The 533482-nt window shown below is 47.2% G+C and overlaps 70 protein-coding genes, 10 long non-coding RNA genes and 1 other non-coding gene across 135 annotated transcripts; 44 read left to right on the top strand and 37 right to left on the bottom strand.

Moving 5' to 3' along the window:
- The first annotated feature begins 5650 nt into the window (after window positions 1-5650).
- LOC4803741 (probable 3-hydroxyisobutyrate dehydrogenase, mitochondrial) lies at window positions 5651-7018 on the top strand. Its single transcript, XM_001360370.3, has 2 exons — window positions 5651-5788; window positions 5855-7018. Exon 2 carries the CDS (start codon window positions 5857-5859, stop codon window positions 6832-6834), a length of 978 nt encoding a protein of 325 aa, XP_001360407.1. The 5' UTR covers window positions 5651-5788; window positions 5855-5856; the 3' UTR covers window positions 6835-7018.
- Window positions 7019-8123: 1105 nt separating this feature from the next.
- Window positions 8124-15455, bottom strand: Mctp (multiple C2 domain and transmembrane region protein). Of its 3 annotated transcripts, none has more exons than XM_033378461.1 (12): window positions 15132-15455; window positions 13880-14538; window positions 13539-13647; window positions 13119-13261; window positions 12295-12489; window positions 10925-11076; window positions 10345-10860; window positions 9929-10288; window positions 9750-9869; window positions 9493-9696; window positions 9224-9431; window positions 8124-9167 (listed from the first exon to the last, which is right to left on the bottom strand). In XM_033378461.1, exons 1-12 carry the CDS (start codon window positions 15223-15225, stop codon window positions 9087-9089), a joined length of 2841 nt encoding a protein of 946 aa, XP_033234352.1. In that variant the 5' UTR covers window positions 15226-15455; the 3' UTR covers window positions 8124-9086. The 3 variants fall into 3 exon arrangements, with proteins under 3 accessions (XP_033234352.1, XP_033234353.1, XP_033234354.1); XM_033378462.1 differs by having other exon boundaries at window positions 13539-13590; window positions 15132-15453; XM_033378463.1 differs by lacking the exons at window positions 12295-12489; window positions 13119-13261; window positions 13539-13647; window positions 13880-14538; window positions 15132-15455 and adding an exon at window positions 11159-11410.
- Window positions 12874-12955, bottom strand: TRNAL-AAG (transfer RNA leucine (anticodon AAG)). The gene has a single exon. It is a non-coding gene; the product is annotated as a tRNA-Leu (tRNA).
- A 6028-nt stretch (window positions 15456-21483) lies between the features above and the next one.
- On the top strand, window positions 21484-25702 carry Jabba (jabba). Of its 9 annotated transcripts, none has more exons than XM_015183822.2 (9): window positions 21484-21746; window positions 23024-23259; window positions 23322-23671; window positions 23734-23979; window positions 24050-24215; window positions 24634-24735; window positions 24868-25179; window positions 25281-25355; window positions 25411-25702. In XM_015183822.2, the coding sequence occupies exons 2-9, from the start codon at window positions 23037-23039 to the stop codon at window positions 25590-25592; spliced, it is 1656 nt and encodes a 551-aa protein (XP_015039308.2). In that variant the 5' UTR covers window positions 21484-21746; window positions 23024-23036; the 3' UTR covers window positions 25593-25702. The 9 variants fall into 9 exon arrangements, 8 of the variants coding, with proteins under 8 accessions (XP_015039308.2, XP_015039314.2, XP_015039309.2 ...); XM_015183828.2 differs by having other exon boundaries at window positions 24637-24735; XM_015183823.2 differs by having other exon boundaries at window positions 24868-25077; window positions 25411-25698.
- Window positions 25690-27969, bottom strand: Cyp12b2 (Cytochrome P450 12b2). The gene is made up of 6 exons (XM_001360373.4): window positions 27615-27969; window positions 27373-27496; window positions 27070-27316; window positions 26895-27011; window positions 26412-26838; window positions 25690-26346 (listed from the first exon to the last, which is right to left on the bottom strand). The coding sequence occupies exons 1-6, from the start codon at window positions 27711-27713 to the stop codon at window positions 25735-25737; spliced, it is 1626 nt and encodes a 541-aa protein (XP_001360410.4). The 5' UTR covers window positions 27714-27969; the 3' UTR covers window positions 25690-25734.
- A 509-nt stretch (window positions 27970-28478) lies between these two features.
- On the top strand, window positions 28479-29876 carry LOC6898217 (uncharacterized). Of its 2 annotated transcripts, none has more exons than XM_015183829.2 (3): window positions 28479-28850; window positions 28916-29548; window positions 29610-29876. In XM_015183829.2, exons 1-2 carry the CDS (start codon window positions 28632-28634, stop codon window positions 29189-29191), a joined length of 495 nt encoding a protein of 164 aa, XP_015039315.2. In that variant the 5' UTR covers window positions 28479-28631; the 3' UTR covers window positions 29192-29548; window positions 29610-29876. The 2 variants fall into 2 exon arrangements, with proteins under 2 accessions (XP_015039315.2, XP_002138283.3); XM_002138247.3 differs by having other exon boundaries at window positions 29621-29876.
- A 1485-nt stretch (window positions 29877-31361) lies between these two features.
- On the bottom strand, window positions 31362-83601 carry Hs3st-A (Heparan sulfate 3-O sulfotransferase-A). 2 transcript variants are annotated; one of them, XM_033378464.1, is made up of 8 exons: window positions 82554-83601; window positions 51862-51892; window positions 38440-39451; window positions 36322-36742; window positions 36000-36215; window positions 33934-34331; window positions 33345-33538; window positions 31362-33281 (listed from the first exon to the last, which is right to left on the bottom strand). In XM_033378464.1, the coding sequence occupies exons 3-8, from the start codon at window positions 38781-38783 to the stop codon at window positions 33058-33060; spliced, it is 1797 nt and encodes a 598-aa protein (XP_033234355.1). In that variant the 5' UTR covers window positions 38784-39451; window positions 51862-51892; window positions 82554-83601; the 3' UTR covers window positions 31362-33057. The 2 variants fall into 2 exon arrangements, with proteins under 2 accessions (XP_033234355.1, XP_015039316.2); XM_015183830.2 differs by lacking the exon at window positions 51862-51892.
- On the top strand, window positions 40070-41165 carry LOC4803747 (elongation of very long chain fatty acids protein F). Its single transcript, XM_001360375.3, has 3 exons — window positions 40070-40226; window positions 40303-40487; window positions 40548-41165. Exons 1-3 carry the CDS (start codon window positions 40181-40183, stop codon window positions 41106-41108), a joined length of 792 nt encoding a protein of 263 aa, XP_001360412.1. The 5' UTR covers window positions 40070-40180; the 3' UTR covers window positions 41109-41165.
- On the top strand, window positions 41347-42584 carry LOC4803748 (elongation of very long chain fatty acids protein F). The gene is made up of 3 exons (XM_001360376.4): window positions 41347-41436; window positions 41518-41702; window positions 41765-42584. The coding sequence occupies exons 1-3, from the start codon at window positions 41403-41405 to the stop codon at window positions 42398-42400; spliced, it is 855 nt and encodes a 284-aa protein (XP_001360413.3). The 5' UTR covers window positions 41347-41402; the 3' UTR covers window positions 42401-42584.
- LOC6898218 (probable salivary secreted peptide) lies at window positions 45805-46564 on the bottom strand. The gene is made up of 2 exons (XM_002138248.3): window positions 46349-46564; window positions 45805-46282 (listed from the first exon to the last, which is right to left on the bottom strand). Exons 1-2 carry the CDS (start codon window positions 46535-46537, stop codon window positions 46109-46111), a joined length of 363 nt encoding a protein of 120 aa, XP_002138284.2. The 5' UTR covers window positions 46538-46564; the 3' UTR covers window positions 45805-46108.
- Window positions 53219-57146, top strand: LOC6898220 (histone-like protein 18C). 3 transcript variants are annotated; one of them, XM_015183832.2, is made up of 2 exons: window positions 53219-53644; window positions 56577-57146. In XM_015183832.2, exons 1-2 carry the CDS (start codon window positions 53345-53347, stop codon window positions 56892-56894), a joined length of 618 nt encoding a protein of 205 aa, XP_015039318.2. In that variant the 5' UTR covers window positions 53219-53344; the 3' UTR covers window positions 56895-57146. The 3 variants fall into 3 exon arrangements, with proteins under 3 accessions (XP_015039318.2, XP_015039319.2, XP_002138286.3); XM_015183833.2 differs by lacking the exon at window positions 56577-57146 and adding an exon at window positions 53707-54275 and having other exon boundaries at window positions 53224-53644; XM_002138250.3 differs by lacking the exon at window positions 53219-53644 and adding an exon at window positions 56086-56514.
- List (Lithium-inducible SLC6 transporter) lies at window positions 58653-60982 on the top strand. 2 transcript variants are annotated; one of them, XM_002138251.3, is made up of 7 exons: window positions 58661-59310; window positions 59366-59740; window positions 59807-59996; window positions 60053-60335; window positions 60415-60591; window positions 60664-60764; window positions 60826-60982. In XM_002138251.3, the coding sequence occupies exons 1-7, from the start codon at window positions 58838-58840 to the stop codon at window positions 60895-60897; spliced, it is 1671 nt and encodes a 556-aa protein (XP_002138287.2). In that variant the 5' UTR covers window positions 58661-58837; the 3' UTR covers window positions 60898-60982. The 2 variants fall into 2 exon arrangements, with proteins under 2 accessions (XP_015039320.2, XP_002138287.2); XM_015183834.2 differs by lacking the exons at window positions 60415-60591; window positions 60664-60764; window positions 60826-60982 and having other exon boundaries at window positions 58653-59310; window positions 60093-60323.
- A 6307-nt stretch (window positions 83602-89908) lies between the features above and the next one.
- Window positions 89909-91299, top strand: LOC6898222 (odorant receptor 98a-like). Its single transcript, XM_002138252.3, has 3 exons — window positions 89909-90687; window positions 90749-91106; window positions 91168-91299. Exons 1-3 carry the CDS (start codon window positions 89924-89926, stop codon window positions 91240-91242), a joined length of 1197 nt encoding a protein of 398 aa, XP_002138288.3. The 5' UTR covers window positions 89909-89923; the 3' UTR covers window positions 91243-91299.
- A 751-nt stretch (window positions 91300-92050) lies between these two features.
- LOC117183692 (uncharacterized) lies at window positions 92051-94172 on the top strand. Its single transcript, XR_004468833.1, has 2 exons — window positions 92051-92658; window positions 92735-94172. It is a non-coding gene; the product is annotated as an uncharacterized lncRNA (long non-coding RNA).
- Window positions 94173-95252: 1080 nt separating this feature from the next.
- Window positions 95253-96338, top strand: LOC117183690 (odorant receptor 98a-like). Its single transcript, XM_033378466.1, has 3 exons — window positions 95253-95732; window positions 95794-96151; window positions 96213-96338. Exons 1-3 carry the CDS (start codon window positions 95254-95256, stop codon window positions 96285-96287), a joined length of 912 nt encoding a protein of 303 aa, XP_033234357.1. The 5' UTR covers window position 95253; the 3' UTR covers window positions 96288-96338.
- A 271-nt stretch (window positions 96339-96609) lies between these two features.
- On the bottom strand, window positions 96610-97376 carry LOC117183691 (uncharacterized). Of its 2 annotated transcripts, none has more exons than XR_004468831.1 (3): window positions 97285-97376; window positions 96778-97087; window positions 96610-96724 (listed from the first exon to the last, which is right to left on the bottom strand). It is a non-coding gene; the product is annotated as an uncharacterized lncRNA (long non-coding RNA). The 2 variants fall into 2 exon arrangements; XR_004468832.1 differs by having other exon boundaries at window positions 96778-97066; window positions 97285-97299.
- A 664-nt stretch (window positions 97377-98040) lies between these two features.
- Window positions 98041-99119, top strand: LOC6898223 (odorant receptor 98a-like). The gene is made up of 3 exons (XM_033378465.1): window positions 98041-98513; window positions 98575-98932; window positions 98994-99119. Exons 1-3 carry the CDS (start codon window positions 98044-98046, stop codon window positions 99066-99068), a joined length of 903 nt encoding a protein of 300 aa, XP_033234356.1. The 5' UTR covers window positions 98041-98043; the 3' UTR covers window positions 99069-99119.
- Window positions 99120-100513: 1394 nt separating this feature from the next.
- LOC117183698 (uncharacterized) lies at window positions 100514-101299 on the bottom strand. 2 transcript variants are annotated; one of them, XR_004468835.1, is made up of 3 exons: window positions 101189-101299; window positions 100682-100991; window positions 100514-100628 (listed from the first exon to the last, which is right to left on the bottom strand). It is a non-coding gene; the product is annotated as an uncharacterized lncRNA (long non-coding RNA). The 2 variants fall into 2 exon arrangements; XR_004468836.1 differs by having other exon boundaries at window positions 100682-100970; window positions 101189-101203.
- Window positions 101300-101944: 645 nt separating this feature from the next.
- Window positions 101945-103023, top strand: LOC117183697 (odorant receptor 98a-like). Its single transcript, XM_033378533.1, has 3 exons — window positions 101945-102417; window positions 102479-102836; window positions 102898-103023. The coding sequence occupies exons 1-3, from the start codon at window positions 101948-101950 to the stop codon at window positions 102970-102972; spliced, it is 903 nt and encodes a 300-aa protein (XP_033234424.1). The 5' UTR covers window positions 101945-101947; the 3' UTR covers window positions 102973-103023.
- Window positions 103024-104393: 1370 nt separating this feature from the next.
- LOC26532080 (uncharacterized) lies at window positions 104394-106527 on the bottom strand. 2 transcript variants are annotated; one of them, XR_004468913.1, is made up of 3 exons: window positions 106418-106527; window positions 104562-104871; window positions 104394-104508 (listed from the first exon to the last, which is right to left on the bottom strand). It is a non-coding gene; the product is annotated as an uncharacterized lncRNA (long non-coding RNA). The 2 variants fall into 2 exon arrangements; XR_004468914.1 differs by having other exon boundaries at window positions 104562-104850; window positions 106418-106432.
- Window positions 106528-106677: 150 nt separating this feature from the next.
- Window positions 106678-109412, top strand: Vps51 (vacuolar protein sorting 51). The gene is made up of 6 exons (XM_001360378.3): window positions 106678-106893; window positions 106945-107696; window positions 107756-108392; window positions 108447-108971; window positions 109023-109135; window positions 109189-109412. Exons 1-6 carry the CDS (start codon window positions 106813-106815, stop codon window positions 109295-109297), a joined length of 2217 nt encoding a protein of 738 aa, XP_001360415.2. The 5' UTR covers window positions 106678-106812; the 3' UTR covers window positions 109298-109412.
- On the bottom strand, window positions 109326-111678 carry LOC4803751 (transcription factor grauzone). Its single transcript, XM_001360379.4, has 4 exons — window positions 111451-111678; window positions 110475-111385; window positions 110198-110392; window positions 109326-110135 (listed from the first exon to the last, which is right to left on the bottom strand). The coding sequence occupies exons 1-4, from the start codon at window positions 111565-111567 to the stop codon at window positions 109430-109432; spliced, it is 1929 nt and encodes a 642-aa protein (XP_001360416.2). The 5' UTR covers window positions 111568-111678; the 3' UTR covers window positions 109326-109429.
- Window positions 111679-111794: 116 nt separating this feature from the next.
- LOC6898224 (caspase-1-like) lies at window positions 111795-113138 on the top strand. 2 transcript variants are annotated; one of them, XM_002138254.3, is made up of 3 exons: window positions 111795-112007; window positions 112106-112626; window positions 112690-113138. In XM_002138254.3, the coding sequence occupies exons 1-3, from the start codon at window positions 111928-111930 to the stop codon at window positions 112938-112940; spliced, it is 852 nt and encodes a 283-aa protein (XP_002138290.3). In that variant the 5' UTR covers window positions 111795-111927; the 3' UTR covers window positions 112941-113138. The 2 variants fall into 2 exon arrangements, with proteins under 2 accessions (XP_002138290.3, XP_015039324.2); XM_015183838.2 differs by having other exon boundaries at window positions 112109-112626.
- A 193-nt stretch (window positions 113139-113331) lies between these two features.
- Sik3 (Salt-inducible kinase 3) lies at window positions 113332-130384 on the bottom strand. 3 transcript variants are annotated; one of them, XM_015183840.2, is made up of 12 exons: window positions 130014-130384; window positions 126153-126993; window positions 119579-119914; window positions 119257-119512; window positions 118585-119198; window positions 118241-118517; window positions 117921-118173; window positions 117681-117850; window positions 116899-117153; window positions 116577-116741; window positions 115316-116475; window positions 113332-115245 (listed from the first exon to the last, which is right to left on the bottom strand). In XM_015183840.2, exons 2-12 carry the CDS (start codon window positions 126375-126377, stop codon window positions 114472-114474), a joined length of 4485 nt encoding a protein of 1494 aa, XP_015039326.2. In that variant the 5' UTR covers window positions 126378-126993; window positions 130014-130384; the 3' UTR covers window positions 113332-114471. The 3 variants fall into 3 exon arrangements, with proteins under 3 accessions (XP_015039326.2, XP_015039325.2, XP_015039327.2); XM_015183839.2 differs by lacking the exon at window positions 130014-130384 and having other exon boundaries at window positions 116577-116732; XM_015183841.2 differs by lacking the exons at window positions 116899-117153; window positions 130014-130384 and having other exon boundaries at window positions 116577-116732.
- On the bottom strand, window positions 122060-122956 carry LOC4803754 (ensconsin). Its single transcript, XM_003736906.3, has one exon. The coding sequence runs from the start codon at window positions 122794-122796 to the stop codon at window positions 122152-122154; it is 645 nt and encodes a 214-aa protein (XP_003736954.3). The 5' UTR covers window positions 122797-122956; the 3' UTR covers window positions 122060-122151.
- An 898-nt stretch (window positions 130385-131282) lies between the features above and the next one.
- LOC6898227 (uncharacterized) lies at window positions 131283-133945 on the top strand. Its single transcript, XM_002138257.3, has one exon. The coding sequence runs from the start codon at window positions 131398-131400 to the stop codon at window positions 133660-133662; it is 2265 nt and encodes a 754-aa protein (XP_002138293.2). The 5' UTR covers window positions 131283-131397; the 3' UTR covers window positions 133663-133945.
- A 48-nt stretch (window positions 133946-133993) lies between these two features.
- Window positions 133994-137329, top strand: LOC6898228 (uncharacterized). The gene is made up of 4 exons (XM_015183842.2): window positions 133994-134805; window positions 134873-135864; window positions 135929-136205; window positions 136262-137329. The coding sequence occupies exons 1-4, from the start codon at window positions 134211-134213 to the stop codon at window positions 137293-137295; spliced, it is 2898 nt and encodes a 965-aa protein (XP_015039328.2). The 5' UTR covers window positions 133994-134210; the 3' UTR covers window positions 137296-137329.
- On the top strand, window positions 137295-141232 carry LOC26533166 (uncharacterized). Of its 2 annotated transcripts, XM_033378814.1 has the most exons (3): window positions 137295-138548; window positions 138619-139870; window positions 140989-141232. In XM_033378814.1, the coding sequence occupies exons 1-3, from the start codon at window positions 137339-137341 to the stop codon at window positions 141086-141088; spliced, it is 2562 nt and encodes an 853-aa protein (XP_033234705.1). In that variant the 5' UTR covers window positions 137295-137338; the 3' UTR covers window positions 141089-141232. The 2 variants fall into 2 exon arrangements, with proteins under 2 accessions (XP_033234705.1, XP_015039329.2); XM_015183843.2 differs by lacking the exon at window positions 140989-141232 and having other exon boundaries at window positions 138619-140114.
- A 2458-nt stretch (window positions 141233-143690) lies between these two features.
- On the top strand, window positions 143691-147848 carry LOC6898229 (serine protease grass-like). Of its 3 annotated transcripts, none has more exons than XM_033378105.1 (5): window positions 143691-144207; window positions 144270-144315; window positions 144370-144545; window positions 144608-145044; window positions 147775-147848. In XM_033378105.1, exons 1-4 carry the CDS (start codon window positions 143898-143900, stop codon window positions 145024-145026), a joined length of 951 nt encoding a protein of 316 aa, XP_033233996.1. In that variant the 5' UTR covers window positions 143691-143897; the 3' UTR covers window positions 145027-145044; window positions 147775-147848. The 3 variants fall into 3 exon arrangements, with proteins under 3 accessions (XP_033233996.1, XP_033233997.1, XP_002138295.2); XM_033378106.1 differs by lacking the exon at window positions 147775-147848 and adding an exon at window positions 146261-146335 and having other exon boundaries at window positions 144608-145039; XM_002138259.3 differs by lacking the exon at window positions 147775-147848 and having other exon boundaries at window positions 143697-144207; window positions 144608-145078.
- Window positions 145194-147816, top strand: LOC6898230 (serine protease grass-like). 4 transcript variants are annotated; one of them, XM_033378103.1, is made up of 5 exons: window positions 145195-145350; window positions 146851-146937; window positions 147000-147045; window positions 147100-147275; window positions 147338-147816. In XM_033378103.1, exons 1-5 carry the CDS (start codon window positions 145224-145226, stop codon window positions 147754-147756), a joined length of 855 nt encoding a protein of 284 aa, XP_033233994.1. In that variant the 5' UTR covers window positions 145195-145223; the 3' UTR covers window positions 147757-147816. The 4 variants fall into 4 exon arrangements, with proteins under 4 accessions (XP_033233993.1, XP_033233995.1, XP_033233994.1 ...); XM_033378102.1 differs by lacking the exons at window positions 146851-146937; window positions 147000-147045 and adding an exon at window positions 145500-145545 and having other exon boundaries at window positions 145194-145437; XM_033378104.1 differs by lacking the exon at window positions 146851-146937 and having other exon boundaries at window positions 145194-145437.
- Window positions 147849-149392: 1544 nt separating the features above from the next.
- On the top strand, window positions 149393-155803 carry edl (ETS-domain lacking). Its single transcript, XM_001360383.4, has 2 exons — window positions 149393-149998; window positions 154931-155803. The coding sequence occupies exon 2, from the start codon at window positions 154955-154957 to the stop codon at window positions 155489-155491; it is 537 nt and encodes a 178-aa protein (XP_001360420.2). The 5' UTR covers window positions 149393-149998; window positions 154931-154954; the 3' UTR covers window positions 155492-155803.
- LOC117183609 (uncharacterized) lies at window positions 150488-151350 on the bottom strand. The gene is made up of 2 exons (XR_004468735.1): window positions 151058-151350; window positions 150488-150876 (listed from the first exon to the last, which is right to left on the bottom strand). It is a non-coding gene; the product is annotated as an uncharacterized lncRNA (long non-coding RNA).
- A 7049-nt stretch (window positions 155804-162852) lies between the features above and the next one.
- LOC26531972 (uncharacterized) lies at window positions 162853-163550 on the top strand. The gene is made up of 3 exons (XM_015183844.2): window positions 162853-163245; window positions 163314-163452; window positions 163510-163550. Exons 1-2 carry the CDS (start codon window positions 162960-162962, stop codon window positions 163391-163393), a joined length of 366 nt encoding a protein of 121 aa, XP_015039330.1. The 5' UTR covers window positions 162853-162959; the 3' UTR covers window positions 163394-163452; window positions 163510-163550.
- Window positions 163314-165062, top strand: Gint3 (GDI interacting protein 3). Its single transcript, XM_001360384.4, has 4 exons — window positions 163314-163452; window positions 163510-164532; window positions 164598-164746; window positions 164813-165062. Exons 1-4 carry the CDS (start codon window positions 163396-163398, stop codon window positions 164925-164927), a joined length of 1344 nt encoding a protein of 447 aa, XP_001360421.3. The 5' UTR covers window positions 163314-163395; the 3' UTR covers window positions 164928-165062.
- A 62-nt stretch (window positions 165063-165124) lies between these two features.
- Ntan1 (N-terminal amidohydrolase 1) lies at window positions 165125-182749 on the top strand. 2 transcript variants are annotated; one of them, XM_001360385.4, is made up of 7 exons: window positions 165125-165299; window positions 180715-181094; window positions 181182-181364; window positions 181422-181630; window positions 181717-181878; window positions 181949-182062; window positions 182433-182749. In XM_001360385.4, the coding sequence occupies exons 2-7, from the start codon at window positions 180842-180844 to the stop codon at window positions 182442-182444; spliced, it is 933 nt and encodes a 310-aa protein (XP_001360422.3). In that variant the 5' UTR covers window positions 165125-165299; window positions 180715-180841; the 3' UTR covers window positions 182445-182749. The 2 variants fall into 2 exon arrangements, with proteins under 2 accessions (XP_001360422.3, XP_015039332.1); XM_015183846.2 differs by lacking the exon at window positions 165125-165299 and adding an exon at window positions 170354-170700 and having other exon boundaries at window positions 181949-182744.
- Window positions 182750-183259: 510 nt separating this feature from the next.
- On the top strand, window positions 183260-192939 carry tud (tudor domain containing protein). Of its 2 annotated transcripts, XM_001360386.4 has the most exons (10): window positions 183260-183797; window positions 184053-184454; window positions 184528-185046; window positions 185107-185934; window positions 186005-187044; window positions 187113-187948; window positions 188014-188245; window positions 188306-188505; window positions 188565-192112; window positions 192182-192939. In XM_001360386.4, the coding sequence occupies exons 2-9, from the start codon at window positions 184077-184079 to the stop codon at window positions 192095-192097; spliced, it is 7566 nt and encodes a 2521-aa protein (XP_001360423.3). In that variant the 5' UTR covers window positions 183260-183797; window positions 184053-184076; the 3' UTR covers window positions 192098-192112; window positions 192182-192939. The 2 variants fall into 2 exon arrangements, with proteins under 2 accessions (XP_001360423.3, XP_033233608.1); XM_033377717.1 differs by having other exon boundaries at window positions 188565-192939.
- Window positions 192940-193643: 704 nt separating this feature from the next.
- Window positions 193644-199982, top strand: Lapsyn (Leucine-rich repeat activity-regulated protein at synapses). Of its 2 annotated transcripts, none has more exons than XM_001360387.4 (7): window positions 193644-193944; window positions 198102-198296; window positions 198578-198721; window positions 198786-198990; window positions 199054-199239; window positions 199328-199483; window positions 199552-199982. In XM_001360387.4, the coding sequence occupies exons 2-7, from the start codon at window positions 198105-198107 to the stop codon at window positions 199719-199721; spliced, it is 1053 nt and encodes a 350-aa protein (XP_001360424.3). In that variant the 5' UTR covers window positions 193644-193944; window positions 198102-198104; the 3' UTR covers window positions 199722-199982. The 2 variants fall into 2 exon arrangements, with proteins under 2 accessions (XP_001360424.3, XP_033233613.1); XM_033377722.1 differs by having other exon boundaries at window positions 193644-193935.
- Window positions 199983-200907: 925 nt separating this feature from the next.
- Gyg (glycogenin 1) lies at window positions 200908-211563 on the top strand. The gene is made up of 6 exons (XM_015183850.2): window positions 200908-201046; window positions 205420-205730; window positions 205790-206079; window positions 206147-206327; window positions 209027-209228; window positions 210776-211563. The coding sequence occupies exons 1-6, from the start codon at window positions 201040-201042 to the stop codon at window positions 211258-211260; spliced, it is 1476 nt and encodes a 491-aa protein (XP_015039336.2). The 5' UTR covers window positions 200908-201039; the 3' UTR covers window positions 211261-211563.
- On the top strand, window positions 200909-213155 carry LOC6898231 (FK506-binding protein 5). Its single transcript, XM_033377721.1, has 3 exons — window positions 200909-201046; window positions 211756-213003; window positions 213074-213155. Exons 1-3 carry the CDS (start codon window positions 201040-201042, stop codon window positions 213139-213141), a joined length of 1323 nt encoding a protein of 440 aa, XP_033233612.1. The 5' UTR covers window positions 200909-201039; the 3' UTR covers window positions 213142-213155.
- LOC117183546 (uncharacterized) lies at window positions 201053-204548 on the top strand. Its single transcript, XR_004468651.1, has 2 exons — window positions 201053-204261; window positions 204319-204548. It is a non-coding gene; the product is annotated as an uncharacterized lncRNA (long non-coding RNA).
- Window positions 213156-213391: 236 nt separating the features above from the next.
- On the bottom strand, window positions 213392-215697 carry Ugt49B1 (UDP-glycosyltransferase family 49 member B1). The gene is made up of 4 exons (XM_001360390.4): window positions 215560-215697; window positions 214966-215215; window positions 214240-214905; window positions 213392-214174 (listed from the first exon to the last, which is right to left on the bottom strand). Exons 1-4 carry the CDS (start codon window positions 215560-215562, stop codon window positions 213510-213512), a joined length of 1584 nt encoding a protein of 527 aa, XP_001360427.4. The 5' UTR covers window positions 215563-215697; the 3' UTR covers window positions 213392-213509.
- A 168-nt stretch (window positions 215698-215865) lies between these two features.
- On the bottom strand, window positions 215866-218098 carry Ugt49C1 (UDP-glycosyltransferase family 49 member C1). Its single transcript, XM_001360389.4, has 5 exons — window positions 217631-218098; window positions 217417-217575; window positions 216894-217355; window positions 216359-216837; window positions 215866-216299 (listed from the first exon to the last, which is right to left on the bottom strand). The coding sequence occupies exons 1-5, from the start codon at window positions 217725-217727 to the stop codon at window positions 215910-215912; spliced, it is 1587 nt and encodes a 528-aa protein (XP_001360426.3). The 5' UTR covers window positions 217728-218098; the 3' UTR covers window positions 215866-215909.
- Window positions 218099-218749: 651 nt separating this feature from the next.
- On the bottom strand, window positions 218750-249919 carry ASPP (Ankyrin-repeat, SH3-domain, and Proline-rich-region containing Protein). Of its 2 annotated transcripts, XM_033377718.1 has the most exons (8): window positions 249479-249919; window positions 237763-237823; window positions 223596-223863; window positions 222820-223040; window positions 220574-222759; window positions 220289-220506; window positions 220026-220228; window positions 218750-219961 (listed from the first exon to the last, which is right to left on the bottom strand). In XM_033377718.1, the coding sequence occupies exons 2-8, from the start codon at window positions 237793-237795 to the stop codon at window positions 219917-219919; spliced, it is 3174 nt and encodes a 1057-aa protein (XP_033233609.1). In that variant the 5' UTR covers window positions 237796-237823; window positions 249479-249919; the 3' UTR covers window positions 218750-219916. The 2 variants fall into 2 exon arrangements, with proteins under 2 accessions (XP_033233609.1, XP_033233610.1); XM_033377719.1 differs by lacking the exons at window positions 237763-237823; window positions 249479-249919 and adding an exon at window positions 224138-224416.
- LOC117183547 (uncharacterized) lies at window positions 224403-235324 on the bottom strand. The gene is made up of 2 exons (XR_004468652.1): window positions 234119-235324; window positions 224403-224450 (listed from the first exon to the last, which is right to left on the bottom strand). It is a non-coding gene; the product is annotated as an uncharacterized lncRNA (long non-coding RNA).
- A 5453-nt stretch (window positions 249920-255372) lies between the features above and the next one.
- Rgk3 (Rad, Gem/Kir family member 3) lies at window positions 255373-278419 on the top strand. Of its 3 annotated transcripts, XM_015183853.2 has the most exons (10): window positions 255373-256002; window positions 263387-263913; window positions 268634-268787; window positions 269329-269445; window positions 273187-273507; window positions 273572-273660; window positions 275781-275961; window positions 276140-276273; window positions 276517-276621; window positions 277247-278419. In XM_015183853.2, exons 2-10 carry the CDS (start codon window positions 263701-263703, stop codon window positions 277391-277393), a joined length of 1461 nt encoding a protein of 486 aa, XP_015039339.1. In that variant the 5' UTR covers window positions 255373-256002; window positions 263387-263700; the 3' UTR covers window positions 277394-278419. The 3 variants fall into 3 exon arrangements, with proteins under 3 accessions (XP_015039339.1, XP_015039340.1, XP_002138300.2); XM_015183854.2 differs by lacking the exon at window positions 276517-276621 and having other exon boundaries at window positions 255374-256002; XM_002138264.3 differs by lacking the exon at window positions 263387-263913 and having other exon boundaries at window positions 255374-256002.
- Window positions 264261-265565, bottom strand: LOC4803765 (uncharacterized). Its single transcript, XM_001360391.3, has one exon. It carries the CDS (start codon window positions 265506-265508, stop codon window positions 264483-264485), a length of 1026 nt encoding a protein of 341 aa, XP_001360428.2. The 5' UTR covers window positions 265509-265565; the 3' UTR covers window positions 264261-264482.
- A 20-nt stretch (window positions 278420-278439) lies between the features above and the next one.
- LOC6898235 (uncharacterized) lies at window positions 278440-280496 on the bottom strand. Of its 2 annotated transcripts, XM_002138265.3 has the most exons (3): window positions 280205-280493; window positions 278954-279477; window positions 278440-278890 (listed from the first exon to the last, which is right to left on the bottom strand). In XM_002138265.3, exons 2-3 carry the CDS (start codon window positions 278966-278968, stop codon window positions 278564-278566), a joined length of 342 nt encoding a protein of 113 aa, XP_002138301.1. In that variant the 5' UTR covers window positions 278969-279477; window positions 280205-280493; the 3' UTR covers window positions 278440-278563. The 2 variants fall into 2 exon arrangements, 1 of the variants encoding a protein (XP_002138301.1); XR_004468967.1 differs by lacking the exons at window positions 278440-278890; window positions 278954-279477 and adding an exon at window positions 279687-280135 and having other exon boundaries at window positions 280205-280496.
- A 1117-nt stretch (window positions 280497-281613) lies between these two features.
- Window positions 281614-285180, top strand: MFS16 (major facilitator superfamily transporter 16). The gene is made up of 7 exons (XM_002138266.3): window positions 281614-281749; window positions 281813-282686; window positions 282745-282905; window positions 282959-283527; window positions 283819-284035; window positions 284100-284248; window positions 284313-285180. Exons 2-7 carry the CDS (start codon window positions 282553-282555, stop codon window positions 284682-284684), a joined length of 1602 nt encoding a protein of 533 aa, XP_002138302.3. The 5' UTR covers window positions 281614-281749; window positions 281813-282552; the 3' UTR covers window positions 284685-285180.
- LOC4803770 (probable multidrug resistance-associated protein lethal(2)03659) lies at window positions 284877-290986 on the bottom strand. 2 transcript variants are annotated; one of them, XM_015183855.2, is made up of 5 exons: window positions 290901-290986; window positions 289093-289323; window positions 286646-289035; window positions 285631-286579; window positions 284877-285565 (listed from the first exon to the last, which is right to left on the bottom strand). In XM_015183855.2, exons 2-5 carry the CDS (start codon window positions 289317-289319, stop codon window positions 285262-285264), a joined length of 3870 nt encoding a protein of 1289 aa, XP_015039341.2. In that variant the 5' UTR covers window positions 289320-289323; window positions 290901-290986; the 3' UTR covers window positions 284877-285261. The 2 variants fall into 2 exon arrangements, with proteins under 2 accessions (XP_015039341.2, XP_001360432.3); XM_001360395.4 differs by lacking the exon at window positions 290901-290986 and adding an exon at window positions 289840-290462.
- On the bottom strand, window positions 290641-291589 carry LOC4803771 (ceramide-1-phosphate transfer protein). The gene is made up of 3 exons (XM_001360396.4): window positions 291343-291589; window positions 291065-291282; window positions 290641-290993 (listed from the first exon to the last, which is right to left on the bottom strand). The coding sequence occupies exons 1-3, from the start codon at window positions 291528-291530 to the stop codon at window positions 290698-290700; spliced, it is 702 nt and encodes a 233-aa protein (XP_001360433.3). The 5' UTR covers window positions 291531-291589; the 3' UTR covers window positions 290641-290697.
- A 282-nt stretch (window positions 291590-291871) lies between these two features.
- Sgf29 (SAGA-associated factor 29) lies at window positions 291872-292976 on the bottom strand. Its single transcript, XM_001360397.4, has 4 exons — window positions 292938-292976; window positions 292654-292882; window positions 292439-292596; window positions 291872-292368 (listed from the first exon to the last, which is right to left on the bottom strand). Exons 1-4 carry the CDS (start codon window positions 292974-292976, stop codon window positions 291925-291927), a joined length of 870 nt encoding a protein of 289 aa, XP_001360434.1. The 3' UTR covers window positions 291872-291924.
- A 235-nt stretch (window positions 292977-293211) lies between these two features.
- RpL29 (ribosomal protein L29) lies at window positions 293212-293909 on the top strand. The gene is made up of 3 exons (XM_001360398.4): window positions 293212-293349; window positions 293534-293641; window positions 293711-293909. Exons 2-3 carry the CDS (start codon window positions 293540-293542, stop codon window positions 293837-293839), a joined length of 231 nt encoding a protein of 76 aa, XP_001360435.1. The 5' UTR covers window positions 293212-293349; window positions 293534-293539; the 3' UTR covers window positions 293840-293909.
- Window positions 293908-298016, bottom strand: LOC4803774 (queuosine salvage protein). The gene is made up of 3 exons (XM_015183857.2): window positions 297881-298016; window positions 294782-295073; window positions 293908-294720 (listed from the first exon to the last, which is right to left on the bottom strand). The coding sequence occupies exons 2-3, from the start codon at window positions 295041-295043 to the stop codon at window positions 293945-293947; spliced, it is 1038 nt and encodes a 345-aa protein (XP_015039343.2). The 5' UTR covers window positions 295044-295073; window positions 297881-298016; the 3' UTR covers window positions 293908-293944.
- Arms (Ankyrin repeat-rich membrane spanning) lies at window positions 295448-310540 on the top strand. 11 transcript variants are annotated; one of them, XM_015183862.2, is made up of 13 exons: window positions 298817-298908; window positions 298996-299317; window positions 303701-303835; window positions 303899-304096; window positions 304157-306924; window positions 306982-307160; window positions 307225-307466; window positions 307536-307706; window positions 307766-307990; window positions 308133-308162; window positions 308294-308633; window positions 309654-309941; window positions 310009-310540. In XM_015183862.2, the coding sequence occupies exons 2-13, from the start codon at window positions 299273-299275 to the stop codon at window positions 310194-310196; spliced, it is 4809 nt and encodes a 1602-aa protein (XP_015039348.2). In that variant the 5' UTR covers window positions 298817-298908; window positions 298996-299272; the 3' UTR covers window positions 310197-310540. The 11 variants fall into 11 exon arrangements, with proteins under 11 accessions (XP_015039356.2, XP_033234793.1, XP_015039352.2 ...); XM_015183870.2 differs by lacking the exons at window positions 298817-298908; window positions 298996-299317 and adding an exon at window positions 295448-296084; XM_015183866.2 differs by lacking the exons at window positions 298817-298908; window positions 298996-299317 and adding an exon at window positions 298120-298316.
- On the bottom strand, window positions 310360-312652 carry Panx (Panoramix). The gene has a single exon (XM_001360402.3). The coding sequence runs from the start codon at window positions 312571-312573 to the stop codon at window positions 310561-310563; it is 2013 nt and encodes a 670-aa protein (XP_001360439.2). The 5' UTR covers window positions 312574-312652; the 3' UTR covers window positions 310360-310560.
- Window positions 312653-322967: 10315 nt separating this feature from the next.
- LOC4803778 (glycogen debranching enzyme) lies at window positions 322968-328799 on the top strand. The gene is made up of 8 exons (XM_001360403.4): window positions 322968-323133; window positions 323546-323886; window positions 323966-324323; window positions 324391-325794; window positions 325867-326722; window positions 326790-326967; window positions 327029-327198; window positions 327266-328799. The coding sequence occupies exons 1-8, from the start codon at window positions 323068-323070 to the stop codon at window positions 328585-328587; spliced, it is 4695 nt and encodes a 1564-aa protein (XP_001360440.3). The 5' UTR covers window positions 322968-323067; the 3' UTR covers window positions 328588-328799.
- On the bottom strand, window positions 328649-329468 carry LOC6898237 (uncharacterized). Of its 2 annotated transcripts, none has more exons than XM_002138267.3 (2): window positions 329292-329468; window positions 328649-329225 (listed from the first exon to the last, which is right to left on the bottom strand). In XM_002138267.3, exons 1-2 carry the CDS (start codon window positions 329388-329390, stop codon window positions 328833-328835), a joined length of 492 nt encoding a protein of 163 aa, XP_002138303.2. In that variant the 5' UTR covers window positions 329391-329468; the 3' UTR covers window positions 328649-328832. The 2 variants fall into 2 exon arrangements, with proteins under 2 accessions (XP_002138303.2, XP_033234790.1); XM_033378899.1 differs by having other exon boundaries at window positions 328649-329237; window positions 329292-329440.
- Window positions 329469-329470: 2 nt separating this feature from the next.
- Window positions 329471-332799, bottom strand: LOC4803779 (putative sodium-coupled neutral amino acid transporter 10). 2 transcript variants are annotated; one of them, XM_015183872.2, is made up of 5 exons: window positions 332464-332799; window positions 331622-332369; window positions 331414-331562; window positions 331221-331357; window positions 329471-331166 (listed from the first exon to the last, which is right to left on the bottom strand). In XM_015183872.2, exons 2-5 carry the CDS (start codon window positions 332233-332235, stop codon window positions 329598-329600), a joined length of 2469 nt encoding a protein of 822 aa, XP_015039358.2. In that variant the 5' UTR covers window positions 332236-332369; window positions 332464-332799; the 3' UTR covers window positions 329471-329597. The 2 variants fall into 2 exon arrangements, with proteins under 2 accessions (XP_015039358.2, XP_001360441.3); XM_001360404.4 differs by having other exon boundaries at window positions 332460-332799.
- On the top strand, window positions 330999-331647 carry LOC117183764 (uncharacterized). The gene is made up of 2 exons (XR_004468929.1): window positions 330999-331138; window positions 331206-331647. It is a non-coding gene; the product is annotated as an uncharacterized lncRNA (long non-coding RNA).
- A 383-nt stretch (window positions 332800-333182) lies between the features above and the next one.
- On the top strand, window positions 333183-334159 carry RpS15 (ribosomal protein S15). Its single transcript, XM_001360405.3, has 4 exons — window positions 333183-333323; window positions 333519-333607; window positions 333669-333891; window positions 333960-334159. Exons 1-4 carry the CDS (start codon window positions 333315-333317, stop codon window positions 334083-334085), a joined length of 447 nt encoding a protein of 148 aa, XP_001360442.1. The 5' UTR covers window positions 333183-333314; the 3' UTR covers window positions 334086-334159.
- On the bottom strand, window positions 334122-338383 carry LOC4803782 (serine/threonine-protein kinase SBK1). Of its 3 annotated transcripts, XM_033378897.1 has the most exons (8): window positions 337501-338382; window positions 337235-337416; window positions 336287-336548; window positions 336126-336225; window positions 335883-336065; window positions 335333-335819; window positions 334902-335262; window positions 334122-334483 (listed from the first exon to the last, which is right to left on the bottom strand). In XM_033378897.1, exons 2-8 carry the CDS (start codon window positions 337289-337291, stop codon window positions 334317-334319), a joined length of 1617 nt encoding a protein of 538 aa, XP_033234788.1. In that variant the 5' UTR covers window positions 337292-337416; window positions 337501-338382; the 3' UTR covers window positions 334122-334316. The 3 variants fall into 3 exon arrangements, with proteins under 3 accessions (XP_033234788.1, XP_033234787.1, XP_015039360.2); XM_033378896.1 differs by having other exon boundaries at window positions 334445-335262; window positions 337501-338383; XM_015183874.2 differs by lacking the exon at window positions 337501-338382 and having other exon boundaries at window positions 334445-335262; window positions 337235-337480.
- A 920-nt stretch (window positions 338384-339303) lies between these two features.
- On the top strand, window positions 339304-346134 carry DAT (Sodium-dependent dopamine transporter). The gene is made up of 8 exons (XM_001360407.4): window positions 339304-339635; window positions 340449-340714; window positions 343223-343357; window positions 343416-343570; window positions 343636-343823; window positions 343890-344267; window positions 344335-344572; window positions 344626-346134. The coding sequence occupies exons 2-8, from the start codon at window positions 340534-340536 to the stop codon at window positions 345253-345255; spliced, it is 1905 nt and encodes a 634-aa protein (XP_001360444.3). The 5' UTR covers window positions 339304-339635; window positions 340449-340533; the 3' UTR covers window positions 345256-346134.
- Window positions 346135-346267: 133 nt separating this feature from the next.
- Syn2 (Syntrophin-like 2) lies at window positions 346268-352283 on the bottom strand. The gene is made up of 9 exons (XM_015183875.2): window positions 351842-352283; window positions 350041-350105; window positions 349832-349981; window positions 349485-349770; window positions 349076-349425; window positions 348858-349016; window positions 348577-348801; window positions 348314-348517; window positions 346268-348258 (listed from the first exon to the last, which is right to left on the bottom strand). Exons 2-9 carry the CDS (start codon window positions 350098-350100, stop codon window positions 348148-348150), a joined length of 1545 nt encoding a protein of 514 aa, XP_015039361.1. The 5' UTR covers window positions 350101-350105; window positions 351842-352283; the 3' UTR covers window positions 346268-348147.
- Window positions 352284-362350: 10067 nt separating this feature from the next.
- Window positions 362351-364308, bottom strand: LOC4803784 (cytosol aminopeptidase-like). The gene has a single exon (XM_001360409.4). The coding sequence runs from the start codon at window positions 364090-364092 to the stop codon at window positions 362509-362511; it is 1584 nt and encodes a 527-aa protein (XP_001360446.3). The 5' UTR covers window positions 364093-364308; the 3' UTR covers window positions 362351-362508.
- Window positions 364309-365848: 1540 nt separating this feature from the next.
- Window positions 365849-399037, bottom strand: Sema2a (Semaphorin 2a). 2 transcript variants are annotated; one of them, XM_015183876.2, is made up of 15 exons: window positions 398659-399037; window positions 395452-395604; window positions 375009-375096; window positions 374474-374525; window positions 372797-372865; window positions 371420-371527; window positions 370960-371097; window positions 370768-370900; window positions 369876-370232; window positions 369031-369259; window positions 367774-368110; window positions 367522-367685; window positions 367301-367453; window positions 367097-367205; window positions 365849-366675 (listed from the first exon to the last, which is right to left on the bottom strand). In XM_015183876.2, the coding sequence occupies exons 2-15, from the start codon at window positions 395540-395542 to the stop codon at window positions 366604-366606; spliced, it is 2100 nt and encodes a 699-aa protein (XP_015039362.2). In that variant the 5' UTR covers window positions 395543-395604; window positions 398659-399037; the 3' UTR covers window positions 365849-366603. The 2 variants fall into 2 exon arrangements, with proteins under 2 accessions (XP_015039362.2, XP_002138304.2); XM_002138268.3 differs by lacking the exons at window positions 395452-395604; window positions 398659-399037 and adding exons at window positions 383794-384239; window positions 384926-385051.
- Window positions 399038-399609: 572 nt separating this feature from the next.
- Window positions 399610-401961, top strand: knon (knotted onions). Its single transcript, XM_001360411.4, has 2 exons — window positions 399610-399877; window positions 399936-401961. The coding sequence occupies exons 1-2, from the start codon at window positions 399687-399689 to the stop codon at window positions 401884-401886; spliced, it is 2142 nt and encodes a 713-aa protein (XP_001360448.3). The 5' UTR covers window positions 399610-399686; the 3' UTR covers window positions 401887-401961.
- Window positions 401962-405886: 3925 nt separating this feature from the next.
- Window positions 405887-407707, bottom strand: S-Lap8 (Sperm-Leucylaminopeptidase 8). Its single transcript, XM_001360412.4, has one exon. It carries the CDS (start codon window positions 407571-407573, stop codon window positions 405987-405989), a length of 1587 nt encoding a protein of 528 aa, XP_001360449.3. The 5' UTR covers window positions 407574-407707; the 3' UTR covers window positions 405887-405986.
- A 1921-nt stretch (window positions 407708-409628) lies between these two features.
- On the top strand, window positions 409629-410502 carry LOC117183703 (uncharacterized). The gene is made up of 2 exons (XR_004468842.1): window positions 409629-410020; window positions 410079-410502. It is a non-coding gene; the product is annotated as an uncharacterized lncRNA (long non-coding RNA).
- Window positions 410503-421387: 10885 nt separating this feature from the next.
- On the bottom strand, window positions 421388-422444 carry LOC6898240 (serine protease grass). Its single transcript, XM_002138270.3, has 3 exons — window positions 422149-422444; window positions 421916-422091; window positions 421388-421852 (listed from the first exon to the last, which is right to left on the bottom strand). Exons 1-3 carry the CDS (start codon window positions 422403-422405, stop codon window positions 421449-421451), a joined length of 837 nt encoding a protein of 278 aa, XP_002138306.2. The 5' UTR covers window positions 422406-422444; the 3' UTR covers window positions 421388-421448.
- A 41-nt stretch (window positions 422445-422485) lies between these two features.
- LOC4803788 (protein G12) lies at window positions 422486-423787 on the top strand. Its single transcript, XM_001360413.4, has 2 exons — window positions 422486-423550; window positions 423614-423787. Exons 1-2 carry the CDS (start codon window positions 423017-423019, stop codon window positions 423725-423727), a joined length of 648 nt encoding a protein of 215 aa, XP_001360450.3. The 5' UTR covers window positions 422486-423016; the 3' UTR covers window positions 423728-423787.
- A 26046-nt stretch (window positions 423788-449833) lies between these two features.
- LOC6898242 (C-type lectin 37Db-like) lies at window positions 449834-450972 on the bottom strand. Its single transcript, XM_002138272.3, has 2 exons — window positions 450833-450972; window positions 449834-450773 (listed from the first exon to the last, which is right to left on the bottom strand). Exons 1-2 carry the CDS (start codon window positions 450905-450907, stop codon window positions 450138-450140), a joined length of 711 nt encoding a protein of 236 aa, XP_002138308.2. The 5' UTR covers window positions 450908-450972; the 3' UTR covers window positions 449834-450137.
- Window positions 450973-460562: 9590 nt separating this feature from the next.
- Window positions 460563-462394, top strand: LOC6898243 (glutamate transporter polyphemus-like). Its single transcript, XM_002138273.3, has 6 exons — window positions 460563-460706; window positions 460771-460812; window positions 460884-461034; window positions 461102-461581; window positions 461655-461833; window positions 461898-462394. The coding sequence occupies exons 1-6, from the start codon at window positions 460696-460698 to the stop codon at window positions 462373-462375; spliced, it is 1341 nt and encodes a 446-aa protein (XP_002138309.2). The 5' UTR covers window positions 460563-460695; the 3' UTR covers window positions 462376-462394.
- A 682-nt stretch (window positions 462395-463076) lies between these two features.
- On the bottom strand, window positions 463077-464308 carry Parp16 (Poly(ADP-ribose) polymerase 16). Its single transcript, XM_002138274.3, has one exon. The coding sequence runs from the start codon at window positions 464222-464224 to the stop codon at window positions 463211-463213; it is 1014 nt and encodes a 337-aa protein (XP_002138310.2). The 5' UTR covers window positions 464225-464308; the 3' UTR covers window positions 463077-463210.
- Window positions 464309-465409: 1101 nt separating this feature from the next.
- On the bottom strand, window positions 465410-468097 carry LOC6898245 (uncharacterized). The gene is made up of 3 exons (XM_002138275.3): window positions 466847-468097; window positions 466585-466781; window positions 465410-465572 (listed from the first exon to the last, which is right to left on the bottom strand). Exons 1-3 carry the CDS (start codon window positions 467493-467495, stop codon window positions 465465-465467), a joined length of 954 nt encoding a protein of 317 aa, XP_002138311.1. The 5' UTR covers window positions 467496-468097; the 3' UTR covers window positions 465410-465464.
- A 5903-nt stretch (window positions 468098-474000) lies between these two features.
- LOC4803791 (NADP-dependent malic enzyme) lies at window positions 474001-476297 on the top strand. The gene has a single exon (XM_001360414.4). The coding sequence runs from the start codon at window positions 474330-474332 to the stop codon at window positions 476181-476183; it is 1854 nt and encodes a 617-aa protein (XP_001360451.3). The 5' UTR covers window positions 474001-474329; the 3' UTR covers window positions 476184-476297.
- Window positions 476298-477205: 908 nt separating this feature from the next.
- On the bottom strand, window positions 477206-478500 carry jtb (jetboil). The gene is made up of 2 exons (XM_001360415.4): window positions 477752-478500; window positions 477206-477682 (listed from the first exon to the last, which is right to left on the bottom strand). The coding sequence occupies exons 1-2, from the start codon at window positions 478367-478369 to the stop codon at window positions 477575-477577; spliced, it is 726 nt and encodes a 241-aa protein (XP_001360452.3). The 5' UTR covers window positions 478370-478500; the 3' UTR covers window positions 477206-477574.
- Window positions 478501-479235: 735 nt separating this feature from the next.
- Sema2b (Semaphorin 2b) lies at window positions 479236-523458 on the bottom strand. 5 transcript variants are annotated; one of them, XR_004468583.1, is made up of 16 exons: window positions 523202-523458; window positions 510318-511029; window positions 489138-489225; window positions 487908-487959; window positions 486887-486955; window positions 486536-486646; window positions 486201-486338; window positions 485618-485750; window positions 485190-485546; window positions 483949-484177; window positions 483111-483614; window positions 482485-482637; window positions 482255-482363; window positions 481932-482025; window positions 481375-481512; window positions 479236-481219 (listed from the first exon to the last, which is right to left on the bottom strand). XR_004468583.1 is itself a non-coding variant. In XM_033377324.1 (15 exons), the coding sequence occupies exons 2-14, from the start codon at window positions 510562-510564 to the stop codon at window positions 481939-481941; spliced, it is 2274 nt and encodes a 757-aa protein (XP_033233215.1). In that variant the 5' UTR covers window positions 510565-511029; window positions 523202-523458; the 3' UTR covers window positions 479236-481219; window positions 481932-481938. The 5 variants fall into 5 exon arrangements, 4 of the variants coding, with proteins under 4 accessions (XP_033233215.1, XP_033233214.1, XP_033233217.1 ...); XM_033377324.1 differs by lacking the exon at window positions 481375-481512 and having other exon boundaries at window positions 486536-486643; XM_033377323.1 differs by lacking the exon at window positions 481375-481512.
- Window positions 490117-492247, top strand: Menl-1 (Malic enzyme like-1). The gene is made up of 4 exons (XM_002138276.3): window positions 490117-490303; window positions 490356-491552; window positions 491613-491907; window positions 491964-492247. Exons 1-4 carry the CDS (start codon window positions 490163-490165, stop codon window positions 492137-492139), a joined length of 1809 nt encoding a protein of 602 aa, XP_002138312.2. The 5' UTR covers window positions 490117-490162; the 3' UTR covers window positions 492140-492247.
- LOC4803794 (NADP-dependent malic enzyme-like) lies at window positions 492217-494327 on the top strand. Its single transcript, XM_001360417.4, has 4 exons — window positions 492217-492397; window positions 492474-493670; window positions 493719-494013; window positions 494075-494327. Exons 1-4 carry the CDS (start codon window positions 492254-492256, stop codon window positions 494230-494232), a joined length of 1794 nt encoding a protein of 597 aa, XP_001360454.3. The 5' UTR covers window positions 492217-492253; the 3' UTR covers window positions 494233-494327.
- Window positions 496055-496817, top strand: LOC117183493 (uncharacterized). Its single transcript, XR_004468584.1, has 3 exons — window positions 496055-496136; window positions 496617-496744; window positions 496807-496817. It is a non-coding gene; the product is annotated as an uncharacterized lncRNA (long non-coding RNA).
- A 4541-nt stretch (window positions 523459-527999) lies between the features above and the next one.
- On the bottom strand, window positions 528000-529448 carry LOC6898247 (uncharacterized). The gene is made up of 3 exons (XM_002138277.3): window positions 529217-529448; window positions 529012-529153; window positions 528000-528939 (listed from the first exon to the last, which is right to left on the bottom strand). The coding sequence occupies exons 1-3, from the start codon at window positions 529409-529411 to the stop codon at window positions 528812-528814; spliced, it is 465 nt and encodes a 154-aa protein (XP_002138313.2). The 5' UTR covers window positions 529412-529448; the 3' UTR covers window positions 528000-528811.
- Between the last annotated feature and the right edge of the window lie 4034 nt (window positions 529449-533482).

Consider the following 533482-nt stretch of genomic DNA (forward strand, 5'->3'; position numbering starts at 1 on the left):
CAACATCAAATGTACAGAATCCATGATTTTCATATTGCGGCACATGTCCGGGCGTCCTTCGGCGGAGGCTAATGAAAAGATAACCCCAATGACAAACAGAATCTATTATTTTTCCTATGGGGCCTTTAATTGTTGCCTCTTTAAGTCTGCTATCGATAATCAATAAGGAGCGATATCATTTACCAAACTAAAACATAAATAGCTGACCTGAACAGTATTTAGTGCTCCAACGCTATTTATAGCCTTTGCTTACAACTAATTGAAAGCTATACTTAAACTATTGCCCTGTGGCTTGTGTTGTGTGTTTTCGATTATGGAATGAACACAGTTATGGCCAGGCCAGCATTTCAAAACTAAGAGTATCCACGCGCCGTTGGTAAAGGCTCGCGACTCGCACTGGCCCTCTGACGGTCTGCAAGAATGTGGCCTTAAAAGGGGCCTTTGCTGAAGATATTTCTATCAAGCAATTAAAATATTCTCATTCCCAGCGGCGCATAATTTCCGCTAAGCAAACAATTGTCTAAGTGAGACGTTTATGGATCGTGGAAATTGAGTTAATTAGCATAACAGCTCACAGAGCGAAACATTCATTCATCGGCGGCGGGCCAGTATCCATTAGGTAACCCAAACAAGAGGCGACTTTGTCTTTCTGTCCGTCTGCCTGCTAGTTTATTTGCTTTTTTCAATTTGCAATTTGCAATTGAGAGTGCATTGACAGCCTCGCATGGCAGCGGCATCAGCAGTAGGAGAAGGAGAAGGCGTAGGAGCCACAGCGGCTGTGGCAGTGGCAGTGGCAGTTTGAGCAGCTTCACCACAAATCCAATCAGTCAACTTGTCATAAAGCCTAACCTGCCCCACGGGTAGGCGTGAGTTATGTGCGGGCTGCGATGACGTATGAGGAAGGTTTTCACTTTTCAGCCTGAGTTATGTGATGAAGTCTTTGGCCATCAGACCCCGGCCTGGAGAGCATTCAACCGTGACCAGCCCAGCTCCAACATCCGCTGGCTGACAGCTTCTTTGGCGGGGGAGCGACTAGAACAAAGCACTTTCACTTCTAAAGCCTCACGAGAATCAATCGGAATCAATTGCATCGAATCGGTAAAGAGCAATTAGAGTTAACCTTTTCACAGGTGGTGTGTCTCTCCGCTGCGATCCCACACGCCCAAGGCGATGCCAAATGGCAAATGTAACATTAACAGCAATAATAGCAATAACAGCCACAATGATTCGACCTTCAGCCCCGCTTATGAATGGCTTTTCCCAGGCCCTCTGTTTGTTTTTCCATACGTATGCGGAAAAGAGTAACGAGATTTGCATAAAATTCGAGTCAATCGCTTCAACTGTGGCCAAAGTGTTCCCACAGCGCCAAGTAGATCAACTTAATTGCGTCTGTACGTTTCTCTCTATTTTTTTTCGGCATAATTTAACCTTATTCATGGTAGAATCTTTGTGGAGCAGCAGGAGGACGGGTATTGGTGTGTGTTGGAATGGCAGTTGAGCAGCAGCTGGAGGAGAGCTGGCTGATGCAACATTGACAAGAAGACATAAATATCGAGCATTATGCAATCCAGTGCACTCGCCAGGCGAGATTTGGCCAAAGGCGGGAGGCCAACAGGAGGAACAGAGAAAGAGGCTGATGCCGAGAGACATTTATCGATGCGTCGACGCATCGAGAGTCAAATGCAGTTTAAGCGCACGAAACTAAGACAACTTTTTGTTGCTGCCTCCGGGTGATGCCCAAAATGCCTGCCGCTGCTGCTGCTGCTGCTTGGCCATAAAACGCTTCCTGCTCCCGCTGCATCTCACTGGATCTCAGTGCAGTGCAATGGTCAAAATGTGGTCGAAATCTAAACTGGATTGTCGTCAGTGCAGTCCCCTCCCCCTCCCCTACTCCCTCCAGAGGAGAGCAGCCTCTTGGTGCCTTTGTGCGCCCCAGCAGTTTCCTTCCTTGTGTGTGGATTTGGGTTAGCTAAACATTTATCTGCCGCTCGAGCTGTTGGTTTTTATGCTGATGCTGATGATGGTAACGAGGGCACGGGGAAGAGTCTCGGAGAGTGCAGGGTATATTGACTTTGAGGGGTGGTACGTGGAAAGACCACAAGTGCCTTGTACAGCTGGAACTTTAACGAAGGCTCTGTAGGAGAACAAGGAGATCCTGCTACTTATGCTTGCATTTCTTCATCATTGAAAGAGTATCCAACATTTCATCTGCCTTTCGCTCTTCCACCTTCCATTTCTTCTCTTCACTCTACAATTAATATTTTGTAATAGTGACCAAAAAAAAAAAACAAATCCCCAAGCAGAAACAACAAAAACAAAAACGAGCCGAGTGGGAAAATTACGGCAAAAAAACATTGGCTTTAAACGGTCACATGGAATGTGTGTTTTGTCGGGCAGCGAATAATTTTACCACTTTCAAAAATGATTTTTCAATTTCACTGCAGCGGATCGAAACTATAGGCCACGGTGTCGGCAAATGGGGCCTAAGTGAAGAGATAGCAACGTTTATATGTGCTTATGTATGTATTGATGCATAATAATTATGCATGCGGCGTATTAAAAAGCGCGAACCTTAGAAACGATTCAGAAACCGAACGAAAACAAATTGAATCCCATTGAAACAGACAGCGGGGAGGAGCGGCTATAATTTCACTTTCCTTTCCTTTCGTTTTGTTTCGTTTCGATTCCCAAAATGGGCCTGCAGTGACTCCGACTGCATTTCAATTTTCCATGTGATGTGCGCGGGTCTTTTATTATTTTGGTTAGTTTTTCATTTTCATATGGCTTTGGAGTGGTCTCTTCAGCTGGCATGTTAATGTAGGTCCAAACGAGAGCGGACGGTGGAGAGCGAAAGCCCAGAGTCAGTTACAGCGATAATTCAGGGAAATAATTAAAACTCCATGAAAGCGATTATCGGCCAACAGTTTCACTGCCAAAATTTCTTTGGTTAATGTAATTTCAATTACGTGCTGGCCGGAAATGAAGCGAAAATGAAACGAAATCGAGTGCTCAGCCGAAAATGTCAGTAGTCGATCACGATGACACAATCAATCGCTGGCAAATAATTGTGTTCCGTTCGGTTCCTCCTCGAAGTGTTCACTGAGTCACGGATCTACGTTGTGGCATGCAGATAGCTGCAACTTGACACGGCCGCCGGTGCCGAGCCAATTGCGTGCAGAGAGTTCAGCGGGGTTCAAGAAACCTTCCGTCCGACAAGCCCATATTGTGGCTGGGTACAGTGCGTTTAGGTATTGTAAGTCTATGGAATCTTAACCGAAAGCCGTACGGAAGGTGCAGAGAAAAGTGTTTCTTGTTGAAAGAATATTGGATTTTCAAGCAGAGACTTAGATTATCCACCAGGAAATGATACAAGTTATCGATAAAGCAATAAACGCTTACTTTTCGAGTTAGTTATCGAATCAGTTACCCAACAATTATCGGATCTAATTTTAATTGTTTTGTGGCTTATGTCTGCCATTAAATTGTACCTAGTCATGTGGCATTTCCTTGCAATAGTTTTATAGTTTCGAAGCGCACTGTAAAGTGTGTTAATAATGCAATTTTTGCGAGCAAGTAAAATTCAATTTCAAGTTGAATTATTTCAGCGGCTTCAAGTGCATGCTGTTTTTGTGGGTGCGCTGTTGGCTCTGAGTGAAATCTGTGTGTGTTTTGACATGGAAATTAGTGGCAACAACAACTGCGCGGAGAAATGCTTAATGTCTGCCTAATGAGCTTGGTACACCGCTGCGTATACTTGATGTATACATGTATACATCCCCGAATGCCACAAAACATGAATGGACAGACGGACAGTGCCAAGCCCATCTCTGGGGTCCAAAGACACTCCACTTCATGCTTGTAATTTCTGCGCTTTAATGCTTCACTTACGAGTACTTGTGGCTGGCTGCTTCTTCTGGTGGCTTTGGCTTTTCGAGTTGTGAGCTGTACTCGTGAATTTTTTCACAGAGACTCCCGCTCTCACCGGGTCATTGTTGTTCATATTCGTGTTAATCATACGCTGAATTGCACTTTATGGCGTTAGATAAGGTGTTTGCCATTGCCTTGTGCCGTCACTTTGACAATTGACAAGCCGAACGGTTGATACTCGCTTATGTAAGGGTGCGTTGGCCAGAGATGATGTCCCCTATTTCAATTTGGCGTCATTGTTGCGGTCGGTCCCAATTCGTTCCACTCCCCAAATTGATATTCACTTAACCAGGCCAGCCGGCGGCTCCAGCCCACACGAGCAGACGCGCTGTCCCAGATAAATCACAGAAATCATCTGTGGTGGGAGATCCGATCTACCTCGGCGCTACCTCTCTTGCCATCAGCGGGTTCTCCTCGGGGTGAAATCGAGGCTGGTTTTCGGGCTGTTTTCTTTTGATAAAGCATAACGATGTTGGCTCTGACGCTGACGACGACGCAGGCGCTGACAGCGAAGTCCGGATTGCATAAGATCCAGGCCACGACAGGCGGGCCGCAAATTGGTCGAGATTTTTGCGAAACGCAGCCCGAGCCGAGCAGTTGCAATTTCATGCATGCCGATATTTATGTGAAGAAAAACAACAACAATAAAATCAGCAGAAACAGCAACAACAACCAACCTTATAACCATTGTACAATTTGGGTGAAAAAGATATCTTCGCCAATTGAAGCTCGAGTTGTGATAAAAATAGCCCAAGAAAACAAAATGCAAAACATCAAATTGTTCACTGTGGGATCAAGTACAAGTATTGGCAATGCTCGAAGGCAAAAGAGTAGTGCGAAAAACACCAATTAAAGAAATCGAGTGAATTGTGAAAGACGAATCCAATACACCCTCCCAGCACTGGATCATTTGCTTCCTTTGGGTATAAGGAGGTTTATTTGAGGATAAATTCTTCATTAGCTCTTAATTCATATAATTGACTGTAGAGAATTTCTTGGTTATTAGTGATATAGAAGATCTCTAAAAGGTACCTACTTAAGTGAAACACTATTCCAAACTCGCAGTTTGTAAGTTGTAAAACTCTTTTGGGAGAGGGTAAACTAAAAACAATAGTTTTGAAACTTTGCGTGCGAATTAAGTTATGCACGATATTTCACGCAATTGCAGCGATTCCCGAATTGTCGTTCAATTCAACCAATGCAAAAGGTGGCCGATGACCGGTGACGAAAGGTCGTTTCGGCGAATGCACACAGGCAGAGTAGATGTAAACAAAATTCAAGAACAGCCGAAAAAGCGTTTTGCAATAAATTACAACAGGGAAAAAAGCTTACAGTTTTAGAGGAACTGTGACCAGCTGACACACCCACTCTGTGCGCTGGCCGGACCATCCCCCAGAAACGTTGAAGGTCAACGAAAGTAAGCGAAATGGAAAGTTTTAATAGCCTCTATGCTGATAAACAAAACAGCGGCACGTGTCGCCCCATAAGAACATCTATTATTTCAAAAACGATGGAATGGCATATGACCAGAGTAAACCCGAAGAGCAGAGCTTTTGCCGGCAGCACTGGAATACAAGTGCTTGTCAAACGAGAAATAAGTATTAATAGAGAGAGGGAGAGTCGCCTCAGCTTTGATCTAGCAGAGTTGTCGGGTGGCCAACAGCTCGTGTTTTCCAAGGAATCGCCTGTTCAGATGGAGAACTTTTGAACGATTCGACAACCCATTCGCCGCTGCTGGAACGACGTTGAATTACGTGACTCGATGGCGGCGACGCTGCGGGCGACCAGAACAGTGTGCTTTTGGTGGTCCGATCGTTCGCAGGTTTAGTTTTACCTTATAGACAGATTTTTTGTGCTACAGGTGGGTGAGATTCTGCGGAGAGGAAGCTTCGACCGATTACATAACATTTTCACTCCACTCCTCCAGCCATGTCGCTTCGTGTGGTGTCCTCCCCTTCCCTGCTCAATGCCTGGAGCCAGACTCTGGTGCGTGCCATGTCCACCCAGGGCGGCAGCAAGAACATCGGCTTCGTGGGTCTCGGCAACATGGGTGCCAACATGGCAAGCAACCTGATCAAGGCCGGCCACAAGCTGCATGTGTTCGACATCTCGAAGTCAGCCTGCGATGGACTGGCGGCCAAGGGAGCCACCGTCTACGCCAAGACCTCGGAGCTGGCCCAGAACTCTGACTTTGTCATCACAATGCTGCCAAACAACGCCATTGTGGACAAATCGTACGAGGAGATGACTGCCGATGGCGTCAACAAGGACACCATCTTCATCGACTCCTCCACCATTGCCCCGGAGCTGGTGAAGACTCTGCAGAAGCGCATCAGCGCCAAGGGGGCCCGCTTCATCGATGCCCCCGTCTCGGGAGGAGTTCCCGGCGCCGAACAGGCCACCCTCACCTTCATGGTGGGCGGTACCGATGCCGAGTACAACGCAGTCAAAGCTGTGCTGGAGTGCATGGGCAAGCGCATCACCCACTGCGGCGTCTACGGTATGGGACAGGCCGCCAAGCTGTGCAACAACATGATGCTCGCTATCTCCATGATTGGCGTGTCCGAGGCGATGAATCTGGCCGTGCGCCAGGGCCTCGATGCCAAGGTTTTCGCCGAGATCATCAACTCCTCCACTGGCCGCTGCTGGGCCTCTGAGATCTACAACCCCGTGCCCGGCATTTGCCCCACGGCTCCTGCCAACAAGGACTATGCCGGAGGTTTCTCCTCCGCCCTGATCACCAAGGATCTGGGTCTGGCCTCTGGAGTGGCCAACAGCTCGAACACACCGATTCCACTGGGTTCGCTGGCCCACAAGATCTACACCTCGCTGTGCACCCAGGGTCTGGGAAACAAGGACTTCTCCGTGGTGTACGACCAAATGAAGAAGGAGAAGTTCAGCGTTTAAGATACTTAAGAGACTCTAACTGATAGCGAAGATGAATCCGTATCCAACACAAACCAGTCCTGCATTTATTTAGCACTAAGTTAGTGCGGTCCTAGGGCTTCCCTATTTCCAATTACGACTGTGCAATTACTTTTTATGTGTATCCGCGTACATATGTACATATATTAAAGATGTATTCGTTTATCGTATTGTATGGAAAACTTCTCTTCGATTGCGTAACCGCAGGCCTGGGGGCCGGGGGTTGTGGGCTGGTCTGGCGATCGTCTGTTGAGTGGAATCCCGACTGCTGATAAGACTCGTCAAACAGCTATGGGATTAATATTTATTGCCATATTTCAAGACCCCAGCAAATAAAATTTACGAACGAAACCTTATCATTGCTTCCACATGGTGACTGCTTTTGCATTGATAAAGCTTTTCAGGTAAACAGAGCAAAACAGAACAGTTCGATAGATAACAGTTGAACTACTATAATTAATGCCGAGAAATATAAACTGCGTAGCATAAAAGCTCTTAGTTTTAGAGACATTGGCCTTGGACAAGTTGACACACCCACTCGGGAGGCCCAGCATCCGTCTGAACGCCTCCGCCAACGAAAGTCAATGAAGAGAGCGATATGTTTTCCAATGGGTATATGAGCATCTACATTTCTTTGTTTGTAACGAAGTTCTTGTTCAGAAGAACTTCCAAGATTAAAATTAAAGACTAACTACGCACTCCAAGAAATAAATTATACCAAACATCTGGACGGCGATCAGACCATAAAAGCTTTCGCCGGCAGCTCTGTATTGCCAGCGCGTGTTGAGAGAGTGAGAGAGCTTGATGGGATGAACAGAGTTGTCTATTATTAAAATGCTCTCACAGGTCTTTGCATTTCATTCTTTAATAATACGTCTCTCGAATAATTCGACAGCTCCGTCCACCCCACTGTAATGTTAACGTAAATCTGTAGAACTACAGACTACAGTATGGAGAAATCAACAGAATGGAGAGCAAAGCGAACGAAAGCTTTTTTTGAACAGTTTGAGAAGTATTTGGGTAGCTTCAAACAGCTTTAAAATCTGATAAGAACTTTTTCTATTTTGAGCGAAATCCAAAAATATGTTTTATTATTTTTGCCGTCGAGATGTTGTATACATATATTGAAAAATAACAAACTTAACTTAGGTGCTAATTAATTAATCAATTAATTGAGTTTGGTATGTTGTATGTATATAAAAACGTGTGTTCTTGCTCTTCCTGCGGGGTATAAAATAGTTTGACTATCTAAAATGTATCAAATCGGTCGATCGGAGTGGATTATAATTGCAATTAGTTGTAATTGTTACACAAATATCGTGTTTATGGCTGGGCCGGGGCGGGGCCTTAACGAGCTGATTATCCTAGACATATTATTATTAGGTAGGTATTCATATAAATTTTAAAAAATGTTTTGAACAATTTGCTTTGAGTGAAATAATTACAATAAATATAATAAGGTCTTGTTTAGGTATGCATATAAAAGGTATTTGTAAAGGTATATCAAGAAGAAGCATCCTTAAACGAGTCGAGTGCAATTGATTTCGAAATGGATTCGAGGGAGATTGGAGTGCGGGAAGGATCCTCCTTCCGTCAGGGGTTAAGTCACATAAGTAAGTAAGCCTAAGTTGCAAAATTCTTGGAAAATATCACAAATCGAAATACGAGTACACAATAAATAATTCGGATTCGCGCAAAAGGAATCTGGTTGTTAGCATTCTGAGTTTTTCTTGGTAATTATTCGAATATATATGTATCTTTTAAAGAGAGAGTGAGAGAGTTAGGGGTTACCTTAGGTACTTTGAATATCTTCTATTTGTTTTTGTGTATATACAATATCTTTCTGTGTAAATAGTTTCAGTTTCCTATATATATATTCATATTCATATAATGCTAAGAAAATAAGTGAAGCGAACTTTGTGCTGCTTAATTGAGTCAAGTTTTAGTTGCGTTGAGTGTACTAGTTTAGTGGATGGGATGTCTGTCTCAGTGTGGAACTTTGTGTCTTGGTGCTGCCCTCTCCTTAACTAACTAACGAACTCTACTAACTTTGGTGTCTAATTACTTTCGCCGTGGCTCAGACTGAGGCTCTTGGCCTGGCCAAACTTCTGCTTCAGTTGGCTGGTATTGGCCCGGAAGCGCTGCATCAGCTGCTGCCTGCCGCCTCCTCCAATAATCGCGCTGGATTGCAGCGGCGCCACCATCGCCATTGCCGCATCAGCGCTGGTTATAGACTATGAGCCCTTGAGCTTTTTCTTTGGATTGCTGCGGGTCTGATCGGTGGGCGCCGAGGGTGGTAGCTCTCGATATTGATTCTGTTGTGGATTTGTCATTATGTTATTGGAAATTCAGATAATCTCTAGTTACTCACAATCTCCTCGTTGTCGGGCACGCGGGACAGGAAATCCAGAAGCTCGTTGTTCGGTATAGTGTTGGGCCGCAGCAGGCGACGCGAGAACTTCATTAGGCCCCAGAAGAGCAGGAGCCAGCGCAGCGGCACAAAATGAAGCACCAGAATGGCGCCCAGAAGCAGGACGACGGCCAGCCAGGTCAACTCGGGGACGGAAAAGTTGAATGTGCTTCATATGGAGAAATCAGAGTTAATACCGATTACGTATATAATAGGATGGAAGTACAAACTTGATGGTGCTCTCAGCCAGGGAGGCCAGATAGCCAATGGTGTTCTGTACGGTTTGGGAGACTTCTTGAATAGCCTGGAGTCGCTCCTTGATGGACTTTTTCTCCTCCTTCTCCTTGTCATCTTCGTCGTCCTCATCGTACTCGTAGTCATAGTGCCCCGCAGAGGGGTCTGTCGTGCCCGTGATCATGCGAATCAGCCACTTTCTAAAGGGAAAAACCAATGAATTTGGTATACCCTAGAAGAAACATCCACTCACTTGAGTATAATGAGCAGTAGAACCAAAGGAACTGTCTCCAGATCGCCATAGACACAGCCCACAATCCAAAAGACAAAGGCTATACTGGAACGCACAGGAGATTCCCATTCGAAGCAGCTCCTAGACCAGAAAAAGGGACTAATTAGAAGAGCAGTTTTCTATGGGGAACTTCCACTCACTGCACATAGCGGGCTGCATCCAGGATGTCCATGATGATCTCCTTGAGACGGTTGACGTTGCGCAGGAAGAGCTGCCGCTTAAACTTGGCCTCCTGCTGTATGAGCTTCTCCTCTTTTGGCTGGAGAGCGCGGCAAACAGCTCGGATTTCGCTCCAGACGACAGTCAGCTCCAGCTGGATTTGGGGGGAGTTTCCTTTGGCTCGGACGCAGAGATTCTTGTCCTTCAGAGTGTACCAGCGCTTGACGCCGCTCTTGATGCGCAGCAGTGGAATGACGAGCTTGCCCAGGAACTCGACGCGATGATCGCGATCCTCGTCGAAGACTGTGATCTCTAGAACCTGTGTGATGTCTTTGACATTGCTGGGGAAGAGTATTCAATGAATTGGAGACCAGGATGGAGAAACGATTGCTCTTACAAGGTGAAGATCTTGTTCCAGTTTGGCGTAAGGGTCTTGTACTCCGTCTGAGTCTGTAGTCGGGCATTTCCCAGTTCGAGGACGCAAAAGGGATCCGACTTGCCGCCAATGTCCGCAGCTGCCAGGCCCGTGGCCCCAAAAACCTTCACGGTGAGATGACCCACATCCCTCAGGTTCTGCAGGCAGCGTAGGAAGCGATAACGATCTTTTAGCAGCTGGGACTCGCGCGGATCCTCCTTGAACGCCTTTAGGTCACTGATCGTCTCCAAGGCAGTGGTTCCGCTAATGGTGAGCATCAGGTGCACTTCGCCGGGGCAATCCTCCAGCGGCTTCCATATCCCGTGCGTTGTCTCGCGCTGAAACACACTCAAGTCGATGACGGCCTTGCCGTATAGGGTGTTCCGATTCCAGAGGGCCAGCTCCAGGTTCTGGTCCTCGTCGAACAGGTGCAGATCGAACTGTTCCAGCCAGCGCTCCGTCCAGGAAGACTTGCTCTTGTACTTCTCGTTGCCCAATCTATGTCCGAGGGGAAGATCTCTGTTTAAGGGAGGTGTATTACTTCAAAGTAGATCGCACTCACCTGAACCTGAAGTGCGACTCGATCAGCTTACTGCCGTCTTCGGCCAGCGGCAGATCTTTGGCCTTCACCAGCAGAATGGTGACCACTGAGCTCCATATCTGCGACTTCAGACGCTTCGATGACTCGGCCAGTTTTGAGTTGCGTTGAAAGTGCTGCAACAATCCAACCGATTAGCTTTCAATTGGGACACCGATCCCCACTCCCTTTCCCCTCCTCCCCACTCCAAATAGGCACCTCCATCAGGTCGTCGCAGCCCTGCTCCAGTTGTTCACACAGCTCCTCATGCTGCCGCCTCACATGCTTGAGCAACATGCGCGGTGCCCGCTTGCATCCAGGCCAATTGCTGCCCAGCATTACCCACAAGTCCACACACCAAAATACAGAAAACCGAAAAGGGAAAACACAAAACAGAAGACCGAAAAACAAAAAACAAAACTTAAAGCCCAGCTTTGCTTTCGACGCTCAAGCAGTGACTAAAGGCAGTGGCAAAGGTCTTGGGCTCGAGTCAGAGTGATTGCGAGGCAGATACCCTAATAGCTTAAAGGGTATGCTAGCTAGACGGAGCTTAAGAGCATATCTATAGAAGTCTGAGGATATAGCTCCTTCCAATGTACATCTCAATCTACTCTACCTACAAACTCTATTAACATTATCAAAATATTATCCCCTGATCTGCATAGGGTATAAACGCTTCTATTCCCACTTTGTTTTCGCGTCTGCCATTGTGTTTTCCCACTTTGTCATATGTTTACTTTGAAATCGCCTTCATTACCTCCCAGATAACATGCAATGGCAATTGTCAGCGCTCATGCTGGAGCTTTGTTGAGCCGAAGCCGAAGCAGCGATCGGCGCTTTGTGTGCCGCTCTGCTCTCCCGTACTGCACAAGTCACGACGAGTGTGTCAATGGTGGAGGGGAGAGGGGGGGACAGCCGCTCACGGGGTAGATTCGGGCTAGTCAGTTCGGGTATTTAGTTCCGCTCTCGGCTGTCGAGTAGCAGAGATAAAGCTCCATAAATATTTGCATTAGTTCGGGCCTCTCACCCCGAACCCGGACCTATGTAGGTCTATTAATTTCAGTTTGAGTTGAGTCATAAATAACTTTGTCGGTGGGCGGGGGCTAAGGGGTAACCGAATATGAATACTTATAAATAAACGTCTTCACACACAATCCAGAAGAGAGTCAACGTTGGGCCTGTGGGTGGGTGCCGAGGGGCAATTAAGAGTGCCGCCACACAAAAGGTATCGAGGAAATCGCTTTGTTGAAAGGAAAAGGAAAACCACCGAGAGAACGGCTGATTGATGGCCCAGTCAAACGTTTCCGAACTCTCGACACTGGAATGGAAAAGGGGGATTTATGAGTGCCACTCACCATTTCCTTGTCTTCCTGGCTACGCGGCCAGAGAGTCAAATTGATGAGTATCTCGCCCATGGCCCGCTCCCCGTGGCCGGCCGTGTCGCACAGCTGCAGGTGGATGTCCTCGGCCTTGCCCAGCTCCAGTTGGGTGAGATCCAGCTTGGCCGAGCCCATGAAATCGTCCTGCAAGCCCCAATCGTAGTCAAAGACCTAAACGCCGGACGGAAGGGATACAGGGTCAAGGCGGAAATTGATTTCGATTAGTTCGAAAGAGCTTCAGATTTTTGAGGGTAGTGCCAAATTGATTTGGTGTGCGGACTTCCCCAATGCCAGAAATTCTCTAAGGGACTATAAATTCCCATTATGAACATGAAATTGAATCAAAGAGGAAATTATTAAGAAATAAGAAAGGAAACTTGAGGATGTAATTGGTTTGATTTGCAGCGGCCGCAAGTCAATGGGGAAATTATACATGATATAGGAAAAATAATTTAAAAATAGCTAATTGTAATCTTTTAATTGAGTAAGGGATTCATTTATGGTTTAACGGCTTAATTGGAACAAAAACTTAAACAAAAAGAGACATTGCTGTTCTGGCAGCGGTGGGATTCGAACCCACGCCTCCGAGGAGACTGGTGCCTTAAACCAGCGCCTTAGACCGCTCGGCCACGCTACCCCGATGAAAATCATTTCTTGGCTATAATGGAAGAATTAGGGAACCGCGCCATATCTATTTAAAGAACCAAAAATCAGCTAAGTGATACATATATATATCATGCCTATTTTTCCCGTGTGAAAATTGTTGTGAAACTGTTGGGGCTACGCGTTGGATGTCTCACCTTCACGATAATCGGCTGAAAGGGGTCCTCGACGGGAACAATGAACACCTCGTCCCAAACGGGATTTAGGTCGCGGTGTATGGTGCGCGACTTGTGCAGCAGTCGACCGCCGACCTTGAACTTTACATAAGGATCACTCAGTCCTGTCGCAGGGCGAAAGACAAAGGAAAATTAATGTTGCAGCAGCTGGTGCAGCGTGCCAAGTGCTTGATTAAACATAAAGAGAGGGTGTTACACTCGGAGAAATGATTCTGTATCATGGAAATTTCCCAACAGAGAACTTTCATACCACTTAAACACTAAAAACTCTCTGAAGTGTACAAAAATGATCAGAAATATTTCTTCGAGTGTTGAGCAGTAGGGGAGAGGGTCTTGATGCGGGATGTTGGCTGGAGCGTCACTAGGGTTCTGTCCGCTCACCATTCTTGTCCATGGCCACCAGGTCGCTGCCGGATTTGAGATGGACGCGCAGCTGAAAGAAGACGAATTGACGTAATTGAGCTTCCCGCTTGCGACGCAGCTCTTCGGCCTGCCAATCGACAATCGGTAATCGGTAAGCGATCGACGATCGATGATCGAAGATCGATGACAGTTGCAGAGGTTAGAGATGTGCAGCAGAGCAAGACGTAGAAGAAGCGAAAATGGAAATTGCAGATTTTCCGAGTTAGTGCCAGAGTTTGGACAAAACAAAAACTAAACCAAAGGAAAGCCAATCGAAAGCGAGAGTAAACAAGCCGGAATCAGAAGCCACCATCACTCACCTGCAGGGCCTCCAGCTGCTGCTGCGGAGTCAGCTCCACGGGACTGCAGGCGGCGCCGTTGGCGTTTTCCGGCTGCTCGTCAATGCGGCCCTCCATGGAGCCGCCAAAACGCTGGATGACTTGCGCCATCTTGGCCGTGGCTCGGAACTCGCGGGCCAGCGGCGAACCGCCGATAGTTGTGGCTCGGTGACGGGGACTTTGCGTCACGGAGCTGCTCTCCGAGCTGTAGTCCGCCGCATAGTCCGTGCTCTCCTCGAGGAAGTCGCTCGGCGACTTGCGCCCGAGGCGGTCTTTGCTCTTGGTGCGGCTCCAGCGGTGCCGCAGATTGTTGAAGAATCCGTGCGTCTTCTGCAGCACGCCCACGCCACTGGCCACGCCCCCACCCCCAACCAGCTGCTGGGAAACGGCGCTCTTGGCCCGCTTGGGCGATATGTGCGGCGACTCGTTGCTGTGGCAGTCGTGTCCGTTCAACTCCGAGGCGGACTTGCTCAGATGCTTCCCCAGGCGCTGCTGCAGCTGCGGCGATCCGTGCGGTGAGATGTGACGTGGCGGCGTGGCACTGGCATCGTTACTTGTGGCAGCCGCCAGTGGCTGGAGGTGCTGCTCCAAATCCTGCCCCGCTGGCTGCTCCTCGACACGGTCAACGTAGTGGATGCGTGCTGGGTGGGAGTGAAGGATAAGTGTTATTTTAGCAGGCACGCAACTTTGGCAATCGATTAAACAACAATCGAGCGACCGGTGATAAGCAATCGAACCGAACAGGCCACACATGCCACACCAACTGACTGACTGAGAAGAGGGGCAGAGGTTCTTCCGGTGCCTCCCCTCCGTTTATGTATGTGCCACCCATGACATCATTTTGCTTAGGCGATTGTCTCAATTATAAAATATACTTTCAGCGAAACGATACATTCCATTTGTCGATGCTGTGAGTGGAGCAAGTGAGAGCGAGATGCTGGCCAAGACGTGACACGACTGTAGATTCTGGAATCGAATTCAGATTCAGCGACTCTTCTCTGCATGGAGAGCATTCTCTGAACCAAAAAGTGTTTCCCTTCATTCTTTATGCACCTTTTCTTGGATCGTTCACGCATTCATCTCTAGCCCCCCCACACACTGCCACACACACACACATTTGGACAGGCAGCTGGCACATCTCGGGCACCGAAAATAAATGGAAGACTTCTCTCCGCTCCACGTGCATCCATCTCTCAGTGTATTTCATTATCTCTGTATTCCCTTGCGCTTTTACCTGGTACTGGCACTATTTTATTTATTCTGTGGCACAGCGCGAAGGCTGCTTGCTTCTTGGAGGACTTCTTCAGGCTTAGATGCAGCGGTTGCATGGCATGGACTCGGGGCAACTCAGATGAATAAGTGATTGGTTGCACTTCTGGATTGCCTTTGGCACTGGCTGTTGTCTGATTAAATCCACAGTTAGAGCAGTTAAGATAAGTCAGTGATTAAACCAGTTTTATAACACTCGAAGTTTGAGCACTTTCTCTATAATGGCACCATGATTAAGATGGAAATTTTACTGAATATTTTCTCGACCTCCAGGGCATTGTACGTGCGGCTGGAAGCGGGGCGAGACCGAGCGAACTGCACTGTAGCAGTGCCCCTAGAAGACTGCTTCGGTTTCAGGTTCGGTTGCTGCCTCTGTTTGTGCCACTGTTTTGCGGCGCTTTTCCTCCCACTTTCCCCCTTTTTGCGAACTGAAACTTTTGCTCTCCTTTGGCATTTGTTATTGTTAACGATGGGGCACACGGACATGGTTTTTGCTACATTGCAGATGAGAGTGTGTGTGTATGTGTGTGGCATTGAATGGAGAGGGTGGGGGGTCGTGGGTGGGTCGTTGAGTGGGTGGTTATGCGGGCTGAGGCGGCGGCTTTGCCCTTTTGCATTATTAATGCTCTGCGATGCTGGCGCGTTGATGCTGCATCTTGTTTTATTTCCCTTCAGATCCCGCACAAATTGGAAAAGCATCCCAACGATGGCGTCATAAAATGCAAATGTATATGTAACTATAACCATGTTTAAGTGTTTGCGTGTGTGTCTGTGTGTGTGTGTTTGTAGGTGGGTTAAGCCGCAAAGCTTTACGCGGCCCAAAAAAGAGCTTTGGATTTGGGTTGTATGTTCTCTTATTTTTTGCTGGCACGTTTATGGAAAGCATTTTATGCACTTTTACTTTAATGAATGAAATGGAATGGATTGCATATACTGTGCCAGAGGGAGACGGACATAAAGAGTGGGAGATCTCCCTTGGGCTTAAACAACTGCCAAGGACGCAAGGACCTTTTGCCGCTGGCTCTTGTGCAACCCAACGATCCCCTTGCATATCATTTTAATTAATTTAATGTAAGTCCGAGTCCGGATCTGGAAAGTGCAGATGGTTGGCCAACCACAATCCCCCCTCCCCCTCCCACACTACGTTGTGGCAAGGTGTGGCCAATTACCACACGCAAAGAAGTACAAGTATAGTAATTCTGATTGTTTTGGGGGCGGCTGGCCCCGGGCACGACATGACTGGCACATAATACCCGCAGGAGCACTTAAGTATTGCATATTTGCCAGCCATCAATTTCCCCACACACCTCACATATGTTTCATCAAGTTTTTGTTAGTCCTCCCAGCCCACAATCCTTGAACAAAAGTTGGGCTGTGCCTAATAGTTGGGATGGCAGTGTGGCTGATTGTGTACGAGAAAAGTGTTGCATACTTCTCGGCGGCCGCTACTTCTGCAGCTCTCTCTCTCTCGCGCTCTTCCTTCTGTGTTTCCTCTTACTATCAAATAAATTCACTTCAAGTTTTCCTTTGCCGCTCTTTCTTGGCAATGCAATTAGCCAACTTTCGTCTTTTGTCCTCCAAAACTTTCAGACCATAAACGTGCCAGTGCTCAAAAATTATCACACATACGCCATGTTGCCATTAGCAAGTGCCTAAGAAACGCCTCTTAGTTGTCCTAATGATGCCAGTGACGGGCACGTGCATACGATACGAGTAGAACGCGTTTTAATGGCCAAAGTATTGAAATTGTATGTCCTTAATGGGGGAATTGTGTATGGGGGCTCGCTGTGCAAAGGGCAGCAATGTCTTTAATGCCATATCATGCACGATTCGATAGAGAAAATTGGTCAGGCTAATCGCGTAATACTAAAGGCAACATCGGGCATCAATTATGGAACACACGAGCCGAACTGTGTTTTATACCACAGAACTTTAGTCAATAAATCAAGCTCGAGGCCAATCATCAATTATTTAGACATGGGTCAGCAAGTGTCATATACTGCTGGCACAGTCTTTCTATCTATATGACCTCCTCTCTCTCTCTCTCTCTCTCTCTCTCTGCGCTCACCTGTTGACATTCTTGCTGTTCTATTTCCGTGCGGCAAGCAAAAGTGTGTCTTACCTCTCTTTCTACCGCCACCTGGATCTCTCTTTCACTCACTTTGTAGCCCTTTTGTGTGCCTCAAGTCTGTTGCCTGCTGTTTGCCTTATTGGCCCTTTTGAAATGTGACGACATTGCTGGCGGCTGGCTTTACACTGCCATTTCCCCGTCCAAGCCACTGAAATTGGCGCCATGCTGGTTGTCGTCGTCTGGCCCCCCCGCCAGGCGGAGCCGTGCATCTGTAGCTGCTGGCGTGGCCCGACTGTAGTTTGCTGTGCGTCCGATTATCATGTTTACTCAACACGCAACGAACCGCAACCGAACGCAAGAGTGTCCGACCTTATCACAGCGCCTATGCCTAATCGTTTGTCGTGGTTTCGGCTCTAGCTCCACGAGGACTTCTGCATATGCCGACGAGGTGAGAATAAACAATTTCATTGTATTCCCATGCTTGTGTTTAACCAACAAAGAAACGATTATTCAGCTGCGACCCAGACGGGTACACCATATGGATCAGTCGTTCATAATTAACACATGTCGATGCCTGGGCCATCGCGTCTCGAGATGCTGTCGGATAAACGCCCCACACTAAACATCTAAAGGGAAATTCGAAATTGTTTCCCCCAACAGGTTTCTGGCTAAATGATTTTCTTTCGATATTGCATATTTCATGAAAATACTTTTCCACATACTATAAGCAAGATATATACATATGTACATCTTTGTGTGCGTGTTTCTCCCCAGCTGCCGAGTGTGGATGTTGTTTTCTGTTTACTGGCTTCCTTACTGAATTATGCATGTATTATTCATGCAAATTTTCAGACCATTTTGTGTCCTTCAAGTGCTTGAAAATGCAGGAAAATGGCAGGACTATAGCCTGGAGAGGGGGGTGGATAATATGGCTATCCGCAGTGATGGATATTTCTCATTTTGGCAGCCCATAAATGCTGGCTTCAGACTGCTCTTCCAGTAACTGTCGGACTAACGATGAAATTAAATGGAATTACGCTTACTTGCTGATGGCCAGGCTTACGCTGATGCCTCATAAGAGACTGTAAAGCAGGGATTACTCGCTGTATGTGTGTGTGCTTTGGCGGGAGGTTAACGCGGTGGCCTGTTTGGCTGGGTGGTAATAAGAGGGCTACAATAATGTGCTGCCCCGAAGCTTTCGTTTTAATTAACTGGGTTACCTTACGGCCGGAGCCGCGCTCTTTTTTGGGTCAAGTAATTACAGCATGCTAGCAAACAACAGCAGGGATAGAGGGAGGGGGCTGACACCGAGTGTTGCAGCAAGTGGAAACTGTCACTGCAGTTGGAAATGCGTTCTGCCGTGTCCCTGCCAAAATTCGTACATTCAAAAACTCTGCTCTAACTTCATTCCCAGTTGCTTTGCTTTGGCGCAGTTTTCCCATTCAATTTATTGCAGTTTTGCAGTTCTATATAAATACAAACATTTAATGTTTGGCAACTTGCAGATGGGCGGCTGCCATTTCAATCAAGAAATATAGAAGAACACACATATACAGAAACAGTGGGACACGGACACAGGGCGGTAGACATCTCTTGGCCCCCAATTGTGATAGTGGTCTGCTGTCATAGCCAAGATGTTGATTTGTCAAATGGCCGCACAAATAAGGGTGAAATTAGAATGGGGGGAGGGTGAGGCAGCATTGGAGGAGAGCGTGAAATGAGCGCCAAGCGATAATTAAAAACTATATCAGGCCAAATAGCACGCGACATCTAGACAGAACAGAAGCAGAGCAAGCACTGTGTTGGCCATTCATTTAGCCATGCCAACTGCCATCTAGTGCTCTGCTATGTCTATGTGTGTGTGCGTTTCTATTTATACATACATTTATGCACATGTATGTGTGTTTATATTTGTGAAAACCGGAAGCGCAGCGGCATGCAAAGACGCCATAACCGCCATGACGAACAGCAGCAGTAAGCAAGGCGAATATCCGCGCGGAACCCGTGCGTGTGCGGGGGTCAGAGGCTCTTCGTCCTGGGCCAACCCGTTGGCTGACATGGCGCCAAAATCATTCCGAGGGCTGACAGAAAACTAAAGCAAATGCGTACGCAAAAATATTCCACGTACAGGAAAAATCATAATCAAGGTCAGGTCTTTCGGGGAAGCAATCGCAATCTAAGTATACACCTTAACAGCTCCCTTGGGCGGGCAGTAACAGTGTGCGGGCGGCATATTCTCTGTATTTAAGTATCGATACATGTAACCATGGAGAATGTCTTTGTATCTCAGGGAAACCATTCGTTGCGCTCATCAAAGTCGAATGTTTCAGAGAGCACCTAGATCTTCGCCAGTGGCCAGTTTTTTTAAGTCACAAACTATGGCCCCCACCCTTCTTTAGCTGCCATCTCCCGGCAACAGAGGATGAGCTTTCCCTGTGGTTCGTTTAAGCATTATATAGCTTTATTAACCCTTTTCCTTCCACCGCAGGAACGTCTCAATTCCTCAATCCCCCCTCGGGTGTGGGGCAGAATTTATGCGCAAACTAATTTAGACAAAGCCGCACTCAGGCCGCATAAAAATAGCACGGGCAAATTGGGCCCGTGTTGCCACAAAAACCGCTCCGCTCAGCAGTTGGAGTGGCGCCTCAGCAGCAGCAGCACCACTGGGCCAGCATCAAAGGGAGTCACGTTGGGGGGCCCAAAGGATGAGAAATAACGGATTGTGTACGTGTTTTTGTATGTGTGTGGGGTCTATAAAGTGGAGCTGCTTAAAAATATACACAACCGCAGCTGCCATGGCTGCCAGCAGTCGAAAACCTGGTATTCCCACTTCCTCTAGGGCCAGGTGACAATTCTGCAGCACTGCTTGCCCACTGCCCTCCACCTCTCCACTGTGGCCAAATGATGGCTTATCAATAGATAAAGCAACACTTACACATCCTGTCACATCCGTGCCAGAGCTCTCTGGCTGGGAGAGGGAGTGGAGTGTACCAGTGTCAGTGCGACTGTGCTTGGCGGTGGTGTGTGTGTGTGTGAGGTCACCAAGACGAATGCATTAAAATTTTGGTGCCAGAGACGTCCCGTCCTCCGCTGCTCGCTGGCGCTTTAGGTTTCTCATCGCATTTCGGGCTTTCATTGGTCTGCTCCTGCTCCGCTTTCTCCCTCTCCTCCCTCTCTTGCTTTTCAATTGTACGGCCTGGTTATGCTTTCAGAGCTATTTCCATTTGCGGTTTTGGTCAAATTTGCTTCTAGAACACTGCACTGCACTCGATTAAACCTTTTTGAAAACAAACACGCAACATAAATGGTGCGCGCGGGGGCTGCGAGCTCGTTCCAGGACTCTGCGTACGGAACGGGTAAACGTGTTTGCTTTCATTGAATGGCGCGTCCGCGACGACGTTGCTCCATCCGAACTCGTGGAGAGTTTTTGCGCAAGTGGGGCTTTTGGTCTCTGGCGGCATCAAGAGAAAAAAGAAAAAAAGAGAAAAACTTTTCGAGCTTTTTCAATTTACATTACATTTACATTTTACATGACACATAACACTTGGCATGTGTTCTACATCTGAACTTTTATCTTGTTCGCAGCCGGACAGGCAGGGAAATTCTAGTTTGTGTAAAGAAAGCCCAATGAAAGCGATTTAAGGCGCTGATCTTCCAACAGGGCAATAACATCACCGACCCTTGTGGGAGGCAAGCTAGTGACAAGCTCTCAGCCTCGAACATCTCCATGAACTGCTACAACAGTTACATGCAGCACCCCAGGCCTGAGAAGGAGCGTTACAGGGATCGTTAGCCAAGCGACCCGCTCCAGCAGCAACAGCAGGGCTGTTTGAGCTTTCCGCTGAGCGCCTGTGTGAGTATTTTGTGGGGAGGGACCGAGAGGAACTGAGGTAATTTTCAATAATTCCATAATACAATTTATTAGCTGCATGCATGCTGAAAAGCTATCGCTGGGCCCTCTCAACAACCTTAAACGCATAACTCCCACCAGCAATATGCCAGCGAGATCGTATGGAGAGCGAGATAGAGAGAGCATGGTAGACAGATAACGCGAATCGGCTTGAGCCGAACACGAAGCCGAAGATGGGCTGATCCAAGTCTTTTATATAGGGTGATGGATTGTCGCCGGGAAGTCGCATACATACACTCATACTAATCATATTACAAACCATTAGGAGAGCACTCTCGCACCTTTTATTAACATACCGTCGGCTTACCAGCTTCGGCCGGTGCCAGTGACAGCACACACGATTCCAGCACCGCTGTTCAATCACTCGGTAGTTTCTCAGCCGCATGGATCGTGCGCTCGTTGGCCATCAGATTGAGTGCAGATTTTGAAAGTGTTCTGCAAAGTGCTTATTGTGTTGTAAATCAATTACATCTCTAATTAAAACTCAACCATTTTGTGAATACTGAAGACTTGCGGCTGGCTCGAAAGTCTTTTCCATCTTACAACGAGAAAAAACCTTTCAAAAGGGACATCAAGAGAGGAGGAGGAAGAAAAGACCGGTAAGTAGAGGCATGCTTTAGTCGGCCCCTGCGCTTTGTCTGCTGTTTCTCCGTGCGCCATTGCATGAAAACTACCGTTATCAGTGTGTAGGCGGGGTCAACGTCGCAGTTAGTTTTTGCGCCTTGCACTTTATACTTTTGCTGCAGTTCTTCGCCCTATCTCTTACTTCCTCCTCCTACTTCTCCTGCTTCTCTCTGCTCCTTCTTCTTCGGCACATCTTTCGAAACGTTACACTGTACAGCACAGTTCTGGACCTTATGTAGGTGTGTCTGAGCGTGTGTGCTTTTTGCATTTCGATACACTTTGATCCCACGAAACAAATTTTTGATAATTTTATTATTTTTGCTGTTTGATTGTACTTTCGCGTACTTTCTGGGCGATGCAATAAGCGCTATAAATATAAAATAAAGCAATGTGCTGCTTGTGTAACTGTATTCTATAGACCAGACTTCTTCCATCTGCAAATGAACACGAATACTTACTATAAATGATTGGACACAATGGAAACTACAATCAAAGTAATGCAATTAATATAAGCTGAACTTTAAGATATTGTTTAGCCCATGGGAGTACTGGGAGACTTCCTCTAGAGAATCATACAAACATATGCAATAACTGATAACTTTCCTCCAGCCCATTATCAGAACTACTCATAACCTCCCACACCATGAGTTCGAGACATCTCACTCTCGAAACATGTCTCACGGCCGCAGCCGATGCTACGAACTATTCTTAGCGATTCCGTCTGCTTCCAAGCGGAATCGTACAAAGTTCAGATGTTCTAATTTTATATTACTTAATTTGTTTTGATTTGTATTATTTTTTCTTACCTTTTTGTTGCTTTTGGTAATTTTTTGTCGTTAGTCATTGCGGTGGAAGGCATAAAGTACTCGTAATATACATAGCTCTAATATAAGTTTCGCCAGGCCGCAGCAACAAAAAATACAAAAGCGGGGCTCAAAAGTGGAAAAGTGCGATGTGCCGATCTGGAGCGATAAGCGGATCCACTTTCGAGTCCACCGACAGACGACAGACAGTTCCCGGTTCTGGGCAACTATCCCAAGTCTATGAGAAGTCCGGTATTCGGGTTGCTCGTCTGGTAATCACGCGGAACGATAGCGATCTCAGGACCCGACTTGTACCTTAACGATTCTAAAGTAATTAGCGAAAATCTGTTGCGCAATAAAATGTAATATATGGCAGAATATAATCAGAAACAAAAATTAAAAGTAAAAGTAAAATGAAATGAAATCAAATGTCTATTAATCACACACAGTCGCAGCATCAACATGGCGCAGGAGACAGAGGCAGTAGCGGGAGTCAAGGGTCAGCCCCGAGACCATATCGAGGAGGATGAAGTCAGCGAATTGCACCGGACACGCAGCTTTTACGACGGAGTGCGAGAGCAGGCCGAGCGCTTTGCTAGCACGCGCTTGGGTCAGTTCATAATCGAACGCGGGGATCGTGCGCTTCGGATGATCGAGGACACGGCCAAGTGGAGTCTGCCGCAGGGTAAGAAACAACACCTACTGGTAGACATCCCTAATAGCTTTTCGAAAATTAATAATTCGCAGAAAAATCTGCTGATCCCTTGCAACGGCCTCTGCCCTGGGGTCCGTTCCTGTTTCTGATCATTATGCTGCGCCTCACGCGCATGTGGTTGTCGCTGGGCGCATTGATGATCGGCAACAGCCCCATCTCCCCCTCCGACTTGGTCTACTTCATTCAGACCAGGCGCCGCAAGTTACGAGCCATTCGAGTGCATGGTCTAAAGGTGATGCGGCAGCGCCAGCAGGAAGTATCCTACGGCAGTGGCAAGGGCTTAACCCATAAGCTCACCCAGTGGTTTTCCCGGGCTATGTGCCGCCCTGGCGTACAGAAGGCCAACAGCGGGCGACTCTTCCAGGTGCGCAACATGGAGCAGGTGAGTCCTTGAGTCATTCCCGATTAAGAAGTGGAGGAAGTAAGTGCCATCTCCATCCGCAGACTACACAAACCAGTCCGGCTGTGATGAAGCGTCCGCGTGAGGATGAGACGAACACTGATCCTGATGCCGACCACAATCTTACCATCGACCAAATGCTGGCCAAATACGCCCTGGAGAACTCGGAAGATGACTCTGACTTCGTGCCCAATCCCGATGAGGAGGAGGAAAGCAGCGACGGCACCAGCTCCGAGTCCAACACCAGCGAGGAGATCAGCAGCGATGAGGCAAATGATATTGCCGATCAGGTATGATATCACATTAGCCATAGCCATTAGCCATAGTCGACGTTCCTCCTTCAATTTGGATTCTTCCCAGGCCACACGAAAGCCCCCAGCTTTGGTGGTGGAAAACGGTGTACACAAGGCAGAACCCAACGAGAGAAAAGACAAGGAGATGGAGATGGCAAAGGAAAATGACAAGGGGAAGCTGAGCGCCACGACAACCAGCAATGGCGGCCACGACAAGGAGCAGGCGGAAGTTGGTAATGGACATTAAACTGTTATTAAGACGCTCGTGCGTAGCCCCCTAAGCCTAGGTTAACACCAGTATCGAATATCGATTAAGCGTAGATGAAACTGAACTTGAAACGTTGTCATGAAATACAATACAATAACGATACCAATACACAATATACTCCCGAGATCGATTCAGTCATTGCTAGTGCCAGATCTAAGGGGATCTCCCAGTGGATCTTGGCCATATCCATCGTCCATCAATCCATCCATCCATCCATCCAGCCATCTGTCATTCCGTCCAGTTTTGCAGTATACGAAAATTCCAAATTTGCCTTAAGAGTTTTGTGAGTTTGGCTTTGACCTTCCGTTAGCTTCTTGATTCCCTGACCTTGTATCTCTCTCTCTCTCTCTCTCTTTCTGTTCGTCTATGAATGATTTTTACAGCAGGTGGGGCCAGGCTGGAGGAGGACAAGTGGAAGTCCTCGCCGGGACACATGAGTGCTGCCATGACGAAAATCCAATCCTACAACAGCACGGCAGCTGCAGGTAACTCACGACATATTCGCTCCCACTCGATCGCAGTTGAAACCGAGTTGATCGAGTGCTCCCAATTAACATTTTAACGTTAGTATTCTGTCTCTGCTTCTGTTACTCCGTGCATGTGTTCAAAACCAACAGCCGGCACTGAAGCAGCAGCCCCATGCGAACCCGAACCTGAACCTGAAACCGAGTCCGAATCCGATCCCACACCTGATCCTCAATCCCAATCCCACGATGAGTCAGACGATGACGGCAGCAGCACGAGCAGCAGCAAAACTGGATGCACAGTCTACCGAAGGGAGACCACATTCGAAAAGACCCAGCCAGATACCCAAACCGAACAGACCAGTGAAGTTGCTGCCACACTAACTACCCAAGTATCCAACTATCCCACAATCGACACACTAACACCAGCCACCTCCTCCGAAGATATATTCTATAGTCCAATTGGTTTGTCCCTACAAATGTTCCACCAATCATGCATGATGCTAGTCATTCTCTATATATCTGTGTATAATCATGTTGACTGTAAATATTTTGTCCCATTACAGGATCACCAACCCTATTTAATACCAGTCTGGGGACTCAGGCTCTGCTGAAGAGTGTGAGCATTCAATCTGTCTTGGGTAAGCAGTAAGTTATCTTCTGCGTATCCCCTAACTAACCTGTTTATTTGATCAGCACACTCCACTCCCACCTTGGAACTGGAAGATGTGGCCTCTGAAGCACCCTCCCATCAGCCTGAACCCGAGATAGCCCCATCGCAGCAGAAGCAGCCACATCAGCATCAGCAACAGCAACAGCAGCAGCAGCGACAGAACAACTATTCCCACCAACGCTATCGCGGACGCAACAGACGCTAAGCGATAATGCATTCTATCTATCTATATATCTATATACATTCCTTACTTTTTTACTTTAAATTCCCATATTGTTAGTGAATATCGTACTGCGAGTAAATCTCTGAACTCAATCGACAGTCTGTACTTGAGCGTAAACAAAATATCACAAGGATTCACGAACACCTTCGACGGGCAAGAACTTGAAGCGGATGTCGCCGCAGGGCGACAGGATGATGGTGCTCTCGTACTGGAGGGGAGCGTTGGGCAGCCAGTTGACGTGGTAACGACGCAGAAGACGCACCAGTAGGGTCTCTATCTCCAGCTCCGCGATGCGCTTGCCGATGCAGGTGCGAGGTCCAAACCCGAAGGGCAGGTACACAAACGGATTGCGGGTTCTGGCTTCCGGACAGGCCAGGACATCGCCAGCTATGTCCGCCTTGAGCCAACGCTCGGGTATGAAGTCCGCACTCTGGGCAAAGTACTCATCGCTGTTGGATAGCTCCATGACGCCCATTAGGACGCCAGTGCCTCGGGGCACCTGATAACCGGAGAGCACCAGATCTTTGGTTGTGATGCGGAAGTTTCCAGGTGTGATTGACGTGATGCGTAGTCCCTCCTTGATGCAGGCTCGCAGATAAGGCATGTTCTTGGTGCTCTCATCGGTCAGCGAGGCCTTGGAGTCAGGCAGAATGTGGAGAAGTTCTCGGCGCAGTTGCGATTGTTTTGAGGGATTGCATGCCAAGTGATAGAGAATCGTTACAAAGGCAGAAGAAGTCTGGAATGATTCGAACTTTGTCATTAAGAGATCTTTACAGATCTTTACAGTATCATCCCACAAACCGTATCGATTCCGGCCATCAACATATCCATGGCCATCACTACGGCCACCTGCTTGTTAAGTCCCAACAACTGTTCCAAGACGCATTTGTTCTTGCGGCCGTCATCGATCTCAAAGCGTTGAATGGCCTCTTCGATGTAGTTGGTGGTGATCTCAGTTATGTCGTCGTAGGTCTTAAGAAACCGTTTGAAGCCCCGCGTCTTGTAGTATGGCCAGATCGAGGGTTGCACATCGTACTGGAAGCTGTAGTTGAAGAAGTCGCTCATGTGCTTGGCCAGGCGAGCGGCGTTCGGATCCGGCTGATCGCTGAGCAGACCCATGCGTGTGTTTAAGGCCACAAAGCTGATGGACTCAAAGGCCCAATTCTTCAGCTGATCATGGAAGTCAGTCTGGAGCAAGTGGGTTTCCGGATCCCTCTGACTCTCCAGTCTGGAAAGTGTATAACAACGTCGGATACTTTATCTTTTTTGGGAGACTCGTCGTACTTATCTATGAACTCCTTCGCTATCTGATCAAGCTGCGGCAGATTCTGTCTGACGCTCTGAACCTTCATGAGCACAGGATTCACCTTGTTGCGGATGTCTGCCCAGTCCTTGCCCTGTCTAGAATTGGGTACTGAGGAGGTAATCTTCAGGTCTACTGGACTTCATTCAGACTCACTCTGATACCAGACCACCAATGCCTCCAAACACATCCGGTCGCTTCACCTTGCGGTAGTAGCTGAAGCTTTCCAGGCCGATGCGTATGGGCCAAACGCCTTCGTTGCGGTAGGTCAACTCAAAGTCCTCTGGATTATATGTGAAGACTACATCTGGTTTGCCCATCAAGCCCGGCAAGCGATAGATATCCCCGTACATCTCTCGTAGGCGACGGTTCATTTGAATGAGGTTTGTGTTATGCAGTTTGCCTGGGGGAATAATCGCTCATAGAGTAACGGAATAAATGAAATTTTTTCAGTCTTACCGCCTGGCAAAAAGTAGGATAGCATGCGCCAACCATTGGGTCCGGGCAGTTCCCCATAGGACATCGCCTGCTGCCATCTCTCATCTGTGCGCGGTGGGGACTTATCCAGCAGTTCCAAGTGGGTCTGTTCGTAAGAAAAGTTTCCTTCTGTGTTTGTAAACAATTACCGCTCTCTGAAAGCTCGCCAAACTTTCGCTCTCATTCTGCATCTATCAGCCTATCTCGCTCGCTCACCAACTCACCTGCTGACCAAGCGTCCCACCCAGTGACAGGTCTCTGGCATTAAACAGCTGATGGGCTGCACTTTGGCGCCGCACTGTTTTCATAGTGTTTTTCCACATCACTAGTCAGACACAAGTCAAACTAGTTGTTATTATATATAGTGCAATAATAAAGAGATATGGAAATTGAAATAAAACGAGGAGCCACCGCCGGCCAACAAGCAAAAATTGAAACTGAATCACAGGCCAAACGACGAGCATGATATTAGACTTAGGTTGAGCTTTCTCTCTGTTGATTTGTTTGCACCAGTGAAAGCTTTTCATACCCAATAATCGTAAAAGCATCGGGTATATACGTTTAAGGAATGCCAACCGTTGTGTGAGCTTAAAATTAAAATTCTGCTCGTGCCCCTACTTGAGCGTAAAGCGGTGCATACTTTGGAATCAACTAATGAATCAACTAAACTAATGTATAATAGATGTATGTACATTTATGACATGAGATCTTATACACTGCTTTCCTTGTCAGCTTTGCTGCGAATTAGTGTTCGTAGCCGTCTCTAGACATATCTCCCGGCTACCAGTCGAAGAAGTGAGGCACAAACTAAATTAGATCTGAAAAGTGTTCTTTCAGCATTCTTTTTATATAAGGCTATATCTGTTTCTGCAGTTAGTTGAATGTCATATAAATATTACTGACATAAATCTCATAGTTGACTGAGGTATGAAATTTTATAAAAACTTCCATACAAAATAAAATATTGGGAACACGCAAAAATACCCAATCTAGGGAGGCTCTGAGCCTGAACGTGATGCAAAATTTGTTTAGGTCGTTCGCAAAACCCAGGGCTTAGTTCATTCTAGTATTTCTATCCGTACAATACACACCTATAGCTCAGCAAAATAAAATTGTAAAGTTTTAGTTTTTTTTTTTTAATATTTTTCGAATCAGTACACAGTTTTTTTCATATACAAAATATTTCACAGTCCTCCGTTTTTTGTGTCGGATTTTTGTTTCGTAAACTTTGTTTTGTAATAATGTCTGAAACCGAAAATTCATCGATGTCATCGGAAAGCGAGGCCCGTGACTCGGCTCTCCCAGCTTCGAATGGGATGCGATCGGCTGCCGCTATTCGAAATTACATGGGTGGATGCAAACAGCGGTTTGGGCCCGCACACAAGAGAAAAGCTGTGCTGAATCTGGCAGCGCAGCGGTTGCGCCGGATGTCTCCAGAGCACGTAGCCCGGTCCCGTGAGGTACGTTCTTTGCATCTAAATCTACCCGTCATCTAATGCAACAGCTCGTCTTTTGATCTCTACAGCCAACGTCTATGTTCTTGCCTATAGAAGCGCTTAGTGACTGTGACCTGGAGCCCTCGTATGACGGTGGATGTGGCGTGAAGCCGAAGAGACGTATAAGCTCTAAGCGCAAGCCCAAAGGTTCATGTGGCAATAGCCACAGCAAGCGCCCGAAGTCCTCAAGTGTTAAACGCAGGCGCCGGATGTCTGCGCCTTCTAAGAAGTCCAAGCGCGATGCCAAGCATGGCTGCGGCAAGAAGCCCAAGAAAGCCAGGAAACCCAAGAGGTCCGTTTGCTAGACAAAGACCGCATAAAAAAGAAAATGAACGAAGAATGAAAAAAGAAAATGAAAAAAGAAAAGAATTATAAGAAACGAAACAAAATCATCGCGCGAAAGATAAAACAGAGCTTGGAATGCCCCAACCCCAGCCACCTACGAGCAACCCATCCTCAGCGCCTGCGGGTTATGATTCCAGGTGCCCATATATCCATCGAGGGATAACGAGGAGTCGCTAGAGAGCATCGTGCAGCAGCAGCATGCATTTGACTTCCATTCCGATCCGGAGGCCGCGCATGCCGTGCTGCTCGGAACACACTGTCCGATCACCATTATACCTTCGGAGCCCTGTCTTCAAGAGCGTGTAAACATGCCCATTGTGAGTAGATGAGACGAAGAAGACCCCTCTGGATAGAAGGTGCACCATTAATTTTATTTAGTTTTCCCGTAGCATTGTCGCCTGGAGGCCGTCGTCCAGCATACGGCCATCACTCTGCTCTCTCGATCGAAGAGTATTCCTGCAATGCTATTGTGGTTGCAGCTTGTATCTTCCACATTCGGCTGGTGCTGCTACGTGCACGATCATGTGCGGGAGTGGGAAAAGTATCCGGAAAATGTGCGGATCATCGAGCTGGTAGAGGCCGACTTCCTCAAACGAAATGTCGATTGGGTGGCGGTGTTAGATGGTGGGGACATTTCCGATAAAACAAAATATTACATCAAATAAAACCATAGAAATGCATGAATTTCGTAGTCTATTCTTTGTTAATTAGTGTGCCGAAATCTATCTCCCGCTCGAAACCTTAGCGGTCTAGATCCAAGCGCTCATTATTTATGTTAAGTGAATATATGTAATTCGCGTCGATCGATGTGGAGCGAGGGCCGCGAGTTCTCAGTCACCAGATTAGTCCCCGGCATTTCACTTTCATTCTGGAAGAAATTTTGCAGTCGATAAGGTATCGAACTACTGGTTGATTACATTCATTGCATGAAGTGGATTGGAAATTGACTGTGGTTGTCAAAAAATGGAAATGGAACTCCTTAACTGGATATCGTGTCCGATAAAATATAGATAAAATATTTAAAATATAGAATATCGAGATCTACCTTTGCTGTTGCATCGTCTTACATGTAATGTAATCTGAAAACTTGTCAAATTGGGCGGCTAAAATGTCAACGGAAGCTGTAACTTGTTCTGATCTTACCATAAGATAAGCCAGACAATCTCTTACGAAATCCTTAAAACTCTTCCGTTTTGTTTGAATTACATTTATTTATTGCATGCGGTAAAATGTTCCATAGCTTAAAATGTGGATTTTTTGTTGGTTTTCTTACAGTTGTTTTGTTGAATTTATTTACGATTTGGGTGTTTCTTTTTTTTTTGATTTGTTTTGTTTTGTTAATACTTTTTGTATGTATGTACATTGAAAATTTGAATAAGTTGCAAAGAGTTGAGTTACAGTTAGAGTTAGAGTTAGAGTTAAAGTTAAAGAAATAGAGTTGATTTTTAAGGTACATTATAGTTTTGAGTTTTGCACGTTCAATTTAAGTAGACAATACATCAATAATATCAATATCAATGGAGGATCTAGAGTTGAGTTAAACGTTTGATATGTATTTGGTATTTGCAATTGGCGTAGTTCAAGTTTAAGTTCGAGGACAAAATGCAACTACAAATCGCTCTTAAGTTATACTCGTCTTCACGATATATACTATATATATATATATATTTAATTTTTTTACTATAACTAATATACTTTGAAAATGGAAATGGTTGAGATTCCCATTCAGTTTCTGGTTAATGTTGTCTTCTCTGTATAAAAATATAAACAAATTAGAAATGTTCGTTGTCTTTGCTATAATATTGGGGTTTGCTTGGTTTTTCAGAATCGAGTGTAAATAATTCGTAACAAACAAATGAGAGTAAATCATTCTGCGGAGGACCTTCAGTCTTGCTTTGATTTGATATTGCTTGGTTGGTTTCATTCCTTTCGTGGTTCCTTTGTCATTGAGAGATCAGCATGGGGTACATTTACATGTCGAATATAAGTAAATATCTGTAAAAACAAGGCTTATACATCTCATAGTCTATTTCCTGTTTAGTACTGTTATTAAGCGCTAGTCGAGTTCTGTGCTGAAGATCCCTACAAACCGGTACACGAACCAAAGGGGGAGGTACCTCTATTCATATGTAGTATATGTATGTGTGTATATCTGGGTTATAAAAGGAAAGTGGATCACCATCGAGAGTGTTATCCTAAGTAGTTCACACTGAGTTTGATATGCATTACGAAATTTTTAGACATTAGCTAAACCGCCGATATGTATGTGTATATTATAGGATTATCTATAGGCAGAGTTCGCTCGTTAGGAATACAAAATAATCTGGCTAAAAATGCATTAAAAAACTATCTGTAATAAACTTACGCACTATGTGGGTGCAGTTTACTCATCTGTAAAGATATCTCTATAATTTTTTCCTTTGGTTTTTGGTTTAGGCAGTGCATCATTAATCTAGGATAAGGGCATAGGTATGTATGTATGTATTCTGCTAAAATTTTGTCTAAGACGATTCCAATGACACATCGCACGCTAAGAACTAGGTCAAAATCTAAATCATTTACAATAAAATTGATGCTCAACTTACGGGCTAGGATACAATGTATGTATGTATATAATAATATATCTGTATATATGTATATTTGTTGTCTATATTTGCGCTGACGATTGCAGCTGATATGTTTCGATTTCATGGTTGGTTTAGCTACCGATATGTATCATGACGTTAAAATGGCATTATGTATGTCTACTTGTCGAGAATACTATATGTATATAGTACTGTACTCTATATACATAGATATATAGATGATATGTTTAGGTTTGTGGTTGTTTCCATATGCACACATTTAATTCAGCCGACTGTTAGTCTAAATACATTTTTAATTTCCTCAAAGTGGGGCCTTCCTACCTCCACTGGCTGCTTGTCTCACCTCATCTCTCAAATTGCCTCTACCCTCTCTCTCTCTCTCTCTCCCTCTCTTTCTCGTTCTCTTTCGGTTGCAATCATTTTCAATTTGTCTATGCTTATATGCTATAAAATCACATTTAGTTGCTTAATTAATTTTTATGCTCTCAGACACTCGTACACACACACTCACACTCGCATGTGGCAGAGAGAGAGGTGCTGGCACTCATCCACTCCACACATAAACGGACGTACAAAACGTGTAACCTTCGAACATCATGTATAGTATGTAGATATTGCTTTTATTTCGCTATATAGACGCTGTGTATATGGGCTTCAGATATGTGATTCTGAGGGACTATATACGAGTAGTTGCACCATTCACATTTTCATGGCCTGCTGCACATCGAAATGCGTACAGTACACTATATTTCCAGTGTTTTTTCCCTTCTTGTTCTTTTTCTCATTTCCTTTCTCTAGTGCGAAGGCAAATTTGCATGCGTGGGGCCGATGGGGAGGCAGGGCGGGACGGTAGCTGGTGGGTTACGGGAAATGGGAATGCAATTTTTCAATACGCGCGCATAATTGAACTGTCAGAGCACTTGGATGGGTGTGTGGCTGGGTGGCTGGGTCGCTTGATGGCTGCATGCTAGGCTCCGCAAGTGCGGACCCGGCCAGGCAGAAATGTTTCGCGAAACTCCGCAAAATATACAACGGGTAAACTTTGCCTCCTTTTTTTCCTGATGCCGCTGCCGCTTCTGCTCCCCGGTAATTAAAATTGCTGCACCAGAGGTCCAAAGGATTGACCACTGGCTGGCAGATTTATTTGATGGGATGGGAGGGGATGGTGATGATGCACTTCGCACTGCACTCAAAGGTGGCGCCCCTCAGTCCATGTTTCTCAGTTGGGAGTTCTTCAGCGCCTACTCCTCGGGCCAGCCGAGATCCTCGCCCACCAGCTCGTAGAAGCGTTGGTTGTATTCGGCAAAGAATCTGCGCAGCCTGGAGACCACCACCGGGTCCACATGCGGATGCTTTCGGCCCTTGGTCTCGCGCAGGCAGCGATCTCCATTGTCGTAGCGCAGGCAGTAGAATCCCTTGGTCTCGTTAAAGTAGAAGTGCTCGCTCTTCACACGATGCTCAATACCTGGGAAAGATAAAAGCATTCAAATAGAATGCCAGGGAACATGAATATGTGAGGCCTACTCACCCAAGAACGCCTCGATGCGCCTCAGCTGGGAGACCGGGTCCTCGATGAGGCGATCCCCGTTGACCACCAGCAGCTGTTCGCGCGGAAAGACCTCCAGCCAGCGGTGCAGATGGACATGGTACATGGATATGCTGAGCGGTCGATAAGCCTCGTTAACGGTGCCATTGGGAAATATGGCCAGCTCCTCAAAGGACCTGCAAAGTGGTGGGAAAGGGGGTGTGATTTAAATTTTTCTCTCAGGCAAAGCAAAAGAGAAGAATGGCAAATTGAATCGCCAACAGCTGCAAATGAGCAGTCATGCCTCGGTCTACACTCCATTTTCCCCAGTTAAACAGAGTCCTGCCCCGCCCCAACCCCAGCCCCTGCCCCTGTCTCTTTATCTCCGCCAAAAAGTGAGGCCGCAAGAAGCAACTTTCCACTGCAGAGCGACAGGGATGGAGTGAGCCAAGGACAAGAGTCGTCGCATTTTGGGCAACTTTCATTTGCAGTTTGCATTTCATTTGCATGCCAAGCAGCCCCGAGAATGGTGCGAAGATGGGACTGGGTGAGGGACTGCGTCTGAGCCTGCGACTGGGTTCACTTCACTTACTTGGCTGCCAGTTGGGCGGCACTTGCCATCGGCGATGGTGTTGTCGTGGTTATCGTTCCGCCAGCTCCAACTCCAGCTCCTGCCGGCCGCCTGCCCGCGACGCTTAACTTTGTCTTTGTCTCCTTGGCGCCCGCCCCACTGCCACCGACCAGGGCATTGTCATAGCCATGGGCCGCCTGCAGCTTAGCATACAGCAGCGACTGTGATGGCATCTTGGGAGGCTGGGCGGCTGCCGCGGAGGCGCCACTGCCGGAGCTCTCCCGCTCGGCCAGCGGCAGGATGGCAGTGGCCGCATGGCTGCGCAGCTGGGTGTAGTCCGAGATGGCCCTGGTCACTGGCTCGCGGACAATCAGCAGCAGCTTGATGCTCGCGTTCATGGCCCGCACTCGTTCCGGCACCTGCAATGGAAATTTAACATAATGAATTTAGAGGCAATGCTCAATGGAGGGAACTAATTAAAACAGAGCGGCTTTTTTCCTAAGCAGAGCGGGAGGCTCTGCCTCTGGCCCAATCAGGGCATGCATATACTCTGCCTGTCCCCCGGTCTATCTCTTGGCCAACTATTTTCACAATTTAAAAGTCGCAATCTAAATGAAGCTCTTCTCAGGCTTTTTTCAGCGTTTGCAGAATAGTACGAGTGCTAGGAGGCCTTTAATATGCTGCATAGTGTAGCAGGCTGCCGTCCTGGGCGCCCCCCTGCTGCTGCACTTCCGCAACCAGTGTACTGTGAACAATTTAATTAAGCCGGAAAATATTGCCGTACAATAAAAGGCGGGCAGGCAAGGCGGCATGGCCCAGCCCCAGGAGCAGGCCGTCACCCTCCCTTGAAGTCCTTGAATCTGCCACGATGAACGTTGAGTATAAATAGCCTCCCAAATGGGCGAAACGAGCCGAGTAAATAAACTTAATCAATTTCAATAAAAGCCTCCTGCCCCACTGCCACCAGCACGGGCCGTGCAACAAGTTCCGAACTTGCTGTCGTTCTTTCAGAATAATTCACGCTGATGAACCATTTACAGTCTCCTCTGGTGGGAATTTTGTATTCCCTTTAAACTTTAATGTGGGGAAAATGCATTTGGAGCGACCCACAAACGAAAAGCGCACGGAAAATGTCATATGGCAATGCGTGCCCTGCTGCTCCTGGAGGAGGGAGGAGGTTCTCGCAGGTTCTGGCAGGTTCTGGCTGAGGCCAAAGCACGCCCCGGAGAAATATATTATTTATGGCGTGGGACGGAGGTAAGGAGGCATCTGCCGACGAGAAGCGGAGCATAATTTGATATATTCCGCAGAGTTTTCAAGGGAAAAGAGCATTAGCTGACGGGCCCCAGATGCAGATGCAAATGCATCCGCTCTCAATCAATATTAATAACAGCATTAATGAAGATTTATCCAACGCACAGTACTCTTTGGCACTTGCCACGTGCAACCTGATGCTGCTGCATAACAAATTGAAATGGTGCATCAACCGACGGACGCGCACGGCAGTAAAAAGGAAAATTGAAACGGAACTCTGGATAAAATATTGCCCTGCCCGGGCCCTGTTCCCCCACTTTCCACTACCACCGTTGGAGTGCTCTCTGCAAGTGACACATGCAACTTCCGGCTCGTAGCGAAATTGCATCAGACAAACCCAATTTTGTGACACTCTGCGGGCACAGCAGCAACAGAGGCAGCAGCGGCAGCAGCAGCGGAAGCAGGAACAACAAAAACTATAATAAAAGTTGGCCAAAGAGCGATTCCACTTGGGCGTTAGACGAAGCCGTTTGCCAAATGAATTTCCGCTCTGGGGCCCCGACATGGGCACGGAAATTGGCTGGGACATGGTCGAGCGTTTCATTTTAATTTGATAGATGGATGGACGGACAGACAGACACATCCATCGGGGCGGCGAGGGAGCACCAGGAAAAGGTGAGTGTAAAGGGACAGCGCTGGCAGGCAGTTAATTAATAATTACGGTCGGACGACTGTTAGGCCCGGATCCAATGCAACACACACCTAATTGGCAATTAGAGATCAAAGGGACTCCGCTTCGAAAGGGGAACCCCAGAGAATGGGAGGGCACTCACCTCTGGCGACACAAAGTAACTGGGACTCTTCTCGATGGTTATCTGTCCTCGGAAGGAGTGCGGCATCTTCTTGCGATACCACTCCAGGCCCTTCAGATAGTTCTCGTCCCGATCGAAGAAGTGCACCTCGCCGCCGGCCTTCTGGATGCGCGGATGCAGATACAGCATCTCCAGCAGAGCCCTCGTCCCGCACTTTCGCACGCCAATTATGAGGGCCTGGGTCCATCCGGAAGCGGAAATCGAATGAAATGTACATGAACATACAAATGCCATTGGCAGCAATTAGTACGAGACACACAGAGGCAAGAGATTTGGTACTCACCTGCGGCAGACGCCGACTCGTTTTGGGAAAGTGCACCCGACTGGAGGGAAAGACCATGGGATGGCTAAGCTGATTCGCGTTGGGCACTGGCTTCACAAAAGCAGGCAAATGATTGGATGACGATGAGAAGGAGGAGAAGGAGGAGGAGGAAGAGGAACCACTTGCAGCTGAAGATCCGGACAGGGCTGATGCGGAGGCGGAGGCTGCCAGCGAGAGGCGATGCCTTTCGTGCACTGCCTGAGCGGCTTGGATGTTGTACACGGCACTGTCGTAGAGCACGTGAAATGTTAGGAACAGCGAGATCAGCATGACCGTGAGGAAGACGACGGCCAGCTTTGGACGGGAGACGCCCACCACCAGGATGCAGTCCGTGTGCGAGGCATCAGGTCCCGCCGGTCGCATCGCCGATTTCGGTAGCCATCTGTAAGCGGAACGAAAGTGATTTTTGATTTAGTTTTCCATCAGACCAAGTCCTTCCCATCGCCTACTCTGTGTCGCCCGGTAATTAGATTGCCATTCCATCGCTGCTGAGTAATTAACGTTGGGGCACAGCTAACACGAAACCCATCCTCTCTCTCTACCTGTCCCTTCCCTCTCGGGCGTTGCGAAATTAGCAAGACGACACTTTGCCGTGTTCTGGCACTCGTCCTCAACCCCAGCCCAATTCACGTTCACGTTCTCGTCCTCGTCCACGTCCGGCAGCGCTTAAGCGAATTCCATTATAAACGTTTCCGCTTAGACCGCAACAAACACTGGCAGCATTATTATGAGCAGCATACTGCCGCCACATCAGGCAGCAGGAGCCAACAGAAGGAGTAGGCAAGAGGCCACGCAGCCGGAGCACTAGGCGTATACGTAACGTTGCCTAATGGATGACTTCATTTGCAGCATGCCGCAGCCGGTGCAAGAGAGCCAGAATGCAGGGTGCACGGGCATTAGCAGGTGACAGAAGGAGCTGCTGCTGTTGCTGCTGGGGCTGCTGGTGCCGTCAGTCTGCAGCTAAGTGCATTTTCATAGACAAGAGGTGTGCAGGGCTGGTGGAGGGAAAGGGCATGGAAAGGAAAGGCTAGGCAGTGTATGGCAACAGGCAGGACCCCACCACACGCCCCTCTATCACCACTTGTTCGAGTTTCGCATGCGACACCTCGTTAAAAGTAACGACACACTGTGCCACAGGCCCGCAAGGAGTCGAGTCGAGTCGAGTCACTTCACTCGACGGCACCGTTTGTGGCGCACATTGCAACCTCAGAGCGAGACCAACTGACTTCTTCCACAGCTCTCCTCTCCACACTCTCTGCCAGCAGTTTTTTCCTCCGGGCGTCTTGTCGACATGCTTTAAGTCCGCCATTTCTTCATGCCCTGTTGTTTTTTCCCCAGTAGCAGCAGAAAGGGGGGCGACAGTGGCAGCAGTCGTCGGGACTGCGACTGGCCTCGTTTCACGCCCCATAGGGCTTGGGCCGCCTGCCACTTGACTGCGATCTGCATAAACGCAGCTGCCCCCCTCCCCGCCCCTTTCTGCTGCAGCTGATGCCACTGCTGTCACACGCTTTGTGGGGCTGTGGCAGGCTTTAAGCTTAAGCGTTGAGCTTTAAAGGCAACGCCGGCTCTGTTCCCACTAATCCTGACAAAACTGGCAAAAGTCTGCTTTCTTTTCGCCTTTCTCCTGTGCGTTAAGCGCTCTTCCGGCGCTCCATTTGTCCCTCTTTTGCTGGGCATTTGGCCTTCTTTTCGTCCCTTTCCCTCCCTGTTAAGCTCGTTGGGCAAATATTTATAATATGTATTCTGATTCATTTTTCCTTGGGAAAGCGTCGGAAGCATGAAAATCGAATCGAGCAAATGTTGTCCCGTTAAAGTTAATGCAATTTTCATTTGGCGCTCTTAAAATGTAAATTTTATTAAACCATCCAGACGTGACACGCTGTACACTCTGCCCCCTTTCCACCACAGCGCAATACCCCACGGGAGGGGAACAGTTTGACCTTTTTTTGATGTTCTCTGTGTTTTCCACTCCTTATCGGAAAAATCCGAATCGAACCCCAGCACACGCCTCCGCCACCGCCCTCGCCACCGCCCCCAAAGGGAGACCCTAAATGATTTGTTGGCTCTACTCGTACTCACAGGATGTCCAGCGGCAATTTGACGGAGCAATCGCGCAGTGTCGCCTGGTGAGGATTCGAGTGCTGATGAGGATGCTGATGCTGTGGATGCGAGTTCTGCTGCTGCTGCTGCTGGTGCTGCTGCGGATGCTGTCTCTGGTGGTATTGCTGTAGGTGGTTGCCACCCCCGACGCCGTAGTGCTGATGGTGGTGGGGATGCTGCAGCAACTGCTGGTACTCGTGGTGGCCCTGTCCCTGCTGATGCCCATCCTGCCGTGGCAGATGCTGTGGCTGCTGCTGCTGCTGTTGCTGAAGGGATTGCTGCTCGTTGCTGCTGCTGCCCGCACGTCTTTTGGCCGCAGTCATCAGTGAGGCAGCGGTGTACCGGGAGTACGTTCAATGGAGCCCAAATGATAGCCGCTCTTGGCTGTTACTGCAGCAACTAATTGGCCAGTGCCGGCGCTCCACTCAATTGCAGCGGACAAGCAGCATGCAGCAAGGATGGGGGCATGGATTTATGGCCCACCCGCCGCCACGCCTCTTGGGCTATCGCCCTACTTGGACTCTTCTCCTCTCGGACTCTCTCTCGCTAGCTCGTGTTCTGGCTTGTTTTGCTCTTTAATTAAATTCCAGCAGATTGCCGGAGAATTTGTAATCGGAGTTTCGCCTGTTACTCGCTCACTCGGTCACCGAAGCGGGGCATTGACTGGGCGACACATAGGGCCTCATTTCCGTCAGGACGCACAAAGGGGAGCGGTCCCATCGCCACCATCATCAAATTTAACATCTCTTGGACAACATCCAGGTTTTACCTTATTGTTGTTCCGTAATTAGATTTGTTGTTGTTGCTGTTGTCCTTGGTTCAATCCGGCGTCGGTTCTGGCAACTTCTTCGCCAACTTTTGTGCTTCTGCTGCAAAGGCAGCTGCAGCCAAAGTTACTCCCGGCTGTGCTTTTGTATCTTTTGTTGCTTTTGTTGCTGGACGCCATTGTCTGTTCTCCAAAAAATAGCGTATTCCAGGAGCTTCAAGTCAACTGCAAAGCAAAACAAGAGAGAGATACAGGAGAAATTGATTACAAAAGTCAAGGTAGTACGAGGTAGCGAAATCAATTTGATTTGCATAAAATTCTAATTAGAGCACGATCGATTTGGTTCAACAAATTAGGGGATTTGCAAGCCACAGTCTTTCAAACGCTGCGGATCATGGATCAGGGGCCTTGGAGAAGCGAAAAACAAATCGAATGGAGAGTGAAAGTGAAACTTCCTTTTGGCAAATAAATGGTCTTGTATTTGATCATTGATTTTATAGTTTACACACACTAAAGATATCAAAAGGTAGAGTAAAGGTAGATGACAACAAATGACAATCCTTGAGGTCATAAAATACTTTGATCTTTTTCTGGCAAGAAGCTCCCTCAAAAGTCGAATTATCTCTTCGATAATTTAGTTGAATTCCCAAAATCAATCCGACCTGACCTAAGGATAGACTACGGCTGCTACTCCCTCCTTTCCAATGGGCGATTACCATTCCAAATTAGAAATTCAAATCGAGAGAATGTATGTCTGTTCTGTTCTGTTCTGTGTCTGAGAGTTGGATTCGGTTGAGGCCTAGTTGACAGGCTTGGGGGGAATATTTAATCAGTTCTCTGTAGCTTAGTGTAGCGTTGCCGGCGCCCCATTCCAGTTTCGGACGTATGGGGTATAAAAAGCAGCGTTCGGTGGATAGAGCTGTATAGTGTTTCGATTTGGTTAACGGGTCCACCATGAACTCCAGCACAATTTTGGATATTTTCCGGACATTGCCAGCGGGTAAAGAACCGAGGATTTTGTCGAGTGTGGCAGTGGCAGCAGCCCTTTCATCTCATACGCCCCCCATACTCCGTAGATCCGGTGAAGCTGACACTGTTCAGCAGCCCGCTCCCGGCTCTGCTGATCGTCGTGGGATATCTGATCTTTGTGCTCAAGCTGGGCCGTGACTTCATGGCCCAGCGGAAGCCGTTCAATGTACGGCGAGTGATGCTGGTGTATAACCTCTGCCAGATCCTGATGAACGCCGTGTTGTTCGGCCTTGTAGGTTAGTCCAGGGCCAGTGCTCAGACACATCTAACCCGTCTCCATGCCCTCCCTCAGGGTTTCTACTTCATCCTGGTCCGGCGAGTGTACGATCTACGATGCATGGAAATGCTTCCACTGGACCATCCCGAGAAGCACTTCGAGCGCCTGGTCGTCTACGCGTACTGGCTGAACAAGGTGCTCGACCTGGCGGACACCGTGTTCTTTGTGCTGCGCAAGAGCTACAAGCAGATCACCGTACTGCATGTCTACCACCACGCCCTGATGGTCCTGGGTGGGCCCGTCATCTTCTACCTCTTCGGGGCCGGGGGCCAGCTCTGCATGATGGGCTTCCTCAATACCCTCGTCCATGTGGTGATGTACGCCTACTACTATGTGGCGGCCCAGTACCCGCAGATCAAGGGCAAGCTGTGGTGGAAGCAGTACATCACCAAGCTGCAGATGCTGCAGTTCGCCATTCTGTTCGTGCAGGCCACCCTGGTGCTCTGCCTCAATCCGGGCTGCAACTTCCCCCTCAGCCTGCAGTACCTCCAGTTGGCGGTCTCCACCTCGATGATGATCATGTTCGGGAACTTCTACTATCAGACCTACATCAGGGCAAAGAGCAAACAGCATTAATTACCAATAAAGTACAGCCCGTTCTGTTGGGTTCGCCATTCCTCGTTGAGTCTGAAACTTAAAGTCTTGTTCTAGTTCTAGTTCTAGTTCTAGTCTCTAGTTCTAGCGCTAGTTCTGTTCTAGGTTCTCTCTATGTTTTCTTCTCTCTCCCTGAAATGTGGGACAGAGAGCGCAGTTCAAAGATTTGAATAATACATTATTTGATTCGATTAATTCCACAAATGCAGGTCCGAATACATTTCAGTGTCTTTGAACAGTCAATAGGTGCCGTTCGGCCGACAATCAACGCTAGCGATGACGCTCGGTATTTTCGATATACCTCAAGGAGGTGCGAGACCCTTTATGTGCTAATCCGATAGTGCTTTTGTGGGCCAGATTCTCTAATCTCCGCTTGAAAACCAATCCACAGACCCAAATCCCATCCTCCTGGCCGGTTCGCCATGGCCGATGATCATCATTCTGGCGGCCTATCTGCTCTTTGTCCTCAAGCTGGGAAGGATATACATGAGAAACCGCAAGCCATACGACCTGAGGCGGGTGCTGATGGTCTATAATCTCGGCCAGGTGATCTACAATGGCCTCTACTTCGGAGTTGTGAGTACCGACTGATAGGTGCCGCGGATCAGTGGATTGATTGTACTTTCGTTTCGCCTTAGGTCTTCTACTACCTGTTCATCGAGGGAATCTGCAATCTGCGCTGCATGGAGAGCTTCCCGCCCGGCCATAGGTACCGGCAGCTGGAGCGGGTGGTGCACACCGCATACCTCGTGAACAAGGTGGTGGATCTGATGGACACCGTGTTCTTTGTGCTGCGAAAGAGCTACAAGCAGGTCACCTTCCTGCACATCTACCACCACGTGTTCATGGCCTTCGGGGGCTATGCGGTGACCCGAATCTACGGCACCGGGGGCCACTTCAACTCCGTCGGCCTGCTCAACACGGTCGTGCACACGGTCATGTACTTCTACTACTTCCTGTCCTCGCAGTATCCCGGCGTGAAGGCCAACATCTGGTGGAAGAAGTACATCACGTTGACGCAGCTTGTCCAGTTTGTGCTGCTCTTCAGTTACTCCTTCTACGTGCGATTCCTATCCGCCAACTGCCCCATTCCGCACAGCCTGCTCTACCTGAACATGTTCCAGGGCATCGTCTTCATGTATCTGTTCGGCAAGTTCTACATCCAGGCGTATGTCCGGCCTCCTCCTGTCCAGCCCGAGTCCCAATCCCAGTCCCTGTCTCAGTCCCAGTCCCAGTCCCAGCCCCAGTCCATGCAGAAGCAGAAGCTGTCGTAACCAGCTCAATATGGCCGCGAATATACCCTGTTCATTACAGCAATATATGCGCATATCGATCAGCCAATCCCATGCGCATGCAACTAGCAACGACCCCATATGGATAGATTTCTGGACTTTCGAACATTTTGCGGAATAAATAAAACTATGCTAATGGCAAATGCCATATGCTATTATCCCAACATGTATTCATTATTTTCTGTGAAATAGGCTCACCTACAGGACATCTTATTATCTGATCCAATACGATCGTATTCCTATGCCCGTTAAAGCGATCCAGACACAAGATATTTGTGCTTCACTATTTACCATTTGGAAAGAGAATAAAACGCACGTGTTTCACTCTCTTGCGGTATTCGAATGTCTCGTATTTTCTGGCATATAGTACAATGAAGCGATCCAGTAAATGTATCGATGTAGACGCAGAAACACCATGGGTCTAGACATTCACCGTCCTCATTCTTGGCAAATAATCTAAACTGAATCAGAAAAGGGTTCTACAATTGCATGGAGATGTCCTACACTCATTGAGATCTCCGTATCTACCGGTCTTCCCCAATGGGTTCTTGGTAAGTGAATATTTCTCTATAGAACTTAATATCTTTGCCGAGCTTAAGCCCAAAGTATCTGTAGATATTTGTGCATATACTCGTACTATACACAAAATATCCCCCATTGCTCATCAACTTTGTAAAAGGCAAAGATGCGAACGGTTATCCGGTGAGTGCGCCGTAAAGCAAAGCCGTTTAAGCATCGACAGAGTGGAAAACTGGATGCCGGAAAAACAACTTGGGGCAATCAGCCATACTCCTTGCCTTTGCACGCATCTCCACGGCTCCCTCTCCACCTCCGATGACCCGGTGTATGTGTGTTGTTTTTGCTCGTTTGTTAGCACGTTGAAAAAGCTTCCCTTGATAAGCATAAGAAATGGAGGCAAGGAAAGGAAACTAGCTAGCTGCAACAGTGTGTCTGTGTCTGTATCCGTATCTGTGTGTTTTGTGCAACGAGTGAATGCACATAACAAGCTTCTATCGTATCGTATCCCAAACCATCCTCCTGCCATCCTCCCCCGAAAGATGGCGGCGCCATAACTGTAGCTAAAGTCCGTGCGGCACGAGTCAAACTTAAGCCGAAAATTTGCCGTGCCATACGTACGTACAGATCTGTTGGGGGTGTATCCCCCCACATAAGACCCTTTGTGTGGCAACCAAGATTCACTTGAAGCAACTGCATTTACTGCCTGGGAAAAACGAAAACAATTGCCGCAAATATGGCAAATGGCAATTGAAAAACAAAAGTCTCTCACTGGATCCGTTTGCTGGCTGCTTTCACACTTGCAACGATGCCGCATGCCAGAGACAGCTGAAACAGCAGAGAGACCCTAGCACAAAAGGCCACTAAAGACAAGGACATGACAGGAAAAACACTGTAAAAGAAAGCGCAGAAGGTCGGAGAAAATGCAGCAGCAGTAAAAAGAAAAAATAACGCACAAAATTGGCTGTGAAATGAACGAGACGACGTCTCACTTTTGTGCTTTTGTTGGAAGGGAAAAATGAAGGGGGGTGTCAAGGGAAAATAGAAATAGGGCATGGCCCGGAGAGGTCAGAGGCAAAGGAATCTGATGCCGTCAAAGGCAAATGAAAATCTCGGCTGAGATCATCAAGAAAGAGAAGGAAAAAGCTAGAGAAAGTTCGTAATTCCTTCGGTTAATGCTACGACAGACGCTGAGACACAATTTCCAATCAATTTCACATGCAAATGAGCCATGGAAGCACCTGAGCTGTTTTAAAGCCCGAAACATACATTCTGTCATCTCTAAACATGTAAATAAATTGTGTTTAATTACGAATGGTCTTCGATTCCGACTCACTGAATACAATACAAACAATATGGTATACCCGCATGCAGACAGGCAGACGGACAGCCGGACCGACAGACAGACAGACACTAAAGATATCAGAAATGATGTGGCAAAAGGCCAAGGATTCAAGGAGTAGTGGCATACCCAGAAGGGACACGGGGACTGGCAAGTGCCTGGCAAGTTTCCCATAATTTACACTTTATCGAACAACAACAAGCCACCTGCATAATATATGGCTCCACCCTGCTCCCGAATGGCAGCTTCTCCTGCCTGAAAGGGAGCCGAAGCTCTCCCACTGTCTGGCGTTTGAGGTCACCAGCAGGGGGTAACCGTAACATCCTGTAAGTTCCCTCTTTCTGCCTCTCTCTCTCTTGTATGCAAAGCGGACGTCAATCAGAGCTGCCACAACTGCATTCTACATGATGTTGCACGTCGAAGCCAGAAGGGAATGTCAAATCCTGAGCACCTGTTAACCCACATATTTGTTGTTTGATCCGTGCGAACCCGGTAAGCAATTTACATTTTGGATTCCACCTCAAAAGCCTTACCATCCATAAAAGAATCGGGCAAATGGCGCATCTATGGGATGTGTGGCATCTCCGCTTCGTTTCGGTCGGTCGTTTGGGGAATATGGCACAATAAAATTTTAATTCCTAACGATTGATGGTCGCCCCGGTACATATCCCATACCGACAGGACTCTGTGTATTGCAGCACGCATCAATGGATGCCCAGGGATGCTCCAGGTCCTGCACAGGGATCCATTCAATACATTAAATTTTATAACCCAGCTAATTTGCATATGTAAGAGTGTATACACAGACGGGGATACGATATGTGTGTGTGTTGATTGGATTTATTTGACTTTCATGGAGGAAAGCCATAGAGCACAGGACGGGCGTGTGTGAGGGAGCGAGGCGACTCTAAGTGCCTGACATTTGCTAAATGGCAAAAGCACACCGCCTCCCTGCCACCTGCCACCTGCCGCCTACCACCCCATGGCACTGACTGTTGTTGGGGCTACTCGTAACATTTTCCCCCCATTTAGGGCAAACCGAAAATTGCACTCGCCTCGTTAGTACCTGAATGGGAAGTGTAATTACGAGCAATAACCAGACCCACAGTCCCCACCACACCACACATCAAGCCATAACCTTAGTCTTTCCAATCGAATCGAGCGGCTATAACCTTTAAAGTTCGGCCTATACCGACCGACCTTGGCCGCAAACACACATTTTGATGTGGCCTTTATAATGGCTGTAAGTGCATTAATGATTTACGGCTCAAAGGTTCTGTATTGTTGCTATTTCTGTGCTGAATCAAGTTTCTGTTAAATATTTACAGCAATCAGAATTTCCCCCAACTAGTTTTGTGTGGGGATTTTTTCGGCATTATCCCGGACAGGAGGAACAGTCTATTATCCCATTTTGAGATCCTATTTTCACCTTGTGCCAGTTATTTCTCCTGCTTGCTATTTATATCCCAATTTTAAGTTGTAGTCTCATGTTAAACAGTCATTAAATAACCGAAACTCCCCAAACATATATGTTACTTTAAAATGCTTTACTTTTTGCACAATTTACCAAATTATCTGTATCTGTATCTATATCTATATCGCTCTCCAACTGCAAATTACTGCAGTTCATTTGACTCTGGCAAATTGTATATTCAAATGTTGAGTACACATGGTAAATGTACGATTGCCCGACATGAAATGCAAAAAGAATGTGCATCCACTGACTAAACAAACCCGTTGGATAAATATTCGCAGGCCATAAACAAACAATCAGAGCTGTCAGAAGGGGGCTACACTGCGTGTATAATTAAAAGTATCCGTTGAATGGCGGTTTAAAGTCCGTAGATATCCACGATGAAGCTGAAGCCCTTGTTCCGCTGGCTCTTGAAGTGGATCTTCGCGTAGGTGGTCTGGGGGCCGCCTGCCTGCAGATAAGCATAGCCGCCCTGCCCGTCGCGGACCTGGTCGGTGATCACGATTTGGGTGATGGTTCGGGCCAGTTTGGACTTTTGACAACAAGTTGTAATTAATCTCTGGGCAGATCCCAAGGGGATAGTCGTGGTACAACTCACATTTTGTTTGAAGATTAAATCCCTTGTGACAACTCTCAAAAACGAGGATTTCTCGGTGATGATATCGCGCCGCAGATGCATGTCCCGGAAGGATCGTGATCCCCATGTGACACTATGGCTGGGACCCCGTCCAGCCGCTTGGCAGAGGGCTGTCACGGATATTAGCACCAGAAATATGTAAACCCTCATATCGGAATCTTCCCTAGAGTATGGGGAGCTGATCAGCAGATTCGGGTATTTTATAGGTAGTAACGTAGTTCTAAAAATATCCCACTATTGTCTCCGAGCAGCTGTACAGGCGGTGCAAAGAAAAGACCCCGATTCAACCTTTTTCCCATTGAAAAGAATTGTATGAACCTTTCCCTGCATTCCACCTCGATGACTTTTCTCTCTAGAAATACTTTCTCAAAGACCTCTCCATTCGAGAGAAGGCTTGAGACTTTTGTTTCGCCTCGGGTTTCGGTTTCAGCCGCCATTCCGGCCGGGGTCTCCTCTTGCGGTTGGCTGCTTTAAATACCGCTGGGCGCTGCGCCGTGTGGGTGTCTGGTTACGCTCCTCTCGCAGGCAGCGTAAAGCTTTAAGGCAAATATTTATTTAATTTTAACATCCCACGGCCCTGTTTCGGCCCTGTGCACAGATCCAATTTACTCAAGTACAAAGAGCCGACTCGAGCAGACCCTGTCGCGTATATTGTTGAAAATTTTATTGTGCAAACATGAGTACGACAGTGCGATTGTCTCTCTCTCTCTCTCTCTCTCTCTCTATGTGTGTGTGCGTGTATCTACGATATGTATGTGGGTGTGTGTATGTTTTATGGTTGCCACGTTGGTTTTTCTCATTTGTGTGCACAAACAAACGCACAGAGAAACAGCAACAGCACAAACAAAATGGCCAAGCAACCGTTCCGTTGTTAAGTGCCTCTCTCTCTCCCTTTCTCTCTCTGTCTAGCTAGCTGTGTGTTGGTGTTTACCACAAAAATACAAAAAATACAAATAAAAAGACGATTCATTGGCAAACAAATCAGCAAAAATGTGAATTCGGGCGAACAATAAACTACAGCTGTAGGCGGCAATAAATATTTTCTGCTTTTTTTGGTGGGGTGGGGGTATAGGCTTTTTTAAATAAAACATATCTTTCGCTTTCTCCTACAATTTGTTTCTTAATTATGTAAATATTCATTTTACACAAGGGTTTCCTTAGTTTTCTTTGCTGAAAAGGCCCTGATGGAACCCCCCTGTATGTACTAGTGGATAAGCTCTACGCTCTAGCCATATTTACTATTCATCATCATATATTTGTATTAAGCTTTTATGTTTTTTCAAGCTACTTCACTTTTCATACGAAAATGTCATTAAACTCTTTTGTGTATATTGTTTTTGGTGGAAATTGAATGCCTGGAATGGATGCGCACTAATTTAATTAAAACCGATCCACTACATCATGTAAATGGCGAAAAACATTGTGTTTAATGTCCGTCCCGTCTAACATATTGTTTTTATCATTTTTCATGTACATGAGATCCCTGAAATTTGCTGAATTGTCGCGTTGTGGGGCAGCACTTGAAGCTGAAAGCGCTTTAAATAATTTTAATTAAAACAAATGGCACTCGAAATAAAACACGCACATCAAACAGCCAGAGGGGGCGGTTCATGGGAGGTTCCTGGTGGGTGGATTGGTAGCTGAATGGAACAGACATAGCGTGTAATTACGTCCGACGTATAGCGAAGCGAGGCACAGCGAGGGAGGGAGGGTCCTTGTTTGTGTTGGAATCAAGTGGTGGTGGTGCTGCTGCTGCTGCTGTTGACAGTGCACGGCAGCAACATCAGAGGCCACGGCAGCGACATTCGCACTACGCCACTACGCCACTACGCACAGCCCTCATTGTGGTGGCAGCCAACAGAGCGGGGAAGAGCAGAGCAGAGCAGAGAGACACATAGATCCCTGGCACCGTGCTCTTCATTCGTGACAAGTTGGAGAGAAAGCAAACATGAAGGGCGACGCAAGCAGAAGCAAAAAGCACACAAACTTCCCAACAACTTCATTTTCGGTGTTTTGGAGTGTTCTTACATGCCTTGTTCCTAGAGTTCAAAGGGTATATTGGGCGCAGAAACTATTTGCAACAAGCAGGACGAAGCATTCGCGAGCGTATCTTTGTGTCTGCATAGTCACCGTGATCTAAGAGGCAATGAAAGCTAAAGGATCAACCAATATCCCACGCCATGAAGTCTGAGAATTATAGATAATTTTCAAATTATAGGGTATCCCATAGTCGCACTACGCAGCTTTAGGCTTCTTCCAATGGCTGCTGTTGAAAGTGTTGGAGGTTTCTCGCTGGTGTTGGTGCTGTTGATATTGTCAGAGTGGGTGTCACTGTTCTCTAGGCAAGGTTCATGCTTGAATCATGCCTCCAGCTTACAACACAATCAAAGGACCCAGACCCAGAACCAGACATTAACCATACCGCTTAACCCTTATTCCTTCTGCGGCAGAAAGCAGAAACCCCATTGCAATTAGACTATAGAGCTTTCCAGCGGCCAAAAGGGGGGGATGGAAGGTCCCCAAAATTACATTTAATCATTGTTATTTTAGGCACTCTGACCCCGTCCACTCGGGCTGAGTGTTTCGCTGGCCTTTTCCCCGCCCTGCCTCATCCCCGCCTGACACAAAAGCCAAACAACAAATCCACGTTTATATATACACAATATATCCTGGGTGGCATGCTCGTAAGTACATTTGATAAAAAGCCACTTAGTGTGGCATTCTGGACTTAACCAAAGCCCAACGAAATCTCCACCAAAATATCTTCCACACTCTCATCCATAACCCATTTAGGAGCTGGTTCTGTGGGATGGATTGGTGGTGCTACTGCTGCTGTTGCTGCTGCCAGAGCGCTTACCACTTTGGTCTTGCCACACTTTTTGACAATATCAAACTTGAGTGGCACACAGCTGACAGCAGAAGCGGGGGACAGTGGTGGCAGTGACTCGGGCGGCAAATAAATAACGTTTAAAGCGTAAATATGGTAAACGACGTTAACGGGCGGCGCCCTCAAGTGTCAGCTGGCGGCTGTCAAAGCCACAAGAGGCCATGGACACCCACCCACACACACAAACACACACACACTCTCTTTCACTCTTCGTTCCCACCACAGTTTGCCAAATTTTGAGAACATTTACATTATGATTTTCCTGCATTACAAAATAATTCTGCCAAAATTTTTAAATATATTTCTAGAAGTTTCTAGCTTTTATTTATAATATTAACAGCAGAATGGCATAATAGATATCTCAAAGAATGGCTGGTTTACTCCTATTCAAGTCATAAATTCAGTGGAAAATATTTACTCATTTCCTTTTAAATTTGAGGATCAAAAGTTTCTCTGTCTCGGGACTCGTGCCTCTTCTTGGAACTGAATTGACAATGAAATTCGCTATTTTTTTCCCCAATTTTCCACTCTCGTGCCATTTAGAAAATTCCTTGGAATATGTTTCTCCTTATTTGATTACAGCCAAATAAATTTTAAATTCCTTGTAAAAAAGTGCAACATTTTTCATTCCGCTTCGTCCTTCAATGAGTTATGACCATGGAAAATAATAATCAAATGTTAGAGCAACGACCATTCTCTCAGTGTACGAGTAGTATGCGTGCCTCTTCCTTTTCCCCCTGATCCACAAAGTGACAATGAGATTGCGCATACGTCGCTTGGCCCCAAGATGTTCCACTCGCAATTACGCTGCAAAAATGTCGAGCATTATTAGAACGACACTTGTTGAAGGGCAAGGGGAAGGGGATGGGGATGGGGACGGGAATGGGTGGATGGCGGAAAATCCTCAGCTGTCAGCTTTCATTGAGGTTCGGTTCGCCAAAGCTGCCAAAGACATTTTCAATGAATGCGAAATTCCCTTTCGGGCCGGGAATCACAGAGTTATAAAATTATTTCTTGGCATGCAAATTGCATTTCGACCAGAGCCACCACAGTCAAAGCCACAAGTGGAGTAAAGGGGGGAGTGGGGGAACGTTGCATTTCCTTTTGGGTGCGCTGTCAACAGCGGATTGCAGATAAGCCCCAACCAAATGGATTTTCATGGATTTCCACCAGCCAAGTTTCCTTCCAGTTTGGCGGACAACGAGAAATACTTTTCATATTTAATTGCAACGAGGGGGCACGAGCACCCCTGAAAGAACATGTGGCCAAATGCCGGTGCCAAAGTGCAGGCCAAGTGCCACAGAAAATTACATCAAAGGAATGAAAATTTGCCAACTTGCAATTGAAATTTGTTTGCCAACTCAAACACGAAGACGAACACGGTCTTGGGGGCCATGGGGGCCATGGGGGTCGTGGTTCTTGGGCATGTGGTGGCTTTGGGGCTGTTGCCCTCAAAAGTTAGTCGAAATTAGACGTGGCAGGCAAGTAATGGAGACACCCGAGAGGAAATGCTTATTATTTGCATAAGCTCCACACACACAAAGCCCCCGACAAGTGACAGGACAAACGAAGGGCCGAAAGAAATGCAAATTGTGGCGGAAAATTTAAATGTCAGTCAACAATTCAGTTGTTAAACTCGCATTACAAACAGAGACAGGGACAATCACAGGCACAGGAGGTGGCACATGCTCTGGCTTTGGTTATACTGTTGCCAGGGACTGTGTCGATCTCAGGGCTCTGTTTTAGATGCTGCGCTTAATCGAAAAGCGTGCGTGCCAGACAGAGTGAGTGGGGGGGGGGCCGACTAGCTTATCATCTCTGCAAAGAAAAGAAAAGAAAAGAAAATAAGAGCAGGGAAAACTTTCCTCACACACTGCCAGAACTGCCAAAACTTTTCACTTTTGTTTCGGTTTTCGGGATTTTCTTTGCAGCAGCTTTCGGTTCTGCCATTCGATGTCAATTTAAAGTTTTTGCGTTCTCTCGGTTCGGATCGGATCGGGTGTGCCGAAATAAAAGTTTTTTGTGTGCCACAAGTTTGGGGCAATTGTGCGAATCCTTTCGGCCGCTGTGCCGCTGCAGCATGCAGCATAATCGATTCGCTTTTGCCTTTTTCATTTTAATAACTTTTTCACGACTCCCGACCGGCAGTGCAACAATTACGTGCGGCAAGTGCAATAGCAGCAAACAACTAACAAGCCAACAAACCAACAAACAAGCGCCAGCCATCGACAACAATGGCAACAAAGGATGGCCATAAAACTGCGCCATACAGCGGTAGAGGAAGCTGGGCACAAAACTGCAAACTGGGTTAAACACTTGGCCAGAGTTTCCACCTGAGCTTCTTCCCTTGACATTTCGCCGGAGTGCAACTTTGTTGCTGCTCCGCGATGCATTCAAGTGGCATGTTGCCTTGGCTCGGCCATAATTGAGGCACGCGCTAAGCGCGCCGCAGCGGCGGGGGCAATGCGAAATCATTTCTGGTCGAAACCCCTTTCGGAATGCAGGCTATGGTTGGATCCAATTACTAGGTGCCACGTAGTCGGGCCATAGCACATTCTGTGCAATTATTGCTGCAACTTCCACTCACCCAGAAGTTAATTTCCGCTTGGGCGCCGCAGCTGCAACGAGAGAATGCGAATGGAGAATAGTTTATAATTAATATTAACGCATTTTCGTTTCAATAATGAATGGAGCTAATTTATTTACAACATGCCAACCGCAAGCGCGGGCTGGGAGCCCCCTTCTCCCTGGTGGGCTGGAGGCCGTGTCGGAGCAGCATTTGGGGGCAGCGTAGGGACAAGGTTTTTGTGTGACAGGTGGCAGGGTAAAAGTTTCATTTTGCCAGAGCTGTGGCAGCCAACGCGTTTTAATTCAATTGAAAATGATTAAAAATTAATTCCAAATTAAATGTAAGCTCAATGAAATTGTAGTTAAAAATTGGAAACAGAAAAGGGGCGGAAGAGCGGGGAGGGGAGGCTGAGAGAGAAAGAGAGACATATTATTGACATGACGTGACAAAAGGGAGAAAGAGAGTGCGAAAACGCTGGGTAAAAGTTGATTGGATGGTAAATGTCGAAACTTAAACGAAAGAACACACAATCACGCACACGCACACCACCACATACGCGCGTGTGTGTGTGTGTGTGTGTATGTGTGGAAGCGGAAACGGAAGTTGTTACAAAGTCTGTTGAAATCAATTTAAAAAGTAAACTTGTTACGTAGAAAAACCGAAACAAGAGAAACCGAAACGGAAAAAGCAAAGAGAAGCCAGGAAAAATGGGAAAACTAATTGCACAGGGCACACTTTTTTGCTTGTTAATGGGCCTGCAAACGAGCTTCAAGTTTTCCCTCCTCCTATTGATTCCTACACACACACACACACACACACACACACACACACGGGCGCTCCATTTTGTGGCACCATGAAAGTTTTTGCCTCATTTCGCTGGCCCTCATTGTTTTTGCACTCTCGAAAATCTGCGTGTGGCAGGGGCACGGCACAGCTCGTTTGCAGCTGCAATTAAAGTTAGTTGAGGACCGCTCTGCCCCCTCCCCCTACCACCACCCAACTACCCAACAGTGCTGTACTGCACTTTAATTAACCCAACTCCAGGACTCCATTCTGCAGGACTGCATTCTCCTTTCCCGGCTAATGGCAATTTATGGGCGATAATTTATGGTCTAAATACATAAAAACAAGTGAGAAAAAAGGGGAACAAAGGAGCGAACAAGGGAATGCCAGCACATACTCTTTAATGGTAAAAGCTTCACTTAATGCAGATCGATTTTCTCTACAAAGAGAGGGAACTTTTGTCAACAATACCCTGATCCTGCCTTCCAAACTCAAAACTCAATTTGGAAACACACAAAAATACCCAGTCAATGGAGTCTCTGAGTTTTCACTTGAACAAAATTTGTTTGGTCGAAAGCAAGGCCAGGCCTCAGTTCAGTGTAAGGTTGTTATTCATACGAGAAACATCTAGCTACAAATTCAAATTGTTAAGTTTTTTGTGAGCATCCATTTTGACTTATACTTTTTCCAAAATTGTTGTACCTTTTTTTGAGACAAAATGTCAAACTCTGTTTTAAATTCGAGCGATGAATCCGAGATTAACTATCTTTTATCGTGTAACTCGGAAAACGCAGAAAGCAGCGGCGTGCATCCAATCAAGTCAGCAGATGAAAATCCAAAGTCCTCATCGGAAACCGAATTGGGGAGCTCCAGAAGGAGCTCCGCTGTCGCGTTTTTAAATTACATTCGGGAATGTAAGCGCCGGTTTGGATCCAAGCACCTTGGGCAGGGGTTTGCAAATGCCGCGACGAAACGTTGGAGGGCGATGTCCCCAGAGCACCGAGCCCGGTACCGACGGGTGAGTTCTTTGTGCATCTAAGTCCACCAGTGAGTGCAGCAACTCCTTTGTGGTCCCAACAGTCCGAATATCGATCTGCCAGATCCACAAAGCCAAGCAAGAGCAGCCTGCTTTGCAGTGAAGAGGAGACTTTAGACAGCACGGGAGCTCTTTCAGTGGTTCCTTCGGGTTTCTCCCTGGACAAGGACTGTCACATGAAACGCAAAAGTAAACGCAGCTGCAGCAAGCCTAGGCGAAAGAAGTCGGCTTGTGGCAAGCGCAGACGCAGGAAGTCCGCTTGCAAGAAACGCAAGAGCCGCAAGTCTAAGAAAAGCTGCTCAAAGCCACGCCGCCGCAAGTCCCGCAAGGCGAAGTGCAAGGGTGGGGCTCCCCACTAAGGTGGTATTGGACCAGAGAGAAACTACTGTAAATTCGCACAACGGGCGGGGAAACCTCCAACCTGTCTCGATTTGGACCTGAAGAAGCGACACCTGGGACAAATTCGCGAGCGATGATCCGCGATTCTCAACCCATGTCGCTGCCCAGCCAAGAAAAGGAGCTTAAAAGCTTGGAAGGCCCCCAACCACCTATTCGGGACACATCGACCTCTTACCACCCCTCAATAAATGTGTGCTTTCTTTAAATACTCTAATTTTTGTATCAGTACGTGGAATTGTCCAAGAAGTTACAATCGTATCCAATCATCTCCAGAATGCTAATATAGTGGCATAAAAACTAAGTATTCCAAAAAGTGCCAGAAATAACATATAAACAACCGCTTGCTAAGTTTTCTCCGAAATATTTCGATTGACTTTCCGTTGGACCGATTATTCGGAGGGTAGCCAATATAAGGATGTCTGCACAATAAAGTATACTTTTAATAATTCAGAAAATCAACCTTTTGCTTTCCGTTGTCGCTCTTCCATAAAGCTTACCGCTGCCGTGCGACTAATATTATTTTATTTGGCTTGGATCTAAGCGGTTACTGGTTTTATTCAAGTTTCCCTGGACGTCTGGCAACAAAAAAGGGAAGATATCCAGATCTCCCAATTTGACGACTCCGAACTTCTTTTTGTGGGGTAATTTGAAAAGCAAAGTTAACGCCAGCAAACCATAGAAGAGTTCAAGGATGAACATTGGTGCCATACATGCCGAGGATCTCCAAAAAGTATTTGAAGAATCTGCCAAAAAGGTATGTTTTATTGTGTCCAAGAAAGGTGGCCACTTGATTGATATTGTGTTTAAAAATCATTTTGAATAAATTCGAAATGACCAAATTATATAAAAATACCTCGTAGTTTAAAATCGGTTGTTCGATATTTACACAGCGCACTAAAAGATGGCGCATCCTGCATATATTTATTAGTACAGATATCTTGTGTGTTTATTGCATCTCCACTTTTAAGTAAGGGACTAACCAGAAGGTATCAAATCGTATTCTAATTTATTTCATCTTTTCTCTGCAGTCGGCTGTGTCTGCAAAGTTGGGAGTACCGGTGGGAGGCGAGCTGTGCTTGATTCTTTGGTCATTGTCCTAGTATCTCATCCTTGACGAGTTTGTGGAGAGTCTGTGTGGAGAGACCTTGGTGCCTGGGTGATGGTTCTCAGGATTCTGGACTGTGCTCGCTGGACAGTGTCGAATTTTCTTTATAGGAGGACTTTATAGTCCCAGCTTAGGGGAGAGTGACGGTTGGAAGTGGAGCCAGTGGAAGTCTGGCTGTGAGAAGCGTCTTCTTGGCTTCTTTGGGCTGGCGCCAGGTGAACGTCTGTCCAGATGGACGCCCAGGTATATTTAGTACGACGCGTGCCTTGTTTAGTACCAAATGAGGACAGCTGTGTTTGTTAAGAGTAAAAGCAACATGCTTTAATTTATGTTCGTTGTCGCCATCTCTCAGCAGTTAGTAGATGGAGGACTAGTTGTGCCGGTGCCTTCACTGGGCATCTGGTGTCATCAGCAAACGTTGAGGTTGTTACCTGGTTATGTTTAGGCATATCCGTCATGCACAAGACGTAGAGGATTGGTCCGAGAACACGGCTTTGGGGCACTCCAGCTTCGATTGTTACATCTCACGCCCAAGAATTGACTCGAGCAGCTTATGGGTGTTTTGTGGCAGCAGCTTTGTGATTCCTACGTTTTTGAATAGTGCCGTGCAGTAATCCCGCTGCTCAAATGCAGTACGCACCTCTGACGTGATGCGGTTGACCTGCTCAGTCGTTAAGTGCTTTTCTCGAATGCCGCATTGATGCGATGGTACTAGGTTGGTACAATGCGCTTATGTGCATTTTTCAAATAGCTTTAAAAGACATGTGAGCAGGTTAATTGGACTGTACGACTATGGCTGCCTTTTAGCTTTTACTTCTCCCAGCTAAAATGCATAAATTTTCCACAAAAATACCCAATCAATGGAGTCTCTGAGTTTTCACTTGAACCAAATTTGTTTGGTCGAAAGCAAGGCCAGGCCTCAGTTCAGTGTAAGGTTGTTATTCATACGAGAAACATCTAGCTACAAATCCAAATTGTTAAGTTTTTTGTGAGCTTCCATTTATAACTTCTAGATTTTTCCGAAATTTGTTGTAAATACTTTTGAGATACAATGTCAGTGTCCGGTGTAAATTCGAGCAATGAATCCGTTTTACGCACTCAATTCGCTTCCTCAACCGAACTGGAAGTCGACAATGCAAAGCCCTCATCGGAAACCGAATTGGGGAGCAGCGACGTCGATGTCGCCCTCCCAGATTCGTCCAGAAGGAGCTCCGCTGTCGCGTTTTTAAATTACATGCGGGAATGTAAGCGCCGGTTTGGATCCAAGCACCTTGGGCAGGGGTTTGCAAATGCCGCGACGAAACGTTGGAGGGCGATGTCCCCAGAGCACCGAGCCCGGTACCGACGGGTGAGTTCTTTGTGCATCTAAGTCCACCAGTGAGTGCAGCATCTCCTTTGTGGTCCCAACAGTCCGAATATCGATCTGCCAGCACCATTAAGCCAAGCAAGAGCAGCCTGCTCTGCAGGGAAGATAATGAGTTAGACAGCACGGCAGCTCTCTCAGTGGTTCCTTCGGGTTTCTCCCTGGACGAGGTGGACTGTGACATGAAACGCAAAAGTAAGCGCAGCTGCAGCAAGCCTAAGCGAAAGAAGTCGGCTTGTGGCAAGCGCAGACGCAGGAAGTCCGCTTGCAAGAAACGCAAGAGCCGCAAGTCTAAGAAAAGCTGCTCAAAGCCACGCCGCCGCAAGTCCCGCAAGGCGAAGTGCAAGGGTGGGGCTCCCCACTAAGGTGGTATTAGACCAGAGAGAAACTACTCTAAATTCGCACAACGGGCGGGGAAACCTCCAACCTGTCTCGATTTGGACCTGAAGAAGCGGTACCTTTGACAAATTCGCGAGCGATGATCCGCTATTCTCAACCCATGTCGCTGCCCAGCCAAGAAAAGGAGCTTCAAAGCTTGGAAGGCCCCCAACCACCTATTCGGGACACATCGACCTCTTACCACCCCCCAATAAATGTGTTTTCTTAACCTGCACTAATTTCTGTTTCAATTTAGTCCGTTACGGGAATTTGTCCAAGAATTTACCAACGCATCGGGTGCGATTTTTTCCAGAAGGATCGCGGGGGCCCTAGAGGATGTGTAGTCTCGGAGACCTAGGCTTCAAACAAGAGCCATGAACGGACTGCTGATGCTGATCAATACTAGATATACTTTATGGGGTCGGAAACCCTTCATTCTGGCTGTAACATGCACGTACACAAATCTAATATATCCCTAAGCTCTTCGAGTACCGGCTATGAAAGGAAAACATTGTCCAAACGGATTTTAAATATTAATTTATTAGAGGAACGTTGGAATACGGCCAAATCACTTTTTGAAGCATGCAGAATCTGCAAGCGGAATGGAATGGGAAACGCATGAAATCCGAATGCAGATTGCAATCTGGTAATCAATGGGAATTTAGAGAACTGAAATCGATTTCGCTTGCAGCCGACTAAAGCCCCTCCGTCAAAGCGTATCGGGAATGCAGAAAAAAGAGGAATCCATTTGCATTCGACTTAATTACTAGTGAGTGCTAGTGCCGCATCTAAACCCACGACCAGGCCGCCACAGTGCAGGCAATCAGCACTATCAAAGGCATTTAATTGCCATAAATCTGGAAAAGTTGTTAAAAACCCATTTAAAATTGTCACCAAAATGGAACGCTCAACTGCTGGCTCACTGGCATTTATCCAACTATCTGCCAGCCGCCATCCGCTTCTCTCCACTGCACACCACTCATCCTCTGGCGGATTCCACTCCTCCATCCAATCTACGTCTTGGTTGAGCTAAGGAGCTTGGCCTGTAACTGGCAGCATGTTTCCTGCTTCCTGCTCCTTGCTTCTGTTCTTCCGTTCTCCTGTTGAGCTTCAGTTTCAGGCTGCACTCGCAGTTGCAGTGGCTTTCGTGCTGGGATGTTAATTAGAAAACTCTTGAAAATTATTAAAAACTTTCCGAGCTGTCAGACAGACAGGCACAAAGACAGAGAGGTGGATACAGTGAGAGAGTAATAACCCAAAGAGCTGCCAACTTAGTGGGAAATTTCGTGAGAGAGCTTTGCTAGTAGATGTTTGTTGATGACTTTATGAAATATCTTTTGCTTTGAGAAGAAATTGGTGGAGTGTACGTGGTGGCAGAGAAACTCTATAAGAACTCCGGGGTTAAAATTCATTAATTAACTTTGCTTAAATGCTGAAATTCGAAGAAAATCTAGGGGAAGATAGTCGAACCAGAGGCGACGATTGTGGTGCATTAATTGCGACAACATGTTTATGCATCTGTGGTTTCGTTATACTATCTGTGGCTTATTTTAATCTTAAATCACAACGTAAGAGGCTTCCGCATTTCACAACTCGCTAATCCCTCCACCCCTTGCAATGAGAAATGTCCCATTCAACGCGACCAATGAACATGATATCTCTAATAGATCCCATCTCAAGTGTCTCAGTCTCGGTCTGGCTGGCATCTGTGCATCGCTCACTTAGCGCCTTTTATTAGTGCCAATTAAGAATGATTCCGAGCTGTTTTCGAGATGAGATTACAGCCCCGGTCCGCCACGAACCAGATAAGCGAGTGTGGGTTTGACATTGTCGCACTGCTCTGGAAGTATCCACGTATCCGAGCATCTCGACTGTGATTAGTAAGTCGCGCCACCTCAAGGCGCACAGTTCACGCAAATCGAATCTGAAGATGGAGGTCACGAAGGCTACGAAACCAACGGAGCAGTGGGACAATGGCCTGGAGTTCCTCTTCTCGTGCATCTCCCTGTCCGTGGGCTTGGGCAACATCTGGCGGTTCCCGTACATTGCCTTCCAGAACGGCGGCGGCACCTTCGTCATTCCGTATCTGATTGCCCTGATGGTGATTGGCCGTCCCGTGTATTATCTGGAGATAGCCTTGGGCCAGTTCACTGGCCGCGGAGTGGTCAAGGCCTTCGATATGGCACCCCTGCTCAAGGGCGTGGCAGTGGGACAGGTGCTGGCAACGGGGGCCTCGATTACCTACTACTCGAGCATCATGGCCCTGACCCTGAGGTTTCTGGTGGCCTCCTTGGGCTCGGAGCTGCCCTGGAGTCGGTGCTGGGAGAAGTGGGGCAGTGATTGTCATGATGGAAGCATCGTCAATGCCACGGGAAAGATGTCCCCCGCTCAGCTGTACTTTGAGTGAGTCCTACGAGGATTCTTCTAGTATGGGAGGTAACTCTTTCTTCTTCTTCAGACGTGAGATACTCCACGAAGTCCCTAACATTGACAATGGCCTGGGCATGCCGAACTTGGATCTGATCGGATGTCTGGCCGTGTCCTGGCTCATCATTGAAGCAGTGCTGATACGCGGCATCAAGAGCAGTGGCAAGGCCGCCTACTTCCTGGGCGTCTTTCCATATGTGGTGCTCCTTGTCCTTCTGTTCAGAGCTTTAACCCTCCCCGGGGCCATGGATGGCATCATTTACTTCTTCAAGCCGCAGTGGCGGCAGCTGCTCGATCCACTGGTGTGGTATGCGGCCGTCACACAGGTCTTCTTCTCGCTGGCCATCTGCTTCGGGACCGTGATCACCTATGCCAGCTACAACAACTTTAACAGAAACGTCTACAAGTGAGTTGTCCCCTAGGGGAGTCCCCGATTCATGGCCTAACCCAGGCTCTATCGTCTCTCCCCCAGGGACATCGTGATCATCACCACCATGGACTCTTGCTCCTCGATCATCGCCGGCTGCATTACATTTGGTATTTTGGGGAATCTGGCCAAGGAGACGGGAATCACAGATATTGGCAGCGTTGTGAAGGGCGGGGCCGGTCTGGCCTTCATCTCGTATCCGGAAGCTATTGCCCGGTTCGAGTATGTGCCACAGGTAAGGTATCGCGAGCTCCCTGCCCCTTGGGCGCCCTAAAGCACAACTACCTAAAGATGTTCGCGGTCCTCTTCTTCCTCATGCTCTTTGTCCTAGGCATTGGCAGCACCGTGGGCATGGGCACCTGCATCCTGCGCGTCGTCCGGGATCACTTTGGGCCACGTACGACGCCCACATGGGCTCTGGCCAGCTGTCTGACGGTCGTGGGTTTCGGCGTGAGCATCGTTTACATGACGCCGGGCGGGCAATTCATTCTCAATCTGGTGGACTTCTATGGCGTGTCCTTTACAGCTCTGATCCTGGCCATTGGCGAACTGGTGGCCGTTGCCTGGGTCTATGGTGAGTCCCCTACCGCCTCTCCACTCATGCGAGTCCTTTGAGTGGCTGCTGGTCTCTTTCTAAGCACGTATCCTCTTAGGCGTCCATCGCTTCTGTGCGGACATCAAGTTCATGATGGGTATCGAGACGGGCTGGTACTGGCGCCTCTGCTGGCTGTTCATCACGCCGGGCCTGATGGCCGCTGTCCTCTTCTACATGCTGCTCGACATGTCGCCCCTCACATATAAGGGCGTGGCCTATCCCGCTTTAGCTCATGGTAAGGAAGGAGACCCAGCTCCTTCTCCTTCTCCTCCTCTCTCTCACTCACTGCTCTCCTTTGCCCCCTCAGTTTTCGGCTGGTTCTTGGCCGCATTGGGCCTGGTCCAGTTACCAGGCTGGGCATGCTATGCTCTCTACAAGCAACGCCACCGCCCCGGCAGCTTCTTGCAGGTACGTTGCGGTCTCGTCCGCTCGTGCAGCCCACCTCATAACCCTAATATTTGCTCTGTAGAAGCTACGTGCCGCCTGCCAGCCAACGGACACTTGGGGACCAGCCAATGCACAGATGGATGTCAGCAGCTAGAAAATGAGGTTTCTCCATGGCCTCACGCTGCGTATACGTAATGCCATAAAGTATGGTATAAATAAAAATAGTTTTAAACAAAAAACAATGAGAGCTTAGGAGTTTTAGGAATCCAGGCAGGATGCAGCTGCTAATCCTGCTGCTGGTGCTGCAAGCACTTTTAATTACCTCAGGGCATGGCTCCAGTGGGGCTTCAAATGGGGCGTGGCTGTTGCAATATGTACCACAAATATGTAGTTGTGTGTGTGCTTAATGTTTGTGTTTGACTGTTTTGGAATGCCAGACATGTCAGCAATGCAGAACTGCGCAAATACTAAACGGAAACAACAGAAATAAAGCTGAAAGAAGCGGGTCGAATCTCTCAATACCCTGGTAAATGAAAACATGCAAAAATAGAGATCGTTTTCGGGTGCAATTGTTGCTCAGACAATGAATACGCGCAAACTGGTATAAGGGATTCGTATCTATTGGATCCTCGATACCTCAATAGCCGCCTCGACGGACGGCGGAAAAGATGAAATGGTGATGGAGTAAGCTGAGGAGCGTGCTTAAATAAAACATTCTGTTAACTGTTGTTCCACATTTTCATTTGGCGTGGTCCACACATGAGAGTCGGGAGGTGGGCAGTTGGGGAGTTGGGGAGGTCGGGCTGCATAGAGTGGTAAGGGGAGCAGCTCGGTGGAGTGGCAAAGGGCTCGCAAATCAAAATGGCTGGCATGTGACAAAGTTGAAAAGTAAATATGCAGCGGAATGGAAAAAAACACACAGAGTGCTACACTGTTTCCACTTCTTTCCTGTACTCGTAGTTTCCTCTCTACTCTGCTCCTGCTCCTCTCCTCTCCTCTTTCGTTTTCATTTTATTACTCTATTTTACACTCTCTGCTCCTCGATGGGCAGCCTTCCTCTCGTCTCTTAGGTTGTCTGTTGCACTGCTTTTTTCCCCATCCTATGACAGCGCATTTATTTACATGTACACGAATTTATGTGTGAGTGTGTGACTGTGTGCGTGTGAGTTGTCAAAAAAAAGTGACAGTGTTAAATTTCGGTTCATCCCCTAACCACATAGGCCCTCCCCTGCCCCACCGAACAGAAATTGAAGTGTATGTTGACTTTGACTGACGTGTCGTTAGCGCTGAAGAGCATTTTTTTTTGTATTTAAGGGCGCGGGGCAACACTTTGCGTGTGTGTGGCACACACACATACATACATACAGACATGTCACAGAGACAAACAACTTTCTTTCACGTCCTTTCGTTGTTCGTTCTTTTAACGATGCGCGTAAATCTTGACATACTTTCGCCGCTAGATGAGCAGCAGCTGCGAAGGTGGAAAGGGGGTGGTAGGGGCGTATGGTGAGTGATGGGGCAAGGGCCACTCACACATGCCACGACCATTATTAGGCATGTCCTATCCCACACTGTGGTACCCACGAACAGCCGTCAGTCACGATTGTGAACGCCGCAAAGCAGACTACACTATTGGTGCAGCTGCAACCACACACACACACGGACGCACACACACGGGCACTTAAGTATCTGGCCACACGCTGGCCAAGCGAATGCAAATCTTCCCCTGAAGTGGGATCCAGATAATCCTCATCAGCCGCATCATCATCATGAAATCCCAACTTCAGTTAGACACCAAAGGAGCACTCGGCCACATGGCTGAAAGCTATTTTTCCAACTTTCCTGCAAACACACAGATACCCCCATCCAGCAGATACTTTCACTCACTTACACACACACACACACACACATGTGCACACAACATACATATGACGGAAGCAGCTGCCAGCCAGCCACCCTGCCAGCTCGTAGTTCTGCTGCATGCTCCATGCACACTCTTGACGCAAGGTTCAAGAGCATTTCTCTGGATCTGGCCCTAGAACGCCATCGCTCCATCCCATGTCGGATGCTATGAGCTCTTCCCATAATAAATATGAGCTGTAATAGAGGAACATGCGCTTCCCTCTGGCATGTCGCACCTGTCAGCGGCATGGCATCCCTTGCGGTTCTTATAGTAAAAGTTGTTTCCTCTTTTATCTATTCACTTAACTTCAACCATCGGCCAGAGAAAAGGCAATAACAGCGTGTATATGATCAAATAAAACATCCTAGTCGCAATCGATGACTTAAACTGTTTATCATGGTGCTCCTGCTCCTTTCGATGGCTTGTACGGCCAGCCTGGCGTATACTTAATGCGTCGCAATGCTGCCACAAGTTGTGCACTTTCCCAGGCCCTGGGCCTGCGTTGACACTTGACTGAAACTTAATTGTGTTAAACATGAGGTAAAAAAAATACGGAACCATGTAGAAATTCATGGTTACCCAACATTAGGCCCCAAATTGTGTGCCCCCCGCTATCCCGTCAACAACTAATTGGAGCGAACATAGGGTCGATTATTTTGTGGTTCTCTGAGGCAATTAGGTAAATGAATCGATAGACTACCCTTCTCCGAATACCCCCAGACCCACCCGCCGTCTAGACAGCATAAATTTACTTATTTATATCTGAATATTTCGTGGAATGGTGGGTGTGCCGTGGGTGTATCTGAAATTACTGATTCATCTTGAGCCATTGTCTTGGGTAATTTATGTCATTTACCAGCATTTGCTGCTTATCAAAGTCACAATAAATTAAAAGTGAAATGATCTGCCCCTCTGCCAGATCTCCACTCTGCCTGTGCGCCACTCCACCCACTGCCTCCCGTCTTTCAAAGCCAATTACGCTTATTACATAATTCAGCAGCAGCGGGGCATCCATGGGGCCATCCATGAGGCAAGGCAGTAGCCCACGCATCCAACAGATGGGAAAAATATGCAAGATATAGAGAAGGTGGAAAGAGAGAGACAACCACAAGGAGACAAGGAAAGGTAGTGCGGAGAGAGTGGGTGCTGCTATCATAAAGGAAAGTCAAGTCAAACAATTAAGAAGACCCCGTCGATGGACTAAAAGCCTTAAGAGTCCTGTTACCCCCTCTCCCCCAACCAATCTGGCAGAGTCCTTCCTCTGGCCACTCCCAGACACTCCCAGGTTGGGTCCAGGCCAGTGCCTACAAAAATGTGTCTGTTGGCCCGAATTTCAGGTTTCATTAGCAGAAGGCAATGTGTGGTCCGTACGTGTGTGTGTGTGTGTGTGTGCAAAGGAGTTCGGGCTGCTATCAGAATGTAGGAGAAAGGAGGAAGGAGGCCGGAGAGGAGCCTGCTATCCAGCTGACAACGTAATACGAATGTCGAAACAATATTTTCCATGTCTGCTAATGTGTTGGATCCGGGATACATACACACGTATACATATATGTGCGTGCCACAAAGATAGACAGAGACAGCAACAGCGACAGAGAATGAGCAGAAGGAGAGACTGTGGCGAGACACTGGAATCCTATTAAGAAGTTTTCTATCGCAAATTAAAATCTAAATACGCAAACAAAATGATGGTGACGTCTGCGCCACGGGTTGGCCACGGCGTAGCGGCAGCCACCATTCAACCGAAGAGAAAGCACATCTACACGGCGAGAAAATACAGCGATTCGGGTAAAACCTCACGCAGAGCGCAGACATTCAGAGAATCAGGCATTGAGAGGGTATACATTGAGAGGGTCTTTATAAACATCGAATATGGATATACATATGTGGGAATTGTTTTATATCTGATAAATTTATATACTTATATTAGCCTCTCGGGGTTTTCAACCAATTTCACATGCCAAGCATTTTAGAACTTTTTTCCTCTTGCCTCTAGAAAAAGGCAGAGTTTTTTGTGGAATTTCTCACCGTGTCTCGCCAGCAAAGACATCAAGAAAATAAGTATTAGCCAGCATAAAGGTATTCACAAAACGCCAGACAACATCCCTCTCCCTCTCTCTCTCTCGCTTTTACCCCTCTAATCCAGAGCCACTGTAATATTCGACGCTTGTCGTGCCGTTTATTTGAATTATGAACGGCTAACTCCCAAAATTACAGCCTAAAACTAGGCAGAAGAAAAAAAAAATTCGAGTTGCAGAGCTTGTGAGCTTTAACCATACCACTAACCATACAGTATATAGATGTGCCAGTTCATACAACGAAATTGTCACACACCGACTTGCGCTATCCGTACCCCAGAGTGACGTCATCATGAGAGATAGAGCGCAGAGAGAACATCTTTGCATGTGTTAGTACACACGCAATATGTTTCGACAAAAATATGTGATTGTATGTTTTTTCAGATTTTTTGAACTCTCTCAGGTCTGATCTGTTTTGCCACCAGCATGTTTTAGTGTATGGGTGCACATGCATTCTCACGTACTTTGCGTGTGTGTGTTTAGTATTGCTGGCCGCTAGAACTGAAATTTGAGTTTGGTTCTTGTTTCGGGTCTTTTGATGGACTGACCTACCGCCACAAAATAAATGAAGAATGGGCAGGGGGTGGGGGTATGGTACACTAGGGCGCGGGAAACAAAATAAAAGCTGTTATTTGTTTGATTTATACCACAAAATTTAAAATATTATAATAATATAATTACACATTTATTTCCTTATTTTAAACAGGTTGATTATAAATTATAAAAATTATGCAAACGCCGTCGGTTCTCGACGTTTTGTTTATATCAAAGACTATACAATACCAAAGACTATACAATACCAAGATGTTGCATGAGCGACCAAAAAGCTGTTCTATGGCGGGTCCTAACATTAGAACCCAAAAGGCACGAGGGAGCGCACGGGGTTTCAATTCCCTTTTCGCCTGTACTTCGTCTCTACCGCGACCCCGCTGCCCATCGGTTTCGTCTGTTCGGCAATTCTGGACTCTCGAGCCTCAGCACCGTCGAAGCGGTGGTCGCGGATCGCCGATGTCTTTGGAGCGGCACAGTGGGAAAATTCGATTGGAAAATTCTCTATTAGAATTTATCTAAAGCACTCATACAATTTTTTTACTATTTCGGCTGAGTCCCCACTGTACCGAGCCAAAGACATCAGCGACCACGCTGCCCTACGGTTTCGGCACGCAGACGATTCATATTGTGTTTTTGTATTCTTTCTCTCGAGACAGTAATTTTGCAGTAATTTTGAAAACCCTCATGCAATATACGAATGTTATAAACTTTAATATTTATGTGCATATGTATGTACATAAGATATTTTATAATTGAATTAGAAAATTTATGGGTATTGTCCATGAGAGTATTCAAGGTGCGACCGGCATCTAAATTTGTACTTTGCAGATTCCCGTCGGAAAGCGCGCGATTGAAAATTGATTTGAAATATACATATGTAAAACCAATTCCATTTATATTTATGCATATTTATTTAAGTATATATATATATATTCTTATATTGTATATTTAGATACATCATTGTTTTAGTTATAATAAACAAAAACGTCGAGAACCGACGGCGTTTGCATAATTTGTATAATTTATAATCAACCTGCTTAAGATAAGGAAATAAATGTGCAATTATATTATTATATATAGTCGAGAACCGACGGCGTTTGCATAATTTTTATAATTTATAATCAACCTGTTTAAAATAAGGAAATAAATGTGTAATTATATTATTATAATATTTTAAATTTTGTGGTATAAATCAAACAAATAACAGCTTTTATTTTGTTTCCCGCGCCCTAGTGTACCATACCCCCACCCCCTGCCCATTCTTCATTTATTTTGTGGCGGTAGGTCAGTCCATCAAAAGACCCGAAACAAGAACCAAACTCAAATTTCAGTTCTAGCGGCCAGCAATACTAAACACACACACGCAAAGTACGTGAGAATGCATGTGCACCCATACACTAAAACATGCTGGTGGCAAAACAGATCAGACCTGAGAGAGTTCAAAAAATCTGAAAAAACATACAATCACATATTTTTGTCGAAACATATTGCGTGTGTACTAACACATGCAAAGATGTTCTCTCTGCGCTCTATCTCTCATGATGACGTCACTCTGGGGTACGGATAGCGCAAGTCGGTGTGTGACAATTTCGTTGTATGAACTGGCACATCTATATACTGTATGGTTAGTGACCATACATAGGGTATCAGCTGTTTTGCGACCAAGTGGCAACACTAAGATATGCAATTTTTCTGCTTTGCACTATATTTCATTAAATATTGCTGTGGCTGGATTCTGTATAACAGAAAAAGACCATAGAAGGTGTGGAAAAAACGTGGGTTGCTGTACCTAGTAGTCCCAGCCTCTGTCTTTTTTACCTCGTGGCCGTCAGAGTGACCGGCAGGGAAAAAAGAAGTCTGCTTGAGCGGACCCAGTTCGCTAAACAAGGTCAAGCCCAAAGTCAAAGCCTAGTGCAAGTGCCAAGTGCGGCTCAAAGTGATCATTGAATTTGAGTGGACGCGCCAGTCATATATCGCCAATACTGGGGCAGCCGTTCGACCATTTGGAAACGAGCGCCCCCAGTGTATCAACATTTTTCGAAACAGTGGTGCAATTCTGTTGAGGTAATTATCCACCCAGCTGCAGCGACCCGTTGAAAAATGTTCTGTTCTTTCCGTGTAGGATTAGCACCACTAGTATCTACGTATTGAAACGCTGGTCTAGAAGATACGGATTGGTTATTCCCGGAGACCTCTTGGCCACGTGCCCGTACCACCGTTCGGTAGCCGAGGGCATGGACTTGCTCCTCAAGTAAACCCGATCGGTGTGCTCTGCAATCTTCGCCTGGACACGTTCGACCCATGGGGATGAGCTGAGTGACTCTTCAAATAAACCAGTCACCCCACGAGCAATCCAGTGTGCGAGTGTACCTAACCTCACGCCGCAGATGGACCGCGGTCATTGACCCCTGGCCTCGGAAGCAGCTGATGTTACCTGCGCCCGGTACAATCGTGTGCCACCTTCAGACTTCGAGTAGGAACTCGGTCTCCAGCCGGGAAGCATCGAACCCGCATCGGATTTAGTTATATTCTCTATCTTTCTTTCGAAATTAGACCCGATATGCGAAACCCTGTTTTTTTTTTAGCCGCTTTCTGTTTAACAATGTTCTTTTGATACGGCAAAAATGTGCAAAAGCCAAGTAAATACGGTATAAACAAAAAGGGAATTCCTGTCCATGGGCTAAGTCGAACTTGAACAAATGAGTAGTGTATTAATACCAATTATTTTTACAGTTTTTGATTTTGGTTGCCACGCATTCATCTCATCATCTATGCAGATACTCATCACAATCACACACATCATCATACTCATCCACCCATCAAATCACCTCATCCAACACACAACGAAAGATCTTTCTGCGTGGGAGTCAAAGTTATTAATCGTCTCGTAAGTGATTATAAGAGAAAAAAAAAACAAGTAAGCAATCTGAAAAGAATGAATGTGCGGTAACTATTCGTTGGTCTTCAACCATGATCACGGTTTTACACACGTAGTACTCATGCCTTTAAACGACTTTCCATATACCCGATTTTTGTCTGGTTTTGGCACTGCCCAAGTACCGTAATGACATATGACGTTTCCTTGTTCATATGATGAACACGTACCTATTTCTTGCCTTTATCTATACATACTACTAATCATTTTTATAGATTTAAGAACCTTATACGCTACCTCGCCCCTATGATACTCTTAATACTAGTAATACCCTATAAATGTAAGACGATACCGAATAGCAGGCTTATATTAGGGACTAGATCCTATTAGCGTTAGGTTTGATAGGAATTTAAATGAAGAATTATGGATTGTTTAAATAAAGTAGTTTTGGAAATGAACCGTGGCTAAATAGATTATATCGGAACCATGCAACCTCGAAAAACGGAGATGTGACCCACCGCAGTCTTTGTTGGAGGGATCCTGACGATTAATAGGTGGCCCTGAAGGATCATGGTAGGGTGGGCGTTCTCGCCAATGGGCGATACCGCAGCCGACAAAGATCTGACCGGTGATCTTCTTCGTTCACGTGTACATGCTGATCTGTCCCTTTGACCCCCCTGTATCCCGTTTCCTAGTATCCTTTCCCTACTCGTACGCGATTTTTTTTATAAATTCTTATCTCGACCATTTGCCAGAGCTATAAATGGGTAGTAAAATTTCCTCCATGCCCACACCCCGCCGACCAGAGACAAAAGCCGAAGCCAGCGCGTACTTCCTACTCCCGTTTACTTATCATCAGCTCCTCGACCCTGTACGTTGTATGCTACAGGTAAAGACAAATTTTAAATGGCAATTGGTTCGAAAAGTCTGTCCCGATTTTATGGCAGGGTTTCTTAAAGAATTTGTAAAACTTGGCGCCCAACGTGGGGCCCTTCTTCGGCTTGCCCCGACCAAGAAAGTTTTATAAAGTCATCAACACCAATGCGAGCTGCATCTCAATGCAGTGGCACAAGACTTATTCCTTCATCCATTAATTCCCAACAGATATACATGGTCGTGCATTGTCGGGGTGATTGACTTCGAGTAGCTGGATTGCGTAGCAGTTTCTAAAAGACTTTAAAGCCCCGCGCTCGAGGTTAATCAAATTACTAGGCATAGTAACGAACCTGTAGTATCTGGCCGGATAGGCCACTCCGCTAAATAGCGCGTTCTAATGTTTCGGTCGGATTTAGGTTTCAAAGTGGATTAGCTCTACTGCCTACCCACCAAGATGGGAGCGTGTTGTTTGGGGGATGAACTTGTCCATACCGTTGCTGATCATTGTCTGCCGTTTTGGCCTGGATCAGGTTAGTCAGTGGTTTAGAGCTACGGCCTGCCCGCGAACGAAGGCAATAGAATCGGAGATGGTATATTTCCTGGGTCAGCATAACCTTGTCTACTTCTTCAGTTTTTCTATTGTTGTTCCGTTTTTTTGTTTGACAGACGTAGGTGGAATGGCTCTACTGTATTGTGGTTCTGGACGACCTACAGTTTTTGCGACCTACAGTATAAGTAGAGGGCCATCGGTTTGTCAGGGTTTCGGATTGCTCGGATATCCGTCAGTGGTGTAGAACTACCGAACGGTCCCAGTTCATCCGATGACTCATTGTACTGATTGTTGATTGTTAATAATATCACCAGAGTCAGTGGGGGACACACTCCTATTAGACGAATGTTGCATGGTTTCCGAATTTTGTGGATACAGAGTAGATATATCGATCGTTAAAAGTTAATAATCGAGAGTAGAAAAGAAAATCATATATTAGTAAAATTAGGATAGGATGTCATTGGATTGGAGTTTTGACGAGATTGATCAAAACGACCATTCCGATATTATCTGTTGTATTTGCGTAAGACAGGTAGAATATCGGACACAGCTTCTAAGAACAAGTTGTAACCACGTATTTCATTTAGTGTGTTTTAATACGAGAAGAGGTGAAAAGACCGTGTGCCCGGCGTGCAACAAGCCCCTACAATCATCTGCTCCTAGCTTAGCTGAGGAATTAGCCGTAGCGCAGGCGTCCGCCTCGAACGTAGAGTCTTCTCAGCTTCGAATGAGAACCAGATCACAGCGTGTGACAGCAGGTCCAGCTGCGAATACTGAAAATTTACCTTCCGTTGGTCCAACTGAAGTCGGTGTACCAATCATGCCAGTTCAGAGTAGCGAGCCAGCGAATGAAGCAAGCCCAGGCTTGGCTCAAATGGCACAGGCGTTGACGGACGCTATGGGTCAAATCGGGTTGTTGTCTCAAGCCATGACTCAAATGACTCAGACTATGGAAATAGGATTCCAACGTTTGGCAAGTCCAACGGTACAGCCGCCGAATGACCAAGCTGCTGGATCTTCACAGCCTAGTGGAGAAAATCAAACCTTCGAACAGTTGTTCCAAATACCAACTCGAGAGTCCGTAGGTGCCCCGATAAATCAGGCTAATGAGTCTAATGTCTCGGTAACCCCATGGGGATCCCAACAGATAGCGGGACTACGACCAGATAGGATTGGACAAATAATCGCAGGATGGAAGGTGCGGTTTTCCGGAAATTCGTCCATGTCGGTGGAAGATTTCATATATCGGATAGAAGCGCTAACCAAGCAGACCTTAGAGGGTAATCTCGATCTAGTGGCCAGAAACGCCATTTATTTATTTGAAGCCAGTGCGAGCGAGTGGTTTTGGCGTTACCATAAAAGCGTACCATCCGTGACCTGGCCGCAGCTAAGTACAGCCTTAAAAACTCGATTTAGAGATGGGCGTACCGATCTGGAAATTCGTACGGCAATAGTGCAACGAAAGCAGAAGCCGCACGAACTATTTGATACATTTTACGAAGCCATTGTAACCTTGTCCGACAAACTAGTCAACCCCATGTCCGAAATGTCGCTGTTGGAAGTGCTAAAGTCGAATCTCCTGGCCGATATCCAACATGAAATTTTATACATTCCCATTCTGTCAGTAGCACAATTGCGCAACATAGTGCGTACTCGCGAACGGTTTTTGCAATCAGTGGCTAAGCCTATGGGCAGCGCTGAGCCGAAGCGTAATCCTATACGACGACAGGTGCATGAAATTGTGGTACAGACAGACAAGGAAGGCGATGAGGTCGATGAAACAGAACAGCTAGATATCGCTGCAGTAACCCTTTCCTGTTGGAACTGTGGTTGTCAGGGGCATCGGTATCAAGACTGCGTAGGTGATCGCACCGTCTTTTGTTACGGCTGTGGCAAACGGGATACGTATAAACCGTCGTGCTCTAGGTGCAACGATCCAAAAAACTCGTCAAGCCGTGCACAATCGACAGGTGCACGCAAACCAAACAGCTCGAAAGCAACGAACACCATTTAATGGACGTTTCGACAGTTCCATTACTCCCTGACTTAAAAAAACTCCCAGACATTCCTTCACCCACTTGTAATTTACCCCCAAGTGAGGACCGAATTCCATTACCGACTCGATCTCGAAAGCGATTGCTCCAATATCGGCAAACTGTCAAAACCGAGCGCTCTAACGTATTGGCGTCAGTCGTTAATACGTCTAAGGACTGGCGACCCTATGCGGAAGTCACCGTACTGGGAAGGACGCTCAGTGGACTGATGGACACCGGTGCATCCATAAGTTGCATAGGTGGGAAGTTTGCGGCCGACCTGGTTCAGAATCCGAACCAGATCAAGCCTGTGAGAGCAGCAGTACGTACGGCGGATGGGCAGAGCCAGCCAATAATTGGCCAGGTCACCACCGAAGTGGGTTTTCAAGGCCAGAAGAAAGTCTTGAAATTGTTTGTAGTCCCATCCTTGGCGCAAGACCTATATCTAGGCATAGACTTCTGGTCTCGTTTTAATTTGTTACCTGCTTTTCTAGCCAATAAATCATCCAGTCCAGAGGTGTCAAGCTTAGCATTTGATAGTACGTTACATGTGTGTTTGTCGAAGCATCAGCAAGCTCAGTTAGCAGAGACGGTCAACTTGTTTCCCTCCTTTGCGAAGCAAGGTCTGGGAAAAACCGGCTGGTTGTCGCACGATATTGAAGTGGGCAGCGCAAAGGCAATAAAGCAACGACATTATGCTGTGTCTCCAGCCGTTGAAAAGCTAATGTACGTAGAGGTAGACCGAATGTTAGCTCTTGGAGTAATCGAAGAATCAGATAGCGCATGGTCGTCACCCGTGGTCCTCGTTCGTAAACCGGGAAAGGTGCGATTATGCATCGACAGTCGGAAACTGAACGAAGTCACTGTTAAGAATGCTTATCCCATGCCATTGATCGATGGCATTCTCAGTCGGCTTCCTCGAGCTGAGTTCATTTCAAGCATCGATTTGAAGGATGCCTATTGGCAAATTCCGCTGGAAGTAAGCGCTCGTGAAAAAACGGCGTTTACCATCCCAGGGCGCCCGTTGTATCAGTACACGGTCATGCCCTTTGGGTTGTGTAATGCACCCCAAACGATGTCCAAGTTGATGGATAAAGTGATACCGCCATCTCTACGAAATGAGATATTTATTTATCTAGACGATTTGTTGGTGATCTCTGAATCCTTTGAGCAGCATATTCAAGTCCTCAATGTCCTGTCTGCCCGATTACGCGAAGCTGGTCTGACCATAAACGTGGAGAAGTCCAAATTTTGCCTAAAGGAGATCAAATACCTAGGACATATTATAGGCAACGGAACGATCCAGACAGATGTTGAGAAGGTCCAAGCGATTCAAGAGTTTCCGGTCCCCCGATCCGTGAAACAAGTCCGTAGGTTCTTAGGTCTCACTGGTTGGTACCACAAATTCATAAAAAATTATGCGGGTATCGCAGCGCCAATCTCAGATACACTTAAGAGCAAGCGAAAATTTGAATGGACCGATGAAGCACAGATCGCGTTCGATGCCTTAAAATCACAGATGTGTAACGCTCCTGTGTTGCACAGTCCCGATTTTACCATTCCTTTTTCAATCCATTGTGATGCGAGTCACACAGGAGTGGGTGGTGTCCTGATGCAATCAGATGAAGATGGCAACGAGGTACCCATCGCTTTTATGTCACGCAAATTGAACCAATGTCAACGTAATTATTCCGTAACCGAAAAAGAGTGTTTGGCAGCGGTCATGTGCGTCAAGAAATTTAGAGCGTATGTAGAAGGGCATCAGTTTTCCATTATTACCGATCATGCCTCATTAAAATGGCTGATGTCACAGGCTGACCTAAACTCGAGACTAGCTCGATGGGCCCTGAAACTGCAAGGCTTCACCTTTAAGATTTTTCATAGAAAGGGTAGTCAGAACATCGTTCCGGATGCCTTATCACGAGTGCATACCGAAGACTTATCGTATATTGGCATTGATAGCCTAGTGGACCTTCAATCGGAAGCGTTTAAATCCACTGACTATCAGGAACTCATTGCGAAAATTCAAGATAATCCAGATCGTTTACCTGATGTAAAAGTAATGGATAACCTTCTGTATCGTCGAGCTGAACACGCCACTGGTGAGCAAATTAGTGACGACATGTGCTGGAAACTGTGGGTTCCCAGAGCTCTGGTGACAGAAGTGCTTAAACAAGGCCACGAACATCCCTTAGCTTCTCACAGTGGGATCAATAAGACGCTAGAACGAGTTCGACGCTTCTATTATTGGCCAAATTTAGTGGGCGATGTAAAAGCTTTTATCAACAATTGCGAAGTGTGCAAATGTTGTAAGCACCCCAATCGTCCTCTACGTCCTCCAATGGGCAAAGCAGGAGAGACCTTTCGGCTATTTCAGAAACTTTACGTCGATTTTCTAGGTCCGTACCCCCGAAGTCGATCTGGAAATATAGGCATTTTTGTAGTACTCGATCATTTTTCTAAATTTCCTTTCCTAAAAGTGGTAAAGAAATTTACGGCGGATGCCGTAATTCGGTTCATGGAGGAAGACCTGTTTAATTGCTTTGGAGTCCCGGAAGTGATAGTGTCAGATAACGGTGTTCAATTCAAGTCACACAAGTTTAATGATCTGTTAGCGAAATACCAAATTCGACATTCGTACACCGCCGCCTACGCTCCCCAAACCAATGCCTCAGAGCGGGTAAATCGCTCAGTACTCGCTGCTATCAAAGCGTACATTAAGCCCGATCAATCCAATTGGGATGAGCAGATTAGCTTCATTACTTGTGCGTTACGGTCCAGTGTGCATGCAGCCGTCAAAAGTAGCCCATATCGTGTTGCTTTTGGCCAAAACATGATTACTGGCGGTTCCACTTATCAACTCCTACGAAACCTCAGTATGTTGGAGGACCGAACTGTGGTATTTGATCGCGACGATTCCTTCGAGCTAATTCGCAAGACCGCGGCAGAAGCAATGAAACAGCAGCATGTTCGAAACGAAAATATCTATAATCTTCGAAGCCGAGAAGTAAACTTTCAAGTGGGTCAAGAAGTTTATAGACGAAATTTTGATCAGAGTAGTTTTGTGAAAGGCTTTAATGCGAAACTGGCACCTACGTTTCGGAAAGCCCGCATTAAGAAAAGACTCGGGAACAGCTACTATGAGCTGGAAGACTTCCAGGGTCGCTTTATAGGTAAATATCACGCAAAAGATATTAAACAATAAATCGTATCAAGCACTCCAAGTGTGGATCACGCTTTGGTTAGCAAGACCCCAAAGTGTGATTTCAGCGGGGGGGTGTAATATTCGACGCTTGTCGTGCCGTTTATTTGAATTATGAACGGCTAACTCCCAAAATTACAGCCTAAAACTAGGCAGAAGAAAAAAAAAATTCGAGTTGCAGAGCTTGTGAGCTTTAACCATACATAGGGTATCAGCTGTTTTGCGACCAAGTGGCAACACTAAGATATGCAATTTTTCTGCTTTGCACTATATTTCATTAAATATTGCTGTGGCTGGATTCTGTATAACAGAAAAAGACCATAGAAGGTGTGGAAAAAACGTGGGTTGCTGTACCTAGTAGTCCCAGCCTCTGTCTTTTTTACCTCGTGGCCGTCAGAGTGACCGGCAGGGAAAAAAGAAGTCTGCTTGAGCGGACCCAGTTCGCTAAACAAGGTCAAGCCCAAAGTCAAAGCCTAGTGCAAGTGCCAAGTGCGGCTCAAAGTGATCATTGAATTTGAGTGGACGCGCCAGTCATATATCGCCAATACTGGGGCAGCCGTTCGACCATTTGGAAACGAGCGCCCCCAGTGTATCAACATTTTTCGAAACAGTGGTGCAATTCTGTTGAGGTAATTATCCACCCAGCTGCAGCGACCCGTTGAAAAATGTTCTGTTCTTTCCGTGTAGGATTAGCACCACTAGTATCTACGTATTGAAACGCTGGTCTAGAAGATACGGATTGGTTATTCCCGGAGACCTCTTGGCCACGTGCCCGTACCACCGTTCGGTAGCCGAGGGCATGGACTTGCTCCTCAAGTAAACCCGATCGGTGTGCTCTGCAATCTTCGCCTGGACACGTTCGACCCATGGGGATGAGCTGAGTGACTCTTCAAATAAACCAGTCACCCCACGAGCAATCCAGTGTGCGAGTGTACCTAACCTCACGCCGCAGATGGACCGCGGTCATTGACCCCTGGCCTCGGAAGCAGCTGATGTTACCTGCGCCCGGTACAATCGTGTGCCACCTTCAGACTTCGAGTAGGAACTCGGTCTCCAGCCGGGAAGCATCGAACCCGCATCGGATTTAGTTATATTCTCTATCTTTCTTTCGAAATTAGACCCGATATGCGAAACCCTGTTTTTTTTTTAGCCGCTTTCTGTTTAACAATGTTCTTTTGATACGGCAAAAATGTGCAAAAGCCAAGTAAATACGGTATAAACAAAAAGGGAATTCCTGTCCATGGGCTAAGTCGAACTTGAACAAATGAGTAGTGTATTAATACCAATTATTTTTACAGTTTTTGATTTTGGTTGCCACGCATTCATCTCATCATCTATGCAGATACTCATCACAATCACACACATCATCATACTCATCCACCCATCAAATCACCTCATCCAACACACAACGAAAGATCTTTCTGCGTGGGAGTCAAAGTTATTAATCGTCTCGTAAGTGATTATAAGAGAAAAAAAAAACAAGTAAGCAATCTGAAAAGAATGAATGTGCGGTAACTATTCGTTGGTCTTCAACCATGATCACGGTTTTACACACGTAGTACTCATGCCTTTAAACGACTTTCCATATACCCGATTTTTGTCTGGTTTTGGCACTGCCCAAGTACCGTAATGACATATGACGTTTCCTTGTTCATATGATGAACACGTACCTATTTCTTGCCTTTATCTATACATACTACTAATCATTTTTATAGATTTAAGAACCTTATACGCTACCTCGCCCCTATGATACTCTTAATACTAGTAATACCCTATAAATGTAAGACGATACCGAATAGCAGGCTTATATTAGGGACTAGATCCTATTAGCGTTAGGTTTGATAGGAATTTAAATGAAGAATTATGGATTGTTTAAATAAAGTAGTTTTGGAAATGAACCGTGGCTAAATAGATTATATCGGAACCATGCAACCTCGAAAAACGGAGATGTGACCCACCGCAGTCTTTGTTGGAGGGATCCTGACGATTAATAGGTGGCCCTGAAGGATCATGGTAGGGTGGGCGTTCTCGCCAATGGGCGATACCGCAGCCGACAAAGATCTGACCGGTGATCTTCTTCGTTCACGTGTACATGCTGATCTGTCCCTTTGACCCCCCTGTATCCCGTTTCCTAGTATCCTTTCCCTACTCGTACGCGATTTTTTTTATAAATTCTTATCTCGACCATTTGCCAGAGCTATAAATGGGTAGTAAAATTTCCTCCATGCCCACACCCCGCCGACCAGAGACAAAAGCCGAAGCCAGCGCGTACTTCCTACTCCCGTTTACTTATCATCAGCTCCTCGACCCTGTACGTTGTATGCTACACCACGCCTCGTATTTCTCTTTTATTTGTGCGCTGTCTGCTTACAGTTTGAATTATAAGCTAGCGAAAATTTAATAAAGGCTGCTCCCCCGAGCACCGCCTTAGAGACAGAGACAAAGAGGGAGAGCGCAGCGAATGGGCCAGTGGGCCTGTGGGCTGGGGCAAGGACAACAGCAGAGACGCCGCCCACTGTCTGCCGCACCTCCACGGCAGCACCACCAAAAAAAAAGCAGAAGAAAAAGACTGACTATGACAATGTCAAAGAGTTTGCTGCACGCAACGGAGGCGTGGCAGGTGGCCTGCGACAACAAGAGCAGCAACAACAATTGTTTTGGAAAAGTTCTGGCCTGGCAAATGGCAAAACTTTTCCCAGCGCTGGCCGCCCCCTGGTCTCTGCCTTTCCCTTTTAGTATTTTGTTTTGTCCTTGCAACAACTTTAAGCCTTTATTAAATTGTGTGTCCAAAGTCAACAGCGGCAACAGAGGCAACAACAATGGCGGAAACGGACACAGAAACAGAAACAGAAAGAGGCGGCATAGACAGAGACAGAGACAGAAGCGACAGCAACCAGAATTGACAGCAAAACAAACGATTGTCATTGTCAAGTGTGTGCGTCAACCTTTGAACCCGTCCCATTTCTGTGTCGAAGAAACACCACTTCCTCCTAGGCAGCCACCCGCCCCACGCGCCCCCTGTGGAAAATAGATGTCAAGCAGTTTTCCCTCCTGTCGACCGTCAGCCCTCTCTCGGTCCACACTTTAGTCAGTCGGTTTAAATTGAATTGTTAATTCGGCACAAAAACCTTTTCCCTTTTCGCCTTTGTCTCTCTCTCTCTCTCTGCCTCTGTCTCTGTCCCTTCGATTCTCTGGCCACCTCTTCGATTCTTACTGTGTGCGTCGCTGGCTCGCTTTGTCCCTTCCTTTGATTCCCATCAATGCGATTTGCGTCGGGCCCCGTCGACTTTTCAAGGGGGTAAAAATATATATTTATGTTGAACCCTTTTTTGTGGCAGCCTTTGTTTTTTTTGCTTTTGTTGCGTTATGCAAACATTCGACTGCCTGTGACAACGCCACAGGAAGCATCCACCGTCCCTGCCGCCCTCCCTCCTCCTGTAGACCCCATTGTCAATGGCAGATACACCATACACCTGCACTGGATGGCGGCTAAAGTGCCTGTCCATGGTTGTGGTACTCGATGCCATTATCTTTTTGTTCTTCCGATATTTGCATATTCCGCACTGCCAAAGCCCTTCTCTCGTTCCCGTTCCCGTCCCCATTCCCGTTCTGTAGTCGAATCCTGCAACAGTTTCGCCTCCAACAATCCGCATTGTTTGCCTTCCGCTGCTCGGTTCACAGGACTCTCACCGGCCATACCCTTCTCCACGTACCATTCCACCTTTTATTGTCTCAATTGTTGCCAGAGCATAAATCAAGCGCAAAGCACAAATATTTTTCAAGTGACAACAAATATATAATGACGGAGCACCTGAATGGATGATGGTCGCTGGAACTGTGGCTCTTTGTTGACTCTAGCCACCGCAGTCCTCCCCTTCCTGGTGGCGCTGCCACAACAGCTGCAGTTGGTATACTCTAACTGGTATCGGGGCTATCTATCTAATTAGATCTAATGACTAATTGGAAGTTCGGGAAGGACTTCCTTGTAGAATCATGCCTAATTAACCAATATCAACCACATGATAAGTAGAAAGAGATGCGTTTGCGAACGAACCAGACATTCAGGTTTTATGCTGGTCGAAAGCGAACCACTCCTTCAGGTTTAACGCCATGCACTGCTTTAAGACACCAAATTGAACCAAAGCTTCAGGTTTAGGCAATAAACTGCTTGCAGGTAAAACGAACCAAAGCTTCAGGTTTCATCAGCGCACTGCTTGATCGGTTGCTTTTCAACGGCAAAGAATGGACCAAACGTTCAGGTTTGAGTTTAATGTACTGCTTGACGGATCATTTGCTTCTGCTGCTCGATGCTGGTTTGTTTTTGTCATCTTTGGTGTATTTATCGTATATTTTTGATACTTTTCAGCAGAGCATCTGATCTTCGGTTGGCCCGCTCGATTTCCGGCCAGTGTAGTGCTCCACTTTCCGGCATTGCGACGCTGTGGCTTGCGCTTTGCTGATTTCGTTTTGATTACGGCAAATTGTTTTTAGTTGCCTTTGCCTTGCGGGTCCTTCCATTCTGCTCCTTTCGTTTCCTTTCCGTTTTGTGATTTGTTTTGTGGCCAAGTTTATATTGCGGCATTTGTGCAGTTTCCGCGACTCCGTTGATTTGCATTTATAGCTGCGGTAATCACGGGTCAAGTCCCAAATTAGATTTACCCAAACTCCAACCTCCACTATCCTGCCAGAGGCATGTCCCAAGGCCTGACCTTAGCTCAAAGGTAAGCATTGACAAAAATTCTCGGCAAAATGGGAATTGCGTGCGGACCAGCCCCGGACCGCATTAAATATTGATGGATTCTTCTGTTTGTAGAGTAATTTCAGTAGCTTAATGCAATATGAATGACACCCAAATATCCCCTACAAAAATCCATCAAATCATATGCGAGGGCGGATGATGATTCCTGGGAGGGGCAAGAGGCGGCCTCTAGGATCATTAGCCGGAGCAAACAGGGAAAACTTTGTTTCCAATTTAGTTTCGGTTTCGTTAATGCATTTTTCCGCAACTCTTTCGCTGGTTTTCGGTTCTATTTTTAGTTTGCCCTCTTTCCCAGCCAAAGGCGTTAATTAACAAGTTTTCCGATGCACAACTTTTTAATGAAATTAATGTCCCCGCCGGCCGGGTTAGTACGGTTAGCATCCCTTTGCGCCCGCAAGTGTGCAAGAGTGCAACTTCAAATTCAACTGCAGGCCGCAGACATGCCACTGAGACGCTTCTAATGAGCACTGGAACTGGAACGGGGGAAAGGGAGAGGACTCATTCTAGTTGGAGCCCTGGGACGCAAGGAACCATTAGGTTCTGGGCGTGGCCTTAACAGCGATCGACTCTTGATAACGTTAATAATGCGTAACGGCTCTGCATTTATGTCATGTTATGTTCCAAGGCCAAGCCACCAGCCGCCAGCCACGACCAGGCTAACACGCACACATGCCACGCCACTCCCGAAAGGCGCCACCCTGCCACACACACGGGGCTGGAGTTTGGCCGCGTTTCGATTAAACAAACCTCCTCAAATATGCATTGACATTGAGGCAAAGGCAAGAGAAAGGTTGCTGGTGTTTGTGGTGGGTTCGAGGTGGGGGGTGGCTGATACAATGCAGCCAGCCAGGATATCCGGTGTCGCTTTTGCAGCGCACAAAGCATGTCTCTCTGAAAGGCTATAAAAGAGGATGTATCACTCCCCGGTTGCATTCAGAAGCAAGACGTTTTTCAGCCAATGCCATGTCAGGAGTGGCCAAAAAAGTACAGTCACTATGCAATAAATAATAGATTAGTATCTCCATGCGTTGTAGATGTTTTCACACCCAAACTGCGATATTTTCCAAACAAATCAAAACTTGTTCCATCACTGAATAATTTAAAGCTTTAAAAGTACAGCCACCGATAGAGAATTATCTTAATGAACGGGTTATATAGATGTTTACCCCTCCAATTGGTTGAAGTACAGTCATAAGAAAACATCTTCGAGCTGCTGATGCTTCCAGTTGCACAACCGTACCGCCCGAATGGAGTAGGCGGAAGAGAACGAAGAAAGGAGAGCGAAAGGATTGCATAAGCCGGGCAGCGACATAGGACACCTTTGGCTATATATATATATATAGAATATATTTATATCGAATCACGTAATGAAGAAAGGAAAAGAGTTTCGGCTGACGACAGCTTTCGTCACTGTGGAAAATGTCAACGCCACGCATGCAACATTCCCGACGCTAAACTGACGCTCAAGGATAAGCAATCGCACACCAACACACGCAGACAGTCCTCACAGCCCGCGTGCGTGTGTATCTGTGTTTGCAGTTGCTTGCGTAACGTAAAAATAGCCTTGAACTGCAGCCGTGCGCTTTCAATGGATTTGCATGCCACCCACACCCACACTCACATCCACATCCATTCCATACGCTCGGCTGCTCCCAAACGGCGCTCAAGGTCACGCGATGCCTACAACCACAAATGGGACGACAGCTGCGAGGTTGCCTCTCCCCGCATTGCAATTACATAAAGCTCCCGCCGTGGCAAATGTCATCCCAGATCCTTCTAATTGCCACTTGAGCTGCAGCAACTGTGAGAATGCCACAGCTCCGAAACTATGCACCCCAATTGCATTAGCTGCCAGAAAATCTCCTGGAAAGTTGGGTCCTTTTCATGCAACATGCGAACAATGAAAGAGAGAGAGGCAAAAGAAAAACAAAATGAAACGCGAACAGCGGATTTCGAGTTGAAATCGAGGCGAAAATGGTCAGCGCCAGCTGGCTAGAGGGTCGCTCTGACTGTTGGGGCGGCGGGAGCAGCTATAGGGTCGGTCCACGGGTGCGGGGGAAATCTGGTAATAGCTGTTAATATCATTAATTCCCATTTTCCACGATTTGGAAGTTGGGGAAATCTGAATGAGAGACCCTAATGAATATTTATATTTATTTATTTGCCTTGGCAATGGCTTCGGGCTTCGGCTAGGGCTGTGGCAGCCCTCGCTAGTCGTGAAAACGTGCAACCGGCTCTGGCGCTGGCCATTTAATGTCCCTTCCGCTGACTCCCGCTTTCGTCCCACTCGTTTGGCTAGCTCTCCTTTCTGGCTTATTCCTGGCATATCCTTGCCATTTGGTTATGCTGGCAGCTCTTTCATTTTGCTTTTGGCTCTGCCATCGCCTGCGTCTCCATCTCCGCCTTCTCCGACATCATCATCGTGTGCAAGTTGGCCATAAAAATGGAGTAACATTTATGACCCACATCAGACGGCACACACACACACACACAGAGAGAGAGGCGGTTGAGGGAGAGAGGGGGGACCCTCTGTGTGGATATGGATGAGCATTAGGAAGCCCAGGGGCAGGGCCAAGAGTTGGTGGGGCTTTTGGGGATGGCGCCTGCAAGCGCAACATTCACGGGGATATTTTATTTTACTGCTATTCCATTTGGCATTTCTCGCACTCCCCCTCATCTCTCTGTTCCTCTCTTTCTGCTCTGCTGTCCTTTTGTTATTGCTCCTTTCGGCATTTCGCCATTTCGCCGATTCGACATTTACTTTTCGACTCGCAGCTCGTATCTTTGAGCAGGTTGATTTCACCTACCCATTCCTCATTCCCAGTCCTCTTCCCACGCTATTCGCTGCGCTTTCAACCCTTTCAACCATTCCTCTTCCACTCTGTCCGCCACTAACCCTTCATTTCAACGAAACTGTTTTTCAAGGTTAAGTATGCGTATCAGATTTTTCGCCATTGCCTTTGCAAGGATTTCCGGTACACTTACCCTTTTGAGCTGTCTGCCTTTGAGCCTTCGAGTGTGGTGTGCCGCGTACTGCTGTTTGTCCATCGACACATGTCGATGCCTCCTCAAGATGCTGCTGGTGTTGCAACGCCTCCACCTCCTCCTCCTCCTCGCACACTGACCCACTTTGCTTTGTTTTGCGTGTTTATCTTTGTTCAGGCTGGCACTGCCACTGCTGCTCCTGCTGCTCCTGCTGCTGCTGCTGGAGCTACATCGTCGGCGGCTGCTTTGGCCGCCTGTTTACGTTGCATGCCTTTGCCCTGCTTCCCTTTAGTTCCGCCCCCCTTCACTGTTTGTGTTTTTTTTTAGTATGACCGACTTTTGGAAACAGCCAAAGAAGCACGCACACACAATCTCAGTCACTCACTAGCGCAGAGGACTCGGCCATCAGCAGCAGCAGAGGAATTCAGTCCAAGAATGTGGTTCCCTCAGCTGGAAAGTAGGCAATGCAAAATGTACGCGAATTTATTTCAGCTCCTTTGCCGCGGTCCTACATATGCACTTTGGTTGCGTTCCCTCCCTCGCCTTTTCGGTGGCTAATTCCGTTACTTTCACTTTGTTAGGCTTTCGCCGATTGTCCGTGTGGTTGTGTGTGTCTCGTAGTGTTTGTGCTGGAGACACACGTGTGCGATTCGTGTGCGTGTGTATCTGCGCGTCGTCAGTTTACGTTTAACAGCATTGATTTTTCCTCCAGAAAGAAAGAAAACTCCACTTTAATTTCGCCACAATTTGATTCGATTTTAAATCATTTTTTCGCAATTGCTTTTGCACCGCTTCACGTGGATTTTGAAGCACTTTTCGATTCGTTTTGCTTTAGTTCGAGTTTTGCGCGCGCGTGCTCCAACATTTTGCCCGCTCGATTTGTGTACAGGTGTGTATGTGCGCGTATATGTTTGTGTGCTTAGCAGTGTAATATACTATATAAGAGAACAGCCTGGCAGCAAAGAAAACCCGGCAGACGGAGCGTACGTCCGCTCGCCTCGACACTTCGCACACTTCTGAAGGCAGCAAAGAGCCGCAAACGGTTATTTATGGGAGTAACTCTCGGGCGCCGCTCTCTGTTGCAAGCTCTTTCCCCCACTCTTGGCTCTCTCTCTCTCTTTTCAAACAACAAGCGGCGCCAGAATGTCTACGCATAAATAATACGCACTCCAAAGCTATGCTACGAGGAAGGGGGCAGGCAAGGAAGAGCAAGTAAAACTCTCATCTCCATGCAAAGTAAGCTTCAGCAGGCAGGTGTTGGGAGAAAACGATGGGCCACAACAACCATGGCAAGCACCTTCCAATTCATGAGATCTTGAACCTGTAGTGAAGCCATGCACATGAGTGAAACTCATATAGAAGCGCGTATATAAAAAACTATTGTTCATGTTACACATTCCTCTTGAACAGCATCATGATCTGCCAAATTGCTGATCAAGCATATCCCCAAAACACAGACAGAGCCCAAACACACCCATACTGAGGCTAAGGGTCTCTTCCATAGACCCACTCGCACTAATAAGATGCATGGGGGAACTCTCGGCTAAGCTTCAAAAAGATTCCAATAAACACTCTTGAATGAGAACTCAGATTAAACAGTCCAACTCTCAGCGTTACAAACCATTTGTGGTTTTTAGGGCATCAAGTAGAGCTGGAGCAGAGAAGGAGACTCCAGAGACTTAAATCGAATGTTGAATTTGTCAATTAAAATATTATTTAATCTCGTTTAACTTTTAATCTTTCTCTCATTCTGTTACTTCCAGTCGGATATGCTCGGCATCTCCTCCACATGCATACGTCATCATAACGGTAAACAAAACTCGCATGAAAGATATTCCCATGGAGCCCATGGAGCTTTGGCTCGTTGTTGTTGCTGCTCGAACATGCGCAGTCTCCTACGCTCTCTCTCTCTCTCTTTCTCTCTCTTTGGTCACTGCGCAGCTTCGTTGATTGCTCTTACATCCTTTCCTCTGTTGTGGCCGCTGCTCTTGCATTCGAAGCACGTGAAATTTTGTGTTTACTTTTTAATTTTCTTCTATTTCTCAGCCTTAGCCTCTGCTGTCGTCGCTGTTGCTTTTGCCTCTGCTGCTACTGCTCTGCTCTGCTCTCCCCCGCATGCCCTTTGTTGTTCTTTATCGCATGTGGGCTTTTGTTTTCCTTTTAGGTTTCTTCTTCTGTGTTGTTCTGTTTTATTTCATTCATACCATGCTTTTTGGGGTGGGGTTGGTTGTGGGTCAAACTATGCAAACTACTTCCCTTTTGCGATCGACACTGGGATTGCAGTATGTGTGTGCTTTTGGGCTATCCTCTACCTATGTGTGTGTGTGTGCGTGCCAGAGAGAGATTTGTATGGAAATTGGCGCAAAATATGCCCCAAAACCCAGTTCAAGTCCCCAGTCGGTTATAGTGTGCTGCGGTGCCTTTTATGCTGCATTCAGATTCACAGAGAAGCTGCATGCCCGTACATATGCTACGTACGGAGCAAACGAGGCGTATTCCGGTTTCCCCTTTCGCCAGCATTCCTTACACTGAGAGAATGTCTGGAAGAGTGCTTCCTCAAAGGTAGATTAAACGTTTCGAAAGTACCAAAACTCACTTTACTGTTGGGACTTTGAGGTGCAATAGATCGATTTGTGTACAGCACACTTTCAGGGCGGATCTGGATGAGGGAACATCATTAATTTGTGCCGGTTATGGCATTTTGCATGTTTGTTTGGGCACTGTTAAATAATGCATGCTGATTGTCATGTGGCCTCGAGGATGCCATAAGCATGGCAGCAGCCATCATATTCGATTTTGTGCATATTTGTAGCTTAGTTTCGTATGGCTGGCATGCCCAAAAATGAGGAGAACCGCCAACGGATGGGATGCAAACGATGTCCGAGGGTACGGCCATCGATATTCAGGATTTATCTGTGCTCCGTTCCGTTGCGTTCTCGTCTGATCTCTCCCTTTAATAGTTCCCCCTTGGGCCTGGTCAAAATCAACAACAGGCACAGCAACAACAAGAACAACAATAGGAATTTTGATTTTGCACAAACGAAGGGCAGAATAAATAAGAAGGGGGCACACACAGAGCAACGGTAACACTCAAGGCCCCTCTGTTCCCTCTGCTGCTAGACTGGAACTACGAGTATTTCCATGAGTAATTGCCACCGTGCATGCTCTCCTGTCTGGGATCGGGCCACCCACAAGCACCCTGCACCACTATCACCATCAGCTGTATTTGTTGTCAGTTTCAGAAGGGATTTTCATTTAGCCAGAAAATCCCTAGACCCAACCCCAAGCCCAGGGCCAAGCTGCAGCGCTCAGGTAAACTGCTTTTTTCGTGTGGACTGGCGGTTGCCGTGCATGTGGATGCAACTCCCTGTTGCTGCCCCTCCACAATGTCCCTGCCAGACACATCTGTTAGCTGAGGTATCGCAATGTGTACGAACGCGGCGGACTTTGCTTTCATCAGCATCACAGGACTAATGACACTTGGAAGCTGGTCAGGACACCAAAAAGTCCCAATCCATTTAGAGAGAGAGAGAGAGAGAGTAATTTTTTGAATTGTAAACCAGCTCGAGTCCCTAGATGATCTGGGGAAAAGAGCGCCAAAACACGTCATGAGAGCGAACAAACATGGGCACAGGTAGAGACTATACAACGCACATTAGGCCATCAATTTCAGCTGGCTGTTTAGGTTATTTCTGTCCACAATCAATGACTGGATGCCACGGATTACCGCGCGTGCATCGAACCGGAAAAAGAACTTGTCCCCTGGCCCCTTGGGCGGTTCTAAATTTACCACAAATATGGTGATTATTGGACCATCAAACCTTTCATTCTCCAGCTGGGAATCGAGTTTATCTGTTTATATATGTCTGCGGTTTCCATTGATGTGGGTAAACAGCAAAACCACAGATTGTAATGAACTCATTTCAGTCCATGCTGGGGGGTAACTGTAATTGCTATATGCATGTGCCGAAATTCTCATCTAATTGTTTGCTAATCCGCGCACTTAATCTCGAAATAAGGTGGAAATTATCGGATTTATGGTTAGAAATCCGAAAAAAATGACGCCCAGAGGATGTAATTAAAAAATATAACTTTTGACAAAGCCGTTGGCACATTCCTTCCACCAAAGAATCCACCAGGTCTCTAGCACGTAATTCGGGGACTTTCCGCTCTCCCTCCATCTCCATTTCACTTCGGGCTTTTTCTCTCTCGGGGGCGAAATTAATGTCAATTTTTATGCTTGATTTATGGCATTGCATTTGTTCTTGAGGGAACCGCGCTTGGCCTGGCTTCATTTGAATTCAATTGCTGGCCAAGATGCCAGAGCGCTGATTTTGTCGCAGGAAGTGTCGGTCGGGGCAGGTCGAGAGTGGCACGTGACCCGTTAGCCTCAATGGAGCAGCCTCAGCCGCCCAAAGATACAGCTGCCAAAGGGCAATAAAAAATTTACAACGTCAGCAGAGAGCAAGCAATGGATAGGGGGGATGGCGATGGGGATAGGGATATGGAATGGCAGCCACACTTAACATTTTACAGGCGGGATTCAGGAGGGTGGGCTGTAAAAGCAACTCTGATCTGTAGCTGTCCATCAGTTGACACGGCCAAAGGATGTGGCATCCACCAAGTGTTCTGCCACTGTCTTCTTTGAGCTGCATTTGCATGGTGGCTCGCCTATCCGAGCGCTCTCCTCCGCCCCGCCCAAACACCTGCGGCAGCACTTTGGCGTTATTAAAGCACCCCCTGGCGGCTGGCAGCGAAAGCGGGTGATTGGCAGGGGGAGGGAGGAGGAGGAGCAGCAGGAGGAAAAGCGTCAGGAATTTGGGCTGAAAGGCCGGAAGCTTTTTGCGTGCAGATTTATGGCATGCCCCAAACCAATGTTCAGCGGGGAATACCACTAGTATACACACATACACACACATACATACACATCTATATAGAGCTATGTGCAGACGTACTTATACGAGTGTATGCTTTGCTTTATTTTCCGCTCTTTTTATGTTGCAAGTGCACTTAAATTGCATTTGGCTCTGGCAGCTGATAAAACTGTCGACACTTGACAATATTATCGCCGACTTTAAAGTGCTCCAAGCACTCCAATGGATATCACGAATAAGCTGTCTTGTTTATAAGTCTTGACGGTATAGAACTCAGATCTGGAACAATCAAGTCAAGGTCCAGGAACTAATAAAGCCTTTTGGAAACTATAATAATCCCTTTGACAATTAAGCTCGATAAACAAAACAGAGCTGAATAATCGTGATACGATTTATATCCATAAATGGTTGAAATACTTCCAACGAACATTTTTTCAAGTGGCAGTAAAGCATCGTGTAAAATCGTGTATTTTTTCTTTTCTCCTCATTTTAGATCGCCCCCTCTTTACGCCCTCCCCTTTGACCCAACATGGCTTAAAGTTATGTGTGTTATGGCTCTCCACTTGTTTGCCTTTCATTTGCTGTCCACTCACGCAGCCTCACTTGACGGCCACTTGCCAGTAATCTCTGACAAGCAAAGCAGCTCCATGCTACCATGGTACCATGGTATATGGACCAGCCGGGAGCCCCCATCCACCCAATGCCGTGCACATAATCCGTTTAAAATGAGCGCTGGCTGTGCTCCAATTTACGGTGCTCCTGTCTTCCGAGTGCACTGAAATTAATTTAACGACTTGGCGCACTTCAAAACTACACAAACGGACGGAGTGCAGAGAGTGGACGCGGAGAAGGAGGAGGAGGCGCTGAATGGGGCAAGCTATAAGGGAAAAAGGCAGAAGGACGACGAGGACAATGGTAACTTGACCTTGACACGTTCGACGTTTCACGCCTGTCCGTCCGTCCCTCTGCCACGTGTCTTCCTTTCCATCTACGTCTCCGTCTGCATCGCCGTGTCCCGTGAATTTTATTCTCATTTTTGTGTGACTTTCTCCGGGCTTACGTGAATTCAATTTTCAGTTTGATGAAGCAAAGTTCCCGCTACACGTGTGTTCGGATTACGATATCCTTGGGCCTGCAGGTATGCAGCGGCATGCCCCGAATCGAAAGAACATGATGGAGGCAATCGTGTGATTTGCGCAATCTGCACACAACTTGAAATTAAATTCCAGACGAGATGGGACCGAGCCTGAGCTCCAACTTTTTTCCGAAAGGTCAAAATGTTAATGTATTTGAAATGAGCCAAAAGCAGCCGCAAAAGGTACGTGAGGTGGGAGGGGTTGTGTAGGGTCTGGTCTCCGGGAGAAATGCTCCGAAACTCTGATGCGAGATACAGCACAGAAACTTTCTCCGCACCGCCTGTCTGCCCGCCAGCCAGGAATGGAAGTGGCAAAACTTGTCCATGTTCATTCAACTTGACACGACCGCCAGCGGGTAGACCCTCTTCCCCCCGGCCCACACAAAAAAGAGAAAGTAAATGAAACACGAAAGTAAGGAAAGAAAGTGGAAGCCAAAGCTTGGGATACCCTTGCAGAAGGACTGGTGCTATTGCAAAAAATATGCCAAAAAGTAGTCCAAATCGGAAGCCTACCTATAGCGCCTACCCTATAGCGACTTTTACGTATACTGTTTCCACAGAAAGGACAATAGCAAAAATGGTGGACAAATTAAATAATGTATACCCTAAGATAGGGCAGAAAAATCTGTCTGCAATGGTCTGTGGGACCTCTTACAAGTAGCCGAAGGACGCACATGCCCAACTCCTGGCCAGGGGCATGGAATGTCTAATGTGATTTGCCACACGCATACATACATATGTACATACATACCTACCTATCAGACTAACAGCAGCCGCGGCAGAGTTTTTCTTATGAAGGACAGAACCAGGAGGCTTCAAAAGCTCAAGTAAAAATATAATAGACCCCATGAGGTTCAACGTTTCTACTTTATTCACGAGAGACACAGCTGCACACGATTATTAGTCCTGCTTGGGATCACATCATTACAGAAACTGCAAGTTTGTTCCTTAATTATATAGGCCTATACTCTGCAGTACCGGGTATAAAACAGTCCATCAATATGTTTACCCATGCAGGCTTTCCACGTGCAGAATATTTTCTTATTATCTTCGAATAATGTAGAATATTAGGTCAGGAAAATGGGAATTTCGATTTAGAAAACGCATTGCAAGTATTTATTGAATCAAGAATTCAGTAAGCAAAAGACACAAAGTTGCAAAACCACTGGTCTCCAATTATTATTATGCATGAAATGCGTGGGAAGAGTTACACATTTGTCAGGGAAATGCATTGAGCTTCAAGGGTGGCAGGAAAGGCGATATATGTAGCCCAGTGTTCAAGGAGGTGGTATAAATACAGACATTTTGCCATGTCTACTCCCAGTCAAAGGCTAGACGTATACAATCACCATCGAAACGCAATGCTGATTAACTTGTTGAAAGAGCCACTTCCGTGGAATCTTATGTCCTCGCCAGAGGCGTTCAAGTACCTTGAGTACGCCATGATCTTAATGGGATGGACACCGCCACAAGAAGGATGGAAACCCTTCAGAATAATACTGACGATTGTCATTAGTTTTTGGTGGATTCTCTACGTTCCAATCGGAGTCTTCATCACTTTTTTCGTGGAGTTGAAAACCTTATCTCCAAGTGAAGCGCTGTCAGTGCTGCAGGTCGGAATCAACGCAGGGGGGTTTCCTTTGAAGATGATTATCATGAGACTCAATATGTGGCGCTACCACAAGATCAAGGAGCTCCTTGGCCGCATGGACAAGCGTTGCATCAACATCACGGAGCGCCTGGAGGTGCACCGCTGGGTGGCACGATGCAACATTGTCTATCTCATCTACCAGTTTATGTACACCGCCTATACGCTATCGACTTTTTTCACGGCAATCTTTTCGGGAGTGCTGCCATTTCGCCTCTACAATCCATTCATTGATTGGCGCGAGAGCACAATGAATCTTTGGATAGCTTCAGTGCTGGAATTAATACCCATGAACGGCATAGTTAGTCAAACATATATGATGGATGTGTTTCCCCTTCTGTACGGTCTGATTCTACGGTGCCACGTAAAGCTCCTCAGGCAGAGAATCGAGAACCTTTGCTCGGACCCTCGCAAGAGTGATGATGAAAACAATGAGGATCTTGTGTTTTGTATCAAGGATCACAAACTTATTCTTGAGTATAAATTTATGGTAAATCAATTGAATTCTTAAGTGATTTCCCTCTGAATTCCCCAATAGATACGTCTCTGTGATGCGTCCTGTGATCGAAACTATCATCTTTGTGCAATTCCTGCTTATCGGTCTGCTCCTGGGGATAACCATGCTCAATCTTTTCTTCTTTGCCGACTTCTGGGCAAAGTTGGCTATAGCGGCGTATATAAATGGCCTGATTATTCAGACATTTCCCTTCTGCTTCACATGTGACCTCTTGAAGGATGACTGTGAGTCCTTGGCCTTCGCCATATTTCACTCCCACTGGAAGAGCTCAAGTCGTAGATATAAATCTTCGTTGATTTACTTCCTGCACAATGCCCAGATGCCGATCTCTTTCACCGCCGGATCTATATTCCCCATTGGCTTGAAAACCAACATCACCGTAAGGAAATGAGATACTTAATAATTTTTCGACTCTGATTGACTCAAAATTTCCTTTACAGGTTGCCAAGTTGGCCTTTTCGGTGGTTACATTTGTGCAGCAGTTGAATATAGCTGACAAACTAAGGAAGGAATAGGGTTACAAAAACGAAATACGAATATTTATCAAATATATCAAATATCAATACAATATATCTATCAAATATCTGAAACAATATGTTGTTGGTACCCCAAAAAGGCATAGGGCGCGACTCTCCTCATACCCAATATTCAGTCAGTATATATTGTTATGATTTATTTAACCCTTAAGCAATATGACTGCCGTGGCTATATCGACTCGGAAATTGATGTTAATCAATAATTTGTATACCTTATGGCTTCCATCTGGTTGGTACATCTACACAAACCTAATAAGCCCCTATATTCTGTGAGTACCGGGCATAAAAAAAAAAAAACTTCATAAGTGCCACGTTTCAACTTTATTCAAGACAGACACAGGAGAAGACATAGAGATTGGGCTGTTCACGGTTATTAGCCCTGATTGGGATCCAATATGCACAGCATTGTCACGGGATCTGTTACACAATCTGAAAGTTAGTTCTTTTATTAAAATTATTCTCCGACGTACACTTGGATTACCCACCTCCAGCTACAGCGCCAGTCCACACAGCCAGCATTATTGCCAGAACGGTCAGGAGAGAAATTTTCATGTTGTACATGTTGTCGTCGCCGAGATTCCACAACAAATGATCTGTTCTTATCAGTATAATGAAAACAAAATATTTCCAACGGTGATCGAGGGCAATAATATTTGAATCGAGTGCGCTAGTCCAGATCTCCCCAGTCCCCTTAAATCACTCGCACGCTCTCTTCGTTACAGTTCGTTTTCCAGAAGAAAATTCATTAGCAATTGGGACCTATGTATGTATATTTCAGTGCTGTTGTGTGCGTAGACAGCAAGAAAAATTGTGTAACGGTTGCGGTTGGACAATACCGATTCAAAATAGGTTATCGCTATGGTGCTCGGATATCGCATGCAATAACCTTGGGCCAATTATCGCTGCAGGGCATAGTATAGTTGGGGTGGGTGCAAGCAAGCTCGAGGTAGGGAACAGCTGAGCTGAGCTGCCGTAAGTGCTGTGCAGCGCATCGCAACGGAGCTTTCGAAGCCGAGCTTTAAGATCGGTAAGCTCGTATTTAAGCAGTGCAAAAGCACCAGAACGTTCTCTTTTGAAAATTTGAATCTGTGCAGCCGGTGGCTATCGCCGCTTCGGGGAAAAAAATATATAACTAAATCGACCACGTGTAATCCCAAAAGAAAAGAAAAGTAAGAAAGTACAACCCGAATAAGTGCCACAAAGACAATCCGAAAATAAATAAAACGGAACGGGGAAAGTCCCACCCGGTGGGCGCGCCGCAAAAATCGGGCGACAATTAATAACCGTGCGCCGAGAAAACTGGCAAGTGTTGTTCTTGGTGCAAACCCGTGCGTCCCACAACTCGGCCAGGAGAACCCAACACTCGTGTCTCCGTGGAAAAGCCCGGAAAAACCGGTATGTAAAAGTGCCCTGTAGGGAAAATTTAGATTTTTTTCTGAGCCTCGTGGTTTTGGTTCTGTTTCGCCCATAGGGCCCTGGCCCCGAGCGGTAGCCACCCGGCTCTCCCAAAGTTCTGCCCACACCCACACCAAACTCCCACCCTTGACGGGAGTACTCTTCGGAGTCGACCTTGGTGTGGGGCCGAATTTTTGTTCCCTTTTGGAGTCGTTGAAGCATCCACCTGCCCGGCGACATAACCTCCACCGGCCCTAACCCTTGCGCCATATCTAACGTACGCGCATCGAGGGCATAGAGGGCATAGAGATTACCCCCCCTACCTATGCGCCGCTAACTCGCTGTCTGCGACGGCCTAGAAGACGCCGCCACGGATCCGGACCGAGATTTTGTAGCATAGTGTAGTTTTAATTGTAATTTTTCTTGTTCTTTAAGCACTTATATTCTTTAACTCTGAGGTACAGTCCTACCTCGCTAGGCGTGAATGTGCCAGTTCCCAAAACGGAATTTATTTTTGCGGGTTGGAGACCGAACGATTTAATCATGAAATAACAGACAAAAAAAAACCCCTTTTCATACCCCCCCTATTTCCCAATCCCCCTCCGATTTGGGCACACACTAACAGGGTCTCCACAGCTCCACAACGAAAGGCGCCTTTCAGCGAGGGACCACTGTATGCAAGCCGTAAGTGACCCAATTTTAATTTTCTCCTTTGCGCTTGTATTCGTGCAAATCTCAAACGCATGCGCAGCGGCCAGCCGCTGCTGATAAGAGAGCGCAACGCTTGCGTTTCACACGCTCGAAGCTTTTCGGTCTCTTCGGTGCCAATGCTGCTAAGCTTGCATTGCTCGCATTCCCTGCATTCTTTTAATGCATGGAAACGTAGCCAAGCAATACACTAACCAACATAGAAAAAAAAATCTCCTCAACCCAGAAAAACAAAAATTAAATAAATTTATAATGTTAAATTAAATTTCGTTTTGGCTCGCCATTGCTGATCGCTGGTATGACCCCTGCTGCTATTGAATAATTTTTTTATTTTATTTTTTTTCCTTTATACAAACCTAATTTACTTAATTCTAAAATCTTATATTATATTCATATATTATCTCATTATACTCCCCCATTTATATATACCTATATCTATAAGAATTTTTTTTTGATTAAGCCTCCTCTTATTTTTTTTTCATTCCATTAAAATTTTTTTTGAGTTGCCTGCTGGTTGTAGTGCAAGACTTGTGTTATGTTAAGAAGTGAACCGTGGTTTGTTAGTTTTGATTGAAGCAACATGTCGATGATGAAGTACCACGAAATATAGTGAATTGTATTAGCAATGAACCTGGAGTAGACTTATATTTTCCTAGGGACAGGGTGACCTAATGGGGTAGGGTAAGAATAGTAGGGATTTCCAGAACCTTCGCACCCCTGGAAATCATGGAAGGGTGGGTATAGAATCGTGTGGGTCGACTTCCATCGCAAGACCTCACGCCCGCGAGAGTTTGGAACACGCCGACGAAAGCCCCTGGTACTTTCGGGTACACCCTATGATTGTGCCATGTAATGTCCGTTATGCTCGGAATAGGCATAGTGTTGTTTTCGGAGTTCGCTCCCTGTAGCGTCACGGGATTCTAACATTTTAAAGTTTATGTAGTAGGAGTCGAGACGCGGTCAAACGAACCCCCCCCCCCCCAAGTTACCGAATGAGCACGGAACCAAAGAATCCCCACCGGCCGTGACCTCGACATCCCCTCCAATCCATCCCCTACTCACGTATAGAAATATATCGTGGAAATGTTTACAATTGAAAAGAATGGTTATGGTATTGGTGCCGATCGCTGTTACACGAAGTGTATTTGAGCGGCAGCGCAAAAGCACCGTCTTTTCCTGTGCCCCTTTATCTTTTCCCCTATTTATTGATAGGGCCGTGTCGACCCCCGTTCTAAATAGAATTATGAAATTATTCTACTTACATGCTGATATTTGCCAAAACATCCACGTTTATTCAACGACGAGAAACCACTTAGTTTCGAACCCGTCATCACATGAAAGACTAATTAAACGCAATAACTCCATGGTAGATAGAGCTAAAAACCAGCTCCCAATAATATTATTTTCTTATTATCTTCGAATAATGTAGAATATTAAGTCAGGAAAATGGGAATTTCGATTTAGAAAACGCATTGCAAGTATTTATTGAATCAAGAATTCAGTAAGCAAAAGACACAAAGTTGCAAAACCACTGGTCTCCAATTATTATTATGCGTGAAATGCGTGGGAAGAGTTACACATTTGTCAGGGAAATGCATTGAGCTTCAAGGGTGGCAGGAAAGCCGATATATGTAGCCCAGTGTTCAAGGAGGTGGTATAAATACAGACATTTTGCCATGTCTACTCCCAGTCAAAGGCTAGACGAGCCACTTCCGTGGAATCTTATGTCCTCGCCAGAGGCGTTCAAGTACCTTGAGTACGCCATGATCTTAATGGGATGGACACCGCCACAAGAAGGATGGAAACCCTTCAGAATAATACTGACGATTGTCATTAGTTTTTGGTGGATTCTCTACGTTCCAATCGGAGTCTTCATCACTTTTGAAGATGATTATCATGAGACTCAATATGTGGCGCTACCACAAGATCAAGGAGCTCCTTGGCCGCATGGACAAGCGTTGCATCAACATCACGGAGCGCCTGGAGGTGCACCGCTGGGTGGCACGATGCAACATTGTCTATCCCATCTACCAGTTTATGTACACCGCCTATACGCTATCGACTTTTTTCACGGCAATCTTTTCGGGAGTGCTGCCATTTCACCTCTACAATCCATTCATTGATTGGCGCGAGAGCACAATGAATCTTTGGATAGCTTCAGTGCTGGAATTAATACCCATGAACGGCATAGTTAGTCAAACATATATGATGGATGTGTTTCCCCTTCTGTACGGTCTGATTCTACGGTGCCACGTAAAGCTCCTCAGGCAGAGAATCGAGAACCTTTGCTCGGACCCTCGTAAGAGTGATGATGAAAACAATGAGGATCTTATGTTTTGTATCAAGGATCACAAACTTATTCTTGAGTATAAATTTAAGGTAAATCAATTGAATTCTTAAGTGATTGCCCTCTGAATTCCCCAATAGATACGTCTCTGTAATGCGTCCTGTGATCGAAACTATCATCTTTGTGCAATTCCTGCTTATCGGTCTGCTCCTGGGGATAACCATGCTCAATCTTTTCTTCTTTGCCGACTTCTGGGCAAAGTTGGCTATAGCGGCGTATATAAATGGCCTGATTATTCAGACATTTCCCTTCTGCTTCACATGTGACCTCTTGAAGGATGACTGTGAGTCCTTGGCCTTCGCCATATTTCACTCCCACTGGAAGAGCTCAAGTCGTAGATATAAATCTTCGTTGATTTACTTCCTGCACAATGCCCAGATGCCGATCTCTTTCACCGCCGGATCTATATTCCCCATAGGCTTGAACACCAACATCACCGTAAGGAAATGAGATACTTAACAATTCTTCGACTCTGATTGACTCAAAATTTCCTTTACAGGTTGCCAAGCTGGCCTTTTCGGTGGTTACATTTGTGCAGCAGCTGAATATAGCTGACAAACTAAGGAAGGAATAGGGTTACAAAAACGAAATACGAATATTTATCAAATATATCAAATATCAATACAATATATCAATCAAATATCTGAAACAATATGTTGTTGGTACCCCAAAAAGGCATAGGGCGCGACTCTCCTCATACCCAATATTCAGTCAGTATATATTGTTATGATTTATTTAACCCTTAAGCAATATGACTGCCGTGGCTATATCGACTCGGAAATTGATGTTAATCAATAATTTGTATACCTTATGGCTTCCATCTGGTTGGTGCATCTACACAAACCTAATAAGCCCCTATATTCTGTGAGTACCGGGCATAAAAAAAAAAAACTTCATAAGTGCCACGTTTCAACTTTATTCAAGACAGACACAGGAGAAGACATAGAGATTGGGCTGTTCACGGTTATTAGCCCTGATTGGGATCCAATATGCACAGCATTGTCACGGGATCTGTTACACAATCTGAAAGTTAGTTCTTTTATTAAAATTATTCTCCGACGTACACTTGGATTACCCGCCTCCAGCTACAGCGCCAGTCCAGACAGCCAGCATCAGTGCCAGAACGGTCAGGAGAGAAATTTTCATGTTGTACATGTTGTCGTCGCCGAGATTCCACAACAAATGATCTGTTCTTAGCAGTATAATGAAAACAAAATATTTCCAACGGTGATCGAGGGCAATAATATTTGAATCGAGTGCGCTAGTCCAGATCTCCCCAGTCCCCTTAAATCACTCGCACGCTCTCTTCGTTACAGTTCGTTTTCCAGAAGAAAATTCATTAGCAATTGGGACCTATGTATGTATATTTCAGTGCTGTTGTGTGCGTAGACAGCAAGAAAAATTGAAAAGAATGGTTATGGTATTGGTGCCGATCGCTGTTACACGAAGTGTATTTGAGCGGCAGCGCAAAAGCACCGTCTTTTCCTGTGCCCCTTTATCTTTTCCCCTATTTATTGATAGGGCCGTGTCGACCCCCGTTCTAAATAGAATTATGAAATTATTCTACTTACATGCTGATATTTGCCAAAACATCCACGTTTATTCAACGACGAGAAACCACTTAGTTTCGAACCCGTCATCACATGAAAGACTAATTAAACACAATAACTCCATGGTAGATAGAGCTAACAGCCAGCTCCCAATAATATTATTTTCTTATTATCTTCGAATAATGTAGAATATTAAGTCAGGAAAATGGGAATTTCGATTTAGAAAACGCGTTGCAAGTATTTATTGAATCAAGAATTCAGTAAGCAAAAGACACAAAGTTGCAAAACCACTGGTCTCCAATTATTATTATGCGTGAAATGCGTGGGAAGAGTTACACATTTGTCAGGGAAATGCATTGAGCTTCAAGGGTGGCAGGAAAGGCGATATATGTAGCCCAGTGTTCAAGGAGGTGGTATAAATACAGACATTTTGCCATGTCTACTCCCAGTCAAAGGCTAGACGTATACAATCACCATCGAAACGCAATGCTGATTAACTTGTTGAAAGAGCCACTTCCGTGGAATCTTATGTCCTCGCCAGAGGCGTTCAAGTACCTTGAGTACGCCATGATCTTAATGGGATGGACACCGCCACAAGAAGGATGGAAACCCTTCAGAATAATACTGACGATTGTCATTAGTTTTTGGTGGATTCTCTACGTTCCAATCGGAGTCTTCATCACTTTTTTCGTGGAGTTGAAAACCTTATCTCCAAGTGAAGCGCTGTCAGTGCTGCAGGTCGGAAACAACGCAGGGGGGTTTCCTTTGAAGATGATTATCATGAGACTCAATATGTGGCGCTACCACAAGATCAAGGAGCTCCTTGGCCGCATGGACAAGCGTTGCATCAACATCACGGAGCGCCTGGAGGTGCACCGCTGGGTGGCACGATGCAACATTGTCTATCCCATCTACCAGTTTATGTACACCGCCTATACGCTATCGACTTTTTTCACGGCAATCTTTTCGGGAGTGCTGCCATTTCACCTCTACAATCCATTCATTGATTGGCGCGAGAGCACAATGAATCTTTGGATAGCTTCAGTGCTGGAATTAATACCCATGAACGGCATAGTTAGTCAAACATATATGATGGATGTGTTTCCCCTTCTGTACGGTCTGATTCTACGGTGCCACGTAAAGCTCCTCAGGCAGAGAATCGAGAACCTTTGCTCGGACCCTCGTAAGAGTGATGATGAAAACAATGAGGATCTTATGTTTTGTATCAAGGATCACAAACTTATTCTTGAGTATAAATTTAAGGTAAATCAATTGAATTCTTAAGTGATTGCCCTCTGAATTCCCCAATAGATACGTCTCTGTAATGCGTCCTGTGATCGAAACTATCATCTTTGTGCAATTCCTGCTTATCGGTCTGCTCCTGGGGATAACCATGCTCAATCTTTTCTTCTTTGCCGACTTCTGGGCAAAGTTGGCTATAGCGGCGTATATAAATGGCCTGATTATTCAGACATTTCCCTTCTGCTTCACATGTGACCTCTTGAAGGATGACTGTGAGTCCTTGGCCTTCGCCATATTTCACTCCCACTGGAAGAGCTCAAGTCGTAGATATAAATCTTCGTTGATTTACTTCCTGCACAATGCCCAGATGCCGATCTCTTTCACCGCCGGATCTATATTCCCCATAGGCTTGAACACCAACATCACCGTAAGGAAATGAGATACTTAACAATTCTTCGACTCTGATTGACTCAAAATTTCCTTTACAGGTTGCCAAGCTGGCCTTTTCGGTGGTTACATTTGTGCAGCAGCTGAATATAGCTGACAAACTAAGGAAGGAATAGGGTTACAAAAACGAAATACGAATATTTATCAAATATATCAAATATCAATACAATATATCAATCAAATATCTGAAACAATATGTTGTTGGTACCCCAAAAAGGCATAGGGCGCGACTCTCCTCATACCCAATATTCAGTCAGTATATATTGTTATGATTTATTTAACCCTTAAGCAATATGACTGCCGTGGCTATATCGACTCGGAAATTGATGTTAATCAATAATTTGTATACCTTATGGCTTCCATCTGGTTGGTGCATCTACACAAACCTAATAAGCCCCTATATTCTGTGAGTACCGGGCATAAAAAAAAACGAGGGGGAACGTTGTGAGTTGCTGCGGACACCGCAACTCTACAGTTATACCCGATACTAAGTCAGTATGGCTCTCCTCCGGCAGACGCCGCTAATATTAAACGACACGACAAAGAGTGCGTGCGAGAGAGACAGAAAATCAGTCTGAGCGTGACGTAACGCGCTGCGTAGCCACTGCAAATTGATTTGTTTCCTTTCGCTATAAAAATGATCTGATCTGATCCAGATTCAGCAATCTGATAGATATGGTCGGTATCTATGATTCTGCGTTTTTAGTTTTCTCAAATCTGCAATATTGTGGATGCAACAGATTTTCGTCCTTTGTGGGGGCGGAAGGGGGTGTGGCGAAATTTTGAGATATACGTTTTATAGTGAGATCTAACAGAAGTGCGGATACCAAATTTGGTTACTCTAGCTTTAATAGTCTCTGAGATTTGTGAATATCCCAAGATTTGCATCCTTTGCGGGGGCGGAAGGGGGTGTGGCGAAATTTTGAAACAAACTCGTCTCGGTCCGATATATTAGGAGTGTGGATACCAAATTTGGTTGCTCTAGCTTTTATAGTCTCTGAGATCTAGGCGCTAATGTTTTACTCTAAGCAAAGCTGCCTATGCTACGTGTGTGTTAGAGAGAGACAGGGCGAGAAAAAATGAAATTGTTTTCTTGATGCTGGCTATATTAGTAATACGATCCAATTCAGATTCTGCAGTCTAAAAGATATGGTCATTCTCTACGATTCTGCGTTTTTGGTTTTCTTGTATCTTTAAAATTGTGGATGCCACAGATTTTCGCCCTTTGTGGGGGCGGAGGTGGGCGGGGCAAAGTTTTGAAATATTTTTGTAGCAGTGACATATCACAGAAGTCTGGATCCAAAACATCGTTGCTCTAGCTCTTATAGTCTTTGAGCATTAGGCGCTGAAGGGGACGGACAGACGGACAGACGGACAGACGGACAGACGGACGGACGGACAGACAGACAGGGCTCAATCGACTCGGCTATTGATGCTGATCAAGAATATATATACTTTATAGGGTCGGAAACGATTCCTTCTGGACGTTACACACATCCACTTTTACCACAAATCTAATATACCCCAATACTCATTTTGAGTATCGGGTATAAAAACTTCATAAGTGCCACGTTTCAACTTTATTCAAGACAGACACAGGAGAAGACATAGAGATTGGGCTGTTCACGGTTATTAGCCCTGATTGGGATCCAATATGCACAGCATTGTCACGGGATCTGTTACACAATCTGAAAGTTAGTTCTTTTATTAAAATTATTCTCCGACGTACACTTGGATTACCCGCCTCCAGCTACAGCGCCAGTCCAGACAGCCAGCATCAGTGCCAGAACGGTCAGGAGAGAAATTTTCATGTTGTACATGTTGTCGTCGCCGAGATTCCACAACAAATGATCTGTTCTTATCAGTATAATGAAAACAAAATATTTCCAGCGGTGATCGAGGGCAATAATATTTGAGTCGAGTGCGCTAGTCCAGATCTCCCCAGTCCCCTTAAATCACTCGCACGCTCTCTTAGTTACAGTTCGTTTTCCAGAAGAAAATTCATTAGCAATTGGGACCTATGTATGTATATTTCAGTGCTGTTGTGTGCGTAGACAGCAAGAAAAATTGAAAAGAATGGTTATGGTATTGGTGCCGATCGCTGTTACACGAAGTGTATTTGAGCGGCAGCGCAAAAGCACCGTCTTTTCCTGTGCCCCTTTATCTTTTCCCCTATTTATTGATAGGGCCGTGTCGACCCCCGTTCTAAATAGAATTATGAAATTATTCTACTTACATGCTGATATTTGCCAAAACATCCACGTTTATTCAACGACGAGAAACCACTTAGTTTCGAACCCGTCATCACATGAAAGACTAATTAAACACAATAACTCCATGGTAGATAGAGCTAACAGCCAGCTCCCAATAATATTATTTTCTTATTATCTTCGAATAATGTAGAATATTAAGTCAGGAAAATGGGAATTTCGATTTAGAAAACGCGTTGCAAGTATTTATTGAATCAAGAATTCAGTAAGCAAAAGACACAAAGTTGCAAAACCACTGGTCTCCAATTATTATTATGCGTGAAATGCGTGGGAAGAGTTACACATTTGTCAGGGAAATGCATTGAGCTTCAAGGGTGGCAGGAAAGGCGATATATGTAGCCCAGTGTTCAAGGAGGTGGTATAAATACAGACATTTTGCCATGTCTACTCCCAGTCAAAGGCTAGACGTATACAATCACCATCGAAACGCAATGCTGATTAACTTGTTGAAAGAGCCACTTCCGTGGAATCTTATGTCCTCGCCAGAGGCGTTCAAGTACCTTGAGTACGCCATGATCTTAATGGGATGGACACCGCCACAAGAAGGATGGAAACCCTTCAGAATAATACTGACGATTGTCATTAGTTTTTGGTGGATTCTCTACGTTCCAATCGGAGTCTTCATCACTTTTTTCGTGGAGTTGAAAACCTTATCTCCAAGTGAAGCGCTGTCAGTGCTGCAGGTCGGAAACAACGCAGGGGGGTTTCCTTTGAAGATGATTATCATGAGACTCAATATGTGGCGCTACCACAAGATCAAGGAGCTCCTTGGCCGCATGGACAAGCGTTGCATCAACATCACGGAGCGCCTGGAGGTGCACCGCTGGGTGGCACGATGCAACATTGTCTATCCCATCTACCAGTTTATGTACACCGCCTATACGCTATCGACTTTTTTCACGGCAATCTTTTCGGGAGTGCTGCCATTTCACCTCTACAATCCATTCATTGATTGGCGCGAGAGCACAATGAATCTTTGGATAGCTTCAGTGCTGGAATTAATACCCATGAACGGCATAGTTAGTCAAACATATATGATGGATGTGTTTCCCCTTCTGTACGGTCTGATTCTACGGTGCCACGTAAAGCTCCTCAGGCAGAGAATCGAGAACCTTTGCTCGGACCCTCGTAAGAGTGATGATGAAAACAATGAGGATCTTATGTTTTGTATCAAGGATCACAAACTTATTCTTGAGTATAAATTTAAGGTAAATCAATTGAATTCTTAAGTGATTGCCCTCTGAATTCCCCAATAGATACGTCTCTGTAATGCGTCCTGTGATCGAAACTATCATCTTTGTGCAATTCCTGCTTATCGGTCTGCTCCTGGGGATAACCATGCTCAATCTTTTCTTCTTTGCCGACTTCTGGGCAAAGTTGGCTATAGCGGCGTATATAAATGGCCTGATTATTCAGACATTTCCCTTCTGCTTCACATGTGACCTCTTGAAGGATGACTGTGAGTCCTTGGCCTTCGCCATATTTCACTCCCACTGGAAGAGCTCAAGTCGTAGATATAAATCTTCGTTGATTTACTTCCTGCACAATGCCCAGATGCCGATCTCTTTCACCGCCGGATCTATATTCCCCATAGGCTTGAACACCAACATCACCGTAAGGAAATGAGATACTTAACAATTCTTCGACTCTGATTGACTCAAAATTTCCTTTACAGGTTGCCAAGCTGGCCTTTTCGGTGGTTACATTTGTGCAGCAGCTGAATATAGCTGACAAACTAAGGAAGGAATAGGGTTACAAAAACGAAATACGAATATTTATCAAATATATCAAATATCAATACAATATATCAATCAAATATCTGAAACAATATGTTGTTGGTACCCCAAAAAGGCATAGGGCGCGACTCTCCTCATACCCAATATTCAGTCAGTATATATTGTTATGATTTATTTAACCCTTAAGCAATATGACTGCCGTGGCTCGGAAATTGATGTTAATCAATAATTTGTATACCTTATGGCTTCCATCTGGTTGGTGCATCTACACAAACCTAATAAGCCCCTATATTCTGTGAGTACCGGGCATAAAAAAAAACGAGGGGGAACGTTGTGAGTTGCTGCGGACACCGCAACTCTACAGTTATACCCGATACTAAGTCAGTATGGCTCTCCTCCGGCAGACGCCGCTAATATTAAACGACACGACAAAGAGTGCGTGCGAGAGAGACAGAAAATCAGTCTGAGCGTGACGTAACGCGCTGCGTAGCCACTGCAAATTGATTTGTTTCCTTTCGCTATAAAAATGATCAGATCTGATCAGCAATCTGATAGATATGGTCGGTATCTATGATTCTGCGTTTTTAGTTTTCTCAAATCTGCAATATTGTGGATGCAACAGATTTTCGTCCTTTGTGGGGGCGGAAGGGGGTGTGGCGAAATTTTGAGATATACGTTTTATAGTGAGATCTAACAGAAGTGCGGATACCAAATTTGGTTACTCTAGCTTTAATAGTCTCTGAGATTTGTGAATATCCCAAGATTTGCATCCTTTGCGGGGGCGGAAGGGGGTGTGGCGAAATTTTGAAACAAACTCGTCTCGGTCCGATATATTAGGAGTGTGGATACCAAATTTGGTTGCTCTAGCTTTTATAGTCTCTGAGATCTAGGCGCTAATGTTTTACTCTAAGCAAAGCTGCCTATGCTACGTGTGTGTTAGAGAGAGACAGGGCGAGAAAAAATGAAATTGTTTTCTTGATGCTGGCTATATTAGTAATACGATCCAATTCAGATTCTGCAGTCTAAAAGATATGGTCATTCTCTACGATTCTGCGTTTTTGGTTTTCTTGTATCTTTAAAATTGTGGATGCCACAGATTTTCGCCCTTTGTGGGGGCGGAGGTGGGCGGGGCAAAGTTTTGAAATATTTTTGTAGCAGTGACATATCACAGAAGTCTGGATCCAAAACATCGTTGCTCTAGCTCTTATAGTCTTTGAGCATTAGGCGCTGAAGGGGACGGACAGACGGACAGACGGACAGACGGACGGACGGACAGACAGACAGGGCTCAATCGACTCGGCTATTGATGCTGATCAAGAATATATATACTTTATAGGGTCGGAAACGATTCCTTCTGGACGTTACACACATCCACTTTTACCACAAATCTAATATACCCCAATACTCATTTTGAGTATCGGGTATAAAAACTTCATAAGTGCCACGTTTCAACTTTATTCAAGACAGACACAGGAGAAGACATAGAGATTGGGCTGTTCACGGTTATTAGCCCTGATTGGGATCCAATATGCACAGCATTGTCACGGGATCTGTTACACAATCTGAAAGTTAGTTCTTTTATTAAAATTATTCTCCGACGTACACTTGGATTACCCGCCTCCAGCTACAGCGCCAGTCCAGACAGCCAGCATCAGTGCCAGAACGGTCAGGAGAGAAATTTTCATGTTGTACATGTTGTCGTCGCCGAGATTCCACAACAAATGATCTGTTCTTATCAGTATAATGAAAACAAAATATTTCCAGCGGTGATCGAGGGCAATAATATTTGAGTCGAGTGCGCTAGTCCAGATCTCCCCAGTCCCCTTAAATCACTCGCACGCTCTCTTCGTTACAGTTCGTTTTCCAGAAGAAAATTCATTAGCAATTGGGACCTATGTATGTATATTTCAGTGCTGTTGTGTGCGTAGACAGCAAGAAAAATTGAAAAGAATGGTTATGGTATTGGTGCCGATCGCTGTTACACGAAGTGTATTTGAGCGGCAGCGCAAAAGCACCGTCTTTTCCTGTGCCCCTTTATCTTTTCCCCTATTTGTTGCATGCGAAGATATCGATAGGCGAGACCCTAGAAGCGCTGAGAGGAAGGTATTTTTTTGAACAGAGTGGCAGGGCCAAAATTTAAGGGGAAAGGTTAGCGAAGAGTGGCCACCTGGTCCTGGAGAGTTAGAGTTCCGCGCGCTCTCCGGAGCCGTTGTGAGAGGATTTCCGATCTCAGCCCATAACGGAGTCCCGAAGCCAACTCACCCACACCCAAAAGAAAAGAGAGCCGCCAGCAGCCCGAATCAGGCCATGCCCTTGAACCTAGTTCAAGGGCGATAGAAGAGAGAGCCATGGGGATCGGCAGCCGGGAGCATTAAACAGAACATCCAAGAGGGGGTTCAGAAAGAAAAATTCCCGCAACGGAGGAGCATGCGCGCCGGGCACAGTGACTTAGCGATTTTTTTGTGTTCTGAAAGAAAAAGTGAGTGGGATGAGGATGGAGTAGTGGCCATCACCCTGCAAAAAAATGAATAAAAGATAAATAAATGTGATTCCAGGGGATCCAGATCAGGGAAAGACCAGGAACCAGGACCAGGAAGCATAAGAGTGAGTCCGCTCCAAAGGGGGAGTAAAGAAACCCCTAATTTATTTTTTTTTGTTGGCCGTAGGGAATAGGTCACAGCTCCGCCACCCTGGCTTGTTTTTCCTGCTGGTCTCGAAGGATCAGACCTGGCCACGTAGTGCGGGACCCTCGCCCACTTAGGGAGAAGAAAAAAAGCACATCAACTTATTTACTCCCATTAATTATTTTTGTTAGACGTCTCTAGTTATAAGTATATGTAATTTAAGTCCGTCCATATTTATTATATATATGTAACCTATTTATTTATATTTATTATATTATTTATTCCTATTAATCTAATTATTTATTAACCGCCAGTAGTACTAAGATGAGGGGGGGATGAATAGGCAGGCCTAGTTTAGAAATGATATCGTGTGAAAATAGGAAATGAAGTGAAGATTATAACGAAGAAATGAATTGTTAAGCGTTTCGTATGGGGGGAAGAGGAGCCACAGCAACGAGAGGGTAAGGCTTTTGCCAATGGCAGGGAGATCCGGAACGTGTGATTCAGATCTCAGGTAGGGTGGGTGCGTCGGGGGGGTAAAACATCGACACCTCGTCCTGGTCCAAGTCTGTGTTGAGGGAAGACTGTAATGTTGTTTGTCGAGTAGAGTCCGTTTTTTTCAGTTTTTTTTTGTCGGTTATTTTTGTTGTTTCATTTTGTTCGAGATGTCCAATCAGTTGGTTGTTGTGCGACCTGAGGGCTTGGGAAGTATCCAGCCCTGGGATGACTGGCTAGCCGGCCTTGCCCCAAAGAAAAACAAAGGTTCGTAACATATTTATTGATAGGGCCGTGTCGACCCCCGTTCTAAATAGAATTATGAAATTATTCTACTTACATGCTGATATTTGCCAAAACATCCACGTTTATTCAACGACGAGAAACCACTTAGTTTCGAACCCGTCATCACATGAAAGACTAATTAAACACAATAACTCCATGGTAGATAGAGCTAAGAACCAGCTCCCAATAATATTTATGCAGCGTAAACATATTTACAACCTTTTGTCTTAGTACACAACGCAATTGAAACAAACGGCAGTCACGCGCCGATCGGCCGATAAAACCGATAAAGTCGATTTCGATACGTGCAATCAGCTGATATGAAAAATGAAGCGCTAACCAACACTGGACTTGCGTTATTCCACTTTTCTGCGGACGACAACAAAAAAAACGAACTTTGATAAACAAAATTAGTTTATGAGCAAAGCAAACTAAATTACACTCTACACAATGAGTGAGAGCAACGCCAGTCCATTTGACATGGACAGCTCCAGCTTCGATGCAGAAAAGTATCTGGAGAGGCTTCTGAAGGTGAGCCATCTGGTTAGCGGATTGGGTCAACCCTACATTACTATATTTTAGGACTGTTCCCTGAGACAAATCATGGACACAGAGGCGGCTGTTGTGAAGGACACCCAGACCCTGCACTCGGACATGCAGACGCTGGTGTATGAGAACTACAACAAGTTCATCTCAGCCACTGACACGATACGGAAAATGAAGGATGACTTCAAGCAGATGGAGTCGGACGTGAACCTTCTGATGACAAAGATGCAGTCAATCACCACGTTCAGCGAACAGATCACGGGCACGCTGCAGGGCACACGCTCCCAGCTGTGCCGTCTCTCCGAGAAGCACTCTCTGCTGAAGCGTCTTCAGTTCCTGTCCACACTGCCAGGCAAGCTCAAGGGCCTGATCGAGGAGCAGAACTACGCCCAGGCGGTGCAGGACTACCTCCACGCCCAGAAGGTGTTTGCCCAATACGGCAGACAGCCCTCCTTTGATGGTATTCAAAAGGACTGCGATGCCATCATGGCTGACCTGAAAGAGACGCTGCGCCAGGACTTTCAGCGGGCCGGTAACACGGCCCAGTCGTTGACGGAGATCGGGGAGCTGCTCCTGCAACTGGACGAGAAAACCTCGGACCTGGCCAGCGAGATGCTCACCTGTGCCGGCAAGCGTCTACACGAACTGATAGTTATGCTGCAGGACCAAACGGAGCGGGATATGCTGGAGTTCGTGGACATGGGTATCGACGGCTTCCTTAACGACCTGGCCCTGGTGGTGACGTCCTACTTTGATATGTTTGTGGCTAAGCACTACGAGCAAGAGCGGTAAATCAAGGCCATAAATTCCAACTTCTCCGAACCTAATCATTTGTGATCCCTTGCAGCGACGACTTCCAGGAAAATTCTTTGCTCGAGTTGAATATCTTCCTCAACCAAAACATCGACAAGTATCTGACACTAGTTCAGGATCGCGTCGAGTCGGATATTGGCTATGGCGACACCCAGGTCATGCTTCGGGCCTTGGACCGCCTACATCGACGTCTCCAGGCCATGCGCAACATCTGCAGAGGACTGGAGGTACAGCGCAATACGGTGGACATCATAATTGGTGCCGCCCACCAGCTGTGTGACGCCCACGCCAAGAACCTGAAGGATCACTTCGCGGATAGCCTAAGCGCTGTGCGTCTTTCTCTGGTGTCGGCAAAGAGTGATGCGGCCACTGGCCTGAACCTGTCGGATCTCATCAGCAACCTGTACGTGGCCATGGTGGAGAAGATCAAGGGTGTGCTCCAAGACTTGCTTATCTTTCTGCGCACCGATTGGTCCTTCAACATCAAGGCCGAGCACAAGGGCGCCCTGTGTGTGGAGGGCATTCGAGAAAACCTTCTCATTGGATTCCTGCGCCACATCTCCAAGGTGATGTGCGGCTTCGGTGATGCTTCCAGCTCCAGTCCGCCGAATCTACTCCTAGTACTGTCCAAAACCTGCCTAGAACTGGAGCTGCAAGGCGTCCACATACTGGTAAGCATCCCTCCATCGATGCCCTAGATTTCTAATCGCCTCTCCTCTTTACAGATTGCACTGGTAGATGACCTCTACGAAATCGACTCGGAGAATAGTGCTACGCTCACCCACGAGACTGAAATCTGTGCGGAGATGCGGGAGACGGCCCATGCCCTACTTGACGCGTACGTTCGCCTCCAAGGGGCAAATATCTCCCAGATGCTACGCAAGAGCGTCGAAACCCGTGACTGGCTCAACTGCCTCGAACCGCGTTCCGTGCGGGCGGTTATGAAGCGAGTGGTGGAGGAGCTAGGTAGCATCGAGACGGTGGTGGCCAGTCTGTACGAGGGGACGGGGAACCCAACAGGCTTTCGCACCACGGCCAGCAGCGACTCCAGCCGCAAGACCTACTTCAGCAACTTCACGGCCTCGAAGCCGCAGTATCGCTCTAATTGGTCCAACTACACGCCCTCGCAGCTCGAGTCCAGCTATGTGTCCAACATACACCGCCTGTTCTCGGAGCGAGTAGACATCTTCACATCGGTGGAATTCACCAAGGCTTCCATTGTGATGGGCATCATTAAGATTGGCCTTAAAGTGAGTGCTCCAATCGGGCTTTGCGGCTTTTAATCAATGAATCCCTTGCAGACGCTGCTGGAATGCGTACGACTGAGGACCTTCAGCAAGTATGGACTGCAGCAGATCCAAGTGGATGCCCACTACCTGCAGATGAACCTCTGGCGCTTTGTCAGCGATGAGAAGTAAGTCCGTCCTGACTCACAGATTAGAGCCTTCATATATCTCCTCCCCACAGCCTGGTCAACTTTTTGCTGGACGAACTTCTGGGCTCGGCCGTCCAACGCTGCCTGGAATCGGTGCTGATGGAGCCCAATGCTGTGGAAATCATTTGCGAGCGCGGTTAGTACCAGTATTAGCCAATTATCAAGAACATTCAATTTCAAATCTCCGTCTATTTTGTTACTCGCTGCTAGCTTAAGGATCTTACAAATAAACTTATACAGAATTCCAACAGACAAACAGATCGGATCGATCTTTCACTCTGCCGCTTGCGGACTAAGGCACAGGGTGAACTCAATGCCCTCGGCCTTGAGCTCCTCCTCGGTGGCGGTGAGCAGAATGTTTTGTGTTTCGCTCTCGCCCTCGTCGCCTTCCGTAGAGATTGTGATAATCTGGGTCTCAGGATCAGGCCCAGGCCCATCGACGGCGGTGGCCATTCGGCTCTCGGTGCGGGCCTTGCGCGCCTCCTCGAACTCCTTGGGATGAGCCTTTTTGCGATGGGTGTGCTTGTTGGCATTCGAGTTGAATGTCTTGGGGCAGTGGGGACACTTGTAGAGCACCTCCCCCGTATGCATGGCCATGTGCTCCTTGAGGGTAATCGCTTTCTTGAAGGCCTTGTTGCACACACTGCACTCATGCTTACGATCCGCCAAATGCACATAACGCTGGTGACTCAGCATGGCGCTCCGATTGGGTGACACCTTGCCACACACCTTGCATGTGCGCACTTCTTCCGAGGATCCTTTGTGCCGACGCACATGCTTCTTCAGGCTATGCCTGTTCTTGTGCCACGATCCACAGATGTCACACTGTACCTTCGGCTCTGAGACACCGGAGTGTTCTAGTTGATGGCGCTTAAAGGCCGCTCTTCCGCGTATCACCTGAGCGCAGATGTCGCACATTGTGCCATAGTTACTGTGGACCATTTTCACGTGAGTACTGAGCAGAGAGTTATTGGGAAACCTGTAAACAAGGTAGAAATCCAATTAGATCAGGGATAACCGAGTGCTTGACTAACAACTAACCGTCTGTCGCAGATTCCACACGGTATAGTGCGTTCCTTGTGGATGATTCGATGCTGTTCCAGCAAATACTGCTTTGTGTAGCGCTTGGGACACTGCTCGCACATGAAGACCTTCACATCGTCCGGCTGGTGCTTCAGCAGCTCGTGATTGCGCAGGCACTGCTTGTCCGCAAAAGTCTTGTCGCACTCCGTGCACCTATAATCACATGATTTGTTAATAAGGATCCTCTTTTGGGTGTGAAAAATTTCAAATTGCTGGCCTCCACTTTACCACTCACTTGAACTTCTCGGGATCTGTGTGTCGGTCAATGTGGTCCGTCAGAGCGGAGCGCTTGTAGAACTTCTTGTGGCAGCAGATGGCATACCCCTTGCGGTGGTGCACCTGCAGCATGTGCTTGCAGAGCAACAGGAAGGTCGCGTGGCCCTGGTGGCAGATGTCGCAGGTCAGACGCATGTGGCCAGCGATCTTCTGGTCGATATCCAGCATGGACTTTTTATAGTCCACGTAACGTTTGGCTTTCATTGAATGTTGCTCGGACTTGCGACTTCGCATTCGTCGCTTGGCGACGGTAGCTGAAGTGTTCACCGGTTTGGATTCGCTGTCTGTGACTTCTAGAGATTCCGCATCTGCTGCCAAGGATTCTAGATCTGCTCCTAAGAGCTCCATATTTGCTGCCTGATGCGATTTTATTCTGGCTGTCGAGCGCGTTTCCCGACGTTCTTCTACAGCAATGAGTGGCACATTCTTGAAATCCACTTCCTCTTGCTTCTCCATTGCCTGCTGGTCATCAGTATCCTGCGGACACAGTACCTGGCTAAGGAACTGCTCATTGCTGAAGGAGGCATCGCTATCGCAGTCCTGATGACCCACGTCCAATTCCTGCTGGAAAAGCAGCTCCTCCGCCCCATCAGACAACGGAAGCGGCTTCTCCGGCTCATCAAGTAAATGGCTTAGCTCTTCCTTCCCATCAGGCAACTGGGGCGCCTCCTCTGCCTCATCAGGAAGCTGATTTGGCTCCTCCTCAATCTCTGGCTGTACGCTGTTAGACTTTTCCCCCACATTGAGGGAGAAGCGTTCGGTGAGCAGCCGGTGCGCCTTCTCCACGGCCACAAAGAACTCATGGAATTGGCTCACTTGGTTCCAGCAACCCACGCAAAGCACCGTCGATATGGGATCATCGTTTTTTGGCTGCAAATTTTGACAAATAATGCAATTAAACTTTACACTCGAACTCTGCACAGAATAAAATGCACCTCAAACCAAAAGTATTTGCCCAGCACTGTAGCCACATTCAATGTAACGCCAATGCTCTCGAAGATCTGGATGGTGTCCGTGTCGCTAACGCTGTTTAGGCACAATCGGCAAATCATCCTTTCAGCTTATGCAGCTTAATTAATTCAAAAAAACTCCAATAATTTATTTGTTTGTTGAATTTTTTGTAGAGATGTGAAAAAGGCTGCAAAATCATCGATGACACTATCGAGGCCTTCGATATTTCCATTTTGATTTAACATCGATTACAAAAATCGCCAAAACAATCGACAAAATAGAAAGTCCTCGGTTGATTTTCCATCTCTATGGCTGCACAAAGAGAAGGCGCAAAATGTTAAAGCAAAGGTGCAGCAGGCGACGACGCAGTGAACAGAACGCAAGAAGTGTTGCAGGCAACAAGAAGATCACAAAAACAAGTAACTGCAGTTTCTTCACCTTGAGAAGATATCAGAAGCAAAATGACGAACGAGTTCATAAACAGGAGCTTTATTACTGGTGATTCAACGGACGTAGCTGGTGGTGTAACGGTTGGATCGGGGTAGGGTACATTGTCGCATTAATTTCTTATTCTTCACAATGATTCGATCGAACCTTATCGCTAATATGACAGTCTATTGACACTATGGATTTTTGCAGTAGCTTTGCCAGGGAGTACAATATGAATCATAAGAATCGGGGATTGGCCCTAATATTCAATCATGAGTTTTTCAAGATACCCAGGCTGAAGACTCGCTTGGGCACCAACGTGGACGCGGAGGAGCTAAGCAAGACTTTCAAGAAATTAGGTTTCGATGTCACGGTGCACAAGGACTGCAAGTGGCAGAAGATTCGCGAAAATGTGGAGAAGGCAGCCGCGCTGGACCACACCGACAATGACTGCCTGGCCATTGCCATCTTGTCACACGGCGAGCATGGCTGCATTTATGCCAACGACATTCAGTACAAGCTGGACATAATCCTCCACTATTTCACTGACAAGATGTGCCCCACGCTAGCGGGCAAGCCGAAGCTCTTTTTCATACAAGCCTGCCAAGGTTATCTCGTGGACGGGGGCATGATGTTGAATAAGTGCCGGACTGAAACTGATGGGGACTCGTCTATGAGCTACACAATACCCGTCCATGCAGACTTCCTCATCTCCTACTCGACGATTCCAGGTATGGATGAATATCTAATCGTAACGTTATTACGATATTTACTTACTGAACATGCGATTGCAGGCTACACTTCCTGGCGTAATGTAGGCAAGGGCTCGTGGTACATCCAGTCACTTATCGAAGAGCTGAACAGCAATGGCAAGACGAACGACCTGCTCACAATGCTCACTTTTGTCAGTCAGCGCGTGGCCATCGACTTTGAGTCGAACATGCCGGACAACCCAATAGCGGATCGTCAGAAGCAGATACCGTGCTTCACCTCCATGCTGACGCGAATGCTGCACTTCGGCTACAAACCAAACAGAACGGAATAAGCCCTCGCGCACAACATAGCTGAATGAGAAGTCGATGAAAGCGTTGAAGCATAACTTACAAATTTTTACAAATTGGCATTTATATTTTAATTAAATTTGATCTGAAATGATCTAAAATTATAACCATTTTAAAGAGATATTAATGCACAGAATTTATCAGCAAGTCGCATCAATAAATTGCCTTAACTTTTGCCAAAATCTGAGTTTGAAATCTGATCGCCGTTTCCCATCCCACGCCTTGGCTTTTTGAAAACAATCTCGAAAGCGATTTACGATTGTTTTCCAGCTGGAATTTCTGGAAGCCATCAGAAAAATCATTATTTATATTATCATTTGAATAAAAGAAAATACTAGGAAATGTATGACATTTATGCAAGCCAAGCAAAATGAATTTTGTATGTTTCGAAGAATTGGTAATTTATTTAAGATAAAGTTGAACAATTTATGTAATTTGATAATCGTATATAGCTACATGATTTCGTGTTTATTTTGTATTTTTGTTTCTGTTTTCTTCTACATTCTTCTCCTATCGGTTTAAATTAATTAGTTATATTTAAAATCACAGCAGTCTTTCTTGAAAAAATAGATTTCATTTCTCAATGTTTTGGGGGATGTCTAATAATATATGTTATGACGCTTTTGGGGGCACGACGGCACACTCTCTAATCGTAGGATCGGTTAACAAACGAACAAACTTGAATTCTTTACTACAGAAGTTATAAAAATTGTTTAAATTTTAAACGGAATCGAGAGCTTATCGCATAATGCATAACATTTAGAGGATAGAGAACTAACTATACATTTTGTAAAATATCCATTTATACATACATATATCTTGCATATGGATAAAGATGTACGTATCTTTGTTGAACTAAACGCTTTTTACGCTTACGAATTGCACAAGAATGGAACTTAAAATTAATGGATATACGCATATAGTATCTATATATCGCTAGATCTATGCATCTATATTATATTTATAGCTAGTACGAACATTTGTTGCTTTTGTATGAAAATTTTTGCTACTGGAATGCATTTTACTTGCTCTTGTCGTCGGTTTTTTTTAAGAACTTCTCGCCATTCCTATACTTGAAATACACATATCGTTCTAAAATATGTGCATAAATTCTATAATTTCTATAATGTTGTATGTGTTGAAGGGTGGGGAGGGGATATTCTCGAATATTTCACCAGGTTCTATCTAAGAATCAGGTTAAATAGCAATACAAAAAGTGTCTATTTGATATTCATTGATTTTGATTATGCTACTACATCTAGAAGATCTGAAATGGGATTCAAATTTGAATTTCATAATAAAAATGTAGCTAGAGACGTATGTATTTACATAATAGAATTATACTCGTCTGAATTGCTCAAGTCCTTCACACACATACTAGGATAAACATGCATATAGTTATAGATATATCGTACATATCGGCTTGAATCACAGCTACGCAGAGTTTAGGCAAGGCGAGTAGTCATTTAGTAGGTAGCTAGGGAGGGGAAGAGACAGGGTACACCCATTAAGGGCTCAGCCGGCCACCTGTTGCATGGTGATGGTGCTGATCAGCTGCTGGCAGATCTTGCCGTACTCAAATTGGTCGCCTGAGATGCGACGCAGCTTGATGCCTTTGCCGGCTCCCTGATGGTCCCGGCTGCGTCCCTCGCACACCTGCAGTTCGATCTGCAGGCCGCCGGAGTACTCCAGGCTGAGATTGGTGGTGGGCTCGCTATAGCCGGAGGCGGAGGCCAGGGGTTGTCCTGAAGGCTCGCAGGCCGTATTCGAGCTGGAGGCATTCGAGGCGCTGCTGTAACGCGACTCGGCCCCGCTGTCTTCCGAACTGATACTGCCCTTGTGCAGAACAAATCCCTTGGGCGGCATGGTCGAGTCGATCGTCTGCTTCACCATCTCCAGGATGCGGGTGGAGTCCAGGTTGGAGCACTCGTGCGGCAGCGGCACCTCGTAGCACATCTCATCCGACATCCGTCGCGAGTCGCACATCGAGTCCGGTGTGAGGTGGCCACACTCGGTGTGGTCCCCCATCTCGGAATGTGAGTCTGACTTGAAGCCCGAACTGGCCGACGGCTCCTGGCAGGGCGACAGATTATTCGAGTCATTGCTGAGGGAATCGTCAGAAAACCCCAGCGACTTGTCGCTCCCCCGCCGACACTGAGCCTCGGTCTGGGAGGTGGAACTAGTGGCCGTCACGTGGTTGCTGCTGGGTTCGCAGTCCAAGCTCGCCTTGCGTCCGATTCCACGCGTTATGGAGGGCATATCACTGTGGGGTTCTGCAATGATCAACCCCTGAAAGAAAGGTAAGGAGATTAATGCATTAATTCATCCATGAGACTTATGAAGAGGATCTTCAACGCACCTGCAGTGACATGACGGGCGTGTGTTGTTCCAAAGAGTCCTCGCTATCGCGACTATTATCCGATGAGAGGGCCACCAAGGTGATCTCGCTCCCCTGGACATCGGTTAGGCAGATCTGTGGCGTGATCCCGCCAGTGCAGCCGGCATAGGGCATTCCGGTCGTGATCGTGTGACACATCTGACCGTTGCCGTTCTCCTCCTGGATGATGCACAGATTGGGCGAGGCAGGGGGCGTGGGCACCACACGCACTGGCTGCGCCGGCGACAGATTCAACGGCTTCAGGTCATAGTAAACTGCCGTACTACAGGGTATAAACCAGTTGGGCGTGGCATAGTCCGACGGCTGCTCGCCGTGGACTCCGCCGCAGACATCCATGGACAGATCCAGCGGCTGATTGGCAGCTGCAGCAGCAGCCGCTCCTTCGCTTGCCGCCGATGTGCCGCGTGTAATGGAGCCACCGCCACTGCCGCTGCCTGTGGTCAGAACAGAGATACCCTTGGTGATCTGATGCATCGGCGAAGAGGGTCCCCCAGCACTGCACACAGGCGATAGAACCGCGGGCACACAGGGCAGGTAGGGATTGGGAGAGCAGCTGCCGCTGAAGCTGCTGTTGCTGTACACGGGCGACTGGCAGCCGCTGCTCGAGTTAGAATTGCTGGCCCCCAGGTTGATGCTGCTGAACTGTCCCACCAGTTGGTGCTGGTGCTGCGGCTGCAGAGGCAGTGTCATGGCCGTCGGGTACTGGGGATAGCCGCCCATCGGCTGCCCGAACATCTGTTTGGCGGAGGTTAGCGAGGCATTCACCACTGCGGCGTGGGGAAGGCTAATCGGGGATACGCTGAAGCTGTGCATGGGCTGGAACTGTTGCTGCTGCAGATGCTGGTGGTGCAGGAGGTGGCTCTGGTCCAGATGACCGCCACTGACAGCCGCCCCGCTGGCATGGACATGGGCCGAGAGACCCAGCAGTGGCGCCAGATCGAGAGGCACCACATGCGATGAGATTATCTTGTTGGCGATTTCGTAGCTCACACGCTGCTCCTTGACCAGGCGATCCAGTGCCGGCAGCAGTGCCTTGATCGCATCCGGCGGAATGGCAATGTCATGGCCACGTCGCAGAGCCAGCTGGAGGCCCATTCCTGGCTTCCCATGTATGGGTGAACCTATGGGGAAACGAATTCGTCAGCATCTCAAATCTATGTGCAATCTGGACGGGGGGGAGCTCAAAGCTGGGGGCAAATTTTGTTCTCGTTCTCTTTCTTACCTGGCAGACTGATCGAATTTTCTAAAAGCGGCGGACTGGGTGCAACCAAAAAGTTTCTCTGTGCAATACCTTTTTGCAGGGATTGGCATTCCTGGAGCGGTCCCTGGAACTGGCTCTTCGATCCCTCTGAGGCCCGCCGCACCGGACTGTAGCGTCCTATTGTCGCTAAATGGCAAGCGCAGCAGCAATGGAATGGGATACAAGACAAGAAAAAAGGGAAACAAATCATGAGCCACACGAAATAACATCCATACGTATTTTCACTCTATTCTTGGTTCGGTATCCTGGCCGGCAAAATCGGAAATGAAATCATAAGACTTACCACCCTCCTGCACGGTGGGCAGCTTCGAGTGGACAACGCGATGAATGCGACGATTATTGGCTGCAGCCAAGGGCACAGAACCACCAGCCGATGCCACCAGCGGCAGGGAGTGCGGCGGGGACACGCCCTTGGCCATGGCCAGGCCGACTCCGTAGGTGCCGTTCGGCGGGGACTGACTGAGAGATTTGAGTGTGGGCGGTAGATAGTCGCGATTCATGCGAGACTCGACCTCGCGTATTAGCTCGGGATGAATCACTATCGATTGATCGGCGTGTGGGGTTTTTGTTTTTTTTTTTTGGGTGGTGGGGATCAGTCAAGCAGCGACAGCAGGAGCAGCAGCAGCGAAGGCAGCAGTGTGTTGTTGTGCAGTGCAGTAGCAGGCGACACAAAATTCAAATCAAATGCAACGAAACCAAAAATAGTTCACATAAAACGAAAGGTTGAAAGGAAAAAAAATATTGAACCATAAAATTAATAAATTATAATAATGGCATTAATAAAATATACGAAATAAGATAAAATTAAGCAAATCTTATTGGGCCATGCAGCTACCTCTTTGAAGCTTATTTGTAGTTTTTAATGGAGCTTCTGGTCAGGCTATACATATTAATTGAGTACTTGAAGAAGAATCGCAATGCTTCCACTACAAAAGCTCTTATAATACATTCGTTAGGAAGCCTCTCAGTTAATGATTAAAGTTCCATCGTACGCCTGCATTTAAAGCTTCTCAAACTCTTAGTTTCTATCTGTGCTCCTATGTCTACACAATGCCATTTACGCACCTGGCGGCCGCTCGGTCACCGTAAGCAGACCCGTTCGTCGTTGTCGCATGTTTGAGGCGGATGCTGGGGCCTGGGAGGAACCTGGCCCCGTACCGGGTCCATGCGTCACAGAGAGATCATCAGTGCAGCCCACGGTATGGCGCTTGACACCGCCACGCTTCTGCATATAGCTGTGTGTGGGATAAGAGACAACTCGTAATTAGATATCATAAATCAGGGAAAGAGGTGGCCGCAACGCACCTTTGGAGCTCCTCGTTGCAGTCACCCGTGTTGCCCTCTGGGCAGCAGTGCATCTGAGCCATTTGAGCTGCTGCTTGCTCGTTGAGCGGCGACAGCTCCTGAGGGATACCGGGATCTGGCCCACAGTTGGGATTGATATAGTAGCCGGCCGTGTCCATTTGCTGGCCCTGGGCTGGACCACCAACAGTGCCACTGGCAGGGTAGTAGATGTGCAGATTGGCCCCGCCATCCGAGGCGCGACGTCCAAAGGAACCTACAAAGATGGAGCACGCGGGGTGTCAAGGTGGTGAGGACATTCAAAGCAAAGTGGGAGGACTTACTGGCACCCATTACAACGGGTGGCTTCAAAAGATGCTGATCCTTGATGGTAAGGTTGTGCAGCGGCTGGTTCTGCAGCATGGGCAGATTCATGGGATAATAGGGCACGGCCTGAGCGGGATCATTGCATTGCGGAGGGCACTTAAAGTCGATGGGCGGCACGTGTGGATTGGCCAGGGCCTGCTCGTGGGCCACATCGCCTGGACCCACGGTATGGCGTCGTGTGTTGGCCCCGTTCACGACGGTGTTGGCACACAAATGATGCTGATTTACAGGAGGCTGCAGGATATAGTAAATCGTGAATAAGTGAACCAATAGAACGCCTTTGGGCCATTGATAAACCCACCTCATTGGACCGTGCCAAGCATTCGAGTTCAAAGTCGCCGAACTTCTCCAGATCCACGGCCACATCGGTCCAGCCAAAGCCCAGAGCCGAGCTGGAGGAGGCGTTCGCACTGCTCAGCGGACTGAGGCGCTCGAGGGATTCCTGCTTGATAGGCTCGGCCGACCGGTCCACCACGCCTGTCGTAATGCTCGTCTTGCGGGACCTCGAGTAGGCGAGGCTGGCGTGGTGCTGCAGTCTTTGGTTTTCGCGTCGCTTCTGCTGCAGCCTGTCCTGCAGCAGATTGTATATGGCATAGATGTTGTCGAAGCGCTGCTCGTGCACCGACTGGGCGATCATGTCCGCGGTCAGGCCGGGCAGTTGCAGCATGTGCGTCATAACCACCGAGTCCAGCTGCGGCGGCGAGGAGTCGACCACGCTGCTCAGCGACGAGCTCGATGCGGAGTTGGACATGGAGCCTCCGGCAAAGGGAAGCGCTGTGCCCTCGCAGCCTTCACGTTCCTCCTCATGCAGCTCGGACTGCCACTCGCTGAGCCACCGGTGCTTGATGATCTGCCTGATGGTGTAGCGCCGGTCCGGCTCAACCACCAGCATGTTGCGGATGAGGTGCTCGCATTCTGCAAAGGACAACAGAGGGTCAGCTATGGCCATATGTTTCTGGGTCTGCTATCTCACCCTGGGACATGAAGAAGGGTATGCGGAACTTTCCCAGCACCACCCGACTCTTGAGCTCCAGAATGGTCTTCCCATCGAAGGGCAGGGCCCCGCAGACCAGGGCGTACAGAACAACGCCCAGACTCCAGATGTCCGACTTGGGTCCGTCGTACTCGAGCCCCTGGAACACCTCGGGGGCGGCATAGGGCGGGGATCCGCACCAGGTTCGCAGTGTGGCCCCCTCCTCGTAGTGATTGCTGAAGCCAAAGTCCGCGAGCTGCAACGCCACGGAATGAGTAAACCAATCAAGGGTAGGACAAGAACCTGGGGATTATCTACTCACCTTGATGTTCATGTCCTTGTCGAGCAGCACATTCTCGGCCTTGAGATCGCGATGCACCACCCCGCGGAGATGGCAATAGTGGACCGCCGAGATGAGCTGCGTGAAGACGCGAGCCGCCTCCGGCTCCTTCATCCGTCCATTGGCCACGAGATGGTCAAAGATCTCCCCATTGGGCGCATACTCAGTCACCAGGTAGATCATCGACTGCGACTCCATCACCTCGTAGAGACGCGTGATGTGCGGATGCCGCAGGGACTTCAGTATGGAGATCTCCCGGAACGTCTTGCTCAGATACTCCTCGTTGAGGCATGTCTTGTCAATGATCTTTATGGCCACCTGCAAGGAAACACCAGAGGACAAACATGAGAACAATCCAAAAAGACAATTGTTCCGTTGTGCCTTTATTCCCTCGATCTTTGTTGAATGTTTGCTGTGTTTTGTTTGTGTTTGTTTGTCGTTCGACTCGTGCAAGCGAAGGTGAACGAACGTTGTCGGCGAGCACAGAAGAGAGCCGCAAAGAGCGCGCACGCACTGCAGAGAGCAGCAGCAGCATCGAAATCTAAGTTGTGTGGGTTGCCAGCCGAAAATTACGAAAGGGAGGTGGAACAAAAACGCTGCTCGCTCAAATGATGAACAGTGGGAATGCTGCCATTGTTGGTGGATCAAATCCACAAGGAGATCTAACTTCTAAGCCTCTACAAAATATGTTTGTTGATTGTTGATTAAAAACACATTCAAGGCCTTTAGAAACACCCCCAAAAACAGCTTACATCGTTGGGTTTACCCAATGTTTAATAAAATAAACACCTTAGGGCCCTGGTCTTAGCTCCAATATTCATGAAGAATTATGGCAAAACTGCTTGCCTTTAGTCCCACTGTGCGTCGTCCAGCTGTGGCCAGGGGCTTGGCGGGGGCTGTTCGGGTTCAGGTGGTTAGGCGGCCGCACAGTCTGCGGCATCAGCAGAGCACCCCATACATGGTGCGCGTGTTCGGGGACCGGTACGTCTGTGCGTGTGCGTGTGCGTGTGTGTGTGTGTGTTTTGGTGCTGCCGCAGCAGAGTGGGAGGCAGAGAGGCAGAGCACAGCAACGGCCGACCAGACAAAACATTCTTTGCTCACGACTGACGCCGCCGCCGCCGCTGTTGCTGTTTATTTGCTTTTGTGTATTCGCAAAACATTTCAAAAATTTAACACAATGTTAAATAATTAACAACAAAAGTGAGCGCAGGCTCTCTCAATACTTCCGAGTCTTGTGCTCTTGATCTTCAAGCAAATCCGCCAGAGAGGTCCCTGGCCAAGGCATCACCTCATCTCAATAAACCTTGCTTTGGGTCTCTCTCTCTCTCTCTCTCTCTCTCTCACTCTCTTGTTATCTTCTTCTTTGTCACGCTCTTCGACTCAATGACAATGGCAGAATCGGCAGCGGGCAAGGCAGCAGCATCATCATCATCATGAGGCACCGGTTTTTGTTTCTTCTCAACTTTAAAACAAATTCGTTTTTTTGGATTCCGTTTCCTCTCCGCAGTTTTTATTTTTGTTAATATATTTTCTGCTTCATGCCGAGCCGTTCAATGCCGAGCACTTTCAATCAAATACCAAGCAATACATCAAATTGAATCAAAATTTATAGACAATTTCGCTCGTTCTAAAGTTGTTCGACTTTGAACTTGAGACAAGTGCAGGAAACTGCATTGATAGGTTCGTTGCTCATTTAATAATTGAAAATTCTTTTGTGCAACGCGTCGTATGCGTACTGCAAAGGGCAGCAACAGAGCAGAGCCAGTGGTGGGTAGGGGGCAGAGCGAGATGTGTTTGACACCTTACATAATTGCATGAAAAACAGACAACAACAAAAACAAACTGATACGAAACTGATTTAACGCCCTCCACAAATATTCCAGTGCCACGTGAGCAGCGCCTCAAGTTGAACTTCAGTTCCTAGTGGGGTGGGGTGGGGTGGTGTGGTGGCATGGGCGAAGAGAAATGCCACATTGCCACGTGCCGTTTGACCTTTCGTTTCGTCGCAGGCAAACGCGATGAACCTTAAGCCTTCGCTCGCAAATGAGACATTTCGAAATAATCGCAGCTACAACAACGACAGCGACAACCACACGACAACGACATACCCAATGTCGCCTCCATTTCGGAATCCTTCAGCTGAAGGCAAAATATCGCCTCAAAAGGTTCTTTGGTTCTATTGATTTCAAGGAAAAGCCAATGCAAGCCCAGCCAAGGTCTGAAACGTTGATTACGACCGTCGACGTCGACCGACACTAAAAGGAATAAAGGCCATGAATTGTTCGCCAAATCCTGAGTTCCACAGAATTAGCTTGCTAAATATTTAACTCGAAATCCGAAACAATAACTAAGAAAGCTTACAGTATGCTCCTGCATATTCGATTCCTCACAATGCAAATAAGTAATTTCTCTATAATTGCATTTCCGAATGCAAGTTTATCGAGGTTCACGCATGTGCGTATTCCTTTGAATGCTTTTATCAATCTTGGGCATTTATTAATCATAATTTGTGTAAAACATTCTTTCTCGAGATAAATCGGGAGATCGGGGACTGCCTATAGGCTGCCCCTCCATATGAACTTGTTCTCCCGCTCCAACTGCTGGTACTCCTCTCGCAGAGTCTGCAGTTCCTTCGAGTTCTTCGCACTCAAACGCTCCAGCTGGCCGTTCAGGCCGATGATTCGCTCTCTCAGGGCGTTGACCGTGAACATGCTGAGTCGCTCCGGCCGGAAGACGTCCTCCTTCATGGCGGTCACGAAGTGCCACATGTCCTGCAGCTCGTTGCGCTTGGCGGAGCGGTAGACCTGCATTTTCTCGTCCAGCTCGAACTGCAGGCGCTCAATCTCGTTGATCAGGCTGGCTAGGGCTGTGGTGGAGGAGCTGCCTGGCCTCTGGGCACCATTGCCTTCGGAACTGGGCTCGTCGTCTGGGCTATCCTGGAAATGGCTGGCATTCAGCCTGACTTGATGGCACTCGAGGTACTTTTGCTGCGCCTTGAGGCGCGTCAGTTCACACATAATAGCCGTGGGGGTCGCCTTTGGGGTCCTGGCTGGGGCTGAGGCTGGGGCTGGGGCCGAGGCTATGGCTTTGGGTTGGGTTCTCCTTCGGAGGGGCTTCTCGGGAGGCTTCGCCTTGGGTGTGGGTGGCTTTCCATTGGGCTGCTCGTCCATTGTGAAAAGTGCATTGGCATTGTCCATCATGGGGCTTCGCTGGCATGTGACTGCCACAAAATGTTGCACAACGTTTGGGCGGGTCCTTGCAACTTCTGCAGTGTAGCGCTTATTGTTGCTGTTTACACGCGGTAATCAAACGTGTTGCCAGCGCACCCCCCACGCGCCACACCACACCACACCCCACCCCTTTCCCACAAAGGCTCTGACTCAATCTCCCCTGTTGTACGCTCCTGCCCCCCCACTCCACGTGTTTAATCGATATGCGACCTCCTTTTCGCACTACCTATCTATTCTTCAGGCTGCTGCAATTGTTACTCTCTCACTCGCTCACCGCTCCCGCTCCTCCGCCTCTTCTTTGCTGCTCCCCTGCTCCAGAGGTCAATAGACTTTATGTGGCTTTGGTGTGATTTTAAAATTTTCCAATGGCACAATGGAAATGGAAAAATCGATTATTATATTCACAATTTACCCCCCGCCATGGCCTACTTAATTGCAAATGAAAATGGGTTAAGGGGCGGGGCGTTTGAGCTATCAGAAAACAGTTTTTTGATTGGAATAGGGACCTTACAGATGGTAAAATCCATTAATTGAATGCCATTGGAAGTCAGAAGCTGCGAAGTAATCAGTTGAAATCCAAAAGGAAATGAATCGTTTCTATGGGATATCCCTTTTCTATCCGATATCCGATAAATATGTACATTCTTTGGCAGTTAAACAGAGGAAAAATATAAACAGAAAATAGGATTAATTATGTGCATCATAATGAAATTATTCAAGGTTGTGCGCAATCGCAACGCGCTCTCTTTTCGGGTCTTATTTTTCTCAGAACAACAACAACAAACGTCGCTCTTCTCTCTCACATCAAACATGGCGTCGCAGCGCTCTCAGTTGTGCTGAGCGTAAAATAAGACCCGAAAAGAGAGTTTGTGGACCACCTTGCATAATCTTCTCTGGCAAAGGGTCTCTCAGACGAAAGAACAGGCCTACAGGCTGCTGCAGAGAGGAAGTGAAGGGCAAACAGTCTGATCATCGGAGACAAGCAGCTTAAGAGAGAGTGAGTAAACACACGTGACTGATTCGGCGATTGCTCTTTGGTGGGGGCTTCTTTTATGTTTTTGTTGCTGCTGCCTCTGGCTACTCTTCTGGCGACAAAACAAATGCGAAAAGAAGAAGCAGTTGATAACATTTTCGGCTATCATAATGCCAGTGTGTGTTTTTGAAAACAGCAACAAAACGCAGACATAAATGGGGGCAAGACAGAGTGGGTAAGGGAGAGAGAGACAGAGAGTGAGCGAGCGACATTGGCGGCCTTAGATTTAGTGCGCATGATTTTTGGGTTTTGTAAATACTGAACAACAAAAATCAAGCATAGAAAAACAACCACAGACAGAGACAGACAGGCTGAAAGCGAATAGCAAAAAGCCGCGAAAGAGTTAATGAAAAGGTAAATAAAGATTGTTAAACGATTGCCCTCTCTCTCTCTCTCTCTGTCTCTGTCTGACGCGTGTTAGATGTTCAAACATGTTTTTTCGGTCTGCTGGCCAAAGAGTCAACGCTCAGCGGATCAGACGACGGCAGCAGCTTAAATATTAAATATTTACCCATAGCGAAAGATCAATCAGCAGCCCAAAAAGAGAGGAGGGAGAGCAATTGCAGCAATTGGGGCATTCAAACCGGTGCCAAGGCAGCCGCCGATTCCGACCGATAATTCAATTAAATTAAACTAATGCCCAATTAAATAACAATCAAATTTAATCAGAAACGACACGTGAAAGCGATTAAAGACGAGAGAAAATTCTCCTGGGCTCTCAAAACAAAGGGAAGCTTGTAGATCCCTTCCTGGGCGTATTCAGGATTCCTAATGATGAAATCATTTAAACTAGTTATCGAACGCTTTGTGGTTCTTTCGGATTACTTGAGTGTACATAGTACATACATATGTACATATGTGCATGTCGATGCATGTGCTGGTTAGTAAATTATTGGCAAATACGCTTAAGGCAGATAAGCCATGCATACACATGTATAAATAATACATAACAAGCACTGGCCCACTGATTGGTAATGCAAAAAATAAGATAAGTGAACCGTGGACCGTGGACCTTGAAGCTGTCGAACAGCTGTTTTCGAATCGAAAGAAAGTTCTTCGGAAGTGGTAATTGTTTGGCTGTCGACGACATATCCAGCGATAATTGTTAAGATCGATACGGATAGGCACGTGTTCGGTGCAGACTCCACAACGTTGGCAATTATGCAAAACGAAATCAATTTCGTTTGTTTGTCTTTTAAATTTTCATTCGCACCCCTCGCACCCATCATCTGGTGGTCTTTCTGCCGCCCTCGCTCTGTACAGTGTCGCGTTTATTGATCCAAGAGTTTCGCAGTGTTGATACCCTGTATTGCTGTATGAGAGAGCGAGCAAGATGGATTATTTGCCTGCTTCAGTATTGGAAAAAGGTATCTAAAAGGTGGCATTCCTTTGTGGATTGTGTGTGTGTGTGTGTGTGTGTCTGTTTCGGTTGACAGTCCCAATTATCAGGCGTCACAGCTGTTGCTGTTAGCACCCACCACATGGACAGGTGACTCAACATGCTTAACAAACAGACTGGAAGCGGACTTCTGCTTTAGAACTGAATTTCGGAAGGGATCATTCGGGGGAATCATCAGCTTCGATTAAGTTTATGGCAGGAAATTCTCAAAAAAAAAGAAGATTAATATAAAAGCAGATGACAAATCGCAAAAAGAAAACAAAGGGAACAAACGATGAAATTCAATTACTTCCTGAAGAGACAGAACAGAGTTATTTGAGATGGGGAGCTTGGGGGAGGAGCGTCCCCCAAAATAAAGTTAAAGCAAAGGCAAAGGCAAAAAGCAAAATCGACGGAAGGAGAAAAGCGCCTTACAAATGCGATTCCAATTAGCATCTGTCGATGCTGCTACCTCCACCCATACCCCACACCCCACACTCCACACCAATACCGCCAGCCCAACGCCCCCTGAGCAGAACCCAGCGACATTGTCAATTGAAAGCAAACAACAACCCAAACAATCGAAAAAGCAACCGAAAGCCGAAACGAAACTCCCGATTGTCAATAAGTTGTGTAAATAATTGCTCTACACATATTCACGCGGCAATAAACAATATAATCAAAGAGTAATCACCAAAATCAATTTCATTCAGCAGAATACGCAATCAGAAATCATCCACAGAAGCTCGGAAACTGTGGACTGGGGATGGAATGAAGTGAAAATCATCGATAACTGAAGTTATTCGATAATTAATCAGAGGCAGTGATGATGCTGATCTAGATCGATACCATAATCGACCTATAATCGATGGGAATTAAGGGAAAATCTTAAACGTATTCCAGATTCGCACTCACCTTTGTCTTGGTCACAATGTTTGTGGCCAGCTTCACGACAGCGAAGTTTCCCTTTCCGATGGTCTTCTCCAGCTCATAGTAGCCGACGCGCAGCAGCTTGTCCACGGATATCTTGCTGGTCGATGGCACTTTGTAGTTTTGTGGCGTGGACACTGGTACTGGTACTGGTGCGGCTGCTGCGGCTGCTGCGACTGGTGGGGCTGCTTGTGTCGGTGTGGAGGCCATCGCTAAGACTGGCTGACTTTCTCTCTCTCTGTGTTGTGTTGTGTTGTGGCGCGGTGCTCGGATTTGGTGGGGATCAGCGGATTAGCGGCACTCGATCCCGCTTCCGTAATTGGCTGTCGTGTCGTCCGCGCAGGAAATTCACTTAAACTGCATTTTCTTTTGTAGTCGCTTTGGACATGGAGTCGGTGCTGTCACATTCAATGCCTGCTGGCGGCGCTCTCACACAGATACACATAAGCACACACACACAAAATACGGACGCGGGTCGGGGGAGAGAGCAGCAGCGCCGCCAGCAACAACAAGAACAGAGACACTAAATTCTCTCTTTTCTTTTTGGCTTCCGCACAATCTAATTGCTGCTGCTGCTGCTGCTGCTGCTGCGTCTGCTCCAACGGATGCTCACCAGTGGGCAGTGGGCCATGCCCCTCCAGTGTGGGCGGGGGGGGCACGTGTTGCAGGTACACACTTTTTTCTTATTTGTTGATATTTAATTGAATTTGTTTATCCAATTATTTTTTGTATCCTCTTTGCTTTAATGTTTTTTTTTATAATTGAATTTTATTGCACTTTATTTTTCGCACAAAATTGCTTTTCACATTTCGTTGCACTTTATCGCCTTCGGTCAGGCGAGGGAAAGGGGGGGAAAAGAGAAAACATAATTTCAATTAAGAGGTAATACACATTTCTACGCCTAACCTTGGTATATGTACGTATGTTTTTCTTTTATCAGCTACAAGTGTATGTGTGTGTGTGTGTTTGTGTGCGTGCTTGGAGTAAGGCAAACACCAAAGATAGTAAAATGAAAACAAGTACGATCGCTACAGCTGTGCTATCAGCTATCAGATGCCCTCTCAACAGATTTGGAGAACCAAATGATTAGAAAACGTTCTATTTAGAGTTTACCCTCTCAAAAACATCGGGGGATGATGGCAGCGTTTCTTTATGAACTCTCTTATACGAAATATACCCTCCGCCTCTACGTTTACAGGGTATAAACAGAGCACGAGCGCACCGTTATCTGTCCCTACAGAAATCTCAAAGAAAACAAAAGTCAATCCCATGAAGTTCTCTTCTTCTGCCACTACGCTCCCAGCAGCGATTACTTTTGGCGAGCAGTGTAAAAACCAACTACAGAGGTAGAAGAGGAGGGAAAAGCAGAAACCAGTGTCTATGGCTGGTTTTTCTGTAAGCCGATCGCCAGGCGAAGAAGAGTCTTGGCGAGAGGGAGAGCGAGAGCACGCTTAATGGGTTAATGTACAACATCAAGGTCGTACGGGGACCAGACTCATGCATATACTACATACATACCACATAATCGCAAAGGAGGGAGAGCCGACAGAAGTACTCAAAAATACTTATTAAAATCAATTTAGAGCAAAAAGCCAGTGAGAAAGAGGAAGACAGCCACCGTGATCAAACATTAACCAAACACACAAACGCAAACACACTTACACACGCACGAACGCCAGACACAAGCACTCAAACACTCTTAATAGGCATAAACAAATGCCGTTGCTTCTTCTTATTCTCATATTTTGTGGGTGCGAAAAGAGCAACGGCAGCTGGACAACAATGCATATATCGCATCTCATCATTCATCTCACTCCTGCACAGACACACACCCACAGATCACACCCAATTGGCACTTTTTGTTGGCTTCTTCTAGCAGAAAGTTTTGGGCGCTGCTCTTCTTGTTTATTAGCATAAATCACTCGTTAAAAGATGAAAGGCACTAAACAGTTCTAGCAATGATAAGCTCAAGAGATAGGATTGCAAATTACCGAACGGATGCGGCCACACATTAACCGTAACCCGTAACTGTAGCAGTCAAAAGTCAAAGCTGAATGAACTTCCAAAATGGAAGCGAAACTGGAGCTAAAGCTGGGGCATCCATTCCAGCCATCTCTTCTCTTCCAACGCACACGCGGCACAGAGAGACTTTCTCACCGAAAGCCAGCGAGAGAGAGCGAAAGAAAAAGAGAGCGACGGCACACTTTGAGAGTTGCTTCTGGTGGGCTGGTAAAAGACGTCACCGGGTTAAAGGTGCGAGTGGAAAGAGGCCTCTCAAGTGGGTCGTGGGATAGGACAATGCACTGGAGTTTACCTAATAATCTGTCCCGCATTGTAGTGTATTCTGCGTATCTACAAATTCGTGAGCTGATAACTCGCCGCTCGTGGACGGCCTGCCCTCATCTACCAACAACAAAAAGCGAAAATAATTTTAAAAAGCGACAAGTAAAATACATAAATGAGCCAGCAAGCGGAGAGAGAAGGAAGAACGCACGACAAACAACAACAAATGCTAGAGAACAGAGGCTTGGATCAAGATGTATTGAAATGGGGTGGTGCATTCCCAGAGAGCTCTCGCAAGTTTCCTATTTGTTTTCAGTGTCATTACACAGGAGCGAGAGTGAGAGATCGAAAAGCACCTTATGCAAATACACCTTGGCTTGAACTTACACAGCAGCCCAGCGCCAGACAGACAGCAACGTAAGAGTGGGGGGCGCCAACGACAGAGAAAAGCAAACCAAGCGAGAGGCAGGCAGCCCCATCGATTGCCAAAAGCTAGACAGAGACAGAGGATGAAACTCGGTAGTTTCTTTGTGTGTACGAGTGTTTTAGCGGGGGCGCAGCAACAGTTTTATAGGGCAGGGACGTGACAGGTAGGGTAGCCCTGTGCACGGTGTTGAGTGAGAGGGGGTCAAGAAGTCAAGGAAATATGCCAGAAAACAACAGCAAAAATTAAAATATGAAAAGGAATGATGACAATTACACACCAATACGAGGGCACACACGCGCGCAGTGGATGGGTCGAAAACAAGGCGAAAACTTGTCGAGGTCGAGCATATTCACACACAGACACAGTGAAGCAACCATCACATGAATACATATGTACACGCAAACACACAAGAACTCATGGGGCCAAAAAAAAGCACCTGCAATTGATAATGGGGCGATATGGTAAAAGCCAAGCAACTAAAGCGCAAGGTGTCCAATTAGAGCATTCAACATATCAATTGGCTTGTTTTACATTTCTTCTGGAGGTGGAGTTGCCATGACGTTAACACAACAGAGCGTACACTCCCATACACACACACACATACACACAGAAGTCCCACTGTAGCATCGGAAAACGTCACTACTTCCAAAGTGGAGAAAATCGTACGCGCAGCTTTAGATTTTCATGACGCAGGTAAAACTTGCCGCAATACACATAATTGCCATTCATGAATATGTCTCGGCTTCCGCATCTCGTTTTCTAGAGGTGAGAGCGTGACACACACAGATTAAGTCACATGCGTCAATCCATTGAATTGTGCGTTAAGTTGTAATGTGTAAGTTTTACAGATACTCTTCCGATCGTGTCACGCGTTCATCTCGCAGGGGTAATTGCTACCAACACAAATTCACACACACACGCACAAACACTAGCACAGGGAACATGGAACATGTAAAACTGTGGTTGTTGTTGTTCTGCCTCTTTCTTTCTCTAGCCTCCTCCAACAACAATCACAAAAGCTGCTCAAATACAAAAAGCACACTTATAAATTTATTTAATCTCCGTCAAGCCACTCCGTTTCGTTTCGTTTCATATGCTAGGCTTCCCGCTTACACGATTTCTACATTTTATTTTACTTTATTTTCATTTGTCGCTGCTTCTGCGTCGGCTGCTGCTGCTGCTGGCAAGATTTCTTTTCACGTCGACTTTAATATATTATTTCTCTTATCACTGGTGCTTTTGTCGCTGCCTTTTGGCTCATTTCTTGCTGTAGTTGTCGCCTGCTCTGAACTTGTACGCGTGGGCGTAGTGTGCGCCTCGTATTTTTGCATTAGCACATATATTATATATTATTAAGTGGTGATTGCCTTTCGGCTATTGGAATTTTTTCATGCTGCTTAAAACGATTCTTTCTTCGACTTTGGAGCAACGGCAACGGTGGAGCACACCTGCTCACAACACAACTAGGGATGCTAGATATTGGTGTATCAACTTATCGATATATATTGTCGGCAGATAAAATACCTGGGGCATTCATTGGGACTATCGAAAAGAGTAATATACATATTTTTGAAGGATATATGAACTTGATACATGATATTTGGATTTAGAAGGAAGTCAATATTATTTTTCTATTGGTTTACGTGTTAAAATCAGAAGCCCGCGACATTTGATTCTGCTGATCGATGAACAGAGTAGCTCTAAAAAATATCGGTATTTTTAGGCGATAAGTTTAACTTATCGTCGTTTTATTTTGAAAACAGTAATGGTGTACCCGAGCAACAATCAAACTAGCATTTTTTTTTTTGCAAGAATTAATTATGATGGAGTCTGAAAGTTTGTTCACTGAATTCTTTGAAAACATCGATAACATCTGAGGGGAGTGGGACACTACTTGTTGATACTACAAAAATACCAAAACGCGTTAAACCTATCGTTTTACAGCACTAACATCAACATGGAACTAAGATCGAAATTTTGAATTGGGATGCAAATTATCCACTTAAATGGTTTTAGGCTTAGTTAAAAAAAAACCGATTTTTTGTTTTTCTTTCGAAACATTTGTCGCCGCATTTCTAACGGTCACTGCGTCCCTGCGCAGACTGGAATACGCACAGCGTCCGGAGAGGAGTCAAGAGTTGTGCTGGAATCCTGGAAGTGCGTTAGTAATGAATGAAACTTCCAATTGGCCTACTGACATCCTGAATGAAAAGATGCCGGGAATTCTACTACAGCAGAGCGAGAAAGAGGGGATAGATAGGGATGCAAAAGGAATGGAGAGGGGCCATTCATGTGGAGTCGCGTGACGTCAGTTAAAAGTTTTCCGTGCGTCTTTGGGGAGGCTGCGCGTGTCCGTGCTTAGGTGGGCGTTAGTTATGGGGAGTTTTATTTTATTTCTCTGTCATTCCCATACTAATTATGCTTCAAAATTTGTTCAAGTAGCAACATTTCTTAGCAAAACTACAAAAATTAGCCAACAAAAATATTATCAAAATCCATAGTCAAATTCCAGACTTCAGAATGGTGAGGCGCAAGGCTGTTGGCGTAGGGAGGCAGCTTTCTCTGACCACTTACCAGCACCTGCCGTCACAGGGGGGTTGCTTTCGTGCCCCCTCGCAGCAGTCTCTTCTGGTCCCATCGATGGCAGAGTACTGGCAGAACATGTGCAACAAGCTGTCAGGCTCCCTGCCCCGCATGGCCATGCTGGTGCCACCGGAACCGAGCAGTCGCCGTCTGACCCGGCTGCGTCGCCAAATGATGTGGTCTCCAAGGGAGATTGTGTACGTGCCACACTCCAAAGGCATGGGCATGGTTCAGGACAACTATGTGAGGCAGCAGCAACAGCAAGCACAGATTCAGCAACTGTACTGCCAGCAGCCTTATCCGCCTACGTGGGGCAGATCCCAGTGGCAGGGACCCCCTCCTGCTTGGGGACACTACCACAGCAGTAGAACCATGGCCCAGCAGCGTCAAAAGTCAGTCAACTCTCCGAACTTCAGCGCGTGTCCTGTCAGCCAGGCAGAGGCCCCTGTGTGCGATTTCGAGTCGGAGGCATCTCGTTTCGCAGCGACCGCCTCTCGAATAGAAATGCAGCAAAAGGAGCTGCACGAGAAGCAGTTGCAGCTGCAGAAGCTGCAGGAGAGCCACTTCTCGCCCCAGCCGTCACAGGTGATTGTCCCCGTGGGTATACTAAAAAAGCCGGCGCGTCCGGAAGGGGGCCAGAGTTCAGATACAGAGCTCCATGTCAAGAACGCAAAGCGGGTGAAGGTGGAAGGAATGGATGGCAAGCTTTACGAGAGGGTGATGGCTCCTAGCAATCCCAAACCGTTGGATACGCCGCGTCGGAGGTGGACTAGTAGCCAAGAACCACAGAGGGATCCCCATCAGGAGCATTATTCCAAAGAATATAAGCGGAAGCATCATCTAGAATATCCAGCAAAGACAATGAAGGTGTCACAGCAACAGCAGAGTTCTGGTACCTTTAATTTCGGGAAATTCGTCAGCAATTTTACAGATGGCTATGATCGGAACCCAGTTTCCCAAGTGACGGCACCAATACACAAGTCCAAGAAAAGCTCCAAGATGTGCTCCAATGCAGAATCTGCAAGGCGACGACCCCCAGAGTGGCCCAAGGTGGATAGAATCTTGCGTCGAGCAGAGCCAGAGACGTCCAAGCGGGGGAGAAAGCGGTTGCCCGACCACCAAGTCGACCAGCTGGACTCCGGCAGCAGCACCAGCACCCTCACCGCAGTGATGAGCAGTGAATCGCTCAGGACTCCACATTCCTGCCTTGAGCATGCCAAGCAAAGCAGGGAGCACTCCAAGACCCCATTTCTGGGTGTGGAGAATGACAGGCGAGGCAAAATACTCCCTAAGACTCCACACCAAAGTCAGACCTCCATAAAGACCGAACAGGAGGAAAACTCGGCAAGAGAAAGGCAAGGCGCTAGCCTGGATGTCTATGCAAGAACATTCGAGCAAGCACCACTCGAAGAACAGCCTGATTCGACGAGCAAGAAAGGCCGTATCCGGACGGTGAACATCAACCAACTCCTGCAAAACCAGGAGCACCAGGACGGCAATGCCGTGTGGGAGTCACTTGTGCAGCTGGTGGATCAAATGTGTGATCCCCTGGAGGATGAGGAGGAGCAGCAGGAGAATGAGGCATCCGAGGAGAATCGTCTAAATGCTGGTTTCGGTACCGAGCGCCGTCCGAAAAAGAAAAGGAAGCAGTACTCCGTCTATCTAATGGTCAACTCTGACGTGGACGAAGAAGACGACAGCTTGCCGAAGCAGCAACCGGACTCCCCCGTTATCCTGCCTGAGAGCCACAACCACAACCAGATCTTGTATGAGAACCACAACCACAACCCAATTTTGAATGAGAGGCACATCCTGAACCATCCTGAGATCAGGCAAGATCACTACGCCAATCAATGCTACAGATTCTTTCAGGAGGAGCAACGTAGGCCTAGCCACCGGAAACGGAAGCGGAGATCGAGCAGCCGCATCAAAGAGCTGGCCTACCCATATCCCATACCACCCCCGGGCCAAACAATGCGCCGACCCCTGCACTGGCCCAAGCCGGACATGTCCAGGCCCCAGACGCGACAACAGCGTCCTCGGTCGATATCAAAGCCGCCTTCGAAGAAACGGCTCCATCGATCCATCAGCGCGGTCCATGAGGCACAGCGTCTCCACCGAGTATGGGAAAAGGTGCCGCTGGTCAACCCAAGTTGCATGATGTATCCCATGATGAACCGTACAAGGCGACGCTACTATTGAGATATGCTGCGATCAGGACCAGCAGCTGGGTATCCTTTCTTCATTGTGTATCGTTTTGTATTATAGAAAAAGTATATTTGTCCCTTTGTAATGTCCAAGACAGACCATAGACAAAGTCCAAGTCATAGATTTGTATCTCATCCTTGGGACAAAACTGTGCCTTAGGCTTTTTGTCTATGACCTGATCCTGGAGGTGATTCCAGAAATAGGTAGTGAATGAAGCCATCTTTGACCCAAAGTTTAAAGTGTACTCCATAAATAAATAAACCTAAAGCAACTATTACATGGAGCAGATAAGCTCTCCTTTTCCTGCCAGTTGGGAGAGAATACTCGTTCATTTTCGTTCACTTTACACAATACAGATCTTCTAAATTCACAGTCCCTTAAAATTGGATAATGAGCGGGTTTTTGCAGCAGACAGCAACCGGAAGACGGCAGACGCTGAGGCAATGATAATCTTGGGGCGCCACTCCATCTCCCAATAGCTGCCAGAACGAATCCGGGGATATCTCAGCATTTCGACATCCAGCAGCAGCCAAACGTAAGCAATGGCATCTAAGCACGACCTCGTTGATCACTGCTCCAGCCTGTTGGAACTGTCCTGGAACTTGGGCCATCAGCCCCGCGTTGAAGGCGGAAATAACGAATACTGCCAGGGACACTGCTACCATGGGCCCCCACAATTCCATCCGCATGTGGAGCACAATTACTACAATCCCACGTTTAACGCAAGCAACGATCTGCGACCTTGTAATGGCTGCAAGAACGCCACGGCAAGGAAATCATCTCCACCCAAGGCTAAGGACAAGGTCAGAAGCAGATGCAGACCGCCTAATGATCTGCGACCCAAGTTTCCTGTAAACGTTCACTGTCCTTTCTACGATAATTCGCCGGACGTGAGGCTTGGTCCAACCCATGCGCGAGAATCACCTACAGAGACAGACGACATGGTTTGTGATACGACTCCGACTAGAGACGGAGAGCCGAACGATCTGAGAACTTGCGCTTGCCACAACTATGCCGCGCCAGAGGAGGCAGCTCCTACTTTTAGAGAGGATAAAGACAGGATGGGAAGAAGAGAGCCCTTATGCCCTTCTACGGCAAGAGGCGGCCCAAGCAAATGCCAGGCTTGCAACGTGGAAGGTAAGTCTTCCCATTAGTTGGAGTATCCATCCCCAGATCACAGACACTTCAGAGAATCATCCCACAGAGGTCGACTCGAGTACGGGGATCAGGTGCGGATACAGCCATCGCCATGACCCCCTATACTTTGATCCCCTTAGCTACAAGTCCGGGGGGAACAGGAGAAGTAGTAAAGCTACCAAAACCATCTGTGTCCCTCCCCCGTCATACCCTGAATGCCCGGCCCAGAAGAGGCCCCAGCAGCGTCAATGCCCCGATAAGACAGTCCAATATCGGGATACCCGCAGTGATGGGGCTGCGTGCGTCTCTACCTGCCCCGGCCGTGTGCGATGTTCCAGTCGTGGTAGGGACAACCGTCCTCTGGGACGAATAGCAATACGTGTCAAATGCCCATCCGGCAGCCGCTCACGGCGCCCGTTTGCAGTACGCTCCCGTTGCCCGTTGGAGCCCCAAGTCTGCACTCCAAAGTCCCCAAAGAAATCTTCCGCACGCTGCTCAAAAAAGCGTCAGACGGACTACGTTGCTCAGAGGCCATGTAAGAAGATAATCAAAAGGAATCCCTTTGCCGTATGCCGGGACAGCTCTCAAATAGATGACATTCTGCCCCACGAGGAGTATCTGGATAAATACGAGCGAAACTGGAAACATAGGGGCAATTCATGTGCAGGGAATAGGGGCACACGCGGGAGGAATTCCAGTGCCGGGCAACATCGATACTCTGAAATGCAGGAAAACCGCGATAATCGCGGCTATCCAGGCGGGACTTGTCCAAGGAAATGTCCGAACTACGCCTCTGTCGAGACGATGGGGGAGCAGCAGGAGAAATACCATTGCTATCGCTCTCCAGAGGAAGGGGCATGTTCACGGCGCCACACGTCCAAGAAGAGACCCAAGAAAAGGGCCATTGCGGGTCCCTGCTGCCGAATCTGCGGCCAATGCGGACTAATGCCGACGAATCCGCGAGGGTGCATCGGCCTGATCTGCCGGGTGAAATCCAAGCGATCGACTGCCGGGAGTGGCGCAAAAGGAAAACTAATCATTCTGCCGCATTCCCAAACGGTAAGCGCCAAACACTGTAAGCTTCCTTCGGAACCAGCTATTATCTTCCGCTTTTTGCCACTAGAACAAGTTAACGACCATCTACAGGTCGTTGGGACCGCCACTTCCTAGGCGCCGAGTGTGCCGTTCCCGCACCAAGTCCTGCAAGAGCAGCTATTTTCCGGAAGCTCCAAACATCTGCCGCCTCCGCGTTCGCTATGTTGACCCTGAGCCCGAACGTTGCAAAGGGGGGAGAAATGGATCAGTGGGAGAAATCAGAAATCGCGTCAGACCCCGCGGAGCATCCGTTGCAGAGGCGCCTTCTGTGACGCCTCAAAGGCACGCCTCCATCCCAAGACAAAGTGAGTTCCGTCCAGATCCATAATAGAATTTCTGCCAGCTTCAGTTTTCTCCGCAGCTTCTGCATCGGCCCGACACGCGCCCTCGGTTCACAGACATTCGAATCAGGGACGAAGTGGTGCTGCTAGTCCAAGTCGCTTGCCTCCCACCCAATCGACGACCAGACGCTCCCCTCAACAGCCGCAGGCCCAGGCACACCCCCGACATTCCCAGAAGCCGCAGGCACAGGCACGATACTCACAGCAGCATCGGGAACATCTCAGTCCAAGTCACCTTGAAGGCCGAATGTTTACCGCTTCAGTAAACCAATCACTACCCAGTATCGTACGTCCAATTCCAGTTAATCCCAGATCAGCGCCGTCCCGATCGTTCGCACCGAGAATAACAAGCCCACAGCGACTCCAAGCGCCAGCGAATCAAACAGGAGAAGAGAAGCCACGTCCTAGCAGAGCACAAAATCAAGGGCAAAGCCCCACCAGAACACATTATCAAGAAACAGGTCCCACAAGGCCACCAAATGAGAATCGAGGGGCCACCAGGCCACACCATCAAGAGCCCGGTCCTACGAGGCCACAAAATCAAGGACGAAGCCCCGACAGGTCGCAACGTCCAGAGGCAGGTCCCGCTAAGCCACAAAATGAAAACAGAGGCGCAACCAGACCGCAGCATCAGGAGCCAGGTCCGTCGAAGCCGCCAAATAAGGATCGTCGTGACAGCAAACCCCACCATTCGAGTCCAAGGCAGCCGTCAACACCACCATCAGCCCATGATCTTGGTCGCGAGAGTAGGGGACCAGCTGCCTTCTATCGCGGCAGCTTTCTGAGAGTCCGCGAATCGCAGGAGCACTTGAATGAAAGCAGCCGCGGCCCAGTGTATCGAAGGGAACCGATTAGCCATTCGCGTGGCAGCACCCGACCCGGAGTGCTGTTGAATCCGGACTCCCAGTCGGTGCTGGAAACGAGGACGTGGCCGAGAATGATGCAAGGATACCATGGTTACCTCTTCGGTGGCCCCAACATCAAGAGTCCGGGCGGTTGGAGCTGGCGCAGGATGCTGGGTAGCTATCTGAAGAGGAGAAGTTCCAAAATCTAGGAGTGCCGGGAGCTACACTTCAAACGAGACTGCCGAAAAAAAAATGGAACTTTTTGGAAACGACAAAACTATGGGCCACTCCTGGGACTTTCTGAACCCGCGCAATGAAGAAGTCGACGAAAGCACCCAGACGGACTCCTCCGCGCAGGTCGTCGACAGCTCTTCAGATGATCCACGGTCATCGGCCGGGAACGAAGCCACACCGCTCAGAAAGGGCTGCCTCAAAGGGAGCCCTCCCGAGTCCGGCAACGAGCGCATCTTTGTGCTGCGGAACTGCAATCAGTGCCACGACTACACCGTGGCTCCTTGCGGCAGGTGCAAGTGTCCCCTCAAGAATGCTCCCTGCAAGGGGCATTGCAAAGGCACGGACGAGGCTACCGGAAACTGTCCTCGGCACCAGAGGTCGACGGATGAAGCAGAGCCGCGTCGTAAGGGAGGCACCTGTCCGCTGTGCCAGAATGAGGGCAGTGATGGGATATCTGGCGGATTGTGCAGGGAGTGCAACAACAGGATCCATGACGCCATGGGAAAATACTTTTTACAGCGATCGGAGAGCACACCGTACTATCAGGCACCACCCCCGCAGTCGCAGTATTCAGCCCCGGCATATGGATTTCCCCCGTATCCATATTCAGTTGCCACATTGCCACTGCCTCTTCCTACGGTGCAACAGGCTTGGAACCTTGGCAAGTCTGCTGCGCGAAAGCCATCCAAAGATACCTGTGGCTGTCCGCCTCCTCAGGCTTCACAACAACGTAAACGGCCTTCACTACAGTCTGGACAGCTGGCGTCACAGCAGACTTCACAACAAGGACCACAACAGACTCCACAACAAGGATCACAACAGGTGCCACAACAGGGGACACAACAGGCTGGACAATGGCAACCGATCCCCAACGGCCAGCCATGGTCGCCGCAGCAGCCGCAGCAGCAGCAGCAGCAGCAGCCGATACAGCAACTATTGGGAGACCCCAATGGGGGCCAGCCCCTGAACATCATTGTGCTGCAGGACTGCGACAATAATGCGCTCATCGATCAGCTAACCACGGCCATCAGCCGGAGCGGGGGGCAGGGGCATGCCAATCTTCAGCCACCGCCAAACGAACAGGACGCGGTACAGCCAGGATACAGCAACTACAGCTACAATAATCCGCTCAGCGGCTACATTGACTACGAGGTCGTGGACTTCAATCGAGGCAGCCAGATGCAGTACAGTAGGAATATGGACTACGATGATGGCTATGACAACGATGGTGAGTGACAATGCCAGAAATTTACCAAGGATCCGACCCCTACTCTCTGTCTCTCTCTCTCTGCTTTTAGGGTACATGGATAGGTATCAGCAGAGCCGCAGCTCATGCGACATAACCTCCTGTGTAGCCAAGAACCCACCCACGACCTGTGCTTGTAACTCCGTCTCCTGCACCTGTAAGTCCTGTCCAAAGGAGTGTAAGCCAGACGGCGAGAAAACGGAGAATAAATCCTGCAGCTGCGCCTGCAACTGCACTGCCTGCGAGTGCAAGGTCCAAGAGACAGAGTGTGACCCCACCTGCGGGGGCAAGTGCGCCAGCAAGTGTGAGAAAAAGTGTGATCTGTGCGAGCTCCTTGCCAAGGCCCTGGAGATCTTCATTACCCTCTCCGAACCGAAGAAGAAAAAAAAGCCGCACAGGCCATACTCCAAGAAGAAGGGAGCCTCCAATGCGGACTACATAAAGTTAAGGAAGAACAAAAACCGCAAGAGAGTAGCCTCCGGCTCCAGCACCCAGGTGGTGAATGATCTCCTGAAAGATGACTACGGAATGGGCAACAACAAGACCAGGTCCAGCATGCGCTCTACCTTTCACTCCGTCAGGCCGACCCCCTTGCATAGCGGAATGCCAAGCCCGCTACCATCCCATATTAACACCCCCGTTGAGAGCACCCACGAATTGTTACATCAGAAGTCCCTTTATCGCCATCACCACGAGAAGGACCATGAATACGATACGGACCATTTCTTCCTCCCCAACTGCGAGAAGAATCGCTGCAAGCACGACTGCCTAGGCAAGTGCAGCCAGCCGCCCCACAGCTGTCGCAAGGGCTGCAAGAGCCACTGCAGAGCTCACTGCCATAAGCAGGGCGGCGGGGATGCCGCCCACAAGAAGTCCGATCTCCAGGGCGGCTCCAGGCAATCCCGTTGCTTCCAGTGCAATGAAGGAAAGTCCTTGTACAGCGGACGTGCCTGGCAGGAGGTGGACATGAATGATGCAGACTTTTCAAGACCCAGAAACGGCGAAAACAAACCAAAGAAAAACGGAGCGGGCTGTGGCGGATGTGCTGGCGGCAGCCCGGCGATAGTGCGTCGTAGTAGTGCTGGCGGTGTCCGGTACAAGAACGGACTACTGGGCCTCAGTCCCATCGCCCATTACCGCCCGGGAATGCTCAAGTTCCCTGTCAACTACCTACTCACCGGCTCCGATACCCGACGGAGTCTGGTGCGCACGGCCGCCGGTGTGACGCTCCATCAGACACCCTACGTGGACGTCACCGAGGCGACGAAGAAGCAGCTTCCCAGCAGAAGAAAACACAGAAAGAGATCGAGGAGCAGTCGTCCGGCAGCGAAGAAGTGGCAGACAGTTCCAATGCTCGCTCCGGGAAAATATGCATTATCCGGGATCAAGAACCATGACGGATAACCCCAGCTCGATCCAATAATGCATAATTTCCTTCACACGCGCAGTGGCTTATAGTTTTATCCTCAAAATTTTTGAATATTTTCCATTGACCATTTCCCTTTCGGATCCCTCATATTGGCAATAAACCGGCGAAATTCCAACTAATTCAAGGGGTCTTCCTGCTTCCGGCTTCCGGTGTTCGGCGGCCTGCGTCCGGCTTCCATCGTCCGCCTTTCGCCTCTCGATGTTGTTTCCGCTTCCTGTGGCCCAGATTAGCCTTAACCCGCTTGGAGCGCGGCGCAAATCAAAGGGGCCACACAATTGACGCCGCAGGCGTTTTCTCATCGACTCGCACCAAAAGTCACTAATCACCGAAAATATTTTGGGGAGTTGTACCTGTCCTGCCTGTGCTGCCCGACCCGGGGACGTGAGCGGACAATGAGGGACTGGATCGCTTCCTGCGCTGCTGCTGCATTTCACACTGAATTGAAACGAGACTCTAATTTGGTTTCCCCTCCTGCTGCTGCTGCCACTGGCTCCTGGCCACATGTCCTGCAGAGGGAGAGGGACAGAGGCTGAGGGACAAGCGGAAAATGTTAATTGCTGTGCACGCACTTTTCCTCGCACACAGCAGGACATCCTTTTCCTTGTTTTTGTGTTGTGTTGGTGCCTCTGTTTGTGTACAGAGAACGCGCCTTTCCTTTGCTTCCGCTCATCAGCAGCAGCAGCAGCCGCAGCGGCAACAGATGATTCCCGTCCGGGGTCCTGGCCAGGCTCCTAATCCCATGTGTTGTGTACCAAGGCATGGAAGGTTTCTTTCTTTTGGGCAGGAAATGCAATTGTCTGGCCTCAAATATTTGCCAAAAATGCACCGAGCCATCCAACGGATGCGAGCATTTACGGTACGTCGATTGTATCTACGTATTGTTCTAATTGTGTTTGCCCAAATGTATCTGTCAGTTGTTTAGTTTGCACCCTACGTGGACGTCACCGAGGCGACGAAGAAGCAGCTTCCCAGCAGAAGAAAACACAGAAAGAGATCGAGGAGCAGTCGTCCGGCAGCGAAGAAGTGGCAGACAGTTCCAATGCTCGCTCCGGGAAAATATGCATTATCCGGGATCAAGAACCATGACGGATAACCCCAGCTCGATCCAATAATGCATAATTTCCTTCACACGCGCAGTGGCTTATAGTTTTATCCTCAAAATTTTTGAATATTTTCCATTGACCATTTCCCTTTCGGATCCCTCATATTGGCAATAAACCGGCGAAATTCCAACTAATTCAAGGGGTCTTCCTGCTTCCGGCTTCCGGTGTTCGGCGGCCTGCGTCCGGCTTCCATCGTCCGCCTTTCGCCTCTCGATGTTGTTTCCGCTTCCTGTGGCCCAGATTAGCCTTAACCCGCTTGGAGCGCGGCGCAAATCAAAGGGGCCACACAATTGACGCCGCAGGCGTCAGATGATTCCCGTCCGGGGTCCTGGCCAGGCTCCTAATCCCATGTGTTGTGTACCAAGGCATGGAAGGTTTCTTTCTTTTGGGCAGGAAATGCAATTGTCTGGCCTCAAATATTTGCCAAAAATGCACCGAGCCATCCAACGGATGCGAGCATTTACGGTACGTCGATTGTATCTACGTATTGTTCTAATTGTGTTTGCCCAAATGTATCTGTCAGTTGTTTAGTTTGCATGATAAAGGCATTTGCGGATTTTGTTTGTCGTTTGACCTATCTATTTGTCTGCTTCTAGATTGTGTATGTCAGATGCATCTGTCGGATGCGAGAGTTTATCGCAGGATCTATTGAATATAAATGTTTCAGTCGGATACGATCATCGGCATCATTTATTTCTGTGTTTATAGGGATCTATGTATCTAATGATATCTATAGATATTCCTATATCAATCAGAAATCTTCCTATTCAGATTTCAGCCATCTTTCAGCTTCCGTTTCCGTTGGCATAAGTATATCATTAAGTATATAAATACCCTCAAGTAATCCCTTATTTTCGTAACTCCCTCACTCCAGTCACTTCCGTGCCCACCTACAATCCCACAATCCCGCAATCCCAGAGCAGATCTGTATAAGTAGTTTAACTAACAAAAAGCCGTCGCCTCATTTGAGATTTCCCTTCAGAGACAATTCAGTGAGCTTTACCCCGTACCACGCTCTTGTGGCATGCTGTGGCATGGTGTGGTATTTGTTCTGGGGCATGTTTTGTGGGTTTACTTTACTTTACTTTACTACTGTGCTGCTGCGCCTGAATGCCTGGAATGGATGGTGCACAAACCATTTACGTGACACGTTTTGTAAGTTCTCATTGTTGCCGTTAATCAGATTCACGGAGTATTTCTTCACCGTCGTCGTCGTCGTCGTTCTCTTTATGTACTTTCATTGTTATCACTGGGAAATGCCTTAATCCGAATTTATGAAACGAAAGCGGAAGTCTGCTCTGCGGCTTGTTGTTTCTATTGTCTTCTCCGCTCCGGTGCTCGGCTCTGCCCCCGTCCCTTTGGTATTCCCATCTTCTGCTGTATGCTGTGTGGCATTTCTGATGCGATCTTTACGATCGCCTCTAGTTTTTTCCAGCTTTTTATTTACGGTTACTTCATTTGGGGTTTTATCATTTTTTTCTGATTGATTTGGGCGTTTTGCGGCACAGCGAATGAGACAGAGAGAGAAAGAAAGAATAATACGATTTCAACGGAGAGAAAACTCGGGAAGATCGACAGCTGTTCCGCCTACCGGCAGACAAAATTCTACGAAGAGGGAAAACGCTGAAAACTTTATGACGGAAGATGCCACACAATCTGTTTATTGATTTATAGTCTGGGGAAAGTGCCAATAAAACGCCGGGCACGAACCAGAAGCTGCCTAGGATTATTTGTAGTGCCAGTCCATATGTAGAGAGCGGGGAAATCCCCCTAATGCGATCGTAAAATTTACTTCGCTCTGCACCACCACCACCAGCATCACTCCCTCTGTCTCTTTGGTCCTCCTTTGTATATTTTTGTTGATCTTTAATGACTTTGGGGTATGAAACATGTCCAGAGGAAATTTCGAATATATGTACATATGTACCTCTGGCTCGTAAATCGTTTAGTCTACTTCGAGGGGCTGCTTCGATGCTCTATAAATAGTTGGCGACACCAACCCCCGAAGATGGTGGCATGGTATCCAAAAGTAGACGGATATATTTGGGAATTTGATATATTTCCAAGGCACACGCTGCCTCCGATCCCTAGCCCTTATCCCAAAGAGTTCTCCAGCTGCAATATCTCCGCCATGCCATCCGCCAGATGTAAGTGTAAATTAACCATCGCCTCCGATCGTTTCTCGGGCCGGGGACTACTTCCTTCACTCCGAGACTCTATTTATGCGCAAACACGAACGTAATTGAAAACCAACAAAACTAAGCAAATAGTTTTCCTTTGGGCAATTATCATACGAACGAACACACAGGAATTACCTCACAGAGTCACGTACGAGGTCCGTTCTGGGCCCTAAGTAAACATCCTCTCTCCTCTTTTTGGCAATGCAATGCGCATTGCACATCCTGTCCGAGGCGATTCTTATCGAGATTCCTGGCCAGACAATAGAAATACACTCGTGGAATGCGATTGGATGCGTGGCAGCTGCTAGGCATCGTATGTGGACAGGATGAGCCAGGGATTATGAGTACCTGCATGTGTATCTGGGTTTGTCCTCTGCCTGGAAGCATTCCTAAGCGGATTGGCCGCCATTCCACAGCATAGCCCAGCGATTAGAATTGATTAGAATGACGCCGAAATCAATTAGCTAAAAAAACGAGCACACGCGGGAAAAATTCAATCAATTTTCCCAAAAATCGACAGCTGCTGATAAACAAGAAATTATGTAGATGCGTGTCAGATGGCAATGGGACACCGCCTCAAAGTGAAGGCGAGTCCAGTGGCTTTTGAGGTGCCTAGGTTATGTGGAGCTTCTGCGAAGTCGATTTTATGGGTTCTGAGAAACGAGCCTATGTTTTCGCATCATCCATCAGCTTCCATCAGTATCATTTCGATTCTTCCGCGATGAAGTACGCAGGGACTTTGATTCTGGTCCTAGCGGCATGCCACGTTGTTGGAGCCCTGCGATTTCTCGAACGTCGTTGCACCTCAAAGTCGCGACACCGTCGCCGACTTATAGGAGGAGTTGATGCCAAACTATTTTCGACACCATGGATGGCATATCTGCATCGAAATGGGGATTTTATTTGCGGCGGATCCCTCATCACCTATCGTTTGTATTTCTTTTTGTGTATATTTGATTAAAGCTTAAATTCCTGCATTCATTGATTTCAGGCTTCGTTCTCACTGCTGCGCATTGTAGAAAGTTGGACGAGCAAATGTAAGTAAAACCCTAGATCCATAGATACTTTAAACGCATTTCTTCTTCCTACAGAGTGGTGCGACTGGGCGAATACGATGTCGATACACAGATAGATTGCAGAGATCGAGGATGCGCACTTCCCTTTGAAGACCATGAAGTCGAGTCCTTTTATTCGCATCCCTCCTACACGACGATCAAGCACTTCGATATAGCTCTCGTTAAACTCAAGACGAGGGTGGTAGAGCAAAGTAATACCACCGAAAACATATGTACATCCCATATCATACATTGATAAGCATGTTTCTTCTAGACAACATCACACCGATCTGTCTGCTGTTGGACACCACGGACACATGGCAGCGTTATGTAGATTCCATTCAACAGTTTTCTGTGGCAGGCTGGGGCTGGACCAAAACGGATTCGCTTAGCCACGTTCTCCAGACGGCGAATGTCACGAAGGTTGACGAGTTCACCTGCATTGGTGATTTTGGTTTTGAAGTCGATCAGAGTCACATCTGTGCCGGGGATCCCGCTCGCCATACGTGCAACGGAGACTCTGGCGGCCCATTGTTTGCAACAATAAGCGAAGATTTGGTGGACTACAACGTTCAGTTTGGGATTGTCAGCTACGGAGAGAACCCTTGCAAAGGCGTGGGTGTATTCACGAATGTTAAAAGCTATATTCCATGGATCGAACACACCATAAACAGGGCAAACACTGTAGCATAAGAAATATATTGATGTTACATTTTGGTAGTGAAATATATCAACTAAAGATGCATGCTTGCAGTGGCTTTTGAGGTCGCTAGGTTATGTGGAGCTTCTGCGAAGTCGATTTTATAGGTTCTGAGAATAGATTCGCAAAACGAGTCTATGCTTTCGCATCATCTATCAGCTTCCATCAGTATCATTTCGATTCTTCCGCGATGAAGTACGCAGGGACTTTGATTCTGGTTCTAGCGGCATGCCACGTTGATGGATCCCTGCGATTTCTCGAAGATCATTGCAGTTCAAACTTGCGACTCCACAGCAAACTCCATCTTATCGGAGGAGATGATGCCGAACTATTTTCGACACCATGGATGGCATATCTGCATCGAAATGGGAATTTTATTTGCGGCGGAACCCTCATTACCTATCGTTTGTATTTCCTTTTGTGAATATTTGATTGAAGCTTAAATTCATGCATTCATTGATTTCAGGCTTTGTTCTCACTGCTGCGCATTGTAGAAAGTTGGACGAGCAAATGTAAATACAATCTTTTTAAAGCACACAGATAATAGATACTTTATGCCTACAGAGTGGTGAGACTGGGAGAATACGATGCCAGAACGCAGATAGATTGCAGAGATCGAACATGCGCACTTCCCTTTGAAGACCATGAAGTCGAGTCCTTTCATTCGCATCCCTCCTACACGACGATCAAGCACTTCGATATAGCTCTCGTTAAACTCAAGACAAGGGTGGTAGAGCAAAGTATTACCATTATAGTATATCCAATATCAAAGATTGATAAGCATCTTTGTTCTAGTCAACATCACACCGATCTGTCTGCTGTTGGACACCACGGACACATGGCAGCGTTATGTAGATTCCATTCAACAGTTTTCTGTGGCCGGCTGGGGCATGACCGAAGCGGGGTCGCTTAGCCACGTTCTCAAGACGGCAAAAGTCACGAAGGTTGACGGGTTAACCTGCCTGGCTGACTTTGGTTTTGAAGTCGATCAGAGTCACATCTGTGCCGGGGATCCCGCTCGCCATACGTGCTACGGAGACTCTGGCGGCCCATTATTTGCAACAATAAGCGAAGATTTGGTGGACTACAACGTTCAGTTTGGGATTGTCAGCTACGGAGAGAACCCTTGCCAAGGCGTGGGTGTATTCACGAATGTTAAAAGCTATATTCCATGGATCGAACACACCATAAACAGGACAAACACTGTAGCATAAGAAATATATTGAGGTTACATTTTGGTAGTGAAATATATCAACTACAGATGCATGCTTGTCATCTGCTAGGCATCGTATGTGAACAGGATGAGCCAGGGATCAACAGTATCTGGGGTTTTTCCTCTGCCTGTAGTCAACCCTAAGCGGATTGGACGCCATCGCACAGCATCGCATCGCAATTAGAAATGATTAGAGTGACGCCAAAATCAATTAGGTAAAAAAGGAGCACACGCAGGAAAAACTCAATATATTTTCCCCAAAATCGACAACTGCAGATAGACAGGAAATTATGTAGAAGCATGTCAGATGGCAATGGGACACCGCCTCAAAGTGAAGGCGAGTGCAGTGGCTTTTGAGGTCGCTAGGTTATCTGGAGCTACTGCGAACTCGACTTTATAGGTTCTGAGAATAGATTCGCAAAACGAGTATATGTTTTCGCATCATCCATCAGCTTCCATCAGTATCATTTCGATTCTTCCGCGATGAAGTACGCAGGGACTTTGATTCTGGTTCTAGCGGCATGCCACGTTGTTGGAGCCCTGCGATTTCTCGAACGTCGTTGCACCTCAAAGTCGCGACACCGTCGCCGACTTATAGGAGGAGTTGATGCCAAACTATTTTCGACACCATGGATGGCATATCTGCATCGAAATGGGAATTTTATTTGCGGCGGATCCCTCATCACCTATCGTTTGTATTTCCTTTTGTGTATATTTGATTGAAGCTTAAATTCCTGCATTCATTGATTTCAGGCTTCGTTCTCACTGCTGCGCATTGTAGAAAGTTGGACGAGCAAATGTAAGTAAAACCATAGATCCATAGATACTTTAAACGCATTTCTTCTTCCTACAGAGTGGTGCGACTGGGCGAATACGATGTCGATACACAGATAGATTGCAGAGATCGAGGATGCGCACTTCCCTTTGAAGACCATGAAGTCGAGTCCTTTTATTCCCATCCCTCCTACACGACGATCAAGCACTTCGATATAGCTCTCGTTAAACTCAAGACAAGGGTGGTAGAGCAAAGTAATACCACCGAAAACATATGTACATCCCATATCATACATTGATAAGCATGTTTCTTCTAGACAACATCACACCGATCTGTCTGCTGTTGGACACCACGGACACATGGCAGCGTTATGTAGATTCCATTCAACAGTTTTCTGTGGCAGGCTGGGGCTGGACCGAAGCGGGTTCGTTTAGCCACGTTCTCAAGACGGCGAATGTCACGCAGGTCGACCAGTTCACCTGCCTGGCTGACTTTGGTTTTGAAGTCGATCAGAGTCACATCTGTGCCGGGGATCCCGCTCGCCATACGTGCTACGGAGACTCTGGCGGCCCATTGTTTGCAACAATAAGCCAAGATTTGGTGGACTACAACGTTCAGTTTGGGATTGTCAGCTACGGAGAGAACCCTTGCCAAGGCGTGGGTGTATTCACGAATGTTAAAAGCTATATTCCATGGATCGAACACACCATAAACAGGGCAAACACTGTAGCATAAGAAATATATTGATGTTACATTTTGGCAGTGAAATATATCAACTACAGATGCATGCTTGTCTGCTAGGCATCGTATGTGAACAGGATGAGCCAGGAATCAAGAGTATCTGGGGTTTTTCCTCTGCCTGTAGGTAACCCTAAGCGGATTGGACGCCATCGAACAGCATCGGATCGCAATTAGAAATGATTAGAGCGACGCCGAAATCAATTAGGTAAAAAAGGAGCACACGCAGGAAAAACTCAGTTTATTTGCCGAGAGATCGACAACTGCTGATAAACAAGCCATTAGATGCACTTGAGATCGCAACAGGACACCACTTCAAAGGTGGAACATCTGCGCTGCAATTTGAGTGCAGGACCATCCTGAGGTGCCTTTCCTCACGTACATATACGCGTGCCCGACGTGGGCGTTATCCTGGAACTCGATCGATTGGATGGCATTTCCAAAGAAGTACTGTCGTAACCCGAGTCATCATCTCACTTCACGCTTTGGCCTATGACATGCGAGGAGCCAAAGGATTCAGTATGAAAGAAGGAGGGCATACACGCACTTGACAGCCAGTCACATGTCTGGCCACAGACCATATGCTACGATATGCTACGATCTGCTCCGATCCTCAGAGGACCTCGCCTTGGCATGCGAGTCAGACCGCTTCGATCCTGCGGCTGTCACTCCGAAAACAGAGAGAGGAAGCCCTAAGGTCTGGAATCATTTACATTGAAATGCTTTCAATGCGAGGCAGGAAAAAGGATTTCCTGTAATTACTGAGAGTCCATGGATGCGCTGGATATACTCGTGTGTATGCTCGTTGGCTGCGTAATTAGTCAGCGGGGAAAATTCTCAAAAAATTAATGAATCAGTGAGTGAATGAATGAATGCATTATTAATATGTGGAAGTGCTATGTACACAGTGCACGCTCGAAAGAAGTACTACCCTTGGGTGGAAAGAAGCAACGGAAAGAGGGAAGTGCCTTACTTTAGTTTCCAGTAGTTTTTCCAATCCCTTGTCTACAGAAGTTCGTTTTAGCGAGTGCTCACTTTTCCATACCATGTACACATGTTTCGGTTTTGGTAACGAAGTGTGAAATGATAAATTGATGGAAAATGGTAATGGAAATTTGAATAAATTGGGTGACAAGTCAAAGGTCCACCACGATGAGTTTTCCTCTAATGGGGAAATGGTATTTGAAGTTGAAATCTAATGAACACCCGATGACAGCCGCTCAGGGTTGGAACATGAAAGGGATAAACCATGGGGGTTTCCTGTCACTCTCACGCTGAATTTCCATGTTGAATCGCTCTTCTATAAAGTCGCTTAATCTCTAAACAAAAACCATCGAATCCAGCAGAAGTTAGCCCACATTTCCCATCCTGTTGGCCCTTTTCGATCTCTGAAACCTTTTCATTGACCTCAGAGATGTTGACTCAATCAGCTTAACAGTCGGAGCCGAGCCAGAAATGCGGGTCGGGCATCGTACTGCCAGATACAAACGATCTACAAATATGTCCACAGCTGGCGGGCCAAAACAGCTGAGAGACAAAGAGAGAGAGAGCGAGAGAGAGCAAGCCCACAGTGAGCGCACGAGAGGGAGGTCTATTGTGCGCACAGAGAGAGCGAGAGAGAGAGAGAGAGACGAGCCGAGGCAACAAAACTCGCTGCACAGACACGATCGCTATCAGTCGAAAACGCTGAGTGCGCGCGAACAGACCGCAGATACAGATACACCAAAGCACGAGCGCATTACTCATCCGTCAGATACGAAGATACTCGCAGTCGCACACACAACATTGCAGTTTGCAAACTGGATTTACCACCCAAAAACCAAAAGCCACAAATCGTGTTAAGTGAAAAACGAAGCAAATTGCAGCAGCAGCAGCAAACAACAACAAAAACTTTCAAAACTCGAGCCAAAGCGAAATAGAAAAAGTAGTTCAAAGCGTGAAAAATACGTTACATGCTGCAAAAATTGTGAAACGTATCCGAGAGATACAAAAGAGACAGACAGAGAGAGAGAGAGAGAGAGAGCGCTTGAAGCGAAAGCCAAGACAAGCGACAAAAAGTGCAATTTCTAAAAATATAATATACATATCAAAAAAATATAGTTAATAATTCCAAGCAGGAAGCTTCCATCAACAAAAGAGATAGCTCGTAAAAACGTAAACAAATCGGAAGTTCCACTATCGAAGCGGATTGCCAAAACAAACTATTGTTGGATTAACATTCGTTCATTTTCCGATCAAGGTAAGTTGGTTTACATATTTTCGAGCGAAGTCAGGCTTCGTTTATGGCCCTCGTTACCACTCCAACCAACCAAAAAAATACCCAAAAATCGATTTGAAGGTTCAATCCATTAGCCAGCATTTTGTTGGTGGGTCAGACTGTTTTGTTTTTTGTGGCTTTGGCTAATTGACCTCTAAAGATGTGCTCCAAAGTGTTGCCAGCATTAGGCCTGACAGATATATTTAAGTCTGTAGAGTTATTGGAAAGATTATAGTAGTTCAAAGATTTTAAGGTCAGCACAAAAGTTCGATGAAGTTTTTGAACAAGCTCAAATCTTTTTTAAAGGGATAAACCAATGTTAAATCTTTTTTTTTTAGTAAAACACAGCTAATGAATATTTCAAAGACCTTAAAGTCTATGTGAAAGATTTCTTTGAAGTGCAGCTGCAAACATCTCAAGATAATGAAGATTTAGTACAAGTTAAGAACCATCTTACAGGTTTACTCAAAGTTAAGCGGCTTTAGTCTTTATTTCAAGCCAAAACATTTGTAGTAGGACAGCAGAAATCTCTCTCCTAAGAACGGTATAGAGAAAGAGAATGGAGAGAACCGCAACGTGGAAAACACCACTACCACTGCCCCATACACACGCACACACACGCACACACGCACACAAAGCGACACTTAAAATACCAAGACGGCAGCTGCAAAAAAGAAATTTTTGTGGCCAAGTCGATAAAGATGCATTCAGCTCGATTGTTAGCCTCCCTCCGCTGTGGTCTGGTCTGCTCTGTTCTGTTCTGCGGCTCTCCTTCAGGGCTCCGTTCTGTTCTGCTTCTCCTCCTTATTGAATGCGCGCGCATGCGCAAAGGATATGCGCAGAGGGATGGAGATGGAGACCTACAATGAAAGGGAGGGTGAGCAGCACACACACACGCACACATCTCTGTATTCTCTGTAATCTTTGCAGCTGCAGGACAGACCGAATGTGCACCTGGTCCCGCAGTCCGTAGTCCGCAGTCCGCAGTCCGCAGTCCGCAGTCCGCAAAGCGCCTTAATTAATTTCCCCCAGCTGACTCACCTCCAGCTCCAGTCCCGAAAGGAAATGACAAACCGCTGACCGACTTGAACGCCTTCTACTCTATTGACGTCTTATCAGTCTTCACCTCCGGGGGGCCAACTTCCTGCTGCATGCCTCACTACACCTTGACACGTGCCTCCCTCCCCTTGATTTAGTCGTACTCTCCCACTGAACAACTTAAAAGACTCCGAGAGGCTATTCCGAGATGCATTTGGCGCCATTTGGCCGTACACGCGGCTGTATTTTCCTGAACGCATCAGCGACAACAAGACCGAAAGTCGTCACACATCCGTCCATCACGACAGCGACAGCGCTGTGGGGCTGCAGCACTGATGGGGAAATGATGAATGGGGGACAAGCGACGGCGACTGTCAGTGTGCAGACGTCGGGCAGACGGCGATCCCGATTCCGCCGCCGCCGCCAGACGCAGCCGCCTCGATGGCGTTACATGATTTGTAATATCAGCAAACATACGTCACAACAGCAACAGCAACAGCAACAGCAACAGAAACGGCAAGAAGAACATCAGCAAAAGCCACGACAACAGCAACATGTGCATAAATGGAATCCGGTTCGGCTGCTTGAGTGCGACTGCGGCTGGCAAAAATGTTTATTTTTAAAAAAATATTCAGCAGATTATCATCTGTCGTCTGGTGTTTTTGCATCGCTTGTACTCCGATGAATGGACGAGTTTATTGCCTTGAAATCTAGCCAAGAAAATAGACAAAACCATTTTGCGTTTGCATCATGTTTAATCATGTTTACAGGATTTACACGAATGGTAAACAAAATGATAATTATCTGACAAGAGATGTAAACTTTTCTATTGAAATGCAATTTTATTCGGCAATTAGAGAGCAGCACTGAGGATCCCAAAGACTAGGCAAACTTAAATTTAAATTTAAATTTCTATTTAATTTGAATTTAAATGAAAGAGGAAGGTCTCCCATTTTTGAAGATGATAAACGTGTAAATAATAAGCGAATTATGTCAGCTTCCATGATAAATGTACCAAGAATCTGTATTGAGAAAGCGGAAATGCGAGATGTGGGAGCGGATGAAGGAAAAGGAGATTGCCATGGGATGGGACCCGTCGTAAACACCCGCCGACAGAACAGAACAGAGCAGAGCAGATCAGACAAGACACAAGCCGACACGAAAATACACATACAACACTCGTACATACATATTTGTGGATAGCAAATTACGCACTTAAAGTGCTCGCCAAAATGACAGGAAACGCGTCATTTTTACGAACTTCAAATTACGATTTTTTACGTTTCGTTTGTCTTTTGCACACTCAAAGACGGCATGTCCCCAGGTCCCAATTGTGTGTGTGTGTGTGTGTGTATGTTTGCGTGGTTGTTTGTTTAGTAGCTGCCACTAAGTAGCTACGAAAGACAGGGACAGGCAGAGACAGAGGTAATGGTGCAAAGTGCAAACATACAAAAAGACTGACAGAGCGAGAGCGAGAACGCCCTTTAAGCTATGAGTATATTTCGTGAATGTAATTAAAACTGGCGCAAGTATCGCACATTTCCTCATTTATCTGCACTTGTGTGCGTGTGTGTGTGTGTGTGTCAGTATTTCCTTGGAAAAAACAGACAGAGAGAGAGAGAGACGAACAGGGTGCGAGGGTAAACTGCATCCTGTGTGCGAAGGCGGAGGCGGATATGCGAGCATTGCACAGTCGATTCATTCCACTTCCTGTCATTGACTTTGTCAACGGACAAAGCGAACACCAAATAGTAACAGAAAACCATTTCCCCTGCCCTGCCATCTAACCCCAAGACAAGACAACGACGAAGCGTGAAAATGCGACGCGTGCTCAACACGAGTTCTGTTCTCGATCAGGCGAATGTCATTGCCACGATGCCATGTGCTCCCGCCTCTGCCCCCGCCACTGCTGCTACTGTTCCTGCCACAACGAATCAATCACTCTGTGGGTGAACGACATTCCCGTGTTCGAATCACGAAACGGAAGCCCCGCCGACATTTGGCATTTGATGAGGAATAATCGTAGTCATCGTCGTCTCACCTACAAGCTTTTCACACGCTTTTCCTTTGACTTCTCCGACCCGAATCGTGGCAGTGGCAACCCATCCAGCGCTGTGCCCCACCACTTTTCATCTCTACAATTTGAATTCGAAATCGCCTGAAGTTCGGCAATAGTTGGAATCATTCTCCTGCGGGGGGCTACGATCTCCCACCTCTACCTATCTTCTAATGCTGTCCCTTGGAATAGTTTATGGCATCCGCTTTAGTGAGTCACCATTCGGGTGATAAGCGTGGGCCGTAATGGGGGCTTTTGGTGGAGCATTAGTCCCATCTAAGAATTCGATTGGGAGCTCATTCAACCTGCTCCGGTGCACCAACATGTTTAGCATAAACATATTTTCGGGTCCAGAGCATACGACCCCAACAACAAGTGGCATTCATTGCCCTTCCCAAAGCGATGTGTGTGGTGGTTCCGACAACTCTTTCCATATTCTGTTGATTCAGCAGTTCATTTGTTTGCCGCATAGCCCATGGTATCCAGAATTTCGTGGGAAATGTAGCGCCCTTCCAGTGCCACTGCCGCTGGCAGCGGACTGTGTAATTAAAACTGATTCCCTCTACAGCGAGGCGACTCCTTTACGCACTTCCTTGGACGGAAGCTCGCTTGGGTATTCCGGAAAACTATTAAAAGGTTCGCCCCGGCGCTGGCCCCGCTTCCTCTGTCCTCTGACTGTTCCCCAGTCAGAGGAGCCCTTAAATCTCGGCACTCGGAGCTGGGCCGCCGGCTTCCGCTCTCTTGGCTTCCCTTCCCCTTCTCCTTCTCCATCCCGTTCTCATTCCCATTGCCATTTCCACTTCCATTCGCATTCGCATTCGCATTGACACCTTTTATGCCGTCCGTCGGCGGATGTTCCCTTGCCGATTCAAAATCGGTCTTTGTTTTGCTCGCCTCTTTCGCAGCTGCCAATTGGGAGGGTAATTATTTCCGCTCTTCCGCTCTTCCTCCGTCTCCGCCGCCGTTCCGTTCCGTTCCATTCCGTTCTGTCTACGGTCTGTTGGTAATCGCAATCGCAGTCGTTCTCTGCCTGCGTTTCTATGTCAGATCCGTCCGCCTCTCCCGCCCCCCCCGTCCGCTCTCTGTCAGCAGAATGTGACCGCTGATCGATATGACAGCAGCGCTGGGTAATCATTATTCAGCGCTTCCTTTCGCGTGCGACCCGACGCCTCGATGCGGATGACGCCCATTTCTGCCATCCGCCAACAAGGTCAGATTTAATAACAAAATATCATTTCATACAGAGAGAGAGAGAGACAGCCAGAGAAGAAGAGAAAGAGCGAGAGCGAGAGAGAGGGGGACAGAACCCGCAAAGTTCTTCCATTACGAACTTTGGATACTCTAAGTGGAGTGGCAAATGAGTAAACCCCCATGACTAACTTGCGGATGAGTACTATTCGACTCCCTGTAATCCTGGAGCAAACGGGTATACTGCCTTCGGCTGGGTGTATGTGACAGGCCTATAGAACCCATGGATCTCAGGGATATCAGTTGTAGATACAATTATATTTCTTTCTATGAAAGAGCACACAGATATCAAATCAGCTCAGAGGGTATCTCCTAGTCGTCGCTGCATCTCATCCATTGATTCGTTTTATGCGTGTTAGTATTTGTATTTATATTTTCGCTGCCGTTGCGATTAAAACAATTGCCAGCTCGTGAAAGCATTTCCGTCACCCAGCCCAGCCCCATGTGCATTAACCCCCTTTCCGCTGCCACGCCCCGCCCAACTCCCCTTCCGCCAGGGGCTCCCGCCCCTTGAGCGACAAGTGAGTCACCGCCATTAATCGCAAAAATGCCTCTCTTTCTTTCACTTGCAGACAAGAACGCGACCCACAATCACCATGCAAGTGGAGGCCAGCTATCCAAAGTATGCCGGACGTGTCCCGCCCCTGGATCTGTCCCAGGTGAACGCCGCCCAGGAGCTGTGGGCCGTGGGCAGTGGGACGCCAACAACGCCATCGTCCAAGCGTCACCACCACCACCACCATCCCTACCACCACGTGCTGGACAAGTGTCGCGGCGGCGTGTCGCTGCTGAGCTCCGACGACCACAACAACAACCGATTGAGCATGACGGGATCGGGTGACGACATCATGATGAGCCCCACGACCAGCCTGCCGCATCCCATGGGATCGGATGGCCTGCCGCTGGATCCCCGCGACTGGACGCGGGCCGACGTGTGGAAGTGGCTGATCAACATGGCCGTCTCCGAGGGCCTGGAGGTGACGCCCGAGCTGCCACAGAAGTTCCCCATGAACGGCAAGGCGCTCTGCCTGATGAGCCTCGACATGTACCTGTGCCGGGTGCCCGTCGGCGGCAAGATGCTCTACCGGGACTTCCGCGTGCGCCTGGCCCGCGCCATGGCCGTGCTCTCCTAGGGGACCTCACGGTACCCCACCCGTACCGAGGTCCTTCACCTTCTCACTGGTTGTACATACTCTAGGGTTCGCTTAGGCTAGTTTTAGTTCAGTTAGTTGTAATGACTAGTCGCTAGTGCTCTCGTTGATTAAGTCTTAGCCATTAAATCTGCATTTCGATGTTGTCAAAGAAGCTCTGGCTCTTGCTCTGGCTCTGGTTCTCTTCTTTTATTTGAGTTGAATCTGGAGCGGAAGTGGAGCTCAAATGCTGTCCTATTAGTTGATTAAGTTCGCATCTGATGAAAATATAAAATGAAATTTTATAAATGAAAACGTGGCTTGGCTTTGCATCTGTAATTGGAGATGGAATGGAAATATAAAAGTTTCAAGTATGAGATGAAATCGAAGATATATAAATAAATTTCTGTGTACCCAACTAAGGAAACTAAGGATCGAATTTCCACTCACAAATATAGATATGAAGATCTATACATATAATCCCTACATGTATGACGCTGAAACATGAGAAATCAAGTGGCAGAATGTACTCATATAAATTTGTAGATATGGAAAGAGCATTGATTTACAATCCACAGTTAGAGGGGAATGCTTTGTCGATTCTTTGGCATCTAAATTCTTGGTAGGCATATTAAATATATAGTCGTTATAGTCGAGTATCCACTGCTGCATCCAAGTTCTTTAGTCTTTTAGTCTCTGAGGCCACTCACTAGCTGTGAATTTTAGAATAAATGTGGTTTATTTTGGTCTCTGATCTCTGTCTCCTCTCCTGTCCAACGGAACACTTACCAGGCGATACCAAATTCCTAAAAGAAGAGATCTTCTGTGCTTTATGTTCTGTTTATGTCTTTCCCAATTCCCCCAGCAAACCCGCGCATTGACAAGTGAAATACGTTTGCCCAATTAGCACATCATTAACATAAACTTAGGGACGGGGATCGAAGGGGGGAAAAGTGCCCCCACACACTCACACAGAGGCACAGACACACACAGACAAGTGCAATAAACTCTTTGTTAGTGCTGGCCAGAAGTTAATGCCAACATTTGTTTAGGCCTAGGCCATACATAGATCAGATCACCACGAAAGTGTTTATTTTCTGAAGACCCTGTTTTCCGTGTGTGTGATTAATGGTGGACGGACTGGGCGGGGGGAATGGAGTCACTTCATAGCAAATAGAGGGGGAACGGAAAGGGGTAGCTGAGAGATCTGTCATCTATCTAACCATTCAACCATTCATCTGGTTTTTAGAGCCATGATTCCCATTTTAGCCCCCATTTCAGTAGCAACACAGCATTTGCAAAAAACAGAAACCAAACAGTGGAAAAATTATGACAATAACGGATAACGATAATCAGCATCGGTAGTCAAATAGAACCCGGATGGATAGATAGAAAGATATATACATACATAGCGATAGAGAGGGAATGAGAGAGATAGATAGAGGGAGAGAGAATTCAAAGCGCTCCATCCGCCCGTGCATCCGCTCATTTCATTTGGGTTTTTCTTTCTGTATTGTGTGTCTTCTATGAATGAACAGACACACAGATGCATAGACAGACGCACAGATACATAGATCCATAGATACTCAGATACAGATACGTGGTTCACGTTGCTCTTCCTGCTACTGCTGCTGCTGGTGCTGCTGCTGCTGCCGTTGACGCGCTCCATGTGGCTCATTGTCGCTCGATTTTTTGTAAGTTTGCATTTAGTGCAGTTTGGCTCTGTTTTCGGGAGCATCCGGGATGTAGTTAAAGGCAAAGGAAGTGAGACAAATGAGCCCCGACCTCAGCAGCTCGGGACCCAGACCCAGACACAGAGCCGAGCTGTTCAGCCGCTTACCTTGTAAAACAGATGTCGCAACCTGACACATGCCACAAAAGAAGAGGCACAGGGCAACGGGCATGGGCATGGGCATGGGCATGGGCAACTTCTGGGCATGTCCAGCAGCTGACGCTTCACAGGAATCTGCGGCCAGGAAGGGACACCAACCAGGAATTTCAGCTGAAATTGTAACAGTTGTAACTTCATTTCAGTTGAATCCACAACTGAGGGGTGAACCCTGAGCTGGAGGCTGGAGCAACCGAAGTCGTCCTTCTGCAGGTAAATAGGATGAGGCACATGTGGAGAGGCAGCGACAGAAGGGGATGTGTAGCGGTTCCCGGTGGCTCCTGTCCCAATGCGGCCAGCCACAAACACACCTATCTTCGATGTCAAATTATGATCAATCATTCGCCCCACTCCGCCCCGTAATCAAATATTGATTCATAATCTCTCTATCTTTCTGTGGCCGAGGCCAGGGGCAGGGCAGCGGCGAATAGTCTAAGCAAAACAAACCGGCAAATCAAATAAATCATATAAAGACCGGGAAAATTGAGGAAATGCCGCTTATGTAAAGTAGAATATCCGCTGACAGACGACGACTGGCGATCGGCGATCGGAGAACGGCGACCGGCGACCCGAGCGACCCAAAGCCGACGAACGGAAGACGAGGTGCGAAAACAATAAAACACGGACGGAACGGAAGTGGACGCGGAAGCGGACGGAAGCGAGCGGAGAGCGGAGGTGACGGTTCCGTCGATCGCTCTGCGGCTTTCTCAACCGCACGCTGCACACACAACGGTTCCAGCTACCGGGCTTCAGCTTCTGCTTCTGGCCTGCCCTGCCCTGCCATGCCCTGTGCCCTGCCTTTTGTGCCTTTGCCAATTTGTCGAAATGCTTTTCCGCTTTTCCGGCTTGTTGTCTTGCGGCTTCCCGTAATTGAATTTCGTTTCGAAGGAAATGACTAAACCAAAAATCTTTCACTCTCCTCAAGTGCTATGACTCGCGGGAGGCCCCAACTTATCAAATGGGCTGGGGTTCGATGGTGCAATTGAAACACTCCAGAGCAACGGAAAGAACTTTGGCTTCGTTCTCTTTTTTTTTTGTATTTTTTAATTAGTTCATTGGCTGCAGTGGCAGGGCGCGATATTTCCCACGAAAGTCTGGATACCATGGGCGATGGGGTAAACAAATGAACCACTGAATCAACAAAATATTGAAAGAGTTTCCAGAGCCACACACAATGCCTTGGGTTGGGTATATGTCTGGGGGAACGGGGGGGATGGGGATGGGGGAATGCCACTTGTTGTTGGTTGTCTGGGGAGTTGGATTTCTGGTTTGTTGTTTGTTTGTTTGTTCTGTATCCGAATAGAAATGCTAAACATGTTGGTGGATCAACATTAGAATGGACCATGCACCGGAGCAGGTCGAATTCGAGCTCTAAGATGCGACTAATGCGCCACCAAAAGCCCCCATTACGACCCACGCTTATCACCCGAATAGTGACTCACTAGAGCGGATGCCATAAACTATTCCAGGCGACACCATTAGAAGATACGTAGAGGTAGGAGACCGAAGCGCCCAGCAGGAGAATGACCCATAAGGAATACCTCCAGCTATTGCCGAACTTCAGGCGGTCCACAGCAGGCGAACCATAATTGTGCTTCGTCTACGAAATTCATTATTTCGATTTCAATTTCAATTCCAAGAGGTTTTGGGGATAGGGAGCAATGGGGCTCCATGGCGAGCCCACCCATGAGGCAAACATCTTGGCAACTTCCGCCCAGCGTTAGGAGGCGGTGGAATCTTGGCACTCTGTGATGGCAGCGAATTCAAGAGCACTTGAGGTTCCGCGCATTGGATTTCTGCGTTTGCGTTTTGTTTTTTCGGGGGCCTCCACGACTTGGTTCTCACTCCCACGCTCTGGAAACTCGGCTTTGGCCATGAGAGTAGGAAAAGCTGTGTGAAAAGTGTATTTCTTGTTTTGTTTTTTGAGGGAAATGCCGAGAGGGCAGAGGCGGAGACAAAGACAAAACTGTCATTGCCAGCAGACCAACAGACACACAGATACAGATACATAAAGAGATACGGATACATGGGAGAATGTTGTGCATGGCGAGTGTGGTCTGATTGCCACACACTAGAAGAAGTTCATGGGAACGAACTTTGCGGCCACTCAGCCGTAAGTCAAGTGTGAAGGGAGAGAGGGCACAGAGGCACCTCCTCCATGAGAATGGAATGGAAAGAGCAGGGATGGTATGGGATTACAGCGTGGGCCCCAAACAAGTGCAGCCATCTAATAGAGTTCTGCTTTGTAGAAGATATCGTAGTACCACAAGCCATCCCTCCCATGAATGCGACAATTAAAGAGTTCCTCCATTCATGAAACTGCATTCACACCCGCTCCCCTCCCTCTTCTCCGGCAGCCCATACATTCCTGCTTATTTCCCCCCAATCCCCAATCCCCATCCCAATCTCAACTCCAATTACTTACTTATGCAAGGCAACGCATAGCTGTGTGGGCGTGTCATCACTTTCAATTTTGTGGCCAATTTGAGTGACACTTTCTGCCTGTTTGTCACGCCGCTTGCGTAGCCCCAGGCATGGAGGACAGTGGCGTGGTAGGGGCAGCAGGCTAGCTGCCAAGGAAACCTAGAAGAAGCCACTTTGTGTCTGGTCGTTGTCTGCAACGGCGTCTGCCTCGCTTCCGTTTCCTGCGCATAAATTTTAATGAGAAGAGCAGGTTCTCCCCCCAGTCCATTCGCCTCCCTCTTCCTGCTCCTCCAATCAAAACGCTATCAATTAAAGACACCAGAGGAAAGAAAAAACAGCAAAAAACCCTTTGAGAGTCGATTTCAATGTCTCTTACCTTGACTTTCGAGAGGGGCCTACACATGTACAAAGTCACGGCTATGTTGGCCAACCATTAACCAGTTTGGCCGAAAGGAGAAAACAAAAGAAAAGTCGAGGCAACAGCCAAACGGTTGGATGAGGCTTTTACTGGCTTTCCCAACCATGAAATTCGCGAAAAAAAACACGCGAGGAGGAATGTGGGGTGAAGCGAAATTGCTCGACAGGGGTTTACCCTATGCGGATTAGTAAGTCTGTGTGTGGGATCAAACAGAGCTTTAATACAATTTTCTTAGACTATTTTGTAAAAGCTTAAATACCGTAGGACAGATTTCCAAAAAGATGCACGTAGAGTGCATGCAAGTGCTACTTTCTTGTGGAGAATTAGAAGTAACCAGGTCAAGAAGTAACTTGCAATAATTGCGAATTGACTGACTTGATTTGAGTTCCTTCCTACTCCTGCAACCCAATATACCCGAAGGAAGTCTAGGACTCTCACTAGGGGACTCTCTCTGTGGCGCTGTCTCTCTACGATAATGCTGGCCGGCCAGTGGCCACACACACACACATTGCCTCTTACTGCATTCAGCTGGCAATCGAAACTTGTTTTTCAGGTTCGGCGCACGGCCAGGCCAGCGACCATTCTCGGCTGATAACAACAATTGCATTGCTGTGGCAGCAGCGACGTGGTGGCGCATGCGCACAAGCCTTGCGCATACTTTGGCTTCTTGGGTGCACAGACCTCCTGCTCCGCACCGCCCGTCTTGTGTTCGCTCTTAAGAAACATTTGCGGAATTTTAATTGCGCAAAAAATCGAGAAGCAGACGGCAATTGCAACTGATGCCAGGGAAGGGGGATGGGACATGACGTTGAATGATGGCTTGAAGAGGTTAGGCAGGAGGCGGGAGGCAGGAAGAAGGAGGGGAAGGAGCTGGCCGAGTGAGAAGTGAGAACATATCGCGTGATTGTGATAGATATAATGGCGATGGAGCAGAGCTGGGAGCAGATCATGGGCCCGATAGCATAACCATAACCATAATACGGGGACGTCTGCAATGCCCAACTCTAGCACATTCACCAGCCACGCCTTGGGATCGCTGATTGCGACGAGAACAAGATGATGATGATGATGAGATGATGATGATGATGATAATGATGGGCATGGCAAACAAAAACCAACGGAGCAGAGCAGAACAGCACATTCCAGAGGGATCAGGGGAGAGTATATCTTACACGCTGCTCGAATTATAAGTCGTCGACATTTTGTACTTGCCACAGAGATACGTACATACTCGTACTCCGAGTAGAAGCGCACACAGAAAAATGAGCCAGCATAAATAAACCAAAGCGAAATAGAATAGACATTTGTATCTGTTTTTGTGTCTTCCACTCCCCACGGCCTCCCCCTTTTGGGGTGGTGGTGTAATTGAAGTTGCAGAAAGAAAACCAAAACAGAATAAGAAAAGTATCTTGAGGTCTTCGCGTGGCCAGTGGAGCGCGGGGCATGGCGGCATACGGAAGCCATAAGCTGCAAGAGATTTCTCTTTGGCCCCTGCTCGTGTTTCGGCACTTCTGCTGGCTGTTGAACCCGCCGCACCACTGGAGCGTGATCTGACCTGGCTCTGGATCTGGCTCCCAGGCAGTCATCCAGTCTGCGGACAAATCACTTGCCTTGCCTTGCCCCAAAACGTGCTCAAGGATGCGATCAATAATCAATCGCCATGCGCAAAGAGGAGATGCGAAACGACAACGAAGAGGAAACCGACAAGAAATCGACCAAAATTACAGGAAGCAAAAGCACTTGCCGAAATGACCGAAAATCATTCAATTACGCCCAGAAGCGGACGGGCGACAGCTGGCCCTGCATAAATAATGGGCGGGTCCTTCCCAATAATTACGCAACGAGGCCGGATTAAGCGGAATTCAATAAGGTCAGTCGAAAATGCGGAGATTTATGAGAGGAAGCGAGGGCCCAGCAAGGGCACCGTGAATGACGTCAACCCTGAAGGTGTTTTATTAGACTTACTCCCTCGCCAGCCACATTTAAACTCAACTTTGGCGGCAAGATGTGTGCTTGGTCATTTTTCAACACTAGAACGTGGCCAGTGCTGCCAAGAAATTGTTGTATGGGCCGCACTTATTCAGAGATGGCGCAAAAACAAAGACGGAAAAAGGGGTTTTTCACACTGGCGCTTCCACGGTCAGGTATCGCTTTTGAAATTTACATAAAAATGTAGTTAATATGTAGCACTTGTGTAGTTTTCGTGTATTTGTCATGTACAATAATTAATTATTAAAAATACTTCGGACCTTTTTTGTTTAAACCTTATTTTATAAAAAATCCATTAAAGATAATAACTTAAAATTAGCCAATCTTATAGGAAAGTATTTTATCAATAAGGTAAAATTATATATTTAGGACTGAGGGTCCTATTTGCTCAGTAATATTCAGTCGAATACCAAATTCGGGGAATATGGTTTCCAATCCTCGACGGAGAACAATTAACCCATTGTAAGCCAATGGGGTATTTTAATGATCCAACGAATTAATAAAAAATTAATAATAATTTTAGCGCAGTTCGGGGGAAAGATATCGTGATCTTTTTTTATCCAAAGATGATGGAAAAGAGTAATTATTATTTGTATGATTATTTGCATTATTTTCGGCGGCTTAACTCAAGTGGTTATCCAGTTTAAAGATAGGGGTTTTAATGGGCTTTTCGAATCGTCGATAACTCCAGTATAAACAAAGAAAGAATTTACTTTAATAAAATTGAGATACGTTCAAGGTTCGGCAAGCCAATGAGTATCAACTTATATATACAAACCCTGAACACGACTCTGCAGACCATCGCAACACAAGTGGAGGTATTCGCTGGCGTTGCCCTGAAAGCAGCCGTCAACGTTCGCAGGGAGCTGGAGAGTCTGACCGAGGACTGGCACTGGCAGAACAGCCTAATCGAGTTTACCGACTTGCAGGCCACGTTGCTGAAGGTATTGCTGGTGCTGTTGGCGGGAACGTGTATCCTGAACGCCGGGTCCTGGTCAGTCTACGGCGAAGTCATCACCGAGAAATTTGTCAGGCCAAGTATGAAAAAACCAACTAAATTTTGACACATGCCGCTTTAATAGATAATCTTCTTGGCTACGCTTAAGGTACGCTCAAGGAAATCGAAGAGCTTAAATTGTCTGTCGCCAAATTGAAGTTGCCCAAGGAACACTCTCCCCGAATATAGACATGTCGAAGATCAAGAAGTTCTTTTCGAAGAAGAAGGAGGAGGCGGCGGCGTTTAAAGTATGTTCCATCAAGCCCATTAAGAAACCTCCTAACAGAAAATGATTTACTCTCCAGGTTAAACTAATGGGCAGCTCGATGGGCGAAGGCCACAAATTGAACACCCCCAAGCCGGATGCACCTTCTAGCAGCAACTCTCGGGGTCGTAAGTACGAGGCTTATGTCCCACCCAAGCGCAACGAGCTCAGCAATGAGGCCCGTGCCGCAGCGAATGCCGCACTCTCGCGCATCGACAAGAAGACATCACGGGAGTTCAACACCTCACTGTCGGCAGTCAAGGCTCAGGCCAAGCGAGAACTCGAGGCAGAGCGTCGGCAGAAGGAAGAAGCGTCTGCCAATGTAGAGGTGTCTGCATCCACAGTCAGCACCTTATCCGGCGGGGACAACAGGAACCTGGCGTGTGAAGGTGTCTTCTTCCGCTGCCCGATGGTCAGCGATGAGATTCTACCGAAGAAGGATTGGAAGGTGAAGATCAAGGAGTTCCTATACCAGCAGTTGGAGGAAGGAGATCGCGGTCTAACAGCTTGCCTGATCATCCACAATTGCAATGTGAAAGAGAAGGCTGACGACTGCATAGCAACTCTGGTTCGGTATCTGGAGAACCTCATCACGAACCCGACCGATGAAAAGTTCTTGAAAATACGCATGTCGAACAAGATCTTCAGCGAGAAAGTGCGTTACGTGGAGGGTGCATTGGATGTTTTGCATGCTGCTGGTTTTAGTGAGGTCCAAATCGACGATGAGCCATTCCTCCTCTGGACTAGGGAACAGACTGAACAAGATCTGGACTTGCCCACCCTGGTTGATGGTCTGAAAAACTCAGAGTGCATTCCCCTGGAGCTGGACCGCAACTTGAAAGTGCTGTTGCCATCACAGGCACGACGCGTTGTTCTACCCAATGATTTCTATCGCCTCGCCCCAGAGGAGATCAAGAAGGAGCAGCAACTGCGCTCCGATGCTATCCAACAGGCCCAGATGCTGAGGACGAAGGCCATGCGGGAACGCGAGGAGCAGCGCACTTTGCGCATGTACCGCTACGCACTGGTAAGGGTAAAATTTCCCAATGGCCTCGTCATACAAGTGAGTGATTAAGATGCTGATGAAATCGAGTGAACGGCTAATGCAATCTCATGTATCGTTTCCAGGGCACTTTTAATGTGTACGAGAAAATTTCGGATATTTTTGAATTCGTGCAATCTTGCCTGGCGGATGAGTCACTTGAATTTAATCTGGTGGCCACCAGCGAGGGCAAGTTCGGTGAAGAAGACATGGATAAGACCTTATTCGACTGCAAGTGAGTGCTCTTGTTCCATTTTATCAGTTACATGGTGAAATAAATAAAAATATACTTGTATTTCAGACTCATTCCTAATTCTCTGCTGTTGTTCTGCCCCGAAACGTCCTCATCCGATGGGAATGCCGGGGACGTCAACTACCTGAAGGAGGAGCTCTTCATGCTGGTTCAGTCCATGTAGAAACATCGTCTTCAATTGATCATTAAGCGGCAGCCTTTGAGTTTTACCCTAACTTATATATTTTATCAAGCTCTTGTTATTTATTGCTTTCAAATTTATTATTCAAAGTCAAATATAGGCACACTTTCAAATGAACCGCCCTTGTAAGACTTATTCCAACAGCTGTTTTTGGTATCTTTCGGCTTCCCAGTATTTTTTTGTGGTATTTTCAGCCGAGTTGCTTACAGTCACACTAAGTGCAAAAATAAACAACAAAATTGCAGCTAACAAATAAAAATTAGCCAAAATTATGGTAAAAATGAGCTTTAACAACAAATTGTGAACAAATAGATAGTGTGTACAAATCAGCTTACCCTTTGATGCTATGTAAATGTAAGTATTTCTCTCTTAAAAGTCCAATTATAACGAGCAACAAAAAGAGCGGGCCTGGCCATGCTCTCCAATTGTTTTTTTATTACCCGTTTATGAATCTTTAATGATGGCCTAACGAGACGAATTGTTGGGTGGTAGCTGCTGTCAAGCAATAAATAATCTTTAAACAGCCGCAAAAGAGATATTCCGGCTGGCTGCATAGGAATGAATCCCAATCCCTCTATTCACATGCGGCGGTCTCTGGTGTGGTGGATGTTATGATGTGATGAGTGGCAGCAAATATTGTAATTTACAGCTGTGGACATGCACATTATCGAATTATTGGTCCCACATTCCGTGTGTGTCTGTAATTTGTGCTGGATGAACTACTAATTAGGAACTGCCCATTGCCCCCGTTGATGATGAAGGGCTGTCACAGTCGAGTCGTGCTACTGTTGAGCAAACCAGTTTCCCCTGTACTCGGGATGTGGGTGAGAGTTGCAACTGCAGCGGAAGTTGGGGCAGAGCAGGAGCTGGATCTGCAGTAGTGGCAGCAGGGGCACTGGGCCTCCACAAAACAAACAAACAGTTGAATTTAATGAACCAATTTTGCAGTATCTATCAGAGCGGCATCAGAAACGGTAATCCACAGAGCAGCCAGGAGGAGATGCAGTAAAAGTAGGACTCGGAGGCGGCCGAAGAGTGCACCATTACTAAGCAACCGCCAGAGACTCCAGGCAATTCGGTGTAAATCTCGCTTGATCTTGGGAAAAAGTAAATAGAAAAGCACCAAAATCAAAACTTAATGAATCTTTGCCCGGACCCAGGCCCAGGGCTTAAATTAAGCCCAGCCATCGCGCCAAATCGAAACTTGACTCGACACGCAGGCAGCCAGTCTAGGAGGGGGCTGGCGGAGGCAGGATAGAGGCCCCAATAGTCAAGCAAAGCCATCGCATAAATTGGCCTGCGCCGAGCCAAAAGATTTCATTGTTGCCCATTGCTTATTATGGCCCGGGATCGGATCTAGGCCTTCATTAAACGGCTGGGGCAGCAACTGTAGCTGTAGCTGTGGATGTGGATGTGGTATGGACTGGGCCTGTGTCTGTGCCTGTGTATGGGTCTGGCTCTTGTCCGGGGAGCGAGTGCGTGAGATATGCATTATTTATCTAGCGAAATTTTTCTCATTGCTTGGGCAACTTGTTGCTGGAGGAGCTGGATCCACCGGCCACTTCCTGGTTGCCTGGCCACAGCTGCATCATAGCTACATCCATCCATGATAGCGAAATTCCCAAAATGATACGAATAGTTTGTTTCTGTCGGGCGATAGAGAGAGGGAGAAATATTTGGGACATCTTTAGCCTTACCCGGGGGCTTGGAGGCTGTAACCTGCAACCTGCAACCTGCACGTGCCTGGCTCCGCTCCGCACCACTCCGCTCCGGGCCTGACCTGCTGTGGCCGTGGCCAGGGTCTGCCTGATTGAACGATTGAAAGATCATCACCCGAGAAGCGATCCCGAGAGAGACTGCGAGCAGGATAATGATGATGATGAGGTGCAAATTGCTGCTGCCATGAAATTGCAAATCAACTTTCTGACTCCCGATTGCATTTCATTCTAAATTGTTTACTCAACCCAGCAGCCACATCTCAGGCTCCATCTCCCGGCTTCAGCTCCAGCTTCAGCTTCAGCAGCGTTTGTAAAAATTGCAAATCGAATTTGCCAATTGCTGGGATGCCTCTCTGCTGGCTGATTTGTTTCTGTGGTTGCCACGAACCACAACCACTCACAACAGAAACTCCAACTACAATTTCGAGCACGCCCTTTAACAAGCATTTAGCTTGGGCCGACAAGCTCGTGACCCGCCGCCTCGCTCCCAGCCCCAGTCCCAGTCTCAGTCCCAGCACAAGAGTCAGAGCCAGAGCCACTGCCAGAAAGAACCCTCCCAATCTGCTGGCAAGTTTATGACTGAGCTCGAAATTGAAGTTGAAATCGGTTAGCGGTGGGTTCCCTTTTCCATTTGTTTTTTATCGCTCCACGCAAGCGCCCTGCATTTACATATTTTTGCCTGCATTTGAACTCTGATCTGGTGGCCAGGGGAAGCCGATCCGATCCGATCCAAACCGAACCATACCTGAACGGGATCCGTAACAGCAACAGAAACAGCCCCAGTACTAGCAGTAGTAGTGGCTGTGGAATCACGAGGCAGCTGTGCACCAAACGGAAATACTTCCCCTGTGACGAAGAAAAGCAAACAACAAGCAACTATAATTAAGGCTTTTTGCTTTAATTAACACTTTTGAACTCGAGCAATGGCTGTTTATAGGAACAGAAAAGGGAAATGTCTTCTGAAACTCGAAGATGCGATACACTTTCAACAAATACGATGATCTTTTGGGGAGAACACTTCCTGATCGGTTAGGAATAGTAAAAAGAATCAGTAATGGAATGGAAAGAGTGGGAAAACTATTCCCACCATTAAAAGTTATGGTTTTTAGAATGGATCAATCAATAGGCATCCATCCCCACCGATCTCTTATTCACGTTACCCTTTCCTCAAGTGTATCATAATTTGCAATCCAATAAGAACTTCCGGTCCATTCGGCGAATGTTTTATGAATGAAAATCTTGTCGCATCGAGGACCCGCTCCCGCAACCCGACCTCTGTCCATCGCTGGCGATCGTCACGCTCATGGCCAATTAGTGCAATCAACTGGAAGCAGCGATGGATGGATAGGGTGCCATGGGGTTGGGTTTGCTCAGGCCTCGGCCTAGACAATTGCTATGGAAATCTTACAGAGTTCACAAAACATGATAAGATTAATTGACTGGGTCTCCCTTCGATCAAGGAACTTCCCCTCTTAGATTTGTGAGCTTACAATGGAGGTGGTATATACATACTCGTATATGATATATGTAGAAGAACAGAGACTTAAGCAAGTTCTTTAGAATGGGATTTATCAAAGGAAGTAATTTACGTATTACTTCTATCTAAAATCTAAAACAACCTATTTCAACCACGGGAATATTACGTATTGATTGATGCCCGACTCGAGGTTTCTCTGATATGGGTTTAATGTTGTAGTTATTGTTTTTGAAGTGCTCCCAAATTCCAGAAGCCTGCCCACCGCTCGTTTAAAGTGTTCCAGTGAATGCAGTTCAATTATTTCGAAAGCCAAGTTGGGATTTAATAAACTATCCATCTATCTATCGATTGGCTTACCCAACCCCCTAATCGCAACCCTCCACCCCTGTCAGCCGACTCTCCTAAACTCTCCATTTGATATAACAGCGTGCAGTCAATTTCAAATACATTTGCAATTTGTCAAATTTTGGTAGCCGTTGCCAAGATAAATTAATTTCGGCATCGATTTGATCGCTTGTCTCTGGTCATTTTGCATGGACCATGGACCAGCTGCTGGATGGGGGGATTCTCAGAGGGGGGGAGGTGGAGGAGGAGGAGGAGGAGAGACCATGTTAGCCACAAGCCAACATGGCTTTGCTCATTGTAAATGTGCTTTAATGACCACCGGTCAGCAAATCTCATTTTTTGTCGTCGCTTGGACGCCAAGAGACCGCATGCTGGCTCACACACACACACACTAGCAGTGTGAGAGAGAGAGAGCTATAGCGCGTTCGAAAGAGAGAGAAAGATAGTCGGGTTTGGCAAACATCTCTTGTACCTGCAAACGTTCATCCCCGCCCCCTGTCCACCTCCCTGGCCAAAATAATGACCAGTGTCCACATGGTGCAAAATTAGACATATTTTCTTCTTACTTGGGGGCATCGCAGCATCCCTCAGCTTACCCCACTCCCTCCCCCCACCCCACCATCACTCTCTGTGTGGCTCCTTCGGTTCACCTTTTGCATTTTCAACACCAAAAAGTTTTACATTCGGATTTTCCACAACTGCCAAGAAAAATGGCATTACAAATTGGGGGACATTTGTCTAATTAAATCCCTGCCTGCTCCAATAACGAGAGCTTAGATTACAATCTCACAGCGGTGCGTAATGGCTTTTGTGCTTGCAGGGGGAGGGATGGTGGGGAAACCGGATGGGAGGTTGCAATTTGTGGGAAATTGATAGAACGACAGAGAGAGCCAGATAGAGATTCCGGGTAAAGGATTGCTCCAGTTTGATGCGTACTATTCCGAGATCCTATTAGTGTAATCCAGTTAGGGAAACCAAGGAAACACTTTAAGAAACTTCATGATTTTCATGAATATCTTCCTGAAATGCAGCAAAAGAATAACTAATTGACTACTGAATTGTCATATTTTATTAAAAGTAGTTCCAGAATGATTAACCAAAATGATTTCATCAATAATTCCCACTAATTTGGTCAAATTCAGAGATAGTAACCCTTAAAACTAGCGCCATCTGAACACCCTGTGTCCCTTTTTATCCACTATTTCTATAGAGACCCTCAAGTGGCCAGCATTTGAGTGGCGCTCAAGATAGGGGCAAGCACTAGCTGCATTTGTTGTACATAAAACGCTGGCCACTGACCAATTAGAGGAGCAACCGAGTCCAGCCAACGGAGGCGAGTGACCACCAGCTGCAACAACAAACGGGGACACAAGCAACAGTGGACCTGCATGTAATAGAATTAAACTAAAATCAAATAATCATCAGACGGCTTTCACTCAATCCCCACTCGAGACTCGACTCGGACTGCTTCGCACTTGCACTCCACTCAAGTGCGGTTGACTCGACTCCTCCACTCAACTGATAAGAACACGTGTTGCTTCAGTCGCCATCTCGGTCGCACCGCCTGGTGCTGGGGCCCTGCGGGGCCCCAAGGAGTTGCCAGAGAATGCGGGCCCCAAAACAAACTCAAAAGAGCCGAAGCCGAAGCCAAAGCGAAAAACACGATGTGGCAACCACGACACGAGACCACATCGTCGTCGTCGCATCGCTGCAGCGTCGCAACGGGGTCCAATTAGGTGGCCGGCAGCAAATCATGCGCTCTCTGTCTCGCCTCAACAGGCTGTCCTAAGGCCCTGGCGCTGGCGCTGCTCTCCTCTGTTTCGCCTCTGACGACGCCCGTCCACTCGAGTCTTCGACTTCGACTTGGACTCGGGCTCAGACCCCAACTCAGTCTCAGTCTCATTCTCAAGTCCGGTTTTTCAGGGGAACGACGTACAGCGCGTACCGCTTCGCGCTATTTTCAGTGCAGTTTTTGGTGTGTGTTCCCCTTTAGAAAAATATATCTCGAGAGTGTATTTATGAGAAAACTACAATAAAACACGCACGACAACAAAAAAAGGAGAAATTATATTACACAAAAATAATTCCACTCTAAAAACAAAAGCCAAAAGTAGCCGACGGCCAAGTGAATATTGTGTGGGAATATTAACAATTTGAGAAATAAATATCAACGCAAGATCCGAATTCCAAGTGCAGTGAACGATTACGATTCAGTGTAAGTTCTTTAAAAGATAACACACTCTCCCCATAGAACACCATCCCCCAGATATGGCCACAGACCCCTTCCTCCCAATATAGCAACTAAAACGAAAGTGAGTTGAGAGTCTATTGCCGTCCTTGTTCTTGTCCATTCTATGATCTGATTTCGAAAACACTCTGCTCTGTAGCGCGTCTAAAAAGTCATCCTCCTTATCGCACGGAGGAATGCTCGGAGATCGTTAAAATTTATGTGCTGCTTGAGGAACCGAACAGAACTGATCTGAACAGAACTGAACAGATCCGAGCAGCGCGGCGAACTGATAAGAAAATGATTATTCTTTAGAAATATGTACATATCAGAAATCTATATTCTATATTCTGCTGAATACCCATTCAGCAGGGGAGGCAGCAATCGCTGGCTGCCCCCGGCCGGGGGCTTTCCCATCTTATCTGCGGCGATTTTCTTTCCCGATTTTCTTGCCCAAGTGCCTCGAAATTAATAACTTTAGTCGAAAGAGTTGGCAGAAAGCACAGAGAGCGTTGGCACAGCGAAATCATGTTCGAGTGATTAAATTAATTAATGATATAGACACTGCGCAATAGTGTCCACGCAACCGAAGGCCGCAGAAGGAGGATCCGCCGTCTGCCGCCTGCCGCCTGCCGCCTGCAGTCTGTGGGTCCTGCAGCGAGCAACGCCACATGATGCGGATCGTTGGATCGTTGGATCGTTGGATCGTTGGATCGGTGGATCGGTCGATGGTTCTGCAGAGGCGAGCAGATCGTTGTCTTAACTTGTCGTACACGATGTCTTATACGTGTAGCAACAATTTATTTCTTTGGTCAATGCATCGATCCCAACGAATCGAAGATCATGGCAGCGCTTGGGTCTGTGCTATTCTGGGTCTCGGGCTCTTTTACTATCCTTGGCGATCAATCAAGCCCTGCTGGAAGATGATCAATATTAGCCGGTCTAAAAATAATATGGGCCCTGGACTATCTTTATCGTTGATTGAGAATCGCTGGAAGGAGGGAGGATTCGATTGCTTGTGGCAGATGAAATTTGAAATTTATAAAACTGATAATAGCGAACTTTATTCGCCTTTGTTTTGGTTTTTTCGTACAAATGAAATGTATATAATCATGTATAGTATATCAAAACTGATAATTCCCGTGTGCATATATGTATACAGTCGCAGTATGAGTCAGTTCTGTCAGATCTGTTGGGTTTCTGTAGAGTCCGGGGCTGTCTGAACATCGCATTCGGCTTGGCTTTTTGGTCGGTTAGGATTTTACGACTTGTGTAATTAGTTTTTCTTTCGAAGATCTTTTATGGCGCTTACAGACCAGACGTCTATCTCTTGCCACATCCAACTCTCTCTCTTTGCACCATTTTACATCCCAAAAACAAGAAGATGTCATTAAAAATTAGAGTAACTGTTTTTTCCCCCACTAATATGTGTGTCCAAAGTGCTAATTGAAGGCAACTCCGGCTCTGACTCCGGCTCTCACAGCAGCCAGCCAGAGCGGCGGCTGAGGCTGGGACTCAAGCTGCCTCTTCAGCCAAGTCAAGGGTTAAAGTTCTCTTAGTTTTGTGTGTGATTTTGTTAATAGTCAGGCAAAAGATGGAGATGGAGATACAGATGGATCCACAGTTGGGGCTGTGGCTGTTGCTGTGGCTGGCTCTGACTGACGACAAGTGCCTACACCTCTTTCGAGTAAACTGTCAAAGTGTAGACTCTGTTGCCCAACCATGTTTACAGCCGTCGATGCTGAATTAATTAAACTAACTCTGGGAGGCACTGCACTGGCTCTGTTTTAGAGGGTTATAGGGGGCCCCCCACTGACTGACAGACAGCTGCTGTGGGGAGGGGGAGTGCACCCCAATTTGTACGTGTACTCTTTGAAATTGGTCAGTGTAACCTGAGGACAATGACTTGGACCGACCGGCCAGCACTGGCCCTGTCTTTGGCCCTGGCCTCTCTCGTCAGTTGTCCCTATGCACAAGCACAAGAAAAGGACATAATTGCTGCCATAGATTCTCGGGAGGAGTTGAAAGGTTGCAGCCACAGAAAAGACCTTCGCAGAGGACTTGAGCCACAGGGGAATCCTACGAGGGAGGAGCTACACACGGTGGAGTTGTGTATGCAGTCGCTTGGAAATGCCGTGTTCACTAATCTATTTCAATTTCATAGCCATCTCATTTGCCCAGCATTTTAATTTCCTCCTGCGGCTCCGCTCCTCCGTTGGTTGGGGAGGTCAGAGATGTTCTAAAGCTTCCGAGCGCTCCCCTCCCCATCCCCAACCCCAAGCACATTGTGGGTCTGTCTATTGATTGGAATATTCATTGAATAGTTTTTAAGCTGATTTATATGCTATTGTGGCAGCTTGTGTGTGTGGCTGCTGTCGATTTAATAAATATTTAATTTCAACTCTGCCTGTCTGACTCCTGCTGCTGCTCCTGCTCCTGCCCCCGGTTGGCTCTTAAATCCACACATAAAAGATTCAATCAACGGAAAGGGGACTCTGAGGAGTCCAAGGAGCAGCCGGTGCCAGCTGGATGATGATGTTGCTGGTGGCTTCATTCAGGTATTAATAATAATAACGAACAACGAATGGATTATTCTGAGCTGCTGGGACATCGTAATTTGCAAAATGTGCAATCGCTTCCTATAAATCAAGGCAGAGACACACACACACACACAGAGAGAGAGAGAGAGGGAGAGAGCTCTCTGCGGAAATCTATTCAGATCCCATCAGAGAGAAGGGGGGGAGCGAACCTCCGAGCCCGAGCGATGAATGCCAAACTATATATATATATATATTTCACCTGGCCGAATCATAAAAGTTCTTTTGTCAGACTCCATCGCCTTGTGCACCCAATAGCAAGCCAAAGAGAGCTGCAGCGACGTCAACTGCTATCAATCTCAGGTGAAATGGAGCTGCGTCCGTCCGCCAGCCATTAGATGATCCCAAACCCAGTCACAGCATACCCTGTGCTCCAGCCAAGCCAAGCCAGCCTAGCCAGCCAGCCAGCCAGCCATGCCATGCCATCCAATCCCAGCCAGTTCCAGGCCCGCCGCTCAAAGGAAAGCGCCCGTCGCAATAGATCGCACATTGCAGATAGAGGCGTGCCTGCCACTCCAACTCCACAGCATCGTGGAGGGATTAGTCCATAGCGAAGGATGAATACTCTATGGAAAACTATATGCTGGCTATTCGAAGTAGAGTATTCCATTGCTAAATGGTTCCTAGTACCGAATACTTGATCATACATTAATCTTCAAGATGTGAGAACTTTGATCATAGTAGCTGCTAGCACAGATTGAAGAGGAGACAGTTTCAGGTGCTCGAATCTTCTTGAAAATGGAGACCTCAGGCTCTCCACAACTCCCATTCTACCCCACCCATTGTAGGGTATACAAAAGGCAAAGCCAAACAATGCGCTGCAATTTCTGGCCACAAAGGATGAACGTAGCGCGTATGCGGAGCAGTGTGGAGTCGGATCGGAGCCGGGCTCCGAGCAGAGTCGGGGACAGAGCAGAGGCTGGGCCAGAGACGGAGCTGCGGCTGCGGCTGCGGAGCTGGAGCTGGAGTCGCACATTCGGCGAGCGCCTTCAGCAGTTGTTATAAATTATAGTGCCGCATGCGGAATGAATGCCCAAGATCAAACCGGTGGGCACACACGCGCACGCGGGCGGGTGGAAGGCGGCGGTGGGGGTGGGGAGCAGGGCCGATTGGGCGGCTGGGCGGCTATAAAAACAAACCTCCGCCCCCGCACGTAGCCAGTTCTGGCTGTGGCTCGTTGCCTGTTGCGCGGTGCCAGTGCCAGTGCCAGTGCCACAAAATATTTAACAGTGTACCGCTATAAAATTTGGTATTCCAAGACGGGACCAAGACGAGATGCCGCCACCACCACCAGCACAGCCGCTGCCTTGCTCCGGCGTTGCAGTGGTGCAGCGATGCAGTGGTTATACTGCCATTACCATTACCACGTTGTAGGCATGTTGTAAATGCCAGCCGATTGCTGTGGACTTTTGTCGTTTCAGGCTGTTGTTTGTGGCAGTTGCTCTGTTTGTGTGTGTGTGTGTTTGTGTGTGTCTTTTGGCCATAAAAACAGAAATGAGCCCACAGAAAACATGGCGAATTGCGCTAGCTGAAATTCTCCACTGTCGGCGCATCAGACACCCGACCACAGTGGATAATTTTTCGACTCTAACTCTCAAGAAATTGGGTTTGGGGAATATTTGAATCATACAAAATATTTTAGTAAGATCGCTCGACAGTGAAATGGAAGGTCCTTAAGGTTATGATTTGTTTTGATGGAGAATAATTGAAGAGAAAGAAATTTCAAGCCTCCTTGAAATTTCCACTTAAGCACTTTCATTATGTTACTGATTCAAGAGACTTTTGAGAGTTTTCCTTTCAAAAATTACCTTGAAATCGTTGTACAGCAACTATTTAAATTATTTAATTTAATAAATTTAATATTTAATATTTTTTAATATTTAATAAATAAATTCTTTTATGGCTTGTTCTTGTTACCCACTGTTTCCAATATTCCGATATATTCTTCGACTCAAAAAGATGCAAAAACAAATTACATGTCGCTTGCGTGACTATAGTCTCGCCACTAGGGTGTAGTTGTTTATTGGACTGCTATCAAATTAAAAAAGCGATCCCACCCCTGAATTAGATTGTACCAGTGTCATGCCTCCACCGATGCTGATTCAGCGTAAAAATCTAATTTCGATTCCGATATATTCCGGCTCTATATAATATCGGCTGATTCAGCTCGCATAAGTAAAAAAATGATATATGTATCAAAAGTCTCAGCGCACTTTTCACAGAAATCAACATTGGATTAAGGGTTAATTTCGCAGCTCGACTAGTGGGCTCGTAAAAGTGAAACAAGTTTAACGCAGAGTAGCTCAGACTTTGGCTTTTCGCAAATGCAATGCCCCGCCGACTGCGAGTTTATTTGATGAGCGAGAGGCGCAACTGCGGGCCGACACAGCCCACGCGGTGCCGGAGGAGAGGACAAACAAAGTGCCGCAGTTGTCAAGCTTCAGAGGCGGAGGCAGAGCCAGAGGCAGAGGCAGAGGCACCGTAAACAGAAACAACTACTCGTACTACAGAAAGATACCCGTCTCCGTCTCCGTCTCCGACTCTGACTTTGGCTCTGGCTCTGGCTCTGTGCTATGCTAATTACTGGACATGACGGCAGCGCAACGCTTTTGGAATCCCATCCCATCCATGTGAACAAAAGGCGCAAACGTTTACGCACACTCCGAGTCGCAGTCGAAGTTTCAGTCACAGTCGCAGTCCGGACTCGCATTTGCATTTGCATAAGCAGCCATAAAAACAAAACAAAAATAGGGGAAAACGAACAGTCAGAGGAACAGAGTCGGAGGCAGAGTCGGAGGCAACTTAGCAGATACTACACGACAGCAACAGCCGATCCGGGGACTCTGCTATGGGACCTACGACTCAGTGAGAATTCCCCTTTCTTGGTGTCTGAGCTGTGTCTCTTTGGTGTGAAGAGAAATTTCCTTTTTGGTGGGATCTGTGAATTATTTCAATGTGAAACTCAAGGATCATTAAATGGTTAATATGCATGTCCTGGCTGTTGTAATAGCTAACCCCGTGATATGGGAACTACCCAGATCTTAGATCTTATTCAATATAAGTATGTAGAGATCAAGTCATTGTCAGTGGGGAACGCTTCTTTTAGACTCTCTTGATATATCAAAGGATTGTTTGCTATGTAGTTCTTCCTCTACGATCATTATTCTCCTCAAAGTTCTTTACCGTTTCCACCATCTGACACTCCGTCAAATGATTGACAGCAAAGTAGTTCCAGTTATTTCTCTGGATTTCTAATTGAATGAGGCGATGACAGTACGTGTATAATGAACCCCACTATATGCGGCCGCCAGCATCATTAATCATTAACTGGATGAAATGGAATTATGCGAAGAACAGGAGAGAAGCGGAGAAGTGGAAGCAGAATGGAATTGCTGATTTGAAAACACCGAACCGCAGGGAGCACGACGAGCCGAGCAGCAATTCTAATTAGAGCTATTCAACAGATCTCCAACTTCAGACTCGGTCTTTGGTCATCTGTGGTCTCTGGACCATATACGAGTATGCCATCTACCGCTGGATGGAGACTGGTCTAGACCCAGAAAAAAGTAATACAACACGACAAAACATGGCCGTAAAAATGTCAACTTCCATTCGGTTTGTCTCTTCTGGCTGATTTTGGCATCCCAAAACGTTGTAACCGCCAGAGAGGAACACGAATCCGACTGGGGATCGGGGACAGGGGACAGGGGACCAGGGTCTGGAGATCCCATCCCTCTCTCGCGATGTAAACTTTCGTTTTTTGCTTTTTGTGACCATTTTTGGGGAGGTGAGGCCCGTAAGAGGGGTGATGTGATGGAGCGCTGAAGGTAGCCCACAGACTCACGATATTTGCGTGCCAGAGCGAAATTGTGTGGAAGTCAATTGGCAGTCACGTTCAGTTGCCCTGGACCTGGTCCACAGCCAAACTTCCTCTCCATTCGGGCCAAATTAAATTGTCAGTACAGGCAAGAGAAGCCATTGGCAATGGCAATGGCTGTGGCTGTGGCTGTATCTGTGGCTCAAGGAACAACTAGCCTCATAGAGTTATCTTTCGATTAACAAACGATTGAAATTAATTTTCCAATATTTCCGCATCCCCCGTCCGTATTTTATGGCCATGAAATGTGTGGAAAACAATGACAACTGCAACAACTGCCACAATTGGAGTCACAACCACAGCAGCAGCAGCAGCAGCAGCCACAGCCACTGACAGCAACAACAGCAACTGGAGGAGGACCAAACGAAAATCACGAACCCGGAAGAGGGCTTTAACGTCGGAGGAGGCTTCAGTTATACCCAGATCCAACTGTCTCCCGCTCCCTGTACCTCTTCTGTGTCACATGTTGCTGTTGCTGTTGCTTGCTGCTTGTTGCTGTTGCCGTTTGCCGTGGCTTTACTGCCTGCAATTTCTTCATTTCGGCCGCCCACCGAAGCCGAAATTTCTGTTGAAGATCAACCCAGAACCGGTCGTCATTGTTGCTGTTATCATACCCTTTTAGAGGGCATTTTATCTCTGGCCAAAAGCTTCGCCCGAAACCTTTTAGATCTGGATTACTCTAACAGATCCATCGAAGGGAAATAGCGATTCTGTAAATGTAAAATCAACTCATATTTAAACGAAAGAAGATAGAAATCCACTGTAAGCTTCTTGATCCGTTTATTGTATCATTGCCTTCCGCAATCCTTTTAAATTATACCAAAATCGGCCCCGTATTCCCCATGGAAAGAGCATCCAATGCTTTGGCTTGTGAGATCTTGGCTTCATTTCTTGTTTTCGTGCTGAAATTTGTTCGCGCTTGTTGACAATTGTGTCGTGTAAGGGCTGCCCTCGACCGGCCGACGACCGACTGCCAAAAGAATTTGAAATGTGCAGCAAGCGTGTTGCAGCCAGAAATGGACAGCAACCGCAACGAAGAGACAAAGACCTGGACATGGACACTTTAGAGTCGAGCCAACGGCAGCCAAACGATGGACTCCAGGGTGTAAATTACATTACAAGGAGAGCCGAGAAGCCGAGAAGCCGAGACGAGTTTCTTTGACTGGTAGTGTCTCTCTGCCCGTTCAAAGTGGAAGCTGCAGCAGCCAGTTGCACTCGTCAAAATTGCCATCAATCATTCTGCCGCAGCCGCTGCCGCTGTTGCTGGCCCCAAGAATGCCGGACAAGTAGAAAAATGGAACCTGTTTGGCCAGGCACTGGCTATCAGTGTTAAATCTACAAGATCATTTTCCCTACAAACCCATAATTTGTGATTGTTACACGGCCTGTAGCGAACCGAACCGAACCAAACCGTAACGAGGTCCGAGAGCCAGTCGTTCTCTTAATAGACTCGTCGACAGCCTAATGAATTGAAGCGTTTCTGATGGCCTTGTTGGCCACGTCTACGTCCACGTCCACGTCCACGTCGCAGGCTGCCATCGATCACATCACTGTGGGGACTGCACTTTGGTTCTGTTCTGGTTCCCCCCAGCAATACATATATTCTCTTCGGTGACGAACCACGAGAGCAGTACCTCCATCAGTCCATCAGGTTTTTGGGCCTATCAATTGGAGAGAATCTCGCACGATGTGACTGAATGACTGACTGGCAAGACCGCCCGTAAAGCCAGAGTCAGCGAATAGTTTTAGGTCTTTTGATTAGTAATCAGTAGGGAAACTCGGTCATCCGCAGTCTCACCTATATAGTACAGGGATCTCCATTGAGATCTTCTGGCTCAAACCATTTCCATTCTCGTTCGTTCTCCTTTGGCTTCGCTTAGTAGAGAGCTCTGTTGCTGGGGCTGTTGTGTCTGTGCCTTTGCCTGTGCCTGTGCCTGCGCCTATCGCCAACTGTCATCATTTTCAAATTATTTCTCGTTGAATATCTAATCAAGATTCATGCATGATCGCGGCTAAATTGCTTCCAGGCAAGACCAAGACACATAGACGGCCACAGCATAACAATTGCCGGTGGACGGTAACGGGGACCCTGAACCTGGTCCTGGTTTGGTTTTGTTTTTGGTTTTAGTTTTGGTTCTGGTCCAGGTCTAGGGTCTAGGCAATCCAACATCCACCAGGGAACGGGCACAACATTTGCACAGAGGAGGCTGCTCGCTTCTCCAGCCTTTTGCTGTTTGATTTTTCTTTTTTCCACCAACTTTTCCATTGTTTTCCGCCCCGAGCAGGTTAATAGTGTTGTTTTCTGGCTGCGGATTTCAAAAGGCTTTTATTTTGTATTTTTTTTTTTTTTGGGTAGGAAGACAGCAACGAATTCTGCATCAGAAATTAGCTACGACAATTGTTCGAGACAACTTTTCGCCCATGTAATCGCTTATGTCTCTCGGCTGTGCATTTGTTGATTCAGTGATACTCGTACCCGTACTCGTACTCGTACTCGTACTCGTATATGGGCATACTCGTACTTGAACTTTAGCTTTGTCTTTATTTTACTTAATTGAAACTAGCCAGACCCTGTAGACTCTGTAGGTAAATAATTCAATTACACACGAGGCTCTGACTCAGATCGAATCCCCCGCGGGGGACATTCCGTGCCCCATTCCCCATGCCCAAGGAGAATGCAGTTGCAGTGAGGCGCGTAGCCACAGGGTGCCTCTGGGCTCGTTTAAGTATTATTAAATTATATGAAATTCGTTGTTCATTTGGTGGTTAATTCGCTGTCGCTGTCGCTGTCGTTGCCACTTAATTGTTATTAACTTTCGTGTGACATCTGTGACTTCTCCCAACGCCGCTCCACAAAGTGTTTGCCTCAATTGACGCCCATGTGGGGTGGTGTCGTATCACTCGTAAATTGATGACCCAAAATGGCCTTCTAATTGTTTTATTAGATTTCCACAGGCCACGAGCCAGCAGCATCAAGTCGCTGTTTTGTTCTTGCCGGAATGAATCCCTTTTTGGGGCAACGCCTCTGCCCTGGCCAGAGAACCAATTTCAGGGAGTCCATTGTTGCACGCACCAGCACGGCCGAAAGGGAGGAAATCGAATCAGCAGATATACAAACACTCAGCCGCAGGGCCCCAGACTTTTGACATTTTTATTTGTGTGCCAAAGAACTTGTAAAATTTACGAGCCAACGAAGGGCGACGGGGTGTGATCGAGGAAGGATTGGTGGAGGAGCACCACAGTAACCATATTTTTTAGCACCGCCGCATGAAATTATTATCAAACATGCAAATCTTCTCCTCCTGCTCGGTGCTCTTGCTCTGTGTGGTTGCGGGCATCGTAAATTGATTTTTATGCTGCTTCTGTTGTAGTCCGAGATGGTCAGAGCCTTTTCCTCTGCCTCTGCGTCTGCCCCTGCCCCTGCCCATCCCTAGTAGTAGTAGGAGTCCATTCTTCCGTTGGGTTCTCAGTCAAAATATTCTGTTTCACATCATTCCATTCTACATTTTGTTCTGTCTGCCGTTGCAGTCGCCTGCTACTTGTCTTGTTGAAGACCAACGCCGCCAAGTAATTGAAATTGAAGACCGGCCAAAGCTCGGGAGGAACAGGAGAGAGTGAGAGAGAGAGAGAGAGAGATAGAGACAGCGGAGCCAGGATGGTCCTAGTGCTGAATGGCGTGCTGCAGGATGATTGCCCGATGGACACCAACAGCCTGTTCCTGCAGCATCCCGTCTACCGAGATTATGCCCAGCAGTTGCACTCGATACAGGCCAAGTCCGTGGGTCCCGTGGGTCTGCTCTATGTCGGGCAGCGGGAGCTAGCCGCCTCTGCCCCGCACGACAAGAACGTCAACATCATTGGCGCCGACGATGCCACAACCTGTATTATTGTTGTCGTGAGGCACTCGGGTATGTTGCACCCATAAATTGGCTTAGTTTGCCTCGTTAACCCTGCTTACCTTCGCATCTGCCCTAACGCATCTCATTCCATTGCAGGATCTGGGGCCGTGGCTTTGGCCCACTTTGATGGAAGCGGTGTGGACGAGGCTGTCTGCACCATGGTCTCCCGGGTGCAGGAGTTGGCCCTTGGCTATCCCGAAGGACGCATCGAGTTGCAGCTGATTGGTGGCTATCGGGACTCGAAGGGTTACGGCGAAGATGTCTTCTATAGCATTATGCGTGAGTGGCAGTGGCAGCAGCAGCAGGTGGCAGGCTCTAAATGCAATCTTCTTCCAGAATCATTCCACAATCATCACCTCGAGATCGATTTGACGCAGGCCTGCGTGGGCGAGCTGAATACCATGCTGCGTGGCGAGATCAATTGCCCCATCATTTATGGCGTGGGCGTGAACATCAAGACTGGTGAGATCTTTCCGGCCAGCTTCCCAGACCGAGGCCCCGACCGGGAGCTGCGCGATGCTCGCATCTTCATGGGTGCGCAGTCGGTAAGCGATTCGAATCGGAATACAAAATCACCACGGAGTTGTCACCTGACCAACACTACAACTACTCTCCTCCACTGGCATTTCAGGTTCTGGATGTGTACGACTCCACGCTGGGAATGCTGCGCATCGGCCCCTTCAACTATGATCCACTGCGCGGCGCCGACTTGTGGCTATCCCAGACGGATGAGTTTCTGCTGCAGCATTTGTCCTCCAGCCCCGATGTGGAGCCGCCACACTTTGCGCCCCAGGTGCGTGCTTGCGTGTGTTGCCCCCCGCAGGGAGTGAGGCGATCTAATTGCTTTACTCATTTCATTTCAGACGCGTGCCACCATCAAATTCATACAGGAGAACCAGTTTCCCGCTGTCACCGTCTTCAGGGACAATCGACCGCGCTACTTTCGGCGCGACGATGCCACGGGGTGCTGGGCTCTGGTTAGATATTAAAGCTTAATTTAGTGTTTAGTTGTTACGCAAGTAGTTGAAAGAAACGTCATGGACAGTTGCCAATGGCAGATGTCAATGTTGGTGCATGTGTTAATCGTCGTTACCATTTGCAGTGCCACCCCACACCCCTGCTACCCTTCGCATATAATTTCCACTTGATTGTGGTTCTGCTCTACTCCAGCTTACTTTTGTTTGAATTTAATCGTTGAGTTAATTGTATTTGGCTGTAATTATAATCGATACTGATAATCCCTGCAGCACAGCACCCAATTATTTATAACTCAATTAGATTAGCAATTGCGATGAGTGCCGACATTGCTTGTTGTATGTATCTCAAATAATCTCTCTCTTCAATTAGATTCAAGAGTGAGTTCGGATGTGAGGACCCTTTGGGACGCGCCTTAGTAATGGATCTGAACGTAAAAACGAAAAATGATAATATAATTTGTGTATATGCTGCATAGTACTATATGCATGTGACCACAATTAACAAATCTTATTAATATTTAAAAGAGATTCTTAGCAAAATATATACAAACTACACATACACAAAAAATGTAAACGAAACAATTTCAAATGCAATCATTTTTAGTTGTAACTGTAAACTGTAATCAAACGTGTAAGAAATATAGAAATGGCTTGGCTATAAATACATACATATACCACGAAAGTAAATAATTGGTTTTCATTGAACAAATTGGAATTAATGCAGGATTCATTTTTTGACTTGCTTCAATATGAACTGCTTCAACTGCCAGTTGGTATTGTCGCGAAAAGTTGATGGTCACACTGACTGCTGACAAGTAGTATTTTTTCTTGGGAGTTGAGTGTTGTGACAAAAGGTGACCGTTTACTGTATTTTTTAGGTCAAAATTGGACAGGCGGTATATTTACGGTATATCGGTATATAATGGTATATTTTGTAAATTTCATCAATCTATTAAATTTAATTTTCAACGGTATATAGAAATCCAATAAAATCAAATATTTAGAATAGATCAGTCAAGTGGAAAATAGATTCATTAATTGTATAAAATTATGTGCGCATAGCTGGGCGTTTTTTCTAGCTAGTAATATTCGACGGAATATCAAAAACGAGGAATATGTTAAATAGAAGTCAGTATATTTGCGGTATATTTTCTAAATGAGACGGTATATTTTGGTATATTTCTGAGGGTCGGACGGTATATCTTAAATCCGCGATCATGTGGCAACCCTGTCAGTCGTCGTTGTCAAGTGGAAAAGTTGGTTGATAATTTCTTTTTGATTTAATATTTCGCGTTGATTAATTGCTTTTTTCTAATGTTATAACTACAACGAATCACACTAAACATAGTTTGCGCTTGCAGAGCAGGCATTTTACGAGGACTAAAAGAAATTCAAAAGACTGAAACCATTCAATCGCTGCACCTGTACACAGACGTGAACGGGTGTGCATCGCGATTTCTAATCACTCGCAAGAGACTTTCTTCCACACTAAGCAGCCAGAAGAGCGCCAGCGCCCGCGAACCGCAAAGCAACAGTAACCGCAGCCATACATATACGGAAAACTGTTAAACCCTAAACGCCGTCCAATTAAATAACCAGAGCAGCAGACTTGCTATATTAACTTCCAAAGAGAGAGAAGTGGGGAGGAGAGGTACCTCTGGCCACCTGGCTGGCGGTCGGCATAGGGCAGGGCGTTATTTCATAGTTTCGCTTTGGACAACGACGACGACAAGACGTAAGTTAATTGTTAACAACAGTTTCTTTTTTTTGCATATATTTGCCGAAAAATTGGCGACTCACACACACGCACAGCTGAACACACAGTTAGGTTTTAGAGCTGCCAAGCCGTGCCAAATTTGACATAACGGTGCATTCCCTTCATGTTTTCTATAAAAGCATACTTTTTGCAAAATTGTGACTGTGTGCAAACACACACAGATATTAAAAAATTGTTTAACTCAGCTGCATTTCTTGAAACTATATTTTCCAGCGAACAAAACCAACAGAAGCCACAATGAACGGGCAGCCACATTTTGGCGGAGGTAGCAGCTCGATATTGAACCTGCACATTACGCATCTCGATCACATTGGCCCCTATCTGAAGGTCTATGGCCAGATCAATCGCGATGCTGCATTATTGATTACCAAACGCATTGAGAATGTGCTGCCCACATGCTTTGCCATCGAGCCCACATGGTCCATCGAGCGGGTGCAGGCCCTGCTCACCCTCGGCACAGTGTGCGTGTTGAAGCAGACAAACGGGGCAGCTCCCGGGGACACGGAGTACATGCGAGTGCGTGTGTTGAGCGCCACTCCGGATGGAAACAAGCGTATGCACGTCGAGATAGAGTACCTCGATTACGGTTTCAGACGAACTGTGAGCAGCCACGACGTGAGTACCACCGATCGACCAGAACCGCTCCGAGTATCAGCAGAATATCTAACGTGTGTTCTTTCTTTTCCAGTTAATGTTCCTTAAGCAGCCGAAGCTTCTTCTGAACATCCCCATTCTCTGCTCACAGTACATTGTGCTGGGCATTTGCGCCGAATGGGACCGGAGTGACCTGGAAACTGTGCATCAATTGATTGTCAACCAGACCGTGCAGCTTACCATCGATCCCACCCAGATCTGTGGCCAGTCCTTTGCCAGTGTGCGCTGGAAGGACTTCGATTTGACTGAGTTTCTGGTGCAACAGAAACAAATTGGGGCTCCGGTGGCCACTCAACTGATGCTCGATCACTGCAAGAAGCTGTGGAGGGATGCTCCACAGTCGCCAGTTACGGAGTACAACAACAACAACATAATAAGTTCGAGCAGTGCCTTTAAAACTCCCACGGATGTGGCACGTGAGCAGCTGGCTGCTCGGCGTTCCCTGTCCGCTCGCTTAGAGATGCAACGCGTCGTTTCCGCGACCCCCTTGAGTGTGCTGAATCCAGCCGCCGCTGACTACTCTCCCAAGCAGCAGCAACCTTTAGCAAATTTGGTAACGACTTAAAGATTATTGCCCCAATCTCCGATCTGAATATGTTCACGACCTTTGCAGACAAATGTGATGGCGCCGCTTGGCCAGATGCCACCTCAATCCCTGGCCAATACTCAAAAGCCCAACTATGAGGCGACCCATTCCTTTAACGATTCTTATGTGCCCAAAGTCGACGCCAAACAGCAGGTCTATAATTACTATAATGTTCGTATGAACAAGCCGGCGCCCAAGGCCGTGATGCTGCAGCCGTTTATGCAGGCACAAAACCCGACAGGCAGCTACGCCCCGATGGCTTATGCACCGGCACGCTTCACACCACCACCGCCACAGGCGAGCGTACAGCGGCCATCAGCACAGCAGCGCACCATTCCGGCCTTCAGGACCACCAGCCTGACACTGGGCCTGACCTACGATGTGCACGTAAGCTATGTGGAGAACGGACCGCATCTGTTCTGGGTGCAGCTGAAGAGCACCGCCAAAGAGCTGGATGCCATGATGGAGCAGATTGAGAGGATGCGCCTGCAGCCGCTACCCCAATCACCTGAGGTGGGCTCTGCCTGCGTGGCACGCTTCTCTCAGGATGGTAATTTCTATCGTGCCTTGGTCAGCTCCATCAAGGAGCAGCGCTTCCGGGTTGTCTACGTGGACTACGGAAACTCGGAAGTGCTGCCATCGAAAGATGTCTACCAAATACCCACGGAGCTGCTGCAGATCAAGCCATTTGCCTACCGCTTTGCCCTGGCCGGAATCAAGGAGATCGAACCCATTGACGAGAGCATGAAGCAGATCTTCAAGAACTCGGCTCTGTATAAGGACTTCCAATTGACGGTGCAGCAGCCTGAGAGTGTGGGTTCGATGCAGACCTGTCATCTCTTAGACAGCTTTAGAGTGAGTCGGAACGAATGAGTGTGCCATTTCAATGAACCACAACTAACGTTAAGGAGTTTCCCCATTTCAGGGCAGGAATATACTGGCAGAGCTGAAGCAGCAGAAGAGCTCGCTTCAGGAATACGAAAAGGCGGACCATCTGGTAAACGACGACGAGGTGGAAATCCGCTATATTGACTCGCCCAGCAACTTCTACGTGCAGAAGGTGGCCAACATCGCGCAGTTTCAAGTGCTGATGGATAATATGTTCACGTACTACAACATCAACCAAAAGGTACCCGACAAACTCACCCTGGGTGCCCCCTGCATCGTCAAATGCGATCAGGAGTGGTATCGTGCAGAGATCCTGCGTGTCGATGACTCTGTAATTGTGCGGCACGTGGACTTCGGCTACGAGCAGACGGTGAAGCGCCATCTGATCGGGCACATTGCCAAGGAGCATCTGAAGATGCCCCGCCAGGCTATCAAGTGCTGCCTGAAGGGCTTCGAGCAAAGCGAGCTGGGCCAGGATAAAATCACCGACCAGTTCGAGATGCTGGCCGAAGAATCGAACATCCGACGTCGCACCTTCAATGTGCGCGTCTTTCGCATCGAGCCAGACGGCCTGAATGTTGTAAATCTTCTCGCCAAGAACTTGAACGTCATGAAGAAGCTGTACAAGCTGTCTATGCCCTTTGACAAGTACCTATCACTGGAGAAGGGTCAATTCAATGGCAATACCACGCGGGCCGAGTCTGTGGTCTCCTCCGAATTGGACAAGGACCTGATTCTCAACTCCACCAGTATCGTGGAGAGCGAGGAACGCCAACAGCATCAGCAGCAGAAACAGCCATTGCCACAACTACTGCAGCAGCAGCAGCAGACAGTCCGAGGCAAGAGCTCCAGTGACTGGGACAAACGCAGCTCATCGTCGGCCAACTCGAAGGATAGCAAGCATCCCCAGCAGCTGCAGAAAATCGAGCGTAACTTGGACTCCAACTTTGACAGCCAGAGCACAGGCAGCCACAACAGTGCCGGAAGTTCGCCACGCAAGGGCAGCCGACAGAACGGACGCAGTCAGACACAGTCGCCGCGGCTGCTGAATGGAAACTCAGAGGCAAATAAAAACAGGTGAGTAGGTGCTTGGTTTTCATGACTCGTCGTCGCATTATTAATTCGGTGCATTCGGTCTTTGGCAGACGCTTCAGCAACAGTCAGTCGCCGCGCAAGGAGCCACAGTCTTCGCAGCAGCAACGTAATCAGCCCAATCAGCGTTCACAGAATGCCCCCCAGGGCTTTGCACAGAATCCTCAAAGACAGAAGTCCACTTTGGATGGAGGCAGCATCTCCTCCAAGCGCTCCAGCGGCGTGGAGAGTGGCGCGAGCTCTGCCAGCGAATCGGCAGTGGCCGGCAAGTCTGAAAAGTATGTGCCCCTGGACAAGGCATACTCCCTGCAGGACATGAAAACCACTGGAAAGGAGGCCGTCAGCTTGTCCTGGTGGGTATCGCCATTCCAGTTTTATGTTGTGACAAAGTCGGCGGCAGCCAAATACGACGGTCTGCTGCGCGAAATGAGACAATTCTATCGTCAAAAGTCACACCAGCCACTCCAGCTGAAGGTCGGCTCCACGGTGGTGGTGCGTCAGCGCAGAGACAATGCCATCCTCCGGGGCACGGTCACCGCTTGCAACCATATGATGCGCAAGTATCGTGTCTTCTGCGTGGACACGGGCAGCCTGATCACCGTCACCTCCGAGGATGTCTGGCAACTGGAGCAGCGGTTCGCCAATGCCCCCTGCCTGGTCCATCGCTGCAGTTTCCATAGCGTGGTGACCAACTACGATAACTTGTACATTGTGGATCGCATGGAGAAGTTTGTGCCGGTCAATGCCAGAGTCGAGTGCGAGTTCTTGTCCAAGCAGCAGATCAGCAACTCAAACAGCAGCTGCTCCTACACCGTCAACATGTATGTCAATGGCTCTTCGCTGAGGGATACGCTGGTCAAGGAGAAGTTCCTCACCGAAGTGGCGCCAGGTAGGGACTACTTTTTCCCCGTCAGGTGCTACTGAACCTACCTTTCCAATTCCTCTCTATTGCAGAGGTGCGTGTGAGTCTGCTGGCTGGTCAGCAGGTGCGCGGAAAGTTTACCTCCGTTCGGGATATGACCAACTTCAAGATACAGCTGGACTACTGCCACGATGTGAGTTTCCTCTGCAGTTACGATGATACCAAGTTCGTCAAGTCAAACCCCGATATGGCCCGGCGCTTCAAGGAGTACTACGAGGGCAAATCCTATGCCTTAAATGTGAAGCACGTCTGTGAGAACAATATGTAAATTGTGGCCAATCAATTGTCGAGTCAGGATCTAACCTATTTCATTCTTTTGTGCAGTATTCATCTGCGCCCCGTAATGCCGCTATTCAAGGAAGACCGCAAAGCCTTCGTCTGCAGCTATCCCGTGGTTCTCAGCAGCTTCAAGGCGCTAGTTGTCCACGCTGCCAAGCCATACCGCGTGTTTGTACAGCCCCTGGCCATCGAATCGGCTATGCAGACGCTGCTCGACGAAATGTACGAGTTTTACGAGGCCAAAGGCAAGTAATCCCCATAAGGAACTCGAACATAATCCCTCAACTTTGGCCCTTCTCTCTAGGTGACTCGTTAATTAAGTTCAAACAGGGGCAGATCTGTGCCGCCCGGGGATCGGATGGGAACTGGTATAGAGCACGTATTGTGGCCAACGATTTGAATGCGCCTCGCACTGAGGTGTTCTACGTTGATTACGGCAACACGGAGGAGCTGAATCGCCAGGATATCAAGGCATTGGACGACAGATTCTATGCGAACCCCAGTGGATTCGCTGTAGAGATCAATTTACCCCTGGGCCGACCGAGCAATGAGGCAAAACTAAAGAGCCGTCTTGCAGAGTTGCTGGAGGAGCAGGTGGTCACCATTCAGCCAATTGAAGTTCGCCGCAATCACCTCATTGGCAATGTCATCACGGGCGACAATCAGAACGTGTCGGAGCGGCTGAAGGCAGAAAAACTTGTGGCCTCCCATCTGGATCTGGACTACATGCGCAAGCAGTTGGATAAGGGCAAGAGTCCCACCTACGAGTACATCGAAACCGTGGACCTGACCATGGACGATGAGGAGGACAAGCGCAGCAAGGAGAGCCGCAGCAAGTCAAGCTCGGCAAATGCCTCGCCAAAGGCCAAAAAGCCACAAAACGACAAAGAGCCAAGGAAGAAGGAGCCGTCTGCAGCCGTGCCTCCCGTTCCTGTGGCACAAATTGTAGCTGTTGAACCAGTTGCAGTGGCAGAACCATCCAAGCCAAGCTCCCCAGAACCAGCTCCGTCTGTAAGCAAAGCAAAGGAGCCAGTCAATACGATAGTGCAGGCCGAGGAGCCGCCACAGCCACCTGCACAGCCAGAGGAGGACCCCTACAAGGGTATGGAAACGGTTGTGCTCAGCCATTGCGACAATCCTGCCCACTTCTTTGTGCATCCCGTCGATCAGCTGGAGAAGCTGAATCGTATGCAGGAGAACCTGCAGATTGTGTCGCCCTCGCTGCCACCGCTGGAGAATGTCGTCGACGGAACCGATTGCGTTTCCCTCTACTCCGTCGATAAGTGCTGGTATCGCGCCAAGATCCTTGATGCCGAGCTAATGGTCCTGCTGTTCATAGATTTCGGTAACACGGATTGCGTCTCGGATACCACGGACATAAAGCAGAGCATGTTTGGCCACATGGATCCTTTCTGCTTGCCCTGTGCCCTGCCCATTGCCCCCAAGAACACACGCGATTGGGTGGATGCGGCGAATGGTATATTCAACGAGTCCTACTCCAAGATACTGCGCTACGAGTATCTCTCCCGGGGAGACTACAAGACGATCAGCTATGTTCGGCTGTACATCGATGACGAGGACGTGGCCAAGAAGCTGATTGCCGACGGCTACGCCAAGCCCCTCGAGTATGTGGCCAGCGGCTGCACTTGCTACATCTCGCACGTGAACGCCATCCGTGACTTCTACATCCAGCTGGAGCGCGACTCGAAGGCCCTGGAGCTGATCGAGATGTATTTGCGCGACAATGAGAAGACCCTCGAGCCCCTAGAGCGCTTCGAGAAGGGAGCCATCGTTGCAGCTCTCTTCGAGGACGATGAGCTGTGGTATCGTGCCGAGCTGCTCAAGCAGCTGCCCGACTCCCGCTACGAAGTGCTGTTCATTGACTACGGCAACACCTCGACCACCACCAAGTGCCTGAAGGTCTCCGAGGAGATCGCCAAACTGCCCAGCCTTTCCAAGAAGTGTTCGCTGCAGCTGCCCTTGACGCACACTGCCTGGTCCGAGGAGGCTGAAGCCAAGTTTGCCGAGCTCACCGGCGAGGGGGAGCTGGTCTTCACTACGCAGCTGCTGAAGCCAGGCGCGGATCATGTCACCATCAATCTGATGCTCGACGAGGAGAACATCATTGACCGTCTGCTACCGCTGTGCCCGAAAAGGGAGCCAACGTCATCCCTGGCAGGTTTTAGTTCCGGTTCTACTGCCACAACCAAAGCCACCATCACCCAAGTGAAAAGCGCTTCCCAAATATACCTGCAGTTGGCCGAGAAGCATGCCCTGGCAGATAGCATCTGCACAAAGCTCAACGCAGGCAAATTGCAGCCAAAGAAGGACAAGGGACACTTGGGCGAACTGTGCGTGGTTCAGTGTAAAGATGATAAGGACTTCTATCGCGGGCGAATCCTGGAACTGCTGGACAACAAATATCGCGTCTTCCTAATCGACTTTGGCATGGTTATAGAGGTCGATGATGCGCTGTACGAGACGCCCGATGAGTTCACCACGATTCTGCCCCTGGCCGAGGTGTATAGCCTCGAGCCTTGCGCCGACTTTGAAAAGAACAAATCCTTGACCACAGAATCTCTGCACGATATCTTGGAAAGCTGCGATGGTGCTGTGGTGGCAGAGATACTCGACAAGACAGCCAGTCCGCCTATTGTCCGGTTGACTATCAAAGACAAGAACGGAATGAACATTTTCGAGCAGCTGCAAAAGCTCGTGGAGGCGAAGCTGAAACTCATCCAGAAGGACAACGAGAACTCCGAGTGCATCATCTCGCACGGCCACTCGCCCAGGAGCTTCTACGTTCAGCTGAAGAAAAACTCGCAGCTTCTGGATCTGGTTGTGAAGTCGTTGCAGGGCCTAGACAAAGTTAACCTGAAGAGTCTGGATATTGCGGCAGAGGCGGCGGAGGCGGCGATGGGAGTGGCATACTCGGAGGAGGATACCTGCTTTTATCGATGCTTGATCAAGTCCGTACTGAAAGAAAAGGAATTTGTGGTGTTCCTCGTTGACTACGGCATTACTATGGCAGCCACGGAGATCTTCCAACTTCCCCGGCAGCTGGTTGATGTGCCGCCGCTGGCCCTGCACTGCCAGCTGAGTGAGATACCTGAGGATGTGCCCGACACCAAGCTAGAAGAGGCATTCGCCGCCCTGCTGGAGCAGCACTTTGGCGAGGTCTACGAGATAACCACACAGCCGAACGAGGACGATACAAAGCCACATTTGGCCAAGCTGCGCATCAACTATAAAGACTTTGCCCAGGAGCTAACCAACACAGTGGCCGGGGTACAGAAACCGCTCCAGGTGGAGCTGCACAACTGCGTTGTCGTGCAGTACGATGATCCCACCTCCTTCTACGTGCAAATGGAGGTGGATGTGCCGGCTCTGGAGCAGATGACCGACAAGCTGCTCGACACAGAACAGGAGTTGCCCGCCTTTACCGACCTGAAAGTGGGAGCCGTCTGCGTGGCCCAGTTTCCCGAGGACGAGGTCTTCTATCGTGCCCAAATCGTCAAGGTCCTGGACGAGGGCAAGTGCGAGGTGCACTTCATCGACTTTGGCAACAACGCGGTCACCGACCAGTTCCGCCAGCTGCCCGAGGAACTGGCAAAGCCGCCGCGCTACAGCAAGCACTGCGAGCTGGAGAGCGCCACCATTGCCAAGTGCAATGTGGCCGATCTGCAGAGCTTCATCGACACTCGCTTCTCCGAGACATTCCAGGTGGAGATTCTGGCCACCAAGGGCCAAGTCGCCGACAGCTGCACCCATGTCGTGAGGCTGTTCTACCAGAGCACCAGCATCAGCGAGAAGCTCCGTCTGCAGGAGAGTCAGTGAGCCCCAGTCGGACGGGTATAAAAACAAAATATTTATTTGTTGTGCTAAAGCATCCGATCTAATGCAATGTATTACCTAATTTAGATGAACGAGTCCAACTTATTCAATTAGAGGGAGAGCTCACGATTTTGTTTAGCCAAGAAGCTTCATTGATTTTTCATGGAAAACCAAAATGAATGCTAATTTTGTTTCAAATATTTGAATATGAATCAACCAACAACACATAAAAAAGTTATCCAACAAAAAACGAAAGAAAACGAACAAAAAAAAAACGAAAAAACCCTCAGAAAACGTATAAAAACAAACGAAAAATGTTTAAAAAAACTGAAAAAAAAAAATTGAAATTTAGAAAAAATTTAAACTAACGAAAGAATGTTAGCCGCATGGTGAATGCAGAACGATTTAATTTAAATTGCTCAACCTTTTGTAAACACATTTTACATTATCAACGAAAGGGGAATTGGAGTGGAGCTCGGAGAAGGACATTCCCCTGGGAATTATTTATTTTTTTTCCTTTAAAACTATTTAAACCCCAGCTTGGGGGACTTTATTCTCTATTCTTTACTCAATTAACCAACTCAAGAATCGCCTGATTTCATTTCCAAATATTGCTTTTGGATTATACTTTTCATCTATTCAAATGATAGCATCATGAAAATCAAAGACTAAAAAAATCTACTGGTAACCAGAGTAAACAAAACAAAAAAAATACAAAACTAATGGAATGTGGGTTTATGTATTAAAACCTTTAATCACATGTCATATTTTTCTACCATTTCTTTTTCATGTTGTGAACAAACAAATATTAAAAGCAAGAAAATAAATCGCGATTGAAAGCAATAGTTTTGGTGCATTACCTGTGTATTTCTTACCTGCCCTGATCTCTCAGGTAGCAATTGGCGGTTTGGCAGGGAGGTTTGGTTCTTCCTCCAGATAGGATTTGTGGTTCCATGGAAATGCATTTGTGGAATATCACTGCGTTTTTCACATGTCCCGATCATGCGGCCAAGACATCAGCCTGTCAGAGGGAGTCGCGCCTTGATAAGAACGGAATTATGGTAAGGTGTCTGTCTGCAACCATTTATGACATGGCTTAAGCTCTCATTTTCGTTATCATTCATCAAGATACCGAGTATCGTATATGAAATATGACTACTATTTACATATGTATATATTTCCTGCTGGCCAACGTGGATGCTTCATTAAGAAAGGGGTCCCTCCTCCCGTTTTAGCGATGAGATTAGCGTTTTATTGCTAATTGGATGAGTGGCGGGCCAAAACCACAAATATGTACGTATCAACAGAATATACAACAATAATATCAGGCTGTCAAAGCCCCGAAAACATTTCAATCAGCGTTATCAGAAAACGCATTCAGAGAGAGAGAGAGAGAGAGAAAGACCGAGAGAGGGAGAGAGTGATCACTGCTCTCTTGAGTTTTCCCGTGCATTACGGTCTCTGTGTGCGTGCTTTATCAGAGTTTTCGCTGTGGCTCGTGTGCTCGTCCCGCCGTACTGTTCTCGGTTCTGTTCTCTTCGCTGCGATCGTTTCAATTCCATGTCTGCGGTTGAATTGAACGGTTCCGGTTGACTCTGTTGCTCCGTAACGGTCGCTACGATATCTTTTTCCCCCACTCTCTTGTCCCCACGTAAATAATATCATATTTTGTGCTAATTGAAAATCATCACAAATTAAACGAAACGAAATCTGTGTACAAAAACTGATTATGTGTGGAAAGATACGGCAATGAGTGAAGTGAAACAATGATCCTGCTCAAGGATAATCCTCGAACGCATTAAATGGGATTACTATACCTCAAAAATTGGATTACCTAAACTGTAAGAAAAGTAAGTAAGAACCGTATAGTACTTAGGTTCCTGTACATTTGTGTTGTGTTCCACTCGAAATGGAGGTCTGGCTACGGGTTATCATTTACTACTACAACAACTACATAATAGTGTTCGGCTCTCGTAGATTGCACAACAGCTGCGCCAAGCACTTGGGGTACATTAGATTTTCTAATCAGGAAACTTAGCATTGACACAGCAACAGAGTAGACCCGGCTCTGCTTTTTCTGAGTTCCACGAAGAGAGTCCGTCTCCCAGGCAGCATAATGCGATAGAACCGCAGTTAAATTGGTTTCAATTAGGGGAGAATAAGCAGATTACGCTGGGGAGACTGCAGACTCCGCACAGAAAGAAATGCTCTAGAGAGAACCAGAGTGCGTCTGTTTATACAGTCATTAACTCTCTGTAAGCACAAAGACCAAAAACACCTGCTTATCAACAAGGGGAATCTTGTTCTACAATCAGAGTTCTACAAACAGAAAGAGGTAGAATATCAGTTGATGAACCTAGTGCTTTCAGACCGCCGTCTTATAAACATTAAATTGTAGAACAAAAATATGTAATCTGACAATGAAACAATATGTTCCAGGAATTACTACCTATGAGAAAGGCAAGTCCAGTATCAACAAAAACTTGAGCTCATCTTCTACCTTCCCTTAAGGTAAGACGATCTTTTCCTTTAGTATTCCGAAACCCCGCCCAAAGTGCCCTCGCCAGCCAGCCAGCCAGCCAGCTACTGGGAGAGTTACTGCCCTCCACTTGCATAGGGCTCCGCTCCACTCAACTTTCAATAAGCGATGGAACGGTATGGACTGTTTTGTTTCTGTTCGGATCGGTATTTTCCGTCTCGGGCGAATGTTGTCTTGATTGTATTTAATTGAAATAAATGAACGACGCTCTTTTTTATTGCTCCACCATTCTTGTGGCTGTTGTTTTTGTTGTTGGTGCCGTTTCAATTAAGTCTTATTTTTTTTTGTTGTTCTTGGCATCGCTGTTATAATTTGGAAAGACCTTTACAGCCAAGTCAGCCGATAAGAGGAGCACGTCAAGTGCTCCGATAAGATTCACTTTTTATTCCGCCAGTACACTTATTACTCAATGCTCTTTCCGGAGAACGCAGGAGGTAACAGAGCAAGTTTGAGTACTCCGGACATGACACACACTCGGATGATGTTTCATCACAGCATCAGGGAAAAGTCCAAACAGATAAATCTTTATCGCTGGCCTGAGAAACGAGAATAAATCTTCGCCCCTCCGGCACACACCTGTTGAGGGGAGGACGGCGGCGCCCTGCAGAGAGATATAGAAGCGTCTGAGCACAGATATAGATATGTCATATACATATGTATCATCGTGCGACGCCCACAATGTGTGACAGGGACTATCAGAAGAGCACATAAATCCATTCACAAATGTTTAGAATGTTATTAAAATATTTGAGACTAATTTCGAGTGTTTTCGTGCCTCCCATTTTTTAGGGGATTCTCGATTTCTTGTTGCCTTCGTTATTCCCATAATCGCTTGGGCATCGGGCTCTAAGCAGATAAATAATTTTCCCGGTTTCATATTTATCAAACGAGCATCGGGACAGGCTGCAATCCGTTGGCCGACAGTTGTCGGGAGGTGGAAACTGTCTTGGACCGATCCGATCCGATCCGACTCTATCCGATACGTAACCCATTTCTGCCACCCCATTCGCATTTCCTATTGTTTGTCTGCTGTTTGTGGCAGCAGCCCCTTGATTGAGCCTAATATATAAATAAATATGGGAACAAATGCGGCCAAAGTGGAAAGCATAAATTCTGACCCACACCAAATACAACAATGCTAGCCGTAGCCGTAGCCGTAGCCGTAGCCGTAGGGCTAGGGATTCATTCAGATCCGTTGATTAAAGGGGGAGACCTCTTTTATGGCGTATGCCTGGAGTGAAGTGGATCTCCATTTGCTGCCCCTAGATCATCGTTGGCATTAGCCCTTTTTATGGCCAATTCCTTTGAATTTGAATTCGATTTCGAGCCCCCCACAAGAATGTGATATTAAAAACCGACACGGAAAAGTAAGGGCATAAAAGTTGTTGGATTTGAGTCCATCCCATTCCATCGCCTGTGCCATAAGTTTGCAGTTGGCTCCCACTGTTTATATCTGTATCTTCCTCTTGCCGCTGGTGCTGTTGTATCTTTTGGGGTTTCTTTCTGCTTAATTTTAATTTAAATATATGAAATATATTTATAGCCATTGTTGCGGTTGCTGTCAGTCCCAAAAAGTGTGGAAATAGCTTCAATATTTCTGTTCATATTTTCAGCTTCTTCTTTTTGGCGATTCGACGGGCTCTAATGACAGAGGTACCCCCCGCACTCGCACACGCGCTCACTGGGTGGGAAAAGTGTGCCTCCAAATGCCGCGCAGCAGACTTTCGGCCAGCACTGTTCGGAGCCATATTGCTCTCAAGTGGAGCGCAAGAATTTTTGGTCAAAGGCCAACACCCAAGTCATCAAACGAAAAATGGGAAATGGGAATAATGGGGAATTATGACTGTCTTGAACTATATGTGGCCCATGAATCATTGTTAAAGAGTGGTGAACACCCTTAGTATGACCCAACACAATCTAACTAACTTTAAAATTGATTGGCCTGCCTTTGTTTCCTTCTGTAAATGGCGAAAACACCCCGATGTTATCGGCCAGATGGGGCTTTGTTGGCTTACTTCTGCCACTTGGTGATTTGCCAATATAAATGGATGGATAACATGGTCATTCATCATTTATTGGCCTGAACAAACTGAACTTCAAGTGCAGGCTTATGGCTTTTGCAAACGTTGACAGACCTTCGCTTTTCCATGTAATACTACTCCCAGCTCCAGCTGAAGCAGCGCAATTAGCCCGAATGTCACAAGGCGCCGCCTTCCGACCCTCGACAGCCTCAGCCCCAGCCCCAGCCTCAGTCTCTGCCTCAGTCCCTGCAAAATTACAATACTCAAGACATTACTCATAAGGCTCGGATATCATTTCAAATTTTCACAAAGTAAATCACGCAACTGCAAGTGATACGGGGCCCGATGGATGGCTGGAGTTGGGGTCCGAAACGTGCGATTTTCCAAGTGCATTTCAATGGGGCGTGACAGAAACATCCACAATGGGCCGAATGCTTATTCCGAGAGGGCTTACATGCCCAGATCATATCATAGTTTACCCATATATTTGGGCATACATCACGCTACGCCGATTCTGTTCTGGCCATTAATCAATTATTGTTTGCCACTTTTCCTTTTGGCAAATTGAAGGCACTTGCCGCGGATCGGATGGTTGTGGTTGTTTTTGTGGCTGTGTGATGTTGTTTCCGACACATTATGGCCTGGGCATAAAAGCATTCTAATGGAATGTCTATATGATTTATGGTTACCCTTGTTCTGTTTGATGTTGAATTAAAAGATATAGACGCACGAATATACACTGTACACCCCCATGATAAGATACAAGAAAATAGACACCGCAGGCACGTTCCGAAGACTCTTCCAGCTCTGATGTATCTATCTATGGCCGTGTGAGTCAGTTCTAATTTCGAATTGGCTAACATGATTATAGTTTTCAGCTGTTTCCGCCGCCGAATGCGGAATCATCTTTTGTCACAGCTGTAATCGAGCTTGAATGCAGGCCCCCAAAACGACACTGATTGCAGGCCTGGCCGTGGCGTATACGTAATATCCATATCACACATACGGCGGGAGAGAGCAGCTGACCTACGCCTCAGATCTGTGCTTTGTCGTGCTGCTGTATCCACGTATCTGTGGGTGGGTGGCTTACATTTGCCAGGTGCGGGAGATGCGCTTGATTGAATGCTTTCAGTCCCCCAACCAAACGAAACTAATCCAAACCCAAAAACAAACACCAACCCAGACCCAGACCCCCGGTACGGCAATGATCTTGTAATTCGTTAATTCGAAAATAAACGCTTTGACGCGCCCAAGTCCGATTGTATATTCGTTTTCGCATTGGGATGAATTTACTGTTTTAGTTTCAATCAAGAAAATAAACAAGTTAGCGCCGAAATCTATAAATGGAATGGGCCATAGGCAATGGTTCATGGGGGAGGCTAGGAAGTGACCTCTTTAATGGCTCCAGTTCCGATCGATCTATATACAAACGTTCTTCCTTTTGCAGAGCATGGAACTGCACTGGCTGCTGCCGCTGATCGTCTGCCTTTATAGTCTGAGGGCCCTGCCCCTGCCGGCTTCCGGATTCGTCATTCAGGATGAGCGGAAGTGCAAGTACGCGCGGATCGAGAAGCTGCTGCGCATCCGCTGCTACGACATGGACCTCAAAGAGGTACCCCAGAACCTCAAGACCTCGGTGGAGGTGAGTAACAGTCTCTCGGGGGTCAATCGGACTGCGATCCGTAACTTAACTCGTCATCGGCATCGACCTCGCTTCGGTCCCCCGCCCATTTAGCCTCAATTGAGCTTAATTAAAGCATAAAGAAGTTGGGGCTGCACAAACATAACCATATTATACACATGCTTCTGCATATAGTATTTGTATCCATGGGAACATCCCTAGCTCCCGTTCCATCTAGATTCCCATTCCGATTCCCATTCATAACTTTCGACTATGATTAAATGATTTGACAATTTGTGTAGGTTCTGGATCTATCGTACAATCGCATTAGAAAGCTGAAAAGTGGCTCGTTCCAGAGGTACACAGACATCAGGTTTCTGATGCTCTATGAGAATATGATCTTATCGGTGGAGCCGGGCACCTTCGAGCCGCTCACCTCGCTCCAGGTAACAACGCCATCCAATTAATCAGCGAAATGCCATTACCACCGATATCTCCTATTGATCTCAGGAAGTGGATCTCTCAAATAATGGACTCACTACGATTCCCATGGAGCTGTTCACACTGCCCAAGCTGAGAAATCTTTATATAGACAGCAACGAACTGACACATCTGGGTCTGGAGACGCTGCAGAAGCCCATCACTGCTCCCCTGGAGTATCTAAACGTGGCCAATTGTGAGCTGCAAGACCTCCCCGATCTGGGCGTACTGCCAAGTGAGTCAACCAGAGTCCCCCAATACAGCATACGAAATAACAACCCAATTCTTCTCCCTGCAGAACTTTGGCAGCTCAACGCCTCCATGAATCCTTTGACCAACTTCCAAATCGACGGCCTGGCCAACTTGTGCCATCTGCGGGTCATAGATCTGGCCAAGACGCAGCTCAGTCCGTGCAGCTGCCAGCAAGTCACCAATCACATCATGATGCTCGGCGCCAATCCAAAGTTCGTCCCCGTTTGCATGGGTAAGGCGGTGCAGCTGCAGTCGCAGTCGCAGCTGCTAATTTTGGCACATGACCAACTTCTATTTCACATTTCCATTTCCATTTTCAGAGGCTCTCAGCATAGACGCGTGTCCACTGCCCTACAATCGGACGATACACTCGGAGACATTCCGCAGTTGCCTGTCGACTGTGGACCTGGCCGTGTCGCGTAGCCTGTGGCTCTTTGCGGCCGGCTGCTTTGGCGGCGTCTGTTTTGTGCTACTGAGTGAGTAGATAGGGAAAGTCAATCGAGAGAGAATCTAATTCTAATGCCATCCTCTTCTTTCCGTACAGTTGTTATCTGGTGCGTGAGCAGGTGCCGCAAAAAACGGGCCAAGCGACGGATGAGCCAGGCCCAAAAGCGAAAGCCTTTCGTGATCTCGCCCAGAAATGCCACTAACCGTCAGCCGGAGGACGAGCCTCTTCACTGTGATACTGCCAAACCCAGCATAATAGTTCATTAGTTAGTTAGCTAGTTTTAGTGGCCAGTTATTTATTACACCTAGCCTTTAGGGTAGTTATAGGACCGTAGAAAACAGACTACTCCTCGAATTGCCATGAAACGAAAAACCAAAAACCACCAAAACACACACATATCTAAGAAAAGTGCCTTGCTCAAATGCCACCAAAGTAGTTTTTAGATATTATTAATAACATAGAACATTTAAGATTTCAAAAGAAACGACTTTTTGTAACAAGCGATAAAACAAATTTAAATAACCAGGGCTGCAAAAGTATTTTTCTGAACGAACGTAGCGCCACCTGGCGTATTTTTGTTGCAACTAGATTCAACGAAACAGTGCTGGTAAGTGCCGTTTGATTTATTTATTTAATTAAGAATTAACTGCTAACTAAGGGTTAATATATTAACAATAAAGAGAAATATAGGAGGTTATAATAATTATTACACAGAACTCTAAAGGGTTCATGCTGAGGTAAGAATGACCTATATAAGGCTAAGCACAGTGAGCGGGTCTGAAAGGAACACAAAAATCAATCTGTCCCAGAGCAATATTTACTCCAATAACAGATATACCAAGACGTACAGCGTTTTAGCGACATACGGGTCGTCAAAAATAAAGACTATTTGAACACCAGACAGACACCAGATGCGGATGATTCCACTGTTTGTAGGTGTTTGTTCGGGATTTTCCGCTCATCAGCTGTTTTCGATTTTAAAAGTGCGCGCTCACATGTGCGCACAAAACAGTGCTGGTAAGTGTTGAATTCCCATCAGCTCTTAGCTGAGCACCAAGCGTGATTTTCTTTTGCTGTGGTATTCGCACATATTCGCTCTCTCTTCTCCTCCAGCCGCTCTAGAAATATATAGCCGGCGTGTCACAGCCAAGAGCCAAAGAACAAGCAGAAATGAAATCCAAGCGAGTGTAATGCTAAATAAATTTTCTCTTGGCGCCTTCCTCTTCAACTGGCGGCGAACGCACCCTCCCTCTTCTCATGCTCGCACACACACACACACACTTTTGCAAACAGATCTCCCGCCGGCTTTTGCGGTTGCCTTCTGCCTGCCGTCGGCTGCGTCCCCGTTTTCATCACTACATAGCATTTATTGCCCACCGCAGCGCCACGGCCGTTTCATTCTCTCGCCATCGCTCGCCCCAAACGGAACGCAAACGCTCCCCCTAGTTCGACTCTGACTCGCTCTCGGCCGCCGTGTGAAAGCTTAACGGGCACGCCCCACCCACCCCCGTACAGAAGTAAAAAGGACTCGCCGCCGCGTGTGCTTTAATTTAACGAATTTAAACAAAAAGAAAACCTAACAAAATGAGCCGTAAGTTTCAAAATGCACTACTCCCCCGCAACCGTTGATTCGGACGCAGAGTGCAGCAGCCACCAGCAAAAGGCAAATGCGAATAAAGAAAAGAAAAAGTGTGTGTGTGTGTGTGTGTGTTTATATGCATGGCATGGCAGTAGCTCCAACTCAAACGCCAACTTCAGAAGGAACCTGCCCCAAGTGGATGCTCCTTGCTCTTTCCTGCACTTGTTTTTATTAATTCCACAAACTACCGTTAAGCCTCGCCCGCTGCAACTCTCAAGTTTCATAACATTTCGCTTGGAAGAATTCGATTTAGCTAAGAATTTTAGTTTTGAAAACTTTGTCACTTTTGTGCGTGCGTTCCTTTTAAACATGATCTGCTGGGCTCTGAGCCGGTGTGTTGATGAGCTCTGAAGTCGTCAGTCACGTCACTCACATGCAAATGGATCCAAACACTTGTGGAGGCGAGGCTCCACCAAAAGTTTGTTTTGTTGTTTGAGCCGACATAACACATAACACAAACGGAGGATGTCGAAAATCCTTATTTTATTGATAAAATGATATAATTGATGGATGTAAATATTAGAGATTAGAGTGGCAAAAAGTCGATAGCAAAAACGTGCAACGAGATCGATAACGAGTCTTTTTTTGTTTTGTTTTCATTTTTTTCTTCCACCGCATTCGCGAATTCGCACACACACGTAACTTCACTTTACATTCACATTTACTTTACTTTACATTTTACATACATACACGTCAGTTTGCGACATGACCTTAATTTGACCCCGCGTTGCAACAAGCCAAAATGACCTTGATTTGACCTGCGTCTTAATTAAATTTTTTTAATTTAATCAAACCAATATCACATATTCTTATAAAACACGCTTTGTTTATACTTTTTTGGACAACAAACAAGATAGCATTGTCAGCATACATTTTACTCGAATTACGCTAGATTTTTTAAAATTATTATTAATTAATTAATTAATTATAAATTAATATATTTGATCGATTAATGCTAGCCACCTTGTCTTGCTCAGACTCGTTGTATATTTTCATATTCTTTCCAATATTTTTTAGAAGTGGTCTGTATAGAATTCCTGATCTGATCCGTTTGATATCAAATCGCAATTTTTTCACAGTTTTTTACATAACTGCTGACAACTGATAAGCGTTATGTTATGGCAGGCAGGGGAAGGTAGAAACCACCTCCAAGAGTGAGAGAGAGAGAGAGGAAGAGAAGGAGAGACCAAAAGAGAGAAGCGCTTGACAGTTATGCTTTGAGCTGCTTCTGCTAATCGCTGAAGGAGAGGGGATGGGGTGCTAAGGGGATTTGTTGTGACTTGATTGTCGCCGCATATTGATTTTTTGTTGCTCCACTTTTAGCTCTGCTTTCTGCTCTCTGACCCAGTAGCGCCGGGCAGCATCAAATCAGCTTTATCAGCGTAATTTCCGCATCTCTCACATCCCAAATCCAAATCAAAATCCCATTGAGATTCGCCTTGGCATGTTTGAAGATGCACTAAACACACTATATATGCACATGATCCTATACGTCTATATATATTCATTTCATAGATGTTTTTCTATTTATACCGCTACTACACATATATATCGCTCGGAATTATGGCTGGCGACAGGCGCTAACAAGTTTTGTTCGCTCGAAAATATCTATATGTATGTATGTAATTCTCGAAAAATCTTTTCACACGAAAATGAAAAATTCCTTGTTTCGGACCAAAAGACGCCCACTATATATTCCACAAATTTCCACGATCCATAAAATCTGCATGAGTTTATGCCCGCATTAATCATCGGCCTCTGCAGCTGTGTGTGTCTGGGTTTTTGCCCATGGGGGACTTAATAGGGATCTCCAGCAGAAGCAGCCACGCCACCGCTGAGGTGCCTGTACCACTGCATCGCTACCAGCAGATGCCGCAGGGGCTGAAGATGACTATGAGGCTGTTGTTGTCGCGCTACAATTTCATTTCATTTCACATTTACCCGGCTATTTTTAGTGGTCTGTCTGCTCTTTCGGCACCGGCGCACACACAGATACATTCGCCGTCTAGCAGATACACACCGCATCCATGTGTTCCCGCAGAACTTGTTTCTCGCCTTGCACTCGCCAATTTGTGCGTTGGTGTCGCCTCGCCGGTCGCCCATCCCTCATTCCCCCACTGCACCCCATGTGGCATATCTGAGTATTGGCAAACGGGTTTCGGGGCTGGGATGTGTGGGCATGGGAATGGGCGGAGCAGGTCTGGGCCACTCAAGGCCTCGGGTCTGTCATTCACATAATTTCCGACACCATTCATGGATGAGATGAGCCTTTCCCCAATCTGATAGATGATAGCCCCCATCGTGCCCCAATGAGCACTCGCTCAACCTAGACCTAGACTCAGAAGGCGACCCCTTCACGCTCTCGCTTTTGACGGGTCGTTTATCAGCTTTATTGTGCTACTGTCATACGTACTACCGCGCATGATAAAAGAGCGCAGACACTCGCAGAGTCTGTTGGAAGAGAGAGCGAGCTTCCGGCAAGAGCGAAGCTTAAGCTTTCTACACTGGAAACAATTTGAAGGATTTTCCCGCAATTAGCTGTCAAAGAACGTGCTAATTTATATACGAGTATTTCTAAGTTTACGTTTAAGCATATTTTTAAGGAAAGTGTCGCGTCGCCATTCCGTTTGACAGGTTTCAACATTCTCAACAGTTGTGGAGGTCTAAATTTAGACCAAGTGTTGTTTATTTTATTTTATCTAAATCGCCCGTTTTATGGGGCGGAGTGAAATTCCTCTTGATCGTTTTCTCTTATTGTCTTGTGAATCTTTTTTGTCATTGTGGTTTTTTTTCGTATCTGGTCACATCCGGTAAGTCAGAAGTTATTAAAAACCATTCTCGTTTCGGCCCAGAGTAAATGATTTCATTTTTATTTTAGGCACTACGAATCATGAGAAAAGAAAGCATAAGCTCCACACTTATACACATACACACACCGCATACACACAGACACACACGCACACACAAGCAAACACATAAGTTGTATATAGAAGAAGATATAGATGGAGGGCCAGGCAGAAACCACGATCGAACCTCATCTCCAGCTGCTGCTCAAAAGCAAACGAATGCACTGTTATCCAACCGTATCCGTATCCGCATCTGCATCCTCATCCGTGTCCGCATCCGTACCCGTACCCGTACGGATGTGTGTCCGTAGCAGCGAGAAGGTAGTTTTTGTAATCCATCCACTTTTTGTACTCCACGCTTTCACCGCTCCTTTCTAGTGCGCTTCTAAATCCAATGAATACAGAACTCTCTAATCTAATCTGACACTTAACCCCACTAAAGTTAGTCCAACCAAATGTACAAAGATTATATATACTACATCACTGATATATCTACAAGTTATCTCTGATTTTGTAGCACTTGATACCAAACAATAATGTTCGAAATTCAACTTGTCAATAATCAAAATTGGAAATAAAACTATAATTAATTTGTATCTCTATTTTAACTCTAATGAATTTTTAATTTTCAACACAACAAGAATGCATGGATTAATTGCCATTAATTTTAACACCATTTCTGGGGGGTAACCAGGAGAAATGGAAGGTACTCCAGGAGAACAAGAAGTTGGGGAATGAATAATCCTTAACTAACCAAACCGGAAGAGATCAACTAGTTGATCAACCCCACAAACCCACAGATTTGTAAAAATATACCGAAAATCTAACCGTAGAAACTAATTCCACAACAAGTGAGGAAGGGAATATACATATGTATCTAGGAAACCGCATATTCGCCAGCGCCCCACACTGATGTACATCTCGGAGATAAATTATCATATATTATATTCTATCTATAGCTTTCGCCCAACTAAACGCCAACTACGCAAAATTCTAATTGCTCGTCCAACGTTGCTGTTGCCGATGCCGATGCGCCTGAAATATGTTCTGCTCGATTTTGGCCAATTCTTTATGATTTGTTCTATAGGTCTTTGCTTTTTATTTTGCGCTTTACAGTTGTTGCTTCTCTAACAAAAGCAAATGAAAATTCGCTGCATGTGGATGCCGCGTGCCCCGCCCACTGCTGACGCAGATTGGGATTCGCACACGTCCGCAGATACCATACATATCTATCTGAATGGGATCTCTGTGCTTTTCCATATGGCAAAAGAATGCTTATTTATTTATAGTCTATACCGTGAATGCTCTCCGTTGTTTAATTTGCCGAACCCGAAATATGCAAACCGCTAAAAAGTGAAGCTGCTGCTCTGAAACGTGCCTTGTAACTGCAATCGTGGCAATATTTACACATGTATCTCCCTCCAAGCCGGCTATCTGTATCTAAAACATTTCCATTCGATTCGTCCCTCTCCTCCACAGAGTTCGCTTGGGTGACGCTGACGACAAATGACACGTACTCCCTGGGTGCCCTGGTGCTGGCCCACTCCCTGAAGCGGGCCGGGACCGCCCACCAGCTGGCCGTGCTGGTGACGCCCACCGTGTCGGAGGCGATGCGCGACAGACTTAAGGACGTGTACAATGTTGTACAAGAGGTGAATGTGCTGGACTCACAGGATGCGGCGAACTTGGCCCTGCTCTCCCGCCCGGAACTGGGCGTGACGTTCACAAAGCTGCACTGCTGGCGTCTGGTGCAGTTCGAGAAGTGCGTCTTCCTCGATGCAGATACCTTGGTAAGATCCACTGTCTACTCCTAGTGCAGCACTCCTTAACAGTCTCCTCTTCGCTGAAGGTCCTGCAAAATGTCGATGAGCTCTTCGAGCGCGAGGAACTCTCGGCTGCTCCGGATGTCAGCTGGCCCGATTGCTTCAACTCCGGCGTGTTCGTGTTCAGACCCAGCCTGGATACCTTCGGCAAGATCACAGAGTTCGCCATAAAGAACGGCAGCTTCGACGGCGGTGACCAGGGCCTGCTGAATCAGTTCTTCGCGGACTGGGCGACGGCGGACATCAAGAAGCATTTGCCATTCGTCTACAATGTGACGGCCTATGCCTCCTACTGCTATCTGCCCGCCTTCAAACAGTAAGTCGACCATCTCAAACCCCTCCCCTGGGACTAGTGGCTAATCCTTCGCCGTTCCTCCTTGCAGGTTCAGAGATAAGATTAAGATTTTGCATTTCGCCGGCAAGCTGAAGCCCTGGCTGATCCAGTTCAACTCTGAGACGAAGACGGCCGCCGTGTCCTCGGACTATGCCCACGCACAGGACCTTATCCAGCTCTGGTGGAACATCTTCTGTGATACTGTGATCCAGTCCCTGTCCAGCGAAATGGTAAGCGATCTCTATGGACTCTCTTTATCTGGATACTCCCCGCCGCGCTCGTTCGATTTCCAGCTTCCTTGCTCCGACTCTACGTATCTTATCTCTTGTTTGAAATGTATCAAATGATAACTAAAACCCAAAGCTAACACCAGAATTTGTATTGTTCTAACCCAATGTATTGCCCCTACCCCACTTTGCTTCGTATCTCAATCCGCTAACCGCAAGAAAACGCAAGGAACTGTTGCTAGTGATAAGCCCGAAGCAGCCCAAGCAGTCCAAGGGTTCAATCCAGAGGTAAGAAGATCTGTAATAGCCGATGGCACTCCTCACCCACAAGATTCGTAGATCTGTAGAGCCCCCAAAGAGCACCAATCCAAGTGTAAATATCAATTATCTCTTTATTTACTTTGCCAATATTTATTTATTGATACATCTCTATCTATTCACGAAGCATAGCATTGTAAATAACCCGCCAAATATTTCTCAGATTCGATCTATTATTTGCTATTTCTTGCCGATAGCTGACCTCGTTTTCCTCTCTATATCATCTCTCGTTCCTCCTTTGTTCCACTTTAAAGACCTGTTTTACATACATATGTATGTCTTTTCTTCGGTTTGGGGTTTACTTTCGGTTTTCGATTTTCGGTTTTCTGTTGATTTTCATTCAATTAGCAGCCACGCCCCATAGTAACCTCTTTTTCAGACCGACAGACAGACTCGCGAATTGGATTTCTTTTCACATATTGCATAGATTTTTTTTTGTAATATTTGTCCCACTGTTCTATCTCTCTGTGTGTGAGTGTGTGTGTGTGTGTGTCATTGTCTTAGTGTGCTCTTTTCGTTTCTGTTTTTCTAATTTGCATCAATTTGGCCGAAAGCCAGGGAAATGTTTCGGACTACGCCATCGATAGATGGAAATGATTCAGGGATGGGTGGGTGCTGTGCTGGTGTCGTGTCGTGTTTGGGGATGTGGGTGCCAGAAATCTCTCTTGAATCATTCCAGATCCTCCTATATCCCATCCACACACACCCACACACACCACACACAAGCATACACACGCACACAGTTTTACTTGTTGTTTTCCTTTCACTCTTTTTTTTCCCTTGTGTCTGTGTCTGTTTCTGTGTATTTCCCTTGTGTTTGTTTCCTTTATTTTTGCAAATTGATTACTTTTCATTTACTTTTATTTTCCAACTCTTACTTTCCTATGTTTTGCGCATTCTGTAAATTCTGTAAATTGCCATAAATAATACCCGGATCGCTATACTCTATAAACCCGTATCGTATCTCTAACATCGCATTCGCCAGTGCCTCTGCTTAAACCTAAGGCACTTGCAAGGCCGCTCCGAGGCGGACCACCGGCCATCGGATGGGCAGCACGAATACTACCAGCAGCAGCAGCAGCTGCACCACCTGTTGCACGTCCGCGAGTTCCGCGATCCTTGGGCAGATTACTACGAGAATCTGGAGCGGAGGCAAGAGAGCCCAGAGCCGGAGCATGAGAGTCACCATAGCGACCATGAGCAGGACAATGAGCATGCAAACGATGACGAGTGGACAGCCCCCGACGCATGCCCACAACCACAACCACAACCACCGTCACCACCCACCACTCCTACTCCTACACCCACTGCCAGCACTGCCTTTGGCAATGAAAATGCCAAACCGAATGGCTATGCAACTGCCGAGAAGCTCACGTCCAAGGATGTGAATTCCAATGAACTGAACGCACACCCAATCCCACCAGAACATGCCAAGCCCTCGCCCACTGCCACTGCCACAGCCACAGCCACAACCACTGCCACGCCCTCGCCTCATCATTCCGCGCGTAGTCAGAGAGTAAGAAAGAGTTCGAAAAAAGAGCAGCCAGAAGTCGCAGCCGGAGTGCAGCCTGAGGTAAAGGCAATCAATCTCTCTGGCCTCTGACCCGAACCCGAACCCGCACCCGCACCCGCACCTGAACACCCTCCAAACACCAACCACCAACCTCCAGACCCCTGCATTGGATAGTGGTGTCCTAGTGCCTGTCCTAGTGCTAGTGCTAGTGATAGTGATAATGTAATCTCATGGTTTCGTGCTGACCAGTCACTGTTTTGCATACGAATTGTCATTGTCATTGTCATTGTCCTGCGTCCTTTTCCCACCGTCCTCTGTCCATTGTTAGCTATTGAATGGTTCATGTGGTGGCTGTCCTCCGCCTGGGGAGGAGTGCATCTGTTGATTTATTAGTTTGCACTCGCCCGGTTGAACATGAACAGCAATTCATACGGCCGCCATCGTCATCATCATCAGTAGAAGGAGTAGAAGCCATCTCATCCTTGTGTTGCATGCCATTTCCAGCTCTCTCCCTCTCGTATCGCCTCCATTCCGCATAGTAATCTACCACAAGGTCGCCCGGACATGAGTTGCAACCGTAAGCAGCAGCAGCAGAAACAGAAACAGCAGCAGCAGGAGCCGCACCCGCATTGCATCATGATTTATGCCTCGAGTAGCATTCTGTTGTCATATTAATCATACGTCCTGTGTACCGTAGCGTGTCCCCAACTAACATTTCAATGTTGTCGCCTGGCTAATAAATGTTTAATTTGTAACCGCACACAATGCATGTATGCCCCAGCACTCCAGCAACCCCCACCCCTTGAACACCTACCCACCCAACCGAAAATAGTTCTAGAGCCCCCACTCACCTTCCATTGCCTACTTTCAGGCTGGTCTGGCTGGAGCCCTGTCGCAGCTGCAGATCGGTGTGCAGCGTACGCCCGAACAGGAGGCCTACGAGAGTCTGATGCGGCGCCAGTGCTGGGAGTCGGGACAGATCGACTACTCGGGCGCCGACTCGTTCGACAACATCTGGAAGAAGATCTCGCAGACGCTGGACAAGAAGCCCGAGCCGGAGACCGACCAAACCGGTAGTTCATCATAGACACAACACAATAAAATAGAATCGAACCTACACGTAGAACAGAACAGAACAAAACACAGCAGAAGAAACGCATAAACCGTTCGTTTTTCGTCGTTTTGTTGCCACTTTTTTGTTACGCACACAATCAAACAACACACACAGAGATACCCCTCACCACACACACTTAAAGAGAGGCAGCGACAGCGGCAGAGTGCTGTCAATTTCAAGGACCAAAACTCTAATTGAAATTTAAGGTTTCATGAGCATGCTGAAGCGCCCTTCTGTGCCAAAAATGTTGTCGAGCGAATACTTCCGAGTGTCATAAATGCAATTTTTATTTGCTCCCCACCAACACACACACACACACCCACAACCACTCAAACACGGTCCTCGTGGCAGCAGGCAGGCCATCTTGTTAGGGAAAGTGAGGCGGAAAAAATGAAAAATACGCACAGAAATTTTAATTAAGTTTTCAAATTAAACTTTTTTCACTCACTCGTGTGGCTGCTGCTCTCGACAGCAGCCATGTGGCACTTGGCACAGTTGCCACCTCTCTGCATCAGCTCTCACACATACACATAAACACGCCCACAAAACTTGGCCCCGCCACAAACTTTTACACTTCATTGTATTTTAATTGAAAATGTTGTACTTTTGCCAGTACTCGCACTCGTACACGTACTCGTACTCGTACTCGTACGTGTGTTTACCGATTTATGGCGATGACTGTTCATCTGCATCCACAAATTCATTGGAGCATAAATACCCTCTCCAGCAGCCCTCTCCCACTCCACGTGTGCCCTATCCTCCATCGCCATCGCCATCGTCCCCCTAAACATATGTAGATAGATATGTTTTCAATATGAATAAAATCCAAGCAAAAGTGTGTATAAAATAAATCTAGAATAAAATAAATCTCCAAAACTGAACTCTTGTGGCAGTTGTGTCTCTGTCTGTATCTGTATCTTTGTGTGTGTGCCTTGCCCCGTCAACCCCTTTCCTTGCCTCATCTTCAGATGTTTGTTTCGAGTGTTTTTATTTTGCAGTGGAATGCTAATATATTTTCTATCTACATATATATATATATACTCGTACCATTTATGTTATAATTTACTTTGGAATATTGTCTTAATATTTATTCAAGAACCACAAAGAAACCCCAACAACAAAAACTACAACACAAACACCTTGTGACATTTGTGAAATTCTGTTTTTAAATGTGCATTTTTATTTTAGTCCTAAGTTTAGTCCTTCGTCAGTCAGTCAGACAGTCAGTCAGACAGTCAATCAATCGGTTCGCAACTGAGAGTTTATTTTTCTGCATTTGTCACTTTTCAGTTGTTTATTTTTAAGCCTTTGGGAAGTGCACCACTGCACCACATGCATCTATGCCACCAACCATCCATCCATCCACCATAGAATCTTAGCTGTAAGAGCCAGCACCTCAGCAGATCCATGCGCCACCATCCACTCTCATTGCATCTCACTGTCGCTGTAGATAAATCACATGAAAATGATATCGAATGTCGCCCTAACACTAACCACATTTTCCAGATAACGATACTGACACAGATAATGATAGCGATAATGCTAACACACTAAGCTTAAATCAATTGATAATCGAAACCGCAATCAAACTGGTGCAGCATCCAACTGAGCCGCAAAGGACCTCCGACAAGCCTCAAGGGAAGCCCAGCTCTCGTCCTGGTCTGCAGCCGGTGCCAGAGCCGGAGCCCGACCAACCGCCTCGCCCCAGTCCCCGCACAAAAGCCGCAACTAACAAACTTGCAACTAACGCTGAGAGACCTGCTTCCGGCTCGGTCACTGTTTCCACACAGCATCCCCAGCCACAGATGCGACAACAGCCACAGTCCCAGGGCAAGGCCCAGCCCCAGCCCCAGCCGCAGCCGCAGCCACAGGCATCCCAGACAGCAGAGACGTCGAGCCAGCAGCACATCACCATGCAGCAGCAGCCGGGAAACAGTGGCAGCTCCAGTAACAAGGCCAGCCGCCAGCGGGCGGTGCGTAAGTTTAAATAGCAATTACTGAACCTGCTGATGCACTACAGCTGCCTGCCACACCTGGCGTGTCGGCCCAGGCGGTTGCAACTGCATTTGGATCCCGAGCCCCAACCCGTGCACGTCTAAGCAGGAAACAGAGCTGAAAAGAGGGCCAACCCCAACGAACAGGAACGGATAACTAAATGGAATTGAATCGAATCGAATCGAATGGAATGCTGTATAAATCGCTTACTAACCGCCACGCTGCCTTAAGGAGGAAACCAATTGCAATATCGTAGACTTACCCTAGGAAAACTTAGTGATAGGAAAACTAATAATAGACGTAAGGCCTCAAGTGTTGCGGATACGCAGATGCAGCGAAACTAACCCTAACACTAGACACGACTATTAACCCCCACCACACACACACGCTCGATGTTAGGAATGGAATGAATGAATCAATGGTTGCGTAGACACTACACCCAGACACTGGTCCACACCCACTAATCCATCCACATGAAACCCCCATCACAGAGCAACTGACTTCCGCGGACATCCAGGATGGTAAGGTGGAGTTCGACAGGGCGACTGGCGCCAGCACCCAGTACAAGCTGATCGAGGGCGGATACGAGATGATCACCACCACGCCCCAGCCGAATGGTACCGTGAAGACGCAGGTGCGGACCTTCTGGGACCCCAAGCCGGTCAGCCAGGAGGACCTGTTGAAGGAGCAGCAGAACAAGAAGCTCATCCAGAAGCGGCTGGGCAAGGAGATCCGCATCGACGAACGCACCACGATGCTGACCCGCGCCATCGAGGGCGGCTACGAGGAAGTGTACACCACCATCAACGAGGACGGCACCAGGAGCATGCGCACCAAGACCTTCTACGATTCAGTGCCCACGGAGGTGAACGAGAACACCACCACGAAGGTGAACAAGACCAAGAAGAACGTGACCCGCAAGTCGTCGGTTGACTCAACCGATTCCACGGAGTCCTCTCGCCGCGTCGTCCAGAAGGTGCAGCAGCAGCAGAAGAACGTGGTGCAGAACTCCAGCGACCAGCAGTCCAACTACCGCGAGGACACAACCATCGAGAGGCGTGTCTCCGTGACTCAGAACATCGAGATCACGGAGAACAACCGCACGGTGCGCAAGAACTCGCTGCAGGAGCAGAACATCAAGGCCATTACCTCCTCCACCTCTTCCAGCGACAAGAAGCAGAAGAAGAAGCCCAAGTCCTCGGCCCCCCCACCGCCGGCGGACTTTGTGCAGAACGACAGCACGACCGTGGCCTCCAAGCGCGTGCCCGGCGGCGTGGAGTACACCTATAACACGCAGCTGGAGTCCGGAAAGACCATTACTACATCGAAGACCGTCTACGAGGAAGAGGAAGTGGAGCTGACCGAGGAGGAGATCAGGCAGTACAAGAAGACGCTCAAGGATGCCGAGAAGCACAAGAACGTGACCTCCACCAAGAAGCTCAAGTCCGAGTCGGGCACCAAGAAGATTGTGCCCTCAGAGAATCCCGGGGATGTCACCACCGTTGAGACGATCAAGATCGAGGGCGGCACCGAGTACCACTATACCACCGTCACCGCTGAGGGCATCGTTAAGAAGGCCGTGAAGACGGTGTTCGATCCCGTGCCCAGTGCTAAAGTGAATCCCGATGACACCGACGAAGAGGAGATCATCGAGGAGTACGAGGAGGAGATCATCGAGCCCGGAGAGAAGAATGTCAAGACCATCGAGACGGTCCGGCAGTTGCCCTCCAAGTTCGAAGGTACATCCCTAATCCAGGTTAATCCCTAATCCAGAGAATCCCTAATTTCACATTCTTCTTTCTTTGGCAGAGGAAGTGACTATCACCCACGAGAAGAAAGAGAAGAAGGTAAAGAAGTCCATGGTCATAAGCCATTAGAGATCGCGCACAAACACAAACACGAACACAATACACGCCCACACCCACACTTACACAAAGATGCTTCTGTATGATCCCTAACCCAAGGCTGCTCCGAACGAAGCCCCGACCAGATCCCTCGATCCCATGATCCCAAGCTAATTCTCGTGACATATTTCAGCATCCGGTTCAGTTAGTTGGGAGCGGTCTTTGTACGCTTCTCGCCAGCTTCCTTCTCAATTATTTTGCCAGCCATCTGTTGCCCTAGAAATGTATTACGAAATTATTATTATTCAAAATTTACTATTAATTTAATAATTGCGAAATATCTAACATAATTGTAATCCCGTCTGTTTCTAAAAATAAAATAAATCAAGTTTTGGTTCCAATTAGTTGCGCTTGGCCTTCTTCCTTGACTCCCTCTTCGGTTTGGAGCTGCGGCACAGACAGCAGAGGGCCACGATGGGCAGGAGAACGATGGCCAGGGCCAGGGCTACGATGTCCAGGAGGTAGAACTGGTACCAGGGCAGATCTACGCCAGATGCCACCAGATGCGGAGCTCCGCGATGCTCGATCACGTACTCTATCCAGTACATGGCAGTGTCCATTGCACTCAGAGGGCGATCCCTGAAGATTCGCGAGGCCTGTTGCATTTTGGTTCTATACTTGGGATTCTGGAGGAGTTCAGTGAGCGAGGATCGCAGCTGATCCTCGGAGACAGTGCGATAGTCCAGGCCCAGCGCATAGCCGGCCTGTTTGCCTTGGTTGATGTTCAGATGCTGGTCGCAATAGACGGGCATTCCCAGCATCGGGACCCCATTGTAAACTGCTTCCTGCGTGCCGAAGAGTCCGCCGTGGGCGATGAAGACCTTGACATTGGGATGTGCTAGGATATCCCCCTGCGGCAGCCAGTTTTGCACCTTCACGTTGGCCGGCAGATTGGGCAGCGACTCATCCTCGAACTTCCACAGAACCCGCTGCTTGAGGCTTCCGAAGACGTTGAGGAAGATCTTTAGCTTCTCAGGTGGGAGATCGGCACTGCGAACCTGGGAACCTAGTCGGAGATCGAAGCAGAACCATCAGCTTGAGCTCCTGAAAATGATTGCACCGCCCACTTACCCAGACTGAAGTAGATGACTCCGTCGGTGGCCCCATCGAGGAACTGCTGCAGATGCTGGGGCAACGGTTTTGGTGGCTGAATGTGCAGTCCCCCCACAGGAATCATGTTGAAGGAGGTGGGTCTGGTCGTGGTCAGCGGCATGTAGTTGTTCAGCAGGATGGCGGATATGTTCCGCTCCAGTTCCTTGATGGTCGGTACCCTGTCCAGCAGTCCGGAGAAGTGCTTCCTCAGAATCGCATCGTGCTTGGGATAGTAGGAGAACTCCCTGATGAGATCTTCGGTTCCAGAGATGGCCACATTCCCGATGCGCTCCCACAGCGTCATGCGGTCCGTGTAGGGCATGAAAGCATGGGGCACATAGGACCAGGGCGAGACGATGCCCGCCAGCTGGCTGAGGTAGTTGGCGTACCCGAAGGTCGAGACGGTGATGATGGGGATCTGGTAGAGATGCCCCAGAATGAGGGCGCCCTCGTTAAAGAACTGCTCCGCCAGCAGCAGATCGTACTTCCCGACTTTGTCCTCGGCATTCACTATCTCCTGTATCTCCGGCTGGTCGAAGGCAAAGTCCGTGCTGTGGGCACCCATCACCGTCATCAGCCTGACGAACGTCAGGTTTGGCACATCGGTCATCTCCAAAATGGTACTGGTTTTGGTCATCTCCTTAACTATATGATAAGAGCACTATTATTGCTGTTCATGCCCATCTTTGTTTCGGGTCGACCTACTTTCTGGCCAGAAATCGTACTGCGCAATCAGCACCTCCTTGTAGTTAGGTCCCAGGTTCTCCTTCGCTAGGGAGAAAGGCGTGATAAAGGTGACTTCGTGTCCGCGTTTCACCAGCTCCCGAACAATGGCGTTCGTCATCATGAAGTGGCTTTTTCCGGGAAAGAAGAAGGCCGCCAGGATGCGGGACCCCTCGCCCAGGCACAGCTGCTGAAGAGCTACCAGCGTGAGGAGCAGGATACATTTCAGTTGCTGGAAAGGAGAACACAAGTGCCACAATTCAGCAAAGTCAATGACCTACTTTAAAATAACTACTCGTATAGTTTGCTTAGCACTAGATCGGTTAACAAGCATCATTATCTTATCTGTTAACCGCATCTGTAGGTCGGAAAGTGCCACTGATAGCCCGCCTATTTCCAATTTTTAGTGGGCTACTGATAAGGGCAAACCACCTGCCAACCACCGAAACTTTCCCCAGACAGCAAAACAAGTTTGAATTGTTGTTTACAACCATCTCGGAGATTCGAAATTGACCGTTCTGGTGAAATAGTTTGCAAAAGACTTGAAAGATCTTTCATTGCTTCCAAACAACAAACCATTTTGAGTTCCCGGGTCTCTACACTTTGCTGCGCTATAAACAATCCACAACCGATTCACTCGGCGATTCTCCGAAGACTGAGAACGTGTTCTGGATGGGCTGGTTGGGTCTGACCACTAGGGATGGCAAACAGTTTAGGGCTCATCTACTGTAACATTAGTTTATTTGTTCGTGCTGCGTGTCACGGAGACAGGCTGTGGAGCCCTGTGCTCGTCTCTAGACGAATCCGATCTCTGTTCGTGCGGCAACCGATCGGTTTAATTGATGAGCAACAAAAAACTATTATAACAGACTAATGGAAAAATTCGAGATGTCATATTTTAAATTTATTAATAATGCTCCACTCTTTCAGTGTGTCTTGGATTTTCTGTGCTGCTTGTCGCTCCCCATCAGCAGGCGGATGGCAAGAAGGGCGGCCAACAGAGCGGCTAAGGCAATGGCCACCACAAAGGCAATCACGTCCAGCAGATAGAACTGGAACCAGTTGAGATCCAAGCCTGCGGATCGCATGTGTGGTGCTCCCCTGTGGCGGATGACGTACTCGATCCAATAGACGGCGCTCTTGCGCGGCTCCTGGGGGCGATCCCGGAAAATGCTCGAAACGCGCTGGACGCTCTCCTTGTAGGTGGCATTGTGGATCAGCTGCAGCAGGGAGTGCTCAAGGACCTCACTTGTGATCGACTGAAAGTGCAGGCTAATGGCATAGCCGCCCAGCACGGCTTTGTTCATGTTTAGATGCTATCAGTGGAAAGATGAAGATTAGGCATGTTCTAGCCACTTCATGGGCAAGTCCCTACCTGATCGCAGTAGAAGGGGATGCCCAGCATGGGTACGGCGTAGTGCACTCCTTCCTGGGTGCCAAAAAGCCCCCCGTGGGTGATGAACACCTTCACCTTGGGATGGGCCAAGATGTCCGCCTGCGGCAGCCATTTGCGGACCATCACGTTGGACGGCAGCTGGCGGAGGCTTTCGTCCTCGAACTTCCACAGCACTCGTTGCTTCAGAGAGCCAAATACCTGTAGAAACAGCTGCAGCATCTCCTGGGGCATATCCTTGCTCTGGACGTTGCTGCCCAGGCTGAAGAAGATGGCCCCCTCGCTGGCTCCATCCAAGAACGCTTGCATGTCCTCGGGCAGGGCCTTGGGGGGATAGATGTGCATCCCGCCCACGGGCACCATGGCATCTACAGTGGGGCGGGCCGTGGTCAGCGGTGCGTGACTGTTGAGCAGCATTACAGAGATCTCTCTCTCCATCTGCCTGACCTTTGGCACATCGCCTGCAAGCACAGACGAATTGGTTTCCCATTTCTCATACACTGGAACCCCCACTCACCCAGGACGGGGCCAAAGAACTCCCTCGCTACGGCATCCATTTTGGGGAAGTAGCTGAGTAGGCGGTCCAGGTCCTCGTAGAGCGAGGCGTACGAATTCTTAACGCGCTCCAGGAAGCTCATGCGATCGGTGAACGGCATGAAGCCGTGCGGCACAAAGGACCAGGGCGTGATCAGACCCATCATCTGGCTCATGTGGTTCTCGTAGCCTAGCGTGCTGGTCGTGACCACGGGTATCTTGTAGATGCGTGAAAGGGCCAGGAATGCCTCCTGGTAGAACTGCTCGGCCAGCAGGAGATCGAAGACTCCTTTCGTCTTCTTGGCATGAATCACGGCCTGAACCTTGGGCTGCCGGAGGGCGTGCTCGGTGGTTTTCAGCCCGATGATCTCCAGCATCTTCAGGAAATCATAGTTGGTCATGCGCGTCAGCTCGAACAAGTGCTGGGCTCCAAAGTTCAGCTTAACTGCGGACAGATGAGGGATAGAAATAGCAGGATGATGGGCGATGGGCGAATTTGCACTTACCATCGTGCCAGAAGTCGTAGACGGGCTCTATCAGAATCTCCGTGTAGTTGCTGCCCAGCTGCTCCTTCTCCAGCGAAAAGGCGGTGATCATGGTCACCTGGTGGCCGCTCTCGACGAGCTCCCTCATCAGGGCCGTGTGCATCATGAAATGCGACTTTCCTGCCACCCAAAATATGGAGTCAACAAGCAGTACCTCCTTCGGTATTTGGCTTACCTGGAAATGCATAGACTGCCAGTATCTTGGCTCCCTCCACAGGCCTGGGCTCCGGGTGGAGAGCCAGCAGCAAACAGCAGAGCAACACAAATTGCATCGCTTATATTCGAATGGGAATTCGTTTATTAATTGACTGTGGAAGGCTGTCGTCGTTTAAGTGCAAGCGTTTGTTAGACACTAATTGTTTACTTCTGATAAGACTCAGTAATCTTCTCCAACATACTCGTATTGCCGTACGACCTGCAAGGCTTGTAGTACCTCTGTTTATTATAATAGGTAATCTCTACTTAATGAGCGATGATTATAGACACTCTGTTCGTATCAGCGGGCTTAATTTATGTGTTGCGTGCTTGCAAAGAGCAAATCTGAGGCGGACAGATGTTTTTTGACCGTTTCACGAATTAGCTATGCGAAAGTCCGAGCGACGACTGAGTCTGCGATCCGCACCGATTGTGGCTGATGTCCCGACTGCTCTACGAAACGGGTTTCGTTCGGGTTTAGAAGATACGTATGCCTGCGCCAATCAATTTATTCTCAACTCTTATTTTCTTAGTTTTATCCGGGTTCCTATTGTGTCTATTAGGGGGAGGCAGCGCTTTGAAACACAGTAATAAATCACTTGGAATAAGTTGTCTACGTCGATTAATATTGGCATGCGAAATACTTGTCAAAAACAATCTCATCTAGATATTTCACGCCACAAAATATTTATAAAAAAATGCAAATACAAAGTCTGGATACTAGACAGGGCCTTCGCCGATCTGGCCCAATTGACTGTGCAAATAACTAAAATACTGGGTTTTTTCCTGTATTATCCTGTATATTCCCGGATTCCTGTATGCAAATTTTGATGAGGATCAACAGTCTGGACCTCCCTGATCCTGGGGAAGTAGGTCCTTGGTCGACATAGTCCTAGTTGGCCGAGATATGTGCCAATAATGGAAATACTGGTTATATTATTCGTCCATCCTGAAAGTATGCAATAATTTCGAAATAAATCCGGCAAAAGAAATATTTTTGTGGCATACTCTTGGCCGCCTCCTGCAGAGTGAACATCGAGTTTCGAACGTTTGAAATAATAAATTTCATCTGCCCATGAAATATACAACACATTCCACATATGCACATGTGCATGTAAGCTTGTTCAATCGTTTTATTTTCAATATTCAAACGTATTTGCATTCCAATCTGTGGGTTTGATGTTTCTTTCTGTTAATGCTAATTAGGCAACCGTTAAATGTAGTATTAAATATTGTATATGTATGTATGTATAATTAAGATAAGCTACATTAATTAATTTGTGTATCTATAATGCGATTACGCGACAACGAATCAGTTTTATGTAATTTACATCGGCATTTAGTATTCGATAAAAATGGATTAAATTAAAATTCTTGTCACTATACAAAAATCACATTCGATTCGTTATATGCTCGTACTCGTATTCGTTATCCTCCTTGTGGTTATCTACGTTATCTAGGTTATCTACGTTATCTATGCAAAATGTTGCTCTTTTTGTGCGAACTTTGTTCAAGTCCAATTAAATGTTTAAGTACTAGCTTGATATACATATGCAATTGGGCAACTGCTTCGGCTCCTTCCCAAGGACGAAGATGAAACATTTTGTGTGTGTGGCAAGAAATTTTATGAGTTTTCATTTCCATTTTCAATTTGAACTTTATGGAGAAAGTTCTGGTGGCCAGGCTAGCGGGCGGCTGTGGCGGCTGTGGAGGCTGTGGAGGCTGGGGGCATCCATTAGTCTAGGCCTTAAAGCTAAAGGAGGGGTGTGGCGCGGGAGCGGCGGGCTTAAGTGAATTTCAATTTGCTGTTGTACGTATGCAGGGTGGGAGGGCGCCAAAGCCGGGCTAATTGGGGCCAGTCGTCGTGATAAATAGTCGTCGGCGGAGATTGGAGATTGGTGCTGGAATGGGACTGCAGTCGGTGGCAAATGTTGCACGAACACACACATGGACCATGCCATATGGATGACCATATGGCTGAGTGGTTGCTCCTTCTTCCCCTTCTCCTTCTCTTTCTCCTTATCGTTCTCGTTCCTTTCCTCTTAATCTTCTCCTCATCCTTTGTGTTGCTTTTTCCAAACAAAAAAGTTAACAAAAAGAAACATGGAGCTCTGATAAATAATTCCCCAGCTGACTCTCTGCGGTGGCACGTGCTCAGAATCGGTGCCGCTGATGCGCTGCTGCTCCCCTAGATGTACTTGGAGATGTAGCGCTTCTGTATGAGTCGGCCAGCCTTGCGCTTCAGTATGGTGAAGCGTATTAACTGCTAATCGCCGTAGTGCGGCGACTGCGGCGGCACACGTGGGTACAGCTGTGGATGGGGCGGGAGATAAGTTGCTTTCATAATTTCGGGGTCTTTATCCATTTGTACTTACACCCAGGAGGTTGCGTGGCACGTATCCCTCCTCGCCACTGGCGTTCCGGGCCCACCACCACTCGTTCTCCGCATCGTCGCCCTTCCGCAGCACGATCAGGGGCTCGTTGACGCGGAAGGAGAGCTCGTCCCCGTTCTGGGCCTCGTAGGAGAACACGGCATAGACGTCGCCGTTGTGCAGGATGCCCAGCTTCTCCTGGATGCCTGCAAGATAAAGGGAGTTACGTCTGCCTCGTGGACAACCATTTGCAGCCTGTTGCTTACTGTACAGATACTCCGAGCATCCATCGAAGCCCTCTTCATCCTCCTCGCACTTCTCCGCCGGCGTCTCGTGGTCGGACAGGGTCGAGGCAAACAGGCAGGCTCCGCTCTCCACCAGGAACTTGACCATCGACAGGTTGTTGCAGCTGGCCGCACAATGCAGCGGCGTCCAGCCATCCGAGTCCTGGGCATTCACGTCGCAGCCAAACTCCACCAGAAACCTGAACAGATGAAGGACGACAGATTAATGGGGGGACCAGCAGGCGGCGGCCAAAGGTTTCCACTTACTTGACGATATCAAAGTGCCCGGCACAGATGGCGTTGTGCAGGGCGGTGATTCCCTCGTCGTTGGCCGCACTGGGATTGGCCACCTGCATTGCGGTCTTCTTCACCAGCTCCAGCTCGCCTTCGAGGCTGGCGTCCAGCAGCAGGGCCAACGGATCGAAGCTCACGCGTCGTCCCAGCTTCGGCTTGCCTCCCGTCCGCTCCTTGATGTTGCTGGTGGTTGCGGTGGGGGGCGTGGCCACAGGTGTCTCCTGCTCCTCCTTCGTGGGGGCAACACGATCCGGCTCATCCACGCTGGACTCGCTGCTGGGCGAGTGCGGGGGCGAGGGGTCGGGCGATGACTTGGCCGCTTCCGGTGGCGGTCTGGCTGGCTCCGACTTCCGCTGGGACTGCAGCTGCTGATGCTGCTGCTGCAGCGGTTGCTTGGGCTGGCCGGCGCTGCTCCCCGCCGCCGTCTGGCTGGACTTGAGGCGCGGCTGCTCGAACAGCGGCTGCTTGCGGATGGTCAGGGGCTTGGCCTTGATGGGCAGGTTGTCGTTGATGTTCAGCGACTGCAGGCCGAAGGTGGCCTGCACCTGTGGTGCCTGGTGTGCCGGTGCTTGCCCTTGCCCTTGCCCGTGCCCCTGGGACTTGGCCATGGTCGGGGGAGGGGCGGCAGTCGAGCTGGAACTCGCCTCCGCTGGGGACGACGATGACTGCTCCGTGGGCGACATCTTGCTGGGCTTGGGTGGCAGGGCCGGGCGTGGATCCGCCAGCACCACATTGGGCGCCACGCGGTTCACCTTCGGACTGTAGGTGATCATCTTGGGAATGGAGCTGCCACTGCCACTGCCAGTGCCACTGCTGCTGCTGCCGCTCACCGACGTTGGCGCCACGCTGCTGAGGGGCTTGCGGGGCGGCACGGCGAGGTTGGTGACCTGCACCAGGAGCGGCTTGGCAGCATTGGACACGGCCAGGGCCACCGACTTGCTGATGGCACCGAGGGGCATGCTGTGCACCGTCAACTGCTGCTGGTTGCTGCGCTCCGAGAGCGTCTCGCTCGTCACCGCGATCTCGTTCTTCTTCTGCTGCTGCTGCTGCTGGTGCTGCTGGTGTCCCGTGTCCCCCTGGGTGTCCTTGGTGGCCTGCTGGTTGAGTTTGTTGATCAGCGCCGAGGCGGAGCTGGTGCTTCCACTGCTGGAGATGCTCTTCGGTATTTTGCTGGCATTCGCTGGGGCAGGAGGGGCTTCTGGGGTGGCTGTGGATGCTGCTGCTTCGGCCGCAGCTTGTGCTTGCGCCTGAGCAGCTGCAGCGGCGGCGGCGGCAGCGGCTGCCGCTTCCCTGTCCCGCTTTTTGGGACCCACCTCCGCATAGATGTGCGTGGTGCTGTCCATGGCCTCCGTTTGGGCCTGCTTCCGCAGCTCTGCCCCCGTCTTGGCCTGAACCGTGACTGGGGCTGGCGCTGCAGTCAGCAGCTTCTTGGCCAGCTTCGACTCATCGCTCTCGCTGCTGGAGCTGGCGCCAGCCACGGACACTGCCACGGGCACTGCCACGGGCACTGGCACTGGCACGGAACCCCCAAAGAACCCCCCACCGGTGCCCTGGCCCATTTTCATCTTCATGTGGGTGAGGTCCTGGATGAGCTGGTTCTGCTGGTTGGTGTTGGCCGTGGCCGCTGCGTGCTTCAGCATACTGCCGCCGCTCAGATAGCTGGCGGTGCTCGTGATGGTGGACTTCTGGGGCGTGTGGATGAAGGGCTCGACGGCGGCCACATTGCCGCGGGCTCGGCCAGCGGCGGCAGCGGCCGCGGCAGCAGCCAGCTGATTGACCTGCTTCTGCAGCAGCTGCTGCTTGAGGGCTGCTACTCCGCCGTGCTTGACGGACAGGCTCGCAACGGGCCCAGGGGCATGATTCGGCTGCTGGTGTTTCTGCTGCTGTGGATGCTGCTGCTTCTGCTGTTGCTGTTGCTGCTGCTGCTGTTGCTGTTGCTGCTGCTGTTGTTGCTGTTGCAACTGTTGATGCTGCTGCTGATGCTGTTGCAGATGCTGTTGCTGCTGGTGATGGGTGTTCGCCTGCTTTTTGCGCTGGAGGCGCGTCTGCAGCTCGTAGATTCGCTGATCCACGGACCGCAGCTCCGCCTGGCGCTGCTGCAGGGCCTCGCGTTGCATGTGCAGCCGGGCGTCCTGTTGCAGGGACAACTGATTGCGATACTGCGGAAAAAGAGCAGCGAAATGAGTTCCGTTTCGGGTCGAATCTCATCCAATACTCACCATCAGCTCCCTGCGTAGTTTCTCCAGCTCGCGGGATGCCTGCGGGGGCAGGGCCTGTCCGACGCCATTGCCCGTCGTGGCCGCCAGCAGATTCACCGGACAGCGGCGGTCCCGCCTCAGCTCCTCCAGCTGCCGCGTCAGGGCCTCCACTTTGGCCACGGCCAGGCTCAGTTCCTTCTCCTTCTCGCTGAACAGGGCCCGAATCGAGTCCAGGTCGTTGCCTGAATGGAAAGCCGTAAACGTTTTGGGGCTGTTAAAGGACGCTCCTCTCGAATCAACGTATCAACGTTCCCCCTGCTAATCCTTAACTATTTTATAATCGCTTGCCGCCGCCTGTTATCCTTTTGGGGCCTCTGTTCGCTGTCTAAACTAATTAGAGCCACAACTGGGCGAAACCTCATTAACATAGTGCCCATGTGTGCCGCTGTGTGTGCCTCTGTGTGTGCCTCTGTGAGTGCCTCTGTGTGTGCCTCTTTGTGTGGTGTGTGCTTGTGGGCTCATGCCAATGCCAACATCTTCTTGGCCATGCTCAAGAGGCGTTGCTGTGCGGCCCTGCCGCTCCCACTGGCAATCATAAAGGACAACAAAGTGGCACACATACATAAATTAAATGCCGCACACACACGCGACCCAGGACAGAGTGAATCGGAGTGGAGTGGTGGAGTGGCACCTACTGGAAGGGTGAAAGACGGTGCATGCCGCCACTCAACACGGTCTGAACACATGTTAGTGCTGTTGCCCCCTGGCTTTCGAATGATATTCGATGGATTACTCACTGAGGGTCACGTTGTAGGTCTTCTGCAAGTCCACTTGGCCCCGCAGCGCGCGTAGGCGCCGCAGCTTGGACTCCTGCGCCTCCACGCGCTCCCTCAGGCGTCGCAGGCGCTCCCCCTCGGCACTGGCGACGGCACTGCGCACCTCCTGGGACTTGAGGAAGCGCAGCCGCTGCTCCTTGGTGGCCAGCAGCTGGTGCTGGCTGTCGATTTGCTGCTGCTGTCTCAAGGCCATCGCCCTCAGTTCGGCTGACGTCAGCCTGCTGGGCACCTGGAATCAAAGAGATCATAGATTAAAGATCACCATTAAAGGCACCATGTGGGGCATGTGGGGCATGTGGCATGGGGCAAATGAAATTCACACAATTTATAATCGAGCGGCCGCAAAAGTAAAACCAAAACTGAATGTTGTCAACGCCCTTGTAGGCCATAAATCAAGTTATGCTTTAAGCTAATTTTCGGCTTTTTATTGGATTTGGGCCACCACTCTAGACCCTAGTCCTTTGGTCCTTTGGTCCTTGGCGAATACTCACGTTCACGTTGGCTTTCATTTTGGGCTCGCTGGTCACCACCCGCGTGGGGCTGGGGGCGCCGCTCCTGCCCGTCGGCCTTGGGCCGGGCATCAGGGAGACGGGCGGCATCTTAGGCAGATTCCCGGACACGGGCCGACACACGCAGGTCAGCATTCTTGATGGCTTTTCTGTCTTGATTTTCACTTCTCTGAATTTGATTTATTGCAATTTTTCGTTGCGATTTTTCCCCGGTTTATATTACAGTTTTTACTTTCGTTTCTTTCGTTTCTTTCGCTTCTTTCGCTTCTGGCTTTTACTTGGAAATTGCATTCACAGCAGTCCTTGACTGCACGGCAGGGGGCCAACAAAAAAAAGGGAACGTGTATGGGTGTTGGTGTTTCATTTATTGTTCAAGTAAATTTATAACGATGGGGTGGACCCACTTGTACGGCCCCAAACCCCTCGCGTAGGGCCTTGCTTGGCGCCCATCGTCGTACACGTTAATGGATTTTCAATTCAGTGCCTGATTGAAAGCATACTTTGTACGGCGTACACTGTACGTATGTACGGCACTGTGTTTACAGAGCCACCAGTGTGTTGTCGTTGTTGGGTTGTCATTGGCAACAGGGGCAGACCCGTGCCCACCCGTGCCGTGTCCCAAACAGCCGTGACAATAACAGTGCTCGACATGCAATGCATAGACGGGGAGGAGGAGGAGTAGCAGGGGGCTGGGAGGGACACCCCAACCCCCCAGTTAAAGTCATAGTTTGCGTGTGCTTAATCGCTGGCACTTGCCATTACATAAACCACTCGAGAGAGCAGAGAGAGAGTGCCAGAAGCCATGGACGACTGGCCCAGAGATCTCTAGCAGTGCCGCTAAAGCAGACAATAAAGCGCCAGGATGAGTGCTAGCTCCGGCCATGGCCATGACGAGGTCCTTGTCCATGTCCCTCTACGAGTGTCCCACTGTTCGACTGTTCGACTGTTCGACTGTACGTGTAGCATCTGTCCACTTCCATGACCAACAACTCGTTTCGATGGCCACGGAGTACGGAGTACAATTGGCTTTCGGACGCCCCGTCATCAACGTCCACTGTTGATGATGGCGATGATGGGGATAATGCGCAGGGGAAGGGGCGTTGGGGGTGAAGCCTGCCATGGATTGCCTTGGACAAAGGACATACAATTTTTAAGCTCAAAAGCTGATCAGGGATACAGAGGCGGAGAAAGACTAATGCTCTCTCGCCCGCCCCCCTCCTCCCCCCATCACCCTCTGCCACTTTGGAATTTATTGCCCCATTTTGTGCTTCGCGTTGCACCAAAGATGCCCCCAAATGTATCCCAAAGATGCATCCGATGGCAGATCCAACAGCCTGCAGAGTCGGATCCATTCTCCCAAACTTGGCGACTTCATTTGTGAGATATACTGGAAGTAGAATCCCTTGGGAGCCTCCAAGTCAAGGCTTCGGCATAAAACTTATTTATGAACTCCCCAACTTTCGGCAAAAGTTGCTCTATTTTCCAGCATCGCATCGCATCGCATAGTTGGTCCTTCGTTAATGAATTAATCCACTTGCCGCTAACGATGCCATCTGTGGAAATATTTGCTCAAAAAAAAGTTAACTTTCCAGAACGCAGGGGGGGGGGTGGGAAGGGGGGGGAAGAGAAACTTGTCGAATGTGCATTGGGACCACAGAATGCCGAAAACCAAAGGAGGAGCCTGCTGGTGCTGGCGCCATGTATGTATCCATCCAGGACGAAGGACGAGGAGGACAACATTTTCAGGGAATATTTTCCAATTAACAAAGTTTGTCATAATAACTCGCCAGCGATGGAATCTTCAGCATGTAGCAGCAGCAATGTGGCTCAGCTCCCGCTCCCACTCTCCTCCCACCGAAACCAAGCAGCCCCCCTCCATGCCCCCTCTATACCCTTTCTATTTAGATTTTTCCAGCCATTTGTGGAGCTGCCAGGGAGCTAAGCAGCAGCTCCAGCAGGACCACGACCTTCTATTGGAATTTCAAGCATTTTCGCTGGCGCAACAAAGGAAAAAAATGGGGGTAAATGGGGAGGGGGTAAAAGAGGCAAGCTGAGTGGCAAGAACGAAACTATTTATGTTGCAGAAGAGTGCTGCTGCCAGGGGGTGCCGGCAGGGGGTGCGGGGGTGCTACGTGGTAGGTGGCAGCCAATATAATTGTACATTGAAAGATATCCGGGGGAGGCGTGGCGCGTTTCCATTGTACTGCGAAGATTTCTGTTGCTTCCTGCCTCCTGCCTCCTGCCTCCTGCCTCCTGCCCCTGCCCCTGGTGTTGTGGCGGAGCAACAAGCGTATTATTGATTTTAGCCTTTTTTTTGTACTGCTTGTCGAGGGGCGGCAGTGGCACTCGTCCTGCGGACAACGGACATTGCGTGCGGGCACGTTTATTGCTAATTTTTTCTTCGTCTTTTTTTTTCTGTTTTGCTTTGTTCCACTTTGTCGGTGGCGCCTCCTTCCGCTCCTTCCACTCCTTCCGCTCCTGCTCTGGCTTTTTCCTCCTCTCCCTCCCCCGCTTTGTAGCTGCTTTTTTCGTCGCCATGGCCCTTGGACTTTGGTCCTTTGGCCGTGTCCTTGCTGCACATTTTCAAATCGATTACAAACAGGATATGCACTGCGGAAGCCCGTTTGATGGCAGTGGCTGCCACACACAACGATTAGAAAGGGAGGCCCCATCCGTCCCCCCCCCCCCCCCCCCCCCCCCCGACCCATCCGTCCACTCGCCGTCATGGCCACACATCCTGTTTCTGATCCTGTCACGGATTGGATTGCCCTGCGCCGCCATCGCCATCACCGTCGCCATCGCCATCGCCTTTTGTGGCCATTTTGTATTTTAATTAATTCCTGAAAGTTTTGCCTACGAGAATGTCCGCAACTTTGGCAATTTGTGTGCAGCGATGAGAGACGAGGGGGAGAGCACAGGATGCTGGCGACAACGGTACAAGGACACACCTGCAGTCCCCCCCACACACACACACACACACATGTACGCGCCTGATGGTAAGTGCGACAAGGATCCTTCTGCTTTTGCTGGCCAAAAATCAAGCCCCACTTTCGTGATACAGTTACTGGAGCAGACATTAGTGGCACTCTCTGCGGGTCCTGCCACACCACACCACACAGCACACCACACAGCACACAGCAGGACGACTGCCTCCGTCAAACGGCTTGTTCCAAGTGGTTTCAGTTGCGAGTGGCTTTTGGTTCTGCAAAAACTTTTGCACCACTCATGTCCGGACAGCGGCAGCGGCAGGAGGACGCGGAGGTGCTGTGGCCAAGGGCCAGGGCCAGGGTCTCGTCTCCACAACAAAATGCGGCTCAAGTCGTCGCTCACGCGAGGCTCCACTCTTCTCACTCTGGTGGCGCCTCCGCTGATTTGCGGGCGGTGGGGGGTGGGGAAATATTTTGACGTTCTGCTGATGTCCGGCAGAATGATGTCTGTGTGTCCGGATACTGCGGCGGTCTGCCGCTGTCGCTGCCTCTGCCGCTGCCTCTGCTGCTGCCTCTGCTGCTGCGGTTGCGGTTCCCTGACTTTCGGTTCGTTTTTGGGTCTTTGGTTTCCGGGCAGGACGCGGGGATGGGGAGCGGGGGAGCAGCCTCACGCACTGTAATACCCATTGACCCTCATTGAGAAAGAGAGCAAAAGCTAGGGGGAGAGCGACAGCGAGGGAGTGCCAGCGTCCGTGTCGAGTCTGCCGTTTGGTGGCAAATGCTTAACACTCAACAAAGTTGAGAGTTGAAGCAATTTTCCGCAAGAGTAATTAAAGCAGACGGCGCGGGGGAACACCAGGACACCCCTCGCCCCCCCCTCTGACCTGCTTCAAATGACCGAAAGCTACGTAATCCGCAGAGGAGAAAAAAAACGCGTACATTCAAGGTCAGGCAATTGAATACGAAATCGATAGGGGTATTCGAGCAGAGGATGCTCTTCAAGGCGGAAAGCAGAAGGACCAGAAGGCAGGAGCACAGGAGGACCTTCGAAAGGAGGCACAATTGAAGGAATGGCCTCGGATAATAATAATAAATAAATTTAGAAATATAAATACAATTAAATACTACAATTTCCTATGCAGAAACCGAGAATATCCAATCAAATATTTATACACTCCCCCTTCTGCTCCCCTCTCGGCGTTTCCTGTCCCTAAAGCTGTTGCAAAATGCACAAAAAAATTCCAAAAAAGGGGGCTGAAAATTGCAATGGTCTTTGGGGTGAAGCATAAATTACTCGCGCACTTCTGGGCTGCCCCTTGGGCTGCCCCCTGCTCTCCGGCGGCATGAAATATTCAACTTTTCATTGGATTGCCGCGATGCCTAATAAATACAATCAGCTTATTGGCATTGAGAGTAATTTGCGTTTATTAAGTGTGGCACTGGAAAAAATGCCACTCAAAAAGGCGGCAGACAGCTACGTGTGTGTGTGTGTGTGTGTGTGTGTGTGGCAAGGTGGGTGTCGGGGAGTGGGGCCGATTGGGGCTAAATGGAGTGTTCTATTAATTCGGTTAATTGGAGATTGTCGCGTTTAATGGACCTCACTGTTTGGCAAATTTAATTGCATTTGCAAATTGAATTTTAAACTTCAATTCCTCCGCCCCCCTCCGCCACCCTCCGCCCCACCCTGCTCAATAATAGTCGATGAGAAAATCATGCAATAAATAAATAAAAAGCCAAATTGAAACATCAAATTTACACGCATGCCGGGCTCTCCGCTTTTTTATGGAATTGATTTAATGCAGGCATAAAAAAAAAGCAGACGCAGACGCCGGGCCAACAAGAAAAACAAACACAATAAAGGAATAACAGAATAAATAAATAAGAGATGGAAGAGCGGATTAAGAGCGAAGGAGGGGAGGTGGGGAGGTGGAGCCATGGGGAGAGAGCATTAAAAATGTACGCTCATTTTTTTAGGCGCTGATTATGGCCGGAATGGTCAGCGCCAACCCATCCAAGCCATGCCTTCCCCTGCCTCCCCCCCACGCCCTTCGTCTCGGCGCAAATTGTGGCCATAATTCAGAGAATTAAATTTAAATTTGCGCCGCAACAAAACAAAGTATTTCCAGTGCCAAAAGTAACCGGGGCGGACGCTCCCTTTGACCGGCTGCCAAATAATAGTTCAATTTCTCAGCGCATCAATTATTCAGGGGCCCACCCCCCACCCCCCAACCCCCCACCCCCCACCATTCTGGGCATAGTTTGCGTCCTCCCTTCGGGGCAGACGAGGGCGGGTGGGGCCGGGACGGGCCTATTAGCCTCCATTTTGAAGTGGGGCCCGGCCTGTGCCGTGCTCCGTGGCCTGCCATTGAAATGACTTTTAAAACTTTTTACTGTTGTAATTATTATAAATAAATGAAGCGCAATTTGGTGGCAGTCTGCCGGCCCCACCTCTCCCCCCCCCCCCACTCCTTGTTCAAATGTCCTTCTGTGTCCTGAGTCCTGAGTCCTGTGTCTGTTTTGTTGTTAACTTGAATGACGACCCACAAAAATTTGCTCATTTCCAGAGCTGTCCGACGGCCATCACGGAGCACCAGTGGAGGCGAAGGTTTTCCGGCGAAAGGCTGGTGGCTGGACACATGTCTCTGCCACACACACACATGGACCCCCCCCCCCCCCCGACACCACCCCCTAGCAATTATTCAAATGTCCTTCATCAGATGTTGACATTTATGTGCCCCAAAGCAGAGTAATACGAGTGTGCAATAATATTTATATATTTCTCGATTTTATTTATTGGTGTGGAATGGGGGGGGGGGGGGGAGGAGAAGGAGTAGAGAGGGGGTGGGGGGCATAACGAGCCAAACAGATTTTCATTTTGCATAAATTAAGCAACATTTAATGGTCGAGTGATTACGCACATTTCTCTCACTCTCTCCCCGCTCCACCTCTCTCTCTCTCTCTCTCCCTCTCTCCTGCTCACCTCGCCTCATCTCTTTCTGTCTCGCTGTATTTTCTATATTTTTGTTAATTAAATCGAAAAGTTTCAGATTTGCCATCTCTTTGCAGGAGGAGCCGGGCTTTGATGACTTTTCATTGAATTACGCTTTTCCGCATTCCATTTCCCTGACAAACACATAAATAGAGAAAGAGATAGAGACAGGGAGAGGGAGAGAGGGAGAGGGAGAAAGAAGTCAGAGATGCCACAAAGCTGAGCGGCAGCAAAGTTATAAAAGCTACATTTTCCATTTTCCATTTCCCATTTCCCCTCTGTTTCCCATCGAGGCAATCGTTGCAGCAAACCGAAATTTGTGGCAAGTGCTTCTTGCATTCGCATGACCTTGAACGAGGCGGGGGGGGGGGGCGGTGGTATGCTAATTACTGGGCCCATCTCCACTCCCGCTCCAGCTCCCTCCGTGTGCCGGGAGGGGGAGGGGGGGGGGGGGACATGTGTGTGTGTCTGCCATCAGACAATCAGAGAACACGATATGCCACCGCACAACACACACACAACATCGTGGCTGCTGTTGTTTTGTTGTTGCAAGCGTTTTAATTGGAGCCACATCGAACATGCCGAGGAGGGGGAGGGGGAGGGGCAGATTGGGGGCAGGGAACTCAACACAGTATCTTTTACTGGAGTTTGCAATCAATCAATACTCGTTTTGGGGCAGGACCCGCAGGCCCGCATCTAGACAGTCCCCCTGCTCCTGGTTCCCCTCTGCCACCCCCTCGACTAACTGTTTAATACTTATTTAATCAGGTTAATGTAGTTAAATCAGCTTAAGCAAACATTCGCCAACTCCCCGAAGCAGCGGCCTGCCGTCCAACACAATGGAGCCCCGATAGGGCCTTGAAGCCATCTCTGCCCCCCCTCTGGCCCTCCTCTTTCTTGCCAACTACACACACACACACACAGACACACTGGACGGCTAACACAGATGAAAAGGGCATTTATTACAAAAGACCAAAGCGAGAAAAGTTTTCCATCGACGAAGAGCATCAGAGATTTGCGACATCGGCTGGAGACTGGAGGCAGGGAGACACGGAGGGAGAGGGGAGAGGGGAGGGGGGTGTGGGACCGAGCCTGGATATCATTAATATTAAGTAATCGTGAAGGATAGGATGGAGCTGCTCTCTGGCGTGTAATACGTACTGATGCCGCACCTCAGTGTCCACTCGCAGGCCCTTGCCCCTTGCCCCATGCCCCACTCCCCCTCCCCTGCTGCACGACAACCTGTGTGCCGTTTGCCATGGAAGTTCATGAACCCGCCGCAGCCGCCTGCTGCTCATTGTCCAAGAGTTAGCCGTGAGTGTTGACTGAGGTCGTAAATTCCCATTCTGCCCCCATCCTGCCCCCATTCTTCCCCCATTCATCCCCCCCCCCCTGCCACAGTTATGAACTGCCGTTAGGGGACAATGGGGCGTGGCTAGGCCGTGACTCTACGCCCACTTTCAATGTCTCACAATGGACAGATTAGTGAAGAGTGCTCGGAGCAGTGCAAATGGAGAGCAATGGAGGAACAGCAACAGATCCCAGCGACGGGGGGAGACGACAGAGGTAATCCCCCAGGATGCACAGGCAGGCAAAGAGTGAAGCGAGGCACACTAATGTTGCATGATGGAAATCTGTGGTCCAGCAATGGGATTTCATGAGTGGACAAGTTCGAGGACAAAGGAAAAGACCAAGATCTGTGATGTAATTCAATTAGGAAAGGGAAAAGCGAATGGATACAGGATTTGTCATACGATAAGTGGATGATAATACAGCATGGGTACTCGCACGAGACAGAGGGACAAGAATGGACAGATAAATCGGATTATTAGAGGATCAAAACCATAGAAACCCCTCGGAACTGATAGAATTTCATCCCTTACCGATACATCGGATTCGAAAGCAGTTATCGAACGATTGGACATCGAACAGTAATCGATACATCGTTTAGTGAAATGCGATACAGACGACTCCATTACGCTGCATCCATCTTTGATCCAGGATAATCTTTTCTCGCCCCCGCCCCTTGGACAGTCGGGGAAAGGCTTTCCATCTCTGCGCCTGACGACCCTTCTGGGAAATTTACCTGGGCCCCTAATAGGCTTTTCTTAGGGCGGCTCCCCGCCCGCAAGAAATGGGTTGAATTTACGACCGAAAGATAATGTTGGGCCCCAAAAAGAAAAAAGGAAGAAAAGCCAGCGAATGTGGCAGGCGTTTAGCCTAATTTCTGGCACCTTACCCGCACTCGGGAGGTGCCCCATTCCCCCTGCCCCCTGCCGCCTGCCCCCTGCTCGTGTATCCCTTGACCGAAATGCAAATTAAATCAGCTTTTCGGGGGCTCTCACATTCCTAGAAGCTTTAATTGCACATTAAGCTTAATTAACAAATTCATGGAAGGGGAGACACGCTGGAAGTGTGGATGTGTGGATGCGTTGGCCATGGCCAAGAGCATCACGATGATGGCCCGCAAACTTTGGGTTGCTCCTCCTCTTCAGGGCGGCGGCGGAAGGGTGCCGGCGGAGTCGTAATAGTTTTTACACATTTGATTAAAATGTTGTCCTGTCGGTCCTCTTGGTCCTCTTGGTCCTGGCTTTTCTGCTTTTCTCTGGCACTTGTGGACGTTTAAATCGAGTTTGTGGCAGCTTAGCCGGACCCTTGGACACACGCACGGATGTTGCACACTTAACAAATTAAAGTGCCACAAACTATTTGTGACAGAGCTGGGGCTTCCCATCCAGGCGGAGGCGGAGGCGGGGGAGGGGGAGGGGGCTGGGGGCAGTCTGGGGCATCTGACATCTTCATTACAATTTGGGCTCCGAGTTGTAAATGGGATTAAGCCGCACAGAATCATAATTCAAGGGGCCCAACGAGAGGGAGAGGGAGGGAGAGAGGGAGGGCGGTTGCAGTTGCAGTTACGTGAACTACTTCATCCGCACCGTATCTGCCCTGCTGCCCTGCTCCTCCCCTCTGCTCCGCTCCACTCCTAACAAACAAAAGCCGCCTGGCCTTGGCTTTAGCCAGCCACGAGGCAAAGAAAGCGTCTAGAGGGGCGCGCAACGGGGCGTATGAGCGTTAAATAAGTATCTGCGGCCAGGCGGCGCTCATTAAGCGAATTCAGGGCAGACAGGAATGGCGGAATGGAGGCAGGGGCGGGGGCAATGGCAGGTGGCACACTACTGGGAGCAGTCACCTTTTTTCCCCGACAGTAGGCGGTGGGCGGCACTTCAGGCTGATGTTGCAAGATGCAACAAATCCGCACAAATTGCACAAATCGCAGCGGGAGATCAATGCAGAGGGGGAGGAGTAAAACGAAGGCAGAGAAGGGGAGGTGGGAAGGGGGAGAAGGGGCTGCCGTCATGCGACATTATTGATTTAAATGTCATAAACACCCAAAAGTAGCACACACACACACAGAGATAGAGAGAGAGAGAGCGAGAAAGAGACACGGAGAATGAGACACATCGAAACACGGCAAGTGGCACATCCGAAAGATACTTTGAATGCTCTTTGAGATAGCCCGCAGCGGAAGCTAAAAGCCAAGAAAAACAAACACGATCCCTTCGCAGCCACCTGTGTGCCCCTCCCCCTTCCCCGGCCCCCTCCTCCTCCTCCAGCGCCTCCGCCGTGGTCGTGGTCGTGTGCGTGTGTTTGGGTCTCACATTAATGTCACTCTGTGTGTAGTTGTGTGTGTAATATGCCACACACGTAGACAACTATTAACTAAAAGAGACACACACACACCTTGTAGGCGCTACTGATGGCAGGGCAGGGCAGGCCCGGCGTGGAGTGGAGTGTGGGGGGCCACAGTGGCTCCCTTGTCATTTGTAACAGATGCGGGGGCCAGCCACACAATTGACTCCGCCAGCTGCCCCGCTCCCTCCCCCCCGACAAGTAATTGGAGAAACAGTCAGCGGGTCCGGGTTGCCGGCTGTCGACTGTCACCCAAAAAAAAAAACCGCCAAATGTTGAACGTTCAAGGGGAACCCTCTCTCTCTCTCTCTCATCCTTATTTCTCCTTTTTTTTGTCGTAATTGCGGCCACAGATAAGCACTTTATTACCGATTCACTGGCTTTTATCGCATTTTAATAACTCACGATACAAAAATGCGCCAAAATTCGAGGGAGGCCTCACAAGAACACGCCGTTACGTGTCGTTACGTTACGTTACGTTACGTGAAATCTGGCGCTAGATTTGCGTTGCTTTCACCGCAAACTGTCGAACTGTCGCGTCCGCCAGCCAATGCACAACTGAAATGGAAACCGAAAGGCAGCAGCAGAAGCAGCAGCAGTGACGCTGGCAGCAGCAGCAACACCAAAGAACGCAGAGACAGCAGCAGCGGCAGCAGCAGAAGCAAAAGCAGAATTGCTGCTGCTTCGAATGTCCAAACCGAACGAAACGAACCAGCGCTAACGAAGTTCGGTTGGCGGCAAACGAAGCCGAAGCCGAGGCCAAGGAACGAAGTGCGACCATCATATCGCGAAGGCAGAGCCGAGCTGTGTGCTGGGTGGTGGGTGGCGGCTGGTTATGCGTTAGTCATGGGTCGTCGTGAGTTTCGGCACGACTTGCATTCGCACCAGACGAAAGTGCGTGCCGTTCTATATCGCCCCGTCCCGCTCCATCTCCTGAAAGACGATGCACGCAGCGTGCCTCTGCCGTATGTGGGAATAGAATGCAAATAATGTCCCTCGTCTGTTATTATCACGCCCATAACGATGTTATAAATGCACGTACAAATGTATTTAAATTGCAAATGCTTGTGGCAGCTGCAGTTGCACTTCTCAAAATTGAAACACTTCTTAATTGAATTTCAGTCTAAGTTAAGTTCAGTCTATTTGCATTCCTAATGGCCCCCGCTCGAGGCCTTCGAATGCCACTGTGCCCGCCGCGTCATCGCAGCGCATCGCATCGCATGGTTTGACTTGTCATTCGGCTGCCCAAATTAGCCGCCATAATACCTCTTCCAGCCGCGTCCCCGCACCAGGGCTAGGCAGTCTTTTTTTCTCTCATTATGCGTGGGTGCGTGGATGTGTGCAGCAAATCATTGCCGACTTTTGTGCGCAAATATTTACGACAACTGGCAGCTGCTGCTGCCTGCTGCTGTCCGCTTCCCCTTGCCCCGAGATACAAAAGGCACACAAAAAACGTCTAACGTCTAACGACGACAACAACCTGTCACGCCAGCTGAGGTACGGGTACGGACACGGGCATCCATTGAGGACTGCCTCCTAACAATGTGTACCCTCCTGCAGAGTCGGAGGCGGGCAGCAGGCGGCAGGCGGCATGCGGCAGGCAGGTCAGCAGGAGCTCCACATGACCTGACACTGGCAGTTAAACAGAGGACCACGGTAATGGCCTCTAAACAAAAGGCGTGCTTGTTGGTTTTTTCCTTTTGGCCAAGAGCGTGCTCCCATTGTACAGCCACATGTACGTGTGCGAGTGTGTGTGTGTGTGTGTGTGTGCCTGTGTGGGAGGGGGGGTACATTTGTCTTTTTGCAAATTAATTTATAAACGCAATTGACATTGAGCCGAAATGTAAATATGCCACTGCGAATGGCAATGCCATATGAAGCCAGCGACTGCCGCTCTCCCCTCTGCCACTCTCCTCTGCCACTCCCCTCTGCCACTCCCCTCTGCCACTCCCCTCTGCCTCTTGCATTAAAAATTCAAGTCCCACTCGGAGTCGCATCTGTTCCACCCTGCTCACTGCTCTCTGTGTCTCTGTCTGTGTGTCTGTGTGCTCTGCCCCTGGCCTGTCCTGGCATTCATCTGTGTCTCCTTCGAGCAGCAACAAAATGTTGCGAAATGCCAAGCTGACGTTGCACTTAAGAAAATGGGCCAACACAAATATGGCTGAGGGTCTGGGACATCCTGCGGCTGTTCGTCCTTCGTCTAGGGACGCCACGCCACACCATAGATTCGTCTAGTAATTGGCAATATGCGATATGAGACGCCCGCAGCAGTAGGCAACGCTTGCCACATGGGCCAAGAGACAGACAGAGAAAGAGAGAGAGCGATAGAGAGAACTTCAAGGTTATAATTGATTAAATTACTAATTGGGGAAATGGATGGAGATGGCATAATGGTCAGATCATGGAGCTGCATCTGTGGACAAGTGGAGCCCCACAACTTGGTTTCCTCTGCCTCGGGGCTAGGACAGGAAATTAATAGTTTAATGATAGATTGAATAGGGACTTCCCTCCCCCTCTCCCACTGCAAAAGAGGGAGAGATTTCCACACAAATTTGTTAGTCTCCCAACGAAAAGCCGCACCTCCCCAACAAAAAAGGTCTTTTCCCAAAGAGAGAGTGAGAGAGAGAGAGAGAGAGAAGAGGGTATTGTAAATTCCATTCCGCTTTAAACTTTCCTAAACGGTTATTAACTTTGCAATGTGTTTGCCTGCCCCATGCCTCCCATGCCTCTCATGCCTCATGCCGCCTTCCCCCTGTATCCTATGTCCCGCCCCCGCAGAACGTAGCAACTTTATTACGGAAATACAGTCATAGCCGTTCGTATGTTTACACCACAAAAATGTTACGGCCAAAGATGGCTATAAAGTGCCACAAAACAACAGCAACAACGACTTACAAACTGATTTGCAATTTTATAAAGAGCTTTGCCTGCACACAGGGCCCCTGAAAGGTGGGCAGAGGGGAGGGGCATGCACCGACAGGCAACGACAACGACATCGAAACAAAAGCCAAACAAAAGTTTTTTTTTGTTGTCCGGGAAATCCTCTGCTTATCATCGGCAGCGGCAGGAGACAGTCTTGACTTGACTGTGAAATATTTTTGGCCTATTTCTCTCCCACTCCCCCGCTCTCTCTCTCTGTCTCCCTCTGTGCTTCTTTGGGTGACCTTTTTGGGGCAAGTAAAAACTGTAAAACTCATTTACATAACAATTACTCGCCGCGACGATGGTCTGACAAACGCTCGACAGCATTTGGACCTTCTCCTTGGCCAGCACAGCCACAGCCACAGCCACTCCTCTCGAACCCGAACTGAGCACAAAACTCCTCTTTGAAGTCCAACACCACCCCCCTCCCCACACCCCCCTCCCCCCACTCACCGCACACCACACATCGCACATCGCACCACCCAACTATTGTTTGTCGTTGCTTTGGAGATCGGTTCCTCTCTCCCTCTCCCTCTCCCCCTTTCTGACCGTCTCTGCTGCCTCTCCTTCATTATGCCTGTCTCCATGCCCTCTCTTTGTGCCCCTCTTGGGCGACGCCACCTGCCGCCACTTGCGGGACTGACATTTTATTTAGATTGCTTTGCATTTCCAACTTTATCTCTCGCTCTCTCGCTCTCCCTCTCTCTCGTTTCAACAAGCGCCAACTGCGTGCAACTACACAAAAAACACTCTTGCAACATCAGTGGCCAGACCCAACCCTTCTGTGGCCCCCCCACTCCCTCCCTTCTGTGGCCCACCACTTCACTTTCATTATGTGTCCGTTGCATTGTCGTGACTTTTTCGTACATGGATTTTAATGCTTGTGGATGCGGTTCCGGTAGATTATGCGACACTTCAGATGGGGCTCAGAGGTGGCTACGGTCTGTGTCTGGCAGTCTGCGGGGGCCATGGCTTGTGCTTGAAGGACATTCTGCAAGTGTGCGTTGTGGAGATGTGGGGATGTGCTGCCACTTGACTCTAAATTAATCCACCGACCGTGTAGTACCCCACTGATTAGCCAAAGCACTTACAATTTCATCCAAAGTGTTCGTCGGCTCCTTCATACCATGTCGTTGGAGACTCTCATCCAATCTGCGGAGAAAGAAGAAGGCAAACAAATGTTGAGAGAGGGCGGAACAAACAAATAATCATTAGATATATAGATATGCCTCAGAGGGGGGAGGCAGGTACCCCCCCCCCCTCCCCACCACCGTGCCAGTGTGCGTGTGTTTTTTACAGAAAACAAACACAATTTAAATTTTGCATTTTCAACAAATTTTTGTTTGGCTTTCTTTTGGTTTTTGGCTCTGGTTTTCTCCCTTTAGATACTACCCTTTAAAGGGGGGGTATTAGTATTTTGGGTGTGTTTCATACAAGAGATCATTAAAGTTAATGGATCTACATATATCCTCCATTTAGCCATCTTTTTCGTCTCTTTCTAAACATTTCGAATGTCAAATTATGCTCCATTCCTTTCCGCTTTTCCCATTTTAGGGCCCATCAAAGACTCCACTCTTGAGGCTTCTTTTTTGTCGCTTAAAGAGGCCTTTTTCAATACTCTTCCTTAAAGTTAAAGCCTGCTGGTGATGTCTTTCTTTATCTGCCCATTCATTCAGTATTTCTGTAAAGAATTATAGGTTTTCCCTAAACTTGTCACAGCGTGTTCCAATCGTCGCTCCATGGCGGAGGGATCCTTCTATAGAATTGGTCCCAAAAGGAAGTCCCTCTGTCTCCCTGTGGTTGCGGCTGCTAACAAAGCAAACCCACAGAGACCACCCACACACACACCCCTCCTGCCCACAGCAAAGGGGACTCCACACACACACACACACACACAGGCACACACACACATGTGTGGGTCCCATACAAAAGGCAGCCTTATCAATTTCAAGCATTTTTGCCGTAAAAATATTAACAAAATAAACGAAAATTATTTGGCCTTGCTTTATAAAATGAAATGAGAGATTCAGGCAGGACCCCCCCTACCCCACCTACCCCCCAGACCCACTAAACCCCCTAAACAGAGGCAGTAATACACTCTTTTTATTTGACTTATTTAGTTCTACAAAGAGAGAAAGGGAGAGAGAGAGAGAGGGGTGGAGAGAGGGGGGGGGGGGAAAAGTTCATTCTTAATAAAATGAGGACACACACAGTGCCAGTGGCAGGGGCAGTGGCAGTGGCAGGCAGTCCCTGTTCTAGACCCTATATCATTTGCATTTCCCCCCTCCCACCCCACCCCCTCCCGCATCCTACTTCCTGCCTAGGACATTTGGTGTGCTCTTCCGTTCCGTTGTTCTGTTTTTTCAAGTTGATTGCCACATAAATTTCATGTAATCTAATAAAATTTGAATTGTCGTCGTCGTGTCGCCCCCTCTAAGTCCCCCTCTACGTCCCCGCCCCCTTCCCCCTCCCCGTCCCAATACCCTCCTTGACGTAGACGTAGTCGCAACTTTGAACCGCCGATAAGCTAATCGAATTAATTCAACTTAGAAAAACTTTGTGGCAAACGAATTTGCAACAAATTAATGTTATTTCATGGCTGCTTAAACCTGACACTGCGGCGGCATCCACTGTGCCACTCCTCCTTGTGGCAACTTCAACTTCACTTCAAAGTAATTCATTTCTGATTGGAAGTTTCCTGTCAGCAATTTCGCTTTCTTTCCTCCCCTCCCCCCCAGCCCCGCCCCGCCCCGCTCGCCGGCCTTTCACTTTCCACTTTTCATGCATGTGTGTGTGTGTGTGTGGGGAAAAACTTTACAGCCAGGCCCGATCCCCCCTCCCCCCTCCCTCCCTGCTGAGCGGTAGGCAGGCATTTATGGATTTGTGTGGAACAAGTTATTCGGGATGTTGCACATACAACAGATAAACTACAGCCTGGCAGGGGGGATCAATTTTTCCCAGTTTGTTGGCTGGAAATCTCAGGAGGCAATCCCCATGGCCCTTATGTTGATATCCTGATAATATTACCCGCATTTTGTTGCTCCTCGGAGCACCGCCAGGGATGCAATCTCCCCCCCCCCCCCCCCCCCCCCCCCCCCCCCCCCCCCCCCCCCCCCTCTTGGTCCAAAAAGTTACTCTTCGGTCGAACGAAAGTTCTGTCTATTGCTTAAAGGCATTTGATTGATTTTTTCCCCTCCGCTCCCCTTCGCTCCGTTTAGAGATTGAGTTTGCGAGGCAAATACTTCAGTGGCACAGTGTGGTGGCTGCCACAGCGGGGGAGTGGTGGCCAGAGGCATGCCATTCACTTGGCAATTTACTCGAATGCAGTTTGCATGTTTGATGACAGCTCCAAACGGTTCGGCATCCCTCTGTATCGCCACCCACAAAATACTATAAAAAAAAACCGACTCTTTTGGCAACACCTCTGCCTCTCTCCCTCTCCCTCGCCCTCTCCCTCGCCCTCGCCTGCGCCCTCTTTCTGACACCTTCGTGCCACTAAACTGAACGTGGCCGTGCCAGACGTGTCAAATGCACAAAAATCCAAATATCCATACAGTATATACCGTGGATATACATTTCCCTGGAGAGGGGCAGCAAAAGCTAAAGCCAATTGCCACCAGTATTGCCTTCAATCATCTACCATTTGTTCGAAAAAATATCCAAATATATATTCCAACAATTAGACGACTAATTTTCACCGGCCAAAAGCCAAATACACATCAATTATGAATAATTATTGCACAGAAAATGTGCGCAAATATTTACCATCAAAATACCAATACCAGCCTTGAATGTGCCCCACAAAAGCCGAGATTTAAATGGAATGATTGACCGGATTGGCCATCGCTTCCGTAGTCCACCTCCCCCGTGGGGAGGGGGTAGAGAGATATCGCATGTAAATCCCCAGGATATCCACGGACGGGGCAAATCAATGGAAATTCTCATTAAATTCGTAATTTACAATTGTTTTAATTATTTGTCCCGGGATTGGGGATTGGGGATTGGGGGAATCCGATCAGATCCGCTCCGCTCCAGTAAACAATTTCCGATCCGATTCCATGGGGAAATCTACTCGTAAGCCGCACTGCGGTGTTTATTATTATTCCTGCAGTTTATTTTCCCTGTGGGTTTCCAATTTCGGTTTCAGTTTCGCTTTTCCATGGGAGGGGGAGGGGGCGGCGGGGGTGGATCCGTTGCATCACGTTTTAGCCCAAAAAGGCGCCAAAGCGAATGCCATTTTAGTGGAAATTAATGTTAAACATCAAAGTGTGTGGAAATTTGAATGGGAAAATGTTTTCCCTGCTTTCGCCTTTGTTTTTGTTCCATTATTGTTGTTTAGGGGATGTTTTCCCCTCCCCTCGCCACCCCATAGACGATGGCAAACAAAGTGCACATGCAGCCCCCCTCGGGGGTGGGGGGTGAGAGAGTGTGTGTTTGTATGCCCAAAAGGAGCTTGAAATCAACACCTGCCGGCAGTAAACTAATTAACATGGTTCTGGCAGTGGATATGGAAGATATTGACGTTCCCTGGGGACAGACAGACTCCACAAGGGAAACGCTCGGCTTTTGGTGGCACACGCCCCTTGTGGTGCCCAGGCCATGGCTCCCAGAAATGCAGGCATCCCGTGCAGAGCCGCAACCATCTTATGGCTGATTACGCGCTTTGTTGCATCCATCCATGGGTCTCATCCATCCGCTGCCCAGCGAGGTTGGCAGACAGCCCAGTGGGTGTTGTGCCACTCCCCTGCCACCGGCTGTTGTTGGTCCCTCCCTCTAGCGCGGAAGTGGCAGAGCGACCATCTTTTCCGCTTCCCAGAGAGAGTGGCTCGAAGGCCAGCTGTTCAAACAGACCAAAGTCAGGTGCTGTCCATCTTGGGTGGTTCCATCAACAGGAGATTCTTTGTGTGTATCCTCCAGATTGTGGATGGCACTGGGAGAGCAGTGTGGGGCGTGTGGGGGCCAATCAGTGGGCCAACAGCACGTTCGATGCACTCGACCGATAAAACTACTTACCCACTCAGAGATAAAACAGTATCTGCCTCTGCCAGGCATCTGTATCTGTATCTAACAGTTGTATCTCTCTCTGGTTTCTGGTATCTGGTTATCTGCTGCCTTACGCTTGGACAAACAACAATACAGAGCTTGCATCGCTCTGCGGTTCATCGCAATTATTTGCGTGTTGAGCGGGCGGTAAATGCAAAACAAAGGCGTGTTTTGTGGCTGTGGCATGCCACCACAGACACTCTTCCATATGGATTGGTAATTATCTCGAAAGTGGAAACGATTTGTGCTTGCCACTTTGGCTGGGTCCCAACAGAGAAGGGCGGGGGGTGACGTGGTGTCAGGCGGGGTCATAAATCAATATGCCCATTGACAGACTTGTCAATGAATCGGCGGATGATTGAATGAGCCATACGCTCAGAACATCCTCCAGCACTCTCCCTCCCTCCCTGTCTCTTGCTTTCCGCTCATCATGGCGTATACGCAACGCTTGGCTTACCTCGAAGAAGGTCACCGTTAAGTGGCCTCTCCCCGCACCCGCACCCGCACCCCCTCCCTTTACGCTTTTCTGTTTCAACGCTTTTCCAGCTTTTCTTCTGGGCAATTTTTGTGGCACTTTGTTCAATTACTCCCGACTCCAGCCATCGATTTGCTTTATTAAAAATAACAAAAAAAGAAACACCCAACGATGCCTGGCCTGTCATCGGGCGGAGTGGGAGGGGGAGGGGGAGGGGCAGGGGGAGCCTCATTTTGCTGGGCCAGCAAATCCAGCGGAAAAACATTTTCAATTTAATTAAGCAAAAACAAAACCAGCAAAAATGTTGTTCCTTTTTTTTGGTTAAACTTTTTATGTACTTAGGGGGTGGTAATGGGGGGGGTGAGGTATGATGATGATGGGTTGCTGAAATGATGATTGTTGCTCCAGAAATGTGGCCGGCAATCTGCAAATAATTATGCAAAAATTGTGCGCCAAATGAAATTAAATTCTTGCAATGTTTTCATAGGGAAAATGAGGGAAAATAGTGGTGGCACGGACTTCCCTTCGAGAGAGGGAAAATCAATCTGTGTTGTGTGCCAGTGGCAGTGGCAGTGGCAGCCACACAGCAACAAAAACTACGTACAAGTATATATGTAATTTTGTAATTTGTGGCAGAATTTGCTAGAGAAAATATTGATATATTTTCTTGGTTCAAATTCAATTAAAATGCAGCAAAATTCAATAAAAAATACAAATTATAGATGCTCGGACAGGGAAATGAGATTCGTATGAAAGGCTTGTCTTTACGGAAAAAAGGAATCGAGAAGAAGGTCTTTAAAGAGGTCTTCCTTCTTTGATATATATTTTATACACTTTAAGGATAGTTTATTCCCGTCTTTCCTGCTGATTTCCTGCTTAATTCCTCCTCCTGGATGAACGACGGTGAATTATCATCCTCTGTAATGGGCTTGTCACTAAATGGCGCACACTGGAAATAGTCAAGGAGATAAGTAGACGTAGACCCACCTCAAAAGGACGCAACCTAGCCCCACAATCCCAGCATTAGCTGACAATAAAATATGTAAATGGCTGCCAAAATAAATCGCAGCCACTTCTGACACGACAGACGTTTAAATGGTGGTTGGGGGGAGGGACCAAAGCGGGGGGAGGTATATATAGTTGGGGGGGGAAACCCCGAGCGACATTTTCGTAATGCGAAAAGGTAACAGACGGAAATCCATCAGTCCATAACGATAAAGCCCCGTTGTGTGTATATATTTTCCCCCACCCGCCACTGCCACTGCCACTGCCACACACACACGCACACACGCACAAAACTACAGCCCAAGCCCCGATCCTCCCCCAACACCCCCCCCCATGCCCCAACGAATGATGAGTTGCGATTACACACATAAATACGCAATTCGCTTAAGTACGCAACGGGAGAGAGGGAGAGAGACAGAGAGAGAGAGAGAGAGAGAGCGGGTTGGCAGTGGCGCTTCCGTCGTGGGCTACCACTGGCTCCCCTCCTCCCCTTCACACACGCATAAATATTTGCAATTCAATGTACTAGAGAGACAGAGAGAGAGAGAGCGAGGCAGTGACACACACACACACACACACAGTGGTAGAAACAACAATGGGAATTGATGAAGCGTGAAGGATTCTGGAGGCAATTTTCCAGAAGAGGATTCCGCTTGCATATCATCACCCTGCACACGCACACGCCCACGCCCACGCACACGCCCACCGCCCACCGCCCCCCTCGTGCAGATTAGCCACCAGTGGGTGCCAGGGGGCAGGGGCAGGGGCAAAGGTTGAGTTTGGGGGCTTTAGGTCGGACACACAATGGTATCAAATGTGAACATCACTGAACGCACTCTATAAGGGGCACAGAGGGGCACAGAGGGGCACACACTGAACCTAAACGGATTTAATGTCCTTTCCTTCCGCTTGCCCTGGTCATTGCACGCCCTCCCTCTCCCTCTCCCGTTAGAGGGATTTTAATTTTAAATTACAATTTAATTTTGATGATATTTAAATTGCCCGCTCAATAATTGATAACGATGCGCAATCACGATTCAATGAGCAGGGAATTGCTCCCCGTCCGAGGGGGGGGAGGGCCATTGTGTGGCCCTTAGAGGCCATACAAAAACCATATATTCGCATGCGTTTAATTATTCAAAGGCTTTAAGTAGGGCTTTAACTTATGGAACCAAAGATGTCCCTTAAATCTGTGGAAATCTCTGCGTTTTTTAAGAACAAAAGTTTTGTTTATTCCTGAACATCAAAGTCTATACCGATGAGGGCTCTTCAATTCTACTGAAAAGTTGCAAACTCCTCCTCAGACTGCGGCAGGATTGGTAAAAGGATACAAAGGATCCACTCTGGCTGAGCAGGCGATGGCCTGTGTAGATTTTTGGAAAAGCAAACAATTCTATAGTTTTCCAAAGTTCATCGAAGCTCTCGTTTCACTTCATTTCCTGCCAAACGCAGCACAAACGTAAAATGGAAAACGTAAAAGGTTGAAAGGTTCAACCAAAAATGGCGTAAAATAATAATAAAAATGCCAAAAGTTGAACCAAAAAAAAAGAAAAGGAAAAACAAATTCAATTGCGGCAAAATAACAAAAATTGCTTTGTCAGGGCTAAAGAGAGTTTCCCGCCAAAAAGGGGTGGCGCCCTGTTGTAGGCGTGGCTGTAAGCCAAAACTCTTTTGTAAGCGTATGAGCCGTGTCACGGGATAATCCAACAACAACAGAACTTTGATTCCGAATTCGAAGAGCCAGACAGAGAGAAAAGAGAGAGAGAGAGGGGGAGACAGGGAGGCGTGGAGAGAGATTTGCATGGCTAGAGGCGGATAGACTGCAGCTGGAGGGGGCGGAGGGGTGTAGGACGGATGTGTGTGTCAAATAAACATATTTGGCCCACACACCCCCCCCCCCCCCTGGATCCCCCTTTGGTTGGCTCGGAGGGAAGGCATAAAATATCTGCAAAGCGCATTTAAGCCGCGCGCCACACAATAAAAATAAATAAAAGGGAAAAGACGAACAAAAAAGCTTCGAAGCCAAAAGGTGGAACAATTTTCGTTTAGAATGAGGGCGCCGCCGGAAGAAAGGGGCAGGTGGGTGGCAGACAGGTAAATGAGGCGGAGGGCCAGGCCAGGCGAGTGGCGGGGTCCGTATGGGGGCCGGCAACGACATAATAATAATAAATATTCAGTTCAGTTTCAGCTTTTTTGGTACTCTCTATTCAAGAATACCCTGTAGGATTATAGAGGGGGGTGGTGGGGGATATGCTATGCATCAGAGCTGCTTTTATTCTCAGTCACTAGGCACTACAGGGTACTCTTGCAGTCGATTCGCTCCCTTTCATTTTGTAGGAGAAGCGCATGAATGGAACTGCGATATGAATGGATAAAAAGCAAACTAAAGCAGGGCGAAAAACGCTTCGACTGCCCCCACATGTGAGGTGTGGATGTGGGCGTGGGTGGAAATGGAGATGGAGATGGAAACTGCAGCCAGCGAACGTGTGGCTGTGTGGCTGTGTGTAGGAGGCAGACGATGAAACAGAGAACAGAGCACAAAGAAGGTGAAAGTGAATAAGGGTGCAGATGGGGCAGATGGGGCAAATGGGGCCGAGGATGAGGCTTGAGCAGGTTTGGGGCAAGTAAGTAAACCAAATCCGAATAAACAGGGATTTGCATTCATAAAATATATCGCATGCGAGCAGAGCATTCTTTCTCCCTCTCCCTCTCTCTCTCTCTTTCTCATTCTCTCTCTCAGCTACAGGCTAGTCACAAATGGAGGTCATGATTCTGTGTGCGTGCATGTGTGTGTGTGTGTGTGTGTGACCCTCTGTGAAAGTGTGCGCTGTGTGTGTGTGTGTTTGTGCAAATTATGCAAATCGCAAGCATGAAAAACAAATATTAAACTTTTCATGGAGGAAAAAAAAAGATTCAAAAATTAAATAAAAATTTTACAAAAGACATAAAAACCAAACGGTTGCCTTCAGCCACCCAACCCAACCCAACACACACACACACACACACACATGGGTGGCCTTAACGGGGACTTGGGTTGGGTTGCATGACAATCAGGCAGCCGCAAAATGCGGGAAATGGATCCACTGTTTGAGGCAAGAGAAACGAGAGGAGGAATACATATATGTACACATACTCGTATATCTAGCCGAGTCCCGCGTAATGATTGTACTTACAGATGTATGCATGACCTCCCATTACCCCTCAACCCCAGTTCCGGGCCCCCCCTCTCTCACTCCTGCCACAAAAGTTGGCAACTCAAACAAGAAGTGAGAGGGCGCAGGCTTTTGGGAATGGAAGACTTTGATACCCTGGAAGAACCTTCCCTGTACGGCAGGTACCATACGATATAGTTGTACGATTTGTGGCAGATCTGGTGATTCGAGACTGGAGGACTCTGGGAATATGCAGATACGTCCACACAAAACAAACAGAAATTCGAGACTCGGTTTGTTTTTTGTAAAATGCGTGCGTGGACAATAGTCTGCCTCCCTTCGGGGGGAGTGCTGGCTGAGGGGGCGGTAGTTTTTGGGGAGAGCTGTAACCGAGACGTGGTCTCAGGGGCTTCGGGGGGCAGCGGTTGGGGTGCTCTGGGTGCGGCTGTCTGCACGTGCGTCTGTGCTTGTGTGCTCCAGAGAGCAACTAGTTGTGGGCCAGGCCCAAACCCAATTCATTTGGTTGTGGCCAAAAAAACAAGACTGGGAGCGGGCGAGAGGCAAAAATATGTGTAAACACGCAGCTTGTTTGTGCCCCCCCACATACCCCGCTGCCCTCTGGAGTCACCACTTTCCCACATCCCCCCTCTCCCTATCTCTCTCTCTGTGGGGGACAAACCGCGTTAAATAAAATCTCGCACGCTTCGTTTGGATATGAGAAAACAAGCTGCCTCTAGTCCCCCCCCTTTCTGCCTCCCCATCTCTGTCGGTGCCGCTTCAGTGAAATGCCAAACAAATTCAGAAAAAAAGTTGGGGAAAAAAGGTTTGTCAACATTCGCTTCTGGCGGCCAGAGACATGTTTTCGAAACTCAAATTGTGGGCGGCTGCACGTGCCACGCCTCGCACACAACAGAGTTTCGTTTTAGTTGGATTTTCCAGTGTGAAATTTCCATTTCCACGAAGGACATGTGCCGACGGATGCAGATGTTTTGAATGCAACTTGGAAAGGCAATTATCTTGGTACAATTTTCATTAAAAGCTGCGAGAAATTGTAGAAGACGTATTCCAATATCCAAAAAAAAAGAGTTCCTTTCGAAGTTTCCAGAAGAGAAATTTTAGGAGTTTAAGAATTTCTATACCTAAAAGTAGGGGTCCACACACGTGTGGGCTCTGGGATCCACTAATTTCATTCTCTCAAAGCCCCAGCAATACGACTAAATTGCCTGTCAATCAACTCGAGAGTTCATTAAACGTGCCTCTCTCTCTCGCTCACTCTCTCACTCTCGAAGCGCCGCTTTTGACGTCATAAACGGTGCACACGCACTCACTCGCACCAAAACGGAGAGTGATAAATGTTTGAAACAAAAGTGTTACTGACCTCACATTACATGTAAAAAACGTGCAGGTTTCCCCCTCAGCCTTACTCCTTCTTTTTTCGGGGGTCCAAGCGCCACCGAGAAGGACAGAGATGGAGGAAGAGAGAGAGAGAGAGACGGCAGCAGAGGCTTAAGTAAAGGGAAAGGAGAACCGCAACCACACACACACACACACACACACAATCTCACACATACACTCTTTCAGGCTGGGCTCAAAGTTCGTCGTTTGTCCGCTTTGGTGGCTTCACTTTTCACACTTTTCGTTTTCGTTGTGTGCCTCTCTTGGAATTTCTAAACAAACAAAACCAACAGAAACCCAAAAGAGAGAACAAGAAAGAGAGAGAGAGAGAGAGAGAGGCTGACTATGGGTGCATTCCAGGTGCTGCCAACGCAAACCGAAGCAGCGGCGGCAGCAGCAGCAGCGATCGCTGGAATGCAGGCACCAACAACAACAACAACAGCAACGTCACAGGCTTGCATTTACAGCAACAAAAACTTGCCATGTTGCTTTTTTACAGCAAGGTTGAAGGAAGGGCGAGGAGTGGGGGTGCGGGACCGAACATGTTTAAGCGCGATAGTTAGAGAGCGAGAGGGAGAGGTAGAGAGGAGACACAGACAGTTGCCGACTGGCTTTTCAATTGGAAATGGAGTGTGCGAGGGGTGGGGGAAAGCGGAGTGGAGTGGGGAATGACCACTGGGGAGAGCTGTGTGCGCTGCTGTCTGTCGTCTGTGTGTGGGTTTTTGGGGATGCTTTTGTGTGTTCGGGATTGTTGAAATGCTAAACCGGAATGTGGCTCATTCAGTGAAAAGACCATAATAACGATCATCATCATGAAGTTGGATGATGATCAGCAGCATCGAAAGCCAAGTTTGGGGCAGCATCGTCGACGACGTCGTAACTTGAGGCCGGCAATCTATGCGCTGTGGTTGTTGTTGTTTCTCTCTTTGCCAGTGGCTGTCTCTCTCTCTCTCTCTCTCTTCCTCTCTCTGGTAGTTGTTGTTGCTTGTTTTTCTGGTTTTGGCATTCATTCGCGCTCAATTGCGCCAGATTTGCGTTTTTTTTTATGCTGCTGCTGCCGATCGAGTCCACGCTTCATTTCAGGCAAGCCCTGGTTGTTGTTGTTGTTGTTGTTGTTGTTATTGCTGTGGCAGGCAACGCTGCCAACCAAAAATGTCGCCAATGGATCAGAGCAGAAGTCAGAGAGGATGGGAGAGGGAGGTTGGGAGGGAAGAGCACTTCAGAGAGAAGAGTGGGGTGTGGGCAAGAGAGTCTAGAGCACTGAGTGCTGCACAGCGTGTACAGTTGCAGCATCAAATTGGAGACCAGGTTGCCAGTCCTCCTGCTGCTGCTGCTGCTGCTGCTGCTCCTTCTCCTGCCCCACCTCCTTCCTCCGGCTCTTCTGTCTCTTCCCAAGAAAATTCCCACAGAGCCAAAGACAGGCGGCGGAGCAGGCGGGGTCGCTTGGGTAATGGCGTGTGGAAAAAGAATCACGTTTATACCGTTTTGTACTGATTTTTTTCCTCTTCCCCATCATCATCATCATTTTCTACCTCTTCTTTCACCTTCTCCGCCACAACTCTCCTCTTTCTCTTCTTGTCATGGTTTTTCAAGTGCAATTTCTGTTGTTGTGCATTTATTTCACACACATACACAACACACACAGAGAGCAATATCCAAGCACATACACACGCGTTCATTAAATATTTTCGTTGTTGAATAATTTTCCCGAAAAAAAAACTTCAAGTTCGCCCTCACCTTGTCTGCACCTTGCGCTGCTCCAATGATTTTAGCTGTTGTTGCTGCTTGAAGTTGCTGCTGGTGCTGCTGTTTAATTGCACTTTTAAGTGAATTAATCACCTTTCATGCTGCCTCTTTTGTTGCTCCCTCTTTTGATGGCCTTTTGTATCACGCAACTACTATTTTGCATACACTCTTTTTCAACGGGGGTTTTGCCTTTCTTTCATTCAATTCCCAGAGCTGCTTCTTTTTTTTGCTTTTGTAATTAATTGAATACACACACACACACTAACAAACGCGCGCGTAGAAGAGAGGGTACGCACACACACACACACACGGAGAGATACACCTGGAACAAACGCGCGCACTCGGATTATTCTTCGGAAAAAACGTCGGTCGACAGGTAAGAAGCCGCGTGAGCAACTGAGACACCGACTCTGGCCATGGCTTCGCTTTGGGCCACGATCGCGTCTATCTGTACAGCGTATGTATGGCGGTCTCTTTCTGGCAGCGTCATGTAGCAGACGTCTCTTTTGCACCTGCGCAATTGGGCCTTGGTGATTGACCAGAAATACGTTACAAAGCACCGTTTAAATTTTACCTGTGACGCGCACTACAGCTAAAGAGAGTAGTGTAGTCAGAAAGAGAGAGAGAGGACAAAACTGGGAGAGTTGGGAGAGTAAAAGAGCGAGTAATTTGGTTGGGAGAGTAGGGTGAGCGCTGTTTACCTGTCGCCGCCAGCTCTCTTTGCCGCTGCCGTCGCTCTGTCCAGACGAAATTAGCTGCTACCGACCCGACAATTATTCGAGTGATTGTCGGTGTGTGGGTGTATGTGTGGGAGTGTTGCCATGGTGCATGTGTTTGCACAAAAAAGCTAACTGCAGCCATGACATTAAGAAACACTGCCATACACTCCCTAATAATGCAAGCATTACTTTCAGCCGTCGCAGAAGATTTTGTTTTGGCTGAACAAATTCAAAGAAATTATACATTTGCGGCTATGTAGCTTCGCTTTTAAAGCAGTAGATGGCGCCAATAATTCCTACAGTGCCGCCCTCTAGCAGCAGTTTAGGGAAGCTCTACACAGATGGCGCGCCTTTGTAAAATGTAGCATACATTATTAATTATAGGCGCGAAGTTCAAATTCCGATATTTTGAGCTGTGTAAAATAACCTGGGCAAAACGATAAATGCAGTGCACATTTTCAGCATTTCCTTGCTTATATTTGCGGATATATTCGCATGTATTATCAGATAAGGCCACAACATACATCGTTCGTGTCGTGAGTTCTAAATTCCATAGATATCCACTATATAGTCATCGGAATAATAGCGAAATTCGTCTGTGCTAATAGTGGCCGACTTAGGGGACATGGCTCCCTGTGTTGTTGATGACAGCAACAACAAATTACAACAAGCGAATTGGGGGCGATAGGAGGTAGCTCTATGGCCATAAAAATCGTTAAACGGCAAACGGTTAAGCCCCGAAACTTGAAGCACGAATGGAACCCCGTTCAGGTCAGAGAAAACTCACTTCATAATCATCATCGCCACTCAGCTCCTGCTTAATTCCCTTTTCCGCCTCTAGAAAGTTGTATAAATCTGTGAAATTACCCAAACACTCGAGGAGCTTAACGCAGTCGGTTGGATAATGCTGAAAATTTTCACGGGGCGGTGTGGTGCGAATGGGGTGGCAGGCGAGGGAGGAAAAGTTAACCGCAAAGCGAAAATTTTCGGCAACGAAGAAAGCGTCGTAAAAACCATTTAACAACCGAATAAGCAACCGCAAAAACAGAATGACATCGTCTGGCTTTTCCACCTACACTTCCCCGCTCTACGCCCTCTTTAGTCCCCGCCCTTGGTCCACTTCTTCGCAACGGAAATGAAGCCGCCGAAGCGGCTGGAACAAAAACGCGAGAAATCCTAAGGCCGAAACGAATCCGGCAATACCTCTGGCTGATCGGGGGGCTATATTTTGCTTGATGGATTCCGAAGGGTGTACTTCCTGCCCCAAAAGGGGGGAGTAGGGGACTAGGGGAATAGGAGTATGGGTATCCGTCTCGCCATTTTGTCTCTGTGGACTTTTGCGCTCACACCAAAAGCCAACGGCTTTTTCATGGCCTATCAACGAACGTCTAATGCCGGCAATTAAAATAAACGGCAACAAAGCGAAATCCTGCCTGAGGCAAGGCCAGGCTTCCTCTTCCTCTGCTCCAAGAGATGCCAGGATCGCAGAGAGAGTCCTCGCCGAGGGGGCGTCTTGCAAACGCCTTCAAGCTGCTAGAAAATGTGCGTTTAATGAAATTTTTATTCAATCAGAGCACAGCAACTTTTATGGCAGCACAGACACTGGCTGAAAGGGGAAATGCCTCAACGCGGGATGCCTGAGAGGGGGAACCTGTTGAGTCGAGTTTATGATAAAGTGGCCTCTTTCCCTGGCACTGCCCTGGCCAATGGCTGTGTGCGAAGTGTTTTGCTTTTACAGCCTCAATTTATCTTCCACTCTCGGTGCCACGAAACGCGTCGAGTGGTGCCATGGAGGGATTTGGCTTGCGCCAGTTGATGTTTGTTCAGTTTTGGGTCATAGAAATTGACAGAGTTAAAGGATATAGACAGATGGCAGTGCAGACGGCAAGGCTCCAACGTTTAAAGAGTGGCAGATTTAATTTGGATAAGAATTTCTTAAGGATTTACAGCATTCCATCAATCCTGAGCCGATTTGCTGAGGAATATCGTATTGTTTGCACACATAAATAGTCGTAGCTCTAAATATTCCTTCAGCCCCACATAAGCCAACCAATATCCCATATACGAGCATGTATGTATCTGCCTTTAAAACCTATCTCGCTCTCTGTTCTTGAACCACATTCATTTGGTAGTGAAAGTAGGGAAAACAAACTCATGAATATCATTAGCAGTATACGTAGAAGTAGGCGTAGCCTCCTCCTCTAATGCCCCACTTATACGGGCCTCCTTGGTGGAACTAGTGTACTTTTCCTAAGCCCCCAGGCCGACTTCGGCTGTAATTAAGCGTCTGCGGCGTGAAAAGAGACTCAAAGGAAACCAGGAACACCGCAGCCGGCAGTTGAAGAAAGCGAAGGCCCTCCCACTCTCCTAGGCGGACAGGTGTCCGCATTTCATTTGCATAGATTAGACAGATTAGGGCGGCAGCTTGGATTTCCTGGGCCGGTGGCCACCAAAAGTTGTACGCCTCTCGATCCAACACAATTTTTGCTTAATTAAAAAGTTTTTCAAAATTAATTTACATAAATTTCATTTGTGCTGAAATCCGTGCAAATGAATTTCCTTTTAATTGAGCAACACCTGAGGGTCCTTTCGCGTCCTTTCTTCCATCCTTCCTGCCTTGCAGACAGCAGCAACAATTGGGCAAAAGCTTAGCGCCCAAAAAAACCCGTAACAGAGCTTTAAGTCGGCGGAAAAACCTTTTTGGCGGGCTACCCCAGTGGTTTCCCTTTTTCCTTCTGCCAAATATTGATCGGATTGGTGAAAAGGCGGCAAACCGCACCAGGGTGGGGGACGCTGGGTGGTGAAAGGTGAGCGCTGAGCGCTGAGTGGGTGCGCCGCTGTCTATCCAAATTCAAGTTTTTTTTTGCCCGTGGCCCGAGCCCCATGTGGGTCAAGCAAATCAATTGACAGCTGAACCGAACTTGAGCGAGGACAACGCCAATCTTTGTGTGTGTGTGTGTGTGTGTGTGGAGAGTATCTGTGTGCCGTCACCTGGTTTGCTTCTATAAATAAATCATTGCTTATGATAATATGCCACACACACACACACACAGGCACACAAAGGAACTGACACACAAATGCTGATTAGATACAGGACGAACCGCAGAAGGAGCAACAACAACAACAGCCACAAAACACTTCAAGTCGCAGACAGCATTTGACTTTATTCAAGGATACTTCGGGCCCATACGCTTCTGACTTTTGCACCCACTCTTTTGAGGCCCTTATACTCGGCAAGTGAAATGCTACGACAGCAGACCATTGGAGACCAACAGACCTAGAGGAGGCTAAGGCTAAGGATATGCGCGATGTAGGTCCTGGTGCTGGGCATCCGGTAGTCGACCACAACATTCGTGATGTTCCGACGCCGCCACTCTCTGCTGCTCCCGCTGCTCGTTCCATCATCATAAAACTTGGCATATTGTAGCGTCACCGAAGAGGGAAAAAACCGTGTATTTTGAAAGCGTTGCGTTACGTTTGGGCCATGTCCCATGACGTGGTGGGGATGTTTGCATTGAGCGAGGGATTGTTTGCGGACCCCGACAGTTTTTCGGGGGGACCGAAGATTAATTGCATTTTGCAGTTGTTGCAGAATCACGAGTTGTTGTTGCTGTTGCATTTGCCAAATGGGTTTGGCCATTGATGTAATTACCAATCGAAATGAGGAAGGAGACTGTTAAAGGTGCAAAGAAGCTACTTAAAACGAAAATAGGTCAGAGGTCAGCTGAAATGGGCTAATGGAATGCCTATAAATGTCTAAAAGACTCCTTTTGGATGCTTTTTAGTCAAATTAGTAAATCATCTAATGCCCAGAAATATCGCAATTCCCTGCCAAACCATTACAAATATCAAGAGCTATAAAGTACATAATTTAGTATGTGAGGGAGGATCCGTCTCCAGATGTGTCTCCTTAACGGACACCTTTCGTGTGGCACCTACTAGAACCGAGAGGGGGAGGTTTTGCATTCGAAGAGAATTTTCTTGAGATTATTTCCCCCCAGTGCTCACACTCAGTTGCAATCTTCTCATGTGAATAATAAGCACCCTCAATGCAAAACCATTCATCAGCAGAAATACCACAGATGCCAAAGATGCGCATATCTTGCAGATAGATTCACTTTCGAATATATGTATGTATGTACATAGTAGCCACATAGCTCATGAGCAATGGGTAAAACCCTCCATTCATTTGCACGGATCGACACATTAATAAAATGCCAAAATGATGCTCGTCACAAGTTCTAGATATTGTGGGCGGCTGCTGTCAGCAGTGGGGCTCATAAAATCGGGTCATATAGAACGGACAATGAGAACGGAATGGGGAAACACTACCATAAACAACAAAACACAAAAGACCAAGAGAGAGGGAGAGAGGGAGAGTGAAACAGCAGCGAAACAAAGGAAACAGAAAAACACAGAGAGGGAGGATAACTTTGGGTAAGGGAGCATTTGATACCCCTTCTAGTCAGAGCTAATGATATGGAAAATCGGCTGTCTGTATTAACAGAAACTTTCAAGTTTTTCCCATAAATATTTGAGTTATACCGACTTTTCTATGGCAGATTTGGGAAATCTATAAATCTAAGCCGTCTGCCTGGAACGGGAAGAATCTGTGCCAAATTAAAGGACTTTGTAGGATATTTCCACATAGATTTACACATAGATATTTATTAATCGACACTTTTGATCCTGTTAAGGAATACTCGTATGCTTTTCAGCACATGCTTTGGAGCACAACTAAAATAACCAACTCTTTGGAAATAGGGTACATCTGTTACAAGGCGCAAAAACGGAATGCAATCCTCAAAGCGCCTTCTATTGCCTCCCACAAAATGCCCTCCCACCCTCTCTCTCTCTCTCTCTCTCTCTTGCCTTTTTCTGCTCCATTGAGGCTGGGCAGTGGGAAACGAAACGAAAGGAAATGAACTCAACAAACACACACTGGGAGGAGGGGAGGATAGGGAGAGACACTAAAGATAAACAAGGCAAAGTCGTAAAGAAAAAATTCAAACAAATCAAATGGCCAGAAAGCAGGCCAGAGAGAGAGAGAGAGAGAGAGAGAGAGCAAAGTGCACGTAAAAGCTCTCAGTGACGTTGCAGAGCTTTTCCGTGTCGTCACAGGCGAAAGCACCGCAACGAAAGCCGAAAGGAAAACATTACGCCGACACGATTCGAATCGAATCAAACACTCGACGGCTCTGCTCTGGCACGGATCGGACGGGAAAACTGCGCCACATTTCCGCGAAACGGCAAGAGTTTGACGAGACTTTGGTTTTTGGAAAACGTTAGATTTTGGAAAACCCCCCTCCAAAAAATATAAGTTGGAAAATTTAACTATAGAAATACCCATATACACGCTTGCAGACCCGTTAATAAATTCATAATACAACCAGTGGAAAATATCTAAAAGAATTAGTACAGTGTGTTCTATAAATAACCAACAAAATACATGCATATGAGAGAAAGAAAGTGAACAAGTGCAGAAATTATCTCATTATCGAAGTATATATGGATAGATATTGTATCTAGTCTGGTATCTACATATATAAAAAGTGTGCCGCCCTTTTTTTATACAAATTATCGATCAAATACATAAGTTCCCCGACGTCAGAGCCATATCGCGAGAGCATAAACTCTTCTAATTGTGGGGTTTTTTGTTTTGCGATTGCTCGGATGGATGTGCCCATAATATTGACCAACAAAGCGAGGACGTTGCCATTTGCGGCTCATTAAAGGACACGGACGCGGCGGCAGCAGGGGCATACGTCGGTGGAGGTGTTGACTGGGGAAAGAAAGGTATGTTTTGATTAGTTAGATACTACAGAACATGATGTATGAACCGCAGGCCCTTAAAGGAGTAATTCGTTCATCGCCTGCCGGCTTATGCGCCGTATGCGTCTCGTGTGCCTTGGCACTTTCCCCATTTCCTGCCGCACTTCGATTTGTTTACTGGAATCCCACCTTTGGCGGCCCAATTCCCAATTCCATTTCCTTTCATTATCATGTGGATGGGGGATGGATAATCATTCGAAATCGCTTCTTTCTCGCTACTCATCGTAAAAGGAGCAGAAATCACTCATTCGCCCCAGTAGCCGGGACCGGGACCGGGATCTTTCGCATTGCCCATTGCCTGGGCATTAAATATGCAGTGCTGGTAAGTCGTCAGCCTTCTAACGTTTATGGCACTGTATCCGTATTCCCCGATGGGCCGAGTCCCCGCGCGAAATGGCCTCGTTTTGGCAATGGATTATTTGAGAGCGAATTCTTTAGGGTGCCATAAAGCATTCGTTGGGTTCTCTGCGGGAAATGAGCAAATAACAATCAATTCGGGGTTTGTAACAAAGAATAAATGGATCTCAAAAATGCACAACAAACCTATAAAATAAAGAACAATTTAATCAAAAGTCACCATTCGATGATCTTTCACAAGAGGGGAACCCACATATAGGTACATAAATTCCCCAAATCCAAAGGCGAAGAATTAATAGGGAGCCCTTAAGAAGTATTTAAGAAATTTCTTGCTAATTTCTGAAAAAATAATGGAGCTAGTGATTAAATTTAAATGCTCATTACCATAACAAACCCATCTGTGATTCCCAGCGACAACGGCGTATGACATTTCGCGCTGGAACCATTATGGCAAGACCAAATCAGATAATATCAAATGACTTTCCACTGGCAATCAGCAAAAATAAGCAAAAAATCGGACAAAGGGAACCAGTCATTGCCGGCAATCGGGGGAGGAGCGATACAAATCGCCACAGCAATTCCCCAGCGATCTGGTGCCTAATCAGGAGAGGACATGCCACAGACAGACAATGGGAATCCCCTCCAACAACACTCCATTCCACCCACAAGAACCACAGCATTGTAAATGGAAATGGAAATGGGGAAAATGCTTTTACTGCAGGGCGGCACTTGGTTTTCAATCCACTGATTTTTCCGACCCTACAGCTCCCGCTCTCTCTGTCTATCTGTCCCTGCAATTGTTTTCCTGTTTGCCAATTAAACTAAAATGTCTCGTGGTGTCTGGGCCCGGCTGACACGCGACTGTTTGACCACGCCTCCCCCACGCACACTCTAGCATGCACCCTCAATATGTATGTATGTATAGCAGACCAGACAGGGGGGGAGGGGGAATGCTCCTGTGCTCCTAAGGCAAATCAAATTCCCAGAAAATTCTATTCTATCGGAAGATGGTGGAAATTTAGTTGGAGAAGCTTCAAAGCTTTCAAGCGAAATGGATTGGCCAGATTGCCTTTGTGATGCATCCAACGAAAATTCTTAATTCAATTAAAATCTGCAACGACCAGAAGGAGGACCACCAGGAGACAAGGCTTAAAAGCCTCTTCCCGGCTGTTGGCTGTACCTGAAAACTGTCAAGAGAAGAGTTGGGGGTTGCAGTGCAGCGTGAGAGGGGGATGGGATGAACAAAAGCAGACTAGGACCAGGATGAGCAGGAGGAGGGGTAGAACCCAGAGCAAAGGGGCTCCGACATGACAAAAGGTTGAGCCCGGTCCGGCCAGGTCGCGCCACCAGGTACCCCACCACTTAGCCCCAAAAATTGTAGTTGACACTGTCGACCCCCGGCAACCGACTGGGGGCGCGTAGAACACGACAAGCCTCGTGTTCTGTTCCTTTGAACCAACAATGTTTGGCCAGGAGAGAGGACAGGGACAGGGACCGGGCAGAACGTGACAGAGCCCACTGCCAGTGACAATTGGTGCTGGAGCGAGGACTAGACGGCAATGGAGTTGTGTGGATGGTACTGTACTGTATGGGAGTGGACTGTCAAGTGGAGCACATTTCCGGTGCCCCAAGCACTCCGCACACTAGACAGAACTAACGAAAATATTTATGCATACACTTAAAGGGCTTCCAGCAGTCCGAGCCGTGCCGAAACGAAACCCAAACCGCAACCGAAACCCAAGCCCACAAACAAACTTGGTCAAATGCAAATACATTCACTGTTGGCACAACTTTGCAGTCATTTGTCAATTACCCAATTTCCACTGCACTGGTACATTTGGGGCACAGCTCTGTTTGCTGAACTCTTCAGATCAAAATCCCTTCCTTTGAAAATAGTTCCAACTGTGAGGGTCCAAAATTTCCATCGAAACAGAAGCACAGGAATGGCAGAAGGAAGATATAAGGTTTCATTCGGGCATAAAGGAGGTGGATTGGCATCTTGAAGAGGTAATGGCTGGAAAAAATAAACCGTATCGCAGCCTACTCGGAAATAAATATCCGCTTTTTCCCTCTTTTAATTATATTCAAGTCAATTTCCCTCACTTAACAGCTCACTTAACTGCCAGATCTACAAAAGGAAAAGCCAATCCCAGCAGCAGAAAAACCAATTCCCGGATTCCCAAACAAAATCGAACAAAGCCCGGAACGAGTATGTGAAATCAAATGCAGGCCAATTAGGGAGTGGAGCCAGAGGGAGAGGACCACCAGCTTAAGGACAAAGGAAAATCGTAAATTCCAGCAATTTATTTTGAGGCCCAACTGAGGCTCCCAGAGAGACATATGTACAGTATATACTCGAATGCCACAGGACATTCCTTCGATAGTTAATTATGATGTGGCCCAATGGGGCACAGAGGCAGTCACACATCAAAGCGGAATGCAGGGGAATGGATGCGGCGGAGGCGGAGGGAATGACAGCATTAGCTAAATGAAGTGAATTTTTGTGTAAACATCTGCGCCCGGAGGCTCTGCCACTCGACTCTCCTCGACTTTGCGTTGATTTGAATCTAAATTGAGAATAAGAGGCGATTGAGCGGCCCCCAATGTGGGGCTAAACAGCCGCCAAAGGTGGCAATACAGAGATAGAGAGAGACAGCAGATACACCCACCCACCCCCATATGTATGTGTCATAATCATCGTAAGAGACGTGAAGTTTAAACTAAACAGACAGCCATTTCTCCAGCCAAAAGGAAAGAGGACGCCATTGGGGGAGACTGGAAAAGACAGAGAAAACATTAAGCCCCATAATCTGCCCTTGAGCTCGGTTTTGTGCAACGATTTGGAAAATCTTTCACAAAAATAAATTCCACAACAGATTTGCCACGTTCTGGCTGTCTCCTCCAACCCCTGGCACCACCTTCCCTATGGCAAGCATATTATCATCGATTTATTGAACATTAGAGAGACAAACAAAGTCCAGGGGATCTTTTCAGCACGCAAATGAATATTTTTCATATTAATTCGACGCTAAATTATGGCAAACATATGGAAAATCTAAGACACTTGTCGAGTGATTTTCCCCAAAGATCAACTAAAATCCTATAAAATACATATAGTATATGTTGATTGTTGATCTGCCCTAACAAGCGGATTTCATCATGAGTCCACACATATTTAAAAACATTTTCTCTATACAAATTCCTGAGACGCTGAGTGTCGTTTGTCTGAGAAAAATGCTAGATAATTTATTTAATCATTTGAATTTGTTTTCATTCGAGAACAGAAAAGAGAAAAACAAAACACCTACAAAATTCTGTCCCATTATATGTTATGGCTGCCTCGAAGACAACGTGGCGTATGCGTAATAAAAATCTGTCATTTTCATTTAGAGCTCATTTACGTTGACACGCCGCTCAGATTGTTGTGGGGGGCGGTAAAACAGGATGATTATGATGGGAACTACAACGAGAACTTTGGGCAGCAAGGGTTTCAAAGCGGAAATGGGGAAAAGGGGAACCAGATATGTGCGAGTATGCTTAACCCTGACCTTAAGGCCACCTGTGGGCCCCAAACATTAATTTTCGTACAGCAACAGGTGTGTGCGGCGGCTGTCAGGCGGTCATGAAAATATTCAAATGGCCAAGCAGATGATGTTCAAAGGGAAACCTTAAACAAACGGCTTCCACATCCAACGACAGCCAACGATGTCAGCGCGATGGGCTTGGATATGAGGCAGAAACATGTCCATGGACACCGGTACCCGGTCAAGGACATGTTCAAAGGCAGCCGCTGGCACAGCAAACAAACTGAAAACACATTGAAGGCGGGGCCGAGGCCCCAGGTCAGATTTAACAGAACATGAGACCAAAACGACTCCTGGGAACAAATGCTTTCGCCAATGCTTTAACTTTAAGCAGAAAGAAGATTACATTATTTTCCATTCATTCCATACATAGCTATAGATTTTGGTTAGCTGAGTTTTGAACATTCAATAGAAACAGCACTTGGCGGACACCGAGCTGAAGAGGTCCGAGCTCCATGCTCTGTCCCTTTAAATCAATTCCGACTGCAGTCTCCCCATTCAAAGGCCTCTTCTCCCGTGCCCACTCAATGCTTCAACTTTTTCCCCCATTCAGGTGACGTTCAAGCATTGAATACACGGCCTCTCCATCCGTTCCCTGTCGTGCAGGCTCCATTCAGGGGCCATCAGGCCATACATGCGGTATCTGTTGACACTTTATCGGATCTTTTTTTAGCTGTGCCTGGGTCCCCGTGTGGGGCGGGGCTTATCGTTAACCCATGGTCGGGAGCGCACTTTAGGCCACAATTCTCCGATAGATAGCCTAAGTTGGCCTGTAACCAGGCACAGCTGTCATCATCTGCGGACATGGACGGGACGGGATGGAGCACAGCCTATGGGTGGCGTGATTAGCCGGCTTTCCGATGGAAAACAAAAGCTGTGACAAAAATTCAAGCAAAAACATTCGAGTTGGCGTCAAATTTATGTTAATAACTGGCAACAGGCGCGGCCCCAATGATAACGCGGTGGAAATTGGGGGAAAATTGTGGGAAAAACTTCACCATATATGCATGAGGCCATAAAACGAAACGACCTCTGGCTGTCTCTTTAGATATACTCGTAGTAGTACTTGCTCCATAAAAATACCTACGAACATTAATTGCAATGTCCAAAGCCAACATGCCACTGGATTCCTTCTGCTCGCCTGTTGGTGTGTGTGTGTGTAGGTCCTGTGGCCAATTAGTAGGAAACCGCAAGCAAACACACACACACACAGGGATCTAGGTATCCTTGGATTGCTGCCGCTGCTGCTGTTGCTGCTGATTCTGTTGTTAGTAAAAGCCCTGCGGCATCAATTGAATGCAAACAAGGCGAGGCAGGACAGGCCTCAGACCCGGAGAGACGACGGACCTGGACCAGGACCACGACGACTTCATCATCATGTGGCATGAAGCTTCATGCACGACTGGATGGGTCAGCAGTACCCTTTTTTTTGGGTGGATTTTCCTCCTCGTCTCTAGTCTGCTGTGCTTTGGTAATGCATCGGTTAACAAAACGGTGGCAAATCAAGCGTGAAGTCGCATGGAAAGTTTGGCTTTTCCTTTCCCCAAGGATCCTTGCTTGACTTTAAGCGGGTTCGAGTCAAAGTGGGGTAAGGATATCTGCGTAATCAGTCGTTTTCGGGGAGTGGACTTCATCTGGGGTGGGCTGGGAACGCTCCCTGCTCTCATATGAAGCCTCTTTTTGTCTTTCAACTTGGCAAAAACTCTCAGGGCCAAGTCTTTTCTGACAGTGCAGCTCAGGCTGCCGTCGCATATGGTGCCGGTGCCGGGTGAAACATTTTTCCAGTTTATGTATTTATTCTTCTTTTTGCATTATTTACTTTCGAGGGGGACTTGGCCCGATTCCTTTGTTTCGGGCAGAAGGAGCGCCGTTCGCCTCTTAACCCTTTCGTAAGAGGAATCCTTCTGCGCTTCAAGGGTGTCAACGGCTGTGGGAAAATAATGCGCGTTTATTAATTATTTATACTTCCATTCAAAAAAGTTAATTACGCTCCAGCGATGGATCGAAAGCCCTGCAAAAACAACTAGAGGGAACTGCAAGTTCTTCACGTCATCGGCAGGCGGCAGGCGGCAGACCCAGGAAACTCGTTTAAAACTTGCACTCAAGTGCCCACAGAGAGGGCGGAGGGAGAGCGCAGGGAGGGCTAGATTAGATTATGCCACAAATGCCGCAGGGGCAGGCCGGAGGTGGGAGCAAATGATGCATGTCTAAGTAGCGCGCAGGAAGTCTAAATGGATTACGAATATGTTTTGATTGGCCCGATGCCCTGCCGTCCCACCAGCACCGATGCCACGCCACTCAAAAGCGTCTCTAGTCCGACCTTCTGGCAAATTCAAATTCAATTTCATTTTCCTTCAAAGCTGTGGCTTAGGGACCGCTAAGAGTTGATTCTGATTCGCCCACGCGATGCCAAGGGACTCAATGCTCATCCGCATTCTGCTTCTCTTCCCTGTCCCCTTGCAAATGGAAATGGGTGTCAATTAGGGACTGCAGTCACTCCTGCGGAATGAAGGAGTCGCCTCCATCCCCAGGAGATGCCAGCCGTAAGTTGCCACACTTGCAGCATTCCAGATCAAAGTTTATTTACGTTTCGAATGGGGAAATCATTTCTTAGTGGAAGATCAAAATGGTGATGATGCAAGGGCTAAATAAAAGTATTTTTAGTTTATGAGAACTACGTGGATAACCACATCGAGTGATTTAAGAGGTGGAAGAGTTCGGAGCCCATCAGATGATTATGAAAGGGCGCTATGTGGGATGTTTAAAGTAACGACAATCCTTTCGAAAAGGTATCTCTTATCGTTATACCCTGTGTTTCATGTCACACATAAATCACTGCCAGATTATCCCTTGCCCCAATCCCAATCCCAATCGCCAACCTCCCCAGCAAATCGAATTCCCAAGCGGTTGAACCCCTTTGATGGATTTTAGATTTGTTTGTGGCGATTTGTTGGGCACCACGTCCACTGCAAAGGCTAGTGGGATTTTGTTTGGACGGCTATGGCGATGGCTATGGCGATGGCGATGGCGATGGCGATGGCTGACCCACTTTCCATGAGACGAAAATAACGCACTCTGCTGCTGCTGCTGTCGGTGGCCGGAAAACAGAGAAATCTCATGTTTTAATGGCCAGCAGCGGAGCTGGCGAAATGAAATGAAAAATCATCACATAGCAAATTATGTTGCATGTTGTTACAAATACTCGTACCGTACATTCTGTATTTCTGTATTTCTGTAGTCAGTGCCACTTTTGCTTTTTCGGTTTCGGTTTTTGGGTTATTTCTGTAAAAGAGCAACAACATTTGTCTCGAGCGAGAAACTATTTCAGAAATGTGTACTTTTGATTTGAATGATTTATTTAAAAGTTTTGTTCATTTGTTTTTGCGCTTTCCACCGTTTATTTGCAGAGCACCACAAACAAATCAAACAATATTCACCACAAAACCAACCACAACCATCCAAATCTCAGATTATGAGACATGCAACAGCAAAAAAATAAACATCAAGAACATCAGAACATCAGACCATCAAGAACAAGCAGAACCACAGCACGAACCACCACGAAATGCTTAGAGCACGAAAATAGAAAATTCTAGATTTGGCAAATTAGGATTTCATTTCACGAAAGCGATTCGAGGCGAAGCAAAGAGGCAGCCGCACACAGAATTTCCCCAGAGAAGAGCCACCGGGGAGCCACGAACAATAGCCACAAAACGCCAAGATGGTGGACGACATCTCCCCCATGCACCATCGCATGCAGAAGAAGACGCGCAGCGCCTCCATTTGCGCCACGGGGGCCAGCATTGAGACGGTCATCCATGGCCTGCCCTCCGCCTCCGGCAGTGCCACGCCGGAGGGCGGCACGCCCGGCTACCGCCGACGCCGGCCGGCCACACGCTCCCAGAGCGCTCGCATCACCTCGGGTGCCAGATCGGTGAGTACACGACCAGTAGTCGTAGATACATATATCTAGCCGTACATTTGTAGTTCTTATATATATCCAAAGAGTATGTAAATTTAGCATTTGCTTCTGCCCGTCACTTGCTTCTGTTGTTTGCAGAATGTCTGCGCCGCATAGGACATGAATTGATTTTATATTTAAACAAATATTTAAGTAGCTGCACGTTTCGCACTTCACGTCCATGTATATGTACAGGGCACTGTCGTCTTGTCCTCGAATCGCGAATATATTCCCAGTCGCAGCCACAGGAGAATCTTAGCTATTGGCTCTACAGATATGGATGGACTGGAATCATTTCTTGGAAAATAAAAAGAGTTACGACAAACAATTTAATGAAACTCATTGAACCACCTTCTAGAGTAAAGTGTTCGCCCCCTGACCTTTGGGGCTTTGCAACAACAGAACATATTAGTTAGGTGCAACGAGGAGTGGGTGGAGTGTGTCCCCCGAAAGGTTACAGTGTTAAGGGTTAGAGTGTGATTGTTGTTGGCCAGCCCATACTCCTTATACAGAAATATGTTAATGAGTGGCGTTGTCAGGTTTTAGGATTGACTGAGGGCATTATGCACTTGATTGACCAGTTGGCGAGTGTGACGCTCGCTGATCAACTGCCTCTCGAACTTGGCACTCAGGGGATCGGACGTCGCGTTGCCAGACTCTGGTGGAGCGTCGGGATTGGGGGCCAACTCAGTGTCCTGGGTAACCGACGGAGGGTTTTCCGCGGACTCTCTCATCTGAGAGGCCCTGAGTGTCATCCTGTTCACTCGTTGGTCACAACGTGCGCGCTTTGCTTGTTCCATGGCCTCCTTTTTCATGGCTGCATTCTCGATGTTGGTGTACACACGGGTCTCCGGACACTTGGGCGGCATGCGGAGACACTGGCAGTAGCTGAGATTGTACAAGAAGTACTCCTCAAAGTCCTCGTTGGGTTTCAGTAGCTTCTGGTACTCTTCCAGGCTCTCCAGATCCATGGGATCCAGTTGGCGGGCGGCGCAGTCCAGCTTCAGATGCAAGCTGAAAAAATAGTTGAACAACTCGTCCACCAGCTCGATGAAGAACTTGATGGGCTTGTGAAAGGCATCGCCCTGGATGAAGGGCGTCTGCTCCTCGAGATTCAGATTCTTGCACTCGCGCCTGAAGGCCAGGACATACGAACGCAAGGATTCAATTTGCCGCCACAGGCTCTTGTTGGAGCTGACGATGACCTGGTAGTGTATGTAGTACTTCTGGATGGTTTCCTCCTTCGGCTCCACGGCATACAGCTGCGTGCACTTGCAGTCCGCGTCCACCTCCATGGCGATCTTGTACCGCTGGATGAGCTCCCACAGCGTCGAGGCCGCTATCGCCTGCAGCTCCATCTCCTTCTTGAAAGTATCGAAGGTGAGGCGATACTTCTTCTCCGCCGAGAGCAAAACACCCAGCACTGTTCCCTCCACGCTCTCATCCATTACGACCAGGTTGTGGAGAGCAACTTGGACGGCGCTCTCGGTGGTTGTCAAGTGCGAACCCGCACCCTGCATCACCGGAATGGATAAATGCGGAGCCTTATTGTTATTGTTGCAATCCATTTTTGTTTGCTATACTTATGGGGTCTGTTCTATGTCTGTTCGAGTAGTTGACGACTGAACAGTTTGATGTTCTATTCAATCGTTCCTTATCCTTGGGCTCCTTCCTACTGACGACTCCATGTGCTCGACATCTCCACATTTCAGGCGAGTGTCGACAGCTAGCGCAAGTGTGAATTGAATTATATCGTGGCCAAATTCAATTTCTGCTGCTGCCAGACAAAAGACACCGCCGCGTGGCATACGTTGCGTATGAGTGGCGCGGAGCAGACGTCCCTTCTTGGCGCTGGTTCCCGGTCCTGCCTCTGGTCCCTGGCATTATTAGTAAGCAAACGAGGCAACAAAAAGCAACGCTTGTGCAATGTGTGTCTGTGCCAGCATCGCATCAAAGTCTGTGTCGCTTCTGATGCGCCCCAAGCTGGTAATTTATATAGAAAAAGTTTACAAGTCAGCGATGATGCTGCTGCCACACATGCTCCACGCTTTCAGCTTCTGCTCCAGCTCCTGCTCCAGCTCCTGCCTCAACTGCTGGTTGCTGGCTGCTGGCTGCTCCTGCAACTGTTCTGATGATGCTCCTGTTCCTGCCACAACTTACGCGGCATGGCATGAGGCGTTCCCCTGTTTACTGTGGGTGTGGCTGTAATGAGTTCGCAGCTAAGGAAAAAAAGCAAAGACCTCGAGCCAAAATGACTTTTGTTTATGAAGAAAAGAACGTAGACACAGGACCCAGAGAGAGAGAGAGGGAGAGAGAGAGAGGGAGAGAGAGCGAGGGAGAGAGAAATGAAAGCATTTCTACAGACGAAAAAGGAACAACTTTTGAGCTCTGTCGATGCTGATAATTTGGGAGGGAATCGCAATGCATAGTACTCGCTTTTCATCTGCAGACGGACAAAGTTAAATGAGAAGATAAAGCGACAACAAACTAAAACTCGAACAGAGCTTTTTTCGTTGTTCAGCGGATTTGCTATGAACTTTGGAAGGAACAATCCGCGTTTAACTAATAGTCCAACGAAGATAACTAAAGAACTCAGCCAAGCGGATGAGCCCCACACAGGAACGCAAATATTTTGCTTTAAAAATAACTTTTCACTTGCAAAAGATCGTCCGCAATTTGCCAATGGAAAATATTCAACAGAGAAAATGCTCCCAAAGATATATATTGATGAAAATAGCCCAATAAAAGCCACAGCAAATTAGCATTAATATTCGATAAAAGAAGATGTTGAGCTTCTTCAGCAGAGAAGAGAAGAGCGTGCCAAATGAAGCTTAAATGTAGGCGGGCCGAAGTGCCCGCGCCCTAATGCAAGCAAGGCTTCGATAAGAGCGCGACCGATCGTGAGAGCGAGAGCGAAGACGAAGCATAGAAAGAACGACGCGAGATGAAGACAAGAGAGAGCGGCTGCATAGGCTGCTGCCGTGTGCGAATATATAAATAGTACATATGTACATATGCGGATGAGAATGTGGTGCAGTGGGCAGTGAAAATAACGGGCTATGCTGCTCCGTTCTCCGTTCGTGGAGAAATAAATGTGCCTAACGCAAGATATATCATACTTCCTACTTTTTAAAGATTTAGCTGGTATTTAATATATGTAGTTGGTGTCCTGATGCTGGACACACAATATCTTCAAATGGCGGCAATTAAGAAAATAAATTATCAGTTCGCTTCCGAAGGACTAATTGGGGATTAAGCTAGGACAAATTGAGGACGAGACGGGCACACAGCAGGGCGAAACCGAATGAAGCCAGGAAGCAATTAATTTCCCCGAACGAGAAGGCGAGAAACCATCCGAGCGTGGACAAGCTGCATCCGGATGGATCAGCAGACACCGACCACAAGATATACATATGTATGTATGTACATACACACACTCGCCCTCGTCATCGTCTTCGTCCTCGAACTTATACTCGTATGTTTGCATGGCAGGGCAGTAATATTTGATTAAGCCAGAAAAGTAGACCATGCAGGGAAAGAAGAGCAATTACTGGTCACGACAGCCCCATGAAATGTAAGTGAACTACATGTATGGTGGCATACAGTCCGCGCCATGACCATAAAAAGCGCAAAGAGCGGCCACTAAATAAACAAGAAACGTTTACACTGACAGCTCGTCTAATGGCCCAGACACCACCGCCACCACCGCCGCCACCGCCACCACCAGCACCCTCTTGGCTGTGTGGATTTGGCGGCTTTTGCCAGCTCCGCCTGACTAAACTCTCGACGTGCCCCAAATCCCGGGCCACTTGACAGCCAGCGCCACGTAACAAACGCTTCCGGCATTTCAACGTTCCAGCGGACAAAGCGAAGGCAGGAAGGGGGGATACATGACGTGTAGGCCAAGAACACCGGAAGCCGCTAACAAAGTTGGATATTTTGCATGCCGTTATAAATATCGCCCCCCACCCACCGCACTGGACCACAAAGAAACAGAGCCAAGAAGCTGGTCGAGCTGTCGGACAGGTGCTGAAATTAGTTTTCGCTCACACCCCGACAAGTGACACACTTCTGGAGGGCGGAGGGCGGAGGGCGAAGGGCGGAGGACCGTTGTCAGCACGTTTCCGACCGCTGCCGTGGCAGTCAACGTGACAAGCCCTTGGACATTGCTTGAAGGATTTGGGATCCCCCACGCACATGCGGCGGCAGGGAAACTTTTGAGGCAAGCGAAACAAGTGCTCGGTTGATTGCAACTCGAGTGGCGTTGTACCGGACCGCCCTCATTCAGAGCGTTTAACCTTGACATTTATGTGGGAGTCCCTTGAACGGATTTGATCACAGACCACATGCATAGTCGCCGCCAATCGTCGCTCCGAGGCTGTGCCAAGTGGCAAGTCAGCCGATAAATTATGGCATTTGCCAGCAAAGTGGTCTGAGGAGGGGGGGCAAAGGCGTCGGAGGGCTCGGTGGCTGCGAGATGTTCTCTACCGAGGACAAGCAAATGCAATTTGATTTGTGTTGGGTAGAAGAGAAGTGCAATTCAATTTTCTCACTCACTCTGGCAAGGTCACATCTTGCTGCAGTCCATAGATCAAATGGATTGCCCTGGGTGAATGGATAGACAGACGGTTTGATGGATAGACAGATGGTAGCGTGGTTCAGCTCTTTAACAAAGTTCCCTTTCATCTTGCAGGTTCGCCAGCGCACCAAGGCCCAGCAGCAGCAGCAGCAACAGCAGCACACGCTCCAGGAGACGCGATCCTACTGCAACAGCGAGCCGCGTCTCAGCGAGACGGAGACGCCACCGCAGCGACGGAAGCTCTCGCAGCGTCGGCCACAGCCACACGGTGAGAGGGCCACATAGTTTGTGGTAGTTGTAGAGCCATCAAAAAGCTGTGCAACAAATTAGCCAAGTGCCGGGCTCCAATGTTTTTTATGCGGCATAAACTAAGCTCTCAACCAAATTGCTCGCCGCACGGCGCTGGAAAATTGACCATAAATGGTTTAGTGGCCAACCTGCGGGTGGCCAAAGGACTTTAAGTTCGTTTAAGAGGCGCTAACGTGGCCAATTTTGGCCTACAGCCACGGTTCAGGGCCAGCACCAGTACTTCCGCTATGACTAACATGCTTTCCAATAACATGAATTCGATTAGCGTTGCGGCCCGCCGCCCCTGGTCGGTCATTGAACCCCATTGTTGACCCAGTTTTTCCGAGCGGCGACTGAGCAACGTGTCCTCATGCTAAGTGCTCTCCGTTGCTCTCGGCTCTCTGCCGACGCGAAAGCTGTTCCAAACTGCAAACTAAATGAATTAATTAGCCGCCAACCTTTAATGGAGTTGCCAGTTGAAAAAAGTTTTGCTTAATTTAATCTCCTGTTTACGGTTGCAGGACACAGAAAATCGAACGCCTTCCTGGACGTGCCCACCATGAACATGCATCACCTGCGCGTCAACGATGACGACGAGGATGTGGACAGACTGCGCACATTCAGCGCATCCAAAGGAGGTGAGTGGAACCCAGGACCCCAATCCACAAAGGTCTCGGTGGACCATTTTATTAATTTCGAAATTGAAAGTCAACAAAAGCCTTGGGACCGTGATGACTGGGCTTACACATGATCCCAACAATGCGGACAGGGCATCTGGGATGGGCTCTTAAGGCTCAGGGAACAGGATATGCGTATGCCGGGAGGCATACAGTTTTGCTAGTTTGGCTCCCAGGCACGCAGCGTGGCAATCCTTATTGAAATCTTAAAAGGCTGTTACACAATCATGTTAGGGAGATATCAGTGGCACTAAATGCCACTCCAAATAGAATATGAATACCAGGGGCACACACACACACACACACACACTGTAGTTTTCCCATTATGGTGTGTCCCTGTGTGTGTGTGTTTTTCCTTTTTGCATGCCTTTTGTATTCTATATTTGTGTCACGTTGTTGTTACACATACGCACTGTGGCAGGATAGCGCTCTATCTACAGGGCCTAACGAAAGTCTAAGATTGTGCAAAGTTTGCTCTTAAAGGCAGGCACATTTCCTCTGGGCAAACTTCAAGTTTCAGTTTCCTTAGAAATGCTACCTATTCTTCGTCGCTTCAACAGTCCTCTTAGGGCACTCTCCTGAGAATTAGGCGAATTATTTAAAATAGTTTCCTTCAAAGGGTCAAGCAAGTTTGAAAATTGACTCAATTACTGAATAAATAGAGTTATAGATGCACTTACTGTCCAATAAATTAGGTAATAGAATTATAACAGATATCAAACAAGGTATTTCCATCAAAGTTGTGGAATCGCCTTTAAATTCTGTCTGAGCTGAGCTGAGCTTTCGCTTAATAGTTCGTTCTATATCCACAGAGCCCATGGCCCACTCCTTCGAGTGTTTGCATGCACAAATGCATGGGGCAGACCCTAAGTACGTGTTTAAGCCCACCCATACAGGCGCAGGACACGAACTGCCAGTGCTCAGAATGTGGAACTGAGCAAGCACTTGAACAGACATGACAGCAAACAGACGACAAGTCCACGTTTTAGCTACAGAAGGTGTCATAACTTAGTCATGAGGCAGAGCCAAATCCCTGGGAGTTTCACGAGAGTAACGTTGGAAATATGATAGCTGAAGTGGGGCAGCGGAAAGGGGCCATTCTTGGGGAAACCCATTTTGCATGCACGCCAAGAGAACGGCCATTGACATTGATCGTGGGTGGGCCTCTCCCTCTCCCTCGCCCCGGTTTGCATTGCCGTCAAAGAGTATCAGAGTTTCTCTCTGTTGGGTATCCCCTCCCAGCTGTCACGGATGAGCAGGGACTGGAACTGAGACTGGGACTGGTACTGGAAAAGGAAGACGGATACATTCTGAAACGCACTGCATATTAAAATTCAATGAAGTGTCTGTGTTTGCTCGGCTAAATTGCTTTCAAATACAAGCCAAATGCCTTGTAAGGGAAGCTGTCTTGTGGTTGTGTCATACCCGAGTCATGTGCGCTCATTTAATTAAAGTTAAAACGCTCGAGATGACGGGCCGCAGGAGGGAGGAGGTCGAATATACCGGCTCTGGCCATCATCCATCAATTATGTTTACGGTTTGGACGAGTGGTAAATGCAAAGTGGAGAAGGCCCCGTCCAACAGACGGACATGGATTCTCTTCATGTTTGGACAGGCGATACAGCCGACTGGGGTAGGGATAGTGGAGAGTGTGTGATAAATTGAAACGCCCAAGCGAGTGTCAGTCCCCGATGGCAGCCAATGAAGCAGCACGACTGAAATGTTCATTAAAAACTTCCCACACACCAGCCACATTTGGTCCTGTGTGAGGGTTTGCCCGCAAATTGAATCATAACTGAATAATGCAGCACGGAACGGATTAAGAACCAAATGTGTCTGATGCCAATTCCCGAATGGCTTTTGCCCAAATGCTGAGCATTCGATTGTGTATTTATAGAAGTGAGAGTTTTTTGTTTAGACAATTTACAACCTTGAAGACTGTTAATCATACACGAGTAGGTATTGTATGTATCCCAGCAGCATATGCTGCATATCGTGCCACACTAGCCCCACTCTAAATCAATCGACAAATAAAACGTTCGATTTATTTGCATAAGCGGTCATTTCATTGTTTAAACAAAGTGAGTTTCCCAGGCAAAGTAGGAGGTGGAGGCGTGTGGAACCAGCATCAAAGAACAAGGAGAGTACAGCATTCCCATGACGGATGCTAGAAGAAACGCTGAACATTACTGCACACATTAGTCAGCTGGAATTGTGGAATTATATCTAAAATTGCAAATTAAATTACAGTCGGCTAAAAATAAATATGAACATTGCACAAATATTTGAGCGAAAAGTAAACTAAATCGCAATTTTTATTGCTAGCCGTTTGCACCTTTTCCAAACGAATGGTTTCCCTTCCCCTCCACCAGAAAATCTGTACAATATTTGGCCACCCAAAACTGTTTTATGGCTTTCCAATGATGACGGCTCGTCCAAACCGCAGAGATAGAAGCGAAAGAGAAGGGAAAATCAATTTAAAATTTCGCTCGTACGAATATGTAAATGTTTAGAATCATTTTGGCAATTAATTTGGCAATTTGCACAATTAACGACCGCAGATGAGCAACGAGTGAACGCCAGCGAATAGGGAATAGTGAAAGATTTCTGATGAAGATCTATATATTTCGTGTATATACTGACATATAACGAGTCGCGCCACGGCTGAACGCAATAAGGCAGGCCATAAATCTATTTATGACATTTCAAATGTACAATATACATTTACATAAACTGCCAGGCACAACCGTACAGATCTGATCCGAGCAGAACAGAACAGAACAGCATACCGTATATAGATTGCTACCGATTGATACAAATATATACACATGTAGGTGGGTATCCCCTTAGCCCATTGCCGTCTGGGCTGGGGGATTATAATTGACAATGACCGCAGGTTTTTGGCTTTTGGCATTCGTTGGGTAATACCTTTCCATAGGCATTGTCTGCGAGGGCACGAACATCGTATGGCTTAATGTTGAGATTACCGGGAATTTATTCGTCTGTAATGGGGAGGGAGTTGATTGAACCCAATGTACCCTTTCTCATTACACTTTTTACACATGGAATACCATATTTCAATCGGGATACAGTACAGTGCAATGCGTAAGTGGATGTCTCGGGGCTTATCTGAACAGCTCGAACCTGTTCGTTCATGGGTTAAAGTATCCATTCGGCCTTGTTCCACATAAATTGAAATGTCTTTTTAATTGCTTTATTTTAAGGGAAATACAATTTTCGCCCGACATTTCCGATAGATATTGTTTGTATATTCTTTGCTGTTGTAAATATTCGAATTTTGCTGCAGGAAATGTTTGGCTTTAATTTTAAATGCTCAATGAAAAATATAATCCCTAACTGGTGGCAGACAGAAACGTTTCGTGGGGGGGGAGAGGGTTAACATAGCCACAGATGCGAGACACAAAAGACAGATTAACTATTGTTGATGCTGCCCTTGTGGCAGGAAGCTGTAATTTCTGCCTGGGCAACGTGGCGTATGCGCAACGTGGCATTGGCTTTGTACGCGTTGCACATACGCCCTGTCGTGCGCGACTCCAGCAGGTGAACTAACAATGGCGGAATATGCATTTGGAATACGAAATGGGTGACGTTTCGCCGCTTTTTTTGTCACATTTTCCTCTCGTTTCTCATTCTGATGTGCGACTCTCTGTCATTTTCTCTTTGTCCTCTCGCCCGCATCAGGCATCATTAATCGCGGCGACTCGTTCCGACGTCGACGGTCGCGCAGTAACAGCCTGGCTCCGGCCAGCCCCATGCACGCCCGCAACGGTGTCGGCGGCCTGGGCGGCAACACGGGCGGCGGCAGCAGCCAGGGCCTGGGCTCCGGCTACAACGGCGGAGGCAGCAGCAGCAACGGATTCGGGCACGGACAGAACGCCCAGGAAAATCACCAGCCGGTGGAGTTCTATCGCGTGGAGATGCTGGGATCGGCGGGCGTGGGCAAGCAGGCCCTCGTCTCACAGTTCCGCACCTCGGACTGCATCAACGCCTACGATGGACCAGGTCAGTAGTCAGTAGGTCGATTACTCAATCGAAATCCAAGCTAAGTGAACGTTATCCCTTGCAGAGTGCGATGAGGGCGAACAGAACATCTCCATCATCTTGAATGGCACCGAGTCGGAGCTCAAGTTCCTCACTGGCAGCCCGGAGAGCAAGGTGAATAGTCATTTGTCAAACGGACAGAACACGCTCCCCACCCCCCCCCCCCCCCCCACCCCCCCCCCCCCCCCCCCCCCCCCCCCCCCTCCAACACGCACAGAGTCAACAGCTTTGGCCATTTGTGTTTTGTAATTGTCGGTGAATATTTCACCATTAACTCGGCTCCGACCGCAAACCGAGTGGGGATGTGCCCTGTGGTTAAGGCTGTCACCTCCGACGGCAAGACAAATGAGCCCGTCCGGACAGCTGAGATTTGCCCCAGAGTCGGTCCGAGAATGATTTGCCAACTGGACGAGCATAAACTGCACAAAGTGAATTAATTAGAAATGCAAAATGCAAAATGAGTTCGTGAATTGCGTGTAGACGAGAAGGAGCTTACTCTTACTTGCCCCCAGGCTGCAAGAGGAAATTGTTAAACAAGTTAAAATAATACGTTTCAGTTTCGACCATTGTGTACTCCCTACTCCATCTCTAACAGACTTTGCCTGTTGTATCGATTTGCCCAAACACATCATACCCCTGTATACCTAGCACCTAGTAGGAACACTTCCACGGAGTGCAGTTTCCGAGCTGCGGCTAGTTACGGACAAGTGCAGGGAATGCTGCAGGATGGTTATTTCGTTGAAATCATTTAGGGAATTCGTTTAAGGTCCTGCCGGGCAGTTCCAGCAAATTTCTGAGCCCTTTCCAACGGCATGAAAAACAAGAAAAAGAGTCGAAAGAGCAGGCGAAATAGCAGCAAAGGGAAAGGCATAATATAAATACAATATGAGTGCGCGTCTGTGCAATCGAAATGCCAAATTGCTGGCCGAATGCCAAATGCCGACTCTGTCTGGGCTGCCGGCGGGGCGGCTAACAATATAAATGAACGCGTTGATGATAATTATAATTGCTGATGACGATTGCCACGATGATGGTGATGGTGATGGTGATTGCAATGTCGAGTCGTTGACAAAACAAAAGGAAGCGGACACAATTTATCCATTCTGGAATTCGAGAGGCCACAGTCGCCAGCGAATTAAAGGCGCCCCAAAGCCCGTGCATGGCTCCCAAAGTTGGCTAAAAAACAAATAACAAATTGCTTGAGGTTTGACCTTAGACCCCACTCTTTACGGAAACATACTTCAAACGTATACGCCCCGTGGCAGCCGCCAGCGGCGAGGTGCAAAATGAAGAAATGTCGGATGTGCCTGGCGTGGCTTTATGAGCCACAAACGGAAGCCAGGATGTTGGGCACCAGAGCGCCAAAAAAAAAGGAAACTTGCCAGCGTCATCAGGCCACAAAATATGGGGAGCTCCAGCAAGAAATATATTTCTATAAGAGAATGGGGCGCAGAACCATATTTCTTTTGTGTATTTCGACGCTGATTAAAAAGAGAGACCTAAACGTATTGTAATTCGTTCTGCATAATACATAATCTTTAATAGGGGAATTACGAGCAACTGTAGAAAGCCTTCCAAAGGATCGATAAAGAGGAATACAGAAAGTGATCTAATGATGATCAGGAAGAAAGAGTAACAAGGATAAGGTACTACTACGAGAAATCATCCTTGATAGATCATTCGATGGGACTTTCAATGCTGATTACCACAAACCTTTAGGAGTACATATCAATGGGAGTTTCGAGGGCCTGATAAAACGGCAAAGACAGGCCCGGAGTGTGGGCCATCTTGCTGACCCGTTAATGTATGGGTCCTGATAAAATGAACATCATTAAAAGACTGGGCGGCTTCTTTTTTGCCCTCAGCTTGTTACAGAGATGGCAAGTGGCCATAATTTTAATTTTTACGAGCATAAAATGCAAAAGTACGCAAACAAAAGCGAACAAGGAGCAAAAGGAGCAGCTGGAAAAGGAGGAGTTTCTCTCCGAGGCGGCCTGCACTTGACGGGGCGCAGTTAAGAACTTTTAATTTCAGTCCGGCTAACTGCAATAAAACACGGCATTAAATATTTTCAGCAGTCACGACCGGAATGGAAAGGCACCACAGCACGGCAGGGCGGGGCAGTGCAGGGCAGGGCAGGGCAGAGGAGGGCAGGGAGGGCTCTTAGAATGTTGTAAACTTGTTGAGTGCTGTGTTTTAATTTGGATTCACTGTCTTCTCCATTCGCTTTGCAGGACGAACTGGAAGAGGCGGATGCGTTTCTAGTGGTCTACTCTTGCATTGACAAGGAGTCCTTCACGAGGGCTAAGCAGATTCTATCGCGACTGCAGGACATGGACCTGCACCGCCACCGCCCCATCATTCTGGTGGCCAACAAAATTGATTTGGCCCGCTCACGCGCCGTCTCTGCGCAGGGTAAGTAGCAATTAGTCAGCCAAGGGCCGGGGACCACGGACCACGGATCACAGCGATAGCGATTGCCATTGCATTCATTTGCATCGTCAATTAAGTGGCGTGACCGGGCATCATGGTTATGCATGGAGTGGCTCCTTTATGTCCTCATCCATGTCCTTGATTTGTGTGTGTTTCGTAGATGGCAAATGTCTGGCCTGTGCGTTCGGAGCCAAGTTTATCGAGGTCTCGGTGGGCATCAATCACAATTGCGACGAGCTGCTGGCCGGGGCCCTCACCCAGATCCGGCTCAAGAAGGACCAGAACATGCTGCAGGTATGTGTGGAAGGAGAATCTCTGCTTAGCGTCCCCCTCCCCCCACAAACCCCCCATTGATGGATAGAACTAGCTATATAGATCCAGTATCGGTTGCAGTAAAAGTTAGCTGGTTGGTTGTTCATCTGCTCCATCGACTACTTCTCTCCCCCAACTATCCCCAACTATCCCCTCTGAGAGTTTGTTCTATGTAATACTTTGTATCTGTATGTAATCTATGTCCATCAACGATCGCTTTCGCAGCTGAATCCGAAAAAGTCAAAAGATAAATCTAAAATAAAAGATAACAAGACCGTAGAGACTCTAGAAACTGATAAATTTCTGACTGATCTTAATGCCGACGATGGGGTAAGTAAAACAGAAGCTCCTCCTCCTCCGATCAGTTTCCCCCGTTTCAAGTCCAACTTCTGCCCCAACAAAACGCAATCAATGTCCTTCCACCCAAATCCTATTCTTCCCCCCATTTCAAGTAGAGCATGATATACATAGTATCTATGTAGGTTGAAAGCTCCCTGTGTCTATGTTTGTTTATGTGTGTATATATGAATATCCTTTCCTGCCCGTTCCTGATCTCTTGCCAAGAGCCACTAGCAGCAGACAAGTTTTGCAAATTTGCCAACAAGGAAATGTGTCAAGTGTAAAACCTACGAGTTTTCCGTAGACCACTGCCTAGACCACTGCCAAACTGGTGTGCTCTTGGGTTTGTTTGTTTGTTTTTGTGTAATATTTTATCTTGTGCCCTGAAGCAAACCCCTGGCCAGCCAGAGTCCACACAAAGCACATGAGAAATGCAAAATTCAATTGGCGCCCGAAAAGGAATAACTCTGCAATGGCTGCCAAACCAAAAACCTTTCAATTGAGTGGCAAGAAAATGTAAAACATGTTCAGAACGAGTCCCCCCTTGCTTGCCACTCCCCTTCCCTTCTTAGTAATAAAGTTGAAATTGTATAACTAACATTTAATCGACTTACAGGGCCATCGGGACGGCAGCTCTCCGGCGCACTGGTACAAGAGCCGCAGCGTGATGCTGGCCAGCATGAAGGCCCGGCAGATGCTCACCTGGATACTGGGCAAGGAGGACTCCAAGTTCAAGCACTGCGAGAATCTTCAAGTGCTGTAAGCCCGAGGGAAAACCAAACAAAAATCGATGTTTGTCTATGTGTTAACTGTATCGATATATGAATATGTGTGTAATCCAAGCCCAAAGCAGAAGGCTTCAGCATCCAATATGTAAACAGGTTTCGATAGTTCGAAGCAGGCAAACCACCCTCTCTGTCCCGCCCCCTGCCTCTGACCAGATACAAGCCACAATTCGCATTAGCAATTTACAATATCCGATGCATAACCTAAGCCTGATAATCAAAAAATTAAATCAAATTTAATGCTAATCAAAATCAAAATCAAAATCAAAGGACCGGCAATGGAGATAGAAGATTAACCAAAGCAACTTAATGGAACCAAGCGAAGCAGCAACCAAAAAACAACAAAATACTTACTACTTACACACTATATGTACTTAACTAGCAACTTTAGTAACTTTTCTAAGCTATGAGCATGTTAGAGGGGATATGTATTTTTCAGAGCTGACTAGCAGAGGTGTACTATTTACAAGGAGTACGTGAGTACGATGAGGGGAAAGTGCTCCGCAAACCAAAATTTAAATAGCTATGAATGTTAAGCGAATGCTTTCTATAGGATTTGAGTTTCTACTTTTAAGGGGAGTCTTACAGGGTCGCAATGAGCGCTTGAAATGATTATATATATAATACGAGTAGTAACCATTTATGGGTGTCCATCATATATAGATATAGAATTCAATATTCTTTGTGTCTTCCTTAGTCAAATATGTGTGTGTCTGTAAGTATCTATGTGTTAGGGATTCAAATATGTACGAGTATGTATGTATATCCTCCCTGAAAATGCATTGCAATGTATGGAATTTGAATGTCATCCACTGAGTCAGTAAATCTTGTAAATGTGCTCGATGTGGAAGCATGGAGAAAAAAAAAACTACAATAATTATATTACCATTACATAATGGAAGCTAAAGAGATCTGTGTGTGTGTGTGTGTGTAAATATGCTTAATCACGTGTGGATATTGGCATAGGTTCTACCATGTATAAAGTATAAACTATAATAAAGAAATATTTAAATGTTTAACAATATAAATTACCTAACTCTTTATTCTTAATTTAGATTTGTACAAAAATATAATGAAAATGAGGGAAACGAGGCTGTGTGAGAAAATGTCTATACCTATTTTATATATTATAAATGAGCTTGTAAGGCTTATCCAAACTGCTGCTGAGTACTTCCGACTTGCTTGGCCACCTGCGACCGATAGCGGAAGAGCGGGCGGAACACATTTATTTCCGCCAGCTCCATGTCATCGGCCGCCTCCTCGTAGGCAAGCTCGTCCAGTGCTCTCCTCAGACGGGTCAGTGTCCGCTCATATCTGTACAGATTGTCGAGGGCTTCGCTGGAAATGATGGCTTTGGTCTCCGCTTCTGTGGCAGCACTCAGTCTTTGAATCTGTTCTGTGGCGGTGAGGCGCTCTTGGGGATAGGCGCACACCATATTGAGAGCGGCAAAGCAGGCGATCAACCGAAAGATTTTCTGTTGGTGGGGTAAATCTCCGTTAGACGGTTACGACTTGAAGGTTTACTCTGGCCCACTAACCTTGTTCGACAGCATTTTGTGGGAGTTTTCTACTCAGGGCTGGTGTAATCTGCTCTATTGCAATTGAACTGCTTTTAGCACGACTGTGGCTTGTAAAGTGTGGCCTCAGTGGACTTGACATCGCAATTTATACAATTGGCAAAATGTTTTGCCCAGTTCAGTCTCAGTCTGTTCTGATTAGCACCTCGAGTGGTTCTAATTTATCGCCTCGATTCGCACATGTAAGGCTCGCTGCAGTGTGCCTGGGACAAATTAGCGAGTTGGCGTTGAAAATAAGAGCATTTTCCGCTCTGAATCGAAACCAGAGGAAGTCGGATCATGTGCACACGGGCAATTGTCTTTTCCTGAGCTGAGTTATTGTCAACAAAATCGCCACTGACTAATCCGGTCGCGTGTCTCATCGCATTATTAGCTCATGATCTCAGGAACTGTAATTCCCGGCATCCAGACTGGCCGTCCAATTGAAATAGCAAATAAAATGGCGCGCGGTGATTTCCAAATATTATAGAACGTGGCTCCTGCATCTAAAATCAATATTGTGGCGTATTTTGGTAAATAGCTTTGAAATGTTACAATTACGTTGAATTTCAAATACAAATAAGTAACTGAAAGATATTTTAGAATTGTATTTTATAGAAAATGCTGGGTGATTGGCTCGATGTTGATACGTCGTCTCTTATAGTGTCCTTAGATTTATTGAAAATATCTAATATGATCACTAGGTGCAGCGCTATAGAATCAATTACCCTTTTATTAGCGAAATTAGACAACATAGGGTATAGTAACTGCCGTACTAGAACAGGCAGCGATTTATCATCAGTGGTGGCTCTATTTTTTGCGTCAAAAATTTACATTTATACTCGTAAAAATAATATACGGTTTCCGCTCTCGCGTTTCCCGCAAAGATTCACCCACGGCGATGTGTGGCAGGACACGCGGCCCGCACTAGGGCCTGAGCCGACTCCACTTGGCGTCGTCGCCAATCGTAAACTACTATCCCGAAGATGCCAAGCTCAGCAGCGAGTGCTTCTCCCAAGCTGGAGACGGTTGCCGATTTCCATGTCTGTTCACAGTCCACGGTATCCTGGGATATCTTTCGCCCCCTGAAACTCAACTTGGGGGGCTCCTTGAGTGACTCGTGGGAGCCTGGATGTCGATACTAACGGTATACTGGTGGATCACCTGGGATTGTTCCAGTTGGACAGTGCTAGGTTGCGTTTAGAATTGACAACAGCCGCTCCCGGTACTTACCAAAAACAGGAGGCAGAATGTGCAAAAATGGACAGACGAAAATCGTATCGGGCACATTTTAGGAGATAATTAACAGGAAGTTTTAAACACTACGAATTTTGTATTTTTCTTTTGATTTAAAATAACAATTACATATAATAATTCGAGTCTATACTAATATATAGAATGAAGTAAATGGAGGGGCATGCTGAGGAAATGTTGCACATGAGTAGATTTTTTAGTTTCAGTTCTTTCCTGAAACTGAAACATATTCGGTAGCTCTAGCTGGAAAGCGTCATCATTTCAAGCAGCTGATTCGTCATCAAAGCATTCAATTTCCTTTCACGCCTTATACCAAGAAAAATGTATGTACGTACACATATACATTTGTAAATTGAAGGAATTTCTGTGTGGTATGGGTAACAAAATAAGTATTATTCGGCGAAAGTGCGCGGATCATATTGCTCAGAAATATATTTTTTCCATTCGATTCTTTATAATTGTAGCAGGTTGAGGCAGCAGCAATGTCCGGTGGGTGGTGGGGTGGCAGATCGGGTGAAAGAGGGGGAAATCGGCAAGTGCTCGCCCAACTGCGGAAATAATTTAAGAATTTTACTATTAAAGGAGGTCGGCGGTCTGATCGAGACCTCATAGAGTATACACTGAAATAGATTATCCAGAATGCTGTCCGTCAAAGTTTTCATTATACAGATTATAACGCTATGAATCCGTGAAATTTCGCTAAACCTGTGATTGCTAATTTGAAATAAGGCGCCGATAGGCAGCCCTGTGAATCATTATAATCATGTCAAATTTCATGTAAAATTTAAATACATTTAAAGAACTAGTGAACGAAATTGAACTTAACTGAACGAAGCAACAGACATCGAGCATTGCTATCAGGGTGACCGTTTACGGTATGTTTTTAATGGTATATTTAATCAGTTTCCTAAAATGTATTTAAAATATAGGTTACAGAAAGTTCCTTAAGCTCGTTTTTTCACTCCTGCTCCGTGTAAATGAACCGGTTCCGAAGCCAGCAGAGAGTCGTGGTGATGCTAGCTTTTTTCGGTGAATGTAGTCTCCATAAATATGTGGTTCATATGTACCAAATATGTAGTTACCATGTAGAACAAATATACATTTTTGTTGAGCTTATTTGTTTAAATCCTAATTTATAAATAAACAAAAATGAGTATCTAAAATCGGATGAAGCTATGTGCTTAGGGCTGGTGGTGCCAACTAGCTGGTAATATTCAACCGAATATCAAAATCGAGAAATACGATTTCCTATCTTATAATAAACAAAGAACGATTAACCCATTATAGACCAGTGGGTATTAAAATACACTCCACAAAAATTATGAAATTTGAAGAACTTTAGCGCAGACCAAGTGAAAGTTAACTTACTCACTTTTGTTGTAAACAAAGAGAATAGCTGGATATTCAAGGAACGTTTAAAACAGAATACTGTTTAAATAGAGGGGGACTGAGTGGGTTAAGTTATTTATTGTTATTGTTATTTTCTCATAATGTGTACTTCAACTGTTTAATGTTTGTTCAACGGTAAATATTAACGACAATTGTAAATGTTGAACGTGGCTTTATCAACCGATGTCAACTTGTTAGCTTTCAAATCTGTTCCGGGGCTGTCAACAAACCAACCGAAAATCTTCTACCGCATGTCGACGACCCACGGATACCCTCAAGTGCGGAAGATAACAAAAACTATTGCTGCACGCGTATAAAGAACATCCATTGTGCAAGATAAATCTCTGCAGTTGCCAAGCGTACACATCGCTTAGATATTAATGCTGCAGAAGATAATATACATATGTACTTGTACTTCGTAGAGTCTGTTATCTGTTAGAAACACAATAGACTGCGGGTCCGCAGAAAGACGCACAAATCGAACTCAATTTAGCAACGCTCAGAAATTCGCCAACTCAGCAAATTTTGTATACCGAACGGAAACACATTTTAAATTGAGATACGAGCGTCACACAGAATGACTCGGGGTGTCATTGTTTGAGCGATTGTTGGTGTGGTGGCCAAACGACGACGCAAACAAGAAAAACTATACATACATATGTACATATTTTCATATGTGGCTCCGTTTGCGATAAGTGTAATATAAAACTCGCTCTTCACCCGAAACTCTATGGGCCCCGGGAGAAAACCACAAAGACAGCCGAGTCCAACCCACTCTACCTGCCGACAGTTGCCGTTGAGTCACCCAACTACCTGTTGATGCCAGCCTGCGATTGTTCGCTCTGTTCTTGTAGGTAGCATTTTAGAACGAAGACATCACGTCGCTCTGTTCGCTGGACGTGTGCAGCTGCTTCTCCACACAACGCCTGTGCCAGTCGATGCGACCAAAACTGGGAGGCGGACGAACGCGTAAAATGAGCAACAACTACAACGACATACCCTTCGGCATACGGATAGTGCAGAAATTGTCGCGACAATGCTGCCCCCGCCTGCACGCCCGCCGAGATCTGCTGTAAGTATGCTCCACTGTCCGAAGAGGAACAAGTATTCACAAGGATAATCTTTTCCAGCTACAAGGTATCAATTTTTGTGCTGACTTTTCTTGCCTATGCCTGCTATCACATGTGCCGAAAGCCGATTTCGGTGGTCAAATCGGTTCTCCAGGGAAACTGTTCCTCTGCGCTGGCAGCCCAGCTGCACAAAGGCCAGGACTGTGGCTATGCACCTTTTGGTGAGTTTGTTGAATTGCATTTATGCCCGAATAACACAAATTGATATCCATAGATGGACCCGATGCCACCAAACTGTTCGGCATGCTGGACTCGGCGTTTCTCTTCACTTATGCCATTGCAATGTTTGCGTCTGGTTTTGTGGCAGAGCGCGTTTCCCTGCGCTACTTTCTGTCGATGGGAATGATCCTCACTGGCATCTTCACGTACATGTTTGGCATTGCCCGCACCTCCAATATACACAGTCTCTGGTACTTTATCCTTATCCAGATCGGTGCCGGCATATTCCAGACCACGGGATGGCCAGGCGTGGTCACGCTGGTGGGTCGCTGGTTCGGCAAATCAAAGCGCGGCCTCATATTTGGCATCTGGAATAGTCACACGTCCATTGGCAACATATTGGGCACCTTAATAGCGGCGCATTATGTGGAAAGCGATTGGGCCATGTCCTTTGTAGTGCCTGGTATAGTCATTGGCGCCATTGGTTTTCTACTCTTCCTGTTCCTGGTGGATCAGCCGGAGATTGTGGGATGCTATCCGGACAGCGTGCCGCACGAGCGTCGTGTTACCAACGACTCGGACGAGGAGCATGGCGACGAGGAGCAAGTGCGCCACAACGATGCCGTAAGTATTCCCTTTCGGCAATTATGCTGATTCAAGCGAGAACCAATGGCCTCCTCCGCATGTTCAGATAGTCCGAATTCCCTATTTTTGGAGAATTTAATTTCTTAAGTGTATCCATGTTCGCGTGTTTGCTCGGCTGTAGTTGGTAGTCATGCCTGGGTATGGCATTTCGGAAACCGTAAGTGCATGATTCAGTGTTTGCTTTCCCTAATGGCTTCTGTAATATTTGCGCGCTTTGACCCACGAATATCCACGAATCAATCAATAATCGAATCTTTCCTACTCTTGCAGGAAATCAGCTACAGATCGACACCAACGGAGCGCACACCAATCTTGGCTCGTTCCCAGTCGCAGAACCATCAGAGAGAGCACGGAGCCGGTCGTCCCATCAGCCTCATCGATGCTCTATATATACCCGGCGTTGCGGAGTTCTCGTTATGTTTGTTCTTCACCAAGCTGGTCAGCTATACATTCATGTACTGGCTGCCCTTGTACATACAGTCTTCCAGTGAGTATAAATACTGTCCCCAAACAATAGAAACATTAATTAATCAATGTATTTACGATGGCAGGCACACTGGGTCCCACTTTGTCCGCTGATCTGTCTACGCTCTTTGATGTGGGTGGCATTTTCGGGGCCATAGCTGCGGGCTACTTATCCGATCTGACTGGAATGTCGGCCACCATCTGCATGGGCATGCTCTTCATAGCTTCGCCCATTGTAAGTATCTGCATGAACAACCCTATTCAGTCGAGTATTGAGATTAATTTCCATTTCCATTCAGCTGCTGATGTATCAACAGTACGGCACATTGTCAGTGTCCATCAGTGTGCTGCTGCTAATTGTGGTCGGCATCTTTGTGAACGGCCCGTATGCATTGATCACGACCTCGGTGAGTGCAGAGCGGGGCCAGGACAGCTCCTTGGAGGGCAATGCTAACGCTCTGGCCACTGTGACGGCCATCATCGATGGCACTGGCTCGATTGGTGCAGCTGTGGGGCCGCTGCTGGCCGGCCTGATCTCCACCACTGGCTGGCAAAATGTCTTTTACATGCTCATCATAGCCGACATCCTTGCCATGCTGTTGCTGAGTCGACTGGTCGTCAAAGAGTTCGCCTCGCTGCGGAGATCACCGACACGTATTCGCATCGAATAACAGGCGGCGGACCTCGAGCCGATTGATGTAGTCTGACCTTATTAATTAGATATTTTGATAACCGTTTTGTGTACATAGTGCGTTGTATAGCATTCATAAAGAAGTGTATTGTTTCCATTCGAGAGCGTACGAGTATCAGAGCCGATCTGATTCTAGTTTTATCCTACCCATTATACTAGTACATGTCGTATATCACTAATGTTATTTTAAATGTATTCGTTCAACAGGCCGGAATGTTAACCATTATCCTAAGCCATCTTTCAAGTTTACACTTTTGATATATTGCGTACAAATACTATATACTACATATACGATATATATATTTATATATTTTGTAATCTTGTGTGTGCGTGTGTCAGAGTCTCTTCGTTTTAAGTGCCGAACTATCATTAGTAATAGCGTAGTTATACTGCTATGTAAATACAGTTTATCCGTACACTTTTCGTACATCAATAAAACCGGAAGGACCGTCCGCCCCTCACGGCAGTCCAATTTCTGAACGCTATGTCTCTTTCTGGTCACTGCCGGACGGACTCGCTGTTTGATTGAGTTCCTGTTTGCCTGAAAGTACACATGCTCATTCGACCAATGTTTCATCGACTTCTGTGAGAGAACCATCTTTGTTCCTGCGGACGTAGCTTTCAGCGGCAATCCTCTTCAGGTACTTCACGGTGGCATCATCGTTTTGACTGACGAGCTTGAGCAGGGCCCCCCCGGGACGCTGTAGAAGCTTGTGTGGTGCCCCGAATTCAACAATCTGTCCAGCATCCATAACCAGGACGCTGTCGTTGTCCATCACCGTATGCAGTCTGTGGGCAATGGTTAGGACTGTGCACTGGGCAAACTTTGTCTGAATGGTCTCTTGGATCAAGCCATCCGTCCTAAGGAGGGCAAACGGAATAAAAGTTAGTTATGTTAACAGGGTCACATCTGAAAACAAGCTTACTCGCTGTCCACATTGGCCGTTGCCTCATCCATAACGAGAACCCGATTCTGTCGGAGTATAGCACGGGCCAGGCACACCAGCTGCCTCTGACCCATGCTGAAATTGGAGCCACCATCCTGCATGCGACAGGCCAGACCTCCATCCAGACTGGACACATATTTCTTCAGCTTCACGTCCTCCAAGGCACTCCACATCGCCGCGTCGCTCTTCTCGCCGAACGGATCGAGGTTGAAGCGCAGTGTGCCCGAGAACAGAACGGGATCTTGGGGTATAATGGATATGCGACTGCGTAGATCATGTAGACCCAACTGGGCAATGTCCTGTCCATCGATCTCTATGGTGCCCTCATTAACAGCCAGACGAAACAGGGCCTGAATGATGGAGGACTTTCCCGCTCCTGTGCGTCCCACAATGCCGATCTTCTCCATGGGCTGCGATTCAAAGTTCAGGCCTCGAAGTATGTCCTCGTCTTCGGGGGCGTAACGCATGCGCAGATCGCGGAAACGAAGATGGCCCGCCTGTGGCCATTCCGCCGGAAGTTTCACACTCGCAGGCGTCTCCAGTGGGGGCTCCGATGGCATTTGTGCATACTCCAGCACCCGCTCCACGCTAGTCATATTGTTCTCCATCTCCGCCGTCTGCCGCATGCCCCACTGGCACATAATCACTAGAGTCATGGACTGAGTGATGGCCAGGCCCACATCGCCACTGTAGAACTTCTGGTTAATCACCAAAAAACTGAAGGTGACGGCCAGGATGTAGACCACACAGATGAGATCCGTCCAGAAGGAGAAGGCCCGGTTGGCGCTTACGTAGAGGAACAGGGCCGAGGAGTTTGTGTCTTGGTGACCATAGAAGGTCTGCTCCAGCTGCGGCATGGCGTCCATCGATCGTATGGTGGTATGGCCATGGAACGTTTGATTCGTATGGGAGTAGATGGGACTCCGAGCTGGATTGGCAGAGGAAAAGAATCATGAGTTAGTGGGAATCGATCCGTAATCCAATATCGACTTACTCATGCTCTCGATGCGTTTCAGGCTGCGACTGGCTCCTATGTAGAGGGCCCGGCAGAGATACAGGAGCAGCGCCATCACGGCAGCAGGGATGAGCAGCCAATAGTTGGCAATGGCCACAATCACCAGAACGGCCACCACATCCACCAAGAACTGCAGAGAATCCATCATGGCCTGCGGCAGGGTCACATCCACACTCTGTATGTCGCTGGAGAATCGATTGAGCACGCGACCTGAGGGATTCACATTGAAGAAGTGCATCCAGGCTCGAATTATTCCCTGGTAGAGCTGATCGTGCAGCCGCAAGGAGATGCGTAAGCACATGAAGAAGAATCCAAAGGTGCGGAGCAGATACAGGGCGAGTGTGCACAGCAGCAGCACAGTGTACCATGTGACCATTTTGGTACGCGTAGCGTCGTACTCGTCCACGGAGTCGTAGGTGCGATCCTCCTCCCAAGTGGCCCAGCGCGAGATGAAGATATCCATGGCCGCCTGGCAGCCGCGAGCGAGTATGAACATGGCCAGCACCAGGCACACGAGGAACGGAGCGCCCAGGGCCCGGAAGTACGACTTGTACGTTTCGAAGCTCACGGCACCCTGAAGCTGACGCTCGGCATGCGCATCCTCTTCCTGTTCGGTGCTCGGATCATCTTCCTTGCTCTTGGTCGACATCTTCGAGGTCCTGTCCACCTGGCTGAGCACTCGCTTCACCTGCTGTTTGTCCGCCTCGATGGCTTCCAGATCGAGGGCTGCATGATGGCTGATTACATCCTTTAGCTGATCGTAGCTGCCCTGCTGCGTGAGCGCGCCCGACTCCAGCAGGAGGAGGTGGTCTACATGCTTGAGCAGCTGCACATGGTGGGTGACCAGGATGCGCATCTTTCCACTGAGCAGCCGATTGAAGCACTTGTCCATCAGCAGCTTCCCCACTTGGGCATCCACTGCGGCCAGGGGATCGTCGAAGAGGTAGATGTCCGCCTGACGATAGACAGTCCTTGCCAGGGCAATCCTAGCCTTCTGTCCTCCACTCAGGCTGATGCCACGCTCCCCCACAACGGTGGCATCTCCACGTGGCAGCAGCTCCAGGTCACGCTCCAGCTGGCAGGCATGGATCACCGAACGATAGCGCTGCTCGTCGTAAGACTCTACAAAGAGGATATTTTCGCGGATGCTGCCCTGGAAAACCCACGGCTGCTGGGCGGCATAACTGATCCGTCCGTGGATCTCAACCCGTCCCTCCATTAGCTCGATTTCGCCGAGAATGGCGTGGAGGAGCGTGCTCTTGCCTGATCCCACGTTGCCGACGATGCCCACAAACTGATCAGACTTGGCATCGAAGGTGATGCCGTGGATATGTGGCCTCCGACGTTGTTTGGTGCTGGGCTTTTCCCAACTGGCGCTCACATTCTTAAAGCTGAGGGATTTCACCTCGCTCTTTACGCAATGCAAACGACCGCGCTTCAATGGTTTCTCCTTCTCCGACTGCATCTCCAGCTGCAGTCCGGGATTGTCCTGGCAGCAGCCCTCCTCCGTGGGCTTCTCGGTCTGTTGCAGAAAGTCCACCACGCGGTTAGCACTTACCAGAGTCTGGGCCCAGGTGGTAATAGCCATGGGCCAATAGTGGAGCAGGGAATCGTTCAATAGACTGTAGTAGGATGAGAGTATGAACACCTTCTTGGCGGTGACGACGTCGCCCACATAGACATAGGCAATGAGGCTGAGGAAGAGCGATATTTTCGATATCATGTTGGTGCACTGCAGTGCCGCGTAGATGCTCATCGATCCCCGAATAGCCTTCACCTCCAACTGCCTCACGGCGGCAATCAATCTGCCGAATGACTTCTCCCAGGCATACATCTTGATCACCTGAATGGCGCTGATGATCTCGTTCATCAACTGGACGCGCTCATCCCGATGTTTGGCCGACTGCGATCGGAAGTGAGCGGCTGCCTTGGCCGCCCAAGCCTGGAGGGGAATCAAGACCACAATGAAGGCAATGCCAATGAGGGATGTCCAGCCAATCTGGCGGTACATAATGTACCCAAAGATACAGGCCTCCACGGGTCCCTTCCACAGATCGTGAAAGAAGTAGAAGGTAAGATCGAACTGCGACAGATCGATGGACATCACGGATATGGCCTGGGAGCCCAGCCCCTCACCACTGCTGGCCGAGGCGCGCAGGCACTTCCTATAGACGAGGCCGGCGCAGGCCAGGCGTATCCGTGTACCCACGGCGAACACGTAGAACATGAAGGGGTGAAAGACCAAGGAGGTGATTAGCGAGCACAGAACGATTCCCATGGCATACAAATAGGCGCTCTCCTTGCTGATGGTCGTCTGTCCCTGGGCAAAATACGAGATTAGGCCGCCCAGCAGCAAAGGCTGAAAGGAACTGCAAAGAAGTATCCCTGTAAAAGCAATATTTTTTTGATAAATTCATATAACTCACTGTATGGCTATCTCCAGCGCTGAATAGAGCACACAAATGGGCACAAACTGCCAGAAATAGACACGGAAGATCAGGCGCATAAGGCTAGGGCTTTTTTTCCGCGACTCCTGCTCCCAGTGAGGCTGCAGATGCCTGGTCAGTGATTCACTGTCGAAGCTGGGCAGATGCTCGTACAACTCGTTGGCATCCAACTGCTCGCGTCTTCCCTTGGTGAACACATTGCCCATCCACCTGAGAAAGGAGTAGACGAAAGGCACACTCATAAGTTGATACGATATGTCATATACTAGGGAAATATATAATCTATTTATCTTCGATGGGGGACTTAGGGATGACAGACACTGAGCCCTAGCAATACTACGTGCCTATCTACGGGCCATCATAAGCGTAGGAAAGGCGCATGTAATGCTATTCGTAACATATATTCTCGAGATCTTTAAGATCGGACAACAAATCTGCGGCACAATTTTGGGGGCACTGATATATAATCCACTCGGTTGGTTATTATCGCTGCTGGCCATCCCGAATATCTTAATTATTCAGTCACTATACCACTTGAGAGCTTATCAAAAACACACAACTTCTGCTATCACAACAATTAAATCAAACGATCCACGCGTTCACTGGTTGACCATGGCCTTGTATGTATATGATTGACTGGCAGATATAATACTCGTTGTTTCCGACTAGGGATTTACACTTTCCCACAGAACACACAACAAAAAGAGAGACAGCACGGAAACTCACAGGAAAAGCCATTTGGATATGATGTTTGCTTTGAGGAAGGGATTTGGCTCCCGTTTAAGGTTCGTCTGCTTGGAGGCATCCATTGCTCAGAACGGTTGACGGACTACAAGTGAACCACTTCTGGCCATGACAGCTCTTTTAAATGCTCCCAGACTGTGTCGGGAGCTGTGACGTCAGTCTGCTGAATGTTGGCCCGAGGAGCCACCATCTTATATTATAAGCTTTTGCACTAGGCACAACATGCGACAAGCGATAAAGTAGTCAACCACTTGGCCAGTTCTCCGGCCGCCGGCTAGCTCTTTGATAGTCGTAGATTGATAGTGACTAAGACGTAATCGATGGTTAAGTTGGCCTGCGCTTTTGATGGGGGCCATTGCTGTAGTCTGCAGTCGTTTTTAGCTTCCTCTATAAATCTTCGGGGGATTCTGTGAGAAAACTGGATAAATGACTTTTATGCGCCTTTGTTTTGGCCCACGGTGTGATAAAACCAGGTATCATAGCTCCAAACGTGGCCTTTATGATAGAGCATTTCCCTCGCGGCGGCGCTGCATCCTTATCTTATCGTGCGCAATTATTATGCTACTACTATCATTTTTGGGGCCAAACACGAAACTTGATGTTTGGCCAGCAGTTCAATAGACCCAGATAATACCAGATTGGTTCTTCATTCATGACTAAAATTTTTATGATCTTCAATTAAGAACAAAGGGAATAGATACACAGAGCGTTCCACAGGCCACAGGGGATAAGGCACACGAGTGGTTAATACGGACTTGGAATGCTAAAAGCACACAAATAAAATAGGCTGCAACGAATACTTGTAATTTACGATATATATACAGACAATTTGGATAAACTCTAGGGCAAATTGTGGAGATCGTGCAGCGTGTAGAGCTGTTCCGTGCGGTCGTAGGCCCTCCGGGTGTTCGCCAGCATTTCCGGCAGCTTTGAAATTGCACTTTGCACATCCTGGCAGACGCGAGTGAGCAGATCCCCACGAGATGGCATCGCATACATGGCCAGGCGGGCGCCCTTTCGTATTAAAAATGCATGATGCTTACCAAGAGTGTCGTCATAGGCCGTTCTGCACACGTTAGCAGTCTTCTCGTCGTTCGGCAGGTCTTGCAGGCGCTTCAGAAACTCGTAGAAAAACTCTAAGATAAGGGAACAAAGACAATCAGCAAAGGTGCCAAATGTTTACAACAACAAAAGCTGTCCAACCAACCAAGGCCACGATGGAGACGCAGTAGAGTGCGGCTACCCGACACATAGCCTTTTTTCGTCAGCAGATTAGCGTCCCTCTCATAAACCAGCATTGCTTTAAAGGTCTCGAAATTTTTCTGCTCCTCAGTATCAGTCTTCCGTAGCTCGTAGAGAATGTCTATTTTGCTGCGAACATCACTGCTCACGAAACCAAAGATGCTGCCCATCAGCTGAAAGAACCTGCAATCATCCCAATAAAGGTAAAAGTGGATGCTTTAAGGACCTCCCGGCTATGCTTACCTCATAATTTCTTCGTAGGCCGCCAGATAGGCATCCAAGAGGACGTCATCTTCTTCCAGGAGACTGCTTGCGAACAGCTCGGCCACCTTTTCAATATCGAAGCATTCTGCTGTCTCCTTAGCGGTATTGAGAGATTCCTCCGTGTCATTTTCAGACAGAGTCGGGTTTGGTTCATTAAATTCAGACATTTTAAACAGGTTTTTTTTATTGCAGATTGATCAGTGTGACCGATAAAATATACCGTCTGACCCTCACAAATATACCGAAACAGACCGTCTTACTTTAAAAATATACCGTAAATGTACTGACGAATTCAAGTTTAATTATACATATTCCTCAATTTTGCCATTTAGCCATATAATTTTATAAGATTGATGAATCAATTTTCTACTTGACTGGCCTATTCTTAGTACTTGCTTTTGTTGGATTTCTATATACCGTTGATTAATAGATAAATTTAATAGTTTGATGAAATTGACACAAGTATTTTTAAGACCTGGTCACAATATGCGGAAATTCAAATTCCAGAATCTTTGCATTTAATTTATATTTATTTGTATGTAAGCTACGGAAAAATTACGTTTATGCCGATGAGAGATTACCGCTGCCGCTGCCAGCGCCTTTCTTCGTAGGACGATACGCGATGACATATCGCTGGGCTACGGGCAGAGGCTCCGCATAGCCGTTCATATAGGACGAGTCCTCGAAGAGAACATCATACTCTTCTGTGGCAGTCGCAGGCAGGCGGTGGACAATGGCTTTGTAGAAACAGGTTGTTTGTGGATACAACGCCATCACTACAGTGTCCTTGGGAAACAGAGCGTGACCATCAGTCTCAGGATTGGCACGCATTAGGGGTAGCGGAATAACTTTCCTTTTGCTGAGAACATGGCGATCCTTTTGCTCTTCATCAATGTCAATCACGTCGTACTTATTTTGGCGATGCAAAAACTGAACCACCTCCGCCAGTATCCAGTTCTCCTCTTCATCGATGCCCTTTGCCAAAGCGGCTACGTTGTCGCCCACCTTTCGGGAAAAAATCGGACAATATGACTATAAATCATCACATTCACTTCTCAATAAAGGACTAACTCACCTTGGCCACGTAGTTTCCCTCGGCTGGAATTGCTCCACATAAGGCTGGAGCCCGTTCGCCTGGTTTGCTCACAAACAAAGGCAAAGTTTGGGCAGAGAGCTGCACCATTTTCATGAGTGCGCCGCGACGAATAGCTTCTTTGTTGCCAGCATTCCGAGCTGTGTGAACGGATGATTTAGAACCAGAAACATGTTATCATATCCGCTTGAACTCACCCTGAATGCGACGTTCGTTGCGAATGCTCCGAATTTCGTGGATTTTTGCTAGAGCGGCTCTAATGGTGGCCTCCTCCTGCGAGGTCTCCAACATGCTGGCCTTTAGCAGGGGTTTCACCTTGGCATTGTTTGTCTGAAGGGAACGTACAAGAGTTGAGATGGAGTTCTCTGCCCGACGACGCTCCTCATCAACAATGTGAATCTGTTGTTGAATATCTTTCAGGCGATCCTACGGGAGATGCATCAAGTTAATTTTATTACTTTCTGTCATTATCTTGGCTTACCTGAATCTGCTGAGCTGCACTCTCTGCAGTTAGTGGCATTTTGTTAATAATTTATATTTTCAATTGGAAATTTTTGTAAACAAACAAAAAGTATCGTCTGAATCGCGTCGGTGCGTGACTATCGCATGACAAAATATCGATGGAGTATTTATATTGTTTTTGGCGGCAAAATCTTCTGGTCCTAGTCAATCTGATAAAATTATATATTTAGGGTTGAGGTTTCTATCTTATCTAGTCAGGATAGATCTGCACTAAGAAATTACATACATGGCCATTTTCCGCCTTTAAACACAAGCTGTTATCCCATTTAAATAAAGAGGGCTTAAGTGGGCTAAGGGTCGGACCGTATATTTCTTCTCCACAAAACCGCGGTCACACTTTTCCTCTTCTTTTCCGCTGAAGTGTCAAAAACGTAGGTTGCAACAGAAATTTTGTCAATAATAAATCCGGAAAAGCGTTGATTTTCGCAATAAATCGACCAGATCTGGGAGTGATAATGTATTTCCCGTGCCTTGAAGTATTTGTAATGTGGAATATTTTCTGTTTTCATGCTCCGTGAACCCCTGGATGCTCGGATATTTGCGTTGGAAACATAGTTTGAGATGGCCAAGTCAAAGAATCACACAAACCACAACCAGAACAAGAAGGCCCATCGCAATGGCATCAAGCGCCCTATGCGTAAGCGCCACGAGTCCACCATGGGCGTAAGTAGACAGAATTGGTTTATTTTATATGCGAGCACATATCCTAACCCGGCTTATCTTTTTGAACAGATGGATGTCAAGTTCCTGATCAACCAGCGGTACGCACGCAAGGGTAACCTGTCCCGCGAAGAGTCGGTGAAGAAATACAACGAACGCATCGCCTCGCAGCAGGGCAAGCCCAAGCCCATTACTTTGTAGATTCCAGACAACATCCGATCTTGGTTAGAAGAGAGCCCGTTGTTTAATTAAAGGAAATCAATTTAACGTATGCGCCAACATGTTTATTCGTGGTCAAGTTGATAGTTAATAGTAAATGCTCAAGACTTTGTGGAATGGGATATGTTCCAAGTCCGCCTGATACTGGCGTCTATAGTCCCAGAGGTACTGGTCAATCACAACAGAATTCACGTTGTCGGGAGAGATTTCTGGATGGTTTTCCTTCAAGGATTTCATCACCTCATCTCTGACCTGCTCGATTATGTATATCGATGCTCCGCGTATCTCCACCTCCATTGGATCTCCGTTCTCCAGAATTGTATCCGATTTGAGCACCTCTAGCAACTCCGGCGTGTACTGCAAGCTGCCGAAGTGCACCAGCACCTGTGGAATACGGTAGTCGGCGAACATGGTGATCTGATCGATGTCGTGGAAAAAGCCCAGACCCTTGCCCCTGTAACAGGACCAGATATCGCCGACAAGTATCTGAGCCCGTTTCAGGATCGAAACGCGCTTTCCCGCAAAGTCTGCCTGGTCCCGGAAACACGGGAATTCCTCGACAATCAGCTCGAGCAGACGCACAGCCGATTTGTCGGCTGCCTTGATCACATTCTCGAAGCGGCCATCGTACTTCTTTAGCAGGCTGTTGCCCACTTCATGGAGACAGTCGAGCCGTTTCTGGATCAGCGGTATCTTTGTCTCGCCGTCGTCCGATCGGAATATATGTTCCACCGTCTTCATGTCGATTTCTGAGTAGAACTTTGCATTCGTCACATTTAAGCCGTCAGCGATGGCCCTTTTAATGGCTGCACAGAGGGCAAAGTATCCCGTGTAGCCATCAACCTTGTATTTGGTATAGTTATCTATGAAAAGATTAGTCAGATTAGGTTGGAGATCATTTCATGTGATGCCAAAATTACACACTCGGTGTCCAGAAGCAAAAGTTCAGGGTGTCCAAGACAAAAACCCAGTCAGCGGCTCCTGAATATGCTTCAGGCTTGCTATCGTCCGGATTTGGATGCAGCTCATGTTGCGAAAAGTTCTCCACTCCTATGCGCTTGCTCTGCAGGCCGTCCAGAATCTCCTTGGACAGCTTTTCGATGCCTTCAGGCAGCACTCGAACGTGCTTGGCATGCTGCACGATGTGAGCTCCAGATTCTCGTGGGCTTAGGCTTTTGCTTACCATCTTGATAGTCCTTATAAACCTTGAAAGTATCTTTAAAAAAAGATAAAATTAAAATTTAAAAAATCGTACCCAGTGTGGGTTTATCTATAAAATATACCATCCGACACTCAGAAATATACCGTCTCATTTTAAAAATCGACCGTAAATATACTGACGAATTCAAGTTCTATTTTACATATTCCTCGTTTTTGATATTCCGTCGAATATTACCAGCTATATAGAACATTTAGCCATGCCCACATAATTTTGTCCGATTAATGAACCTATTTTCTAATTGACTGATTTACTTTTAACACTTGCTTTTATTGGATCTTGTCTTAAAAAACGTTTTAGGGAAAAAGGTCAAACAAAAACAACGAAAATAGTTATTCCGTTGAATAATGTTGGCTAAGACCTCTAGCTCTGACTTTCATCGCTGCCCAACACTTACATTCAATTTTTTTGTATAAAAAAACAAGCCAGCAGCAGCTGACGTCGGTGTCGCGATATAATGTCCCAAAATACGAATTAAATGGCTTAGGCTGGTTATCAAACCAAAGAAAGCATCCTGTGAGATTGTGTAATACTCCCTGTCCATCTGTATGTCAAGTATTTACTAACCAAAAAAGTGCGAATTCGCTATCAAAACACACACAAAAGTCGTGCCGTGAAGGAGTCGGTTTTTAAGCAAATTAGTTTCTCTTCGTGACACCTTGTTTAACCTAATCTAAGTTTGTGAATGCATTAAAAAGTATACGAAAATATCACTCGCAGACGTACTATTTCAACACCCAAAAAGTTCTTTGTGCTGTGAACAAATATTTTATCGACGTTTCAGTTTGCCATCAACACAAACAGACACACACACTCTTCACGCGTTCATTACATACACAAACGTATGTACATATGTAAGGGCGCTGAAGATACAGATACACGTGCGCTCAGCTGTGCCCCCCACCCAAATGACGCCTGTTTTCATTCAAGTCTGATCCTGCACAAATCGCGACTCTTTGAGACTGAGAAACAACGACACACTGCTCTGCAACGAGATTCATTCAACAGGTGAGCCCGAGTACCCCTACATTGCGTGGACTGAGCATAAGTAAGAATCCCCCAAAGATGTCCAGTAGTTGCCGTAATGGTTATAAATAATATTTCGTATAATTTCGTTTTTAGACACCAGCATTCTGGTAATTATCATAGCTGTAGTGTGCTGTCGCCCAAAGTGCTAATTAATTTGCACAATCCTACTGAGATCTGTAGAATCATTCAGTCAGACTCTTAATTAGTTCGCTAGAATACATATGTATGTATATCCCGTTTGGTATTGTTCTTGACTATAGTATACATATTCGAATATGTGCATATGTATGTGTATAATAAGTAGTTTACATAAATATATTTAAAGACCTAGAACTTGCAGAATCATCTACTGTATACCCACACAGACTCGTATTTATTTTTATAATATTCTCGGGTCTATTCCAATATGTGTTTTCTTCTAGTTTTTGTCACTATTCGCCAATTAAATGGCTTTAGACAGGAAGTAGGTATTTTCCTTTATCCACTATAGCCTTCTTACTTGCTTTATTTGTAATCTGTCATAATTGAAGAGTATATTAATATTGTAGTGCTCTGCAGTAAGACATTCTTTATCTCTCCCGTTATCGTGCACTTCACCCGAAAGGCTGGCAGTAAGCTTGACACTCGAATCCAAGCAATCGAAATATAATATCTTTCAGTGCATTCCGTTCTCGATCATCATTAAGTTGCCGCTCGTCACTTATTGAATGCTCATCAGCTGTCAAGTGTTAATTTGTGCCGATTATATTCGTATCTATAATTTTTCCATGCCAAGTAATGGACTCTAAATCTGTAAAGGTAATTGAAATCTTCTAATTCACTGTATCACAAATCGACGCTAATTTGCCTGATAAACGATGTCAAATCAGACGCTTCTTGCCAATGATTGAACGCCTTCCCCTGGGTCTCAGTTTGTTTTCACATCGGGTCGTTACCTGACGCAGAATCTTGGCCAGTGAAGTCCAAGCTAAGCTTCAAAATTACATTGTAAAGCATTGTAAAGTGTACAACATGGTGGAGAGTGTTCCGGTCTACTCCATTTCGCATTTCATGGAAATGCGTTCGATAGGGCCATCAAATGACGAGGGCCGCATATCTAAAGAACAAGTGAGTGAAATGATACAAAAGGAGAACTTGGATTCAAAGGTGCTCAAAAGAGAATCTTTCGGGTGATCTTGCACCCGGTCTCCGAAGATACATTCTCAAGGAAGCAGGCATGTCGATTGTACCCTTTAGATATTCCACTAAATATCACAATCGTATAGAATACGAGTTGTTACCTCGGTGAACACTCTGTTATTAGATTCCGTTTGTGTATATTCCTCCAGAAAGCGTATGAAACACTTCGGCATGCCCAAACACAGCCTTGTCTTAGTTTTTGTTTCCATTTTGACATTACCCTACATTCCGGCATCACGTGCACACACACACACACACCCACTCAAGTTCCCACGAACACCCGCACACATTGTTAACAAACGGTATTATTTTGGGTTGCAATTTCTCATTTTATCAAAAACAAAATAAATAAAACAAAAACTGAAGGAAAACCACGAGAGAGGGCGAGAGCACGAGAAAGAGAGTGTGTGCGAAAGTTGTTGCTGTTGTTCCTCTCTTTCTGCGCCATCGGTTACAGTTAGTTTTCCAGCAGAGTGCGCCGCGTGCGCTCCACTCACCGACTAATCGCCGCTTTTATATTCCAAATAGATTATAGTCGGGCAATTTGCATTTCTCTAAAGCTAAACAATATACTACGTGTTTACCTATACACATACCCGTAATCCGTAATCACAGACGAATCAGAATCGTTCCGGGGAGATGCTCCTCAGTGCTGCCGTGTCTCTGTCTCCGTCTGGGCGGCCCTAAAACGGGAAACGATAGTCGCGAGTAAATATTTGGCCCGGGGCTTAAGTCCAGTGACACGCTGTAAACTGATAATAAAAGTGTACTAAAAGAGTTACACACTCCACTCCCGTGGTATTGGAGGTGGTTCCAGGCTGCCAATAGAAGGAGAGAGGGAGAGAGAGAGAAAGAGCCGGAATGAAGCGCACACCCAAATTGCACGAGGTGGGGCGGGCCTACTCGGAGATGTCGCCCCTCAATCCGGACTCTCCGCCTGCACCGGTGGCCAGTACCAGCGGCTATGGCAGCATTTTTCCCTTCGGCCTGCTGCGCGGCTCCTTCGGTCGCGGCGGCAATGCTGCGGTACAGGTGGGTTCTGCCAGACGACAAAGTAAAGCTTAATCGCCCCGTCATCCGTTCTATATGGTATATGGGGGAGACTGACTGCTTATCGGGTTTCCCACTACAGATGTATGTACTGTACATACTCGTATTGCCTGAAATGAGATTGTTTTACCGATAAGTAAGCAGACGGCCGGGCATATGGTTGGCATGGTATGGTTTTGTTCTTTATATTTTATCGTGACGATTAGTTAAGGCGCCTCGAATCGTACATACCCTTCAACATACGTCATACCTCTACATGACATATATTTTTATAATCTTTACGGCATGCTGCCCCAAAGTATGCAACGCTAAAAAGTGATTTACTTTAGGCGCTCGAAATGGCGGCAATTCAAAAGCAACAGAAAAACGAAACCCATCACGCGATCAATGATACAGGGAGAGGCTTTTCCGTTGTGCACTCTATTTTCTGTGGGATGCATTTATCTGTCTATCTAAATCTAGATATTCCTATCAGATACAGTAACTTTTGAAATTCCATTCATATTCTGTTCATCCCTTCCGGTTTCAGTCCGATTCTATTTGTCTTTCTGGGAGGAAACGAAATTAAGAAAAGGTAATTAGCAGCACCATACTTTTCCATTGTCTTTGTTTATTAGGAAGCAGCCGCAGCAGTAATATCTTTGCGTGGTGTTCCTTTTAGTATCCGCGGCTTATCTGAATAGGTTTATCGGTGCTGTTTGCTCAATTAATGAAAACTAAATAGAATAAGGCGGATCGGAACGTTTGGTGGGCCAGAGGCAACATTTATACATATATGATGCTACCCCATTCGGGGCGCCGACAGTTCATTGAAGGCGCCTTTGCCAAGCAGTCGATGCGCAGCTTCGGGAATTAATAATCTGCATACATATATATCTCTTCAATCGATATCGAAATCGGCCTTCAAAACGGAACTTAACGGCGAAAGTTTGGCGAAAATGTTCAAGGCCCGCTTAAAGACGAGTCCCAGCGGCGGGGGTGAGGTGTGTCTTCTATCTATCTATCTATCTATCTGTTATTTATATCTGTTGTATGACAATTAAGAAAGCAAGTAAGAACCTTATAGTCGTGCTGGCGCCCTCCATTATCTGTCTAAAACGAGCTGACAGCCCCTGACATGTGACAGAGAAAGCCCCAGGAGAATTAAAGAATCAATCTCTGTTAGAAATGTTATCAATACTATGTCCATTCTTTGTGTTATAGGAAATGCTTATGCATAGAATAGATCCATACAGAAAGTGTGTGCAAGTGGAAAAAATCCAGAAAATAGCGGAATCTAGATATAGGAATCTTGCATCAGTCAATCAATTTGGATTCATTAAGAGGCAATGTCTCTCCATGTTGTTGTTGTTGTTGTTGCTCCCCCAATCAATAGCATTTCAGGCGTTCTTCGATCGAAATCAATTGGAAGATAAAAACTGCTTTAGAACGCAAAGCTTTAGATAAGTAAATATGTGATGATGTACTAACCATCGTAGATGCACACAGATACATCCCAGGATACATCCCCCGATGAGATAAGCCCCCCCATTCATTTCAACATCTTCGAGTGTCGTACAGCGAGAACCCACCGTCATGGGGAAAGATGGGAGGGCACACAAGCCCCCAAAGAAGAAGGCCGCAACGATGTTGAGTGGAATCGAAGAAGTACCAGCGCCAGAGGCAGCCCCAACTCCAACGGCAGCCGGTGGAAGGGCTAGGGGAACCAGCCCCCATCCCCCGGCTAGTGGTGGGACCATTGCGGCTTTGGTGAGCGGCTTGCACCACTCGGGGGCACGTGACATCCAGTCGCTGCACCAGCCACTGCTCGATTGCGAGGAGCGGGCCCTGGCCATCAAGCAACACCTCAGAGGGCATCGGGGCCATGGCACTGAGGCGTCGCCCCACGAGTCCATGCCGCGATTCATAGTCGATATCGAGGAGGAGCCATCGGAGTCGTCGCAGAGTATTGGAGGGCAGGAACACCAGGATCAGGAACACCCAGAGCAAGAGCATAGTGGCGGTGGCGGTGGTGGTGCCGGCGCGAGCTCCTCTCGACGCTTCAGTCACTTCAATCTGGCCCTGCGACGTTTCTCCCACATCCATGTCCATGTAAATGCACACCAACGATCCTTGCATTCTTGTTCTCCTTGTTGTTCTTGTCACGTTTGTTGCTCTGCTGCTTTGACCCCAACCCCCAACCCCCAACCCCTAACGTTAACCGTAACCCGCAACCCCGAACCACGCACTTACACCCATGGGATCCCCGCATAATAAGCAGAATATGCAGAGAAAGAGAGAGAGAGAAATGTTCCCCGAGGAAAACCAGTATATATCGGATCTAAAAATAAACTTCTTGTTGCTTGCTGCTGGCTGCTGACTGCTGGCTGCTTGCTGCAGCTTATGGCTTTACTAAAACGAATGAAGAGGCCACTAATGCTGCAAGAATGGTCTGTTCTTCGTTTCTTCAGCCTTTGTTCTGCCTCTGTTCTGGCTTCAAGTGGCTGGCTTTCCTCTCCTTTCCTGGGAAGTGTCAGTGGCTCATGAGGCTGATTACGAGTGTTGGCTGCCTCTTGACTGGAGGGCCCATTAAGTGACACGCGATTCTATTGTGGGTCGAGTCCAAAATAAACCAACTCAATCGCTCATTAAGTGTCTCCCCGATATCAGAGACTGTCCATCTCTGTCGCGATTCTCAAGTGTCGCGAACGAGTGCTCTGTGGGGGGGAAGGAGTTTCATTAGCCTAATGGAAGCCATAAACTATAAAGAACATCGATGTAATTACACGTGCATTTCACTCGAATGCGGATGGCTGGTCATCGGTTGGCCTTCTGAGAGCATAAATTAAAGTGAAACTCTTTATGCAAGGCAGCGGCTCTTGGACTCTTGAGACTTAGACCACAAACAAAACCAGCCACTGACCAGTCCGCTGGCTGGTCAATCAGTTGTGGTGCAACGCTCGTGGCAGCAGCAGCGGCAGCACCAGCTGCGGGTCAACAAAATAATAATACCAAAATTGGCAAACAAGTTCCTCTAAGTGCGAGTGCGAGTGCGAGTGCGAGTGGTTTTTCTGGCCAATTATATGCGACACGAAACGGCATTTCCATAGAGCGTGGAGTGTAGAGTGTGGAGCGTGGAGCACACCTACCGACTGCCACCCCATGGCTGATTACAGTGGGACGGAGATGACTACTTTTGCGTGCAAACCCCATTCTCACAGCAGCAGCAGCAGCAGCGGCGGCGGCAGCAACGGCAGTGGATGATAAGCGCCCCCCCACCACACATCACGCGTCAGACGGGACCCGACCAGGGAGCTACTAAGGCGGCACTACGGAACAGTTGCTGCATTCGACTCGCTTCGCATTCCCCAAGAAACGCTCAAGAAAACCTAAACGCTCGCGCCGCACAGAATCGTACGGGAGCACGGAAGCACGGGAGCACTGGAGCACGGGAATTAATTAACTGCCAATTAATGAAGCGGCAAAAAGAGAAAGAAGAATATTTGCTTATTAATATTATGCACATACCGTACCCGTATGCACTTGGTGGTGCACTCGATGCCAGTTCTCGCGAGTGATTCTGCTACTGTTTTTTTCCTTCTCAATTGTGTGATTTATGTGATACTGTGACAAATGAAGAGCAGAATTTCCATGTTTGTGCAGTCGCTGGTTTTATCAGCTTGACGCAGCACGTACCGTCGTACCGTCTCCGCTCGTACACCGCGACCAAACAAAACAGAGCTAATTAATCAAATAGAGACAAATTCAAGAGCAAATTTAATTGCCAGACACAGCAAAAGAGCAATCATGAAACTATCCAAAAGCTTCGATGAGTTGATCTTGAGCGCCTCGCGGCTGAGCCTCAATAATCTGCGATCGCCAGGCAAGAAGAAATCTAAAAATGTAAAGTATACTCGAACTCGAACAGTAAATAATACCCATAGATTAAAGAGCATATTGGTTGGGTTGCATTCTGCAATCCATTGAAAATTTGGTTAAACATTTCCCAGCAAAAGGAATTCAATTGAAACTACAACAAAATATACAAATATTTTAATAATTTAATAAACTTTAAACCATAATGAAAGAAGTACAAAAATATGGGATATCACAAAAGCAGAATGGATTCTGTGTTTATTCCTGACAATACGATGCTTAATATATCTTTGAGAATACCTATCACAGATTTTCCATTAATCCATAACAAATTAGAACTCTTTTAATGGGTATCTGGTCTGATATTTACCCAATCGTCTGTCTGGCTACGCATTTGCTATGCCCGAATGCATTTTAACACCTTCTCTCGACTGTAACTGAAAACTAAACCACAATCAAGGCAAATCTCAAGCTAAAAATGAGAGACTCTACAGAACACCCTATGTGCCATACTCGCACATATTTGTTTAATCGAACATTTCACCTTTCATTGCGATTGAAAGAGATGTTGACAAAAATAAGGAATGAAATGAAGTGAAATAAATTAATTTGAAGCCCCTGCAGTGCGTGAGTGGTGGTGAATGGCATTTGTTCAAATAGCAAATACGACAATCTGTGGCATTATCACACTACCTGTCCAGATCTACGCCCAAATGGGCTATCTGTTTGCGGCGGGGCTTATGGGATCAAACGATGTCTAGGGACTCACGTAGACGCCCTCACCTTCGCCTATCCGCGTATCATCACGGATAAAGGTTGTGTGGTTTTTGGGTTTGCGAAAAAGGGTTTACCCAAAAGTTATTTATAAACACCCTCATGCTGAGATATTTTTATACAGTCGCACCACAGACACCACGACACACTTTCATTGGAATACTGATTTCTTGGAGAACTGTAAAATTCGCACTGGATTCTTTTTATAACCATAATTTATTGATGGCCAAAAAATTACCAACCGGGTGAATCATGGCCTTTTTTGGATGATTTTTAACCAATCAACAACATTACTTATGCTTTAAAAAACTCCGCTGGGCCCCCGCCCCCCAAACGCCTCCCACATTGATGCTCGGACTCGAGACGCACAAGCGAATGCTGCAAAAGAGTATGCCATGCATGGGTTTTTTGTCTTGGGTGTTGTTGTTGTTGTTGAACTGATCCCAAATTCAATACAAAGCGTACCCACCCCTATGTTCCCCCAAATTTGGTTCCTGTTTGGTTTGAGCATGTAATAGGTTGAAGAAATCCTGAATTAATACCGAGGATTACTAATGACTCCTCTGGGGATTGATGTGTTCTCGCTTACCCCCAAAAACAGTTCTACAGATAACACCCGAATAACCCGAAACCAATTGATTTCCTGCATGATGTTCGTTTCAGTTCGATTCTAATTGATATCCCCACATCGATGCCAATCGTAATCCTTAGTAACACTTTCTATATTTCATACGCAGAACATAAATCGCTACGGAGAATCCATGGGTTCGCTGGGACATCGCGCCTTGCTACAGTTCATCGATAATAATGATATTTCCGGGCTGCGCGCCATCCTTGACAGCCGCCACCTGAACATCGATGATCGGGATGAGGTTAGAGAGAGACAGTCCTAGTTCTAGTTTTCCCAGAGTATTCAGTTATTCAATCCTTTGCAGAATGCCACCACCGTGCTGATGGTTGTGGCCGGACGGGGTCTCACAGCATTCGTTCGGGAATTCCTGGCACGCGGCGCCGATGTCCAGGCCGAGGATCTGGACAGCTGGACCGCTCTGCTGTGTGCCGCCCGCAATGGGCACTTTGATGTCGTCCAACTTCTACTGGATCATGGCGCTGAGGTCGAGCATCGCGATATGGTAAGAAATAACCTTCCAATCGGCAAACAGAGCCAGCTAATCCTCGAACACTATCCACAGGGGGGCTGGACGAGTCTGATGTGGGCCGCCTATCGGGGGCACACGGAACTGGTGCGGCTGCTGCTGGAAAAGGGGGCCGATGGCAATGCGCATGGCAACTACCACTTAGGGGCCCTGCTCTGGGCAGCGGGACGGGGCTTCAAGGACATTGTGGAGCTACTGGTGCAGCGCGGCGCCAAGGTGAATGTCGGCGACAAGTACGGAACGACAGCCCTCGTCTGGGCCTGTCGACGGGGCAACGTGGAGATCGTGGACACTCTGCTGAAGGCCGGTGCCAATGTCGACACTGCTGGGATGTACTCGTGGACTCCACTGTTGGTGGCAGCTGCCGGTGGACACACGGACTGCGTGAGTTCCATTCTGGAGAAGAAGCCGAATGTGAATGCTCTGGATAAGGATGGAATGACGGCCCTGTGCATCGCCAGTCGTGAGGGATTCCAGGATATTGCTGCCTCCCTGATAGCAGCCGGCGCTTACATCAATATCCAGGATCGTGGGGCGGACACGCCCCTCATTCACGCCGTAAAGGCCGGCCATCGCACCGTTGTGGAGGCGCTGCTGAAGAAGCACGCAGACGTGGATATCCAGGGCAAGGACCGCAAGACGGCCATCTACACGGCCGTGGAGAAGGGCCACATCCAGATCGTGAAGCTGCTGCTATCCACGAACCCCGACCTGGAGTCGTCCACCAAAGACGGCGACACACCGCTCATGCGGGCCGTGCGCAATCGCAATCTGGAGATAGTCCACATGCTGCTCGACCGCAAGGCCAAGGTGATGGCCGCCGATAAGCGCGGCGACACCTGTCTGCACATAGCCATGCGAGCGCGCAGCAAGGCGATAGTGGAGGCGCTCCTGCGCAATCCCAAGCACAGCCAGCTCCTGTATCGGGCGAACAAGGCGGGCGAAACGCCCTACAACATCGACACCCTGCACCAGAAGACGATACTCGGCCAGGTGTTTGGGGCCAGGCGTCTTAACACCAACGAGGACTCCGAGGGCATGCTGGGCTACGAGCTGTACTCCTCCGCCCTGGCAGACGTGCTCAGCGAGCCCACGCTGACGACGCCCATCACCGTCGGACTCTACGCCAAGTGGGGCAGCGGCAAGAGTTTCCTGCTCAACAAACTGCGCGACGAGATGAACAACTTTGCCAAACAGTGGGCCGAGCCGCCCGCGAAGACCAGCGGCCTCCTGTTCATCGTGTGTCTGCACGTGGCGTTGCTCATCGGCACCATTGTCGGGCTGAGCACCTGGTCGACGGTCTGCGGCGTGTCATCCGCCGCAGCCTTCATGCTGGTGGCCTACTTGTTGCTGGCGGCTGTGAAATACTGCAACTATCAGATGGACATGCTCTGGGCCTATTCCGTGCAGCATGGTCTGGAGAAGCGAATGACACGGCTGCGCCTCATCCTGCAGGTGGCATTCTGCCACCCGCCTGGCCCCCAGTCCGATTCCCAAGCCAAGCCGGTGCGCTTCCACTTTGCGGAGGCCAACAGTGCATCGCCGACGGGCGACGGAGCCGTGGCCCACATGCTGGCGGCCCTTCTGGGTGCCTTGGAGTCACACTACGGCTGGCTGGCCACCCGCCTGTACCGCGCGTTCCGCCCCAAGTGCCTCAAGGCGGACGTGGGCTGGCGCTGGCGGCGCATGTGCTGCATTCCCATTGTCGTAATCTTCGAACTGGCGCTGGTCACCCTGGTAACTGGCATCTCCCTAATCGTGGCCTACTTCACGTACGCCAATGCCAAGGAGCGGGAGCAGATCCAGGTGGTGCTCTATGTGGTGGCCGCCATCCTGGGCACCCTCATCTGCACGCACCTGCATGTTCTTGCCAAGGTATGCGTCGCCCTGTTCACCTCCCACATCCGGCAGCTGAAGCGAGCGGTGCGCACCAGCGAAACGGCTCCCCTGACGATGCTCGGCGCCGAGGTTGCGGTGATGACGGACATGGTCAAGTGCCTGGACTCGTTCACCAATCAGCAGAGCCGGCTGGTGGGCGTGATCGATGCCCTCGACTCGTGCGACACGGAACGCATCCTCACCCTGTTGAACGCCGTCCAGACGCTGCTCTCCACGCCGAACCGTCCGTTTGTGCTGCTCATCTCGGTGGATCCCCATGTGATTGCCAAGGCGGCGGAGGCCAACAGTCGACGTCTGTTCACCGAGGGTGGCATCGGGGGCCACGACTTCCTGCGGAACCTGGTCCATCTGCCCGTCTACCTGCAAAACTCCGGGCTGCGCAAGGTGCAGCGAGCCCAGATGACCGCCCTGCTGTTCAAACGGAGTGGCGGCGGCGGTGAGTACCAGAACGACGATGGACCCACCCTGGGGCACTCTGTATCCGCGCGACGTCTGTCCAATGCCTCGGAGATCGTTTCGAGCCAGGAGAAACTGCGTGGGCCGGCACGACCAGGCGGGGGCAAGAAGCTGCGCCTCTCCGAGTCGGTGGCCAGCTCGACGGGCTCCAATCTGCATCGCCTGGGTCAAAATCCCCAGGGTGTGCTCGACCTCTCGCGGATAGTGCTCACCGATGACTACTTCAGTGACGTGAATCCGCGCAGCATCCGGCGGCTGATGAACGTCATCTACATCACGGTGCGGCTGCTGAAGGCCTTCCAGATTGACTTTAGCTGGTACCGTCTCAGCTCCTGGATCAACCTGACGGAACAGTGGCCCCTGAGGGCCAGCATGATAGTGCTCCATCACGACCAGTTCATGGACACCAGTGCGGATGAGAATGTCTCCCTGCAGAGCGTATACGAGAAGTGAGATATGGTTCGTACTGTGAATCTTTCGCTTACTTACATCTCTCTCATCCATAGACTGCGGCCCAAGCTTGCGTATTTGCGAGAGGCTGCACCGCTTCTGGAGCTGGATCGGGATGAGCGGAAGCTGGATGCCTTCCTGCAGCTCCACAAATCGGACTTGCTTGTGGCAGACTTGCGCATCTTTCTGCCCTTCACCATCAATTTGGATCCGTATTTAAGGAAGGTTCTGAAGGGTAAGTGGCGGGCAACGAAAGCTAGTCCTGAATCCTTAAAAACTGAAATAAATCTCTCTTACAGAGGATCAGCAGACAATTGAGGATGAGAGCTCGCTTGTAATCCAAACCAGACCGAGCGTATACAACCAAATGCGTCAGCAGCCAGCGCCCACCACATATGTGCCTTCGCCACAGCCACAGCCCTATCCGCCCTACCAAGTGTTCCAGAACGATTTTGTGCCCAACGAGATGCGATCGAGGAACCTCAGCTCAAGTACGGAGCCCGTATCGCCGCTGATTGCCTCGCCCAGCGATTCCTTTGGCGTGAGTGTTTGAGGGGATGATCTTCAAATGGAAATGAGACCCTAATAACCACCTTTAAATTGTATACAGGAGGACATATTGCTGACACGTCTCACGGATCTGACAGTGGAGGGTGTCATCAGCCTGCTAGAGCGCATTGATGACATGAAGCCGGCCATGCCGAAGCTGGCGCCGGTGCTCCGTGATAATGCCATCAATGGACGCGTATTAAAGCACTGCGATATGCCAGATCTCAAATCGGTAGACAGAGCCCCTTCAAACTGTAATCCTTCCCCAGTTTCATGGCTAATTTCTTGCAGGTGCTGGGCCTGAGCTTTGGCCACTGGGAGCTGTTTCGCCTGCTGATCACAACGCTGAGGGAATGCGAGCGACAGCCGAGGAAGCAGAATCGCGCACTGCCGCAGGTCGCCGCAGTGGAGGCGCCGCCAGTTACTGTGCCCATGATCAAGGATGTGACGGATGCCCTGGTGCCGCCGCGCGAGTCCTTGTCGCGCAAGAACTCGGTCAGTCACATGGAGAAGCAGGTAAGAGGAGGGCCAACGGCAGAGCTGCAGAAGTGCAGGACATCTGTGATTGACCATGGATGTGCCGTGATTCGCTCTAACTCATGTGCTTTGATCTATTCTTATTCCGACCATTCTCTAACTAACCAAAAACGAAATGCAGTCGAAAGTGCACGACTACGAGTATCTCCAGGTAATGCAGACACCACGACACCACAGACTGATTCCAAATTCAATCAAAGCTTGCCTCCATGACACTCTCCAAATGCAACTAAAGCGGCTGCTATGTATCCTCCACTAAAGCCTCTATCTGCTTGTCCACAGGTCACACTGGAGGAGCAAATGATTTGCGGCACTTTGCAAACACTCAACGAGGAGGCGTACGAGGACGTGGCCAGCAGTGAGCGACCCAGTCCCACAGGTGAGATGTTAGCTACAGCCTCACAACTGCAATTGGCACCCATACGCGAGTCCTCCGAGTTCGGCTCGCCTTCCGACGAGCTGAAGCTGACTAGCATCCTGCAGCACCATGCCAAGACTCAGAACAACAACAACAAGCACGCGGTGCCGGGCTCGTACTTGCATGCCGATTACAATCGCAGCGCCAGCTCCCATTCCCTACAGAGTCTGGGCGCTGGTGGTGGCAATGGGGGCAACGGGAACGGTAACGACTATTGCGGTAGCACCTTCGATCTTATGCATGTAGAATCTGTCGGTGGCGGTATCTATGAGATGCATCGTGCTGCGGCACGACAAATCTCGATTAGCAGCGAGCGACTAACCGAACCCAGCTCTCTGCCCCTGCCCCTGGTGGTGGTCATACCCAATGGCTCCTCGGGGGAGCAGCACTACGACGACACAAAGCTGTGAGATGTCCAGTCTTTCCCGTCGTCTGAAACTGAAACTATGTAAAGTGCATGTGAAGTATTACGGGAACTGGGATTGCGGGCTTTCTAACTTAACCTATAGTCTGACAATGGGCAAAACCATTTTAAAATTGGACCAATTGTCAATGAATCCTGTAAGAAACCAAAGCAGACCAAACCAAAAACCAAAACATATATCATCTGGAACATTCTTTTATGCCTTGTTTGATTTACTTTTACTTTGGCTTGGCTTCGATCTGGACAGTATTATCGTATTATCTATCTATATCTATCTAAAGTACTAAAATTTGAGTTGTGCGACGATTACTAATTCATTCCAATTGTTATATTCGAAAGACGATTAGTTTAGTTTGATTAATTATTGGCCACAAGACATTTAAAATTGTGAACAACCAACCCTCCACCCACACACCACACACCACACATGGCAAGAACTCCAGTCTAACATAAAACATGAACATCTAACAACTAACCCTAACTAAGCCTACCCTCACGGAGACACCCCTTCCCCACCCAAGAAGAAAGTATCAATCAAATAAATGATAAACTTATGAACAACTCTCTACCACTTGCATTTTATTCAGCTTTACCCATTCTCTCCGTAACTGTGTGTTTGTTTATTTATCGCCCTTTTAACCTCTTTGTTCAGTTTGATGTTCGATGTTAAAAATAAGAACTATTTGTTGGTGTGCTGGTGAACCCATTGGGTGGCTCTGCAGCTGCCACAGCGTGTGGCAGTGGTTCCCTAATACCCTGATAAACCATCCGTACCTTACCCTGTCCATATGATCTTTTAGAGCATGACACACCCACTGGTTGTGGGCCAGCAATGACGACTGCATTGCTTACCTCAGCCTCGGCCATGTACACGCATCAGCAGCAGCAGCAGGCGCAGCCTTCGGGTCGCGATTCTATACTGAAGCAGCAGGGGAGTGTCAAGGGCGACAAGCGGGTATCGATTCAACAAACATCGAGCAGTAATAATAACAACAACAACAACAATAATGCCAAGTCAGCAACGAATGTGGAATATATCTCCGAAGGAGCAGGAAGCAAAGTGCGACTAACCGCAAGGCCGCCAGCAGGTAAAGATTGATTGATCGATTAAATATAAGTTTTTCCCAAAATAATCTGCTTAATGTTGTATTTAAGGACCCCGGCCAGCCTCGCTGATCATCACCAGGTCCGATTCCAACTCACAGTTCCAGCTGCTACGCTCCTCCTCAGTGGACTATGACGACGTGGAGGCCCAAGAGCACCGGACTACGATCCGGACGACACTGCTGGAGCAACAGGAGGAGGATGAAGCGGCACCGTTCGTGTTTACAGCGCGCAAATGATACAATCTGATAACCAGATGGCAGCCAAGCTTATTTACACAATTTAGATATAGGGCCAGTCTTAAATAAGCTAACTAACTAGCTAATTACTGAAAGAGTTTGCAGCTGGAACTCGAGAGTTGTGGTTCCCCAAAATAGAATGTACTCTAGCAAAAGACAATTGTTTGCATTAGTTCTTGTTATATTTGTGTGTTTATGTGTATTTATTAATTGTAAACTGATGGAAGAGTAGGATAAATGTGTAATGAGAATCTGCATATGGAATACATAAAGTGCTACAGTGTTATATATTTTTTGGTTTCTATATGTACGAACTACGAATTATACAAACAATGAAAAGAGAATCAATATACATAGTGTTTTTTCATTTTTGTGATCGAAACTCGCGCCTGTTAACCAGAGCAGGTAGAAGGGCTTGGTAGAGTCTGAAGGCATGCGCGGGGCTTGGCAGTGTTCGGCAGAGCTCTTGCAGAGAAAACATCACATTCGTTTGGGGCGTCGTCAAAAAGGTCATGTCGAAGTCCGGTTCCTGCCAGAAGGCACCTCTCAGCTGTCCCTCCAATTTTGCCTGAGTGCCGACGCTGTGCGTGTGGGGCCTGAAGTCCGTTTGGGTCGAGGCATTCATGTAAAGGGCCGCAGAATCGAATTCCTCAGGTTCAGAAAATGGCGAATTGAAAAGCTGTTCCTGTTTTAGTTTCAGTATGCGCTGGTTTGGCTGTGCCTTGAGCTGAGCCTGTTTTAGATGATCCACATCGTAGGCCAGTATCCGGAGCAGATCCCTGGTGCTATCGGGCAACGCTTCCAGCCCCCATTTAGCCAAATCAATCCTGGTTCCCGGCGCCGAATTGAACTCATAAACCACATTGTAGTTGTTGCATATCGGCGAGGGATTCTCGAAGGCTTCTTTACTCATGAAGGACTCGCTCTTAGGCACTTTGTGTATAGTGTCCACCATAAGGAACTCCTCCTCCTGATCCTCCAATTTTTTCCGCTCGAACAGTTCGAGCACTTGCTTGGCCCGACTCTCGGCTAAGTCGCCCTTTTCTCGTTTTGTCAGCTTTTGTGGTGATGGCTCTGGATTGGCCGCCTCCGCAACGGCCTCATTCTGCTCCTGCTGGCACAACTTCTCGAGATTTACGACTTTGATGTGTCTCTCGTCGTCTCGAACATAAATCCACTCAAGCTCCGAATCGGAATCCACCGCGGGCGTCGACTCCTGTTTTATTGTGGCGACGCGCGGCAGGCCATTTAATGTTACTCTCACCCTGGGATCACGCTTGCCTTCGACTTCAGTTTGATTATCTTCGCGTAGACGTTTAATATCTATTTGCTTATGCTCCTGATGGCGTCTTTTTTCGCTTTGATAATCCTCGCGTAGTCGTTTACTTTCCCTTTCATTATCCTCATAGTGGCGTCCACTGTGATTATCCTCGCGTGGACGCTTGTCCCTTGGTTTATCCTCGTGTCGATGTCTGTTATACGTATGACTGTCGTCGTGGTGGCGTCTATCGTCTCTTGGATTGTGTTCGTGATGGCGTCTATCGTCCCTTGGATTGTGTTCGTGGTGGCGTCTCCTGTCCCGTTGATGCTCTTCGCTTATGCGTTTATTGTCCCGTGAGGTGCGCTTGTTTTCCTTTTGATTATCATCGACCGGACTGTTACTTTGAGTCCGTTTTTCAGCAACACTTTCCTCAGATTTACCCCTCCTGTGCTTTCGCTTCTTCTTCTTACGCTTATCTGACTCCTCTTTGAACTGATCCAACTCTTCCAACGCCTTCTGAGTCGCTTCGCGGCACGCTTCAAGTTCTTCCAGGTTGTCCGTTGAGTCTGGCGTAGCTGGTTGGGGCGGTTCCAAGTCCATGTTGTTAATTTCCTCCCTGTTGCTGAAACCACTTGGAATGTCCGACAAGCCATATTCGTCTAACTCCAATTTATGAATTATACCGCTTTCGCGGAGACCATCGAATAGTTCGTCGATTATTGCTGCAACAGTAGCAGCATCGCTTTCAGCAGCTGTCGGTTCTGTATTGACAACTGGAACCTCAGGCTCAGCCATGACAACGGGAGCCTCAGGCTGTGCCTTGACAAGAGGCTCCTCCGGCTCTTCGGTGGCATTAGTTGGACTATTTGGTTTTGTCAGTTCACTTCGCGGAGTACGAGGAAAAGATCGGATCTCGACATCGTCGTTGTCGCTTTCCCATCCATGGCCACTGAAACCGGTCGAGAAATCAGTGGTGTTCGGAGAATGAGGGATTCCAACTGTGCGTAGCGGCGTCTCGTCGTTCTCTTCGAGTCGCCGTAGCGGCGTGGTCTCGTTCTCGCCGAGTTTGGCATTATCTTCTGCTTTTATTTCAACTTTTACCTCAGTTTCGTTCATATTTCTACAAAATTTTGAATCACATCACAGAAAAGACGGTCAGACTTCTTTCCAATCCTCAGAAATATACCAAAATATACCGTCTCATTTTAAAAGTCGTAAATATACCGATGAAAAAACGAACTTAGCCCTCTTAAGCCCCCTCTTTTTAAAACAGTTCAACGACTTGAGTTAAATGGCGGAAAATATTACTGATATGATTCCTCTGAGCTACAAAATAACACCCCGATATTTTTCAGCTGAACTGCGCTAAAAAAATTCAATTTTCAATATTTTCGGTGGAATATTAAAATACCCCCTTGGTCTACAATAGGTTAATGGTTCTCCGTCAAGGATTGGAGAATATTATTAGCTAGATAGAACCACTAACTATACAGTATATAAATGTGCCAGTTCATACAACGAAAGTGTCACACACCGGCTTGCGCTATCCGTACCCCAGAGTGACGTTATCATGAGAGAGAGAGCGCAGAGAGAACATCTTTGCATGTGTTAGTACACACGCAATATGTTTCGACAAAAATATGTGATTGTATGTTTTTTCAGATTTTTTGAACTCTCTCAGGTCTGATCTGTTTTGCCACCAGCATGTTTTAGTGTATGGGTGCACATGCATTCTCACGTACTTTGCGTGTGTGTGTTTAGTATTGCTGGCCGCTAGAACTGAAATTTGAGTTTGGTTCTTGTTTCGGGTCTTTTGATGGACTGACCTACCGCCACAAAATAAATGAAGAAAGGGAAGGGGGTGGGTATGGTACACTAGGGCGCGGGAAATGAAATAAAAGCTGTTATTTGTTTGATTTATACCACAAAATATAAAATATTAAAATAATATATTTACACATTTATTTCCTTATTTCAAACAGTATTATTATAAATTATAAAAATTATGCAAACGCCGTCGCTTATTGACGTCTAAATAATATTGTTTATAAGCTTTTTTTAGCAGGTGGTACCTATTTGTTATTATAAAGTATTGATATGTATATGTTGGCTTTTAAATTTAGCTGATAAATGCAAGAGGTATTCCTATTTAATTTCTCCTCTTTTAGAGTTGACAAAAACGAATATGTATGTGTACACACATACATATGTACATATGTATATATGTACGTATGCACTTACATATGTGAATTTATGTATGTATGTTGTTGTCAGTCTCTTGGATATTCTTCACTGTTTTAATTAATTAATTTTTTGTTGCCATTTTAGCTTTTTATACCCGATACTCAAAATGAGTATTGGGGTATATTAGATTTGTGGTAAAAGTGGATGTGTGTAACGTCCAGAAGGAATCGTTTCCGACCCCATAAAGTATATATATTCTTGATCAGCATCAATAGCCGAGTCGATTGAGCCATGTCTGTCTGTCCGTCTGTCCGTCCGTCCGTCTGTCCGTCTGTCCGTCTGTCCGTCCCCTTCAGCGCCTAATGCTCAAAGACTATAAGAGCTAGAGCAACGATGTTTTGGATCCAGACTTCTGTGATATGTCACTGCTCCAAAAATATTTCAAAACTTTGCCCCGCCCACTTCCGCCCCCACAAAGGGCGAAAATCTGTGGCATCCACAATTTCGACGATACGAGAAAACTAAAAACGCAGAATCGTAGAAGTTTACTATATCTTCTAGAGTGCAAAATCTGAACCAGATCGTATAATTATTACAGCCAGAATCACGAAAACAATATCACTCTTTCTCGCTCTGTCTCACTCTAACACACAGGTTTCATGGTCGGTTTTGCCAATTGCAAAATATGAGTTCAAGGATCTCAGAACCTATAAAAGCCAGAGCAACCAAATTTGGTATCCACACTCCTGTGATATCGGACCTTGACCGTTTCCTGTCCAAATTTCGCCACACCCCCTTCCGCCCCCGCAAAGGACGAAAATCTGAGGCAACCACAAATCTCAAAGACTATTAAGGCTAGAGTAACCAAATTTGGTACACACACTCCTTTAAGATGTCACTATAAAACGTATATCTCAAAATTTTGTCCCACCCCCATCCGCCCCCACAAAGGACGAAAATCTGTTGCATCCACAATATTGCAAATTTGAGAAAACTAAAAACGCAGAATCATAGATAATGACCATATCTATCAGATTGGTGAATCTGGATCAGATCAGATCATTTTTATAGCCAAAAGGAACAAATCAATTTGCAGTGGCTACGCAGCGCGTAGCTCAGACTGATTTTCTGTCTCTCTCGCACGCACTCTTTGTCGTGTCGTTTAATATTAGCGGCGTCTGCCAGAGGAGAGCCATACTGACTTAGTATCGGGTATAACCGTAGAGTTGCGGTGTCCGCAGCAACTCACAACGTTCCCCCTCGTTTTAAGCTAGATTTTGTTTATTATACCCGATACTCAAAATGAGTATTGGGGTATATTAGATTTGTGGTGAAAGTAGATGTGTGTAACGTCCAGAAGGAATCGTTTCCGACCCCATAAAGTATATATATTCTTGATCAGCATCAATAGCCGAGTCGATTGAGCCATGTCTGTCTGTCCGTCTGTCCGTCCGTCCGTCTGTCCGTCTGTCCGTCCGTCCGTCTGTCCGTCTGTCCGTCTGTCCGTCCCCTTCAGCGCCTAATGCTCAAAGACTATAAGAGCTAGAGCAACAATGTTTTGGATCCAGACTTCTGTGATATGTCACTGCTCCAAAAATATTTCAAGACTTTGCCCCGCCCACTTCCGCCCCCACAAAGGGCGAAAATCTGTGGCATCCACAATTTTGACGATACGAGAAAACTAAAAACGCAGAATCGTAGAGAATTACCATATCTTTTAGACTGCAGAATCTGAACTGGATCGTATTATTATTATAGCCAGCATCAAGAAAACAATTTCACTCTTTCTCGCTCTGTCTCACTCTAACACACAGGTTTCATGGTCGGTTTTGCCAATTCCAAAATATGAGTTCAAGGATCTCAGAACCCATAAGAGCTAGAGCAACCAAATTTGGTATCCACACTCCTGTGATATCGGACCTTGACCGTTTCGTGTCCAAATTTCTCCACACCCCCTTCCGCCCCCGCAAAGGACGAAAATCTGGGGCAACCACAAATCTCAGAGACTATTAAGGCTAGAGTAACCAAATTTCGTACACACACTCCTTTAAGATGTCACTATAAAACGTATATCTCAGAATTTCGCCCCACCCCCATCCGCCCCCACAAAGGACGAAAATCTGTGCCATCCACAATATTGCAGATTTGAGAAAACTAAAAACGCAGAATCATAGAGAATGACCATATCTATCCGGTTGCTGAATTTGGATCAGATCAGGTCATTTTTATAGCTAAAAGGAACAAACCAATTTTCACTGGCTATGCAGCGCCTGACGTCACGCTCAGACTGATTTTTTGTCTCTCTCGCACACACTCTTTGTCGTGTCGCTTAATATGAGCGCCATCTGCCGGAGGAGAGCCATACTGACTTAGTATCGGGTATAACTGTAGAGTTGCGGTGTCCGCAGCAACTCACAACGTTCCCCCTCGTTTTTAAATCGAATAGCTTGAAAAGTATTTGCATTGCTTACAGCGAGATATCTAGCTTATTTCAAATTTCTTTTAGCTTATTTTAACTTAAAAAAATTTAGTACAAAACCATTTTTGTTTCTGATTTGATTGTAATATTTTTTAATTTGTATCGATAAATCGGACAAAAATCATATATGTTGTTCGTATTTTGGTATATCGTCCAATTTTGTGTATAAATGTAAGGTAATTATTACCTTATAATTACTGATAAGTTTCAATCACACTTCAGTATTGTACATGTTTGCACATTTACATACAAAAAACGAGGGGGAACGTTGTGAGTTGCTGCGGACACCGCAACTCTACGGTTATACCCGATACTAAGTCAGTATGGCTCTCCTCCGGCAGACGCCGCTAATATTAAACGACACGACAAAGAGTGCGTGCGAGAGAGACAGAAAATCAGTCTGAGCGTGACGTCGGGCGCTGCGTAGCCACTGCAAATTGATTTGTTCCTTTTGGCTATAAAAATGATCTGATCTGATCCAGATTCAGCAATCTAATAGATATGGTCATTATCTATGATTCTGCGTTTTTAGTTTTCTCAAATCTTCAATATTGTGGATGCAACAGATTTTCGTCCTTTGTGGGGGCGGATGGGGGTGGGGCGAAATTCTGAGATATACGTTTTATAGTGACATCTTAAAGGAGTGTGTGCACCAAATTTGGTTACTCTAGCCTTAATAGTCTCTGAGATTTGTGGTTGCCTCAGATTTTCGTCCTTTGCGGGGGCGGAAGGGGGTGTGGCGAAATTTGGACAGGAAACGGTCAAGGTCCGATATCACAGGAGTGTGGATACCAAATTTGGTTGCTCTGGCTTTTATAGGTTCTGAGATCCTTGAACTCATATTTTGCAATTGGCAAAACCGACCATGAAACCTGTGTGTTAGAGTGAGACAGAGCGAGAAAGAGTGAAATTGTTTTCGTGATTCTGGCTGTAATAATTATACGATCTGGTTCAGATTTTGCACTCTAGAAGATATAGTCATCTTCTACGATTCTGCGTTTTTAGTTTTCTCGTATCGTCGAAATTGTGGATGCCACAGATTTTCGCCCTTTGTGGGGGCGGAAGTGGGCGGGGCAAATTTTTGAAATATTTTTGGAGCAGTGACATATTACAGAAGTCTGGATCCAAAACATCGTTGCTCTAGCTCTTATAGTCTTTGAGCATTAGGCGCTGAAGGGGACGGACAGACGGACAGACGGACGGACGGACGGACGGACAGACAGACAGGGCTCAATCGACTCGGCTATTGATGCTGATCAAGAATATATATACTTTATAGGGTCGGAAACGAATCCTTCTGGACGTTACACACATCCACTTTTACCACAAATCTAATATACCCCAATACTCATTTTGAGTATCGGGTATAATAAGCAATTTGCCAACTGACCCCACAAAAGCGTTCTGCTGTTTTTGTAAGCAACAATAGAAGCCAAGTTGAAATTACGGCAGCATGCTGTCGTCCAGCATGCTTGCGTCCAATGTAAGCATGGCACAAGCTAACAAAATACCTTTTGTTAGAAAGTCTTCAAAATCAGAGGAGCAAATGCCTGCATTTTGTTTGTACATTGCTGAGCACTCGGCCATGGCATAATGAAATGGATAAAATCATGTAATTACATTAATAAAAAATGCAATTATCCCATATTTTGATGTGTTTTATGGTTAGTGTAGTTGTAAGCTTATTCTAGCTTTTTTCTCTTCAATCTAGCTTATGGTGACTCTCAAAATCTGGCAGCACTGGTACCCAGTGTGCCCGCAGCGCAACACCAACGGTCACATTACAAGCTGAATTTTGTATATAAAGCAACGACGCCAGAGCCACAATCGGCCCGCCATCGGCCCAACATATCCGCCTCGAATTCCTCTCGAATCGTACTTCAACCTCCGCAACCAGACTTCTCGGAGCGTAATTGAACCTCCGCAACTAGACTTCTCGGAGCGTAATTGAACCTCCGCAACCAGACTTCTCGGAGCGTAAGTGAACCTCCGCAACCTGACTTCTCGGAGCGTAATTGAACCTCCGCAACCAGACTTTTCGTAGCGTAATTGAACCTCCGCAACTAGACTTCTCGGAGCGTAAATAAACCTCCGCAACTAGACTTCTTGGAGCGTAATTGAACCTCCGCAACTAGACTTCTCGGAGCGTAAGTAAACCCCCGCAACTAGACTTCTCGGAGCGTAATTGAACCTCCGCAACCAGACTTCTCGGAGTGTTTTTGAACCTCCGCAACCACACTTCTTGGAGCGTAATTGAACCTCCGCAACCAGACTTCTGGGAGCGTAAGTGAACCTCCGCAACCAGACTTCTCGGAGCGTAAGTAAACCTCCGCAACTAGACTTCTCGGAGCGTAATTGAACCTCCGCAACCAGACTTCTCGGAGTGTTTTTGAACCTCCGCAACCACACTTCTTGGAGCGTAATTGAACCTCCGCAACCACACTTCTTGGAGCGTAATTGAACCTCCGCAAGCACACTTCTTGGAGCGTAATTGAACCTCCGCAACCGCATTTTGTCTGTGATAATTGGTGCTGTGCATAGTCCCTCATTTAGCTAAGCTGGCAGTTCTGTGGTGCAAATGAAAAAATCTAATGATGAGTGCCTGCCTGTGTTGTAATTTCGTTTGGTCGGTTCTTTTGTTGGATATAACATTATGTTTGGCTGCTCGTTTAACCAGTCGTGTAATATTTGTCCGTTGGTGTTCATGTGTGTTGGACTATGGTCTGGGATATATATGTGGATGAGTAAATCTTATATGTAAGTATATATATATAACATGAGTTTTCACTGACTAGTGTTGTATCTAAGACTATTCGGATCGAGGCTATTCAATTTCCTATGATAGAATAACAAATAACTGGCCCCCGATCTGTCAGAGAGAGGCAAGTATTTGTGTTAGGTATTACTGCGGCCTCCGCCGCCATGGGACTCCATGTTCTGATCGCCCCACTTACCTCCTCGAAGCCAATAAATTCCTCGAACTCTTTCCTGACTCGAGTTTCTGCTATATTCGCCATGATGCATGTAGATCTGTGTGATCCCAGCACAGTTTCTGATTTCGTATTTGTTTATATTTTCGTCCGACGACAATTGTGTGACTGAATTTCTGTACTGTTTCACAACTGACGTTTTATTCTTTTGTTGTCGATTTGGTGTTAAATTGAATGCACAAGGAGGCGGGCATGATGTGCTCTAAAGTTCTACCCGATACTCTGACTCAGCATAAATATATCGTATGTATTTTATCCGCCGGAACCGAGAATGTGATGACTGCTGCATATCCGACGTAAGTGTTCCATTGGGGGCACGGTGCGCGGGTGGAGAGGCGCCCGCCGGTTCTGGCGTATGTGAGGTCCAGCGGCGCGCGGCACGCAGCCGCGCAGCGTTCTGGACGTAGACGTGGACGGCACAGCCTTGAGACTTCGCAGCCAGTATCCGCCCACAAAGCGCCCCGTGACGGGTGGGTTGCCCACGGCCTCCGCTGCGGGCGTCGCCGTGCCGCCGGGTGTGGTGCCACGCCGAGCAGTCGCCATCTTGGTCGAAGCAGCAGCCTTCGGTTTGCTCTGGGGCTTGAATAAAATCCAAAAACCAACGCTAACAAAATTGTTATTTTGATCTCCTGAAATACACTCTGACTGCACTGACTGGCACGATTCCTGGCAATTTGTGGGCACAAATCTGAGTACTCTGTCGATCTGTGGATGCCACAGATTTTCGCCCTTTGTGGGGGCGGAAGTGGGCGGGGCAAAGTTTGGAAATATTTTTGTAGCAGTGACATATCACAGAAGTCAGAAGCGTGCCAAGCGGTCGTACTTCTCGCGGTCTTCCTTGAACATGGCGGCCGCGGCGGACATCATGCGGCTGTCCCTAATGGGGTCCGACAGCAGCGATTGGATGGAGAGCAGAATCTTGTCCACGGTCAGGACCGGCGACCAGGATGAGCTCAGAATGTCCACATGGATTCTGCCTTCGGCTATGTTGCAGTGATATATCTTCGTGAGGAATTTCAAAACCGGTGGTCAGCTTTTTGGTCGCTCATGCAACATCTTGGTATTGTATAGTCTTTGGTATTGTATATATATATATATATAAAATATCTTATGTACATAAATATTAAAGATTATTACATTCGTATATTGCATGAGGATTTTCAAAATTACTGTTGTCTTAATGTTGTCTTTATAATTGAATTAGAAAATTTATGGGTATTGTCCATGAGAGTATTCAAGGTGCGACCCGCATCAAAATTTGTACTTTGCAGATTCCCGTCGGAAAGCGCGCGATTGACAAATCAAACAAATAACAGCTTTTATTTTGTTTCCCGCGCCTTAGTGTACCATACCCCCACCCCCTGCCCATTCTTCATTTATGTTGTGGCGGTAGGTCAGTCCATCAAAAGACCCGAAACAAGAACCAAACTCAAATTTCAGTTCTAGCGGCCAGCAATAGTAAAAACACACACACGCAAAGTACGTGAGAATACATGTGCACCCATACACTAAAACATGCTGGTGGCAAAACAGATCAGACCTGAGAGAGTTCAAAAAATCTGAAAAAACATACAATCACATATTTTTGTCGAAACATATTGCGTGTGTACTAACACATGCAAAGATGTTCTCTCTGCGCTCTCTCTCTCATGATGACGTCACTCTGGGGTACGGATAGCGCAAGCCGGTGTGTGACACTTTCGTTGTATGAACTGGCACATCTATATACTGTATGGTTAGTGATAGAACCTTCAGCCCTGTCCACATAATTTTATTCGATTAATGAATCATTACAAGATTGGCTAATTTTAAGTTATTATCTTTATTGCGTTCCTTATAAAACAAGGTGGCTAACAAATATTGGCATAAATAAACGAATTTTAAAAAATCTGGCGTAATTCGAGTAAAATTTATTCTGACAATGCTATCACTTAATGCTAACTATTGGCTAAGTTGTTTTGTTGTCCAAAAAAGTATAAACACAGAGTGTTTTGACAAGAAAATGTGCTCCCGCACATACATTCATGCGCGTACCTGTAAACCAGTGCTGCCATTTAAGCTTATTTTAATTTGTATCATTTTTATCGAGAAATCGGACAAAACTCATATTTGTTGTTCGTATTTCGGTATATCATGCAATTTTGTGTATGGTAATTTTTCGTTGATAAGTTTTGGGCACACTACCTGTTTGCACATAAACAATACAATGCCGAATGTGTGTTATAAGCAAAATTTCCGAGATTTGTGGTTAAACGTTGACGAATTTAAGGAGTGCCAACTGACCCCAAGGAAACGTACTGCTGCCTTTGTAAGGCAACAATTGGGGCCAAGTTGCGCGAGTTACCGCAGCATGCGTTGACTAAAAAACACATTGCGTCCAATGCAAGCATGGCACAAAGTAGCAAAATACCTTTTATAAGGAAGGTAGAGGAGCAGGAGGTATGATAGCAGAATGATACATATTCATCTGGACTGCGACGTCATGGCAAATGTTGCCATAACTACAAACTTCCTACCAAATACATTTCTTTAATAACATCATCCGTCAAATATTCGGAATTTTATAGTGGAGTGGATGAAATCCTTTCATTTCTTTGGTTAAAAATGTTCAATTATATCTTATTTTTATGTGTTTTTATGGTTAGCTTATTTTAAAGTTTTTTTTTTTAATTTTTAGCTTATTTTAGCTTTTTTTTCGTGAATCTAGCTTATGGTGGCTCTCAAAATCTGGCAGCACTGCTGTAAACATTGACGACCAGCTGTTTTTTGTTTATCTCGCTATCTCGTTCTATCTTGCTCTTCTCCCAAAGGTCACCTTGAGCCTAATAAAATCGAATCAGAGCTGACGTTTTGTTGGTAATGTAAAAGTTCTGTCTGTCGTTTTTCATTACAACGCACGCACAAAAGTAACAAAGTTTTCAAAATTAAAATTTGTATCTAAATCGAATCAAGCGGAATATACATAGTAAAATAAATATACATTTATATAGATAAACAAATTTCCCAAGTGTGAATGCTTCTAATAGTGTCAAGAGCAATCTCGTCAGTTGAACAATTCAGCAGAGAGAGTGCTGTTAAACTCGTACTTTGTTTAATCTCTTCGATATAGTGCGATTGAAGATCCAAGAAATATAATGATGCCATCTACCGGCGAAAATTGTGCACTTGAATTCCTTGACCCACATCCCCATGCAAACATGCATACGCACATATGTACGTATACACTCGTGCAAATGTGTGTGTATATGCATGTTTGAGTTAAAAATAATATTATTCCCTGACCCCCTAATAAAATTTCAATGTTGATAAGGCTGCGATTCGCCAATACCTTTAATTGAGTTCTAGTAGAACCGAACACGTAGGCGCCACATGTCAATAATGCAATGATCCAATCATCCCACACCCATGGGCGTAGGCTTTGCATTCAGATTCCCTCCAGTACAGCTCCATTGAATGGCCCCTGCCGCAGACGCCCCACTAGATCATGATTATAAAATGTTTTCATCATGCTTGATTAGAGATTACACATCGGTGGTGTTGCTAACATTCCTTGACGCTTCAGTAGCGCTGACGGCGGCCGGCGTCAAACACGAGTAAAAAACATTGCCAAAAAATTCAATTTGCAGCAGCATCTGCGGGTTCTTCGTTGTGATAATGGTGTTAGAAGGGTTCTGCAGGAGCGTCCTGCGCTATGTGTACGCACTGCTCCAGTTCTTGATGCGCTATCATGCCTTTCGCTGGCTCGTCGATTTAGTGGATTTGCAAGCGGTTGATAAGGTACATCGCGAGAATGCTCTGTTACAACAAAGAGGAGAAGAAGAACAACCCGGGGAACCAGAAGAAGAAGAGAAAGTACAGCGACAGAAGCAGCAGCAGCAGCAACAGCGGCAGAATGAAGCAACAGTTGTCGCCGGCAAAACAACGAAAACAAAACCAGATTCAGTCGCGATTAGTGCAATGGGAAATGCAGGCAGTGCTTCTATTCGTGAGCCCGTATCAAATCGAACCACCCGCCACAGTGAGGTATTATCGCTAATTCGGATTGTAATTGGGATGCACTCACTACCCCGTGTGCATCCCATAACTATGTGTGTCCTATCTAATCTGGGTGCTCTGCTGGAAACGAGCATAGACCCAGTCTGAGGTCCAGTTTCAGTCGCCAATAAAAGGCACTAACTGCTCCCATCGATGCTGCAGTCTGTGCCGTGTGCTCCTTGTGTGTTAGTTACAGTTACTAAAAGTGTGCCCCGATTAATTAAACAGATTCTATTGCAAAATTCTACTTGCACTGTGGTGGTGTTTTAACAAATTGCCTTTGTGTGTGCGTCACCGATTACAATTTACATACATATGTACATACATAGTCATATACAGTAGCTACATAAAGGTGATAAGCCTAGTAGATTATATAATGCTTGCTTCCTGATTCCCGTAGATGAGTACCATGGGCGAAGATACGGAATCGCACAGCATACCCATAAGTGAAGGACAGAACGCTGAGCATGTGCTGTACCGCCTGAAGCGGGGCACCCGGCTGGACGTGCACCCGGACGCCTCGTTGCTGGGAAAGAAGATCGTCCTGTACACTAACTATCCCGCCGAGGGCCAGAAGTTCGTGCGCACCGACTACCGTGTCCTGGGATGGCAGCTGAAAAATGGCAAACAGATCACGACTGTCATGCATCCGGAGGCTCATGTGGTGGACACGGATATCCACAGTCAGCTGCAGCTGAAACTGTCCGGAACGTATCACTTCTACTTCCGCTATGTTGAGCGGTAAGCCTATTAGTGGATAGTCCACTATCCATCAGCCATTATCCATTCGAAATTAATTTTAAATTCTCTTTGTTTACAGAGCAGACACCGGAAGTGCAGGAGCCGATGGGGCTCTCTATGTCCAGGTGGAGCCCACCCTTCATGTGGGGCCGCCGGGGGCACAAAAGACAATACCTCTGAATTCGGTGCGCTGCCAGACGGTGCTAACCAAGCTACTGGGACCACTCAGCAGCTGGGAGCCAAAGTTGCGCGTGGCCAAGGAGGCCGGCTACAATGTGATTCACTTCACACCCATCCAGGAGTTGGGCGGCTCGCGCTCCGCCTACTCGCTGCGGGATCAGCTGAAAGTCAACCCAAGCTTCGCAAGCAAGAAGGGCGACAAGGTTACCTTCCAGGACGTGGAGAAGATCATCAAGAAGTGTCGCCAGGAGTGGGGCGTAAGGAAATGCAATACCATCAAATGTGCTTCACCTCCATCTCAGTCTGGGCTCTTGTCCGTTTCAGGTGGCCTCCATCTGCGACATTGTGCTGAATCACACGGCCAACGAGTCGGAGTGGCTGCTCCAGCATCCGGATGCCACCTACTCGTGCGCCTCGTGTCCGTACCTGCGGCCAGCCTTCCTGCTGGACGCCGCCCTGGCCCAGTGCGGAGCCGACATCGCTGCCGGCAGCCTGGAGCATGTGGGCGTGCCTCTGGTTATCGATCAGGAGTGCCATTTGGAAGCTTTAAAGTACCAGTTGCATAACGCCTACCTATCCAAGGTCAATATACACGAGCTGTATCAGTGCGACGTGATGCAGTATGTGAACAACTTCATGAACCAGGTGCGTACTCGCGAGCCGCCCAAGAACGTGGCCAACGAGTCGCGTTTCCAGGAGATCCAGCTGATACAGGACCCGGCATATCGACGCTTGGGTAGCACCATCAATTTCGAGCTGGCGCTGGAGATCTTTAATGCTTTCCATGGCGATTGTTTCGATGAGGAGTCACGCTTCCGCAAGTGCGCCGAGACCCTGCGCCACCACCTGGACGGCCTCAACGATCGCGTGCGGGCCGAGATCCAAGGCTATCTGAACTACGCCGTCGACAATTGCCTGGCCGGCATCCGATACGAGCGAGTTCAGGGCGACGGTCCCAGAGTGCGCGAAATATCAGAAAAGCACTCTGTCTTTATGACCTACTTCACCCACACGGGCACCCTGGGCAAGACGCTGCCCGAGATCGAGGCCGATATGTACACCAAGCCGGGCGAATTCTTTATGGCCCACAACGGCTGGGTCATGGGCTCTAGCGATCCATTGCTTGACTTTGCCGAGGAGCAGCCGGGACGTGCCAATGTCTACCTCAAGCGAGAGCTCATTGCCTGGGGCGACAGCGTGAAGCTCCGTTTTGGCAAGCGGCCAGAGGATAGCCCCTACCTGTGGAAGCACATGACCGAGTATGTGGAGACGACGGCCCGCATATTCGATGGAGTCCGGCTGGACAACTGCCACTCGACGCCGCTGCACGTGGCTGAGTACCTGCTGGACGCGGCGCGGAAGATCAACCCCGAACTGTATGTGGTGGCCGAGCTGTTCACCAACTCCGATGGAACCGACAATGTGTTCGTCAATCGCCTGGGCATCACATCCCTAATTCGCGAAGCCCTTTCGGCCTGGGACTCGCACGAGCAGGGCCGTCTGGTCTATCGGTATGGCGGTGCGCCAGTCGGTGGCTTCTATCCGAATCCCACGCGTCATGAGGCGTCCAGCGTTGCACACGCCCTGTTCATGGACCTCACCCACGACAATCCATCGGCCGTGGAAAAACGGTCCGTCTACGATCTGCTGCCCTCGTCTGCTCTGGTCTCCATGGCCTGCTGTGCCACCGGCAGCAATCGTGGCTACGACGAACTGGTTCCACATCATGTGAGCATCATAATAGGAAGGAGTATCAAGCACTGATATACTAATTATAGAATTTAATCATTTCTTCTGCAGATCCATGTCGTCGACGAACAGCGTTTATACCAGGAATGGGGCAAGGGCGTGGACTCCAAGTCCGGCATTATGGGAGCTAAGCGAGCGCTGAATCTGCTGCACGGACAGCTGGCCGAAGAGGGATTTACTCAGGTGTATGTGGACCAAATGGACCCCAATGTGGTGGCTGTCACCCGGCATTCCCCGATCACCCATCAGTCGGTCATTCTGGTGGCTCACACGGCCTTCGGGTATCCGAATCCGAATGCCGGACCTACTGGCATCGGACCGTTGCGCTTTGACGGCGTTTTGGACGAGATCATCCTGGAGGCCAGCCTGACCATGAAGAGCGACAAGCCCTTCGATCGTCCCGCTCCCTTTAAGAAGGATCCCAATGTGTTGAACGGCTTCACCCAGTTCGAACTGAGCCTGCAGGAGCACATCCCGCTCAGCAAGTCGACCGTCTTTCAGACCCATGCCAATGTCGATGGCAACAACACGGTGCTGAACTTTGTTAACCTTCGGCCTGGCACAGTGGTAGCCATTCGAGTGTCCATGCATCCCGGACCCCGCATCAGCTTCGACAGGCTGCAGAAGCTGACAAATGCCTTGCGCCTGGGATCGGGGGCTGAGTGGTCAGAGCTGCAGGGGATCGTATCCAAACTGGATTTGGTGGCGCTGAGTGCCGCCCTCTTTCAATGTGACGACGAGGAACGTGCCCAAGGCACAGGTGGCTCCGCCTACGATATACCCAACTTTGGGCGCATTGTCTACTGTGGCCTCCAGGGCTTTGTTTCACTGCTGACGGAGATATCGCCACACAATGATCTGGGCCACCCGCTGTGCACTAATTTACGCGACGGCAACTGGATGATGGGTAACTATAAACTATAGAGACACGCAAACGAATAGGATTCGTTCGATTAATATTTATTTCCCTTTAGATTACATGGCCGATCGCCTGACCAACTTCGAGGATTTAAAGCCGCTCTCCGTCTGGCTGAAGGCCGCCTTCGAGCCTCTGAAGAATATACCACGCTACCTCATTCCCTGCTATTTCGATGCCATTGTCAGCGGGGTCTACAACGTGCTCCTCAACCAGGTCAACGAACTGATGCCAGAGTATGTCTAACCCGATTATCGATTTGTGTCTCTTGTCAATATTACTTTATTATATCAACAGTTTCATTAAGAACGGCCACAGTTTCACTCAGTCCCTGGCCCTCTCCACGTTGCAGTTCCTTTCCGTCTGCAAGTCCGCCAATCTGCCAGGCTTCAGTCATGCCATCAATCCACCAAAGCCACCGAAACAATGTGTTACACTCTCTGCTGGACTGCCGCATTTCTCCACTGGTAGGAGTTCAGGCCACCTACTCCTGTGTGCCCAGGGATCTCACATCCTCTCGCTTTATCTCCACAGGTTACATGCGCTGCTGGGGCCGTGATACCTTCATCGCCCTGCGTGGATCGATGTTCCTGACTGGGCGTTTCAACGAAGCTCGATACATCATTATTGGATTCGGCCAGACCTTGAGACATGGTCTCATACCCAATCTCTTGGACAGCGGGAGCAAGCCGCGCTACAACTGCCGCGATGCCGTCTGGTGGTGGATGTACTCCATCAGGCAGTACGTGGAGGAGGCTCCCAAGGGAAGCGAGATACTGAAGGACAAGGTGTCGCGCCTCTTTCCCTACGACGATGCCGATGCACATGCCCCAGGGGCCTTCGATCAGCTGCTCATCGATGTGATGCAGGAGGCGCTGCAGGTGCATTTCCAGGGACTGCAATATCGCGAACGCAACGCGGGCCGTGAGATAGATGAGCATATGGTGGACCAGGGATTCAACAATCACATTGGAGTGCATCCGGAAACTGGCTTTGTGTTTGGCGGAAACAACTTTAATGCCGGCACGTGGATGGACAAGATGGGCTCGTCGCAGAAGGCCGGCAACAAGGGGCGGCCGAGCACCCCACGCGATGGATCCGCTGTGGAGTTGATTGGCCTCCAATATTCTGTATTGCGCTTCATGCAGGGCCTGGCCGAAAAGGAGGCCATCCCGTACACGGGTGTGGATCGCAAGGGGCCGTCAGGTGAGTTGACAAAGTGGAGCTACAAGGAGTGGGCAGATCGCATCAAGGACAACTTCGATCGCCATTTCTTTGTCCCGGAGTCAGAGACATGTTCCTTGGCAAACAAGAGGTTCATCTACAAGGACAGCTACGGCGCAACCCAGAGCTGGACAGACTATCAGCTCCGTTGTAACTTCCCCATCACACTGACCGTCGCTTCGGAGCTTTGCAATCCGCAGAACGCCTGGCGTGCTCTGGAGCTGGCCAAGCAGTACCTGCTTGGACCACTGGGCATGAAGACACTGGATCCCGAGGACTGGAACTACAGGGCTAACTATGATAACTCCAACGACTCGACGGATTGCACCGTTGCCCATGGATCCAACTACCACCAGGGACCCGAGTGGGTATGGCCCATTGGCTTCTACCTGCGGGCTCGTCTCATCTTCGCCAAAAAGTGCGGCCATCTAGATGAAACCATTGCTGAGACCTGGGCCATTCTGCGGGCCCATCTCCGTGAGATGCAGACCTCCCACTGGCGTGGCCTGCCCGAGCTGACCAACGACAATGGCTCCTACTGCGGCGACTCCTGCCGCACCCAGGCCTGGAGCGTGGCCGCCATTCTCGAGGTTCTCTACGATCTGCACGCCCTAGGAGCGGACGTAGCTTAGAGCTCTCTAAACGTCAAACCACTCTACCTGCAAGCACATATGCATACTCATACTCAAGCTGTTAGTTGCTACCAAAACTGTTATTAGTGTTACATTTGATAATTATACGCGAGAATTCAGAATGTCGCTAGATTCGTTACCAGATCCCGAGTGTGGTGGATCGTCCTTTGGTATATCTCCATTCTATTAAAGTTTAAACTGTTTTTAATCTATGACTTGGAGTTCACTTGCTTGGCGTGTTAGGATTAGGAGAAGTAGCTGTCCCGGCACACTCGCATGCAGGAAACCTGGGGCGGATCGATGAGGCCGCTGTTGTTCCGCGGAAGGTCGCGATTATCATATAACTGCCAGATAATCCCTGACTTCCTTAGCCTTGGAGACGGCTCTGCTATATCTGGCATCATGGGCTTCACAGGAGATTTTGCCATCATAAGCTTCGCAGGAGGCTCTGGTAGTTGTTTTTTTATATCTAGAATTATGGGATTGGCAGGAGGTTCTGGCATGATGAGCTTCGCCGGTGCCTCTGACATCATGTCCAACGCAGGAGGATCGGACATCTTGGGGCCGGTAGGAAGCTCTGGCACACTGTCTTCCACAAGTGGCTCTGCGAGCTGGCTTTTGATTGGGCCTTCTTCCAGCTGAAAAGTAGCCTTTGCCGTGCCAATATAGTCCATTTTAGTGTGCCGTGCCAGGTAGGTACTCACCTTGATGCATTTTCCCAACACCCGGTATGCTGCGCACTGGGTCAGTTCATAGGCTTTTTGCAGCACAAGTCGCTGGACAAAATCCAAGACTATAGACATTTTGGAGGGACAAATTTGGGCTATTTCGGTGAAAAAATTTTGACAGCAACTGACTGACAAATTAGGCAAAGCAATCTGACTTTCCTTTTCTAATTTTGTATTTGTTTAAGGCTTCCACTGCTGGCTCTACACTTTTCTCTTACAAACTAAATAAATATGTTAAAAGTTTATGTACATAAAGCTTTCTGTAACTTGTACGAGTCTACGCTACGTATGATGCGGGGTTTGGGTTCTGTTTGGACTGAGTTCGTAGAATTCGTTCACAGGGGTGGTGGTGGTCTCTTCGTCTTCATCTTTGATGGACTTGAGATCGCGTCCTATGCTCTCCAATTGCAAATGTAAGCCTGCGGCAGCCAGATTGCTGTTCAACTCGTTTAGCTTTGGCTGGCGGAGACAGTTCTCGTTGTCGGCCACTTCCCGTTTGATTCTGGCCAGAGGCTGATCTGTCGGCTCGCTGGGCGACCTCAGATTCAGCAGCTCGCGGCGTATGGCCTCCACATTATCATCGATGTTGGGCTTGTGGAGCACAGAGTCGTTGGCTGAGGTATTGGTTGTCTTTGGCTGAGTCGCATTCAGCAGCAGGGCGGCCAGTGGAATAGGTAATCGTTTAATCAGAGCTGCTGTGTCGACGCTGGTGTTCTTGAGCAGTTCCCCCGTCTTGTAGGAGAGCGGCTCGAAGACACCAGCATGCGCCTCCTTCTCGTCGCGCAGATGAGTATTTTCCGTGAGAATTTCGATTAACGAAGCCTTAGGCTTGGGTTCCCTGGTAATAATTTCATCTTTCTTTGATTCCCTAATGGTCTTATCGTCATCCGGCACTTTCTCCATATCAGGGGATTGCTGGCCAAGAGGCTTCTGTTTGGCCAGCTCTTCATTCAGCTCATCAACGGTTTGTTCCAGCAACTTCTTAGTCTCTTTCAGTTCATTCTGCGTCTTGAGCAGTTCGTCGGCGTTTGCTTTGCTTTCCTTTTGCTCCTCTGCCGCAACATCCTCCTCCTTCTTGATGGCGGCTCCGTCTATCGTATTACTCGCTGACAATTTTGTCGGCTCCTTATTGGTCGCTAGCGCTGGGTGCCTTTCAACGACAATAGAAGGATTTTCCTTGAGCTTTACAGCTGTCAAGTTTTTGGGAATACTAATATCCGGCTTTGGGTCGGGTGGGCTCAATACTTCTTCTTCCGGAAACTTTTTAGAATCAGTCAAAACTTCTTCATTTTCGTGAACTACGTGGGCCTCATCAATGGGCAGTGGGGGCATCGGTGGGTTGTCTGAGGAAGCGCTAAGGACTGCTTTTGGCTTCTCGATTATCTTCTCTCCAATGGTGTCCCTTATTGGATCCGATTTCTGAGCTTCCAGTTTTTCCAACAACAAGCTCTTCTCATTTTCGTTTGGATTCTTGGCCAAATGCTTTGGTAACTCGTCAACAGCCAGCGGCGCTAGGGGCGTCACCATTTGAACGACATTAAGCTCTGGGCCGGAGCTTTTCTCGTCAATGGCATTCAAATTGGCATAGGTGCCCAATATCATCAGGAGGAATCCGCTTACAAAAATAAATTGTGCCAGTGTGCGTTCCATCGACTCCTTTTTGATGATTTTGCGGAAACTAGAAGCGGGAAACATAATGCATATGGCCACGCCAATGGTGGAGCCGACCAAGCCAATGATCAGCTCAACGGACGGTATAACCAGCGCCACGCAGAGCGAGAAAACAACGATAAAGATCGTAATGAGGCGGAATCGTTGTTCCGGTATGTAACTGCTGCTCTCCGTATGACCCTGCAAGCACAATGATGATAAATGATTGGTCTGCTTTAGCAAATATAGCCTTACTTTTCGATAGAGCAACGAGTAGATGCTGGCCCTGCACGGAAATATGACCAAGGGAAAGCTGAAAGCAATAGACAGCACAAAGCCAATTTTGATAATGTCGCTGCCAAAGGAGGGTGACAAGTTTACCAAGATGTTACCTGCATATAGAACGAGAATAAGTCGAGATATTTACTCAAAAGTCGTTATGTCTTACCCGAAAAAGTGTGAGTGCAGAAGGCCACATAGCCAAAGAAGCCGACAGCAATGTAAACAAGCGTACAGATCCAAGTGGCGTTGCGGACGACGCCGTTTAGCTTATCAAGACTCTGGTTATTGATACTCTCGAAGACCTCAAAAAGCTGCCTTCAGGTTGAACAAATATTTAACGATATTCATACACAAATATTGAACAATAAACGTACATTTGGCAGGATAGCGCCATGCTGAATATAGGCAGGCATTGTAGAACGCCAGCCGGCTCCCAGTAGACAACTTTCTTAGTCCAGTCATTCGCCGATATGTGGCTCTCCGCTTCGAGCACGATCTTCAGCATAAGGCAGACGTAGAAGCCAATGGAAGCGGTGCACACGGCCGACAAGCTATCCACGTTCCGCAGCATGCCCAGTGGGACAATGCAGACCACGGTCACCACTATCATGACCAGAGATCGCAGGTGCATGTGGTCCGCCACATTCAGAGTGAACAGCTTGGCAATTATCTGTGGGCCGAGATCACCGACCACAACGAAATATGTGATGCACGTCCCAATTAGATACCCGATGATACACAGCTCGACCAGCAATTTGCCGGAAGCGCCAAAAGCGTGAAGGCCGAGCAGCTCGAAACTCTTGCGACGTGTCAGAAGTGATGTTTTTATCAAATAGTGGCAGCACACACGGGTTATGACGTTACTCAGCACCAGGAGAATGATGGAGAGCACGATGCCGCACTTCTGGAAACAGAAAGGCATCGCTAAGATCCCAACACCAATGATGCTGTTGGCCAGCGTCATGACGTGAGCCGAGTGTGATAACATTTTATGGAGCTGAGCCGTTAACTTTAGCCGGAGGCGCGTCACTTTCCCCTTGATGATGAGGCAACCGAGCCAAGCTGAGATGTTGGCCTATTTCTAGAACTGGTTTTGCTGGCGGCTTGACTTCGCAGCTCTGACTGCGTATGCAAAAAAAGAGCAATCGTCAGATAGTTAGATACACCCACACATCGCGTGGATGTATGAAGGTGGGTTGTATTGATAAGCACCTACTTGTGGCAATCAGATAACAGTGCTGGCGTCGTACCAAGTAATAGATATAAGTTAATTAATTGCACTTGTGTAAGCAAAACTATAAGCAAAATAATCCCGCGGAGAGGTCGCGACGGCGGCGGCGACGATGGTAGAGGCGGAGGTGCTTACATTGAGCAAGTGCGTGTTGTTCACCAAACATTGGTTATTAATACACAGATGGTCATAGCAGCGAAAGGCTAGTCGCGGTTTTGAGCATTTTTACGGCCGCTTCACAGTTTTAAAACATATTTTTGGTAACGTCATCATTGTTTTTGTTTATAGTGATGAGCGATTTTTACCATAGTTAGTTTAGTAACAGAACGATATGTACTTAAAAGCGCACAGCGCTTAACAGCACAGCTAGTGGAATGCCGGTGGCAGCACTGCTTTACATGTATATACAGGTATTGAAGTTCTAACTAGCTAGTAATATCAAATCGAATATCAGAACTGAGGAATAGCTTCAAATCCATGACGGAGAAAGATTAGACCTTAAAATAAATAAATAAAATAAAGCACATATTAGTTCTTCTTATCGCACAAAAACACCGATATTTTTTCTGTAACCAACACTGTGTATCGATGAAACTAGCGAATATAATAAATATAATATAATATAATAAAACTGTGTAAATATACCTCCACATTCAGCATAAAAGTTCCGTTGATTATTTATCCCAAAAGAATATCCATATTCTAGTAAACTCTTCGCCAGCCAAAAAAAATATCCCCCAATATATAATAAACAACAAATATATCGATATATTCATGCAATATATATTTCTCATCCCTAGTTCCCTCTTTCCGTTCACGTCACTTTCAACGTCAAGATGGCCGATGTAATATTTTGCAGAAAAATCCAAATAAATATTAGGCATCCGTGGACGAATTGACTTAAATTGTGTGCTATACGTTCACTGCAATATTTCGCGAACGGGTGCTAATATTATTTTGGCGTTTTTCGGCTTAGTTTTGCCACAAAACGGAACCGAACTAACTGTTGTGTTTATTCTCTCGTTCATTCTACCAAACAGCAAGTCGATGACACTCTTAAGAAGAAGCGTACCTTCAAGAAGTTCACCTACCGCGGTGTGGACTTGGACCAACTGTTGGACATGCCCAAGTGAGTATTCCTCTGCAAATGGAAGTGCGGCTACTAAAGTTCATTTTCGTTTCGTGTGCAGCAACCAGCTGGTGGAGCTGATGCACAGCCGTGCCCGCAGGCGTTTCTCCCGCGGTCTGAAGCGCAAGCCAATGGCTCTGATCAAGAAGCTGCGCAAGGCCAAGAAGGAGGCGCCCCCAAATGAGAAGCCCGAGATCGTCAAGACCCACTTGAGGAACATGATCATTGTCCCCGAGATGACCGGCTCTATCATTGGCGTGTACAACGGCAAGGACTTCGGCCAGGTAAGCCGGTGTCAACTGACTAGGTGTTACCAGATTGACTAATATGGTATTGTATTTTATGTTCACAGGTTGAGGTTAAGCCTGAGATGATCGGCCACTATTTGGGCGAATTCGCGCTGACCTACAAGCCCGTCAAGCACGGTAGACCCGGTATTGGTGCCACCCACAGCTCCCGTTTTATTCCTCTCAAGTAAGCACTGCCAGTGCAGGTTTGGCTGCTTTCTTTTGGATTTTCATGCGAAATAAAGGAAACGTACTTCTATAAGAACTCTGTTGCGTTTCTATGCAGCCGGACCGGTGAATCCAGAAAGTAAACGAGAACAAGAAACGTTAAGAAATGTACATTATCTATTTATTGGAACTTGTTAATCAGTTGCTATATGCATGCACAGAGTGATATACCGCCACACTAGGCTGGATCACAGCTATCTGCGCAGCCGCCGGGCGATGTTGTTGCTGCTGCTGCTGGTGACCGCAGCGCGGTCGTACGCCGTGTCTTTCATGTGGGAATCGTCCAGTTGCTGATGCTGAGGATTCCTAGGGCTCCTGCTCATCTCACTAACGTCGGCCGATCCGTAGGCACTGTCTTTAACTTGAGAAGCATATGGAACATTAGATAACATTGGATGGAAACTGCACAGCTCTGAAAGTTTGGCAAGGATGATTGGAGGCGATTAGTAAGGCCAGCGGGAGTCATCGCCTAAAGAAGGAACTGTCATTGGGGGCATAGGCGGTTGTCTGGAAATGCTGGGTCAGCTGCTGCAGGCTACTGCTCTGGTTATTGCTGCCGAAAGCGGGGTAAGCAGCGGTGGCGATGGAGGATTTAAGAATGCTCCTGGTCGAGCTGCGGGTGCCTACGGCGATGGAGTTCTTGGCAGCGGGGGTTGGACGACTGTTATTCGCCGGATTGGCCGGAGACGCGTTCACATCGAATGTGGTTAGCAGGAGGCCGCTGCTCTGCGTGCGATTTAGGAAGCCATCGCTGCGCGGTATTCTCGGATCAGCCTCACCTAGTCGATTCAGCTCCGTCTCCATGGAGGTGTACATGGTCAGGTTGCTGGCTAGCAGATCCTGCCTGGAGCCCAGTGTCATCAGGCTGTCTGCATTGTTCAGAGTGGAAGCCGTGCTATAGTTGGAGGGACTGGCGGACTTGGAATATTGCATGGCCACTTGGCCCATTTCGCTGGGACCCTGCTGCAGGGCCCCCGTGCGTGGATCGAAGTGTTTCTGTGTGGCGTCTTTCAAGGTGCTCTTGACCTCCTTGGGGATCTGTTCCTGCGTCTGTTTGCGCAGCGAGGATATGTGGCCGGGCAGCGGCTCGCGTGAAACGGATGATGAGGGAGATGCGGAGTTTGTCTCCTCGTTCTCCTCCTGGAATGAGAGATATTAAAATAGACTATATATGGTATCGCATGGTATGAGAAGTATTGTGCCTCCTTACCTCATCCTCCTCTGTGATGATGGACGACTCTATCCAGTCTTTGATGCGATTCTTCTTCTGCTGGCGATCGACATTCGTCTCGATCCCGCAGTCGGCCAATGTGTAGAGAAGTCGATTCTTCTCATCGGGGCTGCTGTGAAAAGAGTACATGGATGGGCACAGCTCATCCGTCTCATACTCGGCCATATCCTTCTTTGCCGACTTTGCCAGCCAGCGATCGTCGAGGAACTTTGTGACATCGGCCAGACTCTTGGGGCGGTTCGACATTCGCGCGAAGAACCGCTTAAACATGCGCTGGGCATTGGAGGTAAGCAGCTTGAAGAGTCGAGGCGTGCGCCGCAGCGGCATCATCATGAGGCCCCCCTGCCAGGCCAAGTACCGCACATAGCGGGGATCATCCGAGGCTGCCTTCTGCCAGGGCAGGCACCCGGTCAAGCAGACAAAGATCACGATTCCAAACTGCCAAACATCATGGCTAGGATCGGCTCTGAAAGTGAGAGAAGTCTCAGCTAAGAGGGATGGATCTTGGGAGTCTCTACACCATACTTACTTGTAGCTGCCTTCGGGCTTTATTTCTAATACTTCAGGGGGACTGTAGGGCAGCCACTCGTTCCGCCGCTCCACGCTGGCGCCCGTCGGGAAGGACTCTCCGAAATCACACAACTTTATGCGCTGAAAGTCCGCGCGGTAGATGAGCACATTATCCAACTTGATGTCCCGATGCACAATGTCTCTACGAAAAAAAGTAATCTCAGTATCAGATAGCTCATCGGTGGAATAGGGCGACACTCACTTTGAATGCATGTAGTCTATGGCGGAGGCCAACTGCTTGGCCACGCGCTTGCTGTACACCTCGCCCACGCCCGTATCCGTCACATTCGATGTGAGATCCCCTAAAAGTAGAGCATATATGTTCATATGGGAACCTCACTTTGATAATTAGTTGGCTCATACCTAGAGGCGCATATTCCTGGGTGAATACATAGAAACCGGCCGTCTCAAATGCCACATCGTAGGTGGTCACAATATGCCGATGCACACCCAAATGGAGTCCGTAGTGAAACTCCCGATAGAAGTCGCGCAGCGTCACATATGGTTTGGGTACGGCCTTGAGTACCATTTCTGTCTGGGATCCGCGGTGCTCCACCAGTAGTATCTTGCCGAACCATCCTTCACCCACAATTTGTATTATATCGAACTCGTCCACAAGCTGGATCTATACATAGAAATCGAATTAAAATAGCTATAATTTATATATATATATATTTAATTCAGAGAATAGTTATGTTGATATAACGAGCGGATACATCGGAAATCGATTTGGAATGGAAAGTTTTGGTCTATTGCTGAACTTTTGGCCAGACGTTCCAGTTCCTCCATTCTTCTGGGAATTACTATAGGAATCTGGCTTCTATCAACATGTGTCTTCTCTGAAACGCAACTGAGTCACAAAGGAAAACATCTCCATGTAAATTCTCAGTTTAGACCAACCTCAACTACGAACACATCTGCGAAACTATATTTATAAGTGTATCTGCCCATACCTAGACCCATTAAACATTACTGTATTCGCGACCGAGACGATGCCATGCGATGCATATTGCTGTTTGTGTTTAATGATCAGAAATCTAATCGTTAACATGGCATTTTCCCTGTTGTGTTGTAGACGATTTCCCGGGGAAGAGATTATTGGCAATTGGCCAATCATAACGATCAACGCCGAACTGGGCCAGGTCGAACTCTTAATACCTTTCTATATCTATTTGTTTATTTGGGTAGATATCACAGTATAATAATGGCTAATAAGATGTTCGTAAATCACACACATAAACATATGAAAATATAATTGCTAGAACATTCAACATTGATGATGGATGATGGATGGTTGATACTTGGGCTTACCTTCTCCAACTCGAACTCCCGGATCTTGTGAATGTTTCCGCGTGGCTTCTTAGACATTTTGCCTGTTTACATAGGATCTTTTCGATTGAAAAAATTGTCTCGTGCTAAATTTTCTCACTTCACATCACTTCACTTGCCGCTTGGATTATCCCTGATTCAATTTGAATTCTAGCGATTCGGAGCTTTATCCACGAAAAGACAACAAAAGCGGTCCGTGCACGCATATATTTATGTACATATGTATATCTAAAGGGGTATGTATGTACTCTTATGTATTTACATTTTGTAAATATTTATAGCGACAGCCGCAGAAACAGCGCCAAAGGAAAACAATTCTATATCTGTTGGATTCCTCCTTTATACGCGCTAGTAGTACTCGTATCCGTATTTATGTGCGTTGTCCGCCGCTTCTGTCTACAGCCAAAGTAAATTACGAGATGAATTGTTCAGTTTGCTGCGTTTTACTTCCTGGTCTGGTAGGGCCTGACCAGCACTTTGTAAACGTTTCGTGAATGGACTTTCGGGAAGGGGACGGACTGATGCTGCAATTGTGGTAGTGGAAATTCACCAAACAATAATCTCCGACACGACACACTATGCATGTAGTAGATACATACATATGTATAAGTATATGTATCTATCTAGATATGTATCCGCACACAATACGGAATTTCAGATCTCTCGCCCCGACAAGATTTTAGAACCAGGCCGCCTTCTGTTCTCCTCCCAGCGATCTCTACAGTCACTCACTCGATCACTCACTCACTCTCCCGGCTTCGGTGTTCCGTTTTGATGTTTGTTTTCTCTTTGATTTTCCGCTTTATGCATAATATCAACAGCTAAATTAAAAATAATGCTCGCCTCTCCCTCTTATATAAAAACCTTTGCGAAAGTATATGAATTTTCAGCCCAAAAGAATTCGGGTCAAATGTAACAAACGCAGCGAGCTCTATCTACACGCGACTCTAAACGGAATGCCACTTGGGGGCGCCTCGAAAGTGTTAACTTTGGAGTCCATATGCACCCAGATAGGACCGTATGTATGTATATTTAATGTTGCACTGTTGTCCCCGCGTATGCTTCTGCATCCGACATAGACGATAGTCCGTTGCCAACTGCTCTCCGAAATGAATTCAATTTAAAATAAGATATTCTGAGCACTGTACACGAGCGTTTTCGAAACACATATATGTAGGAATCCCAATGTTTTCGAAATACATATGTTTGAGAGGCAGACACGGAGAGAACAAGAGAATGTGAGAGCTCGTTCAATGCCGTTGCACAAGAAGAAAGTTTTAACAGGGGCAGGCGCTGTTCAAAGTAACAGTAATTTGATAGACATGTTCAGAAAATATATCTTGTGGTGTTTCCTTTATACGATGAATCCCGTAAAGTACTACTAAAAGCAAACAAACACACAATTTTTGACTGAAATTGGAGCAACAAATAACTGAAAAGGAAGTCTTAGAAGGAGATTTAAGGAATTTATTTTAATTTATGGCAGTAAACTTACATATAACGTGCTATATCGTCTCTCCAAAGTGTCCACTCAGGCGCACCTTGTGAATGGGGCAGAATAATTAACATAAATAAAAGATGTTTAGTATATGTATGTATATTTAAATGTTATTTGTAATTTAATGTGATTCTAGAATATGTATTCAGGCATCCTCGCCTAACATGCCGCTGTTGAGAGCTAACAGAGAAGCATCCTCGCTTAACAGACAGCACGAAACGAATTCACGCTCCCATACACAAATCGCAGAACAATACAGTGGAGGCGCAATGTACACACACACGCATATATCCGTGCACAGCCGTAGGGCGTAGTGGTATGCGTAAGGCAACTCTAATTGGTCACTTCCGTTCCGGTTCCGACAACGTTTCCTTGGCGCATGCGACATTCGTTCGCTTTTCAACTTCTCCAGCGCTTTTGCTGCGCTTGACACACACACACTCGAAGCTGTCCCACTGCTGTGTATGTGTGTGTGTTGTGTGTTTGAGAAGAGGGCACGGAGAATGCAGCAGCAGCAACACCACCAACACCACCAGCCAACGGTTAACCACTTGTCGCGCGGGCCCTATAAAAGCAGCTGCTGGCCAGCAGCCTCTTGCACACATTCGAATGTCACCGAAAGCGCCACAACTCCGGACAACTTCTGGTCGCGACTCGCTTTGAATTATCCAACAGCCCTCAATCGCACCCGTTCCATGGACATCTAAGAAGAATTCCCAGCCAGAACTATCCCAGCCAATGAATGTGAAGTGAATTTATGAGTTTGAGCTTGTGGCACTATCTGTGGAGCTTCTTGAACAGTATTTCCGATATTTTTTAAAGTTATCACGGATTCCTCTACCATGGATTGGTGCAGCTGTACGATTTGAGTGTGATAAATATAGGGTAAGTGTTAAACAATTTACTATACTGAAGTTTGTGGAATAAATTCGTGGTTTTTCCGATGTAAGAATTTTAAGAAGTGCATTCATTCAACGTTCTAGAAAGGGATCTAGAAATTACCTTACCGTAGCATTATCCGTACAATTTGAATTGGAATCGTATTAAGTTGAGCTCTTGAATAACTAGAATAACTGGAAATGAACTGAATAAATTATTGTAACTCTATCTGATTGTGGGATTACATACCACAGCTGCTAATCTGCTTACAACATGCTTCAGATGTGCGTAACGGCCTCAACTAAAGCTAAGAATCAGAACTAATTGTTGTTTCCCTTTAATAAAAAAGATTTCCAGCAGTGGCCACTGGGTACGCATGCAGCCTGCCGCTTAATTTGATCAAAAGTCTGACCAATTAAAGTCGGTGGGGAGGAACCAAGTGGATCGGCTTAATTGTTTGAACTGTCTGTGGTTTTATTGCATCTGATGCCAGCTTCCGAGAGTGTGACCCGCACAGGCACACGCTCTCTGTGCGAGATTTGCGGCTCTGGTGCTGCGGCTGGTCAAGTGTTTGTTTGGGCATGCCACCTGTCGTATACGTAATACGAGTATGAGTAGGCCAACGAGTTTGAGCTCTTCAAGGGCTAGGTGAGAGCACATGTCGTTGGCAAACAGGTTTCGAGTGGTGCGGACACCCACTCATGCGGACACGCAAACAAATATCCAAATATCCAAACCATGCATTCCTGAAGAGCAGATGAAGATGAGAGCCAGAGTTCCGCTTAAAGAGGAGTAATATTTTTGGGCTATGTTTTGCAGGATTCGCAGTGCGGCGGCGGGAACTACAGCGTCGTCGACATCGAGACGTTTTGGGTCAAGGACACGACGGGATATATAGTTGCAGATGTCACCAACGGGACATGTATCGAAGACGCCCACGCCACACGATAACGATAACAATAGCATCAGCGACGAGCGCGAGGAATGGAGCGGCAAGGTGGATTTTTTATTATCGGTTATTGGATTCGCCGTCGATTTAGCAAACGTCTGGAGATTTCCCTATTTGTGCTACAAAAATGGAGGTGGTAAGTATCTATTCTATCCATTTATTCCATCATTTTCTCAGATCTCCTTTGGCTATAGATCATATCTGCACTTCTGGCCTTCTGACCTTCTGGCCGAGGCCAATTAGGGAATAAAGACATTGCGTGAATTGCTCATGCTGAGTGAAAATAATTTATATGGCTTTACACATCATTGAGCGCCCCACGGAACCCAACACTTTCCGCTGCCACTCCCACTCCCAATCCCACTCCCATCGCCATTTCTGCCCCCCTCTGGCCTTGTTAACACTTTGTCAAAGTGGTGCGAAGTGCTGTCAGAGTGGGCTGTGGCATGGGGATGTGGTAGCGTATAAGAGCGCACTTCCTTTGTCAAATTGCATGGAGGGGGATTGTGGTAAAGGACTTATACACATTCAGTTCCTTTTGCCTGATCCTCGTCGTCAACACCATCATTCAAAACAATTCCAAAAGTTAAGTGCTTTTGTATGACAACTAAATCTGGCAGTCATAATCGCATTTGGCCTCCTTACCCTCTCTCAGTCATATTCGTACATTCGTGCACTGCCCCCGCCTCTCCATATCCAGGCAATATGTCAGTCGTCCCCTCATATGTGGAGTGCTATGCTCTCTAGGCTTTTGTTGTTGGGGCACTCACACGCACCGCATTGTAGGAAATTCATGTGCGAAACATGTCTCCATCTCCACTTTCCTTTCCTCTGATTGCGGCACTTTCCCGTTGATGCGATAAGAATGGATGGGTTTTCGTCCCTTTTCATATAGTTATTACTATTTTATGAATTTTTTTCTGGGGTCTCCCCATCGTGCTTCCTTTAAAATCATAATAATAAATTGTTATATTTATACGCTTCATTGCGTTCAATCAGTGGCAGCTTTCACTTAAGACCCGTTTAATGTCCCTTGCCTCATGGTCGTTGCCACAGCCACCGACTCGCTCAGGTTGCGATTATTACCACAGCTTAGTGAGTATTATTTATTCTCTTTCCATTCTCGTACTTGCAATCCCAATAAAGCTGCAGCGACTGTGGCAGCAACAGGCTGTGCCAGCTTCCGTGTACTCGTAGACGATTTTCCTGGGTAAAGTCAAGGGGCCAGCAGTGGCTTAGGAATGCTCAGCCTTTTGCAACTGTGGATGAAAACTCTACAAATTTCTGTTACATTTTCAATAGTGGCAATCCATGGAAGTGGAATAAAATATAACAGAGAATATTCAACGATTTTTCATAAATCCTCTTCTTTGGGGTACGGAAAAAGTAATCCAATATATTCGATACATATAAAATCCGTACAAATTTGATAGTTAGGATAAATAAATAACGACTTTTCTCATCAAACTTGTTCAAAATTTGTAATAGTCATGGTGAACGGTTTAGGCCAGATAAAATGTCCATCATTTTATGAAGAAATTGAAAAACTTGCCAAAAATGTAACCCGAAAAGTTTGATAAACTTTAAATTGTACTCAAAACCTGACCAGCAGGTCTTGCCCCATGGAAATCTATTCAGTTTCGATTAGGATATGGGCTCGGAATCGAATTAGGGGCACTACACATACATACTTGTACCTACGAGTATTTCTGCCAGTGTCCTTGTCGAGCTGTTGGAAATGGGGAAATGCACTTGAAGCGGCGGAAATTATGGTTTCAACAACAGAGCATTGGCCCGTCACAGATGCCTTGCCTTTATTTTATAACTTTTTTTGTTCTACATAGTTGACACGACGGAAGTTAGGGTCGATGCTGGCACCGGGCCTTAACAGAGACACCCACCCGCCCATATATATGTATGTATATATCAATATTTCAGTATGTACGTATATATATCAGCATAGATGTATATAATAACCGTAGACGACGTTGTCGGCCACTTTGCCTGCTAATAGACATAATCAAATCATAAAGACATCATCCCCTGTCACTCGACAAAGTATCGATGGCACTCTACCAATTGTCAGGGCCCTGCGATGGGGCAGGGTCTGGGGGTTGGGTGATAGGGCGATGGGGCGATGGGGAGAGTCAATGGGGTTGCCGGAGGTGACGGAGATGGCTGCACGAGACAGCCAAGCCGTGCTATTCTCCTCCCACTGCCCCGGATGCTGTTAATGTTTTTAAAATGTCCTTAGAGTGGCACTTGTAAAACAATTTGATTTTCTGTATGAACGAACACCCACCCATAAAAGCATGGGTCCATGGAAATACAAGTGTGTGTGTAGCGCAGCAGAAGGGCGAACAATGGAGAGGCTGTGACACGGGTCAGTCTCTATATGTGCGGGTTATGCAATCATTATCATAAAAAACGTTGTCACATCAAAGTTGCAAGTGCCGGAGAGGGAGAGGGGTCGAGTGTTACCACATTTGGGGAGCTTTCGATGATGGGACACCCACCTGTCAGCCGAACCAGTTTTGATACCGCGTCAAACTCTTTTTCTGGTATTTCTTGGGCAGCGATGATTAAGACTTTGACTTTAACATTTCCTATTCAGTATTTGAAAGCTCGAACTATCTCTTTTCAGGCGCTTTTCTTGTGCCCTATGGCATTATGCTGGTGGTCGGAGGCATACCGCTGTTCTACATGGAGCTGGCACTTGGCCAGCACATCCGTAAGGGGGCCATCACGTGCTGGGGTCGCGTAGTCCCGCTCCTCAAAGGTAAGTCCAGGGATAAGGCAAGGAGGACTCCTTGGAATCATTACAAATATGCTTTCAGGGATCGGTTATGCGGTCGTGCTGATCGCGTTCTATGTGGACTTCTACTACAATGTGATCATTGCCTGGTCGTTGCGTTTCTTTTTTGCATCCTTCACCAGCAGCTTGCCCTGGACATCTTGCAATAACGTTTGGAATACTCAAAACTGCAGACCGGTAAGGATAACCTCTTAAACACAACCTTTTTCTGGGTAAATCTCAATACCGTTCCTTTCCGTTAGTTTGAGAGCCAAAATACTTCACGCGTTCCACTGATAGGAAATGTCAGTGACTTTTCTGCCTTGAACAATGAGAGCCTGCTCTACGGCAACGAGTCCTATACCAATGGTTCGTTCACGAGTCTGGAGACAGTGCCAGTGCCAGCGAACCACCACGACGGCTTTCATTCCGCCGCCTCTGAGTACTTCAAGTGAGTAGTGGTCCCCAGTTAAATGAAAAATTTAATTTATAATCTTCGTCATCTCTTCAATCTCAGCCGCTACATACTGGAGCTGAATCAGAGCGAAGGCATCCACGACCTGGGCGCCATTAAGTGGGACATGGCCCTGTGCCTGTTGATTGTCTATCTAATCTGCTACTTCTCTCTGTGGAAGGGCATCAGCACGTCGGGCAAGGTTGTGTGGTTCACGGCACTGTTCCCCTACGTGGTGCTGCTCATCCTTTTGATCAGGGGTCTCACCCTCCCTGGATCGTTCCTGGGCATTCAGTACTATCTCACGCCCAACTTCAGTGCCATCTACAAGGCTGAGGTGTGGGTCGATGCTGCCACTCAGGTGTTTTTCTCCTTGGGCCCTGGTTTTGGGGTGCTGTTGGCTTATGCCTCCTATAACAAGTACCATAATAATGTGTACAAGTAAGTGATGCTTCGAATGGGGATAAGTGGTATCCATTTACAAATACTATTCCTTATCTTTCCGCAGAGATGCTCTGCTAACAAGTTTCATCAACTCGGCCACCAGTTTCATTGCCGGGTTTGTGATATTCTCCGTTTTGGGTTACATGGCACATACTCTGGGCGTACGGATCGAGGATGTGGCCACTGAGGGTCCTGGCCTGGTGTTTGTCGTCTACCCGGCGGCCATCGCCACCATGCCGGCTAGCACGTTCTGGGCTTTGATATTCTTTATGATGCTGCTTACCTTGGGACTCGATAGTTCGGTAAGAAAATTCCCTAAATACAGCCTGTCTAGTGGTAACGTCTTCTCTCACAGTTTGGTGGATCGGAGGCCATTATCACCGCTCTGAGCGATGAGTTCCCCAAGATACGGAAGAACCGTGAGCTGTTCGTGGCCGGTCTGTTCTCGCTGTACTTTGTGGTAGGACTGGCCAGCTGCACCCAAGGCGGCTTCTACTTTTTCCATCTCCTGGACCGCTATGCCGCTGGCTACTCGATTCTGGTGGCCGTGTTCTTTGAGGCGATCGCTGTGTCCTGGATCTATGGCACCAACCGTTTCAGCGAGGACATACGCGACATGATTGGCTTCCCCCCGGGCAGATACTGGCAGGTATGCTGGCGCTTTGTGGCGCCCATCTTTCTGCTGTTCATTACGGTTTACGGGCTCATGGGCTACGAGCCGCTGACTTATGGCGACTATGTCTATCCCAGTTGGGCCAATGCGCTGGGCTGGTGCATAGCAGGCTCTTCGGTGATCATGATTCCAGCGGTGGCCATATTCAAGCTGCTTACCACGCCGGGCAGCCTGCGGCAGCGCCTGACTATACTTACCACGCCGTGGCGTGACCAGCAGTCGATGGCAATGGTGCTGAACGGGGTCACCACCGAGGTGACCCTGGTGCGACTTACCGACACGGACACTGCCAAGGAACCGGTTGACGTCTGAGTTAGGCCCATGGCCCGTTTTCAAGTTTACTACGTCTAGACTTGGGAATTTACCAACAACTCCTGTTCACGTACTTTGTTGCATTGCGGAGATAGGAGGAGAAAGAACTCCCCCAGTTAGGATTTGTTTCATCGTTAGCCAATGGTCGGTGCTAGAGGAATAGCTCTAGGTTGCCAATTGCAAATTTCGCATACAACGTACTTAGGTTTCGGAACCACAAAACGAAAAAGGAAAGCAAAAGAAAAAACAGAAGCTGCTCCAAACCATAAGTGTTATGTTAAGAGTAGCTTGTAATTTGTATGGCTAATGCCAGTTATAAGTATATACATATATATACAATGCTGTGTAGATAATACCAATACCAATACGAAAAGCACGCCAAACTGTCGTCTAACCAAATCCCTCAAGATATTAGAAATTGTGCGAGAAATCAAAGTCCTGCACCAATGCCAAGGGAATTAAAGACACGATCCTTGCTCAGCTCTCAGCAGATTGGGCACAAGATCTGTACATACACAAACAGTAGATGATGTAAAAGCTTTAAACACATTAGAGGATCTCTCATCGAACTGAAGCATACGCTGCCACAGTGGAACCACGAAATCCCTTCAAACAGCCATGAAGGGATTTTGTGTTGATTGATTTCCAGTAGTCCCCATTGAAGTCCCCCAAGAACTACGATTGGTCGTTTAAAGCAGCCATTTTAAACCATCAATTGGAAGTTATACCATCCCCAAGTCAGTGTTCAGTTCTGTATATAGACTTTTGATATGTTATTGGTTTCTTTTAAAGATTCTTCACACTGAAGCAGAACCGACAGCCATTGGTTTTGCTTCAATTTGTTGAAATAAATTATTAAACTTTCAGTTAGCGAAATAACTGAATCGTGTTTCCAGTTCTGGGTGGGTTATTTATACGACCCCTATGGGTTCACGAAAGATATCAACTTTGCGGAGTGTGAAAATATCTTTATCATAATAATGGCCCCATTAAAGCATTCAAGAACCGCTTCTAGTTTAGATATTAGGGGCTTTTATTTCAATTTGAATGCATTTCATTTGTTGTATAATTAATTAATTTAGTAACGCGTGAAATTAAATAGGTAACCGTAACAGAACCAACTTAAATGGTGGCTTTATGGATGACATGTATCAAGCAGCGCAGTTCTCGCTAAAAATCCAACTCTTTCTCTGAGAATTGAGGCAATAAGGTAAATATTATCGTTTATAAATGTATGCATGTATGTATGTATGATGTATGATTGGTATTCCATACAGCACTATTCAAGCCTTTGCATTAAAAATATATGCGTACGATTAGTTGTGGATAAGAGATATCTGGGTCTTCCTAGTACGAGTAATTGATATTGACGGTATTTTGCGGTGTAATGCGGATTACGTATGTTGGTCGGGTTTGGTTTACATAAGTTATGGGGTAATGTGCACCTATTTTGATATTGTTTGATTTTGCTGTTCTTTACGTTGATACTTCAGTTATGGCATAGTTTGTGTGGATGATATAGTTCGGATTCTAACCCAGTGGAGCTAAGCATATGTATGTACAATAAATACTTTCGATTCTGAATATTCAGACTCGACTGTGGTCTTGATCGGATATATATATATATATATATATATATTTGCGGTATACATACATAGTATCTATTCTGTTGCATCGATTACTCGTATGTGTATTGATGCGGCTATATGGGGCATGGGGAATCTTGATAATTGTTTGTGTCTGAGAGTGTTTTGTGCTCGTCGATGATTCGCTAACTAATTCGTAAATATATCGTATCTGTTGTGCAATAACGCTTAAAATCATTACATGTATGTATGCATATGAATAAGCAACGTATAGTTCCATTACAATCTTCCCGCCGAAAGACACTTTCTGAATTGACAAATGCGCTAAGTGAGTGTCGGATGGATTCACTTAGCTGGCTTTTGAATAGATGTACTCGTAATCGTATTCGTATTTGTATTCGTATAACAGTTATAAAATCTACATATGTAATTCGTATTACTGTCTGTGCATTGAGATTTGTTCGGTGGATGTTATATATTGTATATTATACATATATTGTATACATATATATTATGATATCTGCTATTACTTATTGTTTTGTAGAAAATAACACTCAATCAATTGTTAAAGCATTGGTTTGTTTTTCGAAAATTAAATTTTCATTTAGAGCGCACATAAAAATTGAATTTCTTTCGATTTCGATTCGATTTCTTTAGAATTTTTAAAAAGTTTTCTAGAGATACATACATATCAATTACGGAATAAAGCCTTTGAGGCTGTATTGAGAACCTTCTTTAAAGAAAGAAGGTGACGCGAGGGTTTCTGAATTGCGCAAAAAGTTTAAATGCATATTATTGCAAAGGTTCCTATCTATCATGGCATAATTATCTAAGAACCTGCGCCACCTTTCCCTTCACCTCATTCCAAGCTCGAATCCAGGTGTTTGGCTTCCTTTCATATCTCCAAGGTTCTGACAATCTCTGGGTGACTTATTAGGTAATTAATTCAACTATAAAGGCTAGATATAGAAACAATCGCTGGTAAATAATATCAACTTCTATTCAATTGTCAAGTATGAAGTCTACGTAATAGGAAAAATGTCTAAAGTAATTGCCTTATGTATGCTTAAAAGTTACTGTAATGCACCAAGAGATTTCACTTTCAGTTTTATCAGCGCTATAAGTACGAGTATATCCATAATCATATCAATATCCAATCAACACCTTTACGCGTACTTGTTTATAAGAAGTACAGTCCGACATTGTGTATATGATACTTAGTCCAACACTCATATTCGAATCATTTGCTATGCACTTTACGAATATATATCCTTGTGAATTATCTTTTGTTCCATGATTAAGCATTTTAGGTCTGCTGAATTGAGCTCAAGAATGCCGGATCCACTGAAGCCACTTTGGCTGTGAGGAACGCATGCATGCAGAAAAGCAGACTCTGCAGGACTTGACACTCCAACTCCTGTGAAAGATCCGGATAAGATGTATTCGATTGTGATACAAGAGTAGACTCTTACCTTGGTTTCGATTGCTCGACTATCGTGATCCTGAAAGTGAAGCTTCAACTTGGACTTGCCATCGTCACTGGAGCCCCGCAATTGGGAGAACTTGTAGTGCCAGACCACAGCGGATTCGGCGCCCTCGGTGAGTGAGAATCCGGCCTGCCAGTCCAGGGTTAGTCCGCCGCTCTTTCCATGATGCGACACCGCAAAGGTCTTACGCTAAAGTAGAGATTAAAGATATGGCTAATGGAAACTAGTGAATTCTGGGGTATACCTACACCCAATTTGATAACACTGGTCACAATGGCCGCATTCCAGCTGTTCTCAATGCGCAGCAACTCCTGGCGGGTCTCCACGCTCAGATACCGAGGCTCGTGACCCGAACTCTGCAGTAGAAAGCAGTGCTGGCGACTGTCTACGGTCTCGGACTCCTTAACAATGCGAAACATGGTCTGATACACCTTATAGACCACCAAAGCCTTAGTGATCCCAGCCACATTCAACTGGAATTCGGGGAGCGTTAAGATATATAATGATATAAGTTATAGTAGGTACTCACTGGTGGGGTTTCGAACAGCATCACTTCGGTGCCTTTCAGCAATAAAAATCTGGGCTTATAGCTTTGCCAGGATATATTGTTGTTGATGACGCCCTCGTTCACCCAACCCATGTACTCGATGCGCTCTCCCACCGCAAAGTTTCGATTGTACAGCTTCATCTGTAGATTGGAGGCAAAGTTTGGAGTAGGCTTATTGGGGGGTTTCTAGCGCCACTCACCTGTAGATGCGTTAGGCCTACCACATTGTCGGTGATCAACTTGAGCCATTGACTTAGGATGGCCAATTCATCGCAGTGAATGACCCCCGTGGTGATCCCGTTCAGGCCACGCACTTCGAAGGCATTGGGTCGCAGTTTGTCGGTACCGTAAATATATCTCGTTACGTAGGCCATCATCAAGGGTACTGCCACAACATCGGTCCAGCGCTTCTCCGGTTCGGAGCAAATGGACATGGGACGACTGCAGCTGCGGCTGATTGTTCCACTGTTGACGGATGATTTGTAGCCCTCGTCTGCCTTTAGTTCGGCACAGGTGGCATCGTTGTCAGAGTCAGGTGTATCTTTGGTTACTTAATAAATAGATTACACATTTAGTATAGATCTTAACAGATCAGTTCTTTCGACTTACATTGCTTCTGTAGAAAGGGCGTTGCGGCTCGATAGTGCTTCACTGTTAGGACGACAATATCCCCGGCATTTCTCAATATATTGACAGCATCGTCATGCGGACAGGCCGTGATATATTCCCCGTTCACCTTGATGATGGCATCGCCCACGAACAGCTGGCCCGTGATGTCCGCCGCCTGATCCTTGTAGATCCGCGATATCAATATCGGTAGCTTGTGCTCCGCTCCTCCTTTTATGCTCAGCCCTAGGCCACTCTGCTTCTGGCGCGTAATCTGGACCATTCTTTCCTGTACGTATGAAATCGATATTGTTTAGTCCTATTCTTTCCATAGCTGCCTGTCATCTCACCTTTGATTCCATGGGCGGTCCATTCGGATGGCAACTGCTTGGCGTTACGATTTCTAGCTTTTGGAGCGAAAGCAGCTCCATTGTGAGGTTAAGACGAAGTGGTTCCGGTCTGCTTTTGCCATCGCTGACATGGACCATGCCAGTGCGTACCTATGAGGAATTTGTATATGTCAATAAATGGATCTTAACGGGAAATAGCTTTGGCATACCTTAAGGTTTTGATCGAGCTTTTCTTCTATTGGCGTAGCCATTGTGTCAGAGAGCTTCATATTTTCTAAAGTAATTGAAAGCAAAGAAAATTAAATAAACTGGTGAGTCTTTCGTTTGAATAAGAATAAAAAAAACAGCTTCCTTCTCAGAAATTTATATTATTGCGAAGCGAAATGAAAGCCCGGACCAAAGGACGGGTCATGGGTCAGTAAATTGGCAAAGCTGGCATCAAAAAGCTTGTCGGCGTAGAGCTATGATGGTTATTATTAGATATGATAGCCAACAACAGACGGCCAATCAACATGCCCCAGTAAGCAGGCGATTCTTGTTGTTGAGTGGCCATGGCAATGGGGGTTGCAAGAAGTGTAATCAAATTGTTGGCTCTTTATCGATTGGACATCCACATGCAACCGAAGCATTTCAATGCCTCTTAAATTGCACTGCCACCACTCTAAACCACATATGAATGTAGACTGATAGTTCAAGGTGAACAATACAATTGCGTTAATTAAATTACACTTGCAATTAGAATCAATTAGGCGCAGTCAACCCCCCCAGCAGTACTGGGAAATCTCTCTCGGCAAGAAATGATCCCAAGACAGATATTCAATACAAATACCCACCTATGAACAGAAATAGTACAATGTATATTTGGAGAAAGCATTGGGCCAGCATATGTTTTCCATTAGGAGTGGAAAACAAATATGCAACCGGAAAACCATGATATGAGTGAAAACACATTGAAGTGGGCCCCCCGCCTGCTGCTGCTGAGTGCCGAAGTGTGGCCACAACTGTTCGTCAGGAATGGGAAACCGAAATAGGTATTGCGGATAACCAACCACTTGTGCTCCGCAAATAGGGATTGTGGGCGAGGGTGGCTGCCCAAGACATGTACAGATGGTGCATGCCACAGTTTGATTTGAACTTCAATGATTTCTGAGAAGCAATACCCATCAATCCATGTGCAGCTGATTGATTTCGTTTACAATGATTGGGGTAGATACGGTCCGTATCTTCTTAAGAGTTAAAGCTGATAGAGATGCTAAGACTTCCTGAAATAATACAATTCTTAGGCAGCTGTCGAGAGATTATTCCATGAGAAAGCAAGTAATATATATACTCTTTAAGGTCTTAAATCAATCCATGTTCATCATGCGCTTCAAGTCATGTGTCATGGTATTGAATAAATTGTCAGACAGCAGACCTACATGAACTCACAGTCGCTTCCCCAATCCTCACACATATGCCTGTTGTCCGGGGCTACCTTTGATTATGGCTAAATTACGTGTGTGCCTCGGCATGCGTGCTTGCAAACCGTAAAACAGTAAAGTTGGGCACAAGTCAAACCACCAGGAAAGGGACTGTCAAAGAGGGACTCCGAGAGAGCGAGAGAGAGAAAGAGAGAGAGAGAGAGGGAAAGAGTTATGTCCTTTTCGAACCAAACAAGCGAACATGTTCGCTCGTGTCTCGAGAATCAGCTGTGCTTTGAAAAGAGCAGCAGGAGGCGAAACCTTTCGGGCGCTGTTTGCCTGAAGTTTCAGCGATTGAACTTTTTGCAGCAGCAGCACTAAAAGAAACACACGCACATGAACCTACACACAGACACATACATACATATGTACTATACGAGTGTGTATATGTATGTACATATATATTCGATACTTTTCGCCAGAGGGAAAATGTTCATTATTATTTAATGTTTGCTAAACATTTTCCCAGCCCGCCCTCAATCGAGGTAGCGTCGTTGGGATTCCCAAGGGATTAGGACCTCTATATATTGACAGAAGTAGTTACACTTACATATATCTATTTATTTATCGTTGTTGTTGTGGTTTCTGTTGGTTTTGGCGTGGCTAAATCGTTTTTATATCAAATGCAGCTTGTACACACGCGTTCCGAGAAATCGCGTTTTGAATTGGGTCACATTTTCGTTGAAGTTGCACAAGTCTCGCACTCTGCGATTCAATTCTGATGTTTGATTTCTAGACGTGGCCTGAACCCGTTCGTGGCCTGGCCGCACGATTTGTCCAAATCGGAACTCATAAAAGTATGCTAAATTTCCGTTGTTTGTCACAGTTTTGCCCACTTCACCAGAAATGTATATGCACTGGGTATACACGGGGTGTGCGGGTGGGGGGAGTACGTGGGTCGCCGTTGCCCTCCTGCGTTCGAAAGCACAACGTTCCCAAAGGCTGTACGGTAGCGAACTGAGAGCACGGCACGACTCCGCTATAAACATGTTGAAAGCGGGACGGAACTTTCTCTCGTCCCCAACAGCTCCAAAGCACTGAAGCTTTGTGCAGCCTTGTGCAGGCCCCCATATGTTGGAGTCGCGGCTCCCGAGCGGAGGGCTTTGTGCTTGCTCGGTCACGTCCGACAGTTTTACCATTGGGGTAGGTAAGCATTCGAAATTTCGATATAGAAAGGAAAGCTTAATGAAAAGAGCTTTCTGGCAAAAGTCGGAATTATGGTAGGTGGCGCAGTCGTGGAATGAAATGGTTAGTTCTATCAGAAAACACCACATTTAATGGTGGCGACACTATATTGTAAGTACTATAATGTGAGTTTATTGTAATACCATAATAACTATCAAAAATGTTTGAAATACGCGGTATATATTTCGAGAGAGGCCTCAAAGAGAATTTCCGATGAGCCTTGGAATAGAAAACCCTATCAACAAAACAGGGATTATCGTATACCTCCAGCTAAACACTTTTTCAGAGTTTATTTCTTCTTCAGATGTTTTGCAAACAGGAAATCCCCCGCCCCTTCATTTTTGGCAAACAGTTTGGATCACTATATCATATTGAATCCACTTAAAATGGGTGGATGAGCAGAAAAGGTCTAGATCTACGTGTATGGGCACAAAGAAAGCTGCATCTTCCAAAATTCGGGTAAATACTTGAGTTAAAGAGCCTTTCTAAAGATATTTATTGAGCTGTTGCTCTACCTGTAGGTAATCCCGCCAATATACCGACCATCTTGAGCCGTATTTCATGTTCGAGCCGGCCGAGATGCTCGTTAAATGTTAATTAGAACGCTGAATCAGCTGCGTTAGCTCATTAAAAGTTTGACTTACCCATTTTCGTTGTTATTGTTAGCCAGAATAGGGCCACAGCAGCACCGACCTTTGGCTCCCCTTGGCTCAGTGATAAGCTCGTGGAACAAACGGCATTCGAATACAATGGGTGGGGGCAAAGTTAATTAACGTATTAGCCCAGGTAGCGACCCATGGCTCACGCTCTGGCAGATGCCCTATACAGACCATCAACAACAGGAGAGAAATCTGGCTAATACCAGCAGGGAACGTGCGCCTGCTTCCTTCACTTTCTCGATTTGCATTCGTCCTTGAGGCTGAGTGCAAAATAGCCTCAGGGCCGAATGAGATACAGATACTACTATACGTTTCACCCGACACAATTGAAACATTACAATGCAAATGTAATCCTTTGGACGTGGCCAGGCCTGCTGCTACACGAACCCGGTTAACTTGGGGCCATGTCCATGGCTGTTTCTGCAGTCCTGAAAAGTTTATTGCTGGGTGCTGGGATGTCGAGAAGAGGTCACACAATGGCAGAGAGTGCACACTGTCTGGGGAGATGGGGCAGGTGCATTGGATCAAGCTAGTCCCCCACTTGTCGCTGCCACTCATCGCAATCAGTCGGGATTTAAGACATTGGTGGCGACTCCAACAAAAGTGGCAATAGGAAAAGTAACAGCAACATTGTCGACATTATTGACAAAAGTTTTCCGTTTGTTTTCGGTACCACCTCTCTCTCTGTCTCTCTGTCACTCTGGCTGTGGCTGTGGCTAAGGGAAATCCCTCTCTTTCACTTTGACTGAGGAAAAGCCCTCGATTTCTCTGTGACTGAGGAAAACCCTCTACCCCCTCCACATCTCTGTGGCTAAGGAAAACCATGAGCAGGAAGGAGCGAGCACATTTTTGTTAGCTGATTGAAATTAGTTGATGCATAAAAAAGTTTGTTTGCCAACAATTTCGTTCGAAAATATTTCGGCTCTAAAGTAAAATTATGACTGCTTTGCATATTTTTCGGTTACCAATGTAAAACTTTAGACCCGAACCCAACTTATTGGCATTGGCAAATGTCGGGAATTTATGGCCTGTGCAAATGTTGGTTTACCATCTCCATCACCATCGCCATCTCCGTTTCCATCGCCGCCAAGTGCCACACTGCAGGATGGATGGCCGTGGCCCCAGCTCCGACTGGATTGGGGTCTCTACTTATGCGGATTCCTATAATTGCATTAGCCGATTCCCCTGTTGATTCTGGTTGAAGTGATTACATTGTTGGTGCGATTGCCAGGAGAAGAGGCATTCTTTAAGCAGAGAAGAGAAGCGAAGCATCGTGTAATTGAATAATTATGTTATTCTGTGGCTCGATGAACCTGACAGATTTCTGTCTGACAGCTGCCACGACATCAAGCTCGCATCTCAAAGATACAGGCTTCCGTGTCTGCCAGAGAGTGTGTCTGTGTGCGAGTGCCTCAAGGATACACAAGGATGCTCTGTGCAGCAACACAAAAATTTAATTAAGCCTGATGGCTGGTTCCTGGCACCTCCGGTACATTAGGAAATCAATTGAGTTAGAGACCACGACGGAGACGGACAACAGTGTCGGTTCGGAAGCTACATATTTCCATTTTCATATAGGGGGGGAGATGCATCATGCATGTATTCCGATTGATTGGATAGTTGTCACCTGCAGGATTATCCATTTTAATGCAGTTTCACGCACTGCTTCCTGCAGAGCTGAGCTGAGCTGAGCCAGCAAACAAATCACACAAACAAGCAGAATCGGAATGGGCAGGGCTCCAAGGAGGAGGCTGCGAGTGCACCAACTGGGGATGCAGACCACGCATGCCACACGCCACACGCCAGGCGACAATTTCCGTTATTTCTGCCGAGCTTTCCCTCCAGGACTTTTTCCCAGCTCCAGCCAACGCAGCCGGGGCTGGCCCAGCCCCAGAATCACGGCACGGAAAATGCTTTCAATTTAGCAACGAGCACGATTCGGTCGAATGCATGGCAATCAAAATGCGGTTAGTTGCGTGTGGCAGCAGCAACGGCAGTAGGAATGGGGGTGGAGCATGGGGCTGCCACAACAACCGTGGTAACAACGCTGACAACACAGCGACAACAGTAGCAACAACATTCGGATGTAGCGAAAAAAATGACAATTGTCAACAATTTTAATTTTCATATGCACGCAACAAGAGCCACAGGAAAAGCAACGAGGATTAACATACGCCTCCCCCCAAAGCCAATGGAGGCACAATCCACTCGCAGTTTGTTTGCATTTGTATTGCTAATAAAGAGTGGACAGCAGCACGCCCACCGCGGCCCAGTCCGGCCCCAACAGACAGTGGCGGGATGACATATTGGGTGTGGTGTGGAGGTTCCTGTGTGTGGGTAGATTGCAGGGCCAACAGCGGTTGCAAAATGCGTTTTGTATTCACAGTTGCGGTCTAACTATTAGCTGTGGTCGATGCGCCCCATCGCGTTTAGTGTGTTTGTACAATGTACATATATGTATTTTGGCAATAACTGCACTAATAACGGTCAAAATATTACTATCGTAATGCATCATAGTTCATAGTCCAAAGGGCTCCTCTTACAGTAGGCTCTGCACGCCCCCTCGTGAATGCATCACCAGAAACTAGAGTAACTATGGTACATATAAAACTTCCTTAAGTACATTGATTTACGATCCATGGCTGTAGTAGTTGCTATAAAAACGATATTATTACACCCCGCGCATCCATCATCCATTGATTTACGCACTCTGAACTGCTAAATAGCATTTTGGGCTTCAGCTCGAGTCCGGGCAAAGCTTATAAATTAATTAAAAAATCAGTATAAATACATAAATCAATTACCCTCCTCAATAGGAGTCTCGCCTACGATACCCCCTCCCTCTGTCCATCTGTAAGGCTGCACTCTTCAGCGGCAGCTTTGGCGCCGGGCAATTACTTTGCCGGGAGCCCCACAGGCCGCAGCGAGCACGGTGAAGGGGCCCAGGGACTATGAAGAAGAAGGATGCGAAGGACTGAAGCGATAAAAACGGCAACATGGCGTTCAAAGTGCACAAAATGGCGGTAATTCGCGCTTTGTTGCTGCGCGGCCAGAACGCTTCAATGAGTGGGTGGCGGTGTGGCGACTGCACAACTACAAATACAGCTACAGCATACACTACAACTACGACCATAACCACAAGAGTAAAGGAAACGGGAATGACAGAGTCCTTTTCAGCGTCGGAGGTTCAGATACCCTAGAAATGCATTTCTACAATGATATGATTAATACTGCTGCTCTTTTAATTACATATTTACATAGAAAAGTTCACTATCAAATGTCTGATTGAATTATCTTCAGAAACACAGAAGTTTCTCCCACAAAGACTCTTTTTTCAATAGACAGGTTCTATTTGATCTATGCTAAGGAACAATTCGATACTATGAGAAGGGTAATCAACCCAAGAGAGAGCAAGGAAAAGGCAAACAAGAAGGCTGCTAATAGGAGCGCGGGCGATGCAAGCGCTGCACTTGCCGAAGAAAATATATTGTTCAGCTTAATTTCCTCTCCCCGGCATCCCCCACATCTCGTGCATCCTCTGATTTTCTTTGCTGGGCTAAGTTTCCGCTGGTCCCCCGCTTTTGCTGGGCCAAAGAGCGTGGAAGAAGAGCGTGAATTGTTCAGAAAATGTGATGCAAGGATGTCTTTTCCTCGCTCTCCCCCGCTACTCTTCCCCGCTGCGGTATGTCATTAATGATTTCCTTTCAGGCGGCCAATGCAATTAGGTACTTTTGCCCCATTGCCCGTAACACTGATGGAGGGTGTGACCAGGAGCCAGGAGTTAGTTAAGTTAAAGTTAGCATAAAGTTCCCCCTATTGTCTGGGATTCCATCATTATCTGCCATAAGTTCCCTCATAACTTTCCCCACGAATTATTACGCTACAGATAAGTAGTAGAGTGTAGAACACAATTTCATTAAATATTGCTAATCAAATAATGTTACCAAAGGGACCTATGTATGCCCTGCTACCAGTTGCAAACATTACCCACACATGCAACTAAAACTTCAGCAACAGACAGAACTTTTTCCACTGGCCCGTAAAGTGCGTGCGGTGTGTGTCCTGCAAATGGAAAAGTAACTTTTTTCCACGAGACCATCAAAATTATGAAGTACTATATGTTGAGCTGTGGTGTGGCATCCTTTTGAGTGATCTTGTTGGCCACCGCTCTCGGAAATCAACCTGAGTGCTGACCACTTGCTGCATTCGTAATGAAAGAGGTACACCGAGAGCCATTCCAGCATGTTGTTTTGCTGGGTTTTGGATAATGGATTAAAATTATTCGTGTGCCGGAGTGCTCCATTCTCTGTTCATGCTAGGATCTTTAAGCTCCTGGCTCCGATAGATACTTTCTAACACCTACTTGCCAGCTAGCACTGCCTCCTCTGAAAGCAAACAACGTATCTGGATCTGTTGCGAGAGCTCTTCTGAGTTAGCATCCTCTCAATTTTTCAATTACTTGGGCCTCTGCAAAAGTAATGACCGAAACTGAGCCAGAAACAGAAACAGAACAGAAACAGTAACGCCAACTGGCAGCTGGCAAATGGAACATTTTGTGCTTAATTTCATTTCCGTTTAGGTGCCGTTGCCGTTGCCGTTCCGAATGCCATTCCGTTGGAGGAGAGGCAGCGAAGGAGAGAAGTCCAGGGTCCATCGTCCGTACTGCGCAACAATGAAGCGCTTGGGTAACGGTAAATTTCATTTTAAAAGCATTTTCATTTACATTTTGTCCATTTGATTTTGCCATTGAAATTTCGAGAGCGAGAAACTTCTCTCCGTGCAGACCGGCAGCAGAGGTAGGAATTTTATTGTTTTACCATTATTACAGGTGTGCCTGCGCCAGTGGATGTATGGGAATGTATCCTGGGGTCTGTGTGTGTGTGTGATTCCCCTAAAAACAGCTTTACGACCCAAACGTTGAGCACTGTGCCCCGACACCGACACCGACGCCGGACCGTGATGGAGCCCAACAGCCGGAATGGAGCTGGCCTCACTAATCCGTTTGGATTTTTAGTGGCGGCCAAATTTTAACGACGCATCTTTGGAATTTGTTTAAGAAATCTATAAGAGAGCAGCACATTTCGTTATTGCTACTGCTCCAGCTCCAGCTCCTGCCCCTGCCGCATGCCGTGGGCTTCCCTGCTCTCCTCCTTTGTGATATTTCACATTGTCTGGATGTGGGGCTGCTCCTGGGTGCAGGCATTGTTTGTTTTTCCTGGGCTTCCTCTTGTTTGCTGCCTCCTCCATGGGGTTTTTATGCGCGACGCTGGTTGAACGCTTCGCTGCTTTGATTTGCCTTGCTTAGCCCCAGCCCCGGCCCTCTAACTCCACTGACTCCACTCTGACCCCTCTGACCTTTATCTTGGCCAGGGCCAGCTCCTTGGCCTGGACAGGACACAACAGAACAGTGGCAGTGGCTGTGAAAGAGGCAGCCCACTCGTGCGCACTTCGTGCTACAAAGCAACAAATCGAGTTTGCGAATAAATGAAATTACTTTTCGGTCTAATGACCATCATCTGCTGATTTTATTAGATTTGTTTCCCTTTGCTCTGTGTTTGTTTACTGCTTCTGCTGCTGTTCCTCCATGCTTGTTCCTGTTTCTTTTGCTGCTGCTCCTGCTGCTGCTGCTGCTGCTGGTGGTGCTCCTGCATCATCGAGCTGCCTGGCAAACCTGACTAACTGGGGAGCAAACTTTAAATGACTTTTGTGCCCAATCGCTGTAAGCAAAATGTTTGATAAGATGACGAGTATCCAGGAGTGGTGGTATCCCACTGTCATACGACAGAGAAATTTCTTTGGGGGTCAGGTGAGTGGGAGTCACCTGTCTAAAAGAAATCGTAAGCATCTCTCAAATGGTTGAGTTGTGGTTGGTCTAGACAAGGGTCTAGGCATTCACGATGGGTGTCTGTCAGATTTGCAGAAATTGTTTCGAAATAAAAGGATTCTTTAAAAAACGAAGTACGAGAACAATCAATTGCAGCAACAACAAGCTTCGGCACTTCGATATCAGACCGAAGCTACCAGGCGATCAGCATTTGTAAGGAAGCTACTGTAAATCAGTGACGGCCACTTATAGAACTACATACCCACACACACACACATTTGAAAATGTCAGTTGCATTTCAATGATAATCTTCTATGTTAATGGTGTGCCGATCTCTACAGCGCGCTGTTAATCCCATTGTGGCGATGTTCTCTGCACATTAGACCTGCTGTTAAGTAACATGAATGTTGCCGCTTAACATTTCTGATCGCCTGATACCGTGGGCCGCATTTTGTGTGGGTTTCTTTTAGTTCTGCGTTTTGTTGCTTTTGTGAATCGTTGTTGCTTAAATAGTGAATGAAGCCGAAAATGCAAGAAAAATTCTATCGTCAGAAGAGCGTTTCCCAAATTGAGATATTGGCCACAACAGCTCCTTAGAGGCAAGAAACCACAGTGGAGAGGTCCTCTTACTAATTTCTTGGGTCCATAGGGGATACAAATAATACAAACAACTTTTTGCACCTACATTTACAATCCTTACCGACAGCTCTGAGGCCGTTCACTCATGAGAGCTTTCACTGTACCAGAGGCAATATTGGACTCATCGTCAAAACATGCCTGCCAAGTTTTCGCTTTGTGCCTCCCAAATTTCTCGCTTGCCATTTGAATACGGATTGCCCCTTCCTCCTGCTCCAGGTGGTGGGTTCTTCCTGGCACCTGTTGTTATTGTTTGTAGTGTTGCTCCTGTTCCTGAAGCTGTCGCTGTGTTCCTGCTGTGCTGTGCTCCCTCGCTTCTTGGGCCTTTCTCGCCTTTTCGCCCCTTGAGCTGACATTTCATTTTTATGAAACATCTTATTTTTCTAATTTGCAACAGCAGGTGTCGCCATTTTCTGCAATTTTCTGTTTATATGAGAAAGGAGCTTCCTACTCTCTCTCCTTCGTCTTTGGGGTGCGCTTACCCACAAAATTTTCAGCTTTTCCCCTGCTGGTTTTCATTGGCTGGAGCGGGTGTAAATTCAGTTTACTGTAAAATTTAATAGAAAGTGAATTTTTTCTCCCCAAGAATATGGGGATAAGCACGGGGGCATGTGTGGATGCGTGCAAATTGGGGTCTTTTGTTTATAGTGTTTCACATGTTTGCATATAAAGTGAAAATTCTTGTAAAGCATGCTGTAAAAATACGTTTAATAAGCTACAAGACGGATACGGCTACGGCTACGGCTACGCCAACGGCTACCCCTCGCACAGTACTTTGTCGAATGTGTGTGTTGGGGGTAGATTGTGGGAGAGAGGAATCCTAACCGTCCTGGCGTCTTTATTAATTCATAAAACGACAAAACGCCAGGTGTCGCTGACGGTATGTCTGAGCGCCCACAGAGGGATTTTTATGCTTTTAAAAGTCTAAGAACGAAATTTTGGAAGTTTCTCCCAAATTACCAATAAAAACAATACCAGAGAAACCAAAAAAACACAAACAACGGAGCCACTTGCATATGTATGCAGGCAGAGATATTCCCCAAGACTCTCTCTCGTGGCTGGCCACGTAGTACGTACCTAGTATAATTCGTTATCTCTGGGGCGTATCAAAATCACGCTTGATTAACTTTCTCGAGCCATTTAACAAATAAGCAATAAAATCCGTGCATTTCCTTAGTCCGTGTCCAAGGCCCGACCCCCCTCCACAGCCAAGCCGCCACATGCTCCACAGTGTATCCTGTGTATCTGGTACCCCCGGACAGCCTTTTCCGTGTTGTCTTGAGCAAATTGCCCTTTTGTCTTCAAATGAGACGTTTATGTTTTTTAATTTTTTTCTTGTTCTCGGGTAATGGCCAATGTCAATGGGTTCAGAAAAGGGCAATCAGTGGATCAGATTCAGTCAGATGGGGGCGAGTGCTGTGCAGGAGCTCTGTCAAGAACAGACTTGAGACTGTTACCATGGGGAACTGGTAACAATGAAGGAATCGATAAGGTTTATCTGAGACTATTATTGTTGAATTCTGATGTCTTGCATCGCCTAAGAACTGATTCCTAATTAAATCCCTATGGAGTCCGCAAATATGCGGACCACATGCATTTCGCCCTCACAATCAGGACTTCAAATACAAAATCTGGGCATGCATACCATAGCAGTCGGAAGCAGGTGAAGGGAAAGCACAAATCCCTAAATTAGCATTAGCTAATCAAGGTAACCAAATGGCAGTCAGGCAGCGGGAGGGAAGGATGGCGGGAAATCTTTAAACCAATATTACTTTGTGTGCATTTGTGCGTAAGTGCAAGGGTCCAGCCGGAGGCACCCAAGGCTATTTGCCCGAGTATAATGTATAATCAAGATGTATGCCATTTGACATTCGAAGGCAAAATTAAATTCCACTGCACATCGCTGTTGGCAGACCAGACCCATCCGCACGGACGGACCACAACAGAAAGGCAAGGGAGAGCACACAAGCCACATTTACCAACATTTGGCAACTGCAGTTACGTTGCTTCCAGTCAAATACGATTCATCGTTCACGTACTAGACTAGGAGCCAGCAGGACGCACCTGGAGATGGAGCTGCCACTGCAGCTGAACCCTGAACCCGAGACCAATTAAATATTGAGAGAAACATTTGCCATTTCGTGCTCCGTTTGTAATTAGCCGTAACGTGCTGCTCCTGATGCAGGAGCAACGGATAAATACATACATACATATGTACTTACCTGCAAGATTTTAGGTAAATAACGTATGCCATGCCCGAGAATGTATGGTAAAGTCAGCGTCATAATGTTATTTACCAAATGCCATTGATTGGCACCCCTTACCACCTGACTTCAAAGCAATTTTCTTGTCACTCCAACCAAAATGTAAATGTTTTACAGTCAACATAATCACATCGAACATCAAAGGAGCCAAATCCGCACAGCTGCCAGCCCGGGCAACCGACAATCAATCGAATTGAGGAAAATCAGGCAATATTTATACGAATATTCGAGGACGGCATTCAATTGGAAATCAAATTTTGATTTAGCAGGTATGTTGGCTGAATAGAATCCCCATTGAGAGGTGGGGTCCCAGGGAATTGGGAAACAACATATACTCGTAGTAGTAAGCGATCAACATGAGATTCGTAGCCAAGCAGCACCTTTCGATGATCTATCGTTAAGCAGCTTATCTCAGATTCAACCTCATCAATCTACAGATAAATCCAGGATGTGGCAAAGCGGAGCTCCTTGGAATTGTATTCGAAAGGAAGTGAGAACAAATTAACAACCATTGATGTTTCAAGCCAAATTATAACAATGTGTCGTGTGAGATTATATCCAAAATTTAGACTATAACTGGGCGCAGGCCTGTAGGGCGTGCGGTCAGGTCATCTGTTTAAGACCAACAGAACATTGATTCCGAGTCAAACTAGGATTCGGAGCAGGCCAGCTGGTACAGGAACTGGATGACAGTGCGAGTGGGGCGTCCGGTCATCTGGTTCTTCAACAGGTAGGGCAGTGGGTTGGTTGTGGTGAGCATGCCTGTTCCACGGTTGTCCAGATGGGCCCAGTCGACGCACGGGACGAGGCTGCGAAGAATGGCGGCGGCCAGGCAGGAGGAGGCCGGTCCACGGCCGGCGTTGCTCAGGTCATAGGTGATGTTCTTGGTGACGATCTGGTGGTAGTACTTGAAGAGCGGGAAGCGCCAGACGCGATCCCCAGTGATTCCACCAGCCTTGCGGAACTGCTTGTGGACAAAGTTCGACGTAGTCCAGAGCCCAGTAGCCCCTCCGCCGAGCGCGTAGTTTACGCCTTGGGCCACCGTGCCTATGTCGATGATCATTTTGGGCTTGTGCGCGGCCTGGCCGTAGAGCAGGGGATCGGCCATCACCACAACAGGGGCCTTGCCCACATCCTTGACGCCCATGGTGATGCCATTCAGCAGGCTCACCACATCGCCGCACTTGACCGCCATGCCGGAGGGCATGTGCTCGCAGAGTGGGATGATCGCCGAGATGTTCATCGGCAGCGAGAGGGCGGAAGCGGCGCGGAGCACGCCCACACATACGGCAGCTCCAGCCATTGCGCCGCGGTACTGGTCCATTCCCGTCTTCTTCTTCAGGCAGAGCCCGCCGCTGTTGAAGGTCAGGCCCAGGCCCAGCAACAGCACGGACTTCTCTTCGGGAGCGGTGCCGCAGTAGGAGCACTCGAGCAACAGGGGCGGCTCGCAGGAGCCCTTGGCGATCATCATGAAGGAATTGAGCTTCATGTCCTCAATCCAGTCCATGGATCGCACCTCCACAGTCACGCCGCAGGGGCACAGAGCATCGACGGCGGCCTGGGCGAACACGGACGGGGTCATCATGTTCGCCGGCGTGTCGGACAGGCGACGGGCCAGGTTCTGGGACTCGGCCTTGAACAGGCCCCGGGTCCAGGCCTCGCGGTCCCCCTTACCGTACATTTCCAGCTTGGGGGTCCGCGTTCGGTTCTTCTTCCTCTTGTTCATGTTGAAGCGCCAAACGGCCAGCGAGGCGCCCTCGGCGGCCTGCTCCGGATAACCCATGCTATCCACATGCACCTCGCGCATTCCCTGCATCTGCAGGGCGCGGGCGCCAGCGCCGGCGGCCACACGGACATTCTCCATGCCCAGATCCAACTCCTCCTCCTCGTTGAAGGCGGCATCGTAGTCCCCGACACCCACGACGGCAATGGCCTGGTAATCGCCGTCCATGCCGCTGAACAGCAGGCCCTTGCCCGGGCTCCCGTCCATGTTTCGTTCACGGATCCACTGCATTACCTTACCGCCCACAGAGTCGTCCAGGGTGACGGCATTCTCCGTGGTCTTTGGCGGCTTGTCCGAATCCCTCTTGTAGACACCCACAACCACGCCCTTGGGCTTCTTGCACTTGGTGGCATAGGCTCGAAGGCAGTGCGAAACCTCCCGGAAGGCTCGCTTGCAGGTGAGCAGCCGGCTGGCCGAACGCACCAGAAGTAGATCCCTATATGCTGGCATTCTCGATTAGCGATTTAAAGGAACTAATTTACAAAACGGAACCAAATATAAATATGAAACCTGTGATTTTGCTGACTAGAAATTTAGCTGTTTGACGCAACGGATTTTACGCGATACGAAAAATTTACAATCAAATTTGTTGTGTTTATATAAGTTGTGTTCCGTTCAACAGTCTCTACTGAATAGTTTTTTGGGCCTCGCTTTCTATTTTGAAGTCTGAAATCTAAAACACCATCTGCTTCGATCAGGCATAAAACAAATCATGTCTGTATCATTTTTTGGATAAATAAAGAGGCTTGGAGAAAGTTGCATACAATAGTAGAAGCCTACTTAGAATCTTTACATGCCTGTAGGACACCGAAATCCCCTCAAAGATCCTCCACCTACGATGGTCCTGTTCAGAATTTATAATCCCTTTCGCGAGGGCGCACCACTATAATCGTATAATAATGACAAAAAGGAAAGAATAATGTTGAAAACAAAAAAAAATCATATGAATTCCAATTAAGCAGTCAACGGACAGGGTCCGGAAGCTGGGCCCGGCCTGGCCAAGTGCGCAGCGATAATGGCGGCGAATGGAAATAATTAATTTTCCAAACCAGTGGGCCATCGCTAATTAAGCTTAATTTTTGGTGTTGCATAACTAATTAAGGTGGGAACAGCGCAGCCGTACGAGGAGCAGCAGCAGCATCAGCCGGGATACTGGCATTCGAATTATGTAAAATTGTTGCACTTTAATTCCATTTTGTCTGCGGGCAGACAATCTGTAATTGAAAAGTATGCTCTTGCTTATCTTTCGAGTATTTGAATATGGAATTCAATTTAGTGTCGCATAAGCGCTGGAATATGCAAATCCGTCCGGGGCCAGCTCTCCTCAGACGAATGTTTGCCTTCTGGCTTTGGGCAAGGTGACCGAAAAGGTTATGTGTGCTGGTAGGTGTGGCTGGCCGAAAACCAAATTGGAAATTTGCTTATTTCTCGCCTTTGCGCTTGACCTGACCCAAAGGGGGCGAGCCAGGCGCACGGACAAACTTTGTCCACAGGTCCAGCCACCCGTGCACACAGATCCACAGATGAAAGGATAGTGCCAGATACTGTTAGTTTTGTCCTTCGGCCTGCTTCCTGCCGAATGTTGAATGTTGTAAAATATTTGCCCAATAGTGAACACTGACTTGGGATTAACATTTGTCTATGCGCATTCGTCTGGAATTATGCAATGTGTTCGTAGATAAGGACAATTCCAATGGAAAGCATCCGCCTCTGATGATTGCTATTTGCCTGTCAGTTATTGCCCAGCCTCCCCATTCAGTCATTTAAATTAAATAACATTTTGAAAGAGCGGCAGCGATATCCCCGGCATTGCTCTTTGCCTCTCACGGAGTACCTTTCTTCCAGTCTAGATCCTTAACAGTACCTTCCTTAAGTAATAAGTACCTTCCTTAAGTAATAAATTCTTCATGATATAATTTTTGATAATTTTTTTATTAAAATGTATTTTTATTACAACTAAACGCTTAAGAACTAAAGATTTTGTTGCGAATTACCTTAAGTACATTATGTCTGAATACATTTTTAAGAGACTAAAAATCAAAAATTCGTATCTTATTTTGTTTCTGTGGGCAAGATGGGAAAACCAAAAAGGCATAAAATTTAATGTAATCCAAGGTTTTTGCGAGTGCAATCAATGGTATTATGTATGTATTTTGTAATATTTTGTAAGCTATGGACTGATTCGATGCAATTTGAGTTCTGAGTATTCTGATGCGCATTAGGCGAAGTATTGCTTGTGGTTTCGAGGCTTAAGTAGAGATATTTCCTATAACTTTCGATTCGGCGTGTTTACAACTTTTAAGTTTAAATATTGTTTATTTTCGATTGCTATTATTGTGATTATGCAATTAGGCAGCTCATAAATTTATCAAAACTTAACATCACATTGCTTCTTCGATTACATTAGAGGTTGCTTTCCACATGCGTTTGAAAATTCAGTACCTGCACTAAGTCGATCGATTATGGTTATACGAGTACGAGTACGAGTACGAGTAATGCTTAAAAATGCTCAATGCTCAATGCTCCGTTTTGTGCGTATGCGCGGCAATTGTTTGTAGCTAACTATGGGCTGTATTTGTGTATTTTTTGTATGTTTTATGTATACTTTATATTAAATGCGGTGTGTGGTTTGTGGGTTTTGCTGACAAAATGCACTCAATGGAAGTTGATACGAGTAATACCCTCTATAGTCTAAGTCTAAGTCGAATGCATTGTAAATGCCTTTGTAAATGCATAATTTATTAGGAAGTGTTTTTCATGTTTGTATTCATTTCTGAAGAGAATATGTCTATGATGATGTTGATGATACGACGAAGGTCCTTGTGTTGTAAGTGCGTTGCGTGTGCGTGTGTGCGTGGCATAATTTAATCCTCTCCGGCTGCGGCGGCATTCGATTTACTAAAACTGTTTGGACGATGTGCTCGATGGCGGCATATTGAGAATGAAACTCTCCTCACGATATCAGACATTGGGCTTGCGGAAGATCTCATTCGGATACTGGTTGCTGCTAAAGTTCTGGCGCGTCGAGCATTGCTGTTTTGGACGGAACAAAGGTAAATGTATAATTAAATGCATGGCTTTGTCATGGACACACGTATTGATTTGTTATTGCCCCCATTAGGTGAAAAGATGGGGCAGACCCTAAGTGATTGCATTTTAATTACATTTCCAATGCATCTCCCACCCAAGGAGGCAATTATCATGCATTTGGGTCACACACCCGACACCACAGGGTACCACAGGTGGGGTGGTGGGCTGCTTCGGTGGTGGATAATAATAACTTAACTACCTTACACCATTTTCTGATTCTTCCCTCATTTTTCTGATTTGACGTCGCTTGGACATGGCCCGAGGGCTATTAAAATAATTGCCCCAGAAATCATTTATTATGGCATGTGTCTGCCTCGGACCATAAACCTGTCGCCCGGCGGTAGGGTGCCTCATTATCACTTACCGCTTGCTTCTTTTCCCAGGACTTCATGGCCGTCTTGTACTTTTCGAACTCATGGCACCAATCCGAGTAGATTTTCTGATAGTCATTGCTCTTGTTCGGCGGAGTGCATCTGTTCGAAAAGGGGGGATGGGGGCGGGTGGAAAGCGGTGGAACCACGGAAATGCGATTATAATGAGCGCATAATTACGGAAATGCCCTACTCACCTGTGGGCATCCACGGTGATGTTGTAGCTGCACAGCAGGGAGCCACCCAAATGGCAGTCGTAGCGGCCGCCATCGGCCTCGTTCACGGACACCACAACCAGTCCCCGTTCCGTCGTCTCGATGTACTTTGTGGGCGAATAATGGATCTCATAGCTGGAAGGCAGTCGGCATTTTGGTCATCAAGTCTTTAATTAAGCCCCCCAATAAATCCCAAGCCTTACCGTCCCTTATCCTTGGAGTGATGGTACCAGGTCACCTGCTCGTTCTTCAGTACCTCGGGGATTTTGACAAAGCATCCCAGATGCACGCTCTGGCCGTAGGTCACCACAATCTTCTTCTTTAGGACACTCGAGTCGCAAATGTCGCTCGTCTCATTGGCCACGTCCTGTGGGGGCACACGGGGGGAAGGGAAGGAAATCACATGTCATTTGATTTGTGGCACACTCCGCCGCACCTCGCTTCACCGCACTCACCTGCAACAGATCCAGCTCGTAGGGACGGCACGTATTGGCCTCCTTGTCCCAGCCGCAGTACGGATCACGGACACACCGGAAGCAATTGTCGTAACGACGATTGCACATGGCCAAATCGATTTGCTTGATGCGGTGATCGGTGCCGATGTAGAGGCTCTTACGTGTCTGGCTGATTTCCATCACCTGAATGGCCTCGTTGGGGGCCACCTCAAAAATGTCCAGCAGCTTCGAGAGCGACTCCCCGTTCCGGTAGTACTGCACGATTTTGTAAATGCGACCCAGATTGGTGCCCACATAGTACACAATGTATTCCTGGTTGAGTATATCGATTTTGATTCTGCAAAAAGTACGTTTCAAAAGTCGTTTTAATCCGTCGAAAATATGTGCTACATGCGAGTGTACTCGTGCCCGCAAATAAGTAACTTTTTAAACAGCTTTACTTTATGCACCCCCCAAAAACTGACTCCTCCAGTGGGGCATCGTTGATGCATTTAAATGAATTTCATTTTAATTATTAACTGAATTTTACACGTTCTGAAAAAAGCGTTGAACTTGTATTTGTGATTGTGCGAGTAGCAAAGCTGAGGATAACTTTGGTGCTGAAAGAAATGGGTATTCAGTGGAAGTGCTTTATAATGGTCCCTTTCTCCATATATTTATATCTGATTTTATATATAAAAATATGAATATATATATTTATAGCACTATGCAATACCACATTGACGCTGTGACCCAAATCGAACTTTTTTATAGTTTTACGGCTTTAAAATTGTTTAATAATTTTTGTTTGTCAAGTTTTAGGTCTTTAAAATTATTTAATCATAATTTTTTTGTTTTTTTAAACCTTTGGTTCATTTTTTTATTTTTTTGTTTAGTTTTAGTTAATTTAAAACATTTTGTTGTTTAAGTTTTTTTTTTAAACCCGTATTTTTTTAAAGTTGTTTTCACATAACTTAAGTACCTTACGCCTAGTTTTATTGAACTCTGAACAGCTGATTAATGCAGCTATAAGTCCTACCCGAACACCTTGTGGCTTAAGCGTATCGCTTGGAAAATATTAAGCTTTCAAATAAAAAATTGAGAATTTGTTGTGGCATTTGTTACCGAAATTTGTACTCTGAAAACTGTTCTTATTGTTTTTATAAAATATAAAAAATTCTAAACCTATTTGACTCCAAACACATCCCAGCATCCCAGCACATCCCTGGATCTGAAACCCAGCCTGAAACTCGTATGAATATTTCTGGCGTTACTCACTTGTCGACGACGAGCTTGGTGAAGACCAAATCCCTTTTATAATAGACAGGATTGTTGTGCTCGTGATTTACGGCCTTGTCCATGAGCGGGTGGGATCTGATGAAATTCAGTACAGTGTCTGGCAGATTTGATGTATCGTTGACGCAGGTACCGGGCCTGGGCTCGGGGACACGTGAATTGAGGACCGGCAGCCATGCGGAATTCGATGAGGATTGCTCCTTGAATTTACCTGTGCAAAAAAAATAAAAAAAAAACAATTGTACAATCACACACACTGGGATATGGGGAGGGGAGGGGAGGGGGGGGGGGGCTCCGGGGGCTCTTCTGCAATTGAAGATTTAAATCTACGACGAGCAAAGGTGTCAGCTGTGCCCCGCTTGCCACTAAGCTGTCAGTGGAGGCGGTGGAGCCACCAATAATCCATTCAAATGGATTTTCTAATGCGATTTATGTTGCGCACATGGCAAGAGGATCCACACACGGTGGGGGAACGGGGGGCACCCCGAGACTCGACTCGAGTCGATTCGAGTCCACTGAAACTACAAAACACTCAACGAGGAGGGAAATGGATTCGCAGTCGGAGCAGAGGGGCAGAGGAGGGGGAAGGATATATGAAACAAATGTGTAGATTGCAAAATAAAATTTGCCAATAAGTTGCATTTGTCGTTTCCCATTTCCATTCTCGAATGGAATCCCCCCTTGGGGTGGCAGGAAAACGGACAATGGAGAAAATTGCACGTCAATGCAGGGCGAAGCGTTGACAGGATCGCCATGGCCATCGCCATCGCCGTCACTCCCCACAGATAACCAAATCCGGATCCGGATTCCGTTTCGAGAGAGCTCACCGTTGAAGGCAGCTTGAATCTCGTTAATGTGAAAACTGCAGACGGCCGATCCAATCAGGCCATTGGTGCTGGTCGTGAAGGTGGCGTAGAAGCGGGTCTTGTCCGACGGCAGCTGGTACACCGACTGGATCTCGTTGAAGTAGAAGGGGAACTCCCCGGAGATGCTGCAGTTGAGGCGCGCCTTCAGATACGTGGCCCAGTTGTGGGCCAGCAGATTCTTGCCGCCGACATCCTTCTTGCAGACACGGGCGATGCGCGAGTACACGGCCTTGCCACAGTTGATGTACTCCACGGCCGTTTCCCGGAAAAAGAAGTACACGTAGTCGCCAATGTCAAAGGATCCCACAAAATTGGGTTCTGCAAAGGAAATGGAAAATATTGTTAGAGAAAGATTACGATGGGATCTGTTTCAATAGTTTTATCGGTCTTTCAGCCATTGAAACCATTAAAACATAGACCATATAATTGATAGTTTTCACTTAACTATCGATTACTTTCGATTATTTGTTAATTTCATGCGATTTATTATGATTTAAAATGGGAATATCTATAATAATCGATTGCTATCGATTACTTATCTATTATATAAATTTAAACATAGTTTTTTGATCGATATAAACCATATAATTGATAATTTTCACTTAACTATCGACTACTTTCGATTATTTGTTAATTTTATGAGATTTATTATTATATTTTAATGCGAATATCGATAATAATTGATGACTATCGATAAATTATGTCTTCAAACCATTGAAACATAGTTTTTTGATCGATATAAGCAATATCATTGATAGTTCTCACTTATTTTCAATACTAAATCGAAATGTTAAATATTCATTGGAATAATAATAGCGTCTCTAAAAAGAGGAGTGATTAGTGAAATACTTACTGTCCAGCCATTTGGAATCGTACTTCAAGGTCCTCTTAAACTTGTACTCCAATCGCTTGGCCGATGTGTTGTACAGGTCTGTGCGGAAGATGACGGTGTCCGCTTTGGTGAACTCCGCGTTGGTGCCCGAGTACTGCAGACAAAGATGGATGGATGCAACTCTCGATTTTCGGACAATATCCACCCACTTACCAGACCCGGCAGACCGCCAGGATTGCCGTTCTCCACATAAATGGCCGTTGAGTTGTCCAACGGATCGTAGGGACACTTGGCAATGCCAAGGCCCACGCCAATCACATACTCCGAGCGCGGCAAATGAGTTAAATTTGACTGCGGGGCAGATATACATGTGTAAAGAAAGGAAATAAGTGAAAGTGTGTGTGCAGAAGATGGCCTTTGGATTAGATAGAGGCTTTATCTATGCCTGAATGGAGGCTGCACTCTATCGCAGATTGCTCTGCTGGAGGAGCAACTGTTGATTGCCATCTAAAGTCAACTGTCGGTGGCAATCTTTGGCCATTCAGTCAACGGCTTCCACTCATGGCTCATGAATGGGTGGGGAATTGCTCTTGGCTTTGGGCTTCCTCAATCCATCCATCCAGCCATTGACTGCGTTTGTGTCTGTGTGTGTGTGTGTGTGTGTGCAACTTACATAGATAACGTAATCCTTGGGATTGTGGGCGTTGGTGCCGCACACATAGAGCCTATCGCCCTGCTCCATCGACTGTATGACGCGCACGTGATTTTTGCAATCGAAAACCTGCAAAAAGATATCGATTATAGTAAGTCGTGGAAGGACATAGCGACAGGGGCAGGGGAAGGAGTAAACCTGTAGAGATATCCCCTCAAAGGAATTGACAATGTTTTGGGGGGCAATGTGTGGGGTTGTGGGGGGGGGGGTTTTCAATTTATTGTGCCGTGGCATCATCTGTTTTGGCACACAATCGCAGCAATGTCAAAATTGTTGCAGTCCCGTGCGTGAGTGCAGCGAATTTTGTGGCAAGAACGGAGCACAAATTGCAATAGCACGCGTCGCTGCCGAAGCTAAATCAATTGGCAACAATGCAACCCGAATGGGGACACCAGAAGAGCCAGAAGAGGCACTAGGGGCAGCCAGCAGCGGCAACAATGGCAAGTGGCATCCCTGCAGAAATTACTGCCACACAGAGAGGTAGAGAGGGAGAGAGCGAGCAGAGCAGAGCAGAGCAGCTTTATGATGACTTAAGCAGGATCCCCATGTGTGTGTGTGTGTGTGTGTGTATGTGCGTGTGCGTTGCATGCAACTTGCTGCTGCTGCTGCTGCTGCTGCTGGCACTCCTGGCACTGCCACGACTAACTGGAAATTGATTTCAAATGAAAGGATTTGCTGTCACATTATAAACGAGTTGCAACAGCAGCAGCAGAGTCTGCCCCCACGTTGCAAGTCGATGGGATTTCTCCCTCGGGCTCGAACGAGAAAATCGAGTTACTGCAACATATCTCCACACGGGTATGTGATTTCTCTAATGCATCTCAATAGTTTTTTTTTCCTCAGAACTATCGTGGGGGGAAAGGCGACTACTGTCATCGACTACTGGCACAGTTCTTAGCCGATTATTGATTGAAATATAATATTTATTTGAATAGATAGTCATTTTGTACTAGATATTCCTCTGGCAGTGGCCTTTATTCGATTGCACATTAAATTGGGTTCTATGACCGATAACTATTTAGATAACTTAAACGATAGTCGATAACTCAAGAATATTCCATTTTGATAACACGAAAAGGGACCATAAGATGGTCTAACTATTTCTTATGGAACTTTGATACAATTTAAGCGCAGAGGACTTCAATATACCATAGGATACGATACGATATACAGCTGTAAAACACTTCTTGGGCAAATATCAGCATATCTCCGAAGAGAACATAGAACATCTCTTCTTTCCTACTCCACCAAACTTAAAGCTAATGAACTTACACTTGTTTTCAGCTTTCGTAGGGGACTTTAAAGGGCAAATCTTAGTATCTAAAAGTTAATACACACCTGACTCTTGCCCTTGGAGACACAGCTGACCACATCATCGCGTGTGGGCTCCAGATTGATCACGTCGCGCTGTAATAGAGATATATAGAGGTCAATATAGATGATCAGCAAGTTCTAGGACCACAGAAATGTGGCTCAACCGAAGGATATTAACCTTTAGTTAAGAGCTCACGTTCAATCAATTCAAAAATTCAATTTCCCCTCCAAATGAATGGAAAAAGATGTACAAGGTATATTGCTGTGCCACATGTGGCATAAACTACAACTAGCAGCAGTCCGTGGCACCTTTACAAATGCTTTCAACTAAATTTATGTATAAATCACGTAATGTTCCCCCCCCCTCCCCTCTCCACCGCCGCCACAGTACACACTCACGAAATATTTTCACGCACCAGCCTCCCACCGCCCAAGGCGCCACCCGCCCCCTTAAGAGGCAGGCAGTCGCAACAGAGCGTTCATATAAAACCAAAATCATGTATTATTTAGTTGAATTTGCATTTGGCGCATAAAGCAGGAGAGAGGCAGCACCACCAATGGAGCCATGGCTGGGGAGGAGGAACAGGTGCCGGCACGGGCACGGGCACAGGAGCAGGAGCAGGAGCTGGAGTCTAAAGCAGCAACAGGAGAGCCCTCGCGTATAGGCCAAAACAACGACCAAATGATGCCCAGGGCGAAGGGTATTCGCACTCAACCACATAAAATATATTGACGTATCCGCAGGAGTCTCCTACTCCGCCTCCTCCTCCTCCTCCTCCCGCTGCTGCTGCTGCAGGAATATATAACCTCTTAGAGTTTTACGATTACGAAATGGAGCATCCCAGTCAGGTGTGGCCCCGTCGCTGGCTCATAAAACAAACTTCTCCAAGTCATAAATTCATAAACAGCCCGAAAAACCGGCACATACGCGAGCGTGTGCCACTTCCTGTAATCGAATTGCCACGGAGAATGTTGTGGCAAGTTGTCTCTCTCTCTGCAGGTCTTAGATTTTGATCTGATCTCCGGGCAACGCATAAACCTGTGCAGAAACCTGGGAATACACCAGCGACAGTGAGGACAGGGAGGACCCTGAGAGGCACATAAGCCATGGACAAGAGTGCATATTAAATATGTTTTTTGGTCCCTTTTTTTTGGGTTGTAACTAAAATAAACATGCTGGTTGTGGCGCTGGGGGAATCGAAGATTTGTGGGGATGTCCCTAAAAGGCCTAAAAGGCTGCTAAGCCTGTGCATTGTGTTGACAGCGTTTAGATGTGACGCTTTATGGCCACAAAAGGCATCCGAAACGGAAGCTTAGCGGCCGTTTGGAAACTATGGAAATACACACACACAAACACAGCTTTATTCAGAGGTAAACACACAGATACAGATACAAACAGGACTGGCGTAGAGTGGCGTATAATGAATTTTTAACAAGAGCTGCCGCAAAGGCGCAGACCGAAAGCCGTGTTGCCGTTGTTTTTGCCTAAAAGCTTGCCCCGATTCTGGTTTTAACCCCACCCCCGCCCACGCTCCAACCGACTGTCACAATAGATTTGTGGCTTGACCCCCGGAACCAGCAGCCACCTTTGGGAGCAGCCCCACCTCCACGGCCGCCGCCTAAAAGCCTGCTGCTCTAGGATTATAATTTTCTCCACCGATTATTTGTCTGCAAAAGGAAAGCACAAAAGTTGGTACTCACATCGCAGTAGGACGAGGAGATGTTCTGCAAGTTCAAACGGAATACGCGATCCCTGGAAATGGACAAAAATATGAGAAAAATTTGTTTAATTCAGAGCTGGAAAAGAATCTCCCCATCGGTGCTTTGCAAAATAGAAAAACCATCCATGTGCCGATAGGTTTATCGATTGTTTTTGGGAATACAGTGCGTTTCTAGGCTGTAAAACCATCGAGAGGGTTTTATGTAGTTTTTAAAATTAAAAAAATCGTAAAATATGCATTAACCGATTGTTTTTCACGATTTTGTTACTTAATTTCGATGACTGGAACATATTTTGAGTGATTTTGATACAGTATCATCTCACCATACCATAATATCTCAAGAAATCGATCAAAGTTGATCAAATTAAAGAGCTTCAATAACAATTTTAGCTCTAAATCCCAAAAGAAGATCGATAAATAATCGATAACTCGAAAATTCAACTATTTAGCCTTGAACCCCACAAAAACGCACTGTAATCTGGAATTTTCAATGGAATATCTAGAAAAATACTTACATGGCGCCCACATAAAGCGAATCTCGATCCTCATTCATGTGAAATGTGCGATAGTACAGTCGGCCGCATGTGAACTCCCTTACATGATCTGCAATAGAGAGAGAGAGAGAGAAAGGGGGGGATGAGAAAAATTGGAAAACATTTTCGTCAAGTAAATTCAATATTTGCCCAAGAAATTTTCCTTAAGTGAAACGAGGAGCAGCGGAGACAGCACACAGAGGGGAGAGGGTCGGCTGGAGATAGTGTCAACAAAAGTTTTCATTCCGGGGCAAAATACTCCAAGAAGGACCGGAGAGAGAGGGTCAGGACTACAGACAAAACATTGCCAGAAAAATGGAGAGGGTGAGGCGAGGGGGGTACAAATATTGGACTTCCATAGATATCGCATTTCAATCAAATGACATTTTTGGATAACATTTTCATCTACTGTTTATTTGGACTCAAGTTTTTTCCGCAGCCCATAAGGGGGTCCTTGGACTCTGCCCCTCCACCCCAAGGAGGGGACTCCCCAGCGCCATTAATTATGAGTATTGTGCGAGTATTATGTTAATTTCAATGACGTCGCTTTGTCTGCAAATTGTTTGTCAGAGGCTGGGGCTGGGGCTGGGGCAGGGGCAGGGGCAGGCAGGATGTGTGTGTGTGTGTCCGAAATGCTGAGCAAACAATTCTTTAATTAAACTAATTTATATTTGCCATCCCCCAGTGCCCCACCCCCCATCGATTGGCTGTCACTCATCGGGGCTCTCAATTAATTTCTGCTCATGAAACGAAACGAAACGAAACGAGATGAGATGAGATGTCTTCGGGTAAAGTGTCAAATGTCTGTGGAAGGAATATGGATGACCTCCTACAACAAAGCGCACACATTCTCCGCCGGACAATGGCCAAAAGTATGACAGGAGAGGTCACAAAAGAGCCAGAGACCACCGAAGCCCCACTCATCCGATTTATGCACTCATTCCCATGCTGCTCCTCCGCTCTCAACAATGGAATATGTAAATACCGAAAGGAAAGCCCCAACCCCAACCCCACTCGAAAACCCGTCCGCAGGCAGTCCGGGAAACAGAACTGTAGCTATTTTTGATTTCCGATTTTCCAGTGAATATTTTCGTGTGTGTGTGTGTGTGTGCGTGTGTGGCATAAACAGAGAAAAGGCGGCAGGGCGGCCGGGTGGCCGGGCAGGGAAAGGGAACAACTACAATAGAAGTACAGTCGCCGGAACATGTCCCCGTGCGTGTATGTGCATGTCTGTGCATGTCCTTGCCAAACAGGAAGTCGACTTGTGCACGCTTGAAATGCTTTTGTACATATTTTTATTCTACTGAAAAATGCCCGTCGAAGTTTTCCATTTCCACTCCTCACGGGCTGGTTTTTGGCCCAAACTTTTGTGGCAGATTTAAAGGAGGGCCATCTTTAAGGACGAAACACACACACAGACAAAAAAAACACCATAAACTATATGGAATATACATATTTATGTGGAATATCCGCTGTTATATTCTTGCGGGAGCCCCGCAAATAATTGCCCGCAATTTGGGATTCAGACTTCGGTAATCCACAAGTCAATTCGGGGCATTTATAGGGGGCCATATGTAGGTCCTTGGGACGATGGGGAGTTCAATCCCTGCCCTGGCTTATGGAGTCGTTCGGGCCATTGCCACTGCCAATTGTCATCGGCAGCCAGTAAAAACATATTGCCACAATTTCATGACTGGATTAAGCCCATAAAAATATGCTAAATATTAACATAAAATTGATGGCCCCCAAGGATACGCTTCTCGGGGTATTTTATGTGTCCAAAGATTCCGGGGAAAGGGGCAGAGCGGAGAGGGTTGTACAAATTCCAAGATTACATCCGGATTCAATGTGTTTTCAACATACATACATTCCATGGCTAGGGATTACGGAACAATCTACCTTCTGGCATCCTTAGCGTAATTCCTGCCCTCCAAAATGGCCCTCAATCTCCGTGCCCTTCGATCTAGATATATGTTTGTTTTCCATTGATTTTGACCCTCCTTAGACACCTAGGACCTAATCGTAATTTCTGAATAGGTTTTCAAACGATCCATTGTTCCTGCTCTTTTAGGAATATATCCCTAATATGCCAGGGTCCTTCTGTTCAAAGACACAAGCAATAAATGGTGGCGATTGTCAGCTAGTAGGACACCAAATACTGAATCAAGTCTAAGAACAGAGCCCCCTCTGTGTATATTTGTAGCTCCATTGTTTCTCCAAGTTTAAGCCCCTCCCAGAGAGGAAAAAGCGCCTGTTAAAATCCTTTCAAAATTTCCCCATTTAGCCGTCAAAGTCCTCAACTTTATTTGGTTTTAATCCAGACTCCAATCAAAATCAAATTCCATTTACGAGCTGCCTTTGCGCAAAAAAAAAAAATAAAAAAATAAAAATAAATTACGCCAAATTTTATATTCCACTTCTCTGTTTTTTTTTCTGCTGTTTTTTTCTTTTTGTGGGGAGAGTGCTTATGGGCGTATAAGCATTTATGACTCTCAAACCTCGAGACTCGCGACTCGAGACGACTCTCCGCATATCCCATAGCCCATATCCCATCTCCCATATATGTCAATAATTTTTATGCTCTTCATAAATATGCGTTTTACGAGCAGAGGCAACCGTGCCCCCAGCCCCCTCCACGGGGGCCGTCAAATCAATTTCTTGAGGGGAGAAAATGACATTTTCTCCAAAAGAAAAACGTTATTATCAAATCAAAAGGAGAGACAGTGGGAGCAGTGGGAGCTGCTGGGTTTTGCCCGAATTGCAATGAACATATTGTAAATTTAATGTCCTGCCACCCGCTCAAACCGATGGGTGGACTGTGCCCCCCAGGGGCAGAAACCACCCGTCAGGTGCAGGCACAGGGACAGGCCAGGCTCCCTTGGCCCGACATTATTCACCTTTGAAATGTCAGCAGACATTTTGGCCCCAAAAGATGACAGCAACTCGAAGGGTTTCACTTCGTTTACAGCTACATTTCTGTGTGGCATCAAACGAGGGGTCATCAGAGGATAAAGAGAGACACATAAACGAGTCTATGTAAATGTGGCATCAAATGAGACTAGGTATTGCAAAAGGGGCATCAAATGAGTGCCTGCAGGCTGCAGTTCCTTGCTGCTGCAACATGAAACATTCCTTTAAATTTCCCTTTTTTGCTTTTGTATAAATCTACGTTTTTTTCTTTAAACAATTTTTAACAAATGATATTCGGTTATGGAACGAGTTACCTTTCAATATTACAAAAAAAGAAAAATAAATAAAAATAAAAACAAAAACAAAAACAAATAAACAATTAAAAATAATAATAAAAAAAAAATAAATTAAAAAAAAATAAACAAAAAATAATAATAAACAAAAAAATAATAATAAACAAAAAATAATAACAATAAAAAAAAAAAATTATAATAATACAAAATAAAAGTAATAAAAAAAATAGTAATAATAATACCATATAATAATAAAAATAATAAAATTAGAATTAGCATTAGTATTAATGAAACAAATAATAGCCATAATAATAAAAATATTAGTCATACTAAAAACGTTAAAAAAAAAATCATTCTGTTTAAAAGCACACAACTATGTGAACATTAAAATAAAGTAGAAATGTATATATAAATACATAAATAATTTTCTATTAAGCAAAATAATACTAGACTTCGTGGAAGCCTAACAAGATTGTGGTGGGAATTAGAAACAAAAATTTGATGAATTCATGTTTTTACAGGAACTGTTGGTGTTTTAAACCCTCCAAATTCACTTGGTATGCAGCTGTTGTAATTATTTGTATTTTCAATGTGAAATTCCTTTGAAAATTTTGTGAAATTTCGGCAAATGTTGCCTTAAATATTTGGTTTGGGCAATAAATCATATGTAAATAAATTCAGCCAAGAATTTCCCTAGCATTTCACGTCTCTCCCTGCCTGCTAATTATAGGAACCTGTGGTTTCCCCTTCCTGCCACCACGGACACCACACCTTCTAAGCACTCGAAAAGCCTGTGCGTCTAGACGTCTACACCTGTGTGCCCCAAGCTTCTGCCGCCACAGACGAGGCAGAAGCTCACCCAAAAGTGGTTGCCATTTCATTTGCAACACAACGCAACAATTCCCATCTCCACCCCTCCCCCCACCACCCGTTCGAGGGGTCGTCTCTTCAGCGCATATGCCTGGTAAATATACTTATTGTCAGCACTGTACTATGCCTGGACCGCCGCTTGGCTTGGGCTTTGGCTTCGGCTTTAGCTCGTTGGCTTTAATTTTCACTGCTGTGGCAGGCGGAGGCGCCTCCAGCTGGTGTGGCAAAATATTTTCAACTCAATTTAGTTCACTTTATTGCAGCAGTGGCAGTGGCATGGCTGTGGCTGTGGCAAGAGTTCATTTTGTGTTGCCAACCAAAAAAAAAGGAGCCCCCCCCCCCCCCCCCCGCACTACACTCGTAAAAAAGCATCAAAAGAACAGTCAAAACAGCACTAGACAGGACATAAGAGGACCCAAAAAAACAACAGCAACAGCCAGAGGTGCAGCAGGATGCCAGCATGCCCCCAAAAACGAGGCAACAAAATGCGGATGCGGTAAATGTTTCACTTTTGGGTGTGCAAAGGGGCAAGGGGCGGGAGGTGTGTGTGTGCGGTGCAGAGTGCTGCAGAGTGGGTTTTAGTGCAACTCCATTTGATGATCCGCTCTCCCAGTGCGAGTGTGCGGTGCGGCAGGGCATGGGGCATAAACGGTTCCCATTTTAATGCCCACCATAGAACTATGGTTTCGTTCTTGTTTCTCAGATACTTTAATGAAAGATACCCGCAGCCACACATGGCCTGTATGGCGGCCCAAAAGCACCATAGATTCCATCATGGAAAAATGTTTGAGTGGCAGCCACAGCAAACAGATTGGGGGCATAAATGATCGCAACAAATAATAATACGATAATACGGCACACGACATGTAAGGGTTGCCTTTTCGCTAGCGTGCCCCCAAGAACAAGAGGTAGCACCGAGTGGTAGCCACTGGCTTCGGCAACTATTGCCACACTATGTGCAACATTTTTGGTCCGCGTCTGCAGTTGGCAAAAGGGAAGAATGCAAATCATGGTCTTTAGAATTAAGTTAAGACTTTAGTCAATTAGGGGCACACAGGGGGAGAGCGTGCGTGTGTGGCAGACACAGGTTGCACGAAAACTTAATTAAATTTCATCTTAAAATTGATGCATAAATGGAAATTAACATTAGTCGCGTTTGTTTGTGTCAATTTTCAAAGTGATTGAATTAGTGCGGGGAAAACGACAAAATCTGTGGCATAACTGCATTTACGGTTGATTGATGGCATTCTGCCACACACATTCTGTGCCTGCTAATTGCTTTTGCCACACTCTCTCTATCGGCTTCCTCCCTTCCCCTCGAATCCCCCTCCCCCCCCGCGCGATAAGTGCGACTTCCTCTTCTTTAATCAGCAGCAAAAGCGGAGCAGGCGAGCACCCGACTCCGGGGCTCTTATCGAATCGAATGTTATATAACTTGTGTTTGCAACATTCGGCGAAGATTGCGGCGGCAAGTAGTGGACAAAGTTGCATGCAACTAGAGAGACAGAGAGAAAGAGAAAAGTCCAAAGTGGAACGTGATTTTTCTTCCGTTTGAAGCTCAACTAAAACTTGGCAAGAGACTCGTGGCTCTTTAAGCATACTTTTAATGATGTTGCCACCTGCCACTATCTCGCTGTGCCACTGACACAGCAGCGTTATTAAGCCACACCCCCGTCATTGTTGGGAGGTGTCGACAGGCCATTGCGTTGCATTGAAATTCAATTTCGTTTCCAACTTTTCCATTGTGGCAAAGAGCTTCGCTTCGATAACATGATTTGGGAGGGCCTGCAGGCACAGTTTTCAGCTTGCACAGCTTCCAGCCTCCTCGGGGCATGGCAAATCCCACAGCCAGGACCAGAGCCAGGACCACGACCAGGTGCAGGCGCAGGAGCACGCCTTTCGCTGTTCATTACAGCAAACGGGTGGAGTGAAACTGTGAAAGAACTTTTGACATCGGCTGCCTGATGATGTGATGCATGCCCCTGGTCCACACACACACACACAAAGGCCGCTCATTGGCCTCCCCAACGCCATTTGGATTATCGCTTTTGTTCGCCCCGAATGTGGGTCACCAGAGCGCCGACAGCGCCTACAGTTTAACAAGCACAGCAAACGTCAGGCCGTGCAATAACGGAGGATCTTTGCTAAAAAGAACTGTACGGGTTTGTGTGGCAGGGATTGGATGGGTTGGGTTTGGCAGTCAGGGGGCGACGGCCCCAACTCTACGAAAACACGCCGCTTGTCAAACTACAGTTTTACACTGATGACCGCAGTGCATTTTCAACTGTATTTCGGAACAAAAGGTATCCCTATCGAAAAGGGCGACTTTTTTGTTTACTTGAACCTTTAATAGTTCATATTTGAATAAAAAATACTCCATAGTTTAATAAATGATAAGCCAACGCACTGTTTCCAGTGACTGCTAGACCATCTCGGAGCGGCGTTAGTTCTTTTCCACCACCTCTTAGGCCCTACAGTTTGAACAGAACTGGACAGATCTTTGTCTACCTGCCGATCGAACGAGTCAATTCTTGGACTGGCCTTCGAAATGAAGTCATTCACACATCATTCCAAACAGCAGGCGGCGACCAGCGAGCATTGTACGCCAGAGAAAGGAGATGAAGAAAGAGATAATAATCAGAAAGAAAAAGAAGCGAGCACCAGTAGAAGGGGAAGGGGAAGGAGGGGGGGAAACAGAGGCAGAGCAAACGCAACAGACAATGGCATATAAAAATAGAATCAAGCGAAAATAAGTGGGAAGAGGAGTGGCCGCAAAAGAAACATCTGTCAAGCCGCTGACTCAACAAATGAAGTGGCGGCAGAGAGAGAGAGAGAGAGAGAAAGGGAGAGAGAGGGAGATGTGTGGGAAAGGGATGCCGCAGGAGGATGGAAAGTACTGCACCAAATACACAGGAGATGATCCTCAAGCTCCCATAAATTAAATGACCTCAAAAAAAAAAAAACAACTCCAAAATGTCAACCATAAATCCCCCACAGTAGATTTGGAAAATTTATATTTTGTTTTTTTTTCTATGGATTTAAATGAAATTAATTGCATTTCTCTTTTGGGGAATAAATACGAAATTTATGTGCGTTCTTTAATGCAGCGGAGGGAAGGGGGGAACAGCGCTTGAGCGCTTCTCTATGCGCCGCACGTTTCCTTTGGGGCAAGTGCTTAGCTATTGAGTTTACAGTGCAACATGCGGCAAGGACCAAAGTTGTTGTCGGCACGTGAAGTTTTATGCTGCACCCATACAGTGCCTCAAGAAGGAGCAAGGCGAGGCGTCCCTGACCAGCATTCTGAAACGTGAACTATTAGAAAATGTTTACGGGTCTATGGTCGGTCCGATGGCCATGCAACAAGAACTTGTTTGCCGCACAAAATGGGATTTAAATATTTTATACAACATTTTATCTCTCTCCCCTCCCCTCCTCTCTCACTCTCTCTCTATACGCTCTTTAAGCTTTTCGTCCGCACAATGTTAGGATTTATTTGTTTCATGTGCAAGTTTCTCTTCAAAATTCCATTAAAATCGTACAACCCGATCTGTTTGGGGGTACCACACTGTTCTCTATTGCTCTTCTCCCATTTCTCTCTCTCTCCCTTTGACACTTTGCTCCATTTTTCGATTGGAGCTTTGAGAGATGGCCAATACAGTGTAGGTGCAGCATAAGAGATGCGTAATACCTGGACCTCCGCCACACAAAACACTCGACGGCCTCTCAGGGACTCCTCCCTTCCCTTCTTTAAGCATTTCCTTTCCACATATTTGATGTTTCTTTTGCTTTATGCAGAATTCATTGAACTCTGGCTGGAAGTTTTCAATCAAACAACCTCAAAATGATAAATTCATTTTACCAACGATTATTAAGCAAAACCAAACATGTTTCTGTCTCAGAACATGCCACAGACCAGACAGAATAACAAAGAATAATAGACCGACCAGAGACCAGAGAACAGCTTTAGATTTCTCATGGCTGAAATTTGAATAAATTTTAATGACTTAATGACTCAATAAACTGGCCAAGCTTCAATCTAGTGAAGACCCAGACTAGTGGCCACTGGCTTGGTGGATTTTGACTTTAAAATTATTAATATTCATTTGGGTAGAGCATCAAGGAGTCAATAATGGTACATACATATATCATGCGGGGACTTATCTGTGCGGGATTATGGGGAGGCATATGCTTAAAATATGATTACATTATTGGTATTTGTTTAAATGCGAAATATGCATATCAATGGCAGGCCCAGCCACTCGCAATGACACAAACCATTCGAATAATATCCAACATCGAAGGCATTAATATGCAAATTATGAATAATACGAGCGCCAAAAAAAAAACACAACAAAGGGACAACAAATGCAAAAACAGTAGTTGCATGCGTATTGCAATCGAATGGAAGTGAAATTCAATAAATAACAAAAATACAAAGAACATGCGCGAGAATATTACGGCAAATAAATTACAAATTGTTTTTGCCGGCGAAAATTGAAAAATAATATTTGTAACTGTTCAGAAAAAACGGCCCGTATCTGTACATGAAATGAATGTTTTTCGGCCCCACAGAGAGGGGAGTGCCGCAGGCCATAGGCATCGACAGGCCATCTGAAACCTTAAATTCTCTTGAGAAGATCAGACGAAAGGGTAGCTGTACTTCGGTGTGACGAGGAGGGGGATCGATTGTTTACCTCTGTTGTGCTTCCCGTGGCCGTTCGGCTGATCGTTGCCGGCGCAGCAGGGACGCTCGTAGTAGAAATTCCAGGTGTTCTCGTAGTCGGCGGCCGTCTCGCTCACACTGCTGGTCAGCAGTGCCGCCAGGAGTGGGGTCAGTAGCAGGAGTGGCAGCATGGCTCTCTGCCCGGCAAACCTCAATTGGATTATTGGGTGGTGTGAGCGGGACAGCAAAGAGGGCTGGCCTGCTTGTTGATTTTACCGTTAGTGCGCGCAGGAGAGCAGCCGAAAAAAGCGACAGGCGTTTTTATGCGAATAACTGTTAACACACTGAGGTTGTATTATTTTTACACACTTTTGCGGCAATTTCGGTGAAATTGATTTCACTGCCGATGCGGCGGGCGGCAGACGGCTTTGGCGGGGGATCGCAAATGGATTTTAAAACGAATTTCTGGCTACCATGCTTCGGGCGAGAGGGGTGAGAGGTGTGTGAATTTCGTTGGGATTAATTATGTATACACTGCACTCTCACACATGCAAAGTAATGCATTTTTACAGTTTGTCGCGCGGCGGGCGATGTGTGTATTCAATTTTCAATTCGAATCGACAATTGATCGAATATGTTCACGAAGCTCAGGCGAAACAGCAACAGAAACTGGTTTATGCCCACGCAGGGAAAAAGGAGAAAGAAGACTCCCAAAACAAAACGAGAGAGAATTCCTCAACTCACGCTTCTTTGCCGTATGTGGGAGCAGGAGAGCGATACAAGAAAAGACAGAGCGAAACGGTAAACAAGAGCCGCGCCGAGACAATGGTTTATTAAAATTGCAATAAAAGAGGTGTTCCACTGTGTTCTGCCCAAACTTTGTTTAATTAATGATTAATCTGCACATATTACTCCACGTATTGTTCTGCGAGAGACTGAGGGTCTGTGGCAGGTCAGATTTGCATTCACTTGCACTCGCACGCACACAAACACAGAAGTACCATCGTCTATTCATGTGTAATGCTATGTTACAGGGCACCAACAATGCCAGAGATACACACTTGAGTTTCGTTTGATGAAATGTGAATTGAATATTGGACACACACCACCGAGCGATTGAGAACTGTTGAACTTTTATTAACAATATGAATTTTTGGGAGTACCGTGTGCACGAATTAGATTTCAATGTAACAAAAAAAGAGCGGAAATAAAGCAAAAGAAGACGACGCGGTAAACCTGTACTTTAACAGTGGTCTGTTGCTTCGTTTGTACCAAAAATTACAGCGAACCAACGCCGTCATGTTAAGCGGGATCACATTTAACAGTGAGAAATGCGCTAGCGCGAAGTTAAAAAACCCTAGCGCGTTCAAACGCCGATCGAAAGCATTTATCGGGAGTGTATTCAGCAAAAAGATCAGTTATGTGGTGCAGTGTTTCGAATTGTTTTGAATTTTTTGTTGTGCTGAAATTGTGATGTTTATTAGTTCTGCCACCGACAAGGGCTTAGCCCGCAGACGGCTTCTGTTGTTGACAATTTTGGAAATGGCCAAACATTTGCTTAGCTAAGCAAGGCTCGCAGCCAGGTAAGTGCGCAGAGAGACAGACATTTCGTCCCCCTGGGCGGCAATTAAACCCAGTTTGACAGTCTCTGGGTGCACTTGGGACTTGGCTTGGGTGTTTGTTGCAGACACTGTCGTCTGTTTCCGTGTCTGCGCTTGTGGCAGAATACCAAAATATTTAATTAAAAAGCAAGTCGGTTATGTTTCCATTCGAAATGTGCTCTCTTCTTTCGTCTCTCTCTCCCAGCACAGCCGGGATATTTGCAATTGTCAATGGATGCTGGAGAGGGGCGGGAGGCGGTCGGGGTCTTGTGTGCGAAACCTGTGTCTCTTCTCTACTTGCCATTGTCTGTTGTCTGTTGTCTGTCTCTAGCCCCCCCTCTCTCACTGTGTTTGCCTGCTAATGAGTTTTCACAGCAGTCCGACCCCCTCGACACCACCCCTGTCCCCAGAATCAAGCACTTGCAGCGTGTTTGTTTCTCGTTCCATGATACTGTTGAAAATTTTGACACATGTTGAGCCCACACACACACTCGCAAATTTTCGCCATCCAAGGTATATCGAATGAAAGGTAAGACATAGGTAGGGCTTTTGCTCACCTCTAGCCCAGGATCTGTTTTTGTCACACAGCAAGAGACAATATTTGTTTTGCTATTTTGTTATGCGTGCCTTACCTTTGGGAAAATAAACCCTGGCTCATACTCCACTCCCACACACACACTGGCCCACATGCTCTCGTGTTGTTGTCTCTGCTTTTGTAGTTGCTTTGATGTTTTCGTTTTTTTTTTTGTATTTCTTTTTGGTTGGTATAGGATAGCCTTTCAAGTGCAGCATCAGCAGCAGGAGCGGCAACGTTGTCATTGTCGTTTGTTTTCGCAAACGTTTCTTTCACACAATGTCAACTTTCAACAAAAGACTTTAATTAAGTCCTTAATGACAGCTTAATTTAGCGCACTTTGCACAACGCGTATGCTTTGACACGTACACAAACAATGGCAGAGCACACACACGCACGCACACACTGGTTGTCCCGCTCTAACAAATATCGCGTCTCCTTTACATTGTTGTGTTTAGTTTTTCTTGATCTCCGCCTCTCCTCCTCCCGCGGAGCATAATTGCAATGTTTTTTTAATACTTTAAGCTTTTCTGAGAGAGCGAGACAACTGGTGGGAGAACAAAAGGTATGTTAAATATGAGGTAAGGCAGCCCAAGGGCCTGGGGAGACGAGAGGGTCGTAGAGCGTGGGAAACCCTAAAAAGAAATGCTTAAATAGCATTTTGATTATGCCAAATAAAACATGAAAACTTGTTTAACCGCAAACATTGTTGTTATTGGTCCTTTTGGCCCTGTCAGCAGCCAACCAGGCAACCAGCCAACAACTTTCCATGCATTATATACAAAAAGTTGGACAAATAACCAGCACAAACAACAACTACAACTACAACTACAACTATAGTGCAAAAAGCGATAAAAACCATTTGTTGGGCTGTCCGTTGGCCTGTTGTTGTGCTCGCTCGCCTTTGTTGTGTGCAAGTTGGCTTACTCAAGTTACTTCCACAAAGATTTCAATGCACTTCTCTCCTCGCCGTCCAAGGGGGCGGTGGGGTCTGGAAGGCAAGAACCAGTGCCACTGACCAACAACAAGAGGGATTTGACTTCTGGAAACTGTCAGAGCAAGCAAATGGCACTAAATATTAAGTTTGCCGTTGAAACTTGACCGAAAAAAAAAAGTAAACTGTCGTCCAGGCAACATTTTCCACGAACAGCCCCAGGAGTCGAAGCTTTCGATACCCTTGGAGATCCGAAGGGACCTGGGGCACGAAACATCTGCTCAAGTGCATTATATCCTCCGAAAGGGTAGTGCCTACAATCTAGGACCGAAAACTTGGCCGGCCAGAACTAATGAAAGCTTTTCTACAAGTGCCACAAACATAGAGCACAGTGTGCGTGTGTGTGCGTGTGTGTTGTGGGGCTAAAAGTTTTTGCCTTTTGGCTCTCGACCGCAGAATTTCTCATGAGTTTGGGGCAGCGGCAGCGGCGGCGGCGGCTCCACTTGTTTCAAGTTCAATTAATTTTAAGTGCGGCACCAATTGTGTGTGTTGCACATTGTTGTGCCTGTGTTCCTGTGTTCCTAGCTCCTTTGTTTTGTTTGCTTCCATTTTTTTCTAAATGAAACTTTTTGCCCGGCACGCAACGTCAGCGCCTGTGTTTATGCCATAAATAATGCAGCATATTTTGCATAATGACAAGCTCTAGCAAAAAACCACAAAAGCAGTGTAATAATTGCATGTATTTGCATTGCATACTAGATGACCCACCCCGTTGGGGGAGGGGGCGGAGTGGTAATGGGAAACGAAACTGTACTTGAACAAAAGGCCTTGAAGACCTCCTCAAAGTCAAAGCAGTTGTGCCTCATGCATGGGCCTACAGACAAGCAGTGCATCTTGAATGACACAGATTTGTGGTGTCGCGACGCCTGTCACAGCAGCCAGCTTAAGAAGCAATGCGATAACAACAGCAAAAAAAGTCACAAAATTCCCAAGAGAAACGTCAGCACACACACACACACACACACAACTGTACTCGGTGGATAAGCAAATCTTGTCTAGCCAGAAAAAGCGAGGGAGGAGAAAGACAGACAGAGAGAGAGAGAGAGTGAGAGTCAGACTTCAGACTAGTCAGGAAGTCGTCGTCGTCGACGTCGACGTCGGGGGGGTGGCAGAGCATCAAACGTCTAACTCGTCTGCAAACAAAACTTGAGTACAGTTGACTCTTTTCCTCCACCCTCCTTTCGCCTTTCCACTTTCTGGGTCTTTCTCAGTCTCTGTGTTTACGGAGCATAATTAAAAAAGCATTTTCGAGCAAGGGATAGAGTGGAATACCAACTACTTTCGGATTTATATTGTGTCACTCAATGGGAACGACCGGCGACTGCGACTGCGACTGCCACTGCGACTGGGACTCTGGAAATGCAAATGCGAATGCGAATGCAGCAGACGGTGTAAAATTCGTTGCATTTGCAATTTGGAGGAACAAAGCGGAACACGAATGCGAAAGCCTTCGCAGCAGAAACCTTTTGACTGCATGCAACAGACTAGAAGAAGAAGTGCAGCGGACACCAACAATATGTAAAACGCTTTAAAGCGTGTCTGGCACCCACCCCTGACCCCTTGCCACACGCCGAAATGTCACTCGCAAAATTCTATCAAAAGGTGTATAATTTCCCAAAGATAGCGCTGCATTACGATAATAATTGTGGGTGATATAAGAGGTCTTAATAGTGCTTGCTTTTCCGGAATGTACCCTGCCACTTTAAAAGTACCTGGCATGGAGGAAAAAGTCGGAATAATTTGATCGTTTAGCTGCGGCGGAGACCACAGCAAAGCTTTCGGTTCTAATGGGTCCGGAAACCGCAGGGAAAGCCGCATGTCATCAGAGGAAAACCCGGGCTGAAACTTTGGCCTGTGCCTTTCTCTGGGCTTCTCTCTGCCTCTCCCTCTGCCTGGCCTTCTCTTTGTTAACATCAGAAACAGAATCGAAACCCACAACAAATAACAGACCCCCATAGGTCATTCGAAGGGGTGTCCTGTTCTACGCACCGAAAGCATAAATCAGGGGAAACGAAGAAGAATTTTTAATTCCAACTGTCAAACTCTCGGCATCACAGAAGAGCTGAGGCTGAGCTGTCCATGCCACAACGTTGCCGGGCTGCAGGTTGCATGCCCATGCCCATAGATGGATGGGTTTTATGCCGTTGATTGCCTCTTGTTTGTCACAGATTTGAGGAATTCTCTGGAGCAGGAACCGAAACAGGAGCCACCCGGAGCAGTCCTTGTCAACGTTAAAGTCGGGATAATTGAATTTTGCATGCAGCGTGCAGCATGCAGCGTGCATCATGCAGCATGTAGCATGGAGCAACAGCAACTGGAAAATGTCAGATTAATAATTTATCAGTGTCGCAAGTTTATTGAAATAGATTTCCGCTCTTGCAAGACATTTGCATTTCCTGTTTCCGTTATGCCATTGTGGCATGGTTGCTGCTGCTGCTGCTGCTGCTGCTGATGTTGCATGTTGCATGTTGTATGGTTGCATTTATGCAAATATACTCAAGTTTATTATATTTTCCACATCATGCTGTTGGGCATGGCCACCGGCCACTCCCTAATTGATTGTGCTGTCTTCCAGCATTCCCTCTCCCTATCCCTCTCTCTCTCTCTTTCTCTCTCTCTCTAGCTTCATTTATGTAATTCCCCTTTCATTATGTCGGATTTAACTCAAAAGTTCAACATTTCTCGAGAATTGAATTTAGTTTTGGAATATTTGCATATTTGATATGCTCTCGAAAGGATAACCAAAACCATTGACCATTGTCTGTGCTACCAAAACCGGCATTCCCCATTCCCCAAGCCCCCTCATGCCTCATTATGAGAAAAGACGGAAGTCTGAAAATTATGAAATGACTTTGGGGGGCGGGTAGTAGAGCCTCCATTTTCCTTTCAGAGTTTCAGGCATTATTAATTGCACAAACACAAATACGAAGTGCAAACACAGAGATTCCCGACTTGAATCGAAAGTCGCAGACGCAGAACTCAAGGAGCAACAGCGACTGTTATTGTTACTCCTGTCTGACTGTTCCTTTGTACAAACAATGGATTGCTCCCTTTGTTGTCCAATCATTAAGTAAGTAGGCTTACTAAGTTGCAACAGAGGCGCTCTAGGGGTAGGGGCTCTGATTCTTTGTTACAAATTAAGCGCATTAAAATACAATATTCGATGCGGGTGGGAGAGCAGACAGTGTATGAAACAAAAGCAGTTTGCTTCCAAGATGCTCACACTGCTTTTCCACGGCTTCGCAACATCAGAAATGAAGGAGAATCGGCATAAACCCTCAATAATGATGCAAATATTCGCACTGCACTGCTTCACACAACTTATGCACTAATTGACAGGAGTAGAAACAATTGAATATTGATAGCAAAAATTATTTTACTGCATTTCTAACGGCTTGCTACTACTGCTATACCACTGCTTGACAACGGGTGAAACGGAACGAGTGTGAAAGCAGGGCTAAGGTAAAGCAGGTGCAAAGCACAAGTAAAGCATGAGTCAAGCATGAGTCAAGCAGAAGTAAAGCAGAAGCTGCCTGCTCTCGATGGTCAAGTGCAAATAAGCAGTAGATGGGGCTGCCTGTTAAGTATTATCAATTTACAGCAGCCTGATTTGCAGTCATACGGATTGCTGGACGAGGCACCCGAGTAAAAGAAGGCAACTCTGCTGGACTATTGGCCACTTGACGGTGAACAGAAGCTCTTTTTGCACCATGCCTCAATGCATTCAACGAGCGTACATCTGTGTGTATCTATCGGATGTGTGTACCTACATACTTCATATAATTTGAACGATTCTCAGCTTCAGTTTTCAAGTCTTTCAGTTGAAGTTGGAGTTGAAATTGGGATTGCCACTTGGGAGCGTATATCCGAATGCCATATGCCACATGCCACATGCAATTGACGTGCTAAGTAACTGTGTGTCGCTCCTCTGGGCAGCCCCTTCCTACGCCCTACCCGGTGTACGTGTCTCCGGCTCATTTGCCTCTCGTCTCTCCGCTTTTTGCGCTACTCTAATTCTGCATCCGCACATCTTTCTTTTGCCTCCCCATATGTCTCTTCTAGCGGTGCTGTCTCTCAACCGAACAGACATGCAGATACAGATACAGCTACAGATACATCTACAGCATAGCGTTGTTGTTTGTTCTGGTGTTGATTCCCAAAAGTATTTTGTATGTTCTATTGTTGCTCTGCCCGAGCTTCTTGCCTAACAATTTCCATCAAACTGTCTGGTTGGTGACTGGGAGGGGAGGGCATCCTCCACTTGAACTGTTTGCCAGCTTTTTCTCTTTGTTTATTTGCTGTATTTGTTGCCAGGACACGACTGAAAAGAGAGTGCACTCGTGCTAGTCTTAAGCACAGGCCACACACTACTCTCGGATCCAAGACCCTCATTATCGTACTATGAATAATTATGAGACCCAGCAATTATGATGCCACAGGGCCTCAGCCGCAAGGTATTTCCCCAAAAGTTCAAATTGGAATCGGTTCTCTTTGAAGTGTTGGAACCAGGAACCGGAACCAGGAACGCCAAAAGTTGTTCTCTCTTGTTGCTACAGGAATTTCCTTCTGCCTGCGGGCATTACTCAAATGACTCATTAAATCTTTGCTTTTTTTTCTGGGATATTTTGGGAAGAACACTTTGGCTCTATGCAAAACCCGCGCGACGCTTTCAATTTATTTCCCAACACGGGACAGATGTCAGCTCTGGGAGGGGCTGGGCACCAGGGGGAGGAGTGGTGCGGTTATGGTTCACTCTACCAGGATGGTCCAGGGGAATTTCCGTGCCATAATAAAACGCTCACTAACACAATTAAACGGGCTTTGCAGGGGGGTAAAAAATGAATGTTAAGCAAACATGACAAGGCTTTTAAGTTTATGGAGCTTCAGCTCCAGCTCCTGCTCCTGTTCCTGCTGGCTGGCTGGCTGGTCCATGGGGTTGACTAACATTCTGTTCTCTGCGGTGGCATGGGGCGGAGTGGGGGGAGGGGGGTAAAACCGGTGCACTTACTGTCACTTTTCATATGCAAAGCGCTTTACGTCTGGCCCTAATTTAATAATATGTAACATTCTGGCCCCCTTGCATCCCCCCTCACCACCCGTCACCCCCCAGGGCTACAAAGTGCCCAATTAGAGGAGTCTGCCATGTCTGAAATGAGGAGCTGTGCCACCCCCCGCATGTGTCTTCCCCTCTGGCACGGCCATTTCTTTTTTTACAGTCACTGCATTTTGCAATAAATATCCCAAAATTGCGAATGCCAAACACACACACACACACACACACACACACACACACACACGGGGTTTCAAAGCGATTTGGCAAGCATTTTTTGGCTTTTTGCGGAAGTTTGGGCGAAAAATCGTTGACAAGCGACAAAACACTTGACAGCGTCAGCAGAGCAGAGTATGTATACCCCTCACCCACCCACAAAAAAAGGAGTGAGAGAGGACTGAACAGGGTGACATGGAGAGGAGCATTAGAAACGACCAGAAACAAAACAGAGATTTCCACAAATAAAAACACAGCTTCGAACGAAAAACAAAACAAATATTATAGCTGATCAAATGGGACATACCCTGGAAAGAGTTATAAATGAAATGCTTAGTTTTTTAGCACGATTTGTCGAGTATTTGCCTGTCTTTCGTGCATCTTTCCGCGCGTAATACGACAACGCACCTCGGTTGGAAGGAGAGCTGTGCAACAGGCTTGGGCCTGGTGTGGCCTCTTTCGAGTGAAACCTTTTCCTTGGGAAACCTTTAAAACAAATCTACCCCATGCGCCAGGGTGTGGCACACGTTTGTGCCACAGGCCAACCTGAGTGCAAAAAAAGACAGAGAGAGAGAAGAAAAGTAAAGAGCAAAGCGAGGAGGTGGACGCCAAAAGAAGCAACAAAAATGTGTAAATGTGCAATCAAATGAAAGAAAACCAATAATCGAAAAATGCCAATGCAGCGTGCATACAAAGAAGGGTGGAAAGGGGGGAATGGGGGGATAGGGGGTGGAAGCTGGGGAATTATTGGCTCCGTTGCAGGAGGGGTGGGGGCGGGCGGTGTAAAATGCACTAAAAAAAAACATGAAATTGAAACAAAAATAATGAAAATTCGAATGTGTGAGCGGCACATGGATGTCAGGTGTCTCTTGCTCTGCAACCACCCACCACCCTACCACCCTCCCCCCCTCTCACTCTTTCTCTCTCTTTCCCTCACCATATCTCTGCAGAGCCAAAGAATTTACAGCTATAAATTGTTGTCGCACTGGAAGTAAAGGAATAGACAAAAAATAAAACTCGACAAAGAGATGCCCAGTAATCAAAGGCGGTACCGCCCACTCTACGCCCCTCTAGGAAAACCTGTAGCCATTAGAGTCCTCCCAAAAGTACCAGATATACCTTTCCTCTGTACGAGGACGATTACAGGGTACCAGCGGAGTGTATCCGTGGACTCTATAGAGGACATGGTTGCGGTTGCTCCTCGGGGGAATAATTGTGCACACAATAAATCAACTTGAGGAGCGGCAAATGGCAAACAAAAGGATTTTTTCAATTTGCGCACCAAAACACACACAAAATAAATGATAATAGCTCGAAGAGAGAACTATTGTTGTTTGGGGTGGGGCGGGGGTGGGGGCTGGGCCGGAAGCCGGAAGCCAAAATGTCAAAATGCAAAATATTAATCATCATTATTTCAATCAACATTTATTAACATGGACTTTGCATTAGCACATAATGTATTTCTGACCTTTTGTCAACCCCCCAAAACACAGAGAGGCTGTGGCATCCTCCGCTCCTTCGCACTCATAAAGGGAAACCACACTTTCAATGCCTCTCCTGCCTGCCACAAGGCCTGTCGAGAGGTCGCGGCCCATGCCGTTTGTCTTTTCCACAGAAAGGGACGATGCGATGGACAGTATGTGTCCTGTGTGTCCTGTGTGTCTCTGTGTCTCCAACCCCTAAAAGGGGCACCCCAAACCCCACTTGGGCCCCCACTTGGAATCATTTCAAACTCGATTTCAGTCATTTGTCTTTTGTCATATTAATAATTCCCTTTTATTATTGCCACCATGATAATAAGCTGTCTGCTACGGGCACTCTCCCTGTGAATATCGTAATCATCGCAAACATTTTCCATTATCCCCTCGTCACAAGCCCCCCCACGTCCCCTGTCCCCCGTGCAAAAGGTGCGCTTTGGTTCACCTTTTTTTTCCCCGTTCTCCTCATTAATAATAATATAACGGAACACGGTACGGACGGAATCATTCTCTCCGGCGTCGCGGGGTCCTTCTCCGCTCAAGTGCCGCTGCATTGTCCAACCTCTGGCTCTCTCTTTTGCTCTCTCTTCTGATTGCGCTCTTCAAGTCATTAATTTTCATTTGTTTTTTTTTTTTGAGGACTCCGCGGCCCCCCTTTCGTAATAGATCATTAATAAACGAGGAATAAAAAATACCACAAGTGGCCGAATGGCAGGGGGAAAGTAATATTAATGCAGTCAAGCGGGTTATTCACTAATTTGATAGATAACCGCAAGAGCTGGGCTACCAACCCAAATGCACAAAGAAAGCGCTACCCAGAGAAAGTTTTAATGAAAAGTGTGGAGTGCATGAGGACAGAGGGAGAAAGTTCTCGAGTGTGTGTGTGTGTGTGTGGCCTTTGATTCGATTAGCCAGGATACTCGACACAGGAGCAAGGCTGCTCTCATTCAAATCAAAACCACAGGACCACACAATATTATCAAGTGCCTGCGGGAGACGAGGGCCAAGGACGGTTGGCTTTCTCTAACTTGATTTGCAATTATTATTGTTTAACAAGAAGCATAAGCCGACACTTATCCCTGACACACACGCCCTGGATCCTTGAGCTTCTGTCCCTCTTCAGTCAGATACAGATACAGATACACACTCGTACGGAAACCCAGACAATTGTTGCTTTTACTGGAAGCAAAACCCATAAATCCAATGACAGAGCCAGCATCCTGGCGCCCAGGACCAATGTCATCTTATTTTAGGCAAATGATAAATTGACAAATTTATTTGGGTCACAGCCAGGGCACGGCACATTCATCATCATTTGCAGGAGATTTTCCATCCATCGGGCCACAGGGAAAATTGAAAATTTTCCATTTTTACATCCAGCATTGTTTTCGGGGTATCCTCGATTTCCAAGGATGTTTGGGACACAGAGCAGGAGGTGAGGAGCACCCAAAAATGGTATAGGGTTTTAATAGGTACTGCTGTAGTCGTATGACCTGCTGTCTACCTATAATGGAGTGGCCTCTCTGGCCAACTGACGGGCACTTTTGGCCAAATTCTAATGCAGTTATAATGAGCTTTAAGCCAATTGGAATCATGGCTGGTCCATGATTTGGGTTGATATCCAGAAATGTGGCTTGAGGTCTTCTTGAGACATTTGCATAATTAAAATTGATGTTCCTCCGCCCTCTCGAAGGTATTTCCAGCCATTGTTTATTTAGAAACCGTGCAAGTAGTTTGCGCCACACACTGAGGCAAATATACTCCTTGAGGACTTACCCGGCGATAGCTCCTCGGTCATGGCACGTATCTGTCGCGTGGAGAGCGCCAGCAGGAGGCAGGCGCCCAGCAGCAGGCATTCTGCAACCATTTCGATCGTGGACTATTGGCAGTAGAATTGGCAGTAGATACGCCTCCCTCTTGAAGAGCAGTCTGAAATGAAACATAATATGATATTAATAATGTATCCAATGTTTTATTAGGCTCTAAGTCTTCAGCGTGCTACGGGGATATATTGTGCGCAATTTGCCAGCGAAATCATTAAGATTTTGCAGCCATCGAGGGCCGGGTGGGTCTCCGGCTCTGACGCCCATTATTCACTGGGGCGGGGCGGGGCGGGAGCGCCGCAAAGTATGCAACGTCATGCGGTATGCTGAAGGATCTCCACTGGCGTGGCGTGGGCGACGGCGAGGGCGAGAGAGAGTGCTCCGATGGCTGATGGCTGATGGGGGAGGCTGTGGGTGGCGGAGCCCTGAGCCACACGTCAAACACATTCATCACGAGTGCCAGAGTGCCAGAGTGACAGATGGTAAATGCGCGCGGGCCTACAGCCTCGTTTGTTCATGGCCTCTGGCCTACAGCCAGCCAGCCAGGCAGCCAGCCAGCCAGGCAGCCAGTCCTGTCCTGCTCTCTGGTCCAAAAAGAACAAATGGAAATTTTTCCAATTATTGCAGACATCAGCAGCGGCAGCAGCAGAAGGACGCCAAAAAGGAACATTCAACGCTTTAAAGTGTGACAATTCTCATATTTCATACATGTGCCCAGGTCTCAATGCCGCCTGCCACATGCCACATGCCGCATGCCTCCAGATTCTGATTTATCAATAACTAATTGCAGAATTTTGAGTGACGCCTCGCTCAAGCGTCGACCGTCGCCCGTCGCCCGTCGCCAGTTGATCAAAAACCCATTCTGTCAGCATCACATGGCCACGAATCCAATATAAAGCGCCCGATGCACGGGACTACATCCGAAAGTAGTAGCGTAATGTGTGCGTGGAGCGTAGGGCTGGTCACATCTGCGGCTGACATGATTTTGGCATTAAAACGAAAGTCATATTTCGGGCGAAGCGCCTTTTTCCTCGTCTTTTCGATTATTTTTTGATAAATTTTACTTTTATTTTGGACTGACGGCCAGCTGTTGAATAATTACCTACACAGGCAGTACATAGAGCGGGGGTACAGTGCGCGGCATAGCCATACGACGGGTATTGGGGGAGGATATTGTTTGTACAGGAATTTCAGGAATTTTCAGCGAAAACTAATCGGAAATCATCATTGGAATAGGTTTTAATCATTTATGGAACTTGTTTCGGAAATTATTTAACTCCGATTTTTTTGTTGCTGAATTTTTTCGTTTTTTATCGGTTTTTTCGTTTTGTATCGTTTATTGAAGTACAAAAGATAACCATAAATGCAATAATCGTTTAAAAGGTGAATCTGAAGAGTTATCGATAAATAGCAAACCTATCGGAAGGAAAACCTCATCCTAAGGCGTGAAATATCTGATAGATACTCGTTTATTGAAGCTATATCTAAAATTATGTAAATCCGATTTTGTTGTTGGTGATTTATCGTTATCGGAGAAGTTATCGGAGGAGTAATCGGAGACGTTATCGTCTTAAATTGAAGATATTGAAGTACAAAAGATAACCATGAATGCAATAATCGTTTAAAAGGTGCATTTGATGAGGTATCGATAGATAGCAAACGTATCGGAAGGAAAACCTCATTCCAAGGCGTGAAATATCTGATGGATATTTGCATATTTCACGCATTTGGATGCCTTTGCCCTTCCCCTTCAGCATGTACATACACACACGAAACGCACTGTAGCACTGGTGGCCATATGGCAGCATATGACCGAAGACGCGGGGCTCCCATCAACACTTTCAATTTCAAAAGGAAACTTTTGGGATCCACGCCGCAAGCCCTGAAAGGGGTTAGGGGGCGTGTGTGGGCGGTGGGTGGTGGGTGGTGGGTGGAGGTTGCCTGTTAACCGCGCGGGTATTTACACTAAGTCTAATGAAATGTTTAACAAGCACTTTGCTCTGCGCAAATCCCAATGACCCATAATATTAGCATAAAATCACTTGGCAAAGCCAAAAAGGGAGTAGAACCTCCCCCCCTACCCCAGGCCCGCTCTCATTCCCCTCATAAATAAGTAGTTCTCGGTGTGTGCTGTGTGGCACGGAGCTACTTGCTAGTCCGCTTGTGTGGCATGACTGGGCCTCGGAGCGGGAAAATTTTCATTTAAATTGCACACTTTAAAAGTTGCTCCTCCAAAAGGGGGAGCCAAGTCCTTTGCCTGGCCTATGCCCCATGCCCAATACATATATATATATATATATTTCTATGCTCTGCCATTACGCTGCATATAAATTTTGATGTTGGTCCAATGTTTTATTTGTTTCTGGCGCAACCGAAAATAAATTACATTAAAATTCTAAGCCATCAACCGGCGAACGGCAGCAGCAGCCTGGAAATTTATTTTCCCGCATTATCCGCAGAAGGATGGTAGTGCTTCCATCTGGCTTCTATCCGCCGGGAAAGTTGGACCTCAATTAGTAGATTTTATTTTGCGGTCCCCGGGAATTTCGATGAGTTGTAATACATTTTTTCCCCCATTAAGCAAAGCGAAATATGTGTAATTTATGGGATAGTTTCACGAGCTTAGATCTCTAATTGGTTTTAACATGGTTCGGACTTGTTTCGGGGCAAGGAGAGTGCTATAGTCGAAAAAGTCGGATGCCTGCTGGATCATTATTTCATCGGACAATTGAGCATATATTCAGCTAGTGTTCTATGTTCTATAAGTATGCGAATACGTCTATCCTATGAATATGGAGTAGCCTTAAGTATCTAGCAGATTGGTGGCATTCTAGCAGCTTGTAAAATTCCATTTGGATTGTGTTTTATGCTTAGTCTTTGATGAAATTCGATAGGCTTTTCCTTTCCCTAAAAGGCTCTCTTCTATAACATATGTTCCTTAACTCTACATCTCTTATGCCTTAGTTCCTCCCTCCTCCTTCATCACATGCCACATTCTGCACAGGTATTCCTTTGACGCTGCTTTCGCCTTAGGATCTCAAACACAGAGTCACATGTTTGTATACACACACAGACTCGCACACACACACTCATAGCTACAATCACACCCACATATCCTGCATTTAAAGCCACAGAAATCCACCACGAATCGAAAACTTACCGACTACTCAATGGGTTTTAGGCCTCAGATGAAGTTTTTGTTCAATTAAGGATTGAATTTTAAGTTTTTGGCGTTGGGGAAAAAATGTAAACACAGATATTGACAAACACAGGGGTTACACCACACTCACACACACGCGCACTCGTCGCAGGACTACGCTGCGGAATTACTGGGCGTTGAACCACTCAAAAGCATTGCTGCGAACACGTTCTCCTTTCTGTGGCTAATTGTTTTAATAACACTTGAGTTTTAAGCGAATTAATGCTGCGAAAAAACAAAAATACACCAAAAATGTACAGATGCACAAAAAACTCACTGACAGGACGACAGGCGCGCTCTCTCTCTCGCCGCAGTGTTCCGTTTCATACGATTGCGCTCTCTCCCGGCGTTCCGTTACCACTGCGTTCCTATGGGAGCTGTCAAAGTGACAGCTGAAGCGTTGCCAGAGCGCAGAAGCAGGCACAAAAGAGGACTCTGTTGCGTTTCGTTTCCATTTCGTCTTTCAAGGGTTGCTCGCTAACCCTCCCTCCCTCCGTTTCAGTGCTGGGAGAGCGAGAGAGTGAGAGAGCAAAAACGACAATTACTTGGAGAATTGGCATTAGCCCATTTTCGTTTCGTTATAAATTGCGTTTTTCACTTGGCAGTCACCCTGGGTGTGGGGGTGGTGGGGTGCAGGAGAGCCCCGTTCGATTCCAAGGATCCCTAACCCAGCAATTACATTTTACTTTCGTGCGTCTGCTGGCATGGAATTAATTTTCGATTTTATTGTCAGTTTGATGATGATGCTGCTCCTTGGTCCTTGCTCCTTGGTCCTTGAAGCTCTGATTTAATTGAAAATGCATGAATATGCAATTTTCACTGGCTGTAAATCGAACTTTTTCCCCTGGGTCACACAGTTGGCCCTACGTTTTCCCACCCCCGAACACCCCCTCCCCCGAACCCCATTTGATCATTCGATTCAAAAAGTATCACACATCAGATATATATTTATATCCCAAACAAAATATATATATTTTTTTATCAGAGAGATGGTTTTTTGGAAGAAGATAACCAGCTGTATTACGAAGGGCGCCGGGGGGCATCAGAACGGCGGTGGCAGTGGCCCGACCAGGGCCCCCAAGCAGCAGCTGATGAACATGGCGGACATGCTGCAGCGTGTGCCGCCCAACCAGCTGCCACAGTTCCAGATGTTCAAGAGGCGCAACGAAGAGTACAGAAGGTGAGCTACAGACACAGCGATAGGTGGCCATCCTTGTGTAACCCCCAATCCCCGAAAGGCGCGTCAACAAGTATCCCGACTCCATGCCGAAAATCGACTGGGAGTACTATCGGAAGAATGTGCGGCCAGAGTTCGTAAGTTGGGTGAGCCAGTTCGAGCAGAAGTACGACAAGCTGGACACCCTGTTCGTGAATCGGCACGTGATGATCAGCAGCCGGCGGTACTTCGAGGAGGTCAACAAGGAGGCGGAGGAGATGCAGCGGGAGATCTGCGAGTACAAGGAGGAGTCGGACAAGCGCATCGGCGAGCTCAACAAGCAGCTGGACGTCCTCAAGGCCATGATGCCGTACGAGGACATGACCATGGAGGAGTTCTGCCAGCAGCGGCCCCACTTGGCCCCCGATTTCATCAACAAGCCCACGTTCTGGCCGCACACACCCGAGGAGCAGACGCCGGGACCCTCGGACCCGACGGCCGTGCATCCGGAGGAGCCAGAAGAGCCGCCAAAGGCACCGCCTAAGCCGCCTGCTGCTGCACCACCGCCCACAGCTGCTGCCAAGCCCGAGGGCGCTACACCGGACGCCAAGAAACCTACAGAAATAAGTGCATCCCCCAAGAAGGAAGAAACCTCCAAGGCCGTTGAGGAAATGACAGAGAAAGCCGCCGAGACGGCCAAAGAGTTGGCCATAAAGGTGCAGCAGCTACTCACGATCGCCGTGGCAAAGATCTCACAGATGGTGAAACAGGTTCACGAGGCGGCAGCGGCCGCCAGAGCCGCCAAGACGGCCAAGCCGAAGCCACAAGAAGCTGCTGAGACGCCAAAAGGATCCGCACTGGCCAAGCCCAGGCCCAAGGCGAAGGAGGTCGCAGAGGAGGACGACGATCACTACCATCGGAGGGAGCACTCGCCTAACATTTGCACACAGACCATCATCCGGGGCGAGGAAGCCGAGCAGAATCCCGAGGTGAAAGCCAAGCATGTGAATCTCAGCATCGAAGGGGACGAGGAGGAGGACGATTGGCCCGAGGAGAAGCGCAAGAAGTGTGAGGATTTGGAATGCAAGCGCAAGTCCAAGGGGCGGCAGGAGGACGCCCACGAGGACGAGGACGAGGACATTCCATGCAAGGAGCAGAAAAAAGAAGAGGCTTCCTGTCGGCAGCGCGAGAAAGAGGAATCCCTGGAGAAGGACTGCGAGGAGCGCCAGAAATGCGAGGCCGAGGAATCGGAGCGCGAATGTGAAACAGAATCAAAGGCAAAGAAGCAGGAAAAGATACAGTTCGAAGATGCAGCCAAGGCCGATTTCGCCGTTTCGATTTCCACCTGTGAGCCGGTTCAGAAAACCAGCAAAACCGACAAAAAGGGGACAAAGGATCCGTGCAAACCGCAGGAGAAGGCCTCCCTAAACCCATTGCCAGAAGGGCCCAGCTCTCGGCTAAAGATGGGCCTGAAGGACATGGAGATATTCAGCCCCGATCAGAGTCCAAAGGAGGCGCCGCAGATTGGAGATGCCAACGAGGCGGATGCCCCTGCAGCTCCCCAACGACTAAAGGACTCTACAATCACTTATCCCCGCCTGGAGATAGTGCCAAAATCAAAGAAAACCCAGCCCAAACCTCAGGCAGCAGAGGTCGAGAAGGTAACCTCAGACGATGCGGCCAAACGGGTGTTCGACATGGCCACGGATGCCGCCTCGTTGCTCAGCGATGCCACCATTTCCGAGGAGGAGGCCGAGAAGCTCAAGTGCCACCGCATCGAGACCCTGGAGGCCGCCTACCGCTCCGCCCACAAGCAGGCTAATCGCGCCCTGGTCGAGGCCTTCAAGGCCGTGGACGCGGCCAGGAAGTTGGCCAAGAGATCGCGCAGCTCCAGCGAATCGCAGTTCCGCGATCACAACGACCAGGCCATGGCCGAGAAGCACGCCCTGCTGGCCAAGCTGCTGGCCAAACGTGCGGTGGCCCTGAAGCAGGAAATCGCCAAGGTCCTCGAGAAACTGAAGAACAAAGACTGATCCAGTCTATTCCCCAATTTATACCATGTTTTGTTTTTCGATGTTTAGTTCTTATTAAATTTTCTGCAGCCTTTCCGTTTCGTTTCGTTTCGTTTCGTTTCGCTTTGTTCATCAAATGCTAATTTTCCCCAACATTTTGCTTCATACGCGATGCGATACTCTCTTTCTGGGTTGCTGCTGAAAACTTTTCTATTTCGAATTAGCCAACAAAATGTGCTCCTGTGTGTGCGTGTGCGTCTGTGCGTGTGTGGCATTCGTAGATTGCATAATTATGCAAATTTTTGTTGCTTTTTATACCCTCTAGCTGTGGCAGAGCGGGTATACTGGGGTTCAGGGTTCGAGGGTGTTTCGGCGAAACACGAAAAATTGTATAGGAGAAAGAATCGCCTATATATAAAAATATATATTCAAAATTCGGTTTTTAAATACAAAGTGATATTAAATAGATTTAATGGAAAACTGAACTTTCTGGGGAAAATCAGTACTAATGGCGGTTATGAATCAGGGACCGTAATCCTTATAAGTTACATATATAATGATTAACATTGAAGAAAAAAGTAAAAAATTCTAAAATTCAAACATCATGGCGGCAAAAATTAAGATTTTCGTGTAAATTCTATTTTTTTACCCTAGAAAACCTGGACAGATAAATAAACCAAATAATATTCTCATCCAATTTCTTCGACACCCATTTTTTTTATTTTTTATAAATTAGCCAAATTTATTTCTGTGACTGCTGCACTAACAATAACAGAGATAAAATTTTATAATCAAAAATTTAAAATACAATCCTAATTATAATAAAATAATAATCTTACAAAAAAGTCCATTATATTAATACAAAAAAAAATATATATATCAATCATTATTTACGGTGCCTGATTCTAATTAATTTAAATATGAAACCCATTAATAAATTACCTTTGTAGAAAATATATTTAATATAAATTGGTAAAAAAAATATATAATATTTTCTAAAATATTTTTAGAACAAATATTTGCTAAAAAGTACGTGAAAACACTTTCTCCTTATAATTATCGGTGCACATTTTTCAATCGAAGTGTTAGTAATATTCCCATTGGGGCTACTCTTGCCCAGGACTTGCCTGCCCCAAGCAGAGGGTAAGCGGCAGTCGGGACCCTCAAAAATGCACACCTAAAGCGTTTCTCTGTTTTGGTCTTTGGATTTTAAAAGTAGCCATCCGAAGAGTGCTGCCTGCTTTTCGCAATCAAACACAAAACATTTGCATAATTAGTGTGTGCGTATGCGTATGTGTGTGTTCGTGTGTGTGTGGGTGTGCGTGTGCTTTTTTGGGTGCGTGCCTAATTCCCGTTTGATAGTTTCCCATAAGCTTTGGGCCTTAAAACATTCCTTTTGTTCACCGAATATTGAAAATCCCCGCTAATGTGCAGACATTGTAAATATTTCCCCTAAAATCCGGCTCTTATTTATGTGTATTCATTTATATATATTTGTAAACTCTAGCAGCCGTATAAATTCAATTTGAAAGCCTCGCAGCGTCCTTTTGTCCTGGTCCCGGTCCCAGGCCGTGGCCCCGGCCCTGGCCCTTTTGTGGAGCCCCTTCATTGTGTAGAGAACACAGACCAAACATCTTATCGCTTAATCGATTACGCAGGTGACAAAAGCATTTTGTTAAAACGCACCGTGCCAAGGGTCTAATGTATCCTTTGGGGGACCTTTTGCCCAGCGGAATTTGCATATTTATTTGGAATATTTGAAACTGATTTCGGGCCCTTCGGACGCGGAGTCGATTAAGCCTGAAAGGATTATTCATGAGCTACAAAGTGCTGGCTTTAAGCCCCGAAATCCCGAATTGGCCATTTGGCAGCAGTCTGCTTTTCCGCTTCAAATTTTCTTTGATAGTTTTCATGTGCTCCTCCCTTCTGGCTCCGGAAATATAAAATATTGCGCTTATGTTTATTGTTTTCTTAGCCCCCACCCCATACCCCTCCCAGATACAGATACAGATACAGATACAGATACTGTCGCTGGCAATAGATTCCTTTTGGCAAGTGCCCGCCCTGGCATTGACCCAAACATAATTAAAATGTCCCCCCGCCGCGCCGCTGAAAACTCAAAGCAAATACGATGTTCCTTTGGTTGTTTTTTATGGCCATGTGTGGGTCTGGCTTTATCGGCTTTGGCTTGGCTTTTAATAGCCAGCCCAACGGCCAGGAGTCGGCCTAATTAGCGGCATTTAACTAAGCCTCGTGTTCGGGGCCGACGTGATCATCCTAGAAGGACCTCCAGGGCACACCGCGGACAGGGAAAATGTAAATTTTCACAGCATGGAAGCAACAGCGCGAGTGGGAGCCCCAGAGCTTGATTACTCGAGTCCCGGGAAGTCCCTGGCTCCAGAGCTCCTCCATTTGCCTGGTCCCGGCGCGTGTCCCCACAAACACAAACACAAACACGAGACACACACACACACTTAACGACGTAGTTAGCGTTAGTTAACGTATGTACGTGATATCGTTAAGTTTCGGTATAACGTTACCCGTAGACCACGCGGCGCCCTGCGGCATAATAAGTGTCTTATTAGTTATGCCAAAGGAGGAGCCAAAGGAGGAGTCCCCCTCCCCTGGACACACACACACACGCATTCGGTGGAGACACTTTGCACCCAAAATCCAATGCTCGTTCTCCTAGGATTCGGATTCGGATTCGGATACGGATACGGATTCAGGCTTTGTTTTTCCTTCCAGTGGCCGCAAAATTCTGTTTGCTTAGGAGATGGCTCTCTCCTCTGTGCCAACTGTTGCCTTGAATTTCAATTTGGGTTTTTTTGCTGGGGTCCCCTGTACGACGCCGCAATGCCTCTCCTCATAGCCCCTCATTTGTTGTGGAGCATTCGCTTCAATTATCAAACCTCTGCTGCCACTCGTACTACCGCCAATTATTGCCCATCGATGGGCCCTGACACTGAGGGGCATCTTCTAGCTACACGTAGAATTTCTGGCAATGAAAAGTCTATCGTTATCGTTATCGTTGCTTTTCTTTGACAATCTAAATTCTGTAGATTTTTTTCCTTAGAAATTGCTTGAAATTCGGGGCTTTCTCGCCATAAACCAACACTGGAAAACGCCTCGTTTCTTTGCTCAACCTTCGGCGGAAAAGGCAACGTTTAAGAAAAGCAAAAGCAGAGTTTCCCTCGAAAGCAGGTCCTAAAATAACAAACAAACTGAAAATCTATTTCCACAGTTGGAAAGAAGATAAAATTAACGGCCGTCTGTCGGAAGAGCGAAATGAAAATTAAATTCCAAACAGCCGTTGGGCCTTTCGCTGGACAGGCTTTTGGGGTGGTAGATGGTTGGTGCGGGGTGGGGGGTGGCGGGGTGGGTTTGCTGTCCAGGTAATCGGCAACGTGTAGTATTTACTTTTAGCGCTGCTTGTTTATTTTTTAATTTCCTTCCAATTAAGCAACAAACAAGAGAAAGCGAAACTGAGACTCGAGAGTCGAAGGCAGGGACTCGAAGGCAGGGACTCGAAGGCAGGGACTCGAAGGCAGGGACTGTTGAGGCTGTGGGGCGGGGGGCGAAAACACGAAACACATAAAACAGAAAACAGAAAAGAAAATTAAATCAATTCGCTGAAACCCAAAAACATGCTGGAAAATTCATTAAAAAGCGGTCGCTTTTACTTTGTTTTTCTGGGATTTTTATTTGCGGCTGCCACTGGCGATGGAAGATATAGTAAACCGATTATATCTGGAGAATAAGGCGAGGATTTTTGGCATACAAAACAGACAGAAAAATCCCTTGTCACGTGCACATCACTAGCTCTTTTGAGGACTCAACGGTGTCCTTGGGCAGAAGGCCATTACCTATGCAAAACATGTGCGCATAAATAAAGAATGTGCCTCAACAAACGCACGATGTGGCACGTATACTGGCGGCTTGTGGCCTTATTTGCTTGCAGCAATTAGCAACTGTACCGAAATTCCTTCTAGAGGCATTAATTAGGCCTCGGGACGAGCACTTAGAGGACTATAAACTCGTATATTCTTGCAGGAGACCAAGAACTAACAGAGAATTTCAGGGAATAGGTGTCGTTTGAGGTAAAACGGGGGGGTCCTTCATCAGGCAGAAGGACAGTCGCAGGCCAATTGGTACAGGAACTGGATGAGAGTGCGTGTGGGCCGGCCGCTCATGCGATTCTTGAGGAGGTACGGGGGCACCCCGTCCTTGGCCAGCATCCCCGTGCCGTGGGTGTCGAGATGCACCCAGTCGCTGCATGGCACCATCTCGTGGAGGACGGCGGCCGCCAGGCAGGACGATGCCGGTCCCCGGCCCTTGTTGCACATGTCGACGGTGCCGAATTTCGTGACCAGATCCTTGAAGTACTGCCACAGGGGGAGGCGCCACAGACGGTCGCCCGTGTAGCCGCCGGCCTTCTGGAATTGCTTCCACAGAAACGAGTTGTTGGTCCACACTCCGGTGGCAGAGCCACCCAGTCCGCTGGTCACGCCCCGCGCCAGCGCTCCGGCATCGACGACGAGCCGCGGCTTGAACGCCGCCTGGCCGTAGAGCAGGGGATCGGCCAGCATCACGGTCCCGGCGACATCGGGGTCCATGACGCGCATCGTGCGGCCGTTGAGCAGAGTGACCACATCGCCCGGTCGCACGGCCATGCCCGAGGGCAGATTCTCGCAGAGCGGCAGCACCGCCGACAGGTTGATGGGCAGCGACAGGGCGGAGGCGGCCCGCATGGTGGCCACCACCAGGGCGGCGCCGGACACGCCGCCGCGGTACTCGTCCATGCCCGTCTTGGGCTTCAGGCAGAGGCCGCCGCTGTGGAAGGTCAGGCCCTTGCCGACCAGCAGCACGGGCTTGTCCTCGGGCGCGGTGCCACAGTAGCTGATCTCCAGGAGGAGCGGCGGCTCGCAGGAGCCCTTGGCGATGGTCAGGAAGGAGCCGAGGTTCTTTTCCTCGATCCAGTTAATGGAGCGCACCTCCACGGTCACGCCGCAGGGGCACAGGGCGTCGACGCTGGCCTGCGCGAAGATCGACGGCGTCATCTGGTTGGCCGGCGTGTCGCACAGGCGGCGCGCCAGGTTCTGCGACTCGGCCTTGAACAGGCCCCGCGTCCAGCCCTCCGTGTCCGAGGACTGGTACAGCTCCAGCTTCGGGATGTGGGTGCGATTGCGCTTGCGACGGTTGTTGTTGTACCGCCAGACGGCCAGGGCCGCGCCCTCGGCCGCCTGCTCCGCATAGCCCATGGCATCCACGTGGACCTCGCTGCAGCCCTGGAGCTGCAGGGCCCGGGCGCCGACGGCCGTGCACACGCGCACATTCTCCATGCCCTCGTCGATGACCTCCTCGTGGTTGTAGCCGGCCCCCTCTCTGCCCAGCCCCACCAACGCCAGGCAGTTGTACTCCTTGCCGACGTTGTGGTACAGTCGTCCCTTCCCCAGCTCCCCCTTGAGGCCCGACTCGCGCACCAGATCGGCCAGCATTCCGTGGCCCAGGCGATCGAACTCATCGCCGCCCTCCGTCAGCTTCGGCTTGCCGCTGTCCTGCTCGTAGAGGCCCACGACGACGCCCCGCATGTCCTCGCACTTGAAGCGCACCTGCTGGTAGAGCAGGCTCCGCGGCACGGCCCCCCGCAATCGGAGGACTCCCAGCGTCGAGCGACCCAACCCGGCGAACAATGGCAAGCGTGACATTCCGCGAATTTGGAAAACGTTTCGATTACGAATCGGAAAAATATTCTTTGTAAAAAATTATGGGAACACCAATTTGGACGTGTGTGTATGTTGTGTGCGAGTATCAAAGTTTGAACAGACAGCACTTTTGCTCCACTAACAGCAATTTCCAATGGACTACGATTGGAAGAAACAAACGGCAGATTGTGTTTCAGCATTCGTCTAAAATTTGGGCTGTCCTGCGCTGCCCAATGTGTTCTTCCATGCGTTGGGCAGCTGAGTTGGTCCTTTAGGGAGGGCCTGAAAGTGCAAGAACAAAGTGTACAGTCTCTGTAGAGGCGGAAAAGTCGCTCCCAACAATACACGCTGCTTGCAAATCGAGGCTGGAGACAGAGACCAAAGCCTGGAGCCGAATTTCGCCGCAAGTTTGGGTAAACATATCCCTTGTCATGTCCAAGACATGCATTTTGTTCAGGAAAGCAATTACTGCTATTTATTGTCGTTCATTTGTATTTCTTTAATATTTTTTATTTGCAGATTGCTTGCAAATCGATGTTGTAGACAGAGACCAAAGCCTGGAGCCGATTAATGCCCAAGACATGCATTTTGTTCAGGGACACAATTACTGCTATTTATTGTCGTTTATATGTATTGTTTTTTACTTTTCTTTTATTTATAGATTGCTTGCAAATCGATGCTTGAGACAGAGACCAAAGCCTGGAGCCGATTAATGCCCAAGACATGCATTTTGTTCAGGGACACAATTACTGCTATTTATCGTCGTTCATTTGTATTTTTTAAAAATATTTTTTAGTTACTGATTGCTTGCAAATCGATGCTGGATCCAGAAACCAAAGCCTGGAGCCCATTTTCGGTGCAAGTTTGGGTGAAAATATCCCTTGTCATGTCCAAGACATGCATTTTGTTCAGGGAAGCAATTACTGCTATTTATTGTCGTTTATTTGTATTTTTATAAATATTTTTTATTTACAGAGTTAATTGGTTTATAGGCCTATTAGATCTGGCATGGACCTATTCCCAGGTCCCTATCATTCCATGGCCGCGCATTCCATAGTCCTCCCATGCTTGCCTCTGAACCATCGATGATACTTAGAGGCTTGCAATAGATTTCCACCGATAACTGATAACCGGCAACGATTGCATTGAAAATTGCTGGCAATTAAGGAATTTCCACAGGACACAAGTATGGCCGCACTTAAAACTTTGTGCCGTGATTAAATTTGCAATTATCGATTGCGGGGCAACAACAAGTGCACTTGCCACCATGTTGCATAATGAAAAAGTGAATTGCCGAGGGAATCTCGTGCAGGGGAGGAGGTGGGGTGGAGGAGTGGAGGAGCGGAGGAGTGTATAAAAATTGCAACCCAGCCGCAGACGAAACACGTAAAAGCAATAAAGCAATAAATTGCCCAATTTGAAGCACTATTGTAGCCAATAATTTGCACAGCCACTTGGCCACTTGGCCCCCGACTATGGGCCATGGCTGCATACAAGCCTGTTGGCCAGAATTCCATCCGCCAGCCTCCATCCGCCAGCCTCCATCGGCCAACCGCCGCCCGCCACGCACCACACATATAATTTTCAACAAAAATATTCACATTTGTCAATGTCGCGTGATTGATGTGGTCGAACGCATTTCCGCCGTGCAGACAGGAGTCCCAGTGAGAGAGAGAGAGACGCGTAAAAAACAGCCAACACACAGATACAGAGGCAACACACATACACGGGCACAAGCGTGCAATAAGTAGGCGCCACACAACGTTTTTTGTGCGAAGGATGCCTGTATGCCCCAGAAGGATGTCGATGGGGTTCTGGTGTCCTGGCGACATTACGCGATTTTACGCATGATTTCAAATTAATGACAGCGACGCCTGGCATTCCCCCCCTTCCCCCTTTGTAATATTCGACGCTTGTCGTGCCGTTTATTTGAATTATGAACGGCTAACTCCCAAAATTACAGCCTAAAACTAGGCAGAAGAAAAAAAAATTCGAGTTGCAGAGCTTGTGAGCTTTAACCATACATAGAGTATCAGCTGTTTTGCGACCAAGTGGCAACACTAAGATATGCAATTTTTCTGCTTTGCACTATATTTCATTAAATATTGCTGTGGCTGGATTCTGTATAACAGAAAAAGACCATAGAAGGTGTGGAAAAAACGTGGGTTGCTGTACCTAGTAGTCCCAGCCTCTGTCTTTTTTACCTCGTGGCCGTCAGAGTGACCGGCAGGGAAAAAAGAAGTCTGCTTGAGCGGACCCAGTTCTCTAAACAAGGTCAAGCCCAAAGTCAAAGCCTAGTGCAAGTGCCAAGTGCGGCTCAAAGTGATCATTGAATTTGAGTGGACGCGCCAGTTATATATCGCCAATACTGGGGCAGCCGTTCGACCATTTGGAAACGAGCGCCCCCAGTGTATCAACATTTTTCGAAACAGTGGTGCAATTCTGTTGAGGTAATTATCCACCCAGCTGCAGCGACCCGTTGAAAAATGTTCTGTTCTTTCCGTGTAGGATTAGCACCACTAGTATCTACGTATTGAAACGCTGGTCTAGAAGATACGGATTGGTTATTCCCGGAGACCTCTTGGCCACGTGCCCGTACCACCGTTCGGTAGCCGAGGGCATGGACTTGCTCCTCAAGTAAACCCGATCGGTGTGCTCTGCAATCTTCGCCTGGACACGTTCGACCCATGGGGATGAGCTGAGTGACTCTTCAAATAAACCAGTCCCCCCCCACGAGCAATCCAGTGGGCGAGGGTACCTAACCTCACGCCGCAGATGGACCGCGGTCATTGACCCCTGGCATCGGAAGCAGCTGCTGTTACCTGCGCCCGGTACAATCGTGTGCCACCTTCAGACCTCGAGTAGGAACTCGGTCTCCAGCCGGGAAGCATCGAACCCGCATCGGATTTAGTTATATTCTCTATCTTTCTTTCGAAATTAGACCCGATATGCGAAACCCTGTTTTTTTTTTAGCCGCTTTCTGTTTAACAATGTTCTTTTGATACGGCAAAAATGTGCAAAAGCCAAGTAAATACGGTATAAACAAAAAGGGAATTCCTGTCCATGGGCTAAGTCGAACTTGAACAAATGAGTAGTGTATTAATACCAATTATTTTTACAGTTTTTGATTTTGGTTGCCACGCATTCATCTCATCATCTATGCAGATACTCATCACAATCACACACATCATCATACTCATCCACCCATCAAATCACCTCATCCAACACACAACGAAAGATCTTTCTGCGTGGGAGTCAAAGTTATTAATCGTCTCGTAAGTGATTATAAGAGAAAAAAAAAAAACAAGTAAGCAATCTGAAAAGAATGAATGTGCGGTAACTATTCGTTGGTCTTCAACCATGATCACGGTTTTACACACGTAGTACTCATGCCTTTAAACGACTTTCCATATACCCGATTTTTGTCTGGTTTTGGCACTGCCCAAGTACCGTAATGACATATGACGTTTCCTTGTTCATATGATGAACACGTACCTATTTCTTGCCTTTATCTATACATACTACTAATCATTTTTATAGATTTAAGAACCTTATACGCTACCTCGCCCCTATGATACTCTTAATACTAGTAATACCCTATAAATGTAAGACGATACCGAATAGCAGGCTTATATTAGGGACTAGGTTCTATTAGCGTTAGGTTTTATAGGAATTTAAATGAAGAATTCTGGATTGTTTAAATAAAGTAGTTTTGGAAATGAACCGTGGCTAAATAGATTATATCGGAACCATGCAACCTCGAAAAACGGAGATGTGACCCACCGCAGTCTTTGTTGGAGGGATCCTGACGATTAATAGGTGGCCCTGAAGGATCATGGTAGGGTGGGCGTTCTCGCCAATGGGCGATACCGCAGCCGACAAAGATCTGACCGGTGATCTTCTTCGTTCACGTGTACATGCTGATCTGTCCCTTTGACCCCCCTGTATCCCGTTTCCTAGTATCCTTTCCCTACTCGTACGCGATTTTTTTTATAAATTCTTATCTCGACCATTTGCCAGAGCTATAAATGGGTAGTAAAATTTCCTCCATGCCCACACCCCGCCGACCAGAGACAAAAGCCGAAGCCAGCGCGTACTTCCTACTCCCGTTTACTTATCATCAGCTCCTCGACCCTGTACGTTGTATGCTACAGGTAAAGACAAATTTTAAATGGCAATTGGTTCGAAAAGTCTGTCACGATTTTATGGCAGGGTTTCGTAAAGAATTTGTAAAATTTGGCGCCCAACGTGGGGCCCTTCTTCGGCTTGCCCCGACCAAGAAAGTTTTATAAAGTCATCAACACCAATGCGAGCTGCATCTCAATGCAGTGGCACAAGACTTATTCCTTCATCCATTAATTCCCAACAGATATACATGGTCGTGCATTGTCTGGGTGATTGACTTCGAGTAGCTGGATTGCGTAGCAGTTTCTAAAAGACTTTAAAGCCCCGCGCTCGAGGTTAATCAAATTACTAGGCATAGTAACGAACCTGTAGTATCTGGCCGGATAGGCCACTCCGCTAAATAGCGCGTTCTAATGTTTCGGTCGGATTTAGGTTTCAAAGTGGATTAGCTCTACTGCCTACCCACCAAGATGGGAGCGTGTTGTTTGGGGGATGAACTTGTCCATACCGTTGCTGATCATTGTCTGCCGTTTTGGCCTGGATCAGGTTAGTCAGTGGTTTAGAGCTACGGCCTGCCCGCGAACGAAGGCAATAGAATCGGAGATGGTATATTTCCTGGGTCAGCATAACCTTGTCTACTTCTTCAGTTTTTCTATTGTTGTTCCGTTTTTTTGTTTGACGGACGTAGGTGGAATGGCTCTACTGTATTGTGGTTCTGGACGACCTACAGTTTTTGCGACCTACAGTATAAGTAGAGGGCCATCGGTTTGTCAGGGTTTCGGATTGCTCGGATATCCGTCAGTGGTGTAGAACTACCGAACGGTCCCAGTTCATCCGATGACTCATTGTACTGCTTGTTGATTGTTAATAATATCACCAGAGTCAGTGGGGGACACACTCCTATTAGACGAATGTTGCATGGTTTCCGAATTTTGTGGATACAGAGTAGATATATCGATCGTTAAAAGTTAATAATCGAGAGTAGAAAAGAAAATCATATATTAGTAAAATTAGGATAGGATGTCATTGGATTGGAGTTTTGACGAGATTGATCAAAACGACCATTCCGATATTATCTGTTGTATTTGCGTAAGACAGGTAGAATATCGGACACAGCTTTTAAGAACAAGTTGTAACCACGTATTTCATTTAGTGTGTTTTAATACGAGAAGAGGTGAAAAGACCGTGTGCCCGGTGTGCAACAAGCCCCTACAATCATCTGCTCCTAGCTTAGCTGAGGAATTAGCCGTAGCGCAGGCGTCCGCCTCGAACGTAGAGTCTTCTCAGCTTCGAATGAGAACCAGATCACAGCGTGTGACAGCAGGTCCAGCTGCGAATACTGAAAATTTACCTTCCGTTGGTCCAACTGAAGTCGGTGTACCAATCATGCCAGTTCAGAGTAGCGAGCCAGCGAATGAAGCAAGCCCAGGCTTGGCTCAAATGGCACAGGCGTTGACGGACGCTATGGGTCAAATCGGGTTGTTGTCTCAAGCCATGACTCAAATGACTCAGACTATGGAAATAGGATTCCAACGTTTGGCAAGTCCAACGGTACAGCCGCCGAATGACCAAGCTGCTGGATCTTCACAGCCTAGTGGAGAAAATCAAACCTTCGAACAGTTGTTCCAAATACCAACTCGAGAGTCCGTAGGTGCCCCGATAAATCAGGCTAATGAGTCTAATGTCTCGGTAACCCCATGGGGATCCCAACAGATAGCGGGACTACGACCAGATAGGATTGGACAAATAATCGCAGGATGGAAGGTGCGGTTTTCCGGAAATTCGTCCATGTCGGTGGAAGATTTCATATATCGGATAGAAGCGCTAACCAAGCAGACCTTAGAGGGTAATCTCGATCTAGTGGCCAGAAACGCCATTTATTTATTTGAAGCCAGTGCGAGCGAGTGGTTTTGGCGTTACCATAAAAGCGTACCATCCGTGACCTGGCCGCAGCTAAGTACAGCCTTAAAAACTCGATTTAGAGATGGGCGTACCGATCTGGAAATTCGTACGGCAATAGTGCAACGAAAAAAGAAGCCGCACGAACTATTTGATACATTTTACGAAGCCATTGTAACCTTGTCCGACAAACTAGTCAACCCCATGTCCGAAATGTCGCTGTTGGAAGTGCTAAAGTCGAATCTCTTGGCCGATATCCAACATGAAATTTTATACATTCCCATTCTGTCAGTAGCACAATTGCGCAACATAGTGCGTACTCGCGAACGGTTTTTGCAATCAGTGGCTAAGCCTATGGGCAGCGCTGAGCCGAAGCGTAATCCTATACGACGACAGGTGCATGAAATTGTGGTACAGACAGACAAGGAAGGCGATGAGGTCGATGAAACAGAACAGCTAGATATCGCTGCAGTAACCCTTTCCTGTTGGAACTGTGGTTGTCAGGGGCATCGGTATCAAGACTGCGTAGGTGATCGCACCGTCTTTTGTTACGGCTGTGGCAAACGGGATACGTATAAACCGTCGTGCTCTAGGTGCAACGATCCAAAAAACTCGTCAAGCCGTGCACAATCGACAGGTGCACGCAAACCAAACAGTTCGAAAGCAACGAACACCATTTAATGGACGTTTCGACAGTTCCATTACTCCCTGACTTAAAAAAACTCTCAGACATTCCTTCACCCACTTGTATTTTACCCCCAAGTGAGGACCGAATTCCATTACCGACTCGATCTCGAAAGCGATTGCTCCAATATCGGCAAACTGTCAAAACCGAGCGCTCTAACGTATTGGCGTCAGTCGTTAATACGTCTAAGGACTGGCGACCCTATGCGGAAGTCACCGTACTGGGAAGGACGCTCAGTGGACTGATGGACACCGGTGCATCCATAAGTTGCATAGGTGGGAAGTTTGCGGCCGACCTGGTTCAGAATCCGAACCAGATCAAGCCTGGGAGAGCAGCAGTACGTACGGCGGATGGGCAGAGCCAGCCAATAATTGGCAAGGTCACCACCGAAGTGGGTTTTCAAGGCCAGAAGAAAGTCTTGAAATTGTTTGTAGTCCCATCCTTGGCGCAAGACCTATATCTAGGCATAGACTTCTGGTCTCGTTTTAATTTGTTACCTGCTTTTCTAGCCAATAAATCATCCAGTCCAGAGGTGTCAAGCTTAGCATTTGATAGTACGTTACATGTGTGTTTGTCGAAGCATCAGCAAGCTCAGTTAGCAGAGACGGTCAACTTGTTTCCCTCCTTTGCGAAGCAAGGTCTGGGAAAAACCGGCTGGTTGTCGCACGATATTGAAGTGGGCAGCGCAAAGGCAATAAAGCAACGACATTATGCTGTGTCTCCAGCCGTTGAAAAGCTAATGTACGTAGAGGTAGACCGAATGTTAGCTCTTGGAGTAATCGAAGAATCAGATAGCGCATGGTCGTCACCCGTGGTCCTCGTTCGTAAACCGGGAAAGGTGCGATTATGCATCGACAGTCGGAAACTGAACGAAGTCACTGTTAAGAATGCTTATCCCATGCCATTGATCGATGGCATTCTCAGTCGGCTTCCTCGAGCTGAGTTCATTTCAAGCATCGATTTGAAGGATGCCTATTGGCAAATTCCGCTGGAAGTAAGCGCTCGTGAAAAAACGGCGTTTACCATCCCAGGGCGCCCGTTGTATCAGTACACGGTCATGCCCTTTGGGTTGTGTAATGCACCCCAAACGATGTCCAAGTTGATGGATAAAGTGATACCGCCATCTCTACGAAATGAGATATTTATTTATCTAGACGATTTGTTGGTGATCTCTGAATCCTTTGAGCAGCATATTCAAGTCCTCAATGTCCTGTCTGCCCGATTACGCGAAGCTGGTCTGACCATAAACGTGGAGAAGTCCAAATTTTGCCTAAAGGAGATCAAATACCTAGGACATATTATAGGCAACGGAACGATCCAGACAGATGTTGAGAAGGTCCAAGCGATTCAAGAGTTTCCGGTCCCCCGATCCGTGAAACAAGTCCGTAGGTTCTTAGGTCTCACTGGTTGGTACCACAAATTCATAAAAAATTATGCGGGTATCGCAGCGCCAATCTCAGATACACTTAAGAGCAAGCGAAAATTTGAATGGACCGATGAAGCACAGATCGCGTTCGATGCCTTAAAATCACAGATGTGTAACGCTCCTGTGTTGCACAGTCCCGATTTTACCATTCCTTTTTCAATCCATTGTGATGCGAGTCACACAGGAGTGGGTGGTGTCCTGATGCAATCAGATGAAGATGGCAACGAGGTACCCATCGCTTTTATGTCACGCAAATTGAACCAATGTCAACGTAATTATTCCGTAACCGAAAAAGAGTGTTTGGCAGCGGTCATGTGCGTCAAGAAATTTAGAGCGTATGTAGAAGGGCATCAGTTTTCCATTATTACCGATCATGCCTCATTAAAATGGCTGATGTCACAGGCTGACCTAAACTCGAGACTAGCTCGATGGGCCCTGAAACTGCAAGGCTTCACCTTTAAGATTTTTCATAGAAAGGGTAGTCAGAACATCGTTCCGGATGCCTTATCACGAGTGCATACCGAAGACTTATCGTATATTGGCATTGATAGCCTAGTGGACCTTCAATCGGAAGCGTTTAAATCCACTGACTATCAGGAACTCATTGCGAAAATTCAAGCTAATCCAGATCGTTTACCTGATGTAAAAGTAATGGATAACCTTCTGTATCGTCGAGCTGAACACGCCACTGGTGAGCAAATTAGTGACGACATGTGCTGGAAACTGTGGGTTCCCAGAGCTCTGGTGACAGAAGTGCTTAAACAAGGCCACGAACATCCCTTAGCTTCTCACAGTGGGATCAATAAGACGCTAGAACGAGTTCGACGCTTCTATTATTGGCCAAATTTAGTGGGCGATGTAAAAGCTTTTATCAACCATTGCGAAGTGTGCAAATGTTGTAAGCACCCCAATCGTCCTCTACGCCCTCCAATGGGCAAAGCAGGAGAGACCTTTCGGCTATTTCAGAAACTTTACGTCGATTTTCTAGGTCCGTACCCCCGAAGTCGATCTGGAAATATAGGCATTTTTGTAGTACTCGATCATTTTTCTAAATTTCCTTTCCTAAAAGTGGTAAAGAAATTTACGGCGGATGCCGTAATTCGGTTCATGGAGGAAGACCTGTTTCATTGCTTTGGAGTCCCGGAAGTGATAGTGTCAGATAACGGTGTTCAATTCAAGTCACACAAGTTTAATGATCTGTTAGCGAAATACCAAATTCGACATTCGTACACCGCCGCCTACGCTCCCCAAACCAATGCCTCAGAGCGGGTAAATCGCTCAGTACTCGCTGCTATCAAAGCGTACATTAAGCCCGATCAATCCAATTGGGATGAGCAGATTAGCTTCATTACTTGTGCGTTACGGTCCAGTGTGCATGCAGCCGTCAAAAGTAGCCCATATCGTGTTGCTTTTGGCCAAAACATGATTACTGGCGGTTCCACTTATCAACTCCTACGAAACCTCAGTATGTTGGAGGACCGAACTGTGGTATTTGATCGCGACGATTCCTTCGAGCTAATTCGCAAGACCGCTGCAGAAGCAATGAAACAGCAGCATGTTCGAAACGAAAATATCTATAATCTTCGAAGCCGAGAAGTAAACTTTCAAGTGGGTCAAGAAGTTTATAGACGAAATTTTGATCAGAGTAGTTTTGTGAAAGGCTTTAATGCGAAACTGGCACCTACGTTTCGGAAAGCCCGCATTAAGAAAAGACTCGGGAACAGCTACTATGAGCTGGAAGACTTCCAGGGTCGCTTTATAGGTAAATATCACGCAAAAGATATTAAACAATAAATCGTATCAAGCACTCCAAGTGTGGATCACGCTTTGGTTAGCAAGACCCCAAAGTGTGATTTCAGCGGGGGGGTGTAATATTCGACGCTTGTCGTGCCGTTTATTTGAATTATGAACGGCTAACTCCCAAAATTACAGCCTAAAACTAGGCAGAAGAAAAAAAAATTCGAGTTGCAGAGCTTGTGAGCTTTAACCATACATAGAGTATCAGCTGTTTTGCGACCAAGTGGCAACACTAAGATATGCAATTTTTCTGCTTTGCACTATATTTCATTAAATATTGCTGTGGCTGGATTCTGTATAACAGAAAAAGACCATAGAAGGTGTGGAAAAAACGTGGGTTGCTGTACCTAGTAGTCCCAGCCTCTGTCTTTTTTACCTCGTGGCCGTCAGAGTGACCGGCAGGGAAAAAAGAAGTCTGCTTGAGCGGACCCAGTTCTCTAAACAAGGTCAAGCCCAAAGTCAAAGCCTAGTGCAAGTGCCAAGTGCGGCTCAAAGTGATCATTGAATTTGAGTGGACGCGCCAGTTATATATCGCCAATACTGGGGCAGCCGTTCGACCATTTGGAAACGAGCGCCCCCAGTGTATCAACATTTTTCGAAACAGTGGTGCAATTCTGTTGAGGTAATTATCCACCCAGCTGCAGCGACCCGTTGAAAAATGTTCTGTTCTTTCCGTGTAGGATTAGCACCACTAGTATCTACGTATTGAAACGCTGGTCTAGAAGATACGGATTGGTTATTCCCGGAGACCTCTTGGCCACGTGCCCGTACCACCGTTCGGTAGCCGAGGGCATGGACTTGCTCCTCAAGTAAACCCGATCGGTGTGCTCTGCAATCTTCGCCTGGACACGTTCGACCCATGGGGATGAGCTGAGTGACTCTTCAAATAAACCAGTCCCCCCCCACGAGCAATCCAGTGGGCGAGGGTACCTAACCTCACGCCGCAGATGGACCGCGGTCATTGACCCCTGGCATCGGAAGCAGCTGCTGTTACCTGCGCCCGGTACAATCGTGTGCCACCTTCAGACCTCGAGTAGGAACTCGGTCTCCAGCCGGGAAGCATCGAACCCGCATCGGATTTAGTTATATTCTCTATCTTTCTTTCGAAATTAGACCCGATATGCGAAACCCTGTTTTTTTTTTAGCCGCTTTCTGTTTAACAATGTTCTTTTGATACGGCAAAAATGTGCAAAAGCCAAGTAAATACGGTATAAACAAAAAGGGAATTCCTGTCCATGGGCTAAGTCGAACTTGAACAAATGAGTAGTGTATTAATACCAATTATTTTTACAGTTTTTGATTTTGGTTGCCACGCATTCATCTCATCATCTATGCAGATACTCATCACAATCACACACATCATCATACTCATCCACCCATCAAATCACCTCATCCAACACACAACGAAAGATCTTTCTGCGTGGGAGTCAAAGTTATTAATCGTCTCGTAAGTGATTATAAGAGAAAAAAAAAAAACAAGTAAGCAATCTGAAAAGAATGAATGTGCGGTAACTATTCGTTGGTCTTCAACCATGATCACGGTTTTACACACGTAGTACTCATGCCTTTAAACGACTTTCCATATACCCGATTTTTGTCTGGTTTTGGCACTGCCCAAGTACCGTAATGACATATGACGTTTCCTTGTTCATATGATGAACACGTACCTATTTCTTGCCTTTATCTATACATACTACTAATCATTTTTATAGATTTAAGAACCTTATACGCTACCTCGCCCCTATGATACTCTTAATACTAGTAATACCCTATAAATGTAAGACGATACCGAATAGCAGGCTTATATTAGGGACTAGGTTCTATTAGCGTTAGGTTTTATAGGAATTTAAATGAAGAATTCTGGATTGTTTAAATAAAGTAGTTTTGGAAATGAACCGTGGCTAAATAGATTATATCGGAACCATGCAACCTCGAAAAACGGAGATGTGACCCACCGCAGTCTTTGTTGGAGGGATCCTGACGATTAATAGGTGGCCCTGAAGGATCATGGTAGGGTGGGCGTTCTCGCCAATGGGCGATACCGCAGCCGACAAAGATCTGACCGGTGATCTTCTTCGTTCACGTGTACATGCTGATCTGTCCCTTTGACCCCCCTGTATCCCGTTTCCTAGTATCCTTTCCCTACTCGTACGCGATTTTTTTTATAAATTCTTATCTCGACCATTTGCCAGAGCTATAAATGGGTAGTAAAATTTCCTCCATGCCCACACCCCGCCGACCAGAGACAAAAGCCGAAGCCAGCGCGTACTTCCTACTCCCGTTTACTTATCATCAGCTCCTCGACCCTGTACGTTGTATGCTACACCTTCCAACCACACACCTTTAAGAGCAACCTTTAAAAATGCCCGCGCTTTTGCAGGATGTTTAATTTCCTAAATGCATAAATCTCTGCTAATACGCAACGAAACAACAACAATAGCAGCGGAAAGCCTAAATCTAAGCGCTAGCCAACAGTTTTTCGATACCCTGGACTATAGAGAAGACCCGGGCTTGTCTCCCTCTGCCATCTATAGAAAGCCTCGATCCAGCCCTTAGAATCCCCCTCCTCTAGGGTATAAACCATTTCGGTCAGAGTTCTGGTGTGCCTTCCACATCCGAAAATCATAAACAAACTTCAAACGACATTGTCCGTGCGGATGGGGGGGGGGGGGGGGGGGGGGGCACAATGGGGCCAAAAAGGTAGGCAAAAAATGGTATTTGCAGCTTATTACGCACGGCTACCAATGGTCCCGGCAATGGGCCTGGAAATGTCCCGGGTAACCGCAGCAATTCAGCATCATATGTGGCCGGGTCGCCGTGCGGCAGCTCCTGGACCAAATGGTCTGTGTGGGCGGCCTATCTTTGGGCACACACACACACACAGCCACCCACAGACATCTAACGCTTTCGTTTCCATTTCCGTCTCGAAGGGCCGTTTCGTGGGGAAGGAGTGAAAGATCTAGCCCCGGAACATTGCCGATTGTACGGGCAAATATATAGCCGTCTTTCCAAAGGATTTTGTTTACATAAGCATTTATAGAAATAGAAAATGGAGTCGGAATTCCCCTTCTATCCACGATCCACGCCCTAGCAAGGGCTTGCCCCATGGCTAACAATCCCAAGCTGAAGGTCGTAGTGCACTCTAGGGGTACCATCCCCAGACTGGCCTTCACACGCGATCTTCTGCACAGATCACAGCCTCAAAGGCAAAGTCTGTCAGGCAGGTGTAGGTAAGTCCAGGCCCCATCCTGCCTCTGAAAACTTTTCAATGCCGCACACAGAACGGTGTAGTCTGGCCTGCCATAAAGATGGGTTATAGGACAGAGATTGTCATTTGTTGTACCACATTTACTCTGGACCTTAAGAAAACCCGACGAAATGGTCTTCAAATGGCGGCAGGGCCCTGGTTTTCTGTGTCCTGGCATCTTATGCGCCCTGTCTCGCCTTTCTGTAGGCAGAATAAATGCGATACAAGCATATGTTATCTCTGTGTGAGTCCAATATTTAGTAAATGAATGAAACAATCAATGAAATGGCTTTAGAAACCCAAACGATAGGCGATGAGTGATCTCCGTCGCCTATAAATCTGTCATTTCTTTGCAGATATGCCAGCTATCCCACCCACAGTCCGAAGGTCAATGTGCAGCGAGTTTCTAGAACTTGGAACCTTCCCTGCGATCCAATGACGGGGCATGCTTCGGGCTTCATCGCGCGGCAATCGAGAGGTGACTCAAGCAAGCTGCTTTTAAATGAACGATGATGAGGTCAAGAGGTCACTTTCTTGGAATTAGCTTTTATGCCATGCTCCGTTTTCTGATTAATTTCTGTTTTGTGGCTGAAAACCCCAAAGCTAATGCTGCCCAGACGTTTGGGTAAAGAGTAAGCTGTTGTTTAAGGGATTTATTTTGCTCATTTGCTCATTACTTGTATATTTCTATGGATTTCTTTAGGACTGGGTCACCTGCAGAACCCTTTGTATCCACGGCGTGTAGGCCAGGACATTCGTGAAGACACTCACGCCATTGCAGGGCTTCCTGCCGAAGCTCACGATCCCGAATTGAATGTAACGGGGCTGCCCATCGTACAGCACGGTGGCGCCCAGCGGGCCACCGGAGTCCCCGACGCAGGCATGTCTTCGGAAATCCCCGGCACAGATGTGCGTGTGATCGATGCGGAAGCCGTGTCGGGCGCAGGTGTATCGATCGATTTGGGTCAAGTTGACGGTCTGCAGCACGGAGGCCCGCTGTCCGCCCCACATCAGGCCCCATCCGGTGAGAGTGTACTCCCGAAGGCTGTCCATCCGCTGCTGCACTGTCGTGTCCAGCAGAATGCAGATGGGTCGGATGTTGGCTGAACGAAGAGAGAGGTGTTTCGCTATATAGGGAACCAAGTAGAGTTAAGGAGGACTCCCACCTGTGTAGGCCACACTCTGTTGCATTTTCAGCAGAGCAATATCGTAGTATTCCACCGACGTGTAAAAGGCATGCCTGTAGACGTCTACGACGGCGTGATCCGTGGGCGGTGGGGCACACTCTCCCTGCCTGCAATCCTCTACCGTCCTGGTATCGTACTCCCCCAACCGCACGGCTCTGCAGGCGACAGAATGTTCAGAATGTATCTTGGCAGTGTCTCTGGGGAATACCTACATGGGCGAGTCCGCTTGGATGCAGTGCGCGGCGGTGAGAACGAAGCGGTGATTGATGAGCGATCCGCCGCATACGAATTGTCCATTTGCGTACAGGTGCGCCATCCACGGAGTGGTTCCCAGTGCTGCATCCTCGCCGCCGGCCACCATGGCCTGCATAACGCTCGCGACACCGCAGTCCTCTTCGAGGAGCTGTCCGTAGACGCTGCCACATCCTCCAAGGAGCAGCCAAGCCACCAGCGATACCAGAGCCATCATCGCCGCGTTCTTTAGCCTCGAAGCAAACAAAAGTGAATGCTGGATGGAGGCGCCTTTGTTCTCCTCAATGGTTTTTTTTTTGCACCAGAGATTTGCTTATATTTGAACTGAACAACCCTAGATTAAGTTTTAAGATGGGCCACGAAATTTAATCGAATGTTTTGTGGGTCAGGGGAGGTCACAGCCCCCAAGATAGGGGCCTGCCTCTTTGGGGGTGAGTCAGGCATTCTCTGGCGACTCGTAAATTACTTCAGACTACATAAATCACGCAATAGAATTCTAATTTTTGGGGCCAGACACCAGAGCATGTTGGGAGATGGAATCAATCATTGTTTTTAATGCACAAATGGGGAGCAATTACAGTCAGCTTTTGGGGCCAGACAAAAGAATGTATCACTTGATTTATACCCGTTGCCCCTTGCGGAATACTGGGAACAGCAGCTAGACTGTTCCCAACGCATTGGTGAAAGCAAAAGTAATAGTTTTCGATCATTCGGCCATCAATTAGCACCTGCCCTGCTTTCCGCCCGCACTGAAAGCCAGACACGGCACTGTATAAAAGCCTCAGGCGGCCAGAGACGGCTTCAAAGTCAATCTTCAAGTACCCGACAATGGCTTGCCTTGGCCACGCTCCGATAGCTGTAATTTTGCTGGCTGTAGTCTTCAGTTGCGCCCCGACTTTGGCGGATTTACGCGGAGATCTGAGGGATTTCGTGGCGATTGCGCCGCGTCGACGCATCGTCTATATAGCCGCCAGATACTATATCTTCGATCCGAGATTCCGCCAGGCAGTGGGTTTTGTGCGCAGCGACGAGTTCCTGAAGACCTGGCAGTCGGTGCGTGCAGCACCCGATGTGGCAGCCCTCATCGATTACCTCAACGAGTACGGATCGGGCTACGATGTGACCAGCCTCGTGGACAGCCTCCCCCAGCGACTGCGGGCCTATCAGCTGTCGCGCACTGTGCCCGTAGAAATGATGCTGCACCGCGATCTTACCACATTCCTACGCGAAGCGGTCCAAACCCTGCCGCGGGCCAAGGTCTACGCCCTGATGTCCCAGAAGGTACGGCAGGGCGGGGACTTTGCCAAGTTCTACAAGGCCCTGAGGGACAAGCAGTTCAAGATTCTGGTGGACAGAGCAAGGGTATGACTTCAGAAAGGTGTTTCCTTCGAAGACCAACGAAAGACTAAATTCTTTGCATTCCAGAATTCAGCGGACCTGCAAGCGCCACTGAAAAGACTGCACGAAAAGAACATCAATGTCGATGAGATACTTCAAATATTGTTCGAAATCATCAACTGGGGGCCGCAGAATCCATAGATCTAATCGAAATGTATTTTAATTATAGTTTTTCTTCGTAGTTTTGAGTGTTTTTCCACTGGGTATTGGATCCAGGAGGTATACGTCGAAGCTGGATGGTTGAGGGTGGTCTGAAGGGCTGAAAGAATGGACAGCCTTCTCAGAGTGCTCCCCTAGTTTTCTTTCAAAAGAAAAGAAGACAAGAACCTGGAAATACTCGGAGGAATACCCAGAAAAATACAGTCAATGTTTTGGGATCAAAAGGTTATCGTTTTTTCCAACTAAAAATACTTGATTTGTGGAATACTATTATCTTTCATGGAAGCGTGGCATTGCTCGAACCTTTGACCGAGTGGTCGAGTAAATGTTTAGCCAGAGATACTCTGGGATGGATCCGCCGCCCCACTTGCGTTGGATTCCCCCCTCCAAAACCCTACCATCCTCAGGTTTTACCTATAGAGCGTGCCGTGCCTCTACAATGTGGAAAATCAGCAAGAGGGCAAATTCCTCTATGGCAACACGCACAATATGCACTCATTAGTGCGGCATGGAGTGGTGGTGCAGTGGCAAGTGTGCGGGGGGGTGAAGACGCAAAATCCTCATTGATTTGGATCTCCCTGTGTCCCATTGAAGAGAATATGGGCGAGGACTCTCCCTCTATCTCGCTGTGGCGCCTGAAAAGTCACTCTGTCTCCGTGTTAAATGCCAGCCATGGAGGCGGCCACATGCAGCATGCAACATGAATGATTTTATTCAGTGCTCTGCAGCTCTGCATCTCTGGAGCTCTGCAGCTCTGGAGCTCTCTGTAGCATAATTTGTCGACATCGACATAGTTTTTATGGCTGGCAGTGGCGCTTGCCGCCGGTTTATTTGCCACAAAATGCGGCCATATAAGCGTTGCCAAGTTTATTTTGGAAAGAAGCAAATTGCTGTCACTGTCACTGTTGCTGAATGTGCAACAAAAGTTGTTGCACTTGCAACGCCCACATAGAGACGGAGTCAAGCCAAGCCGATCCGTGCCCCACCCACATCATTTTGGTGCAATTTTTTGGCTGACGCTGATGCCGCAGAGGCAACGGCAGAGGCGGCGAATGGGAACACGTTGCCTCAGCTGGTGGCATGCAACTGTTTGCTGTTTCTCCATTTTGCTTGACATTAATTTTATGGCATGTTTTTGTTGCTGTTGCCGCTGCCGCTGGCGCTGCCGCGCGCTTAAATTGTCGCATTTGTCTTGCCGCTGACTGGGGCTCCTGCTGCTGCTGCTGCAGCGTGTGGCATAAAGTTTTGTGTAATCCTTTCAATTTGTTGCATACTTTTAGGCGGAAATTAAAATAACAAGCGCAACGTGGTGGCTGGCTTCCTTTCTGCTTCGCCTGGTTTTAGTTTTTGGCTCCACGAAGTTGTGTCGTACACGTGTTCTACATCCATGCCACACACACACACACACTGAGCGTGTGGCAGTGCAACCGAGTTCATCAATTAGTAACTTAGACAATGTTGCTCAGGTTTCGTGTTTCGGGGTCTTTTCTTTAGATTTCAGATTTCTCCCACTCCTGCTCCCACGCCTGCTCCCACTCCCACTCCTTACGGCTGGTAAGGACTCATACTGCTGGCAATTTATGCTACGAATGGATTCTGTAATGAATTTTGCAAAATAGTTAAATTGAATTCCATGCTGCTGCCGGCTGCTGCCGACTGCTGTCGGCTCCATGCACAACAGATGCCCTTGTTATTCCAACTCCATGCCCTTCCAGCTTTTCGGCCAACTCGTTTTCCATCTGCTGCTGCTGTTGTTGTTGTCATTTGGCATCAAGTAAAAGTAAATAATTGCTGCTTAAAATGCTTGTCAGGAGACGATACCATGTTCGGGCACTCTCTCCTACCTTCTATCGTATTTTGTTTTCATGCTTGGCCCAGCACCGAGCCCTTTGGCCATTTCTTTGCTTTTTTTGTGGGCTGGGGGTGGCCTGAATTTTGAGTGGCAGCAGTACGAGTAGTCCATCCATTCTTTTTGGTACCCTGCATTCTTGTAGAAGGACAAGGGTAAGCACATTGCTGTGGCCTTCCATCATCGCTGTTCCATGAAATTCCTACTCCAATTCTACCACTCCTAGAGATGCTGCTCAATCGCTGGGTATCTCCATGTTGGATTGTCCCTTATAGGTGCCCTCTTTTGTCCTTTTTTCGGTTCTATTCGGTTGCAGACTCGTTACCGCCTTAACTGCAATATCGGTTACAGAACTCAGGGACCCAGAACTCTAGAGCTCTTCTCTATTTCAAAGTTGCTGCTGCTGCTGCTGCCTTTGGCTGTTTTCTTCACTCCTTCAGCCGGCACTCGTTTCCCCTCTCCCACTCCGTCTCTGGTACATTTAGCCTTTCGCTCCTCCTTTGCTTTTGCTGGTTATATTTCGACCAGATTGTCTGTATTTGCGGTTTGTGCGTACGTGACATGGATGCTCCTCTGCCGCCATAGATGGATGGATCGGCTCTCCAGCGTTTGGGAGGCGGACACGGGATGACTGCTTGCTTAACAATTAGTTTTAAAATGCCAGTTGCTGCTGCTGCTCCTGCTGCAGGCCATATTCTGGTATCATTCAGAGATGCCTTGTAATCCGTACTTGCTTCTCGTACTCATTAGAGCGCTGCTATTCCACTGGAAGGAGTCCAGGTCCAGGGACGGATGGCTACCAGATCGAAGGGGGGGAAATAGAGTGAGTGAGAGGGAGGCAAAAATCAACAACAACAAACACAACAACAATCAATGTTGTCCCGTAATCAATTAACGATTTAACGTTCCGTTCGTCGTCTCTGGTCAATCTGTCTCTCTGCCTCTCCCCATCTCCTCATCACCCTCTCTCTCTGTCTCTATCTATCTCTGTGTGCCCTGTCAGCATTTGGCGCCACCTCCGCCATCAGAAGTTCTGTTTGTGTGTGTGTGTGTGTGTGCATGAACACGTCATTGGGGCAGCGTATTTTTTTGGGGAGGGGAAGGGTTGCAGTCATTTCCAGGGCTGGCTATTCACTCATCGATTGCTCCATGATTTTATCAATCATTGCGAGTGTTGGTAACCCTGTTTGGCCAAGGATAATCTGCAAATCGGCTCGATTTTTAATCGAATCTTTTGGCAACTCTGGCAGCCCTGTTTCTGGTGTACAAGTATTTTGTTGGGCGTGGGAGGGGGGCTAATGTGATTACTCCTGTCATTATTTCGTCGCTACAGCGCCACATCCAATGCCCCTCAATGCCCCCACAATGCTGCCATTAAATTGACCGCCGTCTCTCCCTCTCCCTCTCTCTCGCTCTCGTATGGTGTGTGCGTGTGTGCGTGTCTGTGTGCATTTAACTGCACGTTTTCAAACTTTGACCCGCGCTTCATTCCGTTGGCCAGCCAAGGGTCGTATCCCTGCCCGGCTTTGGGGCTCTGTTGATTGGTTATTGACTTTTAACAGAAAAATTGATGTAATGCAATTAGTTTTACAGCTAAACCGTTTGCTGATTGTGCCAAACGGGCAAGCGGAACGGAACGTTGTGCTAAACGAGCTCTTTGTCGGCGTCCAACGAGGGGGAGCTGTTCAAGGCATGTGTGTTGGGGGCTGGGATACGATCTGAGGAAGGGGATCTGTTTGCATATCCAAGGGGGTTGATTCTGGATTCATTAAATGTGTATTTTGGGGCTTAATCAATAACAAAGGTGTGCTTTGCCCCTACATCCAGTGTAAATGAAGCCCTTCCACAGATATCTCTGCTTATTTAGGCCCTGCCTGGGGAGATCCCATATCTAATCGGGCCATCGAAAAGCCAACCGACAGCTACATAAATGCTGGAGCAACCTGCAAGGCATGTCCTGCCCGAAGGCTGGCCATCAATTACACGCATGTGCAACGAAATTGAACCATAACGGAGCAGCGGGTGGCAGCAGTATCGGAATACCTCGCCGCCGAATATGCGGCCAAATGAACTGAAACCGGAAGCCACCAAAGGGGGTGGCGCTGAACCGGGGGGTAGTGGAAATTTATTGCAGTTGTGCGAAACAAAGCGTACAATTTTTGCTGCTTAATTGAAAAATATAAATTGTTGCCACATGTACGAGTATGTCTGGTGTGTGTGTGTGTGTGTGTGTGTGTGGGTGTGTGTGTGTGTGGATCGGAAGTAAAGTCAAAAGCAGAACAAGAACATTAATAACACTGCCCCGAAAACGGAAATAATAAAAGCCATTTTAACGATGACGCCAAATATAAAATCAACAGAAATTGTAGTCGCACATAAAAATGGCTAAATATTGTGGCACCATTTGCGACTGCCAGTCATGACTGGCCGTTAAACGAGGCAATGGAGGCCAAGAGCAGTCGGTGATTGGCAAGGCTTTTCAGCCAGGGGTTTGGTTCATTCAAAGGCTTGAAAGTAGTATTTTGAGAGTGTGTTCATAAAGAGCCGCTTGGTTATGTGATTCATATGCAGGCTACTTGTCGTAGCCCCCCCCCCCCACTCCATTGTGCTCTGGAGAAAGTGAAAACCTTGAGGAATTCCACTCCCATCCTCTCATCATAGGCGCTGGTTATTCAGGCAGTAATTTAAAAGCGGAAAAACGACAATCAATGCGGGTCAATATTTGTCAACTGTAAACAGCAGAACAATATGGGGATGGTGGAGAGGAATACAGTCACTGCCAAAAGGCAATGGAAGACACAACACACACACACTCACAGGCACCCACAGAAAAAGTCAAGTGCAAACAGCAAAAGGGGGAAAAAAAAGGAATAGCAGGAAAAAATGCGACATGCAGGTGGCATAAATGGGAGAAAAAAAAACCAACACACACACACACAGACAGGGGAGAGAGGGGAGAGGCGCACCTATACATGCACAATTATCACGGGGTCCTTTGATGATGAGCTTCCTGCACATCAAAAGCCAAAAATAGAGCAACTAAAAGGCAGGGAAAAGGCCAAGAGCCCGTCGGATGTTCGGCCAAGGCCAAAAAGGATTCGAAATGGCTAAAAACGTAACGAACAAACAGCGTGCTCCGATGTCAGCCACACACAAATTTCATTGCTACATGGAGGCACACCATCGGTCCTTTTCCCCCCTCCACCGGCGTTTGATTGAAGGAGCGCCTCTGATAGACAGATGCAGCAACCACTTGGGCACTTGGGCACCCGCAAAGCCCTCGAAACCCCAAAACATACACAGAAACACACTCGCCCCCACACATCCACGAGTGTGTGTGTGTACATCTGCTGGAGCATTCATGGGGGGCGGTGTGGGGTGTGGGGTGGGCTGGGCAAAGCGAACACACCTTGACTTTTGGTCAGAGATATTCTGATTTGTTTGTGTTTCTACTTTTCGAGCTTAACAAATTAAGCGCTCAATCTGTAGGCCACCGACCATACAGCAGACCATACAAAAAAAGAGCTGCCAAACGGACGGAGACCGGAGACCGGATAAAAGGTAGCCCATGAAATCAACAAGAGAAAAAATTATCATCAGCAAAAAAAAACACTACCAAAGGGGAAAGTAGCTGCTAAAGATGGAGTGGAGGGACAATGAATGAGGGAAAACCAGTAGATCGAAGCATGAAATACACTTAAATATAGAAATTGTTTCAAAGTCTCACTCGATATTTAATGAAAAGACTTACTTTTGGATGGTATTTCTGGGACTATCCTCACGCTTCCTCTATAGAGAGTACACCAGAGATTGCCACAATTCTGTTGAACTTTTGCTAAAACCCATAGCGAAATGAAACACAATCAAAAGTAGTATTTATTCCCGCAAAACAAAAAACAAGCGAAAGAGAAAGCGAAAGATTGAGGGAATCGCTGCATTTTAGGTGACGCCAGAAGTCAACTCTTCGTTAGTTCTGTTTGTTATGGCCACCCTTCCAGCCCCCAGCAGCGCCAAGGCCCCCCTGCGTGTGCTGTCGTCGTTTCCCGTTTGTTTACATTCGCCAGGTGGTGCCAGGGGGGAGCGGGGGGCGGTGCGGGTCGAGTATGTGTTGGCTCCTCGTTAGAGCTGTCGGCCCTACCCCGCGCTAGTTTTCTGATGAATTTATTCGCTAAACATGTTTATTATTTACTCGCAAATCACACAGCAAATTTGACAGTTTCAAGCGTTGGCAAGTGTATGGACAAGGGGGAGTGGAGGGGGAGAAATGAGGAGAGAGGTGGCTAATAGGGAAAATGTGCCCTATGGCGGCTCTTCTGCCGAAATATACGCTCTAAATATCTTTTTGAAACCATTTTATGGACTCGGGAAAATGAGGAAAGCAGGAACAGCCTGTATAATATATTAAGGAGCTTTGGGGAAATATCTTGATGTGAAAACAGAAGTTGAAGATGGATATGCCAAGTGTATCTAGAGCTTCGGTTCCCAAAAACCGAAATTTCTTCTTGTTTTTGGAGTCTGCTTTGCTGATTTATGCTTACCCCACCAAAAAACCTCAGTCCAAATCAATCTGCCACAAAAGATGCTTCCGCCCAGCCCCGGGAGAAAGTACTCGACCGCCACTCTCTCCCTGATGGCGGCAGACCTGTGAGCGTTGTTAATATTTTAAGCTGTGTAATTAATTTAAAACCTTGTAATTAATAAATAACACCAACGTGTAGTGGGCGGTGCCAAACAGCAGCAGAAGCAGAAACAGAAACAGAAACAGATAAGCGGTAATCATTAACACTGCGGCCAGTGGGGTGGGGGGTGGTGTGGGGGGGCTGTTAAATGGATTTTACTGGATTTGCCTGCGGGCAGAGTGTTCTCTGTCCGGGACCAGCGAGCCGCAATACAATAATTGTGCGTGCTTATACGAGTATCCGCTTTTAGCCTGCAACTAATTCAATTCGATCGGTTATTTGGGACAACTTTTCATTGTCCTATTAGAGCATTTCCATGTACTGCCACGGGGATATTCGTACCGTTTCCTGGCAGCAGGATATTAGTCAATTAGTTGCCAGTCAACAAGTTATTAGTAATTTACAACAATTTAATCGACATTTTGTAGAAAATAGTTTTAAATCCGCTTAGCTCTCAGATTTTAACGGAACAAAAATTAATGTAATAAGTACAGATTTAAGCCTCATATCCGAACGAAATATAAACACAAATCTGTAGCATTTCAAATATGTTTGAGACTATTATGCTCTGAGCGTCTTCAGCAGCGTGTGTTGCCATTCATTTTATTTAAAAGTCGACGATTAGTGGGCTCTGGTATGGTTTATTGCGAGGGCTTATAGCTTATCGAATAGTGGCAAAAGGTGTACGGATTTGATAGCTATAGAGGATTATATCGATTCAAGACGGTGTCGATGGACTGTGTCGGATTGAAGATCTCTTCTAAGACGGTAGTCGGGTGCTTGGTTGCCAGATCAAGACTTAAATCAAGGGCAGGCTTACCTTAATGCCAGCAAGAGCTGCATAGGATAAGCTGCTGCCGCGAGGGAGAAATATTTATTTATTTATTTATATACAACGAGGTTAGAGTTAAAACTATTAACCTAGCTTATTTAATGATATTATGTTACATTATTCTTATTATTTTATATTTATTATATGCGAGATTATTACATGGGTTTTATATTAGAATTAGATTAATGGATATAAATTAGTTTCTTTTAGATAGTTTATGATTAGGTCGATTTCAGTTTTAGTTGGTTTAGAGAGCGGATTATTGTTAGCGAAGATTTTGAAACGTACATATGTCTGTGAGTTGTGAGTATGGGCAGTCTTTGAGTAGGTGTTCTATAGTTACTGGAACGTTATTCAGGCAATGCGTACAAGTATTAATTTTGGTAGGATCTAGGTAATGTTGGTGAGTTATTCTTGTATGTCCTAGTCTTAGTCTAATTATCTTTGTTTGTTTTATCCTTGATGTGGTGTTTTGGTCTAGTCTTTTGGTGAATTTGTCGGCTGTTATTTGGTGGGGTTGATAAATTGATACCAGTTCGATGTTTGGTCGAGTTTTATAAGTTTGTCTTTAAGCATTTTTGTCTTGAGGTGTTTGTTTAATGTCTGCTATATTGTTATTGTGTGTGTATGTATGTAAGAGGCATTATTGAAGCTGATTTCGCTTTTTGGTCTGCTAGTTAATTTCCTTTTATGTTTTTATGACCTCGGATCCAGAGTAGTTTTATTTTTGGATGTAGTTGCAGTAGAAGAGATCTAATTTTAGATTCATAATAGTTGAAGTTATCAGGGTTGCCTATGGCTTGAAGAGAGGATAGAGCGTCTGAATATATCATATATTTCCCGCGCATAGAGTTAACAATCGAATATGGCTATGATTTCGGCAGAGTAAATTGATTAACAATTTTGTAGTAAGCCCACTTTAAGGTGTTTGTTTGCGTTGTGATTGCAAATGATGTGGCACTTATGGTTTTTGATCCATCCGTAAACAGAAAGGAGTGATCATTAAATTGGTTTTTGATAGTAAGAAAGTGTTGTTGGTATATTGAGTCGTGTGTAGTTCGGTATTGATGGTATTTGGTTGGAATTTCCAGAAAGGTAGCTTAGTTTTTATCTCGGGTTTTACGAGAAGGCCTATGTTTTGTTTTTTGTTGTAGTGAGTGAGTTATTGCTGAAGGTATTTTGTTTTTAAAGTGGATTCTGTTTTGGAGGGACTTTGAGATTTTGTGAAATGGTGAGTGGTTTGGAAAATAGAGGTTTTTTATTAGTTTGGCTTGTAGAAAGTCCCGTCGATCTGCAACTGTGTTCATGTTAGCTTCCATTAAGAGGGAGGAATATGGTGTGTATGTACATATGTATGTATGTACATGTCGGAGATTTATACGAATGAACAGAAACTACGTAGTAGCTTTATGTATGTCTGTCTGTTATGCTTTCAGTTCGCATTTTTGCTGAGAGCGAGGCTGGCGAGCGGGAGAGAGAGTCGTCTCAGCCGAGTGTGACGCGGTGATTTTGTATTTAAGAGTGAGAGAGAGAGCGAGATCAAAAAGCAATGCTAGTCGGGTATTGCTTGAACTGAGAGAGTTTTCAAGAGAGAGGGAGACACAACTTGCAAAATGCAAGAAAAAGAAACGCGGCCCCTCTGCCTCTGGCATACAAGGACACCCTGTATATATGTACATATATATTATGTTACAGGGTGATACAGTGGGTAGTGCAAAAAACAAGCAATGAGAGTCTATTATCTATGAATATTGGGGAATATTGGGCACAACATAATGCTTTCTTGATAGCTGAACATAAATCGAAATCTGCACTATGATTTTCGAAGATTGATTTTTGCTCGCTATAATTGTAGTGTTTTTAAATAGAAACCCGCGTTAAATTCCGCCTGATTCGTGCACGCATTGATTTCCTCTAAAGAGATGCAATCTACAGTTGGTGTATCCTTAAACAAGTCCCGCTATTGAGTGGATTTTTGTGTGGCAACATCATTGATATGGCAATTGTTCTATTTTCTGGGCCAAAGCACACACACTGTATCCGGGACGCTGACACAGACCCAGACCCAGACACGCATTCGCTCACTCCCGTATCCCGATCATCATCAATCACAGCGGCACGCCAGCCATACACAGAGTCCCGTCCCGAGAGGTCGTGTCGAGACCCCAATCCCATTTCCATTCGCCGCCTGACAGTGCACTTTTTGTTGCTTTTTTTATTCGGGTGGTGCCACTATAATTGGCAATTCATGCAGGAAACAGGCCATTATGCCGCTGTTAGCTTATTAGCTGGCCGTGAAAATGCCTGCCCCTTCAATCGGTGTCTGGAGCGGCGGCTGCTGCTGCTGCTGCGTCACTCCGGAGACGGAGCTGTCGTCTTTTCGAGTGGTGGCTCCCCAGGAGGCCGGAAGCGTGGGCATTGGTGTTTTATCGAATATAATTACCTTTCGAACACCTTCCTCCGTCGCCTGTTCTCCATTTCCATGCCGCTCGGACCGCAATACATAATTTGGTGTCATGTCGTGTGGTTTGCCTGCGGGACAGGGAGGCGTCCTAATAAGCAGCTAAACGGCAAATGCAGGTGCAACAAGAGTGCACTGGCTGTGGCAATCAGGAGGCCTCAGGGCGAGGCATAAATACATGTATTTGGCAGCCCACTGGAACACATCGTGTCTGCCCCCCCACCCATCAAAGCCCGTCTTGGAGCCACCCATTCTGAAGATACAAATACAGTTATGTATCTGCCTGAGGCATCTCCCTGTTTATGATGCCATTAAGACGCATTGAGAAAATGCAAAATTTGCAAATGTACAAAATCTTAAGGATCTTAAGGACACCCCCACCCTCCCTCATCAGTGCCAGCAAAATGCGAGGCCATGTGCTGGAAATTTAGAGGGGGATAGAGTGGGGGGGAATAGCAGTTCAAACACTATAAAAATTATGCGTGTCATAAATCCAACGGATGAGATTTGCATTTGTGCGAGTATCTCGCTGCCACCGCACCAAAAGTCGTTATCCCATCAAAACTTGAGCGGCGGCGAAGGGGCATGGCTTAGGGGGTATACCAGCAACGGGTGCCATAATAATTTTCGCCTAATAATGATGCGCGTTATGGCCTGACGACAACACAAGAACCTGCCACACGCTGCTGCTCCTCCTCCGCCGCTGCAGCGTTTCCAAGCCATAATTTTGCATGTCGCTGCCATGAGATTGCAGGGGGAAACAAATGACGCCATTTTACATGCTCTCTCTCTGTCTCTCTCTGTCTCCCTCTGATGTGTGCGTGTGTGCGTGTGTGTGTGCAACAAACTCAATCATAATCTGTGGCCAATGGCATTACCCTTGCCAGGGAGCAAAGCTGTGCGTTGTCCTTTGTCGCCTGCGTTGTCGTTGTCATGAGAACTTCTCGTCGGAGGCAACGAGAACGCATTGCAATAACTTTTCGTTTTCTTGGATGCCACTTCTGGCTCCCTCTTCGGCTCGGATGAGTCTGAATCTTCATCTGGCTGCGGAGTTGATAATCAGTGGTATTGGCATCATAAACATCTCCAGCAGGAAGTAGATAAGACACTCTCCCGCACAGACTTAACATGGCTCCTCAATGGCAGTCCTAGATGGCAGAGTGTCTGGGCACAAAGAGTGGGAAAGTCTTACAATGTTTGGCCCGAAACACGGAAGACTCGTTGAGGCATCATCTTGTTTTGGTCTAACGCATGGCAAATTAGCCATCTGATTGGGCCCAAAATGCAGCCATGAATAATTTATGTCATGGCCTAGGCCTTTGACCACTTAGCCACCCACAAAAAGTGGGCACAGAGAGAGAGAAAGAGAGGCATAATTGCCTATAAATGTCTGCCAATTTCAAGAAGCTGAAACATTTGAGTCTTTGTTTTAGCCACACACACACATCCGCAAGGACATCTATCCATATGGGAGTAAACGATATGAAGGAGGCAGTGGCACTTTGTGCATTTCCCGTCCAGAGCATGTTGACAAGAAATTGCATAATTATGGCTTGCCCGGACAGGCGGTTAGATCAACTCAACCGCAAGTGCTGGATTCTGGAGTGCCCCCACACGGGTGGTGGAGCCGGCCGGGGCACTGGTATGAATGGCTACCAAAAGGAGGTGGCTGTGGCAAGAGAACACCCCAGAAATTTGGCCACAGGGCAGCTGCAGGACTGAGAGAATCAGTAGCTAAACCACAGAGCCATGGAAGTGCCATCTGTACCCGGTACAGCAGCCAGTATCCAGCAGCCAGCAGCCAGCAGGTGCAAAAAAAGCAGCAGGAGCCATCAGGAAACCGGACCGGGTCTGGTGTGCATATGCATAAGCGGGAAAGGACACTGCGGTGAGAGCAGCTTCTGGAACTGAAGCTGCCGCCGCAGACGAAGGCAAAGGAAAGCTTAACAGCCGGACGGGGACACGGACACGGACACGGACACGGGCTGTTCGCTGGTTTGGGGCTGGGACCCAGGCCAAAGTTGCACAATTGAATTGCATAACATGAATAGAAATGAATTGGCAGGCTCTCTCGCTGGCATCAGAAGCTCATCCTTGTAGAATGTGTGGTGTGGCGATGCGGTGGTGCGGTGGTGCTGTGGCAACCTTTTCTGATGATGCACTTTTGTCACAATTTTCTGTGGCCCACAGATATTTGCATGTGCCTCTGCCCAAAAACTAAGCTTTAACATTGGCCCAGGCGCAGCCGTTTAAAGCGAGAGAGAACGAACCGATTCCTGGGGCAGCCCAGAGCAATTTTCACACTCGATTAGCTGCATTTGTGCACGTGCCACACACACCAGACTCAAATAATGCACAACAGGAAAAAGAGAGGCAAATTACAATAAACGTTTGGATTTTCATTAAAAGCCACACACACTCCTCAGACTGGGGAGTCCTGGACTGGAGGTTGTGTGCGTTAAAGAAAACGTTGCCTACTTTTCAGCGATAGCAGCGAAATGGAAAGTCAAGCACTCGAGACAGCGACAAAGCACTGCGTCGGCGGATGGGCACCCCTTTTGCAAAATCACACAACAAGGGTAGCATCCCTCCCCCCCCACCCCCTTCACCCACTTTGGATGTGCTCCCTTTGTTGTGCTCGGTTTTTCTTTTATTTCTGCACACAATAATGAAAATGTTGTTGTTTGTGAAATTCCAACAGCCGTTGCTAGAATTCACTTGAGCGCTCTCGCACGCACACTCACACACACACACGTGCACAGATACATTGCATTACTTCCGCCTGAATGGTAATAATTTTAAAATCAATACAATTCAATAAAGTTTTATTACTGCCGCCGACAACGAACGGGGGACGCTGCCATGGATCCAGGGTTCCAGGAATCCACGGATCAAGTGGATGGAAACGCTTTTGTGGATTTGGCTGGCGATTGAAGTCCGCTTAACCCGTTTTGGCCCAAGTGCGGAAGGATTAAGCGGCAGGGGTGCCACCTCCCGCCGTGCCACTGCCACCTGCGGATGCTCCATTTGGTGGCAATTAGAATACGTTTTAAAAGCAAATTGCCAGTGAACTTGCGCGTCAAAGACCAACGCCCATTTGTATGCAAATTCTTGGGAAGTGAACGTAGGAGTGGGGGGGGCGACTGTCATCTGTCTGTCGTCCTCGGTCTTGCCTCGGATGAATCAAAGTCATAACGTGGCTGAGGCGCGCCCCCATCCCGAACGACACGCATCGTTATGCACAGCGGCACCGGATGACTGTTATTAAAATCAGTTGTGCCCCATCGCGGGTCCAGGCGCAGACAGAGCGAGGATGCCCTGCCGCGGCACAGCTGTGTCTGTGGCGCGTCTCCAGCTTCATTATGAATGGTGGGCGTTGGACCGGGCGCTGGGTGGGGGCTTGAACGCATTCGCTTAATGTCTTAATTTTGCACTCATCCAAGTGAAAAATTAAAATGGTTTGGCTCCTTTGTTCGGCGCGTTGTTGGCTGCAGCATCAGTTGGATGGCATCCTCCGCGGCAACATCCGCGACAGCAGGTGAAATAGAGGCCAGGTCCTTGGTGCCTGGACCCTGGTCATAAGTCTAATGTCTGCCTTGTTTAAATATTAATAAAGCGCGAGCGGGAGAGTGGCCTTAGCCGCTGCCACAAATTGTTAAATTGAAGCTAATAAAATTTGGCTATTACGCTCGCTCGCCCGCTTGGCCGCTCGGCCAGTGTCCATTTTATGGCCCACAAATTTCATGGCGATTAAGTGTGATGGCGGGCATGCATCAGCCACTCCTCCTGCCACTCCTCCTGTCACGCTTTTCCCCCCAGTTCGGCTTCATTGCGTAATTGTGGCCAAGGAACAATGGCAGCTCGCAGATATTTAAAATGAACCAAAAAATAAATGAAGAACAGAACTGGGAATAAAAAGTAAAGTAAAAATTAAAGCCCGCAAAATGCAAATGTGCGGTGGCGTCTATGGTAGGATTGGGTGGCTTGGGGTTTGGGGCTGAGATGGGAAATTGGCTCAGCGAAGCGTTTGTGCAAATTATGGTTTAACACCTCATTGAACCCGGTCCGCGCGGGTCTGGTGCGGGGGAGGAAGAGCATAAAGAGCGCCCCAGGAGGAGCGATGCGATGCTATGCGATACGAAGCGAAGCTTCGAAAATTTGAATTTGAATATAAAATTCATATTCAAATGAGTTTTCAAAGACTTTGTGTGTGTTTTTGTGTGTGTGGGTGATGCGCCAAACGGGGAATAGAGTTAATTATATATAAATTATGGCTTATTGTTTCCATTTCGGCCTTAACCAAAATATGCAAATTGGCCGGCACAAAGCGCAATTTAATTGCAGAAAGAGAGACAGGGAGAGCCACGCATTTTAACGAGCGCGCGTCGGCCAGAGTAGATCAAAGCAGTGGAAAGCAGTATATATAGAGGGAAGCAGTGAGATTAGATGGGATTCAAAGGTGGGAAAAGCAGTGCTTCATTTATTACAGGATGATAAAAACAGTGAGAAGCGATGAAGCAGATCAGTTGAGCTATAGGAAAGCAGTATTCTGTGAAGTAGCTGTATAAATCTTCTTTTCCAATCAAGCAGGAGAATTCTTTAACCGCCTAACGCATTTTAAGGCTAAGTCAAAGCAATTGATACCGCTACTTGTACTTCCGGCAAGCGGTGCTTCGCACCTCAAAGGATTTAAAGCAGCGGCCATGCCGTGAGCCTCATTACTCACTTTCACAATAATTGTTTGATTAGATGGGATTCAAAGGTGGGAAAAGCAGTGCTTCATTTATTACAGGATGATAAAAACAGTGAGAAGCGATGAAGCAGATCAGTTGAGCTATAGGAAAGCAGTATTCTGTGAAGTAGCTGTACAAATCTTCTTTTCCAATCAAGCAGGAGAATTCGTTAACCGCCTAAAGCATTTCAAGGCTAAGTCAAAGCAATTGAAACCGCTACTTGTACTTCCGGCAAGCAGTGATTCGCACTTCAAAGGATTTAAGGCAGCGGCCATGCTGTGAGCCTCATTACTCACTTTCACAATAATTGTTTGCGGCTGCTGTGCATATGTAAAACCTAATTACAACTAATTAGTATTTGCACAAGTGACAACCTTTGACCCAATGCAAACACATATTCGACTGCAGCAGCGTGTGTGTGTGTGTGTGGGTGTTGCGGTCACCAGTCAACAAGCCAAACAAAACAGAGCGTTAACGGAAGCAGTAGGCGGCCAGGGCCAAATGCAAATAAACAAAACGCTTTGATTAGAAAATTTCATTACACCAAATCGAACATTTGCCATTGGCACACACACACACCCACCCACAGACACGCACACACACACTAACACAAACGCAAATACAATCAGTGCCAATGCAAACAAATAAATGCACAAAGGGGCAACGCATGATGCAGCAGCAGCTGCTGTTGCTGCCCCAAAATGTATCAGTTCATTAAAATGCCAATGCTCCATGCAGCACCCCTCTCTCTCCCTCTCCCACTCTCTCTCTCTCTCTCTCTTGTGGGTGCTGCTCTCCCCTCTGCTCTGCTCCGAAAAACGCAATTTAATAACGACTGCAAATGAGCAACGCATATGCAAGTCTCCATCATTGGGTCCGACTGTGCCTCAATGTGTATCCCAGGCCCTCTTCCTCCGTCCTGGTGTCCTGTGTTTGTGTCAAATTGTATGGCCCAAAGGGGCATACGCACTGAAATCGACAGACACGCACTGAGTTGCACTTGTTGTATTTGCTAAGGCCTCGGTCCAAAAGCCGATGCAATTTGTGATGCACTACAGTGCGCACTCGATAGAACGAAACGATGCCCTCATCTGCATATAGAAAAAGCTGTGAGGCCTGTGTTTTGGCCTAGGAACATTTTTAAGAACTCGCTGTTCACTTTATCGGGTTAGCGGGGGCTAGGAAAAGTCAATTTATTAATGCACCCACACACGGACAGCTCAGAGGCACCGAACTGGGAGATGAGCATGCATCTGGATATGCAGAGGAAAAAGCATAGGAAGATGCAGGCTGAGGATTTGACTTTAGATAATCCCCAAGCAAACACAAGGGAGCGAGGGATTTCGGGACGTTAAAGGGAACGGAATTATGGGAATAGGGAATGAATCGCAGCAGAGGAGCCCTGAATGTCTCTTGAGAGACTATTCAGATGGAAAACCAAGCACGGACTTAGATGAATGTGTTTCGACTTGAATTGAATATTTCATGAAGCGGCAAAGTGGCCGCAAATATTTCAACACTCGATTAAAATTGTATCCCAAGTAATTGCAGCACATTTAAAAGCTCTCTCTCTCTCTCCCTTTCTGTGGCTGTCTCCTTCGTTGGTATTCGCATATAACGCGTTTTTGTGGTAATGGTAGCAAATTAAGCGGAAATTACATGCCCAGCGATATCGATATTCTCCCCGCCGCACGCGCGGCATGCAGAAGGCAGCACGGCTCTGCTCTGCATCGATTCATATATAATTTTTCCTGTAATTTCATTAAGAAATGTACGCAAATTGCACATTAAATGCTATAAATATTGATAAACGAATGCGGCTACGGAATTCCAAAAGGGAGCAGCCCCAATGAATAAATAAGCAATCGCAGAACAATCTGTCCATGATTTCGATAGTGCAACATAATGGATCGTTTGATTTGCTTGAAATGATGCTTCCAAACAGCTTGGAAATTCATATAGATCATTTCTGCGATGCTTGTCTCCGAATCGACTTGGTTGCACTGCTTACCTTCGCTTCCACGTACATATGTACATATGTATACTGCACTGCTTGACGCTGGCCCGTTGCACCAGAGCCTTGTGAAAGAGTTTGTCTAAAAATCAGAAGCAGCTCACAAATTGTGTTAAATGTAATTGTTTGACCGTTCTATTCAAAGGTCAGTGGATGCCAGTAGATCTTGTGTTGCCCATGGCCTTCCATCGTAGAACCGACCGATGTGCGGGTGCCTGACTAAAAGCTTAAGATAAAGGACACATTCGGCATATTCTCCAGCTTAATTTCCCTTTTAAACCATTTAAACAACCTGCTTTAATGATTCGATACAACAATCACTTTTTATTGGCCTGCTCAAAGTGGCACAACCAATAAAACAAGTACACGGATGAGACATTTGAGCCCATTCAATAATATTGCCAATAAATCGGTAAAATCCAAGTGCCTTCTCTGCCACAGCCACTTGTGTCTGTTCTTGTGTTGCATGCAACTAATTTAAGGTAATCCCCAAGTTACCTCAACTACAAACCGTTCAAGCTTTAAATGCTTGTTGGAATCATTTAACACGGCTCGCAGGGTCTATGGGTGTATAAATATGGAGGATTTTGCATAGCAAAGCACATTGGTATTTTTACAACTATTTGGCATTCTTGCCGGCAGCAGCAGCAGGGGGCAGCAGGGGGAAGCAGGGGGAAGCAGGGGGAAGCAGGGGGAAGCAGGGGGCAGCAAGGGGCAGCAGGGGACAGCAAGGGGCAGCGGAGGCAGGAGACTGCCGGACCGAGGAGCAGTAGATAACGCCCTCCTTTTTCAACACTTTGCAAAAAGTTTAAATATAAATTAAAAAGTTTTCCCATTTTTTGTTGTTGCAGCGTTACTGTTATTGTTGTTGCTTTTATTTGGTATGTATTTTATGTTCATGCAAAGTGAAAAGTTTTTGCCGGACGACATCGAACGCCGAGCCACAGAGGCGTGGGCGGGGGCCCTCTCTTTGAGAGGCTGCTGCGCTTAATGCCGCGCTACTGTTTAGGCCATTTAATCCCTTACCAATTTCCGCTTTCAAATCTCTTTTTTATGGCCCCCCACCCCACTGGAGAGGTACGAGCGTGGTGGAGCTCCACTTATTAGGATGACCAACAATTCTATGCAATTCTTAGGAATGCCATCCGTCCATTCGTCTTTTCCTACGCTTCTGGTATTTGCAATAGATTATTGCTGTCAGATGAAGTTGTCCTTTGGCAAAATTAATTGCATCCCTTTTTGGCCCAAAAAGGGCAGAGGGAGAGAGTGGCAAAGGAAAGGTTAGAAACTTGTGGTCCTATGACCACAGGCAGACTCTTGGAGCAGGAGGTTGTGGATGCCATTGTTGTAATATTTTTGTTTGTAAAATGTGGTCAAACTTTGGGCTGCCATAAAGGCGCAAACATCTGTGTATGTGTGTGTGTGTGCGAGTGTATTTGCAGCAAGGCAAGCCGCAAACATCTGACTGTAATGCAAACGCATTTGCTGCGTGCAATGCTCAAAGCCCCAAGCCCGAGCCTCTGCCTTGCCCCCAAAAATGTTGACCATTCTGCCGCCCCCAGGCACAAGTACCTCATATGTATATACATGCCCCCGTTTGGGGCACTATGCTGGAACATGAAAGGCAATGCTTTGGGACTGCCTTGCGGCTTGCTTGTGGCACTCAACGTTTTCTGTGCCGCTCTCTTCTCGAGGCGCAGGCAAAAATCAGAGCGAAATCCCTTTCCGTTCGGAGGAGACACGATTGTGGTCAAAATACTAGTGGTGCGCCATGGCCCATGGAAGGTAAAGTCTTGGGCGGAGAGGGAGGCAGTCTAGAAAAGTAAGGAACAAATGCTATATCCTTAAGCGGCATTTGAAGGAAGGGCTGTAATATTCGTTTATCCATAGATTTTCCAAATTATACCTTAAACGACGCCCAATTTATGTGCCTATACGAAAAAAAGCACTAAATTTTTTTCCACTTTTCCCAAGATTTCAAAGTCGAACTTTCTGGAAAAATATCGCAAAAAATTCGCAAAGAATAAAAATAAATAAAAAAAACCGAGTCGTAAGATACTTAAGATTTGTGGGGAAAAAGAAGCACTACCTCTGAAAAAATAACCGTAGATAAAATAGAAAACATTAAAAAAATGTTGTAAAGTAAACTAAACGTAAAAAAAATATTTAAAATGAATTAAACAATTTTAAACCTTTAAATATATATAAAAAAGTGGGTTATGCGCGGTGCCATTCATTATTTAATTCAATATTCGTTTCTTATAGTATATTAGGTATATTACACATGTGGGTACAATTTATGCTATTCTGTTGGCCTCTGCTGTGGCTCCTATTTGCGTTTGCGTTTGCGTTTGAGTGTGCACTAAATGTAATCTTTGACTGCGGCCATATATCTCTCCCTCTGCCCGGTCCTGTCGCCTTTGCAGCGGCTTACTTTGGGCCCCTGCCCGTGTCCTGAGCCGAAAAATGTGGTTTTGAGAAAAGGAAATTAAGTTCAATAAAAAGGAGCATTCGTAATTTATTGGGGTTTCGCTTGGACCCGGGCACACTCCATCTCCAGTCCAGATTAAAATGTGGCGTACAGAAAAGTTATCATTTCGACGACTTTCGGGAGTGCGGGAGTAATATGCAATTTCATTAAGCTGCAAGAAAAGTTTAGCTGCTGCCGGGTACGGAATCGTGTCAAGTGGAGTGACGCTCTATGCATTCATTCATTTGCTGCTCATTCATTTTGCATTCGCATAATTGCATTTCTTGGACAATTAATTTCCTTTTCTATTGCCCATTTCGTTGTAATTTAATTGCAAATTACTTCCCCTCTTGTGCAGAGAGAGAGTGAGAGGGGGAGATGGAGAGGGTCTTCTGGCCGTATTTGTAGACGTAATTGTAGCTTCATTTGTGCCATTTGCTTGGACACGCAAGCGGCATGCCGCTTCTTTCTTCTAGTTTTTGCAACCAAATTACAAAACTTTCACGCAGCAGTAAATTCTAGAAAATTGCATGTGAGCTGCAGCTGCAACTGCAACTGCAACTTTTGGTGGCCACACGGAAAATTTATTATTAAAATTCACTTCACTCCCCACACTTTCCTGCCCGAAGACGATGGAAAGCCACTTGAGCATAACATTGAATCTTATTTGACAATTCTCTGGCTTTATTTCCTTTTGCCTGCTGGATACCCAGGATACCCTCTTTTGATCGAGTATGATCGAGGTTTGAACGGGAGGTTGTGGAGGAAAATGTACTTTTCATGGAAACAATGGGTCCGTAAGGGCATCAAGAGTGGCTCTTTCTTTCTCGTTCGCTTTGTCCTTTGCATAATTCCAAAGCAAAGTAACTCCAACGAAGTGGAACGAAGCGGGGGTGGGGGAGTGTGGCGTGTCCGGAGTCGTCGTCCGTCGCTGGTCAGCTGTGTGACACGAATCAAACAAAAGCGTCAACTTTGCACAGAGCAAATGAAAAGCGAAAAAGGCAGTGAGTGTTTCCTCGGGTACAGGGGGGGGAGGGGGGGACGGCGGGACGGGGAGAGATGTGGGTGCGGTGCTTACATTGCCAACAAAGTAGAAAATCCGTAAGAATAACACAAAATTCTCTGCTCTTTCACTCGTTTTGCCGTCCTGTTCTCTCTGTGTCCTCTGCTTCGATTATCCTGCGATGTCTTTCGGGTGATTGTGGCACCTGCAAAAGTGTACATAGCAGGGAGTGAGGGCGGGCATGTGGCACAGACAAAGTAAACGCCCCAAGCTGCCTCCACACCGGATCCTGGTGCTGCTGGTGCTGCTGGTGCCGCTGCTTCATCAGTGGCAATTGTTTAGCTGCGCTTTTTTTTTTGTCTTTTGTTGGCCATTCCATTGGATTCATTTGAAATTTATGCAAATTAAGTGTGCAACGAAAAACGGGGCCATGCTGCAGTTGCAGTTGCATAATCCCTCCCCTCGAAGCGAAAAAAGGATTTACACTTTTGCTTTTCCCAGATAATTATCTTAATTGCAATTTTCGTAGCTTCCTCCCGGGGCTGTCGCGGCGCTGGCCGAAAATTTACAATTTAATTAAAGCCGAACAAACCAATTAGTCTTCTTCCGCCAGGCGATTACTGTGTGCACTCACTGTACCAGTGTACCACTGTACATACAGACGAACGAGTGTTAGCATAACAAATTAAATGGCAATTAATTTGGCAAACGTTTTCCAAACATTAATAAATGCACGGCCTGGGCTCCATTCATTATTTCATTCGAGTACCTGCAAAGTTGCCCCTGTCGCTGCCCCTGACCCTGTCCCTACCCCTGCCCCTGCTACCACTGCTGCTGCATCATTTTTCAAGCGGAGGCAAATGAAAGCACTTAATCTTGCTCCCTGAACTTTGCCACAAAACTCAACTCGAAACTAAACTCGAACCTCGTCTCTCTCTGGCTCTCTCTGGCTCTGCACTCTTGTAATTTTAATCAATTCATCTTAATTTCGTTTGAAGTGCACATTAACCTAATGGACAGACAGACCTCCGAGGAGCTGGAGCTGGAACTGGAGCAGGAGCTGGAGCAGGACCCTACACACCTCCATGGGGCGAGAAGGCTGAGGTCCTATTAAAATGTTATCTTCCACTTTCCGTAGCCGGAGTTGGACGGAAACTGCTGGATGAAATATAAATACCTCTCTCTCTCTCTCTCTCTCTCTCTCTCTGGTGGAGCCTTGACCATGTCTGTGGTCTATTCGGGGGCGGGACTTGGCGCAAGTGTGGGGTCGAAGGTGATGCTTCATTTTCACAATTCCCATTTATCTTGTTTAGTCGAGTAGACGCCTCAAGGCGACTCGTTGGGCAGCGGCAGTGCCTTCCAAGATGTACAAATGATGTACATACATCCCAAGCGAGACTATCTCTGTCTCTCTCTGCTGTAGCAGATGCATGAAGAGTACATATATCATTATTATAGATTAAATCTTTAGAACCGTATGTTTGATTGTTTTTTTCTTTGCCGAAATTGAGGCTACCAAAATATCAAAAAACGTAAAAGGAAAAACCGGGAAAGGCTGCCATCTCTTCAACAAAAGGAAGATTTTGGTAAAACTGGATCAGAATTCCCCTTTAGCGAAGTACTAGGATTACCTGTTGGGTGTCCAACTCTTTCAGTCGCCTTTTCCCCAGTAATGAGGACACTGCTCCTTGGCTTTCGCCAACTTGCTGAAATATATCCTTAATTCGGCTTCCGATACGGTATTGGGGAATATGGAAATTGCGGATGCATTTGTAAGCAATAACAAATCATTTTTTGATTAACTCATGCGTGTCAATTTGACGTAAATAAAATATTTTCCCAGCACACACACACATTCGTACAGTGAGTGCTACACACACACACAGACAGAGAGACAGACAGACAGACAGATGCTAAAAGAAAAGTGGGGGAAACCCCACTGCCAGGCATGCCAGGGAAATTGCAGTCAACAACTAAAGAAGCATTTCTCAGCCTTCTCTTTGCGAGTATTTGCCATTCGTCTGGCAGTCTTTCCTGGGTCGCCGGAGCTCCTCTCAAAGATGCAGGCAAATGCAAATGCAGCATAAACAAAATTCAGCATACTTACGATGTATTCGTAGAGGGAAAAACGTATTTTTCCGCTTCATTGGAATAAAAAATATACATTTTTGTGCTGAGCAGAGAGAATGCATCGAGGAAAGGATGCTGCAGTATTGACAAAGATTTCCTCAACGGCAGCAGATGTACATCTATTCCACTGGGAAACGATTAAGATGCCGGGGAGATGGCCTTAAAGGCCACGAATCCCTGGATTTCCGCCTAAGGTTGTGTTCCGTTTCCGATATTCGGGCGGGGATGTATCAAATTAAATATGCCCACTGATTAGATTGTGAAGACAACGGAAAGTGGCAGAAAGTTCGGGCCCAGAGCAAGCGACAGCAGCGCCAGAACAACGTCAAATCTAAATGAGGTTATAATTAAAAAAGTTTTCTTATTTGCCGGGGAGCCGTGGAGTCGTGGAGCCCTGGACGGGAGCTCCTTCTGCTGCCGCTGCAAATGAAGAAACAAGTAATTCGCCTAATAACGAGCTTATATAATTAGCTCATAAACAACAACACAGCACCAGAAGCAGTCCGGCAGCAGCAATTGCAGCCAAAAAAACACAACAACAAAAACGAAAATAAAATCAAGGAAAAGCAAAAGAAAACCCAACGAACAGCAGCAGAGAAACAGAGAAGCAGAGCAGCAGATAGAAAATTGTACAAGTCAAAACGTAATGAAAAAGTTCTGGCAGCGAAAAAAGTTTGAGGAAATTTTGAAGGTACACAAAAACCTGTCGGCTGCTCCGCAATGGCCACACACAGCCAGGCCATCCTTGAGATACCATAGACCTGATGTGGAAGGTGTTTTGGTAACTCCTACATCCTACCAACAGCCAACGAAATTATCAAATTGGAAATTGCATGGAAAATGCAGAAAAGAGAGTTTCAAAGGTAAGGAATAGTTGGACCCCATGAAAATCCATTGCCAAAAGTATTCGCTGATAATCGATTCTTGGTGCGTGGATTGGCGGTTGCCTGAAATGTGGTCATGTCCAGCCGCAGGTCCAGTAATTGGAACATAATTAACCACTTCATAGAGGGTCGTTACGGTCTCCTATATCCTGTGCCACTGGCTCTGGCCGTCTGATGAGCAGTCCGCTCCTGGCACCGCAGGCTATGCTGTGTGCTGCGGCCGGCAACACTTCCGCTGACATTTCAATTACCTCCACCACTTAATAACAGGGTCGTGGACAGAGGGACAGAGTGTCCGGGCCGAAAGAGAGGAAAGAACAATGGCATTTGGCATGTGTGACAGGCTGCGACCCGGCAGGGCGGACGGTTTGGGGCACGCCTCATGGAGACTAGCAATTTTTTGATTAATGTGTCTGCTACAAATTACAAAAAACGACCCGAAAGGGGTTTCTGCCTGTTTTGGGGACAGACAGTACGTGTGCTACCGAATGCAAAACTCATTCGCATCCGCATCCGCACTCGCCATCGCATCCGCCTCCTGCTGTGTGCGCGACGAAATGAATTCAACTTGGATACTAATGTGGCAACACCCGGAAAACTACACAGATCTATGGCCATCTGACTGCCCAATTGCCTCACTGCCTGACTGCCACTTATAAGACTACACTTAGAGAACTACATTTAGGCACAAACATGATCTGCAATCTCCAAAGAAGATTGTATGCCTAAGAGGTTGATCTGCATTTAAGATCCTCTGTTTTCCTGCCTTGAGTTTTTTGCTGATCTTTTCACTTCTTTTTTCTTAGGATCCCCTCGGGCTTTGACAGTATTTTCTTGGTTTAACAGGTTTTCCTCTTGAAATGGAGAGTATTTTCTTGGTTTCAGAAGATTTACCCTTTGACATCGAGTGTATTTCCTTGATCTAAGAAGTGTTTTCTTATGATTTTCTTCCACTCATTTTTAGTAGAGCGGCAGTCAAAATTTTAATTTTCTAATTAAATTCAAAGCCCAAAAGATGCTTTTTTGGGAAAAACAACAATATTTCGACTATGACTTTGGCGAAAAACTTTAAAATTCAATTAAAAATTATGCGGGTGCCAAGTCGGAGACTGATTTCGGGGGCTACATGGGGGCGAGCTGTGGGTTATGTGGCCTAAGCCGGCAGACTGGTCCCACGAAAAGCTGAGGAGAGGGAACATTAAAAAGACTCCGACTCGGGGTCTGTCTTCCTCCAGCTGCTGGCTCTGTGGCTCTGTGGCTCTGTGGCTCTACCCATTACTGTCTCTCCAGTAATTCTGAGCGAAATTTTACTAAAAATTACTGCCAAAGAAAATTTGCACATAATTTGATTAAAAAGTTACACGCATTTGCTGCTGTGGCGTCAACGTCAGCGTCTGCGTCAGCGTCTGTGTCAGCAGCAACTTTGTGGCAAAAATAAAAAACATATAATGGAAGACTGAAAAGTGGTGCGGCTGGTGCGGCTGTTGCGGCACATGCAGCCGTGCAACATGGTACAGTGGCTGCTGGACTGAAGGTTATCTCGCGTGAGCTGGTTTGGGCTTTCAAAATCTTATAAATGTACCCACCAAAGAGCTTCCACTGTACCCATCTTTCTCCCACTCAATTCTGCATAAAATTGTTGAGTGGAGGGAGGAAAGTGCTGCGGCTTTAACGCTTGAAAACATGGGCTAAGAAAACTTTGAAAAATGATTTTCCTGAAAAGATCTGTGAGTGGCAGAGCCTACAACAGGGAACCCCTCTACCACCTTTGAGGGGAGAACCCTTTTCCAGGAACTGCCATTCGAGTGTCTGGATATCTGAGCAAACACTCATCGGGGCGGGATCCAAGCGGATCCAAGTCTGTCTGCTGCCAAAAAGTGGCAACTCTGGCCAGAAGGATCTGTCAGGAAAAGGGGAACTCGCTCCGACACAAAAGGCAAGAAAAAACACTGCGAAAAAGTTGCTAACTTTTTTCTAGCTAATCAAATATTTGCAGCCGTCGAGGGCTTGGGGAGGGGTGGACGTAAAGGGGGAAGAGGGATGTACCGATGACAGAAGGCATTCGTGCGAAGTCGAGTCGAGGACTCGGAATCCTTTTAGGCACGTGTGTGTGTGTGTGCAGAGTACCGTTAATATGACAGGAACACCATGCCCAAGCGTGCGTGTGTTTTCAAGTGTGCGTGTGTGTGTGTCTGTGTGTGCGACATGCAAAATCTTGTTTGTCAAGTGCCACGTCACAGGCGACGGCGACCCCCGAAAAATGAGTAACAAAAGTGGATGTGGATGCTGCCACTGTCGCCTGCCACAGACACACACACACACGGGCTGCTGTCAGCGTGTGTAGGGTTGAAGTGCGTTTTTTAATTGAAAATTATTACGGAAAAGTTGTAAATCCCTGGCATTAAGCGGGGGCGACACCACTCCACACACACTCCACACACAATCCACACAAACTCCACACCCCTGCGATTATTAGAGGGCCAAAGGTGGTCGTCCGCATACTCCTGCAACGGATTGATGTTGTTTAATTAAATTAAACCACGACGGCGCCATGTCTGTTCTCCAGCCCCTGACCCAACGCGGGCCCTGGCTCTGGCTCTGCTCTCTTTGTTGTGGCATAAAGGCGTTATTAATATGCTTATGTGCTGCCAGAACGGGTCATGTGGGGGTCAGAGAGAAAAGCAGTCGTAGGGGGGGTTGCATCTCCCCACCAGGTGCTCAACATAATGCCACACATTATATTTTAAGTGTCAATGGCGCCGCTTCTTTGTTGTGTCCTTCATTATGATAATGCTGCAAGCCATAAAAGCGCTCAACTTTTGGTATTTCTCGGCCCATAAAAGCGGGCAAACGGATTGAATCTTATCAGTATACCCCACATATTTCTCAATATGAGGGAAAACCCCCATGTAGAGGACCACTACTATCCCCCTTGTGCCTTTTCCAGAGTCGTTTCAGTAGGGCTTTGTCCCCCGGAATGAATGTTACACACAACACACATATTGTATGCCCCTTTTATGCAGAATCTTAAGCTGTTTTATAATATCAGTGAAGCCCAGAAAATAGTTTATTCAATAAGGAAATTTAAGCCAAAGTTTTTTGTGGATTATTCACCGATTACAAATTATTTATTCCCTCTGATAGCAACGACATAAATGATTGTTGAACAAAAGATAGTTGGAAAGACATCGATTCATTGGTCGTCGATCTTCTGGGTTATGGAGACTTCGGCGGTGGAGACTTCTCGTTTCATTTCTCAAGCAGCGGCCGCTGTTGATAGCCCCCTCAACTATCAGCTGCCGGATGCTGTTGAAATGCTCTCCGGAGAGGGAACTAACTATGAATCATCGCCTGCCTCGCAAACGAAATACATCGTCACTGTACATCTGTTGTCGTTCATCAAGAAGTCACTATCGGATCGAAGCTCTACACAATGTTCGTTATTTTCGTGGTTGTTGGGTTCCCCGGAGCCCCACTTGAGAAAAGGAGCCATGTTTCCCGTGGCCTGCGATCGAAACACGCCCTCATTGGCCAAGTCGGATATGCCCAGCCAATAGTCCCGGCCTTTCGTAAGCTTTTCCTTAAGGCGGCTGAGCTCTTCCCCACTTTTCGGACTCGCCAGATGCCCCCCCTTCTGACGGCATATACTCGTGCCGGAGAACCAATTGACTACGTGATGCTGCTCGATGTAGAAGAACCTCGAGCCGATCTGCACAAAGCCATCGAGTTGCTTCACTTTCTTGCCTCCAGGGGCCTCTTTCGCTGCTTCGATTGTGGATAATTTCTCCTGGAGGAGTGCCACTTGGCCTTCCATCCTGTCTAGCCTGGCCGTGCCCTCCAGCTTGCTGGCGTCGCAGGCATTCCATCGCTCTTGATTGGCAGCAATGTGGTCCAGAATGGGCTTCAGAGCGTTAAAGCAATATCCACCGCACTGCTTTTCGGTTGTCTGAGTCGACAACGAGGCGTCCTCTGGCTAGAAGTAAGCTCCAGTTGAATGGAGAATGCCAGAACGTATCCAGAACCCCCACTCACCGAAACACTTGCCAAAGACACCTGCAGATGCACAACAATCAACACGGAGACGAGTAGAGACGCGAACTTTGACATTCTGTTTGCTCGACCGCTCAAGGCAAACGTTTAGAATGAAATGACTTCACTCAAAAGTGCCTCCAGTACAACTGATATCCATATCGCACATTTATTATATAAATAAGAACCCAGCAAACAAAACGAGTCAAAAGCGAGACTTGACCCGACAAAACGCTCGCATTCGGACCTGCCTATGATGGAAATATGATACTTGTGGCGTTCAGTTTGTGGCGAAGAAAGTATCACTTAAGATAGCTCGCAAATTAAACGTTTGCGAGACTTTTGCAGCGAGCGGAGTTTCCTCTGGCAAAACTATCGCTTGCGAGCTCGTTTTTCGAGCCTTTTGCGATATCGTTTCGAGCCTTTTGCGGTATCATTTGTCGACAGGTAGCCACAAGACCGAAAGCGCATTGCCGGAGCCACACGAAGACTTGCTGCCATTTTACTGGCTTTGGACCGGCAGCGCAGTCGCAGCGGACTTTCCTCTGGCAAAACTGTCGCTTGCGACGTCGTTAGCGAGAGTTTTGCGATACAAAATCGTATAACGCGAGCATTTTCCGGGACTTTCGGGAAAGGCACGTTTGTTGGTTTTACAGGGAACATAGTCGTTTTGGGTTTTGAATTATTACAATGATCACTAAATATATTTAGGGATGGATGGTTTTTTAGTGATCAGCATTTACTTTCGAAAGAATGAAACTTTGAAGCAAACCTCTCTCGAAACATCTCGAGGCTGTCCTTTCATTCGAAGTTCTAAAAACTGAAGGACCCATCGTCCCATTTCACGTTTCTGTGGCAACAGAGTAGCAACCAATAGTGGCATGGAAACTGTCTTAGCCTCCACTGTTCTCCCCTTTATACGGTTCATTGTTGCTGCCGCTTGTTGACGCTTTCCTCTCGAAAGTTGCGTCTATTTGTTTGTTTGTTTATTTATTTGTTTCTCCCCTTGTTTGCCTGTTTGTTTGTCTATTTTGATTTATTTCATTTGGAAGCGATGCAGTGCATCAACCCTCTGGATGCCACAAGGAGGGTTTGCTATTGCCCTGTTAAAGCCCAGATCTAGGCCCAGCAGCCAGTGCGAGTGAAGTAGTTGCTTGACGCATGGCTTGCAGCTATTTTTATTTAATTTTTGTCTCTGGCTGAGATACTACCCCTCCCCCCCACAACTCCCTCTTCCACCGATAGCCTTGTATTTGTTCATGAAAATTGCAGTTTTTATGATATTTACTCGCAGTCCCCCTCTCCCTCTCTCTGTCTCTCTGTGGAAGGTATTCAACAATAATTTTCAATTTCTATTCCCAGCTTATTTGTTTATTCTGCTGTAACTCGGGAATTTGATGTCACCAGGCAGCTAGGACTTCTTGGAGGACTCCCAGACCCTCAGAAAGCTTCTTATAAGTTTTAAATACCGCTCACCCGCCCTCTCGCAGATACAGATTTTACTTTTGGTCAAAACTTTTTAATTAGCTCTCGATCTTGCAGAAAAAAAACAACAACAACAAAAACAAAGCCAACATTTTTAATTACCGGACGAAAACTTTGCGCCCAAGGAAAAACTTGCTTGAAAGAAAAGTTTCCCTCGTGCAAAAATTAATGTCAAACAGATCAGGGGAGCCTTCCCCATATAGGGATTTGCTTCCGCCGGGCACTGTAGCTCCATATGTACACCGTTATGCGTAATGTGTACAAAATGCGATTTGCAGTCCTCGCACGTCCACAAATGGCGCTCATTAAATTGCAAATTTAAATTTAATTAGTTATTTATGCAATTTGATATTTTCGCAGGCTGTTTTTCTATTTATTAATTCGTTTCTGCGAATGCACCATGGCCATGTAAATTTCATCACGGTTCGTTATGCAGTTGAGTGGCTTGTGCTCTGTTTTTATTATTTTTTTTATATTTTCACCTCTTTAATTTCTGTTTGGTTATTATTTTGCCTTCCATAAATATTCAGTGGCTATTAAATGCAGTTATGCATATTACAAATTTGTGCTGCGCTTGTGATTTGTTTTTTGTATAGTTTTTGTCTCTTTCGAATAAATATTTGATTGCACATTTGTCACACATTGACCCGACTACACGACTGGAATAATTTCTGCACATGAATATTAATGAGTTTCGCTGATCCTTTGCACATTTAGCGCTCATTTAAATGTCATTAACGCGGGCTTCATGGGGGATACGAACAGCAGATCGTAAAACAGCAGAATAATGCCAAAAATGTTCACAGTGGAATGGTGTTTTAAGCTTTACAATTTTTAAAATCAATACCAAAATACTTAACCTATTTAATCACTCTTAAAGCTGTTTTTTAAAGGTTCAATTTGAATTTAGAAAGCAATGGCTGACACTTGAAGAAGGAGTTACACTTAAATAATAAAATATAAAAATATATTTAAATTTATATAAAAATATATAAAATTATTTTAAATCAATTTTGTTATTTTTTTATTTTTTATTTTTATTATTTGGATTGTATTTTGTATTTTTGATTATAAAATAATATCACTGATACAAAATATGTTTTTTGCTCTTACTGTTAGAGCAACTTATACAACAGTCACAAGAAAAATTGAAATGATTAAAAAAAAATTTTTTTAGAATGCGTGTCATCAAGGTTGAAGATTTTGAAGGAGAATATTATTTGGTTAAATTTGCACTCTCGAAAAGAAATCTATGAGTAAAAATTTGTAATTCTCTAGGTAAATGTTTTTGCCAGTTGTCGAGAATTTCGTTAATCTATCTGTTTCGAGGGGTTACTTTATTGCACCCCACTGCGACTCTTAAATTCCAAATTTAAGTCCCAAGAAATAAGAGCATTTTGACTGAAGTATTTGACGTGATTTATCGACGATTAGCGGTGATACAGTTAGTGATACTCAAGAATAATAATAATAATAATTAATAAATAATACTCAAGAATAATTCGAAGTGATTTGAAAGTGATTTGAATTCTGTGAATAAAATATATTATGTATTATTTAGGGGCCTTCTGCTGCGATCAATTTGTAGGACAAAGTAAGAGCTTCCATGGGTGTTGTATTCAATGGAGTTCACATCATTCGTTCATTAAGTGGGAATTTATTGTGTCGGGAAGTTGCATCTCCATCTATCTAATTGATTGCCATTCATTTGAGCTTCCCAGAAATTCCGCGAGTTAATCATAGAATTTTGAATCAAATCCTATTAAAGCCACCATATCCGCCCTCCACATTCCGCCTGCTTATGGCGCTGCCACGCTTGTCATGTGTAAATTTGTTTGCGAATTTGTAAATAATTCCAAATTCATTCACTCGATTTTGTTGTTGCTCTGCCTGGCTGCCCGAGATTTTTCTATGGGCTACGCATCAAGTTGATTTATTTTCGTGGAAACTTTCTTCGCGTCACGGGCCTGACGGTCGTAAAATGATTTACATAAGGATAATAGAAGAAAAATAAATTGATTTTAAATCAGTGGCTGAGTGGGTGGGTGAGGGGGGAGAGTGGGTGAGTTTCCTCTCGTTCCATGGCTGTCGCATTTGTATGCAAATACGCGTGAAAATGAAAAAAAAGGAAATACACAGACAAAAAATAACAAAAGGCAAGTTAACGAGTATTCAAAAACGAGATTAAAATAGGAGTGCCCCGCTCTGTGAGAGTGCCGTGCCGCGCCGCATGCTGTGATTTATACCCGCCCTCTTCCCATCCGCATTGCCCCTCCACCTCATCGTCGTGTCACATCGGTTGCAGTTGAAGAAGAGCTGAAAATTTTCCATTTTTTTCAGGGGGAGAGCTCTCAAGATATTATTAACATGTTGCTGCACACTGGCCAAAAATTGATTCGCAAGTGGGGTGGGGGTGGGGGTGGTCCTTTAGTCTCGGCAGAGCCATGGTTACATTCTGTTAATCTTTGGCCAAAAGCATTTTAGCATTTTGCTGGCCCTGTTCGTAAAATATGGAAATTGCTCATGTCTCAGCCTCTAGACCCTGCTGCACCGTGCCATATCCTATCTACCTCTTTTGCTGTTGCAGGCCTCTTTTGGGGCTACCACCATGCAGCACCATTCCACCTGCTGTTGCGGTTTTTGTGACATGCCGCATCAATCTATCGCTATTTTGTGTCTCTCGATGTGCGCTTCAGTTCGGTTCGGTTCGTTTCGTTTCGTTTCGATCTTGCCCCATGCATCGTGGCCCCAGTGGCTGCCAGTGGCCGCAAATTGAATAGATTGCTAGGCGGAGTAGTCCCCACGACCAGAGTGCCGCAGCCAGAAGAGCACCGAGCACCGAGCACCGGAGTAGTACTGCAGAGTTTTGGGCCTCGAATTTTGCATACATAAATATTTATGAATTTATTAAAAGTGAACCGCACATACACGGGCATCCCCGGCATCCTGGCGGCTGACTAGATGGATGAATGCATAAGTCAGCCGTTGCATGTGGAGAGTGGAGTGTGGAGTGTGGAAATTGGGCTGGAAAGTGGTTTGGGGGCCCAAGCGAAAGCCTTCTTGCAGTTGGTCCAAAAAGGGAGGGGGCGGGACCATCGAGCCGTCAGCAGCAACGCCTGCACACATGCCACAAACACAGGACACCGCACCGGCACCGGCACTGGCACTGGCACCGGCAGCATCAGCATCAGGAGCCAGCAGCCGCCACTCCATGTACAACGAAATGTTGGGTAAATTTTTGTGAAAATTTGCACCACATAGCGGCATCAACGTCCGCCATTCCCTTAGGCAAACCTTCACGGGTGGGGGTGGGGGTGGAGGGGTAAGGGTGGTAAGGGGGGTAAGGGGACAAAAAAATGCACACACTGCCGCGTTTCGTTCGGCTCTTCCATGTGGATATCTGGGTCTGGTCCCGGGTCCTGGGGTCCATTCATTTGCACCAGTACAAGGCAATCGCATATTTGTGGCAGGAAACGTGGCCGCGCAGGAGGCAGGGGCTGAGGGAGGGGTGAACGAGATTGTCAAGTTTTTGAATGCCTCAGTGGCTCAGCGGCTGTCGCTGTCGTTCAAACTGTGGCCCTGGTCGGGGCCCTCTGTCCTCTGCCCTTTGGCCCCGATGTAAACGCATAATGCATGAAGTTGTCATTATCAGGGCCAATTCAATTGAGAATTTTCGTGTCTAATTCGGCAGAGGGCCCAGCAGAGGAGCAACAAAAGAAACCGACATTTTGCATAATTGAAAATTTGCAGTGGCAAAAACGGGACTACATGCCACTCCCACGGGCGTTGATTGCCCAAAAATTTGTTGACCATTGACACACGGTTGGCAAGGGCTGGCAAAGGGTGGCTAGGGGGGGGCAGGAGTTGCCACATGATTATACGAGCACTTTGTATGTGCCTGCTGTGTGTGTGTGTGTGTGCGGGGTGGGGGTGTGCCAAAGTAATTTAAACTTCATGTCAAATTCAGCAAAGTCCTTCAATTTCAATGTCGATGCATAATTTTGGCCAACATTGTGGCTGGCTGCCTGCCACTTGAGGCATTACCTGAGGCACAGGTCCTCCTAGGCCCAGCAGCAGCAGCAGCATCAGCACAATGATGTGTAGTTTTTGTTCCTTCTTAGCCCTGAAAAGCCTTCAGTACTCCGTACCCTCTCCTCGCACAAATCCCTGGGTCTCGCATTTGACTTGAACGCAATTTATGCAAATTTGTTGGGGCACAGAAGACAACGTCAACGTCAACGCCAACGACAGCGACAGCGACGAGCGCACATGGCAATCAGTGAAATGTGTGTGTTGACAGCAGCGCCTGCCCCGCCCCCTTTAGACGGATTCCAATTCTCCCGACACGTCCAGCCTTGGCATCATTTAACAAGGCCCAAGCCGCATCCCCAATCCGCTTGATTAGCATAAACGCATTAAAAATATGCCCACGCGGGTGTGTGTGTGTGTGTGGTTTTTGGGAGCCACTACCCAGAGGAGGGGGAGGAGGGCGGATTTTATGGATTATATTGTTTGTTTTGACATCCTGCGATGAGAGCATCATAACGGCGAAAATGAATTTTCAATTGCCCCAAGACCATGTGGCATAAACTGAGGATTTTGTTGAGCTAAGCTGCACAGAGAATATATGGTATAAGACCCAATAGATAGAAATTATTTTAAAGTTCATTCCCCTCTCCCCAACACCACCCAACCACAGCCAAGACCAACCCCAGGCAAGGCATTCTCCAGGAATGTCCATAGTCTGAGTCGCGCATTCAATATGCAAATTTTTCTATTGATTTATATTTAATCGCTTCTAAGTGCAACGGCGGCAGCCCCAGCACCAGCACCCTGCCACCGTCGGCTCTAGCTGCAACCAGATGATGCCATCAGAAAGGGATGGGGGAGTGGGGAGAGGGGTCTGAATGCAATCATAAATAAACAGCACGCATCCAGAATACGTATACTTACAAGTGAATATGTAAATAACGCGACGGGACAGGGACAGGGACAGGAAGAGGAGCACCAGCCACAAGGCAGCACCGCCACCATTTTGCAGCTCGCAGCCAGGGTTGTCATCGTTATTTAACATTTTTCCTGCAAGCTGCATCGTCTGTTGCATGCATCACTCACTCACTTAGCGGCTCCTACTCCTTGGACGCCTCCCAGCCTCCCAGTCTCCCACCTCCTCCGCGCTTCCTGCCTCAAATTATAGTACGTTGCAGCGCTCTGACACGAATCTGTATTTGTCTTTGGTGCACCATCAGTTATTTGTCTCGCGTGTGGCATTGTTTATCTTGCCTCAGTTCTGAGGTGCCTCTCCTCTCCTGCCGTGCTCTTTGCTGTGCTGTTGCGGCGTAATGTGCGGCTAAATGCGACGAAATTAAGTTAACTGCCAACATTAACGGGCGCTTGCAGCGCGGATGTAAAACTTTTCCGCGCTAACTAGATTTCGAGACGAGCGAAAAATTAAATTTGCGAAATTGTCAACCTCTAGCCCGTCCACAACATTCCATTATGCTGCCATCAAAAGGATTTTAAATCAATTTTACGGGGAGTACGGCCGAGGCGAAGACGCAGGGGACTAAGCCGTGGACCGCACTGCGTATGCGCAATTAGGGGAATAAATGCCCCTTGAGACGCCTCAAAGTAGGGAGTGATTAGGCATCCTCCCGTAGTGTTGCCTCCTCCAAGACAGACCAGGGAACGGTTGAGTGGAGGTGTGACACGCTGGGGCAGCGGGCAGCTACTGGATGTGCAGCAGTGGAAATGATTACCAGCACTACCACTTCCTACCCGCTAACCCTTTGTGTGCGTGTGTGTGTGTGTGTGTGTGTGTGTGTTATTATCTACCACGTGGCTACTTGAGCGCATCGAATGAGTACTTTGATCCGTCCGTCAACAGCAATACTACGAGTATGCATGCGTGTGCCACAGACATCTCCATCGTGTGGTCACTAAGCAATGGATATGGGCACCTGGCACCGGTCTGAGGGTCTGCAAATCATTTGACGTTTGCATTCGACCCTCACGGCGAATGCTCGTCTAATGCACTGATTATTTGGCTGCACACAAGCGGAGAGTGGAGATGGAGAGTGGCGCTGGAGATGTGGAACTGGAGACGTGGAGCTGGAGATGTGGCGCTGCCGTGGCAACCAATTTCCAGCGACTACTACGAGTATTTCCAATAATTTAGCAATCCCTCTGCTCGCCTGGGGTTGCACACACCCCACTTGAACTTAATTGAATTGAATTGAATAGAGAATCAGGAATTGAGGATTCAAGGATTCGGCAGGGGAGCAGCTTCAAGCCTCGAGTGTGTGGCACGTTGCACTTTAAACGGAATCACCTCGTTTTTGTTTTGCCCCTGGCCTGCCTCTGGAAACAAATCAATTTATGCCTCAGCAACGTTTGAACCATTTTCGATTCGAATTCTGTTTCTGTTTTCCGATTTCTGGGCTCGGTTTCGTTTCTGATATTTCTGCCGCCTCTGTTGCTGTTTCGCTTTGTGCAATTGACGGGTCAATAATTAAGACTGGGCGCATGCCCCTTCCACTGCCACTGCCCCTGCCACTGGGTTAAAAAAACCCGATAGCTCTTTTTTTCTGTTGCTGCCAATGTGTTGCAAAGTCAATTTCCTAGTTGATTTAAGTTTCAAAGCCACTGACAAAGATGCCACGGATGAGGTGTTGCCGTTGTTCCCCGCAAACTGGATTAAATTTCGTTTAAAATGTAAATGGAGCAGGGCCCCGCCTGATAGACAGCGTTTCGGCCTGCCTTTTGGGTTGCGTGAATCATATCCAAATTGCGTTACGTTGCGTTTCGTTTCGTTCCAAAAAAGAAAAATGGAAGGAAGAGAAAAGAAAAGCCAAAGTGAAAGCGAAGGAAAACTAAACAAACACCTCATCAAAGAACATCAAAGGCCGCCAAGGACAAGAGGGGCGGAAAATCTAAAAAATACGAAAAGGAAAACAAGAAAAAGTATCGGTTTTGAGAGCCGAAGCATGAGATGCCCTGAAACGAAAATTGGTTGTGTATACGATTGATTCGATGGTTTTTCGGTAGAAAGCTGCAAGTTTTTCCAGCGAAAAATCATTTCTATGTTGCCTTTTTAAGGTTTCGATCCACTAACAGTGGGTAGTGGAGTGGTGGAGTCTGCTATACTTCCTTTTTGTTGAGTGTCAAACATCTATTGGAAACCCTTTAATTCCCCGCAAGAAGAGTATGCAACAGCAAAGAGCAAAAGGAGCAATACAACAAAATTGAGAAAGAAAGAAAAAACATTTTATTTTGGTGCGCACAACGCAGAAAATAAAATCAAGAATTTCACACCTTATCAATTTTTCTAGATTAACAAAACGAACAATGAAGAGGGGCTGCGAGTGGTGGATCTGTGTGGGGGGATTTCCTTTCGCGCAACCACCATGGGAAGGCTGTGGAATTGCATCATCAACATGGGGCAAGAAGGAGGTCGACATCATCAACATCATCATCATCATCAGCAAGAACAGCAACTGTGGGAGTTGGAGAAGCAGCAGCCTTCTCTCCTGTGCCCTGTGCCCTGTGCACCGTCACCACAGTTTGTCATTAAGGAAGTCAAAAACTTCGACCCCCAAGCAGAGTTTAGAGGCGAACAAAGAGTACCGAGTGGATAGAGTGGATAGAGCGTATAGAGGGTGGCTTGAAAATACAGACAGAGAGTGAAGGAGAAAGCTAGAGATTGGTTTGGCTTTGTGTGACAGCAGTGTTGACATTTATTTTGATTTCAGTTTCGAGTGCAACTCGTAAGTGGGTGAACCTTTCGCTTCCCACACTCCCACTCTCTGAAAACGACTACTCCTCATGCTAATGTGCATCCCGGCTTAAGTCTGCGGCCCAAAACACTTTGCCGGAGAACCAGGGGAGGGTGGCCTTTTTTTTTTTGGTTGTACGTACCCTTCAGAAGTAGGCTATGACGGCTTTACAGAGAATGTCGAGGCCAGGGGAGTCGATATAGCCTTGTTCATATACATTTTTCTGCCTATAAGAGTATCTGTCCATCTGCTTCCAAAGCTAGTTGTTTTTCTGTGGGGCTGGGACTATGTCTTCATTGTTACTGGCACTAAATTGAATTTTACTTTTGATGTGTGCGTTTATTAATGTCTGCTGGGGTCTGGTGGAATGGTGGTAGAGCTTCGGAGTGCGAGTGGGGCTCTCAGGAGGAACAGGAGTGTAAGTCTCCTTCCCTTATTTATAGGTACATGCCTCAGGAGTTTCCCAAATAGATATTCCTTTGACTAGCGGAGAATATCCATCTCAGATCGGTGCTATCGCCTGGGCTGAACCCAGTAGGCAATCAGTCAGCTCTCGTTACGGATATAAGAGTATAAAATTTTTGGTTTTCATTTAAACTGAGGGCTATGGCGGACAAGTAGGTTTTGCGATTAATCTCAAGAATGCCCTTCTTCTGCTAACATTTTCTTTCTGTTCCCCAGCTACAATCCCTATGACAACCGTGCTGTGGAAGCCCCCATCACGTAAGATATGCCAGTCCCTGGAGAAACTCTTCTCATCTTCTGCCCAAACCCCCCAAACGAAAAAAAAACAGGAATACGGGGGCCTTTGTGTCGCTGCTCAAGGGCGTGATAGGAACAGGAATCCTGGCCCTGCCCCTTGCCTTCTCCTACACGGGCTGGATGTGCGGCGCCATCTTGCTGATCATCACGACGATCATGCTGATCCATGGCATCACTCTGCTTGTGGGTGGACAGCTGCCTGGAAGCTCCACCGACTCTCCATTGATTCCACTATCATCTTTGTTTGCAGGTCATGTGCATGGTGGAGTCCGCCCGGCGGCAGAAGCAGGGCTACTGCAACTTCTCGGACACAATGGTGTTCGCCTTCGGCGAAGGACCCAAGTGGTGCAAGTACTGCGCCAAAGCCGCTGGCTTCCTGGTGGACTTAGTGCTCAGCTTCTCCCACTACGGCGTCTGCGTGGTCTATCTCGTGTTTGTGGCCGTCAACCTGAAGCAGCTGGCGGAAAATTTCAAATTCGACGTGGACCTGCGCATCTACATAGCCATCGTGGGGCTGTGCACGATACCGCTCTTCCTCGTGCGGCACCTCAAGTACCTGGTGCCCTTCAATATTGTGGCCAACATCGTCATGTATGTGGGCTTCTTTATGATTTTTTACTACTTGTTTAGGGGCCTGCCACCCATAACGGATCGCAAGTTTTTCAACGAGCCCTCCAAGTATCCCCTCTTCTTCGGCATCGTCCTGTTTTCCGTCAGCTCTGTGGGAGTGGTAAGTCCTGCCAGCCATCCAGGCCACGCTCTGTCCTCCGACTAATCCTTATCGTAACCCTAATCTTCATCAGATGCTGGCCATTGAGGCGAAGATGGCCCAGCCGCAGAATTACATCGGCCTGTTCGGCGTCCTGAATCTGTCCGCCGTTATGGTCGTCATCTCCTACCTGCTATTTGCCATCATGGGCTACTGGAAGTACGGACCGCTCGTTGACGGCAGTATAACCCTCAATCTGCCCACCGACGAAGTGTGAGTGCCAGGGCGAGAGCTGCCAATTAGAGAGTTCCCCCCCGACTACAGTAATCCCCTATAGAATCTCGCAGATCTCCAAGGCGCTGATCAGCCTGGCTTTGTTCCTGTCGTACCCCCTGTCCGGCTATGTCACCATCGACATCCTTGTGAACCACTACCTGAACCGCGGCGACCGGCTGAGGCATCCGCACATTGTCGAGTACATTTGTCGGGTGTGCTTCGTGCTCCTGAGCACCGTCAATGCGGTGGCCTTCCCCAATCTGGGGCCCCTGCTGGCCTTCGTCGGCGCCCTCACCATATCGCTGCTCAATCTGGTCTTTCCCGCCTGCATCGATATGTGCCTCAACTACCACGCCCCCTACACCTACGGCAAGCTGAGGTGGCAGCTCGTCAAGAACATTCTGCTGATCATCGCTGGCCTTCTGATCCTCGGCTACTGCTGCACCCTGTCCGTTCAGGACATGATAAAGGAGTACGGCGGCAGCAAAAAATCGTTCAGCGCGAAAAACGTGCCCGTTGGAGTGCTGACCCATGAATAAAGAATGCTTTTTGTGGTGATCGGGCGGCTTGATTACAGTGGGGGATCGCACAGAGATTGGTCGTGTAAATAAGCTCAAAAAGAGAGCAAAGTAGAGTTTATAGAGAGGGATAGAGAGGGAGTGAGGCAGACGGAAAAACTTGGCATGTAAATTCAATGAAATATGGCTTGCAAAAATGCCTCGCACAAGCAACGCCTCAAAATGCCAGCAATGTGGTGACCAGTGAGCCACGAGCCAGGAGGAGTCCAGGAGCAGCAGCAGCTGGAAATTCCAGGCATAACTTGTAGCAGCAACGAGACGAGAGCATATGTAAAAAAAAACGAAGCCAAGGACAGACTCACAAAGAGTTCGGCGCCAAGCATTGTACTGACCCAAAGGATACCCTCTGCTCTCCATTCCTTCTTCCTGCTACATCCTTCAGAGCAGGTCCAGTACAGCCTTGCACTCCCCCGTCTGGAGAGGGTATTGAAAAGAATGGAAAATCTAGACCAGCCAAGTCTCTAAATTGTGTGTCCCTAAAAGTGTCCGGCGGCACATAATGCTCTCGGAGCAAGCACACACAGACGCACACACACAGAGACGGAAATCTGACTGTGTCCTTGCCATATGCAACGTCTGGCACTGTTGCCACTGCCACTGCTGCCCAATGGCCGCAAGGAATTTCACACAATTGCTAGAAAAATTGCGGAAAATTGAAAATGTGCGAGAGCGTATAAATTTTTACTGCGTCACTTGTGAATGCTAAATTGTTGTTATTTATGGGCGCCCCCAAGCCACACCCCCTACCCAAATAGAGAGCGACAGAAAGAATCATTGGAAAGCTAAGGAAATATCCTTATGAAAATCGCAGCCCCATGGCTTCAAGGCCAGCGCGAAGAAAGGTGTACATCTTTCTACCATAATAGATCGTTGATGAAGCGGCCTCTAGGCCGAAGCTTTGGAAGCGACTGATCTCGGTCGCCTCTTCCTGCAGCTTGCCGTCACAGCTCCGGTCGTAGAACACTAGGTAGCCGATCTCCATGGTCTTGGGATTGCTGATAATCACGTATCGCATGTCGTGTGTCATCTCGTTGTCCAGCAGCAGAAACTCCACGATGGCCACGTACCGAAAGGGGGAGCCGCCACTGCAGTATTCCGACAGTGCCAGAGCCTCGTCCGCATCGATGGCCAGGACCATGGGAGAGGGAAGGACTTCCCTATGAATCAGGGCATAGACCATTTCCGGCTTGCAGGCTAGGAAACCACAGCACACGGCCCCGCGATGGTTTGCCTTCAGTGCCTCATAGACTTGGCGGCGACGGGACATTTTCCTGCCCCTTGCCACCTCAAAGACGTGGGTGGGCGAGGTCTTTGGAGTTGGGACGGCCAGGTGGTCGTACAGAAGCTCGATCTTCTCCTTGTCGATGGTCCGCAGGGTGGCTATATCGCCTTGCTCCACGAGGACCGTGTACAGAAGCTGAACGACATGGTACTCGACCTGATAGCACCCGCTTTCGTTCACCTCCTGCAGGAGGCCCTCGAGAGGCGGCACATCAGCCACCGTGTGGCACAGCAGATCAACGTTGGGCTCCAGAAAGCGCTTGGGAAAGGAAGGAAGCAATCGCGAGTCGCGGCGATAGTTCAGAGCCGCTGCAGCAAATATATCCCAAAGAGCCGCGCAACCCTGCAGATCCGCTTTGAGGCGAAGCTGCAACATGGCCCAGGTGCAAATGTTGTACTCCCACTCCATCCTCTGGCAGCTCGTTGGCCTCGGCCGAGGGTTAGGCTCGAAAAGGAGCGCCAGGGAGCCGGAGCCTCCCTGGTAGTGGCCGCGGCTCTTCCATCCCAATTCGAATATCTTGTGCGACATTTTGCGAGTATCTGTTGTAGATTTTGATCCGTGTGAAGTGCTTTTCTATGTGTCCTTATAATCAATCTGGGCTACTGACAATCCAATGAAGTTTGCCGCAAAGGTAGGCCTGCTGGCGGGTTGGCTGCCGGAGATTGAGTTTCACTGAGATTGTGGCATGGCAACAGTTGCCAAATGGGGTGCTTACGTGGCTTGGCTCTCGTCTGTAATTGATTAATGGAGCCTTATGTTGACTGCTGTCTGATGCCTGATGCCTGCTGTCTGCTGCCTGACGTTCAACTTATGCCACCGATTGTAGCCCGGGGGTCCAAGGATGCGGTGATTCCTGCCTTCAGTAAAACATTCCAAGAACAGCCTCTGCCTTTGTGGAATGGTCAAAGTTGCATCATTCCTAGGCAGTTAATTGGATACTTTTTCAATACTTTTATCTCCCTTTATCAACCCGCCATACCCGTCAGCCACTCTTTCGCTTGCCACCTGCACACCCCAAACACCCCAAAACAGCCTGCAACAGCCCCCTGTGGCATGCGTAATTTATTGATATACTCGCGCTAAATTATGAGTCTCCTGGGGGGCGCGAGAATAAAATAATTTTTTTTGTTTTTTCCTTCTCTTGTTTCGGGTTACGGGAATGGGAATGGGGTTCTGCTTCTGCTTCTGCTTCTGGGGCATGGTTGCAGGTGTGCTGCTGCGAGTAGGTCTGTGTGGAAATCAGTTAACCGAAAAAGTTGGCAACTTTTTTGCCTCTGCCGCTGCCGGTGCCGGTGCTCGCTGCCTGTGAAATCAAAGTTTGAGTTTATTCAAATAAACGCCGACATTAAGAGAGTTGCAACTGTTGCGTTGGTGCCGCGCCGCACTCAGCCTCCGCCGTCGCCCTCGCCTCTACCTCTGTTTCGGTCTATGCCCCAGTCTATGACTTCCACGGCGGGGCATAAATCAGAGCCAACAGCCGCAGCAAATGGAAGACGAAACTTTTTTCGTAGATAAACTTTTGACGTCATTTAACCCTCTATTTTTGTTGAGGCGGAGGCGTGTGGGGCGTTGGGGGAGGAAATGTTATTAATATGCTCAAGTTTCCGCCTTTTTTGTGGAGATGTCAATCGTCTCGCGAGGCGGCTGCACCTGCTAAATAATTCGTGGTACCAGCAATTGATTTGCCCCCAAGCCGGAAGAAAGCCATGGGAGTATCTTTAAAGTGGGATGGGTTCTGGGGGTTCGTTTCGTTTATTTCACAGGGAGGCTAGAAGCTAGCGAGGAAAAAGTACGATTTGAGCGACTCCACAATCCGTTCCACGTAGATGCCGTTGGAGTGCATCACAAAGATTAGATTACGCAGCGGCACAGAGTTCTGGAAGAGTCATTTGTAGAGTTAATTAATGGTTTTTGATGGGATATTTGATGTTCATGTGACAAAGATATTCATTATCTAAAATCCTGGTTGAAAAAGTTTCAAATTTGGGACATATGTACATATCACCGATAGATACATTTATAAAATATCGAGCGTTTACCGACCCTTTTATTCGATATTTCATGCAGAAAACTAATAAAACGATATTTGGACATTTGAGTTTTTAATCTTTTTCCCTACAAACACAGTAATTTTTTATTGGGCATATCGTCGTAGGTTTGTATTTGCCTCCCGAGAAGTAATCATCAACAGCATCTGGATCAGACGATGGCTTGAGAATCAGTGTAGCGAAATCAATTATCAGAAACACGCTCTCCGCTGAATTGCCTGATAAATATATGGATGTTGGATGTTGGATTCTGGATGCTGGGGAAATGCTCTCACACGCAGAAAAATAAATATAAATTGCCTTGTGGCTGTCGATTTGATTTCATAAATATGTGCAGCACGTACCGCAGCTCAATTGCCAATTAGAAGAGCGCCCAGCAAGAAGGCCAGGGGAAATAAGGAGGGGACGGTAGGGCAGGGCAGAATGAGGAACGCCTGGGCACTTGAAAATTCGTGGCCAAAAAGGAAGGCCGCCCAGCATGAGGCATGCGGCATCCGCGTCAACGGAAGTTGATTTGTATACCGAATCGCATACAAAAGTTGCCCACTTTTAACCTGCACCTTTTTTCTTTGGTTTTTCCGCTTTCCTTGGGAAAAGGCAATAAGGCCAATTGTGAATTTCTCTCACGTCGCGTTGGGAAATTATTAAGAAGCCAGCCACACGGTCGACCTTCGTTTCAAATGGAATTCTTTAAACAATTTTCCACACACAAACCAAAAGAAAAAACGATGGCGAAACGGGAGCTCAGAGCAAACAAAGCGTGTCCCCAAACGTAATACAATTACCTGACGGCGTGGGATGCGGGGGGAGGTCAGAGGTTAGCTGGGAGTGGATGCTCACCTGAAGATTGCTGAGGATTTTGGCAAACTTGGGAGTGCCGATGCTGTCGACGAGGGCCGCGAACTGCTTGTCGCTTTCGGTCTTGTCGAAGAAGGTGGCCAGTAGCTGGTCCTGCGGCAGGACGTCCAGGATGCTGTCCACCAGCCCGTGCAGGCCGTTGAGTGGCTCTCTAGTAGTGGTGCTCCCCCAATCGCTGGCTGAAGTGGTGAGAGGGAATCCACGAGTTGTCGAAAAAACCCCACAATACATTACGTATACGCACCATTGGCAGCCGCTGAATTGGTGGGCAAGTCCAAAGACGAGGGCTTGCTGGCTTTCGCCAGCGAATCCATTATCTTGAGCACATCCAAGCCGCTGGCATTCAGGTATCGGGTGAAGGCCAGGACCTCTGGCAGCTGCAGCATCTGGTGCTTGATGGCCACGAAGCTAGTGGAGAGGAAGGCATAGGCCCGTTGCACCTCCGCATCATGGTGGTAGTAGTGGCTGGCTATCGACTGCACTTCTCGGGCCGGGATCAGAGCCACAAAGGCACTCAGATCGATGGGCTGGGCGGCGGGGCTCTCCTCTGGCGGCTGCTCCTCTGCAGACTGCTCTTCGGACGTGGACGTGTCTTCTGAGAGCTGGCTCTGGCTTTTGTTTTTGTTGGAGAGAAATATCAGATCATCCGAAACATTCGATTGGCTACTCTCGTCCTTGTCCTCGGCCTCATCGCTGCCGGATTCGCTCAGGGTGATCAGGGCAATGGTGCTGCTGTTGTCCTCTGGCTGCCCAGTCTCCTCCACCTTGATGAGGTCCTCCACCATCACGATCTCATCGCTGTGGCCCATCGAAAGGCAGATGCTTGTGGCACAGAGGGCCATCAGCAGTAGATGTGGGCACTGGAGCAGCAGTGGTATCCGTTGCACTCTCATGTTGATGTGTGATCCACTGAACGAACTGGGGGATTATGGCGGCTGTATTGGTCTCTTCTGGGTGCCCCTCGGTGGGGCTGCTTCTGTGTAGACTTTGGAGACTCTCGACGCAATTGCTGAGCACTTTTTTCGAGCGTTTATTTAATTGAATCAGCAGCAAATAACACAGCAGTCTGTGTTGTGGGAATGCGGGGGTCACTCGATAAAGTTTTGAGTGTATAAATTATTGATTTGGCTTATCTGTGGGCTTTGGCCAGGGCCAGTCCCATTCGATTAGGCCATAAAACATAGCCTCAGGCCCCAGAGCATCGTAAATTATTTGAATGAGTATGTTTCCTGTTTGTGGGAGGAAATCTGTTCTCTCATATGCAAATCAAGGAGCACGGTACTCTTCCCCTGTGCGATGTCTCTCTGATATTCACACTTTGACAGCTGTTGGAATGTCAGTCGGTTACTCACTGTACGAGTGCGGGTATGTGTCACTCATTCAGTCAGTCGCTCATTCAGGTCTCCTTTCCATCTCGTGCACCCTCGTATATACAGATTTATATATGTATATGTGCGCGTATACGGATGTACACAGAGTGTAGATGTGGGCTGTGATATATTCATTTGCTCATTCAGCAAGTTAAGTAGGAATAAAATTGTCAATTTTCATGTCATTATTCCATGTCGTTGTCGTCGTTTGCCGTGCGGCATTCACTTTCGCATGTGTCAACTGTGACACTGTCGCCCCCATGCCCCCATGCCCCCATACAATATATAGTATTTGTGAGCCTGCTCAGATATGATTTATTCACTTGGTTTGATTTATTACAGCGCCCCTTTCCCCCACTCACACACACATTCTCTCTATGAGAATGTAAATTGCCTCTGCCTACAAAACCAATAATTGTATCGTTGTCAACGTCAGAAGGGGGTCTATCCGACTGACTGTCTGTCTGTCTCGGAAGAACTTTCCTTCGTGGTTGTGGCAATTTTTTACATAAATAATTTAACTAAGCCATAAATTGATTAAAACTTTGGCCAGAACCGAGCCCCAAACCAGTGGCTTGCCACCTATCATAACGTATGACACTTGATAAATTTTTGGCGATCCCTCTCCGCGTTCTCCGCGCCGGAACGAACCAACTTTTGAGCCGCAAAGTTCTAGCGTTGGCAGTAAACAAAAGCTGCTGGGGCGGAGGTCAGGCGGCGGCAAGTATTCCTCTGGTCGCGGACCGAAACTTATAAATTAATTTCTTGCCACACCACACAGCAAAATACTTTGGCCGGCACTTGGGGCATACGCATACCAGCAGCAGCAGCTGCCATAAAGGTGGCGCAGCAAGTGCGCTGTGGTTGCCACCGAGTTGCCTGCCTTCCAGCCTGCCTGCCACTTAATTAACTGCAGTCCGGCTGCCGGTCGTGTGCCGGGGTCCAAAGTATAGCCAAAGTATAGCAAAAGTAGAAAGCGGTACGCACCTGTGACATGGCCCAGACGTGGCTCCCCTTCGTGGCGGTTAATTTCATGCTGCCTGCCCCCGGCAGACCGTGAGTGTGTGTGTGTGGCACGTTGTTTTAAAGTGATTTGCCTGTGCCAGAGCCTTTTGTTTATGTTGCGGCATAAGAGCCTCCGCTTTACCGCAAGTGTCAACATTTATTTCCAACTTAACACTTTTGGCGTAACATTGCGCTTAATCCGTAGCCCCCCCGCCCCACGCCCTCCGCGCCAAGAGCCAAGAACTTGACTAATTTTGTGCAAAGTTCAGCATTAACATTACCGCAAATTAGCAAAAGTTTTTCGCACAAACAGCCGCTGCGGCAGAAAAACAAAGGAAGTAGCAAAAAAAGAAAACAGGAAAGAAAAAAAGATTTCCCCAGTAGGTATTACGACTATAAGATACTCAAGCATTTAGTTCTTTGGTACTTTCTACACTCCCGATGATTGGAGGAAACTTTCGGAAGAGACCGTCTACGGGTATAGGATCCCTAAACTATCGACAGAGACGTAACAAAAGTAAGCTTAAGGCTTGTAGATTTTGTGATCTCGGGTTTAAAAATTGAACTTTTGGTACGAATCTGCTATATAGTTGTATTTTCAATAAGTGTTAGCACATTTCAACGAAATTTAAGCAAGCTATTTAATAAATTGCAGCTTCCACAGCAGTCTATAAGCCGGGAAATGGTGTAGATTGCCTTTTGCTATCATTTATAGAGGCTATGGATATGCTACCTTCTTTCCTCCTGTCGCATCACTTACAATCCAATATACCCATTCACTTGCCCTTTACCGTGCTCCCGAAAGGGAGAAGAAAATCGGATTTCAGAACAGGGACAGAGAACAGTTTGAGTTGTGGCATCAGCAGACGTTGCCTGCCCCACTATCTGGTGGATGGTTCAGTGACTGCCATAAATTAACTTGTCTAAGGCCCAGTACCGGCAACTTCTTTGCCAGATTTTGCCACTGGAGCCCCCCCCTGCCCTTCTGCCAGCACTTGGACTTGTAATCTGTTTCGCACTTAGTGTCCTCTGGCTCCCTCTCCCCATCTTTTCTTTCTTTCTACCTTGCTTTGTTTGGCTTATTTAAAGATCAATCGATATATGGGTCTATCCCACATTGACTTGTCCGTGTCAGCCGTCAATCAGTTTCGTTCCTACCTCGAACACCCCCAACAAAAGATGTCACTAAACCATAACAGAAACAAGCAAAAACAAGCAGAAATCGTGCTGGATTCGAGAACCGAAGCACTAGATACACTAACAGATGTATGCTTCCAAGAAGTTCTTTTGCTAAAACAGGGGAATCTATCAAAAGATCTGCCATTGTACCTTCTGGAAGGGTATAGCAACATTATGTGCCAGCGCAACCTTCAATCAATTGTGGAGCATGGTGCATGGTAGGGGCTGTGAGACTCAAGGGAGGCTGCAGGGGCTATGTGCTGTGGGGGGAAAATGTTCCGACGCTTTTGACACGTTTGGCAAATATTTGAGCACGTCTAAAAGCGCGTTACGGGCTCGCTGGCGTTCAATATTTTCGAAGCGGGAGCACAGCCTCAGATGGACCCAGAACCTCTTGGCCGCCAAAACGGCCACCCTCCATGGCGTGCCAGTGCGTGCTTTGGCCTTGGCTTGTGGCTTAATTAATTTTCGCTTCCGTTAACAATTTTTATGTGGACTTTACTTGGACGCGAGAGAGGGAGAGAGAGAGAGAGAGAGAGAGAGAGAGCTTATTGCATGCGCTGATTCCGTGTTTATGGCCGCTTTAATTTGCCACTAATACGGGTCCGGGGTCCGTTTGTGGCGGAATTATTTGCCGGATACATGCGATTAGTTTTGCCCAGATTGCAAATAGTTTTTTTCCAGTATTTTCGTTTTGGGCCAAATGCGAAAGCGTGCAACAAGTTAATTACATAATTCACCATCCGCCCACGCATTCATTTCGTGGTGGGGATAATCATGGGGAGTATGTGATAAGTTATCGCTACACCCACCCACCCGTCCGTAGGGGGTCCAATGGGGGATTTCCGTATTAAACTAAATAAATACAACATTTTCTTTGCCATTTGCCAATTCGAAATTCTGGCTAAATAGGCAACAACAACGTCAACAACAAGACCAGGAAAAACTTGGCCAAAAGAAAAATAAAATAAAATGAAATAAAATAGAAATAGAAATAGCAGCAGAAGCAGAAGCAAAGCGACTTAAAAAATAAGCTAAAAGTCTTTTGAAGTTTGCCAAAGTAAAAGCGAATCAAAGAGAGTGAGGGGCAGGGGCAACACATGAGAGGGATGAGAGGGATGAGAGGACCAACAGCGCGCGATATAAAGTTGGGGCTTTTTGGCTTTGACGCACGTAGCTCCCGATTTGAAAGTTTGTCGTGTATGCCCCCTCACTCCCGCTCTCCCCCTGGAATCGACAGAACCGTGCCACACAATCCGCAACGACATGCTCTACTCCTCCTTTCGTGTGCTGCATCGCTTTTATTAAGCTTATACATTTTTTATTTAAGACTTTTCACTTTGAGCTGTTTGTGCAAGCCTCGGGGCAGCAACAGCAACAGCAGCAGCAGCGAAAACAAGTCCTGAACGACAGTCATGTGACATTTATTTGAGACGCCCGGCAGAGCATTTCAATTTCCCATATTATTCCCCACCTCCCATTCAGGCCATAAATTATCCGAATAGTTAATGCCGAGAACAAAAAACGTGTGATATATTGTGTGACAATTTCATTAAATGCCCAAGAGCACTCCGGGCCGTGCAGCCACCAGCCACCAGCCACCTGCCCCCGAGATGCACATGCATTTTTATATCGAATATCAATAAAAACAAAAATGCCACAAACAATATATGTGTATAAAAAGAGGGATATACACGTATATTGCATATTTGATAAACTGCAACAATGTCCCATGCGGCTTGACCGCGCTTTTGAGGCCTCGACGTATTAGGTTTTCGAATATTTTGGCTCGCAAATGCAACGAAATCCATGTGGAGCCGGAGTTTATTTGATTTGATTTGTGGCACGCTCTAAGCTAGAGAGTTTGGCACACTAAAAACTATATATTTCCATGGGGCACAACAAGTTGGAGCGACAGAAATACCCACTACTTGGAAATCCTATTCGAATGGCAGCAAAGAGAGGCTCGATATTGGGAAATATATGATTTCAGATCTTCTGGAATATTCGCTTCTGTCCCAAGGCATTCCCAATTCTACCAAGTTGACAAGTTTCTACTCCCATTTTTCACTCCATCGCCCGCTCTGATAATAAGCTAGTGGCACCACGTAGCGTATGCGTAATATGACTGGTTGTAAGTAGTAAGAGCCAGAGCCTCACGTGCTGCATATAAATTGCTTCGTTTCAACATTTTTCAAAAAGAAAGGAAAAACCCCCAACATAAAAAGAGGAAAACTCAAACTTTTGTTTGTCCCCAAAGTGAGGTGCAAATGACTTTTGTTCTTTTTGCTCGTTTGCCGCCTGACAACTGTCGAAATAGTCGAGCATCGAGCATCGAGCATCGAGCATCGAAATGACCAAAGCTCTGGCATTGCCTAAACGTGCGTGAGAATGACCAAAAACTGGACACGGACACACAAGTATTTATGGCAGAGAGTGGGATAGAGGGACTACATGTATGTAGATGTGGCCAAAAGGAAATCAATTTCCATATGCAAAACTTTTTTAGTGCACGTGCTGGAGCAGTGGCAGTGGCAGCAGAGAGAGAGAGAGAAAGTAGGGGCAGAGAAATCGAATTTTGTCCATAAAATATTCAAATTGTTCTGTATAAACGACGCATAAACATTCTTTGTGCATGTACCCCCCCACTGACCAGGTGGGGATAGGAGTATTGGAGGTGGCATGCACACACCATTCAATTTTGATCAGGCTCCTGCTGCTGCTCCTTTTTCTCCCTCCATGAATCGCATAAATTTTTATGTTCAAATGCCAAAAGCCGTAGGCTGAGGTCTGGGGGGGACTGGGGACCGAGAGTGAGGTGGGAGGTGAAATTGTTTCTGAGTCTGGGCTCGATCGCTTAATGTGCCCCGCGGCAGAAATTCAATTTGTAGCACATCCGTGGCCGGCAGAGGCAACACAAAAAGGGGCGAGAGAGAAAACTGCAAATGTGAAAAAAGTGCAAATGTCCGACTGTCAGGGGCAACCCAAGGAGCAAAAGCAAAGCGAAACGAAACGAAACTGAAGCTGAAACAAAAAAACTGAAAAGTCCCCCCTGGGCTATGCACCCGACTCCAACACAAAAGATACGAGGGGACAGAGGCCGGTTGCAGTGGCAGGACCTCGTGGGGCTGCTTCTGCTTTACTATGCGAGCGATTGATTGAAAATTGATTTCATTATGAACTTGTGATGCATTCAGGCATCCCTCCCCTCCCCCACCCCCTCTCGACACCACACACGAGTATCACTCAACACTCTGACAATCTGAAAGCAACGCCGCACCGTAACCATTGGGGCCATCCAAACGTTCGGCCATCCATCCATTCCCACGGTATCTTCAGTTGATAATTGGATTTCGAATCCCTTTCCGTCTCTTTCACTCTCACTCTCTCTGTCTATCTCTCTGGGAGTCTGGAAGTGTTTTGTGCACTTCCTTTTCAAATTAGTTATGGAATTTTTGTCTGTATTTAAATTTTTGTATCCCCCTTATCGAAATTCGTAGGTCTTAAGGGAGTGGCCAGAAGTGGTGGCAACATCTGCGAGAGAGATCCTGGAAATTAAGCCGCTTATGGCCAGGGCCCTTCGCGTCCCTTTTGTTTTTCAATGCCCAGGCTGCTTCATGTCCCTCGGTCTTGGCCATATTCCGTTTCCGTTTTGGCGGCGCTCCAGCCGTCCGCCCGAATATTACTCAGTCGCCATTTCACTTAAGATTCCGGCTGGCCAAGTGCACTTGTGGCTGTTGTCTGCCGCGTATTTAGCATAAAAGGTAGCGCCATGTCTTCCGCATGGTCTTCGGGGGCTTTTGATGTCTGCCATTGTTGATATTTTGCATCAAAATTCGGACAAGGGTGGGGGCGGATCCCAAGCGGAAGTGGCGACATTTTTGGATGTCACTCGGTATTTTGAGGTCGCCGCAAAGTGCGCAGCGAAATTTGCATAATTCCAGCAATAGAACGGGGATGGAAAGGAAGGAAATGCGGTCTGGGATGGATGCCCCGTCTCGGGTTGCTATGCAAATGAGAACAAGATGCGTGTGCCACTTGGTGGGGCCGTCATCGTGCGTCAGATCCCTCTAAATATGATTTGAGTTCCCGGGTTAAAGTGATATCCAAGTGGGCGACGGCTGGTGACTCCCATATCACAGCACACACAAACACAATTCGAGACGCTGAGCAATGACTAGCCCGAGGAGCCGGAAAGGCCCCACACAGAGGGAGAAGGACGAGCTGGATTGCGTGACCGGCGATGCCAGGGAGGAGCAAATATCCCGGATTCCCCGCGAGCTGGACAACTTCTGGCGCATGGACCCGCGCTTTCCGACCGGCCTGCACAACGGCCACGCCTGCCTAGGCTCGAATCTTATAAACAAATCGCTGGGCTTCAGCGACTACGAGCGGCGGGTGCTCTCCATCCACGGCATGCTGCCGGTGGCGGTGCGCACCATGGACGAGCAGGTGGTCGCCTGCAAGATGGTGCTCGACCAGATGACCACCCGCACGCAGAAGTACATGTATCTGCACAATCTTGAGTGCACCAATCGGCGGCTTTTCTACCGCCTGCTGCAGAGCGACTGGGACACCTATATGCCCGTGCTGGACAGCTCGCATTCGGACTTTCTGATCAAGAACTTCAGCCTGTTTTACCATCGTCCCCAGGGCATGTACATAACAATCAAGGATCTGGGCCACGTGGGTCAGGTGCTCAGGAATTGGCCCCGTCGCGCCGTTCGCTGTGTGCTGGTCACCAACGGCGCTTGCCTTCTCAGCGTCGGTGACTTCGGGATCAATGCAATGGCCAATATAATGTCCAAGCTACATCAGAACGTCGTCTTGGGGGGCATTCATCCGGACTTCTGTCTGCCCCTGGTGCTGGACGTGGGCACCGACAACGAGGACCTGCTCCAGGATCCCCTCTACATGGGTCTGCGGGAGCATCGTACGTCCCGCTCAAACTTCCACGCGCTCTTCGACGAATTCGCCCTCGCCGTGCTGCAGCAGTTCGGTCCTCGAACCATCATCTTGTGCAAGAACTTTGACGCCCACAATGCCATCCACCAGCTGAAGAAGTACAGACATCTGCAGTGCTTGGTGGACATAGAATTCCAGTGCCAGGGGGCCTGCGGTCTGTCCGGCGTGATTGTGGCTAATCGCCTAAAGAGAATGGAGTTCAAGAGCAACACGTTCCTATTCTACGGCACCAATCCCATGAACATTGGCATGGCCCGCCTCTGCCTCGTCTTTTTCAAGAAGGAAGGCCTCATCGAGGACGCGGCCCATCAGCGGATCTGGTTCTTCGATGAAAAGGGACTGGTTGTGGGCAATCGACAAGGCCCGCACATACCAGAGGTGCTTCAGGAGTTTGTCAATTATGGAGATCCGACCGATGATCTGGCGATGGCTATCGACCTGATCCGACCCAATGTCCTGGTCGGTGCCGGCTCCCAGCCAAATGCCTTCACCAAGGACGTACTTCGCGCCATGGAGCGGAGCGCCGAGCAGCCCATCATCTTTGCCATGTCGCGGCCCATCGAAAATGCCGAGTGTTCCGCAGAGGATGCCTTCACCTACACCAAGGGTCGCTGTATCTTCATCTCGGGCTCGTCGATTCCGCGTGTGAAGTATGCCAACAAATGGTATCAGCCGGGACGCAGCAACAGCGTCTACCTGCAGCCGGGCATTTCGCAGGGCATCCTGCTCTCGGGGATGAACAACGTGCCTGATGAGACCTTCCTTGTGGCCGCCGAGCGCCTGGCCTGCCTCGTCTGGCCAGACGACCTGGCCCAGCGCAATGTCTATCCACCGATGCGGAAGGTCCAGTGCATCAATCAGCGCATCGCCGAAGCTGTATTCGCCTACGCCTTCCGGAAGGGCCTGGCCACGCTCTTTCCGGAGCCGGACAATCCCACCGAGTACATCAAGAGAAACGCGTACGACTCCAGCTATCGCACGGTGGCCAGCAAAGTGTACTGCATGGAGGAGAGTATAATTGCCACAACCGAATCCCAGAAGTACTACAAGCACAAAATATAGATCGAGCAAACGGCTGTATGCCTATAATGAAAGAGTCGGAAAATTGGGGGCAAATTGCATGGCATATCATATCTAATTACAGTTGTTTGGCTCGGACTCGGGCGGGGATCAGGATCTGGTCTATGGTTCTGCATATTGATTTCAACTTCGAAGCGTACAAGTGCCCAGAGCCCTGTGGCATTGGCAGTGGCAGTGGTAGCCAGCGGGCAATTAATTGCATGCAATTTTCATGTGTCAACTCCTGCTGTGGGCCAGAGGGTATGTGTAGAGTGGGGGTGGCTGGAAAAGTCTCCAGCGGGCACACGCACAAGTGCTGAATGGGACACTAATATACAAAATGGAAGACATTTCCACTATGAAATACCCTGTACTTTGCAACTATCAAAACTAGCCGAATATTACGTTTGATCTTGATGAATTTTGGAATCAATGAATTCCATAATTTATCCATATATATGCCCCTTAATTTGAGGCTTAAGAGAGTGTTCGGAGCAGAACCCAGCCGATTAGCTGCTTACCAAATAGCACCTAATTCTTGGCCCTCAGCCGCTTATTTTGTTTGTTACTTATGTCTATGTCACTCATTTGTTTGTTAAAGCTTTGCGCTTGCTTGGCCTGCTAAACGCTCTCTGCCAGCTCGCTCTTCGCTATCTCCGCTTTGCGTCTGCCTACCGACGTCGGCCGAGCGAAGCTGCGCTTAGCGATCGGAGCGGCAATGTAAAGGGCAGGCAAGCCACACTTGCAATTTGGATGTCACGCATTAAAGAACATATCGCAATTTTATTTCTGCGCCGAGTTTTATTTAATTGAAATAATTAGTCGGCCGATTGGGGATAAAAACCATTATCTCCACAGAGAGGCTTCATTCTGCCTGTTGTACCCCCCTTGTACTGGGTACAATATTGAAACAACCACCATGAAATGCCATAAAACAAAGCCACAACAAAAATGCAGACAAATTAAATTGCATGAGTGTTTGATTGTGTTTGAATGTCTGGCAGTGACAGGTGTGTGTGTGTGTGTGTGTGCATCTGTGCGGGAGAACATGATATTTCATTTATCAAATATGGAAAATGAAATGCATACGGCATTGTGTCGGGTTTTTGTCTGTCATATTGAATTATTTGCTTAGTTTCAGCTGCTGCTGCTGCTTGCCTGCCATTCAGACCATCGATCGTTTATCGGCACTGGCGGCAACCAAATTAATAGTGAGTTTCCAGGATATGTAACACGAATTTTCATTAGCCTCGAATTGAATGAGCAGCCGCCACCAGAGCTTGTCCTTTTCATCTTGCAAATAACCATACGTTCGAGAGCTTTTGTTTAAAAATACCTCGCATCTGCTTTTATTAGGAGGCATGTATCTGTGCAAGAGCAGAGCCCACCCCCCACTATGCTGGACCCCAGGAGATAACTTCGTAACCAATTGTTTTCAGGCTCTGTGCATCAATATCATGGTCGGACAGTTCCCGGATCACGCTGGCCACGTTCTTTGAGCTCTGAAATGGACACATAGATATGCATATACATGTACATATATGTATATGTATAACCAACTACCAGCTTACCATAGCTGCCTCCACCATTGTTTTGAACTGTGAACTCCGCAGGGCCTCGTAGAACTTTGCGAATAGGGGACTGCGCTGGCGCTTTTCACCGATGAGCGCCACAAAGCGGTCACGAGGCAGATGCGTCAGTAGATCCCGGACAAAGCTGATAAACGAACCCAATGATTCCCCTTCAGATGATGGCTGCTGCATGAGCACTAGAATCACCTCCTCGCTGGTGTCCCATCGAGAGCCCTGGACATTGTATACACTCCGACGCTGGATACGATTCGTGTGGCGTTGCGAGTAAACGGGCCAAAAGCGGATTTTCGACCTGGCAGCAGTATCGTTGAGGTGCACAAAGTTGATTACCTTCACGACCTCCGGCAGGGCCTCAGCGTGCTGCTGTAATCGCTTGAAGTCGGAGCTCCGTAGAAATTTGACCGCCTTGCGAAAGCCCGAGTCGGTGATCAAGTGCTCCGCCACCAGCTCATCGATGGTGGCACTTGGTATGAGCTTCGTAAAGTCCCGCAGTTCGTTTATCAGCTCCGGTGAGTATCGGACTTGTCTGTGATTCCGATGGGGATGGTGGCACTCGGCCGAGGCCAGCACTAGTCCGAGGAGCAGCAAATGAAACATTTTCCTCAGCCTTAATTCAACGCAGTTTTTGCACTGATCTGCTCTTCGAACAACTGTTTTTACTCCGCGTGATTTTGCTTTGGGCGGCGACACTTTTGCTCCCGCATGCTGCGGAGAATTTTACTTGTGACCCATTTACTGCTACACAAATTACTCTCATAGGGGGAGTATATAGTGTGCGAGGAAAATATGTCAAGCAGGGCAGCAAACGGCTACGGCAATGATGGCAGTCCTTGGTTATTGCGGGGAGAAATAATATACGCCCTTCTAGCTATTGTACACACTTGACTCTCGCCCCCTGACATTGAAATTGTCGCTGATGTTTCACTGTTTCCATTTCAAGGGTAACGAAACGTCGATCCGCTGCAGCGGCCTTTCCTTATCTCGAAACGGCTGTCGCTCTCGCGCTATTTTCTTCTCTTCCTCTCTTCTTCGGTGTTTTGTGCACAGTAACATCGACAGGCGCCCACAGCGTATATTAGAGGCAGTGCCACTCTCCGTGTAGCTCTCTTCTTTTATGTCACACATGCATACACACACACATGAATTCCGTACCGAACAACAGCATATACATATAAGCATGTATAACATGCCTGGGCAGAAACTGCAGCAACAGCTAAAAATTCGACTTCGATTACAGTCGCGTCCCTCAAAAATGCCCGCACCCATAAAATAATGAAACTCAAACTTTCGTTTTTGCTTATTAAAGAATCTTATCACATTTATTTACTGCATTTTCTTTTTATTTGTTTACAGCTAATTTGTTTTTGTTTTAGTTTTATTTCATTGAATTATTCTGTTTTTTCGGGAATATTTAATAGCTCATGAATCATCAATTTGCGTTTTCTTTTTTTTCAAATGGTTCGATTGAACCCCATTCGAAATTATGCAATTTAAGCGCAAATTCTTGTTTATTGTTTGGATACTTTGTAAAAGTTGTTTATCTATTTATGTATGTATGTATGTATTTGTTGGCGTGTGTGTGTGTGTTTGCTTGTTTGATTGTGTATGTATGTAAACTGTGAATATTTTATTATTAATTATTACTATTTTTACAATAAATTGTGTATTAAGTACTCAATTAATATTAATTTCCATCCTGAATTGCCATCATGGCGATTTAATTCTGTTTTCCGTCAGTTTTTTTCTTGTTTTCAATATTCTTTTTACTCAACATCATGTCATGTGATTGTCATACAAAACATTTCACATAATCTTCAAATTATTTACAATAAATCCTCGAACAAAAATCTACCGAAGGCAACAAAAAAATCATTTGATTCATTAAAGTTAGAAGCTCAGAGCATTAGTAGCTTTTAAATATTTTCCATAGTTTTTTGTTTTAGTATGCTATTTTAGTATGCAACGATAAAATGTTGGTTATGTTATTGCTATTTTTCGGTTGGGAAACATTAAAAATTTTGCTGAGAAAATCTTTAGAAAAATATTGTTTGTGTGAGTGTCCTCCTGTGTGTGTGTGTAAGATAATGGATAAGTTATCCTTTCATTTTGTTTTCCTATACGCGCACCTCTTCGGGCTTACTGTTTTGTGAAGCGTTTAGTTTTTCCATGGTTTATGCAGTTTGAAACTATTTTCCTCAAATTTTCTTCCTCCTGCCGCCTCATAGCCATAAATACATAATGTGTCCTACTAAATGCATTTGAGTCGTGTGTCAGAGTTACCTTGTGGCTACTGTAAAACGTACGAGTACTTAACTACAGCTAGGGGTTAAGTAATCTCATGAGCATGTTGGTCTCAATGCCAGTAACCTTATGTACGATATCTATGTATGTAAGTATGTATGTAAGTACTAGACGTTACCTAGATGTTAATATATAACTATATGTATTGCTTATCGTAAACATTAGGCCAACGCACAATCTATACAAGAGCGAGTTAATGCCAAATAGCGAATCGTTCAAAACCAAAATCAAATCGTAGAAACGTCAAATCAATGCCTGGTTAGTTATCTTAACGACTAAAGCAGTTCTACTATATACAACATTCAACATAATCCACTATCCTCTATCCTTAATCCCTTACCTTTTCCCTTACGTTTCTGCTGTGCGTCCTGGATTCTGTTTATTTTGTGTGTGTTTGGCTATGGTATAAGTTGGTTCCGTACTTGTCTATGACCTAAACATTGGGCAGCTATTCATGAACATACATATACATGTATATTTAGTAATGTTTAGGTATATCTTAGTCTATGTTTAGTTAAACAAATATTGCTAAGTAATATACAAATTCGTTTAAGATCTTCCCAACCCCAAAAACCCAAAATGGCCAAGCGACGAGTTCCCGAAAACATAACTAAATGGAAATCAATGCTAAAAGTGATCATCATCATCATCATCATCATCATCATCATCATCGTCATGTGAACTATGTATGTATATACTTGTCAGATTCTCACTTTAGGTGGTCTGTATCCTTAACCTTAGCTCGAAATAGATATAGAGATTCTCTGTGTGTCGTAGAGTGTGTTCTGTGTGTGTGAGTGTGTGCAAAACCGTAATTTCCATTTCATTTATGGCAGGATCCTTTTGCTAGTAACTTTTATCGTTTACTCCATCTTTGTATATCAGTTAGTTAATGTCGAAATCAATCAATGTTTGACGCTGACAACATCTCAAAACGAACGGAAACGGAAATGCAAACGTAACTCAAAGTGTTGTAAAAGAAAACTCATTGAAATTATCCGAAATATTGTCGTTGCTAAAAGCTTAAAAATTTCAGTCTTTGTAGTTGGTTTCTGCTCGGCTCTTGTCACATGATTTTTCCCATCCTGGCATCCTCTCCGTCTCCTTCTGCTTACTTTGTTTGGTTTTGCTTCATCTCCACTCCAACTGAAACAACACACATGCACCAACAGAACCAGGAATTAAATCGGGCAAATATATATATATATATAGTGTTGGGGCATTTAGGAACCTGTGAGGCGGCACCCTCAGCCCTTTATGGGCTCCAATTGTGGGTTGTCTTACATCTCCACTCAACTTACATTTACATTTTAACTAGAAACTTTAGAAACGAGCAAATATGGCAAGCCCGAACACGAAAATGTACAGTTTGTGGTGGGAGGGCGGCACGCCTCCCTCCGACGATGACGACGACAAGAACTCAGAGCTGTATAAGTACTCTGTGGAGCAGGAACATCGGCAGCAGTCCAGAGGGTAATGGACAAAGGACATTTTTGGTTAGGGTTTTACACTTAAAGGAAAATAGTTTGGAAATTTTAGGGAATTTCGTTTTAAAAACGGAAAATGTTTTGCTCTTTGAAAATATTTCACATTTGTCAGCAAATGGTTTCCTATTTTGAAACAATACACTCTTCAACCAAGGCAGAAATCCACATTGGAATGACAGAAACTGTGTGCATTGCAGGACATGTAAAAACACAGATTTTAAAACTAAAATTCCAAACTATTTTCATTTGTTTTTCGACTGTGCTACTGTGAATGATGATATGATGGTGGTTTGAGAGGTGGTGGTGATGGTGGTGATGGTGGTTTTGGTGTTAGTGTGGGTTCTGTTTCTCTGGGGCACTCGTGTACTCACTTCTGGGTCAGACCAGGGCATCGTTGCTGAACACATCGTTAACGTGTTTGCCATTGCTGCCGACGGATCCTGCCTTGTCCTTGAGGCCGCATTGCTACAACGAGAGGAGAGGGAGAGAAATTAGTTCTCTCTGCGCATAATATTTGCCAGCAAATTAGAAAATAATTAAAGCTCAAAAAGGAGCCCCCAGGCCGCCCCGCACCTGTCGCTGAAAAATTAATTAAAACAATTAACGGCAGATGGTGCGGTGCCCGCCATGCCCGTGGCAATTACCGAAATACTCGTATAATTTTGGATTTCTCAAGAAATTATGCTACACCCACCTCCTGCTTGGCCTGCCATTGTTTCATGGCCGATTTGTATTTCTCGAATTCGTTGCACCAATGCGAGTAGATCTTCTGGTAGTCCTGCTTCTGCGACGGTGGCGAGCATCTGTGGGGAGAGAGAGAGAGAGAGGGAGGGAGGGAGGGAGGGAGGAGTATACGTTATTGACAGTTCTAAACTCCTGGCCAAACTCCTAATTGCGACGCCACGCCTGGAGCTGGCGACTCACCTGTGCGCGTCCACGGTTACCCCGTAGCTGCAGAGCAGGGTGCCATCCAAGTAGCTATCATAGCGGCCGCCGTCGCCCTCATTAACCGCCAGCAGGACCAGGCCGCCCTCGTTCGTTTCAATGTATTTGGTGGGCGTGTAGCGTACCTCATAGCTGCCAGACAGGGAAGTAAAGATAAAGATAAAGATAAAGAGAGGAAGAGGGAGAGATGGTTAGAGAGAGCGGGAGACTTTCCATTTTCCAACCTCGGGAACGCATTGAAAACGCACAATAAAAATCAATATAGACTGTGTGTGTGCCAGACAGCGACTTTTGTCGCTTTGGCAGAAGAAAGTTGAAAGTTTTTCCATTACTCGAAGACCCACAGGGGCAGGGGCAGGGGCAGGAGCAGGGGGTTGGCTGCAGTACTCGGAGTCGAAGCATCCCCAGTCAAATAAGCGTAAACGCCAAAAAGCAGACTTGGAGAGCATTTTAAAGTGTCAATTTACCGCAGCATTGGCAGCAGCCAGGACTAAGTGAGATGAAGCGAAGTTTCGCTTACGCTTTTCCCCCGGATTTCATTATTTGCTTTCAATTTTTCAGGAGATTCAAAGAGATAGATTCGAGAGGTAGATATAGACACTTACCGTCCCTTCTCGGTGGAGTGATGATACCATCGCGTCTGCTTCTTCCTCAGCACCTCTGGCATCTTGACGAAGCACGAGAGATGCAGTGTCTGGCCGTAGGAGGAGGTGACGCGCTTGCGGAGCACACTCGTATCGCAGATGCCCGACGTCTCGTTGGCCACGTCCTGGAGGAGTCCGAGCTGGTAGGGCCGGCAGGCATTCACCTCCTGGTCCCAGCCGCAGTACGGATCGGCCACACAGCGGAAGCAGCTGTCGTAGCGGCGGGCGCACATGGCAATGTCGATCTGCTTCACCTGGTGATCGGTGGCCAGGTAGAGGGAGCCCGTCTTCTGGCTGAGGATCAGCTCGCGGATGGGTTCGTTGTGCGGCGAGGCCTCGAAGATGTCGATCAGATTCGAGTGGCGCTGGCCGTAGTGCATGAATTGGACTATCTTGTAGATTTGCCCCGAGCTCGTGGCCACAAAGTAAACCAGAAACTCCTGGTTCAGCTTGTCGATGCGTATCCTAGGGCGCAGATTCAATACAAAGAGGAAACCACGTTAGAACAGGGGAAAAAACCAGGGACCCACATCGGTGGCAAGAGCTTAACTAAAAACACATCCTGCGGCACATTGTTCACAAGTTCCGGCCAAGTCAAAACATTTCTCGCTGCCAGAACTACGTTGTCTGTCTATGTCTCTGTCTCCAGGCTACGAACTCAGAGAGGGAACAAATGTCAACAGGGATACAATCTACAGTGTGGCTGTGGCTGTGGCTGTGGCAGTGGCTGTGGCTGCCTGCCAAGGAGACTTGCAACGGACGACAACTGGCAGCGCTAATGAATATAATTTTCACTTACTTGTCCACCACCAGCTTGGTGAGTATTATGTCTCGCTTGAAGAAGACCGGATTGCCAAATTCATGATCGACCGCCTTGTCCATTAGCGGATGTTTACGTATGAAATTCAACACGGAGTCCGGCAGTGTGGCGGTGTCGTTGTGGCATGTGCCCGGACGTGGCTCCGGCACTTTCTGGTTGAGTACGGGCAGCCAGGCGCTGTTTGAGCTGGCCTGCTCCTTGAATTTTCCTGAGTGGATGGAAAAAGCGAAAAAGACAGAGAGAGAGGGAAAGAGGGAAAGAGGGAGGGAGAGAGCAATGCATCAGTATGGAGCCGAAGAGTTTTGCTACACTTAATTTATGTATGTCAGTGCGAGTGTTTTTGTGGCAAGAGCTGATTTGTGGCACTCTCCACACTCACGAGCGGCAAAAAATAAAAATAAAATACATTTTAACCATCATATACTGGCCTTCAATGTGGCTTCAAGTGTGGCCGTTGCATAATCGTTTCTTTCCATAATTAATTGCTGTGGCTTTCCCACATTTTTCCCTGCGCACTCAGCGCCCTGTCTGTCTATCTGTAGCTGTGTGTGTGTGTGTTGTGTGTGTGTGTGTGTGTGTGGTGTATGTCTGTGCCACATGCCCGCAAACTTTCCGTAATGAATTTTAAGTGTATGCCAGATTTTTTACTCCACTTGCCCTGTGGCATTCTGTGTCTGCCGCTGTCTGCCCGATTGTCTGCCTGTCAGTCTTGGCACAGCTCCATACACATGCACACCGCACAACTTTATGGTGTTAATGAACTTTTTAAAAGCATCTAGCAGATGTCGATATATCGACTAAAAGATACCCGCTACAACCCGAACAATCTGCATTCTCAGAGAAGAGATAATATGAACAACATTTCGAAGGGATACCCTTTTATTCTACACCTACAGGGTATACAAATGTTAACCCTACACATATGAAAAACCGGGAAGGAAAGAAATTCAAGACGGATCTGATGTCCTGGGACCCACAAGGGCAGAGGCAGGGAGAACTCTAGAGGAAAGGTACGCGTAGCTCTCCCATCAATTCAATGCGCGCCATTTAACGCTCAAATTCCAGGGCAAAGGACAAGGGCCAGAACCAGGACCAGGACTCCACCTGTGCGCGTAATTCCATCCGCAGTTGTTCCAAGAAAAAAAACCCCCATAAGAATTATGGTCCATGCAATAAATCAGAAAAGCACACACACATATCCCCTGTATCCCCGGACTCACCTTCGAAGGCCGCATTTATGTCCCTGATGTCATAGCTACAGACAGCAGAACCAATCAGACCGTTCGTGTTCGTCGTGAAGGTGGCATAGAACTTGCTGTCGTCGCTGGGCATCTTGTAGACCGACTGGATCTCGTTGAAGTAGAAGGGGAACTCGCTGGAGATGCTGCAGTTCATGCGAGCCTTCAGATACGTGGCCCAGTTCTGGCTGATCATGTACTTGCCGCCGCGATCGTTCTTGCAGACGCGTGCCACGCGGGAGTAGACCTCCTTGCCGCAGTTGATGTACTCCACGGCATGTTCGCGGAAGAAGAAGTACACGAACTCGCCAATCTCAAAGGAGCCCACAAAGTTGGGTTCTGCAAAGGGAGAGGGTTGGGTTTTGTTCGTTAGCTTGTGCTGTGTGAAAGGGTCTTTCTGTTCAACTTACTGTCCAGTAGCTTGGAGTCATATTTCACCGTTCGCTTGAAGTTTGCCTCCTTGCGGCCGTTGGTAAGATTGTAGAGATCCGAGCGGAATATAACCGAATCGGCCTTGGTGAATTCAGCATTGGTGCCGGCGTACTGAATGTCGGGGGATAGGGGAGATGTACAAGAGAGTATAAGGATATGGATGGTAATGTCTTGGTTAAGGCCTCGACATCACGCATACGCCCAGTGCGCCGTGGCTGGGCACGCACGCACACAATTACGCATAAAGTGTACGCACGTGCCTCCCTCTTCTATTGCTCGCTCTAATTTAATTTCAGCTGCTTTATTGCTGCTACTGTTGCTGCCTCTTTTTGCTTTAAAATTTCCTTTCCTCTGCCTTCAACACACACAACTTTTGCGTCGACTTCCCTGCCTGTTCTCCCCCGTATACCCCCTACTTTACTTTACTTTTGTAATTTTATTACAATTGACATTTTTCTTTTTATTTCTCCCTTCCTCTGGCTCCCTTTTCGGTTTCTTTTTCTTTTGCTCCCTTCGTTTCACTTCCGTTTCGAGGCGGGGGGACGAGGACCCTGAACTTACCAGCGCGGGCAAACCAAAGGGATTTCCGTTCTCCACATAGACGGCGGTTGAGTTGTCAGCGGGATCGTAGGGACACTTGCCAATGCCCAGGCCGACGCCGGGCACGTACTGGGATCTGGGTAAATGTGTTAAGTTTGCCTAAGGGTTGCGATTCGGGTTCGTTTTCGGTGGGGGGTTCGCATTGGGGAGGGGGTGGAGAGAGAGAGAGAGAGAAGAAAGAATCGCATTAGTTGACTTTAATTTTGGGCACAAGACGACGACTGCCTTCAAACTTGACTGACATTCACAATTAGTCAGTCAGTCAGTCGCACAATCCTTTCCCCTCGTATACTCACATTTATAACGTAATCCTTGGGATTGTGGGCATTCGTGCCGCACACATAGAGTCGATGCCCGTTGAAGTTCATTGGCTGGATGACGCGTATGTGATTGCGGCACTCCACCTTCTTGTCCGGTTGCCATTTTATAGATTTTTAGTGTAATTGTAGTACGTATAAATGTTGGAAAATCAAAGTTTTAAGGGAAATCAAAAATTGAAGATGCAAATGGAAATGGAAATGGGAAATGGCAAAGGCCGTGTCATGAGTACAGGTCACAATTTTGTACATGCTTCGGTCAGAGGATAATACTATATCGTACGGGTATACATATTTATGCAAGGCCTTATGAATGGCATTCAGACTCACCTCCCGCTTCCCTTTGGACACGCAGTTCAGGATGTCGGAGCCAGTGGGTTCCAGGATGAGGACATCGCGCTGTAAAACAAATCGAACCAGGGTGAAATTTCTGTCTCCAATGTTTATTGAAAGCGTGCTGGAATGCCATGTTGCGGCGGTGGCACGCACCACTGTGTTTTCTTTTCGTGGCACAAACATTCTTCTTGTCTCCACACTGAGGGAAAGCGCTTAGAAATGTATTAGCTTGATTACAACTAATAGAAATATTGAACAAGCCCTTTCAAGGCTATTTCCAGGCATTCTTCCAGTGTTCAGTATCTGTGTTTGTCTATTTTTCTACTTCCCTTTCTTTCAGTGTACTGTATCTGTGCTTGTCTAGCTTTGTACGTATCTCACGTTGAGCATTTGTTTATTTAATTCGATTTTTTTTTTTTTTTTTGGCCGACAGCACATATGAATCGGCAATGAATCTCCCTTTCCAGCGAGTGATTCAATAAATTTTGAAACCATTTCAGCAAAATTCCTTGCCAAAGTGAAAGCCACAAATCAATGGAAGAAAGAAGTGCGGAGAAAGAGAAGAAGGAAAAGCCATCGACTGACAATTTTTATGCTTGACATATAGACACAATATCCGGTGCCTGCTGGATGGATGCACTTTCCCACTTTCCACTTGCACTTGCCTCGGCCATCGCCGGCGAGAGAGTGTCAGTCCTTTGGGGCGGAGGCGGGCCTCGACTTGAAATGGAATGGAATTCCTTCGGCGACCCGCTCAGAAGTCAGCACAAATAATTGCTGTTAAAAGCATTTGCTCCTGCGTCCTGCCTCCTGGCTGCTGGTCACAAGATGTCTCCGGAGGAGTAGGAGCCATGGCCCTAGATTGCAAAAAAAAAACTCAACTCAACGTAAAACGCTTGAACGGACAGAGGCGGATATTGACAGTTGAAGATGGAATCATTAAAGTGCAATTGTGTGCTGTCACAGGACGACGCTGAAAATGCTTTCCCCGAGACACTTAGAGAAGGACTCTTACCTCGCATATCGATTGGCTTATGTTGCGCAGATTCAGCCGAAAGATCCGATCCCTGCAGGAGAACAGAAAAAAAGATACAAATGATTAGTCAGGTAAATGATTAAAGAGGCAAACTTTGTCGCAGCACACGACACATTCGACACACGACCTAATCCCCGACTCGTGGCATCATCCGACCAGACGATAGGTTAATGCCACACCAGTTGCCACCTGTCTGGGTCGGGGCAGAGGTTGCGGATGTCAATGTCTTTTTATTTTGAAAAATTGCCAAGCCAGAAGCTGGTAGATGCACCTGCTGTGCGGCCTGTCAAGCCCTGCCAGCGTACTTATTGCAGTCACTGTGCCTTGATTGATTGATATGTCGAATGTCGCAATATTGCGTGTCCATATTCCAGAAGAGGCTCAACTTCGAGCGGCAGAGGCGACGGTTGTGGAAATGGAAATGGCTGCGGCATCGCCACTTTCCGGCCACTAGAAACTTCTGGCGGCGACCAGGGAAAAAACAAAAGGAACGCACGTTCGGACGGAAAAGGGGTGGAGTGTAGGGCGTGTTTTATGTAGTTGGTGGCAGAGTTTTTGGGTAGCGCTTTCCCCCGACAACTCAGAAACCATTAATCTTCATTTCCATGGCCAGCCAAGGGGCAACGTGGCGGGGGGGAATGGTGGATGGGGTGTGAGTCCTAGGAGCCCGGGTAACAATCGCTGATGATGCCAACGCTACCGACGACGAGTGCTGCCAGCTGTGGCTGCTCCTGCTCCTGCTCCTGCTCCTGGGGTAAGCGGCATTCGAGTCAAGTGGTAATTTTGGTTACTTTGTTTGCCAGCTCCAGAGGTTCCAGAGGTTCCCCGTCCCCTTTCCATAACCCTTAGCAACCGCAACCATTAAAATGCGGCACTGCTCAACTTACCACAGACAAATGAGCAGACGAGGAGCCAGCCCCGTTGTCAAATTGCAGACCATGCCCCATACTTTGCTCCATGCACCCTCCACCCGTTCGGGCATTAATTCATAATTATGTATGCCGACAGCGTGGCCGCGTGGGTCCCTGCTCCCTGGTCCCTGGCTAAAATATGAATGAAATATGCACCCCTAAATGAGTTGAGGCTACCAAGTAGGCAGCCATCTCGCCCGTCTCAACCCACCACATCACATCTTCCACACCGGAACTTTCTAATTATTCTAGGGAGGGAGGGTTTTCCCCATTTTCTGGAGTAAATCTGTCCACTTACATGGCGCCCACATAGAGGGCATTGTTGCGCTCATCCATATAGAAGGTTCTGTAGTGCAGCGGTCCGCAGCTAAAGTCCTTGACGTGATCTGTAAAGAGCAAACGGGAGAGAGAGAGGGTCATTAAGTATACGCACTGTATTCGGTTCATTGATTTAAAGAAATCGAGAGTGAGCCCGAAGTTAATTAAAGCTTAATGAAACTGTCAGCAGCAGTTTAGCAGCAACTAATTAAACTATTATAATTTAGCACACACACAAAGTTAATTTATGGAAGGCTGGGGGGAGAGTCAGTGCCAAAAAGGAAGCACACAACACAAAAGCCTTGGCCCAGGGTCCTGTTCCCTGTTCCCTGTCCCCTGTTCCCTGTCCCTGCCCTTGCATATTTGACACTGACAGTGTCACGTAGCCTCTACCCAGATATGTCACGTGCTGAGGCCCAGGATCCAGACACAGCCCAAAGGCAGTGACAGAGACAAAGAGACAGCCCCAACCGTGCAGTGGAGTCGATCCCTGCTCCAGTTCGTGAGTCGCAAAAAGTTGCACCGCTGTCAATGTCATTAACAAAAGATTGAGGCATTTAGCTGAAATTTTTACGACATTAAGTTGTCAACTAATTTGGCACAATTAGTAAAACAACACACAAAAATACTCCAGCACACCCGCGCACAAAAGGCAAGGACGAACGGGGCCGGGCCGGACAGGACAGGACAACTTTGTTTTTTCATTTGAAGCAAAGCCCAAGCAAATCCTTTGATGGCATTGCTAAGAGTCATTTGTGTTGACTTCTCCACTTTCCTTTTGTCCCGGTCATTGGTCATTGACGACGACGACGACCCTTAATGGGCTGGGAACAACAATAGCAGTAACAAAAGTGATTTCCATAAGAATACCTAATGAATGATATACTCGTGCACAGACTGTGTCACAGTCAAGTTTTTCAGCCTTTAACCTTATGCAAATGAATACAAAGTTGGCCAAGAGTTTTGGGTTTATTTCCCTTGAATTATTTTTCGATTTATTTTGCAATGGCTTTCTCCAAATTCTATTTTGCCGTACAACAGCGGCTACATCTGTCCCAGAGCCAGAACACTGCCAATAAGAGTCGACACCACCATGATATCGTCCGACCTCCCGTTACAACCGTTCTGGACGCCAAAAATAACAAGGTATATATCCTTTTGTTTCGATTCAATTCTTCCTTCATTTTTTTGTTGACAGGGTCTGAATTTCACCATTGAAGAGCGGCAGAGCCTGCAGGTGCACGGCCTGTTTCCAGCGGCGTTCCGCACCATGCAGGAGCAGGTGTTCGCCGTTGCGGCAAACTTCCATGCGCGTGCCACGAAAATTGGACGGTACCGCTACCTGAGATCCCTGCGAAAGCGGCACGAGCGCTTGTACTTCCGCTTCCTGTCAGAGCACCTCGAGGACGTGCTGCCCGTGATCTACACACCCACCGTGGGCGTGGCCTGCACCATATTCGGTATGATATACCGGGGTCCCATGGGCTTGTATGTGACCAAGAATGATCGCGGCCATGTGGCCGAGGTGTTGAGAAATTGGCCAGAGCCCGACATCAAGGCGGTGTGCGTGACGGATGGCGAACGCATCCTGGGCCTGGGAGACCTCGGAGCCAATGGGATGGGCATCACTGTCGGAAAGCTGGAGCTCTACACGGCCCTCAGCTGCGTGCCGCCGCACCACCTGCTGCCCGTCTGCCTGGACGTGGGGACCAACAACGAGGAGCTGCTGGCCGATCCCATGTATATTGGGACGCGAGATAAGCGGCTGAGGGGCAAGAAGTACGATGAGCTCGTGGACGAGTTCATGCAGGCTGTCGTCCAGACCTGGGGTCGCAGAACCCTCATCCACTTCGAGGACTTTGCCACGCCAAACGCCTTCAAGCTCATAGAGCGGTACCAGCACAAATACTGCTGCTTCAACGACGACATTCAGGGCACGGCTGCTGTGGGACTGGCCGGCCTCCTGGCCGTCGAGCGGGTCACCAAGAAGAAGTTGGACAAACACGTTATCGTCTTCGCCGGTGCGGGCAGTGCCGCAATGGGCGTGGCGGGGCTCCTGGTCAAGGAGCTAAAGTCCCGAAAGCTGGACGAGAAGCAAATCGCAAAGAACATTTACGTATTCGATCAGAATGGTCTGATTGTGAAGAGCAGAACGGATGTGGCGCCGCCCATTCAACCGTACGTCAAGGACATGCCCCACATCAAAGCTTTGGACGAGGTTGTGGAGAAGGTGAAGCCGTCTATCCTGATAGGTGCCACCAGCATGACGGGACTCTTCTCGGAGAAGATCCTGCGGTGCATGGCCGCCAATAACGAGCGCCCCGCCATCTTTGCCTTCTCCAATCCCACCAGCAAGGCGGAGTGCACGGCCGAGCAAGCCTACAACTTCACAGAGGTGAATTCTCAGTAGATTTGACTATATTCGGGGCTCTTAAATGTCCTCCCCTCTCCATAGGGTCGCGCCCTGTTCTCGGCGGGGTCTCCTTTTCCGCCTGTGACGGTCAATGGTAAACGCTTAACGCCCGGACAGGCCAACAACTGCTTCGCCTTTCCCGGCATTGGACTGGGGGCGATGGCCGCCTACGCCAAAACCATACCCGACGAGATCTTCCTGGTGGCCGCCCACACTTTGGCGGGGTATCCCGAGGAGGAGGCGATGGCTAGCGGCAGGATCTACCCAAAGGCGACAGAGGCCAAAGATGTGGCCCTCACCATTGCCGTGGCCGTGGCCCAATATCTGTTTGACAATGGTAAGCTCCATCCGATCTATGAAAAGAGGTTTCTGTTCTCATATATCATCCCCCAGACTTGGCCCAAGTTTATCCAGTGCCGGAGAATGTGTGCGAGTTTATTGTGGCCAATCTCTACGAGCTCTGCAATGGAGATTCGTTGGTGGTGCCATGGAAGTACCCGGATTTGCCCACAGTTCCGTTCACCGAAGGCTACAACATACCACCGAAAGATATCAAGATTTCCTTCTAATCTCTCTAATGCTCCATATAAGCAGGCGTTTTCTTTTGGAGATCGATCACCATTGGAAATGGGTTTTTGTATTCAATATTAAAAATTCTCTGTTGAGATTCAAAGACATATCTAATGACGTTTTCCAAGCTGCGTCCTTTGCCTCGCCTAGTTTCACACCTCAGACCGCTTGGGCGAATGTTGCAGGTGCACAACGATGCCAGCAGTCACGTGGTGCGACCAGATTGGCACACCATCACGGACGGTCGATGGAACAAGGTGAGTGAATGAAAGGGAAAGTGGAAGGAAAGCCTCCAGAATCTGATACGCCTATCGTCCATCGCCCATCGCTCAGGGCCTGAGTTTCACCATTGAGGAGCGACAGCGTCTGGGCGTCCACGGACTGTGGCCGTGCTCGACACGGAACATGGAGGAGCAGCTGTACGCCGTGGGGATAAACTTTCAGGCGCGCAAGGACAACATCAGCAAGTTCACGTATATCAACTCGCTGTCGCAGCGGCACCAGCGGCTGTTCTACCGCTTTCTCAGGGACTACACGGAAGCTGTGCTGCCCGTCATATACACGCCGACGGTGGGGGAGATCATCACCTCGTTCGGGCTGCACTTCAAGTATCCCGATGGCCTGTACATCACTATTTTCGACCGGGGCCACATCAGGGACGTGCTCACAAACTGGAAGGCGAAGCATGTCCGGGCCATGTGCGTCACGGACGGGGGTCGCGTCTTGGGGCTCGGCGACATGGGGGCCAACGGCATGGGCATATCCATTGGCAAGATTGCCCTGTACACCGCCTTGGCTGGGGTGCCGCCGGATCAGCTGCTGCCCGTCTGCCTGGATGTGGGCACCGACAACGAGGAGCTGCTCGGCGATCCGCTCTATGTGGGAGCGCGGATAAAGCGCGTCCGCGGCGCCGAGTACGAGGATTTCGTTAACGAGTTCATGGAGGCTGCGGTGGACACCTTCGGCACGGACACCTTCATCCACCACGAGGACTTTGCCACGCCCGATGCGATCAAGTTCCTGAAGAAGTATCAGTACTCCTACTGCTGCTTCAACGACGATGTTCAGGGCACAGGCGCCACGGGACTGGCCGGCATGCTCAACGTGGAGCGTGTGACCAAACGGAAGCTGCAGGACATGGTCTTTCTGTTTGCCGGCGCAGGGAGTGCCGCCCTTGGCATTGCCAATATGCTGCTCACGGCCCTGAAAAGCCGAGGTCTCACCTCCGAGGAGGCTGCCAGCAAAATCTATCTGTTCGACCAGAACGGTCTCGTGACGTGCGCATCGGACAAGATTGAGGCGCAGGCCAGGAAGTTTGCCAAGCCCATGGATCCGATCAAAGACCTCGCCGCCGCGGTGGACCATCTGAAGCCCTCGATTCTCTTGGGGGCCACTGGCGTGGGTTCACTCTTCTCCGAGCAGGTGCTCCGATCATTGGCAAAACACCAGGAGCGACCTGCCGTGTTTGCGCTCTCAAACCCCACCAACAGGACCGAGTGCACGGCCGAGCAGGCCTACAATTTCACAGAGGTACAGCCAAAGATCTTTCCGTTCTGCGCTACATATGATTTTCCTTAGGGTCGAGTGCTGTTCTGTTCGGGATCGCCGTTTCCGCCCGTGGTGTTCAATGGCAAGCGCTTCACACCCGCGCAGGCCAACAATTGTCTGGTGTTTCCGGGTATAGCTTTGGGGGCAATTTGTGCACGGGCCCGCTTTCTGCCGGACGACGTCTACTCCGAAGTGGCCGTCACGCTGGCCAAGAGCACCTCCGAGGAGCGACTGGCCGCCGGCAGCTTGTATCCCGCCATCAAGGAGGCCCACTCCTTGGCCTTGGACGTGGGCGTCACCGTGTGCCAGTATCTGTTTGAAAACGGTAGGATTTAGCTTTGGTTTCGATCTTTTTCCGTGACTGATTTCCTTTCGGGCCTCTGTAGGCCTGTCAAATATCTATCCCGTGCCCAAGGATGTGTGCGAATTCGTTCAGAAAACTCAGTACAGACTGGTGTACGAGAGCGCTCTGCCGCCCACCTGGCCGTATCCTGATTTTCCTGCCTGTCAAGGCAAAGATTGCAAAGCGAAGCCTCTTTTGTAATTAGATACAACTCCCACACAGATACTCACACCTGCACACATTCAGATACTCGTGTATCTGGTTCTCTCAGAATGGAGGAGGCGGTAAATGCTCGACATTTTAACGTTATTATTGTCCTGTCAACGAGGGACATTGACATGCCGCCTGCTCTCTCTGCTCTCGCTGCTCGGCGAGTCTGTTTGTGTATGCGCATGTGTATCTGTGTGTGTATCCTGCTGATTTGCATATAAAATAGGACGAAATGTCTGCTGCTCACCAAAAATGTCAATCAATTTCTTTCTTTTCCCTCTCGTCTCTCGCTTTGCTTTTGGTCTACCCTACAGTTGTGGTGCTTGAGGGTATATTGTTGGTCAGGAAAAGCCTCCGACCAAACAAAACTCACAGATACTATATTTTTCCCATACTTTCATCTATTTTCGATTAATTTCCAAGAGAATTCTTTAGAAATTTTCCCAGTAAGGGGTATCTTTGGTTAGTAGATCCGACTATATATCTTTCATTCTTGCTTAAACGCTCCACAAACACACAAACACACACACGACACACACACACACACAACGAAGGAGCGAAAGGACGTGCATGCATTAAAAAGCAATTGGTGTTAAAAGAGCAGTCAGGCGGCAGTCGCACGTTGTCTCCCTCTGCCTCCGACTCTCCCTCTGCCCCTGGTCTGCCTGCCTGTCTATCAGCTTGGCATTGGCATGTGCCTGCTCCTCTTCTCCCCACATCCTGGTATCCCGCCACACACACAGAAACTTGCCACGATGTTGATGTTGTCGATGTGGAGACATCTCCAACCCAAAGATGGGGCAGGAGATGGTGCATAAAAAAGGCAAGGCAAAAATGTGAAATCATTTTCTTCAACTGACAGCTGTCAAAATATTTGCTCTCTGTCAAAGTGCGTCCCTCTGCCGCGTGAGTCCTTGTGTGTCCTCGTGGCCTTGCAGCGCCTGGAACTGCCATTTTAATATTCATTACTTCACACTTTAATACACCCCCACTCGCATAACGTTGACCAGGGACCACATTTGGCTGCTGCCCCACCAATCAATACTCCGCCTGCCTCGTTCGGGAGTGGAGAATCTTTAAGTGGCGGCGGAGCCAAAACAGATCTCGGAGCGCTCTCGTTCGTTACGGTTAGCTTGGCTTATAGAATTTAATTGGCCATAAAAATGTATGCGGCTTGTTGAACGTGGCTAAATCGTAAATTTCCGCAGCTGAAGGGCGGCAGCTTTGCCCCACACCAGCATCGATTTACGCCCCACAATGGGGCTCTAAATTTAAATGCCAGCGGCAAAAGTTAAGGGTTCTTTTTTCACTAGATTATATGACGCGTCAGCGAATAAATTATAGCCCAGATAAACCAAATAAAAGAGGAGCTAAACAGGGTCCTCTTTCCCCACTAAAGTTCCGTTTGGGTTTTGTTGGTAATTGTTGAACGTGGTTTCATATTTGCATGGCTTTCTTTCTTTCTCTCCTCCTGGCTCTGTTATCAATCTGGCCAAGCCTAAGCCTTAAATAGGCCAGAGGAGGGCCTGTGGTCAAAGGCCAAAGCTCACTTGACTGTGTACAGTCGATAAGTAGCCTCAATAAACACAAAATTCTACTCAGACTTGCTTCGGTTACGGCTTCTGTTGCTGCTAGCTGGCAGTAAGGAAAAGCCGATGCTCTGCTGCCGACCGCTACTTCATTTTTTTGAAGATTTTCATTTATCTGCTGAGATAGATAAAACCGGCCACAGAGCCAGGTCAGAGGAAAAACTGAAGGCCAGAAAGCAAGTAGCACTTGGATCCATTTAGGCGAATTTTTCAAGCATTAAATTTGCGTTTACGTTACGTATACTTAACTTCCAGTGGCAACGACAGAGCAGGGGCTGGGGAATGTGGCAGCTGTATCCTGGACAGGTAAATGAAAAATATTCCCTCTTTTTCGTGGAGCCAAATGGATTTTACATCATTTGTCTTAGCCAGGCCAAGAGCGAGCTGCTCTCTTGTCTCCTTCAAACACATACACAGGTGTGTGTCTCTGGCTCTGCCTGCCTCTCCATATGGTCACAGTTTTTGGACCAACTTTTCTTTGCCACTCCCCGCTTTCCATATGGAAGCCTCTTCTACTCGTATCTATGCGGTTCGCACAGTCAACAGTTTTGTTTTGCTGCGTCCTCCATTGTGTTGTGTGTTGTGTGTGTGTTTGCGGCCACATAAATGCCGCGCAACGCCCACTGAAAGCCCCCCATCCATAGTCCCTTTCCCTTGCCCCACACTCTGCTGTTGTTTGTGGAGAAATTTTTCTTATCTCCACTTTGCATGCCGCACAGTGTTTTTTTTTCCTCTGGGCCCTGATTCCCTTACGTTACGTTTCATTTCGTTCTTTCTTTTTTCCAGACGAACTGAGTCAGCACTTAATTTTTATTTGATTCTCGTCTCAGTTGCGGTTCAGCTGCTTGACTTGCCACTCCGCTGTGGAGTGGGAGTCCGGGAGTCCTGACAGTCCCTGGAGTCGAGAGACAAGCGTGAGAGAGAGAGTGCGTAATTTTTTATGGCGTTAATTTAACAATGATTGGCTTTCCACCAGCCACAGCAAAGGAAAACTGCTTTTCTGTACACTGAACTGCCAGGGCAGTGGAATTTTATGAAGACAAATGCCAGGACACCCCACAGAAGAAGGGTCAATAGAGCGCCTTGATGTGATGGCTAGACAGGTGAGGCACTTGCCAGAGTCTTATTATTGCAGGTACCTATGGAATTTTGGGGACTTCAAGAAAGTGCAAACAAAAAAGGACAAAAGGCTTTGGCTTTCAGTTCCAAAAGATAATTATAACAGTCGGAATTGAGGGAAGACGTTCGCAATTCCTTTGCTCGTTCCTCGATTCTTCTCTTAAATGTACCTTAAAGATATATGTATATTCCCTCGCTGCATTTGGATTTGCATTAGCTTTGGGGAAGAGTTACCCGAAGCCAAGTCGGGTCGCAGTCCCAGCTGCCATGCATCAAGCTTATCTCTGTTTCTGCAGCAGTCGCACTGTCGCACAAATCTCCAGCCATTTACCAATGTCCTGGCACTGCCAATGGTCTCTTGTACCCTTGTACCTGCATATAAATATGTGTTCGATATTTAACAGCTTCCAGTTGAATGCGCCAGCCCGCCGAGCTGATAGAGATGCAGAGCCGGCTGCAGCGATGGAGATGGAGATGTAGATGTCTCCTTCGACATATGCAAAGTTTGCTACTGGCGGAGGGGCTTAAATTTGGCTTTGGCTTTGGGGCAAGTTTGCTCACTGCGCAGCATTGTGTATTCTGTTGCTCTGGTTCGTGTTCATGGGGCAGTACAAATAGCTGCCGCTGTCGCTGCTGCTGCTGCTGCTGCTGCTTCACAGTAAAAATCCAATAAGGTAAACGGTAAACAGGATGCCCCGTCCATTGTGCCTCACACTGTGTGTGTGTGTAAGTACCTGGCATTTGTGTTGAGCACGTTCGTACCTTATGTGGGATTTAGTTTTAGACTTCATTTTACTGCGCTGCGCTTTTGGTTTCATTTTGTCTCTACCCCTGTCTCTCTTACACACTCTCTCTCTCTCTCTCTCTCTTTTGTGTGTTCTTCTTTATGCCATTTTATGATGGCAGTTGCATAAAAAGTAGAGGACAAAAAGGCAAAGAGAAAGAGAGGCTTTCTTTTGGGGATACCGAACATCTAGGTACCCTCGCAGATTCCCCGTTCGCTTGGTGCCTTTTTTGAAGCGCAAACATTTTTTTAAGGTCATATGACCCTTTCCGGAAGGGTATCCACATATAGAAAGAGCCAGAAGGAGGAGAAGGCAGCGACGACGACGACACAGAAATGGATAGTAAAAATAAAGCCATAGACATGGCTGCCACTGCCACTTGAGTCCCATGTAGGTTCACTCAGCCAAACACAGACACATATACAGATACACAGCGACACAGATATAAAGGGAAAGAGAGAGACAGAGAGAGATACAAACACAGATACACCGACAGGAAAGCAGACAATGCCGTAATCTAAAAACACAAACGTGCAATTCTCTGCTTACTGTAAATGTGGTAACACACACACTCACACACAGATAGACCCTCAGTGTGCACACTACCGACTAGCGACTCCCGACACGAAATGGCGTGGGAATATATTACAAGTTGGTTTACACGAGAAGTATGTCAGTGGCTGTCCAAGGAGAGGGAAGGACGGAAGCCATGGACTAACTTTAAGCACTCGACGAGCAACAATTTTTAAAGAGGGCTCACAGGGCTCACAAAGCTCACCGGGCTCCTGGGGAGATATTCCACTTGGATCTGGCTGGGACTAGCCCTAATCCCAGAACTGGTCCCAGTCTCCTCTCAGAGGAAGCTGCTCGCTCAATTGGGGCAGCATGAACATAATTCAGCTGGCGGAAATTTTACGTCTTCATCGGAAGAGCCAGTGGAAATGGATGCAATGCTTGTTGCAACTGCAGCAAGAGGAAACATTAGCAAGTCTAGACACCTACGTCATGCGTCAGCAGCAGCAACAGCAGAAATAGCCGAAAAAACGTGCCGGAGCAGCAGCAGCAGCAGCAGAAGCAGTAGAAGGATCCCAGTGAAAAGCCAAGAAAAAATGGAGAAAAAATGAGACGTCAAGCAGACGATGAAGTCGACGTGGTCTGACAGCCAGACAGCCATCGCAAGGAGCTCTCTCGCTCTGAAACGGAGCACAGGCCGCAGGAGCATGTCTAACAGGAGCATTTGAACCTTTTGGCTTGTTTAATATGCTGAAAAATACGCCCGAATTCTCCGTTTCCTATCCACCACCCAGCAGCCAGGAAAGCGCTTGAAATGCATTTTCAAGTATTACATTTCCATTTGAATGTTACGACACATGTATTTGCGGGAAAGGCCTCAAGGGAAACTATGAAAAGGGAGAGAGAGCGAAGAGAGGGAGAGAGGAATAGACGTGTTATTCAGGAAATTTACATAAAATTCATCTAGCGATCTGTGCTTTGAACCATTTTTAATTACATTGCATAATTGGAATTCAATATCGAAAACGCGTCGGGGTCACCACACGATGCACCTGAAATTACATTAGATTTCCGCTTCGGGCCATTGCCACACCTCCCTTCCGTGTGTGGGTGGCTGTGGGTTAGAGTGGGTTTACCACCGCATGATAACAATTTTCCAATTACCAATTTTACATATTTCGAAGCGAAAGCATAAATATTTATGGCGAGAATTTATGAAAGCTAAACGTGAGTCAAGGGTGGATTTTCCCATGTTCTTGTATCTGTGCCAATGTGCAGCGGTGGCACTGCGAAAATCTTTTGCATATTTTTTAGATGATTTGAATTTTTAAGAGCGCACTACTACATTTTACGTTCCAGCTTATCCCCGGGGCTATGTGTCACGGAGCCATGGGGGGTAAGAGCACACTATCTCTAGCTCTGGCCCTGACTCTGGCCAGCACTGTGCTTTCAGCTTCAAATGCAGCTTTATATCCCTTGGAGCACTTTCCCTGCTTTCCCTGCTATTCGTGTTTTCCCTTGGGCTCACCTGACATTGGAGCTGGGGCCACGTATGCATAGCATACATTTGAACAGTGCCTAAACCGGACGGAGCAGCAGTGGAGCAGTATGGAGGGGTGAACAAGCAAAGTTGCGGCACTTTACCTTGATTTCCCCAATGCCACTCCCCCTTGCCACATTTTGCCGCCTTTTCCTACCGCCGACCTGCCCCGACTTACCTTTTCTGACTGCGCAATTGGCCGCAATTTGTTTTCAGCTCCTAAACAAGTCGTGTTTCCCCCAGCGCCTCGAGTGCGTTGCAACTGCTAATTAATCTTCGGCCCAGGTAGTATGCCGCCAAAGTGATATGAAGTGAGTGTTCTGACTTACCCTAGACCCCGCCTCTGAGGACTTTCTGCCGCTGCCACCCCTTCACCTTTTCGGTGCGTGCCTGTGTCATTAATTAAATTACGCGAGAAAAAACCCGAGAAAGTTCAAAAACACATAAATCAGTCTGAATCATTGGGGTTGTCTCTTTGTTCCTGCCGCACGACGAGAGCCAGGGGCCATGGCCAGATGGCTTTTTAGTGCCCTTGCGGGACATAACATAAATATTAGTATTCTCCGGCCCCCCCCCTTCCCGCACAAAAGCCACTCTCCCGATCCGCACTCACAGATAAACTCATTTAAATGTTAATGCAGCGTCAAAAGTTGTGCCAGTCTAGGAAATTGCATGCATTTTATTGGCCATTATGTGTCCATATTGAGACTCCTTTGCTGGCCCCCAGAGTGTGCCCTGAATACACCACCCATCGGGGTGGCTGTTGGGTGGTGGTGCAGGAACTGAGCGAACTACTTCCCATCTTAGTTTAATAACTGCAACAATGTTTGCCTAACCCCTGGATGAAGGGTGGAGTGTGTTGGCGAGGGCAAAGGTACGAACACGGGTGCGACCTCCCCCTCGGATACGTGCCCGTATCCGTGTGTGTGCCTGTCTGAATGTTAATTATGTGGAAAAACTGAACGGTACTAGATTCTTTCCTATATTTTTTTTGGTTTCTGAAACATTTAATAGAGATGTGCAGTGCGTTTCGTGAATATGGAGACGGATACAAGTTTGAACCTAAAAAAAGAGTTGCCTGGGTTTTTTACCTAATTATCATTTATAAAAGTGGCTGCTGGCTCTCCTACTGGCTGAACTAAATGCATCAATACACTTCAGCCATCGCCTGACAGTTGTTAAACGCACTGTACATCCCAATATTTGGCTTCGTGCAGTACGTATATCCGCATCGTTTATAATACACGTGAATGTTTTTAATTAGTTGAACGACTACAATTGCAATAAAACTTTAGCCGTCACGAAGTCAAACTTTATGCTGCAACTGCAGTTGCAGAAACCTTATAGCCTGCCACATGTATCCTGTATCCAGCTGTACCGCCCCCTGGCCGTGGAGTACTTCATGTTATTGTTTATAACACATTTGCTCATCATAACAGGCAACATTTTCATAAAAACATGCCAAGACAGTGGCGCCATTAACCCTGTTAATGCTGCAATTATGCGGCAAGAATTATGTTCTACAGGGCCGCAAGTTTTGGGGGCAGGTGGGGCAGGGAAACGTAGCAGTGGGTAACCGCCATAAATCCAGGGCACCTTGCGCCGAAAGTTTGCGTGAAACCCGTTCGGCATAATGATGGCAAGGATACTCCACGTCGTTTCAAAGGAGTGAAGAGGATGGCAGGTGGCTTTGGGGTGCCAGAGTGCCCCTTGAAGAGGGTCTTACACAAAAGGCTGGCAACACAAATACAAATACTGAGTGGGTGGTACAATAGCGCCACTAAGTTGTAAGTTTAATTACCCACATAACCAGAGAGAACAAGGGGACCCAGGCACGAGGGCGCCGGAGTGCAGCTAGTAGAAGAACTCTCATCTAATTAGGAAGACAGAGAGTCGCTCTGTCGCTCTGTCGCTCAGTCGCCCTGTGCCCTGCTCTGTCTGCATCTGACAGTCGACACAGTTGACTTGCTTTAATATATAGAGGTTGATTCCTCTTTATGATCATTTTATTGTGTTCGGTGTCCGTGCGTGCACTATAATTGCATTCTGTGCGCTATGCCACAGAGCCACAGAGCCACAGTGGCACAGAGCTCCCTCCGTTCGTGTCCGCAGACTGCCGTCATATAAATCGTAAAAATACTGAAAAATAATCATCATAAAAGACAAACAAGAGGCCATGAAGCACGCAAGGTGTTCTGGCTCTTAGCCCTCTCTTATCCCTGATATTATTTAAGTTTTTATGTCCTTTCTTTTGCGTTTGGGTGTCGTGTCCTTAGCTCTGGATATATAAACATAAATCATTTGACTTGTTTGCCCTGCCCTGCCATGCTCTGCTCTGCTCTGTCCTCTGTCCCCTGGAAGGTGTCCTCTTCCGTTTGCTTCTTCATTTACTCATTAGATCTGGGGCATTCTCTCCCTGCCCAAAGACTCCCCCTCTGTGCGTATTCTTTTGGCGTTTTTGTCGCTTTCATAACACAAAGCACATAATAATATGCTTATTTTAAGGATACACCTTTTGTGTCAACATTCTGCCACGTTCTCTCTCTCTTTCTCGTCCTTTCTTTGCCCTGTCAGCAGCATTCTGTGGCAGCGGCACAGCAACTGGCCTCGACGTTGATTGGCAGCGTCCTGTGGTTTGGGTTAGTGTGTCTACTGCCTGATATTTTCCTAATTTTCAACACGTTTGCTTCCTCTTCGCGGGAAACACGCCCTGGGCCGACTGAAGTAGTAGTATCGTATCTATTTCGTGACAAAAGGCAACTTTAACTTTTCTTAACAGCCAAACCGAACGAAAGCGAGCCAAACGCAAGACCAAGGCTGAGTGGGAGCTGAAGTTGGAGTTGTAGGCAGGTTTCCTACACCTGGAAAAGTATGCTAACGCTTTGCGACACGCACACGTTGGGCAGGCGGCTTTGGGCCTTTTGGCGTTCCATATGCGCATAACTTGGCACCTCGACCAGACACGCTGCCACGTCAGCGATGCCCCGAGTGCGTGCGACACACATAGCTCCAGGCGCCCATGAGTTGGACACAGAACGGCTTTAAGAGCAGGCTTTAAGTCTCACAGCTTCCATCAGCTTCCTTCATCTTGGCCTCCCTTCGCTCCTTCGGGGTTGAAATGCGTGTAGCTTTGACGACGCGTGGCCTAAATTGTTTCAAATTGCAGGACAGAGCACCTTGCTACCTTAATCCGCAACTATGCCGTGGTTCCGTGTCGCTCTCTCTCCTTCTCTATTTGTGTATGTGTGTGTGGAGCTCAGGCATTTCCGGCAGCTCATTTCCGTTTCACCTCAATCGGGAAGACCAGAAAAAATAAAAGCTTCCCAGCCGCACAGCAGAAATAAAACTCATGTAGCACTAAAAAAAGAACGAAGAAAAGTATAAAGGGAACTCCGGGGACCACATGCAACGCAGCAGGTTTCAGCCGGGCTCTGCGAGAAGGGTGCATAAATTAGAGACTCTCTAGCCAGCGGTTGGAGAGGGGGAGAGCGGTGTGGTGTGGTGAGGAATGGTGCCGGGCAGGGCAAGGTTGCAGTTGACCGTAGACAGATGGCGACGGGCCGAGACACAGAAGACAATCGAGCCGAGGCATTCACCTCATCCCCGTCATCCCCCTGAGGGGTTGTGCCACACCTCAGCACTTATTCATGGGTAGAACAATTTAAAAGTTCCCCCCTCTAATTCGAAAGTGTGGCAAATTGCACCCACACCCGTACGACGCGCCGAAGCGAAGCGAAAGAAAATTTGGCCCAAAAATTGCACGGCAATTGTAGCGGCTAAATTTCACTTTTAGCTCGGCAAAAGGTGCGCGCCATGTGCTCGAAAGGCGGCACAGAAATTGAGCGGTTACAATAACAGCAAACAACAACGGACGGAAAGAAGAATTATGCGCCAGACTGTCATGCCCCTGCCACCACCTCTATCCCCCCCACATAGCACCCTCAGTCTGCACACAATCCCCTCCCTGCCTCCCTGCCGCTTGCCTGCCTGCCTGCACATCACATGACAGCCTGGCCGGCAGTTTTCATTTTTAAATTGGCGGTTTTATGTGCAATTCGAAATGGAAATGCGAATGAGAGAGTGTTGGTGTGTGGGTGTGTGTTCTGGCATGACTAATATTTGCAAGCCAACACAAATACACTCCCACAAGCACACACGCCTTTACAGACACACACACACACCGCCATGGAGCCACAGACAGTCTGGTTGTTGTGCGCATTAGCAAAATTTTATTGCATACTTTTGTGCGCTATTGCAATTTAATGTGCCTCGCCGCCGCTACCCCTCTGCGTTCCACACGGCAAAACCATCTGCGATCCGTGTGCGGTTTTATGCTCTACGCATAATTTTTGCGTAACAATTGAAATACACACAAAATGCGAAATGTTTCGGCTTCGAGTTCAGATTTATATTTCGCTATTAAGCCACATTTTGTGTCGAGGCACCGCCGCACACCTCACCCACCCACCGCAAAGGGAAAGTTCATTTTTCATGAAAATGGCTTCATATGATTACATATACGAGTGCGTGAGTGTGTGTGTGCAGTACCTGTCATAACATTAAAACGCTTTCAAATGAGGCCACCATTCGATGGATTTTAATTGGCGCTAAAAAACAATGACATTTGAAACTGTCGAAACTGTTAGTCGAACATCGGTTTTTAATTGAATCGCTTATCGAATGAGGTCGGTAATTTAGGCAATCCAATGGAATCGGTATCAAACGAAAATTAATAAAACGAATCAGTGCTGTGTGCAGTCCTTTTAGAGGAGAATGATTATGACATGCTGTCTGCAGTGAATTTCATTGAATTATCATATTGAATGGTTTGTAATTGCTATCGGCTGTTGAATTTATATCAGATATCAAATTCAGATATTTCTTGGGTTAATAGCGCTTTAATTTTACCTACGATAATTTTGAATCATTCATTAATTATCCTTTTAAGAAAATGATGCCATTGCTCTTTAGTTGTGAAACGCACTGTACATATGTACCATATATGCCAGCTGTTCTCATTTACATTGGGAGCTGAGACCAAAAGAAAAGTGAAAAGTATTTGTTTATCATAAATACTTACTCCGTCTTTCTCCTCTCCCCTCACCTTTTCTTCCTACCCCTTCCGTCCTTGTCTGTCCCATAGCATACCATATCTATATACCACTCGCCCACACATAAATGAAGTGAATATTTTCTCGCATTGATTTCGAAATGCGTGACTGTGGTTCGGCACACGCGGCGTGTGCGTATGCGTAATAAATATCGAATATCCATATGAAGAAGTTGTTTGGCCATAACTTTCTTTGTCTCCCGGCCGTTGTCTGTGGGTGTGTGAGCCTTTTGTTTCATGTTTATTATTTATTATAAATGACTGCACACCGACACACGGCCGGAGGACAATACCTCTTAAATACTGCCTTTGAGCGTGCTGACTCCGAATCCAGCTCCGCCGACGACTTGGGAGTATCTGACGGTATTGCACAGGAAACAGGTCAATCGATTCTTTTCTTTACCCCTCTCTCTCTCTCTCCCCCTGTCTGTCTCCCTTTTGGTTAGGCGTTTCTTTGTGGGGCACACAGACAGCCCCCTGCGTCGTCCGAGCATTAATTAGAAATGGGTTTTCCACTCTTTTTTCCCCCATTCTGATTGCTTTGTTATCGCTCTTCATTGTGCGTCGATTAAATGATGTGTTAATATTGCACCACCCCGCGGGTCCCACCGCTGCCAAGAAATCATGCAAAAGAGCCCCTGCCCTTAAATTGGTCAACATCCAGCCCAATCAGACCATTCCAATGCAGAAAGAGTACGGTCCATGGGGCGGGGGAGGATGACGTGACCCGGACTGCACTTAATGCAATTATTTCGCATGCCACAAAGTTTTTCTGTGCCATAAAAATGGACAATAAACCAATTTAACTTTTGCAATATGCTGTGGAACCCCACCACCAACCCTCCACGGAAGCACCCCCATAGTACCCCCGATTTTCGGCCAACTTTTTGTGCCTTATGCCAACGGTCAAAATAGTTTGGTGTCCACTCTAAAAATCGGTCTCGTATGAATGTGGCCTTCCGGGAGGCTTGGCACATCTACCCTTGGGCAAACCACCCCTTCATGCGTGTCCAGGGGCAGAGTCAGGGGTTTCGGCCATAACTTTAATATATTTCACTTGGAATATTTGTGTCCGACACCCACCCCTTCCGGGCCTCCTCCCGAACATATTTCTGTTTCTCGACCATTGTTTTTGTGGTTGTGGTGTCTAAATATGAACAGATAATTGAAATCGAGTGTAAATAAGTGCACTGAAAGGTGTCTGTGTGCAGACATTCGATTATTCATTCACTAAGGCATACTTCATGGAGAGGCGCTCGTATCCGGCATATCTGTAAGTGCAAATACCGAACCTCGAAGTTTTGCAATTTACGTCGGTTCTTAATGATTTCTAGATTCATTTCGATGGTTTGCTGGAATTTAAGTTAGCTCTTCAGGTCCTTGCTCTGCACAGAAATGTCTTTGATGGCCGTAGATAATTAAAGAGTAATCTATGTCTGTGGCTCTGGAGACTGTGACAAATATTTGCTCTGACTGTTGGGTTTTATTTCTGAATCTAGCTGTGATTCTCATTCTGACTTCTTTTCTTCCGGTTGTGGTTTTCTCGCCTGCCGATTTTCTCACCAATATTGCCTCTCACCTCCCCTGAGACTTTTCCACCATTTTGGTATTTATTTTCCATTAAAACTTTAAACAATGGCATAATCGTGTAAAGTGTTTAATTAAAAGCCGTCGCTTGACAACAATAACCACCGTGTGCGCGTGTGTGTGTTGTCAGTTTCTGGTGTTGATGCGCCGTAGGTCTGTTGGAGCTGCCCCAAGCCGACGGCAACCATGTGTCAGCGTCAGCGGCAACATGCATGCCGCAACAGCGGCATCCTGCAACAGCAACAGCAACAGCGGCCGCAGTGGTCGTGTAAAGTTAATTAAATCAAGCGACATGTGTTTTAAATAAATTGAATAAACTCGACATTAACATAAAATGAAATTAATTTTAATAGGCTTTCGCAGTAAGTTGTTAAGCCAAAACTATAAACAAGTTTTCATTCACAATTCCATTCTTATTTTCATCCCAAGAAAACTTAAAAGACCAAAGTTTTAATGCCTGTTATTTCATTGGGGGGTTAATGTTTTTCGCTTGTATAAGAAAATGTATATTTAGCATCATTATGTCGGCAAATTTATGGCACAAACCGCACACACACACATCCAGACGGAGCTGGAGATGAAAATTGGAATGAAAAACGTAAAGTTTTATAATCAAATTTAGTGGTGCAGACATTTCTGGTTTAATTAATTTGTCGTCATTAACTTGAGCCCCACAAATGTGATGGCACGAGGACTCTACCCCCGAAGAGGCTAGGGCTCCTCCGCGCGTCTTCCTCTTGTGTCCTTGATGAGGAAGCGCTTTGCTTAAAGGTCTCCTAGCCATACACACAAACCCTCTCAGACTCCCCGCCAGCAGCTCGTGTGTTTCTGTATCTCTGTGTCTCGGTATCTCTGGGTGTGTGTATTGTAGAGGCTGCGGTGCACCAACAACATGTGTGCCACACATCTGCCTTTGTCTCTGCATTAAGATATATTACACACACGCTCTCCCTCTGCCTCTCGGTCGTATAAGCGACACAAGCATTTGTACTTCCGAAATAACTTGAATTATGGCACTTGCAGTTGGCTAATGAATCTGTTGGCCAAAGCCAAAAGCCACTTGCACCAGCGGCCAGGAAATCAGGTCAATCCGATTGTAAATTACGTCGCAAGTCCAATTTCTACTTAGATTTGGATTTGGTTACAGCAGATGAAGATGCCCTTTAGCAAAATCCCAAATATCCCAGAGGAACAGGCGAGGCAGTACTGCTATTCTTAGCAGCAGGTAAATATGTGGGAGATATTGATTTTTCTTAACTTTCTGGCATATCCTTATATTGCGTATACGCACCACCAGCCACATATCGATTGTGTGAGCCTCTGAGCATCCACAGGGGCTTTTTGGGACCTGTGTGTAAATGTGCTGATGGACTTACGTATGAAGAGCTCCCGTCGGCCTGCCCTTTCCTTTTAGCCGCTTTCAGCTGAAAATTGCTGCTTAATTGCGGAGCAGGGCCAGGGCTAATTTAGCCGGCATACCTGGCCAGAAACCCCCGAACCTGGCCGAAAGTTTTCCCGTTTTGTAGCCCAAAAAGAAACTGGGGAAAAACAACAGCTTTTGCTGGCTGCCAGCAGCGCTAAATGCCCGAAATTCTTTAAGTTTACGAGAGCAATGAACAGTTTTCATTTTCCTTGCCTTGTTTTCCTTTTTCCACCGCTTTTTTTTTGGGCTGGTGAGGGGGCTTTGCGTGCTTTGGGGAAATAAGGAGGGAGCCAAAGTGTAGCCAAGTTTTTTGTGTATTTTTGCACCCCTTTTCCGAGGTGGTTTTTTTTTGTATTTTGTAGCTGCTTCTATTTACGCAATGGCCGCAACTTTTGGCCACGTTAAAGCTACGGCCAAGGTGTGGGTCGTCCACTGCAGACAGCCCTCCGCTAATATTCGCCATTAAACTTTTGCTTGTTTTTCTTTAATTAACAACGCAAACATCTGATATGCTTTCTTTCTTTCCCTCTCTCTGGTTTTCCCTACTTTGGGAGCGATTTTTTGTTGCTTATTTCCCGTCTCGCAACCTTTTATGAAGTTGAAAATATCTTTGCCGCTTTCTTTTTCCATCCCACGCATTTCCCCCCCCCCCCCCCCCCCACCCCCCCTTTTCCGTTTCTGTTTGCATTTCTGTGGCCGGAAAAATCCCCCTTTCCACGGAAAGATTTCAGTAATTGTAAAAAGGGAAATCTTTAACGCAACCAAAATTGTTTATGTAAATAAAAATGCTTAACAAAGGATAATTTTCACACATAATGGCGGGGCGTGGGCGGGGGCGAGGGCCTGGTCTGTCATAATACCTCGTGAATATTAAAAACTTTTGCATTATAACTTCATTTGGCAGCAACGATCCTTGGAGAGCAAATCGGATTACTCTGTGTGCGGTAGATTATACACGTTTATCCGATATGCGAAATGGGTTTTAATTATATATATATAGCTACAGAGGGAATAAGGAAAAGCGGAAAAGCTGATAGTCAACAGTAGTGTGGACAGCAAATCTCAGACGGGGCTAAGCCCGGCTTTGGGTCCATAAAAACTCCACTTGAAAACTAATTAAACACTAATAGTTGAAAAAAAGCAGAAAGAGAAAATAAAGCACATCTTAAGTGGCGGAAGTGACGGTCAAGATGGGGTTCTGTGGGGGGGGAATGGAAGGGAGTAGGGTGGAGAGGTCCTGCAATTGAACAAACAACAAAACAACGACTGCACTGAAAGGCAAAAGTTTTTAATTTCACTCCGAACCGAACAGAACCGAACAGAAAAGAAGAGAAAAGAGCTGAACTAAACAGAAGCGTAGAGAAACGGAGCGTAGAGCACTCCCGGAAAAGTAAAGTGGAAGGAAGCACAGGCTGCTGCGCGCGAATGAGTCTATAAGTTGTGCTGCACACTTCCCTGCCCTTCTCCAGGACACACACGGAAGAGAAATGTCTTGCCGATGAAATAAAACAATGGCAAAACAAAGGCTGTGGCTGTGGCAGTGGCAGTGGCAGTGGGCGAACAGTACGAGTCCCGGTTGCCAAATGGCCTGGACCCCGAGACACGATGAAAAGGATAACAGACGTCGCCGACGGAAGTGGACCGAAATGGCAAATCAAGGAAAAGCAGCAGCAGAATCAGAGCCCGAATCAGCAGCACACCATCACACCATCACACCATCAGGCCATCAGACGTGGGCGGCAACAGCAAATCCGCTTAAAGTGAAAATTATTCCTTTTTGGGCCACAAAAGGAGAAAAACGGGAAAAGGGAAACACACACACTTACACATAGAAGAAAGTTCTTGGCATTCGCGGCTATGTAAGCTGTTGACTTATTTCCCAAAGTTCGATTCGAATGGAACGCCAGCCGCCCCGAAACCAGCCCCAAGCCCCCAACCCGAAGCCCAAGCCTATTGTTGTGAATAGTTTTGTATGCTGGGGCTTAGCTGGCCAAGAATGTGAATGTCTGAACAAAGTGCAGAAAGAGAAACGTTTAAGCCATTTTATTTGTACAACACTGAAAGCTCCACACAGACCCACACGGAGGCGCCACTGGGAAAGATTGAAGAGTTCTTAAATTCTGCTGCATATTTGTATATCTTTAACAGTACTCCATGACGACTCTTGTCACGAAAGATGTTCGAGGAAGTATCAAATAGGTTGGCCTAGAATTCAATTCTGGGATAATGAGATGTGCCTTCCATTAGGTGGAAAACTAAATTTTGGGGACTGATTATGCCAGACCTAATCTTGCCGCAAATTAGCCAAGTCCCTCACTCACTTACCTCAACTTAAATTGCGACATGAAATATGCAGAGGACTCCTCCGGTTCTGCGGAGGAGCCAATGCTACGCTTCCCTTTCGACTTACCTTTGTGGTGGCGCAGATGATGGCCGGCAGCTGTTCCCGAACAACAGGGCGGCTCGTAATATAAATTCCAAGTGTTCTCATAATCCGCCCGAGCATATTCCACATAAATTATTTGCGCGCCCAGGACGAGGAGCAGAGCACTGAGGCGGCTAAGGCGATTGAGGGGGCTGTGGGTGCTGCTGTGCAGGCGGCGGCGATTGCGGCCAGTGTCTGCGCCTTGGGGGCGCAGGTTCCCCATGGAGCACATATTGTCTTCCTTGATTCTGGATGCACTATATAGTTCTCTGTTGGAGGGGGGGTTACTCGAGCTTGTTGCGGATTACTGTACGGAGTGCACTATTGGTCCACTATTTGGGAGACGTGTGAGTGCGGAGCTTGAGCACGGTTAACGTTGAGCGACATTTGGTTACGGGTCCACCGATCTTCACATTTCACGCGCGACACCTGACTATCTACGGTTACGTTTACGTCTCTGTCACTGTATCTCTGCTTTCGCCGGATTGCGTTGGGGCGGTCGTCGGAGGCGAGCGCGTACGGCACGGACTTCGGACACGAACTGAACGCGCGGCGCACGAGGAACTGTGTTAAATAAACACCCACACGGAGGACGACGACGACGACGACGGCGGCGGCGATGGCGATGGCATTCGGTTCGTCCACGAACTGGCTTCGGGCTTCGTTTCCGCTTCCTTTCGGCTGTTGCTTCAGACACCTGTGAGCGGGAGAGCACTATTAGTCGGAGTTTGCGCATTAGACAGAGGGAAATATCCCACGGACAGAGTGGATTTCCCAGTAATGTTTATGTTTATGCCAAGTGTATTGAACTCATTTGCAAAATGCAGCGTGCAGCGTGCACCGTGCAACGTGCAACGTGCAACGGAGTCTGCAGCAAAACAATGGCTACATTTTCAAGGGTAAATGCAGACACATTCAAAGCTGAAGTGCATACAAAGCACTCGCTGCCCCCCTCGCTCCACCGGGATAAGCCAAGCCGAGAGGCAGACGGCTAGACGAGTGAAGTGAGGAGTCTGAGGGAGGGGAGGGTGAAGAGAGAAAAAAATAGGAAAAAATATAAAGAGGAGAGCAAAGCGGAGTGGAACAGGGCTTTGGGCCTAGCAGACGCTTGCACTTAAAGCCATTCTCGTGCATTATTATTTATGCATACGCTTGTATTAGTAACTGCATCTACGAGTATGTGTGTTTGTGTGTGAGCATGTCTGGGAAATCCTACTTATACCCTGTAGACTGTAAGGGTATGCTGTGCTCTGTTGCCTTTCATTCCATTGCAATGGAACTCCGTTCTTTCACAAATATTTATCAGACACACATATATACTATAGGAAAAATGTCAGGTATCTCCCAGTCGAAATGTCTTTTGCAAAGTTTCTGCTGATTTTTTCTATATATTCCCGCATAGCCATAGCATCGCCGGCAGTCGCGTGTTTCAATTTGCAATGCAACATTGTATGCTGCAAAAAAGTTCTCTAAAGCCAGACATTAGTCACTCAGACAGGCCCTACGGCGGCACACACCCAGAAGGGGGCAGGGAATGGGTTGCGGCTGTGGGGCAGGGCAGGACGGCCAGACACTGACAATTAGGCTTTGTCTTAGTGAGTATCTGTGTGTCGTCTGGGTGCATGATTGTGTGCGTTAACCTTCAGACAGCCGAGTGGCAAGTCATTCAGCTTACTTTTCCTGTTTATGCAGCTTGACTTGACCTGTACATTCCGTCCGAAGACGGAGAGCTGGACGGACCGACGACCACTTTTGACCACAAGAATGGGAAAGTTTTGTTAGGGAATTTTCGTTGGTTTTTGTTTGACAGCCTGCTGTGCTGCTGCTCGGTGTAGAGGTAGGGGCCAAGACAATTTGTGGCCCCAATGCCATATGGCTTCAATGTCCAATACAGTCGTCAAAAGATCGGGGCCACTCCCCGGCAGGTGCGGCAGCAGGAACAGCAGGAGCTGGAGCTGGAGCAGGACCTTGCCACAAACACACCTGCCGTGTACAACGAAAAGAGCTCCACAATTGCCTTATAAATGCCCTCAAACTTTGACTAAGCCAACGAAAAACTTTGATTAATGTGCGCTTAAAGAGGAACCAAATACGTGGAAAAACCCCCCAACACGACGCCAGCAAAAAGGAGGAAAAGAGAACCAAAGAAAAGCCGAGCCAGAAGGCAAAACAACGACAAAACTTTTCATAACTTTAAGCCAGACCAACGCGGTGGTTGAAGAAAGGGCAGGGCGGTGGGTGGGTGAGGTGGCAGGGGTTTTGGGGACTAAACGGCGTGCAGCCAGCGGCTTCTTAGCCAAAGCGCAACACAAAAAACTTATGCAATCAAGACGGGATACGGAGGCAGGGACAGACGCGGGCAGGGGCAAGGACCAAGGCTGACTGTAAAAGGTTCAAGGCGCCGCACAACAATGTCAGACCCGGAGCCGTAGCTGTAGCCATAGCCGTATCCGTAGCCGTGTCCGTGGCAGGAACTGAAGCTGAAGCTGAAGCCCGCTGGCAGGACGTTGGAATCACAGCGCGAAAGCGTTAAAAAAGTGGATTGTAAAACAAGCAGCAAACAAACGAGCAACATTTGCTAAGGGCTGCATGCCCCAGAATTCAATAGCCCCTGCAACACACCCGCACAAGGGGGGCACACACAAAGTAGCCACACGATCCCGTTGCGTAGCGGCCCCCCTCTCAGCGGGCTGTCCCTGGTTACCCATCCTTGCCTCCCCCCCTCCCGCCTCCGTGGCAAAGTAGCTCCCGCTCTGGTTAATAGAAAATGTAATTCGATGCATTTAATGTTGGCAGGAATTGTTGAGCGGCTGTTGCAGGGGGGCGGGGCGCGGGCTAGCAACCAGCCAGGGCAATCGACTCGCACCCACCAGGCCAGAACCAGACCCAGACCCAGACCCCTGGCAGCGATAACAGGTTCAGGTTCAGATTGGAGGCCTTGTCTTTATCTATTTTTATGAGTTGCCATTGCATACAGGATGGCGATGGGTCCTGGCCGTGGTACTGGTACTGCTGATGGGTCCTGTTCCACTGGCTCGTCCTTTTCTGTTTGAGTTGCTTACCTAATCCTTGCAAACAAGTTAAAAACGTTGTAAAACAAACAGCAGTACAAAGTGGGTGGGTTCATTGGTTGCTTAAATGGGTGGATGGATGGGTGGATGGATGGGTGGTGGTTCCGGGGGTAGATAGCCCACAGAGCAGTGGAGGGGGACGAACAGAACGAAGCGATTTTGACTGACATCGAGTGCCATGAGAAATACAAACAATCAAGGCAGCCAGACAGCTGCAGAGTCCCTCTCTCACACCCTCCCCCTCTCTGGGGTAACCTCAGCAACCTGTGCCGCGTGCCGCAGCAATGAAAACGAACAGACAGCAACAGCAAGAGCAAGAGCGCCCAATGCTAATAGAAATTAAGCGAAAGTCCTAAAGGGGGGAGCGGCGGCTGTGCGGCAATGCGACAGAGATGCAGAGCCCCTCCCCATCCCAGCCCGACGTTGCATCCATTTGAAGGTCGCCGTGCGACGCTTGCTTTCATTTCGTTTTGACTATTTACATTTGGCTTTTATTAATCATAAAAAAAGAGGAACAGCGGAGTGGCAAATGGGAAAAGGGAAATGGGAAATGGAAGAACAGGAGCAGGCGGAAAAACGGGAGCCATATTTCTGCTGAAATTGCCAAAACGTTGACGCGGCTCGTGGCTCTGTGCCTCGTGCCTCCTGCCTGAAACAACCTTCTTTCAGGCTGTCTCCTGCCTCATCCTGCTGCCTGCCTCCTGTCCCAGCTTTCCTTTGGTTTGGGTATCCCTGGCCTCTGCTGCACGAAAGTGCAATTTGATTTTAATGGCGGCAAAATGTTGAATTCTAGTCGCATAGCCAGACAGACCGACAGACAGACGGACAGACTTGCACCGCCTCTGTGACCCCTCTGTCAGCCGCTTCCTGGCTGCAATCAGGAACCATTTGTGTTTGCTGTTGATCCTCCCGGTGGTGGCACGCACATCTACAGACACTCCCAGTGGTGTGCTCTCTTTGCTCTGCCTGGCTTCGTTTTGCATTTTGATTGTTTTTTATGAGTGTCTGTGTGGCACCACGTATCTGTGTGCGAGTGTGTCGCCTGGAGTACGTGCGTGCAGTGGATTTGTTTGTTTTTGCCAAATGTTTGGTCGAGAACTGAGGCAAACAACCGCTCGTCACTGTCATTAACGTCATTGTGGCTATCCAAAGCCGCCCAGCGGCCCCCTGGCCACCCATTACGGTCTGCCCCTTTTTGGGGGTGGCTCAGCAATGGGGCTCCATGGTCAGTGTCAAAGTCTGGCCATCGAACGCGTCTAACATTTTAAATTATTCAAATGACATTCCGACACAGGGACACAGGGGGGATGCTCTTTCCATAACCCTTCTTCTCCCGTCTCTCTCGCTCTCTTTGTAGCTCTTTTTCCCTCTCTAATTAGTAGGGGCTTTTGGGTTCAAGGTAAAACTTTCAGAGCGAAGCGAAGACTTCTGGTAGCCTTTGAAAACTATCAATTATTCATTTATTTCTATTTAATTGACTGGAATTTCTGTTTCAGGAGGAAACGCACACATAGATACACATAAACACAAACACGCACACGCACAAAAGCCATTTGCATTTTGTCCTCACTTCTTTTTCGAGGTGGACACGCCCCCTCTCAGACCTTGCCGCCCTCTCTCCCACCAATTTGGCAATTTATGAGCAAACATTGACCTCTGCCTCAGCCATGGCAGTACAGTGGGCACCCTGATGCCCAGACGCATGTAAATTTCCTACAGATAACAGATCTTGCACCACTGTGCGGTGCAGAGGGAAATGTTGCATCAGAGTTCCGTACGGGTGGTGTGAGTCCTTGGCTTTTATTTGCTGATGTTTGCAGAAAAGTCAAGTCTGTCTGACGAGGGGTGGGACGTGGTGGACCTGCCGCCCATCGTTGATAAGGGTTCCAGGCGGCACGCACATTCATGTCTCGTGGCCCGTGCCCCGTGCCCCGTACCCCGTGCCGCTGCCACGTCTCTAGTTTATTTGTTAATGGTTTATTTATTAATTCCTGCGGATTATCACATCAGGACAGGACATGGACCCTGCACATAGCCGCGAGATAAGGCACGGCCGGAGTCAGAGCTGGGAAAGCGGCGAACGGACAACGGAAATCCATATGGCAGCCACTCGAGGTAGTGGGGGAAATGGGAAAATGGCAATGGGAAATGCTTATCGTGTCCGCCTGGCAATTGCAGCTAATTCACGCCCTCTTTCAGGCCCCCTTCCCCCCTCCACCCACCAGCCTCCAGCAAATCTTCAGCAAATTGCAAATTTGTGTTCCACGCTTTTGGAAATCATGTATTAATAATGGATAAGCGAAAATCCCCGCAGAGCGCAGGAATACGAGTAGTTGCGGCATCCGCATGAAAAGTGCCAGAAACATGCGTAGACAATTTCCTCAAGAGTGTGGGGAAAGCGAGAGCGAGAAAGCCGGAAATTTGAAAATTTTCAAGCAGCTTCGAAAAGGGAAAACTACTCGAGGAGCGGCCGGAGGAGTGCGTTTGACAGGACGCATAGTGGCTGTGTGAGTGTTCAGGCGTGTGTGAACTTCCGCACATGCACACACACTAACACCAACACCAACACTAATGCACACCCGAAATCGAAGAGAGGCAACGACCCAGCCAGGCGGCAGATTCCCAGACTCATTGAGGGAGAACGAAATATTCCAAAATTTGTAGCAAATCTTCAGCAATTAGTGCACAAAATGTCGAAACTTAAATTTTGTACAGAGCAACCCCAAAAGTACGGAGCGACTGCGAGGAGAGTGAGAGAAATTGAAGGGGGGAGCAGAGAAAGCAGAGAGAGAGAGTGGGGCAAAGTGGAGTTGGGCCGAAAAACCTTTTAAAGTATTCAATAACACGAAAATGCCAACCCCCGACTCATCAGCACAACACCTCCTTCATTGTACCCCCCACCTACTACCACCACACCACCCTCCCCGCTCCCACCAGCCTGATGGACGTGACAACAAATTGAATTTCTCACGCCTTCTAAGAGTTTTCGGATCGAATCCAGGGCAAAGGAAGAGCAGGAGTTCATCCATCGAGTTAGTTCGGTGGATACAAAATTTCTTTGGTATTTTAAAACTCAATATACACCCGGATCGCCCCCATCCATCCTCCTCTAGAGACGAGATAAATGTCAGGAAGTTCAGTTTCTTAGGCAAAAGGTTATCGCAGGAATGCCATAATAAAAGAGTCGATTTCGGGCTTGAAGAGCATCAAATTTCCATCAGTCGAGCGGCACTTCATCTGGAGAAAATTGTGATTATTTAAACCCTGGCCTAGGCCGAAATCATCGTGAAAATAAAGCCACTTAAACGCTGTTCTCTGTTCTGGCTGCCCCCGCTTGAAGCACTTTGTGTTGCATGGCAACAAAATTGAATGTCAAATTCACATTCACATTCGAAACTCGAATTCAAATTCAAATTCAAATGCAGAACGTGGCAGGAGTTTGACATTGAAATTTGCATATGACGGGACCCGGGTTTTGTTTGCTTTTTGTGTTTTTTTTTCTGGTTCAACCAGGTTCAACGGGGGCTCGAACGGGGTGGCAAGCACTCTGCCCCCGCGGGGCTGGTGAGTGTGGCGGCCTTTGAAGTGTGCCAGCATGGCGCTTAGCTGCTGATAATCCTTTTTAAATAAATTTGTTGGCACAAATCGTTATACCACGGCCCCCAGCCCAGCCCAGCCCAGAACAGCCCGGAACAGGTTCCCCGTTTCCGAGTTCTGGTTCAGTCAGAGGGGGGTCTAAACGCACCTTTCCGTTTAATTTTTTTGCAAAAGCAGCAGCCCCCAGTGTCCTCTGAAAAAGGGGTCTAAGGACTGCGTTTCGGGGATACCCTGTGCCTCTACCCTCTGCTTGCGGTATGTGTTTTTGCTAAGCATGTTAATACACAGGAAATTAAACACTTATGCGGAAGTCATACACAGATACTACACACACACACGCACACACACGCGCATGGAAAGTGGAATTTGAAAAGTGGTTGAGCATTCAATTATGCACAGGGACAATGCCGCACAATGGGGCCAAGGTAAGAGCGAGCTTATGATGGCAACTTCAACAAAAACTGCTCAGATGATGATGATGATGAAGAGAATAATGATGATGCTGCTCCGTATAGCGATGTACATGTAGCACCCCTAATAGACACCCTCCTCTACCCAAAAAAACACATTAATACACACACAGTCAGGCGGAAAGCCGTCCTCCATAAAGAGATTCGAACACAGAGAACCCAAACGAAAAACAAGAAACCCACAGAACAAAACCATGAAGAAAATTTCATTTAGTTTTCACTAACACGCTGTCAACAGAGCAGTGGCCGGGGGTTGGGGGTTGGGGGGGGTATGGGTGGAAAAGCAGCGAAACGAAGGAGCTCCCTCAGTGGGAACTTAAGCGATTTTGCATTTCATTATGGGCTGGGCTTTCTTTTTTTTCGCCGTCGAGACTTCTCCTGGCAGCAGACAAAAACTTGAAGCTAAACACAAATACATAATCCCAGAGAGCATACAAAAGGGTTAACCCCACCACTAACACTACGACCCAGTGGATCCTCTGCTGCCCTGCCTCCCAGTGCTCTCCTTTCAGCCAAATCTGTTTTGTTGGCAACGGCTTGAGTTACTTAAATACTTTGTGAGGGGCATTCGAGCGCAAAATGAGGCACGGATTGACCCCGAAACGGGATTATGTTATGAGATAATTGCTTAAACCGATAAAGGGGAAGGGCGGTAAAGGGCGTGGCAGAAGGATACGCAATCTATTCAAGAATTAAGTGGAAATCAAGCTCTCCAATAAAGCTGGACAGCTCGTATGTGCGGGGATCTAAAGTTTCATTAAAGTGCCGTAATACGACGATTTACATTAGCCGCTCTTTAAAATTAACTTTACCGATGGGGCGATGGGCGAACCCGTGGCGATGGGGGAGCCTGTAGAGCCAGACATCGATTAAATTGCGCAACAGAATGAAGCAATAAACATTTAGAGGGCTCAGGACCCCAGGACCCCAGGACATCGAGCCAGAGAGCACACGCTCACACGACAAAAGCAGAAAAATTATCAGACAAGTGTACATACGTGTGTGTATCTATATGTAGACATTATAGTGACGTGTGTGTGTGTTTGCAGATCCTAGTGGGTTAAGCGTGTGGCACAGCCAGCCACAGCCACATCCTCGTCCGCGTCCGCATCAAAATGGCCAAGCGACGTTTAGCAGTCGATAAAGTCATTGAATGCAGCACGTGGATGCCTCTTGCCAGGACTAAGTTATGCATGTGTAAGTACCATATGTGTGTGTGGGGCAGTACCCTTCTGTGCCCCCTTTCGTGGCTCATTTTACGCTTTTGTGATAAAGCAATCAGCTGATGCTGTCGCACAAAAGGCGAAAGATAGCCATCGCCATGGCACAGGATAGACAGCGCCCGGATGACATGGATGTCAGGACACACACGAAACAAGGACGGCACTGACCAGCCGTAACCGCAAAACATATATTGATTTTGTAGAAAATGTATTCATATGAAATGCATTTTATTTGTGGCCAAATATTTACAAATGTTATGCAAACTTTTTAATTCTATTTATTCAAACAATAAATACAGAAAAAGCGACAAAATGGCAATATGAATCATTCGGTCGAAACGGCCGAACCAATTGGCCCAAAACAAAATACACTTGGCCATCGGAATGTGCACACAGGATAGGAATACTATTTATCTATTCTATCTGTATGTAGAGGGATTTACTAGGAGAATGATTGGGATGCCCCCTAAACCGAAAAGCCAACGAGCCGTCGGCCCAGCGGAGAGCGTCTAGACAGTATCGTAGTTTTCGGCCATGGCCAATAAAGCAAATGCGGGAAAATACTCCTGTCCCGCACTAAAAATTAACAACAGCGACGACACGTTCTGGCCAGAAGGAAAATGGCCGAAAAGAGAGTAGAAAGCAGGCAACAGTGGAGCAGAGAGAGGGATCGAGGGCGAGACAGACAGAGATGGGACCACACACAGGCTGACAGACAGCGAAATGGAATAAGAAATGGCCATGAAAATAATAAACAAAAAAAGTCCGGAATGAATGAACTGGCGGGAGAGAATAGGAGAGAATGCAGAGCAGATAACAGGGAATAGACTGTGGATATGAATGAAAATCGGAAAATGCTAAGCAAACAAGAGCCAGGCACAACAAAAGCCGCAGAAAAAAAGTAAGGATAAAAACCAGAAAACCATAAACATAACTGGGACGAGGAGTTGGACAGGGATGTGGACACGGACATGGGCATGGACTTGCAGTGGACTGGATCTGTGTGTGAACAGGTTGTGTGGATGTCGTCGTAAGTGTTAATATCTGTGTGTGCGTCGCCTGGCGAGTGCGAGTGCGAGTGTGCCTCTAACTGTTTCAGTGTGCGTCCCCCTGGCTGTTTCTGTGTTTGTGCAGTGAAATAAAAACGCAACAATGCGCAATCATCATTATCGTTAAAAGAGCCGCTTACAGAACTAGACAAATTGCCACTTTAGAGAGCCAGAGCCAGCGGCAGAGCCAGTGCCAATGCCAGGAGCCAGAATCAAAACCAGAGGCCCTTCGGGCACGGCGTGGATAAAGGCCAACCGGCTCAAAGGAGCCGCACCAGAAGCAACAAGAGGCGTCAGCAGCAGCAGCATCCTCTCATCCGACCAGCAGCAAGGGGCAACATCAGCAGCAGCAGCAGCAGAAACATGAGCAACGGAAGTTGGCGGCCGCAACGTGCCAAGCGGGCAAGCGTCTATAATGACCTCTGGGCAAATTGGGCAGCACACACACACGTACACACACAGCATCAGAACCAAAATGGCGCACATTAGGGACCGCAGGACGCAGGAAAGTATGCTATGCTGGCTAACCCCAAAAAAAAGGAGCTGCGAAAGCAGTAAAGCAACAAGCCAACAAAAAGTAACACTCATAATCAACTGCTGCCGACGGAACAATGAATAGAATCAAACAAAACCAGGACAGGGCGCAGTCCAGAGGCAGCAGTAGCCACACGGGGAGGAGGAAGAAGAGCTGGAGCCGTATCAGAGGGCGGGACCGACATCAAGTTCAAGGTTTAGACACTCATTTCTGGCTTTTGTTTCATCAAAAAAGCATAGGCTAGCACTTTTTTTGGCTTAATTATAGACACGCACAGGAATACACCCACAAACACACACACACACACATTCGTAGATGGACAATTATGTGGAAGCTAAGAGGAGCAGGCAGCACCATACATCACCAGTTCAGAGGCAGCAACCCCATCCCCCTGGTGGCAGTGGCCTACATGAACATCCTATTCGCTTGTCCCTTTGCTTCTTGGTAATTTGCAGGCATCCAAAAGCTGGGCAAGAGCACTCATTAATGGCAGGGGCAACGGGGGTGGGAGGAGCAGGGAACCTTCTCCCTTGGACCCTTCTTAACAGCTTTGATTGCTGCTGCTCCTGCTCCTGCTCCTGCAGCCGTTGCTCATGCAATGGCGACAGCAATTATTGTTACAATTAAAAAACCATTATCCGTAATTTGGTTACATTTTGCTGTTCCTTTTGGCCAGTTATACGACTATACGACTATACGACTGTACGACTTTAGTACCACAATACGAGTATATGTTTGCTTAGTTGTGGGGGAAACCATTCAGGGGATTGGGCCACACGACACTTCCGCTGGATGGGCAGCAGGAAAACGCAATGAAAACATTAATTAGCCGCCCAAGAATCAATAACAGGAATAGTATAGGCGCAGGCCTCGACCTCTCTCCAACGATTCAACTTAATCCCCAGCTCGCTGTATTTACCCGATCTCAAATATTCATGGTAATAGCGCAGAAATTGCTTAATTCCATTTAATAAGCTGAAAATGTCTCTACCTTCGCGTACAATTGATTGTTTACCCAATAATTTGCTGGCCTACGAGTATCGGGGACCGCCTCCTGAGGGAATGTTACCAACTTTGAACTTAACTATTTATGAAAATGAACTTTTCCCCCCCATTATCGCATAATTTCCACGGGCCACATTCCACCGTAACAATGGAGCACAGGAAGGGGAGTAAAGAACAAGAATTTCTGGAAACGTTTTTGTAGTTTTCCCTTACTGTTTTTTTTTTTTTTTTGTCTGTTAGTCGTAGCACACATGCAACTTGCCCCCGATGGGCCTAGGCTGCGCCATTGATTGGCAGCTGTCTCACGTGGCACCACTCTCTGAATCCTCAGCAATCGACGTCCTCATCCTCTTGCCCAACAGAGTGTCAAAGGCGCTTAAACGCTTTGAGCAAGCCGCCCCTTTATTTCTCACTCTTTTCCTTCTTCATTTGTAGTTTCCCTTTCCGTCCTTTTCCGTACTTTTTTCCATCATTTTTCGGTTCTGGCCAATCTTCTCCGGTTCTTTTGTGCCGAACGAGCGGAGCTGAGCCGCTTTTTGTGCCCTTTGCATATTAATACTCTAACTGAGGAAAAGGAAAATGCACTTGCAGTTTCCCAGGCAGCGGCCAATGAAGGCTACTTTTAAAATTATACAAATTATGAATCGCATTCGGAGAATGGAAATGGCAGCCTGCAATTGCAATTGCTGTTGAAACTCGTCAGCTGGCTCATGCCATTTCATTTTTACACCCGTAATTTGCATAAGAAATATAAAAGTTTTTTGATTCAAGTTTTAATTTTTTTATTTTCACAATTCAACTAGCAACTCAACTGATTCGAACTATTCTAAATTGTTTTTATTTTCAATCAAAAAATCCTTTCTGATAATTAAAATTCGAAAGAAGGCAAAAGGAAAAATCATTATACTCATCGAATGAAGCGACGGATCGTGTACGACCTTCTGTAGAACATTCTGTACTTCTTAGATTTGAATGTACAATTTCCCGCTAGTTGCAACTGTTTTCTTGGTAAGGGCATACCCCCAATCGGCTTGCAGCGTTGCCCGTTGCTGCGGCACTTTCTGGTTCTGGTCTTCTCATAATCACCGAAAAAAAAACAGAGGGCGGTGCAGGGGTGCTGGCCAGAATGCTTTTGAAGTTCTTTGTTGCTGTCTTGCTGCAGCTTTTTTGTGGCTACTTCTGTGAGTGCGGGGCACGGGGCACGGGGCAAGGGGCTAGGGCATGCGGAATAACCTCGACATGCGATGCAATCGCGGGCTCTTTGGGCATAACGTTTTTTGTCTTGCTTGCACTTTTTTTTAGCATTGTAGTCGCGGCCAGGTGGTGGCTACTGTTACGGCCATGGCTACTGCAGTTAGCCCAAGATATTGCACACTTTGCTTACCAAGAAACGGCCAGGCAAAGAGCGAAAGAGCAATACCGTTTGGAGCGCTTCTAAGTGGCAATAACAATTTGGCCGTTTGCATTCGCAATTTATGTTTTGTCGCTCTCGAGTTGAATGAATGGGCAAACGTCCTCACGGCTCTCGGGTCTAGTCTCCCGCTCCCTACAAAAATGCAAATGCAAATGGCAACGGCAACTGATGGCCAAAAATAGCTTCAATCTGAGGAGTACAGAGTTGGAAGTGGCCAGGCGGCAGGGTGGCAGGGGCCAAGAGGTATGAGAACGAGTTGCAAACAAGTTGGAATCAACTGGTCAACGCATATAATGCAAAGCGACTGCGGCTCGGCTCGGCTCCCATGAAACAAACTGGAAGCAGGTAACTCTGAGCTCTGAGGCCACTCTGAGGTAGTAACTCTGATGATGCTACAAGCTGGTAAGAGCGTTGCAGGTTTTCGGCCATAAGTTGGGGGGACACACATGGGCACTTCATATGGGGACGGCGACTGGGGACTGGGTACTGGCATTTGTATATTCACCTCACAAAAATGTGTGCAGATCTGCGGCTGAAGTATTATTCCTCCTCTGAATATTTCACTGAATTTGTTGTTTTTGTTGTTGTTTTTTTTCTCAGTAATGTTTGGCACTGCTCACAAAATTATTCACGATTATCGAAGCTCTCTTTCTGTGTTTCTCTCACTACTAACTGACGTTGCACCATCCGGACTAGGGTACCGTTCGCGACGCTGGCTCATTTTTGAGTGGCACAAACTCGTCGCTGCGCCGCTGTCTGCTGCTCGTCGTCGTTCCTCTGTGCTCGTCGTCCCGCTCGTTCGTGTCTCTTCGTGTGGCATGTGGCCGAAACCAGTTTTGGGCTTTTCGCTTGCTGCTGGCAACGCTGCTGGCATTACACTGGGTACACTTTCGACTTGCCGGCATTTTTAACAGTTTGTTTACGTTGGCAGGCGCAGGCGTTGGCATGTACAAATGTTAGAAATAACAGGAGTACCAGGCCCCTGTTAGGGATTCTCAATGAAAAGTCAAGAAAGAAGACAGAATGAGAGGAAGATCCTTTGTGGCATATTTGACAACATTTTCCAATCCCTAATTCAAAAATAATGAATAATTTGCATATTTTATTCAACGTCTTGGTGAGTTTTTGATGAATCCAATACCGGATTTCATATCCGTATTATTATTATTTAAGGTAACATTTATACTTAATTCCCTATACTTATTTACCATCAAACAATTTGATAGCAGCTCTTCATCAATTGGAAACTATAATATGATCTTCTTCGTGGGAATTTTCGAAAAATGTACATACTAATTAACACAGTTTACAGATTACTCCTAGAACTACTCCCATTGACTCGAAATAAAAATCCCAATTATTTCAGAGGAAATTAATCCTTCGCAGAAGTTTTCAACGTACTTCTTGGGCATTAACAAAACTTTCCATTAATTGCCATAAATTAGACGTGCGGATACGTGGACCACAGCCATATGGTGTGGAGAGGCAGCCAATCAAGTGATTGACCACAAATGGTAAGGGGGACCTCTGTAGCGAGGGGAGCTGAGGCCTGTAAGCATTCAAATCCTTCGAAATTAGGACGTGTGGAATAATTTATGCTCGTTTTAATAATGGCACGTAGCCAATCATTTGAATGCGATTTAATTAATTTCCTCTTCGGTTTACCTTTGGAATTGCTCCGAAGCCGAGGCCGTAATGACAGGACCACAAGCACAAGCCACTCCTCACTCGATGGCACCGAGATAGATGTGCACTACTTATACGCATTTATACGAGTACATGTGCTGGTATATATATCAATAAAATCAAATAAATATATCGTTTGAGGCCAGCCATCCACCTGAGATCCACAGGCATATAAATAACCAATGATGCGGCATTTATCTGACTCTTGCCCAGCCTCTTGCCCTGCCCCATTCAATAGCAGGACCCAGGAGTCGGGACTGCCATCAGTCTCAGCTTACGTTCCGTTTAAAATGGTTTTGGGCCGTCCTGGGGCCCATTGAAACTAAAGACGAAGACGAAGAAATTGTTCTTCCTTTTTGGTCCGTCTTCGCGTTGTTGGCCAGGCATTGTTTCGGGGGAGTGCCCCTCCCGCATCGGTTCTCCTTTCGGGCTAAAAGGGATAAACGTTTTTAGCATGGCCTGCACGATTTTTATGTAAGGAACGTGTTGTTGTTGCCGTTGGCCCCGTCCCCCCAATCTGCCCCTGGCGGCCGTGTCCGTGCGACTGTTTCGCGTCATTTGCTCTCCGCTGGATCGTAATTTTATGGCTGGCAGCAGCTTCTCCGGGCCTGGTCTCCAATTGCAGCGTAGAGCGCACTCCTAGAAGGCAAACGGAAGTAAGTTGAAGCCAAAAATTCTCTGTCGTTTTTATTTGACGAAACGCTTTGTGCCTTTGTGACTATGATTCCGATCCCAGGGCATTCCTCCAGAAGTTGTCAAAACAAAGCGAACTAAACTTGCAATAAGTGGGGGGAAGGGGAGGGCACGGGCTGGCATTGGGGCTGGTGCTGGCGCTGGGGCACATGCCTCACCTGGCATCCGACCAAGTGCAAGTCCCATTCTTTCTCTCTCCCTATCCCTCTCGGGGGCAGACAACGGAGAATATCGCTTACCAACTCGTTTGGCAATTTTTCTCAATTTTCACATTGAAAACTAAACGCCTTTGCCTTTGCCTGTGCCCTCGCCTCGTCCCTCTGGGCTGATGTTTGGGCATCCAATTTGGGGATCAGGCAGGTAGGGAGGCAGGTGTCAGCGGCACAAAGCTGACTGGCTTGCCGCAGGCCAGCAACCAGGTCTGGTTGCCTTTGCTTTGCCTTCGATTCATCTTTGGGGCTGTGCCACCTACTGTTGCTGTTGCACGATTGCTCTTTGGCGATTTGGACACGCACACACGCACACAGAGCGAAACAAAGCACAAATTGTTGTATGTAATTGTGCGTTGGGTTTGCCCCACACACACATCAACACGCTCCACACACACTCACACACACGAAAGCACACCTGCCGCTGCGTGCGCCGAATTCCATTGCATACTTTCCGACGCCTGCTTCAGCATTCCACCCCTTGCAGCGCACCCTCCTCCGCACCCTGCTGCCTTGACTGTGCAAATAAAAAGTGATATACGCGCGACACTGAATGAATATTAATCGCTTTCTTTTTGCCCCATGGCCCCTCTGCTTGGCCTGGATGGGACTGGGCTGCCAGCCAGTTGGCCGTTCCACGGCCATGGAGAATGCGGCACCTTTTGGCCAACTCTCTTTTGTTTGGACCAGCTGCCCGACTGATTTGGCAGCTTAAATGATTTCCGCTTCAACTCGATGATGCGTATGGGAGGAGTACGTATACGGGTGAATTTATTAGTTAAGTCGCTCTGATTGTTCCTGCCTCTGCCTCTGCTGCTGCTGATGCTGCTGCGCTTCCATTTGCCACTTTCCCTCTTTTAGTATTCCTCTTTTAGCAATTAACTCTGCTTTTCCTTAGCAAAGGGTGGAGTGTGGTTGTGGTACCTTTTCGGCCAAAGCACTTAGTCAGAACATAAAAAAATCAGAAAGAAGGGTAATCCTTTGTGACCGAGGTCTCAGATACCCTTACCGACCCATCGTTTCTGTGGCAGAAGCTCGTGCAAACGGGTATAAATGCTGGACTAGAACATATTTGATATAGTTTCATCCCTGCTTTGTCAGCATCTGTTCAAAATCACTATACCCTTTCCAAGAGTAAGAGTAAACTTACATGGGACTGACTTATTATGCACGAAAAAACCCTTTGAGCAGCAACTTTTCATAAGGGTTAGCCCCCTTACCGGTGCCTCTCTTCCGTTACTCCCCTGTACTTGGCACCTTTGAAGGGCTTCACTTTATCCCAAAAAAAAAAAAAAAACGAGCGGGACCGCTGTGAGCCACGCTAAGGGCCGCGACTCTACTTTTATACCCGGCACTCGGTCATTATACTATATTTATTTATACGTAACCGCCCGGATTCGTATGGGATCCGAAGACAGGCCCTCTCTCTGTCTTTTTAGTATCGCTTTTCAGAAAAGAGACGAATGGGTAACTCCGGGGGCTCTCTCCGCGATCTCTCTCAATAGTAGAGACAGAGATGAATCATATATTAATTCTTGCAGTTCGTTTATCCACCTAATGCATTTTTTATTCGAATTGTAAAATTCCATTTTTCCGATACAATTTTTTATTCCGTTACATCGGTTTCTCTCTTCTCACACTAACACCAACTGGTAAATCTCGCTCCTCAACCAGAGGGCGCACACTGCACGAGGAAGAGCGTGTGTGAGAGAGACATGAGAATAGAGAAAAAGAGAAAGACTAAGTGCGTGGAAGGGCTACCGTAGCTCCGGCAAAATTGATGTGCTCACTCTGGGCTTCGGGAGAATGTTGTCAACACTATTCGAACAGCTCTGCCTCTTAAAGTCCTTCAGATCTATGCGCTCAACGGGACGGACAGACAAACGGACAAACAGTGAAGGCTTTTGATGCTGATCAAGAATATATCTACTTAATGGCATTGTAAACGCTTTCTGCTGGGTGTTAGATACATCCACATGCACCACAAAACTAAGACATCTTCGAGTACAGGGTATGCGGGGCACAAGCAAATTTCGGGCAATTCAATTTGGTGTCAGCACCCGAACTCCAGCCCCAGCCCTCGTCGAGAGTGGTGCTGTTTCATTATTTATGTTATTTTTTTTTTAATGAATTTCTTGCATTAAATTTCGCAACAATGAATCGCTTTGTGCCATGGTGCTATGAGGGGTGTTCGATGTCATCAAGGTGTTTGCCTCGGTTGACACCTCATCAGGGTCGCCTCCCCGCACCGCTCTGGGGGCAGGCCCGATCTCCGCCTCAGATTGCCGGGTCTGTTGGGTATTTCCGCAAACATGTTTGCATGTTTTGCCACATAGAATTTATAGTTAATTTTCAATTTTGTTGAACACGCAGCGCAGACACCGACACTCGCATAGATTTGAATGAATGGATTCCATTTTCCAGCCATCCCAGGTGGACACTGAGGGGGGCTGCGGGTAGGGCATCATGCCTGATGGGGGCAGGGTGATGGGTGTAGCCACCCCGTGTCAAAGGCAAACTTTGCAGACAACAAAAGCTCATCGCAGACTGTACCACCAGGGGTGGTGGTAATTGTGTTGATGGTTTCGGGGGCAGGCAGGAGATGCAGCAAAGTTTTTGCTCTCAATTCTAATTGCCAGTCAAGCCGCCGCAGTCGCCGCACAGCCCCTTTTGTAGGTGTCGGGGCTACGCCCATGTGGCTTTTGATTCTGTGTGGTTGGGCGTCTGAAAAAAAAAAAACCAAAGGAAGACAACCAAATAAAAATAAGAGAGAACAAACTGGCAACGAAACTAATCTGCAAGTGAACCCGAACATGACACGCACACAGATGCGCTGATGCACACACACACAGCTTCACAGATACTCACACATGAGCATACATAGAAAAGCAATTTGTTTGCGGCTCTCACTATTGTTGCATGATTATTGTTTGTTTGGATGCGTCTCTGCGCTACGCGACTCCGACTCCGAGTCCCAGCCCCTGTTCCCCCCATCTTTGTCGCACTTTTTTGCAGCAGCCTCTCTTGCTCTGCCTTTCTCCCTGCCTCTGTCTCTGTATCTGTGTGTCCTTGCGGTGTATTTAACCTGTCTGCTTGTTGGATTACGAGAACCAACCCACGGACAGGCGGGTGAACGGGCGACCCGGATATATGGGGAGACAAACAAAACAAGCAACAAAACATGTATCTATTCATATGCCACTTTGTGTCGTCTCTCGGGTGGGTAGGGCGGCCAGAAGGGTAGTGTGTGTTGTGTGTTGTGGAGGGTGCCGGTCTGGTAATGCAATACGCATGCAGCGATACCACAGAGCTCTGGCCCAGCCCAGCCCAGCCGTAAACCCCACCGTTTGGGGTTCCACTGCGTTAGACAGACATTTTAACGCTTATTTTACTTTTGGCTACCCACACACTAACAAACACTCACAAACACTCACACAGAAACACTCACGCCGCAATTTTCACACTTATTTGCCTTTACGCTCAGCTCAATTGCATTTCACGTGGTAGCAGAGTGCACTTTAATGCCGTCAAGGAGAATGTGAATCTACAACAGCAAGAGGACTATTTGGGTCGTGACTGAGGATCTGCGGAGAGGATTTGCGATGCAAGTCGAGAAAGTCCTGGAAGACATCGCACAGAAAGTAGAGCCAAAAACCTGAAATCATAAGAGAACAACGGGTTATACCCGTGCGCGTATGTGGGCATCAGGAGAGCCGCGCTTACTCACCCGCAATGATGTAAAAAAGGGGGATTACCACAACCAGCAGTTTTCCCTGCAGATAGCAATAGTAGTTCACGGTTTTGTAGAGCAGAGTGTAGATAAAAACTATAGCCGCCACCACCCAGGGCAGGAACAGCCAATGATTAGCCTTTGAGGAAGAGCCACGACCTTCAGTCCCGATTGGAGATAGTATTAATCTTGAAGTTCTCACCTTCAGGGAGCCCACGACGAGGAGCACTCCTCCGATCGCCTGCAGCAGGCAGATGTAATACCACACAGAGATCTCCCAGGACTCGCGGGGCTGCTCCCAGGTGGGGAACAGCAACAGGATGACAATGGAGACGGTCAACGAGAGGCCCGCGATGGCCATGCGTACGAGCATTCCTTGCATTTCATATGGGCGCATTTTCTACATCTGAACACCACGAACAATCCGCAATAACTGAACAAAACTTGGGTTCCAGTCGCCGCAGAAGAGCATTCCCAGAAGGCACTTCCCCTTCAGCCCCCACCTCACAGAGCTGGGAGCTCTTATCTTTCCAGAGAAATGCTTATTATATACTGGCTTTACTTTTCATTGATTGCTCTCGGACCCCTGATAAGCTAGTTTTATATATTTTATAATCTGAAGAAGGGACTATGTCCCATAACGCGTAGCTGACGTCATAACTGCGAAAGCGGAGGTCTCTCAATGATGGAAAAATTATCTGAAAGACAGCCATGGAAGTTACACCTTTTACTACACTTTGCGTCATCAATTGCTCAATCGCACTCTGCAATGGCCAGCGGCTCTCGCCCTTTTTCATCGAATCATTTGATGTGCAAAAACTTTAACTTTGCGAATGTGGAGAGCGGTGGCTCCAGGGGGTTTTCCCCATCTTAAGTAGCTAAAGCATTTCGCGTAAATTAGCCGAGTGTAGACTTCATTAAGTTGGGCCAGTAAATTAAGTGCTAATGTCGAAAGTTTTGACCGACAAAGTGCGCAATGAAATGTTGCTGCTGGTGGTGTTGGCACCACTCTAGCGCCGGAAACAGCCAGGGGCAAGTACAGCCACGGCAAAAGCAGCAGCAGCAGCATCAACCGCAACAACAACAGGATGAGCAGGAGGATGAGAAGGATGAGGATGAGAAGAGCAAAAGTGGAAAGGACGCTAAATTGATGATGTAGAGCGAAAACGAACGAAAATTGCACTCACTTTCCTTGGGAGCCGCAGAAATACGACCAGTACCAGTACCAGAACCAATCCCAAGACCAGTCCCAGCCCTAACCCCTCCCTTAGGGCATCTGCCACCCCCTATTTAGCCTCTCGCTCTCACGCTCGCTCTCCATCTCCCTGCCACACAGTCTGCAAAATTTTTAATGCTTTAATCTTGATGCTAATAAATCTTGAAGTTCTCTGGCACTTTTACATTACTTTCAGGGGAAAAAGGGTTTTCCTGGGAGGGAAGGCGGTGTGGGAGTCAAGGGGCAAATACAATTAGACAGCTGCACGCTTAACGTTCTTAGTTTAAGCCAATTTGAATGCACTCTGCCCAGGCACCCAAAACCGGCAACAGAAACTCAGAAACTGGCAACAAATGGCCCAAAGAGCACAGCCGGCCCTCACTCCCATTCCCTCGAGGTAATTGCTGCTGACACTTGAAGCCAGTGCGAGTCCTCTCAGTGCTCCAGTGTCAGTTTTTGGTGGCGACATCTTCCCTAATCGAATTTCGAGCGTTTCGGTGCGTGTTCCCTGGCCATTGATTAGCCCGGCCCTGGCCTCGTCCTGGCCTGTGTGCGGAGTTCCTGTGTATCAATCAGCCCCTGGCTGGGAAAGGGGCAACATAATTTCCCCCTCCCCAAGCTTGCCAAAGTTGGCTCTCAACTTGGCCACAATGTCATCAGCAGTTGACACTTGCGGTGGCTGTGGTCGGAGGAGGCGTCTCTGGGTCTCTGTGACAAACAACTGTCAGAATGGCGTGTGACAAATTTTTGTTATTAGAAGAAGGCAAAGCCCAGGCGCCTCCACCCTCTGTGGGTTTTATTAACTTGAAATTTATGGCCAGCCATTAGGCAAGACAAATTAATCAAAAGTGAGAGAACGAGCGGGGGTGGGAGCGTTGTGCATTTTACTTTTTATTTCCCTGTACATAAATTTGTATTTAAAAATGAGTTGGAAGCGGAGGTTACGTTACAAAGGCGCCTGGAGACGCGGTCCGTGCTCAATTTCACGCCATCTCATCCCCCCCCCCCCCCCCTCCCACTTCCCACCTCCCATCTTCTACCTGCCAAATGCCAAATGGATCCCATTTCTCTCTTCGCGTCTGAGACTACTCCTCTTATTATGTAAGAATTTGTCATTTCCTCAAGCACGGGCCCGGGTCTGAAAATGCAATTTAACTGTTCTGTTTCAGAGGGGGAAAGGAATTTTAATGTTCTCGTTTTTAATGGGGGAAACATTAAAGCGCCAGAAAGTAAAACAAACTTGGGGGTTCCTCCGATCCCGATCCCGTCTCCTTCTCCTCACATTAGATGGGGATCTAGAAAACCTCCTCCTCCGCTCCGACCGAGCTGTTGTCCAGTCGGAAAAGCAGCAGCATATGTTGTCCAGGGGGGGTTTCTTTTGCTTTCCGAGGGGTTGAGCGAAGCTTTATGCTCTGGCTTTGGCTGGGCACACACCAAAGGCACACCAAAGGCAACAAAAAAAAAGTGCAAAAATATGTTGCACATAAATTTGTATTAAGTTTGGCCCGCTGTCACTTTTTCTTCTTCGGCCGCCTCTAAGCAATGCGGGCAGACAGCATAACGACATAATCATAAATTTAAATATGCAACCCGGAGTTCGCTCAGAGTGTTTTCCCCATCCGTACTTTACATCTTTGCCAAAAAAAAATACAACAAAAAACGAAAAGAAGCGGAAAATGGCAGGGAGCGAGGGAAAACCTTGGCAGTGACAGTTTCACTTTGCCTGGCATAAGGAATTTCCATGCCCATCGCCATCGCCATCGCCGTCGCCTGTTTGCCAGCCACACATGTTGGCCCGGCTTTATGCGTCTTAAATGAAGTTGTTTTCTGACTGTCGAGATGGAAACTGGCAGTGGAATGGGAATGGGAACCAGAATGGCACTTGGGTCTGGAGGTGGGTGTGGTTGCTATGCTGGATCTTTATTAGCTAAGGCAGGACGTAAATCTGAAGAACTGGAACTCCAGGGGAGAGCATAAGAAACTTATGAAGCTTTATCTGAGCTAAATACTACTTTTGCTGATTTAAACTGAAGGACAGCGCAGATAAGTGGCGATTGAGGTAAAGACTATCAAAACTAAATGGGGAAAATAAAAAAAAGAACCTAATAGAAGGAAAATCCAAAGAAATTATATTCAATTGATCTCATAGCTGGAAGCAGAGTCTCAAAAATAAATAAATAAATAAATAAACCTGAACTTAGTCAGAAGTTCAGCTGTAGATTAGAACTGAAGGTAAAACTAAGCCAGAAACTTCGAAAAAAAGATTGATTTACGTAATACCTACATCTAATGGCGAGCTCTAACTAATTTGAACTCTATAGACCTGCAAATGATTTCAATCAGCATCTAAATAGAGGAAATAGGAATCCCATAACTTATGGCACCTTTGTCCTCCATTACGGCAGATTCCCAGTTCAATCAAGTAATTTCAGACGATTTGCAACACCAAAAAAGAGTGCAAGAAAAATGGCCCCAAAAGTTGGGGGACGAAGTTCAACACCTGGGCGCATCCATTTCCCCCCTAACCCACTCTTAGCAGGCTCCCAACAAAATTTGACACAAACATTTGCGAGTAATCCAAGAGGGAAAGACAAGAATGAAAGAAAGAGGTTTAGAGGGAAAGATAAAGACAGAGAGAGAGGTCTGGAGACGGAAACGACAAATAAAATGTTTCGCAAAACAAACTATGGGGCAACAATGGATTTGGGGACAACTAAGGAGGAGTAAAGGAGGAGATGCAGGCTAAGCCTGGGCCGGAGGACAAGAGGCATCCCCAAAGGAGAGGCATTAGTTTATTAGAGGGTGTCCCTGTGTGTGTCTGTGTGTGTTCGAAGCTTTAATACCCGAAACCAAAAAAATAAATAGTGAGAAGAGAAGGAGAATCAGTCTTCGCACTATGGGATAAAAATCATTTTTGTAGAACAAAAAGATGTAGAAATAAATTGTGATAAAACCAAAAACCACATACATTTCGTATAAAATTCAAAATTTGTAATGGATATCTTAATTTTTTAGATAAATGCCATACTTTTGAACCACTGTAAACAGAATTTGGTCTGGGGTGACAAGGGAAATTCGTGGTATTTTTTGTGTGCTTAAAAATACGAGAGAAATCTATTTAAATGGTGAAAAGTTTCGGACCCCTTGTAGGACATGGAAGGTGCTTCCGGAATCCGGAATCCGGATCAAGGATATACGCAAATAATGTCTGTAAACAATTTTTATTGCTTTCTGGTTGAGGGGCTTGTGCCT

Source organism: Drosophila pseudoobscura, chromosome 3 (assembly GCF_009870125.1).
Source record: "Drosophila pseudoobscura strain MV-25-SWS-2005 chromosome 3, UCI_Dpse_MV25, whole genome shotgun sequence".
NCBI lineage: Eukaryota > Metazoa > Arthropoda > Insecta > Diptera > Drosophilidae > Drosophila > Drosophila pseudoobscura.

Excerpts from the sequence above, each read along its gene's own strand:
- LOC6898227 (XM_002138257.3), top strand. The coding sequence starts at position 131,398 with ATGGTGAGGCGCAAGGCTGTTGGCGTAGGGAGGCAGCTTTCTCTGACC.
- knon (XM_001360411.4), top strand. The coding sequence starts at position 399,687 with ATGGTTTTTTGGAAGAAGATAACCAGCTGTATTACGAAGGGCGCCGGG. Across the intron at positions 399,878-399,935 it reads CGCAACGAAGAGTACAGAAG|GCGCGTCAACAAGTATCCCG; the intron begins GTGAGCTACAGA and ends AATCCCCGAAAG.
- Rgk3 (XM_015183853.2), top strand. The coding sequence starts at position 263,701 with ATGGTGGACGACATCTCCCCCATGCACCATCGCATGCAGAAGAAGACG. Across the intron at positions 263,914-268,633 it reads TCACCTCGGGTGCCAGATCG|GTTCGCCAGCGCACCAAGGC; the intron begins GTGAGTACACGA and ends TTCATCTTGCAG. Across the intron at positions 276,622-277,246 it reads ATCTTAATGCCGACGATGGG|GGCCATCGGGACGGCAGCTC; the intron begins GTAAGTAAAACA and ends ATCGACTTACAG.
- LOC6898218 (XM_002138248.3), bottom strand. The coding sequence starts at position 46,537 with ATGAGGGTTTACATATTTCTGGTGCTAATATCCGTGACAGCCCTCTGC. Across the intron at positions 46,283-46,348 it reads ATTTAATCTTCAAACAAAAT|TCCAAACTGGCCCGAACCAT; the intron begins GTGAGTTGTACC and ends TGTTGTCAAAAG.
- MFS16 (XM_002138266.3), top strand. The coding sequence starts at position 282,553 with ATGCGACCAAAACTGGGAGGCGGACGAACGCGTAAAATGAGCAACAAC. Across the intron at positions 283,528-283,818 it reads AAGTGCGCCACAACGATGCC|GAAATCAGCTACAGATCGAC; the intron begins GTAAGTATTCCC and ends CTACTCTTGCAG. Across the intron at positions 284,249-284,312 it reads TCTTCATAGCTTCGCCCATT|CTGCTGATGTATCAACAGTA; the intron begins GTAAGTATCTGC and ends ATTTCCATTCAG.
- LOC26533166 (XM_033378814.1), top strand. The coding sequence starts at position 137,339 with ATGGAACTTTTTGGAAACGACAAAACTATGGGCCACTCCTGGGACTTT. Across the intron at positions 138,549-138,618 it reads TGATGGCTATGACAACGATG|GGTACATGGATAGGTATCAG; the intron begins GTGAGTGACAAT and ends CTCTGCTTTTAG. Across the intron at positions 139,871-140,988 it reads AGAAGAAAACACAGAAAGAG|ATCGAGGAGCAGTCGTCCGG; the intron begins ATCGAGGAGCAG and ends ACACAGAAAGAG.
- LOC4803748 (XM_001360376.4), top strand. The coding sequence starts at position 41,403 with ATGACGCTCGGTATTTTCGATATACCTCAAGGAG. Across the intron at positions 41,437-41,517 it reads TTTCGATATACCTCAAGGAG|ACCCAAATCCCATCCTCCTG; the intron begins GTGCGAGACCCT and ends ACCAATCCACAG. Across the intron at positions 41,703-41,764 it reads ATGGCCTCTACTTCGGAGTT|GTCTTCTACTACCTGTTCAT; the intron begins GTGAGTACCGAC and ends GTTTCGCCTTAG.
- List (XM_002138251.3), top strand. The coding sequence starts at position 58,838 with ATGGAGGTCACGAAGGCTACGAAACCAACGGAGCAGTGGGACAATGGC. Across the intron at positions 60,336-60,414 it reads GGCCGTTGCCTGGGTCTATG|GCGTCCATCGCTTCTGTGCG; the intron begins GTGAGTCCCCTA and ends GTATCCTCTTAG. Across the intron at positions 60,765-60,825 it reads GCCCCGGCAGCTTCTTGCAG|AAGCTACGTGCCGCCTGCCA; the intron begins GTACGTTGCGGT and ends TTTGCTCTGTAG.
- Arms (XM_033378902.1), top strand. The coding sequence starts at position 299,910 with ATGGGGAAAGATGGGAGGGCACACAAGCCCCCAAAGAAGAAGGCCGCA. Across the intron at positions 306,925-306,981 it reads CTGCAGAGCGTATACGAGAA|ACTGCGGCCCAAGCTTGCGT; the intron begins GTGAGATATGGT and ends TCTCATCCATAG. Across the intron at positions 307,467-307,535 it reads CGCCCAGCGATTCCTTTGGC|GAGGACATATTGCTGACACG; the intron begins GTGAGTGTTTGA and ends AATTGTATACAG.
- LOC4803794 (XM_001360417.4), top strand. The coding sequence starts at position 492,254 with ATGACGTTTTCCAAGCTGCGTCCTTTGCCTCGCCTAGTTTCACACCTC. Across the intron at positions 493,671-493,718 it reads AGGCCTACAATTTCACAGAG|GGTCGAGTGCTGTTCTGTTC; the intron begins GTACAGCCAAAG and ends GATTTTCCTTAG. Across the intron at positions 494,014-494,074 it reads CCAGTATCTGTTTGAAAACG|GCCTGTCAAATATCTATCCC; the intron begins GTAGGATTTAGC and ends GGGCCTCTGTAG.
- LOC4803779 (XM_015183872.2), bottom strand. The coding sequence starts at position 332,235 with ATGTTATCACACTCGGCTCACGTCATGACGCTGGCCAACAGCATCATT. Across the intron at positions 331,563-331,621 it reads ATGGCGCTATCCTGCCAAAT|GCAGCTTTTTGAGGTCTTCG; the intron begins GTACGTTTATTG and ends TTCAACCTGAAG. Across the intron at positions 331,167-331,220 it reads ACTCGTTGCTCTATCGAAAA|GGTCATACGGAGAGCAGCAG; the intron begins GTAAGGCTATAT and ends TTGTGCTTGCAG.
- LOC6898229 (XM_033378105.1), top strand. The coding sequence starts at position 143,898 with ATGTGGAGCTTCTGCGAAGTCGATTTTATGGGTTCTGAGAAACGAGCC. Across the intron at positions 144,208-144,269 it reads CGGATCCCTCATCACCTATC|GCTTCGTTCTCACTGCTGCG; the intron begins GTTTGTATTTCT and ends CATTGATTTCAG. Across the intron at positions 144,316-144,369 it reads AGAAAGTTGGACGAGCAAAT|AGTGGTGCGACTGGGCGAAT; the intron begins GTAAGTAAAACC and ends TTCTTCCTACAG.
- Mctp (XM_033378461.1), bottom strand. The coding sequence starts at position 15,225 with ATGCAACCGCTGCATCTAAGCCTGAAGAAGTCCTCCAAGAAGCAAGCA. Across the intron at positions 9,432-9,492 it reads CTGGCTGAGAGCACCATCAA|CACATTCAACTTTTCCGTCC; the intron begins GTTTGTACTTCC and ends CTCCATATGAAG. Across the intron at positions 9,168-9,223 it reads TGCCCGACAACGAGGAGATT|AATCAATATCGAGAGCTACC; the intron begins GTGAGTAACTAG and ends AATCCACAACAG.
- LOC4803765 (XM_001360391.3), bottom strand. The coding sequence starts at position 265,508 with ATGGATTGCAACAATAACAATAAGGCTCCGCATTTATCCATTCCGGTG.
- LOC6898230 (XM_033378102.1), top strand. The coding sequence starts at position 145,224 with ATGAAGTACGCAGGGACTTTGATTCTGGTTCTAGCGGCATGCCACGTT. Across the intron at positions 145,438-145,499 it reads CGGAACCCTCATTACCTATC|GCTTTGTTCTCACTGCTGCG; the intron begins GTTTGTATTTCC and ends CATTGATTTCAG. Across the intron at positions 145,546-147,099 it reads AGAAAGTTGGACGAGCAAAT|AGTGGTGCGACTGGGCGAAT; the intron begins GTAAATACAATC and ends TTCTTCCTACAG.
- LOC4803741 (XM_001360370.3), top strand. The coding sequence starts at position 5,857 with ATGTCGCTTCGTGTGGTGTCCTCCCCTTCCCTGCTCAATGCCTGGAGC.
- tud (XM_033377717.1), top strand. The coding sequence starts at position 184,077 with ATGAACGGGCAGCCACATTTTGGCGGAGGTAGCAGCTCGATATTGAAC. Across the intron at positions 184,455-184,527 it reads GAACTGTGAGCAGCCACGAC|TTAATGTTCCTTAAGCAGCC; the intron begins GTGAGTACCACC and ends TTTCTTTTCCAG. Across the intron at positions 185,047-185,106 it reads AGCAACCTTTAGCAAATTTG|ACAAATGTGATGGCGCCGCT; the intron begins GTAACGACTTAA and ends CGACCTTTGCAG.
- LOC4803774 (XM_015183857.2), bottom strand. The coding sequence starts at position 295,043 with ATGGTAAGCAAAAGCCTAAGCCCACGAGAATCTGGAGCTCACATCGTG. Across the intron at positions 294,721-294,781 it reads CTTTTGCTTCTGGACACCGA|ATAACTATACCAAATACAAG; the intron begins GTGTGTAATTTT and ends ATCTTTTCATAG.
- LOC4803788 (XM_001360413.4), top strand. The coding sequence starts at position 423,017 with ATGGCTTGCCTTGGCCACGCTCCGATAGCTGTAATTTTGCTGGCTGTA. Across the intron at positions 423,551-423,613 it reads TTCTGGTGGACAGAGCAAGG|AATTCAGCGGACCTGCAAGC; the intron begins GTATGACTTCAG and ends TTTGCATTCCAG.
- LOC4803754 (XM_003736906.3), bottom strand. The coding sequence starts at position 122,796 with ATGATGGACAATGCCAATGCACTTTTCACAATGGACGAGCAGCCCAAT.
- LOC4803751 (XM_001360379.4), bottom strand. The coding sequence starts at position 111,567 with ATGATTTGCCGATTGTGCCTAAACAGCGTTAGCGACACGGACACCATC. Across the intron at positions 111,386-111,450 it reads GCAAATACTTTTGGTTTGAG|CCAAAAAACGATGATCCCAT; the intron begins GTGCATTTTATT and ends CAAAATTTGCAG. Across the intron at positions 110,393-110,474 it reads ACAGATCCCGAGAAGTTCAA|GTGCACGGAGTGCGACAAGA; the intron begins GTGAGTGGTAAA and ends ATGTGATTATAG.
- Ntan1 (XM_001360385.4), top strand. The coding sequence starts at position 180,842 with ATGGTCCTAGTGCTGAATGGCGTGCTGCAGGATGATTGCCCGATGGAC. Across the intron at positions 181,631-181,716 it reads TCTTCATGGGTGCGCAGTCG|GTTCTGGATGTGTACGACTC; the intron begins GTAAGCGATTCG and ends CTGGCATTTCAG. Across the intron at positions 181,879-181,948 it reads CGCCACACTTTGCGCCCCAG|ACGCGTGCCACCATCAAATT; the intron begins GTGCGTGCTTGC and ends ATTTCATTTCAG.
- Ugt49C1 (XM_001360389.4), bottom strand. The coding sequence starts at position 217,727 with ATGCAATTTGTGTTGCTCTGCTGTTTGCTGCTGGCTCTCCACCCGGAG. Across the intron at positions 217,356-217,416 it reads CTACGACTTCTGGCACGATG|TTAAGCTGAACTTTGGAGCC; the intron begins GTAAGTGCAAAT and ends ATCTGTCCGCAG. Across the intron at positions 216,838-216,893 it reads GTTCTTTGGCCCCGTCCTGG|GCGATGTGCCAAAGGTCAGG; the intron begins GTGAGTGGGGGT and ends CTGTGCTTGCAG.
- LOC4803771 (XM_001360396.4), bottom strand. The coding sequence starts at position 291,530 with ATGTCTGAATTTAATGAACCAAACCCGACTCTGTCTGAAAATGACACG. Across the intron at positions 291,283-291,342 it reads GCCTACGAAGAAATTATGAG|GTTCTTTCAGCTGATGGGCA; the intron begins GTAAGCATAGCC and ends GGATGATTGCAG. Across the intron at positions 290,994-291,064 it reads GCGTCTCCATCGTGGCCTTG|AGTTTTTCTACGAGTTTCTG; the intron begins GTTGGTTGGACA and ends CCCTTATCTTAG.
- Sema2b (XM_033377323.1), bottom strand. The coding sequence starts at position 510,564 with ATGTGCTCCATGGGGAACCTGCGCCCCCAAGGCGCAGACACTGGCCGC. Across the intron at positions 485,547-485,617 it reads TGACTCCAAGCTACTGGACA|AACCCAACTTTGTGGGCTCC; the intron begins GTAAGTTGAACA and ends CTCCCTTTGCAG. Across the intron at positions 484,178-485,189 it reads CATAAATGCGGCCTTCGAAG|GAAAATTCAAGGAGCAGGCC; the intron begins GTGAGTCCGGGG and ends CCATCCACTCAG.
- ASPP (XM_033377719.1), bottom strand. The coding sequence starts at position 224,278 with ATGCTGACCTGCGTGTGTCGGCCCGTGTCCGGGAATCTGCCTAAGATG. Across the intron at positions 223,041-223,595 it reads GACCTACAACGTGACCCTCA|GCAACGACCTGGACTCGATT; the intron begins GTGAGTAATCCA and ends CTTTCCATTCAG. Across the intron at positions 220,229-220,288 it reads ATGCTCGGAGTATCTGTACA|GCATCCAGGAGAAGCTGGGC; the intron begins GTAAGCAACAGG and ends TTTATCTTGCAG.
- Menl-1 (XM_002138276.3), top strand. The coding sequence starts at position 490,163 with ATGGCTTTCTCCAAATTCTATTTTGCCGTACAACAGCGGCTACATCTG. Across the intron at positions 490,304-490,355 it reads TGGACGCCAAAAATAACAAG|GGTCTGAATTTCACCATTGA; the intron begins GTATATATCCTT and ends TTTTGTTGACAG. Across the intron at positions 491,908-491,963 it reads CCAATATCTGTTTGACAATG|ACTTGGCCCAAGTTTATCCA; the intron begins GTAAGCTCCATC and ends ATCATCCCCCAG.
- Cyp12b2 (XM_001360373.4), bottom strand. The coding sequence starts at position 27,713 with ATGTGGAAAAACACTATGAAAACAGTGCGGCGCCAAAGTGCAGCCCAT. Across the intron at positions 27,012-27,069 it reads ATTGGTGGTCTGGTATCAGA|ACAGGGCAAGGACTGGGCAG; the intron begins GTGAGTCTGAAT and ends ACCCAATTCTAG. Across the intron at positions 26,347-26,411 it reads TGATGGCCGGAATCGATACG|ACTTCTTCTGCCTTTGTAAC; the intron begins GTTTGTGGGATG and ends GAATCATTCCAG.
- DAT (XM_001360407.4), top strand. The coding sequence starts at position 340,534 with ATGTCACCAACGGGACATGTATCGAAGACGCCCACGCCACACGATAAC. Across the intron at positions 343,824-343,889 it reads GCCGCCTCTGAGTACTTCAA|CCGCTACATACTGGAGCTGA; the intron begins GTGAGTAGTGGT and ends CTTCAATCTCAG. Across the intron at positions 344,268-344,334 it reads TACCATAATAATGTGTACAA|AGATGCTCTGCTAACAAGTT; the intron begins GTAAGTGATGCT and ends ATCTTTCCGCAG.
- LOC6898223 (XM_033378465.1), top strand. The coding sequence starts at position 98,044 with ATGAGACTCAATATGTGGCGCTACCACAAGATCAAGGAGCTCCTTGGC. Across the intron at positions 98,514-98,574 it reads GATCACAAACTTATTCTTGA|ATACGTCTCTGTAATGCGTC; the intron begins GTATAAATTTAA and ends ATTCCCCAATAG. Across the intron at positions 98,933-98,993 it reads GCTTGAACACCAACATCACC|GTTGCCAAGCTGGCCTTTTC; the intron begins GTAAGGAAATGA and ends TTTCCTTTACAG.
- LOC6898247 (XM_002138277.3), bottom strand. The coding sequence starts at position 529,411 with ATGCGCCCATATGAAATGCAAGGAATGCTCGTACGCATGGCCATCGCG. Across the intron at positions 529,154-529,216 it reads TCGTCGTGGGCTCCCTGAAG|GCTAATCATTGGCTGTTCCT; the intron begins GTGAGAACTTCA and ends TCTTCCTCAAAG. Across the intron at positions 528,940-529,011 it reads CCTTTTTTACATCATTGCGG|GTTTTTGGCTCTACTTTCTG; the intron begins GTGAGTAAGCGC and ends TTATGATTTCAG.
- LOC4803784 (XM_001360409.4), bottom strand. The coding sequence starts at position 364,092 with ATGCCAGCATATAGGGATCTACTTCTGGTGCGTTCGGCCAGCCGGCTG.
- S-Lap8 (XM_001360412.4), bottom strand. The coding sequence starts at position 407,573 with ATGTCACGCTTGCCATTGTTCGCCGGGTTGGGTCGCTCGACGCTGGGA.
- Vps51 (XM_001360378.3), top strand. The coding sequence starts at position 106,813 with ATGAGTGAGAGCAACGCCAGTCCATTTGACATGGACAGCTCCAGCTTC. Across the intron at positions 108,393-108,446 it reads TGCAAGGCGTCCACATACTG|ATTGCACTGGTAGATGACCT; the intron begins GTAAGCATCCCT and ends TCCTCTTTACAG. Across the intron at positions 109,136-109,188 it reads CGCTTTGTCAGCGATGAGAA|CCTGGTCAACTTTTTGCTGG; the intron begins GTAAGTCCGTCC and ends TCCTCCCCACAG.
- Sgf29 (XM_001360397.4), bottom strand. The coding sequence starts at position 292,976 with ATGCCACTAACTGCAGAGAGTGCAGCTCAGCAGATTCAG. Across the intron at positions 292,883-292,937 it reads GTGCAGCTCAGCAGATTCAG|GATCGCCTGAAAGATATTCA; the intron begins GTAAGCCAAGAT and ends CATCTCCCGTAG. Across the intron at positions 292,369-292,438 it reads AGGGAAACTACGTGGCCAAG|GTGGGCGACAACGTAGCCGC; the intron begins GTGAGTTAGTCC and ends TTTTCCCGAAAG.
- LOC6898240 (XM_002138270.3), bottom strand. The coding sequence starts at position 422,405 with ATGATGGCTCTGGTATCGCTGGTGGCTTGGCTGCTCCTTGGAGGATGT. Across the intron at positions 422,092-422,148 it reads ATCCAAGCGGACTCGCCCAT|AGCCGTGCGGTTGGGGGAGT; the intron begins GTAGGTATTCCC and ends TGTCGCCTGCAG. Across the intron at positions 421,853-421,915 it reads ACAGAGTGTGGCCTACACAG|CCAACATCCGACCCATCTGC; the intron begins GTGGGAGTCCTC and ends CTCTTCGTTCAG.
- Gint3 (XM_001360384.4), top strand. The coding sequence starts at position 163,396 with ATGTCGAAGATCAAGAAGTTCTTTTCGAAGAAGAAGGAGGAGGCGGCG. Across the intron at positions 164,533-164,597 it reads CCAATGGCCTCGTCATACAA|GGCACTTTTAATGTGTACGA; the intron begins GTGAGTGATTAA and ends TATCGTTTCCAG. Across the intron at positions 164,747-164,812 it reads AAGACCTTATTCGACTGCAA|ACTCATTCCTAATTCTCTGC; the intron begins GTGAGTGCTCTT and ends CTTGTATTTCAG.
- Sik3 (XM_015183840.2), bottom strand. The coding sequence starts at position 126,377 with ATGGCCTCCACACCGACACAAGCAGCCCCACCAGTCGCAGCAGCCGCA. Across the intron at positions 119,915-126,152 it reads ACATTGTGACCAAGACAAAG|GTGGCCATAAAGATCATTGA; the intron begins GTGAGTGCGAAT and ends GTTTCCTTGCAG. Across the intron at positions 118,174-118,240 it reads ACCCGTTGTAATGGGTGCCA|GTTCCTTTGGACGTCGCGCC; the intron begins GTAAGTCCTCCC and ends CCATCTTTGTAG.
- RpS15 (XM_001360405.3), top strand. Across the intron at positions 333,608-333,668 it reads CAACTGTTGGACATGCCCAA|CAACCAGCTGGTGGAGCTGA; the intron begins GTGAGTATTCCT and ends TTTCGTGTGCAG. Across the intron at positions 333,892-333,959 it reads ACGGCAAGGACTTCGGCCAG|GTTGAGGTTAAGCCTGAGAT; the intron begins GTAAGCCGGTGT and ends TTATGTTCACAG.
- jtb (XM_001360415.4), bottom strand. The coding sequence starts at position 478,369 with ATGTTTCATTTGCTGCTCCTCGGACTAGTGCTGGCCTCGGCCGAGTGC. Across the intron at positions 477,683-477,751 it reads CAATGGTGGAGGCAGCTATG|AGCTCAAAGAACGTGGCCAG; the intron begins GTAAGCTGGTAG and ends TGTCCATTTCAG.
- LOC117183690 (XM_033378466.1), top strand. The coding sequence starts at position 95,254 with ATGATTATCATGAGACTCAATATGTGGCGCTACCACAAGATCAAGGAG. Across the intron at positions 95,733-95,793 it reads GATCACAAACTTATTCTTGA|ATACGTCTCTGTAATGCGTC; the intron begins GTATAAATTTAA and ends ATTCCCCAATAG. Across the intron at positions 96,152-96,212 it reads GCTTGAACACCAACATCACC|GTTGCCAAGCTGGCCTTTTC; the intron begins GTAAGGAAATGA and ends TTTCCTTTACAG.
- Jabba (XM_015183822.2), top strand. The coding sequence starts at position 23,037 with ATGGCGCAGGAGACAGAGGCAGTAGCGGGAGTCAAGGGTCAGCCCCGA. Across the intron at positions 23,260-23,321 it reads CAAGTGGAGTCTGCCGCAGG|AAAAATCTGCTGATCCCTTG; the intron begins GTAAGAAACAAC and ends AATAATTCGCAG. Across the intron at positions 25,356-25,410 it reads GAGCATTCAATCTGTCTTGG|CACACTCCACTCCCACCTTG; the intron begins GTAAGCAGTAAG and ends TTATTTGATCAG.
- LOC26531972 (XM_015183844.2), top strand. The coding sequence starts at position 162,960 with ATGAGTATCAACTTATATATACAAACCCTGAACACGACTCTGCAGACC. Across the intron at positions 163,246-163,313 it reads CGAGAAATTTGTCAGGCCAA|GTACGCTCAAGGAAATCGAA; the intron begins GTATGAAAAAAC and ends GCTACGCTTAAG.
- LOC117183697 (XM_033378533.1), top strand. The coding sequence starts at position 101,948 with ATGAGACTCAATATGTGGCGCTACCACAAGATCAAGGAGCTCCTTGGC. Across the intron at positions 102,418-102,478 it reads GATCACAAACTTATTCTTGA|ATACGTCTCTGTAATGCGTC; the intron begins GTATAAATTTAA and ends ATTCCCCAATAG. Across the intron at positions 102,837-102,897 it reads GCTTGAACACCAACATCACC|GTTGCCAAGCTGGCCTTTTC; the intron begins GTAAGGAAATGA and ends TTTCCTTTACAG.
- RpL29 (XM_001360398.4), top strand. The coding sequence starts at position 293,540 with ATGGCCAAGTCAAAGAATCACACAAACCACAACCAGAACAAGAAGGCC. Across the intron at positions 293,642-293,710 it reads GCCACGAGTCCACCATGGGC|ATGGATGTCAAGTTCCTGAT; the intron begins GTAAGTAGACAG and ends CTTTTTGAACAG.
- Lapsyn (XM_001360387.4), top strand. The coding sequence starts at position 198,105 with ATGGAACTGCACTGGCTGCTGCCGCTGATCGTCTGCCTTTATAGTCTG. Across the intron at positions 198,722-198,785 it reads AGCCGCTCACCTCGCTCCAG|GAAGTGGATCTCTCAAATAA; the intron begins GTAACAACGCCA and ends TATTGATCTCAG. Across the intron at positions 198,991-199,053 it reads CGATCTGGGCGTACTGCCAA|AACTTTGGCAGCTCAACGCC; the intron begins GTGAGTCAACCA and ends TTCTCCCTGCAG.
- LOC6898222 (XM_002138252.3), top strand. The coding sequence starts at position 89,924 with ATGCTGATTAACTTGTTGAAAGAGCCACTTCCGTGGAATCTTATGTCC. Across the intron at positions 90,688-90,748 it reads GATCACAAACTTATTCTTGA|ATACGTCTCTGTGATGCGTC; the intron begins GTATAAATTTAT and ends ATTCCCCAATAG. Across the intron at positions 91,107-91,167 it reads GCTTGAAAACCAACATCACC|GTTGCCAAGTTGGCCTTTTC; the intron begins GTAAGGAAATGA and ends TTTCCTTTACAG.
- LOC6898220 (XM_015183832.2), top strand. The coding sequence starts at position 53,345 with ATGTCAAACTCTGTTTTAAATTCGAGCGATGAATCCGAGATTAACTAT. Across the intron at positions 53,645-56,576 it reads ACCGAGCCCGGTACCGACGG|TCCGAATATCGATCTGCCAG; the intron begins GTGAGTTCTTTG and ends TGGTCCCAACAG.
- LOC6898237 (XM_033378899.1), bottom strand. The coding sequence starts at position 329,390 with ATGTCTATAGTCTTGGATTTTGTCCAGCGACTTGTGCTGCAAAAAGCC. Across the intron at positions 329,238-329,291 it reads TGTTGGGAAAATGCATCAAG|GCTACTTTTCAGCTGGAAGA; the intron begins GTGAGTACCTAC and ends GGCACGGCAAAG.
- LOC4803747 (XM_001360375.3), top strand. The coding sequence starts at position 40,181 with ATGAACTCCAGCACAATTTTGGATATTTTCCGGACATTGCCAGCGG. Across the intron at positions 40,227-40,302 it reads TTTCCGGACATTGCCAGCGG|ATCCGGTGAAGCTGACACTG; the intron begins GTAAAGAACCGA and ends CATACTCCGTAG. Across the intron at positions 40,488-40,547 it reads ACGCCGTGTTGTTCGGCCTT|GGTTTCTACTTCATCCTGGT; the intron begins GTAGGTTAGTCC and ends GCCCTCCCTCAG.
- Gyg (XM_015183850.2), top strand. Across the intron at positions 206,080-206,146 it reads TATCTGCCCGCCTTCAAACA|GTTCAGAGATAAGATTAAGA; the intron begins GTAAGTCGACCA and ends TCCTCCTTGCAG. Across the intron at positions 206,328-209,026 it reads AGTCCCTGTCCAGCGAAATG|GCTGGTCTGGCTGGAGCCCT; the intron begins GTAAGCGATCTC and ends GCCTACTTTCAG.
- LOC6898217 (XM_015183829.2), top strand. The coding sequence starts at position 28,632 with ATGTCTGAAACCGAAAATTCATCGATGTCATCGGAAAGCGAGGCCCGT. Across the intron at positions 28,851-28,915 it reads ACGTAGCCCGGTCCCGTGAG|CCAACGTCTATGTTCTTGCC; the intron begins GTACGTTCTTTG and ends TGATCTCTACAG.
- LOC6898242 (XM_002138272.3), bottom strand. The coding sequence starts at position 450,907 with ATGTCAAAGTTCGCGTCTCTACTCGTCTCCGTGTTGATTGTTGTGCAT. Across the intron at positions 450,774-450,832 it reads TGTCTTTGGCAAGTGTTTCG|CCAGAGGACGCCTCGTTGTC; the intron begins GTGAGTGGGGGT and ends GCTTACTTCTAG.
- Hs3st-A (XM_015183830.2), bottom strand. The coding sequence starts at position 38,783 with ATGACTGCGGCCAAAAGACGTGCGGGCAGCAGCAGCAACGAGCAGCAA. Across the intron at positions 33,539-33,933 it reads GCCGCCCAACTGGCAGCCAA|GTCCTTTGAGGAGCTGGCCA; the intron begins GTAAGTGAAGTG and ends ACCACTTTGCAG. Across the intron at positions 33,282-33,344 it reads GCGCATCGAGGCGTTCTTGG|GTATTGAGCATCGTGTGAAG; the intron begins GTGAGTAGGCCT and ends TATCTTTCCCAG.
- LOC6898228 (XM_015183842.2), top strand. The coding sequence starts at position 134,211 with ATGGCATCTAAGCACGACCTCGTTGATCACTGCTCCAGCCTGTTGGAA. Across the intron at positions 134,806-134,872 it reads CCAGGCTTGCAACGTGGAAG|AGGTCGACTCGAGTACGGGG; the intron begins GTAAGTCTTCCC and ends ATCATCCCACAG. Across the intron at positions 135,865-135,928 it reads TTCTGCCGCATTCCCAAACG|AACAAGTTAACGACCATCTA; the intron begins GTAAGCGCCAAA and ends TTTTGCCACTAG.
- LOC4803770 (XM_001360395.4), bottom strand. The coding sequence starts at position 289,922 with ATGGATGCCTCCAAGCAGACGAACCTTAAACGGGAGCCAAATCCCTTC. Across the intron at positions 289,036-289,092 it reads GCGCTGGAGATAGCCATACA|TTCCTTTCAGCCTTTGCTGC; the intron begins GTGAGTTATATG and ends ACTTCTTTGCAG. Across the intron at positions 285,566-285,630 it reads ACGGCCAATGTGGACAGCGA|GACGGATGGCTTGATCCAAG; the intron begins GTAAGCTTGTTT and ends TGCCCTCCTTAG.
- LOC6898231 (XM_033377721.1), top strand. Across the intron at positions 213,004-213,073 it reads GTTGCCCTCCAAGTTCGAAG|AGGAAGTGACTATCACCCAC; the intron begins GTACATCCCTAA and ends TTTCTTTGGCAG.
- Sema2a (XM_002138268.3), bottom strand. The coding sequence starts at position 383,953 with ATGCTGCCACTCCTGCTACTGACCCCACTCCTGGCGGCACTGCTGACC. Across the intron at positions 374,526-375,008 it reads TCGCTTTATGTGGGCGCCAT|GGATCGCGTATTCCGTTTGA; the intron begins GTAAGTATTTTT and ends GTCCATTTCCAG. Across the intron at positions 372,866-374,473 it reads TCTCCTCGTCCTACTGCGAT|CGCGACGTGATCAATCTGGA; the intron begins GTGAGTACCAAC and ends TCTCTATTACAG.
- Ugt49B1 (XM_001360390.4), bottom strand. Across the intron at positions 214,906-214,965 it reads GTACGATTTCTGGCCAGAAA|TTAAGGAGATGACCAAAACC; the intron begins GTAGGTCGACCC and ends CTTATCATATAG. Across the intron at positions 214,175-214,239 it reads AGTCATCTACTTCAGTCTGG|GTTCCCAGGTTCGCAGTGCC; the intron begins GTAAGTGGGCGG and ends ATCTCCGACTAG.
- LOC6898245 (XM_002138275.3), bottom strand. The coding sequence starts at position 467,495 with ATGAGAGTGCAACGGATACCACTGCTGCTCCAGTGCCCACATCTACTG. Across the intron at positions 466,782-466,846 it reads CAATTCAGCGGCTGCCAATG|CCAGCGATTGGGGGAGCACC; the intron begins GTGCGTATACGT and ends TCACCACTTCAG. Across the intron at positions 465,573-466,584 it reads AAATCCTCAGCAATCTTCAG|AACTCTGTGCCGCTGCGTAA; the intron begins GTGAGCATCCAC and ends TGACTCTTCCAG.
- Syn2 (XM_015183875.2), bottom strand. The coding sequence starts at position 350,100 with ATGAAGCTCTCTGACACAATGGCTACGCCAATAGAAGAAAAGCTCGAT. Across the intron at positions 349,017-349,075 it reads TAGGCCTAACGCATCTACAG|ATGAAGCTGTACAATCGAAA; the intron begins GTGAGTGGCGCT and ends TCCAATCTACAG. Across the intron at positions 348,259-348,313 it reads GTCGAGCAATCGAAACCAAG|GAGTTGGAGTGTCAAGTCCT; the intron begins GTAAGAGTCTAC and ends GATCTTTCACAG.
- LOC6898224 (XM_002138254.3), top strand. The coding sequence starts at position 111,928 with ATGACGAACGAGTTCATAAACAGGAGCTTTATTACTGGTGATTCAACG. Across the intron at positions 112,008-112,105 it reads GGTGTAACGGTTGGATCGGG|TAGCTTTGCCAGGGAGTACA; the intron begins GTAGGGTACATT and ends GGATTTTTGCAG. Across the intron at positions 112,627-112,689 it reads CTCCTACTCGACGATTCCAG|GCTACACTTCCTGGCGTAAT; the intron begins GTATGGATGAAT and ends ATGCGATTGCAG.
- LOC4803782 (XM_033378896.1), bottom strand. The coding sequence starts at position 337,291 with ATGTCTAAGAAGCCACGCGGAAACATTCACAAGATCCGGGAGTTCGAG. Across the intron at positions 336,549-337,234 it reads GGGAGTTCGAGTTGGAGAAG|ATCCAGCTTGTGGACGAGTT; the intron begins GTAAGCCCAAGT and ends TTCTATGTATAG. Across the intron at positions 335,820-335,882 it reads AAGCCCGAAGGCAGCTACAA|AGCCGATCCTAGCCATGATG; the intron begins GTAAGTATGGTG and ends TCTCACTTTCAG.
- Parp16 (XM_002138274.3), bottom strand. The coding sequence starts at position 464,224 with ATGTCGCACAAGATATTCGAATTGGGATGGAAGAGCCGCGGCCACTAC.
- LOC4803791 (XM_001360414.4), top strand. The coding sequence starts at position 474,330 with ATGACTAGCCCGAGGAGCCGGAAAGGCCCCACACAGAGGGAGAAGGAC.
- LOC6898243 (XM_002138273.3), top strand. Across the intron at positions 460,813-460,883 it reads GCTGTGGAAGCCCCCATCAC|GAATACGGGGGCCTTTGTGT; the intron begins GTAAGATATGCC and ends AAAAAAAAACAG. Across the intron at positions 461,582-461,654 it reads CCGTCAGCTCTGTGGGAGTG|ATGCTGGCCATTGAGGCGAA; the intron begins GTAAGTCCTGCC and ends AATCTTCATCAG.
- Panx (XM_001360402.3), bottom strand. The coding sequence starts at position 312,573 with ATGAACGAAACTGAGGTAAAAGTTGAAATAAAAGCAGAAGATAATGCC.
- LOC4803778 (XM_001360403.4), top strand. The coding sequence starts at position 323,068 with ATGGGAAATGCAGGCAGTGCTTCTATTCGTGAGCCCGTATCAAATCGA. Across the intron at positions 326,723-326,789 it reads CGACGGCAACTGGATGATGG|ATTACATGGCCGATCGCCTG; the intron begins GTAACTATAAAC and ends ATTTCCCTTTAG. Across the intron at positions 327,199-327,265 it reads ACTGCCGCATTTCTCCACTG|GTTACATGCGCTGCTGGGGC; the intron begins GTAGGAGTTCAG and ends TTATCTCCACAG.
- edl (XM_001360383.4), top strand. The coding sequence starts at position 154,955 with ATGCAAGTGGAGGCCAGCTATCCAAAGTATGCCGGACGTGTCCCGCCC.